This window comes from Felis catus, chromosome A1, assembly GCF_018350175.1.
Source record: "Felis catus isolate Fca126 chromosome A1, F.catus_Fca126_mat1.0, whole genome shotgun sequence".
Classification (NCBI taxonomy): domain Eukaryota; kingdom Metazoa; phylum Chordata; class Mammalia; order Carnivora; family Felidae; genus Felis; species Felis catus.
In genome coordinates this window covers 81,715,154-82,273,936 of record NC_058368.1, presented here as the reverse complement: position 1 = coordinate 82,273,936, position 558,783 = coordinate 81,715,154, and the positions used below count along the sequence as shown (strand labels likewise).

The window sequence follows — 558,783 nt, the reverse complement described above, 5'->3', positions numbered from 1 at the left end:
CAGCCGCATGGTTTCCTGTGGCGACCACGCCTACGCAGACACGACACAGACATGGCCTGAATGTGAGGAACAGCTTCTGACAGGAGGTTTATATATTTTTTATTGTTTTTAATGTTTATTTTCGTATTTCGAGAGCGAGCCAGTAGGGGAGGGGCTGAGAGAGAGGGAAAGAGAGAGAATCCCAACTCCGCGCTGTCAGCACAGAGCCCAAGGCAGGACTTGAGCCCATGAACCTTGAGATTGTGACCTGAGCCGCCCAGTGGCCCTAACGGGAGGTTGTAAAGGCAGCAAGTGTCCTCACTGCAAGCACAGAGGATGTGGGTGAAGCTGGCTCCTCTAGAAGGGCCTGCCATCAGCCTTCCCCAGGCGTGTTTCCCCCAAATTCCTAAACAACATGCAGTGTTTCTTGATTCTTCATGCTGCAAAGGCAGGTGTGGGCAGGCTCTGCAGGCAGCAGGGTCAGGGTTAGGGTTCAGTTGGAGCCCTCACGAGCCCCTGGGGTGGTGGGGCAGGGGCCCTGCCATCGGCTGACAGCCGCTCGACCCTTCAGCACATGCCTCATGTGCACCGTCCATCCCTAAACCCAGCAAAGCAAAGGGCTCCTCTCACCAGGCGAGGGACGTCAGCGAGGACACCAGTGGGACAGCAGTGAGGACACCAGGCCCTGCTTGCTCTCAGGGAAAGGCAGGACTCGCTCTTCCTGGATGAGATGATGGAAACGGGCCCAGCTGATTTCTCCATCCATCTTGTGAGCACAGGGGCACGGACTTTCCACGGCCAGTCTTGGAGCCAAGTGTTGGCGCAGGTGCAGCTGCACAAGGCGTCCTGAAGCCGCGGCCCCGGGTGGGCGGGGTGCTAGCAATTTCCCAGATGGCTGAGGACGTATGGCAGGGCCAGGGCTGCGATCACAGAGGAGGAGCATGGGGCTCTGGGGTCTCGGCTGACAGATGTACGAGATCTGGACTGGGTGGAGTGGAAGGGCCTCCCGACATTCAGGCCTCAGGCCAAGGCCGGGCAGCAGCAATGACCCAGGGGTGCCGGGGAGCCAGCAAGAGCTCCAGAGTCGGACACCAGAGCAGTCGCCCACCCCACAGAGCCCGCTTGCCCTGGCCTCTTCTTCTTCACCGTCACAGGAGTGTCCTCGAATGCCTGTCCCTGCCGGTCTCCCGGAGGAACCACCACCTGCACATGCCCGATGGGGGGCCCTGGCCTCACCCCAGGCCACAGCTCTACCGTGCCTGTGCCCCGCGGGTTCCCGGCACCAGGGCTGCCATACGTGCCCTGCAGCTGCTCCTGAGCCTGCCCCACCTTCCCCATCCTCGGCTCCGGCACATCAGGACCATTTGGGGCCCAGGAGACATTGTGTCCTTAGCAGATGCTGGTCGCCTCTGTGCCCTCCCACAGGACGTGAAGCCGCGAAGCCTCGCTGCCTCGCTGCCTTGCTGGCTGGGGTCTGGCGCTCGGCCACTCCAACCACGGATTCATGCTCCGAGGGCGACGCCAGGGGCACTCTGCTGCACCACGTCCAGGGCCTGTGGCCAGGGGCTGTGGGGGAGGCGCCCTGCACGCTGACCTCTGTCCACTGAGCACCTGCTAGCGCCGCGCCCCCATGCCTCCCCCAGGCGCTCTGACCCGCCCGCTTCCTGGGTGTCGTTGGCCATTCCTTGGCGTGTCTCCTGCACAGGCCAGGCTCTGCCTCCACCTGCGACCTCCCTGCCTGCCATGTGCGTGGGCCGTGCTTCACGAAGGCTCGCCTGTGTCTGTCGTGTGAGCAAATCAATGCAAGCTCCTCTCCCCACTGACCTCCCATGAGAGGTGCGCTGTCTTCACCTTCCTCCGTGAGGGGACACAGTGCCGGTCCTGCACGCCATCCAGTGGGTTCCTTCAGGCTGAGAGGAATTCTTCGTGTGGGGCTGCAGACCGAGGGAGGGGTCTACCTCGCCCTGTCAAGGAGGTTTAGGGGGCGGCGCTCAGGCCCACGGAGAGGAAGGCCTCCAGGTGCCAGCAGGTTGGAACACAGGGGGTCAGCAGTGTCGGGCTACAGCTCAGGGTGTGCCCGCTGACCACCCAGGTGAGCATGCAGGGGACCCAATGAGGCACTTGCTTTCAGCTGGTGGCTTTCGTTCTTTGTGGCTCTACAGAGCTCTACGGCAGGACTTGCCCCACACTTTCTAGCCACACCCACGCACACAGGCGGTCTGCAGGGGTGCGTGTGAAGGCCAAGGGGTGCGTGTGAAGACCAAGAGCTCTGTGCCCTGCAAGTCCGGATGGGGAAGGGAGAGTGAGCATTGGACCCAATCCGGTGGGGGGAGGGAGAGGCTCTGGGACCCTCCAAGGAGAGTGTCCTGCAGGCAGAGGTCTTCAGGAGGCATGTCCTCTTGGCATCTTTATGAGCCATTCTCACGCTGTGACATTAGCGTCACACGCCACGTTCTGGGGCCAAACTGTCAACAAGATGTGGTGAGCTCCTGGCTCTGCTCTTGGGTGCTGGAGATATCAAATGGAATAAAACGCACCCCAGAGACCGGCCCTCGGTGGATTCCAGATTGCTGGGCCAGAAGCACGCGGACAGGTGAGATAAAGCCTCACAGACCGTCAGATGAGCCTGCTGTGCTGTGTCCACACCAGTGGTCCGGAGGGAGTGGCACTCACCTACTACAACACAGAAATAAATAAAACCAATGCTGTTTTCAAGGCAGATGTTTACATCATTTCTCCACTGACTCACTTCCGACTAGATACACTTCACTTCACCTTCAAGTGTTTGAATTTATGTCACCGCACTCCATAATTGTACCTACGACACAGAATTATACCTAAGGGGTCTGTCCCTGTACTCCAAGGGTTTTGGTCAAATTGTGAGGCTCTTAAAGCCAATAGTTCTAGGAACACTCCACTCTGAGCTCCCCTCAGGGAGATCTGTAAGAATCAGGTCTTCAGCCATGGGTTTGCTGAAACGGAGCATACAATCACCAAATACACTTTAAAATTCAAAGGTACAACTTAGGTTTTGCAAATAGCACTGTATTAATTTGGTCTCTTAGAGAATAATGTGGCAAAATACAAATCATCCAAATTTTTAAGAATTGGCAAAGATTAATCTAACACAGAAATCTAAAAAAATTCGAATAAATTTCAAATAATTACTCTGATCATAAATAATCTTTATTAAAGCATGCATACTTGTGATTCAAAACAAATATTTTTTTCAAAACAATTATTTTAAAAGAATGATATACCTAATTTAAAAAATGACATGAGTGTTTTATTTAAAATTATTGTAATAAAAACAAATAGACATTTAGAAGGTATTTGTCATTTTAGAAAACACAGGCAGTAAGGATTAAACTTACTTTCCAAACTCACTGCTAGAATTAAAATTGCACATCACAGAAATGTTTAATCATGAATAGTGACCAACAGATTATGACACAAAAGCTAAATAAATAAAAACCCTTCTGATTTTTTTTTTTTACCAAAAAATCATGAACTGATGAATTGACAATAGAAAGTTAACATTAACTTCAGGAAAAAAGGCACATCCAGGCAGAACAGTCAAGGTGATCCGTAAGGTGCAGCGTGTATTATATACTGTGCATGATCAACTGAATGTAACAAATTAGTCTGGAAGTCTCGAAACCATAGCAGTAATAGTTGTCACACTGGGCAGACAGGAAGCCCCCTCCAATGGAGCGCTCTGTCCCCGAGGCAAGGGGCTCACAGGGACATGCGGTCTGGACGTGTCCCAAGTGTCCGGTTCCACACGGGGGTCAGCTCCCGAAGCTGTGTACCCTCTTGGTGCCTCAAAGACTTGACCGTCTCTCTGGCCGAGGCACGCACCTTGTGATTGCGGCTTTCCACAGAACTGGGGCCAGTAAAAGACTGAGGGTGGTCACACTCAGGATTAGGAGATACACCTGCAACAAGTAAGACTGTCACACTCAGGACTAGGAAGTACATTTGCAACAGGTAAGGCTGGGGTGGTCACACTCAGGACCAAGGTGCACCTGCACACCCTGTATGGCCACAGGCACAGGTAGATTTGGATGTGAGGTGCCCTGAGATGATGCATCATGGTGCACACTGGGTCACCCTCGGGCTGACCCCCTGGAGGCTCTCACGGGGAGCACACAGCCTCAGGACAGGTCTTGGACAGAGCCTGTGCAGAGTTCATTCTTCCACAGCGGTGTCAGTATCTAGACTCATCCTGTCTTCCTCACACTCACAGACACAAGGAGACAACTTTAATCCTGAGAGTTTACTAGCAGGTCACAGGTACTCAGAGGAACTTCCACATTCATTCGGCCCAATTTAGGGAGCAGGTGTGCAGAAGCGAATACTGGGGGCGTCACGTGGTGAGGCGAGCCTTACTGGCAACAGGATTCCCCAGGGAGGGGTGCTCGCTGTTAAGGGGGGCAGCAGACTGAGGGCAGGAGGCAGACTCCTGTCCTGGCTTCAAGGACAGCCCCACAAGTTCACACGTGCTCGCATAGGCATCAGAAAGGGCAAAATGAAAACAGATGCAGAAGGGTAAAGGGTCAAATCAATTTTAAGTAGGAACTACCATTCATGAACTTGTATGTGTACAAACCACAGTGTTTCTAAGCTGAGAACTACAGATGTGAGCTGGTCCCCACGGCTGCGAGTGTGTGAAAGGTGTGTGGTCTTCCGGCCACAGCACACAGGCTATCTCTCAGAGAGCCACCCGTTCAGAGCAGGGGGTCCAGGCTCCCTCTATGCTGTCACCCGACATTTATCCCTGCATCAACAACAAAGTTCCTGTAACATCTACCCGGCTTTTACTCAAACAGCGACTCTCTACTTTAGTTGTGAAACGTTCCTAGTTAGCACGTCACCTGTCCTCAGACCACTCGGGGCTAACACTGAATTGGTCACCTGGCCCTGTCCTGAAGGACACTAACTCCTGCCATGGCAGACAACAGACCGTGGCCTATTTGCCCCTGGGGTGGGGGGGCCACCACCCACAGACCACAGCCAAACACAAACGTCCTGCTTGCCAAATTTAAAGTAACAAGCACGGGCCATCAGATGACACTCCTCAAGTTCTAATTCACGGCCAGTTTGAAAAGAGCACATGACAAAACTGGACAGAAAGTAAGGAAAGCGCACAGGATCAGGTGGGTGTGCACAGGAACTCACGCACACAGGCGTGTGCACAGCCAGCACAGGGCACACGAGAGAGCCAGGCCCAGGATGAACGGACCAGAGACAGAGGCGAAGAAGGCCAATGGGAAGTGGGGGGCTCACCTTCAGGAGCTATGCAGAAGGCCCAGGGCTGCATGCACTTAAAACTGTGGTAGGGGGAGGAGGGACCTCATCAGAAGCACTTCTGACAGCGACTCTCACTCCCTTTTACAAGTGGGCAAATGCTGCCATGTACTTTGCAAGAAAAACCCCTAAACCAACAGGGTACCTTCACAAAACAACGTTCCAGTTGTGCCTTTTACATGGTTTCTGCGTGAAACCCAAGATGCGATGACACCCCTCACGCGTGCATCAGGAAGGATACGGCCGTCAGCCTGGCTGATAGCCGTGCACCAAGGCCATTACTAATACGCAAACTGGCGATGGCGCTTTAAGATTTAGTTTTCTTCTTTTTGCCAGAGATATGACAGAGACTTCACAGTCTCTGCTGCAGAGGGCATGCTGACAGTTCTGGAGACTTTGACCCCAAACCTGCACACCTGTGTGAGAGGCAGCAGGACCCCACCTCCGCAGCCGCCCAGAGGCAGACCCCCCAGACCCATGCCAGCTGCAAGCAGCTGCAGGGAAGGTGCTCAAATGCCAGCGTGGGGGGTGTGAAGGACGGGGCACCCTAAACACGCACAGAGGGTGTGTGTGGACTCACCTCCCGAGAAATGATCCCAGCTCTGCGTGCTCTGCTCCCCAGGACAAAAGAGAACTCGCTGACCTGTGCCAGCCCTGCAGCCACAATCCACTTGATGTACTGGCTGCTCTTCGGCAGGAGGACAGACAAGACCAGGGCGGCCAGGGCAAACTGCAAGAGCATCCGCGTTACTGACTGCCACGCAGAAAACAGAGGGGGGCCCTCCTGACACCGAGGGGACACGTGCAGAGGCACCCAATGAACACAGAGTGTCTGAAATGAGACCAGGCTGAAAAATGCGCAATCAAGGGTAGGGGTTCACGGGCAGCTAACTAGGCTTTCCCCCCACACCAGTCAGCAGCATTCAAGAAAGAATTTTACTTTCCAATGACAGCATGGTCTCTCTCTTGTAAGCAAAGCTAGGGGGGAGCAGCTGGGGCTGGAGGCCCAGCAGGGATTCTGACTCCTTCCAGTAGAAATATCTGAAATCAACTTTTATCATCCTCAGAGCCAGGCAGCTACTGAACAGGTAATCGGACCCTGAAATAAATGCTAACACAACTCAATCGTCTGTGGTTGTGAGGGAACTGTGGTCTGCAAGGGGCTGGCACAGGCGGGGGGCTCTGAGCCCCGTCCCGCACTCCCTGCCCTGTGTGTCTCTCCCACCTGGTGTTCCCCAGTCCTGTCTTCTCCTGATAGCCCACTCAGTGAGTACAAACACAACGATACTTTCAAAACACACGAACGACAAGATGTACATGTGTACGTGCTACTCACTGGCCTGTGGGTCTTTGGACTCATGCGGGAGAAAAGGCCAGGAGCAAGGGTCCTGTGGAGACGGGCCGCCCAGAGTGCCTTCTCCTGGTCCAGCTTTTGTGACTCCCAATTCCCAATATGCCCAGTTCTGAGACAGGTGTAGGAAAACAAACCCGACGGCCTGGTCCTAACTCACCCAGTCCACAGACTGCTGGGCGAGGGGAGGGGCTCCGGGTAAGTGGCCGTGATACGCTTTGCAGACTCAGGGTCACATACAACCAACATGACAGAAATTTTACCACAAAGAAGAATCAGTACCTTCATGATCACCACCGACAGCGTGAGGACCATCAGGACAGTGAGCTCGTACGCCACGAAAGTGGGGAACACGTGGAGGCCTGTGCAGGGAAGGAGGGACATGGTCATTCTCGGAGGACTACACGGCCCGTCCTCAGCAGAGCCCATGACCCTCAGGCTTCCTCATGTCCTCTCCACAGACGAGGGCACCTGTGAGCGCGACCCTGCGGCACCCTGTGTTTATGGCTTATGCCAGTGTTCACCGTGGGGAAAGCGGCCCGGGCGCCAGTGCCTCCCTCTACCAGACTTCTCTCCCAGGACTCGGCAAAAAGTGACAGCAAGCAGCCGCGAAGTCTGCTTTCCTCTGTGAAAACATTCTGTCCAAGATGCAGACACCCCCGGGGCCTAGAAACTGGGGGTGGTGGGGGGGAAGCCACAGGAGAGGAATCCTGGCCACATGGCCACCGGCTGCCCTGCCGTACATGTTCCTCCTGCTGCCGTCAGTGCCTGCAGTACCAAGACGAGGGACGGGTGCTGGTGGGCCCTTCTTTACTCAGCGGCCGGGCAGGACTGGTGTGTACCCGGCCCCCCATCCCTGAGGAGCTCAGGGCTGACTGGGCCTTCTCCTCACGAGCGCATGGACCCCATGTCATGACACATGTGGCCCCTTCATGTGTCTACTTGTTTTACTCAGAGATACAGATATAAGTAAGGACCCATTTGCTCCGAGAACAGTTTCCTCTTTCTCCAAATTCAGCAGCACCCGCCCAGGCCACCCCTAGCACAGTGCTGGGGACTGCTGTCGAGCACCTGCCTGGAGCCCCAGCCTCCTCCCCCACTTCCTGGCTCTGCCCAGCCTCCACCTCCCAGACCCGCAGTGCTCCCCGAGCCCCGACGACTGCCTAGGGCACACCTGGCCTCTCTCCTACCGAGCTGTCTCCCGAGTCCTCGACCCCTAGCCCTCCTACGCCATGAGTCCAAGACCACCTCTGGCTGTACCTGTGTTCCTCATACTCACCACGCTGCCACCCACACCCCCCCAATGGAAACAAGCCCACAACGCGGAGGGACACACCTGACCAAGCCCGTCACATGGATGTGACCAGGGAGCGGTGGTCCCTGCTCACCTGCATCCCCCGCCCCCAGGACGTGGTTGTGTCACTGCCCTGCTTCAAAGCTCAGGGGCCTCCCCTCTCCCGAGGATAAGTGGGGTCCCATGCCAGGCACATGGTGCAGCGCTGCGGACCCTGCGGGCCCCGGCTGCACCGGGAGGCACACAAACCAGACAGCAGAGGTGTTCTACTCTGAGGGTGGAGACACGGATCATCACAGGACCACACGATGCTCAGGGACAGAGACCCAATCCACGTTGGCACAACTGCCATGTGCACTGGTGACAAGAGGGCACACCAGTCGCCCTGTAGCTGTTCTGCTTACGGCCACTCATTATTTGCGTTTCCACCAAGTGCTGAGGGTATCCCTGGGATGGCACAGCGGGACAGGCTCTGCACACCCATCACACGCCTCCCGGCCTCTATCTGCAGATGTGCATTTGGGGGATGAATGAGAACGTGGCACGTGGTCACCTCGCACGTGAGCCATCACACCCCACATGTGCCCATCGCCTCCAAGGCACCTCCAAGAATGAGGAACAGGCAGTACCCACTTCTGAATTCCTCTCTGCGTCCCAGGGAGGGGGACCCAAGGAGAGAATGAAATCCTTGCTGAAAAGTGTGTAACAAGAAAACTCAGGTCACTGGCTTCGTTTGTAAAGCGAGAAGGGCCCGGGAATTAGCCGTTGAGGTGGTCGTACAGGACGGCATGGTGGCCACGCAGGCTCACCGGCCCTACTTGACTCTGCCTCTGGAGCTTGAACAGTCAAGCCACCCCCAATTCACATGCTGAGGCTATAACCTCACGTGAGCGTGCCCAGAGACGGCATCCAGGGGGTGCAGGGGATGATGTGAGGTCACAGGGCGGACGCCTGACCCAGCAGGACTGTGCCAGGAAGAAGAGGAGGACACAGGAGTCCCCGCCGGCCTCCATTCCTCTGTCTTCCATCTTGGTCTCCGCTTCTGTCTCTGTCCCCAAGCACACTGCACACCAGGGAAGGCCACATGGGGACCCAGCAAGCAGGCAGCTGTCTGCAGGCCATAAAGAGGCTCCCTCAGGCCGCACAGACACTGGCATCCATTTTGGCAGCCTGAGTCACGGCTCCAATGCCTCGTTAATACAAAGGAATGGGTGCAGCGGTATTTCAGGGACGCGTGATTTGGGTGCCTGACGGATGGGGGTGAAGAGCAGGCTCCATAGGAGGACACAGAAGCTAACAGCCTGCCTGCCTGCCGGCCGTGCGTGGGCCTAGGGCCTTCCTGTCCTGCGAGGGTGGGCACCCACACTGCTGAGAAGAGGCCGGTCTCCGCCCCTGGGGTCTCCGGCCGGAGGTCTTGCCCCTCCAGGGCGCCCGTGCTGGATGCCACCTCTGCACCCAGGCCGGGGGGCCCTCCTTCACGCTGGGACCCAAGCCGCCCCTCTCTGCTCACGCTGCTCACACACGGCCTCTTCTCAGAGCTGGGCTGGGGCCCTCGGCGCTCCTGCTGCTGGGATCCCAGGGTCGCTCCCCCTGCCCGGGACTAACTGCAGCCGGCAGGCCCTCCACGGGGTCTCATGACTCCGCAGGGCCTGCCATAGGGCAGGGGGTCAGGGACCCAGTCCACGTGAACATCACTGAGGTACAAAAATGCAAAAAAGGAAAGACATAGTCTCAAACGGTCCACTTCTGTGTTGCTTAGAGCCCGAGACAGACAGACAGTCCTGAGCAGTGGAAAAGCAAGGTCCTGCGTGTGCACAGGCCTCTCGGGGGCAGGACAGTCGCCTGAACCCCCTTGACAACACCGGGTGTGAAGAACCAAAGCAAAACACGTGCGGCTGTCGCCTGGTTCGATAGCTCAGTCCTCAGCAGGTCAAGAGCCCTAACCTGAGGAAGGGTAGAGCAAGCTTGTCTATTAGATAACACGCCTGCGGGATTTTCATTTCTAGCCAGGACACACTGCACGGAGCCCTGCAGGCAGGACACAAGTGACACGCGTGTCAGCGAGATGGGTCCTCCCGGAACAATGTGGCCTGGAACTTGATCAGGGGAGCTCGTGCCTGTCGACCTCACGAGCACTCCTCTGGGGGAACAATGGGTGGAGGTAATCACTCAGCACTCAGCACAGCGGAGCCCGCCTGGCACTAGAAGGGGCTGCGGTGAAGGGAGTGGGCAAGAGGGACAGAAACACAGAGAAACAGGGACAGGGACAGACAGACCAGACACAGGACAGATGGCCAGGGAGGGGAGGGGGGGTGGACGGGAAAGGAGGCCGAGTGGGCCCTCTCTCGGAACAGCGAGGGCACTGTCACTAAAGCAGCTATGCAGTGATGTGCGGCCCCTGCTCTCTGTGCTCCACTCTCAGTTTCCCTGCAGACTTTGTGATGTGCTTCTTGACGCGCTCAGCCTTGCTGGGGTCGCACGGAGCCGGTGGCGGGTACAGATGCAGTGCTAGAGCTTTCTGGGCAGAAGGCAGTGCTGTGCTGGACGTGCCCGATGGAGACACTCCTCGACCAAGGGGCATTTCCAGAGCAGCGCACTGCGACACGGCAGTTCGAGGCTTTGGTATCAACAGTAACCTTCTTCCCAAATGTCTCATTTGGGTGTTGCCTTTAAGTTCGCTAACCTGCTGGGCACCTGTGCCTTTCCCGTGGAGTCAAAGTGGGGTTCACCCTCCCCTGAGGGCATTTGAGCGCCCCCAGACCATGGCAGCCAGTCAGCAAATCAATGTCCCCAAGTGCAAACTTTCCCTCTTTTTAATAAGATTTCTCCGCAGACCCCAATTTTTATGGCAACTTCTTGCTGCATAAATAGAAATAGGTACATAAACAGGTTGCAGAAGTCCCATGCGGGTGTCTAACACCCTGCAAACATCCTGACGTAAACAAGGAAGGTTACCTATGGAGGCGAAGAAAATGATAACCAGGAAGTCACGGATGGGCTCGATGTAAGACACGATCTCCTCGGTGACCATGTGGCCCTGGGAAGAGATAAGCGCCCCGGCCAGGAAGCAGCCCAGCTCCATGGACACATCCAACAGCTCTGTGACCTAGGCGGAAGGGAAGGGCCGCACATCACTCTCCAGCGCACCAGCGACAGCTCCGCTCAGGGCGGGTTCATGCCCAAAGGCAGCTGTACTATCACAGCGAAGGCCCATCTCCACGTCTCCAGAAGGGCCTCTGTGGGGACGAGCCGAGATGCACACAAGGAAGCTAACATTAGTTGAACCTGCCATTCAGGGAGAAAAAAATTTAAATATTTGAAACAATCATTCAAATTTTTGAACAACAATAGTTTTTAAAATTTATTTTAAATATTTGTGATAGATTTTCTTTACCTGGACTCAGTGAACAGCCCAACTATGGCATTAAGTCATGTGTTAATGTAAAAACTCTTCCCGTCTCCAACTGAAAGCACTTAGAGAAGGACACTCCAGTGAGGGAGGGAGGCCCTGAGAACACAGGGCCCCAGAGGGAAGTGCCAGCGCATCCATGCCAGCCGGACGCGGTCCGAGCTAGCACTCAGGCTTCTAATGACAGTTCTGTTAAACGCAAAGCTTCAGGTGTTAGTGACACAAAACAACCGGAAAGAGGTAGACGTTTTTCACTCTGAGAAAGTAAAACCACACACAGAAGAGAGCAGCCAACAGAAAGAACCGTCAAAGAAACATGGTTCACAATAGCACCAACCACACCCAGCAATGGGGACAAGTCCCCCAGGAGAACACACGACTGTCACACCACAAAGCTCTGCTGTGAAGCACGCACGAGGGCTGAGACGTGCACAGCACATGCCCACAGGCCAGCGGCTCGCAGCCGCCAACGCGCGAGCTCTCCCTCGAAGGGCCCAGAGTCCCTGCAGCCGCGGGTGCAAACTGACAAGCCCGATCCAAAAACTCGCATGGGTGCTGGACACACGAACGCAGCCGGACAATCTGGAGAAGGCTGCCGGGCACAGCATTATCGGTAAGAGCAGGCGGGCAGCAAAGGTGAGAGTGGGGACTCAGACACTCACAGGCACACTCATGCACTCACACACGCACTCATGTGCTTTTGCTTACACTCACATTTGTGCTAACATCCACACACTTTTGCATATGCGCACGTGCATGCTAACATTCACACACTCATGCACACTCATGCTCATGCACCCACATGTACACTCGCACCACACTCACGCATGCAGACATGCACTCACACTCGTGCCCATGCACTCACATGCACACTTGTACTAACACTTGCCCACTCACGTGCACAAGCTCACATTCGTGCACTCATATGCAAACTAGTGCACACGCCCACGCACACAGTTGGGTACACATGCTCACATTCATGCACTCACTTGTGCTCATACACCCATGCATGCACACTCACACAAACACACATACACACATGCTCACGCTTGTGGCTTCTGACGAGGTGACACTGTACCGCCATGTGATGTGGAAACACGTAATGGCAACACGGACCCTTGTCCACATGCCTCCAGATGGACGCAGATCTGGTGAGAAGAGCAGAGTAGGAAGTGCTGGAGAGCAACACGGGCGCCTCTGGACGGGGGAGGCAAAGATCTACACAGGATATAAAAAGTGCTATCTGCACAAAATTTGAAACTAGCGACTACATTAAAAGGAAGAACTTCCATTCATCAAAAAATGCCACTGAGATAATCAAAGGGCAAGTTACAGGCTGGCAGATATTACTGAGATCTCTGTGACATGGGATTTCAGCCAGGAGAGGAGCAAAATCCTGAAACGCACCCCAGCACAGACAAACCCTTTAGGTCATGCCACATCAGAGGGGCCGGAACCCTGGCAGATCCATGGGAACAGGAAGCAGGTTAGTGGTTACTATGGGATGGGGGAGGGCAGGCAAGATTCAGAGATGTGGATTTGGTGGGGGGGGGGAGGGGGGCAGAAATGTTCTGGAATTGGACAGTGGTGATGGTTGCATAGTGCTGTGAATATGCTGAAAACCACGGAATTGTACACTTCAAAAGGGTTGAAATGGCTGGGGCTCAGTCAGTTAAGCATCTGACATTGGCTCAGGTCGTGATCTCACCATTTGTTGGTCCGAGCCCCACGTTGGGCTCTGTGCTGACAGCTCAGAGCCCAGAGCCTGCTTTGGATTCTGTGTCTCCCTCTCTCTCTCTCAAAAATAAATAAAAACATTATAAATAAGCAAACAAACAAACCTATGTTAAAAACAGCTCACCCGGAGGCTAGCGCACACCTACAACAGAGCTCACCCGGGTGGGGGGGGGGGGGTGTAATGCACTGCAACAGCGGAGCCTGAGCTGTTAGACTCTCTGTCGTGCAGGATGCCAGCACCTAGCATGCCGGGTGGTCCCAGCTGCTGCTCAGGAAACAGTGTCAAAGAAAGAAAACAGAACAAACAAATAGAGAACTATTTTAACTTGTGTAGCCACTGGGAAGACAACATGGAAGTCATCCAGAGAAGAATTTTGCTGGATGTCATTTTTAAAGAGAAAAATAGTCCAGAATGGAGAAAGCGATGTGAAAAAATTAAATAAGTCACACACACGGGCAGCGTTGAGCAGAAGCAAATCCTAGTCTCCCAAGATTACAAAACACTAGTCAGTAGTTAAATCCTACACAAGAAGTAGCTTCTGTGCCTTTCCGGTTTTGAGGTAAGAGCTGACTGACCCCTTGCAGTTCTAAGAACCACAGAGACCTCACATACCCTTGCTCAGCTCCCCCAGTGGCAGCATCTTGCTACATCAGAGCACGAGATCACGGCCAGGATACAGACGCAACACAGTGAAGACACACACAACCTTCTGTCACAAGGACCCTCCCCCCACCCCCACCCCTTAACACCTGGCATCTGGCAACCTTCCTTCCATTTCTGAAATTTTTCATCGTAAATGTCACACAAATGGAAATACACAGTATGCAACCTCTGGAACTGGCTTTTCTTGCTCAGCAGAGCAGAACTCTCTGGAGACTCACGTACAATCGTTTCCAACCTGGGTGGCCTTCCCTGGTGTGGACGGACCGAGGCCGGCAGAAGGAGGCACCTGCTGAAGTACATCTGGGTGGCGTTTGGCTGCTAGGAACACTCACGCGGGAGCTTCTGTGTGAACCCGCCTTCCCTCCTCAGGGGCACGTGGTGAGCAGCGCAGCTGTCTGTGGGGGTCTAACAGCATACCCCCCCATCCCTCAGAAGCACATCCTTTAAAGGAGAAGGCTGCTTCCAAAACGAACCTTTTATTTTCATCTTCAACTTCTCACATTGTGGCGAAAGAAGTTATACTGCTGACCGGCTTTGTTGTCACCAAATAGAAGTAAAAATTGTCTTAAACTGTTATTATGGTTTCAGGTACAAAGCTGTTTTTAAGTTTAAGACCACGTAACATTGGTGACGCTGGAGACTACATGGTTTTCAAGGCCACCCAGACTTGCCTGTGTGCAACGCTTGAGGTACCGTTTCAGCAAAGGGCTCAAGAGGCTGAGAGTGAACGGGTTTAATCTACTGGGTATGTATCATGGGCAGTGTAGCCACTGTGCATAAAATAAAAATGCCATGCGTTTCGAATTATTTTAACTACCACTGAAGTGACAAGATAAAGAACTGACGGATCATAAGCTCTCAGGGAACAGATTACAGGTCAGAATATGTAAATAACAGGCATTTTGAGGATTACCGTTAACATTAAAAAGATGAAAGCAGAGATTCCTACGATAAGGATTTCTTTGTTCCCTTTGCTCTCCATATGCAGTTTTCGATAATACGGTCCAATGAGGTAAGTCTTTATAACGAGACACAGGAGAAAAGCCGCGGCCAGCGAGAAAAGAATCTGACCCACCAAAGCCAGTATCCGCAGAGTCTCCATGACAATGCTAGGAGAGAAGGAAAGAAAAAAGGGACATTATTTCACCTCCACATTTCCCTGAAACCCAACAAAATGGGCTTTCAACTTGATCTTTGACATGTTACAACATAAGTTTCCCAAATCACATACATTTTTACAGGTACTAAAATAAAACCTAAAAATCACATTAGTTCTAAATAACTTGGTTCAAATTAAGTTATTTGAATCAAATATGGAAACTGTTGTTCTGCAATGGATACTTTAAAGCAATACACCTTACACACAGGTTATAACAACTGTAGCTTATACATCTCACTCAGTGGCTGATAATAACATTCCACGCCAGGATCTAAGCTGACCCCCTTGAAATTCATGAGGCAATCATCACCCCGCAGCTCAGCAATGGCCACAGAACTCCAGTGACCTGCGGCAAAACAGTCTGTCACCCAAGCCAGAACTCCGCATTTCATGTCTATCGGACATGACCACATTTCATGTCTAATGGAGAACAGGATTTTGTGCTAAACTCTTTTTAGAATACACTGTTTACATCTCAGAACGTATTCTTAAGATCCCAGCCAGAAGACTTTCAGAAGAAAGGCACTGTTTGTATGTACTTTTTACTTATTTCAATTTAGTCTTTAGAAACTTAGTTCTCCATCACATTAAGGAAACAATTTAGTCCAAAATTCTGGCTTAAAAGTTCTCGATGGGAGAATACAGATCTGATTACTGGCAGAGGACTCATCACCGCAGTCAGGCAACAGTGGACATGGATGTCAAGTCACAAGAGTGGTTCCATGGGGGCTTCAGAACAAGCTGGGCTCGAAGAGCAGTTGTGGTAGAGGGCTCCACGCGGGGTCACCAGGCAGGGACAGGCACGTGCCCGGGGCGCTGAACAAAGCAGGCTGGGTGTACCTCAGTTCCCGGCCGGTCTTCCCACCCCGGGGAACTAACGGCTCGCTCACACACTAGCGCAGTCATCCGGAGCCTGGCCTGTGCCTGTCACCCCTTTCCTCGGTGCCACCGCCTCCCCGCATGGCTCCACCGGCCTCCTAACTGGTCTCTGATGCACCACAGAAGCCAGAACGACAATGAGTCCAGGTTCCTCCACCCGGCCGCAGCCTCCCCCGTCCCTCACCCACAGAGCCGCCTCTACCAGCCTCCGCTCCCTGAAGGCACGTTTCCACGTCCCCCATGGCGTCCTTCACGTTTGGGCCTCAAGGTCTGCGACCCAGAGGCCCTGCCAACCTGGCGTGGCCACCTGCTGCTCGCTGCTCCTCACCCCACTCCCACCCTGTGCGTGCATTTATCTGACTAGACACCTTCCGGGTGACCACTCACGTATTCAGCACTGTCCTCCCCAAACACCCTGCTCTCCTCCATGCCCAGAGCACTGGGCCGCACTCGGCTGCACACACGACTTCCAGTCTTGGTGCGTTTCTCCTGACAAGTGCGGGAAGCATCCCATCCGCAGATGAGAATGTGGAGCAGAGGTGAAGCTGTGGCTCCTGGCCACGTGCTGGCACCTGGCTCTGGGGCCCGTGCTCCCAGCCACCACACAGACCCCCTGCCATCCCCTGCCCAGGGCGTCACGCGCCCCCCCCCCCCCTCACTGCAAACCAAATACGCCATAAGGAAGGGAAGGTGCAGACAGCTGACAAAGGTCCACGTGAAAAGTGGAAGCCATGGACAGCCCAGATCTCTGTGAAGACAACCTGGCCCCAGGGACATCTGTGCACCCGCACACACTTCCTATTCATGCCCACGGTGAAGACGACACCGCTCTGCATCTCAATCTCTCCATCCACCAGGTTTGGGCAAAGTTCTTACGCGAGTGCCAGCCTCGCCCTGTGAAGCAGGCATCGCCACCCCTTCCTCAGGCAGACACTCCGCTGCCACAGGCTCTGACGTGCCGGACGGGCTGCTCCAAGAACATGTGTGTGTGGCAGCCCAGCTTAGGCAGACGCTGCTCCCGATCGCACCCCAGAGGGGACCCTGCTCCTACAGGTCTGCGGTGTGACAGGTACAGGTGCCTTCTGCCTTTCCTCCAGGCCGGGGCGAGCACTTCCTCATCTCTGCACCAGCTGCCCACACAGCTGGGTTCCTCCAACTTTCACTTGCAGATCTTTAGGAAATAAGTAACTTGACTGGCTTTAACATGTTTACAAATATTTTTCCCATTTGTCTTTGGCCTGCTTACCATGTGCCCAGGTACAAGTTCCAGAGCACATGCACGCATAGGTACGCACGTACGTGTGTTTACAAGCACAGGGACGTGTGCATGTGCGCAGGCATATTTACACACTCACGGTACAAAACTTCCATGCAGTAACACTGATCACTTCTCCTATCTTTTATGGCTTCTGGAATTTCTGCTCTGCTTAGAGCTGAGGGCCCCTGTCTTCAATATTATAAACAAATCCATCCATACTACCTTCTAGAATTTTCATGATCTTGGCAAGATGTTAATAATTCAAATCACTATTTTTAAAAAGTATTATCATAGCCTCTGTGTTCTGTTACTTAACTGTGAAATACTTGTCGGGGCAAGAGGAAGAAGTTAATTCTTTCTTTTAGAAAAGATCGATTCTGACCAGAGTTTAATAAAAAGCCAACGTTGGTATTAACATCATCCCGGATTTTATTTCTTTAGTTTGTTTACTGTAAATTTTTCCCGGTAATCAAAATTAGAAGGGGTTTTCCCAAATTATAGAGAAAAGTATACAATAGTAGACAATAAAATTATCCTAATCTATCACTCTACTAGGAGAAAATCATTATTAACCCCTTATTCATACGTGTCTGTGTGTGTGTGTGTGTGTATATATATATACACACATATATATGTACATTATATACATGAATAGACATATTTCTAGTCGTTTTCTTCTTTAGTTGAAGTGATACTGTATATAGCTTCTAACAGCTTTACTGAAACAGGATTCTCATCCACACAATCCACCCCTCTAAAGCACACAGCTCAGTGGTTCTGAGTACACTTGCAGAGGTGCACCCAACACCACCCATTTTAGAGCAGATGTACACCCATCAGTGCTTATTTCCGCTCCCCCACCAGCCCCTGACTGACTTCCTGTCTATGGATTTGTCTATTCTGGACATTTCACATAAATGGAATCACATAACATGAGCCTGTGTGTCCGGCTTCCTCCACGAGTGTGATGTCCTCAAGGTTGACCCTGTCATGGCCTGTGTCAGGGCTCCATACAACATTCCGCTGTGTGGTCACAGTACACTATACCCATTCATTAGCTAATGGACATTTGAGTTGTTTCCACTTTTTAGCGATTACAAATAATGCCGCTATGAACATTCATGTGCAAGTTTTTTTTTTCACTGTGGTAAATTATTCATAAAATTACCACTTTAACCACTTTCAAGTGTATAATCTGTGGCATTAAGGACATGAACACTGTGTGCTCTCCTCACCTCCGACACAGGTTTTGTGTGGACAGACATCTTCATGTCTCTTGGGTCAATGCCCTGGAGCGAAACAGCTGAGTCTTACAGCAACTCTGTTTAACCCTTTTGAGGAAACACTGTCCTATGACCTGACTCTCTGTTTTACAGCTTAACACAACATAGAACATCTTTTCCACACCGTCAAACTCTTGGTGAACATGATGTTTCACAACTAAGTTTGAACAATGTCAATGGGACCCATATGTGTACTGGACTTTCATTGGGAAAAACACTGAAGAAAAGTTCCTAAAGCTTTCTGAGGAGACAACGCCCTATGGTGACCATTTTACTTGTAAGCAGCAGGGAAGTTTCATGCGATAAGAGGTCCCATTTGTCCTTTCCGAGCACGTGCACTCTTTGTGGCGGTTCCGCTTCCTGTTTGGTAAGGAGATTGTGACCTCTACAGGTCCTAATTTATTGGATGCTTCTTAAATAGAAAGCACATGATTTTCAGCTGGGGCGCCTGGGTGGCTCAGTCGGTTAGTGTCTGAATTTGGCTCACATCATGACCTCATGGTTTGTGACTTGGAACCCCACGTCAGGCTCCCTGCTGTCGGCACGGAGCCCATGATGTGGATCCTTGGTCTCCCTCTCTGCCCCTCCCCCACTGGTGCTCTTGATGTCAAAAATAAATAAACATTAAAAAAAAAAAAAGATTTTCAGCTAAAGTTGTAAATCTTCCTTTCAGCTATACAAATTTTGTTCAGTTACTTATCTTGCAAATCTGTAGCCAGAAGGACTAGGAACTGGCTCTTATTTATAGGCTGTGACTAGACGTGTTACTTTTCTGATAGTTAAAAAACTCTGAATCAGAGGAAAAGGACAAGAGGACCCTGTCAACAAACTGACCTTAACAGTCACACCTGCCAGGTAGCAGCCTAAGCAGGCACTCCATACGGTTCTCTCCTGCAACCCTCACACAGTCCACGAGCAGGTACTATTTCCATACCATCCCCGTTTTTTTTTTTAAAAATTTCATTTTTAAGTAACCCCTACAGCTAACGTGGGGTTCGAACCCACAACCTCAGATGAAGAGCCGCACGCTCTGCCAACTGAGCCAGCCAGGCACCCCCGTGCCGCCCCCACCATCAGGGAGAAAACTGAAGCCCAGAGACCGTGAGACCAGGAAGCGGCAGAGCTGGAGGGAGCTCCGGGGCCTAACCCTCTGGGCATCCCAGTTAAAAAGCTGTCTCTATTTTCCAACAGGTTGAGCTATCGGACAGAAGAGAAGACATCTTAATCATTTTCGGATTACTGAAACTTAATATAACTTCTGGCAAAAGGTAAATATTAAAAAATACAAAACCAACAGACTCCAACGTCAAGGTGAATCATTATTAGAATTATCTGACAAAGATTTTAAGCCGCTATCAAAAACGTGATTCAACAGCAATTAAAAACTCTTTTTAAAGAAATGAAAAAACAGAAAATTTCAGCAAAGAAATAGAAGTCATAAAAAGGCATACCAAATGGAAATTCTACAACGATGTACAGTTGACCTTTGAACAACACAGGGTCTGGGGCACCAGCTGCCTGCACAGTAAAGATCTGCATACGACTTTCGATTTCCCAAGAAGACTGACTGATGACATAAACAGTCGATTAGTACATGCTGTGTAGGTTACATAAATTATATACTGTATTCTTACACATTTACAACACTGTCCTGAAAAAACTCCACATATCCGTGGACCCACATAGTTCAGAGCAGCATTGTTCAAGGGTCAACTGTAATAACAAAAATAAAAATCTTGCTGGATGGGCTAAATAAAGTGAAGACAGAGGAGAGAATCCATGAACTTGAGGACGGATGAACACAATTTACCTGGTCTGACAAACAGAAAATAGAAAAAAAAAAAAGGAGAGGAAGAAGAAGAGGAAGAAGGAGTCTCAGAGGCCTGTGGGATAATAACAAAAGAACAAAATAATAATATAACAAAATAACAAAAGAACTCCCTCCCTTGAGTCCAAGCAGGAGGGAGCACGTGGGACTGAAACACTATTTGAGGAAACAATGGCTGAAAATCCTAAAGTAGGCAGAAGACATAAACCTACAGACCCAACAGGATATGCCCAAAGACTGTCATGGACTGAACGTTTGTGTCCCCCAAATCCCTATATGAAGCCCCAACATGATGGTGTTAGGAGGAGGGGCCTCCGGGAGGTCACCAAGGTGGGGCCCTGTGGTGGGGTCAGTGCCCTCATCGTCAGAAGAGACCAGAGACCCTCTGTGCTGTGCTCCCCCTGCCACGTGAGGACATGGCAAGAAGACGGCTGTCTGAAAGAGAGCTTTCGTCAAGAACCGAACCTGCCACCACCCGATCTCAGACCGAGAGATAAAAGTCTGTTGCTTAAGCCCTGGTCTATGATGTTGTTACAGCAGCCTGAACCGATGAAGACACCAAGACACACCGGAGCTCAGTTTCTGAAAACTAGAAACAAAGAATGAATCTTAAGAGCAGACAAAGAGAAACCACTCATATAAGTAATTATCCGTAACTTGTGTTTAGAGAAATGGCAGCCAATTTCTCATTGAAGCTGTGAGAGGCCAGAGAGAAGCAGTGCATCCTTCAAGTGCTGGAAGAGAAGGACTGTCACCCGTACAATCCATATCCTGGAGAATATCCTCCAGGAAGGAGGGAAGATAACGTTTTCTTGGAGGAAGAAAAATGATGAGAATTTGTCACCAGCAGCAGACTAACTATGCAAGAATGAGTAGGGGCACCTGGGTGGCTCAGCTGATTAAGCATCCAACTTTGGCTCAGGGCGTGATCTCGCGGTTTGTGGGTTCAAGCCCCGCGTCGGGCTCTGTGCTAACAGCTCAGAGCCTGGAGCCTGCTCCGGATTCTGCCTCCCTTTCTCTCTGCCCCTGCCCTGCTCACACTCTGTCTCTGTCTCTCTCAAAAATAAATAAACATTAAAAAAAAATTAAAAAAGGAAGAATGAGCAAAGAAAGCCCCCCGCAGAAAGGAAATTATAAGAGAAGAAATCTTGAGAAAGCAAGTAAGAACAACAGAATGGATAAAAATAAAATAGGTAACCCTGATGAATTAAAAAAATCCTATGTGATCAGAAGCAAAGTTAATAAACACACTGATCTGGTGTTCAGATAAATAGAGAACATACAACAATTATACTTAAAAAGAAGGGAGAGGCAAGGGAACTAAAGGGAAGTAAGGCTCCTACGTGTCACAAGCAGTCAAGCACTGACAGCCGGGAGCTAACCTCAGCACCGCATGCACTGCAGAGCCTGGAGTAGCTGCTGAGATAACTACACCGGGTCCTCAAAATTATGCAAGTGACCCATCAGGGGGTAAGAAAAATGTAATAGAGAAACAAGAAACAGAGAAAATAACAAAATGAGAGACTTAGGTCCTGACATATCAACATTTACCATAAATGTAAATGGTCTCAACGCTAATTAAGATATATTGACCGAATGGATTAAAAAAACAGCATCCAGGGTGCCTGGGTGGCTCAGTCAGTTGAGTGTCTGACTCTTGATTTTGGCTCAAGTCATGATCTCCTAGTTTGTGGGATCGAGCCCCACGTCGGGCTCTATGCTGACCCCATGGAGCCTGTTTGGGATTCTCTGTCTCTCACTCTCTGCCACCCCCCCATCCCACACTCATGTGCACTCACTCTCAAAATAAACATTAAAAAAATCATCCAACAATCCAACAATACCTTATCTATTGAGAAACTCATTCAAATACAATGGAATAAACAGACTGAAAGTTTTAAAATATGGAAAAGACAGACCATTTTAGACATTAATAAAAAACAAGTAGGTCGGACAAAGGGCTAGTATCCAAAATCTATAAAGAGCTCACCAAACTCCACACCTGAAAAACAAATAACCCAGTGAAGAAATGGGCAGAAAACATGAATAGACACTTCTCTAAAGAAGACATCCGGATGGCCAACAGGCACATGAAAAGATGCTCAACGTCGCTCCTTATCAGGGAAATACAAATCAAAACCACACTCAGATATCACCTCACACCAGTCAGAGTGGCCAAAATGAACCAATCAGGAGACTGTAGATGCTGGAGAGGATGTGGAGAAATGGGAACCCTCTTGCACTGTTGGTGGGAATGCAAACTGGTGCAGCCACTCTGGAAAACAGTGTGGAGGTTCATCAGAAAATTAAAAATAGACCTACCCTATGACCCAGCAATAGCACTACTAGGAATTTACCCAAGGGATACAGGAGTACTGATGCATAGGGGCACTTGTACCCCAATGTTTATAGCAGCACTCTCAACAATAGCCAAATTATGGAAAGAGCCTAAATGTCCATCAACTGATGAATGGATAAAGAAATTGTGGTTTATATACACAATGGAGTACTACGTGGCAATGAGAAAGAACGAAATATGGCCCTTTGTAGCAACGTGGATGGAACTGGAGAATGTGATGCTAAGTGAAATAAGCCATACAGAGAAAGACAGATACCATATGTTTTCACTCTTATGTGGATCCTGAGAAACTTAACAGAAACCCATGGGGGAGGGGAAGGAAAAAAAAAAAAGAGGTTAGAGTGGGAGAGAGCCAAAGCATAAGAGACTCTTAAAAACTGAGAACAAACTGAGGGTTGATGGGGGGTGGGAGGGAGGGGAGGGTGGGTGATGGGTATTGAGGAGGGCACCTTTTAGGATGAGCACTGGGTGTTGTATGGAAACCAATTTGACAATAAATTTCATATATTGAAAAAAAAACCAAGTAGGAAAGACTATATTAACAGCAGATAAAGTAAATTCCAGAATAAGGAAAATTACTAGAAACAAAAGAGCTATTATGTAATGATAACCAGGTCAATCCACCAGGAAAACAAAATGTTCCTAAATGTGTATGCACCACATAAGAGAGCACCAAAATATATAAATCAAGAGCTGACAGAGCTAGAAGGAGAAATCGGCAAATTAGCAATTATAATTAGGGACGTCAATAACCACCTTCTCCAGCAAGAACACAGGAAAACTGAACAATGCCATGAACAAACAGAGTCTGACATAAAACACTCCACTCGACATCAGAATAAGGGCCTTTGGAGCACTTAAACAGACCGTACCTGAGGCCACAAGACAAACCTCAACAAACTTAATAAGACTAAACTCATACAAAATGTGTTTGTTCTGGGTGGCTCAGTCAGTTAAACATCTTCAGCTCAGGTCATGATCTCACAGTTCGTGAGTTTGAGCCCCACATCAGGCTCTGCGCTGACAGTGTGGAGCCTGTTTGAGATTCTCTCTCTCTGCCCCTCCTGATCTCTCTCTCTCCCAAAAATAAATAAAAATTAAAATTAAAAACAAAAGACAAAAACAAAGTGTGCTTGTTCTGTGACCAGAGTGGAATCAAACCAGAAACCAATGACAGAAAGACAACAGGTAAATCTCCACAAACACTTGGAAACTGAGCAACAGACTTCTAAATGATCCATAGATCAAAGAGGAAGCTTCAAAGGAAATGTTTTAAATTAACTGAACTAAATGAAGATAAAAATACAACATACCAAAAGAAACAAGATGCAGCTAAGACAGTGCTGCAAGGGAAACGTGTGGCACTAAACACAGTAGAAAAGAAGAAAGGTTTCAAGTCAATAAGCTACATTCACAGCACAAGAACCTAGAAAAATAACAGCCAAAACAAACAGGAGAAAAGCCAGAAGGATAGAAACCAAAGAAATTAAAAACAGAAAAACAAAGACGGGGCATCCGGGCGGCTCAATCGGTTGAGCGTCCGACTTCAACTTGGGTCATGATCTCGCAGTCTGCGAGTTGGAGCCCCGCATTGGGCTCTGTGCTGACAGCTCAGAGCCTGGAGCCTGTTTCAGATTCTGTGTTTCTCTCTCCCTGCCCCTGCCCTGCTCGTTCTCTCTCTCTCTCAAATATAAACAAACATTAAATTTGTTATACATATATAAAAAAAGAAAAAAGCCAATGAAACAAAAGCTGGTCTTTGAAGAAATTAAAATAACTGCCAACCCTCTAGAAAGATTGACAGAGAGAGAAAGCACAAGTTACCAACATCAGGAGCAACACAGGAAACATTACTGCAGACCCTACAGACATCAAAAGATGATGGGATATACTATGACCAAGTCTGCACATGTAACCTCCACATGTGAAATGGGATGGACCCATTCTTTGAAAAACCAAGCTACCACAACTCAACAATATGCAGATAATTTGTAGATAATTTGAATAGCCTCATAACCATTAAGCAAACTGAATTTGTAACTTAGCAAAAATCCCCCCAAAGAAATCTCAAGGCCCAGATAGTTTCACTGGAGAATTCTACCAAATATTTAAGGAAGAATTAATGGCAGTTTGATGCAATGTTTTCCAGAAAAAGAAAAAGGAGAAACACTTCCCAAATCATGTTATGAACCTAGTATTACCCTAACACCAAAACCAGAAATTGAGAATACCATAAAAGAAAGCTACACACCATTCTCTCTCATGAACTCAGACCCAAAACTCCTCAACAAAACATTAGCTAATTGGAGGCAACAACGTATAAAAAGAATTATATACCGCAACCAAGTAGGATTCATTCTACCTATGTAAGGCTGGCTTGACTTCCAAAAATCAATCAACGTAATCTGCCACATCAAACAGCTAAAGAAGAAAAACCACACAATCATACCAAGAGATGCAGAAAAAGCAGTTGACAAAACCCAATGTGTACTTACAATAAAAACTCTTAGCAAACTGAGATTAGAAGGTAACTTCCTAAAAGTAATATAAACCCGACAGTTAACACTGCATTTGACGGTGAAAGAATGGATGCTTTCTGTTTCAGATGAGGAAGAAGGCAGGAACATCTACACACATAATCTCACTCATTGAAGTACTGGAAATTCTAGCCAGTGCAACAAGGCAAGAAGAACAGATAAAAGGCATATAGAGAAAGAAGAAATAAGCGACAGATCTCAGAATTTCAAAGTGGTTCCCAAAGAAATTTCAAAAAAGTCTACTAATTTGTAAGTTATAGCATCATCACTGTGAGACGCGAAGTAAATGCAGCGTCTGGAAATACTTAAAGCACAACATATTGCCTATTTGCTTATTAAAATAAACTCAAGCTTACAGTCCTAACTTGCATGCAATTTACCTTTAAATTTTATGGGGCTCCTTACATTTTCCAAGGGATTTATTTTCGGGCTGGCGTTCTGGTAACAGTGTGTACAGCATAACCTAGGACTTTCTGGGCGAACTTATTCTTCCACTTTTCAATTTGACTTCCCTCCACATGAACGTAGCAAGTGCAGTTTGGGTTTGGGGGATTGTTTCATTGAGATAAGGAAAAGAGGAAATGGTAACGGAGACACTCACAACAATGGTCCCCACGATGATGGCATGCACGCGCACAATCACGCACGTGGTCAGACAATCTCACACGACCTCACACACACTCACACACAGTATGTTCCAGGCACCATTCTGAGCACTTTTAGATTTTAGCCCATTTAATCCTAACTAACCTGTTAGGGAGTAACACCATCCCCACTTTCTAGATGACAACAACGAGGCAGAGTGAGGTTAAGGAATTTGCCCGAGGTTGACAGAGCTGGAGCCTGAGCCCAGGCGGCGTGACCCCAGAGACCACGCTCTCTGCCTGCGCCGGACAAGCTCTAAGCATCTCTTCGGGAGACGGTATTACACCGCATTTTCGTCAGCGGACGGCGGGAAGCTGGAAACAGAGCGGGGAGGAAGGAGCAGCGTGGTTACCTGGAGTAGGCGCCGGTCCCGGCCTGGATGAGGGTGGGCAGGCCGGCTATGAACAGGCCCAGCTGCACGTCCTGCACTACGAGCATCCCAAGCAGCACCGCGCTGTAGTCAACGTCACCTGCTTGAGGAAGAATGTGTCAATGGCACACGTTTACAGTAACTTAAAGTATCCCACGTCAAAATACGGTCATCAGGCACATTTCTGAAATAATTCAAATTCTGCCACTTAAAGAGAATACAGACTTTAGAATCTCTTTGAGGGCAAACACTGAAACATCTTCAACATGAAAAACTTTTTGTAAAGAAAACTTCCAGGATATTTCCAGCACTTGTTACTAACACACTTAAAGAAAAAAACGCCATCGTGGAAAGATGGCACGGGGCACAAGAGTATGGTGAGACTGGATAAGCAGGTCAATGTCACTGTGTGTCCCCAGAATACAGGAAACAGCCTTCACGCCAGTCTTTCTCTCTCCCCTAAGCGCTTCAGGAGACCTAACCCTACCCCCCTTCTGGTCGCACCTGCTGGCTGACCCAGCTGACAGGTCGCCTTCCCTCCAGCCCGCCATCATGGCCACAGTGAGCGTCTGTCACCGACACAAATGCAGAGAGGCTCATCAGGTGGACAGGACAGAAGGCAGTAGCCAGGGCTGCCCGAAGGGACCATGTGGCTCATCCACAAAGGCGACCGGAAACGGGTACCATTTTCCCGAACTCCACGCGTCACACAGGTGTTCGGTGTCTCCATTTCCAACCAACAGTTCTGGCTTTGGACCAAACTTTTAATTGTCATGTTCCCCCATAAAATAAGCTATTTTTGTTTTCTTAAAAAAGAAAAAAAAGCAACTGACAGTAACAGATATTTAAAGGCTAATCTGGTAAGAGTAATCTTACAGAAAAGAAAAAGAATAAGCTAATCAAATAAAATTAAAATCTTTCATCACCAGCAAAAATCACAATTGTTAGAAGTTTAGGTACTCCTTCTAGGAAGCTTGTCTTACTTACCACTCAAAGTTAAATTTTTGGTGAATAAAGTATCCAGGCTTTAGAATTTGATTTATTTATTTGTTTTTGGCTTAGAATTTTAAAACATTCTAAGTGGATAGCGCCATGAGGTTGCTGCGGCTAAAGCTTTACAACTTAAAAGTGAAGGAGAATTCCCCACACTAATAATGGGTGAGTGGGACACTTCAAAAACCCATCATTTTCAACAAACCCCTCCATTGGTTCCTGACTGTGATTCTCCTGTCCTGATCCCAGGAAGCGTGCCAGGTCCTGTGCTCGCAGTCACACCGCGGTCTTCCTCCCCAAGTCCTCATGCGAGGTGAACACACTTGAGCCCTGCGCCCGTGATGGTGCCTCTTCCGGACTTAGAGGAGACGCATAATTCCAGTCATACCTTACTTTTTCAAAAAATCATTTACTGATACACTGCCAGCATTTTGTAAATGTTTTTAAAATCCTGCTCTTTGCCTTTCACCAGATCACAGCGGTCTTAACTGGGCGGGCATCAACTATCTACCAGCAGATGGCGGGCAGCACGAACAGAGGGGGGCACCCCCAGCATGGCCCAGTCCACAGGGAGCACTCAGGGAGCAAGTGCAGAGCAGCAGCTCACTGAGGCTGGAGGGGAAAGACTAACCACAGCAACTGATGTAAAAGGAAACAGTACAGTGAACACAGAGGCGAAAGAATTACTTTGCCTGGGGAGCCTGGGTGGCTCAGTCAGTTAAGCAGCCTGCTGTGGCTCAAGTCATGACCTCACGGCTTGTGGGTTCGAGCCCCACGTCAGGCTTTATGCTGACAGCCGGGAGCCTGCTTGGGATTCTCTCCCTCTCTCTCTGCCCCTCCCCCACTCGTTCTCTCTCTCTCTCTCTCTCTCTCTCTCTCTCAAAAATAAATGAACATTAAAAAAATTTAAGAATTAGACTGAACTGTTAAAAATTAAAGATAGAACTTTTAATATTTTTCATCTGCATTTTACACTAAGTTTAATCTTTGTGCTTACCACTACTATAAGCATTTAAAATTTTTTGTTTTCCATCTGTTTTATTAAATACCTTAAACATATGGAAAATAAAAAATATAACAAATACCCACATACCCACTATTGTGTTTTGCTAAATCTTAAACCTTTGAGACCCTGACTTCAGATTTTTGGGAAAGAAGATACTGGACAATGCAGGTACCATGAGCCCGCCACCTGCGGCTGGACCCCCCCGCCACACCCCCAATCACTGCCTTAGGTTCCATGTTTTTTATTCTCTTGAGTGGTTTTCTACTTTTAACAAAATAACAGCTATGTATCCGGGAATAACACTGAGTTTGTTATTTTGTAATTATAAACTTTTTATAACTTAATCCATATTTCTGCAACTTGCTTTTGTTTTTGCTTACCATTATGTCTGAAAATTATCTGTGTTGATGCACAAAGATCTCTTTTTAAAACTGCTGTAGAATACAGCAATTTACCCATTCCCTGATGTTGGGCACTTAGGTTTTCAATCTTTCCATTACTACAAGCATGCTATAATGAACATTCTAGCACATTTGCTGGACACACCCCCTTCCCTTGCTTGTGTTCTCACCAGGAGAGACTCCCCCTCACCACTCATGGCCTCCGCCCTGGCCCCGTGCCCCACCCTGCCCACCCTACTCTACAGATGAGAGTCTCCACCTGGGCAAGGGGATGGTGAGGTCGCAGCATGGCAGTCTCTTGCAGGCCTGTGTTTTCTAGAAGAGGCTTCTGTGGGTCCATGCTGCATGGGGGATAGGTACTGAAGGCCACCACTGCTACATCTTCCATTGTCATCTTTCATCATAATCAAGTTGCTACCGTGACTTCCAGCCGCCTGTCCCCTTCATGGCTATATGGGTTCTGAGCATGGCCATGGAAGGCTGGAGCTATTTACTGACCCCTTTGAGGGTCTGGGCCCCACTATCCAATGTACTGGCCGGAACCCTGAGGAACAGAAAAGGAGAATTGGGGCAACAATAAACCCACATATGAAGAGGGGCAGGGGTGTCATCCTCAGGCACTTCCAAATGCTCTCAGTGTGCAGGTTTGTGAGGACGCAGCTTTGCACAGTTTCAAAGTTTACGTAAATTATATTGGACCAGATGTCCTCTGTATCTTCTATTTCTCCCTCCATAGTGTAAGATTAATTCATTTTTACCTCTGCAGTATTCCAGTATATGGACACACCATAATTTAATTATTCGTTGGATTACTAAATGCTCAGATTACTTAAAATTTTTTGCTATCAAAAATAAGTATTTTGAGTATTCTTTCACATTTGAAGTTTTCTAGGACATGTCTCTAGAAATGGACATCTCTGTTTGTGGAACTGTTCCCCAAAGTGACCAAACCAGCTCACGCTCCCACTGAGTACCCGTGAGCGCTTGCACTCATGCCGACATGGGGCAGGTCCGGCGAGACACCTGGCTGGCTCATGGGAGGACAGGTCTGCACCTGCACGTCCCGATTCGCTAGCGAGGCCAGCATTTCTCCATGTTCACGTAGTGTGCATGACTCCTCTTCCGTAAGTTCTCCATTGGGAAGAAGTTCTATTTTCCATCAGGGTTTCCTTCCGTTTTGATTCTTAAAACTCTTGATGCATTCTAAGTACTACTTCTTGCACATTTTATATACATAGCACATGTCTTCTAGTTTGCAACTTCTAAAGATACCTTTTAAGTAAAAGTTAAAGTTCCACGTGTCCGGGTTTATCAACACTTTTTGCTTTGGATTCTGCATCTCGCTTCCAGAAATCCTCTCTGCTCTAGGTCACCCATATTTCTCCCTAGCAGGCTCTGAAGTTCTGCCCAACACACTGAGCTGTTCAATCTGTGTGGGGCTGGTTTCTGTGTGCGGCTCAAGGGAGGACTCCAAGGACTAACTCCCACCCACCCCCAGCCACACGCGCCCTGATCGTGTCCGCCTGTCCATCGTCTCCTGCCCCATCTGGCCCAGACACACCGCACCACCCAAGCACAGGGACAGGACCGCAGGGCCTGCCGTCTGATATGGAAGCACCTCACTTCAAACTGACACTGGCTATTCTTGGCCTTTGTTCTTAAAATAAACTTCAGGAGCAGTTTGCCAAATTTCATGAAAAACCCTGCCAGATTTTTTACTGGGATAGTTGGGAGTTTATAGACTCAGGAGAAACCGCACCTTTATGTATTGAGTCTCTTCATCATGAACACAGGCTCTCTCTTCGATAACATTTTGTACTTCTGTCCTCCAAGGTCACACATATCTCTTCAAAGATTTATTCCCACGTTGTCATGGCCGTTATAAGTCAAAGCCTTTTTCTCCCAAAGTACATTTTCTAGCGGTCCTTCAGGTGCCACACTTTAGCACATCTGTGATTATCAGTTTCTACAAAGCCCAAGTCTCTCAACATGAGCATTGCCTCCCCACCGGCAACCCTGTAGACACTCCTACCTTCTTAGGCCCAAGTTCTCAGCTGGCCTTCTACAAAGTGCTTTTCCTGTACTCTCTCCCACCTACGCCCGCTGTCTCTGTTCTCTCTCCGCAAGCAAAAACAGCTTCCTACCCCCCCAACGGCTTCTCCCCTCCCCCTAGTTCACCTCTCTGCACCACATACCTGACAAGTTCTGTGGTTCAAGTTGTGCCGATTGTTGAGATAATCCTGAGATTGATTTTCTAGGCGTGCAAGATGGTCTGGTGTTGCTCTGGCTGCACTTCAGGGATGAGAAACGCACAAAGCTTCCATGCTGCTCCGCCATCTTGGCACCTCCTGGCCTCTACAAAGTGGAAAAAGCCCTCCTTTTCCAGCAGTCCATGCACAAGATACATGAGGCACTTTGTGTACAAGGTTAATTAAACCTGTGGTGCTTGGTCCTCCCATGTTCCAGACGGGCAGCCACGCTGCCAAGCCTACATGTGTCTGACGACGCCTTCACCTGTGCCTGCTCTTGGCAGCTCTGCTGGGCATGCACGCCAGAGACGCGGCTCCACAGGCCCCATCTGCCCCCGGTGTGGTGGAGGCGTACGGATCACCTGTGTTCTCTGACAGCTGTCAAGCCTTCCCCTTAGTCCCTGAAGCTCTGCTGTTGTACCGGGATGTGCCGAGGGTACATTTATTCTTGTCCTTTTTCCTGCTCGGTTTTGGGGTGGAACGTTCAGGCTAAGGGCTCACATTTTCCTCCAAGTCTGAAAGTCAGCAGCTATGCTCTCCACTCTATTCTTCCAGGACTTCTGCTGTATATATGCTGAGCCTCTTAACTATTCCTTTGTTTCTTGGCATTCTTTCCCATTTTCTGTGTGTACTGTGTCCTATCCTTGTGCCTAATCCAATAGGCATGAATTCTTCACTTATGTTGAGTGCTTCAAGCATGCTTATTTCACTGTGGTTATTAGACTTTTCCATAAGCAAGGAGAATTCACATCCTGACAGTTGGGGTTGTTACAGAACTCTCCCAGCCACTGACGTCCTCACTCCTCACACATGCTGGACTCCAGTGTGCAGGTCCTTACAGAAGCAGTTGTTTTCATCCTCCTACACCACTGCCGGTGCCTCACCTCCTTCTGTCACTAGGGCTTTGTGAGGGGTGGTCCTAAGCACCAGGCCACAGGGACACTGGGCCCCACAGACGAGACCACTAGTTAGTACAGTTCCAAGCGAGGAGGCTGCTTCTGTGGCCCACTGGCCCACAGTCAGTCAGTGGGTGGGCTGCGTGTGGCCACCACCAATGCCAGGAGCCTGCAGCCCCAGGACCAGCCCCAAGTACAGCAAGGTCAGCTTTATCAGAGAAGCCAGCCACACCACTCTGCTTTCCTTTTTCCTATTTTTCTCTCACTGTGGTGTGTTTGGTGCAGGGCAAATGCCAGTATGAAGCTGCTACGACGTTTTCACCATTTTTTACTGACTTTCACAAAACAAGAGCAAGACAGTGAAAGTCACTACAAGTTCACAGGATATAAACCAGCAGTACTGTCGAAGCTGGAAGCTGCCAGCGTGAGTCAGCCCAGGACGTTCGTCCCTAAGCTGCTGACCCAGGCTGGCTTCGCTAGGTCCAGTAACGATCAGAGGCTGGTGTTGCCAGTACAGACATGAAACTAGGCCCAAAGAGGTGAAAATACTCCCAACCACCAAGTACCCGTCACGTAGTTTATAGAAAAAAGGTACCAAAAGTCTGTAAGTTTCCAACCACAGCCAGAGTTAAAGCAGTGAACAGAGTGCACCTGTCGCTCTACTTCAGGCTGCACATAACACACACCCGTTCGCGGCACTGCAGGCAACACACGCCATGTCATCTCCCGTGAGGACAACTGGTGATTTCAGGTCGGTGCGGTGTTCGTCCCTTAAACCACCAATTCCACAGTGCACTTTCCAACGTGGATTTTCTTCTTTATTTAAATGTGGTCCTCCAACTATCCTAAATTAATGAGCATGTAAAAGCTGTTTTCTTAATCGAGTGGAAATGTGGAACAATTGAACTGATGAGGGTGTCAGTTCCTGAGTGAACACAGCACGAGGGCCCGTGACTGTTAGTAAAGCCCAGGGAGGGAGAGAGAGTTGCAATTTTTTCTAAGAGGCCTTTGGAGTGAATTCAAGCCAGTTGAATACCTAATACTTCAACACATACTTAGAACATGTTATCACCTACCTTCTTTTTCACCCCGGGCACTGCCCACGAGGAATCTGGACACTAAGGGTGTGCTTGATAAGGACAGGCACGTAGAAATAAAGACGCTCTGAGTGGGTCTGATCTGTAAAAGGTGTCCCCATAACAAGCCAAATGCGATCATTAATAGTGTCATGTAACACGGTCCTTGTAAGGCTATCTTCCAGACCTTGAAGAGAACACATTCGTTTACACAGGTTTTAGTGACAACGGTCAGCTCTTGACCGGCTCCGTGCAGAGTGCATACACATATACTGCCTGGTCACGGGCCTAAATTGTTCAGGAAGTAGCTCTGCGGTAAACACATCAGCACAACACCCAAAGTCGTAATCTGAACACAGTAAAAACAGTAACACTTCCGTCAGCTTACTGAGTGCTAAGTATTGTTACTGGGACTAAACACACATGCCTCTCCGTGTAATACATGTCTGTGCACATATAATCTAATCCTCAGAACACATCGCAAAGGAAGACAGCATGACCTCTACCTTTTCTAGATGAAAACACAAAGCCCACTAACTTGTCCACGGTCACATGGAAGTCAGTGTCAGGACACAGACCCAGGCAGCACGGCTCAATAATCAAATATTGATGAGGCACCTCAGTGAGCTCTCAGTGCTGGGTTAGACATAATGGAAAATGTGGAAGAAATCAGGGTTGATTTTAACGCTCCAAGGTTTTTAACTGAGTTGAACAGACGGGATACTAAAAACTACCTGACGTTTATACAAATGTGAATGGTACATAGTGACAAAAGAAATTAACCGAAACTCATCCTATCCTACTGGAAAGCACTTATTCATTTTCTTCTCACCTTACACCCTCTTGGACAAAACCAACTTGCGCAGCCAGGCCCTCTGGCAAGAGCGCAAGGGGGCCCAGAGGGGGGCAAGGGGTGCAGGGCTTGGCACAGAAGCTCAGAGGCAAACGTTGTGGGCCCCACTGGCTGGCAAGCCTCATCTGTGTCTTTGGGTGCTCTGAAGGATGTGATCTTTTTCCTCCCCTGCTCTCCTTCCTGATAAAAAGGAACACCTCTTTCAAAATCACAACACTGTCTTCAGGAATCAGGGCAGCCGGGAAGCTGTTCCTAAGGCTGGGCACCGACTTCCTACTGTGGCCAAATGGGCACACACACACCCTGGCCGCCCACAGCCATAACCAGCTGCCAGCCTGCTTGTCCATAACAGAAGCTTCCAACTTCAGGAACGAGTTACAAGATCCTCCCGACACCACCAAGTCCCGAGTCAAATGGTGGGATGCTGACAAAGGCAAACGAACTGAAGACTCAGCCTTCCACACAGAGCCACTCTGTCCTCTGCCACGTGTCTCTGGCCAACCCAGGCTCTGTGCTCGCCTTCCAGAGAGAGGTTAGCCCCCAAGGCTGCTTCTCCAAGGTTCAGATTCCCTGATCCCTGCTTCTGGCACCTGGGAGTGGCGATGGCTGTTGTGGTTTAATGGCCTTCCAATGGCTCCCCCTCTTCCTGTGTCATAGCCAGGAGCAGCGGGAGGGCCAGGGTGCACCTGCAGACCTAGGCACAGCTCCTGGGGAGGCCAGCATGCTGAATTTTAAGGTTCCCAGGTTTTAGGGTAGCCACTCCTATAAGCAGCATTAGGGGTTTTTCTGCCCACAAGGGATCCCGGAGCTCGGGACTGACCCCATTATTGGTTGAGCACCTTGGGGAAGTAACCGTCTCTCTACTCTGCCTTCTACATCTGTAGACTTTCAAAGGCCAGACTAAAGATTTCTGAGGTCGCTACCAAACCTTGGTCAGGAGGGCTGGGATCTATTAGCCCAAGAAGCACAGTGTGCAGCAAACGAGGGTGGGAAATGCGGGCACTGCCCACAGATCTTTGCTCTGCATGGGGCATCTGGACCACCTGGGGCTCCCAGAAACATGGGCTCTCCAGCCACACATATCAGATCCTGCTGCTCAGCAGGGTCCCAGGCAACTCCCCGTGTTGGAATTCACAGCAGCCTGGTCCCCACGCATCTGCACCACAGCTGCATCCCCTCCCGAACTCCATTTTCCTCAGCTCTTGTCCCAGGGCTTCTGTCCACAACCCTATACATCCCTCTGAAATCCCAGACCTGCAGTCCCACAAGGGAGGGCCACAGGGCTGTGTATACCACCTCATAGTCAGTAGCCACCAGCGTCTGGAGCAAGGGTTTACTGAGGGAACAAATAAGGAGAAAAGGGGAAGAGGGGGTGCCTGGGCGGCTCAGTCAGTTGAGTTTCTCTGACTCTTGATCTCAGCTCATGGTTCACGGGATTGAGCCCCGAGTTAGGCTCCCTGCTGACAGTGTGGAGCCTGCTTGGGATTCTCTCTCTCCCTTCCCTCCCCCTCTCACTTGAGCTCTCTCTCAAAAAAGCAAATGTTAAAAAGAAAAAAGGAGAAAAAGAGGAGAAAACACAACTCCCAGGCAGAGACAGAAACGGGGAGCTAGCACATGAAAGCTGAGCCGGCAGCATAAGGGGAGCTAGAGCACAGCGAGGCAGGGGTGCACACACCCAACAGGACGCGCCATCAGAAGAAATGACTGTGGCTGTTCTCAGCGCCAACAATTAAGTAGTTCCTAGACCTTGGTGTCCTGAACCGTTTCCACTCAGACTTTTAGGGATTTCCCAGACGATCCAAGAGGGCCTTCCAGCAATTATTATTTCAAAACCCACTGAATGACTTTCCGTCATGAGGGGCACATGGAAGTCCACGATGGCACTGGTCACTTCAGGCTGCTCTGACGCTCTGCTTGCTATTTATGCTGGAGAAACACAAATTTGTCACTTGCTAGCGTAGTTTATTAGGCATGGTTAAATCTGCAGTCTGAGCCCAGGGGCCTAAAAAGGGCGAGGCTGCCGTCCTCCTGCAAGCCTGTCACAGGGAGCTGACGAGTGAGGGATTCATGTCAGAAGGGCCTCAGCTCACCCCAAAGTCACTAAACAGGTGCCGGGTCCCCAGGAAGGTTCCTTCCACTTCTCAGACCACAGCACACTTTCTCCCTGACACGCACACACCCCCTCCTTGTCAAGCCCTCCTAAGGCTGCATTGCCAGGCACAAATGTAAGCCCCCGTCAGCATAAAACCCCAAAGCCCTACAAGTCAGCACCACACCAGCAACAGCGTGCAGTTTCATACAGGTTAAAACTCTGTTCACATGACTCTGGATGAAGTTCTCATTGAACAGTGAATGCTAGAGTGGTGAAAAATATAAATTACAGCAGTTTAGGCCAGAACAAACCCGGCCATGTAGATGAGGACCCCAACGTCCAAGGTGTGAGATACTCTGCTGAGACCACAAGGCTGGTCAATGCAGAACCCGAACTCTGCCCCTCTCTGTCCCAAGCCACAGGCAACCGCCACTATCGGCTGCCAGCCTCGCTCAACTAAACACACATGGAAGCCCAGAGGAGCCTGCGCGGAGCAAGGAGCGGGGACGGCCGCGGACGATGACCTTCCCGTCCACAGGTCCCCGGCTCCTCGCACGGCTGCAGGTCCTGGCCATGCTGCCGGCATGGCACAGCCCCAAGCGCAGCTCACGGAGGAGAGCAGGGTCCTTTAAACTCTGGGTCTGGAACTTAACACATGGAGGTCAGGCCAGAAGCACGTAAAAAGACACAAAAGTGCCTGAGAAAACACTAAAGGGACTCAGAACGCTTCGTGAGGAGGCGCATCTAGAGAAGTGTTTAAAGGAAGTGATGGTAACCGGGAGGTGGACAAACAGAGCTTCCAACAGAAAAAAAGAGAAGCAAGAAAAGAGAGGTCAAAGAGTAACAAGGTGAACTAAGGCCAGCGCCTCAATGTACTTCTCTTTGCTATCTCGGATCTTGTCACGTCTTTTATGGCTGCATGATACCTTTCAAGAGCTGTGACCGTGTAACCGTCAGACACCCAGGCTGCCCCTCCGCTTTCATAAAAATGCTACAACGAGAAGCTGAAGACTATTCGAGGGTTAATGAAAAACCTTGTACTTCATTCTTTCCTAGGGATGGAGACCCAGGGCAGCTCCACCAAGGGAAGGGTCGTCAGTTGTGCGAGGCCGCTCTGCTGTCCGACCAGCCCTCACACTGACTCCAGAGCCACCTGCCGGCGTGGCCTGGGGTCCACCAGCACTGCTGTCACCCTCCCTGCCCTTCTGTCCCCGCCCTCCCACCAGCTTTGTGACCAACTATCCTCTTTTGTGAGGTGTCCGTCCAAAAACACAGCTTTTAATTAACTCACTTCCAACTTACTCCAGCTATTTTCATTTCTGCAATACTCCAGTATTCCAAGTAATAGTTCTAGAAGCAAACAAATTTAGAAGGCAACTGTTGCTTCCCTTAGTTTCACACTTCTTCATACACGTGGTCCTAACTGCTACAAGTCTTTTACATATTTTCATTTTACACAAACATTCAATCCCTGAGATAGTTCAGCCTCTAACAGTTTTGGACCTTTTTGGAGGGACCCCCACATGTTAAATTTCAAACATATCATTTCTCAGACATTTTCTGGAATTAGCTACATGAAAGCTAATTTTACTCATTCATTGAATTTGCATTTTCTAGTATTTTTTATCTTTTAGAATTTATATTCCAAAAATAAAAAGAATATTCTGTTCTAAAATACTTAACTTGATAGTCCAATCATGAACAAACACAAAGTAAATAAATTAAAACCATATGATGTTTAAATTGGGGGCGATAACACAGCTTGGTGAGGCCCTTACCTTTCTCAGCCTTTCTGGAGAGAACTCTAGGCCAACAAGAAACAGAGTAAAGAACACGCCAACCTCTCCTAAGGTTTCCACCTGCACAACAGACTGGGAACAAAATTTTAAAACCACACAATTTAATGTATCTAACAAATGAAGCATACTTCAAGGAACAATCTTGTACTAACATACTCAGCGGAACTATCCTAAAAAAAAAAACAAAAAAAAAACCAGTATTTTTTTAAAACTAGTTCTCTGAATGTCCTCTATCCCTGACATAGCTTTAACTTCCTGATTATACGGGGTTTTTTTTCCTTTTTCTTGATTAGCTGAAGGACTGTTTTTATCTCTTTTTCTGAGAACTAGCTCACGAATTCACCTGTTTCCAGGCTGCGCTCTTCATTACCTCCTTCCTTCACTTTCTCTGGAGGATGGGGAGGCACTGAACCTGAACCTGAACCTGAGCTGGACATTTTAATCAAGATGCCCCACTTTCCTTTGGCCTGCCAGCACGGGCCTGTGCATGACTATGTGTACAAACTTCTTTCCTGAGAACTGAATTGGCCACATCCCACAGGTTCTGGTATACAGCGTTCTTGTGCGCTGTGTTGGTTCTGGTCCTTTATTTGCTGTTTGTTTTTATGCTTTTATGTTATGGCAGAGAATGCTGTTTACACGGTTATATTTGGTACTCCATAGATCATCTACATTCATGGTTTCCACTGAGCCACGAACTCAGCGTCTGAAAGAAGAGAGCAAGCAGATCTCCACATGTCCAGGCACCAAGCTGCTGTGCAGGGACGTACACGCACCCTGTCAGCCACCGAGAGGACAGGCCTCCATTTGCTGGCATCTGCCTCCTCACTTACTCATTTTGTTCTCTTTGAACCTTGCTTATTGTACATCTTTTTCCTAACATCATCTGCAAACCTGTATCTTTCCACAGGCAAGTTTATTCCACTTATATTCATTGTGATAACAGAAGATTTCTCTTACTCCTTCGTTTCCTGGTTTTTATACTTCCTCACTGCTTTTATTTTTCTTCCCTTTTTAAAATGAGGCTGAAACTCATGACTTGAAAGTCACATACCTAAATCTGCACTTCTCAACATAACACAGAAGCCTATTAACTTCCTACTAGGAAAAGGTAAATATTTTGGTACAGTCACACTTCCTCCATTAACCACCTCCCATTTTGGCTAATATGCTCTTGGGTCTTCATCCTGGTTTACTGTAATTATGTTATTTACCAAGATACAGCAAATTTGTTAGGAACTATAATATTGGTAGCCTCCAGTTGTATTTATTACCTTACTCAGACTCTATTATTATTCAGCCTGAATTCTTGGCTTATAAGCAACCTTTGCTCTGAAGAAAAAAGGAAAATACGTTTGTATTTGCTATTGTTCATAAATACTCTGGAAAGGGAGGGATGGGACAGGACAAGACAGAGATTCTCCACCTACAACTTAAAATTTTTTGTACTTACACCATTTTGTTCTCAACTGTATGGAGATTATGAATTCAGAAAATTGAATTAAAACAGTGTTTCCCAGAGACCACCCCACCAGGTTGAGCCCAGCCCACAAGAGCACCCCCCACCCCATGTCAGTCAGTGGTCACCTGCTCACTAAGGTCCTGGGCTTTCAGCCGGTAGCCCCTGCCAGTTGAACGTGTTGTTGAGTTCAGTTAGAGATGATGATGTTTCCTGCCCGGTACAAGGTGTGCCCGTCAGCAGGAGGGTGAGGCTGCGAGCAGATGCCCACACCTCCCCCCATCCGTCTGCTCCTGTCGTACCCAACTAGGAAGTGCCAGGACTCCCGTGTGTGTTTCCCAGTACCTGCACCACTGCTTCTGTGTTGGATATATGACACATCACCTATTCTTGCCAATCTCTTCATTTTGTCTGAACTGTGCGTATTTACAGGACACATCTTGGAGCCCGCAAAAGCTTTGGAACTGTTCCTCACTGCCAACAAGTGCCATCGATATAGGATGAAACTCACTTCACTCTGTTCAGCCAACAGCCTCAGCACTCACTACGTCCTGGGGTTTTCACATTATCCTACATTTAGGCTTGAAAATCCCCACTACTTTACCAGCTTTGCAATGTTTTAAAAAATTTTAAATTATACATTTAACCCAGCATTTTTTGTTGCTTTCAGTGTCTGAATAACATAATCCATCATTATTACTGGAAACAGAATTTTTAAAACTAACAGTTTAAAGACATGAACAGAGTGGGGGGTTGTCGTACCCTGGGTGGCTCAGTTGGTTAAGTGGCCAGCTTCCCCTCAGGTCATGGTCTCGCAGTTCACAAGTTTAATCCCCATGTCAGGATCTGTGCTGACAGCTTGGAGTCTGGAGTCTGCTTCAGATTCTGTGTCTCCCTCTCTCTCTGCCCCTCCCCTGCTCATGCTCTCTGTCTCTCTCAAAAAAATAAATTTAAAAAACTTTTTTTTAATTAAAAAAATAAAGACATAAACGGGATTTCTTCTCTAGTTAAGTCATCCATTCACTAACAAAATTACTTTCTTATGACTTAGGAATTTCTTATAAACTCTAAAGAGCATCTTCTTTAATATGGTTTATAAGGAAATGCTATCTTTACTAATTCAAGTTCAAAACTTTTAGGTCTTCATGAGCATTTCTTTAGTATTTTGTTAAACAGATACTAAAACAGTTGCTCTTACCTTAATACTGTTCAGTCCTGAAGGCCCCAGAAGTACGCCACAAACAATATAACCAAACATTGTGGGCAACCCTATCGTCGTGCACAGCCAGCCACAAGGTAAAGACAGCATTCCTATGGTAACAATGTCCTAATGGAGAATAAACCAGAAATAAACACAAAAATTTAAGGTAACAGTTGGCAAGAAAAGGGTTGATTACTGGACAAAGCAGACGTTCTGCAGACTAGGCCCCTCCCAGTTTCCACTTTGGTGGTAAAAAAGGAAGGCTATCCCTGGGCTGATCTTCCTGCTTTGAGTTTATTGGTACAGTAATCAGCCACTGGGAGCGTCCTTCCTCTCGGCCTGCGCTGCCCCCCTCTTTAAGACCAGCACAAGCTGTGGCTTTGGGAATGCTGCTGGAGCCCCACTAGCCTTCCGAGCAGGCCACACTGGCCACTCCTACAGCTGTTACCCACTCTGGTCCAAACCCAAACAGTGATCTCCAACCAGAACACAGTCGATTGCGAATCTTTACATAACTCCACATCCTCTTATTAGACTTGCTGCCTCAGAGGGAGCAGATGCGTGGCTAACTCGGTCTGGAATGTCAGTCACCTCTGGAGGAGCCGGATCTCATCCTGTACCCGTGTCTACACAGATGATACCTTAGCCAAAGCTTCTCCACCTCATCAGATGTTCCGTGTTAGTGACAAAGCTTGAGCCCACTGTAGGGACTCCTGACTTCAAAAAGGCTTCCAAATTCTCAAAAGCAACGTTAATTTTCATTCTAAGTATTAAAATGCCTCGTTCTTTTCGGAAAAAATTAAAAATTAAGAGAAAGTGTTTCAAGTCATGGAAAATATAGGAAATTCTAGTAGAATCTCTCTGTTAGGAGGAAGGTCATGCATCCTAATACGAGGCTCAGAAAATAAAGCTTACTTTACATTAGTACCTGGAAGTGGGAAGGTGGGAGAGGGGACTTCAAGAGGGGAGCAAGCAGACAGACTACCTTTAGGAAGTGGCGATCTGCACGTGGAATTGTCGCGTCTCTGGGCTTGGTCAAGATATAGCGGTTGTTCTGGGAGTCGATCAGCATGCTAAGACCCAAATCATCCTCTGCTTCCCGCTTTGTAAGGTTTTGTTTGGAATTGGCGTCTTCTTCCTCCACTCTGAGAACTGCCTCAAAATTGACCCCTTTCACCTGTAAAAATAACCAACATCATGTAATTAAACCCATGAAATGTTTTCAAGTTCAATTTTTAGAGCGTAAATTCTGTACAGAAGAGCGATAGAAGTATTTCTAGCACTCTGTCAGGTATGACGAAAGGTCCACAGATGTTCATTAGCACAAATCAGGAAAGCTGCTTCAGTTACAAGGGCCATCTGAGAATGAAGGCGTTTAGGATTTCTATTACGTCCAGACACCCACTTTAACGATTTAGGGTACGATCTGTAACAAGAAACATACGTTTGGTCTTCACCCCCCTTCCTGGCCCACAGCCCCCAAACCAGCGTGGCCTCCCCAAGCATAAGGAGCAACAGGTACACCCGACAAGCCCTTCGCGGCCTCTCCTGAGTTTGTGCCAGCAAGGTGATGTTCAGAAAGCCACTAGATGACTGCAGGATGAGGCTGGCCACCAGGGACAGCAGCCACGTGACCTTGGGGCGGGGAGGGGCCGGAGGTGAAGCGAATCGCGAGCCTGCACAAGGCAGCTCCGGGACATGCTTGGAGCATGGGGTTCGGGGAGCTTCTGGTTGCCGGACACATGGACGCGCCCCGCCAGGAGGGCAGTAGGCCCAGACAGGACGCAGTGCCCTGCGCACATGCTTTCACCTCTTCCACCCAGCTGTTTCTGGCTGCACCCTTTGCAGCGACCTGGTAACCTGGCAAACAGATGGTCTTCCTGGGTTCTGAGAGCCTGAGGAGGGGTCGTGGGACCCTCCGAGGTGAAAACCCAGAGCCCATTATCAGTGCCTGGAGCGGAGGGTGCAGTGCTGGGCCAAGCCCTCACCCGTGGGACCCGCAGGGACCCTGAGCCAACAGCGGTGGAGCTGCACTGGAAAAGCTGCGGCAGCGACAGCCTGACGCCCTGACGCACAAGCACTCGGTGAGCAGTGAAAAAAGAGCACCACCTTCAAAAGACAGCCCCGTGTCCTCCCCTGGCACCACGGACACGCTCAGGACAGCCTCGCTCAGTGCTCATCCGCCCCGAACTGCACTCACCTTTGCTCTAACTGCCGCATCCTTTTCTGAGTCCTCAGGACTCACAGTCCGTTTTCGGCACTCATCTCGTCCTTCCCAGAGAATCTAAACATGTCACAGCAAGTGGGGAGTCCGAATGCCTGCCTCAGACACAATTCCTCTCAGGAGCATATGGCTCCCCCGGGCAGAACAGCACCGACACCTGACTATCCCAGGGCACGCTTTCTGGAGCCCAGAGTCTCAATCCACCTGAACACGGAAGCAGGGCACAGACATAAGCCCCTGGGGGGCACTGACAAAAACATAAGGCAAAACGACAGGTGTATAGTGTGCTTCTGTGTAACCGAACCAAATCGTTCTCTGGGATACGAAAGCGTTTGGTTTTATCTCCATTGTCAGTCCACACGGAAAACAGCTGATAAATTCCACCATACTTTCTCTTGGCAAGCAGCCCGAGCAAAGCGGAGATTGTTCTGGAATGCTACTTACTGATTTATTGTCATCAAAAGCATGTTCTTCCATCTCTTCCTCTAGGCGATCGGCTGCCTTTCTCACATCTTCAAGAATTTCATCAAGCATGGATAAACTTTTGTTTTGATGTTGCATATTTTTGAGGGCTTCAACTTGGTGTTTTTCTGCTGCCAGAAGTTCCACATATTCTGTCTCTTCCTGTTTATTGGTGAGAAATGAAGTGTGGGGTTTATTAAGAAATAGGCCACACCAGGACTTCATTCAGGTGCCTGGCCTGGCCGGACCATGCAAGCCAACATGCTCTCGCTGTCAAATACATTTATAAACGTGTAATGCTAGCTCCAGTCAAGGAGAGAAGGTCAGGTGTCCTGTATCACCCAAACATGATGGACCTTAGCAAAATGTTTAGGGAAGCCTATTTGTATGCACGCATCATCAAACGTAATCTACTACTGTTGATAAATTCTGAAGGTCAGCTATTCATACACAATCCTCACTGAACAGATTTTATTCCAGACATCATGCCTACTGTGTATGGAGGTCCAGCTGTACTCTAAAAACACCTGTGATACTTGATTCTTGAGCTAAAAATTTCTAAGTAGGATACACACAAATTCCAAGTTACAGAGGAAAAACTGTTCCAGAAGAATCTGACAGCATTACTTGGAAAACTGATGGATGGTGTCAATAATACCACTGTGTTTTATACCATCATATTTAAACTCAAGCTATCAATCAAATCAACATCCTTACTATTAAAGTATATGTTCATACTTTAAAGGGGTGGGGCATAGCTAGAACAGAGAAGCAGCAAGGCAGTCCCAAGGAGAAGTGTAGCTGTTTGACAGACCTCTCTCTAGGCAACACCACCCAACCCCTCTCTTGTAGCTGTGACCTCCCAGAACCTAGCCTGAGATGTGAGGCAAAAACTGCATGTAGAAAGCATACATATTTGGATCAACATCACTCAATGCATGTTAGTTCTCTATTTTATCGTAAAACTACCTCAAATCAATACCACTATTCTTTAAAATAAAGGAGTTTAGGGACGCCTGGGTGGCTCAGTCGGTTAAGCATCCGACTTTGGCTCAGGTTATGATCTCATGGTTCGTGAGTTAGAGCCCCGTGTCGGGCTCTGTGCTGACAGCTCGGAGCCTGGAGCCTGCTTCAGATTCTGTCTCCCTCTCTCTCTGCCCTCCCCTGCTTGTGTTCTGTCTCTGCCTCTAAAAATAAACATTAAAAAATACATATATAAATAATATCACATCTGGTATAGTAATAGTTTTATCTCATTTTAAAAGTGTATTTCATCACGATCCTTATTTCAAAAGTATATATTAAAACTAATTTTCGTATTTTTGTTTTCAGTAGATGGGCATTAAAGACAGCCAACCTTCACACCAAAAGGCATTCTTGTCAGAAACTCAAAATGTTGACTGCAGTTACAAGTATATTTACCACGTACTTCATACACATCAGCTTATTGGGATAACTTGAGTAACTAGTATAATTACCTTGTGATCTCAACACAGAAAAGCACTGGCACTCCCAGAAGTGGTGAAATGCAACTGTGCTAAGATACGGTGCACAAGGAGGGGAAATCCACGTGTGCACTGCTGAGAATGGATGCCCCTGCCAGACTACACCTGCTGAAGCATCAGCACCAGCTGCCTTGTCCCTTGACCTCTACTCGACCTGCTCCTTGGCTCAGGGTGGGACGGGACTGACCTTAATCGCAGCCTCTCTCAGTGCCTCCAGGCGCTGCCTGCTGCTCTCCTTCATGTTCACAACATCTCTGTAATCTCCTTGCAGGGCTCTCTGCAGTCCATAGATGGCCTGGAACACTGAATTTTCACTTTCATTCAGCTCTTTTTGGAAAATTTCAAACGTATGCACCTGAAACAGCTTCTCTTCATCTGACAGGCTAACGTCTTTTTCTACTGCTCTGATTGCACTTTTCAGTTTGTTAAGAACCACAGTCTTTTGGCGAAGAAGCCCGGAGAGCTTCCTGCAACCATCGAGGACCCACTGCTTCCTCTGAGTGATGGCCGCCCCTTTCCCTCGGTGCAATTTGATGGCATGTTTTGCCACCTCTTCATGTTCCGCAGCATCTGCCATCAAGCGAAGCAGTGGAAGCAACACCCAGAAGTAATTTCTTCCCAGCACCTTCATGATCCAGTTTTAGAGGGCAGGGCAAGGCCGTCCTAAGGTTCCTGCTCAGCTGACCTTGCATTTTAGACACACATCTTCAGCTGAAAAAGAGATTTATTGCTACATATAGTTGAACAATGATTCGTTACTATTGAGATCAGAGTTAAAGTATTAAATAATTACATCCAAAAACTATCACTTTTTTGAAGATGTTATTTTTCCTAGATAAATATTAATACCTGAACTATTCATTACACCCGGATTAAAATTGAATACTAAATGTTAAAGTATAAGGCCTGGTAAAGACTTGAGACTAAAGGTTACATTGAAATTAAAGGCAATTTTTTTTAAAGAAAACTCAGTTTCGTGTATCTATTAAATCTACAATGTGCCAAAGACAAAAACCAATTCTACTTAAGGAGATCCATGTATTGGGGCACCTGGGTGGCTAGTCGGTTAAGCAACCAACTCTTGAATTCAGCTCAGGTCATGATCCCAGAGTCAAGAGATCGAGCCCTGCAATGGGCTCCATGCTGAGTGTGGAGCCTGCTTAAGACTCTCTCTCTCTGCTCCTCTCCCCTGCTCATGCTCTCTCTCTTAACAAAGAAAAAAAAAAAAAAAAAAAAAAGAGGATCCAAGTATTTAAGGCCAGAAAACACCATCAACTCCCCTATCACAGATCAGTGAACTGCCTGGAGGAAACACGCTCCGCGTCATTTCTGAAATAAAACTGTCTGAGCTGCTACTAGCTTACTGTACTGTTTTCTTTCCAAAATCGTTTGGAATTCTGCCAAATTTCCAAAGTCACAGTTTAATGCTAACAAGATGTCAAACACAGAAAAAGAAAATCACAAAACACAACCATGTCTGGATCACTAGGGTTTTACTAAATGTTCAAACACTTTCTATCTCCCAAATTCAGCCTCCTTCTCTTCCTCTCTTCAGGAAGAGCCCAAGCACCTGTATGACTACCCCAGCAAGTGAAGCACACACAGGACCCTGGCCGTGATGAGGTGAAGGCTTTGGTGCAGGCAGCAGGGGGTGCTGCAGCTGCGGTGCCCAGATCACACTCGAAGGACAGGACTGCATCTTCCAGTGGACAGAGTCATCAAGGAGCAGGTACAAGCTGCTACAGGTGTTAGCAAGGTCACAACGAAGCAATGACTCCAAAGGTAGGAAATACAGAGCAAAGAAGGAAGAGGTAATAAAACACAAGACAGGCAAGAGAGACACACCCTAAAAACACCACTGAACCTGGCAACTAGATCTCTGGGCACCAGTAGTTACGTCAAAAAAGAAAAAACACGGGGTGGCTCAGTCAGTTAAGCATCTGACACTTGATTTCAGCTCAGGTCATTATCTCACGGTCAATGGGTTTGAGCCCCTGAGCTGGGCTCTGCGCTGACAGTGCTGAGCCTGCTTGGGATTCTCTCCACCCCTCCCCCACATGCTCTCCTGTGTGCTCTCTTTCTCCAAAATAAACATTTAAGAAAAAAAAAAAAAAAGAAAGAAACCAAACCTACCATTTACACAAGACTTACAGTTTAAAGAAAACAAAATATCAGGGGTGCCTGGGTGGCTCAGTCAGTTGAGCGTCCAACTTGGGCTCAGGTCACGATCTCAGTTTGTGGGTTCAAGTCCCGTGTCGGGCTCTTTGCTGATAGCTCAGAGCCTGGGGCCTGCTTCGGATTCTGTGTCTCCCTCTCCTTCTGCCCCTTCCCTGCTTGTGCTCTCTCTCTTTCTCTCAGACATAAACATTAAAAAAATTAAAGAAAACAAAATATTAATATATACTAATCATTAAAGTGTTTACTAAAACAAGTATCTATACCTCAGTTTTACTAGTAATCCCAATTCTAACAAGTTTATTCTGGTTTCCCAGGCAAAGCAGATCAGATGCAGAAAAAATGAGAGTGTGGCTTATCTAGGCAGAAAATTCCAAACCAAAAATGACAGCCAATAGAAAGTGGAGATAAAACAGAGCTTCTGAAACCAGCACAAGAACCTGGCAAAGACTAGCAGCCCAGGGAGTCTGGTGAGGACTGAACTACACCTTTCCGTAGACACCAAAAATACCACTATTGGAGGACAGCAGGGAAACCTGCCCATCAAAAGTCACCAAGAAAAAACTACATTCTACCTCAATATTCTGGTTATAAAGTCAGGAAACTGTTCAATTTCAATACATTTTTCGATATATCAGTTTGTAACGTCACAGAGAATTTATTTACCTACAATGTTTCACTTTTTCCCCTAACTTGTTAGGATAAGTGACAATGTGCTGTCTAAATTACCCAACTTTATATTACAATTTTTTTTAATGTTTATTTAGAGCGCGAGAGTGCACGCGCGCATGCGCATGAGGTGGGGTGGGGAGGGGCAGAGAGAGAGGGAGGGAGACAATCCCAAGCAGGGTACTCCCGGTCAGTACAGAGGCCAGTGCAGAGGCGGGGACTTGATACCACAAATCTCAAGGTCATGACCTGAGTCGAAATCAAGAGTCTGATGGATGCTCCACCCAAGTGTCCCTTTGTTATAGCTTTAATACAACTTAAGTAAGCGTTACCACCTTAAAAATAAATAAATGATTACCCAATCTCAGTAGTGCCTAGCAAGATAGTTAATCTGTTATTTTAATAACTCACTTCACTGCTGAACTTCTATTGTTCCAGGGGAGAGAAAGAATTCAATGTTGATAAATACATGCTTTTCTAGTATTTTCAGAACCAAGACAGACATTTCTGATGCTTTGCTAATGTTTCCCATTTTCCCTAAAAGATCTCAAAAAATGATTCTTTTATGGATTTCAAACTTCAGACAACCTGCCACACAGTCTGTGTGTGAACAACAAACACCCCTTCATTCATTTCTGGTTCCTTCCTCAAACAAATTCTTGAAATTAAATAGTTATAACTCTACTCTATGACACATAAAGGACTATTAATTTTTACGAGAAATTATTGAGAACTTTAATTGTGGTCATACTAATACTTCCACTCAAATAAGCTCAAGTCATGGACATGTGGACATGACACTGAAATTATTTACAGACTCTGAAAACATCAATCACTTTTTCATAAATTCATTTCATCTTACCTTTAAACTTGGCTACCAAATCCTGTAAACTACTAAATTATAGCATGCTTTTTCTTGAGTAAATAATAAACTTTTTTAGCTCTAGTGCTATTTTATTATTGTTTTTAATTATAAAAATGACACTTTTGATTTATTATATTTTTACAACAAATTCCTAGAATTTCTATACCTTGAGTCACTGATACAACCTGGGTGGACCTCAAGGCTGCAAGGAGGGCTGATCCCACACACCCTACAATTCCACGTACAGCACTGTTCAGGGACTAACTGTAGAGATGGAGTGGCTGTCAGGGAAGAGGGAGGAGGGACCCCGTGGGATAGAAATGGTCTGTGTCTTGATGGCGCTGGCGGCCACAGGAATCAACACGTGACAGAAATGGCAGATCGTAAAACATGCCATGTGAGTAAGGTGAGTGGGTCAAATAGATGCAATCTTCTGCTTAGACTCTATTTTTAATCAGGAGCTACCACTGGGGAAATCTGGGTGAAGGATCTATAGGATTTCTCTGTATTATTTCTTATAACGGTATATGAATCTATAAGCATCTCAAAATACAGTTTTAAAAATTCAACACAAATGCTTACTGTTTTCCACTAACCTGACAGACACTTCTTTTTAAACTAGGAAATGCCCTCAACCAGAGCCGAAGGTCTTCAAGATGTCTCTGCTACATGAAAACCCAATGTCACTTTTCATTTAGAGCAACGACAAAATCAGTACTTGGAATACAACTAGTCCCCAAAGTTTCTACTTACACATATTTCAACATTACTTAAAATATGTCATGGGGCACCTGGGTGGCTCAGTCGGTTGAATGTCTGACTTTGGCTCAGGCCATGATCTCCGGGTTCGTGAGTGTGAGCCCCATATCAGGCTCTGTGCTGACAGCCCAGAGCCCGCTTCAGGTCCTCTGTCTCCTTCTCTCTCTGCCCCTCTGCCCCTGCAACAATGAACACTTACACAAAAAAATAAAATATATCTCCACAGCTTTGCCCAATTTTTTTCTTTTTCTTTTTTTCTTTTTTTTTTTTTTAGAGAGAACGTGAACAGGGACTGCAGAGGGAGAGAGAATCTTAAGCAGGTTTCATGCCCAGTGCCCAACACAAGGGCTCAATTCACGAACTGAGCCAAAATCAAGAGTCGGAAGCTTAATCAACTGAGCCACCCAGGCGCCCCAAAAAATTTCCAATGCTTTTAACTCGTCATATTATATAGAAATCACATACTTTTACTCTATTAAAAGTGCTTAGTAATTCATAAGTGTCACATGTCATTTAGTGGATAAAAACTCACGAGCAAAGCACAATAACACAGTCTAAGACTGGCCTTTCTCAGACCTAAGGCACCCAAGTAAAGCTCTCTCCCACAGGCCTCTATCTCTGAGTGCTATGAGCACCACAGGGTATGCAAAGGGACTGTCTCCTTAGACATCTGCTATCAGGACCCACAGAACCCTAGAGCACTGGGGTTGCTGAAGTCCCTGCAGAGAGCTCAGCGGAGAGGAGGAAAAGCAGAGGGAGGGGCGACTCCTCTACTTTGCCCAATTTTCTACAATGGCCACAATTTGAAAATCTCCTGGCTCTGCCTCCCAGCCTTCTCCTCACATGCAGCCACGGGGTCCCCCATGCCCTCTCTTCCTCTGGACCTTCCAGACCCAGTGTCTCCAATTTTCTCAATCAAACTGCTGAGAAAGAATCAAGTTTATTCAACCCACCAGGACAGCAGCCACTGTCTGTGAGGCAGAGGCCAGCCCAGCCAGGCTCCAACCCAGCTCTTTGGAAGGACCCCCGCCCCCATGCACTCAGTGAACCGGGGCCCTCCATATGCGGTACTGACCTGGTACCCAATGCAGTGCCTGGCGCTGTGTGCGGAAGATTCCGAGCAAGCAGCAGGGGTGTGGCAGGAGCAACGTTAACCAGCCCAAACTGGTTATTTACCTTGTTCTGAAAAAGAAAAATATAAGGGTGAGTTGTAGGAAATGGCATCAAGTTAGAATTTCTTTGTGATACCAGCAACACTTCCAGATTCAGTACAACACAGGAAATGAACAGGAAACAAAAGAGGTGCTCGTGGAAAGGTCTTAGGAAGCAAACTCCCCAATGGAAATAACCTACTTCAATCTAATTTGTGAAGAATTTAACTTAAAACTCGTATTTTATTTTTTAAATAACGTCTTAATTTTTTAATTTACATCCAAGTTGTTAGCATACAGTGCAATAATGATTTCAGGAGTAGATTCCTTAATGCCCCTTACCCATTTAGCTCATACCCCCTCCCACAATCCCTCCAGCAACCCTCTGTTTGTTCTCTATATTTAAGAGTCTCTTATGTTTTGTCCCCGTTTTCATATTATTTTTCCTTCCCTTCCCTTATGTTCATCTTTTTTGTATCTTTTAAAAAAATTTTTTTTAATGTTTATTCATTTTTTGATAGAGACAGAGCGTGAGTGGGGGAGGGGCAGAGAAAGAGGGAGACACAGAATCTGAAGCAGGCTCCAGGCTCTGAACTGACAGCACAGAGCCTGAAGTGGGGCTCGAACTCATGAACCGTGAGCCATGACCTGAGCTGAAGTTGGATGCTTAACCTAGTGAGCCACCCAGGTGCCCATTTACTTTTTTATTTAAAAATATTTTTAATGTTTATTGTTGAGAAAGAGAGAGACAGAGAGAGAGGGAAGGGCAGAGATATGGAGGGACAGAGAATCCCAAGCAGGCTCCACATTGTCAGCACAGAGCACGACGCGGGGCTCGAACCCACGAATAGTGAGATCGTGACCTGAGCCGAAGTCGGACGCCCAACCAACTGAGCCACCCAGGTGCCCCTTCATCTTTTTTGTATCTTAAGGCCCTCGTATGAGTGAAGTCATATAATATTTGTCTTTCTCTGACTCATTTCGCTTAACATAATACTCTCTAGTTCTATCCACATCCTTGCAAGTGGCAAGATTTCATTCTTTTTGATTGCCGAGTAATACTACATTGTATATGGATACCACATCTTCTATATCCATTCATCCATCGATGGACATTTGGGCTCTTTCCATACTCTATTGTTAATAGCGCTGCTATAGACATTGGAGGGCATATGCCCCTTCGAAACAGCACTCCTGTATCCCCTGGGTAAATTCCTAGTAGTGCAATTGCTGGGTCATAGGGTAGTTCTATTTTTATTTTTTTGAGGAACCTCCATACTGTTTTCCAGAGTGCCTGCACCAGCTTGCATTGCCACCAACAATGCAAAAGAGATCCTCTTTCTCCACATTCTTGCCAACGTCTGTTGTTGCCTGAGTTGTTACTGTTAGCCATTCTGACAGGTGTGAGGTGGTATCTCATGGTGGTTTTGATTTGTATTTCCCTGATGATGAGTGATGTTGAGCATCTTTTCATGTGTCAGTTGGCCATCAGGATGTCTTCTTTGGAAAAGTGTTTATTCATGTCTTTTGCCCATTTCTTCACTGGATTATTTATATTTTTCGGGGGGGGGGTGTTGAGTTTGGTAAGTTCTTTATAAATTTTGGAACTAACCCTTTATCTGCTTTTTCATTTGCAAATATCTTCTCCCATTCTGTCGGTTGCCTTTTAGTTTTGCTGATTGTTTCCTTCACTGTGCAGAAGCTTTTTATTTTGATGAGGTCTCAATAGTTCGTTTTTGCTTCTGTTTCTCTTGCTTGTAGAGAGATGTGTTGAATAAGAAGTTGCTGCAGCCAAGATTAAAGAGGTTTTTGCCTGCTTTCTCCTCGAGGATTTTGATGGCTTCCTGTCTTACATTGAGGTCTTTCATCCATTTTGAGTTTATTTTTGTGTCTGGTGTAAGAAAGTGGTCCAGGTTCATTCTTCTGCATGTCGCTGTCCACTTTTCCCAGCACCACTTGGTGAAGAGACTGTCTTTAATCTATTGGATATTCTTTCCTGCTTTGTCAAAGATTAGTTGGCCATTGTTTGTGGGTCCACTTCTGGGTTCTCTATTCTGTTCCATTGATCTGAGTGTCTGTTCTTGTGCCAGTACCATACTGTCTTGATGATTAGAGCTTTGTAGTATAGCTTGAAGTCTGGGATTGTGATGCCTCCTGCTTTGGTTTTCTTTTTCAAGATTGCTTTGGCCCTTCGGGGTCTTTTCTGGTTCCATACAAATTTTAGGATTGTTTGTTTTAGCTCTGTGAAGAATGCTGGAGTTATTTTGACAGGGACCACAAAAACCGTATTTTAAATGTGAACAAATTGAATGATAACAGCATAATTCTTAAAAGATAAACTACTTATAATCTTATAAATACAACTTCCAGATTCATATCTAATTAGAAAAAGAATTAGAGAATAAGTTACAAAAGGGAGAGAGGAAGGAAAGAGAAAGAAAAATTTTTACAGATATTAAGAAGCTTTAAAGTACTTGATGTTAACTGAACTACAAAACCATTATTCCATTAAGTAATCCAACCACTGATGTACTAAGTTTTAAAAAGTTGGTATTAAAAGAAAAAAACGAACCAGTAAGACACTCTGATCCAAAGAATGATCAGAAAAATGTTTAAACAGGAAAAAGCAGAACTACCTTATACCTAGGTAATTATGTAAACTAACAAATGTGATCAAAGCCTAACTGCGTTCCCAAAAAGTGTTCAACCATTACTTATGTTTACTCAGGTGCTACCAAGCAAGATCCAAAAAGGACCCAGAGGCAGAGCCTGAAAAGGTCAGAGATCAGCTACCTGCGCTCCCTCTTTCTCTGGAACCGCGAAGACAGGCTCAGGCTAAAAGGGGACCAGTGAAGGAGACCACTGGCCGGCACCCTCACACCACTGGGGATGGCACCTCCCAGCTTATGCTGCTGGGAAGGTGAGCTGGCCTCTGAAATCCAGCCCTCAGCGGGTCTCCCCTCCCTCTGCCAGGAGGTGGAGGCCTGGCGGGGATGCACAGCGGTGGCAGGCCGCGTTGGATCTTCCGTGTGCCTCCCGTTAACTAGAGTAGCCACCACACCGGTGAGAACTGTAGAGCCTCTGCTTGGGGAACCTATGAACCGACATGCCAACCGTTTACTTTGGCAGCTTCCCCAGTTTTACCCATAAACTTTAAGTCGTGGCGGTGCAAGAGGCCGGACACCCCACCACTGTCCCGCTCACAGCCCTCCAGAACCACTGCCAGGACCCCTGTCTTTAGAAGCAGTCTTCCTCCACGCTCCACGCAGGAGTAGAAATGGAGAGCGGGACTCGAATCTGCGTGAGGCCTCCGAAGGGAAGGAAGGGAGACCCCGAGGGCAGCCCCCGCCACGAGAGAGGAGAAACGGGTGAGGAAGTCCGGGAGAGGGGATACCCTCGGGAAGGGAGGAGAAAGGGACCGGGGAGGGAGCACCCGGGTGGGAGACCCCGGCGACGGAGACCGAGGAGGGAGACCCGGGAAGGGGAGGCCGGGGGCGGGTGGGTACCCCGGGTGCGAGATCCGGGGAGGAAGACCCCGGGGACAGAGACCGAGGAGGAGACCAGGAAAGGGGATCACCGGAAGGGGAGACCCCCCCCGGAGGGAGCCTCGAGGCCCGGCGCCTTTCGCCCGAACCTCGAGCAGCGCTCACCTGGACGAGGCCCGACAGCGGTGCGTCTGGTTCTCCGGCGCTGCGAGCCAAGGAGCGGACAGGGACGCACCTTACCCGCATCCCTCTCCAGGCGGCAGGCCCGCCCCCAGGGCGGGGACCGGGAGGGGACGGGGACGAGGACGCTGTCGGGCGCGGGGAGGGTCTTGGCTGTCCGTCGCCCTCTCAGAAGGGCCGCCGCGGCGGACGCTGCCCACACCGAAACGCGTCCCCCTGAAAGGGGCGGAGCCTAGGTCCCGTCGGCCCCCGGTGGCGCAGTGCGCATCGGGATTTGTAGGACGGGGCCGACCCCGGTCCCGTCGGCCCCCTGGCGGCGCAGTGCGCGTCGGGATTTGTAGGACGGGGCCGGCCTGGGTGCCGTCGGACCCCGGGCAGCGCAGTGCCGGGTCGGAGGCGGGAGCGATGCCCGCGAGTCACATTGTCGCTGGGCGGCGCTGTGCACGCAGCAGTGAGGAGGGAGCGAGGGAGGTGGGGTCCCATGGGCCCCCGGGCGACGCAGTGCACGTTGGAGAGGGGCGGGGCCTGAGGGGTGTCGTGGGCCTCTGGGTGGCCCTGTGCACGCCGGGTGATGGAGTTCCCCTGGCGGGACCTGCCTCTGTGCCCCTGCGCCCCTTCCCCGGCAGGTGTCCCGGGAGCGAACGCCGAGGTCGAGGACAGCGCGGCCGAGCCGGGGCCCCTGCGCAGACGACCGGAGCCGACGAGAAGCTGGGGAGCGCCGGGGAGAATGGTAGGTGGCCTGCGGTGTCGCCTGTCGCCGAATCCCTTCTGCGTACCTGGGGGCCGGGGAGCGCTGGGAGGCGGGGGTAGGGGGGCGCTGGGCGCAAAGGTCACGGGGGCGGCGGGGTCTCCGCCGGGCCGCCGGCCCTGGGGCCCCTGCAGGGAGGCACGCAGGTGGGAACCTGACGGCTGTCTGATGAAATGGGGGCACCGAGCGAACAGCGGAGTGAACCGTGCCTCCGCGGAAACGCGAGCAGCCAGTGAACGAGGAGCGAAGGACGTTTTGGGCAAACTAGCAACTTGGAGATGAAGCAGGGAAAGTAGCGCTTTTGAGCATGAGCACGAATCCGTTGTGGCTAGCAGGTGGAATTGAGAGTCAAGGAAGGGAACACTGCACAAGCAGGCTTGTATTCCGTGCTGGGGACTGTAGGGTTTATCCAGGAGCTGATGGGAGCCATAAAAAGTTTTTGAGAAGGCGAGGTGTGTGTGATGTGACCACGTTTGTGTTTTGTCAAGAGGAGAGGAGGATTTGGATCAGAGCGGTCAGGGCTGCAGGGGAGACCAATTAGGAAGCTGTTGTAATAATCTAGGTAGGAAGAGGTGAAGACTTGCATCAAAGATTTTCTGTCGGAATGAGAAGGATGAGAGGAGGCAGAGGGAGGATCTTCACTGAACTATTCAGACGCGGCTCGGGTACCTGAGCAGGTGGTGATATCATTGACCAAATTAGGAACTGTAGAAGGAAGAGCAGGTTCACGTGGGAAAACAACGCAGTAGGGATGAAAGGAGAGAGGAATCTCCTGGCTGGTCGGACATACGGATCCGCAGCTCAGAAGAGGGGCTTCGGGAAGCACACGCCTGTTTTGAAATGTAGTGGAAACCATGATAGCCGGTGGGTTTCATCGTTTATTCAATAAATTCAGAGGTTTCTCTGTGCAAGGAAGGTAGTGTACACGGTGCTGGGGGTTGATGGTGAGCAGACACGTGTGGGTTTGGTGTTCACGGAGCCGATGTCCTAGCAGTGAGACAAGCACGACCATTTTATTACAGTTGGGATAAGGGCTGGGGAGAGGCACAAGTTCTGGGAACGTATGGGGTGGGTGAGTGGCACCGGATGCTAGGGCAGTGATGGCAAAGCCACAGTAACGGGAACTGATGCTGTGTGGGCTGAATTCTCCAGACTGAGTGAGGTGGGGAGGGCAGCCAGACAGCTGCGGTCCCCTGGGCAGCAGGAACAAGCTCGGTGATAAGTCCCCAGAATTGGCAGATGCGGCTGCCTACGGAAAGTGCAGAGTCAGGGGAACGTGGCCCGTGGGAGGCTGCTGAGGGAACTGGAGTCAGGTTGTGCAGGGTCTTCTGGGGCTCAGGAAGAACATGCTCGCTTTTGTCCTCATGGTAGTGGGAGGCTGGTGAGCAGGTTTCCAACAGGAGAGAGATGGTTTGGGAGGAGTGTGTAGGGCAAAGAGCAGAGGCTTGAGGGCAGAACTCGGGGGGTAAAAGCAGCAAAGACGGAGACCGAGAAGGGCTGCCCAGAGAGACAAGAAGACTGAGAGAGTTGGCTCGGAAACCAAGAGGGAGCTCAGTGGGCAGTGCGGCCGGAAGTTTCTGGATGACCCTGTTGGCTCAGCGTGCTGCCCAGGCAGGATGCACCCACCACAGGAGGGGAGGAAAGGGGAAGGGCTCGGTGCTTAACCAGCAGAAGAGGACCTCGTGGTTAGTGCACAGGGGGGAGGTCCGAGAGTGGATTTTAACCTCACCCCCGGCCTGCTGGATACCAAAGAGGAAAACTGGAGCAAGTTTATGTATTTGACCCATGTGGTTGTGCTGACCGCCCCTTGGAATTTGGCCCTGAGGATTCTGTCGTGTTAAGTCTCTACCGAAGGCATTGTAAGAACTTTTTTTCCTTTTGTATATGGGCAGTCTTGGTGCCCAAATTATGTAAGTGATTTTTTTTCAAGGTCACAGTTAAAATGTTTTAGACTTTATCTGTAGTTTAGAGACTTTGATTTTCTACTGGATTGTCCATACTTTGATTTCAAGAATTTTGTGTGTTTTGGGGCACCTGGGGGCTCAATCGGTTAAGCATCTGACTCTTGATCTCAGCTCAGGTCATGATCTCATGGCTCATGAGTTCGAGCCCCACGTTGGGCTCTGCACAGACAGCGCAGAGCCTACTTGGGATTCTGTCTCGCACTCTGTTTGCCCCTCCCACACTTGCACATGTGTGTGCACTCTCTCAAAATAAACTTAAAAAAGGAAGTTTGTGTATTTTAACAAAGTATGACAATTGAACTTACACCTCCCCCCCACCGCACACAATTTAATTTCTTTGCTGTAGTAAAGCCTCAATGAGGGCCACCAGAGCGTGAAGGACAGGCCCTGCCAATTTATAGCCTTTATTAATTTTACATGGATTTAGTCTGTTTTAATGGATCCAGAGTTTGCTTCTTTCCCCTGTAATTTTTCAGTTTATGAGGCTTTTTTTTTTCTAGAAAGCTTTATTCCTTTTTCTACAGATTCCAACTTAAGTCTCTTTGTTCTTTCTGGACATGAAGCATGCATAGTTTTTATACTTACTGATTATTGTTTTAATCACCATTCTTTTATGGAGAAACGTGTAAGGGGTCACATCAAATTGTTGCATATTTGCTGACAGTCCTCTTCTGTTTCCTTCCGGCCACAGACTTAGGGGTTAAGCTTAGACCTGAGGCTGCTGTTGCTCATTCAAAACCAACACGCTATGGAGCGCCTGGGTGGCTCAGTTGGTTGAGCGTCTGACTTCGGCTCAGGTCATGATCTTGTGGTTCGTGAGTTCGAGCCCCATGTCGGGCTCTGTGCTGATATCTCGGAACCTGGAGCCTGCTTCAGATTCTGTGTCTCCCTCTCTCTCTGTCTCTCCTTCCCATGCTCATGCTCTCTGTTTCTCAATAATAAATAAACATTAAAAAAAAAAAAAAACCCAACACCTTAGTACCACTCTGAGACTCAGCATTGTGGGATCTGACCTTTAAGGCACCTGGAGTAGATTGAGGAGGGATCTGTTTGTTTCTCTATCTGCTGGTCTCCCCGTTTGGTAGCTGACATAGGAACAATTCAAGTCACTTTGCCTGGCTTGGGTCCATATACTCCTGTACCTCTTTTTCTAGAGTTTTCAGAGAGTATTTTCCTTTACGCTGTTGATATAACTCTTTTGTCACATGTTAGGAGAAGCTTTAAGACGTGATTATCAAAATACCTCAAGATCAGACAGCACATCTTCCAGACGTCTGACAACATTTACTTGGCACGGATCTGTCAACATATAATGCTAGTTAACTAATTCAGTTACCTTACAGTATGTTACTGTGTTGAATAGTCTTGGAGGTTCTAAGAGTACTATGTTCAAATTTTGTTTCGAAGTAAAATCCACATAAGATTAGCTATTTTCAAATGTACAATTCAGTGGCATTGAGTAGAATCAGTGTTGTGCTGTCTCTACCTGCATCTAGTTCCAAAACACATCATCACCCTCAAAGAAAACCCTGTGCCATTGAATAGTCAGTCTCCACTCACCCCAGTCCCTGGGAACCACCTGTCTGCTTTCTATGGATTTGCCCATCTGGATATTTCATATAAGTGAAATCACACAACATACAACACGTGGCCTTTCATGTCTGACTTATTTTACTTGGTGTGATGTTTCCGAGGTTCATCCCTGTCGTAGCATGGTCAGAGTTCGTTGTATGTTATTTTATTTTATTTTACAACCATGACAATTTTAAAATGTTGCACTGGTGGCGATTTACATGATACAGATGTCACGAGCATTTCTAGTGATGCGCCAGGTGGGGGACAGACATCTGTCTCCAGTTTAGTTTCTGAGGGAACCCTTGGCTTTGTCCACCCTCCCCTGGGGAGCCCATCACCTTCAAAAAAGATGTTTTACCTTTTGTCAGCTCACTGTCAAAGCATATGGGGGCTGCCCTAATTTAGCTAAATTTTATCTTAACCAGAAGATATAACCCCAGGCTCTTTGTCTAGTTTTTTAAGTGGCTCAATTTCAGGAAATAGCATACAGGGTATACATTCTGTATATTCCCCTAGAATCTAGATTGGGACTGGAAGCCACAGCCCACAGGCACATTGCCTGTGTGTCAGTAAAGTTTTATTGGTGCAGAGCATGTCCATCATCCACACTGTAGAGCTGAGTAGCTGCAACAGAGACCAGTGACCCCTGATGTAGCTCCCTGGGCCTTGTAACCTGAGTTTCACCTTCCCTTACCCTCTGAGGAACTAATGGGCTCCAATGATGTGTGAAAACCCCAAAATTTTATGCAAAACCACATGCTTTACTGGAGAGACGATCTGTGATTTTCACCAGATTCCAGAAGGGACCCAAGACCCCAAATCATCAACAGTCATTGTTCTAAGTAGCCAAAAGGCCAGTGCCCCATGTTACACTAGATCAGCAGTTCTCAGACTTAATTAGTTCTAGTCCCCTATGCGCTTTAAAAAATTGGGGTGCCTGGGTGGTTCAGTCGGTTGAGCGTCCGACTTTGGCCCAGGTCATGATGGTTCATGAGTTTGAACCCCACATCAGCAAGTCATGTGGCCTCTGCTTCACCCCAGTGAGAGTGAGAGAAGCAGATAATGACTTGGGGTTGTTGCGAAGGTAGTTTTGTCCTTGGTGGAACCCTTGTGCAGTCTCGGGAGCCTGGGGTGTCCAGACTGTACCTGGAGAGCCATGTGTTGGAGCCGTCATTCTGCTGAACTGCGCTCTGCTGTTTTGGCTTCAGCACGCTGTGAGGGAGGCCGGAGGAAGCTAAGCAGCTCTGGCCACCGTGCTGCTGTTTACCCTTGGCGTTGGGGGGAGGAGTCGGTCTGGGACAGAGGACACACGCTGCAGTTACCCTTTTGTGAGCCGCACAGAGGCTGCTCTTTCGCGGTTCCGTGCCAGGAGGAGCCAGGCCACTGCTGGGCCACTGGTAGGTTTTTAAATCTTACGAAAACAGATTTCCTAACTAATCCTGTTTTCTTTTGTGGTTTGGCGGCCGGGAGGCTGAACCGAATTTCAGCCCGCTTCCAGCTCTTGTGTCTGGTGCGCATGTCTGAATCTCATCCCTGACTCTCCTTTTTTCCTCCTCAGTTTCCCTGGCTCCATGTTGTATTCCACTACAGGTTTCCGGAAGGTAGAACTTATTCTGTGTGTTTTTATAAACTGTCTCATCCTTTTTAGCACAAGATCAAGAATCCCTCCTTTTACGTGAAACTTCCCCTTCTGTTATTTTGTAAAGCATTTGTGTAAAGCATTAGCATCCAGTAGATTGTAGAGTCTGTGTTGATTTACAGAAAGTGGTGATTCACTGAAGGTGGTGATTCACTTTCATTTCTGGTGCCCTCTTCATCAGGTTACCTTAGATAAGTAGAAATTTAGCCGACCCCTGCCTGGAAGCGCTAGAATGCTATTTTGTTTCCTTACATACTATATATAGCGTGGTTACTGGCTGGTTTGCTATTTTCTGCCTGCCCCAGCCTCTGCACTGTGTTCCCATTTTTAATTTCTGGCTCAGGTACACAGATCTGTTTGTGATTCATTTAGTCATAACGGGCTTTTTGTGGCTGCTTTTGGAACTTTAGTAAGTTATGCTTAACACTATTCTTAGTTACCTGTATATGTTTTCATCAGTGTGACTCTGCTGATTTTAAACTGGGAAAAATCTAAATGATGTTTCCAAACTGTACAGCCCTCATTAGATCCTGAACTTAACTGGGACTAAAGAGAACCACCCCCCTCCCCCGCCATAGGCCGTGGTGATGTGGTCATGCCTGGGGTCAGACACCCAGCCTCACTGCATCAGAGAGCTACAGTGTGTAAAAGAGGGATTTTCCTGAGACTGGGGGGTGGGGTTGGGGGTGAGGGGGGTGGGGAAAGGGGACAGGGAATAAAGGGTTTTATGCAAATTGAAGTGGTTAGAGATTACAGCGTATTTTGTGTAAAAGCTTGATTCTCACAGTCGTTGGCATGTTTATCACCAGATAGATGCCGTCATCCCGGTTTTCAGAGGACGGGGCGGTCTTCCTGACTACGGAGCCATGTGATGCTGTGGCCCGGGGCCCCGCGAAGAAGGGGAGCCAGCGAGGAAGCACGAGGTCCAGTGCAAATACCGGCAGTGGCGGTGGGAAACTGAAGCGGAGCCGCGTCCCAGCCGCCTGGCCTTCCTCGTGCTCTCACGTCCCAGAGCGTACACGTAAGCCGTCTCCGAGGGACAAGGTCCTGAGCCTGTGGCATTTTGTCAGGCTGGCCGGAGTGGTGCCATGTGCTGCGGAGCACGGGCCAGGTAGACGCCAGAGGTGACCACGCCGACTCCCCGCGCGCCGTCGCTCCTGCCGCGGGCCCCATGAGAAGCACAGTGGACAGGAGGAGGCTGGAGCAGCTGTACGACAGGTACAGAGGTAAGAGCGACAAGCATAGAGGTAAGAGCGGCCGCGGGCAGCCCGCCTCTGTCTCTGGGGCGCCCGGGACCCTTCTGCCTCCTGAGCTGCTGATGCTGAGCCGCAGAGGCCCCTGCGCTTCCGGGGAACCTCACCCGGTAGCTGACCCGGGCCGGGGTGGGGGGTGGCGGGCCGGGCTGTGACCCCGGTTTCCCCCCAGCGCTGCCGGGTAAGCTGGCACCCTGGTGGCGAGAGGGCTATTGAAGAACAGGACCAGCTCCTAGAAGAAAGTCGGATCTGTGGGTACACGTCCTCTTGTGCTCGCACAGCGTGGCTGTGCGGTGGTCCTGGAGCCACCTGGCCGTTGGGGCGGCTTCAGGGGCCACTCCTGGTGAAGAGACTTTTGTGTTACAGGTTGGGGATGGTGGTTTGTTAGGAACACCAGTGCTTAGAGCGGCACTCTCCCTGTGTGGATTCGGTCACGCTGCCCAAGTCTGGTGACAGGTCTGTACACATCCAGACGGCTCAGATTTCAGCAGCCTTTCAGATTTCATATCGGGTGTCAGGTATGTGCTGTCATCACAGAGGCAGCCACTAGTCAAGAGTTGACTTACTTTTCCTTTCTAGCAGTTTCTAAGGCTAATCTTGTATTTCCAAAACCTAAAAAAAAAAAAAAAAAAAAAAAAACCACAAAACACTCATTTAACCAAGTATTAACCTAAACAGAATAACTCGCTTGGCTTTAAATTCTTGTTGACGTATTATTTTCATGTTTCACTTTTGAAAATACTGTATGTGTATTTTAATCTATTTAGATCTGAAAACAGATTTAAAACTGCATTTTTTTTTTAATCATGGCACAGAAACATACTCTGTAGTAGAAAAACCAGGTTTGTATTTGGAAAACAAACAGTGGTTTTGAAAGTGAAAAGTCATCATTTTGAATAAGCTGTAATGCGCTCCAAGTTACTCTGGCTGAGGTTGTCATGGGGCCTGTCTCGGAGGTCACACACCGTGCAGGTGGCTGGAGGTGTTCAGACATGTCCAGCCACCTGTGAGAGAGTTCCTCCCTGTGAGGGTCGTTCTGTAGTGGAGACCTAACCCTCACGTCCTTTACTCGTGCAGTTCTGGGCCTTTCAAGTAGACACGTTGTGGGATCCCTGTGGGCTCTGCAGAGACGTGCTGTTCCAAGGCCCTGACAGACACAACCTTGTTAGGACTAATGTATACATATGAGTGAGTCCTTGCAGAGTGACTTTAAAATAGTCAGTGTTCCTGTAGGTGAGGGCAGTGCAGGCCCACTGTGCTCTCACCCTGGGGATCTGTATAGCACTGGGAGCGTTGACAGGAGGGGGGTGAGAACCAGGAGCCCTCGGGACAGCTGCTCCCTCATTAATATGGGAGAGCAAGCCCGGGAGGAAGCCTGGGCCTCCGCTTGTTTGATTACGGCATTCGTTTTATTTTATGTACTTGTTTTCTTTTCTTTTTTTCAAATTTTCATTTCGTTTCAATAACAAGATGTCTATGAAAATATAGTATATAGTACTGAAGTGACCAAAGTTGGATTTTGTGTCATGGAAGAATTTTATCATGCTTAATCTTCATTGGAGCAAAGAGGCTACAAATTTTCTAGTTGTGCCTCCTAAACCAACAGAATTAACACACACGTTGTGATGGCATCTTAGTATACACGCACTTTGTTGGAAATTACTAGACCTGGTTTGGTGAGGTCTTACTGAGATTTTTCTAGTAGATTTTATTAGATTTCCTGATGAAGAAATGCTAAGTTCCTTAATTTCATTTCTAAACCAGAAATAGGGACAGAGGGAAGCCTGAATTTCTAAGCTGTTAAATGTGGATGCATGAACTAAACGATTTTGAAAACTAAATACTGTATAGTAGCATTAAAATTATAGCAAACAAAATCACCTTAAAAAAAACAAGAGTTTCTCTATTGCTTTGGCAGGATTGAGATAAAAATATGTAATATTTAAAAAAAATTTTTTTTTAGAGAGAGAGCACGAACGGGGAGAGGGACAGGCGAAGAGAGAGAGAGAGAGAGAAAGAGAGAGAGAATCTTAAGCAGGCCCTGTGCTCAGTGCAGAGCCAGATGTGAGGCTCAATCCCATGACCCTGGGATTGTAGCAGGGGTCTCGCAGAGTCATGACACCAAGGCTTTTCTTTCCAGGAAGCAACTTTATTCCTGCCGGGACCGCTCAGTTGGGCTTGTACCCATGTAGCCTTTTATGCATTTTCTACTTCCTTGTCTCCCAAATACGGGTAACGTATAGACATACAGTCTGATTGGGTGCTCTCATGTTACAGGGTCGTTAGGGATGTCATGTATGCACATGGCCAGGTTGCCTTCCCTTACCTTGAGGGCTTTTTTCTCACCACATTTCTTAGGGAGGGGACCCTACCACAGGACCATGACCTGAACTGAAATCAAGAGTCGGATACTCAATTGACTGAGCCACCCAGTCTCCCCCAAAACTCATAATATTGTAAACACTTTGCCAATGCAGTATTTTTTTTAATTAAAGAATATTTATCTATTTTTAATGTTTATTTATTTTTGGGAGAGAGAGCGGGGAAGGGTCACAGAGAGAGAGTGGGAGAGGGAGAGAGGATCTGAAGCAGGCTCTGTGCTGACAGCAGCGAGCCCAATGGGTGTGGGGCCTGAACTCACAAACCATGAGATCATGACCCAAGCCGAAGTCAGACTCTCAACCAACAGCCATCCAGGAGCCCCAAGATTTTTTTTTTTTTTAAGTAATCTCCATACCCAACATGGGGGTGAAACTCACGACCCTGAGATCAGAGAGTCACATGCTTCCCCCTACTGAGCCAGCCAGCCAGGCGACCCACAATGCAGTATTTCTGTGTAGCAGTTTGTCTTTGGGCAAACTAGAATTGTGTAAACTTTGAGTTTTTGTTTTCTTTATGGAAATTAAATTTTTTCTTAACGATGACATCTTCTCAAAGAGGTTGCAATGGTCTTTTTTTTCTTCTCCTAAACTCCAGTACCTAGATTTTTTAAATAGGGATTTTTTTTTTTCTGGATAAATTACCATTTGTTGCTATTTCGTATACAGTAGAAAATTGTGGTCTATTGATTGATGTATTTGAAACATGCTTGGTAGAGCCATCTCATAGAGCTATGATGCTTACCCCCCATTTTTGTTATTTTTCAAAATAGCATAACTTCTCTCTCTCTCTCTTGATTTTAACTGTAGACCCACAAGATGAAAATAAAATTGGAATTGACGGGATTCAACAGTTTTGTGATGACTTAAGCCTGGATCCTGCCAGCGTCAGCGTTTTGGTCATTGCGTGGAAATTCAGGGCAGCGACGCAATGTGAATTTACCAAAAAGGAATTTGTAGATGGCATGACAGAGCTCGGGTAAGTAAGTTGGTCTCAGTTTAAATTCTTGCAAAAAGGAAGCTGCCTTCAACATTAGTTATTTTTCAACAGCTTGTAAATATTAGTTTCAAATTCATTTACGTTCTGTGTGTATCTTACACATTTCTTGTACCTGTACTCTATTAAGCCTTTAGTTTCCTTTAAATTCAAATAAAGTTTCACTTAATATTTTTGTTCAGATTAATCCCTTTTGTAACTTACTTTTTTCTTTTTAATTTTTATCCTACCAGTTTTGAATTGACAGTAACTATCAGGGTGTTTTTGTTTGTTTTCAGCCATTGAATTTATTTCGTAATATTGTATACTAATTGTATAATTTATTGTGTTTCTATAGTAAATATCAATAAATTATTATTTTGTTTTTTGCTTATAACACTTCTCTGTTCTACCTCCGGGGTTAGGATAAAGGCTTCATTAATAACTTAAGATGGTTCTCACTTATCAGATAAGTCAGACAATTAAATGAAAGCACATAACGTAAATATCGTTTAATCATTAGGCTTATTGAGCTATTTCGTGGGTTGGTATGAAGGCTAACTCTCTTGACTTGCTGATACTGTGACATTGTAGTGTTGACAACTTAAGCTGGCTTATTTTTAGTTGCTGAAGGAGCTTGACAGCCCAAGGTGAATATGTTCAGAAGGTGCATACTTCCCACATCCCTGGGGAAAAACAGAGCATTTGTTCATAAGGTGCATACTTACAGCTAACCCCGGGGCCCCAGGGAAAATGGAACATTTGTGTTTTCCACTAAGCTGATGAATCTGTTACATTTATCGGCCTGGTCTGTTTCGATGATAAACTCTACAGGACTTACCCTATTGCTGGCGGTTGTGTAAAAGCCAGCAGAAGACATCACTGGGACAGTGGTTGTGACAGCATATCACTCCATGTTCTGTGCACTCAAGAAAATGGAAAAGCCACACTAAAGAAGCATTCTCTTGCCGCTGTACTACACTCATCCATCTGCTAAAACCTCCCCCAAATAGGATACTTTGGAAATAAGTGCTTCTTACAGAAACACTTGCTAGCATTTCTTAAGCATTATCTAGAAATGTGTTAGATGAACTTTTAAAATTCCTGTTTGTTATCCTAATACGTGCTATATCTTAAAGAACCTATTTTAAAGATTTTGAGTGTGAATCTTCCCAAAGTGTTAGATGAGTTCATGCCTCCTTATGCGGTGGATACAGGTGACTTGAGGTTATAAGTCAGTGCTGGCCGATGGTGCCACTCATCACATCTCACAGAGTGGTTACAAGGGAAAGTACTCAGCATTCAAGTGCCGTCTATGAGATGGAAGTATTAGTGATGTGACAGCCACCTGTACTGCAGAGATAACCTCAGTGCTTTTAGGGATGTAAAAGGCTATTGTAGTCTGAGCAGCACTAAGTTTTAAAAAGCACTTTGGGTTTGGGTTTTTGATCCGCTCTATTACTGTTTTTCACACTTTTTCCTGGCTATTAACTCTCCCGGTGGCTAGAACACTTGGCCTCTAGCTGTTAACCCTACAGCCTTTCATCGGGGGCTGGAGGCTTGGTAAATGTGCTTTGTGAACGTCATGAAATCCCCTGACATCTTTGTCAAAACAAGAAATTGGCCATACTGTGGATCTATTTCTGGACTCGCTGTCATATTTTGTGGGTCTGTTTATCCTTAACCTTGAAGCACATAGTGTTCATTATTGTGGCATTAGGTAAGTCTTGAAAGGAACTAATGAAGTCTTCTTATTTTTCATCTGCCTCAAGATTGTTGGTCAATTTTTATTACATCAGCAGGGAAAGAAGAGTGTTCCATGACTGATGCTGAAATAGCCAGGTCAGCCTGAGACCACGTCTCCCTGGGGCCCGCATCAGGCCACAGGCCATGTCTTGAGGTGGACGGGGGCTTACATGCCCATGCAGGAAACTTAGAATTGTGAATTCTAGACAAATCACGGGAGAAGCTCTTTGTTAAGACCCAGATTAAGGGACATTGTCTTAGAGAAGATGTGAAAAGCACTAGCCATCAAAGCAAAAAAACTGATAAATTGGACTTCGTCACAGGTAAGAGCTCTGCTTAATGAAAGATAGTGTTAAAAAGACAAAACGGTGGGAGAAATACTTGCTTTCTTTGTGTATGTTACAGTCATGATAAAAATGGTAGAGGACGTGACTTATATGTGATTCCTAAATGATGGAGCAAGAAGAAAGTAATAAATTCAATCTAAAAGAATGTGGGGAAAAAAGAACACAAAGAAAATTACTTAATGTAGGACAAATAGCGAGCGCGTGATAAAATGGAGGATTGAAAGCAAAATGTGTTGGCATTTCCATAATTAATTTAGTGTAAGTGAACTAAGTATTGGGTGGGTTGTAGAACATCAATTCAACCACTGTGTACACTGTTTACAGTAGGTATGATTAAAACATAAGGGCACAGAACAATTTGAGGGGTAGAGGTTGATGTAATTTGCAAACATTAACCAAAACAAATTGGTGTGGGTATGTTAATGTTAAAATAAGCTTTAAGACAAAGAATAATTCTAGAGATAGTGAAGGACATTTCATAATGAGGAAGGGTTTATTTCACATGGAAGGCAATAGATTATTTAAAGCAAAAATAAACACTAAAAAGAGAAATCTATCTACAATCACAATGGGGAATTCTCACACACATCTTACCAGATGAAAAGAGCAGATGAAAAATCAGTAAGGAAATAGGACATTTGGGCAACACAACAAGTGACCTGATGGACATATTTAGAATATACCCTTTGATGTTGAAGAATATGTACTCTTTTTAGAAGACAAGTAGACCATTTGTAAGTGTTGACCACAAACTGAGGCATAAAAGAAGTTGCAACAAATTTCAAAGGATTGAAGTGATAGAGTGTATTTTTAGTCCATAACACAATTAAGGTAGAAATATAACAAAAGGATAACTCAGTCAGTTGAAATACATGTGGATATAGCTTTTGGATTAGAAAGAAGTTACCATGGAAATTAGAAAGTATGTTGAATGATGACAACACTACATATGAAAACTTGCAGGATTCAGCTTCTTAAAAGTATATTTTGGAAAGAAGAGTTAAAAATCAGTAAGCAAAGTATCTATCTCAAAAAGGAAAAGCAGGAAACTAAACTCAAAGAATGTAGAGAGAAGGAATTACTTTTTTAAACAGGCAGTGATTTCAGGAAATAGAAAAGAAGTTGTCAATAGAAAGAATCAAGCCAGAAAACAAGCCAGAAGCTTGCTGTTTGAAAAGACTTATAAAAGTAGTGAGGAACAAATAAACAATATGGCATGAAAAGAGAGACATCACTATAGACCCTACAGATGTTAAAGGTGAAGAGTGTATTATGAACAACTCTATGCTAGTAAACGTGAAAACCTGGATGCCAAAGAAAAATTCTCTTAAAAATGTGACTTGCTGAAATGGACATATAAATAGTTCCATAACTCTTTTAAAGAATGTGAACTCATAATTTTAAATCTTCTCAAAGAGAAAAAACTCTTGGCCTCGATTGGCGCACATCTTACAAAACATTTAATAAAGAGAACAGTGCCAACTCTACACAGCCTCTTTAGAGAATTGTACAGGAAGAAACTCTTTCCAATTTGTTTTGAGGCCAGCACAACCTGGATAGCAAAGGATATTTTAGTGCTGCTGAAGCAAGCACAAAAGGATATTTTGAGAATGAAAAATTATTGTCCACTCTCAGTCATAGGAATCAAAAGATGCATAACACGCAAAAATCTTAGACAAATTATTAGCAAACTAAATCCAGCCCCCAAAACAAATCAACCAAAAAACCAGGATTATTTATCATGACAAAGTTTGTTATAGTCTGGGATTGTGAGATTTGTTTAACATTACAAAGCCAATGTAATTTATCACAACAACAGAAAAGGGGGGATTATCTCAGTGCATAAAATAACTTTGATAAGGGGCACCTATGTGGCTCAGTCTGTAAATGTCCAACTCTTGATTTCAGCCCAGGTAATGATCTCACAGTTGGGAGATTGAGCCCCACGTCAGGCTCCACACTGAGCATAGAACCTGCTTGGGATTCCCTCTCCCTCTCTGCCCCTTTCCAGCTTGTGCATGCACTTTCTTTCAAAATAAATGAATAAGCATTTTAAAAAATAATTTTAAAGAATGGGTTTGATAAAATTCAATTTCATTCAGGGACGCCTGGGTGGCTCAGTTGGTTAAGTGTCCGACTCTTGATTTAGGCTCAGGTCCCAGTCTCACAGTTTGTGAGTTCGACCCCTGTGTCAGGCGCTGTGCTGATAGTGTGGAGCCTGCCTGGGATTCTCTGTCTCCCTCCCACTCTGCCCTGCTTGTGCTCTCTCTCTGGCTCACACTCTCTCTCAAAGTAAATAAATAAGCATTAAAAAAAAAAATCAATTCTGGGTGGCTTGGGAGGCTCAGTTAAGCATCCAACTTCAGCTCAGGTCATGATCTCACAATTCATGAGTTCAAGCCCCACATAGGGCTCTGTGCTGACAGCTCAGAGCCTGGAACCTGCTTCAGATTCTGTCTGTCTGTGTCTCTCTCTCTCAAAAGTAAACGTTAAAAAAAATTCAATTCTGTTCATAATGTTTTGAAAAAGAACTTACAGCAAACCAAGAATAGAAGGGACAGTACTTAATCTGACCCCTCCACCCCCGTTCTGCCAAATCCTAGAGGAAATCTTATACTTAACTGGAACATGAATGCCTACTTTTATTAAGCATTGAACAGGTGGTGGTAGCTAGTCTGATCCACAGGTGAAATATTAGAGTCAATAAGTGAGTTTAGCCAGACTGTAGGACCCAAGATCAACAAACAAAAATCAATCTTATTTTAGAATACTGAATGCAACAGTTCAATAAAACAAAGTGAATTTTTAAAATATATGTCATTTTCAATAGTATCAGTAATAAAAAACACCTAGGACAAATCTAATTAAAGATGTGTGCTACCTCCACAGAGAAAATAACTTAAGAAGAGGCAAGAAGCCTGAGTAGAGATATAAACCTCATTATAGGTTGGAACAGTCAGTATTTTGTCCCTAAATTTACATATTTAATGTGATCTCAATCAAAACCACAGTAAGTAGTAGTTTTTATATATGTGTAGTTTGACAAATGGATTTAAAATTTATATGAAAATGCACAGTCAAGAACAGCCAAAAGTTCTTAAAAAACAAAAGGGGAAGATCTGTTCTCTCAGATAATTAGGACTTTTCAAGCTACAGTAATTAAGACTACTTGGCACTACTACTGAGATCAGTAGACCAGTGGAACAGAATGGGAGCCAAGAAACAAACCCATGTGTTAAGGTACATTTGATTTATGGCAAAGGCAGCCTTCAAAGACGTGAAGAAAGGACATCTTTTCAGTAAATGGTTCTGGGAGAATTGGCACATGGAGAAGAACTTACCTTGATCCTTACCTCACAACGTACATAAAAAATCAGTTCCAAGTGGATCGTAGATGTCAGTGTGAAAGGCTAAAGGCAAAAGCCAGAAGCCTCTAGAAAAATCATGTAGGAGAATATGACCATGCAGTGGGGGAAGTTTGAACACATTAAAAAAAAAACAAAAAACCACAAACCTGTGGCACCTGGGTGACTCAGTCAGTTAGGCCTCTGACTTTGGCTTAGGTCATGATCTCATGGTTCCTGAGTTCGAGCCCTGCATTGGGCTCTGTGCTGACAGCTTGGAGCCTGGAGCCTGCTTCAGATTCTGTGTCTCCCTCTCTCTCTTTGCCCCTCCCCTGCTCTCTCTCTCTCTCTCTCTCTCTCTCTCTCTCTCCCCCCTCCCCCACTCACATGCTCTCTCTGTCTCTCTGTCTCTCTCTCTCTCAAAAATAAACATTTAAAAAATTTTATAAAAAACACCGTGAAGAAGACTGGCAGTGTATTATACTAAAAATAAGAATTCCGATCATCAAGAAGGGAAAATGCAGTCCACATTGGGGTAGACTGCTTAGCTGACCAAAGCTTATGTCGTTCATATATAAAGAAAGCCTGCAAAACAATAAGAAAAGGATACCTAATTGAAAACGGGCAGGAGACTTGAACTGGCACTTCACAAAAAAGCATCTCCAAATAGCCAGTCAAAATACAAGGTGTGCAATGTTGTTCACTGAGGAAGTACAGGTTAAATTACGATGAACTTAATCTGTGGAATGGCTAAAATAAGACACAGTTGTATCACTGAAAACGGGAGGAACAGGAACTCTCGTATACTGCTGGCAGGGGGTTGACATGGGGCAGTCTCTGTAGAAAACAGTTTGATATCACAACACTGGAGATTCGGTGACCCAGCTGGCCCACTTGGTCTTGTGCCTAACCTAACACATTTACTTGTGTGCCTGGATACATGTATAGAAATGTTCTTAACAACCTTTGTTACCAGAAAACTAGAGATAGCCAGAGGATTTCTCATTGGCAGAACATATAAATCATAAAGCATGAATACAGTGGAATGCTACATGGTAACGAAAATGACTCAATGTGAGCTACACGCCAGCACAAGTGAACCTGCAGACACAGCGTCAACACAGAAAGCCAGACACAAAAGCCAGACATGCGCTCCCATTTACAAAGTTCAAAAATGGGGCAACTGACCATCAGGGAGTGCTTGCTTGGAGTGATGCAGGCACACAGGAGGGCACGGAGTGGCCCCATAGAGAAGAGGCCTGAGGTGGGGAGCACGCCAGCCTTGGTGTGGGTCCCTGGAGCTGTACGCCTCACCTCTGTGTCACCGCGCAGGTGGCCACTGAGGCAGGGCTTCCCCTGCTCGCTCCCAAGCCCTAGGGCTCTGCTGCGGCATTGGTGAAGCAAGGGCTGTTGCGATCTTCTTGCTGGGTTGTCAAAATAAGACAAATTTTATGTTTTGCTATTCTAGATTTCTGGTTTTAAGGCTTTTTAATATTCTTAAAGGAGGTTGACTTTTTGGAGGAAGATCAATGTTTTAATTCATTTTCAGCAAATGTATGTTTTAAATTCCAGCGTAATTAATGTAGCGCTATGCTAGTGTCAGGCGCACAGTAGTAGCGCTATGCTAAGTGCACAGACTTAGCAGTTCTGTGCGTTCCTCCGTGCTCATCACAGTAAGTGTGTGCCATCCCTTCACCCACTTGCCCCTTCCCCCCCCACCCCCACCCCACGCCCGGAAAGCCCGACTCTCGAGCAGTGGAGTTGTGTTTTGTCCTATGTGGACGAGCCTGGCCGTAAGGAGGCGACCCCAGGGCCAGAATTCGCCCACTCAAAGTCCACAAGTCTGGTTTTGGCGTCTTCACGGCACCGTGCAGCCACCACCACCATCCGTTCTGGAGCACCGGAATCCTTTTAGCTAGAGAAGGGGGCCCGCAGGCCATAGGGAGCGGCCAGGCTGGTCAGGCGCTTGTCCCGCCACAACAGCACTGTCTCTCGGCAGGTGTGACAGCACGGAGAAGCTGAGGGCCCTTCTGCCGAGGCTGGAGCAGGAACTGAAGGACACGGCGAAGTTTAAGGATTTTTATCAGTTTACCTTCACCTTTGCTAAGAACCCCGGGCAGAAGGGCTTAGGTGAGTATAAAATCCAGATTCATAAGAAGCCACATCTTCATGAGACTAAAAGTGGGCAGGACCTGCCAGGTGACAGTCCTGCTGCGACAGGGTCCCTGTTCCTGCCTTGGTGCCTTCTGACCACTGGGCGTGCCACGGCCACGCGGGCCACCTGGTACCACCTGCACTTGCACTCAGCCCCTAGTCAGTCGCCACTTCCGGCCTTAAATATTTAAACTCCAAAATATAAAGTAACTTGCAAATGCTCCGCATTCTGTCATACTAATAACAGTTGACTAATGGGTTAGAGAAGTCAGCAATTGATACCAACAGTCAGAATGTTTGTATCAGCCAGGTGTGTGGTCCAGCAGATGGTATTGTAGGGACCGGCCAGGGGACATAAATCCTGTCCTGGTCTGGAGATTTGAAGTTACCTTACTTGAAAACAATTCTGATGTGCCTTGGGTTACATCTTAGTGTTTATTTCAGAGTTATATAGTTTTGCTATAATATAAATTTGTTTGGAAAATTCTTAACTTTTTAGTGTGAGTTTGGTTTCTCTGAGGGTTTTATTCTGCTTATTTTCATTTCTTTTTCCCCCTAAATGCTATATAATTTATTTGTTTAATGTAACAGGCATGTTTAGTTCAGTAAAATGTTTTACAAGTTTAGAGGGGGACTGACATGGTCTTTAGGGATTAAACAAGAATATGTTTCGAAGAAGAGTTCCTACACATAAAAAGCAATATTATAAAATAACCAATTTTAGGAAGGAAACCAAAACGGGCTTGAAAATCCACAGATAGAAAAATCCGCTGCAAACAATTGATTTCGGGGCCTGATTTCACCTGTGCATGTCTGTAGGTGTGTGAGCAGTGAACGTTCTTCTCCCCTCTGTCTCTTACTCCTGTTGGCAGGTCAAATGCAGGCGCAGATTGAGGCTCTGGACTCTCCCATCGCGGGTGGGATGGTTCAGGGGCTGGGCTCTCCCATGGCAGGGGGTGGGGGTGGGGGCGGGTGGGGGCTGGGCCCTCCTGACCCAGAAAAGGGGTGTGTGGGGGCTGGTCTCTCCCATGGTGGGGAGAGGTGCAGGGACTGGGCTCTCCCATAGGGGGTGTCAGGGGCTGGGCCCTCCTGTCCCAGAGGAGGGGAGGGTGCAGGGGCTGGGCTCTCCCATGGTGGGGGGAGGTGCAGGGACCCGGCTCTCCCATAGGGGGTGTCAGGGGCTGGGCCTTCCCATGGGGGGGTGTGTGGGGGCTGGGCTCTACCATGGAGGGTGTCTGGGGCTGGGCCCTCTTGTCCCAGAGGAGGTGGGAGGGGGGGTGCGGGGGCTGGGCTCTCCCATGGAGGGGAGGTGCGGGGGCTGGGCCTTTCTGTCCTGGAAGAGGGGGTTGCGGGGGCTGGGCTCTCCCATGGGGGGTGCAGGGGCTGGGCCCCTCCCATGGGAGGGGGGTACAGGGGCTGAGTTCTCCCATGGGGGGGTGTCAGGGACTGGGCCCTCCTATCTCAGAGCAGGGGGTGGGGGCCATCTTTCATAAGCACTATGCTTGTTCCCATGGCAGAGATGGTTTTCTTCTTTTTACTTGTTTTTCTCCAGTGCTGTGGTTGTTCACTTTTACTCTTGGTACCTTGCACTGTGATGAGTCTCTCATCAGATTCCCTCTGTCTCCAGGCTAGTTGGCCTTGTGAACGGCTTTCTCACCCTGTGTGCCACCTCGAGGATCATGCTCCTGCCACCCTGGGAGCTGAGAAAGGGCCTCTGTGTGAGCCCCGTTCAGGAGCTCACTTGAACAGTTCTGCCAAAACTTTGGGAAGGTGGCAGTGGGAGAGCCACCAGGAAAATTAAGGATGTATTTTCTCCTGTTCCAGGAAATGGGTGAGCAGACAGGCCTGTCCCTGGGTAAAGGGGCAGCAGCGAGCCACCTCTGGCAGTGGAGGCTTTGCACGGTCCCCACCTTGTCGTGTGTCGGAGAGCCGGGGCCATGGGAAGAAAGATGGCCTGCCATTGGTGAGGGATCCTGCCGCCTAAGCAGGAGCTGGTTAGGGACAGTGGAGCGTGGGCAGTGGAAGAGTGAGTGGACGCCAGGCCTGCTGGGTTGTGTCTGTCCTCACCCCCTTGAAGGGACCAGCCCGTGCTTGGTCAACCGACTGAGGGAAGGAGGAGCCGGGTGGCCTCCACTACCGCCTGAACCTCCCTGGGCGTTGGGGGCATTTTGAGCACATCAGGCTGTGATTGCCAGCCGGGTGCTGCCTCTCCTGGAGACAAGCTTCCCGGGTGTCCCCACAGGGGTGCCAGGAGGTGAGATTGAGATACTGGCAGTGGGACCCTGGCTGCATTAGAATTTAGGGTGATTCTGGTCATGTTGGTGCAGAGTGGAGAGCTGCGCTCGTGGTGTTTTGTTCCTGGGAAAATCAGAGTGCTTACAGCATTGCTGACCGGTGAGGGGTAGAGTGTGGTGCTGGGACAGCTGGTCATGGACACGCCAGTGCCTCCCCCTGCTCCCCCATTGCCCCCTATCCAGACATCTAGGTGCAAGCCCGGCCTCCTCACCCAGTGTGGCTTCTGCCGTAGGCGGCTGCTCTTACGTTTTATCTCATGACCAGAAAGAAAGGTGGAAACTAGCATTTATTAAGCACCTGTCGTGTGGCAGACAGGTGCTTTCATCTGCCCACGCGTGGTCTTGCCCACGTTTTGTAAACAGGGAAACAGGCTGAGGGATGGAGTGCATGTCAGAGGTGTGCGGACAGGCCACGATGGCAGGTTTAGGGCCCCTCCTCTCCTGTGCCCTGCGTTCACACATCCTGGCGGGCTGCCTGACATGGGTGGAGATCACTCCCAGGGACCCGAGTGGTGAAGGTCGGACAAGCCTCGAAGGGTCAAGTCCGTCTTGGCTCCACTGTCCCCTTCTGGTTGCCGTGCTTGCCTCTGCCCTGCCCTGTTCTGTGACCTGCATGCTCTCAGGACACTTGGGACCCACCTTCACATGGGCCCTGGGCCCAGGAGCTCCCCAGTGGACCCACATCGTGAAGTTTGTGTCGTTCAGTCTCAATATTCTTGTTTCATACTGTATGAACAAGATTTTGCTGTGTGAGCAAAATCTATCACAATTTGCAAACTCTAAAATATTCAGTTCTGTTTTTGCACAAATGCTTTCACCTCGTTTTTTTTAATTAAAAAAATTTTTTTTAATGTTTATTCTTTTTTTTTTAATTTTTTTTTTCAACGTTTTTATTTATTTTTGGGACAGAGAGAGACAGAGCATGAACGGGGGAGGGGCAGAGAGAGAGGGAGACACAGAATCGGAAACAGGCTCCAGACTCCGAGCCATCAGCCCAGAGCCTGACGCGGGGCTCGAACTCACGGACCGCAAGATCGTGACCTGGCTGAAGTCGGACGCTTAACCGACTGCGCCACCCAGGCGCCCCTAATGTTTATTCATTTTTGAGAGAGAGAGAGAGAGAGCACAAATGGGGTTGGGGCAGAGAGGGAGACACAGAATCGGAAGCAGGCTACAGGCTCTGAGCTGTCAGCACAGAGCCCAATGCAGGGCTCAAACTCACTAACTGTGAGATCATGACCTGAGCCGAAGTTGGATGCTGAACCGACTGAGCCACCCAGGCGCCCCTCATTTTTTATTTTTTATTTATTTTCAGATTTGTGAACTATAGTATCAGTTTTATTTATTTATTTTTATGTTTATTTATTTTGATAGAGCGAGCATGAGCAGGGGAGGGGCAGAGAGAGACAGAATCCCAAGCAGGGTCCACACTGTCAGCTCAGCGCCCAACATAGGGCTCGATCTCACGAACCATGAGATCATATATAACCTGAGCTGAAGTCAAGAGTCAGACGCTTAACTGACTGAGCCACCCAGGTGCCCCCCTTCACCTCATTTTTTTAAAAGTACCAAATGTTGACCAAAATCATGGTGATTCCTCACGTAGGATTGCTTCATCTGGTTGGTGCCATATGTCAAGTGACGTGCCCCATCAGTGGCTCCTGTGTGTGGACAGGAAAAGCTCTCTTGCTCTCAGGAGGCTGCCATGGCGTGTCCTGGAGATGTGGGACCTGGTGGTCAGGCCCACCAGACTCTAAGGCTTGAGTGTCACCTTAGGTGGGACATGGTCTGACTTTGGTAAAGGTCACTGTAACAGGTGGTGGATCAGAGCATCGTCTTGCCTTGTGTGTGGTGCCGTCTTGATGACATCAGCCCTTGGATTTTGCTCTCTCTGTGACACAATAGATGAGTTCACCTCCTCACCCCCTGCCTCGCACCCTCTGTGGGCCTAGCACCTGACCACACTTTCAACCTCAGCTCTATTTTTGTCTGATCTATTGCAGCGCACAGACGTTTTTGTTTCAGGAATGACAAATACCTGGAGGAATGCCACCCTAACTGCCGTTTCCCCTGCGGCGGGGTTAGTGGCTGCCAGGGGAGGCAGCGTGGCGCAGAAGGGCGGCTTCTGAGGCATGCAGTGACCCTCGGTGACAAGCCTGTGGGAGGGCAAGGGTGCCAGCCTCTCGTTTACTTCACAGTATAAGTGGTGTTATTACTTTTATTCTGTTAGGACAACTAAGAAAAATGTGTAAAACATCATTAGCTCCGTGACACCCCGTAAGGTGGCAGGTCAGGTGCGTCATGGCACACAGAGCCGCTGGACCGCACATGGTGACGTGAAGGTCCCAGCCTTCAGGGAGACCGTCACTGTTGAGGGCTGTCTTGGATCAGACGGCGCCTCTGGCTGTCCTCTGTTTGGGACGCCAGCTGCGGTCCCTGCAGCTCACTGCCCACCTCCATCAACCTGACGGCGATGTGGGGTGTCGCTCCAACTCCGTCATTTCGTTCCACGTGTTATGTGGAATAATCCTAGGAGGTGGTGCCTCAGCACCCAGCGGTGTGGTCCAGCTCCGGTGGGGTGAACACTTGTTTCTGTGCCTTTATCAGATGTCAGGACAGTGCGCCGTCCCCCTACCATCCTTTGAAAAGGGCCCATTAGCGTTTATTTCTTTCATATCATTGTGAACTCATGGGTTGAATCACATGTGAAGGGTCCAGTGGACTGCAGTTCTGACCCTTTTTGAAGCTCAGTGATAATCGTCCAGCCTGTGGCCAGGGAATCCTCTTCTGGTCGGCACCCACATCCCTTTGATGTGACCCAGGAGTGTTTGGCTGTTGCCTGCCTGTCTGCCAGGACAGGCTGCCGGCAGCCGCATGTTACCGGCCCCAGACCTGGGACCCGACACTCGTCCAGGGAGCCCTGGTTTCTGGTCCTGGAGAAAGCCGTTTCAGGACCATGATCCAGTCAGTAGCAGTGCTCATTCATACCGATTCAGCCACTGTTTATAGATTGTTCAGAAACACAGCTTCATGCTAGTGGTTCTCAAATTCCAGACTACAGATCTTCAGTGTTCTGTAAGACAATGGTGTTTCCTCTCTTGTGGCAGCAGTAAGAGTCCTGGGAATTTCTGGGAAGGTTCTGTGCTGTGTGGGAACAGCAGCCTGCGTGTGTGCCCAACACTCTACTGGGTGCCGCTGGATGGGAAGCAGCGTGGCCTCCCTCCCCGTGGGTCCACAGGGAGGTCCCACCCTGTGTGCTGGAGTGAGCAGGTCTTCTGGGCAGAAGGTCTTAACTGTGCCCCCCCCGCTTTCTTCTGGCCTCAAATTGTTGAATCAATGTCTGAGGATCGTCCTGCCTCAGACACCCTCCAGATTCCTTTCCTTTCTCTACAGCCCAGTGATTGTTACTGGCGATGCCTGGGCGCTGGCCTCTGGGACCAGTGCTCCAGGCATGCTCTCCCCCAAATCAAGTCTGTCTTGGGGGAAAGAGCTCATCAGCATCTATGGCCTCTGCCCCATCCTGTGATCCCCCTTTCTCCGCCCAAGGGGACTTAGGTCCCAGGTGATTCTCCTCTTGATCTAAGAGCCGCCTTCCTGTCCACCTCTGGCACTGAGTTAGGTTTGACCTCAAGTCCTTGCAATGCACGGTCTGCAGACCAGCAACTTGGTGTCACTTGGGAGCTTGTCAGGACTGCGGATTCTCAGATTGTTCCCCAGACCCACTTTATAGCAAAGTACCTTAAAACTCAGTGGCTTCAGGCAACAGTCATTGTATATTCTTCATGATCCTTGGTGTCCGGGATTTAGGCAGGGCTCAGCCAGCCCCCCTCTTTTGTTCCAGCTTGACCTGTTTCCTGCCTTCGCAGGAGTGGAGCTGGGTGGGGGCGCAGAGGTGGTGGGGTGCTGCCTGCGTTGGGTTGGGGGATACCTGGCCGTAGTGTGGGGCAGGAGTGCTATGGGGGTGGGGGAGGGGTGGGGCACTGCTCTCCTCCAGCCCACTTCCTTCCGCCGAAGTCCACACCCAAGTGCACTTGTAATTCCAAGTGGTTTCCAGGATGTTGTCAATTAGAGTCTAAGTCCCCGATTAAAGTTTAAAAAGGTCTTTCTTTCTCCATGAATATTCCAGAGACTCGTGTTTTGGAGGCTGTTTGCAGTAGGAAGCCAGTGTGTGTGTGTGTGTGTGTGTGTGTGTGTGTGTGTGTCCGTCCTTCCTGGAAGTTTGCTGCAGGGCCCAGTGACAGCCTCATGAGGACATGAGCCTGTGCAGGCCATTCAGTGCAGTCCCCTCGTTTTACCAGGGTTTTGAGGGCTTAAAAAATAATAAAGCCAGATGAATAATTTTATGCCTATGTACTCAAAGCGGAACAATTGATGTTGCAGTTTCCAGAGTGTCTTACGTTGTTGTGTCTTCGGAAGGATTAAATATAAATCAAAGAGGTTGATAGAGGTGCTCTATAGTTCTGAGAAAAAGTGTGGCTACCAGTCAAAAAGGTTGATCAAGAAAAGAGAGATTTATTCTTCGTTTTCTTCGAGTTTGTGTGTCTATTTATACGTATGTGTTAGAATTGTGTGGGTTGTTTTATGTTCTGTTAGCCTGTCCTTACCTGATGGTCACTCTAATAATGAAGGTAATTAAAGTTATTTGACTTTTTGTTTTCATGTAAGAAGCTTAGGATAGAGTCTGGAATCAGTTGGCTTTGAGAAATCTTGATTTTTGAGGAAGTAAAGTTTCACGATAATTAGCTAATTTTTATATCTGCACCCAAAGCCTTCTTTGACAGAAGGGACATTTTCATTATGTAAATCTAAATCAGAAACAAATTTTAAAGAGTAACCATTTCCTCTAAACATTTTCTTGCTCAGGGGTGCCTGGGTGGCGCAGTCGGTTAAGCGTCCGACTTCAGCCAGGTCACGATCTCGCGGTCCGTGAGTTCGAGCCCCGCGTCGGGCTCTGGGCTGATGGCTCAGAGCCTGGAGCCTGTTTCCGACTCTGTGTCTCCCTCTCTCTCTGCCCCTCCCCCGTTCATGCTCTGTCTCTCTCTGTCCCAAAAATAAATAAACGTTGAAAAAAAAAATTAAACATTTTCTTGCTCAGGAAAGAAGACTTCTCAGAGGTTAGTGGGAAGCAGTAGCTGTCGTAATCTTCTCACGGCTGCTGGGGTCACTCTTGTCCTTGCTTCCAGCTCTACGTTCTGTCATTTTGAGGTTTTCTAGTGTTGTTATTTTGCAAGTGGATCCGATTAGGGTGACAGTAAACATTTTTACTTACATAACACTGAATATGAATATGTGTTCCTTCACTTTTGGTCATGAATGTACGAATCAGGAACTTTTAAGAAAGGTTTCCAGGACCAGACTAAGATAGGACCCAGGTTAAATGTCTGCCATACGACGTTACTTCTCTTTCCTCCCCAGGTTCACCCCCATTTCTCAGTGTGGGACTTGTCTCACCCCTGAGCTGAGTTGAGGGCAGATCTCAGTTAATGCTCTTCCTAAGTCACAAGGATGTAGACTTAGTGAGACAGGCCGCTCGTGTCAGTGTTAGAGCGCAGGCGCTGCGAGGGTTAGCGAGCCATCCACATGGGCAGTCCTCGAAGCTTCCTGCCCGGCTCTGAGTAAGACTCCAGGGTATTTAGGACTGAAAGTCTGTAACGGCCTGTTAACACAGGGAATGTAGGCGTTTTATTTAAATTTGGTGCTACTTGTACCTTGCTTTGCTTATCCAGTTTTAGTAATGCTCTTTCCTAGAAATCTCAAGTCACAGCACTACTTTTTAAAAAGTTTTGTTTATTTACGTAATCATTGAAGTAATTTGAGATCTCACGACCTTGAGATCAGAAGTTGCAGGCTCTGCTGACTGAGCCAGCCAGGCCCCCTACAGCTCTACCTTAATCACTTTTGTCCAAGTAGGACCAACTAAGATTTAGATGAAAATTTTCTGAAAAGTGGTTGTTTGGGCATCTTACATTTAAAAGAATCTGTGACCTTAAATATTTATTTGCCTGCTTTTCACATGAGTTTATCCTGACATACATATATAAACGTGTAATTAGGAAATCGTTCTATTCTAACTGTTCTTTTATTTTCTGAGTGGTGAGCACTTGGGATTAAAGCACACCGTTAAAAGCTGTCAATTTTAACAAGGAAACTCAGCTCAGCCTCTTAGTTTACTTGCTGGATCCAGCATGCAAGGAGAAATAGATAGTAAACTTAGACCAAGCAGAGAATGAATCCTCATTTCAGAAATTCTGGCTTAGGATGGTATTCTCATGCAGTCCTACAGCTCCGTGGTGCTGTTCTGTAAGACCTCATCCTGCACCCGAGCCCCGCAGAGTACGTAGGTCTGTGTAGAAGCTTCGGGACACGACTACACAACCGCTGCCTTCTGGGCCCGGAAAATGGAGGACACGGGCTGTGATCAGCAGCCGGCCTAGGCGGGGAATGTCTGCGTGTCAATGGAAGCACCCTCCCTGGGCTGCTGTGTCCTGACTGCACCCTAAGAAATTTGGAGGGGTCCCGGCCGTCTCGTGTGGCTTCCCTCTGAGCTGGACTCTTCCCGCCCACTGGGAAAACACTGCCTCCCTTCCATCAAGACTGGTTGTTTAACTTGCAGTTCAGCATGTTCTGACACTACCTGATGTGCAAGAACAGTATCCAGGTTGCATCAGTGAGGTTTGAAGAAAGCCTGGTGTATACAGAAATCGGTGTCTTACAGACTGATGTTAATTAAGGGACAGTTGTGTACGTGTCTGAATAACAAGGCACAGACCGCTTAAAGAGATTTCCCCCAAGTTAGAAGATTAGATCATTCACAGTATCAGGAACGTTCTATAAGGGGTGGGCCTCGTCTTACTCTTCAGTAAGAGTGCTGAGTTTTACTAAGTGATTACCAGTGCGCTAAGAAGTGGTCATATTTTGTGCAGTGGAAAAAGAAATTGGGATTTATTAACTGCTCTTTCTCTTTTTGCCAGATTTAGAAATGGCTGTTGCATACTGGAATTTAGTGTTATCTGGAAGGTTTAAATTTTTAGATCTTTGGAACAGCTTTTTATTGGTAAGTGTCCTTCTGCTTCTTGCTGTGTGTGCCCAGTGTGAAGGGTCAGCACATTGTGTGGCCGCCCGTGTTATCTGACTGGGGGGTTCTGTACCGTGGCTGCCAGGCAGTTGGCGAGCAGCCGCGGGCTTCACCACTGCAAGCAACGGGCAGGGCTACCCAAGGCCAGATTCAGAAGGGCTCCCGGCAGCCCCGCGGGACTCTCAGGCTGGGGTTTCAGATGACCCGCAGGCCTCCCCTTGTCTGCAGAACTCCAACTACCTGGCTCTAGGCTTCCCGAAGCAGCAGCGACACACGTCCTGTGAGCTCATACGGGCTCCAGACTGCAGGCTGTATCCCATTGTTCAGCTTGTCCACAGTCTGATACACTTTAAGATGTGGTTTACAATGCTAACTGAGCAGGAAAAAGGAGGGTTTCGCTGGGCTTCCCTCAGGAGAGTCTCCGAGCTGGAGGGGCCTCCTTGGTGGGGCAGCCCCCGGCCTGGGGGAAGGGAGACAGGCGTCACTGTTTGAAGCGTGTGGAGCACCAGGGTCCCCTCCAGAGCAGACAGTCACGTGATGGCAGTGTGCCCACATCTTCCGCATGGACTCCTCTGCGAATGTGTGAGGCCTGGCTGAGGACCGTCTTCCCGCTGGGGGCCGTGTGTGGGGTCCTCCTCAAAGCAGCACGGGGAAGCCCATGTGCAGGTTCACAGCCTATGTCATGTTTAGTCCGCTTCCACCACTCACTAGTTTTGTGGTCAGTGCCCTCGAGTGCAGGCATTCCCCAGGGACCCTGCGCACGTGCCCAGAGATGGCACCGTGGGGACAGCAGCACGGTGGGGACAGCAGCACGTTGGGGACGAGCACAGAGCCCTAGGCCTGAGAGTGGACAAAAGCCCAAGACTGTCAGTGTGGACAAAGGCTCCCAGAGCACAGTGGAAACAGGTCAATTGAGGCCAGGACGACAGGCGGGGTACGCAAGGAAGGCCACAGAAGTCCACATGTGGTTGGGTGGCTTCTGGGTCATCTGTGAATATACTCGCCTCTGCCACACACGTGCAGGGGCGGGCGTGGGTGTGGAGCTCTATGCCCAAAGGGGAGGGGTGGGGCGGGGGGAGGGGGCGGAGCCAGCGCCCCTCTGCCCGCTGAGAGTCACAGCACAGACGCGTGTTGTCCACGCGTGTGGCGTACCTGAAATCTGAAAAATGGCCCATCCCACTGCAGGACCCACCTGGCGTGCAGAGAAGTACATGTATCTGGGTGCCACAGGCCGGCTGTCCCGCACTGTATGCCAATCGGCTGGGCGTTAGGTGGAACTTTAAAGCACTGCCCTTGTATTGGAGTGAAACAGATTATAATCTCTATTTTAAATGTTTATTCTGCTTTTAAACAAGTGTGCTTTTGTGTATTTGCACATTGGCATCACGTAGCTCCTACCATACCCAGAACACTGTCATTACTTCTGACCACGTGTGATGGTGCCGCTTCCCCATCGCGGTGTGTGCTGAAGTAACGAGGCCGCTGGGATGCCCAAGGGTCACGTCTGTTTCTTAAGTCTGGTGGGTTTTTTTCTCTCATGTATTAGGAACATCACAAAAGATCAATCCCAAGGGACACTTGGAACCTTCTGCTAGATTTTGGAAATATGATTGCAGATGATATGTCTAACTATGACGAAGAAGGTACGGGAAGTTGTAGTGCTTCAGATGATGTCCAGAAATGCTGATGTGCAGACTGCTGGGGGCAGGACGGTGGTGACCGGCTCCAGCTGCCTCTGGGCCCCGCCCCTCAGTGCAGTGGGGGTGGTGGTGATGACAGTATTACCCTCTTTTTATGTCTTGTCAACCACACGAGAAAAATAGGGCTTCGTATTTAGTTTAATTTAGGAGGACAACCCCCTAAATAAACTAAAGCATTTCAAAAGTGGATGTGCAGAGAGCCCTGCGGCAGAGCCGTGGGACCAAATGGGTTTGGAAGCCGCTCTTCCAGGTACGTAATCCTGGGTGGCGCCTCAGGCTAGGCATTCTACCATGTGAAGATTCCAGCTGGTATAACATGATCACATATTCATGGTCCCCACCCTGAGATGTTTGAGGACAGCCGGTCAGGGAGCATGTATGTGCCCGCCACCATGGGCACTGTGCCGCTTTAGGGAAGGACACAGTCTCAGCCTGCCCGCTGCATGCTCCCTCAGCGCCCAGCTTGGAGGCAACCGCTCTGGGGCACCTGTGGTGTTGCATGTCTGTGTGCGTCCCCAGCACTCAGCACAGAGCGGGCACTTAATAACGTGAATAGTTGACCATAGACAGAAGCCCAGGGATTGTGGCTGCAGTGGCGAGACGTGGCTGGTCTGCAGAGGAGGGGCCGGCAGCTTACAGTGAGTGTGTTCCTGGCCAGCGGGGTTGGGGTGGTCCAGGCTACCTGGGGGTGGTGGGGAGGCTGGGCCTGGAGAGGGAACCGGCCCAGGGAGAAAAGGGTGCAGTGTTTTGCAGGGCAGGTGGAAGGCCCTGTGCCTGGTCCCGACTGCCTGGAACAGGGGCCCAGGCCTTGCAGCTGGCCGGCCCCGAGTGCCTGGTCGCTAGAGGCCACGTCCACACGGGAGCACCAGTGCTGGCCTGGGGTCTGGCTACAGCAAGAGGAATGGATCTCACTGGCAATCCCTCCAGAGAGATGGGCTGTGAGACGACTCACTTGAGCTCCTGAAACACAAATATTGACTGCAGAAAGAATGCTCTGGATATAAAAATACTGCTCTAGACTGGTGAGTTTTTAAAGATCTGTGTTTGCTTTCCTGTAGGAGCGTGGCCTGTTCTGATAGATGATTTTGTAGAATATGCACGGCCAGTTGTGACGGGCGGTAAGCGCCGCCCTTTCTAGGCAGAGAGTGAAACTGCACGGACACCGAGAGCAAGTGCCTCCTCCCAGGAGCCCTGGCGCCCGCATGACCTCCCCCCGCACACAGAAAGGGCTGAGTGGACATGTAAGGAGCTCCTCAGAAGACGCTGCTTCAGGATGTCTGGGGATGGTCCTGTGGCTGCTGCTTTAGGAAATTTCTGCATGATTTTTATCATATTTGTGAAAAAGTCACCCAGAGCCTGTTTGCAGATCTGCAAAGTGTGCAGTTGAATCGGCGGCTCCCGTGAAGGCGCATGAACACACGGCTCGCACAGATCCTGCTGAGCCACGTTGTAATCCTACCTGTGAAACAGTGTCTGTGCCCTTGGTGGGACGCTGTATTTCTCTGCAGGCCAAAGCTAGTAGGATCTGGACACAGATCCTAACACTTTTTAAACTTGCTGCCAGGAAATCAAGACTTCTGTTTTCTGAATTATCAAGCATCTGGATTTATTGGGTCTGTTTTTATTTTAATTTCATGTAGATGTTCATGTGAATGTGCTTTCACGGTTCCTGACATGCTGCAGTCTGCATGGTGACAGCACCCGTCACCATGGGATTCCAGGGACATTTTATCATGTACTGTTTACAAGCCAGCTGGTCTGTCCTGTCCAGTGTCATTTGAATGAGCTTCTGAAAAAGTTCTCTAAAGTATGCTTTAGAAAAAAAAAAGTATTTTATTACGTTTAAAAAGACATTTTTCCCTGAAAAGTATTTCTTTTATGAGCAATGGATTATAGATTCAGAAATGGAGTGAGTTTGTTCCCTCTGGCCCTCTGCATGGTTGCGCACATTCGGAAGCTACAGTGCACACCGTTACCCGAGACGCCCAGACAGGAAGGTCCCGTCTCATTTACGTCTGCAGTGTGTGACCGTCGCATTACCGTCTGTGAGAGGAGGCCGTCCGGCGAGGCATGGACTCTGCCGTGTTGTCCGATGGTGGAGCCTGTGACGTTACCTGTTCCTCCTGTTGGGAAAGCTCCTGTGTGTTCTAAAAATCACTGTGCAGAACCTGCATTATATTTGAAAAGATCTTCACGTCCCAAGTGTGTCTACTACCCTGTCTGCAGTCCCATTTATGAGACAGATAGACTGGGGTCACTTCACAGGAGAGGAAGTTCACAGTGGACTTTCCGTGAATGGGCAGTGTGCTTAAAATGTGTAGTTTGATGTGACTTTCAAAATTGGGATTCAGCATTTCAGGAAGCTTCTGTGCCCATGGGAGGTGTTCGTGTGCTTGCCATGTGTGAACTGTTTATACTTCCAAAGAGGAGTCGTTCAGAGAGGCCACACAGGCTGTCCGGGTGGGAAAGGGGGCTTGAGGCCTGCAGGCCAGAGTCTGGGCTGGGTTGGCCCCTACACAGATGCACGACTGAGTCCCGCGGTGTCTCCTGGGCCTGTACTTCCCCGTCTGCCACAGGGTCGACAGGCCCGTCTCTGCCTGCCAGCCTGTGGTTCTAAGAGAGCATGCACTTTATGTAATAAAAACCTCAACAGCTTTAAAGTATCCTTCGAGGCTTCGCAGATTCTTGCCGTGTAAGTGTTCACGGAGGAGGCTGTAGGTCTGCGACACCTTGTTCTTAAGATTCGAAGTTGTGGGAGTGGAGGGGCTTCTGTGCACTTGGTCATCAGTAAATAACGGAACATTAGTGGCCGGACAAAGGCTCTTCAAGATTGCGGTTTCTTCTATTCTATTTATTTAAAGCATGCGTGCCATGAAAAGTGCTAAGAGCTTTGGAAACGTTGAAATAAAATATGTTCTCTGGTGTGGCAGTGGTGGTGCACTTGTAACTCTATTCTCGATTGCTCAGATGCTGCTGGATGCCACGGGACCAGCGGGAAAACGGCCCCTCTGGGGACACCCCACCCATTTTCAGCCTGCCTGCTCACGTAGATGGCCGCACCCCAATACACAAAGCTTGGCCATTTAGTTTCCTTTTCGTGACCTCATAGTGCATTAAATAAGTATGGTTGTTTGTGTGTGAAGAGTTGTAGCTCTCTTGTAACCGGCAGAATCTCCCTGAGCTGCTGGGAATCCTGCGGGAGGACACATGGACATGCAAACCAGGAATATACAGAGAATACACGAGTCCCCCAAATAGAACAGGCTGAATAAAGACATGTTACCTGTGTCTCCCGGAACAGACATGACCCCGTCTCCATCTTGGGGATGTATTCACGTCACTGCTCCACTTGAACTTCATGCACGTCCAAGTACAACACTCCAGGCCACATGGGGGGAGGCACACCGTGGTTGGAGGAGCTCGGCCCAGGCTCGGTAAGTGCTGCTGGACAAGGCAGGGACGGTGTGGGGGAGCTGCTGGCCACCTCAGGAAAGGTTTCCATGGCCTCAGGGTCAGCAAGAGAAATGAGCCGGGAACCTCCTCTGCCCTCAACAGTAGCTGTTTCTGCCAAAGGACACTCTTCCACCCACGAAGGGCAGTTGTCTGGATAGAGGGCTGCAGTGTGGACAAGGAGCCAGTGTGCCTCACCCCCCAGGCCTCTGTGCTGGCTCTGTGTGCTTAAGTGCAGCTCAGTATCTTGTTATTACTGAAAGAAATGTTGTTTTTGTCACATGTGCTTTTTAAGTCCAGGTGTGATGGGGCCCACTCTGGTCTGGTGAGTGACCAGGTCCCAGGGGCCAAGGGGGGAGTGAGGCCCACGAGGGGGACAGTTTCCTAACTCCCGATTCCAAACCCAGAGCCCAGTTTGCACATTCACACGCACCCTAGCCTCCTCCTACCCCTCAGCGTCCTCTCCGGATCCGGATCCAAATGCGGAAAGGAGGCGGGGTGGGGGGGGGGGGGTTCTGAATACGGCTGCCATCTGGAGCCCGGCCATGGGAGAGCACAGCAAGGTGAGAGGGGTCCGTGACACGCCTCCTTGAGGCTAGAGGGGCTTCTCTCCCGTGCACCGTGCATTTTCTGAGTTCTCTACCAAACACGTTCAGGCATCAAAAAGTTTCCCAAAAACTAAAACCGTGCACGTAATGGGCGGGGGGCGCGCCCCGCACGTAATGAGTGAAACTGCACGCTATGCTGAGTGAGGGAAGCCACACAGGCTACGATTCTGTCGAACAAACTGGATTGTCCCCCGCCCTGTGTGGTATTGGACTGTAGCTTCCGAATGTGCCAGGTTCCGAATGTGCGCAACCATGCAGAGGGCCAGAGGGAGCAAACTCACTCCAGGCAGAGGGTGCAGAGGGTGCAGGAGCGCGGCCTGGGTGTGGGTGGGGGCACGGCAGACGAGACCAGGGGACCCCGGGACCACCGTGCTGTGCGCTCGTCTGAAGCGAGGGTTCCCCGCCCCCTCCCCGCCAGGCGGAGCGCCTTGGAACCCGCGCAGGAGCGGTAGAAAGGCGCGCGCCTTCCAGAACAGCCAAGGGCTCAGGCTTAGAGGTCGCCGCCCCGCGGGGAGGCGTCCGCAGCTGTTGCGGACGCTGACTCAGGCCGCGGGCTCCCCGGGTGAGGAGCCGGTGTCGCCGTCCACGTGGCTCCTGGCGGGGCACAGGGGGGCGGAGGGGAAGGCGCCGCCTGCGGAGACACGGGCGCGCCCAGCTCGGGGAGCTCCTGCCAGCAGCCAGGGTCGGCGCGGAGTCCGCTGGGCGCACGGAGGGCGGCTCCGCGGGGCCCAGGGGCTGGGCGCTACCCCGAGATGGAGAAGTTCAAGGCTGCCATGCTGCTGGGGGCGGTGGGGGACGCTCTCGGGCACAGAAACGCCCGCAAGGACAGCAGCGCTTCCGGAAGGAAGGTCCAGGAGGAGCCGCGGGCGAGCGGGGGCCAGGACCAGCTGGTGCCGTCCCGGGAGAGGTGGCCGGTGAGTGACAACACCATCATGCACCTGACGACGGCCGCGGCCCTGACCACAGGTAAGCTGGCCACCCTGCCCCTCTTACCCCCCCCTCCCGGTCCCCAGAGCCCCGCACCGCGGGTGAGCCCCCAGCCCTGTCCCCCATGCCACCGCAGGAAGGGGGTTTCACACCCACCAGCGTCCCCTCCCTGGTCAGACGGCGCTTCTCACGGTCTGTCTGGGTTATTTTACTCTGAATAGTGACTCTTCATTTGTGTTTGTAAAACGTCTGCTAGGCTGAGCCTGGTGTCTCTAGGGTTAAAACCAGTTAAATCTGCTCTTGGTGGTTTGGGGTGAGGGTTCAACTTTTCACTGCAGATATTAAGATGTCTGATTTTATTTCAAAAGAACATAAAATAATAAGCCCTTTGAAATTTGGATCCATTAAGATAATATTGTTTGAGGATTACTTCTAAATCCCAATGAGCTCAGGCAGAATGCCATCTACCAAAGTAGGATTCAGATGTGTGTGTACACATGAATGTGTCTTGAGACGATGCTGTGGCATTGGCTGGGTGGGGGCGGGGGGCTTCTAGGACCATCCTTCACGTGCCAGCGATTCTCAGAGAAGCCGTGGGTGTACATACGGGTAGCACAGCTTTCCTACAAGGTACACGCTCTCTGAAAACCTGCAGGTGTTTTTAGTGTGCCGTTGCCAAATGAAAGTCTGGGGCCACGGCTGGGTAGACGAGGCCTCGTGTCTGGGCCCTTGTGCCCGTCCGAGTCAGCCGTGGGCTCTCTCAGCTTAGCTCTGTGCTCATTCCGCAGGAATGCCGTCCTCGCCGCAGCCCGTTCCAAAATAGCTCTGGCGAGGGTGAGGACACAGATAAGATAGCGCCCAGCGCGTGAGGCGGCGAAGTGTCTTTGAGTCCAAATATCCCCAGTTTCCCGGGCTCCCAGGCAGACCCAGCAGTGTGAAATCGCATCCTGGCAGCCAGAGCAGCGATGCCGCCCCCACGAGGGCCTGTCTCTGGACGCAGAACCTGCTGGCTTCCCGAAGCTGCGCGCAGCGGGCCTTCACTCTCACACCCGCTCCTTCCACGTGTGTCTGGTGCCATCCACGTGTCCTCTCCTTGCCCTCGTCTCTTTTGTGAATGGCAGGATCCACGGCCTGTGTCTGCCTGTGTAGGCGCCCAGGACAGACGCCAGCAGGGTCACGCAATCCTGACCGTGTCATGCTCTCTGAGATTAGATTGAGCCCTCCTGACAGACATAGGACATCATCTACCCCAGTGCGAAATGTGCATGTGGGGGGCACTGCCTGTGGGAGCACCTCACATGGGAGCACGGAGAGTGTTTGGGGCATTGTTTCCAAGGAGGGACCCCGCGCCTCTGGCTGTGGGAAGCGGGGTGCTGGTACACAGCACCCTCTGGCCCGCAATCCACAAGGGGACGTTCGTGAAGATGTCCCTAACTTTAGCCTCCAGAAGCACAAGCAGGCACAGTTTTTCAAGTCACTAAAAATACAAGTTGAAATTTTATTTAAATTTAGCTGTCAAACAGCCCAGTTTTTTTCTCTAAATAGCAAATTGTAGCCTAGAGAAGGGGCCTCTGGGCTGCATTAATGGTGATGGCTGCAGCCCTGATGTGGCGCCACTCAGGGGCCAGGCGCTGTTCTGAATCTACGTGTACCATCCCCTGGCCCTTGCATACCCTGACGGCTGACACCATTATTACAGTTTTACAGACAAAGGAGCAGACACACAGAGAAGTTAAGTAACTTGTCCAATGCCACATAGCCAAGCGAGAGTCTGAGCAGGGACTGGAACCCAGATAGCTGGGTTCCAACATGTAAGTTCTTAAGCCCTGCCCCAGCCACCCGCAGTCGCTGGCCACACAACTATTTCGGGGGTCCCAGTGGACGGTGGTTCTCCAACACGCTTTCCAAGGACAGGTAGACTTTCTCAAAGTGAAACTGTGGCGTGGCATTTCCAAGGAAGTCCCATTATTGGGTGCCGTAGGCCGACCAACCGTGTGGCTATGCAGTTGTGCTAGTGTGAGTGTGATGCGAGGACAGGGACAGCCTGTGGGATGTCCTACTTTTGGGAATGAGATCAGATACTGGCTTAGGAAGCAGTGTCCAATACCACACAGGGCGGGGGACAATCCAGTGTGTGCAGCTTGCCCAATGAGCTCACTGGGCACACCTACCAGAGGCTCCCTTGCGTGTGTGGCCCTGTGCCCGTCACCCGAGGATGAGAAGGGGGCTCAGCCACAGGGGCCCCAGAGCCTGGCAGTCCTGGTTCTCCACGCCTCACTGGCCCGAAAACGGCTGACCTTGCTTTCCCTCCTGCACTGTACTTAAGGATGATGACGCCTTCATCATAGGGTTAAGTGAGATCAAGTGGGGCGGCATGGGCACTTGATAAATTATTTTTTTAAGTTTCTTGATTCATTTTGAGAGAGAGACAGAGCGAGTGCGAGTGGGGGAGGGGTAGAGGGAGAGAGAGAATCCCAAGCAAGTTCCACACTGTCGACGCAGAGCCAGACGCGGGACTTGAACCCACAAACTGTGAGATCGGGACCTGAGCTGAGATCAGGAGCTGAGATCGACCGAGCCTCCCCGCCCCAGGCACCCCTGCACTTAATAAATTATTAAGGGAAGGTGGCTCATGGCACGATAGTTAATGTCTGTCTTTCTAAATGTCCTGCTCTGAGGACCAGGCAAGGTAGCCTGTCTCTGCGGCGGCACTGGAGGGAGGGGGGCATTAGCCCATCGGGGCGGTGGCAGATGCCACGGTCCATAACCCACAGGGGAGTGCAGGGCCCAGCCCATGCTTGAGCAGACCAGGCCTGTCCAGACTCACCTCTCCCTCTTCCTCCATCACTGGCTCGCTGGCGGTAACAGCATTTTGGAAAGTTGACTTTTTACTACAAAGCTACTAGATCTTGCTGTGCTGCCGTTTCTTTATGGTGACATTGGTTGGGAGACACACAGGGTTTTCGTGAGCAGATCTGTCTCTTAGGAGACTGGGTGGTGAGGGCAGAGAAGAATGAGCTGACGAGCCGTGTCTTCAAGCAGAGAAACCTTGGCAAGAGGCTCCTTGGCCCCTGCAGCTTTGCAAAGTCTGCTTCTCGTTTAAATTCGAACTGGACACCCACAGAAGAATGTTGACATTTTGTTTTTAAGGAGTTTTTTCCCCCTTTAGAAGGATGTGATTCCAGAATAAAATGAATTATTTGAGAGGGTCTGGAAAGGCCAGGCTCACTAACCGTGGACTGAGTCAAGAAGGTTTTGTAACGGGTGCTGCTGGCGCCCCAGGGCTGAGTGGATCCCAGTGGCTCACAGGCCCCGCACCTCGCAGAGCCCATGCCTCCTGTGCTCGGGTCTGGCCGCGCACTCTCTGCCTCTGCTCAGAACCCAACCATGCGGGGCATAGAAGCAGGGACAGAAGGACTGAGGACCAAGTCCACCCTCCAGGGCATGAGGGCCCACCTGCCCTAACGGCTGCAGGGATGGAGGCCTTTCGTCCCAGATGATGCAGAGACTTGGCAAATGCACCTCCCTCACCTCCACAGTGGGACCCTGACCCTGGGCGCCTAATGAGAAGACCCCTCTACTGCCTGGTCATAGCTCTGGCGGCCTGAGAGGGGGTCTCCCTGCCCCCTCCCGGCCTCCTCCCCTCCTCCAGAGCCCCCAGAGTTGGGGTATGTGCCCCGAGCAGTCAGGGGCAGTCCCAGCTCCTGAGGCCTGAAATGCAGATTGGGTACAGAATTAGTCTGTTGGTGGCTGTTAAGAGTCACATCGTGGGGTGCCTGGGTGGTTCAGTTGGTAGACTGATTTCAGCTCAGGTCATGATCTCAGGGTCTTGGTTTTGAGCCCTGTGTTGGGCTCTGCGCTGATCATGGAGCCTGTTTCAAATCTGTGTCTTCCTCTCTGTCTGCCCTGCTCATGCGCTCTCACTAAAACAAAAAAGGCACACTGGAAACGCCCAGTATCTGCCCAGCTGGCCTGGCACAGTGACCCTGTCGCCACCAGCCCTGCTCTCTGATGGAACGAGGCAGATTGGACCCCAAATTTGGAGTTAGGTGTCCTCTAGCTCTTGCTGTGCATTACTTTAATGATAGAAATGCTCAGGCCTGCCATCGGACTCTGTTTACCATCTCCGGCCTTGGGCAAGTTGCGTAACCTAACCCCAGGAGCCTTCCCTGTAAAACCCACCGTTTCAGATAAGAGCCTGACGGTATCGGGGGGCGACACCCCAGACTGCAGGTGGCCAGTGCGTCAGCTCCTCTGCCCTCCATGCCTGTGATCCTCAAGGGGCTTGAGACATGCTTGTCCCCAAACGCTGTCACACACAGTCTGGTTTGGACTAGTCAGTGCCTGGTGGGGCAGCGCAAGGGGTTTCCAGGAGCGAGAGAGGGGGTGGAAATGGGAGGGGTTCAGCCGCGTGGAGGCGTGGGTCTCCAGCAGCCCGAGGACCAGGCAGATTTCAGGCCAGCTTGTCGTCACATGGACAGAACCTTTAGCAGGGAATGAGGGTTGTGGGTTTTTCTAGATTGTCCTGTGCAACCAGAGTATGAGGCACATACACCAACTCTAATTAATGTCTGACTTCTGAATAAAATCTAGAGTGAATTGTATGCACGCTGCACTGGTCTAGGAGCCAGGATTGTGGGGGGGCTGTGGGGGACCTGGGAGACTGAGGGGGACTCTGTGAGACTATGGGGGGACCGTGGGAGACTGTGGGAGAATGTGGGGACTTTGGGGGACTCTGTAAGACTGTGGGGGACCTGGGAGACTGTGGGGGACTGTGAGAGCCTGTGGCGGACTGTGGGGGACTGTGGGAGCCCGTGGGGAACTCTGGGAGCCTATAGGGCACTCTGGGAGACTATGGGAGACTTTGGGGGGCTGTGGGAGACTGTGGCAGACTGTGGGGGACTCTGTGAGATTGTAGGGGACTATGGGAGCCTGTGGGAGACTATGGGGGACCGTGGGAGACTATGGGGGACTGTGGCAGCCTGTGGGGGACTCTGGGAGACTGTGGGAGACTCTGGGATAATGTGGGGGACTTTGGGAGCCTGTGGGGGACTCTGGGAGTCTATGGGGGACTGTGGGATCCTGTGGGGGACTGTGGGAGACTCTTGGAGACTGTGGGGGACTGTGGGAGACTCTGGGAGACTGTGGGGGACTGTGGGAGCCTGTGGGGGACTGTGGGAGCCTATGGAGGACTGTAAGAGCCTGTGGGGGGCTGTAGGAGCCTGTGGGGGACTCTGGAGGACTATGGGAGCCTGTGGGAGCCTGTGGGATAGTGTGGGGGACTATGGGAGCCTGTGGGATAATGTGGGGGACTGTGGGGGGCTGTGGGAGACGGTGGGAGCCTGTAGGGGACTCTGGAAGACGGTGGGGGACTCTGGGAGCCTGTGGGATAATGTGGGGGACTGTGGGAGCCTGTGGGGGACTCTGGGAGATGGCAGGGGACTATGGGAGCCTGTGGGGGACTGTGGGAACCTGTGGGGGACTCTGAGAGACTGTGGGAGACTCTGGGAGACTGTGGGGGACTCCGAGAGCCTGTGAGGGGCTGTGGGAGCCTGTGGAGAACTCTGGGAGACTCTGGAAGACTGTGGGAGACTGTGGGGGACTGTGAGGGGCTGTGGGAGCCTGTGGGGGACTCTGGGAGACTGTGGGGGACTGTGAGGGGCTGTGGGAGTCTGTGGGAGACTCTGGGAGCCTGTGGGGGACTGTGAGGGGCTGTGGGAGTCTGTGGGAGACTCTGGGAGCCTGTGGGAGACTCTGAGAGACTGTGGGGGACTATGAGGGGCTGTGGGAGCCTGTGGGGGACTCTGGGAGACTGTGGGAGCCTGTGGGAGACTGTGGGAGCCTGTGGGGGACTCTGGGAGACGGTGGGGGACTGTGGGAGCCTGTGGGGGACTGTGAGAGCCTGTGGGAGACTCTGAGAGACAGTGGGGGACTCTGGGAGACTGTGGGGGACTATGGGGGCCTGTGGGAGCCTGTGGGATAATGTGGGGGACTCTGGGAAACTGTGAGAGCCTGTGGGGGACTCCATGAGACTGTGGGGGATTGTGAGCCCCCTCTCCTCCACCTCCTGCATCTCTGTTGTCCCTGCTGGGTTGGGGGCTGACCAAGTAGCCCTCCTGCCTTCTCAGTCTAACCCTGCCTTTTCCTCCACAGACTACTGGTGCCTGGATGACCTTTACCGAGAGATGGTGAGGCGCTACGTGGAAGTCCTTGAGAAGCTTCCAGAACATTGGGCTGACCCAGCTACCCTGGAAGGCTGCTCACAGCTGAAGCCAGATAACTATCTCCTCGCCTGGCACACGCCTTTCAACGAGAAGGGTCAGGGGTGCTGTCTTTTCCCTGTAAAGTGCATGCTGGAGCGTGGCCTGGACACTAACCCACGTGTCACCCCACTAACCTGCAGGTCTGCGTGACACAGAGGGACTTGCCAGGGCTTCCACGTAGAGGACGCCGGCCTCCCTGATGGTGTGACACCAATCTGGGGTTCGTTTTAAGGAATATTTTCGACTGCTTTCCCTCTAAGTGGCTATTTTTTGCCAAATAATCAGGAAAACTTACACAACTAGCATAAATGTCTATCTCCAGGATGCTTTGATGTGCTGATGTATTTACGTAGCCAGAGTCTCTGCCTCCAGGGCACCTGCTCCTGGGGTCCTGGACCCCCTGTCTGGGTTTATACTGAGGATTGACACCCCCCCCGGGTTTATAAGGAGGATGGACACCCCCCAACCTGAGTTTATACCGAGGATAGATCCCTGAGTTTCTCAATGCGTTGGCTGAGATTAACAGCACATTGCACATTTCAGAAGAAAAATTTAATGGGTTTGAAGGCACGACAATAGGAACAATCCAGAATGGGACACATGTAGAAAAAAAGAATCCAAAATCATGAAAAGAGCCATGGACGCCTACTGCATCCTAACATGCCCGTAACAGGCTCCCTGACAGCATGCAGGGGAACAAAAAAAGATTTGAAGAAATAGTGGCCCACATCTCTCCAAATGTGATGAAACTGTAAACCCACAGATCCAAGAAAGTCAGGAACTTGCAAGCACAAGAAACGCGGAGAAAACTACAGTATGGCAGCTGGCAGTCAGATTGCTCAAAACTAACAATCAGGAGAGAGACGTGTGTTCTGTTGCTGACTGCCAAAGTGAGGAGGGTGCTCTTGTCAGAAGTGACGCACGGAGAGCTCGTGGGCAGTGTCACTGAGGCACAGAAGAAAAACTACTTCGCCCTGGAGTGCTGCCTCCAAAAAAGTTTCTTCGAGAAACAGTGGCCAAATAGCCTTTCCAGGCAAACAGAAGCTAAAGGATTTGTCACCCGGAGAGCCACATGGAGAAGGGCTAACGGAAGTCAGTCCCTCAGGCAGCAAGAAACCAACATGGAACAGAAATCCGGGTCTGTGAAAAGAACTTGGATGGAAATCCTAACTATGTGGGTAAATACAGAAGAATTTTTAACTTCCTATTGAAATCTCTTTGAAAGATAATTGACTTGAAAATGATGAGGTACTGCGGGTTTATAAAATGCTATGAGCAGGTGTCTGACACTACCTTATGGAGGCCGGTTGGGAAGGGTGGTGGTGTGAGGTGGGCTGTGGTAAGTGTAAGTCCCAGGCAGACACTCAAAACCCCAGAGCAACCACTAATACAACAAAACAGTTATAACTAACAAGCGAAGAAAAGAGAAGTAGAATCATTTAGAAATATTTGCTGGGGAAGCAGTGCCCCAGGCTGCGTCATCCCGTCGGGGGGAGACCGGGTGCGAGGCTGTCCCTTGGCCTTGGATTCTTCCCCCTCATCAGGAGAAACCGTCCCTGTCTTCTAGGCATGCAGTGACCTTCCCTGTAGTGCTTAAGCATGAGCACCACACGACCCTAACCAACCCCGCAGGGGGAGCCACCCCACAAGGAGAGCTGCAGGCTCTCGTCTCCCCTGCAGCACGAGGGGATGTGTGCAGCATCCCTGCCCCACCTCGGCTGCAGGAGGGGCCACTGCCATGGGAGACCAGAGCAAGCTACCAACGCAGGTCTCCCTGCGAGGCTTTGTTTCCTGGAAGGAAGTGCTACCCCGTGTTGCGTCCCTGTGTTATGTGCCCCCCACCCCTGGGCAATTCCAGACGGGAGAAGTTGCAGCTGCTGAGGTCTGAGGGTCTGAGGGCTCCTTCTCGTGGTGGTGGGCGCCATCCTCCACCTTCCAACTTCCACACGGTGGAAATCTTCACATGGGATGGGCAGCTGCCCTCACTGTTGGATAACATTGAACCCAAAATGGGCAGAAAAGGGGACAAATAACAGGACAAAAGACTTGATCCTGATCACATCAAATGTAATGGTCTAAAGACTCCAAATAGATGGCAGGGACTCCAATGGGATAAAGAAACGAGTCCCAACTCTAGGTTGTTCACAGGACGTGCACTTTACTATATGTGCTGCCGAAGCGAGCACAGGACGTGCACTTTACATATGAAGGCACAGGTAGGTTAGGGAGAGAAGAGGTGCACCATGCCAACCCCAGTCAGAAGAAAGCCAGCGTGGCTCCATTAACATCACAAAAAGTATGTTTTGGAGCAAAGAATGTTGCCAGGGGAAAAGAAGGCAATTTCATCATGACACATGCATCCATTCATCAGGAAGACGTACCAAACCCAAACATTCCTGTACTGACAACAAGCCTTCACAATATGTGAAGCTAAAACCAGTAGAACAGCAAGAGAAATTGACAAACCCAGAGTTGTGGGCAGAGATTTCCATATTAAGGTCTCAATATTCACATTAAAAAACTAGAAAACTGGGGGCACCTGGGTGACTCAGTCGGTTAAGCGTCCAACTTCAGCTCAGGTCATGATCTCATACTCCGTGAGTTCGAGCCCCGTGTCGGGCTCTGTGCTAACAGCTCAAAGCCTGGAGCCAGCTTCGGATTCTGTGTCTCCCTCTCTCTCTGCCCCTCCCCTGCTCATGCTCTGTCTCTCTCTGTCTCAAAAATAAATAAAAACATTTAAAAAAAATAAATTAAAAAAAAAAACTAGAAAACCGGGGGCGCCTGGGTGGCTCAGTCGGTTAAGCGTCCGACTTCAGCTCAGGTCATGATCTCACACCCCGTGAGTTCGAGCCCCACGTCAGGCTCTGTGCTGACAGCTCAGAGCCTGTAGCCTGCTTCGGATTTTGTGTCTCCCTCTCTCTCTGCCTCTCCCCTGCTCACACTCTGTGTCTCCCTCTCTCTGCCTCTCTCCTGCTCACACTCTGTGTCTCTTTCTCAAATATAAGTAAACATTAAAAAAATGTTTTTTAAGGAAACTAGAAAACAAAGAGCAAATTAAACCCAAGGGAAACAAAAGACAGGAAGTAATGAAGGTCAGAGTGGAAGTCAATCCCACAGGAAACAGGAAAACAGTAGAGAAAATTAACAAAACCAAGAGCTGATTCTTTGAGAAGATAAAGAAATTGATGAAGCTGAAGCCAGACTGATCAGGACAAAGGAGCGGAAAGTACCAGCACCAGCAGCGGACAGGCAACCTCCCGCAGATTCTACAGAAAATAAGGGAATATATTAAAAATTTTGTTCTAATAGATACCACAACTTAGATAAAATGGACAAATTCCTTGCAGGACGGAAACTACCAAAGGTCGCTCCAGAGGAAAGAGAGCATCTAAACAGCAAGACACAAAGGAAAGCCCAGGTTCAGATGGCCTCCCTGGGGACCCTACCACACCTTTGAAGAAGAGACATACCGAGTGTACACAGCTCTCCAGGGAGCCAAGCGAACACACACTCCCCAAACCCGCTCTGCTCTCCAGGAGGCCGCTAAGAAGAATAAAACGGTGAATTACAGAGTGGGAGAAAATATTTGCAAAGTACACATCTGATAAGTACCCCGAATGTGTAAAGAACTCTTAAAAGAAAGCTAACAACCAGTACAAACACGAGAGAACTATTTAAACAAACAATCCCCCAAGGAAGATGCCTGTGGCCACCTGCTCAACACCATCCGTCACTGGGAAAATGAAGCCCCAACGAGACACAGCGCTGCATGGGCTGAATTTGAAAGGCGGACCGTGAAGTGCCACCCGGGACACAGAGGGGCCACCAGTGGGATGTAGAATGTGATGACCACTTTGAAAGCCAGTTCGGCAGCTCCTTAAACGTGAGCGAAGTGATCCACTCTGAGGTGTCTGCCCAAGAAAGCATATGTCCAAACAAGGACTCGGTCATGAGTGTCCATGGCGTTGTCTGTGATAGCCTCCGGCCGGAAACAACCCAGGTGTGCAGCAGCGGGTCAGTGGCCAGACTGGCGGTGGCCCCTCCACACAGCAGTCTTGCTGCACCAACACGGAGGAGTGTCAAGAGGGTTACCCTGAGTGAAGGCAGCCAGGTAAAAACGAGTCTATTCCGCATGATTCCACTTACATAAAACTCTGGGAAATGCAAACTGGCCTGCAGAGTCAGGCCAGTGGCCGCTGGGAGGCCAGGAGGCACAAGAAGACATTCAGAGTGACTGCTGGATACGCTCACCATCTCCGCTCAGGGCTTCGTGCATGCACCATGTGTTCACGCTCATCGCCTTGCACGCCTGGAATGTGTGCAGTTGATCACGTGTCCTTATAACTCCACGAAACGGTTTCTAAAAAGAGAGCACGTGCGATTACACACACCTCGTCTGCTTTCCCAGCAGCAGCGCACGGCCATCGAGAAATCTGTGTTAGTGCCTAACTAACTTTCCAGTGCGGGTGCTTTGCAGTTTGTTTGATCTGTTTTCCTTTGTCAGGCATCTGGGTCGCCTGCTCGTTTTTCATTCACTTAAATGATGCTGCGATAAACGTGGGACTGCACGACATTGTGTACATTTTCAGGACATTTGTGAACATTAGATCGCTGTTCTCTGCTCCCTGCAGGCTCAGGGTTTGGAGCTGCCACCAAAGCCATGTGCATCGGCATGCGGTACTGGAAGCCGGAGCGCCTGGAGACCCTTGTGGAAGTGAGCATCGAGTGCGGCAGGATGACGCACAACCACCCCACAGGTGAGGCCGTGCCAGCGGCGCCCGCGCCCAGCTCCCCCAGCGGGTTGTGCGGAAATCCTACCCGCTATACCATTGCCTTACTTGTTGGCGGACTTGGGCTTTTCAGTCTTCGGTTCTGCTTAAATGCTGTTTTTGCCCTAAAAGCAGGATTGGGGATGAGCTTGGAAAGACTCTCCCTGGTTTCGGTGCCAGGCATGTCAGAATAAAGGCAAAGCACCAGCTCTCCGAGCAAAGCCATGGGAACCCGAATTTCTATCACACGTGTTGGGCACTGCTTGCCACCCAGTGCCGTGCCCGGCGGGGGCCTGAGCCAGACTGTGTGAGCTGGAACACCTAATCATCATGCCTCTTCCCCCCCCCCCCCCGTAAGAGGATGGCCGTGCGTGAGGAGAGAGTGTCCGTATGTCCCTCACACAGGGAGGGCAGGCGGGGGCCCCAGCACCTGACTCAGAGTCATGACTTAGAAGGGCAGTCAGTTTCTAATTTTAAATAAGAAGAATCGCTTGAACGTCTTACTCCCGTAGGTGGAAGGCAGGCGCACGCCCTCCCCAGCCCAAGTCCAGAGGCTGCCAGCTGCTCTCTCACAGCTGCTCCCCTCTTTCAAGGCCACTTTCAGTGTCCACTGTTACTGGCGTGGCCCTGAGGTTGCAAGGGCCATGCCGTGCCACCCCCCCCCGGGGACACCCTCGTTTGACACTGGGTTTGAGAACTGGACACTCACTCCACCTGTATTGATGCCTTACAGTGGCCAGAAGCCACTGAGAGCATCTCTCGAGATGGCCGTGCCTCTTCCTGGGTGGACGTGGTCTTTGTGTGGTTGTGTGCCTCAGGCTGGCCTGGTGGTCGCTCCCCTGTGCTTAGAACCATCTGTCCCCGGGGCACCTGGGGGCTCAGTTGGCTGCATGTCCGCCTCTTGATGTCAGCTCAGGTCATGATCCCAGGGTCATGAGTTCAAGCCCCGTGCTGGGCTCTGCACTGGGCATGAAGCCTGCTTAAAAAAAGAAAAAAAAAGAGCCGTCTGTCCCCACAACAAGCCTTGCTAGGGGGGTGTGATGTGCCTGTGTGCAGGAAACAGAAGGCAGAGCCCGGGAAGCGCCAGCCCAGGACCCTGCACCTGCCAAGGGTGCATCTGGCACCCACATGCCCTTGTTGTGCCTTCCAGGCTTCCTCGGGTCCCTGTGCACGGCTCTGTTTGCGTCTTATGCCGCGCAAGGAAAGCCACTGGAGCAGTGGGGCAGAGACATGATGCAGACGGTCCCGCTGGCAGAGGAGTATTGTAAGAAGACCATCCGGCACCTGGCAGGTGAGCCCGACCTCTCTTCCCATCACGCCCGAGCTGACAGCAGAAAGGCTGGTGTCATTCACTTAGACCTGATTCCCAGAGAGCTGGAGGTCTGTTGGTCCCGTGGTGAAACCTAGAGCATCCCCATGTGAGCAGGCTGACCCACAAAGCAGGCCCAAGGCGTCCCCGGCAGAGGGCCTCCTGGCCAGGAGACCCGGCGCAATGCCAGTGCTGCTCCCCCGCCCTGGCCTCTGCAGGGACCCCACCCTCCTGCTCTCTGACGGCAGCCGGGTCGCTGTTCCGGGTGGTCCTTGGTCGTCCATTCCCCAGACACACGGGGTCTGCACTGCTCCCCACTGTGGCCAGCTGCCATGAAGGCCACACAGGGGTCTGTGCCCCCTGGGGACATCTGCATCCAGGAACGTCTGTCTGTTCCTGGTTATCCCAAACCCATCAAGCGGCTCCCACCCTCTTTGGCCACCGGTGAGGTGTCCATCAGCTGGTCCGGCAGAGGTCCTAGGGGACCTTGATGTTGCTGGCGGCCAGGTGAGCAGTGGTTTCTCAGCAGGCTCCTCCCCCACACGGCCCGGAGCAGACAAATGCGAGAGGCAGGTGGGGGACTGGGAGACCCGTGGCTTCCTCCTCAGGCAGCTACGCTCCAGAAGGTTCTTTCACCCCTAGGAGGGACAGCCCAGGGGCATGTCTGGAGTAAACCCGTTTGTCACAGGCAGAGGGAGACGAGTGTGAGTGAGGTAATGGGGCCGTGGGCTTTCTGGGCAGCCCGAGGCTGTGGTCTTGAGACGGGGAACCAATCAGTGAATCACTTTCCTGTCACCATCTGACAAGCAGGGACTCATTCTAAGTGCCTCTCAAGAAGCTTCTAGAACAACTTTAGAAGGAGATAGCGCTGGGAAACTCTTATCCACAGGGCCCGGCTCCCATGAGAAGCGGAGACTTAATTATAGAACATAGACTTATGTTCTTAACTTAATTATAAACTTAATTATAGAACATAGCGCCACACTGGCCGTATTTTCGACTGGTTTAAGTCACTCCTGCCTCAGGGCTCTGGAGGGGTTGGGGCTGCCTGCGGTCACTGGGTTGTGAGGGTCACCTCCTCCCGCGGGAGAGATGGGGACGCGCGGCTGCTGTGGGCCATGCAGTGATTGTGCTTACGCGGAGTCAGGGACGCTCCTCGGACAGGACGGGGAGGACAGGCATTGGTCAGAAAATTGGAGACTTTATTTTTTCTGTTTAACTTTAAATGTGTTTAACCTGGAGTTTCATGACCTATGACACATGCCGATTCTTTTAAAGTTTATTTATTTTGAAAGAGGCAGAGCAGGGGAGGGGCAAAGAGAGACAGAAAGAGAATCCCAAGCAGGATCCACACTGTCAGTGCAGAGCCTGACACGGGGCTCGAACTCACAAACCCCGAGATCATGACCTGAGCTGAAATCAAGAGTCAGATGCTCAACCGACTGAGCCACCCAGCTTCCCCAGACACATGCCCTTTTTTTTTAAATTTTTTTTAACGTTTATTTATTTTTGAGACACAGAGAGACAGAGCATGAACGGGGGAGGGACAGAGAGAGAGGGAGACACAGAATCGAAAGCAGGCTCCAGGCTCTGAGCCATCAGCCCAGAGCCCGACGCGGAGCTCGAACTCGCGGACCGCGAGATCGTGACCTGAGCTGAAGTCGGACGCTTAACCGAATGAACCACCCAGGTGCACATGCCCTTTTTAACAGAAACCCAAATCGTCCAGAGAAAGCAGTGTTCTATTCCTGCAGGGCCTTCTGCTTAGTGGTGACAATGTCCATCGGCAGTAAGGACAACTGGCAAATTAGTTCCCTGTCTTCACCCTTGGACGTCTCGTTCCAATGTTGGTGGCCCACCTGCTTGGGAGACAGGCCACGGTGCACTGGCAGAGCCCTGTCCCTGCCCACTGCTTCCCTCACTTTCTGTCATCTTGCCTCAACCTTAGGTAGGCTCTGCTTTTAGTTTTGTGAAGCACAGTCGGGCCAGCATTTCCAAGGGCCTGTGGTTCCCTCAGGACCGGGAGCCTTGTCCCAGGGCCTGTCTGGGGCCTGCCTGCAGCCACCGGCTGGTCCCCTGGAGCTCTGTCCTCTGCTCCTGCCCACGAGCAGACCTCCTGAACCGGGGCTTTCCCACGGGCACACCGGGCACCCCTCAGGACCAGGCTGGCAAGGAGGCCGCCACGGCGGGAGGGCCGAGCAGGCGCTGGTGCCTCCCGGGTTCTCGGAGGGCAGAGCACGTTCCTACATCTGTGTCCGAGGAGTTGCCGCTCAGACCCCACGTGACGTGGGCAAGTCCTTCCTCTGGGGCTGGCACGCCAGGCGACAGGCAGCAAGAAGGAGACGCCCTCCACCCCCCTTTGCAGGCTGTGTCGCTTCGGTGAGAAGATACAGGGTCAGAGGTTTCAAGACAATATGCTCTTCTAAGGACCATAGTCCCTGTTAAGTCAGCGAAGCAAGTTTCTCGGTTGCTTTGTCCCCCACTCCCAGCTTCCTCACTCTTGTTCCAAAGCGGCCTCTGTCCTCTGCCCCCTCACCAGGCTCGGCCCCCGTCTCCTGCCTCTGCCCCTGCCCCGCCGTCCCCGCGCCCCGGCTGGTGGCCCTCGTGTGCAGCCCACCCTGTTGTTTGTGTTTAGAATACCAGGAGCACTGGTTTTACTTTGAGGCAAAATGGCAGTTTTACTTGGAGGAGAGAAAAATCAGCGAAGATACGGGAAGTAAAGCCACCTTCCCTGACCGCTACGACGCGGAGGAGAGAGAAAAGGTAAGTCTTGCTGTGCCCAAGTGGTGGGGACAGCAGCTGGCAGGGTCCTGCTGCCTGGGGTCCCCACCGAGAAGCCGCTGCAGCTGGGCTGTTTCTGCCACCTCTAGAGCCTGGGCTGGGGGCTCCCCTGGCAGCAGCAGGGAGCCTGGAAGACTTCCTGGAGGAAGCATGTGTGAAACAGAGTACTTCATGTTTTCATTACCTCATTATAAGCACGGCATTGCTAGAAGACACTCGGTTTCACTTCGTTGTTTCCTAGGCACCGGGGCATGAAGTTGTATCCGATGAGTAAGGTCGTGCACACGTGCACACCACTGTCATTGCTCATGTTGGGAGAGCTGACTGACGTTGTCAGCATCGGGTTTGGTAGCACAAGAGAAAACCCCGAGTCGCTGTGGCTTAGCCATGATAGAAACTTATTTGCTTATGTCCCCGGAGCCCAGAGCTGAGCTGGAAGTTGCTTGCAGTGAGAGCTGAGGACACGTCTGTGTGGCCGCTCTGCCATTCTGAGTGCACAGCTTGTAATCCACACTGGCTGTTCTGGCTCCAGCCAGCATGTCTGCATTCCAGGTGTCGGGAAGGTGCAGGGGGAGAGCAGGGGCCCACCCTTCCTCCTCAGGTGCTTCCCACAGCCCCTCTGTGTACCTCCACATATCTCCCTCGCCTCCCCTTGGTGCTGGAAGGCCCAGGTGTGTGATCCTTAACAGGGAGGTGCCGCTGTCCCCAAACCAACGCTGAGTCTGCTGCTAAGGCACAGGGGGGTGACCTTCCAGCGTCCACCTCACAGGCTTTCTGCTTGTGGCGCACCTGCAGGGTGTCATTCTGCACCGCCAGCCAACCTTGGCGCCCACTCGCCCCGTGCCCTGCACAGACCAGGGGCGTGTGTCCTAACAGTCTCAGCACTGGCTCTCCATCCCTTGCTGGGTGCTGACTCTCCCACAGACTTTTTGGCTACCCTAACATGGGCTCGGGTTTTCTCTGTGGAGTGTCTGCATCCATAGGAGCCTCAAGAAGTGGGTCTTTCCTGCGCACCATCACCCCCAGCCCTGGGGCAGTGCCTACAACACAGGTGAACTCCGGGAGCATGGGCTCCAGTGCAAAGCAGCACTGGTTTTCCTGTGGCCACATATGCCCTGACCCCTGGCTCTTTGTTCTAGGCTTACCGGAAATGGAGCTCTGAAGGCCGAGGGGGCCGGCGGGGCCATGATGCCCCCATGATTGCCTACGACGCTCTCTTAGGAGCTGGGGACAACTGGACAGAGCTCTGCCAGCGGGCCATGTGTCATGGAGGTGAGATTGCTTTCTTTGATGTGCGACCAGCACCCCCTTCCCACCCCGAAGCACCTGCCCAGGATGTCCGGATTCTGACCCCCCAGGATGTGGGTCCTTCTCTGGGCGTGGTGCTGCCTCTGGTGGCTGTGCCAGTCTGAGCTTGAGAGAAATGGCATCCGGGGAGCAGGGTGTGGGCCCCCTCTCCTTCGAGGCCACTGGGTCCTGCTGGTACGGGCCGTGCACAGTCCCACGGACTCTGTAGCCAAAGAGAGCTCTGCAGCACTTTGGATCGCTGGCCCCAGGTTCGAGCCATCGGGTGGTGGCCGGGACTGTCCCAGGGCCGGGCAGGATTGCTCCCTCTTGGTGCCCACTGTCCCCCGCAGATGTAAAATAAGGGGACCCCAGGCAGACGTCACCCCGTGCTGGGCACGGAGTATCCGTGGACATCGGAGCCCCTCAGTTCCTGGTGCTGAGGCGGTAGAGACGCCAGCACCACCCCACAGACGAGGTCCCTGAGCACCCAGGCCCCAGGACAGCACGGGCATCGGCACACGCTCACGTGCATCCGGCTGTGCGAGGAGGGAGGGAGCTGCCCAGAGAGGTCCCTGAGACGGGCCCCTGGCAAGAGGGTCTGGGGGTGACAGTGCGCAGGAAAGACCCACAGGCTCCGGCAGCACAAGGTCCCGGGGCCCCTGAGGACCTGTGTTTCCGTTCCAGGCGAGAGCGGGGCCACAGGGACTATCGCGGGCTGCCTGTTCGGGCTGCTGCACGGCCTGGACGCGGTTCCCACGGGCCTGTACCAGGACCTGGAGCACAAGGAGGAGCTGGCACGCCTGGGCGAAGCCCTTTACCGCCTGTCCACTCAGGAGAAGTAAAGCTCTCCCGCCACGTCCCTTCAGGGAGCCGCGTCCAGCTCTGGGCGCCCCGGGGTCCACGTGCTGGCCACGGCCCTCCTGAGCGTGCGACACGCCTGATCGGCCATAATCACACTCTTAACTCTTTCCTCCTGATTTCAGAGCCCTAACTGCCAAATGAAATGCCCTGTTTGTCCTTCGAGAATGTTTGTCCTTCCCTAACCCAGACCCAAAGCCTCTTGCGGGGTCTGCTACCCACAAGCCTCCACACACAGTGGCACAAACAGTCTCCGGGACAATCAGCGTGCTTCACTCTGTGCAAAACTAACGCTGCTCGCTCACTCACGCCCACACAACTAACCACGACAGCTGTGCTCGGACGCGTGACCCAGCCACCGCCTCGAGGGCAGGGCCGCCGGCACCGGGCCTTGTGAAGCAGCGAGAGAGAGCACGGCACTTCGCCGCATGGCCAACGGTTTTTAATCACACTAGATCTTTAAAACCAAACCCTTCTGGAACAAGTGACAGAAAACCAGGAAATAAAGGGCTCTTGTGTGACACCCGCATCTTCTGTGTGGTCTGAGCCAGGTCCCGGGGGCAGGGGAGCCCCCCAGACTCGCTGCTGAGGGCTCGGGGCCGTCTCTGTCTGTGAGTCTTGGATAAGAGAGCACGCTCTGGTTAAAAATAACCTTGGACATGGTCCTTTCCAAGGAGCATCTGGTGTGAATAAAAGAACAGTTGGTATTTCGTGTTTAACACAGCGCTTTGGCGGCTAGGCTGGGGCCGGCCCCGCGGCGGCAGCACTTTCCACGGAAGGCCGCCTCTGAGCAGGCCGGTGGCCCCGGAGCCCCCGGGCTCACTCCCTCGCTTCTCAGGTCTGCACGAAGGCCTCCAGTGGGCGGCTCACAAGGAGGCCTTCCTGAATAACAACTAACCTTTGCTGCTGCTGATGCTTTTCAGCGGGAAGAGCCAGACACAGGGCGGCCCCGGCTGGGGGGTGGGGGCGTGGACCAGCCCACTCCCGCAGGAGCCCAGGCCCCGCAGAAGTAGGTGGGTGCTGTCCCAGGCCAGGGCCACGGCCGGGCCCCAAGAGGGCTCCTTGGTCTCCGTTGGGAGGAATCCATCCTGGAGAATCAGGAAATGGGTCTGCTTACTGGTGGATTATAAAACATAAACAGTCACAGGAAGCACTGGACTGTCTCCACCTCACTGTCCTGCTGTAGAGAAACACAAGCACTGACAGAAACAGAACCGTGACAAGTGACGAGGTGAATGCATCTGTGATTTCGTGCTTATTGTAAAGGAAACACGCACACGGCCTTAGAGACTTGTCGCCACGTGTGCTGGTGGGTGCAGAGCAAGAGGCCCCGGTGCCCAGCCAGGGTCGTGCCCCCCGGGCCCCTCGAGCGCCCCTGGAAGCTGTACAAGCGGGGGTCTACACGGTGCATTCGGCGCTGTACATGCACACGCCCTTCCCAGCTGCTGGCGATATTCTACCTGCTCATGAGCCCTAACACATGTGACTCAGTGGTTCTCACTTCTGAAGTGACTGCTCCCGACTCGGCACATCCGCTGCAGGTGTGGGTCCTCGTGTAGATGGCATCCTGGCTGGAGCGGCACCTGGAGACCGGGGGTCAGAGGCCACGGGCTTGAGACAGCAGCCCCCATCACTAGGGAAGGGTTTGCGCTCTGGCAGCCCCCGTGCCCACTGAGACAGGCACCCATGGGGGACGGGGACAGGCACCCACAGGGTGCCCACCCACATGGGGGGCGGGGACAGGCATCCACATGGACAGGTGCCTGAGGGGACAGGTGTCCATGGGGACAGGGACAGGTATCCACGGGGACAGGCACCTGTGGGAACAGGCACCCAAGGGGACAGAGGCCATGGGGACAGACACCCACAGGGATAGGCACCCACAGGGATAGGCACCCATGGGTGCAAGGACAGGCGTCCATAAGGACAGATGCCCATGGAGACAGGCACCCGTGGGGACAGGTGCCCACGGGGACAGGCACCCAAGGGGACAGAGGCCATGGGACAGGCACCCACAGGGATAGGTACCTATGGGTGCGGGGACAGGCATCCATAAGGACAGACGCCCATGGAGACAGGCACCTGTGGGGACAGGTGCCCACAGGGACAGGCACCCAAGGGGACAGAGGCCATGGAGACAGGCACCCAAAGCTCCAGTGGTGGAGCAGGTCCTCTGTTCTGCTCACAAGTTTCCAGATTTCAGGCTCATTTAATTAATTCCTGTCCCCAGGCTCTTTGGTGAAGAAGTTTTGTGTTTAGATCTTGAATCATTGTTCCCCATGTTTCCGTATCTGGAAGGCAGGTGGCAGTGTGTCTGGCAGACACTGGAGCCCCTCTGACAGCTGGGGAGATGAGATCAGAAGGGTCCACTCGGAGGGGCCAAAGGGCCACCCACGGGTGCATACGGGCCTCAGCCCCACCACTGGGGGGGTCCCCCAGGTCAGAGAGGCAGTGCCTGGTGCTATCCCGGCCCATTGTGCAAGGGCGGTCAGAGCCCCTTGTGAATGGAGAATTCGAACCCAGCCTGCCTGACGGCCCAGGTCCTGCTTGTGAGCCGCCCGCCAGCCTCCCCAGTTCAGCCAGACTTGCCCCCAGCCCTGGGCCCACAGGCACCTGGACCAGACAGCACAGGAAACAGGTGTCCACAGAGGGAACTGGAAATACCCCTTATTTCCGAGGAGGTCATGGGGACACAGACACCAGGGAGACCTCCAGGCCTGTGGGCGCTGGTGCCTTCAGGGCCCGGAGCCCACCTGTGGGCTCTTGGCCCTGCGTCCATCCTGCCCCATTCTGATAGCTTGTTTTCAAGAACGTTAAAATAGGCAAAAAGCCACAATATAGCCCAAAGATCTCTCTCACCCAGCCGCACCAACTGGGCCAATCACTGCCATTAATATTGGGCCACATGGGCCCAGTGTCTCTCAGTGAGGACAGAGCACAGATGCTCCCAGCGTGGCCGTGCCCTGGCGTGAGGGGAGGGGCGCCTGCCTGCCTGCGTCAGCCCCAGGGCCTGAGTCAGCCGGACTGCAGCCTCCGGGCAGCAGAAGTGGCCTGCTGGGTGAGGTGGCCACCAAGTGCCCACAGGGAGTGCCTCTGTAGGGGCAGCAGGAGGGGTCAGGCCCCAGGCTCACTCTCCAAGGGGCAGGAAAGGGTGAGTGCAGGTCACAGAGGAACAGGGGACCTGGGACATGGCTCACAGACCTGGCTGCCATGGGGGCTCTGCACTCTGGGTATAAGCCTCTGAGCACCGCAACGAGAAGTGTGGGAGGGGTGGGGAGGGGTGGCTGCCAGGGGACCAGACTGTCTTCCCAACCGCGCCAGGAGACCCCATGTCTCAGAAGAGTACACGGGGCCCTAGGGATGTCCCCTTGCTGCCCCAGGACACGCTGACGAACACAGAGGGGGCACAGGTCAGCCCAGGGCAGACCAGTGCCTGCTGATAAAGTCGACGGTGAGGGCCAGGCAGGCACCCCTGGGAGCCCCAAGGGACCAGCCGCTGCCGGCCTTTTGAGGTCAGGTGGGGTGGAGGGTCTCAGCCAGGGGACTGTCCTGCATGCTGACCCTCCAGTGTCCTTGTATTTCCAGGTGACCTCTCGGTCGCCAGAGGTGCCAATGGAACCGTCAGGAGAGTTTATTTTGGCCGCGATGTTTACACTGGCCCTGGAGAGAGGTGTTCTGGTCCTGCCCAGGGATGGGCTCGGGGACGTCCGCCCGCACCCACAGGCAGGGGCAGCAGCCCAGACCCCAGACTGCCTTTGGAAAACACTGACAAGACGGAAACACGCTTGGCTTTGAGGAGCAAACTGCTGGTGTTTGGTGCTCCCACAACTGTCCTCGCTGCAGCACGGAGACCATCCATCCACATGCTGTTTCAGCCACAACTATCCTCGCTGCAGCGCGGGGACCGTCCATCCACATGCTATTTCAGGCCAGGCGTGTGGGGCCAAAGAAGGACGTGCTGGGCCTGCCTGCAAGTCCAGGGTCAGGCAGTCATCGAAGGCCCCAGTGAGAGACCTTGCCTCCACAAGAGCACATGCCCAGGCCCGCGGGAGAGTTCACACCACTGGCCATTCCAATTCAGTGACTTCTGGGATGCAGAGGGCCATGCAGGTACCCCTCGAGTGAAAGAGGGGCATCCACAGGACCAGTGGGGACAGCACAGTCAGGCCACTGGGAAAGCCTGCACTGAGGAGGGCACCTGAAATGGGTCGTGAAGGATGCATAGGAGCTCATCAGGAGTGCAGCTGTCGCAGGTGGGAAGGCTCAGTGTGCGGCTGGGACAGAGCACAGCCGGGAGCTGAGCTGCCAGGTGACACTCGAGGTGCACAGGCCTGCATCCCTCACCCCCGGCAACAACGGCAGGGTGAGCCAGAGCCTCGAATGGCAGGGGCCCTGCCAGACCTCGCTGCAAGCCCCAGAGGGGTGCAGAACAGATGGGTGTCCTGCCGACGTGCAGGCAGACAAATGAGTGTGCTTGAAACTGCGCTGGAGTCTCAGGCAGTGACGACTGCTAGAGGGATGGAAACCTCAGGCGGTACACTGGGGCACGGTGGGTCGTGAGCTTGCATAGTGACCTCAGGAGGGCAGACTGTGCAAAGCAGAGGGAACAGCTTGTGCAAAGGCCCTGGGGTAGGAATGAGCTGGGAACCAATCGATGGCCAGTGCTCATGGCCTGGGCACCAGGTGGCGTGTCCCTGCAGGGAGGGCGGGAGCCCAGCTCAGCTGTGTCGTGAACATGCACCACACAAGCATCCTGCAAACAGAGCTCAGCATTTCTCTGGGGTAGAGGGCAGGAGAGCAGAGATGGCCGGAAGCAGGCTGAGCAGAGGAGAGGTATTGTGTTCATGGAGGCTGTTGCCCATGCAGTCACACTTCTGCGTCTGTTGCCGGGGTCTTTCTCCTGAATCTTGCACACGTCCGGCTGGAGGTGAGGCCACCTTGGCAAGGCAGGGCTTGCCTGAAAAAGGACCGTGTGGTCCTGGCTAATCCCCTGCATATCAGCCTGTACGTCTTGGATCTCTGGGAGTGAAAACCGTTCTTAGGTGGCAGTGGAAGCAGGAAGCTGGTCGCAGCCCTGCCGGGGGGGTGGGGTGGGGTGGGGGCTGGTAGGTAAAAGCCAGCCGTAATGAGTACAGGGGGCTGGAGCTTAGCAAGAGGCCAAGTGGCGCCTGGATGACACGGTCAGCGTGAGAATGTGCAAACGTGGTATGGCCAGAAGCCCTGGGCTGGAGCCCGCACCTGCTGTCATGAAGGCGCCTCCCAGCACGGAGGGGCCATCCGCACCCCCTGGGTTGGAGATCTTGGAGGGAGGCGTCCGGTGACCCCGGTGCCTGCAGGCCAATGGCAGAGAAATAGGGCGCGGTCCACATCCAGCTTTCTGTCACTCTGACCCCCTTCCAGAGCCGCCTTGGGTTCAGATGGGAAGTTGGCACAAACCTGATGCCAGCCCAATTCTCCGTCTTTCTGTTGGACTGTGGGGTCACAGTACCCGGAGGCAGGGAACGTGGAGGGGCAGAGGAGGCCACATGGCAGGTCCTCAGGGGGCCGTGCTCACATGTCAGAATGTCCCCAGAGCTATTTTAGCCATCGAATGACTCAACCCGCAGTCACAAAGGTGACCGGAAAGGCCAAGCAGGGGGTGGCTGGCACAGCCAGAAGGGCCTCATCTCCACACCCCCACCAGGCCCCTCCTGGGCCCAGAGGCCCCTGCATGGGGTGCGGGTGGCAGGCACTGCGGAGGCCACTGTTCCCTGAGGGGCCACTCAAGGTCCACTGATGGAAGCGTACGGTGACAGTGACAGGCGGTGTCTTGGCCACAGCATGGAGTTCTTCAGCACTGACCGAGGCCCTGCCGGCGTCGGGCTCGGAGCCAGACGTGGACCCTTCGCAGACGCTCACTGGGCACCGCGTGGACAGGCCGGGGTCGCTCGGCCTGGGGTCCTGCTGGGAGTGCGGAGCGGGCTCCGGTGGGGCCGGGCTCCCCGTGTCCTCAGAGGGTGGACAGGGTCCCTGAAGGAGGGGCACAAGCGTGGACGGCACCAGATGTGGGTGCAGAGGCAGGGCCACACCTCGCCCGCAGCAGGAGCCCGTCCCTGCCTGCCCCCCATTCTGGAAACAGCCGAGTCCCCACAATGCCGACGCAAGATCCACGCACGCAGTGTGCTGGCGGCGCAGAGGAACATGGGGGTGGATGGCCGTGGGCTGTGTGTGTGGGGAGGGGTGTCAGCCCTGTGTCACGTGCCCGGGAGATCCAGTGTTGGCCGGACCCTGAGGCCCCTGCACTGTGGGGCCCCCCGAGCGTCCTCCGCATGGGTACCTGCAGGGCGGCAGCGAGAACCAGGCAGAGCGAGCTAAGCCGGGGCAGTGGCGGGGACAGTGGCTGGGGCTTCAGGCTGATCGGCCGTGAAGAGACCCAGGGCCGCCCGAGGTCGGTGCGCCTCTGCCAAACTAAAAGGTGCCGCCAACCGAGCTACCCGCCAGGCTGCAATGCCCACGGCGTGGATCAGAGCGGCCTGGCGGGTCTGGGACTCGGGGGACTGCCTTGGCAAGGCGGGGAGAGGAGGCTCGCGGGCTCTGGAGGAAGCCTGGACCACCAAGCCCCAAGCTGGCCTCTGACAACCTACCTCCACAGGTAAAGCGAGGTGTCTGGTGACCTTGCAGAGGGTAGAGGGAGAGGGGCCCCCGGGCGGTGGGGCAAGCCACGGCTGGGTCCTGGCACACGCGGCTGGAGACTGCCGGCCTTCTCCGAGGGAACAGGAGGGGCCAAACGCCGCCCCAGCAACACTGGAGTCGGCCTGCTGTTCTGCGGCCCCTAATCCTGGGGTCCGGGGTGTGGGTGTCCTGGGTGCCCCACCCGTGGAGAGGGCACCGCCTTCTTGGGGGTCGCAGCTCCCAGTATGCCCCAGAGCCCCTCGCTCCTGCCGCCGGACCCGCGCAGCCGCAGCCTGGCTTCCCCTGGTGCTTTGAGCACCTGTCCCCTGTGGCCAGCCGGCTGGCCTCTGGCCTGGGCCTGGGTTCGGGTTTCAGTTTTGTTTCAGGAGCCTGGCTCACCAGGGCAGCTGTCCAAGCCCACAGCTGTCTGAGTCTAGGAAGGAGCCCCCACTGTCTCAGGCGTTGGCAAGGGGAGGCCTGGGCCAGCGGCAGCCGGAGAGGCAGGTTCCCAGGCCCCTGGCAGCCACCGGAGTCAGACACGGCGGTGGAGCTGCCGGACTCTGCTCTCACGAGTCCTCTGGCGTCCCACAACAGCAAAGTGGCCACTCGGCACCAACTGACTGCAGCCAGGTGACCTAGGGGTTTGGGGAGCCTGCGGGGGCAGGTGCCCGAGGTTTTGTTCCTGGAGAGGACCCGCTGCCAGGCACCGGCGCCCCAAGCGCGGCCTGGGGTCAGGCTGCCACCTGATGGACCGCCCGCGACCCCAGCACACAGGCTCACCAGGCTCCTGACCGCTGTTTACAAGCACGTGTGCGTGTGGCCTCTGCCTTCAGAGCGCTCCTTTCTGGGAAATACATAAAGGCTGAAAAGAAAAGTCTTTGTATGTTACCTTCCCATCCAGTTTCAGTCGGACAACATGGTTGGGCCCAAGTCCACACACAGCTCTGCAGCCGCGTTTCTAGCCACTCAGTGAGCACCGCCCTGTGTGGGCGGAGCTCTCGCTGCACAGGGCCATGCCCGAATTTGGGCAGCCCGGGGGGTGCATGCTTAGAACGTTTCTGAGTCTTTGGTGTCATAAACAGCAGTGTGTCATGGTCCCTGCTCTGCATCCTTGTGGGCTCCTGGGAATGGCTGGGCTGTATTCTGGGTGTGTCTTCACAGAGGAGCCACTTGGAGAGGTTGGAATGGCTGTGCCCACGGGGCTGGGGGTGGGGGGGGACCTCCAGTGCCAGGCTGCTCAGGAGAGAGAAGCCCCATCGAGGACCAGACACCCCAGACTTGTCAGTGGCTAGGTTGAGGTGTGGGGACTGTGGCCGAGGTGCTGAGAAGCATCTCCTGGGGACAGGGCTGCAAGGGACAGGGGCTCAGGGCCCTCAGCCTCAAGGTTTCTCTGGGGGCTCAGGAATGCAGGCCTCAGCGGGCGCCCCAGCCTACCTCCCACTCTGCAGCAAAGACCACTTCCTCTGGCTCCAGGGGACCCTCATCCCGCCTGGGGCCTGCAGTCTTCCAGATTGCTCTCAGGGACTCAGCACTGGGAGGGAGTCGGATATACCAGTGGTGTTAGTTTCATTCCCCATAATTAAAGTTAGATATGCAAGAACCCCACAGAAAATATAAATTCTCTATGCTTCATTTTTAAAAAACTCAAATACTTTGCACATGCACATTAGTTTTCCAAAGTGCTGCCACAGAGCTATTTAACACCAGCGTCCCAAAGCCTTTGATGGGATAGTGGGTTAGGAGTGGGCAGGGGACACTGGCCCGAGAGGCAATGGGCATCCCTCATGTCTCCTAGTCTCCTCTGTCTGTCCTTCCTCCTGGACTTCTTGGGGTATTTGAAATGTTCGATGGAGTCACCGTGGGAAAAACGATGATTAAAATCTATGACAATTGATTTCTTTTTTCCTACAGCTCCAAGCGAGGCAAGATTTGTGGTGGTAAGAAGCCCATTGATGCCCAAGCCCTGAGAAAGAAGGTCAGCAGTGTGACGTGTGACCCTGCAGCCCGTGCCATCCTCAGCAGTCTGCTGCTCTACATCACTGACCTCCAGGACAGGCCCCCAGGGCCTCCTCCTACCCGGGGGTCAGAGCGCAGGGAGAGCAGGGTCAGCCGCGCTCAGGATACTCAGGATGCCCACCGGCGGCCCACATGCTTTCAGTTGCTGCAGGCCAAGTTCATGGGCACTGGCCGAGAGCCCCGCCTCAAGAAGACCCGGGAGGTGGGGAGGCTGATCTTCAAGGACAAGCAGGGCCCCAGCAGGATCTTGGTCACCGCCACCATCAACAAACTTCTGGACAAGGCCCGGGAGGGAACCGGCCGCACGGCGCAGGATGGGGAGCCGCTGTGCAACGAGAAGTCCCGGCGTGGCCTCCCCACCGGGGGAAAGGGCACCGTGAAGAACATTCTGAAGATATTCTTGGCGGCAGAGGAGAAAAACGTGTGTGAGAAGCCGGAAGCTGCCAGAGGGCCCCTGCCAAAGCCGGCCAGCAAGAGGGGCTCTGTCCTGTCCAGGCTGCGGGCGAAGTTTGAGCAAAGCGGCTGTCTCTGCTCCGAGGCCAGCGTGCTGCCGCTCCGCACGGAGGGGAGGAAGAAGGGCCTGCGCAGGAGGAAGACGCACCGACCAGAGGCCCGTGTGCTCTGCACAGCCACCATGGCCAGCACCTGCATCCGGACGCCACTAGCCCGCTTCCTGGCCTGCACCGCTGAGCCCGTGCTGGCCTTCAACATTGCCACGGTCGTCTGCAGCCCCAGGAGCTGGCTGTCCCACTGCGCCAAAATCGGCCACTCCGACCGGGGGCACGTGTCCAGCGCAGGGGACGCGGCATCCAGGGAGAATAAAACAGTGGGATGGGGGCAGCCTGGTGGGCACCCCGAACAGCCCCCAGCACCCAGTGCCACGGCTCCTGGGGACAGTCTGGAAGCCGGGTTCCTGGGTATGGGGCCCAAGCCTGTTTCCAAACCAGACCCCGCTTCTGCCTCCCACAGGGGTGAGGCCCTTCCTGGCTGTGAGCCCAGGGTGGCCCCACTCAAACCAGCCAGCCCTTGGCATGCTGGGGCAGCAAGAGAGGACAGGATGGGGGACCCCCCCGCAGGGGACTCTGCACAGTACACCTGGGGGCCGGGGGGAGCCAGGGCGAGCCTGTGGCCTGGGCCCCCGAGGGCGCAAGCAGGGGTGGCCCCCGAGGTGGCCCTGACAGTTTGCAGTTCTGAGGATGAAACAGAAGTAGCGACCCCAGGCTCGGAGCGAGATCCCCTGTTCGCCGTGCAGCAGACTTTCCCGGAACAGAAGGTAGCGGGACGTGTCCCGCCACTTGCGGTGCCCGCGGTTCAGGCCCTGCGGCGCGCACAGCCGGCCGCCGAGCCTCCGCAGATAACGGTCAGGCGGCCGCTCGTGCACGAAATGCCGCCTCCCGCCGCGCTGCCAAAGGCACCAGGTGGTGGAGACAAGGGTTCTAGTCTTCGGAGCGGTGGGGATGTGGGTACGGGCAGGGGTGCGGGTGGGGGAGGAGGCATGAATGGGGGTGGGGGCATGGGCGGCGGAGGGAGCGGGGACGGGGGCCGAGGTGAGGGTGTGGGCTTGAGTGGGGGCGGGGGCGGGGCTGGGGGCCGGGTTGGGGTTGGGCCTAAGGCTTGGGATGGGAGAGTAAATGGGGGCAGGAGCGTGAGTGGGGGCGGAGGCGAGGGCGGAGTTGGGGGCTGGGGTGGAGGCGTGAGCCCGGACGGGGATATGGGCGGGGTCAGGATCGCCGGTTGGAGGGGGGTAGGGGGTATGGGCATGGGAGGGACTGGGGGCGGGGTTGGGGGCGGGGTCGTGAGTGGGTCTGGGGGCGGGGACGTGGGCGGGATTGGGGGCGGGCATGTGGGCGAGGGCGGGGGTGTGGGCGGGGTCGGGATCGCGGGTTGGAGGGGGGTAGGGGGTATGGGCATGGGAGGGACTGGGGGTGGGGTTGGGGGCGGGGTCGTGAGTGGGTCTGGGGGCGGGGACGTGGGCGGGATTGGGGGCGGGAGTGTGGGCGTGGTTGGGGGCGGGCATGTGGGCGGGGGTGTGGGCGGGGTCGTGAGTGGGGCTGGGGACGTGGGCGGGATTGGGGGCGGGAGTGTGGGCGCGGTTGGGGGCGGGCATGTGAGCGGGGGCGGAGGTGTGGGCGGGGTTGGGGGCGGGGTCGTGAGTGGGGTTAGGGGAGGGGATGTGGTTGGGGGCGGGCGTGTGGGCGCGGTCGTGAGTGGGGCTGGGGGCGGGATTGGGGTCGGGGGTGGGTGTGTGGGCGGGGTTGGGGGCGGGGTCGCGAGTGGGGCGAGGGGCGGGGTTGAGGCCGGGGGCGGGTGTGTGGGCGGGGCTGTGGGTGGGGCTGGGGGCGGGCGTGTGGGCGTGGTTGGGAGCGGGCGTGTGGCCGAGGGCGGGGATGTAGGCGGGGGCATGCGTGGGGGCGGGGCCGGGTGCTGGGGTGGGCTTGCAAGTGCTCCAGAGCCTTATCCCGCGCCGGTAGGCAGCGAGGCCACCAGAGCAGCCAGCGCGGGCCGCAAAGGGTCGGCGGGGCCACGGCAGGGCTCCCTGGAAACCCTGAGTGTCTCGCCTGAAATGGGCGCCGCCAGCGTGGGTCGGGACCTGTCAGCGGCTGGTCGGCAGCAAAGTCCCACGCGGGGAAAGGAAAACACGCGCAGCGCTGCGGACCGAAACGCGCTCTGTCTCCGGCATCCTGAGGGACCGGCGGGGCAGGACGCGCCTGAGCCCGCCTGTCAGAAGCATCCGTCGCCAGCAGCAGGTGACGGGCACGCCCGTGGCGAGGACGCCCCATCGCATCATCCCACGGCCTCGGAGAATCAGTGGGGAGGGGACGGCCACTGGGCCCCCTGCCGCGGCGGGACTAAGTCCGAAAGCGCGGCCTCCGCGCACGGGAACGGCCTGCGCGAGCAAGAGCCCGGAGGGCCGCCACGGAGGGGCTCAGCCCGGTCCGGCCTGCGGGCCGCAGGGCGCTCCAGCACCGGCCTGGGTGGGGACAGACCCACCTCCCTCAGTGAACGCCCCAAACCGAGTACCGAGGTCCCAGGGGCCGCGGAGAGTCACACCGCGGCAGCGCCCGGTAGCGCCCCGAGCCCGGTAAACGTCGTGGCTGGAGAGCGGAAGCCTGTGCGGGAGGCAGAGGGCCGACCCCCGTCACCTCACTGCAGCCCCGCAGCAGAGGCTCGTGCCCCGGCCGCCAGCCACCCGCTCGGTTCCGTGCCAGTCGTGTCCTGGAGGCACCACGGGCTCGGAGCAACCGGGAGCGGTGCCTGTGGAGGCTTGGGGGGGACCCCTGAGGCTCGGGCCGCGGCCCTGCCGGAGGCGGGGGTCCCCTTGTGCACGCGCGCTGAGGCGGAGAGCGAAGCTAGCACAGGGGCAGGGGGCAGAGGTGCCACAGCCAGACACGGGAGCCCATGCGAGGGCGACCTGTCCACAGTTCCAGGCTGGTCTCACCCCACGACCCAGGGCAGTGCTGGCGTGGGGCCTCCCCAGAACCAACCGAGCAAGGAAGACAAGTGCATCCTGCCTGAAAAGCAGGTGCCTCCCAGTGTGGAGGCTTCTCCCGCGGCAGCAGAAGGGCAGCGGGCAGGCCAGGTGCCCCCGAAGTGCCCAGACCTCCAGGCGCACCTGCCGCCTGCATCCCTCCTAAGGTCTGGCGTCCCAAAGGGAGTGGAGGACAGCAGGGGCACACATCAACCTCTGGCAGGCCTGGGGGCACTGGAGGAGAGGGCCGCAGGGCCCATGAGGCTCGGTGGTCCCCTGGAGAAGGGGGTAGCTCTCCGGGGTCAGGAGCCTGGGCCATGTGCTGCTGAAGAGGGTCAGAAATGGCCCTGGGGGGTCCAGGTGGGCAGTGGTCCGGACACGGGGGCCACCAAGATGGAGACTGGTCAACACCCCAAGAAGGGCCTAGAACGTGTGCAGGGGCAGCAGGCTTGGCGTGCAGAGAGCCCCCGTTTGGGATACAGTGCCCAGGCTGGCAGGATGGTGTCCCGCAGCTCGGTGGGCCCCCCCAAAAGCTCCTCAGAAGCAGTGGCCACTACAGATCCAAGCAGGATGTCCCAGGGACCGGGCCCCAGGGGTGGCCAGGGAGGGCCTGGAACACCACACCGGGTGGGAGAAAGGCCGTGGCCCTCCGGCCCCAAGCCAGCGCAGGGCTCCGTGGTGCCCGCTCCCCGTGCTCCAGCCCAGGAGGGGCCCTCACACACCCCTGTGGCAGGGAGAGGTGCGGTGGAGCATGAGCACCACAGAAGGCTGGCAAGCTTCGCAAAGTATAGAGCCCAGAGCTTCAGCGACCAGAGGTCCTTCGATCTGTCCTTCAGACCCACAACCATCAGGGCCAGCGACACGTTTGAGCTTCCGAAGTGAGGCCCGGCCCCCAAACCTCTGACACGTCTGGCACGTCGGTTTCCACACCTTAACCCAGGCTCTAGACTGTTTTCCTGCCTCCAAATACATGGCCTCGGACACGTGCGTGCAGGGCTCTGTGTGGCGGTCCCTCTCAGTCTCCGGTGACCAGTCTGGGGAGTCTGCACTCTGGAACCATGTGGCTGAGGGAGGCCCTCAGGACATCCAGACGCTTGTCCCTGAGAGTCCCTTTCTTTACTGTGCTTAAGGCATCCAGGCACACGTTTCTGTCTCTGTGTTGAGCTGTGTTGTTTTAGTTCTTTAAAGGTTTGGTGCTCAGCCTTGTGTGTGTCTCTCCTGTCCTGTCTTGGTGGCTCTGGCCGGCCCGGACTTTGAGGGTGCCTTTCCCGTTGCGGAGTCCTCGGCAGACACCAACCAACAGGGCGGGTGTCAGGCTGCGGCCCCTGACTGGCCCAGCACCCCCTGCACTGCCCCCTCAGCTTGGCTCGATGTGCCCTCGGGGCCAGAGCAGGACAGACCACCGACACTGTCCCACAGGAAGGGACGGAGCACAGGGATGGGAGTTTGCGTTCAGCACTGTTTTCAAACGCGCAGTCCTGCAGGGGCGTTCTTGCAGCACCAAGTGGTGGGGACAGTGAGAGGCCACAGGGCCGCGTCCCCCCCTATCCCCAGCTGCCTGTCCTGCTGTGTCCTGAGAACACAGGAGTCTTGCCACTCTGCCTGGGGCGTTGTGTGTTGTTCCTTGCTTTCCGGTCACTGAGACCATCCGTTTGCGGCTAGAATATTTGAGTCTGTGTACAAGTGGGAGGAAGGAAATAAAAACCACTGATAATCACGTTACCTCAAGATAGCTTGTTATTGTTGTGGGCTGCTTTTCCCTCAGTGTCTCTAAGGCACAGCCACGATTGGGGTCACACCTCATGTACAGTCTAGAACTCTCAACGTCACAGCGCACGTGTTCTGGGCCATGAAGCAGCTCGTGAGAGCCGACAGCGGGGGAAGGCTGTGCCCGCTGGCCCACGCACCCCACGCTCGTGACCCCCCTCATGGGGGGCTCCCGCTCCTCAGACACGTCTTGCTGCTTGCTGCCTGTCAGGACAGTCGTCTACACCATCTCTACCCGTCCTGTAGAAGTTTCCTTGATGCGTGCCGTGATCTGATCCTCTGCCTGCAATGTCCGTGCAGGGAAAGTGCTCAGAGAGAACTGGGTTGTCCAGGCTCATCCTGTGCAAGGCGGGGCGCCTCCTCCCAGGGCCACCTGAGATGACAGGTGTGCGGAGCTTCTGGAAGGGCTAAGCAGGAGGCATACGGTGTGTTTTGTCCTGGGGTGGGCTCACTTCCTGCCCCCCACTCGGGCCATCAGGTTCCAGGCCGCAGAGTGGCACCTTCCACAGCTGGGGTGTCCAGAGCCCACAAGCCCTGAGCAGGTGCCAGAATGTGCCAGGCTTGGATGGTGGTGTGGGGCCCCCAGTTGAGCAGGAACCACACTGGGGGCGCACCGGGAGGGCCCCGCAGCGGGACCTGGGGTGTGTGACAGTTGTGAATGTGCACACGGGGCTGCCCGGCCCGTGTCTGGGCTCCTGGGTGTGGACCCCAACCATGGGTGAGGGGGCCCTTGGGCGATGCCCCATCTGCCATGTGTGGCTCAAACTTGGGGTCCTCTGCCGCAGAACGGTGTGTCCCCTGCTGGGGGCCCAGTGCCCCCGACCCAGGTGTCTCGGGAAGGCTGAGCCTCATCTGCGGCTAGCTTCCTGGAGCCACAACCCCAGGGGGCGCCTGGGCAGCAGAGGCATCTGGCGGGGGCTGGACGGGTACCACCTGGCTTACCGGCCCCTTCCTTCTTCATACTTTGTTCAGAAGTGGGGCTGAGACCACGTTTGGCAAAGAATGTGACGACAGACAGAGGAGAGAAAAATACTATGTTCACCGAGTGTTCCCTTTTTAAAACGAGGAGTAGGATTGTGCTATTTTTAAATAGACCAGAAAGTCCACTGGAGAACGCAGAGTGGTGTCAGCCCAAGTGGTGGGAGAATCGACCAGAATCTCCTCCAGATGGCAGCTTCAAGGAGGTCGTACACCCAGGTCCTCCCAACATCTGGCAAGTGGTGGGGGGTGAGTCTGTGACCTGCGGGGCAGGGGGGTTGGCCCTCTCCCCATTCACCAAATGCGGCCGCAGGTCCCCTGCCTATGGGAAGCTTGCAGTTGAGGGTGATTTTCCGAGGGTACTTTTCGGTGGTCAGCATGTGCTCATGTTATGTGAAGACTGTGGAGTCTAAGGACCCCACGGACGCAGGTGCTTCCATGGTGGACACGGCCGCTGCCTCCACACAAGGCAGGCCCGCAGGCACCCCGTGTGGAAACACCCCTTGCAGAAGGTTGGCAGCCAGCAGACATTGGGCTTTGTAAATGAGACCCACGGTGGCGGGGGGGGGGGTGGGAGGAACCGTCTCTGTGTGAGCCTGTTAGCCCACAGGGTGGGGTCTGCATGTCTGCACAGTTAGAGGCTAGAAGCCTAGACCTGCTTCAGATTTTACAGCTCCTTCTGTGTTTACACATCCATCTGGGAGCCCAGTCGGTGGGGCTCCCACAGGAAGTATCTGTTGGTGAAAAATCTCGGGAGTGCTCTCGTGTCTCAGATCTCCACCCACGAATGCCAACGGTCAGGGTTGTACAAACTCAGCATCACTTCCTTAGTCTTTTATGAAAGCACCTTTGCCACTTGAGTTATGATCTTTTAATTATGTGATTGTGTGATAACCCACAGCCGTTTAATTCAATGTTCTCTTTTTTCTCTTTTGTATACAAACCTCTAAAATAGGTTTGTTGGGAAAAAAAACACTAACTGTATTTTGTTGTGTTTGTAACTTTATTCACTTGGAAATAATTTCAAAAACAGAAATAAAATATGTCGCCTATCACAAATCTCCTGGCAGGATGGGGTCATGTCTGTGTCACCAAGGATGCTTTCCTTATGGTCTCTTAGACAAGGGCGGGTCTGGCTGGACCTTCCAGCGTCTGTCAGCCAGGGCCTTCCCTGAGAAACTGTGGCTTCAGGAGCTCTCGGGGTGACAGGGGTGGCCTGGCACTTCGGTGCTGACCAGCGGGCCCCTCAATCCTCATCCTCGCTGCCGGACATGTCCTTCATGGGTTCCCTGCCTGCCTGGATGGAACCTCATCCTTCGGCCTGCACTCTCGTCTGCGAGAATGGCGTGGGCCCCATTCATCCCTGGGCCTCCTGGGTAAGGAGGGGCTCACGGTGTGAGGTGCACAGACACTCACGCCACGGGTCCCCTGCATGAAGGACCACAGTCTCATCAGCGCCACCTTCCCTCGGCCCAGGACGGGGGAGGGGGGGAGGGGCACTCTTCCGTCGCCCCAAATTCTGTCAGCCCTCTCGGCTTGCGACCCAGTCCTCACACTCGCTGTGGGAGGGGAACCCACTCCCAGGTGTAGACGCGCTCCTGGGAAACCCGCCCAGCGGGCTGTGCACAGACACCGGCTTCTGTAAATATGCTTCCTTTTCTGGGGTTCTAGCAAAGGGCACGTCCTGCTGGCATGCTCCGGGGGGCCTTTCCTGTCCCACTTTCTCCCACCCCACGGCTGCCCACGGGGCCTCTGAGCACGTTTGATCCCCATTTCCTTCCCCAGGCAGAGAGGCTCCCTCTCCGCACCCCAGGCAGCCCAGCCAGAAACCTGTCGGACAGGCTCAGAGGGAAGGATAACCAGCTAGACTCTGTCCTCAGCACCTCCCACCACAGAAAGACTGAATGGGCTGGAAGTACTGAAAACCGCCTGGGGTGGTGCTCGGACCCACCTGTCCACAGAAACAAGCCTGTCACAGAAGGGCAAATCTTGTGGGACTCCACTCCCCTGGGGCCCCTAGAGGAGCCCCATTCCCAGTGGCAGAGAGCAGGAGGGGCGCCAGGGGCTGGAGGTGTGTTCACGGGGTCAGAGACTCGGTCTGGGGACATGAGAAAGCCCGGTGACAGAGGGTGGTGGCTGCACAATAGTGGGAGTGTGCTAACGGCCACTGAGCTGTCTGTTCCCTCACGGGTGGTTCAGAGGTCAAGTTCTTTGTCAGGTATATTTTAGCACAATTTTACGAGTTGGGGCGGTCAGTGCAGGGCCTTGGCATCCGTGTCCGGGTCTGGAGGGAAAGCACACACACCGGGCATGGGGGCAGCTCACAGCTCGCAGCCCTGAGCAGTCAGCAGCCCAGCTGCCCGGCCTGGAGGTGGCTCTGAGGAATGTCATCGAACCTCTAAAAACAGACACCCTCCTGAACCTTTGCCGCTCTGGCCACTTGCTTACTCCCTCTGTGAGCAGCGCCTCCCTACGTATCCTGTTCGTGATTCAGCCCCTTTGGGTCACTGTGGACACTCTGCTGGACGCTCTGCTGGTGGGAAGGGAGGTGCAGATGGTCGACACCTACCTCTGTATGCCGGGACACCCCCACGGGCCCTGGCAGGTCCCACAATGCTCCGCTCTGGACCCAGTGAGCCCCACGGCTCTGTCCTGAAACGTGGCAGCTGCTGTGCGTCTGGGCTGAGGGGCTGTTAGAAAACTTCAGAGGGAAGAGCACAGAGACAGCGCGCTGTTCTCCCTGCAGAACAGCCTCCCCAAGAAAAATTCTCAAGCAGAGAAGAGCTCCTCACCTCCCGGTCACAGAAATCCGGGTCACGGTGTCTCCTGTGTGTCCAGGATAGGATTGCCAGCTGAAATGAGGGAGCCTGTCACCTCTGATGTGTACCCACACGGCCACCATGGAGTTAGTGGAAGTGTGCCCCGTGCTGGTGCCTGGCACGTGTACTTTCACAGGAAAGTGTCAGTATGTCTCTGGGTGTGTAACTTACATGCCATGAATCTGGGACATTGTCTTTTTATTGTTGCACTAGGGTCCCAAACTTCTGTTTTTTTTTTAATTTTTTTTTTTAAGTTTATTCATTTTTGAGAGACAGAGAATGAGTGGGGGAGGGGCAGAGAGAGAGAGAGACACAGAATCTGAAGCAGGATCCAGGCTCTGGGCTGTCACCACAGAGCCCGACGTGGGGCTCGAACCCATGAACCTTGAGATCATGACCTGAGCCGAAGTCAGATGCTCAACCGACTGACCCCCCCCAGGTGCCCTTGTTTTCTAGTTTTTTTTTTTAATGTTTTTATTTACTTTTGAGACAGAGAGAGACAAAGCATGAGCAGGGGAGGGGCAGAGAGAGGGAGACACAGAATCCCAAGCAGGCTCCAGGCTGTCAGCACAGAGCCCGACATGGGGCTCAAACTCATGGAGTATGAGATTAATACCTGAGCTGAAGTCAGATGCTTAACCTAGTGAGCCACCCAGGCGCCCCTATTATACCTTAGATTTGACCCCTTATAAAATGTAAATAAACATGTCTTTATTTAAAAAAAAATTTATTTTTAATGTTTACTCATTTTTGAGAGTCAGACCATGAATGGGGGCAGAGGGGGAGACACAGAATCCGAAGCAGTTCCGGGCTCTGAGCTGTCAGCACAGAGTCTGACGCGGGGCTTGAACTCACGAACCATGTGACCATGACTTGAGCCGCAGTCGGACACCCAGCTGAGCCCCCCAGGCGCCCCTGAAGTCCCAGAGTTGTCAGTGCTTTCATTTCTCAGCAGTAGAAATATTTTTGAATGTGACTGCGTTTGGAGATCCAGCCTTTAAAGAAGTGAGGGTAAAACGAGATCAGTCGGTAGCCCTGATCCCACATGACTGGTGTCCTAATAAGAGGAGGTCAGGACGCACAGAGGAAGCACGTGAGGACGCGGGCAGGAGACGGTGTCCACGCACCCAGGAGAATGGCGCATTGGGAACCAGCCCTCGGACCTGCAGGCTCCAAGACTACGTGAGCACGGGTGCTGTCTAGCGGCCGGGCTGTGGTTCTTTGTCACAGAGGCCTGCTCCGTCGGCACAAAAATGGGGTTCTAGCACAGAAGGGAGGACAGGAGAAGGAAGGCTGGGGACGAGCGACAGTGTGTGCCTGTCCCAGCCTGGTACCCTCCCACCCTTCCTGAGACTGTCTGTTCGTCCGTCTGTCTGGTGGAGCAGGTGGAGGCAGGACCCCCGGTTTCTTGGCTTCCTGGGGACAGGGTGCTTCCTGTGCCTCCCCTCCCGCAGCGTCCCTGAGCGTTTTGTAAGATTAGGTTGTATCACAGTTTTTGTTCTTTAAAATGTGCATTTAATCTTGTTACAAAATAAAACTTGCTTACAAGGAACACTCCCTCAAAATGATCTCTGAAAACAAATCGTGAGTTTCTCCGATGCCCAGAGCCCACAGAACAGCTGCATTCCACGTCTGTGCTGGAAGAACTGGAAACGCCAGCTCAGGCTATAATTGCAGGGCTCCCTGCTCAGTGGACCTGCCCTCTTCCAAAACCTGTTTTTCTTCTGCAGAGGACGTCACTGAAGGGTCTGGGGTGACTTCCTGCGGGGCACTCACAACCTGCCCTTGGAGGAAATCGAGTGTGAGGCACCTGAGCCTGGGAGGCTGGGACGGGAACAAGAGGCCCGGGATTTGCTGAGCACAGTCCGCACGCCAGGCAATGACTGAGCCCCTTCCGGCTCCTGCTGGGGAGAAGGAGACATGTCCAAGAGGACGAGCCTGGCCAGGGTCACACCCCCAGAAACTGAGCACGGGACGTGCATGGCCTGGGGGACCGCATTCTCACCCATGACAGTCTCGAGAGGGTGACATTTCCCCAAAGAGAAAGGCTCTTGTCAAGTGGCCCCGCGGCCTGGTGCACCTGGGCTGTCCCAAGGCAATGATTTCACTCACACTCCTGGGCTGGACCCCCCCCCCCCCCGCGGGGACTGGAGGAATGTGTAGTGTCTGATGACGGTAACCTTGGGACAGGGCCCCACACTCGCTCCAGGAAGGTGGCCGCTCAGACTCAGAGTTGTGGGCATTTCATGGGGTCACTGGAGACCCCATAGCACCCCGCCTCACTAATAATATCTGCACATGTCCCTTCTGGCTTCATGGGGACGGCAGGAGTGAGAGCCTCAGGATCCTCCAGGTGGCTGGCGGTGCACTGACCTCCGAGCAGGCCACAGTGGGCTGGTGGGGGGCCAAGGCCGCAGGGCCAGTTCTGCCCCCTGTGGGGAGGGCATTACTGCTTTACTGGTTACACACAGTATTATGGAAACTTTCAGAACGGAAAACTGCTCCGTGTACCCAGTGCCCAGCTTCCTGGTTCCATGGCTCCATTCGCCCATCTTTTTTCTCTCTTCTGGAATGAATCTAATGCCAACTCCAAACCTCATATTATTTTACCCATCAATATTCTTCTTTAGTCAAATAGAAAACATATCTGGACTTAGTACTTTAATTCAAAGGGATGGGGCTACTGCCATAGTGAGGTCTGGAAGCTTCTCTGGAGCTAGGCCATGGGAGGCTTTCTTCACGAGGAATAGTAAGGTAGGTGAGACAGCGGGCTGGTGGCCCGCAGGCTCAGCGGTGGGAGCCGACCCGCCCTGCGAGGCGAAAACAGTCCAGCTCATTACTGCTGGAGCAAAGGAGGGGTGTAGGGGGCAGAGTCTGGCTGGTCCCGGATAAGCAGGGGACCCCGAGTCTCACCTGCACCCCAGGAGAGGGCTCCCCGTGGGGATCTCTTTAGCAGGACACACAGGGGGCGTGTTAACCTCCACTGTTTCCTAGGGCTCAGCTGTGTCAGCCCCCAGTAATACACACACACACGCGCGCGCACACACACACACACCACCTCACTACTGGGACACACCAGCGTCACTAATGTTCCCTTGTCCGTCTGCCTCCCAGTCCTCGCCCAGTTTCGCCCCCTGCCCCCACCCCCGCCACCGCAGGGTCTTCCTGGGTGTGGCCATGTTGCATCTGGTGGTCACGTCTCTCCAGCTCTTTTCAACTGAATCAGTCGACCCCCGCAGCCCTCGCTGAATGTGGGGTCACGCTGTGGTACAGGCCCTGGCTGGGGACCAGCACCCACATCCGGGGCTCGGCAGAAATGCAGCCTCGGGCTCCCACGGCCGCTCTCTGGGTCAGGGTCCCCGTCTGGGCAGCATCGCCGGGGTGTCCACCCACCTCCCCTGCTGAGGCTCGGCCTGCACAGAAACTTGGGGGATGTGGCAGGGGGCCGTGGTGCTACCTGGCGAGTGACAGCCTGCACGGTCTCCAGGGAGGACGGCTTAGCGCTCTGGCTGCCAGCTCTGAGGGAAGGGTTCTGGCAGGGAGGGTGCCCAGGGAACTCAGCCCTGGGCATGTGGACGGAGGTACTTGGAGGGCACAGTGCGCACTACCTCCTGTTCCCAAGGGGAGGCTCAGGCAGACCCTGGGCCGGCAGCCCTCTGCTTCCTGCCCTCTGGCCGCTGCCGTCCTGGCCACCTGGGCCTCCTCATCCTCTTCCCTCCCCTACTTCCTGGGCTGGTCGCTCTTACCTTGCTTGCCCCCACACAGGATGCCCGTCCTCCCGTGTCATCTGGCCCCAATACACCTGCCAGGGGTACCGCCATCACGCTCAAGCTCAAGTGCACGTGTCCTGTGGCCTGGGTTTCCTGCGGGGGCATCAGAGCCAAGGCCATGCTGCTCTTCAGGCAGTTGTGAGAAAGTGTGTGGCAGGGAGTGAGGCCGGATCCTGACCCCCATCAAGAGAGGAGGGAAACCTGCAGGCAAGGAGACAGGCGTGTCCCAGGACTGCTGGGTGGGATGGAAGCGGGGGTGCTGAGTGCCAGAGAAGTGGGGGCAGGAGCATTAGCTTGCTAGTAGGCCCGGCAACAGGAAGCAGGAAACGGGGTTTAGCTCCAGAGAAGAGTTGGAAGGGTGGGGGGGGGGGCTTCAGGGAGTCGTTCCCTTTGGCTGGTAGCAGCCATCCAGGTGGGGAGAGAAACCCGCCAAAGGAAGATGAGCAGGTGCGCAAGGCGTGGGCCAGGGGAGACCCCATGTTGGTGTGAAGATAAGTCACCCCGTCTGCCGACTTGAATGTCACACAAGAAAGTACCCTTGTTGAGAGTGTCCCGAGGAGGTCAGAGCAGGGACCGGCGGGGGGGGGGGGGGGGGGGGGGGAGGGGGCTTACAAAGGGCACTGCACTAAGCTGTGGCACCAGGACGCTGGCAGAACTGGCCTTTGCGGTTAGGTCCAGGGGACCCTAAATTCCCTACAGCCCCCCAGGGTTCCCAGAAGCCTGATGATGGCTGGCGGCAGGGGGTCGGGCGGGGGGGGGGGGGTTCCTGCCGGCTCCTCTGCAGGCTCTCTGCTTAGCCCTGGACGGATCAGCTCCGAGCCGTGTCGGCTGCCCGCAGGTCCAGTAAATCTTGGGTAGACGCGTGGGGGGCGCAGCCACGTCTCTGCATGGCCCACAGGCACTTCTCATGAGAAACTACACACGTGCCCCAGAAAGGCATTTCCTTGGACAGGGCTGGTCACAGGTGGACTGGGCTCTGGGGCTCAGAGAAAGCGTCTTCCTGCTTGGGCTCATTGTTTCAAAAAGGACCCTTGGGGTGAGGAGGGCTGAGGCTACGAAGTGCCTTAAATCCAAAATTCAAAGAACCTTAAATACCCACTTTCTCACCACATTTGTAAACCAAAATTCACAACATAGTTCTGGCAAATTTTCTGTGGTCTCCCTGATTTGACAAGGTTTTCACGCCCCAGTGTTGAAATCTCAGGAGAGTAATGGTGCTGGCTCCCAGGGCTGCCCCTGCAGGGCTCAGGGCGTCAGGGCCCCAGGACTGCTCAGGGCGTGCCTTGATGCCTTTAGTTTTGCTGGTGACTCCCCTCCCCCTCGCCCTGAGGAACAAGATTGCAGACAGCACCTGGCCTTGACTCACACGCCCAAGATTCTGAACACGTTATTGGAGGGGTGGCTGAATAGGGAACCCGCCCCCCCCCCCGTTCTGCCTCCTGTGGGGGCGCCCCCTGAGCTGTGAACCCCCAGTCACCCCAGATGACCATCCTGCAGGGTGGTGCACAGCCAGCCAGTTCCCGTGACCATGTGACCCCTGGCAGGGTGGGGGCTTTCCCAGGCAGTCAGGGCAGGACTGGAACCCGGGACCCCCTCCCCAGCCGGGTTTGGGGAGGCAGGAAGGAACAGGGCAGGTCCCCAGGTGGGTGCAGGGATTATACGCTGTTCTCAGGTCTGAAGTGAAGACTGAAAAAAACAAGTGAAAAGTAAGACTTGCTCTTTTCCGGCACAAGGAAAATTAAAATAGGGCTCATAGGTCAGAGCTCTGACCTTCGGACCGGCCAGGCACTGAAGTTTGAAGGTATCTCAGGAGAACCTCAACTCTATCTCCCACCTTTGCTCAAAGCCCGGGAGGCCTGAACGGAGTGACCGGGAAATGCCGCCCACCCACCCACCCAGCCAGCCTGGGGGGAGGGGGGGGCGCACACCTTGCGCTCCAGACCGCCCCCCGTGGCCCCCTGATCCCGACCCCAGCCTCTCATCCCGCACCCCTCCCTCCGGGCTTAACACCTCCCACGCTCCCAGCTCCCGCAGCTCCGGACACCGCCCTCCGCGGGGGCCGCGGGAGCAGGTGCAGCCCCGCCCCTCTCCCTCCCGCTGCTCATCCCTCGGGCCCCGCCCCCCGCCCCGCCTCCCGCGTCCGCGGCCCGGCGGAAGGACACGCGCTCCGGTCCAGGGAGAGAGACTCGTACCCCTCGGCGTGCGCCCCGCGGTCCCCGCACCCCCGAGCGCCCCCTCCCCGCCCTCCCGGCATGGAGCCTGCGGGGCGCCCCCGGGACCGGGTCCCCAGGTGGGCGCGTGGGGGCCGGGGTGCGCCTCGCCCAGCCTGGGGTGTGGGGTGCGGGATGGGGACCTGGGTTGTGGGGTGCGAGTGGGTGGGGAGCGGCGGGGAGGGCCGGGGCGCGCCCCCCCCCCCGCCCGCGGGTCGGTCGCGGTTCCCGTCGCCGCCCCCACGCGCGCACGCGGCCTCGTCCCCGCGGGGACCCCGTGCACGCGCGAAACTTTATTTAGGGCTTACAGGTTCCTTTTCTTCTCGTTGCAGGATCGATCCGTACGGGTTTGAAAGGCCCGAAGACTTTGATTATGCAGCTTATGAGGAGTTTTTTTCCGCCTACCTGGTGATACTCACTAGAAGAGCGATGAAATGGTCCAAACTTTTGAAGGGGGGCGGAGGTGTCCAGAAGAGCGGTACAGGTGGGTCGGAGGCCGCGGACCGGCCAGAGCTGGTTCTGAGGGGCGGGGTCTCCGTCCCTCCCCGCCTCCCCCCCCTCCCTGCCTCAGCGCGGAAGCCCCTGCCCGGTGGCCTGCCCAGCCCAGCTCTCTCTGGGCCTGGCGCCTCCTCCAGGCCTGCCCTCCCTGGCGCTCTCCCTCCTGCAGGTCTGGGAGGGCAGGCTTCCACACCGCCACAGAAGCCGGCCCCTGCCCTGTCCCGCCTGTGTTGACCTCTGGCTGCTCGTCTGGCTTCTGGTGTGGTTTGCTTTCCTCTGGGAATCACGTTCCCCTCCCTGCCCCAGCGTTGGCCTCTACACTTGCTTCAACGTTTGTTGAATGAATGGAGTGTTTTCCCCAGGCCGCAGATAAGGAGACGGTGGGGACCTGCCGGAATGTGGTGAGGCCCTTGGGAGGTGTATGCTTCCGGGACTCAAGATAAGGGTAGGGCTTTCTGAGATAGGGCTTTGGTGACCAAGAACGGTGAGGGCAGAGGTCAGCGGCAGGGACAGAGCTGTGTGACCGGTATTGGGGACGTAATGAGAGCGTTCTGGTCTTGGGCCCAGGGCTCCATCACATGACTGGGCAGAGAGAGGCCAGCTGTAAGAGGTTTTTGTTTTTTTTTAATTCACTTTTGAGAGAGAGAGAGAGAGAGAGAGACAGAGAGCTCAAGTTCAGGTGGGGTAAAGAGTCAGAAGGAGAGAGAGAATCCCAAGCGTGCTGATGTGGGGCTGCATCCCACAATCCTGGGATCGTGACCTGAGCCGAAATTAAATGTTGGGTGGACGCTCGACTGACTGAGCCACCCAGGGGCTCCAGTAAAAGGGTTTTTAAGCAAGAGGGTGTGACAAGGTCAAGTTTTGCTTTTAAAGGGGTTGGTGAACTAAGGCCCAGAGCGGCCCCAGTACATAGTGCAGTTGCACAGGGTTGGTGGGGACAGGTTGATCTTGGGGGTGGGGCGCTCAGGGAGGAGGGGGAGAGGCTCTTTCTCAACTCTGGGCCCCACCACCCACCTGCCTCTCCCTTGATCAGGGGCCCTCCTCAGGGCTGTTACTGCTGGGGGAGTGTTCAGGAGCGACTCAGGTGAACTAGCAGTTCACACAGTCCAAAGGGCCTGGAGGGGCCTCGGGCTGGTTCCCTGTTGCCAGGCAGACCTTGGATGCCACCAGCGCCCTGTGCGCTCCCTGCAGGGATCATCCCCCAGCGCCCATCCCTGCGTTGCCTCTGTTTCCATTGGCATGTCTGCCTTTATTCTCCTTTCTGTTTATTCTTAAGAGTTGATTGGTCTTTTGTTTTTAAAAAATACAAGTGTATAAAAGTAAAGCTAATTTGGATCCATAGTGAAAATCTGCATCACGTGAAGTACCAGGGGCTCTCCTCCTGGCCCAGCTGTTGGGTCAGGCAGAGGCCATTGCTGACAGCACCGTGCGTCTCCCACGCACGTGTGCAAATGTGGCGGCTGGCCCCGAAGGCCGGGAGTTGGCGGGAACGTGGGAGAAGCCTCCCGTGGCTGACCCTGGACCCGGAGGCTGGTAGCACGCAGTCACTGAGACGTGCGTGCGCCTCAGTGGCCCTGTCTGTGGTGTTGCCATCTGGTTCTAGCCTTTCCCTGTCCTTCCCTTTGGAGAACCCTCAGCATCTCTGTCCTAAGCCGCATGTGGCGCCAAGTGTCTCTTTTCCGGCATCTGTTCTGTTCAGCGTGCAGAACCTTCCAGATGCTCACCCTTCCTGTCTTTTCCAGTTGTCTTCCCTGGTTCAAAGGTCTTATCTGGTTTCTGCTCCTACTTTCTTTGAGCACTGGTGTCTGTGAGCTCTAAGAATTTCAGTTTGGTTTACTGAAAGAATTCTCTTTTTGTTTTAACATTTCCTTGACTTACATAACAGACTGTGACTGCGGTAAAGAGAGGGGCAAAACAGGTTTGGAAGCCAGAGTGTCAGCTTTGCGATGAGCCTCGGGCCTGGGGGAGGGCGGCCTGGTGTTCCCTCAGGAAACAGAAGCACAGGTCAGTCTGCAAGAGGTGTGTGGTTCATAGGGTTCAGTGGCCCCGGGTGTCGTGGCTGGTGCTGGTGTGGTTTCGGGGCAGGACGGTCAGGGAGCCTGTCAGCACCTGCGCGGCTCTGTGGGAGTGGCTGTGTGGCACAGACAGGAGTGGACGAGTTATTCCAGAAATGAGGGTCCAGTTTTGTAGTTACACTCAGCTGACTGTCCTGCAGGGACCATGACATCCCAGGGGGGAAGGGCCTTGGTGGGCATCGTTCTGTGACCTCAGTGACTGGGTCTTGTTGCTTCATTGTCCTGTGTAGTTTTCTGTTTTGGGGGACTTTTGTCTGGATGCCTGCCTTCCTGTCACCAATAACACGGTCACCTCCGAATCTTGGCATCAGCACGTCTCTAGGTGGCCATCAGAACTCACTGGCCCGATTCTGCCACATGTGGACACAACCAGTGTTTCCTCTTTGTTTTCTTTTTTGTCCATAGCAAATACCCACCAGGAGCACGTGAGACAGGTCGATCCTTCTCCTGTAGCCTAGAAAAACGAATTCAGTCCTGCCCTGGCCCAGCCATTGCTCCAGCTCACGTCCCGTCTGAGGGCGGATGCTGAACTGCCTTCTGCAGGGTCTCAGCTCTTTCCTGGTAGCTGCAAATGTCAGCAGCATCTAAGTTAGAATTAAGTTGCAAACACCTCTTTCCAAAGGGAAATACCAATAAATACAGGGATTTGCTTAACTTTGTTGGGACAGACAGTTGGAAGTGATTTGTCTGGGGTCCACCTTGTTTAAAGAGATGCCCCCCTCATCTTCCTAAGGTCAGGAATGCTGCCGGACGAGTCCTGCCCTGAGGAAGGGGTCAGTGGCAACAGCCTTTGTCCCTGGAAGCTGTTGACACAGCTCAGCCTCCTCGGCCACCTGGATCTCAGGCTGGGGCCCCGTGCTTCACCCCCGTCTGACGAGGAAACTGAGGCCTCTGCCAGGTGGGACCTGCGGGTCCCAGTAGAACCCAGTGTCCGACTCCAGTGAGGCGTTTAAGCATCTTACAGGTGCCTTTTTTTTCTATTTACAAATTTAATTTGTAGTGAAATACGCTCTTACTAGTTATACTTCTGTGAGTTCATGGGGAGGTTCGTGTCCCCTCAAGACTGAAACCAGCCCATGTCCTTAAACACTCGCTCCTGCTGCCCCATGGGCCCCGTGTGCCGCCTGGGCGCTGGGGCCTCTGAGAGTGTCCTGCCAGTGGGCCCCACGGCCCCAGGCCTGTGAGGCTGGCTCCCCCTGTGCCCTGATCTGGGGGATCCCATCCTTCTTCCCTCCTTGCTGAGGAACACTTCGCTCTCCGGGACCACGTTCAGCAGCTGCAGGACCTTTGAGCCGATGGTATAAACAGCCGTGCAAGCACCTGTGAGCACTGAGGCTTTCCTGAAGCAGGGTTGTGGGCTTGGAGCCGAGTGTGGGTCTCACCCCCCCCCGCCCCCATGGCCGAGCCAGTGACCCGGTTCCCTCGTGCCCTGTTTTGAGCCTTCATCGGAAAGACTGTTTTGCCCTTTCTGCCCGCAAGACTTTCCTTTGCGACGCTGTTGAAACGCAGTCAGCTCTGCTCCTGTGGTTATTTCGGGAGTTTCCTTATGCTCTGCTGCCTGCGAGTGGGGCCTGAGGTCGGAGGTGAGCCCCTGACTCGGCGGCTCCTCTGGTCCCCCTGGGGATTGTTGTGGTTCCAGGCGTCAGTTGTGCTGGAGGCAGCCTGGGGTCTGCGTGTCCCCCCTTTGCACGTCTTCAAGTTAGGCATCCCTGGCCGCGGACTGGCCCCTGGGGGTGGCCACAGCATCTGCCTGGCTCCCTGCGGCCGGAGACCCCTGCCCAGCTCCGGCGGAAAGCGCGACAGGCTGGAGGCAAGGCGGCCCCAGTGGCTAGTGTCCTCGGTTCGCGTGACCTCACCAGCGTGGGGACGCCCCAGAGGGTCTCTACTCCCTGTGGCTTCCGCCCCTCATCCCGCACGCACCCACTGGGCCTTTCCTGCCCTCATGCGCCCTCTGGAAGCTTCCGCTGAGGCCGCATCCGTGGTAGGTTAGCGCAGACTGCGAGTTAGCGGAGCTTTATCAGTGCTTTCCGTGGCGGCTCTTCCTGCCACGGTTTTCTGTGATACGCAGCTGGCGCCACAGATGCTTTTCTCCTTGTAGCAGATCGTGGACTTTTCTTTGATTGTATGGCCTTTTGTTTTTTCTTAAAATGCATTTTTTTTAATGTTTGTTTATTTTTTGAGACAGAGACAGAGTATGAGCAGAGGAGGGTAGAGAGAGAGAGGGAGGAAGACACAGAATCCAAAGTAGGCTCCAGGCTCCGAGCTGTCGGCACAGAGCCCGATGCAGGGCTGGAACTCACGAGCTGTGACATCATGACCTGAGCTTAAGTCGGATGCTCAACCAACTGAGCCACCCAGGCACCCCTAATGCATTTCTTTTTTTAAAAATGGTATTGTGGGGTGCCTGGGGGGCTCCATTGGTTAAGCGTTCGACTTCAGCTCAGGTCGTGATCTCCGGGTTTGTGAGTTCAAGCCCCGCGTCGGGCTCTGTGCCGAGAGCTCGGAGCCTGGAGCCTACTTTGGATTCTGTGTCTCCCTTTCTCTCTGCCCCTCCTCCGCTCTTGCTCTGTCTCTGTCTCAAAAATAAAATAAACATTAAAAAAGAAAATAAAAATGGTATTTGTAATGTAATATGGAAGGAAAATAATAAAGCTTTGAGTATTTCCTTCGATGAACGGTTTTGAGGGTTAAACTGAGGTCATTAAAAGCATGGTGTTGCACCCCTGGCTTCCTGTAATTCGCTTGAACATCGTCTCACAAATCTTTCCTGTTTACCTGGGAAACGAGCGAGCAAGTTGTTACCTGAGGTAGCTTGTGGTTCTTGGCTTCTTTTCCTACGTGTTTCTATGGTCGCTAGACAATCGATGATTCCTTTCTCATGTATTTATTTTCAGTAAAATATCCCTCCCAAAGGAAGTAGCTCTCCACTGACACAAGTCAAGTGCAGAACAGGACACAAACACCGGCTGCTGAGCCCCCCGCCAGGGGGTCACACAGGCTCCCAGCCTGGGACCCTGCAGTCCCTTGTCACCTCCAGGGCTGGACCATGCACCAGCGCCTCTGTCCCTCCCCACAGCTGTCCCTCTGGCCCTCGCTTCTGCTTCCTGCCTTATGTTCCCTCACTTGGTGCAGCTTCTGTGCCTCCGGCCTTCCGGGTATCTCCTCTGTGTGGAGCTTGTGGGGCCGCCCTGGGTTGCAGTGACTGATCCTGGCCCCAGGGGCCCGGCCCGCTGCCCCCGCACGGTGTGCTGACCGTGAGGGAGGATGGGGGCGGGGTGGGGGCTGCCCCGTGCAGGAGAACGGTCTGCAAGGAGTGCACACAGCCATCCGGGTGGGCATGTGCAAAGTTCTGCTCTTCTCATGTTTGACATGGGAGAAGCCAGGCGAAAGCATTGAGGTCACGCCCTTTGCTCTCAGGCTCTGCCAGGCTCTGACCCCAGGCCACGCTGGTCTGTCCCTGACCGCAGCCCCTGCTTTCCATTTCAGTGAAGCGCTATATCCGGAAAGGTGTCCCCCTGGAGCACCGGGCCCACGTCTGGATGGGGGTGAGTGGAGCTCAGGCCCGGATGGACCAGAACCCCGGCTATTACCACCGGCTACTGCAGGGAGAGTGCAGCGGCAGGCTGGAGGAGGCCATCTGGACAGGTGAGTCGCGGGGGGGCGCGGGGGGCACGCAGCCCCCAGGAGGGAACTTGCGCTGTTACAGATTGCCCATTGCTTTTAATTTGGAATTTTATTTTTCTTATGGGAAAATCAAACCTTGAACATTCGTGAGGGGAGAACAGTGTTTTTCACTGATTTGGCAAACACTAGACGCCAGCCAGCTGGGAAGGTCAGGGGCAAGGGCAGGGGCAAGGGCAGGGCCGGTTTCTGCAAGAAGACCTTGCTGCAGGCTCTGAGCCGGCAGTCGTGACCGGAGGGTAATCGCTGGGAGGGCTTTGTGCTGATGGCAGCGCCCTGGGACTTAGGGACACACACGGAGATGTGTGGCTGGTGTCGAGCTCTGGGTGCCAACGGTGCCCCAGGCATTCTTAGTGACCACACAGGCTCACGAGCTCTTAGATGTTCCAAGTGCTCAAAACAGTTTAACCCTTATAAACTGAATAATTTAGATTCTTAGGAAGTGTGACTGACCGTCTGATTTTGCTTTTGAGAAATACACCCTTAAATATAAAATAATTAAAGCCCAATTAATTGAGTGTGCTGAGAGGTGGGACTCCCTGTTGGCGGTGAGACTGGGGAGTGTCCCCAGCCTGGGGAGGGGGTCCCTTGCGCAGAGGCCACGCGTGTCAAGGAAAACAGAGTGTTGCTGTTGGTTTGAAAAATGAACTGAAAGCCTCCGTTTTAGTGCCGGTGTTTTTGGATAAAAATGTCTTATTGTGGTAAAACATGCATAATAGAATTTACTGTTCCACCTTCCCAAACCGAAACCCTGTCCCCATGGAGTGTCAACCTCTCCCCAGCCCCCGGCCCACCATCCTGTCGTGTCTGGCTCGCTTACCCTGGTGAGGGGCCCTGGAGGCACATCCACACAGCAACAGGCGTCAGAATGCTTCCTTTTCAGGGCTGGGTCCTGTTGGCTGTGCGGACAGACCCTGTTTTGTTGGTCTGTTCTGTCCTCCGCTGATGGGCGCTGGGGTCGCTGCCTCTCCTTTTGTGGGTTTGCTGTTACGAGCATGGTTACACGGAGATTTCTCTGAGTCCCTGCTTTCCAGTCTCTTGGCGTGTGCCCAGCAGCGGACCTGCTGGACCATCGTCGTTCTGTCTGTTTTTTTGAGGGGTCTGGAGAAATTGCTCTGCAGGGACAGCGCAATGGAGCATTCATAGGGTGCATGAGCAGAGTGGACGTCCCTGTCCCACCCACCTCTGAGGTGGGAAGGAGGGGCTGTCCCAGGGAAAAATTTCAAAACATCTCCTAATCAAGGGTAAGAATGAGAATGGGCTTGGGACTGGTCACTCAGAGTCTGAATTAGTAAAAAAAACAAAGAAGAAAACCAAAACCAAAACACCACTAAACTCCTGGTGGATTCTAAGTTTTTGGGATATTTAGAATTCCAAGAAAAAAACGTTTTTGTAAACAAACACACAATGGCAAATAATGTCCTTTGAGGCACTAATACTTCCTGTTCTGCTTAGGTCAGTTCTTTTATAAGCAGAGGTGCGGCTCGGAGACCAGAGGGAGGCCCAGGAGCGCTGCCCGAAAGCTGTGTGGGGGCCGAGGGGCCTGCACAGTGGGTCCGTTCCAGTCATCAGCCATAGCCCAGCGGCAGACACACCACTAATCTAATCCAAGTGGGGTCACTAGGTCAGAAAAAAGAAGTACTTGTGTCATGCACCCACACCTCCCCCCTTCTGCCCGTGTGTGGGCTAGCTCACAGAATCAGGGTCAGGTCCGCGGGAGGTTCCCACAGCGCCGGTGAGGAGGACGCAGGTTCTGATGAGCAGACAGTTTATCCACTTCTCAGTGTCCAGTTTTGCCGTTTGTCTCTGAGGGATTCTCGGGGTGTTCTGCCTTTCCACAACTGGAAAGATTTTCCAGTTTTGTGTTGCCTGTGGTCCTAGAGTTAAACAACCCCCTGGCTGGGGTGGGGGGTGTTGGGAGGGGGGTGCAGACAGGCTGCATGGCAGGGGCTGTGAGGAGAGGCGGGATACCCTCCTCTTCAGTCCTGACTCCCTTTGCTGTGGCCTCAACCGTGGACGTGGCAGGGGCTTGTCCACAAAGGGCGACCAGGGTCGAAACCTTTGCTCACATCTGCCAGGTGGGGTTCGGGGTGCCCCCTGTGGTAGACATGAGGGTTACATCACAGGCCGGTCTTGGGTAATCCTGTGTTGTGAATTTCCCTGCAGATATGAACAGGACCTTCCCGGACAACGTGAAATTCCGGAAGAGCGCGGATCCCTGTTTACAAAAGACCCTGTACAACGTGCTGGTGGCCTATGGGCGCCACAACCAAGGTGTGGGGTACTGCCAGGTGAGCCCCCAAGGGAAGGTGACAGCGGCCAGCAAGGATGCACTAACCCTGTTCACGGGCTCCCTAGTCATGGTGCCTGTGACTTTGACACATTCCCCAGGTGGAAAAGTGGTGAAACATATGCTTAGTGACTTACTTTGACGTCAGAAGGGGGGGGCTGGGAAGGTAGGAGGTCACTTAAGTGGCCCCAGGGCTGTAGGTACTGAATGAGTGACTAGCACCTGCTGGGCTCAGTGCAGGGCGTGTGTGGGGCGTTCCTCCCATGCTATTTCTGGGAGTCAGATCTTCCCCTGCGACGAAGGGGACAGCCTGCATCCTCACCTGCCAGTTCCTGTCACCTTGCGAGGACATGCACTGTCTGGGGTGTCGGGGAGGGAAAGACAAAGGCCCACGTGTGGAGCCACAGAAGTGCCATTGGCGAGCCTGCAGGGGACGCGGGACGTCCTGTGTGGGCCTGAGGGGCTGGAGGCCTGCCAGTGTGCTGGCTGCTTGGGTGCCTGGAGTTCTGCTTCCCACTTTGGTGCTCCTGCTTCTAGGGCTTCCCAAGGGTGCTGGGATCTGCGTGGGGACTTTGTAGCCCACCTTCTCAGGCGAGGCTCCAGGGGCTCGGCGGCTGGGCTGGGGGGCCGTGGCTGCAGCGACGGGAGGGGCAGAGCATCTTGCAAAGACAGCAGCAAAGGCGCAGGCCAGACAGACTGTTTTCTCAGTGCCCTGGAGCCTGCCCGCGGTGCCAGGGGAGGAAGTCAGGATGGGTAACTGGCCGTCCTGGACGAGGACCGGCCTGTGGGAGCCGGGGAGGCTGGGCAGCCAAGAAACCGTCTTTATGTTATTCCACTCGCTGTTCTTGTAGGTTTTAAAAACAGCGTTAAAACAACCCTTACAACTTTAAGCGTGAGCGTGATGTGCAGCTCATGGTCCGTATCTGTGCACACGCAGCCGCGGGGACAAGGTCTGCAAGCTGAGTGTCAGGAATGGGAGTCTGTTCTCCGTGGTCGGAGGCGGGGTGTGGGCAAGCTGGTGCCCCTGCGGCTGAGGGGTGGTCTGTCCAGGCCCCAGCCGCTCGTGGTCTCTGGAGAGCCCTGGTGTGTGCCTGCCTCTTCACGTGGCCTCTCCCTGGGTGGCGTGCGTGACACTGGGTGACAGAGGCTGGATTTTCCCCCTGTTAATAGAGGAGGGCACATTTTAGAAAGCATTGGGAACAAGGAAGGAAGTGGAAGTCGTCTGGAGTGCAGTCACGCAGATGCTGGCCTGCTGTGGGTGAGCCCTGCGCCTGCAGCTCGCAAGTGCCCTGAGCCTCCCTGGCGGTCTCCCTCATAGAAACTGTCTGCAGCCCTGCGCGTCCCGCCACGCTCTCGTGGTTTTACAAAATACACTGTTGGCTTGGCATCTGCTCCGATGCAGACTTGAGCACTCATGTCTGTTGGAACACCTGCTTTAGAGGCTGGATGTAGGTGTCGTCCGGGCTGAAGGAGGGTCTGAGTGGTGTGGTCTCGGTGGGGAGGGGTGGGGGGAAGCCTGAGGGGGTCTGAGTGGTGTGGTTGGGGTGGGGTGGGGTGGGGTGGGCAAGGCCTGAGGGGGTTCTGAGTTGTGCGGTCGGGGGGTGGGGTTGTGAGGCCCGAGGTGGGGGTCCGAGTGGTGTGGTCAGGGGGTTGGGGGGGATGAGGTCCAAGGGGGGTCCGAGTGGTGTGGTCGGGGGTGGGGTGGGGTGGGCGAGGCCCGAGGGGGATCTGAGTGGTGTGGTCAGGGTGGGGGGTGGGGGGTGCAAGGCCAGAGGGGTGTCCGAGTGGTGTGGTCAGGGCGGGGGGCTGAGACCTGAGGGGGTCTGAGTGGTGTGGTCAGGGTGGGGCGGTGGGGGGTGCGAGGCCCAAGGGGGGACCGAGTGGTGTGGTCAGGGGTGGGGGGGGCTGAGGCCTGAAGGGGGTCTGAGTGGTGTGGTTGGTCGGGGGTTGGGGTGGGTGAGGCCCGGGGGGGGGTCTGAGTTGTGTGGTTGGGCGGGGTGGGGGGTGAGAGGCCCAAGGGCCCAAGTGGTGTGGTCGGGGGGCCGAAGCCCCAGGAGGGTCTGAGTGTGGACTCCAGGGCCGTGACCCCGACAGCTTCTTCACACAGATTTGTGTTTCTGCCTTCTTGTGCGTGTGTGTCACTTGGAGGGCAGATCTCGATCTTGCACCAGAAGGTCGTTCTGGAATTGCGTGGTTTTGGGGACAGCAAGGGACGAGCAGTGCGTCATAGCCACCGAAGGTGGCTTGAGGTGGCTCAGGACCCATTTTCTTGTTTCAGGGAATGAACTTCATAGCAGGCTACCTGGTCCTCATAACCAAGAGTGAAGAGAAATCCTTTTGGCTGTTAGACGCGCTCGTGGGAAGAATACTGCCTGGTGGGTTGAACACGCCTGTGACCGTTTGGGCCCTGGTTGCACTCTCTCTGCTCTGTAATTTAGCGTGAACTGTCTGTGTCGGGTGCTGGGCTTGGTCCCCAGGCTGCCCCGTTGTGTGGAGGCTCGCAGGGCCCAGAATCAGTGAGAGGTCCACTCGGCTTCCTGTAGAGTTCAGAACAGTCCTAAGAGTGAGTCGTCAGCTGTAACTGTTATTGGGATGAGAGTCATTCTTTCCAATTCATTGATTAATAAATAGCACCGGTTTTGGTAATGCAGTGTGGACCCTGATCACTTTGGGAAGAGAAGTGGCCAGAGCCGTCTTGGGTGGGAGAAGACCTGTGCCCTCCACAGCCGCGACGGTGGTGACCAGACCCAGCCTCGTGCTTGGCCTGAGGCGGGCATAGCTACACAGGGCATGTGCGGCCCAGGGAGTTCTCGTGACCACTGGACGGGTGAGCCCTGGTTCTCCCCTCCAGCATGCGTGCCCTCAAGTCGGGCTGGAACCGCCCTCACCACCCTGGAGAGCTGGCCCCAGCTCCGGGCACCCCGCAGTGACCACGGCAGGAGTCAGCTGTGATTTCTGCCTGGGAGCATACAGCATGTTTCCGTGTCCCGAGCCTCGCCTCAGCACAGCAGTACCACATGGGCCCAACTACTGATCCATTTTACAGATGAGGACCCTCGAGCCTTAGATCCCGTGGCCGTCAGATGTTGGCACGTGCCTCACGGAAGAGTGAACCAGAGTGAATCAGAGTGGCACCATTACGGAATGGGGCCTCCTCACGCTCCAGTGCCACTGTTCGCCATGGCACAGAGTGGACACGCCAGCAGCCCTCCTGGATAGGCCGCCTTCAAGGGATAGACCGTCCCCATGTGCGTGACATCTCACTGTCAGGCCTGGGGAGGCCTGAGCGGCAGGTGCAGGGAAATGGCGAGGAAGTGGCGGGGCGGGGGGTTGGTCAGGGGACCTTCCAGATGGAGCGATGGCTGAGCTGCGTCTGGAGACTGAATCACGATGTGTATTTGTACTGTGACCAAGTCAGCTCCTTCCCACAAATACTCACTGAGACCTGTCACATCCCCGGGTTGCTCTGGGGCTTGGGAAGTTTCAGCGAATGAAGACACAGGTGGGAGGGGGCAGTAGCAGCCACAGCACAGCCTGAAATTGTCACAGAGGGGCTCTGGGCTGGCCCTGAAGGGCAGGTGACTGCACAGGCTTGTGTGTTAGCCCCTGAAATGTCCTTTCCCGTCCTCGCGACGTCCCGTTGGACGACACTGCAGTCAGGACTGAGGGGGCAGAGGCACTGCTGTGGGTCACTGGAAGCAGGCTGGCCCGGCACCAGCATCCTGCTCCCTAGTTTCTTTCCTCGTCACACAGAAGCAGGGGGCCTGGGAGGTGGCACGCTGGTCACACACGCTGAGCCGTGCCGGCCTCCCCGCGGCACAGGCTTCCAGGACTGGTAAGTCGGAACAGAAGCAGTCAGAAAGACGAGCCGAGACGAAGGCTGGTTCTCTGGAAAAACCAACACAACAGACAGAGCCTGGCAGGACGGATACGTGGAAATGGAAAGGGTGCTGGAATTTGAAAATCTTCAGAGGTTTTTAAGAATCTCAAGAGAATACAAGTAAGACAAAGAGGCCAAGTGGAAAATTTTGAGAAAAATACTGCCTAACAAAGCTGATTTAGGAGAAAGTGGACCGTCTGAAATGGCAATACTGTCATCGAACCTTGAAGGTGTGGAGAATTTCTGCGCGCTTTACAAATCTTTCAGAAAACAGAAAAGGACACACTCATCCGCTCACATTGTGGGGCTCGCGCCATGCGGCTGTCACACAGACAGATGTCATAGAAGCTCTCACATGCGCAAATCACACTTGCGGTGACATCAGCCGCTTGGACCTCAGTGGTTCTTTTATCTGAGGAGGGTTTATCTAGGGAACCAGGGAGGCCTGAGGGAATATTGGAGATTGAATGTCCTGTCCTGCCATTACAAGGCAACGGTATGGAGACCAGAGGCGAGAGCGCAGAAATCGATTGGTCTTCCGACCTATGAATCTGGGGGACTTGGGGCTTGAGGTATGTCGATCAGTAGGGAAAGATGGCCGTTTGCAACATCCTCTGTGACACCTGTGTACATGGAAAACCCTATTCCTACTCCAGGTGGATTCAAGACACGTGAAAAAGCGGAACTTTGACACTCAGAAAATGAGGTGAGAACAGCCTCGTGATTGCTGAGGAGGGAGGTAGGTCTTGAACAAAATTCCAAAAATAGAAGAGACAAGATTGATAATTTTCATTACGTTAAAATTAAAAACTGACTTTGAGATAAGACCTTGCAAGGAAAGCAGAAAAGAGGTGGTGTCTGTGATCACGCAGCGCACGCGTGAAGGGTCCCTACTGCTCTGGGTAGGAGCGGCTCAGTAGGAAATAATAGGAGGCCTGTGTGGCTGAGAGTTGGGAAGACCGGCTGAGGTCTCCCACGAGCCAGAAGGTGCAGGGACACCTGTGACTAGGCCAGCAGAGCCGCCACTGTTTCAGAACAGCTGACGTGGGAGGGAAGTCGTGTTCTGGAGCACCAGTACACGGTGTGTGCACGCCCTGAACTTGGCCTCCACATGAAGACCCCGCCCTTCCTCCACCCAGCCTGCCGGGCGGCCTCTCTCGGGTCAGGCCGCTGTCCTGAGCAGTCACCATTCGGACCAAGGCATCCAGGGAAAGGACGAGGGAACAGGCCTCCTGGGCCTGCAGAGATGCCGGTGAGGTCCCGGCTGACGGTGCCATCGGGCTTCAGGAACGGAGTGGGAGCGCCGTCTGGGATGTCGCATCGAGCAGAGCCCAGTGAATTAACACCCTGGCGTCCCGACAAGCTGGTGTGACCTGTTTCCCCTCCGAACACAGCTCAAGACAGAAGGTGGTCCAAGGGAGGACCAAGGCACCTTCCGTCGGGGAGACTCAGGGGCCCTGGGAAGCAGAGCGAAGGTGTGAACACCACTGGAGCTGCCGTGTGTCTCCCGTGTCCTCTTGACGACCTTGACCCAGGGGGTCACCCTACCTGCGGGCCGTATCTCACAGCCTGTGCCCTGAGCCCGTGGGGCGTGCTTTTGCCTTCGGGGGGCTGGAGAGCATCGGTTTTGGAATTAGATGGCACCCCCTTGGATCCCAGCTCTGGCAGCAGTAAGATGGGCTGGTTCTAAATCTGTGCCCCAGCCCGGCTCAGCCCTCCAATGTGCTGACGTGGCCAGGGCGCTGTTTGCAGGAGGTTGCAGTCCCCGAGGCGAGGCCCCCGCCAGGCCTACTGAGGAGGCTCCTCGTCCTGTGCTTAGCTGAATGCTGGCCCAGAGGTGTGCTTCTGCTCAGACGGCCCAGAGGAGCGGGCCCCGGGCTCCGGGCTCCATCTGCCTTCGGCGTCAGGGCCGGACGCGGCCAGGAGGGTGAGGAGGTCAGGTCTCGGGGTTCCTGCCCTGGTGACCCCCAGGCCCCAGGGCAGTCAGGGTGTGAGCTGGTCGGGTCTATTTTTGGAAGGTGCTGTAAGCCTCTCTGGGGCCAGGAGTGAGGCCACCTTGCTGGGAGCTCAGCAAACCCTCTTACCGCCTGAAGGCTTAACCCCGGCTGCCCCAGGGCGTCACTTGGAGAACTGGGTCGCTTGCAGGACACTCTGAACGGACTGCAGAGGCTCTTTGCTCCATCTCCTGGGGGGGCCAGGATGTTGCTCAATTTAAGAAGAGATGATAGATGCAAAATGAGGATATGAGCAGGAAAAACTTGTAAAATCCTTGGTGTTCTGTTTTTAAATTTTTTAACGTTTTATTCATTTTTGAGAGACCACTTTAACAGCAAAAACTAAGCATTAAAGTCTATGATATGTGCCTTTAATGAGCAAAAAAGTTCTCTGGGAGGACACATGCGTTCGGAGAAGACACACTACGGGCAGCGTCGTGCTGTCTGTCCAAGTGCGTGGTCCCAGCCAGTGGGGACCGCCAGCTGCCAGCCGGTGCCCAGGCCTGTGGGCGGGAGGAGTGGAGCGGCCGTGAAGTCACCTTGGTGGGCTGTGCTTTCTGTGCTCCTATGGTCTGGGGCCCCCAGGCCACGAACTTGGTTAAGGCATTTCTCCAACTTAAGCTATCGGGTCTCATTGTGATGAACAGGACAGCCCAGGCCTCTGGCTGCCTCTGTCCTCCTGCAGAGGGGTGGGAATGTCCAGCCCCTTCTAGAATGCCAGGAACTTGACCCTCCAGTGTGGGGAGAGGACGCGGGACTGATTCCAAAAGCAAGGGCCCCGTCCTGTGGTCACTGTCAGCACTGTCCCCGCACCTGCTCCTGTGTCCCGCGGCCCCTGCTTAGCCAGATGGTGTGTCCATGCTGCCGGCCGGCCCTCAGTGAGGGCACCAGTGTGCTCACACTGACGAGCCCGTCCCCAGAGCTTTCTCATCTTCCCAGACCGAAGCTCCGCACCCCCAGCCCTGGGGCCCACGGTCCTACGTCCTGTCTGTGGGTGTGGTGGCTGCAGGGATCTCAGCCACACCGGTCCAGCATCTGGCTTTGGTCCGCGCACCTCGTCCTGGGGGCTCACCCTTGCTTGTGGGGCTGAGGACAGTTCTGCCCGCATACACTGCACACTTTTGTCCCTTTGCCCGAGTGGACACTTGCTTGTGTCCCCCCTCTCGGCGCCATGAGCGCAGCCGTGCAAACGCTTCCCACCAGCGGATTCTCACCGGTGCACGCGCGGCCTTGCTTTGGGAGCCGCCCTCTCATCTGCTGGGAAGGGCGCTCAGCCACAGCCCTGTTCTCCTCGTGTGGCAGATTACTACAGCCCTGCCATGCTGGGCCTGAAGACAGACCAGGAGGTCCTGGGGGAGCTGGTGAGGACCAAGCTGCCAGCGGTGGCGGCCCTGATGGACAGGCACGGCGTCCTGTGGACCCTGGTCGTGTCACGCTGGTTCATCTGCCTGTTCGTGGACGTCCTGCCCGTGGAGGTGAGCGCGGCATATGCCTCGTGGGGACCAGGGCCATGTGAGCCCCCAGCCGGTGACGCGCCATTTCTGTCCGCAGACGGTGCTCCGGATCTGGGACTGTCTGTTCAGCGAAGGCTCGAAGATTCTCTTCCGGGTGGCCCTGACCCTGATCAAGCACCACCAGGCCTTTATTTTGGAAGCCAGCAGTGTGGCGGACACCTGCGAGCGGTTCAAGGAGATCACCAGAGGCAGCTTTGTGACCGAGTGCCACACCTTCATGCAGGTGAGTGTCGGGGCTCTGCTCCCGGTGCAGCGGCCTGGCCAGGCGTGCTGGCGTCCCCAGCCTGCCTGTCCCCGTGTCCCCTCTGGGCCTCGCCTCCCTCCTGCTGGGACCCCCATCGGGCTGGTCCAGGTTCACTGGGTCGGAATGCAGACCCATCTGACCCCTTCCCCTGTAGCCAGCATCTTTGGTCCCAGATGGCTCTCTGTGGCCCCAGTGGGGTCGCGTGTGTCTGTTGTGTGTCCTGCCCCAAAGGGCAGCTCCCTGATGCCAGGGCCTCCGTGCTGGGTCCTGGACCTCGTGCAGGCTGTGTAGATGACTTTGGTGTGCTGAGCGAACAGAGCAGGAGCCGTACCGACAGGCCTTCTGCGGAGGCCGGGGGAGGCCGATTTCAGGTTCTGCTCGGCACCTGAACCAGCCATCAGTGCAGGCAGGTGGCCCGGTTGTTCCCCCCGACCTCCCGGGAGGTAGCAAGCCCCCGGCTCTGCCATCAGGGGACAATCGGGTGATCTGACGGCAGACTGCCCTGAAATCAGGACGCTGGCCAGAGTGCACCACTAGGCTTTCTCCCACTGCGGGGACGTGGGAGCGTGGAGCGGGGTGGCTTTGGGAGCTGCCTGGGTAGAGGCGCGGAGAGGCCAGGGCCTCTGCCCTAGGGCACGGGGAATGAGGGGTCCTAGTCTAGCTGGACTCCAGGCCACAGGATGACCAGTCGCCAGGGCTACACACGCTGAGTGGCGGGCAGACGGGTGGACTGGCCATGCTCAGCAGCCTCAACAGAGGTGGTGACCGGCTGGGGACCGTCAGAAGCCTGCAGCTAACTCTTTGGAGCCCGTCCCACATGACACAACGCCTCGTCCAGAGAGGGCAGAGGGCAGGGTCGTGAGCCTGGGATTTGGACGAGGCCCCCCCTACCCCGTCTGGGCTGCGGCTGCTGGTGGCTCCTCCTGGGTGACACGGGGTTTTCTGTTCCCTGTTAGCGCATGGGCGGCTCAAGGTCTGGTGATGCGGCCATCACCCCCGAGGGACCCAGTGCCCGCCCCTCCCCCACCCAGCAGCCACCGGTCTGCTTTCCATCCGGGTTTGCCTTGTCTGCATGTGTCAGGTACACCAGCGAGTCCGCGTGTTGCTGTCTGGCTGCCTTCCCTCCACGTGACGCTTTCGGCGCCGTCTGGTTCTGACAGGCATCACGCACGCTGGTGGTCACACAGTAGGTGCTCAGTCAGTGCGAATGTTTCTAAAGCACCCCAGGAGGCCGAGTGGCTGCCGGTACCGCAAGCCACCCGAGGGAAGCACTGTGCGTCGTGGCCCTGACGGGAGCTGCTGGGGAGGCGGCCGGCGCGGGGACCTTCCCCAGCAATCTCTGCAAAGTTGAACACGGACGGGTTTCTTCCCTGAAGCGCGGTACCTGCAGCCCATGCGCCCTCTAGAGAGAGTCCTGCACAAGAACATCTAGAATTTTCTGGAGAGTAAGCAGGGCTCACAGGACTTGACTGATTCCCCCTTCAGGACCGTAAACACTCTGCCCTGGCCTAGGTGCTGCATAACACGTACCTGTGGAAGAATTCCTCTAATTTCTTCAAAACAAAACAAAACCTTTTTACTGCCAGCCTCACATCTGGCCTCGTTTGTAAACCGTGAATTTCTCAGCAGTAACTGTAGAAGTGATCGTTAAATTATTAGTATGCAGGAGAGATGTGATCGCATATACTAACCCCCGGGGGACGTCTTTCTCAGTGCGAAGCCCGTTCTCAGCAGACAACAGTCTGAGGCTCCACTGGCTTCCCACACTCCGGCCACTCACCGAGGGCCCTGACTGGCCTCGGAGCTGCCACAGGACCCCTCAGCTACAGCTCGGGGCCGCAGGAGAAGGGGCCGTGCAAGCCCTTCCCTTGGGGCAGTAGCGGGGGTATGGGGGGGGCCACTGAGCTGAACACCTGTTGCTGGTTTTTTAAACAAATTCCCTTTGTGTTCCAGAAAATATTTTCAGAGCCCGGGAGCTTGTCCATGGCCACCATCACCAGGCTTCGCGAGAGCTGCAGGGCTAGGCTGCTGGCGCAGGGCTGACCAGGACCCCTGTCTGCTGTCACCCCCGAGGCTTCACTTCCAGAGCTGACATTTCCTGCTGTTTGGTGCCGGAGTACTTGACGTCTGTACACTTCGTTGTGAATGTTTTTCAAGACCGATTTAAAATTATGTCCTCTGTAACTCAATTATGGGCTATGAAGTCATGGATTTCTAGAAATGTATTTTTACTTGAGATCTTGACCTATAAAATGTGAGATGTGCATATTTAATAAAGCACGTGAACACCTCCGAGTTTGTGACCATCAGCTCACCAGCTGATTGAAAATGAAGACCAAACCCACAAACTGTCACTAGTGTTAACGCCAAATCCCTTCCTTTCTGTGCCACCGCATCTACATGAGGTCTGTGCGCACAGCACGTGATTTCTCTTTAGAAAGGTAATTTTTAAAAACTGATTTTTGAAATTATTGTATTACATAAAGCGGACAGAGGTGCGTAAGCTTTAGGGAATGGCAGAGTCTGACTTGGGCCCACAAGTGCTCACGCAGCCACTGTCACCCTGGATCCCTGGAGGGAGAAGCCCCAGTGAGACCCCCTCTTCCTAACCCTGACCCTGTCTCCCGGCCCTGACGGTGGGGCTGCTGCTGGCTGCTGAGAAATCCCACTGCCTGGGCAGGCTGAGCCCTGCATGGGGCAGGTGGGGACCTAGAACAGTGTCACCTGTTGAACACCGTGGGCAGCGGCTGGTACCCCTCAAGGCACCTGGGTGACTTCTAGCCCAGCTGCGGAGGCGCCTCCCTTCCCCCACGGTCCCAGAGGATGCCGGCCTGGGACCGAACTTCCCAGACAGATGCTCTCATCAGGAGGAAGTGGTGGCATGGGTGGATTGCCAGAGCTTGGGGAGTCCCCGAGCCTGCCCCCACGGGGCAGTCAAGTGTGGGGTCACTGGTGTGGGGGTGGCGGTTGCCCAGTGAGGCCGGACATACACCGGCCGTGGGGCCCCAAGCCATGCTCCTTGGCCGGCAGCTCCAGGTGGGAGTGTCGGGGACACCTGGGCCCCAGGGCTCCCGGCAGGCAGGTTGGCTTCAGCCTCACCAGCAAGGTGCACAGATCCCCGAAAGGCACAGGTCTTTGCTTAAAAAGCAAAGAGGACAATAAACCTGAGGCCCAGCTCATGCTCTGAAAGCTCTGAGCGCCCTGCTGGCCGCCTGTGCTTTGCAGTGGGGCCACAGGGCTCCAGGTCGGTGCCCACAGGGGAGCCCCCACGGCCCTCCTCCCACTCGCGGGGGCTGTTAGGTCACCACTGAGGACCTACCTCCAGACACAACTCCTGTCAGTCCTCCAAGTTACCACCCAGAAGACCTACCGCGACACCAGCTCTCTCAAACGCTGGGGGACAGACGCCTGCCGCCTACCGTGCGTCCCACTGAGACCTCTGGCGGGAGCGGACAGAAGCACAGAGTCCAGACAGAGAAAGAAAGAGATGTTTTATTAGCATTTGTTACAGCAACGCGTGACGTGAAGGGTCGTCCGTGCACAGCCACCCGAGCGGCAAGCGGGTAGCGCAGAGCGTGACACCCAGTATTTACACGAGTGCAGAACAGGATCACCCCGAACCTCAAACAGAAGACTGAAAGTCACTTTACAAAAAGGTAAATAAAAATAACACCCATTTATCTATTTTAAAAAAGTGCCAGCTCTTGAGTGGCAGAGCGCGGAGAGGACAGAAGGGCCCGATGCCGCGGGAGCGCCGGTGCCCTAGTACCGAGCTGTGCGCCGTGGGGGCCGGGCCCGTCCTGGCTTCTAAAGCTTCATTTAAGCGTTCCAGATTTTCACCTTTTGGAGTACTTCTGTTTCTAGATCTTCTGAAGCACAAGCCTAACAAGTAGCCAGCCCTCCTCAGCCCTAAGACCAGGGAGCACCCCACCTTGGCGAGGCTTCAACCTCAGTCAGGAACGAAGAAGCCAACAGCAGAATCTTAAAGAGCCAAGTAATAGTGGAGCCAGTGCCCATGTAGGGAAGCACTCCTCCCTCCCACCTGAAAGTTCTACTTTGGTAAATATTAACGTTTTAACCATTAGCAAAATATTTAACCCAGTTAGCAAAATTAACACCGTCATTTCAATACTCTTGTGCATAGTAAATGTTGCAAGATGAACTTCACATCGGATAAAGCAGATTTGAAAATCAGTTTGCAAGAAAGCGTGCCGCCCTCCACGCCAACCTAAGCTCAGGGGACGAGCGGAGGCCCGGAAGTGGCAGCCGGCCCGAGCTGTCGCAGCCCTGCTAGATCGTCTGGTAGCCCGCGTGGCTCCTCTTCCTGCCGATGAGGTAGGCAATGAGGACGATGAGGACCAGCCCCGCCAGGGCGCCGCCCACGGCAATGGGGATCAGCATGCTGTTCTCATCCAGCTGGCACTCCTCCACTAGGAGACACGGGGCAGGGGGCCATGCTCGCGGCCACGGTCCCCACGAGACCTCACACGGGCTTTCCCCCCCGCCCCCCAGCCTGGCTCGGTTCTAATCAATTACTGCTTGGACACAGTCAGGACCTCCGGGCCCTCCGGACACAACACCCCACCTCCTGCCTTCACGGCTCGGGAGGACAGGCGCCATCCCATGAAACGACTACCTTTGAGCAAATGGCGCCTTGGCTTCACATCTGTGAGCTGCTGGGTCTTCCAAAGGCAAGGTGATGCGGGAAAGGGAGTTTGCTCTAAAAATCTCTGAGACTGGGAAAGGGGACCCCCACCCCCATAAACTGTCCTTGCAACCCAGAAATGATTAAATATCCAAACAGAACTGCAGTCTGCAGACCCCGTGCAGTCTCCCCCAATGCTACTCACCAGACCCAAACTTGTCACCTTGCACCTGGAAAGCCTGGACCCACACTTTGAATATATTGACAGAAAAGGCCTCCGTGACCTCCACACGCTCCTCGGCGTTACACTTGTATGAATTCCCGATGGTAGCCTGCAGTGCCCTCAGAGAGCTGTTGTCCGCCTGGAAGGTGGGGTCTGCAAAGGCACATTGAGAGTGAGTGCTCTGGGACTCCTGCACGGGCAGGTGAGATGTGGGGGCCTTACCTCTGGCATCAGGGACAGTCATATTCAACTGGATTCCTTGCAGGAAAAACTGGCTAGTATTTGGGTCCTTAAAGAGAAGAAAACAATCCTTAAACACTTCCCAAACTCACATGTTTACCATCAAACCTAAAGGATCATCTGGTAGTAAATCTGACTCCTGCAGTTCTAGCTTCAGCAAGAGGCCGTGGAACATGCAGTCTGTAATAAAAGGCATCGCATAAATCCCGAGAACACAGATGCTGACTTGTCCTCCTAGACCTTTTTACACAATCAGACTCTGTTAAAATAGGGACTGAAGGAGCCATGTTCTAAAAAATCAAACTTTTTCCAAACGTTGGCACTTTAGGAATGTTAATGTAAACTTTATCAGGAGAAACCAGACTGTTAATCTGCAGCATCATAAATACTGGCAGAGGGCGTTTCTATGCTTCCCAGATGGGGACAAGAAGAGAGGACCCAGGACCCAGGATGTCACCCCTGGAAGAAGGGCTGAGGGCAGTGCCCGAGGCGGAGGCTGGGCTGAGCACAGTGGGGCACAGACAGCGATGGTGGGCACACTGCAGGTGCCCCCTGACACCTGCTGCATAAAGGAAACCAACGGAGGTGTCCTTAATGAAAATGGAGGACTGAGGGTCCAAAGCACTGATGGAAGAGGCAGGTGGGGAAAACAGACCCTGTCGTCCTCACTGGGGCAAAGCTGTGGGTTCTGGCACCTTCACTGATTCTCCGTGGGGCTGGGGCATAGTGTGCGGGAGCCGATGGCGGGAAGCCATGGCCAGATGCGGGCTGTGGCGCGAGGTGGCGCGGGCACGAACTCTCACCATTCCAAACTGGAAGAGCAAGGAGTGGATGCGGCTGCTCCGGAGATCCAGGGTCACCAGCTGGGGGCCACAGCTCCCCGTGGCGCTCGTGTTGCTTGGGTCGATGCTGAACAGTCCGCTGACGGTCTGAGGAGGAAAAGCAGACATGTTACCCAAGTTCCTTTTCGCGCCCCATTTTGGGTCCTCCACGCTCTGGAAAAGCCAAAGTGACCTCAAAATGAGAACTTCAAGGTTTCTATCATTTTAACCAAAACCAGGAGGAGGAAAACACCCAAAGTGCAGACTTCTGGGTTCCAGAACCATCGTCCCTGCTCCTCCTGGTTGCTACTTTCACGAGGACATTACACTCCCACCACAAGCACCTTCGCTGTCACAGCCCACAGCCCCCATCACCAGCAGGGACAAAGGAAAAGCGTAACAATGAACACAAAAGTTGCGGTGGTAAAAGTTTAAGCTGAATTTAACATTCTCTTAGGGGCCGATAAACTCGTCCAGTAGAGCAAGTCCCAATGACACGGGCCATACTGAAGACAGCAGCCTGGCTGTGTGCACCAAGAAGCTGATTACAGGACAGGCCCCACAACCCGCTCTCTCAGATTTATGAGAGGTGTGCACATGCACCAGCGCCCTGACGCACGGAGATGGGTCCCCAGGGCCGAACCTACCGTGTTGTCCCTCTTGCTGTAGGTGACGTTCAGCTGTAGCCCCATGCTGGCCAGCAGGCAGGTCCCGTTGGTGCCGCTCACGTTGTACTTGTGCACAGAGGGGCTCTCTGGCGTGGGGGATGGTGAAGGGCGGGGAGGCGGTGGCGGTGCAGTCGTCGGGAAAGGCCCATCTTGCTCACAGCGCGTCTCTGGAGACAAGTGGGAAAGGAGGCAAAGTCCTAGTTCCTCAGGGCCACCCACCGGAAGCTTCGGCCACCCCAGGCTCACCGTGAACCCCAGTAGTCTCTCAGCTGGCCACACCCGCAGAACGGGATCTCTCGGCCTGTCCGAGGACAGTGCATGCCAGCCCCCCTCCGGAACTTTGGGGCAGCAGCCTGCTGTCCCACAGGGCCATCCCCACTCCTGCCACCATACCGCAGCTCTGCCTGGAGTGTCCTCCAGCTCAGCCTCTGGGCAATGCTGCCTTCACAGAGCTGTCCCCTTCTGCAGGACAAACCTTTCTACTGAAGTAAACACAACCTGAACCCCATCACCTGCTGCTGGGACAGTCAGCTACACACCACTTCAAACGGCAACAATTCAAGACCCTCTGTGAGGCTGCACACTAGGCATGGTGCTGGAGGTCCCACAGATGCAGGCGGGACACACACACACACACACGCACGCACGCACACACCAGGACAAAGCTAGTGCCATCAGTAAGGTGCTCGTGGGAGAGAAGCCCAGGAGGCCTTTACAGGGATGAACGTCAGGGGGCAGTCCCTGCAGGACAAGACTGGAGCTGAGACCAGCCAGGTCCAGTGAGCCAGCTGCTCTGAGCTATTCAGAGCAAGGGGGGTGGTACAGGCACCTGCACCCTCCTGGAGACAGAAGGCCCAGGAAGTGTGAGTGAAAATTCCTAAGAAAGGGATGACAATCCAGGAGTGAGGGAAGTTGGGGCAGGACAGGCCTTGGCAGGAGGACATAGTGGGGGGGGGGGCGGGGAGAGGGCACATGGGGGGAGCACAGGGGGGTAGGGGGAGTGAAGGGGGGCACACGGGAGGGGGGAGGGGAGAGGGCACACAGTGCCCCCAGAGGACATGCCCAGGAGTTTAAGTGTCTCCGTCTCTCAAAACTTGACCTACTATGATTGCTTAGAACAAAAATTTACATTCAAAATCAAGGCAGACTGAACCAAGAGAGAAATGAACACTCCCTCAGATGCATACAGAACACACACCTGCCTCCCACTTAACATCCTAAAACACCCGGACCCATAGCACCTCCAGGAGACCATCATCCCCAAGTTAAGCCCTCTGTCTTACTGCCCTGTTTCTGTGGATGATCAGCATTCACACGATTTCTGTCCAACTCCCACCTCTCCCCACTTCAGCTAGCCTGGGCCATGGGAGCTGGCCCACCATACCCAGTGCCGTGGATGTGGAGCCCACGGGGAAGCTGCCAGAACTTGCTCCACTTTAAAAGGAAACTTTGCCACCATTTCCTCCTGGGGGGGGGGGGGCAGGGGAGAGATGGGAAAGGTCACCCTGCAGGGCTGTGACATGGAAGTGATGCCACACTTCTGGGAAGTTCACTCACCCAGTGTGCCTTCACACAGCGCAATCACACACAGTCAAATCCTTTTCTAGACAGAAGGTAAAGATGGAAAAAAGGCAAGATAGTCTGGGTGTGCCTCTGGGCTCTTGGTGGAGGGACAGCTGCCTGAGAGGTCCCCACCCAGGGTGTGCTGGCCACACTACCCGCCTCCTCCCTGGGGCTGCAGGCTGACGCCATAGCCACACCTTTAAGAACAGCCTCACCACTGCTTTCCAAGCTGTTACAGAACAGGACCTCATTAAATGTGCAAAACCACATCAACACAAGGTGGCTTCCAAATCCCAGCCTAGATGGGCACGCGGCATGCATGGGGAGAGTGACGAGCACCTGCACACACGACCTGCTGTTCTCATAAGGCAGGCTGCGAAGTGTCCACCTGGGAGCACAAACGGTACAGTCAAGTGTAAGGACGAGTGCCTGCCCCCTTCCCTCCCTTCCCAAATGCAGACAGAGAGCCCCACCCTGCGCAACCTGTCCCCCAGGCAGACGCTGCAGCGAGGAAAGCACACGGAGGATGCACTCAAGTGTGCTCAGTGCGACCCGTGTGTAATCGGCCCTGGGAAGGCCGGGGACCCCAGGAGAGCGCAGGCTGCGTGTCCCGCCAAGGCTCCCCTCCTCAGGATTTTCAGAAGCTTCTGGAGGCCCCCAAAGGATCTGCCAGCGACCAGCTTGAGGAGCCTGCGTGCTATAGTTACAAGGAGTCTCCAACGAAGTGCAAGGAGAGTGGCGTTAGCACTCCTTTACTTTACTCCTTTCCTTTACTTGAAGCTACCCTGGCTGCTGTTCCTAAGGGAGAAATGTTGCCAAACTGGGTGGAAAGCAAGCTTGGGACCAGCCATAGGAAAAAGTTCCTATTTTGAACTTCTAACGGTCACAGAGGCAGCCACAAGTGCCCACACATCAAATCTTGAAGGCACAAAGACGAATAAATACGAATCCTCTGCCAAGCCATCAAAGTCAGGTGTCTGCGTGGGCCGGGGGCTGGAAATCCAATTCCCGGGGACACAGCGTGGACATGCTCACCGGCTCCACCTCAGCCTGCGGGGACGGCTGTGCCCAGCCCGCTCCACGGAGATGACCACGTGCCCCTCACAGACCTTGGGGAGAGGCTGTTCTCGGAACCTGCCTTCGTCAACCAAACGGGAAGCCAACTCCAGCAGCCTGGCCTTGTGCTTTCTCAGAAGCTCTGGTGTGTCAGTACCTGGTGTTTCTCAGGGTAGTGCACGGGTAGGGGCACGGGGAACCAAGGCCCCACGACAGCACAGAAGAGCGAGGCCACAGAAGCCTGGGCCAACCCCCGCAGCTCATTCTGACTTTCCAGGGGCATTTGTGGCCAAAAATTTACCTATTTCTGAAAATGTGTTTATTTAACAGTTCTTTATTGTCAATCCACGACTAGAACAGACTATGAGAATATAAAATATACTTAATGTATTTGATTTGACAGGGAACCTTTTCTCTGAAGCTTTCAATTTAAGTGACCCAGAAAAAAAAAAAAAAGTACCTAAGAACCAGAGGAATGAAATTAGCACAAAAGGAGATAAAAAAAACAAATGGCTTAATTTTAACAGAAACCAAGTATTTTAAATGTGAATGATGCTGCCATGTAGCATGTGTGCTCAGTTACAACAAATCTCCTGCTTGGAGGGGGATACATGGGTCCCTCTGATTGCAAACCGCGTCAGAAACAGCACAACAGACAAAAGTGGGCGTAGCAAGCCGCTGGCAGGCCAGGGGGCTCTCTACAGACCAGACCCCAAGATCACACCTGGTTGAGTCAAAGTGCACAGCTGGGCTTCGAGCACAGCTCAGGTCACGTCAGCAACTCCAGCTGACCCTTCAACAACGATGACCCCCATGGATGAAAATCCATGTTAACTTTGGACTCCCCAAAACCTTAATTATTAAAACTCCACTGCTGACCAGAAGCCTTAGCAGTAACGCAGTCTATTAACACATATCATGTATTCTTACGGTGAAGGCAGAAAAAAACAATCACAATAAGACATTTACAGTTTTGTACTGTGTTTACTGGAAACATCCATGTGTGAGTGGACCCACACAGCTCACACTGGTGCTGTTCAGGGTCTGCTGAAGTATTTCTGGGGACAGCTCGGCTCCTGCCCACAGAGTGAAAGCCCATTCTGGAGCCCCTCCTTGCCCACGTGGTTGCTCTGAGAACTCCCCCAATCACTGAGCCTGGACCTAGGCCACTGGAGGACCACATCCCACGAAATAAGAAGTCACAGGGGGTGGGTGGGTGTTGTGTACACGTTTGTGGCAGGGTAGAGGGAGTGGGGAGCAGTCCCTGGAGCTTGGGGCATGGATTTGTTTTTTGCAGACTTCATTTCTTATCACTCCAAGTAAAGACTGATCAGAGGAATTACAGACGATGTTACCTGATAGTGACAGGAGCCCAAAAGCCCTATGAGGACTCCTTCCTGTCCAGGGAACACTACGCAGACATGCCGTGACCTCACCACACCCTCCAGCCTGCCACAGGGATGTGCCAACTTGTACACGATATTCTGTATAACTCCAGGACACCTTTTATCCCTCCTCTTCCCAGCAGATTTCCTGAGTGCCCTAGTGTCTTTAAAAAGCAGCAAGATTCCTTTCCAAAGCACAGACGTATCCGTAGAGGCAGATTTAACATAACATGAAAGCAAGCTTTGGTGAGAGGGACAACCACGAACACAAGAGGAGGTGGGGACTGAGGGTGAGCTTAGTGACCAAGCTTCGGACCAACAACTCACAGGACACAATGGGTGACTGCCCATAGCAGGCTCAGAGTGACCCACCACCAGGGCAGAAGGCCAAGCCCCCAGGTGACTGTGTAGGGGCTGGGGCGGGAGCCTCTGAGGATGGGGGTCGGTGGCTGGGTCTCAGGTGTAGGGACCGCTTCACTGAATGCATCTTTCCCCCGTGGAGTCACCACAGACATTCCTCCACTAGGAAAGCAACGCGTGGGGAGCTGACGGTGAGGGGCTGTGTGCGCGTGGGGAGCTGATGGTGAGGGGCTGTGTGCGCGTGGGGACGGGGGTTGGGGAACTCCGTGAACCTAAACCTCTTCCAAAAGATAAACACTATTTTAAGAAAGTGATAAACCTTAAAAAAGATTAGCATTTCCGTACTGTCACAATCTGATCTTAGGCCAGAAGCTGGAGCCCTGTTCTGGGCACCACACCGCTCAGAGAAGTCAGACAGGACAGGCCCATCTCTGTGCTCAGAAGCTTTCCAAGCAGAAGAAAACAAGTCATGAAAGTGAGGAGCTATCCTCTACAGCCACCCTGAGGCCCAGATGGTAGTGAGGTCACTGCACTATCATTTCCCAATGCCTCTGACAGTTTTTGCTCTTCCCTTCTGCTCGAGGCCAGAGGGAGAAGACTGAGGTGTTCTGCTGGGGACGAAACCCAGCTGCTTGGAGACTCATACCAGTGAGTGTCAGCTGCTGAAGCACTTAGCGTGGCTGTAAGTTCCCCACCCCCGCAGTCCCTCCCCCACTCGGGGAGGTGGGTGCTAGCGTGCACACCTGGGCCTGTGCACGTGTGCGTGTGCACACACACACAGCTCGCCACACAAGGGGGGTACTAGAGAGGGCTGGTCCCGCCGGTCTCCTCCAGAGCTGCTCCAGCTCACACAGACCTGCCTTTGTGCCCTGTGTATTGCTGCTGGTTGAGTCTTCCCAGTTACAGACAGCAAACGTTCTAGACTTTGTGGCTGTCTGGTGTCTGTGCACACCCAGCTGTGCCAGTGTGAATGCAAAAGCAGCCATAGAAACAGGTATACGAATAAATGAGGCTATGTTCCAAGGAAACTTTAGTTATGGACACTGAAGCTTGACTTTCATGTAATTTTCATGTGTTGTGAAATGTTCGACTCCTTTTAACATTAAACTGATAAGCAGGGAAAAACCACGTTTAGCTTCCTGGCTATACAGAAGCGGAGGTGGGCTGCACAGGGCCTTGCGGAGGGCACGAATGCCTCTCAGGAGGGCTGTACCCAACCGCACAGGGGCCCGGCCGGCCCATTGGGCCCATCAGCACCAGTAACTCAGTGCAAATCAGCCACGCAGCCCGCAGTCACCTGAGTGTTCCAGCCACACTGCTGGGGCCGCTGAAATTGAAGGCTCACAAAAGCACGGCTAAACACCGAAAAGGACAGGCCAAGTTCTCTAAGACAACCAAGCCCCTCACCCTTCTGGGAAATAACAGTGATCTGTGAGCTGACTGGCAGGACTGGGGAAGAGAACTTTCTTCAGTCCTAGTTGAACGGTAACACTCCTCAGTATTTACTCTCAGCCAGGCACTGACATAAACACCATGTATAAATTTCCTTTTTAACTCTAAGAACCTCCTAAAACAGACTATTATTTTTACTCTACAAGGGGAGGAGACAAGAGACTGACTACCTTACCCAAGACCACAGAGGTAGGAGGGGTCTGGAGCCCTGTCTGTCGGACCCCAGAGCCCACCAGTGGAGCTGAGCTGGCAGGTGCCTCCCTGAGGAGTCACGACCACCCCCCGCAGCCAACCTGCCCAGAAAGGCATTCAGGTCCTTCTGCCATCCACCCCCGGGCCCGTCAAGCTGGACAGAGGTAAGCCTAGGTCTTGGTAAAAAGACAGCTGGCTTGAACTAGAAGATTCTGTGACCCTGACCTCATTAGCTTCCCAACAAAGGAAGACACAGAGAGTTTCAACTGCTTTTCCCTTTTACCCTTTTAAAATCAGTGTTTGTCCTACCTCACCTAAAGAGATCACCTCCTTTCAAGAGAAAAACATGTTTGGTGGGCAGTTCAAAGGTGTGAGTTGCACGCAGTCCCCCACCGCACAAATGCTTACACACATCTTCCTCAGGCACAGGCTCACAGCCACGCTTGCACGCACTGAGCTGGGCCTGGGCACCAGGGCCACAGGCAGTGTCCTACCTTCCTTGCTAAAGCTACTGCTGGCAAGGTACGCCTGGATGGTGGCATCATGGAGCGTGACAGTGACGTTGTGCATGTGGATCTGGTTGTTGCTCACACATCTGTATTTTTTATTTATGTCTGCCCTGATGTCAGTGGCAGACTCCACAGTCTTGATTTCTGTATTTAAAAAAAAAAAAAAAATCAATTTTTAACTATGTGAAGTACTTAGTTAAAATTTTAGGCCCTCTCCAACCCGATTTTCTTAACTTTGTAACTGGTCGGTTTGGGTTCTTACCCTTGGAGCTTGCGTTGGGGAAAATCTGTGTGTCAGACAAGTTATAAATAAAACCCATCAGCTGAACACTGTAACGGGTTGCATTTCTTGTGAAATTGAGGGTCAGTCTATGTCCTCTTCCAAAAGCAATCACGAGACTGGGGGCAGACGCGTTCTCTTTACCACAGGAGCTGCTGCTGTTTAACACTGCTGCATCAGGTGGTAGGTCGAAGGTCACATTCTAGAACAAAGGACACACACCCAGTCAGAACGCAAACCACTAAAGTGATTCAGATGCACCAAGGAAGACCTTCAGGAAGAGGGACATCAGCCCCCCACCTCAGAGGCTGCAGTGAGCACATTCACCTCCGACATCGATAAAAACATTCGTAAAGTCAGGATTATGTGTCAGTACAGACTGAGAAATAATTCAAGTGTAAGACAAAGCGGACAATTAACATAATTTTAATTTGTAGCATTTTTAAACTAAAGTGATCTTGGTTAACTGAAATAATTCATATTGGCCTTCAAGTGAGCTATGTATTTATATTTGAGAAAACCATCACTACTCGTGTGCTATAAAAATGTTTAAAGAGTATGTCTCTTCATGGGTCCCACAGTAGCTACATGTGTAGTCAGCATAAGGAACAAACTTGTCAAATCCTAAATTGCACACCTGAAGCTAATGTAACATCGGGTGTCGACTGCACTTAAAGTCTCTTTAAACAGAGAAAAAGATGTTTGCTGCAGAACTGTTTGAATTTACCATTACAGACAAAACTACAGAACCACCGGGTGACCCCGGAAACGAGCAGGACCGGCTAAGTGAGCCGCGGATAAGCTGCTCCTGAGACGACAGAACTCTGCAAGGTGACAGAGACCAACACGGTGAAGAGTAAGGCACATAACAGCACGTGGGCAATCCCATCTGTGTAACATAATATATGTCCAAATGATATTTTAAAAATCCAAACGCAAAACAAGTAATGTAGCAAGGACAACAAAAGTGTTTGGACGAGTCTCTGTAACTTGAGACACTCCTGCGGGACGGAGCCTGCCCGTTTCTCTCTGGTCTGGAATGTGACCATGTTTACGTGGAGGCCGGATGGGGCTTGAGCACCTGGCACAAAGTCCAGGGGCCCCACCACTGCCCTGTGAGGTGGGCAAGGAAAAATGGTGGCTTCAACAAAGAACTAAAAACAAAATTTGGTTTAGAGATACATACAGGAGTAAATGTGAAAAAGAAGCATGATGTCCACTAGTGGGTAACTGACAAAGAAATACAGATGCAGCTTACTTGTTAGGAATCTAATAAATTCAAAAAACCCTTTCATCCCGTAGAAGTGCAAGTTATTTTAAGAAAACAATGAGGGGCATTTTGGACGAGTACAGCCTGCAGCATTGCTCAGCTGTTTATATGCAATTCCTGGAGCCTAGTGGTTTATCCAAAGCAAATTCAACACATCAGGAAAAGTGTATTCACACCGCTGTGCCCTGAGCACGAAAGTACATCAGAAAACAGAAAACAGGAGAGGCTCCAACACATGAGGCTGATCGACATAAGAGAACACTGCACTGTGATCACAAAAAGTAATTGTGAGGAAAACAGGGATTACACTCATATAAAACCGTTAAAGCAGGGGGCGCCTGGGTGGCTCAGTCGGTTGAGCGTCTGACTTTGGCTCAGGTCATGATCTCACAGTCTGTGGGTTCGAGCCCCGCATTGGGCTCTGTGCTGACAGCCTGGAACCTGCTTCGGATCCTCTGTCCTGCTGTCTGTCTGCCCCTCCCCTGCTTGCATGCCCCCTCCCCTCTCTCTCCCCCAAATAAACGTTAAAAAAAATTCATAGAACAGCAAGAGCAGGGCATAAAATGGTTTACATATCTGACTGCACCTTCAGTATATACAGTAGCATAGGCTACTGATGAGCGGAGGAGGATACTACTAAGGCACAGGGGAACTGTGCTACGGTGAGGTCATTTCTCAAACATTTATTTGAAACGATAATAACAAACATCTTCACACACACCACACCCTGCATGAAGGACCCTGGTGCTTCCTACCGTAGGACCGTTCCTGGTATCATAGCTGGTCACGAAGGCAGCAGAGAAGTTGGCCATGATGCAAGCCGTCCCATTGCCGTCCGTCACCACAAACGTGGCCGCCGTGCCATGTAGGAGGCCTGCTAACTCCAGGAAAGACAGAAATATCCAAACAAGGTTTTGAAAATACAACTGGGCGCTTCTGTGGTCTCTAGCTGTGGCAATAATGGACTTTATTAGGAAATACTACTGTGCTGCTTACAAGATCGAGACGTGGGTTACCAAGGCTGGGTTCAGCTGGGCTGTCTTTCCTGTCCCTCCTAGATAGGATCCTGGAAACGTTACCTCTAAACTCACTAGTTAGTCTGCCCACCTGACCAACAGCTCTTTAATGCCTGATGTCAGGGTACTGACAGGGAGGTCACATGTCAATTTCCGGGTCAACCTAGGCACATGCTGTTCTGCACTCAGTCCTCAGAGGGTCTCTGGAAGATGTATCAGGGTCCCAGAGGCACAACTCAACCTGAATACCGATCTTCCGCAGAAGCCCATGGGAGAACTGGGGAATCTTTTGCTGTGGTCCTAAACTATTTAAAGTTAGATCTCTTGTTACTTCTCATGGACCGCTGGTGTGGAAAGAAAAGCCACAGACTCACAGATCCGAGTCCTTCGCCAAGTTTCAGAAACATCCTTAAAAACCAGTGATTCAACTGAACCTAGACTTGGCTGCACGTCAGGCCATCAGTCAACTCATCTAGGCAGGGCTGCCACATCCCTGAAGGAAGGGACAGAATGAAGCTCTCATGGGTCCCTCCAGCTCAACAGTGATGGTGGCTAGCGATTTCCTCTTCAAATTCTCAGGGCCAGAGCCATCTCTGGCTTCTTGATGTCCTATAGCTCTGATGGGTTTAGCAGCGAATGTCATCCGACCACTGTGGTAGAGCAGTAGGTAATTTTCCCAAGCCACATGTTAGTACACTGTTCTTGCAACAAAAATGGGTGTTTTCACTAGTTCTGAAACCAAGAACTAGTCTGCCAGCACTGGGTGCCGTGGGGGTCAGAAGTGACGTGCCCTCCCTCCAGTGACATGCCTGCCAGTCCCTGCACACCTTTTCCCGACACTCCAACCACTCCAGGCATACATGTGACACAGGCACATTTTGAAGACACTTAGTACACACTCGATTAACTTTTCATTCTAAAATCCCTGCCCCCCAAAAAATAAATGACCCTAACGAACCCAGTTTATTACACTCTTGCGACTTTCACAAAATAAAATCTTTAAAGCCAACTACTATTCAAGCATAAAGCAAAAAGTAGCCAGAAACCCCACATACCTTCCCGTATTCTTCTGGTACGGGAAACACCAAAATCTAGGTTCACAGAGAAGCTGCTGCAGGAAAAAGCAGCAACCTATGGCAAACAAGAAACCTGTGCAGTTTTTGTCTGTTTTGCGAATTCTTAACCTATGCCCCTGAAAACTCAGGTTACACTAAAGGCAACTCCGATAAATGAATTTCCACTGTAAAACCTAGAGAAAATTCCACAGCTTGTTTTTAACTCAGTAAAGGATTTTAAAAACAGAGAAATCATCCCCGTGCCTTTGGAGAGGGATGGGTTAAGGGCACCAGCGGTTCAGAGAGGCCAGCAAGGTGGAAGCAGGCTCGGCGGGCAGAAGCAAGTGTGTGAGGGACGCTGACCCAGACCACGAGCGCACGGCTGCTACCCGCCCCCACCCCCCCACCCTGCCACCAGGGCTCTCTCAGGCCTGAGATGCCCTCACATGGCCGTGGTTCTGGCTTGGCTGCTGGAGTTACTGTGTGACCACGCATGCCACAGACAGGGCAGGTGGCTGCCTCTCACAGGAGCACACACACAGCAGTTCTAACCAAGCTGCCTTTCCAGAAGTTAGTTCCTTAAGTCATTAACACCCTTTTACTGACTCCAAGCACTTCATTGGGAACTATTTCACGTTAAATAACTTTTCAGTCACAGAACGTTTTCACTTAGTAAATATGCTGAGGGTATGAGCTTTCAAAGTAAAACAAGTATTACAACATCAAATTTAAAGTAAGTTTTACCAACACTAGATATCCACAATTATTCTGGAGGGGCCAGAAACTTTCAATTACTAAAACAAGAAACTTATCCCCAGAAGCCAAATTTTAGTCCGGAGAAAAACGTCTCTGGGAGCATCAGATCGCACACTTACAAGAGAAACTTATGCATGCTGTCAGAAGCTGTCTGTGGCCCTCTAACAAGCTTGCTCCCTGGCCTGTGGCGGTCCATCCAGCACACAGGTGCGGACTCCACCATTTCTCCGGGGACCACATAAATGAGTAACTTCAGCCTATTCCTTCAAGGTACCCTCACCGGTAGGAATTCCCTTCTGACACAAGTACAGCTGTGGGAAGCGAGTCTGGTTCTGTTGCAGACTCCGCCACTCACTAGCTGTGTGACCTGGGGCCGGCAGCAGTCGCTGCCCTCGGTTTATGCGCCCACGGGCCAGAACAAGCGTGCTGACCCCTCGGGGTCATGGGAGTATCAAAGGAGCCAGTGCACAGCAGCACACAGTACAGGGCAATAGCACTGGCTTTAATGCTCACTGACAATATTTAAACAGAGCCATATAGACCTCACCCATCGAGTTCGTCACTAAACCCTCAGAACCTGACGGAAAATGTCAAATAAGTTATGTCATTTAACAAGCACTTGTTATGCACGTGTTACGTGCCAGGACCTGGCCAAGCACTTTGCAGCTGATTCAACTATCGTGGCAACCTTAACAGGTAAACGCTACTGCGATTCCCTTTCACAGCTGTGGAGACTAAGGGACAGGGACCTAATTTGCTTAAGGTCACACAGCTAGGGAGTGCTGAGCAATCGGGAACTGAGTGCCAAAACTTGCTGAGTGAGTGGATACGTTTCAAATGACAAAATGCTCATTTTTGAAATAAAAGCAGCTGCCATCCAAAGGAACAAGTGAATACATTTCTTCGTTAAACTTTTTAGAAGAAATACTTCCTAGTTTGTCATTACTTGATTCTTTTAAATCCAGTATTTTTCTTTTTAATCAGGTGACACATAACCACCTATGACTAAAGGAAGCACGTCCTTTCCACACTCCAAATCACAGGGAAGGTTCCTTCCCACACTCCGAATCACAGCCTGGAGGGACAGGCCATGAGCACGGACACTTCTAAAGTGTGGACATAGATGTGTGGTTAGGGACCAGCGCTTACAGAACAGAGTCTAGGTAAGTGCCGAGCACTTACTACGTGTGAGGCCCAAGGTGGAAACATCATCACAGCACGACTGGAATGACGTTCCAGTGAAAGCTCACGCCATGCATGCGTGTAGTCACGTCCCGCAGATGCAGAGAGAAGGGAGGACGGACACTGCCTGGGACGTGTCTAACAAAAGAAGTTCAAAATCACAGGCCTCGAACATTTTGGTCTCAAACACCATTAAGAATTTGGTCACCAACCCGAGTAGCTAACAAACTTCCACAATCAACAGTCATGTTAACTAGAGTAAGGGGAAGGAAGTCATCTAGTTGACACCAGTGGTTTAAAGAGTCCCATTACGCAATTACACTTCATCTCAAGTGTCAGACGGTTTCAGTTCACCCTGGTCTATGCTTTCTACCAAGTATTCAAACACAAAAGCAGCTTTAAGAAATGTCTAATTATTAATGAAGGAGGATTTAGTAATTTCGAAGTTTGAAATATGCTTTCAGAAAAGATGCTTTTTGGTAAAATTATACATCAAAATAAACATCGTTTTAAAAAGACCTAAATCCAAATTAAGACGCCTTTCCTAAAAGTTGGATTTTAACTGAACATAAAACTTAGAAAGATACAGTGGAATAGGGATTACAAAGTTAACTACACGTACAATATGCCCAGCTACCGCCCCGCAGGGAGCTAAAGAGGTTTCTCTTCCCTTTGAGGGCGAGCTCTTCTAATACCGAACACGCTGCCGGCCGACACCGCCAAACCTGTTCCACCAACTCCTCTTGTAGCTACACTGCCAGGGAGGGCAGCTTAGGGTGTACCGAGGGAATAAGGTCACGCCTGGTGGCTATTCATGCAGCTCAGAGAACTCACTTTACACAACAGGCAAACAGGTGACATCCAAATCCACCCATTCACAGGCGCACAATTTACAGTAGAAAAAGACCTATTTCCAGAACCCCCGGGCAGGTGTGTACTGTAACGTGCATCCACATCGTGTGAGCTCGCGTGAGCTCCGGGAATTGTCTTCCGGATATTTCAAACTCTGCCTTTCGGATGATCTTCCCGTGTTAACTGGGAGCGGGGTGAAAGGGTGTGGCACCGCAGACAGGTTCACCAAGGGCATCTGCGCAGATTTAGGAGACGGCGCACATTCCTCTTTCTCATGAGACCAGAAAACGAGAACAAAACTCAGTCAATCGCACACCGAGCGCCCGCCGACCGCTCTGAGATCCGCACTGATGGGGTCCCGCGCTTTGACTCGGGAACGGAGGCAGCGCTCCTGACGACCGACCACTCGCTAGAAAACAATACTGCCATTGTGCGGCCGCGGCTTGGGGCCGCCGACCTCGCACTCTACCCGCTGCGGGCGCTCCCAAATGTCACCCGAACCTGAAGTTCACATCAAAGCAGCGCAGGGGACAGCACTTGCAGCCGTCCCAGAAGGGCAAAGTTAAAGCACCAAAGACATATTCTGAGCGTCCGGACCAACACGTCGCCCTCCTTCCTCCTCGGTAGGAGCCGTATCCCCCGGGGGGCGGGGGACAGAAGGACCACGCAGGTACCGCCGCCTCGGGCTGCACAGCTTCACTCGGTCTTCCGTGGCTAAACCACAGCCGTCCCGAAACCCACAAGCCACTTAGTTCCACCCTAACAGCCGGAGAACGAGCTCGGTGGCCCTCAGCTGACATCTCGACCCAACTCCTCAGGCAGCGGCCAGAGGGCTCCAGGCCGGCCCCCAAGTGCCGACCTCCGCCGGGGCGGGGACGACTCGCGGGCCCGCTACCCCCCCAACCGGTTCCGCCCCGCATCGTCCGCGGCCGCCGGGTACCCCCGCCCCGCGTCCCCGGGGACCCCAACCCACGGCCCCCCTCCCTGCCCCGGCGTCCCCGGCCCCTCACCGAGCAGCAGCAGGAACAGAGGCCGCCGCCGGGCGCCGCCGAGGGCCGCCATGGGCGCGAGGGCTGCCGAGGCCGGAGCCGAGCGGGTCGAGGGCGGTTGGGCCGCGGGCGGGCCGGGGGCCGGCGTGAGGGCGGGGGAGGGTCCCGGGGTCCAGAAGCCCGGCCGCTGCGGCGCCCGCGGCAAGAAGGAGACCCTTCGGCCGGCGGCGCCCGTCACGTGAGGCCGCGCCGCGCCCGCACCGTCACGTGACCCCCGCGGATCTCGCGAGAGCGAGAGGGCACGGCGTCTTCCCCTGGGTTAGAACCGGCCTCGCACGTGACCTGTGGGCACGTGACCGTGGCGCCACGTGACGCGCACCCCGGCCTCTGGGCCACTTGAAGCCGCAAGTGCGCGCCGCGAGCGCGTGGGGAGGCAGTTCCCCGCCTCCGCCGCCGGCGAGGCGTCCGCTGAGGGAGGCGACGACGGTCACGCCGGAGAAGGGCGTCTTTCTGCCGAGGCGCGCGACCCGAGACGCCCCGGGCCCCAGGGACGCAGGGAGGCCCGCGCTGGCTGCGGGTTTCCTCAAGGGCCGCAGTGCTAACGTGCTCCTCTCTCGTGGCGTGGGGCACTCTGGCCGCGGGGCTCCTCTGGTCGACTGACGCTTGAGGAGGCTGAAGTGGGGGGACAAGGGTGGGGAGGGGTGGAACACGTGTACCGAATGTCACAGCTCACGTTTGAAACAAACCAAAACCCGTTTTTGTAAACAACTCAGAGTGCAGAACTTAGGGCTAGACGAAATCTTGGAGGAATGGGGTTCAGAGGTTATACAGTGATTGCCAGCTGTGACGCCCTCCTGAAGGATGTGTCGGAACGGGTCGTGGAGGGGGGCACCATTTATCTAGAACGCTCGGAAACACTGGTGTTGCTTATATCCCCGCGTGCCACGGCAAAGGAAATCCGAGTCTTTGTGCTTCTAGAACCTTCCGGAAATACCTTTCTGCCTCACTCCTTATTGCCTGAGTGTTGTAAAGGCACCTTTCCCTGGTTGCCTAAAGGCTCCCTGGGTCTTGTCTTTCACTGCCTTCTGGAGCTCTGGCACCCCTCCCTTTACCTCCCCCCACCTTGGCTGGTACAGTTACTCAGACACCCAGTTTCCCAGCTCCTTCCTTCCTCTCCTGTCCTGTGGCTTCACTGAGATCTCCCCAACTCACCACCTCTGGAATGTTCCTGGAGCCTCTTCAGTGCAGGTGTGTTGATTACTGCCGGTCACTCTACCGAACAGTCCTTGATTCTGGTGGCTTTCCCCCCTTAGTTCTTAATGTTTGTTTGCTTTTCGTAAATTTTGTGTTCTTCCTTGTTGTCATTTCTGTCCAGCTTCCCTTCCTCTCAGCTTCTAACATATAATCAGACTTCCTGTTAGATCTGCACTTGAGGACAGTGGCTGGGCATGCGCGTTCCCCCCAGGCAGTCCCCTCCCGACCCGGCCTCCATTCTAAACAAGGTTTCCCTTTATTAATGTTCGCAGGGGTAGGAGTTAGCAGTTCTTAAAATACTCTGTTTTAGGGTGTTAAACATATTAAGTAGATGCTTTGCAGGTTTCGCACTGTGGAAGAACTTACAAATAAGGGGAACGTGAGGATGAACCCAGTGAGGCTGGAACTGCCATGTGTTGAAAGACACGAGGGGTATCTGGGTGGCTCAGCTGGCTAAGCGTCTGCCTTCCCCTCAGGTCGTGATCTCACGGTCTGTGAATTCAAACCCCGCGTTGGGCTCTGTGCTGACAGCTCGAAGCCTGGAGCCTGCTTCCGATTCTGTGTCTCCCTCTCTCCCTCTTCCCCTCCCCTGCTCACGCTGTCTCTGTCTCTCAAAAATAAATAAACATTAAAAAAAATACACATGAGATGGATAGTCACTGAAATAAACAGAACAAATCTACTAGGTAAAAAGCAATGGTGTGTAGTACATATTGGCAGTTTATACCCCGCCAGCGACCGTTAAAGGGCATAACGTTTTCTATTGCCTGGTCACATCAGCTGGAGCATTTGCTTGTATTTCTGTTTCACTCAAGTTCTCCATCATTTTTTCTTTGCCCACGAACTGGCTGGCAGTCACTTGCAGAATAGTAAGGTTTCCCAGCACTGGGCCTGCAAGGAGGAGGCGCTCTCTGCGGGGCCTCTCACAGTGAGAGCTGGGTCTGTGCCACCTCCTGTGCTTTACTACCTGGGGACAAGATTTTTCACTTCTCTTTCCCACTTCTCTTGCCCGTTGACAGCAAGAACTTTTACTTTTGGTTTATTAATTATACAAAAGCCAAGTAAATCGTGGCTGAAAAGTGTAAGACTGTAAGTTTACAGAATAAGTGAATGAATAACATGTCAGAAAAATAGAAAACCATAAGCTTTCAAGTGAAATGTGTGCTATTGCGTGGAGAAAGAATCGAGACCCCCTCTCACCCAGCACTTGTGAAAATCAGTCCTCTCCTTTAAGGCACTTAGACTGCCTTTACTTTCTTGGTGTTTAAAATAATGCCACGAGTAGTGCCTGGGTGGCTCAGTTGGCTGAGTGTCCAACTCTTGATTTCAGCTCAGGTCATGATCCCAGGGTGCTGAGATCAAGATTCTCATCCTTTGCCCCTCTTCCCCGGTCGCACGTGTGCATGTGCTCTCTAAAATAAAATAAGTTATTTAGAAAAATAATGCCATTGAGGTGCATTAGGTGGCTCAGTCAATTAAGTGTCTGACTCTTGATTTTGGCTCAGGTCATGATCTCACGGTTCATGAGTTCGAGCCCCGAATCGGGCTCCATGCTGACAGCACAGAGCCTGCTTGGGACTCTCTCTTTCCCTCTCTCTCTGCCCCTCCCCACCTGTTCATTTTCTCTCTCAAAATAAATCATGCCATTGAGAATATCTATACGTGTCTTGCGTACATCTCTGACAACTTCCTTTCCACAGATTCCTTGAAGTACTTAAACCAAGGCAGTCTTCCTTTTAGAGAGCTATGAAAAAGGAACTCCCATAAAAAAGAACCAAACGTTTACTTCCTTGGAAAGCAGATTAACTCAAAACAGTTCCAAGTCATTTGGAGCAGGAGTAATTGTGAAAGTTCAGGTATGCTCATGTTCCCAGTGACATACTCACCTGTTGCTGTCTGTGGGCGCTGGGGTCTGGGGTGGTGCTAACTAGGGCCTGTGCTAGTTTGAGAAATGAGATGTGGCTAACCAGAGCCTTTTACTAATGGTGGGAGACAGAACGGGAACTGAAAGCAACACAAAGATACTTCAACACGTTACCCCATGACCTGCTCAGAGGGGATGGGGTGGATTCCCCTGCACGACACCTGTTTACCCGTTCACCTGCTGAAAGACAGTGTTGTTACGAATAAAGTGTGATGACTGTTCAAAACCATGTCATTGGGCAGATGATACTTTCCTTTCTCCTGGGAAATCCCTCAGAATGGAAAAGCTGGGTCATAAGGGAGTCTGTGTTTAAAAAGAAACGGTTGAATACTTTTCCAAAGCAGTGGCACTATTCTATATTCACATCAACAGTAACATCCTTATCAACGCTTGATATTACCAGCCTTCCCAATTAAAAGCAATCAGGATAGCTGCATCATTGTCACTAATTGTGACTAGTTTGCATTTTCCTGGAGACTATTGCCCTGAAAAGTTCCTTCCATGTGCCTCATAACCACTCACCCATCTTCTTTGGTTAGTGTCTGTTCAAACTTTGTCCTAATTTGTTAAAATGATTTGTTGCTTTTGAGATCTAAGTGTTTGTTTGTTTTTTAATATAGTCTGGATAGAAATACTTCGACGTGTTGTAAATATTTCTCCCATTATGTGGCTTGCTATTATATTTCTTAATAGTATCTTTCAAAAAGTAAGCTTTAAATTTAATTAAAATCTAAATGGTCAGTATTTCCTTCAGGCTTCATGTTTTTTGTGTTCTAAGAAATCTCTGTATTTCCCAACATCTTAATGATTTTCTCCTGTGTTTTCTTCTAGATGTTTCATGGTTTTAACTTCTACAATTGGGCCTACGATCAAGGTGTGAGATAAAAATCGGTGTTCATTCCTCCCCCCCCCCCCATATATGACAGCTATTTGATAAAAAGACTTTTCTGAGCCATTAAGTTACGTTGGCATCTTTGTTGAAAGTGACGTGGTTGCATACAGGTGCGCATGCCGTGGCATTTCCTGATGCGTTCGGCTCATCTGCACGGACGCCCGGTGCCTCCGTCTCTAGCTTCACAAAAGATCTGGCAGAGTTCGGGAGAGTAAGCTCTCCAGCTGCTCTTTTACAAGTTGCGTTGACTCTTTGAATTTCGTAGGCATTCTAAAAGGAGTTTGCCATTTTCTATAAAGGATTTTGGCGGGCATCGAATGTACTTATCACCTTGGAGAAAGTGGACGTGTTAACAACCGGATGCGGCTCTTCGTTTGTTTTACTCTCGTTTAAATTATTTTCATTTTCAGGGGACATGTCTTTGTGCATAGTCTGTAATCTCTCTCTCTGTATCCCACACATTTCTGGGTGCTACTGTGAATGGGGCTGTACTTTAAAATTTCATTCTCTGGTTGTTGCTAGAATGTGGAAAGAAATACGGTTGACCTTTGTTTAGCGACCTCTTGTGACTTTGCTAAATTGGCTCATTAGCTCTGGTAGCAGTTTTGTAGATTTGATTCGTTCTACCCCCATGATCATGTCGTGTGAATAAAGACTACTAACTCCCTCCCATCTCTATGAGTTTTCTTTCTTTTTCCTGTCTTGGTGCAGTGGCTAAGACCTCCACCCCAGCCGCGTCCCAGCCTCCAGGCCAAAGCTTGCAGTCTGTTAAGCGTAATGTTAACTTAAATCTCTAGTAAATGTGAGGAAGTTCGTTTCTATTCCTAGTTTGCTAGGTGTTGTTTTTTAAATCAACAGTGTTAAACTTCATCAAATGCTTCTTCTATTGAGATGATTATGTTTTTATTTCTTCTTAGATTTTCAAATGTTCAATCAACCTTCTACTTCTGAGGAAAATTACACTAGGTTTTGGTGTATTGATTTTATATATTGCTGGACTCAAATTGCTAATATTTGGTCTATAAGTTTCTTGTCTGGTTTTTGTATTGGGGTAATGCTGGACTCAAAAATAGGTGTGAAGTATTCTCTCCTGGTTTTTGAAAGGCTGTGTAAGATTGGTGTTACTTCCTCCTTGAAGGTTTAATAGAATTCACCAGTAGACTCTCTGTTCCTGGGGTTTTCTTTGTGGAAAGATTTTAAACTATAAATTCCATTATTCTGTTTCTTCCTGTGTCCACTCGGATAATTTGTGAATTTCATGGCATTTGGCTGTGCCGTCTAAGTTGTAGAATTCACTGGCATAAACCGACCTGAGATGTTCTCTCTAGGATCTCTCACCATGCCCTTTCATTGCTGGTGTTGATAATAACGTTTGTTAACCTCTGTCTTTAACTGGTCTAGCTAAAGGCTCTTCCATTCTGTTGGCCTTCTCAAATGAACAAACCGCTTTGGATTTTACTGATTCCTCTGTCCATTTTCCATTTCTTTGATGTCTCCTTGTACTATTTCCTTCCATCTATTTACTTTGGTTTTAAGTTGCTCTTCTGTTTCTGGCTTTTGAAGGTAGATGCTTACATCACTGTATTTAAACCTCTCCTCTTTCTAATGGAAGCATTTGAAGCCGTCAATTTCCCCGTAGGCATCTCTTTAGCAGTATTTTGTACACTTTTATATGTTGTGTTTTCCTATTCATTCAAGATATCTTCTAATTTTCCTTGTGGGTTTTGACTCATGGGTTATTTATTTAAAAGTGTATCATTTACTTACTTTATCTGTTTTAGAATTACTGGCGTATTTATTTAGAAGCCAGCTGGGGCTGGCTCAGTCGGAGGAATGTGTGACTCTTGATCTCAGTGTTGTAAGTTGTTTTGTTTTCCCCACAGGGTTAAGTTTGGGCCCCATGTTAGGTCCAGAGATTACTTAATATCTTCAAAGAAAGAGTGTGTTGCTTAATTTCCAAGCATTTAGTTATTAATAGTGCTCTTCCTGTTAGATTTTGAATTTTTATTTAGTAGTATTTTTTAAGATTTCTAATTTAATTCCATTGTGGTCAGAAGACATATTCTGTAGAATTTCAGGCCTTTTAAGCATGAGACTTGTTTGATGTCCCCCTGTATGCCTACCTTGACGCATGTCCCCAAGCACTGGAAAGAATGTGCTGCTGTCGGGTGTAGTATCGTGTAATTATCCATAAGGTGGGTCTGTGTTTTTCCTGTTCGTCAGGTACGAGAGAATTCTGAAGCCTCTGACTGAACTCACGGATTTGTCTGTGTCTCTGCTTGCTCTTTCCAGCTCCGTCAGGTTCTGCTCCATGCGTTCTGATGCCGTCACAAGAGCCCGGTACATTCAGGGTTAAATCTGATGCGTGCCTCCTTTCTCTATGAAACAGCCTCTTCCTCTCTGGGAATACTCCTTGTCCCAAGGTCTACTTGGTGTTCGTGTGACCACTGAGGAGTGCTTTCCTGATTGGTTTTCATGTTTTTCTATTTAAAGTGTGTGTCTAGTGGATGATGTGGACCTTGGTCTTAATTCTCTATCTGGGGGTGTCTGTCTCGTCTTTCTTATTTCTGCTCTTTATTCCCTCCCCTTACTTTCCTGCCCTCCTGTGGGCAGATTTCAGATTTATGCTGGAGGTCTCTCCTAACCGAGAACTGCACTGCAAATCTGTGATGTGCACCGACGTGCCCTTTTGTGGGAGGGGTACAAGTTAGGAATACGTTTGTATGCTTCAACTCACAACAACCCCATGAGCTAATAATAAGCACCTTAACTCCTTATAAAATATAAGAAAACCAAGTTTAGAGAATTTAAGTAATTTTCGTAGGGGCACCCAGATCGTGACAGGGCCAGGCTTTAGCTCCTGGCGCATCTGACTTCAGAACTGCAGCCAGGGCACCTGGGTGGCTCAGTCGGTTACGTGTCTGACTTCAGCTCAGGTCATGATCTCACAGTGCGTGGGTTCAAACCCCGTGTCAGGCCCTGCGCTGACAGCTCAGAGTCTGGAGCCTGCTTCAGACTCTGTGTCTCCCTCTCTCTCTGCCCCTCCCCTGCTCACACTCTGTCTCTGTCTCTCAAAAATAAATGAATGTAAAAAAAAAAAATTAAAAAAACCCTGCAGCCTTTAACTATATCTCTCCATTGACTCTGGTGCCTTGAGAACATTCCATCACTGAGAAGGAGACCCAGCACACCATGTCCACTGTCAAATGCAACATCTCTGCTTTCTAAGGAACTGACCTTGATTCCTGCATCACTGGTAGCAGAAACCCTTAAAAGTCTCCCCAGCTTTGCAGCCTGTTGCTTTGCCTTTATCCCCACCTGTACCTACTTTTACATTATGGCCTGTTCTAGCAAGAACACACCCATGCACACACAAATACACATACATAAACACACGTGTGTATACACACAAACACACACGTACACACACAAATATACAAACACATACATATATACAAACGTGTATACATATATACATATACAAACATGCACACATACAAATACACATACACACACATGCATGTGCCCCTAGGCTTGACCCCTCTCTCCCCTCTTGAGCCCTTTCCTCTGCTCGTTTCCTCATCCAGATGAAACCTTGCCTCGCCCCTGCCTTGCCCCTGCCTTCATCCCCCCCCCCCCCCCCGCCACCGCCACCGCCTTGCACCACCTGCAATGGCCCCTGGTTACTAACACAAAGACTGGCCATTTCTTTCCTCAAACTTTCCTCCTTGGTTCCTTGGCACACTTGCTCCCCCGCATGCCCACTTGAATTCCCACACGCTTGTTCTCCTGTATACCCACTACCCTGCACACTCGCTTGAACTCACACTTGCTCCCCTGTACACTCACTCAAGCTCACACTTGCTCCCATGCGCACCTGCTCCCCTGCACACCTGCATGCCCGCTTGAGCTCATGCTTGCTCTCCTGCACACTCACTTGAACTCACACTTGCTCTCTCACAACCCACTTGAACTCACACTTGCTCTCCTGCACACTCACTGGAGCTCACCCTCTTGCACACCCGCTTGAGTTCACACTTGCTCTCCCGCACACTCGCTTGAGTTCACGCTTGCTTCCCTGCAACTTGCTCAAGCTCACTCTCACACACCCACTTGAGTTCACACTTGCTCTCCCGCTCCTGCACACTCACTCCCCCTCACGCTGACCCACTCACACCCCCACTGACACACAAGCCACTTGGGAATTCTGTCAAGGCCAATGCAGTGAGCAGCATAATCACCAGGCAGTGGACTCTGTCGGGTCGACAGTATAGGTGTCTCAAAGTCAGAAATGTGCTCGTTAGTTCGCTGCGACTGTCACCCCACATCATAACTGAGGCTCTGGGGCCACCTCCGGGACGCCTGGACCGCCCCCTTCTGCTCACCTCCCGGCAAGCCAAGCCCCCTGGACCCTAGCACCGGTCACTGCTCTTCCCCTGTTAGGCCTCTTGGTTCCTCCCTTCGCTCCTCTCCCTTGCAGGTGATGCTGGGAGGCACCTGGACTTGGCCTCCCTGTCCTGGAGGCTCTTCCTGCACCTCCACTGTCCTCAACGCTGCCCCAGGCCCTGCTTTCCTGCAGCCCTGCACCCGCTGGACGTCTTGTCACCTGGGTCCCCTCACCATGGGCCCCCCTCCCATTCCCTGCCACCTGCAGGCCAGCTGCCCTGCTCCTTGCATCCCAGCTTCTCTGGAGCACACGCCAAGGGGGTGGACCTTCTCTCCAGGTCCCTGTCCTGGCTCTCCCATCTCCCTCTTTGCCCAGCCGCCTCCAGACACTCACACTTTTCACCCTTCTGGAGCCGACCCCAGGCTTGTGCCCTCTCCTGCCCACCCTGGGGGCACCCCCGCCTGGCTCAGGGGGCCGGCCTCCCCAGGATGATGCCCAGACACCTGCAAAGCTGCTGAACCGGCTTTCTCAAAATGATCCCTCGGAGACCACCCTGCCTCCAGCTGTGGCTTTTCTCCTTTCTGGAAATGGCAGTGGGCATGTGCTGCCCACACACATCTCTGCTGCCACATCGTGGTGAAGCTCACCCAGAGCACGTCCACCCTCCCCCCACATAAACTCTCTCTCGAAAAGAAACACTAAAAAAAAAAAAAACAAAAAAAACATTTTTTTTTTTTTTTATTTTTGGGACAGAGAGAGACAGAGCATGAACGGGGGAGGGGCAGAGAGAGAGGGAGACACAGAATCGGAAACAGGCTCCAGGCTCCGAGCCATCAGCCCAGAGCCTGACGCGGGGCTCGAACTCCCGGACCGCGAGATCGTGACCTGGCTGAAGTCGGACGCTTAACCGACTGCGCCACCCAGGCGCCCCAAAAAAACCATTTTTTAATGTTTATTTATTTTGAGAGAGAGACAGAGCAAGAGCTGGGGAGGGGCAGAGAGAGAGAGAATCCAAACAGGCTCCAGGCTCCGGGCTGTTAGCACAGAGCCCAACGCGGGCCTCGAACCCACAAACTGTGAGATCATGACCCGAGCCGAAGTCCAACGCTTAACCCACTGAACCACCCAGATGCCCCTCAATTTTAGCTTTAGAATCACCCTGTTTGTGTTTTTTTAAATGTTTATTTATTTCTGAGACAGAGACAGAGCATGAGTGGGGGAGGGGCAGAGAGAGATGGAGACACAGAATCAGAAGCAGGCTCCAGGCCCCGAACTGTCGGCACAGAGCCCGATGTGGGGCTCGAACTCACGGACCGCGAGATCATGACCCGAACCGAAGTTGGAGATGCTCAACCGACTGAGCCCCCCAGGCGCCCCTGTTTGTGTTCTGAAGTAGAGGGGAGTGTGGCACGTTCAGATGCTGCACAGATAAATGTGAGAACAGCCACTCCTCTTCCTCACTCAGGTTTTCTCTGTGCTCCTCAGTTACGTGAAAATGCTTTTCATGTGGATATTCTGTTTGCTATGAGGCATGTTGTCCCTTTTTGTTGTTGCTGAAAACGTGACCTTCTGTTATATCATGACTTTCCTGCTAATTTTGTGTTCTGTTAAAAGCTTTGTTCTTTTTGTGGTCACAGCTTTTTAGTTGTTTCTCTTAGATTTCCTGGGCACGCAATCATTTATCCATAAATCCTCTCACCTCCTTTCCCATTTCACGGCTTCTCTCTCGTCTAAGTGTCTTTCCCTGCCCTCGTCTCCCCTGTCCCATTTGCTCTGCCACGCTGGCCTCTCACTGCAACAACACAGACGCCACCTGATTTGTGAGAGCATGATCTGCTCGGTCTGCTCGGCCTGCTGGCCCCACCGGGTGCAGTCTGCAGTGGAGGACGGCGCGATGGCCCATCTCCCGGAAGATGACTGTGACCGTGCCTGGCCTGCTGCTGGGTTCCTCTGTTCGCTGTACTGGTCACAAAGTTTAAGTCGCTAAAGAGTTAGGAGGAATGTGTAGTTCACACAGCACAAGTTTTATTAATGTAATTTTAAGGCCAATTAAACTAATTTTATTCAGAGTAAGTCTACATTAAATTACAATATTAACAATCTCTAGAAATAATGAACATAAAATTTAAGAAGTAGAAATCTATTTGGTCTTTATAGACCACAAATCATAGAACTCACAAATGAAAATTTACAAATATAGAAATAATGAGGATACTTGAAGGGCGAGATTTTCACATGGAAACCCATAAGATGTCATATTTTAAACACGCATGTTTCAAAAAGGGAGAAGTTTTTAACAATTTAGCACAAAATCAAATTATATAAACTTGGTATATCCCAGAAAATATTGCTTTAAACACTTATACCATGATCAAAATTCCTTTGGTAGCTTTTAATCAAAGTGAAACATGCTATTATGTAAAATATAAAGTACTCTGAAATGTTACCAGAAAAGGATCTTTGTTACAGTTCACGGTACTGACATCGTCGGCCCCCACACAACCTCACCTGTACACACACAACATGAAACCAGGTGCCAACAAAATCCTTTAATCTTTTGACAAAACCACCTTCCCAACATCAGGACTCGAGTGTCTCCCGCCACACCTTACAGTGGTCACAGCGTGGACAACAAGCTTCCCTGCGTAAGGCTGTAAAGCAAACCAAACTCTGTTAGAGCGACTGTACGCCATCGTACAAATACTACAGTCAGGAAACCAGACAGTGGTCACCTCGGTGCGAAGAGCAGGGGCTGCGAGACACAATCTTAGAAGAGTGGGTGCAATCACACTGCTCCCTGGACCCCTAAACAGAAAATTCACAAGCAACTCAGACGCTCGTGAGTTCACCGCAGTGAGCATGCCCCCAGTGCTGTCTCCGCAAGGAGGGGTCTCGCCGAGAAACCTCGCTCTGGGAAGTCCGTCATCATAGTGTAAAAACATGGAAGATAAAGGAAACGGACAGATGTCGGTATCGACGTTGCAGAACTGAGGAGTCAGTTCTTGACACTGTTTCTTCCTAATGCTCGCCAACGAAGGGCTCTGGTTTCCAACCTACATGCCCATCCACCAGGAGCCCCCGCCTTCAGGAGCACATCAGCCCACTCTGCAGCCCACGGACACAGCACGGAGGGTCTAACTGTGCATCTGTGATCACACGCACACACACACCCCACACCAAGCTGTCAGCTTTCTGCTACAAAAGCAACACCTTACAAAGGAACCTCTTTTACCCAATATCTTCTCGTCCAATCTCAAAGTCATTCTGCCCGAGCAGCTGCGACAGTTTAAACACCGAAAAGAGTAAGAGGAAGAACTGGAGGAAAGACACACGTGCCGCTGGCAAACCCCTAAGCTTTGTGAAGGGTGATCTGAGAATCATCCTTTCCTTCTAATCCAAAAGTCTCCACGCTGGCTCAATCTCAGAAGTCCTGGGAACGGCACAGAAATGCTTCACCGCTCTGAAGATACATTCTAGGGTCTCGCTGAGAGAACACGGCTGGCCGACACATCAGGCCACGTAGTGGTACTGATTCGGATTGTCTTTGTCTCTCTCCATATAGTCTCTGTCTATAAGAGATTCAATTCTCTTTTTCAAATCTCCAGGCTAAAAAAGAGAAACGAAACCCCTCAATTATAGTGGCGATAAATTTACAAACATGGGGAAACATATGCGTGAAGCAAGTAATTATAATTATATAAAATATACGTATCTACAGGTAAACTATTTATAATTATAACCAAATTATAAAACGAAGACAATCCAAGTCCCTCCTTCAGAGACAATGCTAACATGGCCTCTTGATTCAAGCGCTCTCGTGTGAATTTACTGTCTGTGCAGGCTGAGAGGGAGGAGATGAAAACCCTTCTTTACCAGCATGAACGAACGCATAAACAGGGCACATCCTACTGGGTGGCACATTTTCATTGGTCTGAAAGGGGAATCTGGTAATGTCTCAGGGCAGCTTCATCCTTTGCAAGGACATCTGTCCCCAAGTCCTGTATTTCCTGCATGTGCTGCTGATGTCGTGTAACCACAGGTCCACAGATGACTGACGCCATAACAAGCGAGCCCCGCGAGGACGTCTCTGGCTCCGCCATGGTAGAAAGCACACTTATGTTGACATTTATGAGCAAGCTTCTCCCTTCAAGGGCACATTCCATCAAAAGGCCTAGCTTTCTATCAAGTGACGGATGGAGCATTCATGAAATGCAGTGAGACCCACGCGAGGTCCTGCCAGGGCAGAGCCGGCTGCTACAGCCACCGCATATGCCTCCCACCGGTCAGTGCTGTAACTGCTGGGCCTCTCGTCTGTAAGAGGGAAAGTGGGCGCTGGCTCTGGCCCGAGGGGGAAAGAAGGGTGTACACGGCAGGGCTGGGCGCCCACACCTGCGTGGCAGAGGACATGGCAGCCGCGTGCTCGCCCAGGGGAACACGGTGTCTGCTCACCCTGACTCCCTCAGTGAGGATGGAGGGCCGGCTGCTCCTCTGCCCAACGGGACCCCGCAGAACCAGGGAGCTTCACCCCACAGGCTCAGTCTCTGCAGGGCCAGGCCTCACGAGTCCCATACTTCCCAGGTGGACACGCCTGTTTTCAAGAGCTCTTCCTAACACTTCCCTACCTGGTCAGTGCTCCAAGTACAGCCAGGGCAGAAACCCTCCGGCCTAGAAACACGCAGGCACAGACAGGATTCAGGGTTGACTTTCTCATGCACAGAAATGAGGAGGTATCACCAAAACAGAAAATGCTCTGGAGCTTGTCAGTGCTGAATAAATGAGCAGCTAGTAGGACTTCCCTGCAATCACAGGGCATGACCTGAATAGCCACCCCACTGAGAAACCCGCCTGGAGCTACAGCACCTGCCCCAGCCCCCTCCCCCTCCTAACAAGGTGTCAACGTCTCTGTCGGTGGCAGATTTGGGGCCTCTAGTTCCTGGGACGGTTACAAAGAACATTTGGGATAAAAACCCTACTGTCCCTACTTGCCAGTTTTTTGACATTTGGTGTGCACACACAGGCAGATTTCTGCAGTAAATGATCACCTGTAATGCAGGACAAATGATTCTAATGTGTTAGGAACTGAACATGCTTTTTCAATGTTCGGCGCAGTACTTTAAATTTAATTAAGCTAATGTGCATTTACCTTTACTGGAAATTTCAGCTGATTATACAATTCAGAAACTAGAAGGTTATGACCAAGAGTCTTTCTCATCTTCATTATTCTGACGATAGCAGCATCAATCTGATATTGTCTGTCCTGAAACACTCTCTCAGTGGTGCTGGCTTGTTCCTCAATCTGCACACAGACACACACACAAGTGAAGTGTAAAGATACAGTTGGGTGTTATTTCATATTGTTGAGTTTAATGGGAAACTTTTTTCTTATTTGAGAGAGAGACAGAGGGAGAGAGACAGAACACTCGAGCACAGGCAGGGGAGGGAGAGAACCTGAAGCAGGTTCCACACTCAGCACGGAACCTGATGCAGGGCTTGATCTCAGGACCGACTGTGAGATCATGACCTGAGCCGAAATCAAGCTGGATGCTCAACCAACTGAGCCACCCAGGCACCCCTGATAAGAAAATTTGATGCAAAGAAAGGCCAAACATTGGGTAAATCCTATTCTGTTATGCATTTTTATTTGTTCTAGCAAAACCTAGAATAGCCCAACTTCAGTACCAAAGCTTGAAAAAGAATGTAAAGTTACATTCCCCTCATAAAAAAGCTACAAAACACTATCAACTGTATATAATCCTGGATTAGATCCAGTAGCACAGAAGAGAAAGCAGAATAAAACACAATAGCTACCAGAGTTTATTCCAGAAATGCAAGCTTTGCTCAGCATCAGGAAACCTAGGAATGGAATGAATTTCATCACAGTTGTGTTGAGGTCACAGCGATTATGTGATCTCTTGACAGACGCCGCAAAGGCACAAAAAAACTGAAAACCTATCCTTGACCTAAAACAAATTAACGTACAAATAGCAATGAAAAAAACCCCACCCGAACATGATAAAAAGCTGTTACCAGAAGCAAAGCACAGCTCCTGATAACAACTTCATATTAGTTAACAGCAACCTACTGGAGGCCTGTTTGATCTACAGGAGACAGGTCTGTGCCTGCATGTAAGGTAAGTGAGTTTCAGAAAGGGAGAAGCCACGCTTCCATCGCACTTCCAAAGGGATCCACCACCCCAAATAGGTTAATGTTCCAGCCACTTGAGATAAAAAAAATCAGGAAGTGAAGAAAAAGCCTGGTAGCACCATTATTTCATACAAATGTGATTTTGAAAGTTCTAGCTGCACAGTAAGAGAACAAAAGAACTATAGCAAATTGGAGCAGACACGTGGTAATTATTTGTAGATAAGCTACGAATCCAAAAATCCGAGAAAATCAACTGAAAAACCATCAAAGCCAACGAGAATTTCGTGAAGTGGCTGGACACAGGAAGAGTACACAAAGGTAAATGGTGTTGATATATATACATACTGGCAATAACTGGTTACACATGTAAACAGAAAAGATCCCCTTAATAGGTGCCAGCATTTTATTCGCCCTTCTCGCTTAAAACCTTCAGTGGCTTCCCCAAATTCTTCATAGCTCTGACCAGTCTGTATATAACCTGTCTGTGGCCTGCCTCCTCAGGCCTCACCTGGCTCAGCGTGGCCTTCGGTGGGAAAGCCTTCCCTGACCCATGGTGTTGGACTGTGCTTTTGTCTCCTACCTCAAGTGTAGTAAGTTAAACAATGTGTAATCATCTGGTACCTGTCTGCTGAAAGTTCCTTGAAACCAAGATTTATAAGAATAAGTTATTATTCACGGATGAATTCTCAGTGCTTCAGAGGACCTATGCCTTAGTAGGTGCTTAATGAGTATTTGTTGAATCATCTAATAAGAAATATGCCAAGACTTTTAGTAGAAAACTCCCATGAAGAGAAGAGACTTATATTTATATATATACACAGATAAGAATCAGATTTAGTATAGCCAAAATGAAAACTGAAAACTATGTAATGCACTTTGAATAAAAAATGTTAATGTTCTTATTTGGAGGGCAAAGACACAATAAAATTATTCTCAAACTTACTGGGAGAATAAATTTATAGGAATGGGTACATTAACTAAAAGAATTTGGGTCCTGGATATGAAAGAGATCAATAGAATTTGTAGAAGAGAATTTAAAAACTGACTCGTAATATGTGAATTTAATATATAACAAAGGTGACAATTCAAATAAGTTGTCAGAGAACGGTATTTTCAATTCAGTTTTAGAATAGGAAGAGTAATTAGACTGCTTTTTGATATTAATTTCTACGTTGCTCAAAGAAAAACTTAAATGTAAAAATGAATAGAAAAGTACAAGTAATTTTAAAAAAAACATTGGGTTAGGGGCACCCGGGTGGCTCAGCCAGTTAAGCATCCGACTTCGGCTCAGCTCATGATCTTGGGTTCGAGAGTTCAAGCCCCGCGTTGGGCTCTGTGCTAACAGCTCGGAGCCTGGAGCCTGCTTCGGATTCTGTGTCTCCCTCTCTCTCTGCCCCTCCCCCACGCTCTCTCTCTCTCTCAAAAATAAATACTAAAAAACAAAACATGAAGAATTAAAGATCAGAAAGACATGATGTGCATAAGCTACTCAATGGCATAAAGATGCTCAAAGAAATTCAATCTAAAATGGCAATGAACTATCTGTGCCTGTAAGAACAGGGCGGGCAGAGGGAGGGCTGGCCCTCTTGTGAAACTGGACACTGAAATCTGGGAAGATCTGTCAGGCTTCCATTTGGAAAAGAGTGGCCAGACTAACAAAAGTCCACATTCTTTGACCCTGTAATTCCAGGGCAAAGATTTTATACTGAAGAAACAAGCTAATAGGTACACAGGATGTTTAATGTAATCTTATTTCCAGTAGAGATCGAAACCACCTGAATGCCTTTCCCCAAGGGTGCTGCCGAGCTCCTGAGGGACACAGGACCAACTACTCTACACCCGTGAGAAACCAAGTCCTGACATGGAAGCAGACCTACAGTAACAAGACCAGACTGCACAACGGCACATATAAATGCCATCTGCAGAGTGATCCCGTTACAGAAAAAACAAGATTAGACATTTACACCACAGGAAAAACCTGCACGTCGAAGTGGCAGTAGAGGTCATCTCCAGGGGACAGAGGTGACAGTCCCACTTTGAAATAAGAACACCTGGGTGGCTCAGTCGGTTAAGTGCCGACTTCGGCTCAGGTCATCTCACAGTTCATGAGTTCGAGTCCTGTGTTGGGCTCCGTGCTGGACAGCTCAGAGCCTGCTTGGGATTTTGTCCCCCCTCTCTGTCCCTCCCCTCCTTGTTCTCTCTCAAAAATAACATTAAAAATCAAGTAAAAGCACAAAAAGAATGCCTGTTTTCCCATATACTTGCCGACTCTAGATATCATCAAACTTTTAAACATTTCCCATGCTGACAGATGAAAAGTGGAGTATTATTTTATTAAAGTTTTTACTTATTTGAAAGAGCGGGGGCGGCTGGGTGGCTCAGTCAGTTAAGCACTGACTTCGACTCAGGTCATGATCTCGCGGGTTGTGGGTTCAAGCCCCGCGTTGGGCTCTGTGCTGACAGCTTGGAGCCTGGAGCTGCTTCGGATTCTGTGCCTCCCTTTCTCTCTGCCTCTGCTTATGCTCTCTCTCTCTCAAAAATAAACATAAAAATAATAAAAAAAAAAAAAGCGCACGCAAGTGGGGAAAGGGCAGAGAGTGAGAGAGAGGGAATCCCAAGGAGGCTCTGTGGGGCTTGGACCCATGAAATCACGAGTCTGCTGCTCGATGACAGAGCCCCCCAGGCAGCCCTGGGGTATTATTTTAACTTGAATTAAAAAAAATTACTGATGAGAATGAACATCTTTCATATACTTACTGATCTTTTGCATTTCTTTTTGTGTAATCTGAACTTCTTTTCCCACCGGGCTCCACCTGAACACTTCCAGGTAAGGGAGCGACCACACTCGACTGAGGGGGGTGAAGAAGCTGTGACGCTGCCCTGGTCTTGTCTGAATGGGTTGGTGCCTTCACAAGGCCTCTCCTCATTTACACGTCAGGGCCCACTGCCTCCCCCCTCCCCTGCGTGGCAGCACTTCAGGCTGCAAGGGCTCCCTTGTTCGGAAGGGCCTGAGGGTGGTGGTCCAGGACCTGCCCTGGACATGAGACACTTGAGAATGTCTTCGCTGCTACAAACACTCCAGTGGGCCTGTGACAGCCACCACCTCACCACCCCTCCCACGTTAAAGTGCTCTTACAAGACTTAGGAATTGACCGTACAAACGAATGAGTCCTTGGTAAGTACCCAGTGAGTGACACAAGAAAGCTTATACGTACGGTTTCCTTCATCTGGATCTGGTTGATCTTTATTCGAAACAGTTTGTGCTTGAACTCCCCGTTGAACATGAATGTGTCCCCGTCTTCCACCTCCTTCCCTTTGGGACTCTTAACCAGAACTCGTGCTTTGCCGCAGGCCAGGGACTGCAACGTTCTTCGCAGCTCACCGTCCTCTGGGTGGGGAGAGAATTGGGCACAGACTAGCACCGAAATGAGGACACGTGACAATGGTGAAAGACACCCCACACTCATGTGTGACGGGCAGAGACTGGGCTGATCTCTAACAACAAGGACACGCGGAGGCCACACAGTCACGGAGTGAGGACTCTTACCTATCCCTGTGGCCATTTTTATTTCTTCAAAGCTGAATCCGTCCCCTTCGTTGAACATGAGAAGCACCAGTGTCTGGAACAGGGACACCTGGAACTCCTTCTTCCCCTGAAAGAGCATGGGACGCACCCCGTGTAAACCTGTGAGCTCTGTGTGCAGGAAAGCGGCTGGGGTCTAGAGGGCTTCACCCCCAGGACCGGCCTCTCTGGGTGGAGGTGGGGAAGCATGGCTGCCCCACCTGGTCTGCAGAGGCAGGAGAGGATACATGCAATTTACATACGTAGTATCCATGCACATAGGATTTATAGGATACGTGCCTAGTGCATGGTAACAGCTAGCAAAGTAGTCATTCTGTAAATTTTTTGCTTGGTGTATACAACTGAATCTTATTTACAAAGCTGAAGTTAAACAGGAACATGCAGGCATTGTTTTGTGACCTGCTTCTTTCTGGTATCAAAACACCGTCTGCACTTTCCTCTTGTATAACGTCCCTTTTAGCAATAGCACCGCGACAAACGGGCTTATTCACTGCTCTGTGAAAACGTCTTATTATGATGCATTTCTGGAACTGGCACCAGTGTAACAAAGCCTGTGACTTTGGAGGCGGGAGATGTGAGACCAAAGCACGCTCTGTATGGCGCTGTTCCTCGAGGTTTTAGCCTTGACCAATCAGTACTCGAAATGTGGCATTTCACTGGACTGTAATTTGCAAATGTTTGGCAGAGAAATAGAGCAGGTTTTCAATGAATTTGATTTCTTAGTCTTGCTTTTATGAGTTGCCTCTTCACATCCTTTGCTTTCTTCTTTTTTTAAACCTGGAAGCTTCACACATTCCGGGTCGCTGCACTGATTTCTGTATCATTCCTATTCTAGCACATGTGCTGTTGAAGCGAGCACTCCTTTGCTCTTTTTTCAGCTAGGTAAATGCTTTCTATTTTTATTGACTTTTTATTGACTTTATTGATTGGAATATTAATCCTTCAGCTGTTTATTATCATTGACCAAGAAAAGGCAGTACGGAGTTATGCCGAATGACCTTTTCCTTTGTTTGTTACCAAAGATCAACCACAATTGAAAATATTCTATTAACATATTTATATGTTATTTGTCTATGAAACAGACAAAGAACTTACTTCTTTAAACTCTGCTTTTAAAACAGCATGGCCCAACGTGGTTTGCCACTGAAGTTTTCGACCACTGTGCTTTCCAAGATAGAATGTCTTAAATATTTCCTGAAGTTTAACCATCTGCCAAGCACAGGAAAACAATAAGTTTAATTATGCTAAACACCACACATCCAAAGAACCATATACTGCTTAATTTACAAAGCTTTCAAAATTTTTCACAGCTGAATGAAAACATCAGTTCTGTATTTTGACAGTGTTTCTTTGGATTATTCTGTTACCTGTGCAAATGTCTGCCACTCTGGCACACTGGGGTCTGCCTCCCACACGGGTGCTGCTTCAAGTGGTACTTAATGCACAGACAGGTTGTGTTCCTCAGTCTCCACAGCCCATGCTGTGGCTCCCCTGGCCAGTGGCACATGCAGTCAAGACCACAGAGACCATCTGCAGGCCCAGCTGTATCCTGCCAGGTTGTGGTGAGGCTGGGAGGGTGCTGGGAAGCAGGCTGTGGTGAGGCTGGGAGGGCACTGGAAAGCACCGGAGACAGTCTTGTATAGGAGGCATGACGTGCCACTGTTTCCATCGTTACTTTCTGGGAGGATTTCTCCTACCTTCTAAACTTTCTTGTGGTTCTTTTTTTTTTTTTTTTTTTTTAAATTTTTTTTGATGTTTATTTATTTTAGAGACAGAAAGAGCACAAGTGGGGGGAGGGCAGAGAGAGGGAGACACAGAATCTGAAGCAGGCTCCAGGCTCCAAGCTGTCAGCAAGAGCCCAATGCGGGGCTCAAACCCATGAACCATGAGATCATGACCTGAGCTGAAGTCAGGCACCCAATCGACTGAGCCACCCAGGCGCCCCTCGTGGTTCTTTTTTTTCAAGTTTATTTTTGAGAGAGAGAAGAGAGAGAGTGTTCTAGCAAGCAGGGGAGGGGCAGAGAGAGAGCAAGAGAATCCCAAGCAGGCTCCGAGCTGTCAGCATAGAGCCCAATGCGGGGCTCGAACTCATGAACCCTGAGATGACGACCTGAGCCGAAGTCAAGAGTTGGACACTCAACTGACTGAGCCCCCCCAGGCGTCCCTCTCACAGTTCTTTACTGCTGTGGTCTCACTCCTTTGAAGCCCCTCCTCCTTCTCCCGGTGTCCAGCCCTCCCCACCCATGGCCTCCTGCTTACAGACGGGTTCTGCTGTCTGACAGTGTTTCAGGGTGCATTTTCTGGTGTCCCGCACACTCCCTCTCAATTTGTTTGCTCGGTTCCCTCGACATTCTCACTGCTCTGCAGCCAGGATAGCCAATGGTCCGTGCTGCCAAATCCAATGGGTTCTTCTTATCAGGCTTCGATCAGAAATAGCTTTGTGAGAGGCGGCTTCCCTGCCTTCAGTGACTCATGGCTTAGACCCCCATGTCTTTGTCTCATGTCCCTTCCTTCCAAGGTCTCCTTGGTGTGTCTACCTTCCACCCCGGACACATGGGCGCCCTCAGGGTCCTGTGTGCCAGATAGTCTGCACTCTGCTCACTGCCCTGTCAGCATCCTTGGCTGCTTCCAAGTTCTTAGGATAAAGAGTCAAATTCTTGGGGCGTCTGGGTGGCTCAATCGGTTAAGTGCCTGACTCCTGATTTTGGCTCAGGTCATGATCTCACGGTTTGTGAGTTCAAGCCCACATGCTGATAGGGTAGAGCCCGCTTAGAATTCTCTCTCTCTCTCTCTCTCTCTCTCTCTCTCTCTTCCTCTGCCCCTTCTCTGCTTACGCTCAACCATGTGTGCATGCTTCCCCCGCCCTCAAAAATAAACAAACAAAAAAAGATTCTGAGGCGCCTGGGTGACTCAGTTAAACGTCTGACTTCGGTTCAGGTCATGATCTCACGGCTCATGAATTTAAGCCCCACGTTGGCTCTCTGCTGTCAGCACAAAACCCACTTCAGATCTTCTGTCCCCCTCTCTCTCCACCTCCCCAGCTCACATGCTCTTTCTCTAAAGTGAACAAATATTAAAAAGAAATAAAAATAAAGAGTAAAACCCTTCCAAGGCTTGCCAAGGTCCTGTCCTCCAGAACCACTGATTGCACTGGCCTGTCCTGTGTTCCCCCACTGGACGAGTACGCTGTGCTGTCTTCCTCAGGCTTCCGCCTAGGGACACCCCTCTGTAACCCCCTGGTCATCTTTAGAGCCCCTTCCTCACAGAGGCCTTCTCCAACTGTTCTTGGCTCTGAGGGCATTCATAGCGACTTGTGACTGTCCCCCTCTGGACAGAGAGCTCAGGGCATCAGCGAGGGAGCGAAGGCCCGCTCTCCCTGCCTGGGGCATCTGTCAGCTCCTCTGCGCTCTGTACAAGCGGTGCCTTTGGTCAGGATGCCCGTCGGCCTTGCATCTGCCCAGCAACCCCATCCTCACACTTCAGAATTATCACCCACACCCACATTCAACCACATCAGATTCCAGGCACAATTATCATTTCGTTTCTAAGTATTGTAGTATATATCCAAAAGACAACGACTCTTTCAGAAAACATATCTAGAGGCACCTGGGTGGCTCAGTGGGTTAAGCATCCAACTCTTGATCTCAGGGTCATGAGTTCAAGCCCCATGTTGGGCTCTGCACCGGGGGTGTGAAGTCAACTTAACAAATAATTTGCAAAAAAAGAAAACATACTTGGTGCTACATGACATTCAACCAATAAAAGCTAATAAGGTGATGAACTTCCTAAAAACTTTTTCCTTGTGATTAATTCCTAGGAGTGGTCATAATCATCATGGTAAGAGGACAGCAGCTAACACTGGGTGCTTATTATGTGCCAATTACAATCCCAGGCTCAAAATGGAACAGAGACCCACTCACATGTAAGAATGAGTATCGATAAAACTCTTAGCAGAAAACAGAGGTAAATTTTCAAGACCTTGGATGTGGCAACAGTTCTTAGATATGACAGCAAAAGTAACAACAGAAAACATATTGGACTTTACAAAAACTCTAAAATTTTGTGCAAAGAACACTATCAAAAAAGTAAAAAGATATCTCACAGAATGGGAGAAGATATTTGCCAATCACACATCTGATAAGGATCTAGTGCCCAGAATATACACAGAACTCTTAAAATTTAGCAACAGATAACACAAGTAAAAAATGGGCAAAGAACGTGCATAGAAAGTTCTTCACAGAAGAGCTACGGTGGCCAATAGGCACACGAAAAGATGCTTGACAAAATCATCATTCATTGGGGAAAAGCAAATCTGACCAAAACGAGATACCAATTCATACCCACGAAGATGGCTCCAATCAAAAACCAGAATAACAAATACTGAGGAGGATATGGGGAAACTGGAAGCCGTGTTGCTGATGGAAACGTTAACAGGCTGCAGCTGCAGTGGAAAACCAGCTTCTCACCTGCATCTCCACTCCTGGGTGTGTACCAGAGGCTCTGAAAACCAGGACACAGATTTCTGCACACTTGTGCTCACGGCAGCGTTATTCACAGTGGCCGAAAGGTAAACGCACCTTTCAAGTGTCCGTGGTCAGCCAGCTGGCCGGAGGGACAGAACTTGGTCCACACACACAGTGGAACATCATTCAGCCTTCACAAAGGAAGCACGATGTGGGCTACACGTTGTGGAACCCGCACGGTGAGTGGAAGAGGTCAGACACGGAAGGCCACCAAGTGTGACTGCAGTTATGTTAAAACCCAGAGCGGGCAAGTCCCGCGTTAGCGGGCCAGCAGGTGCCCAGGCTTGGGCACTGGAGCAGGAGTGAACACTCAACCCCACGGGGGCAGGGTTCTGTTTGCCACAATGACAAAGTTCTGCACTGGACGCAGGTGCCGCTCAGCTGTACGGCTTGAAATGTGAGCTGCAGTCCGTTTCCCCCATGGCTTCCTCCCCTGTGTTTACACTGTGGGCGTATTTTTACAAAGGCCAGTACAGTAAACCTTCAGCATCTCTTGCTAGACAACAAAAAAGTACCAGGAAACCACGAGGGCCAGTATAAGGACAGAGGAGCTGACAGGGGCTCCAGCAGCTGGATGGCAGACAACAGGGGCATCGGAGCAAGCAACCAGGAGTCCGCGAGTCTGTCCAGAGGAGGACAGAGACGGTCACTGCTGACCAAGGCGAAGTGGATCTGAGCAGGGATCGCCCAGCAGGAGAATCTGGTGGGGGAGAGGAGGTCCATACCACGTCCACGTACCTTCCCACAGATTACTTCAAAAGTACAACAGGAGAAACACTAACCACACAGAGAAGAAGCCAGCTAAAGCCTTAACCAACGACAACATGGGACACCAACAGACGGGGGCAAACGGACAGCAGGTACCTCCTGATGTGCTGTTGGCTGAGCAAATTGTGTGGGACCCTTGCTGGATGAGCCCAGTGGACATAATTCATGAAAACTGGTGTGCGGTTTTGGGATGCGTGAGCGTTAAGAAAGAAGAGGCTGGTGTAGCTGATACGGGGAAGGGGACCGGGGTAACTGTGGTGTGGGGCCTGGACGGTGTCTGGACAAAAGCAGAGAGGGCTCCCTCCCCCTGGGATAAAACTGTTACGGCAGTAATTGACTCGAGAGTGTCTCTGGGAGGTACCCACTAAAGTACTAGGTGCAGGAGGTATGATGTAGTCTCTCAAGTGCCAGTGCTGAAAACACAGGCAACACGTTCTGGGAATGCTTTGAACTATTCTCACAAAGTCTCTGTAAGTCTGAATCACCTCAAAATAAGAAGCAAACAAACTCAAAGTGCCACAAGAGACACACCCAGGATGGACCTGCCTGGCCCAGTGAGCGGGGTGAGGAAGTGACAGAGGGTTTTCTGGAGAAAGCATCTGGGGAGGGAAATCTTAACCAGCAGTCAAATGCTGAGGATGGATGGGGGTGGAGTGAGGTTTTCTGGAGGTGGCTCACTTTCTGGAGGTGGTTTTCTGGAGTGAGGTTTTCTGGAGGGGGGCACAGAAGCCCTGGAGAACGTGGGAACTGAGGGGGCATAGAGCCCGCAGGCAGCTCAGGACACAGTTGTGGCACCTGCAGACAGCAGTCGCTTGGGGAGGGAGGAGGGGACCGCAGCAATCTGGGGCGTCTGAGCCTGGGGACGTTGGTGCGTATGTGCTCAGGACCACGGACTCACAGGCTGGAGGCTGAGGGCCTGTGTGGGCTGAGAAGGGAGCTGATAGGCTCTGGGAACGTTAGCGTCTAGAGTAGAGGTGGAGGGCCCACAGGAGAAGACAAGTAACACGGTGCATCAACTGTACTTCAATAACCAGTTAAAACAAACCCAAAAAGGAGACAACCACAAAGACCAACCAGCAGAGTCAGAAACAGAAGAAAACCCTGAAACAGAGAGTCTTGGAAACGGAACAAACAGCCTCACGACAGGCTGTCTCCAGCCTGGGCTCCCAGGTGCCTTTCTTGGTCCTTTCTAGAAGGCCCTTGTCCCTGCTGTTTTCTTCCCGGCTCCACCCCAAACCAGCCAGGGGACACAGGCCGTCATGGTGAAATGCTGTTTTCCAGAGGCTATGAGGACCCTGCAGTTTTACTTCTGTGATTTAAAAAAACCTCTCATTAAATACTCCGTGACAGGCAGCATCTCTGTGCATGGTATGTGTGTAAGAAGTCCACAGGGCAAGTGCCTGGGAGGCTCAGTCAGTTAAGCATCAACTTTGGCTCAGGTCATGATCTCGAGGTCTGAGTTCGAACCTGACACTGGGCTCTCTGCTGTCGGCGGGGAGCCCACTTTAGATCCTCTGTCCCCCTCTCTCTGCCCCTTACCCTCTTACGCACACGCGCACACACACTCTCTCAAAAATAAATAAAACACTTAATGTATTTGGTTTCCATAACTATTCCCCAGACACTTTTATCTTTTTTATTTTTATTTTTTTCATGTTTATTTTTGGGAGAGAGACATACAGCATGAGTAGGGGAAGGGCAGAGAAGACAGTGGGGGAGACACAGAATCTGAAACAGGCTCCAGGCTCTGAGCTGTCAGCACAGAGGCCACGAACCATGAGATCATGACCTGAGCTGAAAGTTGGACACTTAACTGACTGAGCCACCCAGGTGCCCTTTCCCCAAATACTTTTTAAAATTTACTGCATGGTGACTGGGTGGCTCAGTTGGTTAAGCATCCACCTCTTGGCTTTGGCTCGGGTCATGATCTCACGGTTTGTGAGTTTGAGCCCTGTGCTGACAGCTCAGAGTCTGGAGCCTGCTTCAGATTCTGTGTCTTCCTTTCTCTCTGCCCCTCCCTTGCTTGCGCGCTCTCTCTCTCTCAAAAATAAACATTAAAAACAAAAAAACCCCAAAGCAGTCCACGGTACTTTGGCAACACTGACATATGAAAAATAAAGGGCAAACACTCTTTGAAACACTTACTTCTGGAGTCAAATGCACTTCCATAGGTGTGTATGTTGGCCAGTACCCCATTGTAAGTATGTTCACGGTTAGATCTATAGAGCCTGGGTCACTCTGATTCTGCATATACTAAAGACAAAGAAAACCAAGAGGAAACAATTACTGTAGAATGTCATCAAAAATAACTAGTTCGTAAAAGAATAAACAGTGTAATTTTCAAACCACAGTTCAACATGTGTTTGCACCTAGTCCCAAGAACACATCCCACTGAAGCCATGCAACATGTTCCAAAGTCATTTGGGATATTTTTTCTTTCTTGGTTATGTTACCAATACAGGACACTAGGACACTTCTTTAAATCAAAAATTTTTATGCATTTTTAGGGATTACTTTTCTTTTTCATTTTGAATTTCAGTTATTTGGACATGTGGATATGAGCAGTATGATTCTCAAGGCGGAGGGTTTTCCCTTGGCTGGCACCCCCTCCAACATAACTTAAAGCGGGGTGGCTCCTGTTCGGCTGTCCCACGTGAAACAAACAGAGCTTGCCTGCTTGAACTGCACCATGATGTCCTTGGACAGCTCCATGTCCTTGAACATGCCTTCCAGCTTGCTGGTGAATGCCGCGCCACACTCTGGGACAGAAGCGGAGGCGTGAGCACCCCCGGGGATGAGGCCCAGCGCAGGGAAGGGTACACCCCGGGGCCCATACGCTTACCGTGCTTTAGTTTGGACAACATAGATTTTTCAGCATCTACTGAGGCGCTTTTTCCAACAAGGAGTCTTTTTGCCAAATCTTTTTTATAAAATGCTTCGAAGACATCTTTCCCTGTTTATAAGCAAATGAAAATGACGTGAGACGCTGGACTATTAACACGCACTTGTTCACTCCTGCTGAGACTCCAGTGGCGGCTGTGCCGCAGGGAGCTCAGCAGGGGCCTGTGCGGGATGCCCCCATAGGAGGACACCTGCGCTGCCATCGGTGGGCGCCCACCCCTCCATTCCCCGTGCTGACACGGAAGCGGGAGTGTTTCTGTCCATCTGTCTCAAGGAAAAGAGGGGGCCCATGTACAGACGTGTTGACCGTCTCGTCTCTCCCTGCTCAGTGTTAATAGGAACAGCGCAGAGTGTGTCTCACCGTGAATGAACCTGAATATTATCATGACCTTGTCGAGAATCCTCTCCAGCTCCTCGTCTGTTGCTTCTTTATTACCCGCTCTCAATTTTGAATCAACATGTTTTGCTGTGAGAGTAAAAGTTTACAGTATTTAAAAAACAAGTATTTCTTATATAATACATTTTCTAAATAGAAAAAAGAGCATCTTTAATTTCTACAAGCAAAAAGTAGACAGCAACACTCTAGAACCTTTCCAAAAAGATATTATTTTATGACAAAAGGCAGATCATGTGAATTTTCTATGAGAAGTACTTTCAAGTCATGGGAGATAAATAATTATACCGCTGCTCCAGCAACGGGAGGGCCCCACCTTCCAGATGTAGCATCCCTGAACACAGGCCTCTCGTACCTGAGACCACAGATTGGCCATGCCTTCCAGAAGCCCACACTCCAGGAGTTCAATACCCACCTCTGGAGAAACCACAATCCAGAAAGTGGTATGAAGGCCAAGCTAAACTGCCTTGTGAATTTTTTGTTTGGTTGCTTTTTCTTTTTTAAAGATTTATTTTTTTTTAAGTAATCTCTACGCTCAATGTGGGCCTTGAACCCACAACACCAAGATTAAGAGTCGCACACTCCACTGGCTGAGCCAGCCAGGTGCCCCTTTCGTCGCTGCTTTTATTAGTTTTCTCCCTTCACAATTTTTTCATTATGAAATCCTCTGAACATACACAGAGGTAGAAACTGCACAATGAACCCCATGTCCCCATCACATACCCTCAACAGTAGGAAGTTCAACGCTGAATCACTGTACTTACTACATCTTTCTTTGCCCTTTGCCTAAAAACTTCCACTGACTAGTGAGAGTCTATGAATCCCGAAATATGCTTTGCTATTATCACGACATAATTGTATAAAGTGACAATTTAAAAACTGCTTCCTCTTAAAACGTGATCTTTTAAGACCACATCCAATTTTACCCTATTTTAATGCTGGTGAGATAACGCGAAGACAGGGACACACTAACGTCTCCATGCTAATTGGTCACGTTACCCTCGTAACGCCGAGGCACTCGTATATAGCAAACCCTCTTCTTCCGATCCCAGAGCGCAGATCAGCGGCCGTGCTCCAGACAGAACCAGAAGCACCTCTGTACTCTCTCTTCCTTCTTCTGTGACATCAAGCTGCCACTTGACAAAATCACTGCTCCGTTCTCCCTTATAGATGCCGTGTGTGCTTCTACACACACATGATAAGTATACACACAACCCTTCTCCACCCTCCCCAAGGGGAGCTTAAAGATTCTGGGGAAAGGTTTTGCTTAAGTTCTGCTTTCTTTTCCCATATTAAAACAACGTCTGGAAATACGTTTTCTACCTATCAGTTCTGCGGGCTTATTCGGCCTCTTATTGATAAACGTCTCAAAGGACTCCTTCATCAAGTTGATGAACTTCTCGTTCCTCTGGAAGCATGCTTCTATCACGTGGTCCACTCGGTCCTTAAAATCCAGCAGGTCCTGTACCATATCTTTGTCTTTCTCAGGATTGATGACAATTGTTGTCCCGAAAGTCTACAAGAACACACACCGCATCAGTGGCAGGTAACAGCACCACACATGTTCTCCTGAGACTTTAATAATCACCATTGGTGTTAAATACTAAATCGTTTCAAAAGTTCCACAAATTCAGTGTACGTTCAAGAAGTTAAGTGAATATACAATTAATGCTTCAGTGTTTGAATCCTGCTTTTGAAAGAATTTGTGAATTAGTGGGAAAATGTCCACTGCTTAAAAACAAAAATAAAAATAAACTTTTACTGGGGCACCTGGGTGGCTCAGTCGGTTGAGCATCCAACTCTTGATCTCAGCTCAGGTCATGATCTCACAGTTCGTGAGTTCAAGCCCCATACTGGGCTCCGTGGAGATTCTCTCTCTCCCTCTGCCCTCCCCAGCCAACCCCCACCCCCTGCCCAAAATAAATTAACATTTTAAAAAAACCTGAAAACTTTCACTTACAAATTTCTCAGACGTTCCCATTAATCCAACACACCTACTTGGACTTCTTGACTAGAGTTTCCTTTTTCTTCCACTGCTAACCAAAGCCCAGTTTTAGGCTGCATTTTTAATTGAAAAATGCTATATTAAACATCACTAGAAGTCTATTATGTGACAATAATAGTTAGCTGTTTGATGATATAAACTTTGGTAGATACAATTATACTATTTGATGTGTTTAGAGAAGGGACAGAGACAGCAGGCCCCAAATGGAGTCACTGTGCTAAGCCTCATGTCAGCAAACCAGGGCTTAACACCTGACCTAACTGAGGTTTTGGCCCCTCCGAGGAACAGAGTCTTCAAGCACTCAATCACTAGGCTTGTCAGCACTAGTGACGTCATCTGCCAGACGGTTCCCTGTCATCCCCTCAGGAAGGTGACCTTGCCACAAGCAATCAGTCTTTGCCAGGATAACTTCCTAGTCCTGCCCCGTCCTGTCTATAAAAGGCTTCCCTATCACACAGCTCCCCGAGGCTCCTTTCTATCCGCTGGATGGTACCAAATAAAGCCAGTAAGATCTTCAAAATTCCCTCAGTCCAATTTTGTCTTTTCAGATATGTACTTTGGGAAAACTGGTCTTAATAGCATACGTACACATACTTACGTATCCTGTACATAAGTGAAGGCAGATTACTGGCAAAATGGTACAAATGCAACTGGCAGCGATCCCTTCTGGAGAGGGACACGGTATGCCCAGCTGGGGTGGGAGGGATTTTCCTCCGTACACTTTTGTACTGAGTGCATTTAAAAATAACACACACACACTGCCAGGGATCAGCTTCACTGTGATAACGACACAGTGTAGAACATAATCTCCACTCCTGTCAGTGTGACTGCATGTCGCTGACGGACACTCAGGAACAGCGGTCACACCACTGATCTCTAAGACCTGGACTGTATGTGTACAGGGGAGCTCTCGCGTTCAGCACACGTTCCTGCTCCTAGGGCTACTCATCAGCAAAGCCCTCGTTCTTCAATCTTTCTGGAACATACAGCTCTGTTGCTGGCGTGAGTTGGTAACCACGTCCAGCTCCATGTTGTTGTGTACAAAGTATCAGGGGGTTGTGCCTGTGGGCATGAGCTTCCCACGTGGAGGCAGATAAGCAATCTTAGGACTGATTATTCCATAAAGCAGCATGCGTGCAAGCTTTCCATCATCCTTTCTATATAACTGAACTTTCTGTGACCACTACAGATTCACGTGCAGCGGAAAGAACAGAGATCCCTCCTACACTTGGCTCAGCTCCCCCTGATGGCAATATCCGGCAAAGCTGCAGAATGGTATCACCACCAGGATCCTGGCACTGGCACACTGCGTCCAGCTTCTCCAGGTTGCCCCCCCGCCCCGCCCCAGAGTATGCTGTTCCCCCGACTTGTCACCAGCACAGCCTTGTGCGCCCCCACCCCCTCCGTCGGCATGAGGGCCCTGCTGCTGCCTTCCCATGACCGTATACAGACGCGTCACAGAAACATCACAGCACTGTGACAGTAACGGATCTGGATGGTGGGAGACGTGGCAGCACACATGCCACCAAATGGATACACCAAAACGTGTAACCATTCTCATGGTCGATGAGCAAAGGCATGAGGTGTTTAAAAATCAGATGCACAGAAATGCAACTTTTTGAAAGTTGTAGCTGTACGTGGCACCGGAGCCCGGGCAGGTGACCGATGGCAGCCTTTAATAACGTCTGGCTGTGGGGTGCTCACAGGCGGGGCCATCTTTCAGAAAAGGTTTGCCTCAGTCATCGGGGAGGAAACGCAAGACTGCTGTCCACCCGAGCCCCCGCCTCGAGAAGAGCCCCTCCCCATGTTAGGAGCCACACGGCCGGGAGACAGGACGCTGCCCTCCACAGGCACGGTCACCGCGCATCACGACAGCCCCACGCACCTTGATGTACTCGCTCCAGTGCTGCAGCAGGACCTGCTGCCCACCCTTCACGCGGCTGAACAGCTGGTACATCTGGGTGAGGTCGGGCACTCGGTTCTCGTCCAGCAGCTGGTCGAGCCCTGTGACGGCACAGCGAGCGTTAGGGCGGCTCGGGGGTCCATGTGTGAACGGGCGCCTCACACGTGTGGGGCTGACCCCTGTCCTCCGTGGGTGAGAAACAGTCCTACACGGCCCCGTTGGCTAGGCCCCACCGCCAGAGGACGCTAGCGGCTGTGCTGCTCAATTCAGGTCGCCGGAGCCCCGGTCCCACTAACACAGCGGCCAGGGCAGCGCCCCTGGGCACCTCTCACTATCATCGCTCAGAGAGCAGATCTGGGGGCCCGAGTCTAACCTGTCAGGTCATCTACTCTATCCGCTTATGCAATAAGCCGTGGGAGAGAAGCGTCTGCTGTCCGTTGGGGATTCTGAAGTATTTAACATAGCACTTTTGGGGGTTTTCCTGTTTTAGGTATTTAGATTTTTACGAAGCCTTTCTAAAACAGTATGGAAATCACGAAGAGAAAACTGTCTAAGATGTCTGCTTTGTGACAGCCCCGCAGAGGCTGCGAGGCCAGGCGTGGGGAGGTGTGAGCCATGTGACTCAAGTCTCAGGTTCTTCTGTCACGGGGGCACAGTGTCCACACATCAAAGGAGGTAAACAGGTGCACACAGGTGCGTCCTGGGGCCAGAATCACACATCTTTAGCAAGGGCTCCGAATGTTTATTTCTCCGAATTACATTCTGACCTAGTGATGCAAATAATTTTTTTTGCAAATAATTTTTTATAATTTATCCTACTGAAACCCTAAATGTCTTTCTTCAAGAACTCATAAACTACAGCTTCTCATTTTTCAAATGTCTCTTAATAAAATTTAGATTAAGCTTGTACATAATTTGCCATGTTCTTGGAAGACTTTATGCAAATTTCTACTATTTACTTAAAGTCATTCATCCTAAGACTCCTTTCAGAAAATACCTAGTATGGGGTTTGAACACACTTGCTTTAGGCGGACAGTAAATCCAGACCTCGTCCGTGTGAATGATTCCCAGTGCAGAAGGACAGAGATCCAGATTCGCACCTGGACCTTGGCTTAGGGGCTGTGCTTGGAGGCACCTGTGTCAGGCTGTTCGGAGCCGCTTTCCTTACTTGTATGATGGGGTCATGACCTCACAGGGTGGGGAGGGAGGGTTTCTGGGCCTAGAAGATACCGGCACTCAGTAATGCCAGCTCTCCCCTCCTGGCTTTGTTCTGGTTTCACGGGGAGACCCTATGCTCAGGTGTCTCATTACATATAATAACCACCACCTGGCAGAGCAGAGTCCAAATCAGAATATATTTGGCTATTTATTTTTCTTATAATTTATAATTTACGTCCATAATTCTGGGCCTCCCCATAATTAAGCTTTAAGGTCTCCAACATCTTGAAATAAATCCTGTAGCTCCATCATGACTTTCAAATGGTAACATTACACACCTAATAGTTATACAAAGTACTGTGAAGGACTGAAAAGGGGGAGACCGTGCACTCTGAACCCCAGATAACTAAGCACACTGTGAAGGGCACAGACACAGAGGGCAGGCGGGACGCTCCTCCGGGACACACAGTAGCTGCTGGAACCACCCTTACCAGGGCCTGACGAGCAGCACCAGGGATGTGGCGCAAGAGGGCACGCTGCCCAGTCAGCAGTGCTGCGCCCTCCCTCTGCCAGCGGAGGGTCTGTCCGGCATACTTGGGACTCTGGCCGAAGTCCCCAGCCACCTGGCAGTTCACGTGGCGTTCAGCCTCTTGGGGGGCTGCGGTGGGGAGGAAGCCCCACCACAGCCGTGCAGCCCGTGCGACCAGCCTGCACCCTTGGGAGCTCTGTGCCTGCCAGCACCCGTAGGCACCGCACAAGGACCCAGCTGCAAGCTGTCTGTGGCCCAGGGGGTTTCTCAGCGGCTTCAGCTGAGAACAGCATGTCCTGTGATTTCTTGATTTCTACCAGACGCCTTTCCCGGTGTTTCCAGGGCTAACATGCTCGTTATTGCCAATGATTTTTAGTGACTGTCTCATCGTAATGGATGTCCTTAAGCTGGTATTTACGCCGTTTCACTCACTCATGGTCAAGGGCAACCATGCAGGGTAACTTGACACAAAAGTTAGGAAAATCTACCTTTCTGCAGAATTGCTGTCAAATGTTCTCCTAACAGCTGTTTCTCCACACAAGCAATCAGTGGTTTCCTATTATGAGGCAAAAAGACAAGGTGTAAGCAATTGATGGAGAGACTTTGATCACTTGTAAAGATGGGGCATTTACTGTCTACACACCTGACACGGAGTTAATCAGAACAGCCATCTCCCTGCTGTCCATGAGGACTCTGAACTCTTTCTAAAGACAATCTTACTGGACAACAGAGATCAGGGGTCCAGGGAAAAGGAGACACCAGCAGACAGTCAAGTGCCCTGCACCCCCATGCCTGGCTGGCAATTGTCAAAACAAAGCTTTGCCTTTCGGATTCAAGGCACACTGGCCCCGTCCCCCACTCCGCGGCCGCCCCTGCTCCAGGCCCCACAACCTCTACATGGACAGGCCTGCCCCCTCCCATCACCACTTATCAAGGAAGCTCCTCTGTGAGGCCCACACTACGGAAGTATCACATCGAACAGAATATTTGAAACTCTGAAACATCGCCAAGTGTGACTGCCACAGTCATGGGGACATGCACAACTGTCCTTCCTGAGTACATATTCCATAGTTCATGTTGTTTTAGTTCTTAATCAGACATGTGCTTTAGTCCCAAGATTATTAACTTCGGGTATCTTCTCAAGTCTTTGCTTCATAAAGAACTTTACAATGGCCCACCTTAAACCTAACAGCGACCCCAGAGAAAGCACATACCCCCCTTGCGAGAGAGCAGAGGTCAGGGACTGTGCCCACTGAGAGGTGAGGGTCTGCCTCCGGGAGGGGCAGCACGATGACGGGAGGTGGGGGCGGAGGTCAGAGGTCAGGGGCTGACAGCAGGGAGGGCCAGTAGTGCACCGATCCTCCTCCAAACAGCTTCAGCGGCACGTCACCAGGGGGCAGCGGGTGGTTTCTCCTTGTTGACTACTGAGTAACGCTGCCTGAATATTTGCAAGCAAGTCTTGCGGATGTTTTTACTTATCTATTTGGGAGTAGAACTGGTGTGTTGAAAAAACACCTAGCTCTGTCTACCACTTTGGAGAGCTGAGGAGCTAACGATCCGTCTTCTGGGCAGCTGCCCATGTTCCTACTGACCATGCACGGCGGTTCTGACTTCTGCTGGTCCTCGCCAGGGCTTCGTGCTGTGTGCCTTTTTTACTCAAAAGCCACGGTGGCAGGCGTGAGGTGGAACCAGACTGGTTTTGATGTGCAGTTTCCCGATGACTGGCTTCACCGAGCGACTTGTCCTGTGTTCACGGAACCACTGCCTCCAGGCGGCGTGCAATCAAGACTCCATCACCGTTTCCATTCCAACAGCCCATGCAGCACCCACATGAGCCCGGGTGCTGTTGACAGGTCCCAGCAGAGCCCAGGGCAGAAACTGCAGGCCCCTCGAGCCCAGAGGTGCAGTCCTGGGGAACGCGCTGCCTCAGCACCCAGGTGCCCAAGAATCGACCTTATAATCTACAGTGACAAAGTGACAATCTACCGACTGTGCCAAGCAGCAGGAAAGCGGGTCCTTCCCACACTGAGGGATGAGAGTCCCTGGGGTAGGGCCTGCCGGGTGACCTGGCTGTGGTGTCCAGCATGAGGCGGGTCACAAGGTGCAGTTCAAAGCAGTGCCCCACTGCCCTCAAGCATGCTCCACGTCCAGGATGCCGTCTACTGTGCTCTGAGGGCGTGGGGGCAGGAAGGGGCATGTGGAGCCCAGCGCGAAGGCAGGTGTGGCTTGCTCAGCCGTGGCTTCCCTCTTCTGTCCTTGACGGCAACTGTTTATTTTGTGACATCTGAATCACCCAGCGTGGCAGGAGCCGCCTCAGTCAGTGCGCCCTCCATCCACCTGTGCTCGAGCCGAGCCCAGAGGCGAACCACCTTTATCTGTTATTCGTTTGCTTAAATAACTTACATATACTTGTAAGCAATATACTTTTTAAAATTGGGGGGAGAAATTTCAAATTTAGTATATGCACAGGGGTGGATGAGCACGTGTGAAAAGGAAAAGGACTGCTGTGTCCAACGCCTACAGGTCATAAGGTAGAAGGCCCCAGGGGCCCCAGTGCCCCGCCCCCTCCATCCTGAACTGGGCGGGTGATTTGCTTGCTGTTCACCATGATTTACCATGTATCTCTCTCCCTGAAGTTCTTGAACTTCACAGTATATGGAAAACATCAACAGAAAAAAATGTTCCAGATACTTAGCGAAGACTCTTATCCAACCTTGATGTGACCTACTGGCACATCATTTTCCCTCCTACTCCCTGTGCGTCCCTGCTGCCGACCTCCAGCCCCTGTGACTCCCTGGTCCCCAGGGGACCCGGAACACAGCTGTCCTGGCTTCAGCACGACCATCCTTCTATGTAGACCTGGGGCTCCCCATGGGCCCCTCAAATGTCTAAAGCAAGCTCACCTTTCCTCTCCTGACCCTCTGTTCTCTGTATTCTCAAGGTGCCACATCGGTGCCCCTCTCATCCTGCCTGCCCCATTGCACTTTCTACCCTTCAGTCTCTTCTATCTCTGGTTTCTCTTAACTCTCCTCACTTGAATAAATGTTACGTGCAGGGTGAGAAACAGACATCCACACAAGTTTTCTCTTTTACTCTTCCCTAGCTGCTTACCAACTTCAGGTTTAGAGAAAACAAAAATTAGATGAGAAGAAAAAATAATGTGACTTAATACCATAAATAAAAATTACAGCTACATTCCACGTCTAACAAAAAGTTTACAACCCAAAGTGCCCGACACTCAATTATACTCCATCAACATAAATAGAATCCCTTGTCACTAAACCCCAAGATGCCAAGTTCCTCAGCCTCAAGTACTCCTTTCGGATGAGAACTCACTGAGAACTCACAACAGGGCACTTGTTGTGACTCACAGGTGCTGGATAATCACAAATAACATAAGCCAAACGTGCTAACAACAAAGATACTCTGATAGTACTGGCTGAGTCCATGAAGACAGCGTTTATTTCAATAAACAGCCAGGAACAGGGCGGGCTACGGCCACGCCGTGAGAACTGAGTAAATGAATGGTACTCACTGTGTGCTGTGGTCTAGGTACGTGATTACTCGGTCTCCTTCCTCCTCTAAACGCTTACTTACGTGGTTAAGATATTCTGGAACCTTCCAAACACAACATTTAAACATGTCAGTAACAAAGATTTTATTTATTTATTTTTTTAAGTAACAAAGATTCTTGATGTTACCCAAGAAGCTGAAACACTGTTGTCCACAGAAAAATTAAAAAAACAAAAAAACCCACCTTATATATTCAAGGCAAGTATGAGAACAGATGAGCGGGGGGCATGAAGGTGGGCAGGATACATAGTATAGTTTCCTGAAACTCAGTTCTGGACAGTAAAAGTGACCTCTAGAGTGAGGGCAGGGCAGCCCTTCTTTGCTGTGTCCCGCTCACCGTCAAGCTCCTGGGACGAGGCCGTGGGTCCCTGCCATCACTGAGGCCCTATGGGCAGGCGAGCAGCAGCACTCAGGTCAGAGGGTGCAGGCCTAATGGCATCCCCTGGCCCCAAACAAGTGGGGTCAGCAAAAGCTAATCGACAGACTGGGTGTTCACTTGGGGAGGCCAAACAGCACGGATGCAGAAGATCTCCAGAGGTAAAGGGCATTCCTCCTGTCACCTGACGGCCTAGGGGGCCCCCTAATACGGTCTCTAGCGCTCTGACCCAGTGGTGGCAGCAAGGCTGGGTACCGCACATAATGTGTCCTCTCCAAAACCGGGATGGAGAACCAACGGTCAGTTCATCCTGCGCGACAACAATCAACATTTGGGGGAGGGTCCCCAGGGGCTTCCTTCAGTCTCTGCTCTAACTGCTTGCCAAGATTTTGGGTTCATATGGCTACTGTTATATGTTTTTTCCTGTGGTCTTTTGGGTAATTTTTTCCAAAGCCTCATACAAATGGAAGATTTGGGGTGTGCTTGGGTCATCTTTACAGTTAAGATTTCCTTTTATCCTCTTGTTTTAACTTGAGTTACTTTACATGTAGAAGCTACCTTACTGGCTTTTTCACTTGGCAGGGGAAGGGCAATAAAAAAGTTTCTAAGTCAAGGGCGCCTGGGCAGCTCAGTCGGTCGAGTGCCCAACTTTGGCTCAGGTCATGATCTCACAGTTCGTGAGTTCAAGCCCCGCGTCGGGCTTTGTGCTGACAGCCTGGAGCCCATTTTGGATCCTCTGTCCTCCTCTCTGCCCTTCCCCAACTCGTGCTTGCTCTTGAAAATAAACATTTAAAAAAAGTTTCTAAGTTATAAGAAATTAAGTCTTTACTGTAAGAACAATGAAGCCTGTGACTGAGAATTTCAGCTAGATTGTGGCTTTCAGAAGATTTCTTATAAAATGTTTGTGTATGTGGAAAGACAAACTTTAAAAAATTAACTTAAACGCACTTCTTTAAAAAGAAATGAGGTGGCTCAGAAGTACCTCCTTGTCTTACCTCTCTTTCTTGCATTAATCTCTGGCCTTCTGCAGCATATAAACAATTAGTTTCTTCCAAAAATTTCACTTCAAATGAATCTTTATATACCTAAGAAAAGAGCAAAGTTACTGGCCAATTACAGAAAAGAAACCTACCTTTGGAAGTGCTGATAATCCAAGCTTTTGAGGGAGCATGGCTGCGGTGACTTGCCCTAAGGAGTTGCCTGTGTGCCTCTCCTCAGAGGCCTGGGCAGATCGGCCCAGTGCATGAGCTCCTTAAGGGCCTGGGCAGGAGGCACCGCCCTGGCCTTGGAGCACTGGGTCTGTGTCCTAAGGGCACTTTCCTCTGTGGTTCCTGATGTGGCATTAGCCTGACAGTCACTCCTCTTGCTCATTTTTAACAGCCACTTTTATTATTTTAGTTTTTTGCATTTAAATCTTTCATACACCAGTTTATTTTGGTATAAGTAGTACAGACTATCAGGAAGTATTGGGGCGTTTAGGACAGGGCAGATTACCCAAGGTCAGACAGCAAACTCAGCAGATATAGATACAGACTAGTAGGAGTTATTGGTAAACGTTTAGGACAGGACAAATTACCTGAAGGTCAGAGAGCATACTCAGCAGACTTCTTAACAAACTCCGATCCACGGCTTCACCACTTCTTTCTCTTTCAATTAATAGCAGAATCCCGTCAATACTTTTACTCTGAACCATTTTATCACTAATGATATGGTTTCTAAAAAGCTCCAATCCCATATCCCTGTACAAACAGTAAAAACAAGACTAGATTTTAGTTTCATTTTAGAAGTTCCAGGTGAAGCTCCAAGCTATGCTGTGCCTGTTAGCCCAAACTGTTGATTTGCTAATTCTCTCAATCCACCTGTCAAGTACTCCTTTGTTGTGTTTTCATTTGTGGCCAGCCTACTGTGCCTTGTATTTGCTTTCTTATCAAGGCTGTGTCCTGGGGTGGGTCAGGCATCACTGAGAAGTACGTCAATCTGGGAACAGCTCACATCCTTCTTCCTGGGGCGGGATCACACACTCGCCACCCGGCTGGCCCTATCCTTCCCTTTTCCGTCTCTGGTCCCTCTCCAGAGCTTGCCATACACCTCTTCCTCTGATGGCACTCGATCCCCTTCGTTGGTGGCTGGAGTGTGAAACGCACTGCGAAGAGGCCACCACACGCCCTCCGCTTGTTGCTGAGGAATTCAGGAGGAAACCAGCTCTCGGCAGTTGTGCAGACACCATGGGATAAAAGGTCCTGTGCTCTGTTCAGACACCTCCACAGGTCCCCCAGGAGCCAGATACCGGGCAGACAGACACAACTCAGTGCCTGGACCCAGCAGGGTCTTCTGAACGGGCAGTGGGGGGCGGAAAGGGGGCGGTGAGCAGTAGACAGGTGAGTGCGGATTCTGGGGAGCCCCACCCGTGGTGAAGCCTTTCCTCCAATGCACACCACAAAAGGCCTTTCTGGTTCCCTGTAGGAGGTGCAGGCCTGGGTCTCGTGTGCACTTGGAGGACACAGCAGTCAAGCACAGCGGTCAGTCGTGGGGGCTCGAGCCGGCCGCCTGGGTTTGACTCCTGACCCCAACCCCTGCTCACGGTGCCTCTGGGTCTCTGCCTGTCCTTCCCTAACCGCAAATGGCATCACACACACTGCTTTACGCCCGTAAACCCTTTCCACACTGGGCGAGGCAGGTAGCAGGTGAGGTACAGAAGAAGTGTTCACTGTTGCTCCGCTTCTTCCTAAAATCTCAATCTCCGCTTCCGGCTTCAGCTGCTCCCCACAAGCCATCGAGCAGTCTTCTCGATCCACGTCTCTGCCTCCCCCACAACCTGTGCCTCCTGGGCGGCTCCTGTTTCCACACAGACCACACTTCAAACTTGCTGCCCCCTCCCCTCCACTACCACCTCTCCTACCTCAGCCCCTCACCAGTCCTGCTGGCTCTGCGAAGCTCAGGCCCAGACCAGGGCTCAGCCTCCTTCCGCATCCTGCCTGGGGCGTCTCATACTGCACTGTCCCGCTCAGGTTTTCTGTCTCTGACAGTGGCCCGAAGCTGCTATCGCTAGGCTGTGAGCAGGGCTTACAGTTTATACGACAACGTTATGTTATAAACTATGTTCACAAATGAACAGTTCTGACCCGGCAGCCCCACAAGCTGGGAGCACTCTGCCTCAGTTTCTCCGTCTGTAGAGTGGAGGCGATAATGGTCATCCCCTGCAGAGCTGTACCACAGACTAAAGGAGCAGGTGCCAAACCTCTTAGAACAGTGCTTTGTAGAGTAGCAACCACGTGACCTTCCGTTATCTTCAGTTACATGCTTGCTGTTTCTATGAACAAAGGCTACCCTTTCTGCAGCCGCGTACGGAAGCCTAGCACAGTGCAGGTGCAGACGCCAGTAAGAGAATGAGGAGCAAAGTGGTGCTGAGGATGGACAGACATCCAACCAGGAGTGTCCAAAGCTGCACAGATGGGCGGGAACATGAAATAAAGACAAAAAGTGTCCGTGGGTCTAGTAAGCAGGGGTCACGGACACCTCAGAAAGGGCGGTGTCCGTGCCTCGGGTCAGAGGAAACAGACGCAGAGAAAACTGAAAAGAAAGCACCTTGTTAAAGAACTTGGGTTTAAAGGGAATGGGAGAATGGGCTTCTATGCCAACAGAGACCGGGAAGAAGCCGAGGGCGACACCAGGGACAAGTCTGATCAGGAGGCAGGAGCGGGAGCCTCAGGGGCAGGTGGAGTGGCGAATGGCATCAGCAACAGGGTGTGGAAGTCAGTGACGAGCACCCAGAGCCACAGGGCGGGGAGTCCCTGAAAGATGCTGTGTGATTGACGAGCAGACTGAAACGAGGTCTCCGTATCTGTGGTCGGTCAGCCGGATGGGGAGCTGTGGGGGACTTCAGGGCCCCGGGCCATGACCTCACCAGCCTCGGTCTTCTCAGAGCAGGGCAGCTGCTGGAGTCAGTGAGCGCCTGGGCCTCTCCGTCCCAGCCGAGGTGAACCGTGTGCCCTTGGTTCCAGATGGCCCTGGCGTGCAGCGCCCAGGGACAGAAATGTGGCTTCCCGCAGTCTGGCTGTGTTTGCCCGCCACCTGTACTGTGACACTCACTGCAAGCTGGTCAGGGTGCCCCAAGGGGCTCCTCCTGGGCGTGGCCGGCCCGGCTCGGCCCCCTCACTCCGGGGCTAAGGTACGCCTGGGCCTGGACAGGTGCGCTAGTGATTCTGGCTGACATGAAGGAGCACAGACACGGCCCTACTGACCAGGACACTCACCAGATAGAAGGAAGCATGGAATTCTGCAGTACGTAAGTGCGGTCCAAAAACAGGAAAATACTTCTGATCATGATCTGGCAATTAGAAAAGCATTTATTTATGTAACTTACTAACTAAATATCCAAGAGTAGGCCTTCTGAACTGTAACTGGTAGCTGTCTCAAATCTTACAGTAATTGTTTCTTGAGGATTCTCCCCACCAAGACCTTCATGATTGATTTTTTCCCCAAATTTAATTGCTCCTTTGGTGTTTGATTTTCATCTCTTTTGTCCAGAAAATCTGACTATAAGGGAAATCTGGTCACTTCCTGCCTGATGTGGTAAACCTCACAAACCTGAAGAGATGCTCTAAGCTTTTTAAATAATTAGTCCTTGTCACATCGGCATGAGGCTCTTGGCCCCATGTTTGACTCTCTTTTGCAAGCCGAGTGAAGATGACACAGGACCACCAGGAACCTTGTGATTCTCCTAACATAGCCTTCCTAACAGACGTTTATCTATTCTGACCATGTACCAGGTGCCTGGCCTGGAAAAGAGGTTCATTCATTGTCCCCTACTCACCTCCTTATTAGGAAAGGTACTACTACCATGTTTTCCCCCACAGCCAGGTCATGCTAAAAACTCACATGCATAAAAACAGATCAGAATCAATACATCTGCAAAGTCTAAGACTTTGGCTGTCCAGTTACAGTAAAAACCTGGAAGTCAGGCTTGATTATCAGGCATAAAGTGGGATTAAGAAAAACTTTAGAGACCCATTCAGGAATCAGCTCAGGTACTGTGGGCTGTCAGGTGGGTTTGAAGGTCAAATTAGCAGCTGGCCCCAATCCAGAAATGCAGCCATTCACACAGGCAGCTTTTCCCTGCCCTGTTGTCCTACTATGTTGAGCTGGATGGCAGCATCTGACCCAAAACAGAATCCCAAACAGCACTTCCCTATCTCGGCCCACAGTCTGGCCCACACTGTCCTCAGATGGGTGAGGGAAGATGGACGAGGCCATCTTTGGTTAGAAAGGGGGGGGAGAAAAAAAGACAGCTGGACTGAAAGGGGCACACCCTCCCAGCTACCCAATCCCCTTCCTGCTTAGCTACAGCAGAGGGTGAACAGGACCAAGAGGAAGTGTGTTGGTGAGACCAGACACTGGGCTCTACCGATGAAGATTATGGAGATTATGGGACAGCACACTGTCCTTAAAACCAGGGTTAACAGAAAAGTCAATACGCTTACCATTTGTCTGCAATGATCTTGCCAGCATGTGTTAATCTTCTTTAAAAATAAAACACTATCTAGTGAGTCTGTGCAGACCTGCTAAGGAAAACTTTAGAAATGCTGGCCAATTATTACAGCTTTAACCCCATAACTGCAGCTCTTGACACAGAATCTACACATCATTTTGTTGTCAGAATACAGAAGGACCAGGGGCGTGTGTGACTTAGTCGGTTGAGTGTCCGACTCGACTTCGGCTCAGGTCATGATCTCATGGTTTGTAAGATCGAGCCCTGCATGGGGCTTTGGGCTGACTGTGCAGAGCCTGCTTGGGATTCTCTCTCTCCCTCTCCAAAAATAAACAAACTTAAAAAAAAAAAAAAGAATACTGAAGGACTGAGGGACCACAGGTGCAGGTTTTCTGCATCGCTGAACCGTGTTCCCAATTTGTGATGAGCCTCCAGCCACAACCCCAACTTTCCCGTTCCCCTCGTTGCTGTTATGGCCAGGTTCCTTGTAGAGCCCTGCTGGCTGAATTAACCACCAGGTCACAGGCTTCATGAATCTGGGTGGCTGGACCTAAGGGCCTATCCTGCAAAGGGTGGTGGGGACAGACCCCAACCTGCACTGTTCCAGTAGTGACAAAGCAGGTCGACTATTAATAGCACCAGGGAACAGGCAGTTGGAGGGAGGTGGCTGAGGTTTAACTTTAACCTATATTCTCAATGAGAACCAATATGAAGTCTCATTCATGCACCAAATTAGAACACTCTCACCTCGATAATTAGAATGTGTTTTTTAAGAAGGCTCAACATACTGCTTATAGAAAAAAGAAAACTCCAACACGGACTCCTAGAGCAAACTACAGCCAAATGCATCCAGCACGGCCTTCACAGGTTTGGGCAAAGTCATTGTCATAAACATCTACATGCTGCCCATGGCTTACAAAACTCCCCAAGTTTGTGCGCCTCCAGTTTCCCCAACCGCACGATACACATGCTGCTCCCTCTGTACAGTCCCAGCTCCAGGACCCTGGGCCAGCAATGAACTTCCCTTGACCTCGGTTTCTTCAGAACTGGTGTGAGGTTACATGTAAAATCCACAGCACGTACAGAAGCAGCGCATGGGCCAGGGTGTGAGCTGTGAAATCAGACAGGTGTCAGAGTCTTCAGTCGGCAAGGCGGTCTGATGGAGCGAGGGGAGCCAGTGGAGGGGAGGACACAACCAGGACTTTGGAAAGAGGACAGAAGATCGGGAAGCTGTAAGGAACTGACGGGCACACGTGCATCCTTGTCATCCAAGTAAGGAGAGCTGACCTCAGCCACAGTGGTCCTGGCCACACATCTTATTTTCTCCTGGGGCTTTGCTAATAAATCACAAATAGTAAATCCTAGCAAAAACCTAGTCGTTCAATGGTTAACATGTTATTCCGGAAGAAATCTTTTATGACTGCTCAAATTTACAGTGGCCTACAATATGAGAACCTGACACAGACAGTCTAAAAAAATGAAGAGTAAGTCACAAGCACATGTAGCAGGGACCCAGCAGCTCTGGCACCCGGTGCTGGACACAAGCCAATTGCTGACACCCTGGCAGGTCTCCAGGGCAGTCTGCATCAGCTGGGGGGCCAGGCTCTGTCGGAAGGTGGGGCTGCCCGGGGTGAGACTCCCACTAGCCAGTCCCACACCGCCGGATGGTGCGGGCACCAAAAGCGAGCAAGCAGCACTCGGCCCGGCACAGGGCTTCCTTGGGAGGGAGCGGCCCTGCGTGTAGGGCTTACTACAAGAGATGCTTCTCCTCAATTAGCCAGGTGAAGCCGTCACTTGCGGTTGTTTCGCATGGAAAACAGTACGAAACGGTAAGGCCGGCATGCACCGAGTTCCAGCCCTCTACATACCAAAGCCCAGAGCCTCACATGAGCACCCTCGGGGCGTTAAGACATACCGCCTGTCATCATAGGCTCCCAACACTGTCCCCTCCTGTCTGGAGAAGGGCCAGGCCTAGCTAAGGTTTTAAGCAGTGTACTGAGAGGGGTCAGTCAGGTGTCAAACAGCAAACACGGAATACCCCGTGGCAAAGTGCGAATACACGTGCCCGTGACTACAAGGATTCAACAAGAAGGAAGAAATCCAAAAGACAGCGCCCACGCCAAGTAGAAGAGTGACTGGTTCTCTTTTCGCCCACGCTAAGCTGGGTTACCCCACTCTCCTACCCCAGCAGAGTGTGCAGAAGGACAAGCTGCCCTCACCCCGGCCCACCACCTGACACCCCTCACCTCAATCAGGTCTGCCTGCTATGACCGCAGAGGACATTTTCTGCCACAACATTTGTCACAGTTCACGGTTTGGACGATTGAATTATTGCCTCCCTCATTAGCCTACAAAGTCCACAGAGGCAGGAAGCCTGTCACGTTCACCTCTGAGCCGCAGCACTAACCAAGGGCCGCGCCGTGTAGACACACAAACCCAGCCTGCTACCGGCGCTCCACATGTACACGCGGGCTACACGCTGCTCACGGAGGGTCTTCGTAAAGAAGCCCAAAGCCTGCCGTCATCTACGGAATAGGAAGACACAGGAAATCGTGAACACGCCGGTCACCTCTGTCCTTCTGCCGCGTGGACCATGCTGCTGTTATGTGGGACTCCACACAGATGCTGCAGGCTGGCAGGCTGGCCCTTCTGCGGTTCACCACAGTGGCGATGCCCTAGAGCTGAGTTGGGGGTGGGAAGAGTGAGTTCTGTGCACAGGTGCTGGCCGGCTCAGATTCCACTGAGAGCCGGTTGCTGTCATAGAAGAGGAGCTTTTGAACTGAGCCTGGGTGCGTGGCGCAGCCTCCTTTCTGCACTGAGTGATGCCGCGTTCGGCATGCGCTGCTTTTTGTTGAGGCGTGCATGTGCAGGAAGCCATGGTCGTGGGGAAAGGCCTATCATCAATAGCAGGGAACTTATTTCGAAAGGAGCAGGTAAGTGTAGAATCCAAACACATGAATGAAAGAACAGAGTCAGTAGTGTAAGAAAATCACAGTAGCTGACTCAATTCCATAGGAGTCCTTTACCGCCTGTCTACCAGGGGCCTCCTGGCCTCCCTGAGCACTCCTTCCATTGTCCTCACCAGCAGCATGCGGCCAGTACAGCGGAGGAAGCAGTCCTTGGACCTTAGAAAGCAGCCACATACAAACTACAGGAACATCCCAGAGACCAGAGACACCCCAGCATGCTCTCCCTGGAGTACTCCTGCCTTGAGGGCCTGGGCATCTGCAACAGCTCTGCTGCTCGACCCCTTGAAGTCTGGCGAGGCTACCCACCCTTTCAGCAAAATGAGCTCTGAGGGCAGGATTGTGTCCCCCATCAGCCACCCCTCCCCCTGCACACAGCCCCTCCTGGGGGCGGGCACGCGCCTGACTGCCCTTTCCTTACACCCCAGGGGCTTATCCGAGCCTTTAAAAACTCCCACCACCCTGACATAAATGCCTACCTTTATGCCCTCGTCAGTCTCCCTGGGGTTTAAGCTCTAAAGGGCCAGAACCTACTTCACTCCTGTTTCCAGCCCTGCCCCGCCCCCTTCTCTGAAATAAGGAAGTGCTACCTCTGGCCCACCTTGTCACCAGTCTCATCCTGCCTGTATCACTGCCAAACATGATACAACTGCACTGGATTCTTGCTTCAAATACCTGCAGGGGCCCTCAGATGTGCACTTAAGTCCAGACCTTTCAGAGTGTGCACAAAGATTCAAACCCAAGCTGCAACTCAGAATTACGGCCTCAAATTCCACCAGTGTGCCCAGGTTCTGGCCTTGTCCCACAGCGCCCCACAAGCGCCCCTCTCCGATGGCTCATTCCCTCTGGCTGGCCACACCCCACTGGTCCTCCATGATGGGACTCCAGTGTCCCCTCCTCTGGAAAGCTCTGCCCCAGCTGCTTCCTGCACTGCAGTTCCTGTCCCTGATTCTAATAACTTAATATCTTGGAACTCAAGATGCCTCACACCAATGACAATTCATATGGCAGAGTATCTTTTCATCTTTCTTCTTTAATGAAATACATCGTAGTTTCTAGAAACATGGTTTTGTCGCATCAAGGAAATGCAACGACCCTGCCCCCCGCTTCTATCTCATCACCAGGACTACTGGGAGGGCAGAATGGAGGCGATGCCATCATTTCCTACTGTCGGATAGAGGTCTGGACAGGAAGGAGGTCCCTGCTGAATGACTGAATTAATGAACACATTCTTGTAACCCACAAGGTAGGATTAACTGGCAGGAGGATAGTTTGATCAGGTAATCATGAAGTAGTCTTGAGTAACCTGGGACAGCTGGGTTAGGAACAATCACAGCAGTTCACCCTAACATGTGCCTGTCTCAGAGAGGACACCTGGGAATCTGCTGGTGACTTCTGGGAAGTTCAGCCTAACATGTGTAGGCCCAGGAGAGGACACCTGGGAATCTGCTGACTTCTGGGAAGCCTGGGAGTCAGGCTCCTTTTCAGAAGTCAGCATCTCAGATGGGCTCCTGGATCCATCACCCAGCCTCTGAGAATCCTGTGCTGTGGCACTGAGGTAGGAGAGGAGCCTCTGTGTGTCCTCAGAGGATGCCTCAGAGACGTGGTGCCTACTGGCCATCTTCCAAAGGTCCAATGGTATGGTCACCTTTGTCTCGAATGGACTCATGATTTCTGAGCTCTGCCAGAATATTCTGCACAGGTGCAGTTACAGATGCCAATACAATAGAACCAGAATGGACTCTGCTCACCCATTTACGGGAAGACCCCCTTGCTCTAGGCCATGTGGGCTTCATTGCCATGGATAATCCAGAGCTTCGACAGCAGGTGACAGAGCTGTGGCAGCTGCCCTGAGAGATTTTAGCAAACTCTGAATGCTTTAGTTTCTCAAGGGAAAGGTGATGGGACAGAAAGGACTCCTTCAGCTAGAACAAGAGTTAGAAATGAGTAGGCTCCAACTACCTACTTTTGCAAATTAAGAAAGAGACCTGGAAAAGTGCAGTCACAAGCAGGTGTCTGTAATATTAAACCCACTTCCTAGTTCCCTCCCAACGAGACTAATAAAGGGGTGGGGGTGGGCTGGAGCACTGGGCCGATGCCAGACTGTTGATAGGATGTAAGGAGCCCCGTCTCCCTGGCAGACACTGGTCCTGCGTGGTGTGCTGGCAAAACTCGAAGATGCCCGGCCACCTACTTGCCTAGACTGCCCTCTCTTGACTGGTGGGCGGGCTGGGAATACGGTGGGTTATATCTCAGAAGACTCTGTCTCAGCAGACCAGAGAGGGGCATTCTTCTGTTGGCTCAGAAGCAGCAACTAACCATGCTGTCAAAGAAGAGGCCTTGAAGCAAAAAACCAAGGGCAGCCTCCAGGGGCTGAGAGCGACATCAGTCCTGCAACAGAGGGACAGGAGTTCTGCCTGGATGGCGGTCTGTGGGAAAACCTAGACCGGCCAGCCCGTGGTTTCAGCCAGTGACACCCTGAGCTGAGAACCCACTGAACCGAGCTGGGACTCCCTACCCACACAACCGTGAGCCTACAAACGGGTGCTTGTTTATGTCGCCAAGTCTGCGGGAAATTTGTTATACATCAGAGATAACTAATATAGATGGTTTTTCACAAGAATGAAGGACAGCAGAATAGAATTAAGACATTTCTCAGAAGTCTTCCTAAACACTTCAACCACACCCAATAAATGGACACTCTTTTGCTTTAATCAGATAAATAATGTAAATAATAAAAATTCCACTTAAAAAAATCTGTTATATTAGGTCACGTGAAACAAATGTTAGGTTTTGTTTTATAAATAAATGGGAATTTTGAAAGCTGTTGTTTTAATACTAACAACAGTCACTACATCTTTATCCTATTAATGTTCAGCCTCAAGAGATTTAGGTAATGCATAGAAACTCATGAGCCAAAAAAAGGATATTCTCTAAACTGAAGGATCTGTGCTTGGACATGATCTTCACAGACCTGGCGCAGCTGTTTGTAGAGTGTTGGGGAGACTTTGTGAGAACAGAGATTTTCGACAGCCTAAAAACAAAAGGAACAAGTGAATTATTCACCATGAATGACAAATTCGTTCTTTAAAAAGACCTGTGTATGTAAATAAAATCACAATCATAACAGACAAGCACCCCCTTCATACTTACAAAAACTACAAATAAACTGTTATGTTTAAGTTCAGGGTGATTATTGTCAGAATACTGGAATCCAGGAAGGGTCTGGTAAAAAAGGTAACAACAGCTAATACCGAGCACAGATTGGACGGCACACCTATGTCAGCCCATGACACCTGGGACCCCGCGGCGTCCCTGCACACATCTGAGCATCTACAATGCCCTATTTTTTTTCTAGTGCAGCAGTCTCTAAACCTGGCCACTCACCACTCTTACCCGGGGACTTTAAAACAGATCTGGATGTTCCCATACATTCATCTGAGGTGGAAGACACTGGAAAGGTGGATGAGTTTACCTTGATGATTATAACATGCAACCACGTCAGGAAATCACTGCTCCGGACCCTCAGTGACCACCTTCCACACAGGTGGGCGAGCATCAGGGCAGTTTCTGCCTGTAGCACAGTGAGGACGCTCCTGAGTGCCCAGGCCACACCGGCTACACTGTACTTGTTTCCTATATATTTTTCTGCAGGCTGCATGTGTAATTTATTTAGGCTTGTCTTAAGTTAATGAAGAAACAAGTTTTTTAAGCAGAAACATTTTTCTTAAAATATCTTTATCCACATCAAAAAATAATGTTTGCATATTCTCACTGGTTCTAATAACATTTCTTTTCCAATTTCATGTACAAAACCAGCATCTCATTCAATCCAAGTGAGATACTAAAAACAGAAGTGTCGTTTTTTCTACTGACTAGTTTTGAATCATCTAAAAAAATATGGGGGAAACACTTCAGAATCTGAATTTAAATCAAATACTATATTCCTGAGGAAATAGGTAACTTAAGTTTTTATAAAGCTATTTGTTGTAGCAAGACTTGTAAATATTAATAGTTCCCATGTTTAGGATTATAAGATTGCTACCTATTAACATAAATTAAATAAATACAGTAATCACTACTGTATAAAACATGCACATTCACAAAGGTCAAAAGGGAACACGGAATGAAGATATTAAAAATTATAACTTGTTTTTTAGCAAGTTTGTTATCAGTGCAACAGCACAATACGGCATTCCCCTACGTGCTGCCTTGGTCTACAAATAAGGGCTCATCTACACTGTTAAAAGCCCCGAATTTCTTTCTCAAACCCTGTAATTCCTTCCCTTTGTAGTCCTATCTTTATACTTCAAAGATCTATCCTTGTGTTTCTGAAAACCCAAAATAACCTGCTGACAAATGCTTTTGCTCCAGTAACTTAATTATTGGGAGATCCATAAGCATAATTATTATGAAACGATTTTGATGCAATACATGAAGAAAACGTATTTTCTTTGGTAAAAATCAAGATGAGCTTGGTAGTACGTGTCCCTCACGGAACATCTCCCTCACGGAACCACTTTGCCTGCTCTCATTCCTGAAGGAGGAGTCAGTGTCCTCAAAACAATCTTACCCCAGTTGTGACATGCTGTCACTGTTGATTTTACAACACCTTTTCTCATCTATGTCCTCTTTGGCACATATTTACTATTTACATGAAGCACACTTAAGATCTTTTCTTAAAACAGAACCCGGGGGCCTGTTACAAGCTCCAGCCAAACCCTGGCGTAGACAGGTTTGCTGTGGGTGCTGTCCTTTCTCCGTGTCTTTTGCTGAGTCACTGCTGGTGTCTTCATGTTACAGGCACCCTCACTGGAAGAGAGAGTGCGGCCCAGCAGGGCCCCTGGCTGACTCTTCTGTCAGTTACAGGAGCACCACAACATACAAACCCCCTCCCCAAAAGAAGTGCTGGAGACAGAGTCCTGCTTTGGGGTGCAGAAGTGCCCGCTGTGGGGTGTGAATTGGGAGTCCAACGGTACGGTGTGTTTCACGTTACCCCTCACATGTGTAAGAGGCACAGCAGACAGAAGGAATTCAGCTAATCCAAGGATGACAGGAGGGGGAGAAGCCCTGTGTTAGCGTCTTCCTCGCTTTCACTCAGCCATGGCGGAAGCCGCCTGTCCGAACTGCCCAGGCACAGCTCTGTAATCTAAGTCTGCCAGGCCTCCACACCCAAGCCCTCTCCAGGTTGTCGTCTGTGTTGGGACAGACAAGTGCACTGAAGCCAGACAGATGGGCATACGGCAGGTCAGACACCGGTCCCTGTGCAGGGTGGAGCTGCAGCCCCCAACATACTTGGCCCTGAGTGTGGAATATCCAACAGGACATTAAAGAGAGCCGTGGGGTGGGGGGAACGCACGGGAGCAATGAAATGAGAGCACACGGTCCTGGAAGACGATCTGTTTCATGAAAGCCTCGAAGGCCAAAGCTGAGACCAGACAGAAAAAGGAGTGGAGGGTACCGTAGTGTGAGAAATCGTAAAAGAGAAAAGCAGGCAGATACTAGGAGCACGTATTTATGTAGATGAAGGGAAAATGAGAGCCAGCCCCCAGCCCTGGGGAAAATCACACCTGGGCCAACCTTACAGAGAGAGGCGCACAGGCCGGGGCCACGCCAGAGCTCACACTTGACAGCCGGAGGCCGGCACAGTGCTCTCCTGGCACACATGCACAGTTCCGGGTGGGGGGCAGCTATGTCCCCTCTGTAAGTGATACTTGGTCTTGAAGGAGGACCCTACTCAATCGTGGGCCCACTGAAAGGTCATGAACTCACCGCTCGGAAGAAAGCACTAATGGGGTTCTTGCCCGTAGGAAACGAGTACAGAACGATGCAGAAATTAAATTAGAGCTCAGATCTGAGTGAGAGAGTATGTTTGAGAGGGATCGGAAGTCACCTGGATGGGGGCTTTATGGCCAACATGGGCAGCGTGGGCTGCAGTACCGACCCTGACTCCCAGTTCCCAGATGTTCACAGTCAACTCCTGAACACAGACGACTAATCCCACTGAGTGCTCAGAACTGCTGATTTATGAAATCCTTTCTATTAAGCTGAATAGATTTGAGTTTGGATATTCACCTCTGTTTTTGAGCAACTTCTGTATGGAGCTCACTGTTGATTAATTTGTTAGTTTCTCGAATCGGTCCATCAAATAACATGTTTATATGTGTCTACTACTTTCCGGGCCTTTTCAATCAGTCTGATCAGTTTGAGCCATCTTATTAACACACTCAACACCTAACCCCACATTCCCCTTCACTAAATCATCACCAAGCAGGAGGACTTCGGAGACCTTAGTCCGTGACTCAGGATAGCATGGCTTTCCTCAGAACAGTAAGTCTCCCATGATGGCTTTGTTTCTGGGCATCAAAAGTGCCTGAAATCAGCACTTAGCCCTTTCCCTGAAACCCTTGTCGAAAATGCAGACTTCAGTTATCTGTTGTCCACTATGCTGGCAAACAGGACTAAAACGTATAGGCAGGAGACACACAAGATAAACTTTCTTCCGCAGGTGTTAATTCCAGACCTAAACTCAGATCTTTAAAAACAGACTAAAAAGATCTGGGCATTGAAAGTCTCCTCGCCTTAGCTCTGTCGGAGGAAAGTGTGGACAGGGCATACGTTTGTGCAGACTCTCCTCTCACCACACTTTGAACCTCCCTCCTACAGAGAAACAACAGGTGGACTGTAGCAGACACACGGGAGCTAATTTCTCCTCCAGGGAGGCCTCCTAAAGTGTCCACGTGGTAAGGGATGCCTTGATGGGGGGAGAAGAGACCCCACTTTGGGAAGACTAATCAATATCAAAACGTAAAAGCTTCTCCCTCAAATCATCCTGAAAACTTCCTCAAAAAAACCACACAAAAACCTAAAAAAACTTTCATACTTTGGTGAGAACTGTCACTTTCACACAAAATTCTTCGCGAAGTATATACCACACCACCTCAGCAAAAACTGCAACTGTACTTTGAAACACCAGGTAAATGCACTGACTGCTTTATCACAAGATCAGGATAAGGCAAACATTCAATAACTACACAATGATGTCACTTACTATTTCTACCCCGTTTGCTTCCAAAAGATCTGAGCAGCTCATTCCCCAGAGAGGTACCTGAAACCGGGTACCTCTCTGTGAGTGGCCAGGAGCCGGCCTGCGCCCCTGCCTCCCCGCCGCCCCTGCCTCCTGGGATGCCCCATGGAATGTGAGATTCCATTTTGGGGGTAAGCACCCCCAGCCCTCAGGGTGTCAAGATGCACACAGACACCCAGGGCACCTGGAACTAGTGTTTATAATAACACGTGCAGTGACGGTTATAAACCACACTGTTCATTCATGGTAACACATGCGGCGACTGTTATGAACTACACTGCTGGGTAAAAGGTATGGCAAAGTCATTCTATGAAAGATGACAGGCAATCGATCCCAGATGGTCAAATCTCCAGGAAGAGAAGAATAAAGAAACCTGGCTGCAAGATATAGCAGTTTATTAAACTAATAAACCTATGAGAGTTCAGACACCTGACAGGACTCCTGCTTCTGGCCAAGATGAAATAAGGGGACTAGACTAGCCTTTCTGCCTGAATTAACCAAATGTCACACAAAACGTGTGAAATAGCAGTCTGCGAAGCATCGCACATTGGGCTGTGAATGACAGTGACCTCTGGGAGGGAAACGAGCTCAGACGCTCCCTTCCTATGTCCCTGTTTCCAGGCCGTGGAGAGGGGGCCGGGAGCTGAGGCTCGAGTCTCCGAGACAAAGGTCTACAGGGAAGACGTGTGGCCACAGAGGGCATGGACATGAGCAAGGAGAGGTTAAGGGTCCCCCTCAAGGACTCGCCACCTGTGTGTGAGCAAACTGCTAAGGACAGGGAAAGGGACAACAGGGTCTGGTGCCCACACGGGACCTGGAATAGCACCTTCCTACGAGCCAGACTGGAAAGCCATTAAGACACTGGGCCCTGAATACTCAGTTGTGGGGCGATGAGCCCTGGACAAAATACTGTTCTAGTCTTGCCTAACAAATCTTAAAAATAGGACTCTAAAAGATCAAAAGGTTTTCAAATAATCTAATATGTCCAGAATGTTTATAGAATATTATAGAAATACAAGAATATTTATATTTATAGAAATACAAAAACATCTACCCACAAATCAAGATTCACACTGTGTGACAGTCAATCAAAGATTATCAGATGTGCGATGAAGTAGAAAAACACAACACCTAAAGGGGAGAAAAAGCAGTCGAATGCAGCCAGAAGCCGACAGGAAAGAACTGGAAGACAGACACACGGAAACAGCTATTATAACTGTATCCCCTCTGTCCAGAAGTTACGTAGTGATGGGAAAGATACTGAGAAGGTTCAAATTGAGCCCCTAGAGAGAAAAACAATGCATGGGATGAAACTTTCACCAGATGGCACTACGGGCAGATTAGATGCCGCAGAAGATTAGCAGACTTGAAGACACGAATTACCCGAAGAGCTCCAAACCCACCAAAGAAGTCCGTGGTTTACGAATTCTCCACAAAGCCGAGGTGGTTTCACCGGGAACTCTCTCAAACATTTAAGGAAAAAATAATACCAAGTCCATACAAACTCTTCTAGAAAACGAAAAGGAGGGAACATTCGCAACTCACTTTATGAGGCCTTCATTTCTGAGACAACCTCAGACAAATACAGTACGAGAAAGCAACACACCAACATCCTCCATGACCACAGACGCAAAAACCAATGAAGTGACAGCAACCTGAATCCCACAGTACAAAAAAGGGTAACACACCACTGCCAACTCAGATCTGTCCTGCAGCTGCCAGATGGGCTTGCCACATGAAGAGTCAATCCATGCGATAAACTAAGAAAACAAATGTCATATGACCACCCCAGCGGTTACAGAAGAATTCATCAAAGTCCAACATGCGCTTCTGGGAATCTCTCAGCAAATTAGGAATGGAAAGGAGCTTCCTCAACCCGATGATGGGCACTTAGGATAAGCCAGCATCACACTCGATGCTGAAAGCCTGAAGAAGGCTTTCCCCACTGAGATCAGGAACCAAACAAAAACTGTCTGCTTTTACCACTTCTACTCATCGTCATTCTGGTGTTCTGAACAGTGCACTGAGGTAAGAAAAGGAATTAAAAGGCATGCAGATTAGAAAGAAGTAAAACCATCTCTTATCTCTGTTCATAGGCGACATGATGGTCTACGTAGAAAACCTGATGGAATCCACAAAAAAGCCACTGGAGGAGAGGTAAGAGAGCAGTATACCAAACCAATGTATAAAAATAATTTCTATTTCTATACACTAGTGAAAACCAATAATTAAAACTATTATTTATAATACAATTAAAAATATGAAATGCTTGGGGTGCCTGGGTGGCTCAGTGAGGCGTCTGACCTCGTCTCAGGTCATGACCTCACAATTCGTGGGTTTGAGCCCCACATCAGGCTCTGAGCTGCCCGCTTCAGATTCTGGGTCTCCCTCGCTCTCTGTCCCTCCCTGCTTGCACTCTGTCTCTCAAAAATAAATAAACAAAAAAAATATGAAATGCTTAGGGCTAAACCTCATAGAAGCTGTATTAGACCTACACACTGGAACTAGAAGGCACTGCTGAGAGAAATGAAGGAAGACGAAGCAGAGAGCCGTCCCTTGTGATCAATCAGTAGACACGATATCAGGATATCAATTTTCCCCACACTGATCTGGAATTCAACATGATCCTAATCAAAACACTAGTCGGCTTTTTTTGTAGAAACTGGCAAACATTCTAAAACTCATATGGAATTGCAAAAGACCGCTACACACGCACTCAAGTGGCTAAAATCAAAAAGACTGATAATAGCGCGTGTTAGCAAGACTGCAGAACACCTGGAGCTCCCCTACACCTGCTGGTACAGATACCAGAGCCTGCAGGCTCAGTCAGTTAAGTGGCCCACTCTTGATTTGGGTTTAGGTCACGATCTCACGGTTCCAGAGATCGAGCCCCATGTTGTGTTCCACACTTAGTGCAGAGCCTGCTTGGGATTCTCTCTCTCCCTCTCTCTGCCCCTCCCCTGCAAGCAAGCATGCATGCATGCTCTCTCAAAATAAATAAACTTAAAAAAAAAAATTGTATAGCCACTCTGAAAACATGAAATGCCTTAAAAAGTTAGGGCTTTGAGCCCCTACTTCTCGATATTCACCCAAGATAAATGAAACATATGTCCACACAAATCATCTTTGTTAATGTTCATAGCAGCTTTATGCATAACAGCCCCAAGCCGGAAACCCAAATACCTGTTAGCTGGTGAAATGGTGGTACCCACTACTCAGCAACCAAGAAACAAATTACTGTCACACAGTAGGCATGACAGTCCCAAGCACTATCCCAAGTGGAAGATGAAGGTTCCGCTTAAGGGAGATGCTAGACTGGTGGAATATAGCCACAGAAATCAGTGGTCTGCAAGGAGTGGATCAGGGGAGAGACAAACTTTTTCACGTAGAAACATTCTACATCTTGACTGTAGTGTTGGTTATTTACACGGCAGTATAGAATGTATTGAAGTACACATTATGTATAAATTATACCTTAATAAAGTTGATCTAAAAATAGAATAAACTTATGATGATTTAAGACAAAAAGGGATGTATGTGTATCAAACTGTCAATAGTAGTCTTCTTTGGATGATGGGAGTATATATAGTTTTAATTTTTTTCTTTGTACTTTTTTGTAATCCCCATTGTTTTTATGATGTAATCACTCACGCAAACAGAAGAAAAATTTTAATTCAAGTCCTTTAATAGAAATTGTGGTATCATATTGTTACCTAAAACATAGATAACAGACTAGTTGATGAGTGCCATTCTTTACAAATGGAAGATCAGAGAAACCAGTCTGCTTATAAATGGAATACGCAAATAGTAACATGTACTTTTGACCATTTTTGTGTTAAAAATGGAACATCTTTACATGAAACGTAACAAAATCTGTCTGCATGTCTTAATAGCAACAATCACAAAATGAGAAAATCTATGAACCAGAAGCGCAGAGAGTGTCCTATGTAACCGTGAAGTTACAACAAATCATGTCTATTTAAAAAAGTATGACAGTCGTGTGGCTCTTAGAAACACATCTTTCTCCCGAAATGGCATAACTTTATCTTTCCAGGCAGCTTAAGCCTGAAAATAAAAATCCCACAACCACCAACCACCAATGAATCACGCAATGACCCGGGGGACACGCCGCCCCAGGACTCTTACTGTTCTTGCGGAAGGCCGATGCTTGCGTTCCCGCTACTTCCCTCATTTCCGACTCTGAAACAACACTGAGGACCACCCGACCCGCGTCCGCACCACACTTCCTGGCCCTGGACCGGTGTGTCACCTACACAACCGTGACAGCACCCAAGCGAGCGAGGCGGGTCGGCAGCGCCGCCCGCCCCGGCGGGGCCTCACCTGGTACAGCTCTTCCAGGTTGTACCTGATGGAGGTGCTGCTCTGCACGGCTCTCACCGCCTCGTGGAGCTTCTGCCAAGTGTCCTGCGTGTAGTTGTCCGGCAGTTTGGGTCTGTCTGTGGGTCCGGAGAGCCCGAGTGAGGCGGGCGCGCTTCACAGAACCATCTCCCGCCCCCCCCCCCCCCCCCGGGTCCGCTGGGCCGCCGCGCGAGCCCCGCTCCGCCTTCGCCGCCGCCGAGCCCCGAGCGGGAAGCGCACGCAGGTCCGCAGGCGCCGGCTGACCCCGGCACGCGAGAGCAGGACGCTGCCGGTACCGCTGGCGGCGGAAGAAGTGCGCTGCAGGGCGGCCCGGTTCCTCTGGCCGGTGCCGCGGGCGGGAGGAGCCGCGACCCCGGGCCCCCCGCGCCTCCCCCCGCCCCGCTCCTTCCCGGCCGGCCGCCCCGCACCCACCTCGGAAATTCTTGATGACTAGTTTCCTGGAGCCGCCGCCGCCCGCGGGCTTGGGCGACACGGCGGCCGCGGCCAGGGCCGCGGGCTTGGTGAGGCCGTTGGTGTGCCCGACGAGCGCCGACAGGGCGCCCTTCCTGGGGGTCTCGTCGGCCATGGCTGCGGCCGGGAAGCAGCGGGCGCCCCGCCCCGTCCCGCCTCCCCGGCCGCGCGGGCGGGCGGGCCTGTCGTCAGCACCGCCCCGGGCCGCCCAACCGCCGCCCGGCCGGGCGGGCGCGACCGCGACCCCGACCCCGACCCCGGCCTGACCCCGACCCGGCGCCGGGCCGCGCCGCGTCCACCGCGCTCCGTGCGGAACCTGCGACAGCCGAGGGGGCGGCGGGGCGCAGGCCCGGTCAGCTCCGGGGCAGGCCCGGGCACCTAGGGGCCGCGGACGAGGCGTCCTCGCCGAGGAGAGGCGCGAATCGCAGAGCGGACCCCGGCCTTCCTCAGCCCGGACGTGCCGCCATGCCGGCCCGGGACGCGCTCCCGCGGATTCTGTCCCTCCGGAACCAGAGCGCGGGGAAGGCGGGGGCGGAGGGACGCTGGCCCGGACGGACCGCGGGCCGGAAGTGAAGTGGCCGTGGCCGGACGCGCAGGCCGCGCCCACATCCGGTGGAGGGGAGCCGCCATGGCGCACATCACCATCAACCAGTACCTGCAGCAGGTAACGCGCTCCGTCCTAGGGGTCTGCAGCGCGAGCCCCGCGGCGCTGGCGAGAACGCGTGGGCCGGGGCCAGTCGTCTCTCCCGCTCTCTCTGCCTGAGCTCTTAGCCGCCAGACGGGAAGCGAGGGCGACTGAACGGGCACACTTGACGGTGTTTCCCGGGAGCCCAGGGGCGGACCGGTGAGCGTTGACCTCAATTTAGGGACGTGCGGCGTGGTCCTAGCCGACCCGGAGGGCCTGTTAGCCACGCTGAGCAGTGGGGCCTCAGCCGTGGAAGGCCTGGCCCAACGACAAGACCCCGGACAGATACTGGTGGGATGGGGTAGGCAGGTGGTCCGGCCACGAGCGCTAGTGGAGCAACCATTGAGGACACGGTTAGCACCGGCGGACTTTGTATAGAAATGCATCTCACGGGAGTTTCGTCCTCACAGCCTATTAACGGCAGAGTCCACTGAAAGCATAAGTGTTTATGGATTCAAAACTTGCATTGTGTCCACTAAACTGTGCTCATTCCTAGAACTGGAACCGTGGTGATAAGGAAAAGAGGGAGTGGATTTTAAACATGTCTTTAGGAAACGTTCCGTTAACATTCTATGGCTGAGGGACTGGGAGAATAAGTGCCAAATTTCCAGCGTGGGCAACACATGAGCAGAACAGATTTGGAGGGAAAACTAAACTCGGTGTTGGACATGTTGAGTTGGGGGTGTCTGTTGACAACTAGATAAAGATATCTAGATGACAATTGAATACAGTCTGACATGATTGGGACCGTTCATTTCATAGATATTTGGTAATTTAGTTAAAACAGGAATCCTGAAAAAACAGATACATGCTTTTTAAAAAATTTAAAACATGCAAGTATGCATTCATTTGCCAATCTTTTGATTGAGATCTAAGACCTTTCTTTTAAGAAGTCTACTGTGGCTGTATCTTTGCAGAGTTAAGGTTTTCTAGTACCAGCTTATTTAAAGCTGGAAGGAAAGACATTTGAGAACCAACTTGAGTAGAGACTCTCTAGAATTTCATGTTTTTCTGAATATTTTACAATTCTGTTGCTCACAGCTAAATCCTTTTTGGCATTTTGCGTGCGTTGAACATAGTCTGACCCACGTGGAGGCTCAATACAATTCGTTGACAGGATAAATGGGGGTAGATAGAAGGGAGTGAAGTGCAGTGATTTGCCAATGCTCAGACCTCCTCATTCTGGTGAGTACTGAAGTTAGAGTTGGTGCTGGCCCAAGTTTCATAGTCCTCTGTTTCACCAAAGTCTTCCTGGATCCTGTTCCTGTATTCCCAGGGGAATCTTACTTGATGAAGTAGTTGGGTGATGGGAAGAATAACCACTAGTGCTTGTTGAACTCTTACTAAGAACCTACCACTGTTGTTTGTAGTAACTGATTACTGCTTTTTCTAGGAGGTGGGTCCATTGCAAGCCTCATTTTACAGAGGAAGTTAAATGGTTTTCCAGGGTCACAGGTCTACTATGTGGCCCATTCAGACTGGGAGTTCTGGCCTTAGAGTCCATACCCTTAACACAAAGCTCACTGCCTCTGTTAGCCTGAGTTTCAGCCAACGTTTCCTGTTTTAGTCAACCTACCTATTTCTCAGGCTCCAAAGTATGCTGTTTTTTGAATCTCAGTGACTGTCAGTTGGGTACAACTCCATTCCTTGTTTCGTACTTCACAGTAACTTCAGCCAGCAACTACCCGTGGACAAGTCATGTGTCTGTCATTTCCTGTGTTCTCTGTGATAACTTGATAATAGCACTTGGGTCTATTGGCACTTGGGTTGGTTGGGTTGGGTTGGCTATAATAGCACTTGGGTTTGGTTTTACTCCTCGTAAGTTTATGAGTTCTCTTGTTAGTTTCTTGGATGCTCACAGAACACATGCGTTCCTGGGTCAGAGACCAAGGGCCTGTAACCCAGTGCGGTGGGCAGTGTGGGGTCAGCCTGTTGGTTCCCTTGGATTCAGTTCCCATTGGAGACTCAGTGGGCTTGGAAGGGTGCCTGCACCTGCATCCAAGAGAGAAACGCTGAATGTTGGGAATCCACCCATTTTGTAGAAAACAGTGATTTAAGCCTGCGTTTTGTTTAGGGTTAGGGATGAGGGGAGATATTGCTTCATTTCTCAAGGTGACAGCCACATAAACAGCCCTGAGCAGTGGCCCAAGTGAAAGAGCTAGAGGTCAGGGCCTCATGGGGCCAGCACACCCAGCTCGAGAGCCCGCAAAGGGCTGTCTTTGCCAGCAGTCAGTCATAGCTAAGATGTCCTCTTGTCTGTTGAGGCCCTTTTTATTTAGTGCTCTTCGTTTCGACAGGCATATGGTTTCATTTCTGTTCCGAGAGGACAGGTTGAATTAATTTACTTTACATTTCCCCATATATGCTACTTCTAAGAATTGTTGTCGTACTTAGAAAAAGATCAGTTTGCACATACAGTTGATTCTCGAGCAATGTGGGAGTTAGGGGTGCTGACCCCACACAGTTGAAAATCCACAGATAGCTGTACTTCCTCCCAAAGGCGGATCTCATCGTTATCTCTAGCATCTCTTTGAGGGCTGGTGTTATTTTTTTGGTGTCCTTTACATCATTCTTTTGTCTGTTCTACAAACTCTTATTTCAAACTGCAAGTTACTTTTTTTTTTTTAATGTTTATTTATTTATTTGGGGAGAGGGACAGAGAGAGAGAATCCCAAGCAGGCTCAGTGCAGTCCGCACAGAGCCCAAAGCGGGGCTTGAACTCACGAACCGTGAGATCATGGCCGGAGCCAAAATCAAGAGTCAGGTGCTTCACTGACTGAGCCCCCCAGACGCCCCAGCAGGTTACTTTTTAAAAACTGTCTACATTTACAGTTTTCATTTTCCCTAGCTTTTTATTCTGCAAATTTTCAAAGCTACAGAAAAGTTGAAAGAAGTACAATGAAGACATGTCCACTCCTCACCTGGCCACCCTGTCGGCCTCCTCCTTCCCTCTGGGCCCTGCACTTCTCTCTCCTGAGCTACTTGAAGGAAGTCACTGACTGTGGCCCTTCACTGAGGACCATTCTGCTGTCCCGATGCACAGCCTATAGAGCACCCAAGACATTTTACATCAGTGTTTTCTAAAGCAGAATTCATGGTTTACCCAGAGTGTTCTTTGGAACCTCTTCTTTAACTCCAGGATCCAGTCAGATCATACTCTGCATTTGGTTGTTTTGCTCTTTGGTCTTTAATGTTTATTTATTTTTGACAGAGAGACAGAGCACGAGTGGGGGAGGAGCAGAGAGAGAGGGAGACACAGAATCTGAAACAGGCTCCAGGCTCCGAGCTGTCAGCACAGAGCTGGACGCGGGGCTTGAACTCACGGACAGCTAGATCATGACCTAAGCCAAAGTCAGATGCTCAACCAACTGAGCCACCCAGGCACCCGGCTCTTTGGTCTTTAATCTAGAAGAGAACTCTTGCCTTTTTCTGGGAAGGGATTTATTTTATGACGATTAACTTTTTAAAACATGTGCAGGGCAGTGGGATCCTAGATTTCTCACCATCGGCCTTTATTTGACTTTTAATGATTAAGGTTTGGGTTAACGTGGCTGGCGTGGGTTTCCTGTGGCCTCACCTCAGGAAGCTGCCTCAGGGGTCCTTGCTGATCACCTGCCCATCAGGTTGCTCCCGGGTCAAGGTACTTTTCCCATTGTAATCGAGTCATAATCTGTGTGTGTTGGGGGGGGTCCTGTGGGGGCCTGGGAGCACCCGCCCTATGCCCTTTTACAGAATGGTCTCCACTTTCATTTGTGGTCTTTTCCCAAGTGAGCTATTACGTTAATATTTACCAAGGGGTGATTCTCTCACTCTTTCTACGTTTATTAGCTACTATTTCATCTGTTAAAAATGCTTTTCCCCATGCTCCTTTTTAAAGATGTATTATTATAGATCATTTTTAATGCCGAGTAATAATCCAGAACCAATAGTACGAATGTCCTTATTTGCCTGGGTGGCTTAGTTAAGCATCTGACTCTTGATTTTAACTCAGGTCACAATCTCATGGTTGTGACATTGAGCCCGCGTCAGGCTCTACGCTGATAGCACAGAGCCTTCTTGGGATTCTCTCTGCCCTCCTCCCCTGCTCATGTGCACACTCTCTCTCAAAAAATAAACATTGAAAAGTTATAAAGAATATTCTTAATTCTTTTGAAGCTCTGCTTGTCCCAGATTTGGCCACTAAGAACTCCTTCAGACTGGTTTCTGGGGGCTTTCTGGCCTGTGTTCATCCTTCCTTGAGCTCTGCTTTGCTTTCTGATACAATAACATCCACTCCAAGCTCATGTAGTTCTGTCCCTGTCCCAGCACTGGACCAGTCCTTTTCCAGCGGCTCTGGTTCCTTTCAGTAGGTACTGGAGTTTAGAAAATCTGGGTGCTGGCTGTGCTCATTGCCACTGGGGGTGGGGGCATATCATTACCTCTAGGCCTTCCTTGTTAGCAGATGGAGTTAGTAAATGTATTTTTAAGAAATTATGAGTTCCAGGGGCACCTGGCTAGCCCTTGATCTTGGGGTCATGAGTTCAAGCCCCATATTGGGTATAGAGATTACTTAAAGAAATTACGAGTTCCAAGAGTAGATGACTCTTCCCCTGCCCCCCTCCAGCCTCCATGGACCAGCTTGGAGCCTGGAGGTCACCAGGTGACCAGCAGTAGCCAGGAAAGAGAACTTTCTCTGGGGAGTGCCCAGACGGGCCACCAGGGACACTGCAGGGCAAGTTGCTGAGCGGGCTGTCCTGCTGGAGTCCAGCCTCGGGGTCTAATGGGGGCTGACTAAATCAAGACACCAACAGTTCTGAGACATGACATGTCACGGTGGCTGACACAGGTGACTGGCTGGCTGTGGTCCTCGTGTTCCCTGAATAGTGTGTTGGTTCTTTTAGGATTTGTCCGTGGTCTGTTGCTGTCCCTTTGCACCTTCACCCCTCTGGTGACAGGGACTTTGGCAGCCTTTATCAGCCTCCTTGAGGACCAGTATTTTGTGATTCCTTGTAATAATATTTGATGTAACCCTGCACAAATCTCTTGTTTCTTGCAAATCCCTAGAAGTGGAATTACTGGCCCCAAACCTAAGTGCTTGCATGGTTTCATTGGAGAGTCGATGGCAGATTCTTTAGTCCATCTATTGTCTTAGGTGATGCCCTAAGTGGTGTAACAGACCGGGAGTTGGGTCCATTTCTTCTAGCTGAGATGCCAGGTGGGGGTTACTGGGTGGGGCGGGAGAGCAGGTGTGTGCCCTGCAGCAGGCGTTCCCAGCAGCTTCCCGCCAGTGGTGTGGGACAGCACCCTTCACTGTCTGTTGTTGGGAGCGGCTAGTCTAGCCGCCCTTCTCACGCTCACCTCTCCTGGTAGGTGCACGGAGGTGTCTTGCTGCCTGTCACTGCTGGGCAGCAATGCGAGCGCATTCTTGTGGGTGTACCATTGAAGTCTGCTTTATGTCACGCCTGATCGCAGTCTTACATGGACATGAGGTTTACATAACTGATCCCACTGTAGATAAATCGTACCGTATATGCAGCTTTCTCTACCCATACGGTTGGGATTTTTATGTTATCTTTTGGTAAACATAATTTTAAGACCTCGTTTGCTTTTCTAATTACAAATGTCTGCTGCAACCCAGGCCTCCAGTGTGGACAGACAGAAAAGTCTCCTGGGTCCTGCTGGCCAGGGGGTCAGCTGTATGGTGTGGGCTCCGTGTTTCTTCCTGTGCTTACATATGTAGGGTTTTTTTTGTTTTTTTTTTTCCTCCCAGATTAAGGTAGGCATTTTTCCTGTGACTTTTTTTTTTCTTTTTTTTTTTTTGCTTAACGGTAAACATACTATGGATGCTTTCCAGCGTCATCACTGATGGATCTATTTAGTTCTTGCTCACAGTGCCCAGGTCTCCCGTGGTATGGCTATGACATCATTTCTTTTAGGTGTTGCCAATGCCCTTTTTGCTTTTATATGTAGGTTGAGTAAAAGCCTTTTTTTGGGTATATATGATTCTTAAGCTTTTTTTTTTTTCTCCCTATAAGCTTTGTAAGTTTTCAAGTGTCAGTATGACTGAGTAAAAGTAAAATAATTCACCTTCATTAATAACCACTGGCTTATGCTGCTTTCTCATTTTTTTTCACAGTAAGTCACCTGTTTATTTGCCTCTAAAAGATCTCATTTTGAAATGTAGTTATTGTTTGCTGGCTAAAGAGAGTACTGACTTGTTGCATTTCTATTACTGTGACTCCCTGATTCAGAGTAGGGAAAATGGATTTTAGTGGCATACAACCTGTTATTTAGGTTCTACAAGTATTTTATTTTCTACTTAGCTTTTCTCTGTTCAAATGTTTCAGGTCTATGAAGCAATTGACACCAGAGATGGGGCGTCCTGTGCAGAGCTCGTGTCTTTCAAGCACCCTCATGTTGCCAACCCACGGCTCCAGGTGGGCGCAAGGTTCCACGTATGCAGGTGTCTGAGAGGGCTCTAGGGTGTCTGGCTTCCTAAGGAAAGTGTAGAGGTTGAGTCAGAAGGAGACTAATACTGCCATTCTTATGAAAAACTTAAAGCTTGTCTATGATGTATATAATTCCAGTTATTTATTGTACACTTTGTGTTAGATACCGTCCTGAGGTATGTGTCTCAGGTTCCTGTAGTTAATTCCCACATGACCCTCTGAGGTTCAGAGAAATAGTGTATAGTAAGGTCATCCAAGGTCATCCAGCAGGCAGGCGGTGGGGCTTAGGTTGTGCCCTGGCCTGTCTGTCCCCAGAGCTCACAGATGTGTCTTGCTATGAGTAAAGCTTCATGGAGCATACCCCTGTCTACTTGTTCATGTCCTGTCTGTGGCTGCTTTCCCGCCATAGCAGTGTAGCTCGGCAGGCCAACAGAGACCTACAGCCTGCAGAGCTAGCAATATTTACCATCTGGCATTTTATGGATAGCATTTGCTAAATCCTACACTGAAATAGAAGTATCTTTGATTTATGGCACAAAAACAGACACTCAGGTCAATGGAACAGAATAGAGAACCCAGAAATGGACCCACAAACGTATGACCAACTAATCTTTGACAAAGCAGGAAAGAATATCCAATGGAATAAAGACTGTCTCTTCGGCAAATGGTGCTGGGAAAACTGGACAGCGACATGCAGAAGAATGAACCTGGACCACTTTCTTACACCAGACACAAAAGCAAACTCAAAATGGATGAAAGGCCTAAATGTAAGACAGGAAGCCATCAAAATCATTGAGGAGAAAGCAGGCAAAACCTCTCTGATCTTGCCCGCAGCAACTTCTTACTCAACACGTCTCTGGAGGCAAGGGAAACAAAAGCAAAAATGAACTACTGGGACCTCATCAAAATAAAAAGCTTCTGCACAACGAAGGAAACAATCAGCAAAACTAAAAGGCAACTGGTGGAATGGGAGAATATATTTGCAAACGACATATCGGATAAAGGCTTAATATCCAAAATCTATAAAGAACTTATCAAACTCAACACCCAAAAAACAAATAATCCAGTGAAGAAATGGGCAAAAGACATGAATAGACACTTCTCCAAGGAAGACATCCAGGTGGCCAACCGACAATGAAAAAATGCTCAACATCATTCATCATCGGGGAAATACAAATCAAAACTACCATGAGATACCACCTCACACCTGTCAGAGTGGCTAACAACTCAGGCAACAACAGATGTTGGTGAGGATGCAGAGAAAAAAGATCTCTTTTGCATTGTTGGTGGGAATGCAAGCTGCTGCAGCCACTCTGGAAAACAGGATGGAGGTTCCTCAAAAAACTAAAAATAGAACTACCCTACGACCCAGCAATTGCACTACTAGGAATTTACCCAAGGGATACAGGAGTGCTGTTTCGAAGGGGCACATGCACCCCAATGTCTATAGCAGTGCTATTAACAAGAGAGTATGGAAAGAGCCCAAATGTCCATCGATGGATGAATGGATATAGGAGATGTGGTATACGTATACAATAGAGTATTACTCAGCAATCAAAAAGAATGAAATCTTGCCATTTGCAACTATGTGGATAGAACTGGAGGATATTATGCTAAGTGAAATTAGAGAAAGAGCTATAGGACTTCACTCATATGAGGACTATAAGATACAAAACAGATGAACATAAGGGAAAGGAAGCAAAAATAATATAACAGGGAGGGAGATAAAACATAAGAGACTCTTAAATATCGAGAACAAACAGAGTTGCTGGACGGGTTGTAGGAGGGGGGATGGGCTAAATGGGTAAAGGGCATTAGGGAATCTACTCCTGAAATCATTGTTGCACTACGTGCTAACGGACTTGGATGTAAATTAAAAAATAAATTAAAAAAAAAAAAGTATCCTTGACTTAACAGATAAGTGATGCCCAAGCATTACCTTCTGTGGGGAATATTCTTGTCGTTTTATCAAGTCTTGTTTCCTTGTGATTCCCATTATGATATTCTAACGTGTTCCTGTTGGAAGCACAGGTTTTGTTTTGTAAGGAAAAGGGGCCCTGAGTATTGGAGATTATATTTGGTAGCGTACAGGCTGTACCTCAGACCAAGTGAACCAGTTTGTGGAGTAGAGGAGGCTCTTTGTAAGTTCCCTGGATGGTTCTCCTGGGCAACGGAGTTGAAAACCGTCGCTCTAAATGAAGTTAGTGCCGGAGGCTTGCCGGCCGGATGTGCCTCCGTGGGTGCCACACACCTGCCCTTCCTCCCTGCCCTACTCACTATGCCAGTCCACACCCACGGGCTCCTTTAATTCTGTGTGCCGGATGACCCGTCGTGGCCCTCACGTCATCTGAAATCTGGCCAAGAGGGAGAGGGAAGAAAATGTTAGAAATAAATGTCAGCTGGCCTAGCCAGGACACAGAGAGGGTGGCTCTGTCACCAGGAGGTGAGAAGAAATGATTTTTTTTTTTTAATTTTTTTCAATGTTTGTTTATTTTTGAGAGATAGAGTGTGAGTACGGAAGGGGCAGAGAGAGAGGGAGACACAGAATTCAAAGCAGGCTCCAGGCTCTGAGCTATCAGCACAGAGCCTGACGCAACACTTGAACCCATGAACCGTGGGATGATGTGGGCCAAAGTCAGACGCCCAACTGACTAAGCCACCCAGGCGCCCTAAGGAGAAGTGATTCTTAATAGGGCATCGTCTCTGAGTCATGTGGCCTTATTTATTTTGCATTCTTTATTAAGCACATAGTAGCTGCTCAATAAATGTTTCTTGACTGACTGGCTGTTGTATTAAGATACGCACAGAAGCGTCCAGGGTTTTTCTTGGACTGTGGTAGATGAAACACGTGTGTTTGTGTAGTCCCTGTCACAGACCCTGAGTGATAAATGTGTGTGGAAGTAACGACTCTTTAATTCAGAAGGGCTAGAGTGTCAAGTGTTACTGTGAACTCTAAAGTGTAAATTCCTTTGCAACAGGTTTGTCTAAATCTCTTTCTACACATTGCATTCTTTTAATGCCTTTCAATTTAAATTTTATTTTTGTCATTTGTTTTTTTGTCATTCAGTTGGCCTCCCCGGAAGAGAAATGTCAACAGGTTTTGGAACCTCCTTATGACGAAATGTTTGCTGCTCATTTAAGGTAATCTGTTGGTGAGGAAAAATAAAGCAAATCTGGGAATTGCTGAATCAACTAGGGATTTTATTTAACATCATCCGAAATTTGAAACAAAGAATAATTTGAAAAGAAAAGTTCATTTTTAATTTTACTTTGGTAAAAAAAAAAAATTTACTTTGGTAAAGTAAAAATTTTACTTTGGTAAAGCCTATGAGAACTTTCTGAAATTTATACCACTTTAAAATCTTAGTAAACTTTTTTTCATTTGAAAGATCATGGATGCTTTTAAAAGTTGAAGCTATATTGTGGTCCTGCACATTCATTCATTCATTTATTGAGAGAGAGAGAGGGCACAAGTGAGTGAGGGGCAGAGAGAGAGAAGGGGGGCTCACCCAGTGTGGGGCTCGAACTCAGGAACCGTGAGATCATGACCTGAGCCGAAGTCAGATGCTTTACCGACTGAGTCTGCCTGGGCGCCCCGCACATTCACGTGTTTAGAGTGTGGTGCTGGGAGCATTGACTATTGTATCGGCTGCAGGGTGCTCCGTTGTTCAGGAGGGCATTCAGCTCGCCGTTAACTTGTGCTGCGGAGAATAGAGCTAATGCTGAGCAAAGCAAATGAAAGACTGCGAGTGGGGGAGGGACAGAGAGAGCGCGTGTGCGCCCGAGAATCCCAATCAGGCTCCACACTGTCAGCACAGAGCCTGACATGGGGCTTGAACTCACCAACTGTGAGATCGTGACCCGAGCTGAAAGCAAGAGTTGCACACTTAACCAACTAAGCCCCCCCGGCACCCCAAAGACTGCTTTTTAGTTACATCTCATATCTGCTGTTTTCATCGTTTTTGCGTTGAGCGGGCAGAGCTTGACGTCCTAAAGCACTGGTGTTTGGTCGCCCTCCCGCCTGCGTGCCTCCGGTGTTGCCAAGCAGGCTGGGGTGCAGGAGGCAAGGTGGAGTAAGAGCCCGTGTGAGCCCTGGGAGGGGCCTTCTGGAAAGGTTGGGGGTGCCACTGGGTTCCTGGCTGTGTGAGGCACCCTGCTATTTCCTGGCTCTGTACAGTTCCGGATTTGGGGGTGAACTCACTGATGCTGACTGCCCAGTGAACACCCAGTGAGAACATCCCCCTGCCCCTGTACTCCCTCCCCCTCAGGTGCAGTGCAGGTGTCGTGCTCTGGTTTTACCAGCATCTGTCACTCTCACCTGCTGCAGCTCGGTCTCCTCCCAGGACCCGAGAGAGTAGTCTTTGGACTTTGTGTGGGTTTCATCTCACATCAGCCTGTTTTAGTTCAGAAGCCACTTGTGTATCTCTTCTCCCCTTGGTTCCTGTAGCTCCAACTTCAGGATCAGCAGAGGACCGGGCATTTGTGACCGAAGTGAGGGGTGGGGTCTGTGGAGCTCTCTTCCAGGTTCTGCTTCTCTATCCTCAGTCCGCGATGTTTCCTTTGCAGGTGCACTTACGCAGTGGGGAACCACGACTTCATAGAGGCGTACAAATGCCAGACTGTCATCGTCCAATATCTTTGTCTTTGGTGTTACTGTTCAGTTATATTTGGGGTTTAAGATGTTGAAACATCGGGCCAGTTTTATTCATACCTTTAATTAGAAAGGAATGAAAAAACCTTTCAGAAGAGAAACTGGTTTCGCCTTTTCACTCAAGTGCTTAAATTTAGCATGGACCTTGAGACTGTCATGTTACCTAGGTAGCGAGGAAGAACACAGGTTGTGATTAAGGTTCCTTAATTCTGTTGGAAGAACATCTCCTTTAAAACATTAAGTCTAGTTACAGCAACTACTTAGTCCTTTTGGTGAAATAACAAGAGTTCTGAAATCCAGGCGTAGGTGGACAGGAGTGAACTCAATAAACATCATCATTTGATTGTGGTCACTAAAGACCTTTATCAAGCTAGTTTCTGATTTAAGTCATTTAAGCGATATCTCCTAGCTAAGGCCTCAGTCAATGAATGTTCTGGTTTTTATATGTATCTCTAGATTTTTAGTTTGCTTCTTTTTTAACCTTGTTTAAATATACAAAGGAGAGTCGGTTACTAACTAGGGAAGTCTCCTTTGAATTTAAGAATTCTGTAATCAGGGAAATATACTTTACAGATTCTAAAGCATATTATATATAACTCATCATCTGGCTTCAGAGAAACCAAATGTTTGAAGTTGCCAATTAAAAAAATCTCAGTCTCTTACTTTGGAGAAATATAATTACTATACTCATACCTAATGACTTTCAGATATTTGTAATCTGTATATTTTTCCTTTAAGAAGCTCTCTCTCTGATATATGATTTTCTAAACTTAAAATTTAGAGTCCTTCATATTTCTTACCGTTTGTGGCATTACTTGGATTTTGTACGTTATTCCTTCCTTAACATAATACATCTTTTCTGCGGGCATTTCAGGCCCACAAAGAGGACAACTGGTGAGTATGGGCAGAAGCAGCCAGAAATTAGCAAATGGCAATTTTTTTTTTCTTAGCAGAAGCTTTTTAAAACTTTATTCCAAATAAATGTGTTTTATCTGTGGATATTTAATATCCTGTGTTGACACAGGATAATACCAGCGCAGATAATGGAGTTCTCATAGTGTAAACATCATGTGGCAGAGTAGAGAGTTTGCTGTGTTCACATAAATATGAAGCCTTGTTTCTACTTCAGCCCTACCAGACCCAAAATATATATCAAATACTGTCTTTCCCTTCAGTTGTCAGCTTTGAACTTTGGGCTTTAACTTGGATAAAAAGGCAGGTCAAGTACAGTTATATCAGGTCAAGTTCCTTGGCAGACTGATTCTTAATTTTATGATTTTTGATTTATTAACTGTAGGTAAATACTGAAGTGTTTATACTGCGCTAACTGAAGGCTTACAGGTATCTTACTGAAAAAACAAAAAAACCTTTTTTAACTGAAGACTTGTCTTACAAAACCAATGCCGCCAGTTAAATTAAAAAACAAAAACAAAAACTTTTATGACATTTTGTCTGTTACGTCTCCTGGGTCGTGTTAGGTCTCACTAAACCACATCTTTTTTTAGTGGAGCTGTTTGGATAATGGTTGAGGGGAAGGTGGAGGTCCTAGAATGGCATGAGGAGGTGCTGTCTTGGACTGAGGACCTAGATGCACTGGGGTCCACGCCTCAGGGTCCGGGCGGTGGGCGGGTGGCGCTTCAGTGCCCAGCGTCCGTGTCGATCAGGGAGCCCGGGGCTGAGCCTGCCCCAAAGGGAGGTGAGGGAGGCAGCGGTAACCGTCAGATCCCTGGAGGGAGGTGGCCGCGTGTGAATGGTGGACCTGGGTGTCCGTGTCATTCCCAGCTATGGTAATGGAATCTGACCTCGTGGCCTCCTCAGACATTCTTGCTTTTTTGCCCCATAGGGCTCTGCCTGTCATGTATGCTGTAGCGCTTGACCTTCGAATATTTGCCAATAATGTAAGTTCAGTTTCTATCTCTATCGTTTTAAAACTCAAACTCCATTTCTACCTGTTGTTTAATTTCACGTCATTCTTCCCAAAGTTTTGGGGAAGGAGTGGGTTAGGCAGGAGGTGTCTGGTGTAGAGAGCAACAGGACAGGGGTGGCTGGACCTCACTCTCGTCGCTGGGTTGATGTGAAGATTTAAACATGCATTGGGTTTTCACACTGTGGACGTGGAGAGGCTTGTTCCTGAGCGTGGTTCGTCGGGTGTGGCGTGCGGCAGGTGTTCAGAGGGGCAGAGTGGGCCCAGGGAACGGTTCTGCACTGTCTTCTGTTAAGATGCGGCTGTGCTGTCTTGAAGAATTCCTCCTTGATGCGGATCCAGGAGGCAGCTGGGGGTCTCTGTGGTGCCAGGAGGCAAAGGCTGCGAGTGTGATGGGGCTGGTTTGCCCTTGAGGGTCCACACGCGGCAGTTTGGGATGGGAGCAGCAGTTGTGAACTTGGTCCCAACACGCCTTTCCGGGTTTAAAAATTATTGATAAAAATTACTGATACCTTCCGACTCCAAACAAGGTGGGGTAGCTGCAGCTTTCCTCTCTGTCCTGCCGGGAATGCCGAGGCCAGCATGGCCCCACAGGCAGACAGAAAACGCCAGGGACTTGCAGAGCAGTGAGCGGTGGGTTCCCCGAATTGGCCGGGGACCCAGAGGAGCGTAAAACCCAGAAATGCCCATGGGCTGCGACGAAGAGGTCCTGAGGAGAGCAGGAGGGGGAGGGCAGCCCAGAAGCACGGACCTCCTCAGCAGTCCCTGGTGCACCCACCCGCCGCATGCGGGTCCCCAGCCCTGCAGGGGCCTGTGGGGAGCCGGACCCACCTAGCCTGGGACAGTTCCCCACCGGCAGGGCATCCCCTGCTGGAACAAGGCACACAGGGTCCACAGTCTCTTAACCTCGTGCCCCGATTATCACTTCTCGGAGAGTCTCAGGAGGAGCTTTGTGAGGAGACCGTCCACAGACGCCAGATGTTGGAGTCCCTGACCAGATGGCAGCCCGGCCGTCATAAAGAAGCCCTGGGGCGTGGTCATGAAAGCGCTTGAGCAGATGCAAGCATAAGGGTATCTCAGCAAAGAACTAGAAGATGTAATGAAGAGCTACATGGAAACTTCTAGAACCGAAAAATAGAACTTAAATGCGAGTTATCTGAGGCTCCGGAGAACATTTGGTTATATGTGTTCTACCTATTTGTATTTATTGTATAAAATTTTTTTAACTGGGATTTAAACACATATTTATCTAAATAAGTCTTTTATGTGGTGATGTAACTGGTGTTTTATTTTTAGTTTTTAAATTAAAAAATTTTTTTTTTTTTTTTTTTTTTTTTTTTTTTGAGAGAGAGAGAGAGAGAGAGAGAGAGAGAGACAGAATGTGAGCAGGGAAGGGACAGAGAGAGGGAGACCCAGAATCCGAAGCAGGCTCCAGGCTCTTAGTTGTCAGCACAGAGCCCAAGGCGGGGCTTGAACTCACGAACCATGAGATCATAACCTGAGCTGAAGTCGGAGGCTTAACTGACTGAGCCACCCAGGCGCCTCATAATTGATGTTTTAAATAAAAAACGACTATATCTTCCAAATGAACAAAATGTACCTAGAAGAGTCACGTTCTTTGACCTCTTAGTGTTGACAGAAGCGACTGGACCATGCTCTTCTGTGTGCACGGTGCCACACTATGTTGCTTTGGTGGAATGTAGGAAGGCAGTCTGGACTCACACAGATGTAGACGGACAGGCGAGGAATATTTTAATAGTCTTTCAGATGATTGTAGATGCTCTTTTGGGCCACACCAGAGCTCCAGGAGGTAATTTGTAGAGGTTAGTTACAGCGTGGCTTCTGAAGCTTGGCAGCGAGCTTTTCTGCTGGTACATCGGAATCCGCTGGGGTGTCCTGAATTCTGAATGGATCGTTCATTCCCATGTGATTTTGTAGGATCAAACGGTCATTTGGAAAATTTTGGTTCACTGAGTTAAGGAGATGTTCCAGATGTTGACGTATTTCATTATGTAAAAAACCCCAAACCAGAAAAACTGCATTTGTTAATGTCTCCAGTGACCTTATCAGAAGAGCTTTGAAGTAATGGAATGTTGCCAAGTTCATCATGGTTGATACAACTTTTTCAAAATTCTGATTTTTTTTTTTTTTTATTTGAAAGTACAGATGTCTTTGGCAACAAATACTGTCAGTGTTTTGCCTGGAATTGATGGCCATGTTTCATTCACCTTGGAGCACATTGGTCCTTCAGACCCTGCTGCCTGGACCACCATGCCCTTTGGTCAGTTGTTGGTTCCACGTGATAGCTGGCCACTCCCAATAGCTGCCCAAGTGTTTTTCCTTAAAAAAAAAAAAACCAAACAAAAAAAAAACTGTCATACCTCGGTGTGCAGCTTTAGGCATATTTTCCATGTCATCACAAAGAATATTGAAAATAAATGTATTCAAGGACCAAGATTTTAAAATTAACATTTACTGTGTCATCAAGGACATTTTAGAACTCTTTTTAAGTTTATGTATTTGAGAGAGAGCAAGAGGGGGAGGGGGCAGAGGGAGAGAGGGAGAGAGAGAGTCCCAGCAGGCTCTGAGCTGTCAGCACAGAGTCCAATGCAGGGCTGGAACTCACAAAACAGATCATGACCTGACCTGAAACCAAGAGTTGGACGCTTAACTGACTAAGCCACAAGGCACCCCATCAAGGACATTTTGAAGTGACATCAGTGTTCCTGGTTGGTTGAAGGATTGCTGACTGCTGCTTTAGTTTGGTGTTGCTGGAAAGGCCCCAGCAGTTTGTCCTGCCATAGTTTTTGCACCATCGGTGTGAACATCAGTATAGCGGAAAGACAAGTGGTGGCTGTTGGTGTTGTCCTGAAAATAGTTTTGACCACAGGGATCACCTGCAAGTCTTCCAAAGGCCCCCAGGGGTCCGTAGACCTTACGTGGAGAACCTGTGATAGGGGCGTGAGTGGGAGGAAACGGGTTCTTCTCTAAGACTGGCTGGAAAACCAGGAGAGAGTCAAACCTGGGAATGACTTTGGTGTCTGTCAGAGGGTACACTTCAAGGGTTTTGACCAGCTGTATGTGGGGGGTGGAGCAGTCTGTGAGCACTCAAGGAAAGGCTCCGTTAGCAGCACGGGGCCACATGTGACAAAGGGTTAAAAAACAGATGACGGCCCCAGTCATTTCAGTTGGTTGAATAGAAATTTGATTTGTGGAAGAGTTGGAAGATGCTGTGGAACTTTCTCAGTTTTTAAAAATAACATTAACTAAAAGATTTGCCCAGAACCTTCTGGGACTTTGACCCTAAGTTGCAGCCATCTTTGCTCCTAGCCATGCCAGAAGTGCTAGAGGAAATGAGAGCATGACTGATGACTGTTTGCCGTCTGCCAGGCGGACCAGCAGCTGGTGAAGAAAGGGAGGAGCAAGGTCGGGGACATGCTGGAAAAGGCGGCCGAGTTGTTGATGAGCTGTTTCCGCGTCTGCGCCAGTGACACGTGAGTACGCGCGCCCTCTCCCAGCCGTCGACACTTGTCTTCTGTGTGTCTGTGGTCACCCCTCAGCATTACCGTCTCTTGCTTTAGATGGTCACTGTTGTGTAAAGGAAGTGAGGGAGGAGAAGAAAACAGCCTTTGACCTCTGCCATGTGCCGTGTTGCCAGAACCCTTTCCTCTGTCCCGGGGTCTGACTGAACCCGGCCCATTTCCTACACGAGGTCCCGCACCAGCACGTTGCTCCGAGTGCTGGTCTGCTGGCACCGAATTCTCTAAACTCTCGTTTTTCTGTACTGTCTTCATCTTCCTTTCTGCTGGGTGGAGAATTCCGGATGGACCGTGTTTTCTGTTGGCGCGTTAGCACGTCCGTCCTCCTGTTTTCCTCTGTTCCTGGTTCGCAGCACACACCTCCGGCCTCTGGCAGCATCATCTCTCCACCATGTCTCTCGCCACTTGACTCTGCTGCCCTGCATGTCGCCGTATTTCTCTTATTTGGGGTTCGTTGAGCTTCTCGGGTCTGGAAACGAATGTGTTTTATTAGATTCTTAGAGCTGGGATTTTTCCTCCTTGTGTGTCTCCTCTGGGATGCCTGTGGGAGGCGTGTTCTGACACGGGCACTGGTGCTGCTGGTTTTCCATCTTGTCCTTCCTCTCTGGCCTTCGGTGCAGGTGATTTGTATTGACCTCTTTCGAGTTGACCGATCTCGTCTGCCGTTATTTATTTTTTAATCCTAGGCTTTCTATCCGATTCTGCTTTAGAGTTTACATTTTCCTCCTGAAACCCCATCTCTTCCCCCATTATAAAATCACTTGATTCTGTAAAAAAAAAAACTTGATTGGAAGTTGTAATGGAAAGGAAGATTGGAAATTATAATGGAAAGGAGGAAGTTTTCCATACGTAAACATACAAAACTATTGTTCACGGAAAGTGTCCCAGCTTCTCTTCTCTTACCTCTGTCCCCACCAGTCCCACCTGACAATGTTCCAGCCAGAGCTGGATGTCAGTGGCCACTCCGTGAGCCGGGGTCCTCCCCAAGGCGTCGCAGGTGCCCGCCTGTCCTCCCGCTCTGCTCTTCTGTCAGTGGTGGCCTCCGACATGGCCTCAGACAGGAGGCTGTGCTTCTGTGGCTTTCGCGACAGACCGCACTCTTGTCCTTGCACTCCCCAGTGGTCCTTACATGGACGGGAACGCTTGTGGCCGAGGCTGAGGGAGTCCACTGCACTGCTGTCATGCCGTGGCCCCCACGCCCAGGGAGTGTTCAGTCTGGGTTTGTTGTGGGATAAGTGGCTTTCCTGGTGTGTCACCCGAAACACGGTAACCTGAGGAAAAACAGAGAAACTGGACTTCATCAGAGTTAGAAACTTCTACGCTTCAAAGGACGCCATCAAAAAAGTGCACAACAACGGTAGAACACAAAAAACATATTTGCAAATGATGTGACTGACAGCGTGTGTCCAGGATGTGTGAAAACTGCACAGGTTGACAGGAAAAAGGTAAAAACCTGCCTTACTTGGGCGAAGGTCTGAATAGGTACTCTGCAAAGGAGGGAGCCAAACGGCCAGGAAACCCTCGCAAAGATGCTCAACATCTTCGGTCACCAAGGAGACGTGAATAAAAACCACTGCGGGCAAGGTGTGGGCACCGCTGCTTGAGAGAAACCCTGTTACCCCCTTCCCCCCGGGCTGCTTCCCGCGTGTCTCTGGAAGAGGTCCTCTCCTTTAGTCCAGACGGGCCCAGGTGGAGTGCTGAGAAGAGTGCTCAGCCATGATGCCTAGCACCTGCTCCTCCTGCTCCTTCCAGAGCGGTGTTCACCTTGCGCTCCAAGGTGGCCGGGGCTGCATTGTCCCCACTTCACAGACGAGGACGTGAAACCCACGGAGAGAGGGTTCTTTGTTCAGGTCCTGTCCCTGGCTGGTGACGGGAGTCACGGGGGAGACCCTGCACCTGGCTGGTGACAGTCATGAAGGAGCTGGCTGTTGTCACAAAACAGGACTTTGATACTTAAACACCAACCGTATTTTTACGTTGAGCATTCTGATATGGGCATGCCCCGGTCTTAGGGAGTGATTTCTATTTCTCTGGCTTATGAACAGCCTGCCAGTCTCCATCTGAGTTTGCAGGCAGCTGGCCGCTGGCACCATGGAGCGAGTGCACAGCTGCGCCTGGAAGAACCATTGCGGCCTGTGGACTCGTGGGAGACGCGACTCTGGATTGTGTTCCAACCCTGTATCGTGAAATCGTGAGGCGTTTGGCTGCATTGACGGAACTTTACAGTGAAAATACCTGTACACCCGCCCCTTGCTCTGCAGATGGGTATCTACCCTTCTGTGCATCTAGCACTTTGCCTTTGTTTTTTGTTTCTGGTGCATTCCAAAGGTGGCCTGTCCCTCAGTGACTTGTTTAAATACTGCGGTTTCTCTTGTGCTTTGAGGTAAAATTTATCCACAGTGACTCCCACGGATCTTGACTGTATTTGGATAAGTCATCACCCATGTGTGACCCAAACCCCCTGGAGGTCCAGGACACTGTCGTTGCCCATCCCCTTCCCAGGTGGACCCTCCCCACGGTGCCTACACAGCATGTGCTGCGTCTTGCTCTGTTTGTGGTTTGTCCATGTCGTTGTGGATTTCTGTAGTTCACCGTGTTGTCAGGATAAGCAAGAACACATCCCCTTGTCCACAGTGCGTTACCCAACACACATGATGTGTACTCCGTAGCCTGTTAGGTCAGACCTCTGCTTTATGTTGTTTTATTTCATGGGTGAGGCTGGAGCAGTGTTTTATCTCAAAGTACTAATTTTGTTTAGGCAGATTGTCTTCGTGACTAATAAATAAAACCCTTGTTTTCCATGCAACTAAACAACAGTTGTCTTCCCACAGTCGGGCTGGCATCGAGGACTCTAAGAAGTGGGGGATGCTGTTCTTGGTGAACCAGCTATTCAAGATCTACTTTAAGGTGTGCTTCCCTGGGGGCGCTTGCTTTCTGCCCGTCTCCCTGGGCACCGGTGTCCCTGGTGTCGCTGGGGGATGACCTAACCGGACTCACGGTCGAGTCTGTGGCACACCTGCTGGGGGCGGGGACTGCATCAAGTGTTTTGTGTGTGTCTTACTGTTTTGGCCTCTGCCTCATGAGGCGAGGGCTGCACCTCCAGGGAAAGCAGGGCGCCAATGCCCCAAGCGGCATGCCTGGCGTGGGGAGACTGGACTTGCATGGGAGGGGTTCACCCCAGCCTTCTCTCCTCTGCTGCAGTAATTAGCTGCGGAGCAGGGGGTGCCTGGATGGGTAAAGAGGCCCTTCGTGCCGTGTGGGCTTGGCCAGTGGCCCCTCTGTGGCCCCTCCGTGGCAGGCCCTCCAGCCTGGGGTAATCTGCCACGCAGCTGGCATTTCAGTTCTTATTACTAAATAGGCAGTTTTAACCATGTAGTTCCTGCTCCGAGGAGGTGTGTATGTGGTGGGGAGAAGCTGGTGTTGGTCCTGCCACGTCCTCAGTAACCCTGGGGCTGGCTGTAACCCTGAGGGCAAGACTAACCTCGGGGGGGGGGGGGGGGGGGCAGGGCTGTAACCTCGGGGGAGGGGCTGTAACTCCAGGGGTGGGGCTGTCGCAGATAAACAAGCTGCACTTGTGCAAGCCCCTCATCAGAGCCATCGACAGCTCCAACCTGAAGGACGACTACAGTACCGCCCAGAGGGTGACGTTCAGGTACTACGTCGGGCGCAAGGCCATGTTCGACAGTGACTTCAAGCAAGGTTTGTTCGTCTTCGTTTCCAGGGTTCTAAAGATGCGGGGCTCTGGGCGGCGGCAACAGTTGTGGCACCTTATTAGCATGTAAGGTGGAATCTGCTGTAAACCTCATCCAGGCTGTGTGTGTGTGTGTGCGCACGTGCATGCATGTGCACGTGTGCTTGCGTGTGCGTGTGCGTGTGTGTGTGTGTGCGCACGCGCAGCTGTGGGCACCAAAGTTGTTACTGAAAGGAAAGCCTGTCCTGGTCTGTGGGACCCCTGCCAGAGTCTCAGTCGCTGTGGACGTCTTTCTTATGTGATGTCATTGAAACACCACAGTCCTTCCTGTTGGACGTGAAGGATTGCCCCCCCCCCCCCGAACCTTTGTTGTGCCCTTGTGGTTGCCGCGGAGGCTGGGAGTCAGCTGTGGAAACCCCAGGGGACGTGTCCACCCCCCTCCCCACCACCCTGTGTACTGTCGCCATTTCAGTGCTTGTCAGAGCCGAGCTTTCTCGAAACCATGTCACTGTTCGTTTCTCGTGAGTTTTCTCGACAACATGAAGCCAGGTTTTTCTCTTAAACTTTGTGATTAGCTGGCGTGTGGCGGCTCCCCGTGGTCTCCTGTGTTGTACCCAGACTAGACCTTTTAAACCCACGTCTTCAGCGGCTGTGTGCACATGGAGCGACGTGACTAAAAGTGCTTTTTCTCCGTGCGTTAGAGCTGTGCAGTCTGATAACGAAAGCAACTGTGCTGTCCTGGCGATTGCTCTGGTTTTGTTCCGTAGGCTCATGCAGACCAGCTGTCCAGGGCTTTGGAACGTGGCCCTCCTGGGTTGTTCCCCTACCTCGTGTTAGTCCCTTAAAATGCGGAGCATAAGAATAGAAGCTTTTATGTCGTATTCTTTTGAGGGTTCTTAAGGTACCACTCTGGTTTTCCCCCGAATTTGAGTACCAAGCACAGCAAACAGCCTTTACTGTCAGCCGAAGGTGCTTCCAGTTTCTGAGACTGTGGTTCTATCGGGGCTGGGGGTGGGGTGGGGTTCCGACCTCTCCCGTGTTGTCGGTGTCTCTGCAGCCGAGGAGTACCTGTCCTTTGCCTTCGAGCACTGCCACCGCTCGAGTCAGAAGAACAAACGGATGATTCTCATCTATTTGCTCCCAGTGAAAATGCTGCTGGTAAGTGATGCCACTCAGCTCTTGTAGACCCTGTTTCTCGGAACTTGCCTGCAGGTGGCGCGTAGGTACTACCGTCTGAGCCCCATGTGAGCACACCCCGGAATAGGGGACAATAAGCTTTGTGTGTGGCCTGAACCATTTATCCTCACAGCTGACACTGTAGATCCTTCTAAAAAGGTTTCGTGCTTCCTTCCTCTTAAAAGTATCTAACTTAAAAGTTGAACATCTGTGAGACACAGTAATAAATGCATGTTTATCTGTTTCCCCTAAAAATCTAAATTAATAGAAGCGGATTAAGAAAGAAAAACAACATTCCAGCCTGTCTGTAGGTATCTCATTTGGTCACCCAAAGTTAATTTGAGACTTGAAAAGAAACAGCAAGTAACCGGCAAGTTTAATTGACTAACACTTCCTCAAAGTGATAGAGCTTCCTTTCCTCCCGTTTAAAAATTTTAAAAAGTGATCAAAGCAGTACCCACGTGGTTAAAATGTAAATAGAGCAGGGTAGCTGATGGCCGAAAAGTGCCGTGTCCTGCGTGCCCTGTCTGCTTCCGACCCTGCTTCCCAGAAGCCTGCAGTCGTAAACGGTTCAGCTGCCTCTCCTGGAAGACGTTTCTGAGTTCCCGGCTCTTAGTGTTTTCTTCAGCCGCTGCTTCCCCTCTAAGTTATAACCAGTGAGGGCATGAGAAGGTCAAGGTCAGGTGCCAACTGAGAGGCAAGCCTGCACTACTGCTCCCAGGTGCTCTGATGGCCAGACCCTTGTTAGCTCATCTGCCATCGTGTTTATAGGCCTTGTTCCAGTACTTCAGAAGAAACTGTAAGAGGGGCGCCTGGATGGCTCAGTTGGTTAAAGGTCCGACTGGCTCAGGTCATGATCTCGCACCTTGTGGGTTCAAGCCCTGTGTTGGGCTCTGCTGACAGCCTGGAGCCTGGAGCCTGCCTCCAGTTCTGTGTCTGCCTCTCTCTCTGCCCCTCCCCCGCTCGTGCTCTGTCTCTCTCTCTCAAGATAAATAAACATCATAATAAAAAGAAACTCAGAAACACAGGTTGCAAGTTTTCAAAAGGTGGTGATTCCTTCATATGAATTTTGTCAAAGATCAACTCTGTTGAGAACGAAATGGTCTTATTCTGGACAACTGGTGCTTTGTCTTAGGGTCATATGCCGACCATCGAGCTGTTGAGAAAGTATCACCTCATGCAGTTTGCCGAAGTGACCAAAGCTGTCAGGTATCTAACCTTTTCCACTTGGGCCCTTTTAAAATATGACATCAGCTAAAAATCTGTCACGTGGCCTGTGAGAGCTCGTTGCTCCTTGACGCGCTCTTGTCCTTGGCTCCGGTTTTTGTGACCACGTTTGTGCATTTGTCCCTCACACGCAGCGAAGGCAACCTTCTGCTGTTGAACGAGGCTCTGACGAAGCACGAGACCTTCTTTATCCGCTGTGGCATTTTCCTTATCCTTGAGAAGCTGAAGATCATCACCTACAGGAATCTCTTCAAGAAAGTGTAAGCTAAGTGTTTTCTTTTTAACAAGTTTAGGTTTTAGTGTGACTCCCGCCTGGCCGGGCTGTGGAGGTTTCTGACCGCCTGTGTGGACGAGGCCCCAGCCCTGCCCTGTGCTCTTGTGGAATGAGAGCAGACTTCTGCGGGCACGTGTACCAGTGCTCAGGGTCGAGGGCCCCACATTTTGCCACATGACCAGCTGACCCAAACCCCGCCCCGCTCCCATTTGTCAGGAAGTTGAATTCTGTATCTGTTTCCGCTCACAGCTGTGGGGACCACCTGTCCTCGACTGCGGAGGACACTGTTCACTGTGAGGGGTGCCCTGGTTTCAGAGACCACCTCCATTCAGTGAGATGTCCCATACATGTGAGAAGTGATTCTCGCATGTCTCCCAGGTGGTTTGTCAGGAGACATTTGCCCTCCCGACTCGGAGCGTCAGCTGCCACCAGTGCCCCAGCTATTGGTAACCCGCGTGGACCCCCACCTCCCTCCCCCAGGTACCTGCTGCTCAGAACACACCAGTTGTCTCTGGACGCTTTCCTGGTTGCCTTGAAGTTCATGCGAGTGGAGGACGTGGACATCGATGAGGTCCAGTGCATCCTGGCCAACCTGATATACATGGTGAGCGAGCCGCGTCCCAGCGGGCTGGGCCTCAAACTTGGTGTTCGGGTGGAGCTGCGGGAAGGCCACTTAGTTTGTGAAGGCATTTTCTGACAGAACTGATTCCATCCTAGGGAATAACTGTGGTATTCAAAGGGGACACGGGTGGGTGGACACAGTCTGGATTTCTCTGTTGTCCATACCATATGTGTTTATTTGTTGTGTGCCCCGGGGGATCCAGCGGCTACGATTGGAGTCGGCCGCTTACGCGCGGGGCTGAGTGGTGAATGCACCCACTCCTTGGCCCAGAACCACAAGCCAGCCCTCTCTTCCCTGCAGGGCCACATTAAAGGCTACATATCACATCAGCATCAGAAGCTGGTTGTTAGCAAGCAGAACCCGTTCCCCCCGCTGTCGACAGTGTGTTGAGTGCGTGTACGGTCCCGAGGACGGGAGGGCGGCATGTTCCTTCAGTCACCGTTTGCGCAGATGAAATCCATCCTGTGCCAGGACCCTCCGCCGCCGCGATCTCTGGGCTCGTTTCTCTGGGCTCACAACTGAGGTCCACCATGCGGAGAGCGGGAGCTCCTTCAGAAAATGTGGACGGGCGAAGGGGCTCTGTGCCCCGCACAGCTCTGTTACCTCAGAGGTGCTGTTCCTAAAGGCACCTTGGTAAATTTTTACGTAACCCTTCCTTTGAAACAGCATCCTGAGTTTATACGAATGGCGTGTCCTTTATTCTGTCTTCTGGAGGCACATCTATTTTTATACGTTAAATTTGAACTTTGTATCTGATCAAAGTGTTTGGTTAATTTAAAGCTTCTTTGTACAAAATGAATTTACTTCGATAACGTTCCACATTTTACAGCCTGCCATGTTTTCAGAGTGTGCACGTTTCCTCTGTTCGTGCAAAATTTACTAAAGAAAATGTCCCAAGTGGTTTCAGCTTGTCTTTGCGGTGTTACTGAGGGTAGAAGCTTAGAAGCTGCTTCAGAGAACGTGGTTCCCCTTACGGCACAGGCCGCAGCTCAAGACTGACGGATTGGTCCTGCGTCAGTCTCCTGCCGCCTGGCGGGCCCCCTGGGCTCGGTGGGAGGTGTGCGCCTGCTCCCTGTGGTGCCAGCTGGCCCCATGGGGTTGGGTGACCACTAGGGGTGCTTTGGCTCTGGGCTCTGGCTCCCAGTTCGAGTCCACATGGGCCTCACCGGTGGCTGCTCCAGCCTCCCGAGTCACATAGTGTCACCTGTGCCCTAGGCACATCCGGATCCCAGCTGAGGGACCCATGTGCCCTGGATGGTGTCTGCGGGTTGGAGCGTGTGCCGTGGATTTATGGCCGGCAGGTTCTTGACCTCCAGGCTGCCCTTTCCCCAGCCAGTTTCCTGAGCAGGAAAGTGTGGTCACTGGCAGGCCCATAATCCTCTTGCACTGGGGCCGCGCTGTCCCTTTCTCTCACGGCAGTGCGTGAGGAACAGCCACCTTCCGCTGCTCTGTGGGGCCACCCTGCAGCCGGGTGTAGAGCCGTGTGCTCATGGCCTGGATCTCACTCTGGGCTTTGTCAGCGCCATGAGGCCCTCCCTCCAGCAGTGGACAGCGACCAGCAGAAATCCGGGATCAGCTGTTACCGGTAGCATGTGGTCCTGCTTGGCCATGGAGGAGACACACCTTGGGTGTCAATGGCCTTCTCTTTGGACTTGGCTTGTGTGCACATTGGGGCACTTCAGGGTTGTGGACACAGAGATCTTGTCCCTGCGGCTGGTCTGCATTGTGTCAGAGGAACAGACCTCACTTCTGCCCAAGTGGGGGTGGGTCCCCTAATCCAAGTCCCTGCTTCTTGTGCTCGAGTGGCCTCTAGAACACTTTTTTTCATAATGTTTTTATTTATTTATGGGGTGCCTGGGTGGCTCAGTTGGTTAAGCATCTGACTTCGGCTCAGGTCATGATTTCACGGTTCCTGGGTTCAAGCCCCGTGTCGGGCTCTATGCTGACAGCTCGGAGCCTGGAGCCTGCTTCGGATTCTGTGTCTCCCTCTCTCTGACCCTCTCCCTCTTGTGCTCTGTCTCTCTGTGTGTCTCTCTCTCTCCAAAAAAAAAAAAACCATAATAAATTAAATAAATAAATAAATAAATAAATAAATAAATAAATAAATAAATAAAAGTTTTTATTTAATCTCCACCCCCAACGTGGGGCTTGAACTCACAAGCCTGAGATCAAGAGCTCCACCGACTGAGCCAGCTGGGTGCCTCTAGAGCCCTTTCACTGAGCTGTGTGGGGGAAGGGCAGTCCTTTCCGTTTTCTGGCCCCCCAGGGTCTCCGCTGCAGGTCTACCAGCAGCGTCCTCTCTGACGAGCCCTGTTGTCACCCGGACGCTGTTGTGAGCGTTCACCCTGCTGATGCTGTGTTGGTGATAATTTCCAGGTAAGGTTCCCACTTAGCAGATCCAGGCATTTACATCTGTAGCCTCCTGACCTTACGGGGTTTGCAGATGACACAGGCCCTCGGCCAAGACTAAGGCTCACTCCTGCCCTGGTTCCGCGCTCCAGTCAGCGTGTGCTGCTACATCACCTTTAGTTTTGCCAGGGCCCTTCCTGGGCGAGATTGGCCCCCAGGACGTCTACTCTTGGGGTTGAGGTATAACGTCAGGAGCGAAGATACACTCGATGTGTTTGAGAATCCTAACGCTGAAAAATCTGAACTAGGTTTCAACTCCCGGTATTTCACTCAAAAGTATTTGAATCAACTTAACATTTCTAATCCCTTTAAAAAGCGCTCTCTCTGGTGGACCGCGTCCACCCTTGCAGTGGTGCCTGGGCAGTTAGAGCCGCGGCCACTGCGGCCACTGCTCCGGGGGCGGTTGGCCTGCGGCGGCTTCCAGCTCCCCCGGGGAGACCGGAGACAGGCCGGTTGCGCAGCTGAGGGCTTGTGTGGCTTCCGCGCGGGAGGGTGAATAGATCAGCCTGTGGAAGGACGTCGTGTCCGCCCCTTCGAGCTCCCTGGGGCCTGTGCTGTGCGTGCCCTGGGGAAGACCAGTTTGGGGCCTCTGCTTGTGTGAGCTGCGTCTTCAGGAAGGCGGTGGTCCAACGGCCGCTGGGAGTCTGCCCTCCAGCCTTATCTCGGCCCTGCTTGGGGGGGCGCCGCTGTTACTCCACTCAGGATGGAGGCGCCAGGGTGGCGACTGACCACTGAGGGGCAGAGCGGAGAGCGCGGCCTGAACCAGCGGGTCCTGGAACCGCCTGGGGCCCGCCCTGGGCGCAGCCTTGCCGAGGCCCGTGTCTGTCTCCTTCCTGCCGGGTGCTCCTGAATTTTTCTCTGAGTGCCTCCGGATGGTGTTCCCCTTGGGTTCAGTGGCCTGCGGGGCCCCCACTCACATGCCCTGGGTGACCATAGCATGGCCACGGGGGCTGGGAGAAGCAGCCCCCCTGAGCTGGGGCTTCCCAGCTGTCCTTGCCCGTGAGGATAAGCATGGGTTTGGTCTGCCCCCGAGCCATTGGGGGAAGTGGCGAGTTTGGCTCCAATCTCGGGCTCGTGGGAAGGACTGGGGAGGCGGGATGAGACAGGGAGCTAGAAAGGTCAGCTCAGCCCACCCAGCACGTACTTGCTAAGCACTTCCACATGCCAGGGTCTGGCCGGGTGCTGGGAGCTGAGCAAGAAACCAGACAGACGGGTCCTGGCCGCGGCTGGTGGTGCGGGGCCGGGACCTGCCGAGCCATCCCTCCCAACGAACCAGGCAGAGCGAGGGGGCCGCAGAGACACTATGTCAGACACCCGGGGGACCCAATGCCACGGCTGCAGGGCCAGCGAGAGTGTCCCCCTGAAGTGGCTCTCCCTCCGAGGTGCGAAGGGTGGGTAGGAGTCCTCTCAGGAGCTAGAGGCGTGGGAAGTGGGGGCATTTCAGACACAGGCAAAGGACGGCAGGGAGCAGCCTCGAGGTTCTTTGATCTGCCCTGGAGGGATGACAGTGGTGAAGCATGGCTCCAGGACGAGAGCCCCCGACGTGTAGCTGGGCTGCTGGTGTCAAGTGTGGCCGTGTGGCTACGTGTTGGCCATCAGGATGCAGACAGAATGGCCAGGCCGCAGCTCCCGGGAAACTTCTTGAAAGACAACTGGTGTGGCTGTTTCTTTGTCCCTTCCTCCATCCTTCTGCTGGGGATACAGGTGTGATGGCTGGAGCTCTGAGTGCCATTCTGGGACATGAGGTTGCGGGCCACTTGAGGGTGAGTGGTCACGGCTGGGGTATGCTCACCTTTCTTTCGTTTTCTTCCTTCGCACCTCTTGATTTCTTGCCGTTGTGCCAGCCCCGTGACGCATTTACTAAAAGGGATATACAGTGTCCATTTTCGGCTTTTATTAGAGGGTTTTCTGGCCACTCCTCTTATCCACAGCCCTTCCAGAACGAAATTCCACAAATCCCCTTTTGTTGTAGGTCCTGTGATAGTTTTGGGTTGTGTAAGATCGGACGCGGTGCCGCAAACTGCCTGAGGTCCCGCGTGGGTCTCTCTTACAGACAACACGCTGATCAGCCCAGCACATGGGGGTGTGTGCTCCAGAGGTTCTGACCAGAGGTGGGGTGGGCCGTCGGGACCGTCGGAAGCCCCAGTGGTCAGAACGGTGTCCCGGCAGCACAATTAAAACATCAGAAGAGAGACCTTAAAATAATTTTAATGATACACATACCCAACCCAATAGATCCAAAATAATATGGTTTCAATGTGCCATCTTCATTTAAAAGTTACAAAGTTGGGTTTATGTCATTACTCCTGTGTGTGCAGAGGGTGGGGGTGCTGAGGGAGAGCAGGGCAGCGAGGGGCTGGTGCGTGGGGCTGGTGGGGTGGCGGCGACTGTAGGGCAGGCTCTGGCTCCAGAAGGGCCCGGAGAGACGCCACCACTTCCCACGTGTGTCACCAGTGAGAGAAGCAGGACGGCTCGTCACGTCTGGCCCTGCCTGGCCCCCGGCCTCTGGGGAAGGGCCCAGCGGGGTGGAGCAGAGGCCTGAGCACCACGCGGCCCACCAGCCCACGGCCACCAGGGACAGGTCTGCGGACACGGGCCTGAGGACAAGGGGCTTCTGAGGACGCCCCCGGCCTACAACACACACCACCTCACCGCATACAGTCAGTGTCAGTGTCTCCGCACTGCTTCTCTTCCGTGTCCAAGGCACAGGGGGCTGAGGTGAGGTGTCGAGGACCCTGGAGCTGGGCGGGCTTCCCAGGAGTGAGGTCAGCAGGTCCCGTCCCAGGAAACGGGGACAGCCGGCATCCCGCGGGCGGCCCTGAGTAACAAGGCTCAGGGGCTCCCACGTGGGCAGCTCTGGGCAGGGGACAGTCACCTGGAGCTCACCTTTCAGGTCCCCTCCACGGGGGGCACACAGGAGGGCAGGGGGCTGGTCAAGAGTCACAGCCTGGAGGAGAGCACATAAGGGGGTGTGTGATGGGGAGAGGAACCTGAGCCCAGTAAGCAGCCTCCGGGGGCTTGGAGCGACCCCAGGGCCATGGGCTGCCTGGGGCCCAGCACGGAGGCCAGTGTGGCAGGACGGGTCCCCGAGGGAGTGTGGCAAGCGTTTCTGTAAAGGCACAGAGTGGACCACAGCCTGGGGCTTCGAGCCAGGCAACCAGCGGACCACAGAGGCGTTCTGTAAGAACCGAGTGTGTCCTCAAACCCGAGACGCACTCAGCACCACGTGATGGGGGAAGTAGCAAGTTTGGCTTCAATCTCAGTCACACGGGAAGGACTGGGGACACATGGTGCACTGTCAGCATCCTGGCTGCGGGGGCCTCACAGCCCATGCCACGCGGGCTCCCCATCACTCGCTCCCCTCATGTACTGACTCCCGTGGGCGGTCTTGCTGGGGGAGCCACCTGTCCTGTCTGTGATGAAACAGTCATTTCTCTGCAAAGTTGAGACTCCGGGAGACTCCAGGGTTTGGTGTCCTTGGTGACCTGCTTCAATCAGGGATTCCTGCGGTGGAATTGCCCCTAAATGGAAACCCGGGCCCACCTGCCCTCTGATCTGGTAGTTCCGTCGGCCTCCCTTGAACAGGCCTGGTCCCCGGCCTTGGCCAAGCCCACCATCCAGCGAGCCCTCCCCCCCCCCCCCCCCCCCACCTAACTCAGGCTGGGCCTGTGGAAGCCACTCAGTGTTTGGGGGCGACTGACCCTTCAAGGAACAGGTGGGGGTATGGATCAGATGGGGTTCATGTCATTTGTCCTGAGACCTCTGCCCTCTCCCTCGGGAACAAGAACCACATCCACCTTCTCCCCTGCAGCTCCTGGGCCTTGTGCCCGCCGTCCACAGGGCCTGGGCCCCACCCCAGCCACCCTGCCATGTCCCCGTGTCCCTGAGGGGCACTCGATGCTCGGTCGCAGCCGACCAGCCTGGTGAGAGGGACATGTGCGCCGGGCAGCTCCGTTAGCTCCGTCCCCAGGCAGATAGCATCATGGAGGGAGGTGAGTGGCGGCAGGGCACAGGGGACAGCAGGTGCCCCGTCATGAGTCCCAGCCCTCACCGCCCTCCCCACGGCATCCCGTCGTCTCCTCCAGGGCCTCACTGAACGGATTCTCCTTCTGGAAGAGAGGAGGAGCTGCCAGAGGGAGGCAGCGGGGGCACACCCTTCTCTGGTGTGCCTCAGTCTCCCCCTCTGATGCGCATGTGAGCCCCATCGCCGCCCGGGCCACCAGTGAGAGATGGGGGCGGCTGCAATCCTGTCTGGGCCCCAGACCACCTTTGACCTCAGAACCCGTCCAGGGCTCGGGGCGCACAGAGCGCTCAGGTGCGTGGAAAACCCACAAGAGGACAGCCTCCCCCCCACTCAGCCTGGGCCTTCTCTGTGTGCCTCTGACGGCTTCTGGGAAACCACGTGTCCGCTCACATCGATTTGCCTAACCTCGCGTTGCCTGCTGTTGACAAAGCACGCTGCCAGCCTGTGACATTTGGGGCATCTCAGTACTGGCACTTTGAAACTTTGCTCATCGCAGTTACGCAAAATGCAAACTGTGGGGGCATTTGGAAAAGGGTTTGCTAAAGCACTTTGCTCCTCATGACCGCAGGCTGGGGACCCTGACGGGAAGGGCTGGCCGCGCAGAGCAGACGGGCCCCTCCCCCAGACCCCACAGCACACAGGGCGCTCGGGGCCGCTGAGGAGTCACGTCCACACAGACTGGTTTAATCTGGGGGCTGGGGACCGTTGCCCCTGGGAGCACACGAGCCGCTTGCAGGACAGCGGATGGCCCCCCGGCCGCGTCCAGCGTGGGACCAGCGGGAGGAGCAGCCGCTCAGTCCACGCAGAAGCATCGGGGCCGGTGAGAGGCTCTCAGCCTTCCTGGGACCCCCGCCCCGCCCCTGCTCCCAGAGCCCCCGCCACTGCCTCCCCTGTGTCCTGACCACAACTGGAAGAGCCTGCTGTCAATGGGGGGGGGGGCTGTCCTGGGGCGTCTGGACTCCTGTCCCACCGTCTAGCGTCTCTTGATGGCACTTCCCAACCTGGACAGGGAAAGGCTGGCTCTGGTGTCCAGAGGAACGTGTCTTCCACGGAGCGAGGAAAACACCAGGGTAAGGAATCCACACAGGTGGCGCCACTGCAGACAGGAGACCTGGTCCGGGCGCTGCCGCTGAGACCGGCCCGTGCAAACACAAACGAGACACCAGCAGCTGGCATGACTTTAATGGGGGTGGGGCGCAGGGCCCCCCGCTCGGCCTTGGGCCGCACAAACGAGACACCAGCAGCTGGGGGTGGGGCGCAAGGCTCCCCGCTCAGCCTTGGGCCCCGGCCCTGGCCCTCATGGACTTGTCAATCCACTTGAGGAAGTTGGTGACCTTGGTGTAGACGCCGTACTTCCCTTTCCGCGCGCATCCTTCTCCCCAGCTGACGATGCCAGTGACGAAGTAGGTGTCCTTGAACCGGGTGACGTGGGGGCCCCCGCTGTCCCCCTGACAGGCATCCTCGGGGTTCGTGTCGTAGCCGGCGCAGAACATGTTCTGGGTGATGGTGAAGCTGCTGGACAGCTTGCACGTGTTCCTGTCCACGTAGGGCACCTCCAGCATCTTGAGGATGGTGGATGGCCGGCCCTTCTCGTGAGTCTTCCCGAACCCGCTCACGATGCCCGTCTTCTGCGCCATGAGTGTGGACTCGGCCCAGTCCTTCTGGGGCAGACAGGCGGGGGCCACATTCCTGCGGAAGGTGATGGGCGTCCTCAGCCTGATGACAGCGATGTCGAAGTCATAGGTCTCCCGGACAAACTTGTTGTGCTTGATGATCACGTCCACCTCGTGCGCCACCTCGTCGCCCTCCTCGCTGCCCGTGTCCCGTTCACCTGGGAGATGGCGAGGACATGGTGGCGTTCAGCTCGGGGTTGGCTGTGCACTTACGTGCACGGTGCTTTTGAGAGTAGCGGTTATTTTTTTTTTTTATTAAAAAAATGGAACATGGTCACTAGAGACTCTGAAAGATAAAATCGTAACGAGGCAAATAAAGATGACTTTCAGTTTCACTCCCCAGGGGCGACCGCCAGCCGCACTTTTAAGTGTGGCCAGTACTTCGGGTGGATACTTCCTGAGCCTGTGCCACGCGGCAGGGGCACCTGGGGGCGGAAGGCTCTGTGCCTGACCGGCTGGCCACACTGTCCAGACGGCTGCCTGGCACCGGGGCGGCGTCTGGTCGGAACTGGGACGTGCTGAGTGTCAGCATCAGATTTGTCATGAGAACACAGACTCAGAATATCTCGTTCTAGTTCAGAACTGATTACGTGTTGAAACGATAATAATATTTTGGATATACTGGACTAAGACATATTGCTAAAATTAATTTCATCTATAAACTTTGAAGATGCCTAATAGGAAATGGAACTAGAAAATTAAAAGGCACATGGATGGCCTGCGTGTGTGGCTTGCGGTGGATCTTTGCTGAACTGGTCTAGAGTCTGGAGGAGAAGGACGGACGTCACAAAACAGCCCCGCAGACACAAACACGAGCAGCAGATGCTCTGTGCTCGGAGGGTTCTGGAAACCTTCCCAGAGGAAGGGGCCCTGAGGGGAGGATCGCCGCGCTGGGCCTGGACACAGACGGCAAGGGGGAGGACCGGCCCCACCCCTGCCCCCCGCTTTCCCCTTCTCTGCCCTCCCTCGCCTGTGACCCCCCCACCCGCACCCCCACGGGGTTCGGCGTGTTAACTAGTGCCTCCGAGTGTGGCGCACTTACCTACCCTCACCTTGAATCTCTTGGCCTGGTGCAGACAGTGCGCTGCAGTGAGGACGTGGTACTCGCTCAGGATGGTGCCGCCGCAAAACCCCTCATTCTCTTCGTTGATGAGCAGGGCCTGTGGGGAGCACGCAGGAGCCCCCCCGAGGTTGGGACTGACCTCTGGGCTCCCCTCCCCATCGGGAACGCAAGGCCCAGGGCAGCGCCGGCCTGGCCTGCACACCTGCCCGCAGCGCGGCCCCTCCTTTTCTTACGTGTCCCGCGGGGTGTGGTGCCAGCGCGCACTCAGAGACCTCACCGTGGGGCTCACGGCCCGGCCGCAGCCCCTCCCCAGGTCCTCCCCCCGCTGCTCTGCAGAAACCGCAGCTTTGGGCGGCTCCTTCCCACAGAGCAGCCAAATGGCCCACCCAACAGACGTCTGCAGGGGCCCCGCTAGTGGCGCCTGAGGGGCTTCTGCCTCGCTTCAACTTTCTGCTCCTGGACCCCAGACTCCTTCTTCAGGGAGCCGTCCTGTCCCTTCCAGAGCTGTCACAGCACTCTACAGTGTCACCCGTAGAAAAACGATCGTCATTGTTGATAACCTTTGCCGGCTACATGGCTACGGATTAGCGCACAGACCAGGTGGGCGCCAGTGTTTGGGGAGAAGCTTCTGGTATCTGGGACGGCCCTCCCCCGACGGCCCACAGATGCCACCACTCAAGGGCAAATCCCTTGGAATCCACGGGGCTCCCCCTGTGGGCGGCTTTCTCCCCGACAGGATTTCAGAGTGAGGGCATCGCCCCAGGGAGTGAGCGCTGGCAGGCCCAGGCGGCCCTGCAGCCCTCGTGTCCCTTCTTCCCCAGAGAACCGGGCTGCAAATCTGGAAATGGCGCACTTTTTCCTTTTTATCTAGAGAGTTCCGGCACGTGGCTGGCTCATGCCGGTTGGGGAACAACAAGGTTCCAAGTCTGAAAGCGTTCCTGAAGACCTTGGTGACCGGCACGAAGTAGCAGGGCCAAGGGGCGTCAGTCTTCCCCAGACCTGGACCCTGACTCTTCTACACGTGATGGCGAGGCCGCTGGACTGGGAGAGCAGGGCTCTCGCGTCCCCTGGAGAGGATCCCGCCGCCCAGGTCCCCACCTCACCCCCCCCTGGTCCTGTCTGTCTGTGGGGGGCCTTCCAAAGCCCCCCGAGCTCCACGCTGGCCCGGGGCCACCGAGCTCCCGCCGGAGCCACGTCGGTGGCGCTCGCTCAGCACACACCAACCCCGTGGTGACCACACGAGTGCATGCTCCCCTCTGGGCCCGTGATAACGTAGGGCTGGGAGGTGGGGCAGGTGAAGAAATGCGTAAAGGGTGGTGGTGGCTCTGGAGGGTCTGTTGTTGGCTTTGGGTACCAAGCATTTCACGCCCAGATTCGCCAGAGACAGCAGGCACCACCCAGTCAAGCCGAATCAGATAAGCATCCAATGGCTTCTAGCACCAGCATGTCCCCTGTTGTCTTTGGGACACATTACACTAAAAGTTGTTCATTGTTTGTCTGAAACTCAACTCTAAGCCTGAGTCCCGTGTTACTTGTTCATCTGGAAACCTCTGTCCAAACCAACAACCAAAGAGCGTGGATTGCAAACAGGTGGATGTACTTCTCCCCAGATTGCTACCCACCTCGTTAGCACTGACCAAATCAGAGATGAGCCCGAGGGACAGAGTATCTGCCTGCCGGTCGGAGGGGCAAACAGAGGGCTGGCCCCCATCAGGCAGCCACTCCGCCTGCCGGCCTGAGCCTGCAGCCCGCGCTGGGTTCCAGGGCTCCTCTCCTTTCTGTCTGTCCTTAATGGGATTGGACGTCGGGTGGGGAGGGACAGGGCCCACTTCTCACCTCGGGCACACTCTGCCCCAGAGCCAGCAGGGAGTCCCCACCGCCCACCGGCACCGCCAGGCCCGCTCCGCAGTCACCTGCCAGGGACACTCGCCGTCTGGGCAGTTCTGCCCACCCACGATCCGGATCAGGTTGCTTGAGTCCTCCACGGGGCTGGCCTCTGTCTTGTTGAGGGGCTGCAGGTACAGAGGGCTGTCGGTGGGAGGCAGGTCTTCAGGGTGCTGGTCCTGCACATCTGCTTCAGAGGTTTCAGAGGGACCCTCACCGCCATGGGCGGTCTCGGCTGACCTCTTCCTGCGCGTCAGAGTGCGTTTCCCGCAGGGGAAAGGCCCTGAAAGAACACGGGCCGGCCTCAGTGAGCAGGACCCCCCTCGCCCCGGCCCCCCCACAACGGAACTGTCTGCCCGGCCCACAGGAGGAGGGAATAGGGAGGAATGTGCTGGTAACAGAGGTCCCGCCCCAGGTGATGCCACAGCTGTTGGTTGGGGGGGGGGCAGCTTTGAGGAGCGCTTGGGGCCACTGTGAGAAGCAGAGGAAGCTAAGAGAGAGAGCACAGTGGCCTCTCAGTGCTCCAGCCCAGGCAGGCCCTGCCGCAGAGAAGTGTGGTTGGACCGGAGCAGCGAGGACCCCGTCCCCTTGCTGGGCCCCGCCCTCTGTGAGCCTCTAGGCCAGACTCAGGGCCCAGCTTTTGTCACAGAACGTCACGGAACATCACGGAAAAGGAAGCCCGAGGGCTGTCACTTGGGGCCCGTGCGGTCTAATTGTTCTCGGGGTCCTCGGCTCCCCCTTTGGCTCCTGCACCCCCCACCCCCCCCCGCAAGTCCACGGCCCAGACACAGTCAGGCCTTGCTGCCCCGGACATGCTCTAATTCCCGGGGCAACAGGACGTGCCGTGATCACGACCATTTCGTGGCTCCTCAGGGTCTGCCACGAGCCCGGCGCTGGGCAGAGCACCCCCCACCTCCAAGTCCCTCGACGTCTGCACCTCCCCTAGGGAGTCAGGCAGCGTCGCTGGCCCGTTTCTTAGGCGGCTCACAGGGCCTGCGGTCCCGCTCCGGCCCACGCGCCTCCTACCCGTGGAGACGCAGGATTTGCCGTCGTCCGCGAGGACGTAGCCGCTGGCGCAGGCGCACACCACGGAGCCCTGCTCCTCACTGCAGAACTGGTCACAGTCGCCGTTGTCCAGGCTGCAGGCTTTCCGCATGGCTGCGGGGACGCGTGTGGGCCCTCAGGACTGGCCGGGGACACCGAGGCCGCAGGCAGCCGGGAGGAGGGACAGCAGCACCAGGGCAGATCCACCCACTGTCAGCCTGCCCCCCTTCCCCGCTCCAGCAGAGGGGCGGCCACCGCACGGAACCGCGCGAGTGGGATGGGCCCCTGGAGCAGGCTGGGGGCCAGGGGCTCTGTGTGCAGGATCGTCCCTGCCCTGCGGCTCCCTACCACGTGGGGCCAGCGTGCTGTCTGCCGGGCCCTGGGCGTCCAGACCCGCCCCCCCCCCACGGGCCCCATGTTCAGCCCTAAGAGGGGCAGCGCCTCCCCCCACAGCCCCACGACCAGTGTGCGCCGGCCGGCATGAGGAAGGGCTCTGGGGCCACGGGCCAGGCGGAGCACAGCAGTGTGGCCACGGGCCGGTCCACTGAGGCTGGAGGGTCGTCTGCGGAATAAAGGGTCTGGAACTGGTCTGGGAGACTGGGGTCCGGGCACCGGCGAGGCAGCAGCAGAGACGGGCCCGGTGCTTTCTGTCGCCAGCCGTGTGATTTGGGCAAGTGCTTTAAACCCTATGGGCCTCCGTTTCCTCACTTATAAAGTGGTGGAGGCCACACTGCCTCCCAGGTCATGTGCAGCTCCTGACACAGTGAGCCCGTGGCTGGTTTCCTGGGCCTTCCAGGCCAGATTGAGCGCATCCCCTGCGGCTCAGGGGCTCCGACTCTGCCAGAATTGCCCACCGTCGCCAGCACACGCTCAACATGTGATCGCACACTGACAGCAGTGGCGTCACCAAGACAATTTACGTTACGTTCTGCCCCTGGGGTTCTGATGAATAAATAATTACGGTGAGAGGATCACCATTAGTTAAACTTTAGAAAACACCCAGTGGCTCTGGCTCAGCCAGACGGGGAGCAGGAGAGGACGCTCTGGGCTGTGGGAGGGATGACGTGGGACTGAGATCCCCGTCGGGGAGAGTCCCACAGTGATCCCAGCTCCGAGCACTTCCTAAAGGTTACGAATTAAGTAATCTGAAAGAAATGTGTATCTTTCTTCTTAATGAAAACTGGCCTGATCTGAATCTAATTTTTATTTAAAAAAATTAATGGCCATACTCACCATGTTAGGAAAACTCTTAGTGACTTTTCCCTGTAGAATTCACTAAATGTATCAGATTTGTATAATTGGACAATTGCGGACATTCGGAATTGACATCTGCACTGACAAACCTAAGTGGCTGATTCAGAGCCGCTGCCTGGGCCACAAGGAATTTAAGAAGATGGGTAGCACCACCCCAGGTCTCCGTGTTCCTGGCCACACGCTCCGTGAGTGTGCTGCAGCCCCCTCAGAGGAACACAGAAGGCTGTGTGTCTCTCATTGTATCTAAAACCCAGTGGATTGTAGGACACACTTTCACTTTGTTTTTGCTGTTCCTACAATGGCGCAGCACAAGGGAACACAGACTCTACCTTGGAAGGAACCTGAGATGTTTTCCTTAGGGGTTTCAGCTTCTTCCCTCGTTCCTGACCCTTCAGGCGGCCCTGACCCGAAGGTACACCAAGGAAAGGAACTCACACAATTCACAGTTTTTGCCTTCGTATCCTTCCAAGCAGGTGCACGTGTATCCCCCAAGGCTGTCCATGCATTTGCCCTGGTTCTGGCAAGGGTTGCTTTCACACTGGTCTCCATCTGCAAAGACAGGGTTTGGGGACCTGAAGCTTGCAGGCAGCTGCTGTCATCAAGGAAATGGCTTTGCTGTGTTGATCTTGGCACACATAGTTCAGGTCGCTTGAACAAGCTTGAGGCTCTTCCTGTCTCCCTGTAAACATTTCTCCCGGCTGGACTTCATTTTACCCCCAGCCTTTGCGCTCTGTGTACGTGATGCTCTTATCTAACTGGGTTATTGATAAGCTTTTCTCTTTCTGCTGAGATGTTTGACTGCCTGTTTTCAACAGTGAGGAGCTCTGGGCTGGCGGCCAGGTGGGACCAGCTGGAAGGAGGGAGGATGGGCGGCCGCCCGGCACCTGTTTCTAGGCTGGACAGTGACAAGACAGGTGTCCGGGCGCCTCTTCCTAAATGGTCTGGAGGTAGAGCAGGAGTGTGGAGGCTGCTGGCCAGCACTGACAGGGCCCTCACACTCCTTGGTGCGTTTGGACAATCTGATCTAGAGGCAGGCCCAACTGCCATTTGGGGAAATTTAAAGGATGTTAGCAGAATGAAACACGAGTCATCACTGATACCATTTCACAAGCTGTGGACGTTCCGTCTTATTAGAAGACCTGATCTTTTGTTTCTACCTAATACCTTGGATTTAAAAAATGATGAGACAGGTTGATGCTCCAGTAAGGCGAGCTGATGAAATCCACGTTCAAGTAACAAAACCGTAACCATGACATTTACCCCCCCCCCAAATAATCCCACAGTAACTACTGGGGAGACACACGGAGAGGGAGAGTCTTAGGTGAGGAAGCTATAAGCAGGAGCAGAAGGGAAATTCAGGAAGAATTGTCAAAATTGAAATACCCTCTCCCCCATTTCAGTGTCCGAATGAGCCCCAGTCAGTATTAAAATAGAAACCATCTCACCTTTGTATTTATTCCAGAATTCAGTCTAAAAGGGAAAAAAGATTTTAAAATACATTAGGGAAAACAGACATTTCACACCGAGGACAACCATAACCTCGTCACTCAACCTCAGTAGATGCTGTCCCAAACGGGGCCTTTCCTGGTCCGAATTGCTCTCACACTATGGAGTCTGACAGGGAAATGTTCAGATCTGCGTCTGTACAAATGGGGCTTCGATTGTCTCAGATGCACCATCTCTGTTGAATATCGAGCATTTATTTTTAATCTAACCACCGAGAAATGGATTGTACCAAGAATGCTTTGCTCTCTTTGCTACCCCCAAGCTGATCAATGAATGGTTTTGAGTTAAATATCAAAGATTCAATAAGGGATCAGATGCTTGGTGGCTAACCATGTTAAACTGAAAAAATGGTTAATTGGTAATTAGTTAAAATAGGACACCAAGACCCTATATTACACTAGAAAATGTTCAGTCTTAGAAATTGTTTGCTGTGTTCAGTAGTTTGAACAGGGTACCCCCTGCCCCCCGCCCCCACTGCCAATTCAGGTGCAACGCAGAACGTGGCTTTAACTGGAAATAGGGTCTTTGCAGATGTAACCAAGGTATGCATCACGAAGAGACCACACGGGCTTAGGGTGGACCTGGAACCAGTGGCAGTGCCATCAGGAGAGACGGAAAGTGCTCAAGAGCCACGCGTGGAAGCAGAGCAGAGACCTGAGTGATGGGCCTGCAAGGCTGGCAATGCCCAGAAGCCGGGAGAGGGCACGGAGCACATCCCCCTGAGACCTCTGATGAAGGAAGCTTTCCACTTTCGTGTCGGCGGGCGTGCTTCCGGGTGCCCAGGGAAGCTGCACTGTACCATGTTCCAAGGTCAGCATGACTGGGCAGAACCTCCGAGCAGGGGCTGTGTTCCCACACCCAGCACACACTGTACATCCCTTCATTAGCAACTAACCTACATTTCAGACTAGAGAGTAAAAATCTCCCTACTGCCACCTGGCACATACTGATAGCGTAAGACAAGGTTTGGAATTTTCTGGAATGCTCTTCATCATGATGGCTTGTACTTCTTGATGTAGCAAGAAACACATATGACTCTGTTTCCTGCTCCTTCCCTGGAGCTCTCTGCTTCCGGAAGACCATGCATCCCAGCAGCGGCCCTCTCCTGGGCTCTGTATTCTAGAAGTTTTGTACATCTGTGTTGACACCTTCTTTGACTTGCGGCCGCCAGGACTGTGGGAGAGTGAGTCCCGTCGTTGCCGGGCCCCCAGCTTGTGCTTAGTTACAGAAGCCCCAGGACACGGCTATGCTGTCTCTTTACATTTCGCTGAAGACATGATCACACAGCAAAACTACTTCAGTGTGCAGTTCTATGAAATCCGACACACAGATTTGGATACGCACCTCCACTGCCCCCCACATTCACAGCCCCCGATGGCCGCACCCCTGGCGCCACCACAGCCGTGACCTCCGAGAGGGTCATACAGATGCACGGACGCCCTCGTGAGACTAGCTTCATCCAGATGATGCCTCTGACCCTCGTTGAAGTCACCACGTGCATCAGTCATTTGTTTATGTTGTGGAGTAGAATTCCACCATGCCGTGGCTTGTGGGTCCCTGCACCAAGCGGGGACAAGGGCGAGAGTTTGGGGCAATCCAGGTTTTCGTGTGAAAGGAGTGGTAATTTCTCCAGGGTAAGCACTCAGGGGTGGGGCCCGGGCTACCCGCACCTGCACCACGCTGGCCGTGTCCCCGGTTCCAGTTCTGCACATATACAGTGGCGTCTCCTCATGGCTGGAGTCCGCACTTCTGTGCCAGCTGAGGATGTCGGGTGGCTCCTGTGCACATTTGCACTTCACGTGCTGTCTCTCGGGAAGTGTCTGTTCTCGCTTCCGCCTGTTATAGTTATCACTTATTTATTTTCTTCTACTGAGTTGTGAGAGTTCTTTACGCATCCGAGTACAGGCCCTTTGTCAGATGCGTGATTTGTAAATATTTTTTTAGTTAATAGCTTGTATTTTTAGTCTTCCGTGTCTTTCACAGAGCAAGTTTTCAATTTGGAATAGGTCCAATCTTTTTAAGTTTATGTATTTATTTTGAGGTACAGAGAACATGAGCAGGGGAGGGAGGGGGAGACAGAGAGAGAGAGAGAGAGAGAGAGAGAGAGAGAATCCTAAGCAGGCTCCACACCACCAACAAAGAGTCCAACATTGTGCTCGAACCTGAGCTGAAACCAAGAGTCAGACACTTAACCAACTGAGCCCCCCAGGCGCCCCTGGAGTAAGTCCAATTTACTCACTTTCTCCTTCATGGGTTATGGTTTCAATGTTGTGTCTAAGAATTTTTGCCTAACTTCATGACATGACAATTCTCTCCTTAAAGTTCTATGTTTTACCTTTAGATCCTCGATCCATTTTGAGTTGACTTTTGTACAGTTGTGAGACTGAGGTCAAAGCGGACCTTGTGTGTGTGGAGATGTGCCGATGTCCCCAAACCATCAGTGGAAAAAGACACTTCTTCCTTCGCTGACTCACTTATGAACCTTTGTATCAATTGGCCATATTTCTGTGGGCCTGTTTATGGACCTTCTGGTGTGTCCCGTGGATCTAAGCACCTGTCCCCTTACCAGCAGCACACGCGAATGCCCTTGTGGTTAGTGAAGCTTTGCAGTGAGTCCTTGAATTGGGCGGCGTGATTCCTCTTTCTCGAAATGGTTCCAGCTACTCTCATTTCTTTGCTTTTCCATATTTCCAGTTGTGGAGTTGGCTCATGGGATGTTTGCTGGCGACGCACTGACTCCGGGTGTAGCTCTTGGGTGCCCGATGTCAAGTACAGCAGTGGCTGTGGATTTGGGTGAAGACTGTGGGCTCCGTGTCCCCGTGTGCCGCCCAGCCCGGGGAGGTGCAGTGAGGTCGTGAATAATTTTTAAAGTGAACACCGTATGTTTTAGAGTTGATTTAATAAAGCCTCTGGAAGTTCTCATGACCCTCCTAATGGACTGGGCCCTGCCCCACCCTCACTCTCCCCACCAGAAGTATTCCCTGTCTCAGCCCCGCATACCCGGGGTGCCCAGGTATGCCCTGGGCTCCCGGCAGGGGTGAGGTCAGCCTCCACCGAGGGGTGCACCCATCACAGGGCGCCTGCGCGCCAGCCCTTACCGTCTTGGCGGTGTCCTCGAAGACCTCGCGGGCCTCCTCAAACGAGCACGTCTCCTCCATACACTCTCTCTCCAGGTTCCCTTTCTTCATCTCTTCCCAAAATGAGTTGGCCCTGCGGACCCTCCCCAGGACGCTGCTGGCGTGCTCCGGGGGAAGGAACACTAGCAGACAGGCAGGGACACTAAGCGGAGAGGGCCTCAGCCGCCCGCCCGCCCTTCCCCATCCTGCGGCGTCCGCTCACCCCCGCGCTGCAAAAGGCCCCTTGCTCGCGCCCCGAGCCAGCCCAGGACGGGACCCCGCCTGTTCCAGGCCCCGGGCTCCCCTCCGTGTGCAAGTCCGCTTGCTCCTTCCCCTTGCCGCCTCCCGGGGCCTCACTGGCAGCTCCGTGCTGGCCCCCCAAGCCCTCCCTGGACTCTTGCTTCCCAGAGGTCCTGGGGCCACCCTCCTGTGCCCTGCCCGGCCCCCACCCTTCCCGCTCTCAGCTCTCCGAAGGGGTGAGCTGTGGCGCTGTTATGATCACGCTCTACGACCAAATTAGGCTTTTCATCAAGGCCCAGGACCACACACGAAAACATGGCTTTGAAGAAACAGTTCTTATTACAAAGTTTTGTACTTGATTTCTGTTCTGCTTCACTTAAGAATCCCACTGCATTGATTTGCGGCTCTCAGATGAATCCCCACCTGCCCGCTGAATGGTCTTGGGTCCGAGCATCTCGGAACCCCTCCTGTGGCTGCGCCCGCCCTGCCCTCTCTCCACCGTGCACCGGGACCCCCCCGGGACCCTCCTCCACCTGCGCCCACGTCTCTGGCTGCGCTCTCGGTCTCTCACCACCTTCTCTCTCTCCACCGTGGACCAGGATCCCCGACTCCTCCTCAGCCCCACACCCGCTCTCTGCCTTCCTTCTTGCCTCGCCCTCCGAGTTGCTCTTCCCGGTTGCGACCTGCATTCTGAGTTCCGCCCCCGCCCTCGATGGTGAGCCCTCAGCTCCCCACGTGCAGGACTAGACTCGGGACCCGGGAGCCAGGCGGTCTCGGTTCAGATACAGTTCACTTGCCCACTGTCGGCAGGTGAGAATTACGACACGTGTGTCTCAGTTGTCTCAGTGTTCAGGTTGGTACACACTAGGTGTTGCTATATACTAGGTTTCTCTCTTCTCACAGCCTCCCCGTCCCCCACACACCAGGTGCCCTCTGCCTGCCCCGCAGGCCCTGTCCACCCCCCTCCATCCAGGACGCAAACAGCTGCCGGGCCCCTGCCCACCCCCAGGCCCTGCTCCTCTGGCCTCCTCCAGCCTTTCTGGAAGGTGCAGAAGCCCCCCTCTGTCCAGCCTTGAATCAGGCAGCCCCTTCCCCTGGCCAAGCCGGCCTAAGGGTGGAGGCGCCGGCTTGAACTTCATTCTCTTTCGGCCCTGGAAGCTCCTCCCTGCCTGTGACCGCCTCCCCCCACCCCCCCGCCCCCGCCACTGGGCTCGCTCTGGCCGTGGAGGGGCACTTCTCTCGATCTCTCTCGGTCTCTCCCTCTTTCCCTGTTCACGGCTTCTGTGTGTGACCCGGCCTGCCATCTGGCTCCCCATCCACAGGGAAGGAGGCCACCAGGCCGAGCCATGTCACACCAGGAGATGGGCACCCACTCTCCACCCTGTGGAGGTGTGAGGGCAGCACCCTGGTTCCCACTGTCCCCCCTCTTCCCTGGGGGTCACCTCTGTAGTCTGTAGGGCGAGGGCACTTACCACTGTCCCCCAGGAGCAGGAGGCAGGTCAGTGAGGCGCTGAGCAGGACAAGGCACCGTGGGCCCGCCATAGTGTGGCCAAGAACGGCGTGTCTGTCCCGCCGTGACAGGCCTCCAGGGCAAGGTTCGCGCACCCTGGCCCCGGGTGGCTGGTCGACCTTCTCTTATCACCGCCTCCTGATTGGAGCCTGGGCCGCTGAGGGGCCGGGGGCCAGTGACCTCGCGGGGGCAGGGCCACCCTGCAGGTGCAGCCCTGGGGCGGCTGGGGTGGCCCTGGCATCATTGGGCACTCGGTCTGAGGGGCCAGCCATGGGCACAGGGAGTTCTTAGGAGAACAAAAGTGTCATTTTATAGTTTGCAGATGTTGCGTCTGCAGTCATTCTGTCCTTCCAGCCACGCTAAGAGCTGAGTGTCCAGTCCCATCTTTTCTCCAGGACAGACTCTTAGGTCTACAGCAGGTGTCAGCCCAGGGCTGTCCGGGGCGCACATGGGGTTTGGACCCAGGGCTGTCGGCCATAGCAGCAGACCTTCTGCCCATGGCCTCTGTCTCCAGGTGGCATCAGGAGGTGCCACCAAGTGCCACCATCATAGGGGGTCCTGGTGCACTGGCTTCGCCAGTGTGAAAGGCTGGCACCACCAGCTGAAATCCAGGGGCCCCAGGAGGCAGGGGTGTCCTGTGGCCCCTCTGGGCTGAGGGCTCCTGCCCACACTTCTGGGGGGTCTGGCCTGCCCGGTGCAGCCAGTGCCAGCCCAGGACATCTGGCTAGAGGTCGGGGAGCCCGTGGCCAGGGAACAGTGGGCTGGCCCTCTCAGTCCTGGAGATGCCCGCGGGCTGGGGGTTTCCCAGAAGGGGCTTTGCCTCGCACACCCCACTGGGGGTGGGCGGGGGCAGGGAAGTGAGCCCCCAGATCGGGGGCCTTACGGTGAGTCTCTCTCTCTCTCAAGCCGGTCCGGCCACCCGGGAGAGGGGGTGAGGAGTATGGGGGCTCCTGGCCAGTGCACTGCACGTGAGACGTGGGAGATACACCTGCCGCATCCCCCCAGCCCAAGGAGGCTCAGCCCGTGGCAGTCCAGCCACATGGTGGGCGCAGGCCATGTGCCAGGGCCCTCGGGGGCGGGGGGGAGGGTGTCACAGAGACAGGGAGAGACAGAGACAGGGACAGAGAGACAGCAGGAGACAGAGACAGGGATGGAGACACTGCCCCATATCCCACAGCGCCCACCACACCTGACATCCTGCACGTGGTGAGTGACCTTCGACACCCTTGCTCACTGGGACAGAAGCCTCAGGCTGTCTGCTTTTTGCTGCAGGGATGTGTGGCACACGGTGGGTGCTTAACCACCCCTCACAGACCGAATGCGGCAGTGATGTCCCAAAAGTCTTCTGCTCTGGCTGGTCGTCCACAGGGTGGCCGCTGTGACATGCAGAGCCTGGCCCTTGGGGAGAGGGGGTGCCCTGGGCCTGTCTCGCCGGCCTCTTTGTGTGTGGTGTTGTCTCTGGGTGCATTCAGCATGTGGGGGAGACCAGGTCCCGGGTGAGCCCCTCCCATCTCTGGCACCCGGTGCTGGGGGTAACGTGGGAGCCTGTGGGCTCATCGGCCGTGTTAGCCTTTAGGGGCTGTCCCGATGTCACCGGGCGCCCGTGCCATGGCAGCTCTACCGGGCAGGGGCCTGTGTCTCCCCCTGACAGCCAGAGAAGCCCGAGTGTGCCAGCCCATCCTCTTCTTTCCTCTCCAGGAAAGGGGGCCAGCCAGCTCCAGTGCCCCAGGCGCGGGGCTCCTGGCAGCTCCTGGATTCTGCACGCAGGAAACTCCCCTCAGCACCTGCAGCCCGAGCTGTGGGGAGGACGCCAGAGGCTTGCACACCGGCTTTACTGTCCATGACACAGCGGGCCCTCCCAGGGCCCTCATCTTACGTGCTCCAGACCATCCTGGTCACCAGCACCGAGGCCCCTGTTTCGAAGACAAGGAGCTACGGCACAGGGCAGGAGGTGGCTTGACCAGGAGTATGAGGCGGGCCGCACTCGCCCACTGGTGGGTCTCCTTAGGTGCACAGCCGTCCGTTTGCTGAGACCCCGGCTGGCGGCCGGCTGGGCTGCCAGTGAACCACTTGTGCAAAGGCCCAGATCGTGAGCACGTCCGGCTCCAGGGGCAGATAGTCTCTTTGGCCGGACCATCTCTGTCCGAGGATGCCGTGTAAGGAACGGGTGTATCCCAGGACACTTGGACAAAACCAGGTGGCCTGGGTTCACTCTACACTAAATACGGCTTGATCCCTCAGCCCAGCAAGTCCGGTGCCAAATGCACCCGTGTGGAGCACTGTTGGCGTTCCAGGCTTGGGGCAACCAGTCTGCCCCCTCCACCCACGGATGTGTCTGGTGGGGGGCAGGGCCCTTACCTGCCTTGCCGTGTTTAGGGGGGCCCCACTTCTGTGTCATCTCCCTCCCCCACCAGACGGCTTGTTTCTCCCTCCTCCATGGCCTGTGTGGCTTTAGGCCGAGCGGGCCCCACGATCACCTGAGGGACCTGATAAAAATGTCACTCACTGGGTCCTTCCCTGGTCCCACTGATGCGGCAGGACTGAGGAAGCTGGTGGCTCTCAGGCAGGGCTTCTCTAGGACCCTCGTTGAGGACCGTTGTTGACTGGGACCTTGGCGGGAAAAGGATGCCCGGTTCTGTAGGGTTTGGGGAACCACAGCCTCCAAAACCCGCCCACGTGCTTTTGGTTTTGGAAAACAGCCTTGGTGGAGGAAGGCCCATCTCCGGGGTGCTGTGAGCGTGAGAGAAAGCGTGGCTGCAGGACAAGCAGGGCAACAGGGTGAGGACGGGCGCGCTCCAGGGTGGCAGGAGGGCGCTCCAGAGGTGTGCTCACAGGTGGGCCAGTGACAAACGCCATATGGAGGGTGACAGCCTCACATTTTATGGTCAAAGCTACGTACACAGAAAGATCTGGAAGGATAGTCCCCAGGATGAATGGATGATGCTTCCCGTGTACGTGAAATGAGGGTGACATGCTTGTGCAAGAAGACAGGAATGGAACGTAAAGATGTGAGCACGCAAGTGTGAGCACGCCAATGTGTGGACACAGGTGTGTGTGCCAGTGTGAGCACGCAAATGTAAGCACGCCGACGTGTGGATGCAGGTGTGTGTGTGTGCCGATGTGTAGGCACCAATGTATATATGCTAACGTGCACACGCACCACCACAACGGCGGTCAGGGGAGCACGGTCCCCTGGGAAACAGTGCGTCCCCTCCCTGGCAGGCACATCGGTGCTCCCGGGCACATCCTGCTCAGCCCACTTTGCACCCCCTTCCCCCACTCCAGAAGTGCAGGGTGTTTCTGGAACAGAGCAGGGACGAGTGGCAGCTTTATTAGGGTGGCCCTGCACTGAGGCTAGGGCAGCGGGGCCCGGAGGAGGCCTCCCGAGGTTGGGCTCTGGCTCATGAGCCTGCGCAGCCACTCGATGTACTGGGAGACCCTGGTGTACACCCCGAAGTGACCTTCGGCCGCACAGCCCTCCCCCCAGCTGACGATCCCTGTCAGGTACCAGGTGCCCTGGAACTTGGTGGCGTGCGGGCCCCCGCTGTCCCCCTTGCAGGCATCCTTGCTCCCATCTAGGTAGCCGGCGCAGAACATGTTCTCGGTGATTGCCGGAGAGCCCGCCTTCCTGTGTGACTGCTCCTGGCAGTCCTGGGTCATCACCCGGGGCACGTCGATGGCCATGAGCTCAAGGGCCGTGATGCCCCTGTCCAGCAGCTGGCCCCAGCCACTGACGGTGGAGAAGCGGATGAAGGCCAGCGTCCTCTCGGAGAAGGACTTCTCGGGCAGACACAGGGGCACGACGTGGTTGGTGAAGGCCACGGGCGTCCGCAGGCGCAGCAGGGCGATGTCATGGTTTGTCTTGCGGGGGATGTATTTGTCGGGGATGATGATCTGGGCGACGTGCCGCTCCTGCTCCTCGCCCTCCTCCTTGCGGAGGTCGTGCTCGCCTGCGGGGGACCGGCACCGCTCATACCCCGCTCCTCAGCCTGCTTCTGGGGCAGAAGGGGCCCTGTGTTCCGTCCCAGGCTGGCCGGAGCGGCACCCCCAGGCAGCCACCGCAGGGCTCCGCGTGGAGTGTGAACCAAGGTGAATCTGGGTGAATCTGGGGGTGCTGAGGGCATGTGAGGAGGGGTGGTGGATCCCCCCAGTTCTTCCCAGACCCTCCCTGGGGGCGCTCGGTGTCCCATCACCCACCAGGCAACCCTGGGGCTCTTGGCTCAAGTGAGAAGGGAGTAGAGCAGAGCATCACCTCCGTGACTTTCCGTGGGTGGAGAGGCCGGGGCGCCGTGGCCACAGTGGGACCCTGCGGCACCAGGGTCCGCCCGGACATTACCCACTTCTCTGTTTGGAGGCACTCGTCTCGTGGCAGGTCTCGCTTACAAGCCACGCTCAGCAGGTGGAGGAGCCACAAAACTCACCCAGCACCACCGTCAGGTTCTCCCAGTTCCTGATTCTGTCGAAGCAGTGGGCTGCAGAGACCACCCAGGCAGCATCGAGCAGGGCGCCCCCACACACCAGCACGCCGTCCAGCTTCAGTGCAGCCTGGCCGGGCACAGCAGAGTTCGCGTCACCCCTCCGTGGGGAGCGCTTTTCCCGTGCACCCAGGGCCCTCGCGGCCCGTCTCCCCAGCCAGCTAAGGCAACAGGGGGCTTGCGGGTACTGGCCCGACCACGGGGCGTGGGTGCCAGTTCCCCTGCACATCCCTGGCACCACCAGCAGGAGCTGGCAAGACTGGTCCACAAAGACGGGCCAAGCATAGGGGGGAAGAGGGCACGTGCTGCGGCACCGGGCACAATTCTTGGTGCACAGTGGGCCCCATAAATGTTTCCTTTTCTTCTCCCTAAAAGCAAGGAGGGTGCTGAGCGGGTCCTGAGTGCAGCTTGGGTGCAGGCCTTTTCCCCGCAGTGGTTTTCCCACCGCGGGCAGGTGGAAGAAGCTGATGTTGGCTTTGCAGCCGCAGCCACGAGAGGAGGCCTGGGGTAGTGGTTTGGCTGGATTGGAGCCTGAATCTCAGTGGGCCTCAGTTTCCCCACCTCTCTCCTGGGGTTGAGGACCTGGGGGCGCGTGCATGCTGCAGCCCCCTCCCCCTGCACAGAGGCCTCCCAGATGCTGTCTGCTGTAAACAACAGAGACCCACCCGTGCGGTCCCTCCGCCGCACACACTGCCAGTTCTGGGCACTCTGGCGAACACACCAGTCCTGCTAGGATGTGTCTAGCTTACGTTATCCTCGGAACACCAAAACCCCGGGTCCTGCCATCTGAGGAGTGGGCCTGGGACTGCACAGGTGCCATGCAGGCCCCGACTGCCTGCTCCCACCTGTGGCAGGTGGGATGGGGCAGGGCCGGGCTGGTGGGAGGGGCCACCGGCTCAGCCAAAAATGCCGCTTCTGGTCTGCACGCGGCCAAATGGCAGCAAAGCTGGAGGACTGGGGCCGCCCCGACCCGGAGTCAGGCCCAGGGGGACTGGTGAGCCACCATCATCCCTTCCAAGGCTCTTGTGTGGTAACAACTCTGAACGGTCCAACTCGGGTGTCCACGTGCAGGGCCCGGAGGACCACTGGGTCCGGCTCTGAAACCCGAGTGCACGCGTGCTGCTCTTGTGAGAGGTGGATTTTGGCCCAGTGGGTCTGGGGGCCTGAGGCTCCGCATTTCCAACAGGGACCAGGCTCACAGGCTGCCCCACACACCTGAGCACGTGCAGGGACAGCCTGCCCTGCCTCCGTTTCCAGGGGCAGATAGTGGCGGGTTCAAATCCTGCCTTTGCCATCTGCCACCAGTGGCCTGGACTCCCCCATTTGTGGAGGGGAGAGAGGCAGCAGCCCCGAGGAGGAGACAGGAAGAGACGGGAGGGGAGAGACAGAAGGCTGGTGCTGCTGGGGGTGCTGACACCCGGACTGACAGACGGAGGTGAGCGCGCAGGCGTGGGCTTCAGAGCAAAGTGGAAGGAGACTAGGGGCCGGGGTCCCGCGGCCGACCTCCTGCTTTCCCTCCAGGGGCCCTGGAGCCTCACCTGCCAGGGACATTCTCCTTTGGGGCACACCTTGCCACCCACAATTCGGCCTTGGGGGTCGCGGCCATTTCTCTTTTCCAGAACAGGTATTCTTCCACACGGATACTCCACTGTGGGAAACAGGTCATCAGGCGGCGGGGTCCGTGCTGGAGGGACAGCTGCTGAGGGACAGGCTCCACGGCCTGCAGGCACGCCCTTGGCAGGGCAGGCCCACCCCTGTGGGAGCTGCTTCTGCAGGGACAGAAGGCCTCCCTGTTGAAACTGGGTTCTGCCAGTCGCCCCAGGGGAGCGACGTGCTGCCTGAGGAGGTGGACGCTTGTCTAAAGGCTGACCAGACCTTGGGCCACAGCACTTTCACCCGGCTCCTCTGGTTTCCGCAGTAAAGTCCCCGGGCCCGGAGACACCGCTTAGAGGTGGGGGTTGAGCTTCAGGCACTAGCGGGGGTGGGGCTCACTTCACTCTGGACAGACAGGTCTGGGCACCTGAACTGCTGGGACTGTGTTAGTTCGAGACCGAGACCGGGTTGGGGAAAATTTACATTTTCCTCAAAGTGCTCTCCTTTTAAAAAAAGATGTGGTTGGGGTGCCTGGATGGCTCAGTCGGTTGAGTGTCCGACTTTGGCTCAGGTCATGATCTCGCAGTCCTTGATTTTGAGCCCTGCGTTGGGCTCTCTGTGCTGACTGCTCAGAGCCTGGAGCCTGTTTCAGATTCTGTGTCTCCCTCTCTCTGATCCTGCCCCGTTCATGCTCTGTCTCTGTCTCCAAAATAAATAAACGTTAAAAAAAAAAAAAGACGTGGCATCCGGACTGTGCCACAGTCAGTGCAGACCCCACGTGTGGCCATGGGGTGCCCCACAGGACAGCGGTGGGGCGGGCAGGGCCTCTCTTGGCTCCTCTGGACCTGCCTTGGACAGGCAGGTTGACCAGCCACTCTGGAGCGGCTCCTGCTGTGGCCTGTTCTCGAGTGGGCAAGGCATGGTCAGCGTGTAGTAGGTGTTCAGTGAGTGATACTCACCCTTGTCATCTGTCAGCCATACAGGAATGGGTGGCTGCTCGTTGGGCACAAAACAGAGCACAGCCCCCGGAGCTGGCCCCTGAGGACCATTACCTGTGGGAGCGCAGGACACCCCGTCGTCTTGGAGCGCGTACCCCTCGTGGCACCGGCAAGAGCGCCTGGTCTCTGCATGGTCGCTGCAGTACTGCTCACAGCCTCCGTTCTCGTTCACACAGATCAGCTGGTCCTTCTTGTCTGAGGACAGGAAGGGGACAGACTGAGAGGGGCCTGTGCTAGTCAGGGAGAGCCAGCCCTCATTCTGCATGAAAACGGTGCTTAGCTGTTGGCTGCAGAGACAGCCAGGTCCCAGCCTGCTCTGGATCGATCCGGAAGGGTGACCTGGGGTTGTGTGCGGTCTCACGTCTGAGCAGCTTAGCCAGTTGGGACATAGGGCTGACACATGGGGCCTCTGTGCTCCCCTCCCAGCAGCCGGTGGGAGCCGGGGAGGGCCTGGGGACAGTAAAAGTGTTCACCGCAACTGGATACCTGCTGGCAAGAGGCCAGGCAGATGAGATGGTTCCATAGCCAGGCCCAGGTGCCCCAGTGAACTGGCGGGGGCTGACCACTGGCTCGGACAGATGGAGATAAGGAACATTCACCCTCTCTGAAGGGCAGTGCTAGGATGTGGGAGATGGGGTTAGCTCTCTGTGCCAGTTGAGGGCCCCCAGCAGGAAGGCCTGGCCTGGAAGTGAAGTCACACCAGAGCTCCTGAGCATCAAAGCTCCTGGAGGATTCACACGAGGGCTCCTGAGCATAAAGGGCTGGGCAAGGACACTGAGGCTTTGTAGCCCCAGATAACTGGCAAGAAGCCTCTTCCTTAGTCTTTCCTTTACTCTCCCTGGTTTGCTTAGAGCAGAAGGTGGCTGTGGCCCACAAGAGCTCCTTGAATATCAGAGTGTACACATGTGGCAAAGGATTGAAGTTACCCCAAGAGAGATTTGCCTTTGCCCTCAGCTCCTGGGAGGTGACCGCCACACCCTTGCTGATTAAGTTGGATACTTTTAATTTAATTCCATCTGTCTGATAAGAATGATGTTTCCTTGGGGGCCTTTGGCCACACTGGATGGTGTAACAATGTGATTCATGGTGGGGTATCACCTCGACCTCTGGAGGGGCTGGAGACTAAGGCCAGCCATGTGGGAGGTCAGCCATGTGTACGTGACTGAGCCCCAAGAAGACCCCTGGGCGTGGAGGCTCAGTGTGATACTCCCTAAGTCTCGTCACACCTTGTTCTTGGAGAAAGGAAGACTGTCTGTAAGACCCCACTGCTTGAGGACACCTGGAAGCTCACACTGGTCTCCGTGCTGACTTCAATCTGTAGCCTTCCACCGTAACTTTGAGTATGTTGGCCTTCAGAGAGTGCTATGGGTCCTCCCAGCCAATTACTGACCCTGAGACGGCCCAAGGAACGCCTCAACCTCGCAGTATTTTAACATTAGAATGGTGAAAAAATAGTTCACGCTTTCGTAATAGCAAGTAGGGAAGATGAAGTTTACTCACTGTCTCAGTGGGATGCTGGGCAGTGATAACGTGCCCTCCCCGGGGCCCCGTCCAGGTGTATCCGAATTCCCCAGCACCGGGAGCCCAAGGGGTTTGTATTTTCCAGAAGCAGACAAGGGGCGATCAAGAATTAGCACCCGAGGGTCTCAGATCCAGGCGTCTCACGGTCACCGAGCCCATTTCCCACCGAGGCTGGGGCCCAGCCCCCGCCTGGCCCGGCCGTGCCCATCAGCCTCGTGGGGGCTCTGCCCGCAAACTGTGGGGTCCTCACTTGTCTCACAGTTCCGGCCCTCGAAATTGTCGAGGCAGAAGCAGATGTAGGACTGCAGCTGGTCCTCACAGGAACCCCCGTTCTGGCACGGATTCGAGGCACATTGGTCCCCATCTGTGAAGCGACCCAGGGTCGGAGCGCTGAGGGGGAGGCCGGCGGGCAGGGGCGACCCAGGTTCAGAGCACTGAGGGGGAGGCCGGCGGGCAGGGGCGACCCAGGTTCAGAGCACTGAGGGGGAGGCCGGCGGGCAGGGGCGACCCAGGTTCAGAGCACTGAGGGGGAGGCCGGCGGGCAGGGGCGACCCAGGTTCAGAGCACTGAGGGGAAGGCCGGCGGGCAGGGGCGACCGAGGGTCAGGGCGCTGAGGGGGAGGCCAAGGGGCAGGGGCGACCCAGGGTCGGGGCGCTGAGGGGGAGGCCGGCAGGCAGGGGAGACCCAGGTTCAGAGCACTGAGGGGGAGGCCAGCGGGCAGGGGCGACCCAGGTTCAGAGCACTGAGGGGGAGGCCGGCGGGCAGGGGCGACCCAGGGTCAGGGAGCCGAGGGGGAGGCTGGCCGGGGTGAAATGGGCCGTTCACCTACTCACCGACGTAAGAAACCCAGAACTGCTTCTGAGGGGACAAAGAGGAAGCCGCATGAGACACACATTGACAAATATCTGTGGTCCCCACAGAATGAACGGGGGACTTGGGGTGAAGTGAGGTGGTCCGGGGGCTTCCGGCCTGGTGCCCTTTGCAGTGGGCTCCGGAAGCCAGACTTTTCCTCTGGAGAAGAGGTGAGTTCACCCAGGGCGAGGGGGTGTTTCCTAATCCCGGCTCTCCACCCCAGATGGCCAAGGCCACCAGAGGTCACAAATTTCCCTGTCCCGATTCAGAATTCCAGAGTTTCTGCCCCACTTCCGCCACCTCCAAGATGTGACCCTGGGACAAGACACGTGCTCTCTGAGCGTCCGTTTCCTTCTCTGGTGATGGGGGACCATCCACACACGGGGCGACAGGAGGAAAAGGTGCTAATGGATGCAAAGGCTCCAATAATACAGATTCCTGAGGAATGTTCTGGGCAAGCAAACTGAAACTCACAGGATCACTCTAAGAATAAAATAAGACAACTGTGGGAAATGCCTTGAAAACCCAAGTGGGGCACAAATGCAGGAAATGACCAGCCTCACTGTACCTGGAAAAGGTCATGTGAGCCTCCACCTCAAATAGTCCTACTTCCTCTTTGGTGTGAGGTGTCCTGTGAGTGTGAGGCGTGTGTCCTGCGAGAATGAGGCAGGTGTCCTTTGAACACAAAGTGTGTGTCCTGTGAGTGTGAGCTGAGTGTCCTGTGAGTGTGAGGCGAGTGTTCTGTGTGAGGTGAGTGTCCTGTGAGCGTGAGACGATCCTTGAGGAGAAGTGTGGGTTTGTCCCCTCATAGCCACACCCCGAGTGGAGCGGGACAGCGTGGACACTCGCCTTTCCCAGCGTGCAAACAGCCGTGGGGCGGCTCTCTGCAGCGGCCCCGACACGTTTGCTCTCTGAAGCCGCCGTCGAGGTGTCCGCCCGGGCCTGCGGGGGCTGCTGGGAGAGGCCCAGGCCAGCGTCCCCGCCGTCTGCTCCATCAGCAGCCCCTGCACGGAGCTTGGGCCGCTTTGGGGACGGGGGGGTCGGGGGCGGGCAGCGTCCATGGGAAGGCAGGGCACCCCCGGGGCCTGCTTTTCAAAGCGCATTTTCCGGCTGGAAATGAGGGCCCCGCGCAGAGAGGCGCCGTCCATGGGCGCTGCAGGGGCCCCGAGAGCCGTTCTTGTGGGAACGTGACCCCGACACGGTGCGCGGGGCCCTCGACCTCCGAGTAGGGAGACGGACCGACGCCGGGCAGCGCGGAGGGCGCCCCCTGGGGGCGGACTCACCGTCCTCTCGGCGTTCTGGAAGATCTCCCGGGCCTCCTCAAAGGAGCACCGCTCCTCCCCGCACTCCCGCTCCAGGGAGCCGGACCTCAGCTCCTCCAGGAACGAGTTGGCGCGCCGGTGCCTGCGCAGGACGCCGTGGGCCTCCTCCTGGGTGAGGAAGACTGAGGGACCGTCCGTGAGCCCTTGGCCGCTGGCCACGCCCAGACGGCGCCGACGCACGGAACCTTCGCGTCCCTCCGAGTAAGGCAACGGGAAACACGGCGGCTGTGGGGGGTCGCTCCGGGCCCGGCCGCCTCACTTGTAGGATTTATCCCAAGGACGTCCTCAGAGGCGGCCACTCGAACCCGGCCACAAGGACAGCCTGGAGACAGCAGGCAGAGCCACTGCGTGAAGGTGTCCTCGTTCGCGTGAACTACACGCTTAAGAAGATACAATATATTTTTTTAATATATATTTTTTTAACGTTTATTTTTGAGACAGAGAGAGACAGAGCATGAACGGGGGAGGGGCAGAGAGAGAGGGAGACACAGAATCGGAAACAGGCTCCAGGCTCCGAGCCATCAGCCCAGAGCCCGACGCGGGGCTTGAACCCACGGACCGCGAGATCGGGACCTGAGCTGAAGTCGGACGCCCAACCGACTGAGCCACCCAGGTGCCCCAAGAAGATACAATATTAAGTGAAACCAGAAGATGATACGATAATCTGTACTGTGTAATCCCTTTTGTAAATAAGATGTACATATGCACATACATATGCTTATGTAACTCGTGGGAGGAGTCTACATAGAAAATGAACTCCGGGGATTAAAAGTTACTCTGTTGCAAAGCGTCCAGTCAACTTCCATAATCAAAAGGCCGCGGGCTGCGTCCCTGCACCGGGACGTTCACCAAAGTGCTAGGATAAAGGTGCCGCAGGGGCCTGGGGAAGGGGGCGCAGGTGACAGAGAGGTGAGCAGCAGGGGAGGATGGGGCGGCAGGAGGGGGAGGGGCAGCTCCTGGGCCGCCCAGGCGGAGGGAGACCCCATGTGTTCTTCACAGTGACAGTGTCTCGCCTCTGTATTCCTGCGGAGCCCCTGGTCTGGAGGGAGAGGTCGAGGGAACCCTCAAATGGAGGGGTGGGCGGAGACCTGCCTGGGTGACCCTCAAGGGGCAGCAGATGTGAACCAAAGCTCTCGGGGAACCAGATACCTCTGGTGGTTACCGGAGGAATCTGGCCACCGCCGCGTGTTCCCGCCCTCCCACCCCGCTGTCTTTCCCAGGAGCCCGCGCTGTCCCCTGGGCTCCTGCAGGAATATGGCCGGCGCCCATGCCATCGCAGGCTGGCTGTTTGGGGGGGGCAGTGTCTGCTGTCTCCACCACGGCCACCCCGCGGTAGTGACAAGTGACAAGGAGGACAGCTTATAGTGTCCCGCTGTCCTCCTAGCTAGGCTCGTTGGCGCAGTAGTGGCAGGGAGGGTGGCTGTGGTCACAGAAATGTGCAGTCCAGGGTCCCCACCCTGTCCCTGGTGCTGGCCAACCAAGAACGGGAGGGGACAGACATACCCCCTCACACTCGAGCCCTGACTCTGCGTGCAGATCACATGGGAGCCGCCAGCAAGCACCCCGGGGTGACAGGAGTGCCCACCAGAAAGGTGGTCACCAACCTCCCGCAGCCCCTCACACAGCGTTTACAGGGGACCCTATACCTTGACATACCTGCGGCCAGAGATGCCTGCAGGCCGAGCAGAGAGCAGAGGAGGGCCGGCCCGCGGGATCCAGACACCATGGCGAGGCCTGTGTCACACGGTCTGTTGACATTCCAGGCGTGCTGGGAAGGCGAGCAAAGTCCCGGCCTCCAAGCTGGGACAGAGGGCGGGGAGGGAGGCCTGGCCTCCCAAACCCAGGGGCGGGGCGTGCGGGGGACGCTGGGGACAGGAAGACACTGTCTGTACCCACCGCACAGCTGTGACCGCGAAGTAGGGGTTCCCTCTCGGAAGCGTCTGTGTCGGGATGTGTACCTGGCGCGTGCGCCTCAAATGCGGTTGAGAATCTGAAGCCCTGGGGACTTAGGGCCGCAGTTGGGAAACAGATCCAAGCTGGTGGTAGGTGTGCCTGCAGAGTAACTCTGGGGACAGGAGAGTGGATCTTCGGTGTGGGTGGAGACCCACACAGGGCCTCATTGCCCTGGGGCACCTGCCCCAAGCTGAACCCCCTGCTCTGTGTCCCTCCGGGCCCTCTTGGGCCCAGGCCGCAAGCCGCGGTGACCAACCGTCTTGGTTGCCCGGCTTCTGTGCTGACCTGGACCATCCTGGGCCCTCGGACATCGTCAGTCACCCCAACAAGGCTCACGTGGGCGTCCAGCCTCCAGTGGGGTCTGGCCTCGACCCTCTGAAATATCCTTTCTGCAAATGGTGGAGACTGGGGACGCCCACTCTGCTCCTCTCCCGTGCGTGGGAGCCACACGGCCCAGCTGTTGCAGGCGGGGTCCCAGCTCCACTCCCCAAGTGGGAGAGTCAGTCTCTGCAGAGAACATGGTTTGTTGACCACCTCAGGTGTTACTAATGGTTACGATTGCTGGCTGCTTGGGAGTCTGTTGTTGGTGGGGGGGGGACCCCCCCGCTTTCTGCTGCACCTTCTGGGGATTCTCTGGATGGCCTGGCAGTCCTGGCTCCGTTTCCTCCCAGCTTGGGGAGAAGCGTTTCAGCCTTGAGCTTCTGCCCCTAAATCTGGCGAATGTCTCGCCCGAGCAGGTGGAGGTGCTGTCGGTCCCGTGTCGGTCCACATGCAGCACCCGTGAGCCCTGCTCTCAAAGGTTGCAGGGGAGCCGCCCTTGAGCTCAGCACTTTCCTGACTCCTGGTGGCCCCATGACAGGGCTGCATGCGCGGGGCTTACTGTACCGGAAATCTATCCTGTGCCGGCTCTGGAGGCCACAGGCCCTTGGGCACGGTGTCTGTGCAGGGCCCTGCTGTCTCTGGAGGCTCCGGGGGAGGGCCTGCCTGCCCCTTCCCGCTGGGGAGTTCTGGGGGCCTCTGTGCCCCACCTGCAGTCGGCCTGGGTGTGTGTCCCGATCTAACTCTCCTTACAGAGACACTACCCGTGGGTCAGGGCCCCCACTCCAGTGTGACTCATCATAACCAATTCTACCGGCAAGGGTCCTGCTTCTGAGCAAGACTGCATCCTGGGGACACCGTCAGCAGGTGCCTATGTTTCCCCTTGAGTGGGGCCGCAGCTGGGCTGTTCTCAGAGCAGCGCGAGGAGTGTCTGGCCGTGGACTCAGTGGGCGACTGGCCAGGAGGTGTGGGGAAGGGATGCTCCTCCTCCGACTGCCCAAAGCTGCGGAGAAATGGGATTCCCATGGGTGAGCTGCCAGGCAGCCTGGATTTGGGACATGTGCTGGACTGAAGCCTTCGAGTCCCAGGGTCCTCTGGGGAGGTGGGGGACAGCACAGGCCAGTGGGGTCGTGGCTGAGGCACCGCTTCCCCACTGACGCTTCCAAGTGGCTTTTTCTTCATGAAAGACCACCAAGCATGGTACCGAGCAGTCCTACCCCAGACCCCGGGCCAGGAGGGGCGAGGGGAGGAGGACAGGGTGGCTGAGTGCAGAGGGCCAGCTGCGTAGCCCCGTGTGAACAGCGGCCCCTCCCCGACCCTCCGCTCATGGCCACGCCTTCCGCTTGGACTGGGGGACAGGCGCTCCAGTGGCCAACTCCAACAGTGTACCTGCCTCTGGGGCACAGCCCTCAGGTCTGTGGGAGGGGCTCCTGGGAGGTCAGGGTTTGTTAGTCTCTGTTCTTGTCTTTTCTTCCAGCCTTGTGTGATCTTGTTTGATGGTGTCTTTCAGGAATCATGTGATGCATCCGATTTGATCCCCTCCTGGCAGGTCAGCCTAGCACGATTCCAGCATCGTGGGAGAGAGTGGCTCCGGCTGCTCTTCCGGATTCCTGCTTCCGCCCGTCACGCTTCCCTCCCCACCACATCCCTTCCACCACCGGACCCCAATGTCCCAGCACTGGGAGTCTGCATTTCTTTTGTTACCTTCACAGTGTTGACACAACACGCTTACTTTATTTCCATCATTTTCTGACAAAGGGAAGCATAGGGGACACAGTCTGGGTCCTGCTCGCCATCTGCCTCCCCTGTAATGGCGCTTGCAGTGCTGTGTGTAGCTGAGCGCGATGAGCAGAATTCTGGGCTTTTTACAGATGAAGGCAGACAGCAAGAGGGGCTGATATTTATTCAAACTCCATCCATACAATAAAGAACTCTGATTTTTTAAATTTCATTTACATCAGCAATAAAAAAAAAAAAAGACCTCAAACCAAACAAAAAGCAATGACTGAAACACGAGGTTTTAAAGTGCCTTTATGAGGAAGAGATTACAATGGTGGGGGGTGTTGGGCGAGGCGGCTGGGGCGGTCTCTGCACAGTCAGTGCACTGAGTAAATCGGGGGGCACTGAGGAAAGCTGCTGAGTCTTGCACGGCTGTTTTCTCTAACGCACCGCAGGGGCGGCCAGGGTGGGGGCTCGCGTGTGGCCGGGAGCAGGCTGCGGTGGGCGCGGGACTCAGGGAGGGCAGTAAAGTGACGGTTTCCAGCATCGCGGAGGCCGCGTGCATCCCTAACATGGGACACCAATGCACACACATCCACGTAAGCACACGTAGAAAGAGATCCGCCCCCACCAGATACACAAAGTGTTTCCGGAGAACAGAGTTTGTTTGAGAAACACAAAAAGGTAAACCACAAGAGTTTTCTTTCCAGTTCTGCCTCGATTTCAGTGATGAGCTCTGCAACCTTTACGTTTCTGAGTTCACGGGGACTTGCCCGAGCCTGGGAGGCAGCAGCGGAGGCCGGCACAGGTGCCAGGGCTGGAGATTTCACTGAGCCCTGTGTGGGCACCGGTTCAGGTGGTACCCCACGGAAACTGCATCTTTATGTATTCTTTAAAAACGATAAAAAATCCTAATTCAGTGAAGCTAGTTAAAAAAATCAAGTTCCCCATTTTTGTAGAAAAGAAACTAAATATTTTAAATTATAGTTTAAATTTTCTTTTGAAAATTAACCTACACAGATAAAGGACTCTCCTTGGTTTCTACTACTCCTGTTTGTAGAAACATTGCTGGATTTTATCGAGGGATGCGTTTTCAACCGCCGGTGACCAGGCCGGCCTTGGAGAGGGCTTTGGTCCCCAAGAGAGAGCCCTCAAATCTCCAGCAGTATAAACAACGCGCTGCAGTGTAAACCCCAGTAACAGAAAATAGTTTTGTATCAAATACAGTATTAAATTGTCATTTCATGTAAACACAGTGATTCTTGGTAAAGATTAGCGGCCAAAGTACCACAAAAAATGGCCATGGAATTAATCCCTGCTTTCTTGTAAAAATCAAAAAGTCCTCCACCAAGCTGTTGGGTCAGTAGGTTGGCCACTTCTTTGGGAAGCGGTCCCTCCCACAACGTGCTGATCCCTGCAGGAAGCACCAGCCCAGATGCGGCAGGAACCGAAGCCGAGTGGCCGGGACGGGCTCCCCACCGCGGCCCTGTGGAGGTGGACGACGGCCCCGTGGCACCTGCCACATGTTTGCTCCGCTGCCCCACAGCCCTCCGTCCATCCTGGTTCTGCGGGGAAGCTCGGTGTTTCGCCATCCTCCCGTGGAGCTGACTTCTGCGCCTCCGTCAGGGGGGTCCTGGCGTGAAGGCCGGAGGACAGAATCTTCCAGAACCTTTCCTCTGCGTGCCCCTGTGTCTGCACCGCCAAGTCTCGTGGGCAGCGGGCGGCTCCTCTTCTGGGTCTTGCCAGGGTCCTCCTTTCCCAGGGTCTTAGAGCACCGTCCCTCACCAAACTAAGCAAGCCCAAGCAAAGAGAACACTTAGAGGTCCGCAGGCTGCCATCCTGCGCGGCCCGGCGCTACCCCTGCAGGTCTGAGAGGGGGGCCCCGCAGCTCTCGCTGCAGCTGGACGAGGCGCTCAGCAGGGCGGAGCCTGCACTGGACTCTGCGGGAAAACCAGGCGAGAACGGCTGCGGCTTCGCATCTGCACGCCCGAGCTCGAGGCCGCGGACCCCGCGGGCTCGAATCGCAGCCAGCACGGCACGGGGGTCTTACCTGAACTGCTCAGGCACTGAGCCGAGCCCGACGTGCCGAGGAGCGTGGAGAGGCTGCTGGCCGGCACCCAGCTCTCCTTGCTGGAGGTCAGGTTCCTGACATACCTGGAAGGGGCAGGGGTGGGTCAGGGGCTCCAGCCGCGGGCCTGCCCCAGGGTCTTGGGCCTGAGCCCACCACCGGCGACGTCTTACCAAAGGCCCTCGTCACCCTCCTGGACCACCTCCACCACGTCTCCGCTTCTCACGGCAAGCGCTTCAGGGCTTTCCTTCTCATCGCCCAGCACAACCGTGTACTTCCCTGGAACCTGGTGGCACAGGACACAGTGTATCAAACGGCACGGTCCACCCTATCCACACACCTCCCCCCCCCAACCCCAAGCGCAGAGTGAGGCCATAGCAGGAGCAGGCAAGGTCCCAGATGGGCTTCCAGCATCCAACAGGAGACAGACAATGAGTATTTCGTCAGGGCCCTGCTGTTTGTCAGGCTTCTCATGTGACTGTCACCTTAAGTTGGGAAGAGCTCCTAATCGTAAGCGGATGCCAGAGGTCTCTCACCGTGATCATGTTAAAAATCCTAACTAACGTGCAAAGTGCCCTTGGCCCACTCTTGGTGGTCTGGCTGCCCCCTCTGCTGCAGCCGGCTTCAAACACTACAAACATAGCCCTCTGCCCCAGGGCCTTTGCACATGCTGCTCCTTCTTCCTGGAGCGCCCTCCTATCCCCGGGCCTCCCATCTGAAATGGCAGTCATCCTTGCCTAGTATGCTCCGTATTCACTACCTTTTATCTTGCTTCCCTGTGAGAGTGGAGAGTCTTGTCTATTTTGTTCTCTGCTTTGTCTTTTGTACCTCCACAGTGCCTGGTACCCAGTCCGTGCTCCATGTTTGACACGTACACATGGACAAAGCTCTGAAGCTAGGACCAGGGCAGCATGGAGTGCCCCAAGCATCTGTTAGTGTCACCCGACTCTAATGATTTAATACGTGAATAGCTTCTCCTTGCCACTGTTTCAAATGCAAATCTGGGGTGGCTCAGTGGGTTGAGCGTCTGACTTCAGCTCAGGTCATGGTCTAATGGTTTGGGGGTTCGAGCCCTGCGTGGGGCTTTGTGCTGAGAGCTCAGATCCTGAGGCCTGCTTCGGATTCCGTGTCTCTCTCTCTCTCTGACCCTCCCCCGCTTATTCTAGCTCTCTCTCTCTCAAAAATAAACATTAAAAAAAGTTAAAAAAAAAAAAGAATGCAAATCCATACTTAAAGCAGTTCAGTTCTCTAGAAAGTAAGAGCTGAAGGCATCGCTTTACAGCGGCTCCTCAGAACAGTCTACTTATTTGGAGGGCAAGTCAGGTGTGTGCACCGTTCCCTCTGAAACAGGCTGGTCTGACGATGGAGGCGGGCGGGCGCACAACCCCAGGGGGCCCTGGCACCTAACATGTGCCCGCAGCAGCCACAAGTGCGGGGCACTGGTAAGGTCGTGCTCTGAAGCTCTCCTGCCCAGGGGCCAGCAGGGCCAGGCTGAACGCCCAGTGGGACCCAAGGTTACCAGCTTCCTGGGGCCCACTCTGCCCTCCTCCTCCGCATCCGAGGAATTGATCAGCTCCTCAGCACTCGACCAGCCGTCGTCCTCAGGGGCCTCTGAGGGGTGAGATGTTTTGCTCCAACCTGAGAGAGAGCGGGCCGCAGTGAGGACCACCCTCACTGTGTGAAGGGGGTCTGTGCAGTTCCCACCACCCGCATGTGCCCCCTTCCCAGGAGCCAGCCAAGACCTTCCGGCGGGACGCAGCACAGACTGGGGCACGCTGCTGACACGGGTGCTTCAGCCATGCACAGTCCAGGGGGCCGGGGCCCAGACACCTGCTTCCATCACCAGCCGGGGGGACACAGCGAACCCCAGCCCCTCAGGGAGGTGGTCCCTTAGGCCCTGCCGCTTTGCCCCTGCATGTGGCCCCAGGGGAGCACAGAGATCCTGAGTAACCACTAGCCTGGGACGTTGCCATCCCACTGTGTTGGAGCGAATGCCACCAAAGGGAAGGAGTTTGCAGTTAGTGCTTGGAGGGTGAACACCCGGCCGACCGCCTGGGGGGCCGCCCCTCACACAAGGGCTGAGGCTCGCTGCGCGTGCCCTGTGCCGGCCCGTCCTGGCCCTTAGCCCACGAGGTAGGGGCGCTGTGACGCAGGCCAGCAGACACCGCACACGAAAGCTAACAGGGCCGCTGAGCCCCCGTGGCCACGTGGTGAGGCTGGGATTCCAGGCCAGGCCGCCTGCCTGTGTGAGCTCCAGCCGCGGAGCTTGGCTGGGCCAGCAAACGCGGGGAGAGATCTTTCTGGGGACTTTATAAAATGCGCACACATCCCTTCATCAGCGTTTCCACTGCCTTGTAGGCCCAAAGAGTAGCACCTGTATTTCCCATTTGGGGGAAATTTGGGGGAGAATGCAAGTAAGTTGTGGGGAGACAGGAGATGTCGGATTCTGGGTTCTGAACAAACACAGGGATGCTGGCACTAGGTGACAGTCTGGAGCATCAGGCCATGTGTCCCATGGCTGTGCAGCAAGAGGCAAGCGGGTCTGGGAGAGAAGGCTGCTTGCTGGCTGTGGGCGGGGCACACCAGTTCCAGATTACACGTGGGGTGGCAGGAGGTGTGCCCTCCCTGAGGACGACAGGCTGAGGCATGTGAGGGAGTCACAGCAGGTGCGTGCAAAGGGCTCGCTCGCCTCTGTGGGGACAAGCAGCCTCTCTGGAAGCCTTTCTACCAGGCTCACCTGGGTCAAGACTGTGTGACGGGGGGGTGGACAGGAAAGTACCGAGGCCCAAGAGGGAAGCGAAGTGTCACCAACCCACTTGATCTGCGCACGTGTGGGTGAGTGTGTAGGACATCAGGCCCAGGTAACGGTGAGTGGGGTCCCCTCCCTCCTCTGCAAAACAGTTCCTGACAGCGGCATTGAGTAAAACATTGGGAAGATGACTCTTTTCAGGGGGCAAGCTGCTAAGTATGTGCAAGAATGCCCAGGAGACCCGTGCGCGCTGTCACCTGCTTCGGGGTGGGGGGGGGCATGGGATGGGCAATAGGGAGCAGGGGTAGGGTGTGAAGGGGGGCTAGCAGTTGGGCCCCAGGCGCTGCACTCAGGTCACGTCCACTGTGACCTCACGAGGCTGCCTCATCTTCCTGTCACGGGAGGAGACACAACTTGGCTGAAAGGCGGTAGGAACCATGGGCGGGTGGCCGTGGGTGAGGCTGAAGCCCCCTAGCTTCCTGCCCAAGGGAACTCAGCCAGGGCAGTGCTCAGGTGTCTCCAGGTGTGAGGTAGGAAATGAGGCTGTCAGGGCAGAAATGACTCCTGTCCCAGGCCCCGGGGCACTGCGCATCCATGTGAAGGCTGAGAGGGTGGGCCAAGGCCCCTGGCCTCTGAGCTCTCGCCCCGGGGATGCTGGAGAGCCGCAGCCTGTGCCCCTGGGAACCTTCACAGTTGCTGGAAAACTCAAGGTGGTTCACAAAGTGAAATCCTTCCTGAGAACCTCAGCCCCTCAGCCTGGGCCAGGGGATCTTCAGGTTTTGGGGGCTGCACTTTACCCTCGTGATATGAGGGGGCAAGAAATGGCCTGAGTTCCAACACGGAGCTTGGCCCCCTCTGTCTGTACTACTGGTCATCTCCCTGCAAGATGGTCAGTTGACAAGATCCTGTCGGCTTCTCCCACCAAGAAGCAGGGGATGGGTGGGCGCCCTGGACGGGGGAGGCCTACGGCCGCACAGCCACCAAGAAACAGCCCAACCCGAATGCCGGCCAGGTGTCGGCAACCCCTAAGGGGGTCGGTTCTGGGCAGACCCGGCAGGAGTCCAGCTGAGAAGGGCGATGTCATCACAGATCTGTCGCCAGATCGTCATGCTTTTGAAGAAAACAAGGAATTTGTGTCTGGCTGGTAGAGACCTATCGTGATCTGCATCCTGGGGGGCGAGCCCCGGCCAGGCAGACAGCGTCCCCAGCCGCATGGGGATGCGGACGGCAGGCTACGTCACAAGGCTGAGCCACTCTACCTCGTAAACCAAAAGGCGTTGGATCGCTCTTTACTTCATGTCGCTTAGCTTTTTTGCCAGGACTGGTAGGAGAGGCTGTGGAAGAAGGAAGAGGCAAAAACAGACAGGAGAGTGAGGGGCTGCAAGCAGGGCGTGGGGGGCGTGCGGAGCAGTGTTCACGCGGGACAGGACGCCACCGCCAGCAGGCCGGTTCCCACTGCTGCCAAGTGGCTTCCTGTGCGCAAGACTAAGCTGGCCACGGGGCCCCGCGGGTGACGGGAGCGGCCCCGGGAACGGGGGGAGAGGAGACCCAGCTCGGGCCAACGGTGGCAATCGTACCCTCACTTCAGCAGGCTACAGGTGGTCACGGGTTTTCAACTCTGCATAAAAGTGTGTAGTGTATGCACTTTCCATGCTTGGCAAAGTACACGGCACCAGAGCGCGTCTTTCCTTTTTTAAAAAAAGTTTGATTGCAGCGCCTGGGTGGCTCAGTTGGCCAAGCGTCCGACTTCGGCTCAGGTCATGAGCTCACGGTTCGTGAGTTCGAGCCCTGCGTCGGGCTCTGTGCTGACAGCTCAGATCCTGGAGCCTGCTTTGGATTCTGTGTCTCCCTCTCTCCCTGCCCCTCCCCACTGGCACTTTGTCTCTGTCTCCCTTTCTCTCTCTTAATAAATAAACGTGAAAAAAATATTTTAAAAATAAAAAGTTTGAGGCCAACTTAAAAGTATTTTGTAAGTTGAAACAAACAAAAAACCCTCCAATTTTCTGGATGAGTGAAAAGAATCCTCGACTCGTAAACACTGGCTTTTAGCATCGGGCGGGTGGTCCTGTAACGACCCGGCCGGAGCTCCAGGCTTCGTGGGCTCATCTGTGTCCTTCCCCTCACACGCTTCACCACCGAGGAGCCTTGCAAGGCAGACAAGCTTTCCGAGGTTCCCACCCAGCGGATTCCTTATGTGGCCTGTGTGATAGCGAGCACCCCAGGGCCCGCCGATGCCAGTCCCGGGCAGGACAGAGCAGGATGGGGTGGGGGTTCAGGAGGAGGTGCACCAAAAAAGCAAAAGACGAGTGCAGTTTGTGAGCAAGGTTTGCCAGAGAAGCCTGCCTCCTCCTTTGCAAATAAAAGGCCCCCAGTGAGAGGCCCCTGGCCGTGTGTGGCACAGACACGCCAGCGCCAGGGAAGAGAGCGGGTCAGTGGGCAAAGCTTCTGAACGGCTGCACGTGGTGACGATGGCGGCAGCTGCCCCTGTCAGGCCGTCCACACAAATGATCACCACACGAACGAGAAGCGTGCCACCGGGGCGTGGGCGTGGGTCTGCGGCAGGTGCCTTTTACCTTTCTGACCTGTGAGGGCAGCAAGGCCCGGCAGAGCAAAGCGCGTTTTGGAAAGTGCGGAGCTCTCTGAGGTAGAGCTCGGGGCTGTGTCATCTCCGAAGGAAGACAGAGGGACGGAGTGGGGGTGCTCGGGGACACACGCCAGCTCACACGGGCTCTCCTCTGAGAGGTGTGCACGTCCTGGACGCGCCTGCTCACTCGGGGACAGCCGTGACGGGGCTGCGCCGCACAGACACCCACCTCTGCCCTTCTCGGGGGGCTTCGGCAACGGCGTGGAGCTCACGTATCCTTCCAGGCTTAGGGGGTCGGTTTTTCTTTCCTCCAGCTTTTTGATGTTTCTTGTGTTCCCTTTCGAGGGACTAATGAAAAAAGGAGGAGGACGTGGCCTGGTTAGTTTTCCAGCCTCCCTGAGGATCCGAGGCAGAGACCCCGGGGCCCCATCCTGCCCTCCACGCACTTCCGGGTTAACCGGGCAGAACTGAATGAGAACAAATCCACCTGCTTCCTGTTACGTAGGAGATGGTTGCTGATTTTTTGACTTGCAGGGATGGGGGGGTGGCCTTTTTCTTTTCAAACTATTGTTCTATGCATTATTTACTTAGCCCCCATCCTGTCCCACGAGTGACCAGATGTGCTTATATAAGAAACAGAAAAATAAAGCTGCGAATGAATACGGTAACAAAGTAAGGCTAAGGGCAGAAAAGGTCCCGTGAAGCCAGCCTCAGGGCTGGCACCCGAAACGTGCGTGTCTATCAACTGTGAGCCGAGGGCGTGGCTCTGCGCCTCGGCACCCGACAGGCCCTGTCTGAAGCGCGACCGTCATGGAGACCTGGCAGCTAACAGTCACCTGTGCCAGCAGCACCCAGGGGTGGGGCCGGAGACACCGTCCCCGAAGCTGGCCCGCAGGGATGGACCCCCGAGCATGTAATGCCAGAGGACAAGCCGTCCCCGGGGGCTTGGAGCAAATTCCCAGTGAGGAGGTTCAGGGAAGGGGCCGTGTGCACCCAGTGGCGCATGCAGAGGCAGGCTCTGGGACAGGCTCCCATGGTCCCGAGCGGAGGTGGCTTCCTCACCTGGTGCTGGGCGGCGTGGGCAGAGGAAGGCTCTGGGACTGTTCCAGTGCTCGGTGCTGGCTGGCTTCTGCGGGAAGGGACACACAGACCCTGCGCTGCACGACCGCACCTCCAACAACAGCCAACAATCTGGGAGTTGCTTTGGACATGTGTGGGAATGCGCCCGGAGCAGAGCGGAGCCGCTGGCGGCCCAGACCTCTTACCTCTGCAAGCCTGCAGCTGGCTGGTCAGCACCTTGCGGATCTCACTCACCCAGGCTGCTTTAATCTCCACCGTCGGTGCCTGTGCCCCAGGGGGAAAGCCAGGAGGTAAGGGCGCATGTTCCCTGAAGATGCCGCTTTGCTTTTACCCTGGTAGCTTCTGAGGATGACCGTGGGGACTGATAACAAGAGCTCTGCCCAGGAGGAAGGAGAAATGGTCCCTTTGCCTTAGGACTGCCTCATGGGCGTGACAGGAAGGGTCTGTGGGCCACACAGGCGGCAGGCTGTGACCGCCTGGCCACCAGCTTTGCGCCCTCGCTGGCGCCTGACTCAGTGGAAACCCTGGGGCACAGACCACCCTTTGAGAGCACCTTCCTCTGGGAAGTGGCCCAGGGTGTTGTTTCAGGTGACATGTCTGACAGGAGTCCGAGACCCTGAAGTAGACTCTAACTCTCAGGGCGAGAGAGGGGAGCAGGCCGCCGTCTGGCCTCGGTGCAGTGTGTGAGGCCTGTGGGAGTGACGGGCGGGCAGCTGGACTCTGGAGAAGCAGGCCGGCCACTGTTCTGGCAGCTTCTGGGGCTGGCGCCTGAGCCCGTGCCGAGCAGACCCACGTCATCGCCGTGGGCCTGGCGGTGCTGGTGGGCGTGGTGACGGCGCTCCGTGACCACCACGTCCCGCCAGCGTGCCTGGGTGTGAAGGGCACCCCTTCACAGGGCGCTGGGCTCACCGGACTCAGGGGACACTCATGCCCTCCCACCTCCGGCCCTCACCAGTGAGGCAGCCCGGTCACGTGTATAAGCATGGCCCAGGTGTGCCGTCCAGGCACATGCAAGCCCGTGCTCCCGGCCACGCCCTCAGAGCACCCTAACCTTGGTTTCCTGTACTTCCTTCTGGGCCCAGTTCAGGGTAGCGACAGCCCAGGGCAATGCCCCTAAATGGCTTCCGGGTGATAAAGTCACACGGGAGAGTCTACACACACCAGCTCTTGCCACAGGCCTTTCTGACACGTGCCCAGCACCCGGCCCGGGGACACCAGCCCTACCTGTATGATGTACACCTCCTCCCGGGCGTTGTACCAGATCTCAAACTTTCTCACGTCGCCCTTCACATTCTCGGTTATGCCCACTGCCGCCATCTGACAGCGCCAAGCAGGGAGATGGGCTCATGAGTGCGCGGGATGAGAGCCGGCCCCCCATCCCTGAAAGGTGTTGGTGGGTCCCCGAAGCAACGGAAGCAGTTTTGGGGTGGGGGCTGAGGACGCCCGGGGTCCCAGACTCCCACACCCAGAGATGAGTGGCCCGTGCCTGAAGTGGGCAGCGTGGCTGAGGCTGCGGGGACTAAGGCTCACTCACGTTCAGGGACTGCTTGTAGCTGTAGGAAGGGGCCTTCTCGTAGCCCTCCCCGTTTTCCTCCCTCTTCTTGCAGAAGAGCACAGCCTTCTCGTGCAGGAAGAGGTGCCGCTGCATGGGCTTGAACCTGGCCAGGTCCTTCACCTTCGTGTGGCCCTTCTTGTGGTCTGTCCACACGCTGAAGGAGCCTTGCATCAGCAGCCTCCCCAGGTCACTCAGGTTCCCCTAAGCCCAGGACAAAGTGGGGCCTTACGTGCACGTCGCCAAACAGAAGCAGGCCGCCCGGGCTGGGGGCGGGGGGCTGTGTCCCATAGACCACTGCTATGTAATGTTTGGGGAAAAGCAGAACTGGGGAGACAGGAGCCGGGGGTGGTCATGGGCCAGGGAGGGTGAACAGGCGGAGCACAGGGGCTTTCCAGCAGGGAGACGGCCTCACACCCTGTCCAAACCCACAGGATGCACACGCTGGACTCTGGGTGGTGAGGACGTGCCAGCAGAGGACCATCCGCTAGGACAAAGGTCCCATCTGCTGGGTGTGGGAGGATGTGTGTGTGGGTGTGGGGGCATGCAGGTGCAGGGATGTGTGGGTGCAGGTGCAGGGGTGCGTGGGTGTAGGGGTGTGTGGGTGCGGGTGCAAGGGGGTGTGGGTGCAGGGGGTGTGGGTGTGGGTGCATGAGGGTGCAGGTGCAGGGGTGTGGGTGTGGGTACATGGGGGTGCGGGTACAGGGGGGTGTGGGTGCGGGTGCAGGGGGGTGCTGGTGCAGGGGTGTGTGGGTGCAGGGGTGTGTGGGTGTGGGTGCAGAGGGGTGCAGGTGTGGGAGCAGGGGCGTGTGGGTGCATGGGCATGTGGGTGCAGGGGGTTGCGGGTGCAGGGGAGTGTGGGTGCAGGTGCAGGGGGGTATGGGTATGGGTGCAGGGGCATGTGGGTGTAGGTGCAGGGGGATGTGGGTGCAGGTGCAGGGGCATGTGGGTGCGGGTGCGGGGGTTGTGGGTGTGGGTGCACGAGGGTGTTGGTGCAGGGGGGTGTGGGTGCGGGTGCAGGGACGTGTGGGTGCGGGAGGTGTGAAGGCTCCCATGTCCCCGTGCGCCAGGGCACGCCCCAGCATATGCAGGTGATACATCCGCACACGGATGTCCCCAGGCACAGCTCTTCGAGGACAGTGGGTGGACCGTCACCAGGCTCCTCAGCGGACGGGGAGGCCCTTACGTCATAGCCGGTGATGGCGATCAGGTGCATGGAGTCGTTCACGGCCTTGAGGATGCCCAGGATGGAGCTCAGTGCCTCCTGCAGGTCCTCAGCCCCCTCGCAGCTCTTGCTGTATTTGAGCATCTCCTGGGGGACGAGGCCGCGTTCACATACCCGCAGGGCACTGGACGCTCTGCTCCGTGCTGCGTGCCCATGCTTGGACCCTCAGGACATGCAGCACGGCTCCCTGCACAGCTGGCACCGCGGACAAGGCCGCTCGTGGTGGGTCTGCCAGGGGCGCGGGCCTCAGACCAGCTCAGGAAGCCACCCCCAGGCCCGCCGCCTCGTGCCTCACTCCCATAGTCCTGCCTGACGCTGCACACAGGGACGCCTCCTGAGCCAGGCGGCCAGGCCTGGATGGGGCGAGGCCCCTTGTGCAGCTCCCGCCTTCCCACTCCTAGACCTGGGTACTCTTTTGTCTCCAACCTGGCACCCCCAAACATGGGACAGCTGAAGGCACGCCCTTCACGTCCACCGGGTTGCGCATGGGGGCCGGCCTTGCAGGGAGGACTGTGTGTGAGCGCACGGCCCAGGGCGAGTGGCAAGTGTGTGCTCCACGAGTCTGCCCATCTGGTCACCTCTGTGCTCCCCGCCCCCCCCCCCAATGATGGCCGGTGGACAGTGAGCCCTCCACACAGGTCTGTGAAGAGACGGGGCCCTGGCAGGGGTGCGGGGCTGGGAGGGTGCAGCAGGGGCGACAGGCGGCTGCGGGCACGTCACCTTGAGCAGCAGCTGGTACTTGGTGATTCTCTGCACTGGCTTCAGCAGGTAGGAGTCGAGACTCAGCTTGTGGTCCAGCTTCCTCTGGCATTCCTGCAAGTCCCAGAAACCTCTTTACAGGGTCCTCTTGTTCCCTGTGTGATAGTCAGCTAATGAGGAGACAGCACTCTCACTAGGAGGGTCCCCAGACACACCTGGAAAAACGGGCAGTCGGAGCACTGTCTCCACAGGCTCTCAGAGCGAGGCTTGTTCTGGCAATACTTCTCGTAGATCTGGAACTCTTCCATCTGAGCCGGGGACAGAGTGCACGTCGCAGAGTGCCTCGGGGTGCGATTTGACAGCCCCGCACCCCGTGCACCCTTCTCCACCACAGACACTGCGTCCTTCATTGTGGGGCAGCTGTGAAATGGCTCCCCCAGGGACCACTGCTCAGGGCTGCGCTAGTCCTGAGACGCCTTTCACACAGGTTAGCACCACGCGGCTGGCTCTGTGCCGTGAGGATAACAGACTGAAAGTGCACGCCAGCTTTCCAGGGGAAGAACACGCAGGGCCTGTGCGCAGACCTGCGTGTGCACCAGGACCGCCTGCGGGTTTGTTACGACACAGAGCCGCACTTCAGGTTCTGCTTCAGCAGCTGCAGCCGGGACCTGAGAACCTGCATTCCCCGTAAGATCCCGGGATGCTGGTGCTGTCGGCCAGGGGGCCTCTTTTGAGAACCACTGACCTGCAGTGTGAAGGAACCCTCCGCCCCAATTTTCAAACAGCACCCAGAAGCGCCCCAGTGAGCAGGCAGGGTCGGAGGACAAATGTGGCCCCTTCTCCTTCCTTCTGCCCGATGGCCCTAGTTCATGGTGACGCGTCTCAGCCTCCATCTCATTTTGTGAAAATGGCTTCACTTTCGCTACATTTGCCACACTGCTCAGCGAGCAGTGTGTGAAGCTGGCCTGAGGAGACGCCCTGTCCTCTCCCACTGCTTCTCCCTGCCTGGAAGAGGGGCCGTCTGCAGTTTCAAAGGGAGAAAGATAAGGGGACCCGTCCCACACCTGCTAGTATGGGGGTGGGCAGAGAGGGGTGACCAGGGAAAGACCAGACATGACACTAATACCACCTCAAGAAAAGTTCAGCTCTGTCTAACGTGTGCAGGCAAGACAGACGCATTATAAATCTGGCATTTCGAAATGCTGATGTTTTATACTTTTTCCCTTTTTTGAACTTTTTGGACTTAAGAAAAAACATACTTTTGGCCCTTCCAGAAAGTATCACATCCTCTCAGGCAAACCAGGAACAGAGTGAAACTTTGTCATTTCAGTTGGTTAGAAGGAGACTGTGATAAGGTTTAAACTCATTATTGGGGAGTCTGGGTGGCTCAGTCGGTTAAGCGTCTGACTTCAGCTCAGGTCATGACACATGGTTTGTGAGTTCAAGCCCCGCGTTGGGCTCTGTGCTGACAACTCGGAGCCTGGAGCCTGCTTCTGATTCTGTGTCTCCCTCCCTCTCTGCCCCTCTCCGCCCCCCATACTCTTTCTCAAAACAAAACAAAAACACATTAAAGTCATTATTATTTTAACAAGTAAGGCACCATCAAGCACATGTTGAAACAGCACATACCCGTTCCAGAAAACACCTTCCAACCAGCTCTGGGCAGTCAGTGTAGTTTTCCAGCTCCCTCAGGAATATTCTAGACAAAGAAAGTTTGCATTAGGTCATGCGATGAGCAACCCAAAGGAGACACTTCCTATAACAAATCAACAGATACTATTTTCCTGATGACTTTTATTTCTAAGTCTGGATAGTCTGCGGACCACACGGGTCACTCCTGGGTCCTGGCTGAAGCAAACTCTCAGGTTTATGCACTCTGGCCCCTTCATGGGTCCCTTCATGTTTCTGACATCGGTGTTCACACAGAACTTGGGACAGCTCCTTTTCAACAGACACAAAGGCATGAGGCCCAGCTGTGAAAGCCCTGCCCACACAGGTAGCTCTGCCCCAGGGACACTCCCAGATGCCCAGCCGGAGCCTGGGGTGAATCTGCTGGGAGGGAGAGCTCCCTGGGGTCAGTTCACAACACTAGCACCGTGGCTTAGAGCCACTAGGGACCCAGGGCGGAGGCTGGGGTGAGCCAAGGACACTGAGGGACCAGGCCACCTGACATGTGCCTCCGTTGTGGAAAGGGGTGGGGTCCAGAGGGCCCGGCTGCAGACCGGTGCCTCCTCTGTGAACCAGTGGGTGAGAGACACTAGCGACCGAGGGGCGAAAGCATGTGGTCAGACACAAGAAGCTCAGAGGAGGGCAGGGCCTGTGCCGTCTGTGTGACTGCCCCCTCCCCATGCACCCTGCATCCACCTCCTCGCGTCCTGCCCCACAAGCTCCCACAAACTGCAGTGAGGAGCCAGGGATGAACAGCCACAGAAGGACCACTGTTCTGCCCCCGGAGCCACGGTGGCCACAGACAGCGCTCACGAGGGGAGAAGGGCAGGATAGGGATGTCTGCCGTTGCCTCCTTTTCAAGAACAGGCTTGGGAACGAAATGCACCTGGCTGGGCAGTGTGGCCTCGGGGTTGCCCCAAAGGGCCCAACGCTCATGCCAAGCAGACCGGCCCCTATTGGCCAGCGGGAGTGGGCCGGCAGCTCCTGCATCCTCCAAGCACCGGGCATCCGACATCTCCGGGCTGGCGGGTGGGCCGCGGGAACCAGCCTGGGGGTGCCGTGCCCCCGAGCCCACTGGTTCCTGCTCACCACAGGGGCCTGCTCTAGAGGCAGACCCTGCCCAGCAGGGGGTGGGCAGGGGAGGGCCTGACCTGTTGTGAAAGTGGTAAATCTCTTCCATGTTTCCAAACAAAATGTCCTTCTTGTTTTGGAGGCCGGGTGAGACGAGGTGCGCCATCAGCGGGTTGTCCAGCTCGGCGGCATAGCCCTGCGTGGAGGGGAGGGGTCGGAACGCGGCCTCCATCACGTGCTTGGAGGGAGGCCCGCGGGGAGAGGATGCCTCTCAGGTTTTAGAAAGTGAATCCATCCATATTTATTCACCGGCCGTTTCTAGGACGACCACGAGGCAGCAAGTGCCGACCAATGTGCGTGAGCTACAAACAGCACCATCTGTTTTGGGTGGGGGGGATCTGTCCTTCTGCTTTTTAACTTTGAGGATTCACGTAACTTGTATGAAGGAGAGAAATCTTGGGGGTACTCCTTGATGACTCATTTCAATGTCTACACCCCTGTAACCACCACCCAGACCAAAATCCAGAACATTCCAGTGCCCAGAAGCCCCCTGCCCTGCTGGCAACAGTCCTCCGGGGCCTCCATTCTGCCTCCACCCAGACCCAGACGGTTCAGCTCTTCCTGCAATGGAGTCACACGCAGCCTCCCGCTCCCGCCACACTCCTGGGGTCAGCCATGTGCTGCTGGAGTGGGTCCCTGAGCCGAGTACCTCAATCTCCTTGTCCCTGGTCCCGCTGGTGGGGCCGTGCGAGTAAAGCCACCACCATCCTCTCACCCTTGCTGCATGGGGTGGGCGGGCCTACAGGCCCCAGGGCTCCCTGGCCATCCCCCCACCCCTGCAGACTCACCTCCAGGACACAGAGCAGCTCTTCCACGTACACCCGTTCCGTGTCCAAGAGCTCATTCATCACATGCCTGTGAGTGGGGCACAGACAGCGGAGAAAGCATTAGAGCAGGAAGGGCACAGAGAGAAGATGCTCGGAGCAGGTGTGGTGGGAGAAGAGAGAGGGCGCCAGCACACGGGTGCAGCCCACTGAGGAGCCGTGGCTATGCGCCTGTCTCTGTGGAATCAGTCTTGTCACCTACGGCTTGAGAAAGGGGGACACGAGCCATTTCAAGTCACCAGAGTCCTGCCTGAGGGTCCAGGGACAACAGGCTTTTCTAGGAGAAACCGGATCAGTCCTGGTTCCAGAAGTGGACCGCACATCTGTCCACAGCGTGGCGCACATGTGTCCACGCCAGGACGCCAGCTTTGGGGTAGAAGCTGACTATCCGCCAGCTCTGGCTTCTTTGCACTCGGATTCTCTGCGGCCAAAGGCGGAGATCTGACAGGGTCGCACCTGCCGTGTCTGGACCAGAGCCGCTCACCTCCGCAAGATGGCCAGGCTCTCCTCCTCGTCACCTGTGGAGCTGCCGCGGCCCTGCCGGCTCTCAGTCACTTCGCTCTGGGGAAAGACGAGCGCATTGAGCATTCAGATGCCAGAAGGTGCAGCCTGGCATCCTGACTTCAAGGAGCCCCACCTCATTCCCCATCTGGGGAGGAATCTGAGGTCCCACGGCACAGGCAGGGCAGGGGGAGCCTGGTGGTGCTGGACCGCGATGGCGGGCAGCTGTTGTGGGGGCAGCATGGACTGTGGCCTCACCTTGGCCCTCCTGTAGGGCCCTCTCCGGAGCATGCTGCCCTCAGGACTGTTCTCAGAGCCTCTCCGGCTGCCTGGTTTGGAAAGAAGTGGGGAAGGAAGACGTGGCTTCATACCTTACTGCCTGGAGAGGAAGGACTGGACCTGGGAGCACCTGGGGTTACTTTGAACTTTCAGAGAGAAAAGAAGCAAGTCCCCTGGAGAAGGGCGAGGAAAGCAGAGAAACATGGAGAAAGAGGAGAGCAGGTGGGAGACAGGTGAGCGGGAAGATGGCCGGCCGCACAGGCTAGCACGGAGTCCGTGAGCACGAGGGACCCGGACACCACCGGGCCAGGGGCCAGGGTCCCTTCTGATGGGTGCCACATGCTGCAGCAGGTGGCGGGAGGGGGCCGGCTCTCCACAGTCTCACCAACTTGCGGCCCACTTGCCAAAGCCCCAAAGAGGACGGCGGGCAGGTGCCGCTGCAGGAGGGGCTCCAAGGAGCCCATGAGGGGCTGCTGCCTCGGGGGCTTTGGGCTGTGGTCAGAGATGCTGAAGGAGAACCATTTTGGCAACAGTACTGAGGACAGATGGGCTGGGGCAGAGACCGGAATGCTAACTGGGGAAAAGTCCCTGGACAGCCAGTGGATGTCCTAGTCCATGGGCCACCCCCTCTCTGCCCCAACCACTCAGCACACACTGGCCCTGTGCCGATAAAAGTTCATTTACAAACTGGGTGAGGGCCCACCGTGGACGGGAGGGGTGGTGGCTGTGCACACCTGGGGAGGGGCAGGGTGACTTTGTGAGTGCCTCTGGCCGGGGGGCCACCGGCTGCACGGGCCGTGTCTGCTTGGCCGCCAGTTTCTTCAGGCTGGCCTGTCTCCGGTGGAACATCTCCTCCGTGCCCTCCTGCTTCTGGTAGACCTTCTGCACGTGCTCCTGAAGGGATAGGTGTGTGGGCTCATGAGCCAGTGATGCCAGCAAAGTGAGAGGCCTGGCCTCCTTAGAGGCTGGGCTGTAGTGTCACAGCTAGCCGCCAGGGCGCAACCCTGCACTCCCCCCACCCCCACCCCGCCGCAGGAGGGAGGGGTGGGACCCCATGGAATGCAGGACCTGGAGCTTTGAGGAGAGTCAGCTGGAAGGGAGGGACACGTGGCCCCCACACGTTCCCTGCGGGAAGGGTGTGACCCTGTGGGTGCCCTGGGGGTGTGGGCAGCCGGCTGGGCGGCAGTGGGGGCTGGGGTCGGCGCGATGTACAGGGGGGCATGCAGGAGGCGGGGTGCTGGGGAAACCGGGTGGGGGCGCCCCCAGTGGTGGTCTTGCAGGGAAAGACCCCAGGCACAGGAGGGCCGCCGGGTCACGGAATCCTGTGCTGAGGGGAAGCTGAGCCTCAAGACACCCAGGGTCCCGGAAGAGCTCATGGCGGCCGCCCCTGCCCCCACCACGAGCATGGGCCCCACTTACCATCAGGTCTGTGGTGAGGACGGATTCATAGTCCTGGTAGATTCTGTCGAGCTCCTGGATCTTGTTTTCTGCGCCAGTCTCCAGAAACTTCTCAATTTCCTGGAGGGCCGCCTCAGCACCCTCCTGGGACTGACACTTGTCCACAGGCTGTGAGGCCAGCAGGTAGATTCCCTCATCACACCACTTCATGGACTGGACACGCCAAGCACGGCAGAGGGAGAGAGCGGGCCTGTCAGAGGCTGGGTCTTGGCGTGTGTGTTACGCGTGCTAGGCCGGGGCCCTCCCGTCCCACTGGCGGCCGCCACGATTCTGGGGATCTCTGCAACCCAGCTACACGGCACCCCAAGGCTACGTGCGTCATCCGGCCTGGACTCGTTCACACAGAGGACAGAGGGGCCAAGTGCAGAGAATTTCTGGTCCTCGGCAAGATGTATCAGCTGTGGCAAGTGAATTCTAGAAATGGGCATCTGTGACTGGCTGGGCCTCGAGACAGGCCCATGGACAGCAGGGCGTGGGGTCAGCTTCCAGCCAGTGACTGCGGTCCACGTGGGAGGGGCAGGTGTGGGGAGGGGGACCATGCGGGACCAGGAGGGCATGGGGAGGGGTCTCACCGCCTCCAGGAGGCTGTGCAGCTCCAGGGACTTGCTGAGCAGCTCCCTCCTCCTCTCGACCTCTGCCGCGAACTGGTTGCACAGGTGCTGGAGCTCATGGCATTTGGGGCGGATGGAGTCCACAGCATAGTGCCTGCTGTCAATGAGCTTCTCACCCTCCAGGGCCAGTGCGAGGGCCCGCTCTACAGACACCTGCGTGGGAGCCACCCCAGGCACATGGCTCAGCTTGGGTTTGTTAGAGCAACAGGTGCGATTTCCTGGGCAGGATCCGTCAGGGTGGGAGTGAGAGCGGAAGGGGCTCCGTCCCTCCACCCGCGGACGCCCCCCACCGGATGGCGAGACAGCCCCATTCCCCCGCCTTCCTAAGTGACCCTGGTGGTGCCCTGAGCACTCCCCGTAGGCTGTCTCCTGCCCACAATGGCCCACACCACTGTCCTTACGCTGGACTTCTCCTCGAAGCTGGTGAGGTCCTTCAGGAGATGCCCTGCGTGTGCCAGGCTGTTGCCCACATCCGTGAAGGTCGCTATCTTCTGGGCCAGCGCGTCTAAGGAGGCTTTGACCTGGAACACAGGAGGGGCAGGAGGCCCGGGCCCATGTCAGGTATGGAGGCCCTGCCTGAAGCAGGAGAGGAGGGAGGACAGAAGAGCCAGGTCCTTCCCGGGAAACCGGGCAGAGGGACATGCCCTCAGCATGACAAGGAGCCTCCACACAAGTCCTGCAGCCTAAGGACAGCTGTGACATCGGTGAGAACAAGAGTGTCCACTCTCACCAGTCATAAAGCCGGTGCAAGACAGCAAAACTAACACACAACTGAACAAATACAAACACAACCAAAAAGCATCAGATGGAAACGGAAAGAACCAAGCCATCCCTGTTTGCACATGACCTACTCCGTTATGTAGAAAATCCCCGAACTCTTACGAAACCACTCCTGGAAAAAGTGAGATCAGCGAGGTTTCAGGAGACAAGATAGACACGCAAAAAGCAGTTGTATTTCTACCTATGGTGATGAACACATGAACACCAAAATTTAAAACACCATTTACAATTGCTTAAGAATGAAATACTTAAGTGTAAATCAAACAGAACATGTATTGAAATGGTTTGCTGAAAACTGTACAATACTGATGAAAAAGCTCTAAGAAAATCTAAATGCAAGGTAACACAGACCCACTGCGTTCACTGATGGGGAGACTCGCTGTAGGAAAGATCTGACTCTCCCCAAAATACAGGTTTACCACAGTTCCTATCAAGACCCCAGCAGAGCCACGCAGATATAGGCAAGATCTTACAACATAAATGCAGCCGGCAGAGCAGAAGCAGAGCTAGGCCAATTCTGGGAGAGAACAGAAGGACTGTGCACTTGACTTCAAGACTCACCGCACAGCCATGGTCACCGAGACTGCGAGGTGCTGACAGATGGATGGGGTGCATGCCCAGAAACCCACCCAAACAGACCTGCCCAATGGCTTTCTGACATGATTTCTCTTCTCCCGTGGAGAAGAGACAGCCTTTTCGACAACGGCACCAGAGCCCCTGGACATCCCAAGATTAAAGACTGAACAATAGGGGTGCCTGTGCGGCTCAGTCGGTTAAGTGTCCAACTTTGGCTCAGGTCATGATCTCACGGTTCATGAGTTTGAGCCCCACGTCAGGCTCTGTGCTGACAGCTCAGAGCCTGGAGCCTGCTTCAGAATCTGTGATTCCCTCTCTCTCTGCCCCTCCCTTGCTCACACTCTGTCTCTCAAAAATAAATAAAAATGTTAAAAAAAAACAAAAAACAACTGAACCAGGACCTGATTCTCACCCTACACAAAAGTTAACTCAAAATGGATCACGGACTTACCGTAAAACTATAAACCTTTTAGGAAGAAAAGCTGAGGAGAACATGGTTGGGACCTAGGATATGGGATGAACCAAAAGTGTGATCCTTAAAAGAAAAAAATTGGTAAACGAGACTTTATCAGAATTAAAACCTTTGCCGTGTGAAAAGTGCTGTCAGAGGCTGAGACACAGGGACAAACTAAAGAACAGATTTTCAAACCGCAGGTCTGGCCGGGGCCAGGACCTACGCATATAGGGAACTCCCAAGTCACAGGAGTAAAACCCCCACCCCCACCCAGGACGAGGGTCACAAACGGGCAACCAGGAAGAAGAGGCACTTCACCAGGAGGACAGACACGGCCACGAGTGCAGGCAGGCCGGTTCGCATCGCCAGCCAAGAGAAACGCACAGCAGAGCCACAGTGAGTCGTCCCCCATACCCCCAGAGTAGGCGTGTAAGGTATGCACACCACCGGGCACAGTGCGGGCATGCGAGAGCCACGTCCTCATGCGCACCACTGGGCGCACAGGTGCAGGCGCTCTGGGGACACGTCAGCAGCTTCTCAGAAAGCTGAACATCAGCAACCACGACCCCCAACTGCACCCCTGAGCATTTACCTCAGGGAAATGATAGCTGTGTTCACATGGACAGTGGCACGTTTTATATGGTAGCAAAGTCCTGGAAACAGCCCAGGTGTCCTTCAACAGGAGGACGGTTAAACCGTGGCTGGTCCACGGCCCAGAACACTAACTACTCAGCGGGGACAAGAGCAAAGACGAAACACCTGCCTCCATCTCCAGGGAATGTAACAGATGGCGCTGCCTGAAAAGAGCCAGGAGGCCAAGTATGCGTGGCGCCACTTCTAGAACATTCTTGACATGATAGCATATGGAAACAGGGAGATCAGAGGTTATCAGGGGTGCAGGATGGGGTGGGGGTTCAGGAGGGAGGGGTGAGGGGTATGGTTCAGGAGGGGTTGGGGGCTCAGGAGGGGGAGGGGTGGGAGGGAATGGGATTCAGGAGGGGGTGGGGGTTCAGGAGGGTTTGGGGGCTCAGGAGGGGGAGGGATAGGAGTTCAGAACGGGGCAGGCTGGGGCGGGGTGGGAGGAAAGTGTCTGTAAGAAGGAAACACGGGTCTGTGTTGGGACAGAATGTTCTGTGTGCTGAGTGTGTCAGTGTCAATGTCCACACTGTGATGCTGAGCACGATTTTGCAAGATGTGTCCTCTGGGGGAAGCTGGATTGAGGGCACGTGAGGTCTTGCTGGATTATTTCACAATGCACACAAACCTGCAACCATCCCCGAATAGAAAGCTTGTTTGGCCAGCCTTCCTCAGCCCCTGCAGAAGTACGTCATGGACGACCATGCTCTCCATGCGCCCCCAACGGCCTGCTGTTCACAGGGGCTGGCGGGAGACCTCTCTGGTCCAAGTCAGGGAGGCTGGCTCCCTGTGCCTGCCCAAGCTTGGCAGTGAGCGCTAACTGAGCCAATCCCATGTTTTCTGAAACATGACATTTCAGGACTGGTCGGTGGCGGGGGGGGGGGGGGGGGGGGGGCGGTGTCGGAACCTGCCCTTGCACACAGCCCTACAACAGCCTTAGTGCCGGGCTTGGTGTTGTTACTCGTTTCATGCCCTTGAGATCCCACCCCCCACCCACCCCCAGTCCTGACCAGAAGGCCCAGGGAAAATGTCGTTCCATGGTGAGGTGAGGGCACGCAGATGTGTCCGTGTCCTGACCCTGCATAAATGACTGAGCAGTGGGCTTCTGTGGAGCCCCAACGCTGACGATTAATGCCAGGACCACGCCTCCCTGTCCTGACCCTCGTGCCACCCAGTATGGGCAGGATGGGGCTCCGGGCCAGCACACAGCAGGCGCAGACAAATGCACGCTGGTAAAGGAGCATATGCATGGCTCCTGGACGCGTCCCTGGGGAACACGGAAGGAAGTGCATGCCGACGGGGGTCTGGTAACCTGTTGTGCGCAACGGCTCACTCGCCACGCGTTCCAAGGTCTCGTCCCACCCAGTCTCGCGGCTCCGTGTGGCGCCACCGTCACCAGGGCAGCTCAGCGCGCAGCAGCTTCCTGTGGCCGGAGCGCCAGGCACCCCCACCTCGACCACTCACCTCTCGGAAGTCCTGCTCAAAGTGCCGGAGCTGCAGACACTGCTGGAGCTTTTGCTGGTGCTTTGCCCAGAACTCATCGAAGGCGGCCTCGGTCTCATTCAGCTGGGCCAGGAGCCTGGGCAGGGGTGAGGCTCCGTCTGAGCGGGTGCGAGGTGCAGGGCGCGGGTTCCATCTCCAGGGCTGCCCGGACCCTCGCCTTCTCTCTCAGGCCCTGGACATGGGACTCGCAGGCCAAATGTGCCAGAGGGGACGTGTTTCGGGGGAAGGGACTAGTGTGTTACAAGGTTGATGTGACAGTGCTCTGCGCTTCTCACATCTGACTTGGGTTCGGGACGGAGGGCACAGTGAGCTGCCACCATTCGCGGTCATGGCTCCCAGGCCAGAGCCATGCCACCCTGTGCGTGTTACCCTGTCAGCACTGGGGTTCACCCCAGCCTCCCCCACGTCCCCCGGGGCCTCCCACATCCCCAGCATGGAGCACTGGCCCGGTGTGTGAACCTGGGCCTGGGTCAGCCTGTGGTGGCCTGGGTGTCACCAGCAAGCCGTCCAGAGGCTCTGCTCCTGTGCCCGCCTCCTCCCCAAACAAGGACCTGGCCTATGCATAGAGCTGCGGGCGTTCCGGGGCGCCATGCGGTGTTAGGGATGGCAAGTATCCGCACAGCGGGGGCCCAGGGAGGACGTGCTTGCGGTCCCCTTCACAGGGAAGGCGAGAAGACCCGAGGCTCAAGTGGGGGGCAGGAGCTGGCGGGTCCCTTCCTCACGGGCACACCAGCGGGTGGGCAGGGCTGGGCAGGTGGGGAGGGGAGAGGCTCCATGAGGCTGGTAAGACCCTGTCACCACGGACTCCCTTGAATGTCTCCCAGGCTGCAGAAAAGCGCTGTTCGCTCTGAGAAATTTTCCTGCCCAGAACAGCCACTTTCTTCAGGATATGGAAGAAGAGCATTTCAGTGGTAAGGACCTGCGGCCCCCTTTCTTCCCATGAGGATGAGGGGATGGGGGTCACTGCCGCCTGTCACTCTGTCCCCAGTCCGTGGCCATGCCCTGCCCCCGGCTCGGGCCCTCACCTCTGCACGGTGGTCTGATTGTCCAGCTGGTCCTGGCTCAGGCTCCGCCCCCCGCCCTTGGCCAGGGGCTCTCTGACGCTTTGCAGGAGGCTCTGTCCCTCGTCCAGGGCCGCCCTCATGTCCTCCTGCGGGGACAGCACAGGGCCTGGCACCCCACGCTCACTCCCTCGTTCCCCTAGAGCCACTGAAGGACGGCAGGTGTTGGAAGACTCCCCCAACTGTGGCTGGGGCACAGCTAAGGCTACAGGTTGCTCGGGGTTGGTGGATGAGGTAAGAGATAGCAGGAAACCAGACCTCTGTGGGCCTGATCCCACAGTGTCCCCACCGCCGGGAGTGAAAGAGAGGGCAGGCTTCTCGGGCTGGGGGCCGCCCCCAAGGACCACCAGCGAGGGGGTCACGGCCACCACTGACCCGGAGCCACACCCCACCCGGCACAGGCTCCCTGGGCACGGGGTCAGTACTGGAGCACGGACGCTGCTTTGTGGGCTGCGGTCGCCCAAGGCGGCCCATGACCCGGCCTGCCGCCTGGGAACTGGGGGCAGGAGTCCTGCCTTGCTCGCGCTCATAAGCGGCAGACCCGCCTGGCGAGCGGCCCTGCAGCCCCGGCACCTCGGACGCCCAATTAGAGCGAGGCTGCGGCCCCTGGCTGCACTCAGGCTCCATGTCCCTCAGTCTGACCACGAGCCGCTTTTAGAAAGGAGTGCGTTCAGTTCCCCTGGGAGCGCTCGCCAGGTCCCCTGCCCCAGGCATCTTGGGAACGGCCTCGGCCTGTCTTGCCCAATGCCCACGGGGCTGCTTCCCCTTAGCGGCCTCGCACAGAAGCCACACGTACCTTCGCTTTGTCCTTCTTCTCCGTGTGAGCGCAGAGCACCGAGCTTGTTGACTGGACGTCATTGGGCAGCTCCGTTTCGGCCAGCTCGGTCCCGAAGGACTGCAGCATCTGAGCAGTCTGCTTGACCATGAGGGCGAAGCTTTCGATCGCCTGGGGAAGAAGGAAAACACCATCACCAAGCTGCACTGGGAGGCAGGTGTCTGGTGCAGGGGCTCGGGCGTCATCAGAGAGGGCAGGACCACAGCAAGCCGCAGTCACACCTAGACCAGACCCCAGGCCTGGTGGCTTCAGAAACGTACTGGACACTCTCTGCGTTCACTTTCATCAGCCAGAGTCGTTCTGCGCCCAGTCTCCCCTTGCCCAGTTAAGAGAGGCCCGAGGGCCACATCCGCCCCCACCCCTCGCAGGGCTGTTGTTTCTTGGTCTCTGAGCCCAGAGAAAGCCACTCCCGAACTTATTACTCATGTTATTTCTTTAGATGACTGAGGTCCACTGAGACCATCTCCTCATTCTTGGGGAACAGAAGTGAGGTTACTGGGAACACGGCTTTGGAAAAGGCAGCATCGTAGTGCAAAAGCTATTTGGCCGATTAACTCAGGGTTAAGGAGACCCACCGCCCACAGCCAGCACCCGCGTGCGGGCAGCCCGGGACGACTCACCGTGCGGTGACACAGCCACCTCGTGTGGCAGTAGTCCAGGGTCCCGCCCAGGTCCTCAGTCAGTTGGGACTTGTCGATGTAACCGTGTAACTCTGGCACTGAGCTCAGCATTATGACCTAGAGGAGGAAGAAAGCCACCCCGTGAAGAGACCACCCAGCGGACGGGGGAGAAAAGCTCTCCCGCTGGTCACTAATGGTGGCAGTGTGGACAGGAGGTGCCTGGCTTTGGACCTGGGCTTAAACCCCAGCTCTACCACTTCCAGGCTGGTTGGCGTCAGGCAAGTCACTTATTCTCTCTGTGCCTCAGTTTACCCCTTTGTGAAATGGGCCTGTGACGATGGGCCTCAGCACGGAGGGAAGGTGTTGGAACCCTGACAGAGCTGGGCATACCACCCACGTCAGGCATCCGCCAGGGAGCTCGCGGTGGTCACTGAGCAGTGCTCTGACTTGAAAGAGGATGGTTTTGTCATTGTTCCCACCAAAGCCCAGCAAAGTCACTACAGACATCACCAGAGTCAGGGCCGTGCCCTTCCATGGGACACGTGGCTTCAGGGACTGAGGAAGCTCTTTGCACAGGGCTTGCTTTCATTGGTCTATTTCTCTTGTCCTTTCTGAGGACATTCTGTTGGTGAGTTTTGGGTAAAAATACAGCCTTTGCTTTGTAAGCTGTCAGCCAGATGCTAAGGTCCTACAAAATAGGTCCTGAGAGCTTCTGGCCAGATGGAGCCTGGCGCCCCCTTGTGTGTTGTTGATTACTGAACGCCACAGGTCTGCGTAGAGACCTGTTGTTAACGAGGTTCACGTGCCCAGTGGCTGGACGTGGGTGTCACGCTCCCCTGGGGCTGAGAGGTGGCCATCAGAGGAGACTGGGTCCTGGTGGGAGCACAGAGCACATCTGGTGATTTCAGTGCCAGGCCACTAACTTTCAGCCGGTGTCTCTGGTTTTGTCCCTAACCGTCGAGGAAATGGGCTGTCAGAAATGAAGGCGTTTCGGTGCTGCAAACACCGCAGGTGCATGGGTTTTCTCCAAGACCCGAAGCCCGGGGGTCAGGGTTGCAGCATGCGACTCACCCACAGGGCCAGGGGCGCCTCACTCATGGCCCCTGACCAGGCAGAGCACCCCACCCCGTGCACCGAGGAACAGGTAAAGGTGTCACGGACAACCACCGTCATGGGCGCTCAGGTCCTTGAAGGCAACCTGGTGGGCGTTGTTGAGGTGGTCTCAAGGCGAGGTCACAAGCTGGGGGCTTGTGTGCAAACTAATTCACGGAAAACAAAGGCTTCCTGGGCGTTGTCTGGCAGCCTGCCCCGCGCTGCTCCCACAGTGACTGTCGTGACGCGGGGTGCAAGCAGGCTTCACGGGAAATAGGCTTCCTGGGCTTCCTGGCTGCTTCTCACTAGGAGGCTGATGATGGCTCTCAGCCTGTTGGGCTCTCGTTCTTCGGCCTGACCCTCAGTAAGAATGTTCTAGATTTGTGGCTCTGACAAGCACCTGCACTTCCACAGGGATCACCCGAGGCACAGGGTGGATGTCAGCCCTGGGGAGCGCTAGGGAATGAAGGGGCAATGCCCAGCGGGGTTGCTGTGCGCTTGGGCACGCCCCTGGCGCTGGGCTTAGCACCTGAAGAGTTTCGATCAGCTGCGTGGGCCAAGAACGTGGTCACGCTCCGTTCTGCCCACAGAGCCGCGGCAGGCCACTCACCGGCACCTTCATCTTAAAGTCATCTCTGTTGAATTTGAAAGCGAGGTCAGAGAGGGTCCTTTGGAAAAACCCCGCTGGGCGCAGGACAAGGACGAGCTGGAGGTTTGCCGGGAAGGACGCCTGCAAGAGAACAGAGAGGCGTGTGGGCAGACGCACTGCTGGATGCGGGGTCCTCGCATGGCTGCAGTGGATGTGTGGTCCAGGCAGAAGGGCACTCACTGAGGCCGCGTGGTTGCTGACGCTGGGCTGTTAGACACGTCCCACGTCTTACCAGGAGAAAGTCACACCGCCTCTGCAGCTACGTCACGTTCGTTATCAGCTATAAAGTCAAAAGCTTATTACACTAGTTACAGGCTGAAAGGTGTCCTGCCAAAGTCACGTGTTAAAGCCCAAACCCCAGTGCCTCAGGATGTGACTATATTTGGAGAAAAGGCCTTTACAGAAGTGAGCAAGTTTATGTGAGGTCAGTGTGGCCCCAACCCAATATGCCTAGTCCTTATTGGAAGGAGACACTTGGGCACAGACACACAGGGAGATGCCGTGCCAACATGGAGGCAAAGACGGGGGATGTGTCCATAAGCCCAGGGGCCCCAGAGATCACCAGACACTGCCAGAAGCTGGGGACAGGGACAGGGTCTCCCGCATGGCCCCAGGGAACCAACCTGTAGGCCCCTTCACCTCGGACCTCGGGCTCCAGACTGTGAGGACGGGAGTGGCTCTCTGTTGTTTCCAGCCCCTCAGTCTGTGGCACTTGTGATGAGAGCCCCAGGGAACCAAGATGCTTGTCAAAGAAAAACAAAGCCATATAGACACAAGCTGTGTTCCAAAACATACATGGGAGCTCGCGCCCTAGCGCACGCACCGCAGACAGGAGTCTTTTTGGCTGCCAGCTCTGCCTACACGGTGTGTGACCTCGGGTACACTGCTCACCTCCCTGTGCCTCTGTTTCCCCGTCTGTGAAACAGGGACAAAACAGTGCCTCCCCCAGTGCACACTCCTACTGCACCTAATGTGGTGCTCGCACAAAGCCTCAACAACGTGGTGTGACACATATCACTGAAAGCCTACTCCACATGCCGATACTTCCAGGTGCTGATGCCCAGGGAGCCCCCATTACTACAAGAAGGCATTCTGAAGGAACTGAGTTTGATTTCTGGGTAACTAGGCCCAGTGCAGCTAAAATACGATGTACGGTAAGGAGCAGCACAGCCCAAGGCCCCACATCGGAGGGGCAGGAAGGGGCGCGGCAGGAGAGACGGCTGGCCCGGGTGTCCTGGCTGTGTATGTGCCCCTCTCTATATTTCCTGTGTGTCTCAGCCTGTTCACCTGTCCACCTGCTGATGGATGCTCAGGCTGCGGCCACACCCTGGGCCACGCTCTCAGGCCCAGACCGCTCTCAGCCTGGCCAGCGGAATCGAGCCTGAGACGAGGAGCCCATAGTGTAGCTGTCCCGGTGGGAGGGAGCCTGGCCTCCTCCTCCTGACCAAGCCCGTCCCGGAGTCTGGGAACACCGGGTCTGACAAAACTCTAGGAACAAAAGGTACCTGAGGGCCTCACTAGGGAACATAAACCACGTTCAGTCCTTGTGTGGTTCCGGTGGCTTTGAGAAGACGCATGGACCAGGGCTGTGGTTGTCTGAGGGTGGCCCCTCTCCTTTCACATGCACCGCCCTGGATGGCCCACCCCACGCAGCCCTCAGACTCCACGGCCCTGTGGAGTGTCTGATCCAGAGGGTCTCACAGGGCCTGGAGCATCCCCGGAGAAGCTGGGGAGAACAGGATCGGGGATCCTGGGATAGCTTTACTCCCCACCCACAGGCCTCAGTGCCACCAGGTGCGAATAGCTGAATGTGGGGCCCTGGCCTCACCCCCAAGGCCCCGAGGCTGGAACTGCACTGACAGCCCTGAGCCTCTGATGCCAGACCTGATCTCTGTGTGAGAGCAAGAGAAGGGCTTGGACCAAGGTCTGGGCCCGCAGGCATTGGGTGGCCCAGGCCAGCGCCTGTCAGTACCCATGACTGGTCAGCGCTTGGCACACGCCCAGGGCTCTCCTAGCCACCCCTTCCTTTTGTGCCCCAGCCGGGACACCCCCAGATTCTATCGCTGGCTTCCCTACTCCTCACCCCCCACTGCTGCCCTGAGCCGATTCCCCCCAGAAGTGCCACCTTGACCCTTCTATGAGGTCCACTGTGTCATGACACATCCTGTGCAAACCTTCCAGAGACTTCCCCAACCCCGCAAACAAACCAGAGTCCAGAGCCGGCCACAGTGGCCTCCCTGACCTCAGCCCCACCCTGCTCATGGCCCCCTTCAGGGCCTAGCCTGTATACCTGTCCGTGCTTCCTGCTGGGATACCCGCCTGGCTCCCAAGGGCCTCAGTCCACAAGCAAGCCACCTGCCCCCTGCCTCGCTTCAGGCTTGTGCCCTCAAGCACACGGCTTACATCCCTGCAACTCCACTTTCTGCTCTGGTCTCTGTGCCCCACAAATCCCCACGGCCCAAGGCCACCGATGACCAGTGACCGTCCTCGGGTGGCCCTGCCCCTGACTGCCTGGAAGCCGTGTGAGCCGGTCCCACTGCATGACACTGCCCACGGGCCACAGTGAGCGCCTCACCTTCCCCCGTAGCTCCTCTTCCACCTTTGGCCGCCGGCACGTGGGAACCACCTGTCACTGGGGACCCCAGGTTGTGTCTCTGGCGGGGGGCCCCTGAGCCTCTGCAAGGGCCCCGCTGTCTCCGGCGCCCACGCTCAGCCATCTGTGGCCTCTGGGTGGGCCTCTGCACCGCCCCCGGGGACAGGTGCCTGCTAAGCAGTGTGGTGTGTGGGCAGGGAGGTGCTGAGAGAGCCATGTCTGGCACCACCCACAGCCTCCACATTCAGCCTCGTTCAGGGGGTTGGGGGGGGGGAAGCCTCGTGTGGCCCGCGCCCGTCTGCTGTCCCGCTCTGTGCCAGGCACCCACGGCGCGGCCCAGAGGGGAGTGGTGGAGGCAGCCCCCAAGCAGGGCGCCAGGTCCCCAGTGTCTGGGTGGCACTCATGCGGGTTGGCTCCTCTGAGCAGAACAGAAATGACTCAGAGGAACGACACCGAAGGTGGGAGCCCATGGGCAGGTTCTGGGTCACCTGTGACGAGAGGGCTGCTCGAACCTGTCACTGGCCTCTGGGAAACTGGCTGCCACTATTTAAGGAAAAAGCTCCTTAAAAGTCTCCCTGCAGAGATGACAGTGAGCCATTTTTTCTAAATTTCAAGATGGTTTTCATCACCCTCATTTCTCCTCCAGGCACATAGATCCCGCTGCTGAAGGCGGAAAACACTCCCTCCCCTGCCTCCTCTCTGCTTTGGTCCCCGATTCTTCAACACGGAAGCGGTCACGTGAGAAGGCGTTAAACGACCTACACAAACACATACTTCGACCACAAAAAGCAGTAATTAAACCTTCTCTGGGTTGGAACCAACTCTCTGAACTGAGAGCTGGGGAAATACCAACATTAAAGTCATATTTTAAAAACAGAGGTAACAGGGGGCACCTGGGTGGCTCAGTCGGTTGAGCGTCCGGCTTCGGCTCAGGTCACAATCACGTGATTCGTGAGTTCGAGCCCCGTGTCAGGCTCTGTGCGGACAGCTCTGAGCCTGGAGCCTGCTTCAGATTCTGTGTCTCCCTCTCTCTCTGCCCCTCTCTGCCCCTCCCCCGCTTGTGCTCTGTCTCTCTCTCAAAAATATACATAAAGCAAAACAGAAGTAACTAGATAGAGGATTGGGGATGAGGGCTACAAAATAACATCTTTTTGTAACTTAGTAATCCAGTGACCATAAAAGGGTTGTAGTAGGTTTCTAAGACACTGAAACAAAATTGTTTATTTTCTGGGGCTGACCTTGGCTGACTAAGGGACATGCACAGTGTGATGGCCACACAAATGTCATCTGGAGACAGAGAGTTAAGTGGTTTCTGGATCAACATTCCTAGAGACGCGTGTGCATCTACATGCACAGCTGACGCCGACCCATACACTGGAATGTCCAGAATCCTGGTGCTCTGGGGAACACTGTTTGAAACCTGTCTCCAGTTCAAGGAACTCTCTGAAGGTGTGCTCAGAGCACAGTTGTCCGGCCCGCGTTACACAGTTAATCCATAAAATGGAGCAGCTCAGCCTGACCGACTCCGTCTGCCTGGCAATGGCAGAAACCGAGCACAGGTGTGTGTACTGATAACCCCAGGGCACAACTTGGGGAGGCTGGCAGCGAGCACAGGCCTCTCGCTGCCAGGCTGTTCCTATGAGGTCTGGATGCAGGGGCTCCAGACAGGGGCAGCGAAGGCCACCCCTTCGGTAGGTGTTGGGGACACTTGCGAACATCATGCAAGAACAGACGTTTCAATGAAAAATATGTAGGAAGGGCCAAATTTGAAGGAAGGACACTTGTCCACACGCCCTTCCGGAACACTCTGCATGGACTTGTCCCCACCCCCAGGACCCACCCACTGGTGTGCCAGGCTGATGACCCCCAGCTGCCCTGCCCTGGGCTACCTGCTTTCTCCCCCTGCGGTGCGGCGAGAACGGGCCCAGCCCTGTTCCCTCCGGCCTCCGCGGGCTCCGTGCCCTGTGAGCTCCTCTCGGCTGCGGAAGTATGTGGGACACACGAAGGCTGGTTCAGAGACAGCTGGCCATGCCGTGGTCAGTACTGCACCTCCCAACGGCCCACTCTGTTCCTGACCCCTGGGTGAGGTTGCAACCTGGACATGCCCCCGCCTGCTAACCTGCCCTTCACCCCTGCACCCCCTGACCTCCCACCTCTGCTTACACTCCAAGGGGCATGCTCATCGTCCTCTCCCTGCTGAACAGCTCCTCCTCCCCTTCTGACTCTTGTCCAGTGTCACCTCCACCGGGAAGCCCTCCTGGGGCTCACACTGCTTTGTCTTCACCATCAGTGCTCAGCACCTTGTGCTTAGACTCCAGGAAGTGGCACAAGGCAGGAACTCACTACCTTGTTTAATGCAGTATTATTTTGCCATGTGTGGCATATTTACTGGATGCCCTAAAGACCCTGCATCGCCGGATATGTCGCCTTGCACCCTGTCTGCATGCACGGATGACAAGGGCCTCCCGGCAAGAACCACATTCCTGCCCCGCGCAGACTAAGAATGCCTAGAGCCGGAACCTTCTTCAGCAGCATGCTCTACGGTATAGACGGAGCTTGAACTGGGCTAGCTCAAAACGTAAACCCGTACACTGTTATAAATACCCAAATGCTTACACACACTCTCACACACACGTGGTCTAGGACAGGTGGGCTAATGTGTGAAACGGAATCCTAGCTCAGGTAGTTCTCAAAAGGTTTGTTCATCCGAGGATGGTGCAAACTTTGAACCAATGTATACTCATTCTATGTCTCCTTGTTTCCACCTTTGTCCACCAGCTGTGACCACGACTGTGACAGCCCACTGGCTGTGACCACGACTGTGACAGGCCACTGGCTGTGACCACATGACAGGCCACTGGCTATGACCACAACATGACAGGCCATCGGCTGTGACCACGACGTGACAGGCAAGCGCCCATTGCCCCCAACACCTCAGAGCTGACGCAGACACAGAACATCTGATTTTGGGGACTCTGGGTTTTGCCTCCCTGTGTTCTATTTCTTTTTTTTTTTTTTTTTCAACGTTTATTTATTTTTGGGACAGAGAGAGACAGAGCATGAACGGGCGAGGGGCAGAGAGAGAGGGAGACATAGAATCGGAAACAGGCTCCAGGCTCTGAGCCATCAGCCCAGAGCCCGATGCGGGGCTCGAACTCACGGACCGCGAGATCGTGACCTGGCTGAAGTCGGACGCTTAACCGACTGCGCCACCCAGGCGCCCCTCCCTGTGTTCTATTTCAAGCCAAGCTGAAGGCATCCAACAAGGAGAAAGAATACCTCACAACAGGGGGGCTCTGCTCACGAGCTGCCCACATGGTGGTGGGAACAGCCGCATTACAGCATGTTATGTAAGTGCCGTGTCTCACTCGGGTGGCCAGACACATTTGGAGATGGAGCCTCGGTGCCACCAGCTTGCTTTCATCGCACCTGCGGCAGCTGGTGGCCCAGGTGCCCTGGGGACCGTCCACAGTGCAGGGCAGGGGAACACACCCTCTCCAGGGTGCTGGCCTGGCTTCCCCAAAGCCCCCGGTGGAGCACAGGCCAGCCGCAGCCGGTGGTGCAGGTTCACAGCACCGGGCGTTGGCACTGGTGTGCCTGCTCTGTCTCCTGCCTCCTGTCCCCACGGCAGCACCACGGTGGTCACACCCCACACCCTGGCTCGGAAATGGCACACGCACAAGAAAGGCAATGGGGCCTGCCTCACAGCCTCCTGAGCTCCCTGCGGGATGGGTCGGCACCGCCTCGGGCTCCCCCTGGGTGTTGGCCACCTCTGGTCATATCCCGTATCACGGCATTCTGTCAACTGTCAGCACCCCACTTGGCTGATACTTCCAGCTCATTCCCTGCTGATACCCCCAACACCCAAAGCCTCATACAGCGGCGGGAGCGCGGTAGAGTCCCAGGACACGTGCTGAGTACACGCACAGCATGGTTGGCCCTATATGATCAATGCATTCTTACATCAGAAAGAATTGAAGCTACCGAGAGTTCTTGGTGATTCTGCTGGGAAAATGTTAACTTCGACAATTTCTAAACCACCACTGGGGAACCCCAAGACTTCTAGGAAGAAAGATACTTCAAAAACCTGTATTTTTATTACGTACGAATCTGTGCAAACATTAAAACTCAAACAGCAACTTTTCGGTTATGATTTCACAAAACAAAGTTTTAAAGATGAGTCAGCATGTTTTAGAAGTCCACCTGGTCACAAAGCCAATGACAAAGGAAACCGCGATTGCCCTTGGCAGGTGGAGAGCTCTGTCCCCACCTCCCCCCAACACAGGTAGGTCCTCCCGGACCACACGGATGGCCCGCAGGGCACATTCGCAGGTACTTCAGTTCTTAAAAATAATTTATCTATTTCTTCAAAACTATCCTGTGTCTGGGGACTCTCCTGTTTCTAGCCAGGAGTGACTGATGGCTGTGAGAGACATTTACGGCCAACCTGTCTCGCCCGGGCCTGGCCAGGTGCCTGCCACACGCAGATGGGCTGCACTTTGAGGAACCTGTGATGTGCTGTGATGAGTAGTGGTGTCTTCCAGAGCAGGAGACCGTGTGGACAACGACACTGTGGGGACGCAGGGAGGCGGGGACGCAGGGAGGAGAAAGATGAGCAGAGGCTGCCTGCCGTGCAGGGGCGAGGCCTTCCAGGGAGCAGCGTATGTGCAGAGGGGCAGAAGGGCAGTTTCCAGCACAGGGGAGACGCCCATGACCATCACGGCAAAGAGGCTGACTTGTGCACTTGCCACATGGCGACGTGCCTGAGCGGGAGTCAGATCCATGGTAGACAAATGTAAAAGAACTGGAGAGATTATTTAGATTTTGGAAAAATGTTATTGCAACAGTGTTACCTTCTTTTTTTAAACGTTTATTTATTTTTGAAAGAGAGAGAGAGAGCACATGAGCAGGGGAGGGGCAGAAAGGGAGGGGGAGAGAGAGAGAGAGAGAGAGACACAGAATCTGAAGCAGGCTCCAGGCTCTAAGCTGTCAGCACAGAGCCCAGCTTGGGGTTTAAACTCATGAACCTCGAGAGCATGACCTGAGCTGAAGTCAGATGCTCAACCGACTGAGCCCCCCAAGGCGCCCCAACAGTCTTATAAACAATGACATACTTGACTAGTTACGTCTTGACATTCGACCCAGGACGGACTTACTGCCTTAAGAAATTTGTCTTAAGTCTACTGTGCATCTGTCCCACTGGTTCTTACAATTTAATTCTTAATTTAGCCTGCCATGTGACATCACATGCAAATGTATTTTTAAATTTAAAATAATGAAATGGACATGCTGGGTATTTACTGCTGACGGCATATCAAAAGGACTCGTAGGCCTCACGGGATCTTAAAGGAAAGCTGATTCTATAACAAGGGACAGGGAACAGGAGGTGTACCAAGCGGTGTAGGGAAATACTTTCTCAGAAAGACAAGGGGTGCCCCCCGCAGCCCAGGGACAGGTTTGCAGAATGATGGCAAGTGTAGCAATCAAGCAGGTGCAAGCCTTAGGTGCTGTTTCCATGGACGATGAGCCATCTTGGGGGGAGGGACTGGTTCTTCACCCCACCCAGAGCCACGGCACAGTGGCCTCTCGGAGGCCCGGAGGCAAAGATGGTTTGAACACAAGACCCAGAGCGAGAGTTTAGGAGAATTTCATTCCATTGGGGGGTGGGCTCTTAAGAGTCGTCCCAGCCAGCGACCCGGCCGCGGGTGCTCTGGTCTCCCTGCTGCCATAAGTCCCTGGGCTGCCGGGCGTGAGGGCAGGCCAAGCGCTCCACTCGGAGCTCGTGGGTAGGCCCCTTCCCTCTTGTATTACTGCAGGCCACAAACTGCAGTGGCCTGGAGTGGAAATAGCCACAGCCACGACCACGGAGCTGCCGTCCTTCCGCTGTAAGATGGCAGTGGCCAGATGCAGGGTGGGCTCCAGGAAGGCCCAGGCATCTCATTTAGCAGGAAAACTAAGGGGTGAGTGTGGCCCTTTTGAAAAGTAGAAAGTCAATTCGAAAAGGGCGTTCAATACAATTTCAAACCTGTAGCCTGAAGATTCCCTTCTATCCTGGACCTCCCATAGCTCAGGGGCTTGTGCTGCATGTAAGAGTGAAGACGCATTGGGGCACCTGGGGGGCTCAGTTGGTTAAGCATCCAACTTTGGCTCAGGTCATGATCTCGTGGTCTGTGGGTCTGAGTCCCGCGTTGGGCTCTGTGCTGACAGCTCAGAGCCTGGAGCCTGCTTTGGATCCTGTGTCTCCCTCTCTCTCTGTCTCTCCCCTGCTCGCTCTCTCTCTCTCTCTCTCTCTCTCTCTCAAAAACAAATAAGTATTAAAAAGAATGAAAACACATTAGGGGTGCCTGAGGGGGCTCAGTGGGTTGAGCGTCTAGCTCTTGATTTCAGCTCAGGTCATGATCCCAGGGTCATGGGATTGAGTCCTGAGTCAGGCTCCAGGCTGAGTGTGGAGCCTGCTTGGGATTCTCTCTCCCTCCGCCTCCCTCCCCCTCTCTCTGCCCCTCCCCTTCTAGTGCTCTCAATCTCTCTCTCTGCCAAAAAAAAAAAAAAAAAAAAAAAAAGAATGAAGACACATTAAATCTTCAGCATCCCACATAGTCCACAGTCAGAAACAGACTGGTGGAACTGTTTTTAAATGATCACAGGCCCCCTAAGAGTGAAGTCATTTGAGAACACACACGCGCACACACACACACACACACACACACACACACCATGCACACACATGTGCACCTGCTCCAACAAGTCAAACAGACCAAGGGGTCATGGGTCCCTAGTGCCCCTGGCCCTGCCGCAGGCAGCCCAGCTGGAGCACCACACGGCACGGGCCAGCAGCACACAAACCACCACCAGGCAGATGGACAGGTAGGAAAGAGAGACAGTGCTGTCACCCGGCGGTCACCCGGCCCAGGGGACGAGCAGAGGAGGGCGTCACAACCCGGGCACCGACACTTACGGCTATTCGCAGGACCGACGCCTTCACCGACGTCCATTTGTCCTGCCTTCTGTCTATGACCAGGATGAACCCAATGCCAGCATCTTGCAAGCTGAAATGAGGAGGAGAGAGATCTACAATTAGTGTGCACAGGCCACAGGCTTTTGTGAACTCTCTGGGCGAACCTTACAATCAGATGGCTCCTCCCAGAATTCCTGTGCCGTTTCTGTGCCGCACGGTAAGCTGCGGGCCAAGTCAGCATCCGCACAGCACAGGAGCCCTGTCCAGGCAGCTTCTAGAACCTGCTCTTGTCTGGAGACGGGCAGGTACTTCCTGTGTGCCGCTCATTCCCAGCCCAGCCCAGGCCACCGCACAGGGCAGAGACCCTGGCAGACACCTCTCCCCCTTTCCGAAGACTTCTCTTCCAGCATAAGAGCCAATGGTTCTCCTTTCCTGGTTGACCAGCTGGCTAAGCCCTCCAAAACAAGTGCTGTGACCCGTACGTCAGGTTAGTCCTGGCATCTGAGGCCACCGTGTGTGTCTACGTTATAAAGTCCTTCTGCATGGCATTGCTGTGCTTCTGGGACAAGACCCTCGAGGCGTCCACAGGCTCACAAGCATCTGCTGGGAGCAGGAGACAAGAAATGGCTCCTTGCAGCAGCAGCATCTGTGATAAAGATGACACCGAGACACTGTGCAACGACAGCCCCATCCTGCCCTCTGAGCTCAGCGCAGGAACCTGAGTCACAGCATCCAATGGGGAGGCCCGCTTCCGCCGGGGAACTTCACGCCCAAGCCGCTTGTGCAGCTGTGGCCGCCAGCCAATCTACACGGAGGGAAGAGGGTGCTGACTTGATGCTGAATCGCAAGTCCGTGAACAGAGGCAAGGAGGCCACTTTCGGGTCTTGGAGGAAATCAGAATTACACGGAGCACACGCAGACGGTGCCGTCTGGAAGTGCTCTGCTGGCTGGGCCATGATGCCCACGCGTCCCTCTTACACCCAAAGGGGGTCATGGTGACGCACAGAATGCATGCGCAGGGGTGCTGCTGGCTCTGTGTCCTCACCCACACCCGCCCGTTTATAGCAATCTGCACAGACGCCAGCTTTCGTTCAGAGCAGCCTTTGTGCCATGCAGACGAGAGCCCCGTGTGCCCGCACGGCGAGAGACCCGTGACGGTGTTTCTGAGCCGCATGGGGCGCCCCCAATGGCACTGTTTCTGAGCTGGTTTAGTTCTCTTGCCGGGAAGGTTTGTCACTTGAGCCTCAGTGCCAGGGGCCTGGGCTCCCCACACACTGCAGCCAGCGTGCCTGGTGTAGGCTGGGCAGCCCAGTGAGGCAGCTGTGGGGACAGAAGCCCTGGTCCCGGGCTGAGTCCCAAGCTGTGTCCAGGGCCGGCTGCAGGGGGCCCAGAGCTCTGTACCGTCTTGGGCACGCGCTCTCTCTGCGTGGCCCCAAGCAGGTGTTGGCCTGTGTTGGCCTAGCCCTTAGTCAGTGGGAGGCGGTCCCAATTCTGTCCCGGGGGAGCCAGGCCCACAGCCGGGACGGGAGGAAACGGTGTCTCGGGAATGCTGGAGGTCTATCCACGCCACGTGCTCTGCTGAGACTCCCCCACCCGACCACCCACACACCCTCCTTCAACGTTCCGACACCAGCCTCTCCACGAGGTCCACCTGTGATCCTCCAAAGCCCTGAGCTCAGACTACCGCCTGGGCTCTTTCTGACGTGGAGGAGAACGGAGGGCCCAGCGACACTTGTCTGCACTGTGCACGCCACCAGCCACTGGCAGATCCATGCCATTTGCCAGGAGGGGCAGGGCGCTGCGCAGGGGCTGGAGGCAGGAGAGGGCTCCAGGCCCCCTCAAGGCCCCACGAATCATCTCCCTTCCCTCCCTCCCAACATGGGCACCAAAACAGCGTCCCCTGCTGGGAGGGTTCAATGGGGGTGTTTCTGTAAACCCCCCCAGTGCCTGGAAAACATGGACGTCACACTGCCTTGTTCCCGAGAGCACCAGGGCCCGACTCAGGGTCTCCCCTTCTCCCTGAAACGGGGCTTTGATCCCGGTGGGGTCATCCTGTCAACCACGATGGGTAGGTTCCCTGCACCATTCCACATCAGCCCTCGGATGCCACTGGTTTGAGCTTCTGAACCCGGAGTATTCTGTCCTGTGGCCCAAACATACCGCATTCCTGATGCAGAGCCCACTGTGCTGGCCACACGGCGACCCCAATGCCCTCAGCGGTGTGTTCGCGATATGCAAATACACAGGCACAGGCGGGGCCAGTGCACTGGCCACGCAAGGCAGGGTGGCCCCAATGCCTCCCCGGTGTCCCTTCCACACTGTCACGGTTGTGATGGGAGACCAGCATCACAAGCAGGCATTGATAAGACTACAACAAAAAACAGCTCAGGTTAAAAAAATGAAATTACGATTGGACATGAAACGTAGAAGGAACTGTACATCGACTGGAACACTGCTCTGCGCTCCTTGTGCTGCAGCCACCATGTGCTCAGCCACTGGCCCCCTTCTTCCCGGCCAGGCTGGGACCCGCTTTCTGGGAGGGGAATTTCTTGTGCTTTGGGGCTGCCAAGGGCAGATCCCTGTCCTTTACTCCTCACGGCAGCCCCATGAGGTAGGGACGACGATCTCTCCAGCCCAGAGAGGAGGAAAGCAGGCACAGAGAGACTGGGTCGCTTGCCCAGCCTCACACAGCACAACGTGGAGTGGGTGAGCCCCGTGGTCTGGCTCTGGGTGCTCCCAGGCACCTGCTGGCTGCCTCCCAGGCCAAGTCTGCCCTGTGGGAGGAAGCAGACGCTCCCACCCGTCTCTTTCCCAGGCTGCCTCCTACACGGGGCCCCTGCACCACACCCAGGTGTCGGGAGGGGGGCGTGCTGAGGGAAACTGGACCCCAGAAGCAGACAGTGAGGCTACCCACAGGCCAGGACCTGGCCGGGGGCCCAGGACCCCCCTCTTGCACACCTGTCTTTGTCCACCAACACATCAGTGAACACTGGCCCACGGGTGCACAGACTTAGGGAGCAGAAGCACCCTCAGGACGTGGAGACCTTTCTGGCCTCCACCGTGCCCACACAACTGCTGCCCAGGGGCTGCCCTAGCGGCCGAGGCCAGCAGGGTCCTGTAGCTCCGCCCCCGCTTTGAGAAGGAGGGTCTGGCTGTGCCCACCCAGGAAAGGACTGAGTGGAGCCCTGCTTCTGGCCCCCACCCACAGGTCTCTGACTTCACAGGCCCGGGTGACAGGGCGGGTCATGCTTGGATCGCTGAGAAGCCACCCTTGGGCTGGTAGCACTGAAGGTGGTGGCGGTGGGAGAAGCAGCGTGCATAGTCTGAGGCTGGCAGCCACACAGAAGTGTCCCCATTACAGGGCACACATGGCCCCGCAGATGCGTAGGCACTGGTCTCCAACCCCGGAACAGCTGGCTCGCAGGGGCCGCCCTGGCCAGCTGCCTGGCAGCTGAGTGAGGCAGATGATCTCACTTTTGGCGCAGTCACAGAGCTCGTGTAAACTCTTGTTTCTGGGATTCAGCCACTCACTGGTGCCCTCTCCAACACCTGGGTGGCCCCTGCAGGCAGCTTCGCCATGCGTGTGCAAGCTCTCCATCACTGGCGGGAGTGGGAGCAGCCCGAGAACAGTCTAGAGGCAAGGGTGAGGTCGCTGTCATTGTCCCGATCCCGGCCAAGCCCCATCTTGTTCCTGGCCCCTGCAGGGACTCGCCTGTTTACAGCAGTTGGTCACAGAGCAGGGGCAGGTGCAGACACACAGAGAAACCAGGATTACAGGTGGGGGACAATGGAGGGGCGGGGCCGGCGCCTCCCTAGGACACAACCTGTCGTTTCTCAAAGTGCCCTGTGCACAGGAGACCCCCGAGCTGGTTCAAACGTGGATTCGGGCTCCGGAGGCGTCAGTGAGGCCCCCTTTCTCACGAGCTCCCAAAAGCTGCCCCTGGTCCAGGGCCACACCTACGGGCTGGTCCTGCAGATGCACCCTGCGCACTTTCTGTGACTGCAGAGGCCGCCTTGGGCCTGGGTCTCTGTCCTGGGAGAGCCCTGCGGAGGGTCTGACCTGGGCTTGGTCGGGGTCAGCAGGGAAGGGAGGATGAGGGAGGGAGGGAGAGCCAGGCATCAGCTGACCCCAGGCTCACAGGTGACGTCAGCGGGAGGAAGCCCCTGGATGCGGCTGGGAGGGGGCGATGAGAGTGATGCGGGCTGGAGGGGGTGCGCACTGGTGCCATGTGTGGGAGAGGGCGTTGGGAAGAGGTCCCAGGGCACCAGAAAGATAGGGCTGCTTCATGTCTGAGACAGCTGGAGGGGCACCCCTCCCACCCCTCCTGTCCCCATCTCCTCTGCTCCTTCCCCCCCAACTTGCCCTCTGTCCCCCCCTTTCCAGACCCCCGCCAGGACCCTGGACCCACCCCCTACCTGATCCCCCCCACCTCCCACAGCCCTCCCTACCCCACTGGGTACCCCTCTTCCTGCCCCCGGTCCCCCCCCTCCAGCCCCATCCCCTTCTTCTGGGTGGCTTCCACAGGGCGGCAGGGCTCTCGGGACACAGCTCAGGGAGGGCAGGTCCCCAGGGCAGCCTGTGACCCACGCTGACCACACGTGTGTTTGGGGCGCATGGGGCGCCTTTATCAGAACGCGCTCTGCCCACTGGCGCCCTCTTGTGGCCAGAGGTGAATGCTGCCTGCGACCCAGGCAGGACTCCCCAAGTTCAGGGGCTGCCACGCGCAGGTTCCAGGGACCTGTCACCCTCTCTCATCTGCAGCCATGGCCACGGCCACGGTCACGGGGTCCCAGCCGGGACAGGGACTGGGAGGTCTGAGGGGCTCAGAGCATGGGAACCAAGCAGGGGGCTTCTCTCTCCAAACCCTGGTGATGGGAGGGTCTTGAGGAAGCCCCTGCTCCGGGCCAACGCCTATCTGTCTTCCCTGGACCTCAGTCCCGATTTTCAACCACAGGAGGGAGCGGAGGGTTCATGGGAGGCCATGCCTCGCCCTGCTGGGCACTCTGCCCCTTCTGGGAGAGACCCCCCCCCCACGCTGCCCCCAGCAGGAGCATCCCCCGAGAGGGGCTGACCTGGTCCTTTTGGGCACTGTGTCCCCTCTGGGAGAGTACCCCCCACCTCTGTCCCCAGTAGGAGCGTTGCCTGACAGGGGGTGACCCGATGAGACTCCTCTCTCTGAGGTCTCTCTGGGGAAACAGACGGTATTAAACCATCAGCTACAGAGAAGCTGTGGGCTCACCTCTTTTCCTTTCTTTTAAATCGGGAGTTAGTGACCCCACTGTTTGGAAGGGCTGGGATGGTGCTCCCAGGCCGAGTGAGGACCAGAGTGTCTATTTCCCCTGCTGACATGTGCCAGTGCCTCTCCTTCCCCGGGGTCACTGCCCTGATCCCGTACCCACTCTCAAGCACCATCCACCGCCCTCCACCAGCCCTACCAGCTTTCAGTCTTCTCTCTACCAGCAGCGAAACTGTCTCAATTGTGATTATGAACCCCTTTAAAGAGGGGCGCCTGGGTGGCTCGGTTGGTTAAACGCCCAACTCTTGATTTCAGCTCAAGTCACAATCACACAGTTCGTGGGATTGAGCCCCAAGTCAGACTCCTTGCTGACGGCACTGAGCCTGCTTGGGATTCTCTCTTTCTCTCTGCCCCTCCCCTGCTCACACATGCGCCTCTCTCTCTCTCTCTCTCTCTCTCTCTCTCTCTCTCTCTCTAAATAAACACATTTTTTTAAAGAATTAAAGAAGGTAAACTTTGTCACTATTGCCACTGAAAGATTGCATATACAGATGGTCACTGGCCAGGTGTCTGATCCTGACTCGTGACCCGCAGCAAGCAGCCTGGGAAACCAGCCCACAGTGTCAGCCGCAGCCCAGCCGGCTGCGCCGTCTTCGAGAGGCCACTCCTGCAGGAAGGTGAGCAAGGTGGGCCCTGTCTCCAGCAACAGTCCACGATGCCAACGCCCCACCCCCACCCCCGGGCAATCTGCCCCTGAGGGCGGGACAGCTTCCCCAACTGTTGTCCTGCTTCTAACCTGGGACCAACCAGAGAAAGCCCCGTGTGTTTCCCTAACCCATCCCTGGACCTGCTTCTGGTTAGCTGCCCCGGTGTCCTGGGCCAGCACCTTCCCCAGCGCGCCCCCCCACCCAGCTGTCCTGGGCCAATACCTCCCCCAAGCCCCTGCCCCAGCTGTCCTGGGTCAGCACCTCCCCCAGGCCCCGCCCCCCAGCTGTCCGGGGCCAGCACCTCCCCCAGGCCCTCCCCCAGCCCCCCTGAGCTGTCCTGGCCCAGCACCTCCCCCAGGCACACCCCCAGCTGTCCTGGGCCAGCACCTCCTCCAGGCCCCCCCCCCATCTGTCCTGGGCCAGCACCTCCCCCAGGGTGCCTGCCCCCAGCCACCTCCTTTCTACCCTGAGCTCTCCCTGCCCCACCCACCTGAGTCTCTGCCACACTCACGTGGCAGTGGTCTGGTGGATGCCCTGCTACAGCGAGCTCTGAGTCAGCAGCCCCTGCTGTTCTCACGTGGTGGCCTCACTTACGTGCCCCCCTCTACGCCAGAAGAACGGATGTGTATGTACTAAATGATGCCTCCAATGGGGGGGGGCTGTTTCATCTGGGGCTCCAGGCTTGGGTGCCCAGGGGTGGGCACCGGGCATGCAGCTCCCCATGCCTGGTGCAGGTGTGGCCTCCCCACCTTGGGGCGGAGAGCCCCTGAGCCCCCTGAGCGTTGCCCTGGCCCTGTACCCGTGTGTCTGCTGGGGGTGCACCAGCTGCTCCCTAGGGCAGGACCCCGGGGCCTGTGGGTCCCAACTGCTAAGTCAGGTCCATGTCTGGGAGCGAGGTTTTCTGGAGTGCAAACCATCGCAGGACACAGCAGGCCAGGGAGCCTCACGTGGTGTAATGTCCACGGAAGGACAGAAGGTACAGCGTTTAGGAGCCAAAACAGGCGGATAGGGCGTTTCTGTGTACCTACAGCTCCCACGTGGCCTGGGGCTCACGGCCCGCAGCTGGAGGGCAGTGAGGAGGCCCCTTCTTGGAGCAAAGGACCCGTGGCTATGCCTTGCCAGCGTCAGGGTGGAGTGCCAGGGCTGGGGTGGATGGGCCCTGTGTAGGAGGCAGCCACAGGCTGGCACCCTTCCCAGCCCTCCCCGGTCTGTGGTGGGATGGCCTGTCAGGCGGAGCCTGTCCCTGTGCGGCAGGGGCCCCGGGTCCCTGAGGGCTGGGCTGGCCCAGGGGGCTGACCGGTGGCTGGCTGGGGGTGGGGCAGCAGGTACCCAGTGGCCAGCAGGAGCCACCCCCTCCCCAGGGGCCCCCTGGACCCCGCAGCACTGCCTTGTTGCCTTGTCACCCCACATCTGACACTGGTCTATGCAAGTTAGCAGATGTGAATAAGGCCCTGTCTTCCTTTGTGAGGGACACAGGTTGAAATGTCATGGGCAGCCTTCCCTGCCCCTGTGACCCAGCTGCCCAGGTTGTCCCCTGAGCTCTCCATCCGAACCTTTCTTTCCTCGCTCTTTCTTCTCTCTTCTCGCGATTCGAACGTTTGTCCAAATACCATTTCTGTGATGTGTTTCTCTAGCACTGGTCAGTTTGTCATTCCACAAAACAAACCACTGAATAAAACCTCCAAGTGCTTCTTAAAAACTCCTGCACACGGTAACCCATCTGTTCTTAGAGTCGCTCCGGATCCTGTCAGGGCTGCTGAGGTGCAGGGGCACACGACATGAGCTGTAGGAGTGCGGGCGTTGCCCAGGGGCCCTTTCCTACAAAGCAGTGACATCGCCTCTCCTTCACAACCAAAAGAACAACCCATTAAAAAAAAAACAAAAAGAAACACACAGGAATTTCTCTGAAGAGCCCGAAATCTTGCATTTTTATGTTCCTTATATTCAAGCTTTTCCCCTTTGCAATTTTTTTTTTTTGACAAAAACAAACACAGAAAACCGAAGTCATGACATCTTGGGGAATCACTGTGAGTGCGCCTGGAATCTGTGCTTGTGGCTATAGGACCAAGAACACGCAGGGATAACCAAGGCCTCGACCCGCCTGGTTTCCACGAGCCTACAGGGGGCACGCACGAGGAAGCCTGACTTCTAGCCTCGTTCAGAAACAGTTCTCTACACCCACTGACGAACAGATCAATGCAGCGTGGTCCATCCAGACAGAGGGGCGCTGTTATCTGCCCGGAAAGGGAGGAGACTGTGACGCAGGCTGCACCACAGTGAACCTGGGGGACCTCGTGCTGGGGAAGACAAGCCAGATGCAGGATACATACTGTGTGATCCTGCTCCTGGGGGGCTCCTAGAGTGTCAGACCCCTGGTGTTGGACATCGGGGAATGAGAAGGTTCTGGAGACGTGTTGCACAATAGGTACATATTTAGTACTACTGACCTGCCTGTGCACTTAGGGATGGTAAAGATGGTTCATTATACGTTATGAATATTTTACCAAATTTTTTTCAAATGCTATTAAACCCCCAATAAACCACATAAATCCTTTAAACACATTAAAAAAAAAAAGATGCACACTGTCAGCCAGTTCTTTGCAATCAGGGAGTGAACTGCTCCCCAGGGGCGTAAAGCCACCACCTTGGGACCCATGCAGAGAACCTTCCGGAAGCTCATGACCTGCCTTGGGCTCATGCTGCAGACCTCGATCACCGGGGTCCAGGACTTGGCCTGACTCTTGTGTCCTGACTCTCTGCTCCCAGCCCAGAGCCTCCCCGTGTCAGCCTCAGGCATCTCCTCTCCAGCTGGGGGCTGAAATGCTAGTTCACAGGCTCCTGGGCACTGTGTGTCCCCTACACCACCTCCCCCCGTGAGGGGCAGACACGCTGGCAGGGTGCAGCCTGGGCTCCGTGACAGCCGTGAAGGAATGGCCTCCCAACCCCAGAGCCACACCTCAGCGTGCTTCCCTCATAGCAAAATGTCATTATTTCCAAGTAAGGGCAGAGCTGTGGTCTCTCCTCTTGGGCATGGCGTCAGGATAATAATCTCTTGGCCTTTTCTCTGTGAATAAGGACAGAGCCGCTGCTGTCCTGACCCCACCACCATGGCCCGTGTGCTCCAACAGGTGGACTGGTCCACATCCGAGTGCCCACGTGGCCACACGTGAACTGAAATGTGGGGGGGAGCCCAACCAACTACTGAACTTTCCCATTTACTTCCTTTTAATTTTTCAGTTTAAATGGCCATACGTGGCTAGCAGCTATCACACCGGATGGCAGTGACAGAGAAAGGTCATTACAACAAAGAAGAGGGCTCCAGGGGACAGGTAGCCTCTGGCTCCCGCCAGGAGTGTGTGGCCAGGAACACGAAGAAACAGGGCTTGTGCGGAGGAGGCCAGCGTGGCGGACAGTGGTCACCGGGCTCCCAGAGCTTGAGACCACGTAGGAATATGGGCTGAGCAAAGTCATGGACAGCAAACGCCCTTTACTTGCTAATCACATGGCCTGGGGGGAGGACCTCTCGACAAGGCGGCGGCTGAGCAGTGTGACAAATCCATCACCCTCAAGGCGGTCCCCCTCAGAACACCCAACCCAGCTACACCAGGAGCAAGGCTACTCATCATAGGGGAACCCGAGGGGGATGGAGAGCTGACGACATTGTGCTCGGCTCGGTAGGCTTGACCCGTCTACACAACAGGGTGTGATGCAGCTGTGGCAGCGCAGGCTCGGAGGGGCCGCCCGGAAGGATGTGGGTGACAGGCTGCTGGATGGGAGCTGGTGGACTGGTGAGTCTGTGCTCCCAGCGTGGAGCGGGGTGCGCAGCGGGAAAGAGTGCGGTGCCATGTCCCAGTGTGGGGCAGGGGTGCGAGGCTGGAGAGCGACCCAATGTCACCCAAACTAACTCTGTGGGGAAGGAGGCAGGTGGGAGGCGGAAGCTGTCACTTCCGCGTGCGCATCTTGAATTGTCCCGCGCATCTTCACACACACACACGCTTCCCACGCAGACGTCACAGGAAATCCACTTGGAAACCACATGGCAGCAGGAAGTAAGGTGGTTCCAGACCTCCTCAGGTCCGTGGGCCGTGGGCCGTGTGCGTGCATGTGTGCATGTGCACTTATGTGCATGTGGGAGAGGCTGCGTGTGCCCCTCGTGGAAGCCAGCTGGGGACAGGCTCTGTCTCCCAGCAGCTCGGTGAGTGGAATTGGGTCCAGGGAAAGTCCGCATAAATGAACTCTAAGTGCTCCTGAATTATGACTTAACTGCGCTGATGAGAGATGGCAGCTGTGGAGGGAGGGGGTCCTCTGAGCCCCGGGGTTGAGGTGGGGTGGGGGGTGGATAGAGCCCCCAGGGCCCAGCACAGGTGCTCCTGCACGGTTGCCACCTGGAAATGAAAGTTCACGGCTGCTAAACGGGTTTTTTCACAGAAAAGCCAGAAATCTATCTTGATGTTGGCAACTCTGCTTGTGAGACCCTGTGCAAGTGTGCACATGTGTACGTGTGCATGTGTGAGTGCACACACACATGTGAATGTGTCTGTGTGAAGTGCACTCCGTTTGCGGAGAGGGGTAGGATCACACTAGGTGTGGAAACCACTTCTGCCATGGTGTGGTTGGGCAAAACCAGCTCCACCAGCGGGGGAGGGAAGGTAGACGGGGGCATGCTTGGCGGGGGGGGGGGGTATCCAGGGTCTGGAACCACAGGGGGAGGGGGTCAGGGTCTAGAACCATAGGGAGAAGGGGGTCAGGGTCTGGAACCACAGGGGAGGGGAGTCAAGGTCTGGAACCACAGGGGGAGGGGGTCAGGGTCTAGAACCATAGGGAGAAGGGGGTCAGGGTCTGGAACCACGGAGGTGGGGAGTCAAGGTTTAGAACCACAGGGGAAGGGGAGTCAAGGTCTAGAACCATAGGGAGAAGGGGGTCAGGGTCTGGAACCACAGGGGGAAGGGGGTCAGAGTCTAGAACCATAGGGAGAAGGGGGTCAGGGTCTGGAACCACAGGGGGAAGGGGGTCAGAGTCTAGAACCATAGGGAGAAGGGGGTCAGGGTCTGGAACCACAGGGGGAAGGGGGTCAGAGTCTAGAACCATAGGAAGAAGGGGGTCAGGGTCTGGAACCACAGGGGGAGGGGAGTCAAGGTCTAGAACCATAGGGAGAAGGGGGTCAGGGTCTGGAACCACAGGGGGAGGGGGTCAGGGTCTGGAACCACAGGGGGAGGGGAGTCAAGGTCTGGAACCACAGGGGGAGGGGGTCAGGGTCTAGAAACATAGGGAGAAGGGGGTCAGGGTCTGGAACCACAGGGGGAGGGGAGTCAAGGTCTGGAACCACAGGGGGAGGGAGTCAGGGTCTAGAATAACAGGAGGGGGAGGAGGTCAGGGTCTGGAAGCATGCAGGGGGAAGGGGGTCCCGGGTCAGGAACCATGGGAAGGAGAGGGGCCCAGAGGTCAGCACCGGAGCCTGGGGCATCTGCCCCTGGACAGGCCTGCAACCCAGATCATGGTATGTGCGGTAACGGACTTGAGCCAGTGCACAAAGACAGGGTTACACGTAAAAGAAATCAAATCGTTACCACTCCTCTTCACCTTTGTGATGTAGTTTCTCCAGCACAACCGTGTGGTTATTCTCTTGTCTCGGGAGGGCCTGGACTGCGTCCCTCCCCCCAGCTCACTGGCCCATCCCTTTGCTCTGCGGGGTAGCGCCACCCTGAGGAGGTGGCTGCCTCTTCTCAGAGCCCACTCCTCCTGTTTTTGTTAAATTTGCTCCAATGGTCATTTCTTTGCGCTGAATCCTCCACGGGAGCTGTCCTTACCACAGTCTCAACCGCCCGCGGCCGGGAGACTCCCTCTGAGCAACCTGTCCTCTAGCTATCCTTCCCAGCAGCCAGGTGGCCACACCATGCACTGTCACAGCCAGGACACAAGCCGGGACACCACACCATGCACTGTCACAGCCTGGACACAAGCCGGGACACCACACCGTGCACTGTTGCAGCCAGGACACCTGGGCCCAGTCCCTAAGCAGCTGCAGGCCCCACATGGCCCACAGGATGCAGGTGGCCGCTCCAGCTGGAACACCTGGGGGCTCCCCTCCTCGCCCCCACTCCACACCTGACAATGCCCATGACACCCAAACCTTCCCTTCTCAGGTGACTGCTCCCTGCGAACCTGGGGCCCATGGCACTGCTGTCTCCAGCAGGGACTGCAGCCCCTCCCCCAGGCCTGCTGCCCCATTTCACCGAGAACCAACCACACCCCTCTTGAGGGGGCCCCAGCCCACACCTGGGCCGCTCCCCCCCTTCTTCCCTTTCCACAATCCACACCCCTGTGCACAACCTACTTCATTACTGAGAATGCAAGCGACACGACTTCACTCCTTTCGTTCACTGTTGGGTCTGAGTGTGTCCGGAACATAGACATTTCTCACAGACAGCGACGGGGTGCCCTGCCCATGGCGCCTCTGCCTGGCTTCCTCTCTGTTGTGCAGAGGTCACAGGGCCACCCTGGGGGCAGGGCCTCAACCTAGGCGAGAGCTCACAGGGTGGCCCGTGGAGCCACCACCACACCTCTGGGCACTGGCCGACCACTCCCACGATCCACAGCGTCCTTCCACGTGACTGTTTTCTTCAAAAGACCACATACATCTGACACACACGGACAAAGCCTGCCTGTCGCAATGCCTTCTACAGGGCCTTCTACAGGGCCTTCTACAGGGCCTTCTACTGGCCTTCTACTGGCCTTCTACAGGGCCAGTAACGATCCACCTCTCAGCTTAAGCCATGGCTCCCTCCATTTGCACTCACATAAGACAGGGGAAGTCAAGTCAGCACCGAACATGTTGCTCTAGAAGACGGAGTTAAAGCTTGGTTTAGAGACTGAGTTCACACCTCCGAGAAGCAGGCCTCATGGGGGATCTGACCGTTCCGCAGGCACAGACATGGAAAGGCATACACCAGGCTGTAATCCCATCCTGTCACCTGTCTGTGTGGGGGCTGTTCCCTCGTTTCTGGAAGGGGCCACTCATCTCCGACCCCAAGGGTGAGAACAGAGATCTGCGGGTGGTGCCCCTTCCCCCCGGCACGCAGGGGAGGGCCCACGGGAGAATGCAGCAATTGGCCCCCCCGGGCTCGCACAGTAGGGCCGCCTCTCAGCCATCACGGGCCTCCCCCGGTGCCAAGCTGGCCCTCATCCTGAAGATGTGGGCACAGGGCACTGGCGTTCCCCACGGGCATGTTTCTGCCCTACATTTTTAATGAGCACCGAGCAGCTGCTCTGTGCTCCGAAGGAGGGCCACACTTTCCCTCCCTTTAGAGCTGCATTCTCTGCAGGGGTGCAGCTGCTCTTCAGAGTTGGCACCCCCGATGGCACCCTGGGGTCAGGACTGACAGCACGTGGAGGCAGCCGGACTCCAGGCCCAGGCGCGGGTGTCCGCCTCACACTCTGACTTCCATGCATCCTGTCCCGTGCACCGAACACCTGACCGCTCCTCTGGGCCCCTCATGTCCGTGGGTCTCTCAGCTGTCCTTTGAGACCAGGGCGCGCTGGGCTTCATTACGTGGGGGTTTATTTGTGGGTGAAGGGGCACGCAGGGTGTGGTAGGTCCAGATCCGCCACTCCAGCCCGGGAGCTTTCCGTGGTCCTCATCCGGAAAGAGGAGAACCGTGAATAAAGCACATGCTGGCCTGTGCCCACTGCACCCTCGTCTCCGGAAACGGAGATGCGCAAACCGGCCTCCTGGCCAGCTCCACACCACCTCGGAGCCACAGAGCCACAGCACTCCCTCCCCTCGGCCCTCGCACGTGAACCACATGAGCCACGCCCCAGGCCTGTGAAAGGAGCTCATTCTGCTGGGGATGACAAAGGATGGAAAGATGGCAGTCCTCATCGAAGGGGAGAGAAGGGGCTGCAGAGATCATAGGAGGGAGTCTGCGAAGCAGGGTGGGTTTGTCTGCAAATGAAGTGTATTTGTGCAGCACGTGCCTGCTGTCCCGGACCTGCCTGCTCTCACAGACACAGACCAAAACGAGGCTGTAATTACGACCTTTTCGGAAAGCTCCAGGAAGCCTGGTGGGCAAGTGGCCCTGAGTGGGGGAAGAGCTGGCTTTCGCTTCTTTCTTTAGGTGTGGGTGATGGAGGGCCTCCCTGAGGAGGTGGCCTGGAATATGAAAAGGTGGTCCACCAAGGGGCAGCAAGTGCAAAGGCCCTGAGGCCATTAGGTCTGAGGCTCAGTGAGGGTAGAGACCTCCAAGGGATCATGCCTGCTTGTGGCCTGGGGACATGCCTCACCTCCGCACCAGGCCTGGGCTGTTGGGTGTTGACATTTCCAGACATAAACTGATTGTTGACTTTTGAAACAAACAGAGTCCCCTGGGGTCCTGGCCCTGTGCTAAGCGGTCACTGCAGCAGCAAGGCTCATCCCGGACTCAGGACAGCCCCCACCTGGGAGACCAGAGACTGCATGGGGCGTCCCCCCTTTTCTTTTTAAATCCCTTGAACTTGTTCTTCCCTGAAACCACTGGCAGGTTCAGTCACTTCACACTCCAGTCGCTGCCCCATCCTGCTGGCCGGTCCTCATGCACCCCTCCCCTGGAGCCCTGAGCATTTCCACACCTGTCCTGTCCTGGGTCCCCATGTCCTTGAGTCCCAGCGTCCTGGAGTCCCTCCTGAAGGGCCACCCCTCAATGCCTCACCACAGGGAGCATCTTCCCACCACCTTGTGTGGTGACCTTACTCGTGCTCCATGACCTTGACAGCAGCATGGGGCTGACTATGGCCATCCTGTCTCTCATCCTGAGACTGAGGGAAGACACACAGAGATGCTTTGCCGTGTTGCAGCTGCCACCAGGAAGCCCCTCAAGGGTGCACAGCTGGCCAAGTGGCCGTAAGAAAGGCTGCTGGGCTCCCGGGGCCTGGCCGTCCCCACACCTGACTCGGCCACCCAGAACCTGGTGCCTGGAAGGACAGGACAGCAGATGCTGTGCGACCCAGGATGTGACCCCATCTTTCTCCTGCCAGATGATCACCCAGCGCCCACATCCCTGAAGAGTGCTCCCTTCCCCTCTGCCGGGTTCTAGAAGAACCTACAACCTCCCTCTCATCCCCTCCAGCGCTGATTGGTCATCGCCGTTGGCAGTTTTCACGCAAGAGGAACCAGCCAATTGAACTTGCTGTCTTGGTCTGTTCTCTGGATTAGACAATTCGCGGAGCAATAAACCACACAAATTCAGAAACCCGTCCTTAGCAACGCTAATGAATGAGCATGATGTCCCCCGGGGATGTGGCAGCCTGGGCCCCCACACTACGGTGAACCCCCCCATCGCCCTTGATGTTGCCTGAGGAACCAGGTCACCCGCGAGGCTGTCTCCACCTAACGCCACGTGGTGCTGGCTCCTTGTCAGGGTGTGAGGGCCACGTCCTCACCACCTCTGGGCTGCCGTGGACACCCCAGAGCTGACCCCCCAGCGGTGGGGCGTCTGCCTCTCGGCTCCTGGATGTGGAGGATGCCCGGCGCGGCCACTGAGGTACAAACGAGGTCTCCTTGCCTTTCCGGAAGGTGGGACCCAGCTCTGCTCGCGGTAACAGAACCAACAGCCAGGGGAGTTGCCTCTGGGGTCACCTGTCCCGCCGCAAGGAGCACGAGGGGGACTAATGGGCCGGGCCCCGGAGGGTCTCACGACCACCTCTGCCCTGTGGCCTCCCTGTTGTGTGTCCCTCCTGCTCGGTGTAGCCCTGCCAGTGTAACAGACGCGGGATGCTGGGAGCGGGGAAAGGGTCCAGTGGGACCCTGGCCCTGACCGCTCCGTGTGGGCTGTGTGACCTGGGCGGGACCCTGGGCCCCCTTGGCAGGACCTCCTCATCTGACAGCGACACACACCTGGGGATGCTGGTGAGGTAGGTCATGACATTCTGGAACTCCTTGTCGGGAACGTCGCTGAAGGCTGGGTAGTCTGGGAAGGTGATGACTGGGCTGCCGTCCTGCCCGCGCCCACCTGGGGAGAGAGCAAGGCAGCACTGAGCCCAGGCATGGTTTTCATCAGGGAAGGAGTGCGAGCGCTTGGCATGTGCAGAAGAGTGACGCGTGCACAAACAGGCACCTGTCACTCTGCCACCGCAGGGCAGCCAGTCCCACGCGGCTCGTCGCTTCCCAAATGAGCATAGTTGTACAGAACCAAGACTGCGCCGAGTAGGCTAACACCGCAAAGTACGGTTTTCTGCGCCTTGTAAATGCGTGAGCCGCTTTAAACTCCGCACAACGCTCCGTCTCTTACCCCAGAGGCCCTAAGGCTCTGCGTGCGTCTCTGACGAACCACTTCAGACAGTTTGGGTCTAAGGGGGTCATCCCCTTGGCAGTGTGGCAGGGGAGGGAGCAGAGAGCACACTTCTGAGCGGAGACACACAGCAAGGAGGAAAAGGGTGTGGGGCTCAGGACCTGGGGATGGGAGCTTCAAGCAGAAGGCTGAATTCGGTCTGGGGCCTATGTGGTTTGACGTGTCCCACAAGCGGTCTGGAGAAGCAGTGGACAGGGCAGGGGCTGACGACACGCCCGAATCACCCGGGCCCAGGTTCCATGTCTGCCTGCTAGTCAGCGCCCTGGGCGGCTGCGGACGGCCACTTGATGGGTGGGACCCATCTCTCCTGCCCTGGCCACCTGTCCTGGCCCATCGGCTGCAGGCCAGGTGCCATGTGTGCAGGTCAGGTCCCACGGCCGGGCTGCCAGACATGGTGGGGTCCACCCTCCCTGCTCACAGCTCCCTCCTGGACCCTGGCCACCCTCAGGGAGGAGGCCCACACCGTGGGGAGGAGGCCCACCCTGTGGGTAGAGGCCCACCCTGCGGGCAGAGGGGAGGAGGCTCACTCTGCCGGGAGGAGCGGCCAGTGGCATGCAGGGGCCCTGAGATGCCACATGTGTGAGTGACGCCCCCGTCTAGCCAGCGCTCCGTGGGGTGAAAGAACCACTGGCCACACTTTCTGAACTCCTCTCCCACCAGCCCTGCCTGCCGGAATTAACAGCAAATCAATGAAGGGGGTGTCTCGGGCTAAGGTGGGGGCAGCGTGAGCAGTGCACATACTGACGCGCACGCGGGCAGCCCCCTGTGGCAGTTCCCCCAGCGTGTTTCAGGTGCGTCCTGCACAGGAAGTATCGATGGGCGTTGATGGAATTACACCAAAGACCTAACTCTGCAGGAGCCGGAGGAGGGTCCCCATTGGCAAGCAGGGCTGTGCACCATGGATGGGGAGGGGGTGGGCTCACCCTGAGCCAGCACCCATATCCTCGGAGGAATCGTGGGTAGGACGTGAGGTGGGGGCAGACCTGCCTTGGGATGGATCCCCCGTCAGTGTAACTCAGCCAAATCCCATCTTGGGAATCCTTCAGGTCCACCGGTCCCTGTGAGGCCCAGCCGGCTAGGACAGGCCCACCCAGGATGATCTCGGAAGCCCTGAAGTAGGACCCTCCTCACACCTGCACAGTCCCCTCCCGAAACACTGGCTGGCATTTGAATGACAGAGAGAAGGTGTGTCCAGAGGGGTACTGGGGCTCTGCCTCCTCCAAGCCAAGAGGTGGTGGGCTTACAACCTGGAGGAAGGTCAGGGTCATTAGTCTGGGTCACAAGTGCACTAAAGTTGTGAACCTTGGGGTCTTGAAAGGCATGGACGGGCTGGGGAAATGGAAGGAGCCCGCAGACCCTTGACTGAACATCTTGTTGGCGTGGGCCACGACCCCTGTGCTGTAGATGCCTTCCTGTTTCTCTGAAGGACACCCCTCCCTCCTCGCGGTGACCGATGTGCCTCACTGTGGACAAGCCCCCCAGAGGCCCCACATCCTGCTGACGACCTTCGATTCCCCCAGGTTGCCTGAGCTCCAGGGCCACATGTTAGGGCGCAGCCTGAGGCGTGGCTCCTGGCCCCTGGGAGAAGGGCCAGGGCGGCCCCAGGGGCACGGGGCTGGCTCTCAGGGCTCAGGAGGGGAAAGGGCCTGTGAGTAGGGCCGAGCGCCTGGGAAGGGCAGGTTGTCTGGTCCTGACGGGGGTACTTGTACAGCTGTGAGGGCGGCCACCACAGGTGCCATCGCAGCCTTAGCACCCAGGATGTGCCAGCACCGTCCAGTGGCTGGGGTCGTGCACCACAGCCAGACAGGATGGCAGGTCATCCTACAGAGTGGAGACAGAGCCCGGACCAAGGGACACAGGGGCCCCAGAACAGGCCGGTGGGACAGAGCCAGCCCCTCGCCCCTATCAGCTGTGCTCTGGGGCCTCCCCCACGGAAGCTGGGTGTGCTGGACTAGGGAGGTCCCTGGCCCAGGATGCTGCAAGGATGAGGGCAGCTGTGCCCTTTCCCACTGCACCTGCTGAGGGAACATTCTGGAGACTGCAGGCAGGAGCTCTCGGGCTGTGTCCCTCTCAGGACTGACTTCCGGCCGTCTCTTCCCGTAGCCCCTGGCCAACGAGCCCTGAGCCCCCTCCTCCCGGGCAGCGTACAGCGTCTCCTGGCCCTTGGTGGAATCAACAGCAGGCCGTGCCCAACTCGCAGTATGTGGACTAGGTCCCCTTGGTCACAGCCCGGCTCTGCCCAGCCCCTCCCTCCCTCCGGCCCAGCACTCACCGGACAGATAAGCAAAGCGCTTCTTCAGCTGGTCTTGGATGTCAGCGGCACAGAGCGGGGTGATGTCCTGGTGCATGATTTCATCTGCGGGCAGAGCAGAGGGACGCGGCTGTCATTCGATGCAAACTGCCTCATGCAGCCATGCGCATCAGCCAACACCTAAAGGGACCAGCGGTCACGTGCTCGGAAAAAGGGATTTCAGTTTCCAACGTGCAGAGACCTTTGTCTCTCGGTGCACAGAAAACTGTGTGCTGGGTGGTTTATCAATATTTAAGATGTGCCATGTGTCAGAGGCACAGAGAAAGGAACAGAGAGGCGGCGGGAGGGAGGGAGGAGGGACGGAGGGACGTGCAGGCAGATGTGAGGGCAGGCAGCACCACCCACCCAGCACCCGCTTTGGTCTGCCAGCCTGCACCCCCGACTGGAGGCGGTCCGGGCATCCCCGCGGCCACCACAGCCCAGGTCAGCGAGGACACCGGGCAGCAGACACACAGAGGTCCACCCCGCCTGCCCGACATGGACACAGGAGGGCACCCGTCCGGGTCCCTGAGCCAGATACTGATGGGAAAGGTGGCTTAGTGTACAGGCTGCGAGTCCTGGATCGGGGTCTGGGGCGAACTGGGAGCAGCCACACCCTGGAGGCATCGCCAGGAAGCAAGAAGGTTTTGCGAGATTCTGGGCACCTGGGGTCGGGGCTGCGCGTGTCACTGCAGAGAGTGTGAAGCTGGGCGCCAGCCCCTGCCCTGGTGTCCGCGGGCTCCTGCGTTTCTGAGTCAGCGCCTTGCTAGCGCTCACGTGATTCACAACCAGACCCTGGCAGAGCAGCGGAATTTGCATCCTGGGACATTTACACGATTTCTCAGAAGAGACTCAGGACCCAATCTGAGACACCAGCCAAGAGAGCCTGGAGACACGGGAACTCTTCCAGCCCGAAAATTCCAGTGGAGCTGCCGAACGCTACCTGCACGGACCAGCCTCGAAGCCGGCTCTTCCGGTCGTGCAAAAAAGCAGGTGTGAACAGGTGACACGACTAGGCACACAGGCAGGTTCCACCATCCTGGCATGCCCTGCCCTTCGACCCTGCCTGCCATTGACCGGGCGCCCACTGGCCCCACAGAGCGGCAGTGGCAGTAGCCGGCGTCAGGAAGTGACAGCAGCTAGTGCTCAGAAGGTGGGGACCTGCACTGAGTCCCCAAGGGTGAGGCCGCCGCCCACAGGCAGCACGATGCCTCGGCCACGGCTCTCCTCTGTGGGAGGAAATTCAGGATGTTTTCCTGAATCCCAGGCAGGGTGATTTGTGCCGAGTGCAGCGTGCACCTGCATGGGGGAGGGGCTGGAGGGGCTGGACCTTCAGATTTCACATCGCATTTCCCTTCTCATGGCAGGAAGGAGTCTCTGCACAGTTAATATCAAACCTGTGCCACCTGTGCTCAGGTTCAGCCTCTGCAGCCCCAGAGACGCACATCGTTGAGCACAGACCATGGGAGGCAAGGTCTCCAGAAGTCTGGAGACCTCCCAGGGGCAGTGGAAACAGCACGGACACTGAACTGGCAAGTCCTTAACGGGGACCCAGCATCCGTGAGGAGCGCAGGGACTGCCTAGGCGGTTCTCCAGACCTCACCACCACCCTGGACCTCAGCATCCCCACCGGACTCCAGCAGCCCACGAGGAAAGAAAACCATGAGTGTCTGGGCCTCTGATGGACGCTAATTCTTGACTGGGTCTGACTGGCAGAGCCTTTAAGCCCACTTCCTCTCCAAGTACCCTCTGAGCTCAGTCCTGCACAGCACAGGCTGTCTGTGCTCTGAGCCTGGCCTACCTGATGGCACAAGGCCTTCCCACATGCTAGAGACAGGGCCATTATTGCTGACCATTCCTGTACTTTCAGTGACAGAGGGACAGTCCTGCTGGCTGGATCGATGTTAACATGAGCTTGGTTCCTTGGAGAGATGTCTCTGGGCCTTGTCACCACCCTCCTGTGGGCACTGACCATTCTCATGTTCCCAGAGCTCCTCCAATGGATGGACCAAGGTCCTTCAGGCCTCAGGGCCTTTGCATGAGCTGCTCCCCATAATGCTTCTCCCATTGTCTGCTGGCCAGTCCAGTATTACTCACTTCCTGGCCAAGATGTCACTTCTTCAGGGAGGCCTTTCTCCACCTCCTGGCCTGGGCCAGGCCTCACGGCATCCTGCACACTGGCCGGAGAGCCTGCAGCCTACTGCTCAAGCCCAGGACCCGGCCCAGCGGCCCCTGTGACAGGGGCACAAAGAACTTGTGTGGGACAGGGGAAGCAGGAGGTGCACGAGAGGGCGACTTCCCTGAGCAGCACTGGAATCCAGCTAAGTTGGCACGCAGGCTGGTGCAGAATTTCCGGAGCCCACAGATAGCTGACCATGGCAGCGCGTCTGCCTGCAGCCTCACTGCGGATTCCACGCGGGTGAGGTTTTGGGTGCAGAACTTGCTCCTACAGCATGCCGCAGGTCTAAGGCGCCGTTCCAGGTTGAACGACGGTGTTATTCTGCAGCCTGCACTGGAAACAGCAGAATCCGCACAAACGGACCCCGTCTAAAGGTCACGATGGCTTACATGGTCACTGGCCACCCCTCATAAAGCTGGAAATAAGTAAGGACCACGGCAGTAGTTTTCGTCATGGTCACCTGGCGGCTTCGTCAAGTCCGCGGGCTCTGGGTCTCCGGGTGCACTGGGCATGTCTCCCCCAACCCCGAAGTGCCACTTCTGCCCACCCTGCTCCCTCGTTCAGAAGGGTGGGTCTGCAGTTTGTGGCGGAGGACAGGGCACTGCTGGTCCAGCAGGAAGTGGGGGAGCCCACGGGAGAAGGAGCAAGCCTCAGATGTCAGCAGTCCGGACAGGAAGGGGGTCGCCCCACCCGCCGGCTCATTGAAAAGGTCAGGCGAGGCCCCGCTCCTGCACAGAACCTCTCTGTGTGAACACAATGTCTCACAGATAGCTACCCGCTTCCTGTCTGGGCCAGACGTGAGGGGAGAGCCCCGGGCGAGGAGCCTGTCACAGGGTCACGTCTGACGGAGGTTGACGCGGGGCACGGGCACTGAGAGGGCCCCCAGGGCCAGGGTTCAGCGCGGCTCTGGGAGCCATCTAGAAAGACAGTTGCACCCATCACATGACAGGTGGCGCACAGCCTACTTAGCCTCGCTCATGACGTTTAGCCCTCCCGGGACCCGGCTCAGCTCCAGATGAGGACCAAGGGGAGAGGCCCCAACTGCCACAACCTGCTTGTACCAGAGCCACCGGGCCTGGCCCCTCTGGGCTGCAGCCGGAGGGCAGGGGTGGTACGAGTGTCTCCTCTTTAGATCTTTCTTCCTGACACGGCGAGACTGGCCTGCAAAGTCCCCTCTGGCAAAGTGACTTAGAACCTGCTTTGGTTGAGGACAATTTCCTAACAGGGGTTGGGCCGCACCTGTCCACTCGAAGGGGCGTCGATCCTCGACTTTCCACAGCAGTGGCTGCCTGTGGCTGTGACAAGGGCCTGCGGTGGGTGCAGAGTTGGGTGGTGGCGACTGTCCCGGGTTAGGGAGCCCCGGTGCACTGGGAGAAGCCTCGAATTTGGGTTCAGAGGCTTGTCCCTGCTGCCTCCTGGGAACCTGGGGCCTTGCTCAGAGGGAGATAGGACCTTGAGAAAGGCACGTCAGTGGGGGCTAGCAGCAGAGGCCCTCTGCCATATCTGTATCTGCCTGAAAGTCCACACCTGGAGGCTTCCGTGTATTTTCCATCGAAACACAACGTGAGGTCTTCTCTGTGTCCATAGTAGAGTGGCATGTGGGGTTATTTCGGCAACACGGGTGGGCGGGATACCCACGTCACCGAGCCCATCCAGCAATCTCCGAGCCAAGAGCAAAGTGTGTACAGACGGAACAAGGAGAAAGGAGGCCACAAACGGGGAAATCCAGACTGAGTGGGGAAGACACGGAGGCTGCAAAGGAGCCCACGCGAGCTCACAGGTCAGGGTGACACGGGAGGCTGGGGGGCGGGGCAGGGCCCACGTGGGGGCAGGCTCTGTGATTTGGGGTCTACACTGGTTGTGTGGCCGGCTCTGGCTCTCACAGCGCATCATCCTGGACGTTTCCAATGGTCATTTGTTCCTGGATCAGGGCACAACTGTATCATGTCACGTCGTGAACTCAGTTCAGATGATTTCCTTATCTCAGGAAGCAAATCCTTATGTGTTTTTGCTTTTTTTGTTTTAATTTTTTTAATGTTTATTTTTGAGAGAGAGAGAGAGAGAGAGAAAGTGTGAGTGGGGGAGGGGCAGAAGAGAGGGAGACACAGAATCTGAAGCAGCTGCAGGCTCCAAGCTGTCAGCACAGAGCCTGATGCAGGACTCAAACTCACCAACCTCAAGATCATGACCTGAGCTGAAGTTGGGTGCTTAACCCACTAAGCCACCCAGATGTCCCCTTACAGGTTTTTAAATAAAACGCTGCTCAACCAAAACCGCCATCAGGGAGAAGCACCCTCTAACACAAGGAGCTGCAAGCTCACTGGCACGCGGGGGGCAGGGATCTGGAAGCCGAACAAAGTCAGGCTGGGCTGCGGGTCTGTCCCTCCCGTGTGCTGCCCGAGGCCAGTGCACAGCCTGGAGCCCTCTGGGGCCATGGGGACACCGTGTGCAGATGAAGATGTGCAGGCCCGAGGCCCAGCACACCTCCTCAGAGCTCCAGATCTGCATCTTCCACGGCTACACCCCTTGCCTGATGGGTCTACGTCAGGCCTTCATGGGAACCACCAAGAAGCCCCTGGAAGGGGCACGCAGAATGGACAGCGGCCTCTCCTGGATGCACCACATTTTCTATCCCGCCCCATGCCGGCCACAGCCCCCAAGGGGGTTTCACAGCCGGGGCAGGGATCTAGAAGCCACCCCATGGGTGACACTTAGCTGAGGTCACACCCATTTTCAGTTTGACAGACAGCAGGTCAGAGGCTGTGCTGTCGGTGACACGCTTAGGCACACCAGGAAGATGTCTCAGTCTGCCATCGTCAACACCCATTCTAAGAGGGGTGTCAGCCAGGTAGGTCCCAGGACACACTCTCCACCCCTGCAACAGGCCAGGCACCACAAAGGGTCCCTGCTCACACCTTACACCCTGGCTCGCATGTGCTCAGGGCGCTCTGTCCCATAGGGGGTTAACTGCATCACTTCTGCTGGGCATCCTGCATGCCGCAGGGCCATGGCAGACGCCAGGCTGAGATGCCACACACTGTGTCTTTGCCCAGGGCAGCAACCAAGCCCCGATGAGCCTCAGGATCCTGCTTAACACAGGCTCCGGGCAGCTCGACCAAGCTCGCAGAGACAGCACACAGGCCAACGCCGTGCCCTGCCCTGCCCCATATCCCTAAGTAGTGCTCGCAGTCCTGCTCCCACTGTGGGGTGGCTGGGGTCAGAGCCCCAGAAGGTCATCTCTGCACACTCTGGTGGTCAGGGACAGCACTGCCACCCTCCAAACTGAACGGACCACGGACTCTGGGGGGCTGGTGGGCGGGTGTGCTGAACACGTCCAGCTCCTGCAGAGCTGAGCAGAGATAACATGCGGGGAAGCCAATCGAGCTGGGCCTCATTAAAACCAAGACATGGTTCTCAGTGAAATTCTGACATGAGCCTCTGCAGAGCTCCCCCAGACCCAAAGCCTTAAATCAGTTAAGAAGCAAGTATTTCTTGAACGTCTACACTATGACCCGTTAGCGCAACGGAAAGGACAAGACGTTGAAGAATTCCTTAAATGTAGCGGCTGGCTAGCACAGCTCCGTGACCTTCTGGTGGATCCCACAGGACACCTTTAATTGTAGAAACAGCGGTCGGTCACTGGGTAACTAAATACCCCTCATGTATCAATGAGTTTGTCACCCCAAGAGGTGGGAGCATTAGTATCCCATTTGTTGGATGAGAAAACTAATGAACAGAGAGGCTGACTGAGTTGCCTGAGGCTGCACAGCAGGACTGCACAGATTCCAGGGGCAGTAGCTCAAAGGGAGCAGCAGGGGTGCTGCCCCTCTGAGGCCTGTCCTGGGGTGGCGTGGGGGTGACTTCCAGGGGCGGGGTAAGTGGAGGTGCTACTAGAGGCGCCTGGCGGTGAGCCTGGGCCACGGGCTCAAAGGAGCGGCAGCAGGAGGAGACGGACCTCTTGCTGGGCCTGGGCCACGGCGACAGCAGGCCGCGGGGTCCTCACCGCACGTGCTTCTGTGAGTGCCTTACCCTAGTGTCAGTGGTCGGAGAAACAACCTCCGGCCATTACCAGAGGCGTTTAAAATCACCCCGTAATTCTTGACGATTTTTCTCACAGCCCGAGTGGAATTGTGACTCAAGGTGGTAAACACTGTCGCCGCCAGCGGTGGAGGAGACCGCGTGGTCGCTGTGCCGTGAGCCCGCACACAGGCTGCGCGGCGATGCCCCAAGCTGGGAGCAGCTGCTACACCTGCACCTGACCGTGCACGGTCCCCACTGGGGACCTCGGGGTGTGGAGCTGCTCACGCCCCCGCACGGCCTCCTGGCAGCCGCTGTGATGGGGGCCGGGGGGCCGCAGACTGCTGGCTGCATCACCCTTCCTGCGCGGGGATCCCCGGTTTCCGGGCAGAGGCAGGCACGGTGACCCCAGGCGCTCCTTCTCCTGAGCTGCTGTTGGTCCGCACAACCGGGGCAACGGTAGCGGCCCCTCCTAGCGTGCCCGGCGCCTGGCGTGCGGGGGGGTACTTGGTGGTTCCCAATGCTCGTGGATGCACGGCTTGCCCTGGGTCCCCTCGCCGGCGAGGGGACTGGCCGCTGGACCCCACAATTCTCTCAGAGCGTTTTCCACTTGGCTGCCGTCACCCAGAAGAACCTCACAACGACAGGAGACGGTGTTCATTTCCACGCGGCAGAGGACAAGGATGGCGGCTATCACAGCTGCCCGCGTAGGACTCCGTGGCTGGCGCCCCGAAAGCACCGACGCTCTACACGGAAAAGGGCGACTCCGCGTAGCCGAGCCTCTCACGCACGCGCACACGTACACACGCGCACGCATACGCGGCACGGGCGCACCGGAACGGCGCGGGGGGACTATGCTCACAGCGCAGTGCCCGAGTCACCCCTGAACGTTCCCTGCAGACCCTGTTTCAGAACTAGATCTGACAACCGCAACCCCGTTAGAGGAGGAAACGCCTAACATGGCTCCGACCTCACATCCGGGAAGACAAGGACCCCAGCGCCCCACGCGGCGCAGCCCTGCATCCGGGCTGCACACCGGCCTCTGCTCCTTCCCCAAGTCCTCGCCGAGCCCTAGAGTCTGTGTTCGGGCGACGGCTGTCAGGCCCACCTGCACCCCTGCCTGGGCCAGCCCGTGAAAGCCCTCGCGTGGCACCTGCGGGGAGTCCAGGCCCCCAGAACACAGCAAGACCCAGGGCCACATGCCCTCCCTGCATTCACACTGCCTCGGGCCTCTCTGGACCATTCCAGAACATTCCTTGGGTCTGCCCTGCTGGCCCAGAAAGTCCCTGTGTGGGTAAGAAATGTCTTCACATGCTCGGTGCACGTGGGTCCTCCCTGCATTCTGGGTGGGCGCCAGCCCCACGCTGGGGAGGCTGCAAGAGGTCAGAGGAGAAAGCCCCCCCCCCCCCCAGAGCCTCTGCAGGTCTGGTTCTGGCGCTTGACGTAGAAGGTGCTAGAGCCTGGAGTGCATCTGGATTAAGGCAGAGAACAGCTGTGACGTGTGGGGACAGAACGGAGGTTACATTCAGGGCCAGTGTGGCCACCCAGGTCACGCGGGGCTCTGCCCTGCCCTGCTCAGCAGCTCTGTTCACGCTTCCCGGGCACGACCCCAACCCGCAGCCCCAGGCCCCTACAGCAGGCAGGAAAAACAGGAAACGGGGGCGTCCTTGTTGGCGAAATGGCAGTGGGGCTGGAAGCGCTAATGAGCTCACTCTATCCTTCTAGGACTGAGTGTGAGGGACACAGGAGGTTGAGGTCGGTGCCGGCCCTAGAGAGGCCTCTCCCGGGACAGCACACCTTGCCTGCCTGCTGGAGGTCCACAACCACGCCGGTGGGCACCTCACCAGCCGCCAGGACAGGACAGGCAGGGAGGGAGGCCACACCAGGCAGCTTCCGACGGTTCCTGGGCTGCCTTGAGTGTGTGGTGTGGCTGGACCCTATCTACCAATATGCCCCATTTACTGAACTCTTGTGCCCACGGTCATCACAAACACAGCTGGGCCACTCCTGCCTGTGCCCTCCGTCTCTGGTTTTGTTGTAAGGTCCACAAAGGTGATGGGGGAGATGGGCCCAGACACAGAGCCTGGGCAGGTGGACGTCTGGGAGCCGGCACTGCCGCGCCCTGGCCACAGCCCCCTCCGTCCCGGCCCCACAGAGCAGCAGAGTGGGAGGCACTCCCCAGAGGCCGTGGAGCTGGGGTCCAGGGCGGGGGCTCGGGGCGGGGGCTCCTGACAGCCGGGGGCCAGCTCTGACCCAGGGACCTGGAGCTGAGAAGGGGTCCTTTTGCCACAAACGAGGGCCTCCTTCACACCCTCAGCACGGTGTCCCCTCGAGGCCATCTGGTGCCCATCCTGCCTGGAATGCTGGCCTGGCTGCCGATACACTTTCAAGTCACTTGTCCCAGAAGCCCCTGCAGCCCGAGGCCTCCACACCCCTGCGCACACGCAGCGCCCACCCGCCACAGATAACCATCAGAAAGGAACTCCCTTTCAACTTTCCTGAATTTGAAATCCCTGTGAATCCAAGGGTCACACTTGTGTTTAATTCCAGGGAGGGCTGCACTGCCCCCTGGCTCTGCGGCAAAGCGTGCACTTGTGAGGGTTTGGAAACCAGCGATGGGACCCGGAATGTTCACGGAGTTCATGTCCCACAGAGCTGGGAACCAGGTGGGAGGCTGTCCTCACCCGTAGGCAGGGGCAGGAGAGTGGGCTCACCGCTGGTCCCATGCTGCTGCCGCATGGCCAGGGCAAAGCCCGTCAAGGGGCTTGGGAGGCTGAGCGTTACCCCCCTGCTTGGTCCCCGCAAACAAGCCTCAGGCCAAGGGAGGCTTGAAAGGAGTGTTACAGGGCCTCCTGGTCACGCTCTGTGGGCAGATCAGAAACCCAATGGGGACGTAATTGGCACCAGATTTTAAGGTGCAAATGTCGAGAAAGAGGGAGAAAACCATAGAACTGAGAGTGTTGTTTGCTTGTGAAGCCACTGGATTCCACACAAGTGCCACAGTGAAGCCCCGGACAAAATCAGGACTCGGTGCACCTGGGAGCCTGTTGGGAGCTGGTCCCCAACCCCACAGCGCGTGGCCAGGCCCAGGGGACCACAGAGCAGGGATGGCAAGGGCCTTGCCGAACTGGAAGCATCACCGGACATGCCCTCAGGCCAGAGGTGGGGCAGCCGTGGCAGGCCCAGCGAGGAGGCCTCGTGGCCACGTGGGTGTCTCAGTGTAACACACCACATGGTCAGTCTTCGGGGCAAGGACAGGCTGATGGGTGAGGAAAGCTTACGAGACCTGCCAGGCATCAGCCAAGCTAGCCCAAAGCAGGGCTGACTGGGGACAGGTGCCATGGACAGAGAGCCAACCCCTCCCGGAGCTCGCTGACAGCCGCCCTGCGAGCTCCTACATCGAAGGGGAGGACCCTCACTGTTGCCTCAGCACCGGACACCGTGGACCCTCACTGGTGCCTCGACATGAGATGTTGTGGACCTGTTATTAGCAACGTTCCTGAGGGTGAGCACTGCACGCTGTCCCAGGACTACACTAAGTCCTCAGAGGAATCTGCTCATGTGGCCTGGACGGGGCCCCAGGACAGGGCCCCAGGACAGGGCAGTAGCCATCTTTGGCTGGGATTATTCCATCGAGGCAGACCCAGCGCCCGGGGCCCCAGGAACCCTGAGCCCAGCGAGCTCCTGGAACAGTGTCCTGGGAGAGGGGTGTTGTGTGGACCGGCCTCAGGGGCCGAATGGGCTGATGCCTGAGGATCTGAGCGAGCGTCCAGGGCTGGGGAGGACGGGGGGGGGGCGGAGGCGGAGGAAGAGGCGCCACCTCACATGTGTCCAACAGCCAGCCGTGCGCATCCACGGAGTCAGACCACCGTCTCCCACTCTTCAGAAGCCTTGACTTAGGGTCAGTCCCAGAGCGGAGTGTGTGACAGCCCACTAGCCACCCTCCCTCTGGCTTTGGGCTGAGCCTCCTGCGGCTCCTGGCCTGGCCCTCCCCAATCCCACACCCACCTTCTAAGTACCAAGAATTCCGAATCTAAAAGCAAATAGGAAGTTGCTTTATGCTTCACGGAAGACACGTCCTCAACAAACAGGAGCAGGCGGGCCGGGGCGGCGTGGATGGGAGGGCGCATGTCTCGTGTCCCTGGGGCTCCACCAGGATGGCCTTTGGGACGGGTGCTGCCTCTCTCCAGCCGGGCCAGCAGAGCAGGGCACAGGTGCTCCAGGTGCTGGCCCACTGGGAGCCCCTCCCCACCTCCCCACTGGACACACACACGGGACAGCATCTGGGAGGCAGGGGTGGAGACGGAGGGACGGAGAGGTGGGGGCGGGTCAGGCTTTGGCAGGGAGGGGTCATGAAACCGCTGTCATGACGGCAGGTCAGGAGGCGCCTGATCTGTGACAGCTATGTCACCTTGGGACACCGGACACGCCATGGCCTCCCCCGTGGTCTCCTGTAGACTCAGGACAGTACCAGCCTCCCCTGAGCAGACGTGAGGGGAGATGGTAAACAGCAGGCGCCCATCCAAGCTAGCATGCAGTGACCTGGGGCTGGAGGAGTGTGGCCTCAGGAACTGTGCCCACAGCCACCACGGGACAAGGATGGACCGCCACGCACCAACAGCTGCTCCCTCGGGCAACAAGCACCTTCGTTTTGGGGAAACAGCAAATGGTCCATAGAAACCGAGACAGGAGGGACGGGGCAGCCCTCAGTCACAACAGGCCAGGTGCCTGGGGCGCTCCTGCCCCACCCGCGTGCTCACAAATGCAGCACGTCCGAGCAGCCCTGAGGATTCTGAGAGAAAGTTCCAAGAATCAGAACTAGACCCTAGTTAGGAAAACGAGGGGATGTCTGGGGTGGCCGGCGAGGCCACACTGGGGCGGCTCCGGGGACAGAACGCATGTCAAGCGCCCCAAGAGTGCTCACAGCCAAGCTGCGTCCCACACGGCGTCCCCCCCAGGACTGCGGCCTCCTCGCCGAGGCCCCCAGTCAAAGGCGACTCCCCACACGCTCAGCACCTGCTGCCGCGTGTACGCGTGAGCCATAACCCTTCCCGCACGGCTGCCTGGGCGGTTGGAGGCCCGAGTCCTGGGGGTCAGGGACGTTCTTGGCCTCAGCCATTCACCACACACTCAGGGTGTTCGTCATAAAGCTGGAAACTTCAAATGTTTACCGGTTGCCGCTGACAAGCCAAGATTTGACTGATTCATTAAATTTCCATAAACAGCTGATGAATTCTTTGTCCCTCTTTGTCAGAAGAACCTGCCTGAAAATGTGCTCATGACAAATTACTTCAGGATGAGCACTCTTCTGTCCTCAGGACAGCAACAAGGAGACGTGGCCATGCCACCCAGGGCCCTTCCCCAGGGTCTTTGTTCTCGGGGATCTCAGGACCTCAGCAGGTCTCAGAAGTGCCAACCCTGTGACCCTGACGGGAGCAGGTGCGACGAGAAAGGGCCACGCAGAGCCAGGGCGGCCGCGCACCATCACAGGCTGGGGCCACCACGGGAGAGCCTCCAGGGGAGCGGCCCTGTCCCCCCCCCCCCCCCAAGCCCTGGGGCTCCCGCGTGTGCACAGGCGTGTCCACAGGAAAGCGTGAACAAAGAGGCTCGGGACCATCTCTCCAGCTTCCAGGGTGAGCCGGCGGAGCCCTCGCGGCTCCAAAGGGACACCCGGCAGGGAGAGAAGGGCAGGAGAGCAGTGGCTGAGGCTCCAAACCCACAGCGGCACCTGACAACCCCCCCCCGCCCCGCCCCCAGAGCTCCCTTCCCAGCTGCACTGGCTCCGCCCCAGCCTGGACCCCACTTACGCCCCCACCCCCAGCCGCTGGCTCTGCAGAAGGCCTGGCCTCTCCCCCTACCTCCCCCAGCTAGCGCCAGCTCACAGCCCAGACGCACCTGTGCTGGTCTTCAGGAGGAGCCACAGCCCGGAGATGTCCTGCGACAGCAGGGAGATACGGCTTAAGGTCATGCTGTCGCCACCAACGTGCGTCAGGAGGCGGCGGCCTGCCTCCCGGAACGCCCGTCCTGGGCGCACAAAGGAAGGCAGCAAGGCTCCATTTTGGGGCCACCAGTCGGCCTGCCCCCCAGGGCCTTGGTGCCGGCTCCCCAGCAGCGCGCAGCTTGCTAGAAGTGCCCGCAGCCAGGAACTGCCCAGCCCCCTCGAAAGCCTCCTGCGGCCCTGGCTCCCTCCCTGCCGCCCGTCAGCACCCTCCCTGCGGGGGCCCCACACCCGCCTAAGTCGGCCCCCAGCCCGTGGGCGGGGCAGGGTCTGCACCTCCAGGCCTTGGTGGGGGGGCACCTCGCCTGCCCAAGTCTGTCTGTCCAGTTGGTCCCCCGCTCCTTGGAGAGCTGTGTGTGTGCACGGATGTTCACGTGTGTGAACAGGTCCTGAGCAGGTGAGATCTCAGACGCCCCCAGGGGCTAAGAACATGGAAAATATAACGGGGAGGGGGGCCCTTGGGGAGCTCGTTAAAATGTGGGTTTGGTTCTGGCTGGAGGTGCAACCAGCCTGGTGCTAATGAGCTCCGAGGTGACAGGAGGCCATGTCTGAGGACCAGGCTGTGGGCAGGAAGAGGGGAGGGGCCCAAGGAGCCCCCCAGCCCTGGGGAGCAGGGTCTTCAGGCTGGAGCAGGGCTGGTTTGGGGCCTTGTGATAGGAACCAGCTCTGGCAGAAGCCTTCAGGGCATTTGCAGGGTGTACCCCCACAACCTCCCTTGGAACGTAATGTCACAGACTCGCTTTCCCACCAGCCGGGGCCCCAGGGGCCGCAGGGTCACGCTACTGGGGCACCGTCACTGCACTGGCAGCTGCCGGCACCCGTTCCACACCCGCCCCCTTCCCTCCTGTCATGTGACCAGACTGACCTGGTCTTTGCTGGACAATTCCAATCCCCTCCTTCCTGCTCCCCAGCCTCCCCCGCTGATGCTTAATGCGTTGGCCGAGAGACAGGGTGGGGGGACATTCAGGCAGACCAGGGTGCAAGCCCCTGGCACGGTGGGCCGGCCTCCTCCGAGCCGAGCCCATCCAGCCTCCTCTGCGGCCGCCCTCACCGGCATCACCCTAGCCGGGGTCCCCAGCGGCATGGCCGGATTAGCTCTGTCCGGGGCCCTGGTGCGGCTTCCTTGCAGCGCTGGGCAGGCCTGGGCGGGACACCCTGAAGTCCAGCATGCAGGGAGGCTGTGCCCAGCAAGTAACCGGCAACCAAACAGGAGGGCTGAGAAAGAAGGTGTCAGACCCGACGCTCAGCCACCAGGAGGGACGTGGCACTTATGCAGGAGGAGGACAGGGCCACGTGGAGGGGCGAGGGGCTCCAGGGATGCTTCTCCCTCCCCATGCCCCCACTTTGGTGCCACAGCAGGCTCTTGTGGCCTAGGCCTCAGCCTCTGGGCCCACGGTGGGCACTCAGTGCCACCAGCAGCTGGCTGTGCTCTCAGGAGGGCAGCAGCCATGGGGGTGTGACCTCGGCTAGGGGCTGTCTGTACCCAGGATGCTTGCCCGCATCCGTCCTAGTGTTCCCCACACCCTGCTGGGCCAGGCCCTGGCAAGAGCAGGGTCTTGCACCCTGGGACACATAGCTGTCCCTGGGCTCACCCACCTCCTTTCTCCCACCCTGTCGGAGAGAACGGCTGCCCGGAGCCAGCCGAGGTCCACCCCAACTCCTGACCATTGGACTCACGACCGACCAAGTCCACAGTCTACCCTCCAGGCCTGCCACTGTTCTCAGGACACGTGTGTGGCCACACCTGTGACGGCACCTGTTTTCTTGGTTTACTCTCCAGGCGGGGTCCTAGCAATCCCCCACCCCGTGCCTCTGCCAAGCATGCGGAATGCTGGTCCTGAGGCTCACGTAAAGCGAGCACATGCTCTAAGACGGGTCCCTTTGGAACCAGGACACAGCATTCAGAGGCAGCTGTTGGTGGAACGTCTTCCCTCTGCAGACCCGTGATTCGTTCATCCCAGAAATGTGTGCCAGCTGCTCTGGCAGGCATGGGGATGGAAAGTGACAGCGCTCGGAGGTGGGTCGTGGTACGCAAGCTACTTCCCCAGCCCTGGCCACTGTCCGTGAGGGCCAGGACCAATCCCAAATCAGTACTGGGCTGGGCTGGACTCTCTGCCCCAAACACCCACAGAGTTGGTCCGTTGCCGGCTTTGAGTTTTTCCCCAAATGCGTCCTCCTCTGAGGGCACCCCTCACCCACCCACCCTGAATGGTGACCCGCCGTCTTGCCCTGCGGCCCCATGTCCCCCGGGTGCTCATACCCGCCCCATCCTGCCCTCATGGCCTGCATCCCAAGCGCTCACACCTGCTCTGACCCGAGGCCCGGCCCCCAGGTGAGCTCCCTTACTTCACCTCCCGCTGCTCGTCCAGTGCCCACAGAGGCCCGGCACATGCGTGTTAAGTGGCTGTGGTCACAGGTGGGCGCGTGGACCGGTGATGAGGGCGTGGAGGCGACAGCCGTGTGGGCGGTTTCTGTGCGTCACCTTGTCCATGCCAGCCTGCCGCCGCCCTGGAGGCCGAGGGTGGAGTTTTGGCTTCCAGGAGGCATGTGCGCCCCGTGGCGGGGTCACTGCCCCCCTCGCTCACCACAGTTCCCGCCCCTGGCTCTTGGCCACAGTCTCCACCTCGAACCACTACTCCTCCCTCTGTGGCCCCACCAGGCTCACCAGGAACAGCCAGGATCTGGTGGTTCTGCCTCTGCCTTCACCTGCACCCAGAGCTGTGTTCTCTGGGGGACCCTGTGGGGAGCCAGCCTTCCAGGGCAGGGGCATAGGGACCAGAGGCCAGGCAGGCATTTCTGCCCAGTCTCCAGGGCCAGAGGCCAGCTGGGAACTGGCTCAGTGGCTGTGGCCCTGAGAGCCTCCGAGGATGGCCTGGGGCGGGGGCCTGGCCCTGGGATGCATTGCCAGGGGTTTGTGGACATCAACCCTGATTGGGTGATGACAAGTATTAGTCACTTTTCTCAAAAACGGGTAGAGTCCCAGAGCCCACTCCATGTTTTCCTCTGTGTGACAGGTGGTGAAGCCACCGCAGGCCAGTGGGTGCCTGGGGACAGAGCTGTGCACACAGAGCCCGTTGTCGGGCACAGGTTTCCCCTCAGGACGCAAGGGCCAGACGATTTTGCAAGTATTCACCTCTTTCTGACCAACAACAAAGGCAACCTTATGTGGTTCCACCCCACAGCGCTCGCAGGTCAGGGGAGGAGGGAGGATCCCTGTGGCAGAGACCGTGGCCAATCCAGGAGGGTGGGGGCAAACTGGATGGGGCGGGTGTGAGCGGCCTCACCGGGCAGGTTGTGCTGTTTCCTGTGCAACATGCCCGACTGCGACGTTGTCTTCCCTGGAGGGCTCCTGGGGCCAGGTCCTCTGTGCCCCTTCCTCGGGGAGAAGCCTGGGGACAGGGAGGCCCGTCTCTCCCTCCTCAGCCTCAGGTGAGTGATGGACACTGTACGTCACCACGAACAGGATGTGCTGGTTTATGTGTGGAAATGCAACGGGATCAGTCAGAATCTGTAACGTTTGGCACCCAGAGTAGGCGACACACACTTGAAACACAAGTGTGGAGGACCAGTGGGCCCAGCGCTCACGGTCCTTCCGCAGTTGCGCCTGACTGGTCCGTGCAGGCGTCACTCCTTCCCCATCCAGGGGTGCAGGAAAAGCTAAGCCTGGCACGGAGCAGTCTCCTTGTGGGCAAACCCTTGTCCCTTTAACCTTACAGGTGCATCTGCATGACCTTAATACACGTTCCAGCAACGGTGCAGGGAACAGGGCCAAAGAGTGGCTCCCGCCAGTTTCTGCCAGATGCCGGCGGGGGGGGGGGGGGGGGCGGCGCTGCTTCCTGCATCCAGAGCACAGCACCTCCCTCACTACCTGCCTTGTCTCGTCACCACAGCAACCCAGGCAGGCAGGTGTCTGCTCCACTGGGGCAGCCGGGGAAGCTGGACACCATGGCTGCTGTGTACTCAGGCTACTGTCTTCCTCCTGAGGCCCCTCCCCCCAGCCCCCAGCCCCCAGCCCTTCTCCCATCCCCTTCTGGAGCCCCCCTCCTGCCTTCCTAACCCCCTGCCCTCCTTTGGCTCGGCTGGATCCTTCTATCCCTGTCCTTCTTGCCCTCGAACCCGCTGCTTCTCCTGCGATGGTGCTGTCCTGGGCACCCCCCAACTGTTCCTCCCTCTTTCTCTCAGGCTGCCCTTCCTTCTGACTTCAAACCGGCTCTGGTAACCCCGTCAGCTGAGGACAGCGAAGCCCCATCAGGCACGCGGGCACCCCACCCTGATGCGGCCCTCAGCTGCCCTTCCTCTTATACACCAGTCTCACACTTCACTGCACTTCTGTCAGGCCCAGAGGGGGTCGCCAGTGAGCACCGGGTGCCCTGGCTTGGACTCCACCCCCTGAAGGTCCTGGAGCCAACACCAGGTGCCCAGTGGCCCCCTGCCCGGTCTCCTCAAGCTGAACTGGAAGGCTCTCTTTGGCTCATTGGAAAAACAAACCCACGAGCCACAGCCATCATCACATCTGCCGTGGGCTTCCCCTCGTCCAGGCGTGGCCTGGGACCCAGGTGCCATCGCTCCCCTCTCGAGGGCACAGGCTGTGACCTGGGGTGAGCTGGCGGGAGCCTCGTCCTCCTCCTCCTGGATCAACAACTTCTCTCCACACACCTAATAAATCCGGGCGGGCGCTGGGGCCGGGTACACACAAACACAGCTGGAGCCTCAGGTTGATTAAAATGCCACCGTAGGCATGGACACCGTCAGGGCGAGTCCTTCCACGAGACGCCCGTGGGTCTGGGAGCAAGTCGGCCTCGCCCCGGGGAGCTGGGGGTGTCGGGTGGAGGGCGTGCGGCATTCAGATGGCGGCTCAGGGCACCGCCCGCCTGACTCAGTGCTTCCCACCCCAGACAGGAAAGGCAGCCGTGTCCCCCCACCATCAGGAGGACACAGGTGGTGTGTGGTGTGTGCCAGAGGTCGGAGGGTGCACAGAGGTGACTGACACACTCTGGACCATGATGGCCGGGGGCTCGGGACCCACCGAGGCTCCCAAAGGGAGTTCTGGATTCCAACCCGGCCACCGAGCTGGGGTCAGGCTGCTCTGTGGAGGGGCTTGGTAGGTGACCCCGTGGTACACAGGAGTGGGGCCAGGCATGTCTGACAGGCTGAGCCTGAGTTTCGTGGGGGCGGTGGGAGAGGCAGGAGCAGCTGAGAGGCAGGCCAGGCCTCGCCCACAGGAGCCAGGACCTAGGGCTGCTGCACCCAGGTGTTGGCGCCCACTGGAGGCTCGGGGCGGGCGCCAAGGGGCCTGCACCCATAGGTATAGCATCTGCATCTGAGGAAGGGGTCCGGACCAGACATGAGACAGCACGTGGAGGGACGGATATGGCATCAAGGGCCCCTCAGGAGGGACACCCGGAGAGGGAGGAGGGAGGCACGGCCCGGGGCTCAGAGGTTCCTCGGGAAGAGGGCCAGGGTAGGGGTCTGGGTGTGCAGACAGGACAGGAGCCTGCACTGTGTGGCTGGGTCTGGGGGCACACCCGAGACCTGGAGCTGCCTCGGTCACTCAGGGAGTGCCCAGGATAGCAGGGGCCGTGGGCCGTGTCTGCCGCCTCGGGGGTCACCAGCCCCGTGTTCCAGCACCAGCACCTCTGCTGCTGCCCACCTGTCCCAGGTGACAGACAGGGTGCGGCCTCCCCGGACCCCATCCTGCATCCCAGCAGCCCCACCGCCAGGGCATGGGAAGGCCGCTAGGGTCTGAGCCAAGATGCCTGTGATGGGCTGTGGGCTCAGAGTTCCTCCCACCCCCCACCTCCTGTTCTCCCTCCTGGGGTCATAGGTGGGGCCCGGGGTGGGGCTGCTGGCAGCTGGCTGCAGCCCTGCAATGACCTGGAGGGATGAGTCATTAAGGTCAGAGTCTTAAACAAAACAGGTGGCCTGCGCTCTGACAGGGGACAGTGACAAGGACAGGGTGTGGTGGTCCCCGAGCCTGGCCCTGGGCTCTGCCCCTGGATTGCCAGCGGTCTTCTCTCCATGGAGCTGCAGTTAGCAGTTAGCAGGGAGACTGAAGCACCAAGCGCCAGGTGCGGGGACCCCACCCTTCACCCCAGGAGCAGGCAGGCCCCCCCCCACCCACCCAGGGCAGCCGACACTGAGTGGCATGAAGACAGAAGACGGGGGCTGGGCATCCCTGAGACTGGCCTTGGGCAAACTGCAGGGGCCCTGCACCGTCGCTCCCACCTTGTGGATGGGAAGACTGAGCCTCTGCCTCAGCACACAGCGAGGAACGAGGCCTGCGGGCTCCAGATGGCGCCAAGGCTCAGGGGCCCATGCCAGCTGGACCCAGATGGAGCGGGCTGTCCGCACAGTGTGGGGGAGCAGCTGCCCCCGGGCCCTGGCAGAGGCGCCCCAGAGAACAGAGACCTGTTCAGAGGCCTGACCTCGTCCTGAGACAAAGGGTGTGGTGGGGGTTCTGGCCTAGGGTCCCACATCCCCAAGCAGTGGGACAAGTCGAGCCGCTCCTCGGGCAGACGGGTGGACGGAAGGATGTCTGGAACCATGGCAGGGAGGGTTCTGGCCGCAGGCACACCCACCAGACCTGACACAGTTGTCCCTGCCGGCACGTCCCTGCACCTGCCGGGAAGGGAGGTGGCAGGGGGGTCCAGGACCCATCCGAGGGGTCTAGCCACCTCAGGCTGCAGGGACTCTTGCATTTCCCAGCGTTCCCTGGACACCCTGGAGCCCTGCAGCTGGTTATAGTCAGGGCCATGACTCCTGTTTTCAGCCCAAGCCCCCGCTCATATCCCTGTTTTCTCTCTCTGGGTTGCACTCCACTGATGGTTAACTCTACTTTCTTCATAGACTCGGTTCAACCCTTGAAAGACCATCCCAGTCTTGACCCCAGACTTCGTCCCTGTGCTGTCACTGTTTCAACCCGGCCAGTTTATCTTTCTGGGATGCTAAGCAGAGGCCCCTGACCCTGTGCAGGGTCCCGAGTGTGGGCACCCAGCAGCTTCTCGGGAGACTGCATTCCCAGGCAGGATTGAAGGACCTATCACATCCAGAACCTCCCTCCGAGGCTTCTAGAAGTGGTTAATCATCCCGGAGGGTCCTTGTTTCATTCCAGAAATCTGAGGTCCCCTTTTACTTTCAGACAACCATGAGGCACAAAATAGCCGTGGTCCAACAGACAGGTGCCCGGGAAGGGGCAAGTGGTGGACTGGGGGAAGCGGAATTCCCGAGGCTTCCCACAGCAGGGATGGACAGATGGAGGCCAGCCCCAGATCAGAAGCTCCCAAAGGTCTCTTATCTCTGTTAAATTAGGCTTTTACTTGGAGATCATGGTAGACCCACACACAGTCGTGGGAAGCAGTGCAGAGACCCGTGGGCCTAGTGCCCCTGCTGGCCACGCCAGGCCTCCCCGTGGCCACATCACACTCCCTTTTCTATGTCAGTGAAGCCATGTCTCTGTTGCTGTTCTGTGTTTCATGTGTATTTTTAAATTTTTTTTAACGTTTATTTATTTTTGAGACAGAAAGAGAGCATGAATGGGGGAGGGGCAGAGAGAGAGGGAGACACAGAATCCTAACAGGTTCCAGGCTCCGAGCCATCAGCACAGAGCCTGATGCGGGGCTCAAACTCACGGACCTGATCATGACCTGAGCTGAAGTCGGACGCACAACTGACTGAGCCACCCAGGCGCCCCACGTGTCTATTTTTATTCAGAGGCATGAGACTTGCGCACAGGCTGATGGCCCGTGCTCCCCACTGTCCTCACCTGGCCCCTGCTCCTGCTAAGGCAAAGATCTCCGGCAGAGCCAACGCACCTTCCGACTTGAAGCCATTCGTGAGGTGTTTGTGACTCACCAGTGAGGATGGCCTGCTGCCCTTCAGACCCACGTCCCTGCTGTCACGGGCATTTTGGGGGCTACAGCAGGGCTCCCTCACCTCATCTCACCTCCTCTGACGTCTGTCTCCTTCAATGGCTTCTCCTCTGTCCCCCATAAAACACTCAAGCCCTGTCCCTCCTCCCAGCACTTTGCCCAGTGGCACCTATGCTACCACCGTGGCTCAGAGCCTCGCTTCTGTGGCCTGCACTGTCCCAGGTTCTGCTTCCCACCCTACCCCACCCCACTGCCACACACACAGCCGCTTGAAGTCCTGTGTCTCTGGTTGGAGTCAAGATCCTGGACCGAACCCCCATCTGCCTCTGTGGCCACTGCCCGGGGTTCCGTGAACCACCCGTCTGCTCTCTGCTCCTGCGTTCATATTAACATGTATGCTCCTCTTCCTGGACGTCCTACCCCGTGTCACCGGGCAGCCACCAGAGACCATAGGCCTCCCCACAACCATGAGCCGCCCTGACCCCTGGTCTTTACAGGACCTGAGCTCAGCCTGACGCTCGGTGCACTGGTGCAGACGAAAACAAGGCCAGGTTGGGAGCGTCTCAGGATTTGTGCTGGGCCTAAGCGCTCTGCAGACATGAGATTAACGCCAGTGGTGGATGGAAAGTGCCCCCTTTTATCTCTCGGAGCTCGGCTTTCGAGGGCCCTGGCGGTGACCCGGGGCACTCCATCGCGGCGCGTGGTGACATCCTGGGAGTCCTGAGTCATGGCGTGGCTGCTGGGGTTGCTCAAATATAATGGAAAATCCGTGCTCTTGATGTCAGAGCATAAACGAACTTTTGGTGTTGTTGATGTTGTGCTGATTTACGATAAACATGTGGGACGGTCAACGTAGATTGATTAATGGAGTGTTAAGGGCAGTGGTGAACAAAGTAAGTGCCCCCCAAATCCAACACTAGAAGGTTCTATGTCTGTTCCACAAAAGAGACCCGGCTGAGAAGGCGTCTTTTACCACGTTCGGCGGCTCCACGTGAGCTCCACGCCTTCCTGTAAGGAGGCACGCTTATTCCCCACATCTGCCCACGAGGAGCGAAGCCCGAATGCTAACAGGGGGACAGATGGGTTGGATGTGCTCACACTGGCTTTGTGGCAACAATGCAAGTTATTCTTAAGGGCACACTGGTTTCTAGTAATAAAAGGTGATGCTGTCCTTGGTTAAGGAATTATTTTAAATACCATGAGATTAGTACAGTGTGTACAAAATAAAAAGTAACAAACAGCACTCGTGGCCTTAAGTCCCAAATGTTGGCCAAGGTGGGGGCTTGTGGTCGCAGTCACAACACAGCAGACCCCAACCGGACACAAGTTACTCTGGTCACTGAAGGCCTGCAGGGCTCCCGCCCATCGCCCAGCTCACTGGCTGGGCAGGAAAAGCAAAAGCCTCATGAACGTTTAAAATGCAAATTTCTGTAAATGGTGTAAGAAAGTGGTCTAGTTTCATCCTTCTGCATGTTGCTGTCCAGTTCTCCCAGCACCACTTGCTGAAGAGACTTTTTTTCCATTGGATGCTCTTTCCTGCTTTGTCAAAGATTAGTTGCCCATATGTTTGTGGGTCCAATTCTGGAGTCTCTATTTGATTCCATTGGTCTATGTGTCTGTTTTTGTGCCAATACCATGCTGTCTTGATGATTACAGCTTTGTGGTAGAGGCTAAAATCTGGCATTGTGATCCTTCCTGCTTTGGTTTTCTTCTTCAACTTGACTTTGGCTATTTGGGGTCGTTTGTGGTTCAATACAAATTTTAGGATTGTTCTAGCTTCGAGAAGAATGCTGGTGCAATTTTTATTGGGATTGCATTGAATGTGTAGATAGGTTTAGGTAGTATTGACATTTTAACAATATTTCTTCTTCCAATCCATGAGCACGGAATGTTTTTCCATTTCTTTATACCTTCTTCAATTTCCTTCATAAGCTTTCTATAGTTTTCAGCATACAGATCTTTTACATCTTTGGTTAGGTTTATTCCTAGGTATTTTATGATTTTTGGTACAATTGTGAATGGGATCAGTTTCTTTATTTGTCTTTCTGTTGCTTCATTGTTAGTGTATAAGAATGCAACTGATTTCTGTACATTGATTTTGTATCCTGCAACTTTGCTAAATTCATGTATCAGTTCTTGCAGACTTTTGGTGGAGTCTATCGGATTTTCCATATATAGTATCATGTCATCTGTAAAAAGAGAAAGCTTGACTTCATCGTTGTCAATTTTGATGCATTTGATTTCCTTTTGTTGTCTGATTGCTGATGCTAGAACTTCCAACACTATGTGAAACAACAGCAGTGAGAGTGGACATCCCTGTCGTGTTCCTGCTCTCAGGGAAAAAGCTCTCAGTTTTTCCCCATTGAGGATGATGTTAGCTGTGGGCTTTTCATAAATGGCTTTTATGATGTTTAAGTGTGTTCCTTCTATCCTGGCTTTCTCGAGGGTTTTATTATGAAAGGATGCTGAATTTTGTTAAATGCTTTTTCTGCATTGATTGACAGGATCATATGGTTCTTTTCTTTTATTAATGTGATGGATCAGATTGATTGATTTGCGAATATTGAACCAGCCCTGCAGCCCGGGAATGAATCCCACTTGATCATGGTAAATAATCCTTTTCATATGCTATTGAATTCGATTTGCTAGTATCTTGTTGAGAATTTTTGCAACCATATTCATCAGGAAAGATGCTCAACGTTGCTCCTCAACGGGGAAATACAAATCAAAACCACACTCAGATACCACCTCATGCCAGTCAGAGTGGCTAAAAGGAACAAATCAGGAGACAATAGATGCTGGAGAGGATGTGGAGAAACGGGAACCCTCTTGCACTGTTGGTGGGAATGTAAACTGGTGCAGCCGCTCTGGAAAGCAGTGTGGAGTTTCCTCAGAAAATTAAAAATAGATCTACCCTGTGACCCAGCAACAGCACTGCTAGGAATTTACCCAAGGGATACAGGAGTACTGATGCATAGGGGCACTCGTACCCCAATGTTTATAGCAGCACTCTCAACAATAGCCAAATTATGGAAAGAGCCTAAATGTCCATCAACTGATGAATGGATAAAGAAATTGTGGTTTATATACACAACGGAATACTATGTGGCAATGAGAAAGAATGAAATATGGCCTTTTGTAGCAACGTGGATGGAACTGGAGAGTGTGATGCTAAGTGAAATAAGTCATACAGAGAAAGACAGATACCATGTGTTTTCACTCTTATGTGGATCCTGAGAAACTTAACAGAAGACCATGGGGGAGGGGAAGGAAAAAAAAAGTTAGAGAGGGAGGGAGGCAAACCATAAGAGACTCTTAAAAACTGAGAACAATCTGAGGGTTGATGGGGGTGGGAGGGAGGGGAGGGTGGGTGATGGGCATTGAGGAGGGCACCTGTTGGGATGAGCACTGGGTGTTATATGGAAACCAATTTGACAATAAATTTCATTTAAAAAAAATGCAAATTTCATTTCAGCCATCACATGTAGGATGCCTTTCTCACCTAATCCGTTCACAACTATCTGGCAGATTTCTGGAATGCTCAACAGCTTCTGGTCCAATTTCCAACATTCTAATGAAATCATGCTAAAAAACTCTGCTTTGATTTCACCACGGGATGGACACTGCAACTGAAAACGTGTCTGAAAGGTGCCGGTGTCATTCAGGAAAATGCGCCGAGATTGGGGAATTGGACAGCCCGCTGTGGAGCACGAGGAGGCGGAGAGGAAGGCCGCTGGCCCGCCTGTCTCGGGGACTCACCCCAGTCCTGTGCCAACGCCCGGCTCGCTGTCAGGTGGCGCTCAGACTGTGTGTCCTGGAGTGAGCACACCTCCAGCCCCCTCCCCGCGGCCGCCGGCCGACCCTGTCAACCATCACATGGGGACGGGGTGGGTGTGCAGGAGTCTCCTCCCCCGGATGGACGTCTCTGCCCGCAGCTGGTCGGTTCCCGAGGCGGGCTCTCCCAGCCCTGGCCTGCACAGAGACTGTGCAGCCTGATGCACACTCTTTCACTGCAGCACGGAGCCTCGGCCTGGCGCGGGGGACCCTACCTGCTGCGCGGGCGTGAACGAGAGCGCTTCTCAGGCCTTGAAACGTTTTGTTTACTCTTTTGTTCTTAGCTTCACCCAGAAAACCTTTTATTTTTCCAAGAACTCACTCCTGTGGAGGCGTCACGGTGAGGCGAGTACTCAGGCACCTCTTTCAGGCAATCTTGGAAAATTAAGGTTTCTTCGCAAGAACAAACAGTTCACAGTATTTTGAAGGAAAGTGCAAACGGGCGGCCGTGGCCGTGGCTTCCCACCCCAACTGGTCTGGGTCCACGTGCAGGATAAGCGTCTGTCGTTTTTTCTTAGCGTGTTGTTCCTGAGGAACCTGCCCCCGGCCCACACACCTTGCAGGGTTCAGAGCAACCATCGCATGCCAGGATTCACACGGGTGTTGCCAGCACGGTAACGGAACCTCTGGGTCTTTCTCAACATAGGACGGTGACAAAGAGGGGCTCCGTCACCCACGCTGCTGCCAGTATGGACCAGGCTTCCTACAGCTCTGACCACGCCCCAGGTTGATGTGGCCCAAGAAAATGTCCCTGAATTACGAGTCCCTTTGCATGTCACATGGAGCCCATGAGCGAATGACGAATCCAGACACTGACCTTGATCTCCTGCCGCTGCAGAAAGTCGTCTGTGGGGTCTTCTGGGGCCCGCCAGCGTGCCACCACACGCACACACATGCAGGGCCACACAGGAAGGGCTGACGCCCACCTGTGGAAGGCGCTAACTTGACCCTTCTGCTCCACACGGTGTGAGGGAAGAGCGAATCAAGTAGACACTGCATGCGAAGTGCCCTACACCCCAGGCAGAGGCAGCCGTACCCACAGAGCAAACGACGCACGTGCTGACAGATGTCAGCTTGTTTCCTCTGAATCGCGACAGACCGGGTGGAGCCCCCCCCCCCCCGAACAGAAGCATCACCCTCGGTATATGTTCGCCTGCGACCCTCTTCCAGACACGGTCTGCTCAGAGCCCCATCTTCCTCCCCAAAGAGCACAAAGTCACCACTGTGCCCCACTGGGTCCCCCCCCTCCCCAGGCGCTGGTGACAAGGTTTGCTGGGGAATCCCATCCAAGCGCAGACACCACGCTGTCACACACGCTGGCACGTCTGTGTCCTCAGAGCAACTGTGTCCCCAGAAAGGCACAGCCCCCCCACCGCCCCACCTTACAGCACCTTTGGGGGACGCTCTGTCGGGCTGGGCTCCCACATACTGCACAGATGCCCCTCGGCCATGCCCCCAGGGCTCCAGGAGGGTGACTCCTGTCCTGCAGCCCTGACTCCACTCCGAGTCCAGGCCAGAGCTGTGGGCCGAGAGGTGGGAAGGGCAGGGTCGTGGCCCTGGGTCCAGGCCACCACTTCGTCAAGGCACCGCTCTCGGTCACAGGAACCGTGGCGTGGGGGCGACCGGGAGGGGAATCTGGATGTGGAGTGAAAATGGAGAGGAAAAGGGCTGAGAACAAAGCAGAAACTCTGCCCTGGGACTGACATCACGCAGGTGGGCTGGAGGCATCTGCCTCTGGTGCAGGAGGGACGGCCCAGTGTGCACACAAAGGAGCTTCTAGGAAGTCTGCAGGGGCTGGTGGGAAGCCCAAAGCTTCCCTCCCACCTGGCTCCCACCTGGCCCCCTCCAGTGGCAGCCCCCTACCTGCCCCCTCCACCCGGCCCCCACCCACCTCCCACCTGCCCCCCTCCAGTGGCAGCCACTCAACTGCCCCATGGCCCCCACCTGTCCCCCACCTGCCCCCTCCAGGGGCAGCCCCTGTTGGAAGCTTCAACCCTCACTCAGCCTCAGTTTCCCTGTGGGGAGGAGCATGTGATTATTGCATAAACAGATCAGCCCAGGGGCCAAGCCCCTCTCTGAGCTGAGCCATGCTGGCCTTCCTGGGGGTCCTCAGGGGGGGCCACCACCGGGCTGTCTGGCTTGGCGCCATCCCCACTGTCACAGAAACAAGACCAACAGAACCAACTGTGGGTCCTGCAGCAAATCCAAGCACCTACACATATCACCCGCTGGTGCCCACGCTCCCGACAGCCCCTAGTCTGAAACACAATGTTGTTTCGGACAACTACTGCCTGGCCGTCCTCGGTGGTAAAGCAGGTATTGTTCACAGGAGACACCAAGGCACAGACTTGACCACAAAGCTCTCCATCAGAGGATGAGAACGCGAACCCTGGGCCACACGAAGGGCCTGGTAAACATCTGAACATCCTGTCTTCATGGAGCTGTGATCCCTCCTCCCAGCCTGGTCACAGTGACACCACAGATCTGTCCTCACAGACAAGATGGGCCAGTAAAGAAACCATGTGATTCACATGCGGCCGGTTTCGTGAGTTTCAGGGGCAAGTGGAGGAGGAGCCCCACTCCGGACAGGACACCTGCTCAGCCCCGGTGCACGGCCAGGGCTCCAGGGGCATTCGCTGGGCTCTGCAGCTCCCTGGAGCCGACCATGGAAGCACCTTAAGTGTCACCAAACTGCATTTCAACTACAGCACAGTTGACCTTCCCGTAGGTCACCCTGGGTGTCACTCTGTCGGGGCATAATCAACACCAAGTAGCTGGTGGCTTTTGTTCTGTTTGCATGGAGCGTGTGGACCCCTGCACATGGAGCGCCCCCCAAACGAGGCCCAGCTTGGCTCTGATGGGCCTGGTGCTGGCCACGCTCCCTGCTGTCCAGTTCAGGCCAGCCGTGGAGTTGACCCTCTAGACACAGGGATGTCCCTGGCTTTTGGTAGCAGAGGGCATGACTCAGAGCTGTCTGATGATAACTTTGGATGAAAGGCTCACCTACTCGTAACACCCGTTCCCTGTGCTGTTCTGAGCCCCACAGGTACCTGCTTGTGACTCACAGGACATCCCCCCTTCACCACGGGAGGTGTGGAACCGTCTCCAGGAGGCACGGCTACTGCATCACACCACGGCCACCAAAGCCAGGAGCGCTGGGAGAGACCCCAACAGGCGGTGGCTGATGGGATCCAGGGACTCACCCTCAGCGACAGACAGCAGCCAGGAGCACCACTCAGAATAGACGTAATAGCTTTTCATCTCCGCCACGGAGATTCGGGCCGTGCTTCTGTCCCCCATGGCTGTCCCTGTTCCCGGTTCTGCCGCCTTCCCTGCTCACCTGCCAGCCTCTCCCACTGAACTTTGCTCCCTAAAATCTGCGTGAGGGACCAGCTGACTTTTTACTTCCGTTTCACCCATGAACAGAGACAAAACACTGAAGGGTGATTACCTTCCCACAGGCTCACATCTGCTCACCCCACCCTGCGTAAGTACACACGGACCCCGGCCGGCCGGCTCTGGCGGCCCAAGGAGGAAGGAACGTCCTGGCCTGTCTTGGCCTCAGTTCAGGGACAAGGGACAGCTCTGCCGGCATGACTTCCCTGAGCTTTTGTGGAGGCGACAGGAAGGTCAGATGCAAGGAGGGCCCACCTGCTGGCAGAGAGATGTGTGCATGCTGGGAGCGCCACATAGGACAAGATGCCCAGAGCAGCCCCACACCACCACCTTCTTCCACCTGATAAGGTCCGATGCTCCTGACACGGGTGACGATGTTTGGGAACAAACAGAGGCGGAGGCCGTATTTGCTGAAAGGGAGGTGAGGACCACAGAGACAAGGTCGCCCTGACCAGCCTTCTGTTCCCAGCCTGCGGGTCTCTAACAGGTCTGGGGTGTGACGCCTGAGTCCCCACCTGGAGATGCTCTCTCAGAATCCAGGGGGGCATGGGCTGCCTTGTGCCACCGTCACAGCCCTGCCTACCGCACGGAACTCCACAGGGACGGGGTAAGGCACCCCTCCCCCTCACTCTGTTCAGGGACCACGGCAGTGGACAGAGTCCACACACCTGGGCCAGCGAGGCAGTCCAAGCCAGCTAGACAGTGGGGCTGGGGGTAAGCAGCTGTGGGTCTCCAGGATCAAGACGCCACAAAGACCCAGATGCGTCAGGTCCCAGAACTGTCCCCAGGCCTGAGCCAAGCTGTCCCCAAGCAGGCTGGTGGAAGACGGGGAGTTGGGGTGAGGCGCCGGAAGCAGTGACTTCAACCAAGTTGCCTGAAGTTTACAATGATGAAAATAATACGAATCACCAGATTTCTTCAGAGCAAGAAACCTGTCCTTACCAGCCAGTCTGACCACAGCCCGTAAGGAAGCATCTCAGTACAAGTATTTCCTCTGATAAACACACTTTAAACAAAACCACACACTCTCTCCTCATTTTCGCGGGTCTTGGCTGATCTCACCTGGATGCTCTGGGGAGTCAGAGAGCACGGCGCTCTGCTTCCCGGAGCTCTGCAAGAGTTGAGAGCCAGGTTTGCAGATCTGGCTCTTCTGAAAGCCGTACGGGCAAGACCCAGCAGACACCGTAGCCAAGTACCAATGCACACGTCCCCCAGTGCTGGGCGTCCCTTAGAGCTACTTTCAGGGAACTCGGGCTTTTCCTTAGCACCCCCCACTCTTCTTTGAACGCCAGGACCCAGGACTCAGCACCTAACTGCCCATCATCCACCTTGGTGCCAGTATGAGCCGGCACACTCAGCCTCTCGTGGGCACTAGGGCTGGTGGAGAAGCCTCTCGGGTCAGCACCCCACCGGGCACCCTGAGCAGACATCGCTGCAGCACTGACCTCACCATCTGGGTCACCTGGCTGATGTGGGGGGGGGGGCAGGCTCAGGCCCCACATCACCCTCCCCCATGGGGCCTCCAGGGGTTGGATGTTAATTCAGTCCTTCAGAGTTGGGGGTTCTCAGAGAGCAGGTCCTCCGAGGCCAGTCTGGTCAGAAAACTCAGGGACCCCTGTGAGCCCACATCCGATGACCTCTAGACAGTGGGCTTGGGAGGGGGTCAGGAGGGGCCCAAACATGTGCCAGGCTGGGGCAGGGGTCCACACAGGCCCCTCTGGGACCTGACTCCACTCACTCCTCAGAGTCGGCAGCATCCACCAGAAAGTCGAGGACCTGTTATTTTAACCCTGAACGTGTGCACGGATGCAGGTGAGCTGGGAGTGACAGCCGAGAAGCAGAGGCCATCAGGCTTTCAGTGTGTGGGCTCCATCCTTCCCCAAAGAGAAACTGAGGGAGGCTGTCTGGTCACAGCCGAGCCTGCCCTGTGGCCACCAGCCACACCAGGGCTGAGACTATCCCGTGGCCACCAGCCACACCAGGGCCAGGCCCTCAGCCCTGCAGTTTTATGCACCAGCTTCTCCCATCCTCTTGGGACACTAATGGGCCAGAGTGAGGCTCCTACTCCCCACCAGGGAGGAGCCGTGGGGCCCCCAAACCAGGGGACGTGTTGGGCTAGCTTTGTTACTTCTGGCATCGTTCACCTTAGACATCAAGGGCATCTGATGCCTGACAAGGTGCCCGATGCTGCAGTCAGCTGCTGCCCCAAGGTCAACAGCAAAGCTCAGGCTTCCTAGTCTCCGGGAGAAAGGACAGAAATGAGGGACAGGTTCCCTCCTCCAGCCCCAGCTGTCAGCACGCCAGTCTCTGGTGGAGGTCAGCCTGCATGGACGTTATGTTGAGACCCAGGAGAATTCCCACACCTTCCTCTGAGAGAAGCCTCCTTGGGGACAGCCTAGGCTCTGGCTGCAGGGGAGGGAGCACTGGAGGCTGCCCGGGATGGATGCCAGGGCAGGATGCCCCTCAGACCGCAAGGGCAGGGCACACAAGGGCACACAAGGGCAGGGCACACGCACGTCCCGCCTGCCACCGCGGCCGAAGCAGAGACTCAGCACACTCCTCAAAAGCAGAAGACAGTAAACCAAGTAAAGCCGGACCCACAGTCCGGCTTCGGTGAGACAGCCCGATGCATCATTTCCAACCTCCCAAGTGCTTCAAGGGGCACGCGTCCCAGTGACATGTACAGGGAGGTGCCCACCGGCAGAAGGGACCCCGTACCTGCTCCTGCGTCCCGGGTGGTGCCACCCCGTCCCGCCTCAACAGGTTGTGGGCGCCTCGAGGTCCCCCGGCGTCTCCGAGGCAGCAGCCAGAGCCGACGCTGGGGCCCCCCGGGGGCCCCCCGAGAAGCTCCCTTCGCAGCCATCACGTTTTCTCCAGGGACGCGCACGGCAGCGGGGGCTTCGATTCCACAGGGCACAGTTCCCTTGCCCTGCAGTTCTCCTCTGCAGACGGTCCACAGCGGGCGGGCACTGGCAGTGGGGGAGGGCACCTACCCCGCGCTGCACGCTGAGCTGGGCAGGCGACCTCCAGTGACCTTGGGTTTGCCGAGTCCTAAGGAACAACAGAGCGTCCAACCGGCTCTCAGAGTCCCCGGCCTCCACCTCCAGGCCTTGTTCTGCAATCACTCCGGGCGCGGGCAGCCCAGAACCTCCTGTGCACGGAGGGCCGGCCCCTGCCTGTCCCCTCACCTGGGGGGACACAGCCTGGACACAAGGCCTGCGGTGTCAGAGGAGAGCTCTGCAGAGTGGGGGCCAGGCTGCAGAGCGGTCTATTTGCAGGTCTTGGGCGTTTCCTTCCTTGGAAAGGGGCTTGTGCTGGCCGGGGCTCCCAGAGTCAGGGGTTTGCTTCGCTGTCCAAGTCAGAAACACCTTCCAAGCTCAGGAAATCTCAAGTTCAAACAAACAGCTACAAGGCGGGAGGAAGGGAGGGGAAACGGCCCCGGGCCTTCTTGAAATAAACTGGGAGATTCCGCCGTCTGTGACCCCCGCCTGCCGTCCAGCTCAGGAGGCAGGAAATGATAACACCGCTGTGCTTGGCAAGTGACACTTTCCAGCGATGTCGATCGTGCCCCGGACCCCAAGGCTCTGGCCCCTGGTGCCCACGATGATTCTGAGGGGGAGAGACTGCCTGGCCACCTGCTGCCCCCACCTCTGTCCCAGAGCGTGCGCCCACGTGGGCGTCACGCTGGACATGCCTCCGACCCTCACACCTAACCCGCCGGGCAGTTCACTCAGTTGCCATTTATGTGTGACACAGGGGAGGTCCCAGGGCTCCCGTGTGCTTCCTGTACGCTCCCACCCATGGGGGCGTCAGCACATGGGTCTGTCTGAATGGCCACGCTTGACCCCACGAGCCACGGGCACCCCTTCAGCGGTATAGCCGGTTTGCAGCAAGACAACGTCTGCTTCCTTCTGCCCCTCGGCACCCACCTTCCTCCCAGGGACATTCACAGGCTGGGGGGACCCTGCCAAACACCAGGCCTTCCCTGCCAGAGCTGGAGGCTGTGGGGCCGAGGTGACAGTGTGGGTCCCGCACACCTGCTGGCTCAGCCCCGATGAGGTCCACTTCCGGCTCTTTGGCTAGGAGCAGGCTCACACCTCTGAGCAGGGGAGGCACTGGGAGTGCAAGCAGGTGCTGGCCTCACTCGCCTCTCCTCTGCGCCCATGCCCCCTGCGCTGGCCTGTGTCTGCCGGCACGCAGCAGGTGAAGCCGGCTCCCGGCGCTGTGTCCGTGAGAAGCAACACGGAGAGAATGTCAACGCACTGGACGCCGAGCCGCCCATCTCTGCGCTTCCACGCGGGCCTCCGAGCAGAGGCCGTCCTGGCGCACAGTCAGGAGGAAACAGATGGCGTGTTTGATGTGGTGCGTCCAGGACGCGAGCCCTCTTCCTGTGACCAGGGACCAGAGCCCTGAGCTCCATTCAGCACAGGGCACCGCAGGAAGGACATGCGGAGACGTGGCCACGGGACATGTCTCTGTGTCCACGGGAGCTGCCCGCCACTACTGATTAGTAACCGCCACAAGCCCCGTCATGTGTTGTTCTGAGGCCGGGGCCGAATTTCTCCCCGTGTAAATGCGAAGGTGTGCACAGAAAATCACGAGAAAGGGAACTACGGGGCCGCTCACAGAGCAGCTGGTAAGTCAGATGCACGCGTGTGCACGTGCACACAGCCGCGGCGTCGCTGTTCCAGCAAGTGGGCGTGGCTGACCCAGGGTCTCCGACTTTATGGAAATATGTCTTAAAGACGTTACTATTTAAAACCTTTTCCAAAAATCAGTTCTGAGACACGAATCTGCTCACAGTCTCTTGGTCTCTTTGTCTTGAAGGCTCACGTCTTTGGATTTGGCGGACATCTCAAAACCACACATCGTCCCGGGCATGTCCCTCCCTCAGCTCCCAGTCACAAAACCCAGAACACCCAAGTTCTTCCTCCCAGGCCCCAGGCCCACCCCGGTGTGCTGAGTGCAGGCACCGGCGGGCCTTTGGAGAACTGGGTCTCTGGGGACCCCAAGAGTGTATTTTACTCAACATGAGCTCAAGCTACTGTCGAGGAATTCGTATCCATAAATGGCATCCAAGACTTTTGGCAGTAAAAAGTCTTAAATTAATCATGGCGGGGGCGAGGGCAGGGAGTCACTTAGCACAGCTCTTCAACGAGATGCCAGGTACTTGGAAAGTCCTTCCAGGCTGACAGCCGGCTCATTTTCACGTGCAGCCACTAGGCGGGAGGACTCTTTTTCTTCGTAAGAATGACACGGGTGTGCACGTGTGCGTCAGTGCATTTCCACACGGCCAGCACACGCGGGTGCAAGCTGGCAGGGCCTGTGGGCCAGGTGACACACCTGCCTCTCCTCCTCCCTCCTGGTGCCTGGCGCCCCTGCCTGCCGTGCACAGATGACTCCCCGGGGTCGGGCCAGCACTGGGGCCCACAGGCACCACACGCCCCACAAGCTCGCCTCTTGTGCAGTGCTGGGTCCCATCCCCACCGCCCGGCACTGCCCTCGGCCGCAGCCGGGCCGCCCCACTGGATGATGATTCCCTGCGGAGTCCTGCTGCCGGTCACGACTAGTTGTTCACCGTGTAACAGGGCCTTTCGGCCCTTTTCAATGACAACGTCTTCCCTCAAACAAAGACAGGAAGCTCTGGGAGCCTCCGTCAAGATAGCCCGTAAGACACGCCACAGGTCCGACACGCTGCGGTCTCTGAGCACCAGCAGCGAGATCTTCGGTGGAGAGACCCTGGAGCTGCTCGCTCGTAATGAGCTTTTTGAGTAACACGCTTCATTGTCTTAAATAAAGGACACATCACACCTGACCAATCATGACAAAATTGAGAGATGGTGCCCTAGTCATATGAAATTAGAAACCTACTAACAGACAACAGGCAACATGGTGACTTAGGTCTTTTCTATGCTGTGTTTGCAACAATTTTAAATAAATGTTCTCCTCGCATTGATTGGGAATATTGTGTGGCACGTGAAAGCTTGCCTGAACCTTCCACGTGAAATTCTGACACTTTCTGCGTCGCCCGAGGGTCTGTGCCTGGAGACTGTTGGCAGCGAAGCATCTGGGGTCTTGCGGCACCAGGGCGGACGTGCGGCGTCTCCCAGGCTCGGTCAGCTCACAGCAGACGCTCCCTGCACGTGAATGTGTCCGTGCGGATGAGGGACGCTGCCAGCACTAAGGACTGGGTTTCAGAAGAGAAAACAGTATAAAAGGGCTGAAAATCCCTTTGAGACTTGATAAATTCTCAAATGGATAAAATTATAAAACTGAGAAACCATGGAGCCCAAACATGCACGTCTACTCAACAACTTTCCACGTTTTGTTACTATTTAAACATCAAAGGACATGTCCTCCCTTCACAAGGATTCAGAAATCAAAACACTCAGAAAACTGTCTTTGAAGATAAAGTAACCTGACAAAAGTGAAGTCTCATCTGGGGCATTTGTCCACCTGAAGTCTTGCTAAAAACATCACCAATGCGACTTAATGCTAGTTCCTCCTTCTGCAGAGGTAAGAAATCGGTTTTCACGCTTTGGGGCCTGGACTCACTTTTGGCACGCTACAACAAGGGAATAACAAAAAGCCAGAAAGTTTGCTCGACACCCAATTTAGACACGCAAATGCCACTTAATCTGTCAAGTTCAGAAAGCTCCCGAGCCAGCCGCACCCTGGAGAGCCCACACCCGCCGCTCAGACGCTCACTCCCCCTTCTTCTCCCTCCTGTGGGCCTCCTGCCCACAGGCGGCCTGAGCGCTTTTCACGCGGACTTACGTCCCTTGCTGTTCGCGGCAGCCCTGCGAGGCAGGTGTTCTCACGGATCCACTTTATGAGGACACCCAGGCGCCACCCGGCCACAGGTGGCAAGGCTGGGTTCCGGTCAGGGACCCCCTCCTCCCCAGCGCTCACCCGCCTCTCTGAGGTGGTGTTAGTGTTATCCCCAAGGCAGGAAACCTCTTCCACACTGTATCCAAAGAGCACCGAGGACTCTGATTCTAGAACGTTTGTGTGTACATCACACAGCTGCAATGAGCTTGTTCACATTTTGAAAGACACAACAGAGGTTTCTTCTTCCAAAGTCACAGGTATAAAATGAATGGATCAGATAAGTTCTTAGCTGACCAGAAATAAAGCTCGAAATTCTATTTATGACCGCACAAACCCAGCGGCAAGGATTCACGATTTGCACTCATGTGGAGACGATAATTCTGGCGAAGAAGTGGGTTTGGGCAGAGAGGAGGGCCTCCCACCATGAGGACACATGAACTCCGGCCACCGGAGCAAGCATGTCCCGCTCTGGACTCTACCTTCTGCTAAGCTGTGAATCTGTGGGCCCCAAACAACTGTCTGAACTACTCTTCTCTAGTGAAAACGTGTTTTTCGGCCACGGTACCCTCTCGACAAGCAGTTGAGGTCAGAAACCCTTCACTGCAATTTCTGAATTGTCACTGGTTGTGACAACAGAAGGGTCTCTCAGGTCATGTCTTGTTACATTTACTAGCCCTTGAGAGTGACGCTGGAGGGAACCCTCTTACTTGGCTGGTGCGGACCACCCACATGAAGGTTCTCTCCCCAGGAGTATGTGCCTGGTGCAGCGTGGAGAATATAGGATCACCCACTTGCGCCCCCAGGAGGCCAGCTGTCCACAGAAGCCACAGCAAACCTGAGACCTAAGCACAGACTGAAGCCACCCCCACCCTGAGTGGCCTCTGTAGGCTGGGCACTGTGGGGGCCCCTCGGGGAGGTTCACAGGAGTCTGGAGCATGGCCATTACTCTGCGGGAGCCCCTGACATAGTTGGGGTCGGAGCCGACCTGTGAAGCAGTCGGCAAACCACATGAACAGCACACAATGAAATGCTGCAAGGGGGCTGCATGGCCTGGAGAGCTGGCTGCTCCCAGGAACTGCTTCCCAGAGGACGGAGGACGGCAGCAGTGTGACCGTCACCTAGAGATGCTGGACACAGGCCAAGAAGGGTGCCCGATGACAGGAAGCAGGTGGAGTGTCTGGACCTGGAACCGCCCCCACAAACACACTTACGTGGAGCCAGCTTCCTGTCTATCATCTGCTTTGCTTGAACAAAGGGACAACTAGTGGACAAGTGCAGAAGCATGGATATGACTGGTTGGTCCTCTTCCGATGCTCAGAGCATCCTTCAGAATTGCCTCCTGGGTCCCCTTCATGCTTTAAAGGGTACTCGACACCCACCCTTTCAGCCACACTTGCAGTGTCTCCAAACAGCTGACCTTCCTTTCTTGTAACTGTGTTCACTGAACGTGGACACCTCCGAGACGTTTGCAAAGTATTTCGAGCAGGGGAAGCAACTTTAAAGCCCCTGGATCTGAGAGCTGCTGGGGCCACCTCAGGTCTCCAGCTTGCCCCGTCCACAGGCTCTCACCAATCAGCCCAGGGCTGCGCCCATGAGGCGTCCTTGGGATAAATGTTCCTTTTCAGTCGAGATCTGCATTCTGTAATTTCTCATCAATTCCCCGGCTCTCAGCCCCACCACCCAGAGGCCAAGACAACAGCTCCAGTCCTGCCACATGGTGGGCACGCACACTCGAAGGGCATGGCTGTGTTCCTGCTGGGTCTTCTGCTTTCCAGCGATGGCCAGAGAGAGCACTGCAATCTCCCACCAGGTGGCTGCTGGTTCAGACCACACCATCTGTATTAGTCAGCAAGTGCCACGCTAATGCTGGGTAACAATGCACCCCCGATTCAGTGCCACCCCACTCAGCTCTATGGGGTTGGCTTTGTTCCACGGGCCTCCCTCTGGACCCAGGCTGGAGGGGCAGCAGTTGCCCCAGACACGAAGTCTGAGTCCCTCTGACTTTCATGGACATCGTTTGTGATGAAGTTAGTGTATGTGTGTGGGCGGCCAGCAAGGATGCTTTCCCCCGTGAGCTCTCAATTCATTCAGTCACTTTGTTCATGAAGGTCCAGGTACCAATTTATAGTTTTTCAATCACACATTCTCTTTTCGAAACTCAGGGAGGTATTCACAGATATCCGATGCTTGGGTGTCTCCTCCACCTGCCACGGTTCCTGCATCCACACAACACTTGTTTCTGCGGCACGTGGACGAGAGGTCACACAGGACTTGAGTGAGCCACAGACACGACAGAGGAGCCATGGGCAGGAGGCATAGTGGGGACGTGGGCGCAGCTCACAGGAGCGGCCCCAGAGGGGCCCCGAGTCAGCTGACGGGCAAGCGGGCCGCACAGGTGTAAGGAGCCCCTGGTTTTCCATCCGCTTCTGTCTCTGGAGTCCACTGAGGGGGTCAGATGCTTCCACCTCCCCACTGAGCTGCACCTGGTCGGGCACAGACTCACTTGGCCGGGGTGGGCCCGGGGACCTGCATTTCTAACACCTGGGCAATGCCTGCTTGGAGACTGCAGCCTGAGAACCCTGTTGGCAGGAAATCAGCAACACCTCAGGCATGCGACTCCAAGAGAAAAGACCTCTGGTTTCATCTCCAGGGCTTCTCTTTCGAATCCCTAAGACCCACTCCTGAATCCCTGCTGTGGGAGCCCAGGAACTTCCTGCGGATGCCCTTTGTCAACGGTTGACAACAGCCACACCCACCCACCACAAATCTGCACTACGTTCCATCGCATTTCACACGTCCTCCAACATCCATCTAACCTGCCTCCATGGTGTTCTTCCCAAAATGCCTCAACACACCTTAAAAGTGGATCTGAAGAAACAACTCCTGAGGCTTCATGACCGAGGCAGACGCCTGCACGGCATGGGGGGGCATAACCATGCTGGACAGACCTCAGTGCTGCAGGGACGCTCCGGCCACCGTGTCGAAAGCCCCTACATACAGCGTTCTGTGCAGGGATGCGCCCACCCTGCACCCAGCTGGGTCTCCCTGGAGGGAGTCTTTCCTCCAACAGGTGCATGGGGGGGGCGTCAGGCCACTCTGCTCTGAGGACATCCTGGGAAACTTCTCCCAGCCCGCTGCCCCACTAAGCCCCGTCACAGTCACACACTACCTTCCCAAGGAGGGTCGGTGGCCCGGAGGACATAAGTGATGGCAGGTGGGCCACACTGGCTCGTCCTTTCCTCTCATGGCCACATCCGACTCAGTCAGCCCCACTTTCAGACATGTGCAAGACCCCACTGCCCACGCTGAGCGCCACCCAGGCCCCAGTGGCCATCCGCCCTCTCCTGGGCCAGCAGTGGCCCCCAGTCACACAGTAAGTCCACGTTCCCCACAAGCCTCTGGATGAGCCCTGCTTGTGTGTCTCAGAGGCTCTGATTTCCCAGAGTCTGAGCCAGGGTTGGAGCCGTGGGCCGGCTTTACACGGGGCTGAACAGTGGGCCCCTCAATTCTGTGTGTTGAAGTTCCACCCCAGGACCTCAGAATGTGACTTTGCTTGGACACGGGGACTTTAAAGATATAATTAAGATAAAATGAGGTCGCCGGGTGGCCCTACTCCATATGACCGGGGTCCGTGTAAGAAGAGATCAGACCCAGTCACGCAGAAAGACGACCACGTGAGGACACCGGGAGAAGACTGCCATCCACACGCCAAGAAAAGAGGCCTGAGGACAGACCAGCCCTGCGGAACCTTGGCCTCAGACCTCCAGCCTCCACCCTGAGAAATGCACATCTGTTTCCCTACAGCGGCCGGGCTGCCTAATGCAGGGGCCCAGACCCCCGCTCCCTGCCCCCCGCCTCCACTGGCTCCCCCCGCCCCCCGGCCATTCCAGCCCCACACACCAAGGGCTTCCAGACCCCACGGTGCAAACACAAATAGCCTCATTGTGCACAGAAGGCTCTTCCCAAACTAAATATTACACTCTCCAAATTCTTAGGGTATGTTTCAGCATTTCTGGGTTAACTACCTACTTTTGCATATTGACCCAAGCAGACGCCACCTCTGTATAATTTTGTGCAGAGGGAAGCCAGCTAAGGAGTTGCAGGACAGAGCTTCTCTCTGAGATCTGGGGGGTGTTGCTGTCTTGTCACAGGCTGGCTTTGTTCAGACAATTCACATTGGCTCAAGGTCCCTTGGGACATAGATGTGCCATCAGCAGCGTCGGGGGACCAAACCCTCAGCCTTCTACCTGGAGGATTCTCGGGGACTGCAGCACCTGGGTCTGGCTTCCAAAAGCATTCTGGTGACACAGCCCCGGGGTGATGCCCACCCGGGGAACTGCTGCCCACCAAGTAGCAGCTACAGAGGAGAGGCAAGGCAGGGCTCATTCCCAGCCTCGGATCCGGGCGTGACCCACGGAGAGGGGGGCAGCAAACAGAGGGCCCTCCAGGACAGCCCAGGAGCGGCAGCGGCGGGGTAGGGGAGCGCCCGCAGGCTCGCAGATGGGACAGGCCAGCCGGGATCTGCTGGGTAAACCACTCACCTCGGTGTGGCCTCCAGGGCAGCTTTTCACAAGCTTGACACAACTTGGAGACTCTGTGGCTTTGTGGCATGATGGGTATTTCGGGGTTTGGGCAGAACAGAGAATGTCAACTACCAGATCTGCCACTGACCAGTCCTGCAATCTAGCTGGACCTCAGTTTCCATACCTATAGAATGGGCCTAACGGCCAAACCTCAGACTGGCTGTCCGGATTGAAACACGCTACAAGCACTAGCTCTGTATTAGGCAGAGGACAAAAACTAAAGAGATAAAAAAACAAAACAAAACAAAACAAAACAAAAAAAACCCCTCACAACTATGTGTTGATTTTATGTGGTAAGACACAATTCTCCTTTTCGTTAAAAACAATATTTAAAAAAATTTTTTTTCAAATGTTACGTTCTGTAGAAGAGTACGTGATTTCTGTGACTCATTAACTGCCCATATTTGGTCTATTTACATATTCATACCAAGCAAACATCAAAACTAGAAAAGCATACCTAACAAGAAAGAGGGAAGTGAATTTTAAGAGTTTCCCACCCCCACCCCCTGAAGCAGAGAGAAGCAGGTGTCATCACCTGGAACCCACCCCTTCCCTCACACCTCTTTGTCTCTAAAATTTTTCTCCAAAGTAATCAAGAAAAATTGCAACTTCCCCAGGATGAGACCCTGGTGAGGCATCCTTTTATGGTTACTGGGCCTGTGACAGTCACCAACTACTACAAGGCTGATGGGGGTGTGGGGTCCTCATCCAGGGCTGACTGGGGGACGGGGGTGGGGTCCTCCCCCTGGACTGACTGGGGGACGGGGGTGGGGTCCTCCTCCTGGACTGACTGGGGGACGGGGGTGGGGTCTTCTCCCGTGGACTGATCACGGGGACGGGGGTGGGGTCCTCCTCCAGGACTGACGGGGGGACGGGGCACTTTCCATATATTTGGACTTGCCACTCTTTGTTCTCTTACTTTCCAGAAGCTTCTACGTTTGCCAGATCAGGTGTGTCACAAAACTATGTTCATTCCTACTTGAGAGCTCTCCAGAGGCCCTCTGCTTGAACTGACCGAGCACGTGGGGGACGCCGCTGTGGGCCAGGGTCTCAGAAGGATGAACCCCGATGAATGTGTGCTGCTGGGTGATACACCCACTCCGCCCCCAGCACGGCTGAGTTCCTAGCTGAGATATGAGTTGACATTTGGCTCCTTGACCAGTGGAGCTCCGTGCAGGACAAGGGACAGGACAGTGGTGGGGAGGGAGACGCGGGGGCCAGAGACAGAGGGCCCAGGGGAGAGGGGCAGGTGCAGTGCTCAACCAGGACTTTCTGGTGCTCACCGGGGGCCATTCAACTTTGAAATATGACAGCACTTGTATCTTTACCTTCACTGTCTGCTGTGCAACCTTGTCCATTTATCCCTCCACCCATCCTCATCCACCCACCCACCCACCGTTGTCATTGTGCACCCATGACAAGAACTAGTATTTTGCTCAAGGTCAGGGAGTGGAGAAGGGGGCACTCGACCCCGATTCCTCTCTGCAGCCGCTCCTGGCCCAACACCACTGGCATCACCCGAGAATGAAAAGCACAGATTCTCAGGGTCTGCCACAGACTTCCCGAATCAGGGGTGTGGGGTGGGAGCCAGAGGCTGTGAGCATTAGCTCGGGCGGCCTCGGGGGCCCGGCCAGAGACCTCTGTTCTTCCACTTTCTGCACACGCACAGGCCGACTACAGGTCCGTCAGTGTCTCTCCCTCCTGCTTCTGGCTTTGTCACGGTTACTGAGACTCTAAGCGAGATGAACATGCTGGCGAGGGGGCCTCACAGAGCAGGGCGCTCCTGCCGCTGGAAGCCGCTCCTGGCCTTGTGATGGGATATTGGGTTCAAGAGTCCACGGACAACAGACACAGGTTCACAGCCCACATGCCAGCATGCGCACCCTCCCTCCCACGCAGGCTAACCTAGATGATGCCAGCACCATGGGAAGTCAGGGGAAGGACAAAGGAACATGCTTGTCAGTTCGGGGCGGAGCCGCAGAGGGAAACAGACACGGAGCCTTTGAAAGGTCGCTGAGTGCACTCAGCTCTGACCTGCTCCCCAGGGCTCAGGCCCCCAGCCCCAAGGCACCGGGTCAGTGCACAGACCGACATCCTGCCCACGTCTGCCACTAAGATCACCTGACCCTGTTCTGTCACAGATGGGGAGCTCCTCTGAGGACCTGGGCTGGCGAGCAGGTCGACATCGACCTATATTCCCATCCCCGTGAGTGGAGCTGTGCGTGTGCCCCAAGGTGGGTCGACAGCGCTGCGTCAATGCCTCGGGACACACACCCGCACCGCATCACACAGCCTGCGTTCAGCGGAGCCTCGCTCGCAGCCTGATGGAAAATGAGTTTGTGCAGAGGGAGCCGACAGCATTAACGGGACACAGGCAGGGACGCCATCCTCTCCCCCTGCTGAAAACACTACATCCTCGTGAAGCCGACTGTTGACCTGGATTGAAAAGAGATCTGAAATCTGCGGCTGTTGGCAGCACGGATGTGACAAAGGACACACATCTGTGACTTGCTGCTGAGGGGGTCAAATAGAGCCTGGCTCACAGCACAATTCGGGAAGCGGCCGGGGTCCTGCCTGCTCCTCAGAGAGCCTTTTCACAATTCAAAATGCACACGCGTCTTCCGAGCTGGAGATGAAACCTCCGTCCCCGAGAACCCAGGGCATGACGTCACTCTGGGAAGTCTTCCCACCGCTCCTGTCCTCACTGCAGGGCCTGAGTGGAGGGGAGGGGAGGGCCTGAGGAGCCGTCCCCCCCCCTCCCCCGCAGGGCGGGAGGGGCGCTCCGTGAGTCTCTGACCCAGCGCCCTTCACCTCAGGACACAGCCCAGACCCCGCACCCAAGCAAAACGCAACCGAGTTCCAGAAAAGGGGAGCCATCTCCCTAGGAACGAGGGGCCAGATGGCACACAACGGCTTCCTTTTCTTTTGACCCATATCCGGTAAGTCTAGTAGCTTTAATCACAAAATCACCATTAAAAACTGAATGTCTCCAAAAATCGAGGCTAGACCACCGCACACAATGACATGTATGCTGATTCAATCACTACTTTGCCCTCCAAACCCAGTGAGGTCTCCCACTTGTGACAGAGAGGAAGGATACCACCCCTAAACCACTTAAGTGACAAAATCTAATCTCCCAGAAAGGCACCATTTAGACAATGAAGGAATGATACACAACGTAACGTTTGGGCGATATCAGGCAAAAATGTGGCAACTTACTTTTAACGACACACGATTATTTCCTCTTCATTCAAGGAAACTAGTTAACGCAGACCGCTCTCTTCCTGCACAGTGCGGCATCGAAACTCGGAGGTGACTGACTGAGACACTGCCAGCTCAGCGTTTTCTAACCCTAAAGAGATCCATTCGAACGGGTCCTCAAAGCTCGTCTTAAGTAACCTCCTAATCAATACAGGCAACGGAAGCCCACACATGCCGTCCTCTACCCTTTCCTACACCATTCCCAAGCGCTTGTCTCAGCTGTAAATTATATTTGGTGAGGAAAAGAAGCATCCCGTTAATCCAGATTTTTCCTCCTAAAAACAAGCTTCTGATAGCCTCACCATGCCTACGCCCTGCTCTGGAAGCCCTTGGCTCAGATTATTTTCAACCCACAGATACATATGCTTTCTCGAAAGGCAGCTGCCACCCGGGCTGAAGAAGCAGATCTCAGACGAGGGTACGAACCCGGATCTGCAACCTGCAGCTATATGCTCACTCCCCCGGGCGGAACCAAATCACGCTGCCTGTCCACGGAAACCTAGCAGCCGCCAGCAAGATGCCCAGCACCTCTGCCCCTTCCTGTTCTCGCTGCTGGGGAAGAAAACGAAGGCTGTCATGCAAAACTCAGGCGCATGATGTCAGGCTTAAGAACACAGGATTCAGCAGCTCCTCCTACCAGTGTGCTTGGAAACCGCATCGAGCCTCCGCACCATTTCTTCCAGAGCCATCTCTTCATTTCGCAGCCAAAACCTCATCCTCCAACACCAGTGACCCTCTGCTGCAGAAGGCGCCTTATGGGTGGGGTCGTGCGATGGGGAGGGGGCACGGCCGCGCCTCCCTTCCCGGGATTGGTCCCCGAGCCCCGCCAAGGGGGCGCGCCCTGCGGCAGGGGGGCTGCGGGGCGGAAGCGGAAGCGGTGCGCTTGCCTCGCGTGTCCCCACGGCCACCAGGGAGCCCTGCGTGTGCGCCCCCGCCTTCACCTGGGAGCCCCGCGTGTGCGCCCCCGCGGCCACCTGGGAGCCCTGCGTGTGCGCCCCGCGGTCACCTGGGAGCCTTGCGTGTGCGCCTCCGCGGCCACCTGGGAGCCCTGCGTGTGCGCCCCCGCGGCCACCTGGGAGCCCTGCGTGTGCACCCCCGCGGCCACCTGGAACCCATGTGTGGACCCCCTACGGATACCTGGCGGCACCCCCCACAGTACCGCGTGTGCTCCCCGCGCAAAGACGCAGCCCGCCCCCATCCCTCGCAGCCCTGGGTCTCTGCTCCTTCCCCCGAGAGGAAGGAGGAGCTGCCGGGGCGAGCAGAAGGTGAAGTGGCCGCCAGGGCGTCACCGGGAACCTGCTTCCCCCACTTTACCTCCGGCTGCCCTGGGGCAGGTGCAGAGGCCGCAGCAGCCCAGCGCGTGCTCCCCGAGCTCCCCGCGCCGCCGCATGCCTCCCAGCCACCCCGGGTCCCTGGGTCCACGATGTGTCCGCGGGTGGCCAGGGTGGAACAGCCGCCCCCCAAGTCGCGCCGCCGGTCTGAGGACGCAGGGCGCCGGGAGGGAGGCGCGCGGCAGCTCGCACAGGCCTTCCAACCTCGCCATGCTTGGCACCAAGCCACTGCGTGCATTTTACACCTCAGCGCCCTGCATATCGGAGTCGCCGTGTGGGCGGCTGCGGCTGCGAGGGAACAGGGGTGTGGGCTAACCCTCTCCTCGCGCGGGGTCTGCCAGCCCTCTGTGGTTGGCATGCCAGGTGGCGCGCCCCTCCCTACAGAAGCGGGGTTTCAGGAAGAAGCGCCCGTTTGCGTGACTGGTTTGGTATGTTCCAGCGAGGAGCCGCTGAGGCTCCGGCCGTGGCTCCTGTCAACACTCGGTCACACGGTCAGGCTCCAAGCTGGGTCCCAGGGGCAAATGGTTGGAGGTGACCCAGCACTTGCTCTGGGAGAGGTCGTGGGCCTGGGGGGCAAGAGACATCTGGAAAGTGCTGCCGAGCGGGATGAAGGATGCTGCCCTTGTGCTTTGCTTTTCTTGTTTACATCGGAGCCACCTGCCACCAGTGAGGGCGGGGGCAGCAAGGTGTCCCGAAGAGCAGGCAGCGAGCCTTTCTTTCCCTTGTGGGCCCTGGTCCTGGGCTGTCCTGCCCGAAGCTGTGCCAGACACACTCCCCTTCACCCCCCATCACACACCCCTTCGCCCCCCATCACACACCTGCCCCACCTCACACTCCCCTTCGCCCCCCATCACACACCCCTTTGACCCCCATCACATACCTGCCTGACTTCAGGGCAGATCCTGAAATGTCCAAGGCAGGCCCTGCCCTGCCCTGCCCTGCCCAGTGCAGAGGGCGGCGCCCATCCCACTGCCCCAAAGGCAACAACCCCCACACTTGTCCTTGACCCGCACACGTTTCTCCCTGGCCACACTCTCTCACACCTGCACTGCACATCTGGGGGTCACATCCCTCCTCAGAGGCGTCTCCACCTCCTCCCTCACAGGGTTTAACCCCTTTTGGGCACTGCAGTGCTCAAACTTGAGGTCCCGTAGAAGCCTGGAGGGCTGGTTGACCCCACCACACCCGGTAGGTCAGGAGCGGGGGCGATGGGCATTTCCAACAGGACCCCAGGTGACGATGAGGCTGCTGGTCCACAAGCTGAGAGCCGCTGCGAAAGAGGACAAGGCAGATGCCTGCCCCCTGCTCTCGCTGACTCCCTGCCCATCAGGGCGGGACATCTCCACTCACACACAGTTTCTTTCTTGAGCCCTGAGGCCTCCACCCTGTCCCCTGAAACGCCTCTGGCTGGTGCCCATGCCCAGACCGAGTGCTGCTTAGGTGGAGTCCGCTGACCTCTGTGACGGGTGCTGTTTATGTGTCAGTTGGCCAGGACTTGGTGCCCCGATGTTGGTTCAAACACCAGGCTGGATCTCTTTTTGAGGGTATTTCACAGATGTGATTAACATGTAAGTCAGCAGACCGAGTAAGGCAGATCGGTCTCCCTGCTGTGGGTGGGCCTCGTTAAATCAGGTGAAGGCTTTACGGACAAGGACGGGTTGCCCTGAGGAAGAGGGAAGACTTGGGACACGACCCACAACGCCAGCTCTTCCCTGGTGGCCAGCCCACACCTGCACCTGCAGATTTCAGAGTTTCCAGCCCCACAGCCAGCTGAGCCAGTCATTTATAGATCTCTCCTCCCTCCTCTCTCTCAATTTCCACCAAACCTTTACTCTCTCCTTAAACTATAGCATAAATGGTGCTTTCTATAAAAATCACTTCATATCTGATTGAAGAATAACAATAGTGACACTGTCCCCAAACCCAGCTCCAGGGACTCTCCAATCTCTTTAAGGACGTGAACCCCTTTAGGCATCACAGACAGGTGGCACTGTCTTCACCCTGTTTTATAGGACGAGGCACAGAAAGGCTCAGTGACCTGGCTAGGGTCACACAGCTGTGAAGTGGCAGATGCACAAATGAGTGTTTGCTTTATGGAAACCCTGTCACATCCCAACTAGAATGCCATCCCCAAAGTCCCTTAGAGTAAATAAGGGACAATTAGGGAGGGAGGGTCCCAAGCCCAATACTGCAGAAGATCCTTCACCCCTGTGTCCCAAGGGCACGGGCCTGCTTTCTATCACTGTCTTGCCCCCTCCCAGAAAGGAGAAACAGGACAGGGCTGTTCCGGGCCCCATGAGGCCACACGGTGCCCAGGTGGGAAGGCAGAGGTAATGTTACACCTGGATACAGAACACATCCGCTTAGCAACCGTTCCGGAAAGTTAGCCCGAAACAGGAGCCCTGGGGAGCCCGCCCTCCTGAGGAGGGGGAAGCTCTGAGGGGAGGGGGGAGCATGGCTGGAAGTGAGCACAGCCCTGGAGACTGAGGACGCACATACCTCCCGTGCTGCCTTGTCCCACGTCAAGGGGGCAGCATGGGGAGAGGGGGGACTTGGAAGGAAGGTTCTGAAGAAATCCACAATCGCTAACAGCACAGCCTGGCTCTGGAGCTGGGGTGTGGGGCAGATGCAGCCTCCTGGAGCAGGGCCACCAGCTGCTTCTGAACAACTACTCTCTGGGCAGGGCGGGGCTGAGCTAGGCAGGGGGGCTCCCTGCCCCTGAGGGGCTTACACTCTGTGTAGGGCCAGCCACTAACAAGGACACACATCCTTATGGTGGCTGGGGAACAACGGATCCCCTGGGGAACTGATGTGAGGCCACAGGACAGAGTCCAGGATACGGGTAAGCCCTGTTCCAGCTGTGTGCTCTGGTACATGCACACCCATGTCTGTGGTAGGCAGCTTACAGCAGCACAGAGGGGAGGGGAGGGGAGGGAGGGGGCAGAGACAGGGGTGGGGGGAGAAGTGAAGGGAGAGGGAGCATGGGGGAGAGGAAGGGAGGGGAGGGGATAAAGAAGGGAGGAGGGGAGGGAGGGCGTGGAAGGGGAGGGGGAGAGGGGAGGGATAAAGAAAGGGGGAGGAGAAGGGAGGGAGTGCAGGTGGAGGGGTATTGGCGGGGGTGGGGGGGAGGAGGAGGGGCGCCAGGAAGGGGTGGGAGTCTGAGAGCAGCACACCACTACAGCAAATGGAGAACCGAGGGGTTCCCCGGTCACAACGGGAAACCACTCAGTAACCTAACTACAACAGCAAGTTGCAAATACACAAAAAGGAACTCCATTTACACCAAATTCAGAGACAGGTGAAACTAAGCTTCTAGCAGCAGAGACACACAGCTCGAGCCCAGTGTCAGCGGGGTGGCAACAGGCTTCCCTGAAGGAGGAGCTGAAGGGCCCTGTAGGGTCCTGTGACCAGAGGAGGGGTGGGGCCTGGAGGGAGGGGAGGGGCCTGAGGTCCTCAGGGTTCTCAGTCTGGCCCAAGCACCTCACGACCATGGGTTGCAGACCCATGACCTGGGTCTCCAGCCCTCTGAGCCCAGCAGCATCCCCACCAGCGCTCAGGATGATACCCACACCAGCTACCTTTCTTCCAACCCTGGACCAAACACAGTACAGAACAGGCATAATATGCCAGGCAGGATTCCCCGGGGGGCACCGTGAGAGGGGCCAGCTGTGACCGACCGTGTGCCCAACACCACTGGTTGGACCATTGGGGAAGCCACCTCACACCTGTCAGAATGGCTTTTACCAAGGAGATAAGAGATAACAGGTGTTGGCTGGCCGTGGAGAAGGGGGACCTCTGTGCACCGTGGGAATGCCCACCGGTGCAGCCACTGTGGACATCAGTGTGGAGCGTCCTCAAAGAACCAAAAAGGAAACTAGCCTAGAATCCAGCTATGCTACTCCTACGAACGGACCTAAAGAAAGAACAGCAACTCAAAGAGATCTGTGTGCCCCATGCTCACAGGGGCGTCGTTCACAAAAGCCAAGACCTGGAACAGCCCAAGTGTCCACTGACGGAGGAGGTGGGGGAGTGGGTAAAGGTGGCTGGACACACGGCGGGCTGTCGCTCATGAAAATGGAGGAACCCCGCCATCTGCAACCAGGGGGTGGAGCCCGAGGGGCACCAGGCTCAGTGAAATATGTCGGAGGAAGACAAGTACTGCATTTGGTCACTTGTATGTGGAATCTAAAAGCGCTGAGCTCAGAGACGGAGCAGAATGGCGGCTTCCGGGGGGCGGGGTGGGGGCTGTTGTTCAAGGGTACGAACTTCCAGTGAGAAAGCGAAGTTCTGGGGCCCTAAGGTGCAGAGAGACGGCCACAGACACGACCCTGCGTTACACATTGGAAGACTGGTTCTCACCACGAGACAGAACTGGTAACTACGTGACATGATGTGTGGTAACTAACCTCACTGTGACCACTCCGGGCACATGCCTCTGTCGAACCATCACCACGTGCACTTTCCCCTCATTCAGTGGCCGTGTGTCCACTGTGTCTCAGTACAGCATGGGGGAGAGGGCAGCCATGGGAGATGGTGACAAAGGCGAACCTCTGAAAGGAGCTAAGAGCCCCTATTGCCAACGTCTGGAGAAGACAGGTCTACACCAGCGAGCCGGCATCGGAGGGTCAGGGCCGGACCACCAGCACTCGGGGGCCCCACAAGGCAGCACCGATAAGACCCGGGATGTGGCCCGGCAGGTGAGTGCACACGTGTGTGCAGGTGTGTGTGCCCACGGGCCTCCCCGCCCTGCTCCCACAGGGAAGAAGTGGGAGGGAGGGCAGTGAGCCGGGAGCGGGCCCCCTTCCCTGCGGCCCCGGGTGGGGCAGGAGGAGAGGGAGGCTGAGTGTGTACGCGGACAGGACTGGGCCCAGGAAACAAAATGACCAAACATGACAATTTCGGGGTCAGAATAAAGTGTCACCAAGGCACCCTCCGCTCCGTCCAGCAAGGGTCCAGGGAGCGGGGGCAGGAGGGGGCAGGAGGGCTCAGGAGGAAAGCCCAGCTCCCTGGGCGTGAGCGGCGGACTTGGCGATGGTCACCTTGTAAAACCGTCGTGAATCCTGAGAGGAAACACAAAACTCAGTGTGTGCGCCAGTCAGGGCACCAGTTCATGCCGGAGCCAGGATGGGACACGCGTGTTGTAACTCCCGGGGGAAATTCACTGCAATCACCCAGCAGACCATAAAGGACCACTAACCCATTGGACCAGGACCCTGTGACCAGAAGGAGTGACCTTCTGGAAAGATCCTACCTGGAAAATAAAACTTCTGGAGTCTGAGTGGCCGGGAGGCGGGTCACCGCGGGAGCCTTCCTGAGGAAGGGGTGAGCCCTCGAAACCCCTATTCAGCCGGTTCTGAGAATAGGAGGGGCCACGGTCCCACTGCAGACACACAGGGCAGAGCCACTCGGGGGACCCCGGGCGCTGGCTTCCTCACGTCCTGTCTATGTCAACAGACTCGGGTCCAGCCCTGCTCCCCCCCACCGAAGCTGAGCTCTGGACAAATCTCTTGGGGGCATCAGCCTGTGCATCATCTCAAGGGCCAAGCCAGCCTCTAAGTCAGAAAGATTCACGTGGCAAACAGGCATTCAGGTGGAAAGCAGTGAACAGTGTCAAGGAACAACTTTATACTGTCACTTGCTGCCTTTCTCCACTGAGGCTGCTGGGAGTGAGCACCGCAGACGCTGATGTCTCACGGCCCCGGAGCCTGCAAATCCAGGATCAAGGTGCCTGCACGGTCAGGTTCCCGGGTTCCGGTGAGGTCCGCTTTCTGGGGCCGTCCCGCTGTGTGCTCACGTGGGGGCAGACAAGGGAGTGCTCCGGGGTCTCCATCACGTGGACACCGGGGTCACTGGGGGGCTCTACCCTCGCCCTACACATCTCCAGACACCATCTCCTTGGGGGTTTGGATTTCTGCATGTGGACTTGGGGGACACGACGTTGAGAACACATCAGCGCCTACAGACACTTTGTTCCGATGACAATGAAACTACCTGAAACTCCTTCAGAAGCACTGTCACATGTGTCACCGGGGCACATGTGGAGGGCAGGGAGGCTGGGAGACTCAGGCTCCCCGTGAGGAGAAGAAGGGGAGCAGAGAGAACTGGACCATCGCTGGGGCTCTGCAGAAGCAGCCCACGGGCCCTCACCATGTTACCCCAAACAGCAGTGGGCTCCTCTGTAAATGTGGGGTCCACATGTAAATGGGGTCCCCACCCCAGCTGTCACCACAGTGTGCACAGAAGAGCCAGCAAACTCAAGCCTGAGGTGACCGAGAAAGCACCACAGAGAGCAGGATGAGGGACATCCTTGTTTTCTCGTCCTCAGAACCCGCGGATGAGTTACCCTGAGTGGACAAGGGGACTTTGGAGGTGAGACTGGCTGAGGATCTTGAGACCGGGAGACTGTCCTGGGTCACTGAGGGGGGGGGGGCTGGATGTATCCCAGGGTCCCCACGGCAGGGAAGGGATGTGCCACAGCCCCAGAGGATGGGGCGATGTGGCGCCACCGCCAAGAAACGCAGACAAGGCCCGAAAGTGGCCTCTCACGGGGCCTCAGGAGGAACGAGCCCCGCCCCCACCTTGGTCTGGGACTCCTGGTCTCCAGAGCTGGAGAATGATACGTGTGTGCCCTCTAAGGCTCTGTGGTCATCTGTTACGGCGGCAAGAGGAAAGTAATGGGGCCACGTGCGCCAGCCCAGAAGCCCTTGCTGCAGAGAGGAAGCCACCCAGTGTGAGGTCTCGGGGCCCCCACAAAAGGCCAACAGCAGACGTGGGGCCCCAGACGGGCGAGCACGCACAGGCCTCCTACAAACCCCGAGGGTCAGGGGGAAGCGCCTTCCTCGTGCCCACAAATGCGTCTGCTGCCCCGACTGCCCCACGGGCTGAACATTCAACCTTCACCTGGCAGCGTGGAGACCCTCGTGATTATTCAGAAAACCCCGTAGTCTGCCTGTCTGTTCCTGACATTTGAAGTTTGATTTTACAGCCTTGACGGGGAGCGTCGTGAATAACCAGGTGACTGCAGTGTGACGTCGTCCTGCACGGCGAGGTGTGTGCCGACACTGCATGTTCACTTGTTGGCTGTTGACGCCCCACCTGCCCGCGTCCGCGCCTGGAGAACGTTTCCGCTCTCATCGCGAGGAAACAGCACCAAGGGGGTGAACCGACCGAAATGAGGAGAATGTGTTTAACAGCTGTGAGTTGAGGAAGCAGCGGCCGGTTTCCTTCTTCTGTCTCCTTCCGTTGTTCCGTGAGCCGCCCCGGGAGTTCCGGCAGCCTCCGGCTGCCGGGCCGCATACCCACCCCGTGGGAGCCACCGGCTGTCCTCAGGGAGGACCAGCCCCTTGGACGAGGCCCCGGGCGAGGCAGAGCCAAGCAGGACCGCGGGCACAGGATGCTGTGGTGTCACAGGCAGACAGCAGGACGCAGAGCCGCCCCCCTCCCTGAGAGGGAGACCCGGCCACCAGTGCTGGCTGCTTCTGCACCTCGAGGGCACGAGAAGGGACGGCACAGGCATGAGCCATTTCTGCCTCATGGGTAGGAAGTAAAACGGCAGCAGTGGCCTGGAGACAATCAGCCCAGCGTGTGCCTCTAAAGCAGGGGCTGTGCTGGGCCTCACCCGGGGGCCTCCCGGGACCCACCTGGGCCCAGGCCTCACAGCGCCAGCGCCTCTCACTGCTTGGATTTGCCGATTTGGGTTCCTTGGTAATCATGCCTCCCGGGAAGTAGGAAAAATAAATCAATATACTCTGGCATCTGGACTCTGCTCCTACAAATACTTTCTAAGAAACCAAATGAAACCAGAGAAAAAATACCATTGGCCTTAAGGGGACCTGGCTTCACTCCCTCTGGGTCACGACGCAACATATGGACTCAATTCTGGCAACTGCGCTGGTTTTATTCTCCAAAGTGTCTGGGGACGTTCTGGATATATAGATGTAAGAGGCCCACCCAGTCAGGATGTGTGTGCATAGCCATATGCCAGCAGGGAGGACCCTGGGCCTGCAGGGTGACAGTCACATTCGGTGAGCACTGGTTTTGGTGATGGTGACGCCTCCCGGAGACTCTGCCCAGCAGTGCGGCACAGGGCCTGCGTTCCGGGGTCAGTTGGTGGGTTCAGCCTGCCCCTGACTAGGTGGTGACCTTGAGAAGTGACTCAGTTTCCCCATCCATAAAACAGGGGTCACACACTGCCTACGTCACTGGTAGCGCATCAATGGGTAGAATGGTGCCTGACAAGCGGCAAACGCTCGACGATTATTAGCCAGTACACTCGGAGAGCCAGACTGTAAGATCCAGGAAGGACCCCAGAAAGAGCCCATCCCACTAACTCTGTGTCCCCGTGTCTCAGCCCCTGTTTGTGACTCTCCCCACCCTGGCCCGTGAGACCGCGACAGACTCGAGGTTTGCTGTTCTCACATATTTATCCCCTTACCCGATTCGTAAGGGAGCCCTTACCACGTGTCACAGGTCACGTGCCGGGGACACAACACTGACAACACACAAGACCCTCATCTCCATGGCGCTTTGCTTCCGAGGAAGGCCAGCCTGCCTATGTGCTCCCAACAGGGTTCCCCGTCCCCACCTCTCCTTCCACCTCGGGCAGCTTTAATGTGGGGCCCCCAGCATCTGTCCTGAGAGGCCCAGGTCCTGGCCACGTCCCCATTCTGAGGCCCTGAGCCAGGCACTGGCCCGGGCCCCACGCAGGTGACAGCGGGAAGCTGTGACAGCACAGGACCGCTTTCCTCCCCACACAGCAAACCAGCAAATACAAGCCCCTGCTGTCTGCAGATAGCGTGAACAGCATGCCCACCCTTCAAGGACCACACAGAGCACAGGAGAGGCCGCCAGCCCCTCTCCCAAAGCGCAGCCCACCCTCCAAGAATGAGACTTGGAGAGTCACCCCGAGGGGCACTCCCAGGCTCAGCCCACGGAGAGCGGTCATTTGGGGGAATTACCCTCCGTTCGGCCCCGAGGACGCCTGAGTCAGCAGGAAAATGAGGCAGAACACAGAGGATACAAAGTAAGGGCGGGCCCACGTTTTTCCTTTGGTTTCAAGGTTTAAGTACTTTATCGAGGTATAATCGATACACAGAGATCCGCACCCATTCACTGCGGTGAGTCTGGACTTGGCAAACGCCGTGAGGCGCCCCTCTACCAAGGTCACAGATGCACACTTGCCTCCGGGAGCCTCCTGGGCCTTGTGTGTGCCGGGAACAGTTCCCAGGGACAGAGGCCTCCAGGCACACAGAACGGCGTGCTTGAGTCAGGCAGTGCTGTAGAGCGGACCTCTAGAACATTCCATACGCCCGTTGGTCGTGCCCTCCCCTCCCGGCAGCCCCTGTCACCACCCGCTTCCTCAACAGTGACTGTTGGGTGCAGCTCCCAGCCGGACTGGGTGGCCACTGGTCCTTCTCTGTCTTGTCCCAGCAAGAGGTCCTCCAGGTTCATCAGGGTGGCCTTGAGTGGCAGGACTTCCTTCTGTTCTGGGGCTGGACACCTTGGTGAGGCATGGAGCGCCAAGCACCCTCGTGAGAACGCGACTGGTGTGGGTGCCTGGACGTCTGCGGGATGGGGGAAGGGCTACCTCTTCACGGAGCAGCGGCCTGGCCACCTTCCCACCTCTGGGAGGTGTTAGCGGGGGCTGCGTGGGGTGGCCCCCCGAGATCTGGCAACAAGGCCTGGCCAGCTGTGCACTTTGAGGTTTGAGGCCTGGGAAATGTGTGCAGGATGGTGGGGGGGTGGCCCCTCCTTCGGGGCCCTCACCTTCCCGCTGGGCGGGGAGACAAATGCGGGAAAGTTCAGGATGGACGCAAACTTAAGTGGGGCCCTTGCTTATGCCAAACAGGGCACCGTTCAGAGCTGGAGAGTGTCAGGGGAGAGCACCCGAAGCCTCTGGCCCAGCTCACCCGGCCCTGCTGGGCCCTGGGGACACCGGGTCGGATGCATGGGGCTGACACGGGGGCAGGGATCACATCAGTCCCCCGTGGCTGGACCGGGGCAGGGCATCCAGGGGCCACGGCAGGTGAGACCTGATTTTGAACTTTGTTCATGGCTCTGCAGAGGCAGAACCCTGTGGTCAGAGCTCCCCGCCCCCTGCACACGGTGGTCATATTCTCTGAAGGAGACAGACCCGTGGCCAGAACGCCTGTAACTTCCAGGGTCCGAAGGCAACCGTCCACCACGTTCCTACAGGAAATCAGAGCTGAAATGTACCTTCCGGCTCACCAGAAACGTTCCGAAAGGGGCTTGCAACGAAGCCTGGGTGCTGTCCGCTCTCGCCAAGACGGGTGCGTGGGGCGTCAGCCCAGGGCAGCCCAGGTCACCCGGAACCCCGAAGTACCAGCTGGTCTTGGTGAAAACAGCGTCTATTCCCCAAACAGGCACGTAGCTGTCGTCCCACACCCAGTGCCCGTTCTGGTCTCTGGCCGGTGGATCTGACATTTATCAGAAGGGAAACTGCTAACAATAGAGCCGCTGATGGGACGATAACGCGGCCTCTGGGGAGCCGTAGCACCGCGCCGCCCCAGCTCTGACGCAGGCAACTGTTTATGTTCTCACTTTGTGTGACTTCCGCCCAAAACAGTAAACACTAGAACACGCCAATTTATAATTAGGAAGTTGGTTTATTACTTAGTTTCGAAGATTAATAGTAACGAACTTAAATTTGATTTAATCTTACCTTTTCAGATTCTTGCCCTCAGATGTGCCCCACACAATCTACAAAATACCTAAAACGGTCAGAGGGAGGCACAGTGGTTCAGGCCCTGCAGAGTGGGGGGCTGTCCTGCGCCCCAAGGACCTGGAGCCGGCATGCTGGGCACTTGAGCATTTTAGACAAAGTGGGGACCCCCTCCTTGTTCCCTTACAGGGACATGGTCAGCAGGGTTCCTGCGTCATTGTGGACGTCCCCAGAAGACAACCAGGGGGCTGGGCATGTGTATGCAGCAGCTGCCACCACAGGCAGGGGCGCGGGCCGCCTGGGCAGGGGAGAGGCGGGCCTGGTGTGGGCTTACTCCACCCCTCCAGCTGACGCTCCACAGGGAGGACAGGAAGGCAACGGCAGCCCAGCTCTCACCGCGGGGTCGGTCAGTCGCCTTCTGCCTTCCTTCCCTTGGTGCTGAACGTTTAAACATGCATGATTTAACTGTAGAAATGCCATTTACTCAAGCCTTAACTTAGAGTCAGTATTTTCCAGGGCTCAACGGCAAGGTCAAATTGAGTTAACCACCTGGACAGCTCTTTACGCGTTTCCATCTGGACCTGCAAATCTGTGGCAAATAATTTATTTTTAGCCAGTCAAGGTCAGAGCCAGCTACAGTCCTCCCACTTCAGACCTGATTCTACGAACTGTCGAGAGCCTCCCAATGTGGCATCTGAGCGTGCGCTAGTCGGCGGTGCGTGAGTAGGGCTGAGGGTTATTATTATTATTATTTTTAGGTGATCGTAGCTTCCCATGCATTTGTAAGAAATAATCCAGAGAGATCCCACGTGCTCTTCCCTCCTGACGGTTACAACGTGCAAAACCAGGTAGACGTCACAGCGCAGATGCCAACACAGATACAGTCAACAGACAAGTCCCATCTCCGCGCGGACTCGGAGTCCCTTGACACACACACCTGCCTCCTTCCCGCTCCGCTCTGAGCCCCTGGCAGCCACTGCTTTGTTCCCCACTTCCATAACTGTGTTCTAGAAACGCAGTCGCGCAGACAGGCATGGTCGCAGATGCTGCCTGTTTACAGGTGGAAGGTCTGAGCCACTTTTCCAACCAGAATGGGCTCCCTTTGTACCTGTGTCGCATTTGGTCATTCTCTCCACATTTTGAGCTTTTTCATCCTGTTGGTTATGGTGATGTGTGATTAGGGATCACAGCTCAGATGACGGTTAGCATCTTTTAGCAGTTAAGTATTTAATTAAGGTACGTTTTTTAGATGTAACACTCCTGCACGCTTAACAGGTAGTGTAAATAGCACGTTTATATCCACTGGCGAAGTTCACTTGAGTCACTTTGCTGTGGCATCCGCCTCACCGGGACGGCGTGAGCCGGAACCGTGTGTCTGAGGCAAGTCTGTCCGTGATGCTGGGGACGGGCTCTCCTCACTCAGCCTGATTCTCTGGAGATCCTTTGTGTTGCCGCAGCTAATGCTCACAGACCACGTCTGTGCGGACAGACCACAGTTTTTCCTAACTGTTCACCCATCAAAGGACATCAGCGTTCTTTCCAGTTTGGGGCTATTACAAATAAAACTAACATCAACATTCACGTGCATGAATCTGTGTAAATGTTTTCCTCTCTGGGGATAAAGTCCCAGGAGTGCACAGCTGCGCGGTTTAACAGACACCGGCAAGGCTTTCCAGAGGGGCCGTTCCTTGCTGTGGCCCCACCAGCTGTGAAGGGGCGACTCTGCCTCGCTGTATCCTCCCCCGCCTGTGAGGTTGTCACTTATGATTTCAGCCATTCTGGAAGGTGCTACTGGTGTCTCGTGGTTCTATTCACACTTCTGTAAAGGCTGATGGCGTTGAGCATCCTTCCGCTTGGGGCCTGACGCCTGTCTCCCCCACCCCAGTATCTGCTCAGGCCTGCTGCCCCTGTCCTAGCTGCATTCATAGCTGTGTGTGGCAAGCTTGGAGACCCGCTAGTCCTTTACCAGCTCTGTGATCTGCAAAGACTTTCTCACAGCCTGCAGTTAGTCTGTCCGCCCTCTGAACAGCATCCTTTGCAGAGCATAAGTTTCTAATTTTGACAAAGTCTAATTTACCAATTTCTCCTTTTATGGATGTTTTTGGCGTCAAGTCTGAGAACTCTTTGTGTACTCCTAGACCCCAAATATTGTCTACTACGTTTCTTCTAACAGTATTATAGTTGCACACTTTGTTTAAAACTAGAACCCATTTTGGGACGCCTGGGTGGCTCAGTCGGTTGAGCGTCAGACTTCGGCTCGGGTCATGATCTCACAGTCTGTGAGTTCGAGCCCCGCATTGGGCTCTGTGCTGACAGCCCGGAGCCTGGAGCCTGCTTCAGATACTGTGTCTCCCTCTCTCTGGACCTTCCCCATTCATGCTCTGTCTGTCTCTCTCTCTCTCAAAAATAAACATCCAAAAAAATTTTTTAAATCTGTAACACATTTTGAGTTAACTTTATGTAAGAGGTATGAAATTCAGATCAGTCTTTGTTTTTGCCCCGGGTCCCCAATTGCTCTGATAGCCAAATGTGTTACAAAGGCAATCTTGCCTCCATTGATTGATTTCCCATCTTTGCCAAAAGTGCGCTGGTCTCATTTGTGCAGGTCCGAGTTCCTCCTGCTCTGGCACCTGCTCCTGCACCAGCACCACACTGTCCCAGCACATGAAGCAAATCATGTCTTGACAGCAAGTGCACTGGTTCCTCCTTTTCTTTCCTCCTCGAGATTGTTGTAAGAATTTTAGCTCCTCCGACTTTCCATACAAATTTTAGGATCACGTCGCCTACATCCACAAAACAACCTTTCTGGGATTTTGCTAGGAATGCATTAATCACTGTAGCGAGAACAGACGTGCTAGGCTCGGCCTCAGACTTGTGAACACAGCGCGGCTGTCCCTTCACCGAGGTCTCTGAGTCCCCACATCCGCATCTGCAGGGGCTGGCACACAGCCCTGAGCAGATTTTGTTACCTGCACAGAAGAGTTTTGTTTTTTCACTTTGAGAGAGAGAGGGAGAGAAAGTGCATGCGCAGGGGAGAGTGGCAGAGGGAGAGACAGAATCCAAAGCAGAGCCTCCATGACCATGGGATCACATGACCTGAGCCAAATTCCAGTCACTTAACTAACTTAGTCACCCAGGCGCCCCCTAGTGTCTCTTTTGAGTAATTACAAGTGGTGTCGCATTTTTTTCCTTTTGGTGTCCATGTGTCCGTTGACTGTGAATGTTCATCTTCTATCCTGCAGCCTTGCTACACTCACTCATCTAATTCTAGGAGAATTTCTGTAGAGTCCTTGGGATTTTATAATTAGGTAATCACTGTAAACAGGGACTGTTGGTTCCTCCCCAATCTCCATGCTGCGTACTTCCTTTTCCTGACCTGCACCACAGGTTAAGAGCCATGAGCAGACACGACACCGTGTCCGGACCACACGGCCACTGCGGTTCTTGCCTTTTAACGTGACGCTGGCTGTCGGCGTCTCTGTAGATATTTATTAACAAGTTAAGGAAGTTCCCCTATACTCCTGTTTTTCTGAACAGGTGTTGAATTTTGTCAAATACTTCTGTATTGATTGAAATGATGGTCTGAGCTTTCTTCTTTGGCCCATTATGGTGGATTCTACTGATAAATCTTGAAATACTGAACCAGCCCTTCGCACCTGCAACAAACTCACCCTGGTCATACTGAACAATTATTTTTATCATTGCTGACCTCTACTTGCGAATATTTTGTTACGGACTTTTGTGTCCACATTCACCAGCAATACTGGTCTGCAGATTCCTTTTCTGTCTTTGTCGGGTTTGGCATCAACGTAATCCTAGCCTCATAAGACAAACCAGGAAGTGCCTCCATTTTATCTTCTGGAAGAGACAGCGTAGAATTGATGTTGGTTCTTTAAATGTGTGTTAGAATTCTTGAGTGAAACCACTCAGGTCTGGAGGTCTGTGGAGAGCTTAAAAAAAATTTTTTTTAATGTTTATTTATTTTTGACAGAGAGACAGAGCATGAACGGGGGAGGGGCAGAGAGAGAGGGAGACACAGAATCTGAAGCAGGCTCCAGGCTCTGAGCTGTCAGCACAGAGCCCGACATGGGGCCTGAGCCCATGAACCATGAGATCATGACCTGAGCTGAAGTCGGACACTCAACCGACTGAGCCACCCAGGCGCCCCTAAAACTACTAACTCAATGTCCCGAATTGCCGTTGGGTGCTTCGCATGGTCTATTTTTCTTTGTCTTCAATTTTCAGACATTCGACCACAAGATGTCTTGGTATGGTTCAGCAGGATTTTTCTAACTGGGGTTCTATCAACTTCTCAAATATTTGGGTTTGTGTTTTTTGCCAAATTTGGGTAGTTCTGAGTCTTGTCTCCTTGTGCGGCCCCAGCGGGGTCAGGTCAGCTGTGAGAGTCCATGTGCCCCTGAGGCTCATTTTTCTTCCAGTCTATTGTCTCCCTGTTCAGATGGGCCAAATTCCACTGCTTTATCCTCAAGTTTGCAGGTTCTTGGGGTATTGGGCCCACTGATTCAGGGTTTGACTTCAGTTATCGTATTTTTCTTTTTTTAATGTTTTATTTATTTTTGAGAGAGAGAAAGAGAGAGAGAGAGTGCAAGTGGGGAGGGGCAAAGAGAGAGGGAGACACAGAATCTGAAACAGGCTCCAGGCTCCAAGCTGTCAGCACAGAGCCCGACGTGGGGCTCAATCTCAGGACTGTGAGATCGTGAGCTGAGCCAAAGTCGGATGCTTAACCGACTGAGACCCCAGGCGCCCCCAGTTACCATATTTTTCATTTCCAAATTCCCATTTTCTTCTTCGTTGCTGAGAACCTCTGTGTTTGCTTTCGGAAATCGCACCTGTGATAACTCCATGCAGCATCGTTGTGACAGCCTCGCTCACTTCTGTCACTCAGTGCTGGCACCTACTGTCCTTTCTTAGTCAGGTCGAGATTCTCCTGGGTCCTGACAGGACGATTCCTTTTTTATGGAAACATGGACATTTCTTTATTACATTAGGAGGTTCCGGATCTCATGGAAACCTTCTGCGTCAGCTGGCTTCCTCGGGCGCACAGACAGCGAGGGAAGGACACCACCTCTTCACTGTAGGCGTGTGTCCAAGTCCAGACCCTGCAGGTGACACTCGAGGACTCTGCTGACATCTGAGGGGGACAACGGTCCTTGTCAGTCCTGGGAGGGGTGGACCCCTGCCCCACCCCCCGCTAGGCCCCCTGCTAGGCCTCCTGCTAGCCAACCCCCCACCCCCCGCTAGGCCCCCTGGCTGGGAGGCTGTGGGGTGCCGTGTTCTGCTCCCCACATATCTCCACGGTCACTGTGGTGGGGTGACTGCATTGCCCTTTGGTGGCAGTGATGCCCAGACTCCGAGAGGCCTCCTCCGACGTCACCCCAGCAGGGAGTGGGGATGAGCTCCCGGCATGGCTTTCTTGTGGGTGTGGGGGCCTCGGGCAGCCATGGGGTGGGAGGCCGGGCTCCCCAAGTCTCTGAGAACAGGCTGTGGTTTCAGCTCTTTTTTGTTTGTTTATGCCCTTTGGTGTTTCTAGGCTGCTGGTTTCTCCAGCGCCTGGTCTGGAATATTCCGGGCGAAAGGAAGCCCAGGCACCCAGCCCTGTGCCCCAGACCCCGACATCCTGGTCACCACCTCCTTCTCTTCATCTTGCAGGATTTTCTTACACATTGGGCCCAGGGTTCTCTGCTTTACTTAGAGGGAAGATCGGGGAAAATCTTCCCAGAACTGGTCTTTCCTGGGCTCAAGTCAGGTCAGGGCACCGGCATCTCCTCTGTGGCTCTGCCGGTCGGAGCTGCTGCCCACACACCTTGCTGTGGCCGAATCATTCAGAAAGAGTCCCCGAGGCAGCCCAGGGCGGGACATGCACCTGGGAGAGGACAGCCAGCAAACGTCAGCAGCACTGGGGACACGGAGCTCTGGCCTCCCCCGTGTGGCCCGTTCTCGCCGAACTCAATTTGCGCAGCACGTGGCCACAGGCCTCTGAGTCAGGCAGCACTCGGGTCACAAGACACCTCGCTGGCAATGACACTCACGGGGCCATGGCTGCATCTTTTTGTACTTTGAAATTTTGGTTACTGTAGTTTTTACCCAGAAGGGAAGAAAACTGACCTTTGGGGGTACCTATTGGAAGGTCTTGGCGAGTTTTAGTTAGAACAATTAGGCTATGTAACAGAATGATGTCTTAAAATTTTTGACATTTCAAGTGAAAAACTGACAATAAAAAGGTGACTGAATTCTAGCGTGAGTTGTCAAAAGCTCTAGAATTTCAACAAGTACACACAGAAAAGGGTTTAAAGTTTCAAAGAGAAATCCCCTCGAGACAGGAGACCCCAGAAGACACGGGGCTCACCCATCGACGGGCTCAGGGTTTCCTGGGAAACAGCCCAAACTTTTCCACCTGTGGCCACAGGGAAGCCACTGTGGTGCCCGAGAGCCACGCTGCGTGGATGCTCCCCACTGCAGCACGGCCTTGAAAGCTAAGCGGCCGTCAGTGCCAACCTAGCCACGCAGTTTGGGCCCCACGAGCGTCCACCACTTGGTGACACCAGACGTCACCACTCTTACAGCCAGTATTGCTCCTTCCGTCAGCCACTCTCCGGCCGTCTCCACGATCACCCACTCTTCCTGCTCACAAGGTGACAACTGTGCCCCGGGTTGGGACATGGTGCCCACGGCAGCCCCGTGGTCCGTCGTGGCCAACCCGTCACCACGGCTTTGAACAGATCTCATGGAAAAGGTCCCAAAGATGGTGAAGCAGCCTCACTTCCTTCTGCGATAAGCCCTCTACAGAGAACTGGTTTACAGGAAAGCAGAATACAAAGTGCAGGGTTCACACACGTGCTGCTCCAGTCCCGTGCCTGATGTGGCGCATGCGTGACCGTCCCCGAATGCCACCGTGACATAGTCAGCTAAAGGCCCTGGTTTACATTCGAGGTCATGCTACCGAGTTCCGACAGATATGTGGTGTCGCACATCCACCCTGACAGTATCCCACGGAAGTCACTGCCGTAAATCTCACTAAAATGTAACAACGCGTTTTAGAAGCAAAATAGCCATGGGTGTTCTCCTTGATGCTAATGGGGGACCCATCACCATACATTCGTTCGCACCCACAGAATGCACGGCACCAGGAAGGGCCGTGACATAAGCCGTGGATGTCAAGTAACAGGGATGTGTAGGCTCACAGATTATGACAAACGTCCCATCTGCTGGGGGACATGATGTCGGGGGAGGCTGGGGGGGGGGCCGAGGCAAAGGAGAACTCAGTACTTTCTGCACAATTTTTCTGTGAACCTGAAACTGCTCTAAAGATCAAATTTGTTCATTAGAAAGCAAACAGCAAGCAATGGGTTGCACCCCTCTCAGGAGAAGCAGGACTGAGTGTAAGATAAATCCTGACGCCTGAGAATTTTAAAGACAGATGTCGACCTGCAAACAGGGAGTGAGGAAGCCAGTCGCTATATGACAAGTGGGCGTCCTGAGTGCACCTCACGGTCTCTGGTGCAGAGAAGCGAAGTCTGACCAGACACCTCGTGCAGGGATCGCTCTTGTGCTCACAGCACCCTCGGGGGCAGTGCAGGTGGCCAGCCATGCCAGCTCATGTGTCTCCTTCGCGAACGTTGTCTGAGCTGTGGTGGTGGACTCTGTTCGCGGGGTGTCCTCGTCAGCACCCCCAGTGGGAGCTCCTCCGTGTCTGGGCAGCCACTCCAGGGATGGTCCCGGAGACCCCGGGATGTGCCCCCAGCTCTTGGGCTCCGATCTTGCTCCCCAACGATGGCCACGCCCCCTCCGCACTTGTTTGTAAAGGGCCCCCTGTGCATCCCTGCACTTGGCGGCTCCTGGCACATAGCAGGTGCTTCCTAAATATTGGCTGTCACCAGCGTCCCTTCACCCTTCACCTCTACCTGCTGTGGAGCCCATGTTTTCAGGAGGCCTCATCTGGCCTCTCAGATGGCGATCTGCAAACAACGATACCACTGTCCTTTGGATGGTAGCTGCTACAGGAAACAGAGCCTCGAAAATAACTCCAACAGACCAACGTGCAAAGATTTGAATGAAGACTATTCACTAAGATTTAAAAAAAAAAAAGTTGAAATAATCGGCATGCCTGACATAGGACCGCTGATTTGAAGAGTTAGTGGAATGCGTCCAGGGACGGGTCATTCGGAGGGAAGTGACAGCAGTAAGCGCCGAACAAGCCCTCGGCCTCTGTGGGGTCACAGGCCACGTGTGGGCTGTGCTCCGGACGCTCGCCACCTCTTTGTGCAGAGGCGCTCAGCTTAGGAAACAGCTGTGGTGTCTCTGACCTCTGATGATGTTCTGTCACCCATCATGCTCCGTGGGTGCAGGTGCACGCTGGCCCGGGCACAGGAAGCACAGCCCACCGGCGCACGCCCTCCCTTCACCCGCAGGCCCAGCAGCTGCCAGGGAAGCAGGCACGCCGGGGCCCAGCGAGGGGGTTCTTGCATCGGCTGTTTGCTTCGCTGTCGGTGTTGGTGCCAGCTGGGCATCCCCCAGGTCCTGCTTCTGTGCACAGCTCAGCCTCGGGGTCACGAGCCCGCAGCCACGGGCCCTCACCCCTCCCCGGCCTCCCTCCCAGGTCGAGGGCCTCCCCCAGGGGCCTCAGCACTGCCACAGCCCGTGCCGGGCAGGGCACCAGGCGCCCTCCAGACCCTGCACAAGAACTGATTGTGAGTGTGAGCTAAGCAGCATCCACCCACCTTCCCAGGGCCACTTCTCATCGAGTGACCTCCAGGTACCCCCGAGGACGCCTCAACGCTGACCCCAGCTCCGTGCAGAGCAGTTCACCCGTGGCTGCGTCCTCAGGGGCCAGATCCACGCCCATTCAGTCCCACGTGGGGGTCTGGGGCTCCATCCAGCGGGGGCGGGTGGGGGGGGCCTGGCCGCACTGACGTGTCCTGGGGCCAGCACAGCAGACGGGTCTCCGAGTCTCACACCTGTGCTCGGGGATGGGGGTGGGGGGCACACGGAGGCACTGAGGCGGGCGAGGCCTCCCCAGAGCCTTCTGAGGGGGGCCAATCGTGGGGTCCAGGCCGTGCTGGCCGTGTGCTAATGCCCCATCACTCAGAAGGGACACTGTTTCCACAGAAGAAAGAGTGTGAAGCAGGAAGCTTCCTCTATCCGGTCATGATATTCCTGCTCTAACCTGTAAGTGTCTGAGTAGCCCCACGTCTTGAATGAGTGTGTGGGGCACTCACTGACCAAACTGCCCCTGACACCCAAGGCCGACGTGGGCCGTGGATGTGGACGGAATATGCCCCCCGAGACCTGCCCAGGTGGGCCGCAGCGTCAGCAGCACTCTGGGGTGACTCCATCTGCCCTCTCCCTCCCCCCTCCCTGCTCCTCACCAGGTGGAGTCCGGGGGAGGGAGGAGGGCTTTCTGTGCCACTGCCTCCCACCTCCGGAGGGATCTGCTCCCAGAGCCTGGCCCTTAGTGGCTGGCATGGCCCCAGGGTCTCCTAGACCTTGCTCTGGAAGGCGGGCCCTGCTCGGTTCCTCACCCCCCATGGCATCCCACCAGTGCGTCCCTCAGAGGCTGTGGAAATTTCCAGAAGGTGCACTCAGGCTCTCGCGGCCTAGCCTTGAGGCCCTTCTGGGACCTACCCTGCAGGCTGGGTTGGTGAGGGCACTTGGCTCCAACCCACTCCCCGATTCCACCGGACACCTGCCCATCACACACAGAGGTGAGGGACCCGGGGCTAGAAGCTAAGGGGTGTGGAGGGGACCACGGACCCGTACCCAGAACGCACAGAGCTTCTCTGGCTAACACTGAAGACACAGACACGAGCACATGGGAGCCCGCAGTCTCACACACACACGGCCACACACGCCCGGACTGGGTTCAACTGCCGCCCCCACAGTGGATCTACCATGAAACCCGGACACACGTCTCCACACGCATGCCGGGCAGTACGTGTTCCTGACAGGACACCTGCTGTATAACAATGTCCTAGAAACGTTAGACGATGCCACTCGACAAGGAAGAAATAAGAAGAATGAAAAACTCAAAGAAGAAATAGAGCCATAATTACTTGCTGACTTGTTTATGTAACTATGTAATTAGAATGAATTTTGGATTTCATATGGAAAAATAAAGCTACCAAGAATGGCCAGGTAAACTCTGAACGCAGCAGTGAAATGACAGGACCGTATAAAATGTTAAAACACGCCCCAGAGCCCCAGTAATTAAAGTGAGTGGTGCCAGAAACTGAAAGACAAACAGACTGATGATGCAGAACAGAAATCTCAGACACTGACTCAAACACAGAATGAAATTTGACGGATTTTCATCGTGGTGTCTCCAGTACATGCCGTGAAGATAGAAAACCAATAAAAGGCGTCAGGACCACAGAAAAACGAAGGTGGACCCATACTTGAAACCATGCAACAAAATAAACCCAAATGGGTTAAAGGTTTAAGTGTGAGTAAAAGTATCAGGGGTAAAAATTGGGTGAATTCCTTTAAAACCTTAGAATAACAAGGCCTTTTGAACAGTAACTCAACATCCAAAATCCGTAAGATACTGAAACTCAACTACATTTTATTTTTATTATTATTATTTTATTTTATTTTTTTTATTTTTGAGACAGAGAGAGACAGAACATGAACGGGGGAGGGGCAGAGAGAGAGGGAGACACAGAATTGGAAGCAGGCTCCAGGCTCTGAGCCATCAGCCCAGAGCCCGACGCGGGGCTCGAACTCACGGACCATGAGATCGTGACCTGAGCTGAAGTTAGACGCTTAACCGACTGAGCCACCCAGGTGCCCCTATTATTATTATTTTAAATGTTTACTATTAATTTTAGAGAGAGAGAGACAGAGCACGAGCAGGAGAGGGGCAGAGAGAGAGGGAGACACAGAATCCGAAGCAGGATCCAGGCTCCGAGCTGTCAGCACAGAGCCCAAAGCGGGGCTCAAACCCAGGAATTGCGAGATCATGACCTGAGCTGAAGTCCGACGCTGAACCGACTGAGCCCCCCAGGGGCCCCCCAACTACATTTTAAAACTGGTAAAAAAGGAAGTCAGGCCAACGGTAGCCTGAGAAAAAAGTTCTTCCAATTCCAATCACAAGGGCCAATCTCTCTCACTTGTAAAGAGCTCCTAGAAACCATTAAAAGATTAGCAGCCCAATAAGAAAATGGGCAAAGGGAAGAGGAAACAACCCTGAAACAAACGAGGGGGGTTAAAGGTCTCTTGTAAGCCACATACGGGTCACACCACACGCTGAGCGGGGACGGATGCTGAGACGGGACCACAGCCACTCCCCGGAGCCTCTGCAGACAGCGCTGTCGTGACAGCACCGGGCACGAGGAGCCCACAGGCAGCCACAATTCTAGCAAAGCCGTCAGAAGCGTCTGCTGCTTGCTCAGCCTCCGGGGATCTGGAACGCGCCAGCACACGTACCAAGTGGCACTAACTGCAGCAGAGTTTGCAACTGTGACAAAGAGGGACGAGCCCCAGCATCCGCCAACAGAGACTGAGGGCTCACTCCTCATTGATGCGCAACTTCCGGAACACGGTGAGCGGGAAAAGCATGCACGGCGGCACGTGTGGCCCGCTGCGTCTTATCCCGGCCGGCAGGAGCTGTGTTTGCTGAGACCAGCAGGCGCGGGGCCCCGCAGGGGAGAGCACCCATGGGTGTGGCCTTGCAGGTGCACCGGGTCCGAGAGCGAACTCTCAGGGGATAGCTTTTACTTCATTTTGATTTTGAGCCACGAAGACAGATACTATTATTTATAAACCCAAAAAAGAAAGAAAGAAAAAAGGAAAGCAAGGAGGGTGGGAAAAGGAGAGGGCCCAGGCTGTTCCTCGGAGAAAAGACGAGACAAGCGGGGGCTTTAGGAAAGCTTGCACCTGGTGTGAGCACTGAACAGGGAGTCCTGGAGGTCTGTGAGCAGCAGGAAAGTAAGGTCATCAAAGCCACGGAGACACACCCCAGACACACACACACAGACACATAGAGATACACTCACACACGCAGATGCACTCACACACACCCCAGACACACACACAGACACACACACAGATGCACTCACACATTCACCACAGACACATACAGACACACCCCAGACACACACACACAGACATATACAGACACGCTCACACATACACAGACGCACTCACACAGATGCACTCACACATACCCCACACACAGACACACACAGACACATGCAGACACACACACAGACATGCACACTCACACACAGACGTATCCACACACACCCCAGACACACTCACACATACTCATACACACACACACATAGACATATACAGACACACTCACACATACACAGACGCACTCACACACAGATGCACTCACACATACCCCCCCACACACAGACACACACACAGACACATACAGACACACACACAGACATGCACACTCACACACAGACGTATTCACACACACCCCAGACACACACACACTCGTATACACACACACTCACAAACACACACACAGATACACTCACACATAGACATACACACACACACACACACACACACAGACGCACTCACACACACCCCAGACACACACACACACACACACACACACACACACACACACGCACTCACACAGACACATGCAGACATGTTTCACTCTCCCAGGAAGCAGGAACCCCAACGACCACAGCCCTAAGGGCCCTGACAGGCAGTGAGTGGCCAGTGGGACCAATGGCCGCCTCTCCCTCGAGGACAAATCAGGATTCACTTTCTCACACTGGCCGGGACCCTGGGGACAGCGTCAGTGTTGGAGGCCAAGCATCTGGTAACCCGGAATGCAGGTCAGAGGAGGCGGGATGGCCCAGGAGACAGACCCGGGGGGGCGGGTGGCATGGCCACCACCCTGTGGGGGAGCCTGTCCAAAATGTACCAGGTTAGAAGGAAGCACAGTGAAGGGACATGTGTATACACAAACAAGAGGAGATGTGAGTACGTGTACACACGTGCTTACACACACACACACACACACACACACACACACACACACACACACACAGGCATACGCCAAAAACCGAAGAGGAGAAAGGCGATTCTGGGGGAAGGTGGGACAGGAGGAGCAGGTAGGGACAGACCCTAGACGGCTCTGGATGTACGTCACTGGGCTCGGAAATGCACGGTTACCTTACACGGTTACAAAGCAGAGTGGAAGTGTGAGTGGCGATCACTACAAATGAAAGAGAGGATTTACTTACCTGCTTACTGGCACCACCCCGCGGAAATGACTCCCAGGGACTTCAGGACCTGGTGATTCGACTGTACGTCCCTCGTGGGGCAGACCCCGCCCCACAGCCGAAAATCAAGCCCCCCTCCCCCCTCAGCCATCGTGATCTGAGTCTGGGACGGAGTGGCTTCTGCCGTTCACACCGGCTGCTGCTGTCACTGGAAAGTGGGACTGGGGCACGGGGTCAGGAAGACAGAGATCTGGGCCCCACGTGGTCCCGAAGTTGAACTGAGAGCATCAGAAGGAATCAGTGTGTTCCAGCTACGAGAGGGGAGAGGCTCTGGTCCATGCCAGCCGTGGATGTGCTGTGGCACATGTGTGCACGGGGATCCCACCCTCCGCACTGCCTCCTGTGGCTGAGAGGCCAGCCCTGCCCTTTCTAGACCCTCCTCCCCTGAGGCCACGCGGCAGGCAGTATGTGTGCGTTGTCCACACAGCTCGTTAGCTTCTGCGGCTAAGAACTCGGGCGCACGAGCATGTGCGTGTGGCACACTTGAAGTGCAAAGGAGTGGCACGGCCGAGTGGCGGTGGGCAGCCCTGTGCCAGGAGCTCGTCACCGCTCCTCTCTGCGAGGACACGCCCAGGATGCGGCAGCAGGCCCGGCGGACCCGGGGGGCTCCCAAGGCCCCAAAAGGGACAATTTGACCAATACGAACAGCTGAACATACATAGAATATCAAAGTTTCTTAGTTCTGTTAAAAACACGACACAGGCCCCAAACGGAGCAGGCGCTGGCCCGTCACCAAAAAGACTCAATCACAGCTCTGACTCCCTAGCCACAGAGTGTCCTGAGCAGCACCAGCCAGTCAGTGGCCTGTCGGCCGGACCCCTAAGTGATGACCCCGCAAGGGCCCCCCGCTTTTCTTCCAGAGTAAAGTTCCTCGTCCTCCTGTTCGTAAGCGAGGTCCTCGCCTTCTACACCTGGAGCCCCTTTCCTCCGTGGATGGGCCGCTGCCCGGGCACGCAGCCAGCCAGCAAAGCCGACAAGGTCTTTTAACCATACTTGGTTCAATTTTACTTTTTAAGGGTTTAAAGCGGTATTTTTACGCCCTCCCCACTTCCCTCGGGGAGATGCCAGCAACTAACGTACCATCCTACAAACCGGTAAACATGAGGGAAAGGACCGAGCGTGTGCCGGGGGTGCCAGCTAACAAGGGCGAAGGGAGCGAGCAGACCAGGACACGGGAAGTCTGAAGAATCAGTGAATCCAAGCAACGCTCACGGCGACCGCCTCCATCCCCAGGACGGATGAGCAGACGTCACATACCTCTAGGAAGGGCCACTGCGACTCGTCTTTAATGAAAGTGCCCCCCAGGAGGTGGTTCAGGTTCTCAGGAGCTACGGTTTCGAAGAAAAATCCAGGACAAAGACACGTCAGTGCCTCTCTGAGGTGCCACAGCGTGGTGCGAGGGTGTCGGGGCAGGCCGGGGTGTGGGAGGGCCGCGGCCTCCAGGGCCGACACCGGGCAGAGCCACCAGACCTGACCCTCAGCTCCAGGGGACGCCAGTCTGGCCGCGCCAGGACCCCTGTCCCCACTTCCCGTGGCTTTGTGCACACTCGGGCCTTTCTCCGAGGGCTACCGGCAAAGTGCCAGGAACGTTCTCCCAGGAGACGTTTCCCTTCCAAACCGCAGGGTGAGCTCGGCCTGGCAGAAGGGCCACAGACCCAGGGAGACCAGGCAGGATGGTTCCTGCAGAAGCAGCCTGTTTGGGGGACACGTCCAGGAACAGGGGGTCAGCGCAGGACAGGGCTGGGTCCTGACGCCTGCATGCGTCCAACCTCACGTCCTGCCTCAGGAAACCCTCTTCTCACAGAGATAACACAGCCTCTTGACACAGAAAGACAGAGGAAAACAGATTACCAATGGGTGATAAAAAAACACAGCTGCAAATCTCTGATCAAAAGTGCACGTGCTCTGTTTACAAAGTCGTCCTTGTGGTGCGATGTTTTGTAGCCGGGCTTCACTTAGGGCACAAGACATGGTGACTGTGTCGTCTGAGCGACCAGACAGCATCACCAAACTCCTAACACGTGACCTCGCTTTTCCCCAAACACTCACTGGCATAAATAATGACTGTCGGGAACAGCTTTGTTCATGAACCTTGGTGACAGTTTTTGATTGATTCCTTAGGTTAAACCCCTGCAGGTGGAACCTGCTGATTGAAACCAAACCATGTGAAGACTTTTATCCACGCCTCGATTTGTTTTCAGTGCAGCCCCCAGGGGTGGCGCCGGCCAGCTTCTCCGATTTTGTCCGCGAGGACACAGACTGAAGGCTCCTTCCCACCTATCCCGGGACGGCTGCTCAGGGCCTTCTCTGCCCGCCCCAAGGGGCTCTGTCCGTGTCCCTCCCCCCCCCCCCCCCCCCCCGCTGCGCATACACAGAACATCCTGCAGCCACTTCTTCCGGGCCTCTCGTCCACGTGGGTCAGGCGCTTCAGGACACATTCTCGCGGCTTCATGCGGCCTAGCACTACTGGCCGCTTGACCTGGCCCGTCCGCGGACCGCCCACCCTGCGGGCCGGTGTGGTAATTCCCAAATACCGCCAGGCCTCGCACACCGAAGATGAAAACAGTGGCACGGGACATGGGGAAGGAAATACTCCCTGTCCTCACGCTGCCATGTCTCGGAGGCAGGGGAACCTGCCCTGCCGGGGACAACACAGTCGTGCTCGGTCAGGGAGGCCCCACACCCCCGACACTGAGCGGCCGTGTCACAGAGCAGTGCTTTGTGGAACAGGTGGAACTTTTGTGGGTCTGGACAGGTGGGCAGGACGGACAGATGGGCAGGACTTTAGTCCGGACATGGGCAAGGCAACAGGGAGAAAGACCTCCTCCCCGACGGCCCTCGTCTGCGCTGGTTACGGCCCACAGACACACTTCCTCCAGAGCACTTTGGCCCCTGGATCACCGTAATCGTACAGCACACTCCATCAAGCACAGAGGGAAACAGGAAAGCCACCAACTGTCTGCGGAAACACAACAAAATCACTCCTGTGCTGACGGACAGCAGGAGAGCGGCTGCTGGGGGTGGGCAGTGTGCGTGGGGAGGGGGCCTCTGCGGGAACACGGTGTGAGCTCTGGGAGACAAACCACAGGACAGCGCCTGTGAGACCACGCACAACGCCACCCGCGGTCACTAGTGGCCATTCTGCTCTCTGCGGAGCTGAGGCCCAGTGGCCACACCAGAAATCCTGGAGCTTCCTTCCTTCCCAGTATATTTTCCCGCAGCTGGGCCCCCGCCCCCCACGGGTCGCCCGCGCCACCCGCACAAGCCAGCGTCCTAAATGCACTAAGGCATCAGGTGAGCCGCGTGAAAGCATCGATATCCGAAGGGTTTTGCAACACATCGGCGACGCCACGATTCAACCTCATGTTGCAGGCGGTAACCGTCCGCTTCACGCCCACGTCAGCGACCGCACTTAGTTGTCTCTGCCCGGTACCTGTTCAGGTGTGGTATCATTAAAGACGCTACTAACCGATCAGGAGAGACAGAACTTTTTGAAAAGTAAACGCCGTGGCAACAACATTCCCAAACCGGGACAGCTCGCCCCTGCCAGTGGACCGGTCTCCCCGACGCGGCACCGCGGTGGCGACACAGAACCACTGGCCGTGACAAGTGCGTGCTCCTGCGCTTCAGACAAGGGCATTCAAACCAACACACAAACTCACGAACCCTTCACAGCCACGTGTTTCCCTGCCTGACACACTGCTTGCTTGGTGCGGCCGTGAACAGTCCGGGCCAGTGCGCGACAGCCACGGTCCAGCCTCCAAGTCCACTCTGGAGCCTCAGCCCAGGACATGTGGTTACATTAGGAAGCGGTCAGCCTGTCACCCATACGCCCCGCTTCCTCCCCGCCCTTAGTCTTGGTCCCCAGCAGGGTCCCCAGAGCTGGGGGCACAACCACCACAGGAGTCTGAGCCGTCACGGAGGCTCACTGCAGCCCCACTGAGCACGGAGAGCTAGATAACCTTCCAGCCGCGAAGGTCAGTGCTCATGTCTGCGCCCATAACTGTGCTCTTGCTCCAGGAGGGAGCCACCTCCACCCCAAGTGCCCTTCCAGGGGTGGACACACCTGCTGATAGCCAGCACCATACCAAGTTCCCAGAGCCCGGGGCCACGCCATCTCGGGGAGACCGCCCTGGGGGTTCTGGCTGCGGCCTGTCACTCGCCAACAGTCACCAACAAGGCAAGTGACAAAAATCAAGTTTTGAAACCTACTAAACAGAGATGCTGGCAAGGCCACCACCCGAGGATGCAACTACCCACCAGCCAGGTTCAAATGGCCAACGGTGTTCACACACACAAGTGTCCGTCACTGGGGCCGTGGTTCAGGCCCACCGGGTCTGGGGTGTTTATGAGACCCTCCACCCCCACCCCGTCTGAAGGGAAATGCTCACGAGCTGCTCGCCTAGGGACGCCCGTGACACAGCTCCAGGGGGAGGCCGGGGATGCCTCCACTCAGAGGGCCATTTGTGGCGGAGCCCAGCTAGGGCAAGGCCGAGAAAGCTCCAGATGCAGAGCAAGGAGGAGTGTTCCCCACATTCCTAGAGGCCTGCCTGGCTCTGGTCCAGCCCCAGGTGGACACTCGCCATCCCTGTCATGTTGTCCCTTGGTGGTGGGTGCAGGGCTCACCGCGTCCGGTGAAAACTACTTCGGAGCGGGACAGGAAGGATTTCAGAGCGGGACAGGAAGGATCAGCAATGACTCCGTGCAGGTGAAACTCAGAGTGGGGACAGCCTCTCCCTCCCGTTAAGACCCTGGCCAGGGGAGCGAGGGCGGGCCCCGGGCCTGGATGGGGGTCAGGCTGGGTGCTGAGGACAGTGGCGTCTCACCCCTTGGGTCCTGCTCAGCTGTCCTCCGGGCACCGGCCGCGGATTGCTGACCGGCAGGAGCTCGACCCACTGATTCAAACCACGGATCACGTGTTTTTGAGAACTGAAGCAAAGCCTGGTGACGGTCTCCTTCAGGCACAGGTGTTTCACTGCAGACCCGAATGAACTATTCCCCTCTCACCGGAGCCGACCTCGTCTTAAACCGCTCATCTGAAGAACCGCCAGGTGGCCCGGTGAGGACCATCCTGGGAGACTGCCTGCCAGCCGTGGGCAGGTGACAATAGGCGACAGCAGGCGACAGTGATCCAAAAGAAATCAACCTGCTCCCAGGACCACAGTAGCTACGAGGAGGACGTGCGAGTCCGATCACCAGCCCGAGCTTCCGGACAGAAATAAGGCGCGATCCCCACCTGTGGGTGTGTCCGACCCCCCGGGTTGGTCTTGAACAAGCCCGATGACGTCAGGGACATCGATCTGATGGTCACCTTCTTCCTCCTCAGCCTCATCGGATCGTCTCAGGGAGGAGCGATGGTCACGTGCAGCCCTCTGGCATGGGACACATCTCCAGCAGTCAAACATAAGTCTGCAGTGCGGAAACAGATTTTAACACAAAAATGAGGTCACCCTGCCCAAAGACATTGGCGTTGTGTCTGCGAATAAAGCCCAAATAACCAGACGCAGCCTTCTGCGGCGCTCATTCAGAAACGGCCAGAGTGCGCCCACGAGGGCACTCGTTCTCCAACTGCCTTCCATCGTGTCAACGCTCAGTTAGCAACCAGCCTGCTGTCCCAGTACTCAAGTGGAGTAAAGGTTGCATAAACAAAAATATCATTTACTTCTGCTGGTTAAGAAAAACAAAGGCCTAGATCTTTCCCCCTTGACATTTAGGCTCTTGTTTCAAGGATATAAAAATCCCTGGGTCCCCGGTTTCAAGGTCACAGTCTCATTCACCGAACTGGCAAACTTCAGAACCCTTGCTGGTTGCTTATTCAGATTACTTAAAAACACGTTAAATCCTCTGAGCAAAGAATGTCCTCTTGAGTTCCAGAACAAACATCAAGGTATTATCCCTCCAGTGAAAATTTGGCAAAGAAACTTCAGTCAAGTTTTTGGAAGCAGGGTTGAATTTAAAGAGACAGCTGGTAGCTGCATCTCAAACAGCACCGGAATCATGCATGGGGTGCAAGGGTCACCTCAGCAGGTCACTACCGACCGTGCTTTTCTGTGCCTGGTCTTTGAGCCTGTTTCCGGTTCGTTCTTATTTCCCTCTGTCGACTTCACACCCTCAGGGCCCCATCTTCAAGAGTACAAATGTAAATGACATAACTTAACAACCCTTACTTGTGGCTCCACGAACATCACCTCTGCTTCTGTCTCTGACTGAAGCCACGCCCCGGAGGCGGCTGCCGCAGGGCACAGGCACCGTGCCGTGCCCTCGCTCTGGCCACCAGGTCACCAGCTGTCAGTCCTTCCCCCGAAGCCCCTGGTTGCCGGGGGCCGGCCCCGCCGATCCTGTCCTCCAGGCCCTCCCCGACGGCCCAGCTACCCAATGGCCAGTCTGCCCTTGGAGCCGCTCCCAGGCCTGACCGCCTCTTAGACCCCCAGGCAGCTTTGAAAGCCCACCACTGCCGGCCGGCCCTGGGGAGGGGTTCCCACTTGCTGCCTACATAGGACCCTTGGCAAAGAGCCTTGCAGGTCTTCGCAGGGAGGAAGGAGCTGTCACCGGACTGGGGGGTGGCGCTAGCCGGCAGACACAGCCAGTTCCCAAGTGCATCGGGCACCAACAACTCTGCACCCTTGCCCGGGAAGGCATCCCGTTTCCTCCCTCTCTCCCTGCCCAAACACACAGCTCCAGCCGGCTTCCCTGCCTGTCCCACAAAACGCACCCGTCCCTCATTTTTACAAACACTGCTGCTGGTTACCCGTACGCGTCCTGCACGTAACTTCTCTGGACATGTGCTTGGGTCCCTATGACGTTTTCTTAACCTCCTCACACAGGGCCAGGGTGAGGAGCTTTCACACCGAACGCCAGGGACGGCGAGCCCCTCTCCCTGGGCAGCAGCTGGGGCCTTCCGGATCCCACACCCACGTTTCCAAGACGATCACACCGTGTGCGGTGCTCCAGGAAGGGCACACACGGCGGCCACAGTCACACCGAGGCTAAGGATTTCCGACTGCCTGAGTCTGGTGTTGATACTAAAAACTACAAGGAATGATTTTCTGGGTTAAAACTAAACAACCCATTTTTTCCTCTTTTCTTCCAAATTCTGCTCAGAGAATTTCAAACCAGCAGGCTGATTGTAATCTTAAACTTCCGGACTAGAAAGAAAAGGCCGAGTGTGTGAGTCCACCTTTGTTCCAGTACTGCCAGGACCAGGAGAGCTCCTGTCGCCCAGCCCCTCCACACAGCCCTACCCTCCATCCAGCCCCTCCGTCCAGCCCTCCCTGCCCAGGCCCACCATCCAGCCCCTCCGTCCAGCCCTCCCCTCCACCCAGCCCTCCCCACCATCCAGCCCCTCCACCCAGCCCCTCTGTCCAGCCCTCCCTGCCCAGGCCCACCATCCAGCCCCTCCGTCCAGCCCTCCCCTCCACCCAGCTCTCCCCACCATCCAGCCCCTCCACCCAGCCCCTCTGTCCAGCCCTCCCTGCTGCAGTGCACAAGTGTCATCAGTCACTTGGTCTCAAGACATAAGTAAGATGACCCAAGAGCTGCTTTAATTAGTTCGTTCTCAAAAGCGTGCCGCCCACCCAACTTGGGCGGACCTGTGAGGCTCCCCCGACCCCTGCTTCCTCTGCAAGGTCCCAGCCTCCCTTTCCCCCTGGCGGGTCAGCCTCCGGCCCAAGGACAGCTGGCACCAGGGGCCTGGGAGGTGGCTTCCCTCCTTCCCCCAGGACTGCACCTCTCCAGAAGCTCAGGACAGTGCCCCCAGTGTCCCCAGGCAGAGAGGCACAGGCAGGAGAGAGAGAGCCTTCTCCATCGCAGAGTTTCCCACAGCTAGTGTAGCCCCAAGGGCACAGAGAAACCCAGATGTCAGGCCTGTTCACTGTAACAACCTCCAGGCTGGCGTCCCCACTGAGCACCAAACCATGTTGGGGCCCTTTGGCTGTCCTATCTGCCCCTGAAAAAGCCCCTATAAGCAGCTTGAACCCGGAGAGACAATGGCACCCGTGTCTGGTTCTGTCCCTCTTTGGAGTCCAGGTGTCCCCCACACAGCACCCAAGGGACCCGGGGGCTGGGTGATGGGGACGTGGCCAAGCACAGCATAAGACCCAAGCCAACCAGCTTCACCGGCTTTTTCCTTGGCTTGACCGCCTCCCTGTGCACTCGCTCCTGCATCAGGCAGCCCCTGCCCTCACGGAGTTCCCGGGGGAGCCGGCCTGTGTACACAGTTCAGGCATCAGACGTGCCACCACCCTGGCTCAGTGGCGCTCACGCTCTGTGACGTCACCGGGTGGGGTGGCACGAGGGAGGCGCCCGGGCCACCACACACTCTGACTGAACAGACAGCTGCACCAGGACGGGAAATCAGACTCTGCGTCCCTGCTGCTTCTCACTGGAGCTGGAACACTAGAGAAGCGCGTTTGGAGAGGAGCGTCACCACTGGCTTTGTCACTGCCCCTCGCGACAATCGCGTTATCGGTTACAAATCGTCATACTCAAAAAGTGGTGTTATCATTCATGAACAAAGAAGACGGTTCTAGGAGAGAGAAGGTGAGGGTGGGGGGGGGGTCGTCACCTCTCACCTCCTCCCCTGCCCGACCCCAAAGTTGACATGTCCTAGTTTCCTGGTAACCCTGGAGTGTCAGACATCCTACTGTGGACTCAAAGTTCTGGAAGTTTCACTTGAGGAAGCCAGGAGGCCAGGAGGGTTATGTCCCATCTCAAAGAGGAAAATACCATAGGCAAGCTATGCCCACCCGGAGCCCACTGAGACTCTACGGGCAACTGGGTGCCCCCTCCGCAGCCTCTATCAGCGGCCACCCCGAGCCGACTGCACTGCCAGACTCTGCCTTCCTGTGCGGGCGCCCAGCCCAAAGCCACTTCTGCAGGTGTTTTGGTGAAGACTGACCCCCATCTTCTGCCCTCTGTCAAGGACAGGGGCTTCTGAGCATCACGGGGGCTGCTTCAGAGGTGGCTCCGGGCCCAGTGTCACCTGTGCCCGCGTGTCTGCAGCCCAGAGTCCCCACCTGCCAGGAAACAGCTTCACCGATGTTCTCACAAGCAAATACGAGAGGAGAAATGCACTGAACGCTTGTAACAACTTCTGCATCAACTGAGTCTGGGGCCACGTGCCGTGTGTCTATCGGTAACATTCCAGGCCACCTGTATGTCACACAGACACTGCAGGGGCCTCTGGCTCAACCGCAGGGATCCCCCCCCACGTCACAGAGGTCAGAGACCTCTCCTTCTGCCGTGACCGTGTCCTCATTCCGCTCGCCAAGATGCCACTTTCCCAGAGAAAAGTCGAGGTTTTAGCTAAAGACCACACCACGGAGCCTGACACTCAGAAAGAGAGAGAATCACCAGCAAGCTGCAGCAGTGAGGATGGGAGGGGGGAGAAGCAGGTGCAGGGGAGGGACTCTGCTGGAGGCCGAGGCGGGTTTCTGGCTACATGCAGTCCTTCCGCCTGTTAGATGTTCTCGGCTGTTCTGCGGCTCCATCGCTCCTGCCCCTGAATTATGGCCTCCTTCTAACCGTTCCTGCAAGTTTTTCCTTAAGAAAGCCTTGCCTCTACCATGCTCTAAAAAAGACTCACCCTGGAAATTGGGGACATGCAACTCAGAGCCCCAAGCCTGAAGCCTCCGGGGCACAAGCCCACCCCGTGGGCTGTGGGCCCCTGCTTTCCAGCAGCTCTGTGCACAAACCACTTCTTCGCATAATTGTGTGAGGCAGCGAGGCGACACTCCCATTTCACAGAAGGCAAAACTGATGCAGACACAGGCATGCAGAGGCACCACAACCCGGGAGTGGCAGCCAGGCCCAGACTGTGGCATCAGGGCCCGGGAGGGCACAGCCAGCCCACGGGGTGGGACGAGGCGGGCAGGTCTGGAAACTCTACGGGACTCCTGAGATAGAGCCGACTCACCCCAGAGAGCACTGTCCTCCCCACCCACCCAGGTCCACGGCAGGAATGTCCCCTGTCCCTACCTCACAGGGTGTTTTTCCCACCTGCTACAGCTGACCCGAGGAGGCTGGGGCAGAACGCAGCTCTCAGAACCAGCTTTGGGCCAGTCACCCCACGGATTTGCAGGGCACAAGGGCCTCCAATGCACAGGCTCCTTCCCTAGGCCCCCCCCAACCCACCCCCGCCCGCCTACCTGCCAGGTGGGGTCCTCCGCCTGCCCAGGACTCCAGGACTCGGGCACCAGTGGCACCTGGGGATGCACTTCTATTTTGGTGGCGCCCCTGCAGCTCCTCCCCGTGGACACACATCCTGGGGCATCTCACAGCATCCCCTACACATCCTCCTGGGCCTGCTCCGGGTGCCTTGACCCCTTCCTGGTCCAGGGGCTGCCCCTGGATGGGATGTTTCCAGCAAGGATAGGAGCTGTGCTTGCTGGGGACAGAAGTCTGCTCCTCCCCCAGCTCACTCTTATTCAAGTGTCGGTGCTGCCCAGAGAAGCCAGACTTCCTTTAAAAAGTGGTAGAACGGCCTTTGAAGTCGGAGGACAAAAGCCTTGTTATTTTGAGTCTGAGAGTCTTCTCTTGAGTCGCGCCTTTGAAAAGCTCAGCGACTAGAGGGGGGCCGCTGGGCCACCGCCTTTCCCGTTGCCGGCTTCAGGCGACCAGGTTCCGAAAGATGCACGTGGGTGGACCCCTCCAGTGCCCCCATGCCCACCTGCCCCTCACCTGTCCCCACACCTGTCCTGACACCCGACCAATCAGTGGACGCGTTTCGGAAGAGCCCAGGCTGTGGCTCTTCAAGGTGGGGGGGGGGTTAGGGCATGGGTGACACCTGTCGCGTCCGAGAGGACCCCGTCACGATGGGGAGGGGCGTCTGTGTCCTTGGAGCCCGCTGCCCTCCAACCTGTGACAGCTGGGACTCCGGTCGGGTCCCCCACGTGGGACGGCCCCTCCGCGTCCCCCCCACCCCGCCCCTTCCGCCGCCCCTGCCCCCGCGCACCTGCCGGGCCTGGACAGTCCTCACGCGTCCTCGTCCTCGGACTCCGCCACAGGTGCGGCTCTAGGCCCGACCGCGGGGGGAAGGGCGGCGGAGGGGGAGGGGTGCTGGGGAGGAGGGCGCACGAGGGAGGCGGAGAAAGGTGGGGGCGGGGCCGTGGTGGAGGGCGGAGGGGGAGGGTGAAGGCCGCGGGAAGAGCGGAGGGAGAGGAGGGGCTCCAGGCAGGGGGCGGGGGAGGAGAGAGAGGGGTAAAGGTCTGGGCCAGGGGCGGCCGCGGAGGCGGAGGGGGGCGGCAGGAGGGGAAGGAGATGCCCCAGCCCGCCCTTCCCTCCCTCGAGTGTCAGGGGGCCGGGGTCGTGCCCCTCCGCCCAGGGTCGCCCCGGACCGGGTTCACATCGCACACCCAAAGGGGACACGGGCTGGGCTTGGAGTTCTGCCCTGGGGATGACCCCAGTTCCCCGGGGTCTCACCCTGCCTCGGGGGACCTGCGCAGAGCCACCCGGAAGGAGCTGTGCGTCTGCTCGGAAGCCCTGGACCGGGCTCGGATCCCTCAGCTCCCCACGACCTTGTCAGGAGAAGGGGGGGTGGCCGGCCGGGTGCTGGGTCGCCACAAAGCCTGCTGTGGTGTACCAGGCCAGCTGTGTGTGGGGGGGGAGGCTCCTGGGGGAAGCGGTGCCCGGGGCAGGACGGGGGTCAGAACCAGACCGCACTGTTGGAAACACTGCAGCTGCCTGTTCTCACGACCCAGGTCACCAGTGGGCGGGGGCTCCCTGCACCCCTCCGTATTTATGCCCCGGGAGGGCATCCCAGAGAACCAAGGTGGCAGGGCCCCCGTGTCCCTCAGGCTGGCTTGAGTACCCAGCCTTGCAACCCCTGTTTCCAGGGAGGGGAACTAAACCTTTTATTCTTGTGATTTCCCAGGTTCAGGGAGGGGAGCCTCTGGAGTAGAGCTGGAATGTGAACGTGGTGCAGCATCCGGAACATCCTAAGTGTTGACCTGCACAGAAGCTTCATCTTGGTTGAGCCTTTAAAGCACCTGCATGGAGTGGGTAAAGGTGGGTGGCTTGTTGAAATCAAACAACGGGCTTCTGCCAATAGGAAAATAAATGTAAACCCAAGGCAGCTCTAAGCCCAGGACACCTAAGCCCCACACAGGGGACGGTGACCCTGACCTGGAGGAGGGTGCCTGGCACTGACCCTGCAGGAGGACTTTCCTCCCCCGGGTGTGGCTCTGTACATCACCTGTGGGAGATCTGTATGCACCCAGTGGGCACCCTGGTGGCCAGGGCACGGGCTGGGGCGGCTCTGCAGAGGGTCCAGGCTCTGGCGGCCTGGAACGCGGGACCCATGGGTGCCACGCTCTCCTGGGAGGTCCTGGGGCAGGCGGTGGGCACAGTGCGGGATGGGTCCCTGAGTGCGTGGACAGAGCAGGCAGGCTTCGCCAGGAAGGGGGCAGGCTGGCTCAGGAAGGAGCAGGTGGCTTGAGGGGGACAGGAAATCAGAGGAAGGAGAAACCCCTCTGCCTGGCAGAGGGTTGGTGGCCGGCAGCGGCCCCAAGACCCAGACAGGTTCCTCTTCTCGGAGGGGCCCCAGTGAGGCCGGGGGGCTCCAGTGTGGTGCGCTTTGCCTGTGTCTTTGAGACCAGTGCCCTGATCCCCAGGACAGCATCAAAGGCCCTCAGGTAAGAGATGCTCTCAGGAGGCTGCAGGAAATAGCACGGCCAAAGCAAGGTGGCGCAGGAGGGCGGCTCCGCAGGATGTGCAAACAGCGCCGCTGGTGGAGAAGACCAGGGGAGATGGCTGGGACCCGTGCTGTGACCCCGGTGAGAGTGTGCGGGCTGCAGGCTCCAATCCCAGGGGCCAGCCAGGCCTGGGCTCCGAACCCGAGTGCGGCTGCCACAGGCAGGATTCCCGCCCAGGATCCGGGACCCGCAGCTCAGTCACCCACACCTGCTCGGCCACGGAACCTGCAGCCCAGAACATTGTTCCTTCTCCACGAAAGCTTTCTGCTTTGGTGCAGGGTCACCGACGCGGTGGATGTACAGAGGACAAACTGAGACGTCTGTGCTGCTTGGAAAACGTGAGGGCTGATTCCAAAGCTGAGGTAATTCGAGAGGAAATGAATTCCCCCAAGTGCAAAGCTGGCCCGAGCAGCACCCTGCTGGAGTCCTGCTCATCATGGCGCCACGAGCCCTTTGTGCAACTTTGTGGCTCTCACAGCCCCCCAGGCCCATGGTGAGGCCCGTGGTGAGGCACGAGGAAGTTACCACCACAAATGGGGCTCTAGGGGTGCACGGCCGAGCAGAAATACGAGGGAGAATTCACAGGTAGCATCATCTGCTTACCGTGAAGGAATCAGTATGAGAGGGGAGACTGCAGGGGAGAGGCTGGGCTTCTCCCTGCCAGCCGGCCCTCGGTCCCCAGCGCACGAGCACATTCCCTCAGCACACAACCCCAGCACACACTCCCGGTGCACGAGACACGCTCCCAGCACACGAGCACAGGCCTCCGACATGGGAGCACACACCCCCAGCACACAATCCCAGCACACACTCCGAGCGCACAAGCACAGGCCCCCAGCACACGAGCACAGGCCTCCAGCATGTGAGCACATGCTCCCAGCACACAACCCCAGTGCACACTCCCAGCACACGCCCCAGGCCTCAGCTCCAGTGGGTTCTGAGGTTGGTCCCGACAGGTGTGAGTTGAAGTCTGCCTGCGGGTTCCAAATCAGTTGTTGAGATTTCTGCCCGCACCCGCGAGGCTGTGACAGTGGCATATGTGCCCTCCCCTTGGAGTCCTACAGAGCTGTCCCCGTCGGTCACTGTGCCCGGTGGCCAGCCTAGGGAGGCCCCTCTGCCTACCAGATGGTCCCCGTTTCTCCTTGTGTTTGAAACTACCATTTGAGATTAAATCCTTTACGTAAATGTACTGCTCTTGCAAAAAAGTCTCTGTGCCCCTGCCTGATCATCCTTTCTGCTGTCCGGCCCAGGTAGTACTTACCATCATGGGATGGCCCACAAACGCTGACAGCGGTAGCAGGGTCTCAGTGTGACATGCGGGACGTCACCGGTCAGTATTTTAGCCTCTGTTTGCCCTCCTAGGACATAGACACTTCTTACTCCACTGGCTTATAAAGATTGAGGAAGTGTAATCATTTACAAACAAAACAAAGTCTAAGCTAATTAAAACATTTATTTTGAGGGGCACCTGGGTGGCTCAGTCAGTTTAGTGTCTGACTTTTTATCTCAGTTCAGGTCATGATCTCACAGTTCATGAGATCAAGCCGCACGTTGGGCTTTGTGCTGACAGCTTGGAGCCTGCTTGGGATTCTCTCTCTCCCTCTCTCTCTGCCCCTCCCCCTTGTGCTCCCTCTCTCTCACTCAAAATAAATATTTTTTAAAAACATTTATTTTGATATTTAAGTCATATTTTGAGACTTTCTAGTAGGTCTTCAAAAATTTTAAAGACACTGGGGTGCCTGGGTGGCTCAGTCAGTTAAGCGTTTGACTTTGGCTCAGGTCATGATCTCATGGTCTGTGGATTTGAGCCCCACGTCAGGCTGTGTGCTGACAGCTCGGAGCCTGGATCCTGCTTGGGATTCTGTCTCCTCCTCTCTCTGCCCCTCCCCTGCTCATGCTCTGTCTCTCTCTGTTTCTCAATAATAAATAAACGTTAAAAAATTAAAAGATAAAATTCTAAAGATACTAAAACTATCTGAGATTCTCAAGAGGATCTGTTCATCCTTCATGATCTCAAAACCCTTTCTCTCTCTTTGAATCTTGTAAAAACCAAGTGAATAAGAACATTGATGTGGATTTTTTTCAAATTATGATTTTGTGCAAGGAGTTTTAAAGGCTAATATACTCTTCATAAGCAATGCACCAAGGAATCCGTATTTCTTATTAAAGTTTAAACAAATAAATTAGGGGGCACCTGGGTGGTTCGGTAGGTTAAGCGTCTGAGTCTCGGTTTTGGCTCAGGTCATGATCTCAGTTTGTGAGTTCGAGCCCCACATCAGGCTCTGTGCTGGAAGCATAGAATCTGCTTGAGATTTCTCTCCCACCTCTCTCTGTCCCTCCCTGGATTTCTCTTTCTAAAAAAAATAAATAAATAAACATTAAAAAGCAATAAATTAGGACAGCGCCTGTCAGTGGGCCCCGAGGGTGCCAGGCACAGCAGCACTGTGGTTTTCGGATGTTGTGATTTCTAGTGTCTTGCTGATGGGTCTGCAAAGAAAATGCTGTAAGGAGACACGATAGGTCGCCTCCAGTAATGTGCTGTGGGGCCTTAAGTGTAAATTTCTCTGGACGTTGAGCAGCAAGTATTTACTCCAGATTGGCTGGTTTTAGCCATGACACCTGTCCACTAACTATGGGGTTGGTGTCTTCAGTGTCTGAGAAATTCTTCATCTGGTTAATAGTTGACAGGTTCTCGGATTAGGACAAGTGAATGCATCTCGGTGATAAGTTAGACATTTGCTATTTCAATGTTCCTGAATTATTCCAATGAGTCCTGAAATCATAAAAATGTACAAAATGTACAAAGGTGAGTATTTTCCCTAGGGGAATTAATATATTAAGTTTTAGGGGTGCCTGGGTGGCTCAGTAGGTTAAGCGTCCGACTTTGGCTCAGGTCATGATCTTGGGTTCGTGAGTTTGAGCCCTGCGTCGGGCTCTGTGCTGACAGCTCAGGGCCTGGAGCCTGCTTCGGATCCTTTGTCTCCTTCTTTCTCTGCCCCGCCCCCCCTCACGCTCTCTCTCTCTCTCTCTTTCGAAAATAAACATTAAAAAAAATGCTAGTGGTATCCCCTTAATGCAGGAAAGAAATTGAGAAAGTATATATTCTCAAGACTTTCCCACGAAAGAGGGTGTTGTTAAGCTAGGATAGGACCAGGTGATGTGCACGGTTGTGTTCACGTGGGCACAGGTGAGTGGGTTTGCCGTTACATCTTCGAGCTTCAAGCCAGGCAAGTGTACTCATCAGCCCCCAGGGGTAGCGTGGCCCCAGGTTCGGGCCACCTGAGACAGGTGTGAAAACCGGACAACCAACAACAGGCACCGGAGGCCCCGGGGCCCCAGAATCACTGGAGGCATTTACTTCCCGTTGTGTTTCCTAGAGTCTGGTGTTGGCCACTAGCGTTTGGTTGGTGATTGTGACCGACACCCGCTCAGCGTGTGATACACTTGCTGTGTGGTGCTTGTGGTGCACAAGGCCGGGAAAAGCCCCAAATTTAGAATCGCACACGGTGGAACCCTAGGCCTGACCTGGTTCCTCCCAGGGGCTTGGGGAGGCCCGTGAGGTGGCAACCCCAGAACCGAGCATCCCCAACCTTAGGGCTCTATCCTTGCCGCCCTAATTGGGACAGAATCCCAGGATCTGGGGCCTGGAGTCAGGTTTTGTGGGTCCGAGGCCAGTCCTCAGACAAGGAACTGGAGGGGGGGGCAGTGGCCATTGGGCAGTGTGGGGGCAAATGGCCCCAGAGGAGGAAGGGGCAGCGCTGGGACCCAGTGGGTGGGGAGCCGGATGCGTAAAATCAGCCCGCAGCCCATCCCGGCCTAGCTGGGTGTGAGCAGAGGGCGCAGGGGCCTGAGGGCGCAGGATGAGTGCAGGCGCAGGCAGGACGGTGCGAGGGCAGCCGGCGATCCCGCGATCGGTGAATGCAGGTGCTGCCCCCCATTTCTGGGAGGACGCCCCACCTTCAGCCCAGACACACACTCAGGTTGAGAGGTTCACCCTGCAGCTTCTGTCCCCAGAGATTTAAGCCCAACTGCTGCTTTTTTTATTAATAAAGAAACCAAACCAGGCATTTTTTCTTCTTTATTGCAAGCAGATTCAAGTCTCCTGCTTAGATAATCTGCAGAAAAGTCCAATATAATTAATATTATCAAGTCATACTTTATCTACAGAAATAAAAGTTAAAAACAGCATACAAAATAAAGTTTACAGAAATGTAAGATTTGGTTTAATCACAATTTAATTTTTCAAAGCAGGTTAACATTACTATCTGGAGGCTGATCGGCCATCTTAAATGCACCTACTATATTCAATAATTTAAAAATAAATTCCAGTATTTATGATGATGACAACTATAGATACCGTTCATGTTAAATGCATTTTGAAGGTTCTCTTTTACTACGTTACATAATGAATGGACATTTTAAATGGCAATGCAGACACGTCATAATTTTAAGTCAGAGACAATATATGCATATTAAAATTCTGTATATTTTCATAAGGTAAAAAATAAAGCTATATAAACTGATCTTTAGATTTTTTTCTGCAAAAGTAGAATCACCCTTTAATAATACTTCCAACACATCTCCATTAAAGCTTTGTTTCTAGACAATATCAGAATGATTCTCATTCCCGCTCACCCACCCGCTAGCTTAAAAAAAATTGCATTTGCCAGCTGACATTTTTCCTGTTTTTAAATGGGAAACTTCCAAAAGAAATGGAGAAGGCAAGACACTGAACAACGAAACGTGACACGCAGCTGTTAAATAAATAATGTGATTTTCAAGGTGAAGTAAAGCTGTTGCATTAGGTTTCACCAGTCAGTGCAAAACAGATGCACTTAGTGGTTTTAAAAAAAAAGGCGGAGAACTCCCTTAGGCTGCACTCAACATTCGGTTGACGTGCAACTATTCGAGACTAATGAGAACAACATGTGGGAGACATTTTTGTAGTTAAAGCTGCAAAATCTCACCAGGCCAAAGGACAATTCTATCAACCTGTACCTGCAGAAGCATTTCCGGCCTCCTTCCCAGGCTCAGGAACCGCCCCCCGCCCCCCCACCCCCCCAGGCTTCTGTGCTCTGCGTTCACCCTATGGAGTCAAATGCACAGGCTGGTCTGGGAGAAGACGGTGTGTTTCCCCAGCTGCCCAAGGCAGGGTGCCAGCCAGAGCCCAGGGATGCCCGGGTCACAGAGGAGCCTCTCTGCCACTGTCCTGAGGGCACAGCTGCAGGCAGGCGGGTGGGGGGGGGGACCCCGAACAGGAGACGCTTATCAGGCCAGAGCACCGCAGCGTTGTCCGTCCACGCTTGCCTCCGGCGTCCAGCCAGGGCACAAGGCTCGAGGTCTAAGGAGCCTGGCCTTGCCGGAGCTCCTGGCAGGGTCCCCTTAGGAGGGAGGCAGGATGCACAGGGCCCAGGGAGTGCGTACGTGTGTGCACTGTGTGTGTGCATGCATGCTGAGACACGTGCACGCCTGTGGCCCTGAGTAGATTCGGAGTTGAAAGCAGGAGAGAGACGGTGACTGGGTCAGGACCACCCGTGCTTTATTGGTGACCTGTTCTTAGGGGATGGTGTGCGGGTCCAGAATCAGATGCTGGGACCAGTGTGGGAAATTATGAATTAATTCATTAACATGTGCAGTCCTGAACAAGGTTTTCAAAACTAAGAAAAATGCTAAAAGTTGACATGTCTTGCTTTAAGGTCAGTTTAAGGCCAGTAATTATTAACTACTGTTGGTGAAAGATTGCACGGAGTCCCACGTGCGGCCTTTCAGCGGGTTCTTCCTTACCTCTGAGGCTCTGTCTCCCGCCCCTGTTTCCAATGATCAGGCACAGTCACTTAATATTTCCCAAACAATTTTGTAAAAGACATTTTGGAGCATGTAAGGGGTTAGGGACTTTCATAAGGAGACTTGCATCATCAGAGGTAAACGGTGACCGTCTCAATACAGGTGGAAAGAGGATACTGAACCATCCCTCGAGAAACTTCTATCTTAAGGCCGAAGGATGGAAATCGAAAACAAAACAAAGAGCAGATGACAATCACAATCAACTGTGAAGAAAAAGCAAGCAAAACATTGTGCTCTAAATATGCCTTCAACTAATCACTGCCACCGGAAACACCAAAAACAAACAGGTGTAGAGAATAAAATCAAATCTGAAAATTCACATTCATCGGGTATTGAGACATTCAGCCAAAACTCTCACCAGAATTTAAATGTAAAGTGGCCAAAAGTTCACCAACTTAAAAAATAAAAGCTTTAAAAACATACTTTAAAAATTAGGTGCGGTATGTTAACAAATAAATGAATAAAAGAGATAGAAACAGCTATGAAAATACTTCAGTGCAAAGGCAATTTTAAGATTTCTAAAAAAATACGTTACAAAGAATTTGTTAACTAAACATACAGAGAATCTGTCCCCCTACAGGTGTGGGGGGAACATTTATACCCATAGTAGGTTCTTAAAAACGGCTGTAAAAATGCACACACCACCGTTCGCAAGGTCCGGCGCGGACCTGACGGCCGGGGCCAGAGGGCGTGACCGAGGCATTACCGGAAGGCGTAGCCAGGGAGGGAGGGAGGGGGGGAGGGCGTGGCGAGGGCAGAGGGCGTGACCAGGGACAGCGGTGCAGGGAGGGCGTGAGAGGTCAGAGCGGAGAGGGCGTGTGGAGGGCGGAGCGGAGGGCGTGGCGAGGACCCTCATGGCGGAGACCCTTTCTTACTCTTTGTTCTGTCTCCTGGTCTTTGGTATGGTGTTTCCACTTCACTTGAACTTATCCCAACCACTGTGTGTACGCACTGAATTAACCCCCTAGTTCAAATAAATATTTTATAGGCGAAACATTATACAATCAAATTATGAAACCTGAACTTCCAAAAACACCTGAAATCCCGCATCTCCGAAGTAGTCGCCGGGCTCACTCACCGACGTCCCCGGTTCCACAGCACGGGATCCGCAGTGGGAAAGGTCCCTGCTTGTACTTTAGCTTCTGGGTGATGCTTTTCTTAAAAGGCATCAGTTTCAACATGTGAACTTGAATCTCAGACTGAAATCTCAGTTTCCTTCCGGACCATTAAGGCTATGTCAAAGAGGTTATTTCTAGAAACAATTACTGGTGCAGAGAAGTGCCAGGGACTGTCAGCACACCAGCCTTCTGATGGCTCTGCCACCCCAACTAATGCCCTGGGCAGCACAGACGACAACAAAGCGGGCATCTAACAGAAAACACAATGTTTGGTCAAGGTCTCGAGTGTGGGCAGCAGTCTGGGATGGCAATATTGCTTTTCGGGGTTCAGAGGCCGACTCACCATCACACCAGTGTGGGCCAGAAATGGATCTTGGAAGATGGACGCGGCCCCCGGAGGGCACCTCTGAGTGAGGATATGGAGGGGTCTGACCGTCACAGCCCGTGGTCTGCCCCTGGAACAAGTGGGGGAGACTTCTCCCAACAAGAGAACATGGGGAGGCTCTATTCTTGGGGGCGTGAGGATAACTATCTCAGAGCTTGTACTGGGAAGGCTCACACGGACGGTATTACTCATTCTTCACACGCGATACTCTGTTTTCTCCATGGGGCAGCCAGCAGACAGGCAAGACTCAAAGACACCCTGCAACACATGGGGGACGCTAGCACCCCCTCGAAGAAACAAACTCCACACCAGACAGGACCCTGAAGGCCAGCCCCACCGTGTGGTGGGTTTGGACAGAAGCAGGGCACAGGCCACGACGCTGACAGGCTGTGGGAACACGTGGCTCGAGGGGCTGGTCCAGCCAGTTCTAGAAGCATAAGGACCAGAGGGTTGTGGACAAGGAGGCACAGAGGCAAGGCCAGCCCGTCCCATGGTGAGGACAGGCCCCCCGTGCTCAGCACGGCCGGTGGGGTGGCCACTTGCGCTCCACGTCCACGGTGCACGTCCACACAGGTGTCCTTCTCCGGAGGTGTCTGAGGCTGGAGGCCCCATGCAGTGGGGACGCAGCAGGCCCTGGGGCCCTTCTTCCCAACACAACTGAATGCCCGTCAGAGGCAGTGTGAGGCCACCAGAGCCAGGAGAGGTGACGTGCTGGCCACAAGCTCCAGACAAGTCCCACTGCCCTGGTCCCTCCTTTAGGGTGGGGAGAGGCTCACACGTGTGGCTCTCAGAGGTCTGGACTGATGGCCTGTCCGCCAGTGGTCCCCTCATGGGGCACAGGGACAGAATGGCTGTGCAGGAGACTGGAGAGGGGAGGCCACGAGAGTGGCTCCTGTTTTGTGTGTGGGCCTGGCCACGTGGCCCAGGGGCTGGAGCTCCGCCGACAGGCCAGGAGGGTGAGTTCCGGGAGGTGGCTCTGGCCGTGCACGCATGTGCTCTGTTGGAGAACAGGACAGACAGTGTCAGTCCCAGGACCCCCCACAGGAACCCCACCCAACCGGCGCTGATGCTGCCTGTGGGGGCTCCCGTTCCAGATGCGGTGGGGGAGTGGGCACATGTGACCCATCTGAACTAGGGCACCAAGCCAGCGTGGTAACCGTATTCTGGCTACAAATGGCTCCCTGGCTTGGCTCCACCGTCTGGCAAAGATGATGCATGTCAACATGCAAAGCCTCTTCCAGAGGCCGGAGGGACTGAGACTGGGGTCCACGGTCACCTCCACACACGCAAACACAGTCTGTGCAGATTCTGACAGCTCACGGGACCCTGTGGCCTGGCCTAGACGTCCTGAGGTTTACCGGGCAGTGGGGAGTGGGGGAGCAGTCAAGGAGAAATCGGTCTTAAAGGAAAACCGTCCCCAGGCAGATGTGCCTGTCACACTTCAAAAACCTAACTCAGAGTGCTCTTTGTGCGTGGCTGCAAGTCTGTGCCTCTCAGGGGCAGATGTGGCTCCACGCGTCAGCCTGTGGACAGCAGAAGGCCTGCGCCAGACATCTGTCTGGGCCGGCGTTCAATGCAAATCATGCAACATTCCCCTTTTTTGTCAAAATACACTCTTTCCTGATAGACCTTTCAGGTGAAGCTGTTTCCACAATGAAGTCCGCGGAACAGGCTTTGTTCTGGCAAAATGAACCCTGAACACATTGGGGGAGTAGCAGCTCATAAACCATGTGGGACAACACGGGCCACGGCACACGTGTGTGTGGGCACAGTGCACGGCCGTGTGTGGCCCGGCCACTCTCAGGCACGTCACTTACCTGGGATAGAAACACACACGTGTGCATAAAAAGCAGGGTTTTTTTTTTCACCATGAACCCCTGTTATCAAAAATGGCACAGCACAGCAAAACTTTGGAGGAAGAACAAACCGTCTGGAAGGACCACAGCACACCCGGGAGGCCCGCCGGGCGGCGTGGCGGACACTGTTACCTATCCTTGGCTAGTGGCGCCTCGGCCGCGGTAAGAGGTCCTTCAGAAGTGGCCGGTCCGTGTTGGGCGCGGCAGTGACCGATGCTTTGAGTTTCGTGCTCTGCTGCAAGGCGAGGAAACATACTGAGAGGGGCTGCGCCCGGCCCCAGAAGCGCCTCCCGTCCGTGAGCACAGTCTGGCCTCGTGGCCGATGTGGGGTTTGCTCTGCCAGTGGGCACCGCTGGACCGGGCCCCTCTGTGCCCAAAGGGCATGTGGTTGGCCGTGGGAAGTCTGTGCGGGCTGGGGCCGTGGGGCGGGCACGGGCTCTCGACATAGGCACCGTCGGGGAAGGAGCGGGTCTTCTCGATGGCGCCCTTCACCAGATGGAGCCCGAGGGCCGGGGCGGCCGAGGGCCCGTGGGGGAGCCCCGGCTAGAGGACCCAGACTGGCCGCACTCGCTCCAAAGGGGAGGTACCACACCCTGGTCCCCTGCCCCTTGGCCCCAACTCCAGGAGCGCAGAAGTCCCGGCCTGAGGCTAGACCCCCGAAGGGTTCCGGAGTCACAGCACCGCAGGTCGACGGGGCCAGGCCTCCCGGCGCCGGCTTTCTAGTTAAACCGTATTAGTTTCTCAGTGGTCGGGAGAAGAGAATCGTTAAGAGGTGGACAGGTACAGGGTCTGAGACGTGAGTACGGGAAGTACAAGGTCTTCTGGGGAGAGAGGTGCGGTCGCTGCCCTTTGCACAGGTGGGATTGTATAGAGAATACAGCTAAATGCAGACAGAAATACACATATATGGGTCACATCGGTCTACACTGGAAACCTGGCCCCTGTGAGGTTTTTCTTTGTATCAGAACAGATGGGAGGAAACAACTGTCCATTTGAAGTGAGGACCGGTCTACGCTCTGTTCCTCCAAAGTTTTGCAGGCGTCGGGTGGCTTCCCAGAAGCACAGGCATATCCACCCGTGTGTGTGCCAGGCACTCCGTGGTGTGGCTACACCCGCGGGCCGCCCCGTGTGGCCGAGTACACTGCAGGGAGCCCAGCACCAACCTTCTCCAGCGGCTAGAGGCAGGCTTCCAAGATGGAGTCTTAACAAACCGCCTCCATAGTGAAAGTATAGATTTTTAGCCCAGAGTTGACAGGATTTAATCAATTTCACAAGCACATCCTGTGACTTAAGGTGTTCCTAATAATTGCATTCTAGATGTTTTTAAGTAAGTTGGTTGACAGTGAGATGAAATTAGGTAATTCATTCTAGCAAATTCTGATGGCACTTTAACAGAAAAATTTTGATTGCTGATAATTACTAAAATTTAAAAAAATGTACCATCCTGTGAGTTAAAAAAGTGTTTCAACTGTATAGAATCAAACATTATTAAAGGTATTTTCCTACGAATAAGCTGCCTTGGGAGACAGTGATGCAAGCATCACTAATTTTGAGGCATACGTCAACGTGGTATTCAGCTACATGAATAAACTGCTGAAAAACAGAATGAAAGCCATCTCTGGACAACACTTCGTGCCTAAAATCTTGGCTCTGCAACAGGCTGTGACCCTGGGTGCCTGCCACAGAAAACTTCTGTGTAAGCAGCGAAATAAGCCACTACCGCCATTTACAGCAAAGTAGAGGGCTTTGTCTAAAAATAATCAGATCTTTAAAAATAAGCTAAAAGGCAATTTGGAGAAACACTTGACCCAACACACAGTCCACAGTCTGAGTGGCTCAGCCCGAGTCTGGTCTTTTCTGCAATGCTCTGTGGGTCCTGAGCATACTCTAACGTGGTGGCCTCAGTTTCCCTGTACACAGAATAGGTCCACAGAGGGGGTTGTGAGTGAGGAGGCCTTGCCCTCCATCCGCCACGGGCTGAGGAGAGACCGGTGGTGCTGAGGTGACTTTGCCCACCTGGGCTCCTGTGACTTGGGAGCCAGTCCCACCCGGTGGCCAGTGTAAGGTGGTGCAGCCCTATGCCCGCAGGAAGGACGTGGCCGCACCTTGGCAGGGGACCTGGTACTTCAAATGGACACCCAGAGAGACACACAGGTGAGTTCCTGGCATGGAGAGAACACAGCCCTCTCTGCATCTCAAGACACAGGTCACCCCAGGGCTTCCCGCCATGGGACCGGACACTCCCCAGAGGGGGTGTGTGCACGGCTCTCAGGAAGGTCAGCCCTCTGCTTCCTGCGACTGTAACCCCACCATGCCGAATGACAGAAAAGCATCACCTTGTTCCGTTAGAAACTCAGACTGCTGGAGGTCTGAGAGAGCATAAAGACGGTGGACTGCTCGACAGAAAGGCACTGATTCTCAGTCTGCAGTCCCACAGGGGCCGGGGGGCCGTGCGCAGCGAGACAGGGTGGGGGTGGTTATTGAGGCAGACAGGTTGGAGACAAAGGGCAGGAGGAAGGGAAAAGAGAAACAAGTTAAGGCGGTTGAGCCCGGTTAATCGGCCACCTCTAAGCAAACCACAAGCGTTCCCTTGCCCAGACCAGACCCAGCCGGGCAGAGGCCTCCCTTTCCCGCTGCCCTGCCATCCTCACGGTTAAGGGCGGCCACGCCACGGAGCTCAGGGTGAAGTCGTTCACAAACACCCACTCACTCCTGAGTGCTGCCAGTGCTGAGTCGACAAACACCCACAAAGGAGGGAATCACCAGGAGCCGGGGCGCTGGGCTCAACGTCTTAAATGGGCGCAAGACTTCTTTCTAAGAAAGCTCGTCGACCCCACCGGGGCCGGGGCCTGGGCCTGAAGTGTGCGAATCAGCCTCCTACCTGCACATCCCCCCACCTTCACCTGCACAACCACCTGTGCTCAGCAGGGAAGACGTGAGCCCTGCAGGAACCGCCCTGCCTGGGCTTCTGCACAACCAGCAGGATCTCCCTTCTCCTCACAGGGGCTCTGCACCTCCAGAGGCAAATCAGGTGGGGGGATGGGGGGGTGCCCTCCCTGAGGTCACAGGGTAGGGGATGGGAGACATGCCTTCCCTGAGGTCACGGGGTGGGGGGATGGGGGCGTGCCCTCCCTGAGATCACAGGGGTAGGGGGATGCTTCCTGAGCAGGCCACAGTGGTTTTGAGAAGCTCTGAGTGACATGTGCTGATGGGGCATTCTGCATACGTCGCTTCTTTCCTGAACCCACAATTCAGCCTGTTGGCCTCAATTTGAGGTTGGGGAAAATAAGTGAGCCTAGAAATCACCAGAACTTCCCAATATAAATGCTCAAGTTTTGGGCCACATTCACTATCCCTAAAACTAATGCAGTTTTACCACCAAAGTAACGATTAATTAAAAAAACTTTTTTAGATTTCCGCAAAAGAATTTGTCATTTGTGTTGGCTTAATCCTTCTCTCTCGACCATTTTCTATTTCAGCGGAGTAGCTGTTTGGATCTAAACATGGGTAGTCTTGAATCTCATCTACCTCAGTGTTTTAAAATCCTATATGGAGGCCTGCTTGGGATTCTCTCTCTCCCTCTCTCTCTCTCCCTCTGCCCCTCCCCTGTTTACTCTCTCTGTCTCTCTTGAAATAAATAAATAAACTAAAAAAAAAAAAAATCCTATATGGTGTCATGAAATTCAGTAGTAATACTTGGACCTATCACATTTCCAAACACAACCTTTCCTGCTGTCCTTACAGGGATCACAGTGCCTGTTTCGGGCTGGACACTGGGGACCACGCCCCGCCCCGCCCCGCCCTGCCCCGCCCCACGCCGTCCCTCCCCCTGCGAGCAGCCAGTACCTGGACTTTCTCTGTGGCGCTGGGCCACAGCTGCCTGCACAGGACTTTCTTGAGAACGTCGGGAAGGAGGCTGACAGTGATGAGCAGGATGATGACCAGCCAGGCAGGGCCGCTGGACAACATCTGGATGAACACAAAGTACATCCTTTGATAACTGAGGAAGGGCCTGCAGCGCCAAGGACACGAGAAAAAGGACAGATTGGCAGGTCAGAGGTCATCGGGAGGACGCCGAAACCGCAGCCTGTTTGCTCTGCTGGCACGAAGAGCCCACCTGTTCAGGGAGCTCTTACTGTTGTCACCGATACTCATCGGCCCAGACCCCTGGCTTGTGTGCTGACTACTCACAAGCAGTGGCTGCAGGGCCTTAAGGAACAGGGGAGGAGGGAGGAATTCTAGGGAGTCATCCCACAGCCAGAGGAGAGCCCTGCAGCGGTCAGGACTGGAAAAAAGATTTTAAAAAATTAAAATAGGTGGTTTTTCTGTTTTGCTTTGTTTTTGTATCTTAGAATCATAACCTGAGCAAAGGCTATTAACACGCAGAAGGTGGGGCACTTGGGTGGCTCGGTCAGTTGAGCATCTGACTTCGGTTCAGGTCACGATCTCGCGGTTAGTGAGTTCGAGCCCCATGTCGGGCTCTGTGCTGACAGCTCGGAGCCTGGAGCCTGTTTGGATTCTGTGTCTCCCTCTTTCTCTGCCCCTCCCCTATTCATGCTCTGTCTCTCCCTCTCTCAGAAATAAACATTAAAAAAAAATCTTTAACCATGCAGAAGGCAAGTGTGGGTTCTGGTCAGCAGAGCCAGCTAAGTACCCAAGGCTCATCCTGTGAACAAATTGGCATCTTTTCTACAAAAACAGCATGAAATGGCCTCGTTCCCAGGCAAATCCAGAATTCAGAGAAAACATCTACATTGGGCTCCATGAGAGAAGCCAGAAGAAACCCACAGTTAACGTTCTGGCGGTGACCCTGACTTAGTTCCACCATTCTTACGCCCACTGCCTGTGAGCGGGGCAGACATACTCTCAGGGTCAAACGTGGACCAGCACAGACCGTGAGCTGGGGGCAGGCGGGCTGGAAACCACCAGAAGCCCATCCAGCTCAGCACTTGTGGGTCCCCAAGAACATGCAGTGCACAGATCTTGCCACTAGAGGCCAGCAACGCTCCCAGAGGCGGGGGTGAGAGGGAGCACTGTCCCCCAGGGGCCGCCTGCATCATCCAGAGCTGTGTTCAAAGCCAACACGCGGAGGGGAGAGGATGGCCCGTTGAAGGCACTCCCAGGTCACGGCCCTCTGTACCTCCCTGTCCCACGCATGTTCAGGAAATGTTCCTGCTTACAGGGAGGTGGGGGGCACACAGGAGAGTTATAGAAAATACAGCATGTGCTGTGACGGGATCAGGGACAGAGGCTTAGGTGACCGTGTGGGACTGCCCCGCCTGTGTGCTGGTTCAAGGGAAGCATCACGGAGGACGATGACCCACAGGGTTTTGAAGGATCAGTAGGAGCTCACCCAGTAGGCTAGTTGGAAAGGACATTCTGGGCAGAAGGGACAGCATGACACAGGTGTGGCCCTGAAAGCACCAGAGCAGATGCCCGCCCCATCAGGACGCACCACGCCAGCATCACAACTTGCCGGCTTCCCTGCAGGTTGACTGTCCTGCTCATGTTTAATTCACAGGCTTGTTTTCAGCACGGCAGCCACAGCGGTCTTCCTGTAAGAGCACGGGGCCCCAGGCCAGCCCCGCCGGCTCACCCGAGACACTGGCCGTCACTGCTGGCACGGGGGATGCCGAACGAGCCAGGCCTGCCAGCCTGGGCCCTGTTCCAGGAAGCACCGAACATGTGGGACCCGTGATGAGGAGGGTGACCTCCTCCCAGGTTCCCGTTTCAGTAGCGACTTCTTCAGAGAAGACAGGCCAGGCCTGCCGTCTGGACCAGGTTCCCTGCCAAGCACCCCGGTCTCGCTCATCCCGGCCCGATCGGGAAGCACTCCTTGCGTCTCCTCACGGAGAGCACGGGCCAGAGAAGGGGGGAGCACTCGGCCTCGCTCCCCCTGCTGTCCCGGGCCCCAGCGCTGTGACTTGCCACAGGAACGTCGTGTAGAAAATGCATAAGAGCCCTGGAAGGGAGCATGTGCAGCATGGGGAATGTTTCATCCGGGTCGTACCAGATAATCCCTCCCCAGAGGAGGGAGAAGACAACGTAGAACAGCAGTGACCCCCAGATGACAAAGTGGTTTATCCAAGTCCAGTAGTGCGTATCTAGTGCCAGCTGGAAGAAAGAAAGAGGTCGTCAGTCAGGCTGGTACCCGGGCATGCCGGAAGGAGCCGTGACAGCTGGGACCGCGAGCTGGAAAACAACGAGGAAAACACACAAACTGCCACCAACTTCATTTTAGCCAAAACGCCCACATAAAACCACTTAGGATAAAGAGAACCTTAGGCTTCGAGAGAGAAAGAAGGTAACCATGGCCCACATCCTGGGGAGGCTGCCCCTGCGTGTTTCTCAAACGGGGAGGCCCCAGCAGCACAGTCACCGTGGTGGTTGTCACTACTAAGGAGCTCACTGGTGGGCTTTGTGCCACGTGAAGACTCGGGCAGATGGTGGGAGGACACACAGAATGGTACCACGTACAGAATCTGGCTTGACCAGGCGTGCCTGGGGGCTCTGTCGGTTAGGTATCCGACTCTTGATTTCGGCTCAGGTCATGATCTTACGGTTTGTGGGATTGAGCTCCATGATACGCTCTGTGCTGACAGCGCTGAGCCTGCCTGGGATTCTCTCTCCCTCTCATCTCTCTCTCTCTCTGCCCCTCCCCCACTCATGAGCACACACACACACACACACACACACACACACACACACTCATTCCCTCTCTGTCCAAATAAACTAAAAAGAAAAAAAAAGAAAAAAGAATCTGGCTTGACTTTAAAAAGACTGAGTTTTCTACAACACATTAATTGTTTTACAATCTTTTTAAAAAGTGTTTATTTATTTTTGAGACACAGTGCAAGTGGGGGAGGAGCAGAGAGACAGAGAGAGAAAGACAGAGAATCCCAAACAGGTTCCACACTGCCAGCGCAGAGCCCAACGCAGGGCTGGATCCCACAAACTGTGAGATTGTGACCTGAGCTGAAGTTGGATGCTCAACTGACTGAGCCGCCCAGGCACCTCCAACACATTAATTTGTTTTAAAGTAGATTTTAATTATATCGGGGAGGGGGAGAGCTGCTTGTCATCGGAAAGAATTCTGATCTGACTCCTTTTGGAAAGAAGAGGCTCATTCCCTCATTTACCTCCGGTGTAATTCTGGAAGCTCGTGTATTGGGTGGCCCTGTGTGCTGTTGTGCACTTGACTTATTTAAATGACCGACGATCACCCTGGGCGGCCCAGGAGCTTGCCTGAGCTGCGTGCATGGGGCTCCCACCCTGGCCACAGGTTACGACAGGTGGGGTGGCATATTCTAGAAGGGTCCACTGTAGCTGGAGAAGGCTCACCTTTAGTGTGACCGTAAATACCATCACAGTGAACACCAGTGTCCCGAAGGTCCAGTTTCCAAATATCTGTGGGGAAAACAGTCCAAACGGTGTCTAGTCAGTACACACGATTCCCTTTTCACACTCAAAACCAGAGTGTTAGATGACACATCTCACCGCTCTTGCGTGCCAACACTCCAGACCCCAAAGCTACAGGGACTTTGTTACTCCAAGGGCGAGAAAGTGGCAGTACACGGCACCCCAGGCACCCCAACCCTGGGGCCAGGCCAGCGGTTTGGGGCTCAGAGCCCTTCCTGCATGGGCCCCCCGCCATCAGCCCCTCGCTGCTCCACGAACGCTAAGAGTGAGAAGACACCAGAGCTGGGGGGGGGGGGTGTGCACAGCCCTTCTGTCCCGAGTTCATGGGGAAGACATGCTCCCCGGCTGCCAGCTCTGGCCTCGCGCACGCTCAGGAAGAACTCAGGAGACCTGCCTATTCTCTCTCAAGCTCGACTCAAACACCTGCCTGCTTTGGAAGAAAAACCACCACAAGAACGGCTTGTGGGTGAGGTAACCACGTCACATACAGTGACACTGTACAAACGGGGTTGCCCCTGGAAAGTCACAGGGAAGGGATAAGTGCAGGCAGACAGGACAGAGCTGCACAGAGGTCCCTGGCAGCCAGCGTGGCGGGCCCGGCTTCCCGCCCCCACGACACGCAACTGAGCCACCTGTGGCGAAGCGTAGGGTCAGATCACGGAAACGACACATTTCTTAGCTACAGACACAGACACAGAAAACGAACTGCGGCTGCCAAGCCTCCTCTTAGGGAAAAGTCAGCCCACGGCAGGTTTCCTTGTGCAGGACTGATGCTCTCACTGCCTGAGAACTGACCCCCTCCTGGGCCCTGTGAACTGTGCATCTCAGAAAACGCTCCTAGCCCGTCTTTCGGAGGAAACAGCTTTGTTTCACGAAGAATTAAAATGCTAGACGACAAACGGCCTTCTGTCCCGGTTCGTCTTCAGCCAAAGACACGGCCCCCACGCGATTCAGTGGGGTGAACACGCGGGCTGGCCTCGCGCTACGTTTAGTGAAGTGGGAAGCTACTGGCAGGACTTGAGGACAAGCAAAGCGTCAGGACTCTGTGCAGGAAACAGGCCGCCCACAGACCCCACCGGTCCCTCACCGGGATGCAAGTAGAACTGACGCAGGACTCCTGCCTGGAGGCCATTGTGCCCCAGGGGACACCTGCACTGTCCCTAGACTGTGTCGGCTGCCACAGGGGGTGGGGGTGGGGGTGCAGGGCTACCAGTGTCCGGCGGGTCCGGACAGGGGTCTGCTAACTGCACGGGGCTCCCCGGCCCCAAAAGGCAATGGCGTCCAGTCGAGAAACTCTGATCAGAGCGTGGCCTCGTCAATGCTTAACTTCTGGGGGGGCAGCAAACGTTTTAAACTCTGAGACGGGTCACAGCGTGGCAGCTGTCTACGTGCCCGGTCGGCAGGGTGTTTGGTTTTCACTAGAAGCTAACGGAAGGGGTGGCCTGTGGCGGGGCTGGGGCAGCCAGGGCCCGGAGCTGTGCGTGGGCCCACCTGCGGGACCTGGCAGGAAGGCTGCCTCCGCTTCCTGACACTGGGCCCCACGCCTGCAGCCCTGCTTGGCAGGAAACACGGCAATCTCTGTGTAAAGCACTGGCCAACAGCCAGACGTGCGAGTGTGAGCGTGCACCACAGGGGGATGGGGTCCCACTGCCTCCTCAGAGTCGGTAGATCCCTACGTCTGCTAACGATGGCAGACCGGGGCTATGAGTCACGGCCCCCAGTGCCTCGTGCGCTAACACGCGTGGGCCTCAGCTGTAATTTTTACAGGCAAACGATAGCAAAACACAACATGTTGACTCCTGAACAGGAGTTTGGCTGAGGGCCCTGGCAATGAGGACACACCTGTTCTACCTTCACCGTGTCCTCAGCAGGCAGCTTGGGACTCTCTGGTACAGTCATGGTGACAGCTTGGTGAACACCCTCCTCACTACAGATGGGAGTCCGTGGGCTAACTGCTAATAGTGCATTTATTGCTGAAGTTCTCTGTCCTCATTCTTAGGGACCGTAGGGGCTGGAGGTGGGAAGGCCCAGGACAGGAGTCCCCAACACGAAAGGGTGTCCAGGGCGTTTGTCTCCTGAGTGCCCAATCTGTCCCCCACCCCCCGACAGGGACTTCCTAGTCCTGTTTGGACGACACTGAATGCCCAGGAGGGCACCTCCAAGCCTCCCGCGGCCCCAGACCCTCACGCGCCCTCTGTCCTCTGAGGAGCATCTTGGAGGAAAGCGTTCTGCTCAGAAAAGCCCTCAAACCAGGACCAACTTAATTTTCATGTGTAAAAATACCCACAACAAACATAACTGTTTTCTCAAGATCACGATCATGAAAACACCGTCCACATGCCCCCCCACACGGACTCCCTGCCTCTAGCCCGTGTGCAATGTTCGCGGACTTGTGTTACAAAGCACTCCAGCCGCGAGGCTCATCTGAGAACAGCCTGCTTGCTGCTCGACAGGAATAAGTTAATTAGGGTTCAGTGTTCTCGTTGGTGGGACCAGAAGGAGAAATGATTTCGGTTCACGTATCAGTGTAGAAAATGCTCCGCAAGTGAATTTTTTTTAGAAAAGTTACTGATGACTGTTTCCTCAATACTACACGTGATTAATAAATGCTCCCACAGAATGATGTACATCTTAAAAAAGGGTCCTCACCTACCAACAGCCAACGGAAAGGGGCTTCTGAGAGGTAACACCATGAGATGCGTTCCAACCATGGAGGGTGTGTGGCCAGAGATGCGCGTTACCATCACCAAACCTCTGCTGCCCAAGGACCAAGGGCGTCATCAGTCACCAGAGATGGCCCCTCGATGCACATGGGTTGTTCAGGTTTATGTGAATTACCATGGAACCAGGCTATCTATGATACCATCTTCGGTCTTGCGGGTGATCTAACCCTCTTACCTCCAAAGCAAACAAGAATTTAAGAAAACCGTCTCAAACCAGGAAAGCTCCATCTAGAGATAAAGAGGCACAAGGGGGTCCAGAACTGGAACAGCAGACGCTTAACCTCGGCCTTGTGCTTGTGTGGAGTGGCCTTGGCCATTCCAGCCTCCCGGGGACCCTGTCCTCCTAGGGACGCAGGATGGAGATGTGTACCCTGGGCCCCTTGCAGAGGGGCCCCACTCATGACCGAGGACGCCGTGATCATACCATCGCGCTCCCACAGCTCTGGTCTTGGCTCCCCACCATCTACACAGAGCTACTGAACGGCAAAAGTTCACCTCTCAAATGTGTAACTGCGGACAAACACCTCATGTTACAGACCTTGTCTGGCACCATTGGCCCTGTGCGCTGGTTCATAGTTTCCCCAGGCTTCTGAGCGGCTTTTCATAGGACGAGACTTCCATTACGTGGTTGAACCTTTGTCCCAACGGGCCAGCAAGTGCGGCCGAGGGCGGGCCCGGGAAGCTCTGAGCCAGTGAGAGGCAAGGCACCTGCTGGGCTGATCCGGGATGGAGTGGTGGGGACAACCACGCTTTCTGTTTTCGTCTCTCTTTCTGTCCTTGTTTCAAGTTGAACGAGCAGCACTGTGCACTAACGGATGGCTGAGCAGAGGTGTGCCCTGGTAGTGGGGGACGTAAAGGCATTGCGGGAAAGCCCCGGCCTGGGAGTCAGCTTCCAGGCTCCGGGGGGTTCAAGGCCCCTGAGGACACAGGAACCACGCAACTGACCACGGCGGCATGAGCAGCCGCCACGGAACTGACCACAGTGGTACAAGCAGCTACCATGGAACTGACCCATGGAAATGACCACGGCGGCAGAAGCAGCTGCCACAGAACTGAGCACGGTGGCATGAGCAGCTGCCACGGAAATGACCCACAGAACAGACCCATGGAGGCATGAGCAGCCGCCACGGAACTGACCACAGCAGCACGAGCAACTGCCAAAGAATTGACCCACGGCTGCATGAGCAGCTGCTGTAGGGAGGTTTGGTTGGAAGCACATCAGGGCTCAGGGATTGGAGCATGAGGAGGGGACACTGCCCAGGCCTCACCAGGGACCTGCAGCTCAAGGCCATGCCCATTAACCAGCAGGTACCAGGCTGCACACGTCTTTTTGTGTGTGTCCATCGCCCACTGAAATCGCTCCGACCGTGCTGCCTAGGAGGCACCTATCGCTCTAAGCCCCATCGAGACGAAGGCAGCTGGGCATGGCACGAACAAAGTAACGCCTGGGTCTTGCGCAAACACCCTGGTTTGAGTGCTCACGTGTGTGTGTTCCTGTGTCTGATCTCTAGCCCCCTCCATGTTAATGCCAAGCAAACACAGTGGCACTGGGTGAGGGGCCTTTTCGCGGGACCCACAGGCCGCCTCGGTCCTGGCATCTCTGAGTTCTTCCTAAGATACGTGTGACACACTTCCTTAGGGCCCAGCCTGTGAGGAAGCGTTGTAGAGATGCCAGGGAATGAGGACAGCTCTGTAACTACACTGTGGCCCAGTGATGTCCAAACAGTTATTTGCGTCAACTGAGGCAACAAATTCTAGAAAAGCACAAGGTTTCAGAAGAGTGAAATCAGACATTTAAAAATCTTTCAAGATTGATTTAGTAAAAACTTGATCTGAGCTACGATGAGAGGTAAGGAGAAGGAAAAAACAGATCAGTCACCAGGGAGGGGACAAGTGGGCACAGTGGGCGGGGAGGGTGCACTCCTGAAGGAACGAACCAGAAACAAAGTGGGGAGGAGGCCCGGGTACTCAGCTGAGGAGAGTCTGCCCCGGACACCACCACTGGGGCCAGTGCGGCCACCAGACCCGGGAGGTGCTACGGTGGGGATGGCCCTGAGGTGCGTCCACGCGCCCCGGTGCGCCCCCCGTGCGTCCCTGAGGCCCGGGTCTGCCACACTTACGGCAATGTCCCCACTGCGCCTCCCGGGCCTGGGACGGTGCCTCACACTTACGGGAAGTTTGGACATATAAAATCAACTTAAAGAGTGTCACTGAGTCGGCCGGCAGCCGTGACACGGACCCCCCCTCCCTCACCGACCCGGGAGGAAACACCACGTACAAAGGACCAAATGCAGACACACCGGCCTGACGCGGCTCCAGCCCTGAACTGGAAGCCAGCAGCAGCTAACACCATTTCTACCGACAAAGCACACAGAAGAAGTCACATTTCAAAATATTTCGAGAAATATTTTATTTTTAGCGCACTCCAAAACATACAGACAAACCCACAGTTTCTTACCATGTGTGTGTTGGTGGTCATTATCTGAGAGTGGGGAGGGAAGCGAGTGGCAGAAAGAAAAAAAGCAAAGATACCAATAAAACAACCCCCAGAGATGATGCGAACACCCAGAGCCGAGCGGCCACTAGAAAACGCTAACTCCTCACCGCGAGGGGAACAGGTCCTTAGGTGCGCATGTGGGAAAACACACTACACTGTGTCAACTACAGAATTAATCCCCAAAGGAAATAAGAGGTGCCGGCACGACCGGACTAGCGCTGGATTCGCAGCTAATGGGATGTGCAGATTACACTGGGTCTGATCTCGGAGGGGGCTTCCCACAGGGGCAGCGCTCCGCAGAGCCCAGCATGGCCTGACGTGCCACGACCCTGGAGCGACTTGGTGGAGGGGTGCCTGAATGCCAGGAGCCCCACCGGCTATGCTGACCCGTGCCCACCCGAGTCCCCAGCAGCCAGCAAGATGCGGCTCTGCACTCACCTGCCCGTTGCTGGTCACCGTTGTGTTTTCAAACATGAAGTAAGCACCAAAGAAAAACACCAGGGCATCAAACACTCCCAGGAATGTCCAATAAATGAACACGCGCCAGCGAAGGAGTGCATTCTTGGCGATATCTCTGTGTGAGCAAACAGAGGAGAACGCGTTTCAGGAGAACCAGGCTCACATAATGACCGGGCCACCCCCAGGCTCTGTAGGGACCATCTGTCCAGAAGGCCCCCCTGTGTCACCGGACTGTCCCAGGCTGCACAGCCGGCGGGCTCAGCCGAGCTATGAAACTGGGTTATGGGGTAGCGGGCCCAGTGCCAGGGTCCGGGTCTGGCTGTGGTCGCCCCGCCTGTGCAGGTCTTTCCCCATCTGCCTGACACCCTGTGCAGTCTGAGTCTGAGTCTGCCAACAATGTTGGAGTACAGCTCCAAAAAAGAAGAAAAACATCTTTTCCTTATTATTAAAAAATAGTTTTTAAGCAAAAAAGAGCACTGTGAGATCAAATCTGTTAACTTTTCTTTTTATCTCGCTGAAAGGAACATACCTGGATTTTTAAAAAATTTTTTCTAACGTTTGCTTATCTTTGAGAGAGACACAGAGTATGAGCAGGGGAGGGGCAGAGAGAGAGGGAAACACAGAATCCGAAGCAGGCTCAAGGCTCTGAGCTGTCAGCACAGAGCCCGACGTGGGGCTCGAACTCACTGACTGTGAGATCATGACCTGAGCTGAAGTCAGATGCTCAACCGACTGAGCCACCCAGGTGCCCCCGGTTTTTAGTTTCTTTTTTTTTTTTTATAACTTTTTAAAATGTTTTTATTTATTTTTGAGACAGAGAGAGACAGAGCATCAGCAGGGGAGGGGCAGAGAAAGAGGGAGACACAGAATCCGAAGCAGGCTCTAGGCTCTGAGCTGTCAGCACAGAGCCCGACGCGGGGCTCGAACCCATGAACTGTAAGATTATGACATGAGCCGAAGTCAGACAGTTAACTAACTGAGCCACCTAGATGCCCCAGAATATACATGGCTTTTTAAAGGATAATTTAGGCTATAAACGCACTGGGGTCACGAGGGGAAAGAAGTCATCCCGGCTCCTTCCGGAACTGCTGAGAAACAGGTGAGGTACAAACTGACTTACTATGCACATTTCAAACGCACCACGAACCCTCTACCTAAATCGTCCACTTCAGGTACGTTGCTTTCTCCTGCCAGGGCTCCCGGTGCAGCAAGTGTAGCTGCTGAGGCTGGCGCTGCTGGTGGCTAAGTGCTGTGTGGCACCTGTCCCGGGGGCTTGTACCTGTACAGGGAAGGGTCCCTCCTGAGCGTGTCTATGCTGACGTGCTGCTCCATCAGGCTGTACAGGAGAATCGGGAGGGACGTAAAGCTGATGTTGTACAGGGTCAGGTAGGCAGTGTCATACAACGTCTGCAGGAAGGACAAAGTCACACTGAGAACAGCACCCTGGGCCTCTCGACAAACTTTTCTGATGGTTTTTCAATTTGCAAACACCCAGAGACACGAGCATTCTAGAATGCACACAGAGCCATGCTTCCGCAGCTACAGACAGCCGGACGCTTGCCAACCCTTCCTGATGTCAACTGTCGTGTTAAAACCACGGCTGACCCAGGCCTGACCGGGACCCACCCCACTCAGCCACCGCAAGGTGTTGCTTAAAAGTTGGCAACTTTGGTGGCCATCTTCAAGCTTCAATCTTCCCCATCCCAGCCCCTCTGCTGAAAACAAGTAAGTGATGGAAAGGGGGTAGCCGAGGGGCCGCTGCTCTCCTTGGCCAGGCGAGACGGCCTCCAGCCGGCACACCTGAGTGTGCAGATGTCAATGGTGGGGCACCCGGGAGAGGGTCTCAGATGCCGACTGTGTCCTCTCAGGGCAGAAAGTTAGGGCTTTTGTGGACGGTGAGCATGGGTGGGGCACATGAACCCGCCACAGGGTGCTGCACCGCTGACCAGCTCCCCCTGAGGCCTGCCCACCCCTGCGGCCTGCTCACCCCCCGCGGCCTGCTCCCCCTGTAGCCCATTCCTCCCCTGCGGCCTGCTCCCCTGCTACAGTCTGCTCACCCCTGCAGCCACCCCCACGGGGAGGGAGGTATGGCCCATCTGACCTCAGGCAGTTGGACTCACCTGTTGTGAAAACCCACAGAAGAACTGGTATAAAAACTGAGGGAAAATGAAGCAGACGTTCTGAAAGGGAAGCCACATCCCGGTTAGTTCAGTGGCAGCCATGAGAGGCTCTCCCTCCTAAGCCGTCCACGTACTGAACCTTCCCTGCAGGCAGTGACCCAGGGCGCCCTGTACTCTCATGAGAGGGGTGAGGGCTTCTGAAGCCTACTCTTATTTTCAGGGCACAAAGCACACGTTCTGGTCCCTCTGTTAACAGAAACGTGAATGGAAACTGGTTGCAGAGGAAGGAGAAAGCAACGTGGGCGTGAGTATGACCAGGGCCGAGTCCAAGCACAAGACGGAGGACTCGTGCAAGGACGTCCTCCTCGTGGCCACGTACAAGCGCACGTTATCAGTTCCATGCTCGATCTGTGCGCGCAGGCAAGTGCCCGCTTCCTCCTTAGAAGCAGGGTCAGTGCCTCCCTGTCAGACCGTCCCCGTGGTCCCTGCAGCACCTGACAGCCACACACTGCCCCGTGTGGGTGACCCGGCACAGGAGCCCTTCCTACCTTGTAGAAGAAGTATTGCACGAGCTCAGATATCCTGATGTAATATAAATGCCCGTGAACAAGCAGCATCTTCTTCAAGTGCTTAAACTTCGGAATGGCGTAGTCACTGTTCCTTGCGGCCTGGCGGCCTTCCTTCCCAATGACACCTGCCAGAGAAAACGCTGTCTCAGCAACGCGACGGAAAACAGTGTGGAGTGAAACAAGGTGCAAGCGAACACGGGCCAGGAGACGCCCCGCACCACACGGTGCCCTGTGCCTGAGCCCTGGTCCCACCTCTGGCCCCTCCTGCCTCACCGGCCAGGCATACAGGGCTGGGGCACACGGGCAGCTCACCTATGCCCACATGGGCTTCCAGGATCATGCTGACGTCATTGGCACCGTCTCCGATGGCTAAAGTGATAGGGTGCTCTTTTGAAAGTTTGATTAATTTAACAATCTGGAAAACAAACAGAGGCAGAATTTATCTTCTCTGTTTTCTGTGTGGGTTATTCACTAACTAGGCAGAAATAATGCAGATGTAAAGTTACATAAGGAGAAGGAAGCAACGATCTGGCTCGAGTGCACGGAGTAGTTCAATTCGTTTTCTCCACAGGGGATGAAATCCCTTTCGTGTTGGGCAGAACTAAGTAAAGACAAGGCAGCTGAAGTGGGGTTACAAGGAAGTAACGTAGGAAAGGCTGAAGATGGAAACAGGAAGTAAATCCAGTAGTTCCTGGTTCCTGCTACACGTGCGGCTTTAAACATATGGGATGCGATAAACTTGTAGGAAAAACCTGAAGGTTACATCCTGTTGGATGATACAGCCGTTCCAGGCTATCTGGTATCCAGCATCAATTTCTCACAGATAGGCTGCTTCTGATGCTATTTTCATTGTCAAAGTTGTCGTGTGTGCAAATCCAATCTGGCAATTTGATGCAATTAATAATTTTAAGTGCGTAGGCCATTTTTCTGTAATCTTTCTCTCTGTTTACGTGTCTCAGAGCAGCAGTTCAAGTAGACCAAAAATGATAAGGAGTAACATGTGGAGCCTGTTCGGATTCTGTGTCTCCCTCTCCCTCTGCCCCTCCCCTGCTCACGCTCTCTCAAAAATAAATGAATGTTAAAAAAATTTTTTTAAATAATAATGTGGGGGAGGGAATACTTTCGGCTAAAATGTGTATTTTTTGTTGTCCAATAATACTATAGAGGCACTTGGGTGGCTCAGTTGGTTAAGCATCCGACTTCGGCTCAGGTCACAATCTCGTGATTTATGGGTTTGAACCCCGAGTCGGGCTCTGTGCTGACAGCTCAGAGCCTGGAACCTGCTTCGGATTCTGTGTCTCCCTCTCTCCCTGTCCTCCCCTGCTTGTGTTCTCTCTGTCTCTCCCTCAAAAATAAGTAAACATTAAAAAAAGATACCCCACCCCCCATCACAAATCAGAGCTGGCTGGAACCAGCAGCTCCTGGCGCTGACCCCCACCCCAGCGGCTGTTGGGGCCGCACCTGGGCCTTCTGCAGGGGCGCCATGCGACAGCAGAGCACAGCACTGCAGTTCCGGCAGATCTCAAGGAAGAGCTCCCGGTAGTTCCCACAGCTCCCGTCCTCCCTGGGCTTCATGATCAGAGACAGCGCGGCTCCATCAATGATGAGACCGTGGTCCTGCATGTCCGCCGAGAGTCTGTTTAATCACACAAACCAGAGACGTGACTCAGTAGCTAGGTCCATAGATTCTACCAGCCTACGTCAGTTTTCCAAATATCTACAGAGGTAGATATGGTTTATAACTGATGATCGAAGGATCAAGAAAGTGGTAATCCGGTTTTACCAGCAGCCTTTAGAGTACCAGACATGACACCCTTGAGCACATTTTAAAGTTGGGTTTCAATTAAACATTCTCACGCCCCCTAGGCAGAGCAAACAACGAGTTCTCACTGTGGTTTCACATGCCTGTTCCAGCACTTTTCCACAACAGATGGAGAGTGCACATCTCGTGGCCGGCACAGGTCGGTGTTTATCCCCAAAGCCCCACTACGGCGGCGGGGCCGTGGCCTCACAGCTGACCTCTACGGGCATCCCGTCTGGAGGACAGGGCTTGGGAGGAGCACAGTCAGAATGGGTCCTTTTGCTAGGTTTCCACGTTACGAGAACACCCCCATTCCCCCCAGAGGGGGACCCACAGACCAGGTGGAGGGAAACATCTTTGCTCTGCTTCTGAATCATTTAACATTTGCAGGTGACGAAAGCTTTACTACGTTAATGACAACCTAACAGGACTCGGATGCCCTCTGACTGCAGATCATGGGTCTGATACCAGCAAGGACAGCGTGGGTTAAGACGTGAATAAAATGCTGAGCATCCTTGGAAAAAACAACTCTCAGGTATATCCTGTTTTCTCTTAACAAACAAGCATGCATTATTAACATTTCTCTCTTCGCTCTGGCAGATGCCCTGAGGAATCCACAATACAGCCCCCGAGTGGCTTACAGGCAGATGAGAACCATCCCACCCCAGTGGTTTACAATCAGGCCCTTCTGCACCCTTCAGCAGAAGTTTGAAAGTGAACACACACACACTCACAGACACACACACACACACAGACACACCCGTGGACACAGAGACACACTCAGCCATGGAAATACACACACAGAGACATACTCTCAGACACATTCACACACACACTCACACACCCATACACACAGGGACACGTACACAGACACACTCAGACATGGATACACAAAGACATACACACAGACGCGTACTCACAGACACACAAACAGACACACCCGTGGACACTGAGAGACACACCCAGACATGGACACATACACACAGACATACAGACACACACACATGGACACACACACAGACACACTCATACATGGATACACACAGACACACACACAGATGTGTACTCATGCGCACTGACACACACACACACACACACACACACACACACACACACACCCCTCTTCTGCAGAAAGACACGTCACAGCTGCTATGAAGAACTAGCCTTGGCCTCATCCCGCTGTTCACGGTGACCACACGAACGTGTGATGATGCCCTGGGACAGACCCACGCGGTCCACAGGGGCACCGAAGCCGGGCCCTGCTAGTGGAGGGGACGGGGCACCGCCTACCCTGAGAAGTTGTCCCTGGTTAAGCTCCCGCTGTGGCGCAGGACGGTCTTGCTCAGCTCAAACAGGACGTCGTGCAGACTCTGCTCCTCTATCTTCTTGGTGGTGAGCTCGAGCAGCTGTGTGTTCCTCCTGAACAGCTTGCAGGCGTAGCAGGTGGCGGCCGCCGTCTCCATCTTGTCCCCAGTGAGGACCCAGACTTTGATCCCTGCCTTCTGCAGAGCCTCGATGGTATCGGCGGCTTTCTCCTGGAGTCTGAGCAAAGATGAGACCCGCAATTGTGCATGTGACAAAGGCAAATCGAAGCCGAGAGTTTCAGACTTGCGACCCGTGAAGTTATCTTTGTTGGTCCAAAACTAAGAAGCATCAGGTCACTAGCTTGTCATCTTACCAGGAAGGGCCAGATAAGCGGAAATCTTTTGCCAGGAGAGCACTTCCTAACTCCCAAGACAAACACCCATGGCGTATCAAGTTAAGCGTCTGTCGTGCACAATTCCCATCAGGTAAGCCGGCACTGTCTAGCTGGGACTTCCCGCTTACAGAGGGCTTAATCAATTACAAGAAGGACCGTAACCACCAACAAAGTCTTGACCAGGAAAAACGGGGTCAGGAAAAGAGGTGGTCAGTAAGTGTCACGGTCTTTTCCTTTGGGGTGAACTTGGAATTCTGCCACTGGTCATGCTGGAGCCTCTAAGCGATGTGTGATACCGACAATGCCAGCAGGGGATCCTCCATGATTAACCCCCTTCTACACGCAAACCCAGAGTGCACAGGGTTTACACGATGTGTACAAGGTTGCACGGCTCTGACCACATCGGTCAGGATCTTGCTGGGCCTGGAGGCCTGGTTTCAAAGCCACGTCTGCCTTATCTGGGCCCCACCATTCTTCCCAGATTTTAGAGTCTGGGCTTTCGACGGGCATATGAAGTAGTGTGCCGTGACCCTGTCCGGGACTGGATGAAAAGGGCAGACAGGATTCTAACTGGAGTGACCTGATTACACCGGGGGTAAGCTTCCCTGCTAAGGCCTCTAGCCCATCCAACCTCAGCAGCCCAGAGACAAGAGAAAACATCTCTAATTTCTTTGGTTTTCAGCAGAGTTGGTTAGGGTTTCTGGGGAAATGATTTGCAACTGAATATCATCACTTCAAAGCCACTGGCGCCCACCTGCCCCTGGGCATCTACTCTGTTTTCGAGGTCCCGACTCCCCACAGAGTTACTCTGCTCCCTGGAGCCTCATGAGGGTCTGCAGACGCGGCTCCCCCATCCAGACCCTCCTCTCCCTGTACCTCCGGTCCTGAGCACAAGCTACGTTTCCTGTGTTGGTGCCTGAGGCCCTGGTCTGGCCGGAGTCAGGGAAGGAGTTACAGACACAAAATCAAAGCCAAACACATCCCCCAACACCCTGTCAAGATTGGGAAGTCACCGAGTGCTCGTTAAAGACACTGGGAATTGTAGGTTTCCAGTGAGGACTTAAATTTGGGTCCATTTATACCTTAAAGACTCTGAAACTTTATGGGACGTAAACTTCCAAGAAATGCCCGCAAAGTTTCTGCTTCATCCTGTAAATGAGGTATTTTTTCTTTTCCTCTTCTGCTACTCTCTCAAGTCACAACAGCAAGAAACACCCATGTGTCCGTGCGCGAGGCCTGAGCTCACCTCAGCCTCGTCACAGAGCGGTGGCGGCTGAGAAGCCCTTCCTTCCGAGTACGGGAAAGTACGTGGTTGGCAATCTCACCAGTTATTGGTAGTGGTTTCTGCAATATTCTACTCCACTGTTTTAAATTTCTTCAATGAGAAATGACAAATACACTGTGTTCGTTAAGATCTAAAATGTGTCACTTGAACTTGGAAAGGACTAGTGACAAATTAGGAAGAGAATTAGTTACTGATAGACTCTACAGAATAATTTAAAAATGACCCCCTCTCTTGACTATCCCTGACATCATATGAAAATGCCAACTTGTCCCTTAGGCCAAGTGTGACTTTCAGGGTCCTTATTCATGTAATTACAACGTGGTCCAATCACGACCTCCCAGTGACACCACCCCAAGGCCTGCCTGTCCCAATGTGGACACATGTCCCCGTGAGGATATCAGGTGCAGTGGCCCATCCCCTGAGCGTCCATGGGCCCCGATGCCACAGCACACAGCCACCTTCTCCTGAAGACACAGAGTGTCCACTACCTGTCCTCAACAGCCGTGGCACCAAGCAGAATGAGGTCTTTCTCTATTTGCTCGTAGGCCTCCGCCAACTTCTTTTCACGATCCTGAAGGGCCACCTTCGCAGCCTGCAGCAGTGTGCAAACACCTTCATATTCTTCGGGGATCAGCCTTTTGTAGGCAACGCACAGAGTTCGAAGTCCCTCCTGTGGGATACAATGCAGCCTTTATTGCTGAAACGCTGTCTTCTAGTAGCTCTCCCAGTACCCCCTCCCTCTAATTAGAAGAACTATCAGCCAGCCCTCAAAAGGATCAGTCACTTACAGCTGAATTGCATCCCCGTTAAACACAGACAATCATCACAGGTTACAAAACTTCAACGTACGCAGGGGAAGCAGGCACACCCACACCCTGGGAAGAGAAGCCTTTCTTCTTTTATTTTGACAAATGAAGAGTTAAACTTTTTTCAGAACATGATTTGCAATTTTATTTTATTGTAAATATCAAGTGATTTTTCTAAAGCAACAGTTTTTACACAGGGGAGTTTGTGACACAGACTTAGCACCCACTGAAGGAAAAAATGCTCATTTATCGAACCTCATGGGTCCACAGGACAGAGAAACAGAATCTGAGACGGTGGGTTTACTGTGATGGTAAGTCTGGGTGTCACCACACAGAACACATGCCAGCAGCCAGTGAGGCTCAGTCGGTGCCTGAAGGGCCACACCGATCCCATCAAGCATTGTTTCCTTCTCGTCCAGAGGAAGTGAACCTTCACGAAGGTCTGCCTGATGCTCTGAGGACGACTTCTGGTTGGTCTGTCTGCCTCCTTGTTCTTTCAGCCCCGACTTGCCTAATCCCAGGAAAAGAGCCAGAGTCCTTCTACAATCGGCCCAAATTCTGGCAGAATCCTGGTATGTAAGATTTTTTAAAAGAGTTCCCAGATTATGAGCTCAAGTTGTCCGTCACCACCAGGAAATGCCTCAAGTCTCTAAGACCTTCAAACGTGGCTGAAGGACACACCCACGGAGCGGTCAGCCTCTGTCATCCCCAGAATTCTTCAAACAGTGAGTGTGAACTGTAGGCCGAAGATTCCAGGAATAAAATGTTTGTTTGTAAAAGTATACGGTGCTGGTGTCGTGGAGACAGAGTAGAGTACCTCTCCGGAGGCCTCCAGCTAAGTGCTGCTGACACCCCGGACACTACAAAACAACACAGAGATAGGAGCAAAGCCAGACAAATGCACTATGAGAAAATTAAAGAACCACGTCTTACAAACACAGACGCAAAAACCCTCCACAAAGTACCAGCAAGATGAATCCAAGAGCACACCCAGAGGCCTACGCCGCAGGACCAAGTGGGATTTACCCCCGGAGGCAAGGATTCGGCACAGGAGCGTCCATCCGGTGACACATATTCACACATCTCAGCAGAATGGAGGCAACCACCCTCACGGCCTCCAACTTTAGAACTAGAAGGTGGTGCCTGTGTGCCGTGGACACTGCTCGGCTCGCACAGGGACCAGGTGCCGACACATCAGAAAGGCACACTCAGTACCGTTCTATTTACATCACACTCCTAATGATGAAAGCCGCAGATGGCAAACAGACCGAGGTAGGCAGGGCCTGAAAGGGGCCTCGAAAGGGCAGCTGGGCCTGGAAGGGGCCGGGAAGGGGCGGCTGGCCCGGGAAGGGGCTGGGAAGGGGCGGCTGGCCCTGGAAGGGGCTGGGAAGGGGCGACTGGGCTTGGAAGGGGCTTGGAAGGGGCTGGGAAGGGGTGACTGGGCCTGGAAGGGGCCAGGAAGGGGCAGCTGGGCCTGGAAGGGGCTGGGGAGGGGCGACTGGGCCTGGAAGGGGGCCGGGAATGGGCGACTGGGCCTGGAAGGGACTGGGAAGGGGCTGGAAAGGGGCGGCTGGGCCAGGAAGGGGCTGGGAAGGGGCAGCTGGGCCTGGAAGGGGCACTGGGCCTGGAAGGGGCACTGGGCCTGGAAGGGGCTAGGAAGGGACCGGGAAGGAGCTGGGAAGGGGCAGTTGGGCCTGGAAGGGGTCTCAAAAGGGCAGCTGGGCCTGGAAGGAGTGATGGGCCTGGAAGGGGCCGGGAAGGGGCTGGGAAGGAGCTGGGAAGGAGCTGGGAAGGGGCGGCTGGGCCTGGAAGGGGTCTCAAAAGGGCAGCTGGGCCTGGAAGGAGTGATGGGCCGGGAGGGGGCTGGGAAGGGGCGACTGGGCCTGGAAGGGGCCGCGAAGGGGCATCTGGGCCTGGTAGGGGCAGCTGGCCTGGGCAAGGGGCAGTGTGGCTCTGCACCCCTGCGCAGTGGGCCAGGAAGCTGCTTAAGTGACATAATGACCAATGGTTTGGACCAACGCCTATTCCCGGGCTCTAATACCACACTCCAGTTCGGGAAGATTCGAAGAAATGGGGCGCTGGGGAGGGCACAGGGCACCCTCCACACTGTCTCCATGGCCCCCTGGGACTCCACATTATTTCAACGTAGAGTCACAAATGCAGTGGCCCTATAGGTGCCTCCACTCAGGCTTGGACAGTAGGGGGGTTCCTGGGACAGTGACCATGGCAGCCCCTTGAGTCTGCAGAGGACCTGTGAGCATGTGAGGGGACCCCCAGTGCCAGGAACGAATGGTCAGGTCAAGGGGCAAAGCGGTCCTAGAAGCCAGGCTGGAGACCCCAGTCCACAGGGCACCACTGGACAGGACAGCACCTGACGCATGCTAAAGCCGTCATCTGAACAGGGTGAGCCTCTTCCAGAACAAATCCGTGCCCGGAGGGAACACAGGGCAACCCCGCACCTAACAAGGCAGCGTCCTCAGGCCGGGTCCTGTCAAAGGCCACCAGCACACGCAAAGGGGCAGAGAGCACTACCCACAATGAGGACATTGAGCACTCAACTGAGGTGAAGTAAAGCCGGCAGCAAGGTCAGAACTAGGAGAAGCCTATCAGACAGCCACTATGACCATGTAACGGACGGCAGCAAGTTACAAACAGACACCCATGGAACAAAGGCCCGACATCCGAGAAATCTCCGGGCAGGAAGGGTGGCTGATGAAACCCTGCTCGAGATGTGAGTGGGTGCGAAGACGGGATGACAGAAACTACCCACGACGAGAGAGAAGATGGTTTAAAAAGAAGAGAGCTGGGGAGCACTGGAGCAGCCAGGGAGTCCCAGCTGGAGTCCTGGGAAGGCAGCGGCGGAAGAAACACCCGAAGACGCACTGGCTAGGAAATTCCCCAACCTGATTAAGAAACCTGTGAACCCACAGACCCAAGTGCCTGGAGCAGCCTGAGCACAAAACAGGGTCGCTGCATCAGAGCAGGTTGGGACCGCCTGCCTGACCACGCCATCAGAAGAGGAGATAGATACAGAGAACAGAAACGGGGACAGTGGCCTCCTGGAGCGACAGGGAACATGCATCCGTCCCAAGACACAACATGGCAGTTTCCACAACGGCCCCAAATGGGGAGAAGCCACCCGTGTGTGGAGAGGGAAGTTGGGAAGCCATGCCTGCCGCGCTGCCAGGGACGGTGTCTGTGGGCGCAGACAGCACGGTCCTGACGCGCCCAGGGGGAGAGTCCGGCACCGTCTGAAGGCAGTCGTGAGATGCAGGTGGCCTGGCGCAACCTTAACGCCAGAGGTGAGGCTACGAGGGAAGGACCGTGACATCCATGCTGTGGGCACCGCTTCGGGGGAGGAGCCGGGGCCACAATGATTCCCACAAGGAACCGCTGTCTTGAGGTCGGGGGTTTCCAAGGCGCACTGAGCCGCTGTTTCGGTGGAGCGTGCAGGGTTCCGGCCCGTGGGCCCCCTCCCCCTGAAAGAAGGGGGGCTTGGACGGCGGACCCCAGAAGGGCGGGAGTACCACCAAATCAGCATCCTGGGTGCAGGGAAAACTGTGCGCGCAGAGCCAGTCCTGTTTGATGGCTGTGCCCAGAAGCGCAGCCAGCGTCCCGGCCATCTGCCGTGGGAACAAGGCCTCCCGCCACTTTAGACTTGGTGCCAAAGCGACTCGCTGCCCCTCAGGGTGACCGGCACACCTGTACCAACACGCGTTGCCCCAGAGTCAGGTGTACATGTGCCCTCGGGCGCTGGACAGAAGCACAAACAGGATCCTCGCCTCTGGGCAGCGACACGGCTCAGCCTTCTCAAACCTGCAGCTTACCGCCAGATTCCTGACAGCCGGTGTAGTTGCCCTGCTCGGCCGGCAGGCGTTAGGAGGCACCTGCACGGGAACCTGAAGGTGGAGTCGTGCACTTGGACGGCAGTGCTCAGCCAGGCGGGCATGCCCAGGGCACAGAGGCACCTCCCGGTCACAGACATGTCCGATGCTATGACATCGAGTTCGATAAACATGGATACTTGTGTGAGCACCGTGGAACGTTTATGACGTTACTTGTGAAGTGGAGGTGGCGTTGAAGACTCAGGACCCGTTCTCCAAGGTTACTGGGGCCCAAACTCTGTGGTTTAGCGATTCTTACAGGTCATGTTCTGTGGATTGCTGCAGTGGGGACAAAGCCCTGGCTGAGGGTTTGCAGGTGGTCTCAAGGACACACACGCTCCTGCTTGGACTGCTGTCCTCCGTGGGGCGCGCCGTGCGCGGTGGGAGCAGGCAGAGCGACCCCCTTCAGAACGAGATGCGGGGGGAACCACACAGGAGAACCACAAGGGAAAGCATCAGCATGAGTTTTAAAGCGAATCACCAGAAATCCTCAGGATCCCAACATAGTCACCACAGATGTGCTTAAATTCTGAACCCCCCCCCCGACACCGCTAGCCCCACCTCACAACAAAAACAAGCTGCAGCCTGCCCAGTCGGGTGCCGGGGGGGGGGGGCGGTGGTGGCGGGCACCCAGGGGCACCCAGGTCAGCGGCACCGCCAGGTTTCTACTCTGTCGAAGGCATATGAGGGACAGAACAGGATGCTGGCAGCCAGCCTCCCCCCCACCCCCAGCGTGGGACAACTGTGCAGCCCTCCAACCAGCTCACCACCGCGTTGCGCTCTACTCTGGAACGGATCTGGTCAACTTTGCCTTCTATCACGCGGGGAAATATTGAAGAGTCTGCTCCTTTGCAAAACAGATATATTTCTCCTACAAAACGAGAAAAAAAAGACGCTTAATCACAACGCAGAGAAGACTAGACCCTTTTTCACATTTGCTTTTGTTAAGAAACAAAAATAGGGACGCAAGTGCTGAGACATCGTAGGGATTTCCCGAGACCCGTGAACACGCGCCGTTGGGGAAGCTGAAGCCACGTGCTACAACGCGGCCTCTGCGCCTCCCGGCAGGACGGGCCACCACTGTCACTGCCCTCTGTCTGGTTCGGCCTGGCCAGGTGGGCATCCTGCTGTCCTTCACGTCACCAAGACCACAGGGACATCTGTTGTGAAATGCCCCCGACACATCAATGTCCCCACCGTGCACACCCTGGTGCTGAGACACATGCTTCCCTGCCCTTGAGATAAACCAATTTCCTCTTCCAGGGAAGCAGAAAAGCTCTCCAGCCAAGATGAAGAGATCAACAACACAGAAGTGCCGCTCTGGTCAACAGGCCCCTGGCACCCAGGGACTCTTTCTTTTCCAGCCACGAATCTCCTGGCCCGAAAAACCACACAGCACACAGCTAGGCTAGCTTTGTCTGCATGCGGCTCCTGAAACACCGTGAGGTCAGTCCATGACAGCAGCGGCGACCATGACTGGTATTATCTCCGTCACCCGCCTTTAGACAGGAAGCGCAGACATCCTAGCCTGGGGCTGGTCTTGGAATTCCTAGACACTGGTGGCCCTCAGGGGAAACCAAGTCCAGAGGCACCAGGAGGGGCGGCCACTGCTCCTAGGGGGGCAGCTGAGAAAGGGCTGTGGGGAGGGCACACCCCTGGGGTGATGGCTAGTGAGACCTCTTGGCTGGACGGCATGGGAACCTGGATGAGGGTGCCTGAGCTCAAGTGTGGCATTCGGAGCCCGGCTAGGTTCATCCCCTTGATGCCAGAGAGGACTCCCTCCTGCACACAGAGCGAAAATATGTAAAATAGCACAATTCAGGGGCGTCTGGGTGGCTCACTCAGTTGAGTGTCTGACCAGCTCAGGTCACGATCTCACGGTTTGTGGGTTCAAGCCCCACGTCGCCTGCAGCCTGCTTTGGGTTCTGTGTCTCCCTCTCTCTCTGTCCCTCCCCCACCCATGCTTTCTCTCTCTCTCAAAAGTAAACATTAAAAACCCCCCTAAAACACAGCACAATTTATGCTCACCAAAGCCCTGAAACTAAAGCTAAAGTCAGCCTACAGCCAGAAAAGATGGTGTCTGGTGACACATGGAGCTGGGCAGGGCCACACGGGGCAGGGAGCCAGATCCCCAGGACATGCCCACCAACTGTGTGGGTTCTTATCACGAGCCGGGAAGAGTGGGGCCTGGGCTGGCCCACAACCAGCCCGGGGGCAGAACTCATTCCTGACTCCAGACATGACTTCCAGCCAATCGTGCAAGTTGTCAGACATGGTTCACGGCAATAATTCTAGTCGAGACGACATAATGATGTGTTCCCGCTTTTTTCTAGAAAAATCATGATGACTCAAGGCACTGGCTCGGGAGTGGCTTAACTTTCCCCCTGTCTTAACTTGTCAATCGCTCGATACATTCCACCAGGGATGTGTTTGGCTTTGGGGCTTGGTTACCGACAGCCCCCGACATGAAAATGACCAGAGTGTGAATCAAACTTTAACCTGCAAAAAAGCAGGAGCAGGCAGCACGTGGAACCACCCCTGGATCCTGCTCTTGCAAGTTTGTCCACGAGCAGGAAAAACCCAGCAGAGTGAACGCACAGTGAGACACCAGCAGCACAGTGAGCATGTCCATGGCCCCGGGAGGAAGCCCACGCCGTTAACTGGCTGGGGGGCTACGGTCCCCCAAACCCATTAGGTTGTAAAACCAGTGCAATCAGCGTTCTCTCCAGGGATGCGTTACTACCCAAAGAACAGTTCATTTAATGATTCAAACTTCTCTTGAAGCAAGTTGGCACAGAGGCTGGTGCACATGGCACGTGGCCTGTCCTTGTGAGCCTGCAGTCCCGCAGGGGACCCTGGAGGACAGGCAGACGTCGTCCCAGGGAAGCGGCTGTTGTCGGGAAGTGAACGCCCCGGACGAAAATTGTTCATGTGACTCAGCTCCTCCCCGAGCTTTGGGGATGCGCCTTTGAAGGGAGGTGGCAGCTGTCGAGGACTCCACAGTGCACCTGCCGGGAGCACGTACGGGCACGTGGCTCAGGAAGAAGTGCAGATGGGGCAGGAGCTGTGAGAAGTCACGCTTCTCTTCCTGCGGCGAGGTCATGCCTGCCGGCTCCCCAATCACCTTGCAGGTGGGACTCAGCCGCGACACTTCACATTCCCGTGGGGACACCACGTGGTGAAGGACTGAGGATGTCATGTCCCAGAGTCCCACGCCTTTGTTCTGGGGTGTTCTGACAGGCTCCAGCCCTGGAGAAGGTGCTCCAACCGCTGGGGGGAGCCACCCACCCCACATGCCCCACACACCTGAGCGTGTCTGTCGACACTGTGGGCGAGTGCTTCCCACACCCTGCTGACCTGAGTGCCAAAATCCATTTTGACACATTACGAATAGTGCTCATGTTATTCACGCCCCACGACAACTGGTGCCAAGACTCATTGGCGGAGCCCTGCCGGTCCTCCTTGTTGACAACTGGCTCAGGGGCACGGGGACCATGCAGGGACAGTGCCCAGAGCTGCCAAGTGCCTTCCCCAGGCTCATCATCCAGCACCCCGGGAAGCGACTCGTGGGGTCCTGCCAAAAGACGCATCCCGGCAACCTCACACCGTCCTTTGTGGCCTAAGGAGGAAAACTAGTCATTGCCGGTCCCATCAGAAGACGGTCACAACAGTCCTGTTGAGGTAGTCCCCACACGAGGTCCTCCCGTGAGTGTCAGGACACCGGCTGACACAAAATTCCCCAACGTGCCTTCAGATCAGTGTGTCAGGCTCAGAGTCTGGTTCCAGGGTCATGGCTGTGTTTCGCTGCTAACCAGGCAACTTTCCAAAGAGATACACAGCCTGGCACCACCTAGTTTTACCCTTTACAAAAAGGAGTAAGATCCCACATCTTTTGACAAGAAGCCATTCTGAAATTGCGATTGCGTTGAGCGCACTGAATTAAGCAGCGTCTACCGAGTGGTGGAGAGCAGGGCAGCGGTGCGTACCCTGCTGAGGTGAGTAGGGGTTCGGTCTTCAGGATGTTCACAGTTGGCTGGTGAGAAGACAACAACTCCCCCGACAGAGGCAACCAGGGAAGGCTTCCTGCAAGGCAGCCGTGGGGCTGCCCTCAGAGAAGCGCATGTGAACAAGGGGGCCCCCAGGGGGAAAGGTGCCTCTGGGGAGGGGCCCCCAGGTGGAAAATGTGCACGTCCAGGGTTGGCTGGGGGCTGACAACTGGGAAGGCAGCTCGGGAGCCAGGGCTTGGCCACCGGAGGAGGGGCTGCGCCACCAGCAAGGTGCCCTCAGGGCCCTTTAGGACTGATGTGCCGCAGATTAGGAGGCGGGGGCTGCAGGTGGGAGACCCCAGGCTGCCGGTGAGGGGGCTGCCAGGAAGGAGAGGAGACCCCATAGGACTTGCTGGTCAAGAGGAAACATCAGGCTTTCCTGTGCCAGCAGAGCACCAGGAGGAGGGCCGGGCGCCTGGGGCGTGAGGAGATACGGGACCTACAGTGGGTTCGGCAACTTTTTGTTTTAAAGAGAAGGAACGAACGCTTAAGTCCTCGTGCTCCTACAGGATGTGAGCATCAGAATAAACCCGCTACGTTGTGCAGTTGAGGAAATGGAAGAAAAAAACATTTCTACCTGTAGCAGATCTGACAATCACACTCATTCTCCTTCTTACGGAGTCAAAACTCAAGATTTCCAGCAATTCAAACCTGAAAAAGAGATTAAAAGTTGGTTTTGACATGCACCTTGCCCCATGAGTCCTGTGAGCCTAAGTAATCACACGCCTCTGCTCAGCAGGACATCCAGGGTGTCCTCTGCCGCGTTCAGAGAGCCCTCCCTGCACGCCTGTCCTGTCCCTCCCGGCCAGGCCGCTCCTTCATGGAGTCAGAACCCAAGAGTGGGGGACTCTGCTCCTCACAGCTGGCACAACACCCCCAAGGCCAGGCTCCCATGTGCTCACCACCAGGACCTACGCACGGGACCCCCCAACCCGAGCCCAAGGTGTAGGTGCCCAGGGAGTCCGTTCCCCAAACAAAAGGCACATTCACTTTCCTGGATTCTGAACACAGACACGCAGATAATATCAGAGCTTCCAACCCAGGACAATAAACCAGGGTCCTTTCAGTTAATAAGAATCATTTAAAAAACAAAGAAAACCAATATTTAATTGGCTTGTAGTCTTATCATCAGAAGACCACGATCTCTGCTGGCATTTGAAATACCAAAGTTAATTCAGCAACCCCAGACACCGTCTCTGGAGACTCCTCAGGGTCCAGAGACCCCAGCTGCAGCTTGTGGGGGTGGGGAGGGCAAGCTGTAGGAGAACCCCTCTGCGGAAGCCCACCTGCCACCTCGGAGGGAGCCAGGACGGCAGGCAGGGCCCCGGGAGCCCCCAGTGCTGCGGGCACAAGCCCCCTGTGCCAACACAGGACCCGAGGCCAGCCAAGAGCGGTCAGGGGTACACCGCTGACCCGAGGGTTTATCTTGCTCAAGGGAACGTTAAAATTCGGGGGATTCTGAGGCCGTCACCACCCAGTGTCACATTCTTTGCCACCTGTCCTTCCCCGTGCCCATCACCGCACGTTCGTGTTTATAAAGGAGACCAGCAGCCCCGAGTCAAGACTCAAGACACGCCCTCTGTCTCTGGGACAAGGCATCTCAGAACAACATGGCCACCAACCCTGAGCACACGTGGTCACTGAAGACAGAACCGGAAGCACCAGCACCCACCGCGTCCTTGCTCAGACTGTCTTTGGCAGGCCACGGGGTCCCACAGCCCGGGGGCTGGTGCTGTGTGAACACGGGACCACTGTGGCCACTCCCTGTGGCAGACAGGCAGGCAGGCAGGCAGACAGTGGCTGGGAGAGTGTCAGAATGTGTTAGAAGCTGAGGGCACTCTCGTGCTAAAACCTGACATCAGGTGGCTCACGGCAGACCCTCCGGACGCCGCAGCACTGGCCGGCCTCCACTCTGGCCGTCCACTCCTAACCTCCCCACCAGTGGGCGACGGTCCTGGGTTCTCCGGAGAAGAAGGGGAGGCAGGCGTGGGAGGACAGAGGGTCTGGGTTTTCCCCGGGAAAGCCGTCATGTGGAGGAATCCTTCCCCCCAGTGTGCGGCCCTCACCTCTCCACGCCGTTCTCCCTGTTCAGTATCTCCATGTAGTTCTCCTTCAGCCGCAGGTACGTGAAGCCGAGTCTGCAAAGAAGCGCACAAATGTGGAGCTTAGCCAGAGTCCCCAGGTCCCTCCTCTACATGTTACTTAAGTTTGGGGAAAGCGTTCTTCTCAAGAAAGAAATACTTCTGGCAAAACAGAGATTGTAAACTGCATTGCAGAGTTAGGAAGTTATCACAGTGACGTATTCACCGTCTCAAGAAATTCTCTGAGAGCCAACAGCCTTGTGACTTATCGTGCCCTCGTACTGGTGTTAATGGGTGTCAGGAGGACAGGAGCAGGTGTGTGGACCGGCCCGTGGGTGGCGACCCCTTTCTGCCCACTGATCAGTGGGCTGTTTAGCCACAGCAGCCATGTCACAATCACAAGGATCCTGGGACACGGTGTCTCCAGAATGACCCTCTCAGTTTACTGATGAGGAAACTACAGCCCAGAGCAAGCAGTCAGTCAACAAGCCCGCAGAGCGTGTAACCTGTAACACCCCTCCTCTGCCAGCCTGAGAGCCGCCTGTGTGCCAGGTGCTATGGTGCAGAGAGAGGGGGCGTGGCTTCTGTGCACCAGGAGCTGAGAGATGGGGACGTGGAACCGCCACCTGAACACAGCCGGTGGCCACGACGATGCCAGGGCGCCACAGGACCATGGGAACAGGGTGTCCACTCGCCCCAGCAGCGTGTCTACAGTGACCGGCAGGAAAGCCTGTCCTGACTTCTAATGTGACTGCACAAGCTTTCCCTTCTGAGCCCTCGTGTCCAAGGAGAGAGCTCCTCTGCACGTGTGTGAATTTGCACATTTGATCAAGGTCCCGCTGACACAACTTACATGCCTGAAGTCACCACTCAAACTGCACAGGGAAAATGCATGAGTTGGGGTGCCTGGGTGGTTCAGTTGGTTGAGCATCTGACTCTTGGTTTCTGCTCAGGTCACGATCTCATGGTTTTGAGTCTAAGCCCCACATCGGGCTCTGCACTGACAGTGTGGCGTCAACCTGGGATTCTCTCCCTCCCTTTCTGTGCCCCTCCCCCACTTGCACTGTCTCTCTCTCTCTCTCTCTCTCCCTCCCTCTCTCAAAATAAATGATACAAAGTTAAAAAAGAAAAAGAAAAACGCATGAGTCAACAATGCACAGGTTCTAAGCAGATGAGAGTGTTCAACGCCCTTTTGTTACTGGCAGCGAAGAGGGACGATGGGCCCCTGGCATTAACTCAGTAGCCGTAGGCTGCGGGAACTGGGGAAACATCTCCCTGACGTGGCTCTGGAATAAAGGATTCTTCCCCATGTTTGCTCAGAATGCCATCTGTGGAAGGCCACGTCCTGAGGCAGCCGGAATTCCCAGTAGGAGGGTGTGGGCGGCGGAAGGCACACAGACCTCACACAACAGCAGACGAAGTGAACTACGAAGACAGCCCCGCACCCTATGCTGTGTGACACTGCCCAAGTTGCTTGACATCCCTGGGCACCAATTCTTTAGGACAGAAAAGACTGGCCATAAAATGCATCTAAGACTGTTTGTATCTTCAACAGAAGTTAGAAGGGGAACCATGCATCTAAGACAGTGGTAACGACCAGCAGCAGGGGGGCTGCCGGCGGCAGGCTGTGTGCAGAAGGGACCGTCCTCCACCAACAGAGATGGGGGGCACTGGGGCGTGAGGGCACTGCCTATCTAGCCCCCTTCCCCCGCAGCACGGGACCGCGTCGGGACATGCCGGTATGAGCCGCGGTCGGGGCGGATCGCACAGCATGGACCTCGGGCACCAGACCCGCCCGTGGCTGGACACGTACCTCTGGATACCTTCAACTAGGGCCACCTCGTCGGGAGAGGACGAGATGTACACACAGGACTTCCCCGAGTCTGGTGACTTCCTGGGTCCATCCACGTCATCGTCATCCTTCACCTGGATTGTGTGGCACAGGCACAGGGCCCGGAAAAACAGCTCTTCTCGCTCCTGTCAAAGTGCAGCACAAGACACCACACGTCTATGCTGACGCAGCTCAGAGCACATGGCGAATTGACAATGAAGCAGGGTGGGCGCCCTTCAGGGGTTTGGAGGGGTTAGTGTCCCCTCTGGTGCTTAAGGGTGGGGTGTGTGTGGCTTCTCTTCATTCTCCAGCACTTCTGAGTAAGAAGGGGAGGAGACGGGGTCAAGGTCGCAGGCGGTGAACTCGGCGGGCCAAACCCCTGCGAGCCTGTGTGCCCTGGGGATCCCCGACCACTTCCCGGGGGCCCTGGGGTGCGGCTGAAGCAGAAGGGCGCCAAGAGAGCGCCGAGCTGGTGGCACACCTCACGATGACCACAGACCCCGGGCCTTCCCTCTGAGGCTCTGCGGGGAAGCCGCAGTCCCCAGGCGGAAACTGTCAGAGGCACACGTGGCAGGAGGTGGGGGGGCACTTGGTCACGACAGGCCGTCACTGTGCAGCCCGCTAAGGTGAGCTGTGTAACCCTGCACAGAGCTCTGCAGTCACCAAGGTTTCGGGAATGGTCTCCTCACTGACCACGGTGACCGTGGTGAGGGTCACAACACCTCCCAGAGATGCTGAGATCTGGAGCCACAGCACACGGGTATGTGTGCATGTGTGCCTGTGAGATTGTGTGTGTGTGCACACGCACGCGTGCTAGACTGTAGCTTGTGTACACGTATGAGGGTATGTGCACATAAGTTATCTCTGTGCATGCGTGTATGTACACGTAATGCACGTGTGAGCAGGAAGGCCACGTGTGTGTGTGCACATGTGTGTACGTGCAGCACACGTGGGGGACATAGTCTGGTGTGTGCACACGCATGTGTGTGTACACACCTGCACATCTGAGATGAAGGGCATGTATGTGCACTTCAGCGTAGTGTGTGCGTACACATGAAGGTGTGTGTACTATGCACGTGCAACGCACGTGTACTTGGGGGTCATGTGTCTGTGTGTGTGCATCTCTGTGCATGCATGTGTGCATATGTGCTCGAGCATGAATATGCACACGTGCGTGAGCACACACCCCTGGTGCGCTGAGCCCCTCTGCCCTCAGCCCACCACTCGCCTGCCTGTCCACAGTGTAAAGCTGCTTCTCACACGGACGTGACCTGCCGGACTTGCTGGCGGAAGTGGCGGCGCCCCACAGGCTCCACGCTGGTCACTAGGGGACCTGAGCACGAGGTGGTGCAGCCCACCCTGTGATCGGGACCCTGTGCAGGACAGAGGGGACGGCCCCAAGGGAGCGCACCTGCCGGGGCATGCCCACCTACCCTGGCGCCGGCGCCCGGGGAGGAGTCGATCATGTCGATGCCGGAGGCGTCGGGGAGCACCTGCCCGTTGCAGACAGCGTGCGGCACGTACACGTGGCCCTCGATGCAGCACTCCTTGAACTCCATGTTGTTCTCTGTGAGCGTGCCGGTCTTGTCCGTGAAGACGTACTCCACCTGCAGACACACGGCTGCGCTGGGCAGGTCTGGCCAGGGGCCCGCGGCCTCGGGCACAGAGAAGGTGCCACTCGTGGGTCAGACCCCGGTGCAGCCCCGCTTCCACCTGGAGGGGGCTTCGCGGGCTCCACCCCCCACCCTGCCGGAGCCGCTGGACCCTGCGCCTGGCGAGCCAGCCTCCTCTAGCTCCCGCCAAGGCCAGCAGTCCCATCGGAGCCGCGTGAGCACCTTCCTCTGGGTCTGGAGGTGGAAGCTCTGGGTGCAGCTCGGCTCCCATTGTTTGGATGCACAGATGTGGGGTGGGGGTATGAGAAAATGAAGGATGCAGGGAGAATGAACCTGAGCTCACTCTGAGGTCTGGGAGGTCAAAACTCACCACACCACTGACAGTTCACCAGTCAGAACTCAAACAAAAGCACAGAGAAAATTTCAGACACAAAACTACACCGTTTTAAGCCCTAAACTTGGATCAATTTCGGGTACATGTTCATCAGGAATGACGTAGCATTCTGGACAGTGGAACAGCGTGGGGATCCCCGCCGTCCAAGCCCCGCTGGCTGGAGGAGCAAGTCCCCGTTCACTGCCCGGGACACACAAGGGAGGCAGGTTTAAGGGCAGTAAAGTGCAGGAGCCCGGGAAGCAGAGGAGACAGGTAATGAACCGGCTACATGTTTCATGCTGTGCCTTTTTCAGCAAAATGTTCTCTTGTGTCTTAATCCCACCGCAGAAAATGCCTTCCTCTGTGTGCTTGACTCAAGTAAACTGTAAGTACACAGCAGTACCCCCCTGAATTATTTTTAAACCACCTGCCATCCAAACACCCAAAACTCTGCCAGGCCTCTCCCCACAATCTGGAAAACTAGTGACAGGAAGGCGCCCGCTTGTGAGGGCTCACGGGCACGGGCGGCTGTGTTACTGGAAGTAAGCGACATCTGACATTTTTCAGAGTGAGGACCAACGATGATAATGACTATTTCAGGAGGCCCCATCTCCTAAAGCTTTCCCACAAACCTCCGGGGCCCCTGTGCTGTCCGACAGCTGGAGCCAGATACGTTCTCCGTAGTAAACTCGACATTTTTCTTGTTACAGAGAAATGCTTTCCTCTGAGAATTTCTCAGCAACACACAAAATACACCAGGTAATGTTACCGAGGGTGTGAACATGCAGAGGGAAAGCTGGTCTGGTGCTGAGTGAGCGGGCCGGGGCTCCGCGTGGCTGTGTGACACCGGAGTCCAGCCCGGGGCCGCAGCACACACTGGAGCGATGCCCTGAGAGCCATGCTCACCAACCAGCAAGTTCTCTCTCGGGAACAGACCCCCTTGACCCAAGCGGGGAGCGCTGCAGGCCCCCACCTGAGTCTGTGCGTCTACTACAGACTGCTGTTCTGTAGGGGGTGGATTTCAGCTGCCAGTCTAAAACGGCCCTCTTTGCAAAAATCTTCCAAGTTTCTTCCTGTTTTTTTCCTTTTTCTTTTCAAAGATGAACGAACCACCATTTACCAAATGCCCTTTCCCAAGACGTAAGAGCCAGGAGAGGGTCAGGCTGGGGCACAGCGATGGAGCTGAGCTGTGGGGCCGGTGGATGGGCGTGCACGGGCTCTGCCCCTCTTCTGGGCGGCCCTGAGCTGCAATGCACACCGGCCAACACCCCATTCAGCCCGCCCTGCACTTGGGCAGGGCAGGTATCAGGCCCATTTCACAGACGAAGCAGCTCAGATACAGAGAGCTCGGGCCAACAGTGTGCAATGAGGTGTCTGACCCCTGCAATCCACCCAGCCACGGACACTCGGAGGTGTCTCTTTGCTCATCTTCAGACTGAGGAAAGGGAATCACCCAGAAAAGCGGACTGCGCTGCCTGTCTCCCTGCCTACATGGCATGAAAAGCCAGAACGAGCAGCACTGCAGCCGCACGGTGAGCTTTTATCAAACAGCTAATACAGCTAATTTCCCATCAAGTGTCTACACAAAAGCACTATCAACTGTCATATAAATAAAGTTTAAAAAACCAACTCTGCTGCCATGTTTCATGAGTTACAGAATGCATCTGTGAGGATGAACTAAAATGGAAAAGTTTTCATCGGAACCGTCCTGATAACACGCCCACCCCAGACGCCTGGGAACACAGCACGGAGGGCACGATCATCTACAAGTTGGGGAAGAGGCCGCCGCACACACTGACCTGTCCTAATTCTTCGTTCAGGTCTGAGGTGTTGACCAGAGGCCCTTCGCCTGTGTCCTCATCAAACATGTCTTCATCCCAGGTGATGAAGTACGAGCCCAGGAACTTCTGCATTTCCACCGTGACGTACATGGACACCGGGATGATGTAGTTGAAGAGAACCATGAACGCCAGGAAGTCCGTGAACGCCCTGAGGAACTGAGAGAGCCCCGCGTGATTCCCGTGTCCCATCACCAACACCACGAAGATCTGACACTTAGCGTTCCCTTCAGGTCGCACCAGTGTTATCTGTAAATACAGGTGTTTATTTCAAATCCAAAGATACACATTATTTGGGGGCAGGCACAGCTTAGTGGCCAGTCACCTGACTTTAGCACCATGAGGGCCACAGACAGGGAGAAGGCCTATACTGGTGGCGGGGGCAAGGGGCAGGTCACCTGTGAGATAGTCACACTGGGGGAGACAGGCGCCTGCCTCCTAAGAGCTGGCGGGAAACTGCACGTTTTGAGGGTTCCACACTTGCTTCCAGACTCTGACACGTTTCCAAACTTACTTGGTAATAACCCAGCCCCAGAAATAAGGCTGGGAGAAAGGACTTCTCTGCACAGTTTTGTTCTGATCTCTAAGCCATTTAGTTCTGTGGGAGATCCGACTGAACACAGGTGAGGCAGGACTCTGCTCTGGACCCGCACGTGGCCCCACTCTGCACCCAGTGCTACCTGTTCTGGAGGCACATAGCTCAGGTGTTAACTCAGGGAAGAAAACAGTACTCTTTTAAGTGGAAAAGGTTCAGTCAAATGATTTTAACTCCTGGCTTAGGGAAAACCAGTTTTCATAGACATGAGCAACTGAGCCTGAACCCCAAGGGGAAATGCAATCAGTTCTTACCATAATTTTCCTATAACTGACATGTTCCTCCTTTCTTTAGTCTCTCCTCATGATCCTCACTGAGCATTTGCTGAACAGCCTCTAAGTACAGGACACTGTGCTGGGTTCTAGAAGCTCTGGAAATGTTTACGGTGCTGCCCTAATGAATTCACTGTGGGGGCCAATCCCTTTCCAGAGTATACATTCCAGTACCCAACCAAGACAGGGGCGAGCACGGTCCACAGGGGGAGACCACTGACGCTCAGGGGTGAGTACGGTCTGCAGGGAGAGACCACTGATACACCCTGAGATCAATGAATGCCTCCAGGACAGAGATGTCACCAACCGAGGCCTCCTGTTCTCCTGCCATGTTGCCATAACGATGGCTTACAGGCGGTCTGGTCACCGCAAAGGGACGCACTTTCCATACCAGGTTCCTCTGTCTTTCCGATTCGGTTTTGTGATTATACCACGGCTCATCTCGGAACGGTTCGCTCTGCCACACGTACTTGAGGACGGTGTTTATCAGTGCTTTACTGACCAGAATGCAGAGGTACACAATGAGGAACACATTCATGGATCTACAACACAAGACAGCAATGATACTTAGTCACTGCTCCCGAGGGACCTGCTTGCCCTCCGTGCTGTGTTCCCAGGCATCTGGGGCGGGCGAGTTATCAGGATGGTTCCGATGAAAACTTTTCCATTTTAGTTCATTCTCACAGATGCATCCTGTAACTCATGAAACATGACAGCAGAGTTGGTTTTTTAAACTTTATTTATATGACAGTTGATAGTGCTTTTGTGTAGACAGTTGATGGACCTCAAGCCAAATGTGTGGCCAGGAAACAGAGCAACGTGTGAGCACCCCCCCCCCCCCGCCCCATCACCTGGCACGGTCACCATGAGAACAGAAGCTTGCATTGGCGTGTGATTCTGGGGCCACAGGGAAAGTCTCAAGAACAGGAGAGGGCAGTTCATGCAGCCACACTGCTGACTGTGTGGTCCGGGAGTCCAAGATTCAGAGACACCCAGATGTCCACCCTTCGGCCACTAAGCTCCAACCAGTGAGTTCCCCAGTACCACTGGGGCAGGAGAGAAATGCCCTCCGAATAGGAAAAAGGCTGAATCCCTGGCCAATGGCTCAGTGGATCTTGTGAAGAAGGCTTGAGTTTCCAGTATTTATTTCTGAAACCTATTCATCAAGGTAACACCTGGAAACAGAGCATTCTTGCTTATTAAGAGCCAAATCTCCATTTTCATATTCGGTGTGGCCGTCGATGGACGGAGATGGCCGGATCACATTCTGAGACCAACGTGCCCGAGGCAGGCAGCAGACACCTGACAGTCTTCCCAAAGATCCCCAAGTCCACCCCCCCCACCCCCCCGTCCCGCCGTGTGGAATAACTTGTAACCACCGCAAGTCAAGGATGCACTTGAACAAAAGGAAAGTAAGACAACACTCTGGGCCACATTTTCTCACAAATTCAACTCTGTCCTTGACTCATCACGGTAAGGATTTTACTGTTTAACGAAAGGAAGATTGTTCTCTCTGCTTATGTTTCCCTCAGAAAAACACACGGTTTCCAACAACCCCAAAGCTGAAAGTGACCCGATTTTGACGTTTCCATGGATTGGTGAGAGGAGCTGCTGGGACTCTAGGTGTCCACAGGAGGGAGCCTGCAGACACAGGCTGAACGCATGCAGCCATTTGCTGCCCCACAGAATGAGACCATCTGTCTAAATGCCCGGTGCTGCTGTCTCCCTAGAGACCATGAAGGAATTACTAATGAAGCCAGAAGGAAAATGCTTTCATGTCTACAGGGGCTCATGATGGTTCCAGGTCATGGAGCTGTACGCACTTCAAACAAAGGGGTACTGACACTTACTTTTCTACAGCAGATCGCTTCTGGGATTTTGATTGGTAATTTAATGCCATCTTGGTTTCCATGCCCGTGTAGATAGCAACACCTGCAAGGCAGAAGACAGCAGTTAGAACAATAACACAGGCGAACCTTGCCTTCACGCAGGAAGCTGCACACAGCTGCAGTAAATACAGAAGTTTGGACAAAAGTTGTATTCTAAATTTCACTAGGCAAGCTAGCTGTTCATAAAAAGAGTTCCACAACAGGATTCTTCAGACTAAAGAAATGTTTTTTTTTTAGGGGCGCCTGGGTGGTTCAGTTGGTTAGGTGTCTGACTTCGGCTCAGGTCATGATCTCGGCGGTTTGTGAGTTTGAGTCCCGCATCGGGCTCTGTGCTGACAGCTCAGAGCCTGGAGCCTGCTTCGGATTCTGTGTCTCCCTCTCTCTCTGCCCCTTCCCTGCTCACAGTCTGTCTCTCTGTCAAAAATGAATAAACATTAAAAAAATTAAAAAAAAAAAAAAAGAAATGTTTGGTTTTTTTTCCCACGTAGAGATCAATCTCTATTTTTTCTTGAAGCTCAGGTTTTAAGATATTGGGTTTTCTGACAACGGGGCACATGTGTGTATTTTTAAGTTGTCTCAATTAAAAAACAAACATAACCCACAGAAATGGGAGACGTTACCAAAGATATGCAGGCGTTGAGAGAAATCTGCTGTGGAAACAGACTGTGAATTCTCTCGTGGACATGACTCTATGTTTCTAAGTCAAAAACTACAGGCACTTGATACGCAAGTGACACCCTGAGACCTCACTGCTTCGTCATCCTCAGCACGGTTTTCACTGGTGCCAGAGTCCACTCAGGGCACGGAGAGCTTGTTCGTGGCAGCACTGTGGACTTTAACTGCTCTGTGCACCTTAACTTTATAAGCTGTTAGTACTAATTAGCCAACCGAGACACTGACCGAAGATCTTCTCAGTGTTCTTAAGCGTCGCTCCTCTGAGAAGCAGGTTCTCTGACCCCAGCGGCCTGGAAGGATAGAGGGACCAGAGACAGTAATGCAGCAAATAGAGGAAGGTGCTACGGGCACAAAATCGAGGCCTGCACCTAACAGACTTGGTTCCAAGAAGAAATCGCGTCTCCGAAGAGGTGCTTCTATCTGGACTATGGAAGTTAGCCGGCTCCTCATAAGAGCATGCGGCCTTCCCCTGGGGGTAAGAACCACTCTGTGGTGGGACCCAGCGGCTGGCACTCCACAGCACCTGCCCTCAGGGCACCGGCACGTGTGCGGCCCCGTCAGGAACGCGGGCTCCCAGCCCGTCCAGGCCGATAGAGGGAGGCAGGCTGACCCGCAGGGTCCTACCAGCAGTGCCTGGACGCGCGCTCCTAACAGGCCTCCTGTGAGCACCGCTGGGCTGGGGGCCCCAACCGTTCAGGGAGACAGAAAAGATGGTCTGTGACTCGGGAGGCTTCGGTGGACTCCACCGCATCCTCAGAGAGACTCCACGAGTCTCACGGGATCTGGTCTTGCTTTCAGACGTAGGGGCTGGGAACGCTGTGTGCAGTCATCAACATGGGGCGGGGGGCAAACCCACACGGACCCTCCGGGGGCAGGTGGCCTCAAAACCCGGAACCGCCATGTGCCGCCGCTCTGGGGTAGCCACGGCCAAGGAATTTAAAAGTCATCCGCGTAGGAACGAGCAGGACCCTACGCCCTCAACGGCCACGGACGAAACCTCTGCCTTTGCGGGGTTCGGATTCTCGTCAGTTCCCAGGAGGAAGACAAGGAGGCACAGGCTGCAGCCTTGCCAGCGTTGCTCAGTGAGCACGCTCACATTCCCTGGTGGGGCGAAGGCAAGCGCTGTCGCTTTTCAGCACGTGCCACGGGCGTTGGCCCCGGGGAGCCAGCTGCCTACAAACGCCACGTACTTGTGGTGCGTCCGTACACTTAACCGATGCAGCTCAGGACCCCTGCTGGCTGAAACGAGGGTGGGGAGGCTGCTGCTGGGGCGCACCTGACCGGACGTGCCTGCCCAGGGCGGTCCTGTGGTCTGGACATGCATGCCCGGCCTGATGGCCACGGAGGCTGTGCACGCACAGTCATCTCCTGTTACCCGTACCGCCAGCCTCCGCCAGCGGCACTTAGAGCTCCTGTTGGACGTGCTTGTGAAAGCAAGCGGCCCTTTAAAAAGGTGTCTCTGGGAAGTCTAAAATACTTTAAAAGGAACTGTGCATCTAGTTTGGACAGAGGACGGAGAAGTACCACTCTGAGTGGATTAGGAACAGGATACGTGATCTATCACCATTCCCTCGCACCACAGATATATACGCCTTCCACACTCATGTATTAAAAGTCTGCTGGAAAGTATAAATACTTAAAAAGCAAAACAAGAATTAGTATCAAAACGTGAAATATGTTAGTAATTACCTCCCCGCTGCTCGGTGCTAAACTTCATCTGACCATGAACCACGAAAAGCCGGCTGGCTTTTTCGGGCTCATCCCAGCGGCATGGTGAACGAACCCCTCTCTACTTACTCCTTCAGATGCTAATGCTCACGAGAAACAGAAGCACAGGTTGTTTCCCCACAGGAACTCCCTGTGGATTAGCATCCGTTTATGAAAGACCACGGCCATGCCCCACGGCCTCCCTAGCACTACTGGGTACCAGTGCTAAAATGTGAAGTGCACAAGACAGAATTTCAAGAAAACAGAATTTCAAGACTGTAGGAGGAGAGAGGCCCCAGGGGCTTACCTTTCAGTAACAATTTATTTTCATCAAAGTCCCCCTGAAATAGTTCTTACTGCTAGGCAGTGGTTTTCTCTGACACATAAGGTGACACCAGGATATCAACGGTTTGGAGACCACTTAAATTGGAAGAACAAGAATGTCTCCAACAAGTGAGGTTTACAGAAAAGGTCAAGTCTGAATCCTACTCAAAGTCAACTTCCTAAACTGTCCGTCTCGGCGACCTGGGCAGCAAAACCCTCCAGAGCGGGGAGCAACGTCCAAAAGACACACCCACAGGCCTGCAGACACAGGGAGACAGTGCGGCCCCCGGGCTTCAGCGCTGACACCTGGCGGGTGCAGGTCCTTGTCCACAACCCACGTGTGTGACAGGTCCCAGACTATGACAGGTGAGCACACCTGCCTACCACCCACATGGTCCCCGGTGAGGCACAGCCCCTTAAATCTAGACACAATCTAGAACCAAAACTGTCCCAGTGACAACTGTGAGTAGGTGCTTACGTTCCGATAAAATGTCAGGAATCCCTCAACCTCACTGTCTACAAGGTCGAAGGGCATTTCCAACGGGGGCAGCGGCTAATGGTTAGAGGGGCTCCTGACACTGGGTAGAGAACTTTTTCCGTGAGTGCCATCAGGTGTTGGCACATATAGCTGTGTTCACAAGAGAAGGCACAAAAGACAGCGGAAGCTGGACCTTTTGTAAAGCAGAATTCTGTCTTCAAAACCCAACGGAGCAGCAGCAGTGGAAACCTCTTATCAGTAATCTAAGAATTCACTTGGATTTGACAGTGGGGGTGAAAACGCCCACAAGCGCGTCTGTGCTCACCTCACCACGGGGTCGTTCCGATCGCTGTAGACGTTGATGCGGCCGACAAACCTGGCGACAGAGAAGCCGGGTCACTGCCTGCAGCGGTGGCCAAGACGCAGGGCCAGGCGCCCTCCTGCTCCCTGCACCCACCTCCCAGTTCCCGCCGGGAAGCTCGCGGGTTGGGATCTTTACCTAAATTCCTCCCCTGTTCCCCCTTTACTTTCTGTCCTTATTAGCCCTTGACTTCAAGGATTTTCCTTAAAATCGGTTCCTCACATCACAGAAAATTACTTTTTCTTCAATAAGCTTGTGTCATTAAAGCCAGTCCAAATATTTGCATAAACGGCTATAGATCGTAATGTTGCTGGACCATGAAAATTTCTAAGTGACATATTTCTGGTTTGGTCTTCGTTTTTATGCAGCGGTTTTACACGGTCTTTCCAAACAAGCATGGTGCTGGGTGTGGCCGGTGCAGAGCAAGGACACTTGGGGGGACAAAGGTAGTTACTGGGAGCACAGATGGGACTCACTTGTACAGGTCGGGCTGGGGCTGCTCACACTCAATGGTGGCGTGCAAGCCATCAATATCTTCTTCAGTATGAAACCCCTTAGTGTCCTGAACGGCATAGTGAGTCTGCAGACAGACAAGAAAGGTGAATTCACCACCAAACCACCGACGCAACCCCGGCACCCCTCTAACGGGGGCAGCACCCACGTCTAATCTGCTGTGCCCACAGCTAAGCCCGATGACAAAGCTTAGTTACCACATCAGAGAAAATGTTCACACAAGTAACATGTAAGTGAACGTGTAACGCAGTTTGCGGGTATTAACAAGTTACAGAATCACATGGGGCTACTGTTGTTCCTCTATTAGGTGCCAGAAACTTCCGCTCTTGCCTGCCACCCTCAACTTCAAGCTAACAGCTGTGGGACATTCCTCTGTAAAGTGGGACACTTGGATCTGCCATTGTGACAGAGTTAATGTTCCTTTTCCTCATGTGAGGTCCTACTGTGTGCACGGTGGTGTCCCTGGCATCACACCACCCTTGCCTGGCGCTGCTGGTGAGCGTAAGCTTTCACCACATGCCTGCCCGCTGGGCCTCTACCGATGGCTCCGAGAACCGAGCAAGCCTCAGACCCTGGAGGGCTTGCGGGGCAGCGACAGCGGGGCCAGCCCCAAGCAGACGTGCTGGGTCTGGGGGCCCCAAGAATGGCATTTCTAACACGACCCAGGCAATGCTGATGCCCCAGCCCAGACGCATCACCAACGTGAACGCCTGGGCTCGGAGTCAGAGTGCAAGGGCCTGCTAAAGACAGCATGTCTCTGAACGCCTTCCGGGCCTCCCAGAAATCAAGTGTGGGCAGGAAAGGGCGCCATGAATCAAAACAAGCAGGAGACACACTCAAGCAGCAGCAGCAGTATCTACAACACCTTGGGGCACCCGCTGTGCACCTGGGGCTTTGGGAGACTTTCTAAGTCTATCCTCACAAGAGCCCCTGGAAGACAAGTCTGTCCCATGGATGCTGAAACTGCAGGGAAGTTCAAAGTGCCTGCCCGAGGCCACACAAGTCGTAAATGTGACCGGTGTGGGGGCCTCGCTGTCTTTTAAGCAAAGGGCTCAGGTAACTCCAGCCTCCAGGCCAAACCCTATGTGCAGAGGTGACACCAGAGAAACATAAACGGGATGCTGAGCACGGTAGCCAGCAAGGTGCAGGGGGGCGTCTGCCAGCAATGTGTGGGGGCAATGGCCGTCCCATCTCACGAGGAGAACAGTCACGTGGCCGGAGACTGCAGCACCCGCTTGCTAGCGACGCTGGGGCACCCTTCCCACAGGACGGGCGCAAGGGACAGCCTGCTGCCAACAGCCAGGGATGCGTGGGGCACCGGGTGTCCCCGCGCCCCAGAGACCACAGTCACCGAGTCTCCCGGGATTTCCTTACTTAGTATGAGTGGTGCCAGAATGTTAGGTCTCTCGGGATCTGTATGTAGGAAATGTGCCCAAAAAGTCCCGCACGGTTCATGCAAGGATGTGAACTATCCGTGAAAGAAAGAAAACCTCTCTTTCTCATGGCCAAATTCCACTATTAGCCACAGCTGGCTGACGCCTCCCACACGGTTGGGCCCACTGAGCTACACTCACTTCCCTAAACTCCACGGAAGCTTCCAGTTTTTAAATAATGAAATCCTTAAAAGTAATAGTGATATCTTCTATTCTTTCATGATCATTAAAGTTCTGTAGCACCAACTGCCAGAACAGAGCTCCACATGGAGTACAAGACATTAATTATAAGTTCAGAAAATCCTGAAGATATTCTAACAAAAAGGCACTCATTAAACTAACAGTCACTTAAAATCTAGACTCTTGTGTGGCTTTTTACATAATTCTAGTCTAGTCAAGACACTAAATGAAAAATTTCAAAATTCCCACAGTCTACTCATTGCATCCTTAATTTGGCCCCTTGGCTAAACGGCACAGCTAAGAAATAACATGAAGTTGCCTCTGTTAACCGTGGTTGGCTGCCACAAACCCTGAGGGGCCACATGGCCAGCACAGCCCCCTGGGGTGCCCTGTGACCACTGGGAGCACTGTGTTTGCAGGCACAGCAGGGCTGGGGCAGGGCCTGTGTGGCCCCAGATGAAAGGCACGGTACTTTGTGACTGGATTCCCCGTCTAAGCTGGCGGTCGTCACGTGGCAGGTCCCGTCTCCGCGGCTGCTGGACAGGAAGATCAAGTCACAGGGGAAGGTCTCGTCCTCCTTGACCATGACGATGTCCCCCACCTGCAGAACAGATAGACAGCCTCGGTGCAGCGGCCCCATGGGGTCCCAGCGAGCACTCCTCAGGATAAACCTTAGCAATCACACTCCCTGTCTGGGTACATGCTTCCCACTGGCTAGCACAGGTGTGAAAACCACTGCCTAAGTGATGCCAACATTTAACAGATAATGATGCATGAATGGTTCACTGAAACAGGAAATTAAAATGAAGGCTTCAGTGAGGTTTCTGTCCCTATTTTCACAGTTTCCAACCAATGGAATTCACATTAATATGACTTTGCCTTGTTCTAGAATAAATTCTTTAACAGCGTGTTAGAACTTTCTCTATCGTGACTGGTGAGTACAATCTCATAAAGTTCAGACAACCCCGATGGGGTCTGTGAAACTGAACTTCTCTAAAAAATCAAGTCTATTACAACTTGAAAATAATAAATAAAATTAAAGTTAAGAAAACAGATAGTGGAAGGCGCCTGTTTTAGTAAGAAGCGTTTGGGGAGGAGGTTGGCCTCCAGCTGTAAAGAAGCAATTCCAGACAGAGGTTCAGCTCACGTAGCACCCGCCATGTTGCCGTGTTCTGGGTTTGGACTGTTCTGCGTCTGGGCTAGAACAAACCACCAGTGTTACTCACCCTCAGCTTCCGGCTCTGCTTCCGGACCAGTTTGCCATGCTGGATGAAGTGCACCGGGCACTGGTTCATGGCGTTGTCCGCCTTATGGCGAAGCCAGTCCTCATAGCCCTGGAGGGGAGAGAAGACGGTCCTGAGCCCATCATTCTAGGCTTTGCCGGACGGGCCACGGCTGCGACCTGTGTCCCGCTGCAGCCGTGGACAAGCAAGGGGCAGAAGTCACCTTTCTTCACACTGACACCCACCCCCCAGCAAGTACTGCGCTTTTCCCTTGAATGGACCCCAAATCTACCTACTTCTTCATGGCCCTGGCCACCACCCTGCCCCATCCTTCCCTCCAGGAGGTCGGCCCCTGCTTTCTCGTGCCTCCAGTGATCGGGACACACCAGCCCCGACTTTTGCTGCAGGGTTCTAAACTTTCCCCTGTGGGACACGCCTCCTCTGTCTGTGCCAGAGACCACTGGGGTGACCACACCTGGCTGCACACCGTCAGCACCATGGCCACAGCCTCAGAGGCGCCGGGACCAGCTCAGGAGGGAGGATCTGGGCAGGGGTCCCCCGTGCCCCTTCCTGCAGGCCCAGGCAGAGCCTCACCTGGTTCCCTGCCCCAGGGAGCACGTCACAGCCACTGCTGGCAGTGTGACCACAGTGTACGTGTGCAGATGTGTGTGCAGGGGGCTCAGAGGAGAAGGTCTGAGCCGCCCCTGGAGGATGCTGAGTGGTTGTCCTGTAAGGCAGAGACCACAGCACAGGAGCTGCATGAGGGCTCAGGAGCAGATGTGGGTGTGGCAGGGGCTGGGCCAGCCTGGAGGGTTGCAGACAGCGTGGGGCAAGCAGAAAACCAGTTGGGAAGGTGGGTGGGTGGCCGTGGAGGGTGCACTCGAGTCGCTGGGGATCTGGACAGAGTTGGCAAGATGCTTGTCAGAAGCCATTTAGCGCCCACCTGGGACTACCCAGGTGCTCCCCAAAGGGGGCTTTCTCAGCTGCAAGGAAAGGCCTTGGATCCCCTACATGTGCCAGCTGGGGTCACTGGGGAAGCAGGGCTGAGGAGGGGAGGGCCGAGGGCCGTCCAGAACAGGAACCAGAGCATGGATGAAGGTGAGGAGGAGAGGGGCAGGGGACAGGTGGAGGGGCAGAAAGCCAGGTACCCTCAGGAATGGGGTGAGGGGCTCAGGAGGGGGAGAGCTGCACTTGGCAAAGGTGAGGTGGGAGAGCACAGGTACATTTGTGCACCAGGCAGCCCGGCAGCCCGGCAGTCACTGAGCTCCGCCACACGGGGGTCATCACACACCCTTCCACAAACCCTTTGGGGACATGTAGCCGGGGGGGGGGGCACACAGCCTGGAGGGCACAGACCCTGGAGGGCACAGAGTGAGGGGGGGGCACGCAGCCTCAGGGGGCACGGATCCTCGGGGGCACAGAATGCAGGGGGGGCATGCAGCCTCAGGGGGGCATGGATCCTGGGGGGGGCACAGAGTGTGGGGGGGCACACGGCCTCAGGGGGCACAGAGTGTGGGGGCACATGCAGCCTCAGGGGGCAGAGGGCCTGTGCTCGTGGAGCCAGGCAGCGGGTCAGGCCAGAGCCCTTGGAGAGAAGCCACGTGCCAGACCCCATGGCTCCCCTGCAGGGACTCTGTGGGCCGCGGTGGGTCAGGGAACCACTCCGCCAGCTCTGGGCTCTCTGGGCCTGCGTGCAGCTCAGCGGAGCAGGGTCGGGTCTCTCCGGGCCTGCTGAGGCCCTGGGTCATGCAGATGGCCACATGGCAGCAGCTGCGGGCGCGGCCCCCGCGTGTTCCCCATGGGGTCGGTGCGCGCTCATTCTCAGCCAGGGCACTGCGGTGGGCGGACCGCAGGGCGCCACGGCAGCGTGGCAGGCAGTGAAGACCTGGACGAGCACACGTGCCCCATCCCCCGCCCTTTTCTGAATTTCTTCAAGTGCCTTTAGGAAGCCAGTGCTTCAGGTTTATCTTCCCGGTCCTGATCTGCTGCGTGGTTTTGGCAGGACCCTTGGCATCCACAGGACCTTGGGACGCATTCCGCTCCATTTCTGCCTGCCTACCTTCACCACCAGCTTCCAAGAGCCACTGTCCCCTTCCTCTGTGCCCCTCCTGAGGCCCTCTCGTGGGCTCTATACCAGCTTCTTGGGGACAAGGATGGTTATTCTCCCGAAAACACATAGAGAAGCAATGGAAACACCTCACTTTACTGTGCCCACCACTCAGAGCAGATCCCGAGAGGTGGTATACACACTCAGCCCCTCTGATCCACATGCCAACTCCTTCTCTCCCTTCCTCCTCGGAAAGACTCCTTCTGATCACGGTTTTCCACTTTTCTGACACGTCTGTCCTAAACAACTGAAGTGTTTACGTGCTTACAAATGCATGAGGACAACGCACCGAGTATTTCCTTTGTAACTGAGTGCATCACTCAGTGTTACATCTTCCACACTACGTGGCTACTGCACCAGTAACCCCAATACGTGTAACGAACGTATCGTCTGTTACCTCACTGAAGGACATCTTGTCCCTAGTTTTTCTTCCACAAAGAGGCCTGCAACGAACATCCCAGGACACCTTGTGGGGCCTCCATGTACTCTGAGACGCATATAATACATACCAACTGCACATACTGGACACCCTCGGTTATGGGTCCCACCATTGACAGCTTCTGCCTCATCCATTAGTGCCAAATGGTTTTCTAACGTGGCGCCACCACACTGCCGTCAGCGGAGAGTGGATGTGTTTCACTACATTATTGTCCCTGGTTGCTCTGCAGGCTTCTACATTTAAAAGCCAATCAAATGGGTATGAAGCAAAATCGTTCTGTTCAAATCTGTATTCCCAGATTACTGAAGACTGAGAAAACGCAAATCAATATGAAGAAATCCTTAAATGCTGCTCCCAGTTCTGTATTAAAAAAACACTAATGCAGACAGTCTCACACTGAGGACCTGCTAGGCCGGCAGAAGACAACCCAGAGGCGCTCTTTACGCACACACACTAGAACCTGATTCCGTTCTACGTCCTTCCTCAGCCTACAGAAAATCACCGCAACACTGGCACCCACTGTCACCCCATGGCTGTTCTCATACCACATCTCATGTAAAGCACATGTTTTGTTCTCTTTATTTTTATCTAAAGGATAACACCAGGAAAGCATGGCTTTTTCAGGAAGAATTTGACCACCAATCATTTCACTAGAAGCTGCCATTTTACAAATTATCCAGATCTCCCAAATGGAAGGTTGATGTATCAACACCGAAGTGCAAAAATCCTTGGGCTCAAAAGTTTGCAGCAGATAAGGAATCTTTATCGGGAGCACATAAAGAATTCTGGCAACTCATCAATGAAAAGATGCTTCAGCCGATTTTAAAATGGACAAAGGTCCTTTTCTCTGAAGATGACGTAGAAATGGCCAATAAGCACAGGGAAAGATCCTCAATATCATTAATCACCAAGGAAATGCAAACCGAAAGTACAAAGAGCTACCTCACCCCCACCACGTGGGAAGTGTGGCTGCGACAAGGGTAGACCTCTGGTGGCCAGGGGCTCAGGGAGGGGAACAGCAGAGACTGCTCATGGCCTCCTTCTGAGGGGATGGGAAATTTCCAGAACCAGACAGTGGCGATGGCTGCAGCACTAACATGGCTACGTGCACGGTGGAAAGAACTGAGGCATGTTCTTCTGCCTGGGTGGCCCCGGGAGAACAGCCCCCTGCACACGGTGAGTTGGGAGTCAGCACGCTCTGTTAGAAAACTGCATCCCAGACTCTGCACACAGCAGGTGCCTACAGCTCAGATGGCCGACGGTGTGGACAGGCTAAGAAAAGCCTCTAAAAACAGATACCATCTCTGGTTGCTTCTGAATGTGAACACCTTGGCCTCCCCCTCAGACTCACAGGGTGTCACGCTAGCTGCTGCGTTACATAATCTCTCTTATTTTAGCTCAAGTGTCAATCGAAGGCAGTTACCAAAATGAATTTCTAGAACTTGGTTAAATTGTCTACGAACTAGCCAACACAAACCAGATTACTCCGCTTTGGATAAAATGCGATGGTATGTAACAGGGATGGTGATGCCTTTCCTTTTTCTGCAGACTTCTTACCTGTTTGATGGCCGTGACTGTGATGACAAAGAACAGTGGGAGCCCGCTCGTCACTGGGCTCGTGGGGGTGTCAATAATCAACTGCAATTAAAACAGAATTGTAGGGCCATTCTCAAAAACACGCATTACTGACGTTAGACAGACTGGTTGGCCCTGTAACGCCAACGAAAACATTTGCTTTTGCTTATTCCAAATTGTTTTACTGTTACCCACTTTATCCCCCGACTAGAGGTCAATCAGATTGGGGGTTAGTCATCCTGTTTCCTATAAAACCGAGGGTAGTTCGCTCTAGTTAAGGGATCTGCTTAAGGAAATCTTGCCAACAGTGGCAAAGACACAAGTCTGATTCCAGTGCACATTTTAATTTTCTACTCTGCTTTCGGCGCCAGGCTTCAATGACAGTATTTGAATAATTTAACGGTGGGGAAATTCTGTAAGTCCTTCCACTGCATTTCGCGTGACTGAAGAAAATATGATTGTTATTCTGAAAACGAATTGGACCTGCTGTTCCCTGATTTGGACTCTGGTTTTCTCTCCTTTCTCTTCCTCTCTGTGATCTCTTCAGAGCACCCTGTGCACTTGGGAAGGGGCTCCACATAATAAAGCCGAGCCTGGCTGCTGAATTTCTCCTAAAGACCAGGTAAGCTCCTGATTCCCCTCCAGGACAAGAAGGTGGTCACAGCCAAGTCAGAGGAACCAAAACACTTGTCCCTGAAGGAAACGGGTGGGGGACGTGTAGATAAGGGCCCCAAGTCCTTGTTTACCCTCCTTAGCCAGCCACAGTTGATCACCTGGGAATGAAGGTCACTTATTTGGAATGTATGTTTGAGGTGATTAAAAAAAAAAAAAAGTCCGCTGGCCTTACCTGTACCAGAAATATGATAAGAAAGTAAAAGTTGGCTATTCTCCTGAATTGTTCAAATAAGTTCTTGGGTATGAAGTTCCAAAACGTGTACTGTAGAGAAGAAAAAACAAAGAGGTGGCATTGTGATCACATTTTACTTTCTAGTGTCACTCTGCTATACAATGATGGTGCTGGATTTCAAAGCACAAAATGTTTAGATACAAAACTCACCATTCAAAATTTAGACTTTTGTAGCTATTTTATCAATTGGCTGACCGTGAATACGAACTGCTGACACAGAACACGTACCCCAAAAGTAGCACACGAGTTACCCAATCCCAGATAATCAGACATAACACAACGTAGTTTAATGAAAGTTTTACCATTAAGGTCTATTTCATGCCATGTAAACCTGTGACTGTTAAAACATTTATGTTCAGCATTCTTCCCTCCATAGGCTCTCTTTGGTCTTGTGACAGTGTTAGTAGCTGGCAACAGGAAGCTACAATAGCAGTCGGCATCACCAGGCGGTCCTGACTGCCTGGAGACATCCCCGAGGCTCAGGTGTCCAGGGTCAGCCCCAGGCGCCTCTCTACATGGAGGGCTTGGAAGGATAGAGAGGGGGGCTGGTCCTGGCCACCTCCTAATCTCCAGACTTTTGATTTTTCCCCCAGGAGGAGAATTTCCTCAATTTTTGTGTTGCAAACAGCCATGTCCCAGAGGTCACTAACCTCCAGTAAACACCGAGCTTGATGTTGGTCTGTTAGCTCTGAGTATTCCCGAACCCACCCGTTGGACCCACCCCAGCAACCCTTCCCTTCTGTGTCCTGTCGGATACCAGGCCTTTATGGGTTTTGTGTTTTGCAAGTATTTCCTGTCGGTGGCTCGTCTTCTGACTCCCTTAACAGTGTCTTTTGAAGAGCAGGAAAATTTAATTTTAATGCAGCCTAGGTCAGCAGTCTTGTCTCCCACGGCCAGTGCTTCCGGCGCTGTGCCCAAACTCTCATGGCCCTCCCCACGTTGTGTGGATTTTCTCACATGCTACCATCTAGGACTTCCACAGTTCTGTGTTCTACATTTAGGTCTATGATCCATTTTGAGTTAATTTTTGTGAATGGTGTAAGATCCGTGTTGGGCTCATTTTCTGTAAATGGACACCCAGCGGTTTCATCACCTTTTGGGGAAGAGACGATCTTTACTCCATTGTGTTGCCTTTGTTCCTTTGTCAAAGATTGGTTGACCATCTTACATGGGGGTCCATTTCCAGGCTCTATGCCGGTCCACTGGCCACACTATCCTGAGTGCTATGGCTTGACATCCAGTCTAGATGTTGGGAGGCATCAGCCCTCCAACTTTGTTCTCCTTCAATATTGTGTTGGCTCTCTGAGTTTTTGCCTCTCCGTACAAAGTTTGGAATCAGCGTCCTGATGTCCACAAAATAACCTGCTGGGATTCGGATGAGGATTTGGTTGACTCTACAGATTGAGGTGGACAGAATTGACATCTTAATGACGACACTAAGCCTCCCCATCCATGAACACAGAATGTCTCTCCATTCACCTAAATCTTTTCTTTTATCACAGTTTTATAGTTTCCCTCACATAGATCTTGTACATATTTTGTTACACATATGTGTTTTTCCGTTTTCTTATGCCAACGTAATGGTGTTTCTAATTGAGAATTCAACTGTTTGCCTCTGGCCTTGCTCTGCTTATGAGGTTTTGTTGGGATTTTTCTTTGGCATTTTTCTCTGCAGATCATCATGTCACTTGTTAACAGTGGTTTCTTCCTTCCCAAACTGCGTATCTTGTATTCCCTTTCCTTTCTCACTGTATTAGTGAAGACATCCAGTAAGACGCTGAATGGGAACGGCGGCGGGGAAACTTTCACCGTTCTCAATTAGGGTGAAAGCATCTCTTTTTTCATCATTAAGAACGATGTTGGGGCGCCTGAGTGGCTCAGTCGGTTAAGTGTTCGACTTTGGCTCAGGTCACGATCTCACGATTCATGAGTTCGAGCCCCACATCGGGCTCTGTGCTGAAAGCTTGGAGCCTGGAGCCCGCTTCGGATGCTGTGTCTCCTTCTGTCTGCCCCTCCACTGCTTGCACTCTGTCTCTCGCATGGTCTCAAAAATAAACAAACATTAAAAAAAAAACCTTTAAAAGAACGACGTCAGCTGCAGGTTTATAATAGATGTTCTTTATCGAGTTGAGGAAATTCTCCTGTGTTCCTGGTTTGCAGAAACTCTACATCATGAATAGGTGCTGCGTTTTGTCAAGGACACACTAGACTTTCATTTGAGTGCAAACAAACTGAGAACCGAAAAGCAGGTCTCTGGGTCAGGAATGTAGCCGCAGACACTAGCAGAGGGCGGGGAATTTGTGGCTCCGTCTTTACCTCGGTTTCTCAACCAGAAACAAACAACCCCCTCCCCCCAAAAAAACCAACCCTGACTGCCAATTCTCCCAAAGTATCGGCAGTGTCTTCTCCGCCCCCACAAAAAACCAACCAAACCAAAAAAAACCAAAAAACAAAAAAACATGATCTGAATTCTTAATTTGCTGCCCTACCTCAGGATATTCTGACTATTCTATGGAATTCAGAAAGTATTTCCTCTGGGGGTGCCTGGGTGGCTCAGTTGGTTAGGCGTCAGACTTTGGCTCAAGTGGTGATCTTGCAGTTTGTGAGTTTGAGCCCCATGTTGGCTCTGTGCTAACAGCTCAGAGCCTGGAGCCTGCTTCCGATTCTGTGTCTCCCTCTTTCTCTCTGCCTCTCCCCCACTCATGCTGTCTCTCTCTCTCTCTCTCTCTCTCTCTCTCAAAAATAAACATAAATTTTTTTTTTTTAAAGAAAGTATTTCCTCTTTATTCTACTGGAAAACACATGGCCTTTGGGGTCAGACCCATATCAAACCCTGGTCCTGACACTTAAAACTCCAGTAAACTTTACTGAATTATTTGAATTATTTAAGGACTGTGTTCCAGTTTTTTTCACGTGTAAAGTAAGTACCACAGCACACACCCAGAAAGAATGCGGCAGGGATCACAGTTCTGGCTCCAAGTGGCACTAAAAAAATAACAGGGACATTAAAATTGTATAGCTTGACAAACAATACAAACACAATCAATCTTCTTAAATTTTTAAGAAAGATATATATTTTTTTCTCTTAAATGGGCCATAATGAGTCAGTTACTTTCCACTAACTTTTAAAAGGAGATGAAAAGAAACAGAAGTTCGTACGCAGGAACAGCATTTACGTCTCATGTCCGTGTTTCTGTGACCAGCCTAGAAGGATCCTTTGCTCTTCACGGATTTCCTGACCCAAAATGGAGCTGTCTTCAAGGCCCTACCCTGTGAAACCAACCTCATTTCCCAGCCCGTACTGACTGCCCGCCAGTTAACCAAAAACTTCCCCAAATACTTGTAATGTGTTACTTGGTAGCAAAGTCACAGGAATGGAAAAAGGCCCTCCTGGAAACCCCATCCTCCACCTACCGAAAAATCGAAAGATGAAAATCAAATGCTGTAGAGGACGTGCCTCGCCAAGTGTGGGGTAGAAAGTGGACGCACAGATGAAGCCAGCACTGCCGCCCGGGGACAGCCACTGACACTGGTGAGAAGGATGTGAGAGATTATCACATCACTGACTTTTTACATATTTTTGAAAGTTTCCACGTTAGAAAGTTTTCATCTTATGTATAAAATAAAACAGAGTGTCATCCACTGCAATCCTTCCAAGTGGGGAGTTTCGTGAAGCCTGGAATGCTACGTGTATATCTGGTCTTGTCCTGTTTTAATGCTACCGTTTCTGGACTCCTTATGGCTTCCCAGATTCTAGAGTGCAAGGGAAGCAGCCCAGATTTGGGCTTGAAAGCCACTTACATGATTGCTGAATTCTAATCAGCAGGAGAGGCCACACGGCAGCTCAGACATTACACTTTGTAATCTTCTTACTGCGTGGGATAAATTACTATAATAAGTCATTACCGCGGATGGTTAATGTGGTTGAAAGGAGGGTCACTAACTCCTGATGGCGTGTGACAGAGTGAAAACCCATGAAATCATTTAAGTGCGTGTGACTGTGCAAACGGGTCAGCACCATGTGGACAGAAACCGTAAAAGGGGCATCTGACAACACGTAAGAGCCGACGAGCTGCAGACGGCTTCATCTTTGTTAAACAGTGGGTGTGGAGAGTATGGACTCGGGCAGGATGTCACATGCGACTCAGACCTTCCACGGCATCAAGCGCCAGCTCCCCGACCCAGTCCACAGACTGCAGGTGCCTGGTGTCGGCCGTGCCAGAATGAAGTCCTCGCCTCGCCCCTGCAGACCCTGCGAGGAGTCCTGAGTCCCACAGGACAGCCCCTGCTCTCACCTCTGTCACGTCGCGGACACTGAGCACCACGGTGCGTGTGCCCCATGTCACAGACGCCTCCCGAGCACCCGGCTCTGTCTGTGGTGGTGGCCATGGTTCTATTCCCGCCGGAGTGTGGCTCAGGACAAAACACAGCCTGCCGGTCTGTCCCAGTCATGGCCAGGAAGAAAAGTCTGGACAAGCCCAGCACCGCTCTCTACCCCCAGACGGGAACACATGGACAGCACCACGCGGTCCTGACCGTCAGGTGCCCCAGAGCGGCTCCCCCACCGTGCTGTCTTGACGGCCCTGATGTTGCCCCGCAGGCCAAGTGAAGCTCCGTGGAAGGAAATCCACACGTGGAGCTGGGCTCTCTTTCTCTCTCTCACTCACGGCTGGGAGAACAGGACGTGGAAACCAGTCATGCCCGACTGGGGTCACTAGGGTTACACGCTGAGCAGACAGTGTGCTGGGCTGGCAGGAGGCGGTGCCAGGCCTGTGGACATGAGGGTCAGGGTCAGGCTCGCTGCTAAGGCTCGGTTGCAGGCTCTGTTCTCAAGCTGTTCCTCCTCCAAGGGGCTGGGCTCCTGCATGGCGGTGGCATCACGAGGTTGCTGTGGAGCAGACACGATGCTCTCACAAGTCCTAGGACCACCGTCTGCCCATGTGTGACTGGCAGACGCCATCCTCCCTGGCCAAAAGTCACAAGAGATGCAGCTTTCTCGAAAGTACACAGTGACCGCATAGCCTCAGCCTAGTATCAGATTTGTGGCGTCCTGAGGGCGGACTGGGGGCCACATGGATGTTGTGTCCCATGTACAACCTTATGGAACTGATGAGGCAGCACCCGACCTTCTCCCGAAGCTGGATCCACTCATGCTCGAGCTCAAGTCCTGGGCACGGGGCTCTGTGTGTCATCAGAAGGAAAGGAAAAGGGATGCGCTGGGGACTCAGTTCTTGTTTCTGCTTCATCCCAGGCCCCTGCCCAGTGTGTCTCCCCCAGAAAGGAAACGGAACTCCAATCACTGCTGACGTAGCACCGGCACTGCCGGGAAAGCACGGCGAGCTTGGCAATTTTGCCCCTGGTGTAACTTTTCACACAATAAAAGCTCTCTGATTAAATGCAATCAGGCTTACTGAGTGGAGACTTCTGTGCATGGAAGAAGTCTTCCCCAGAAGTCTTTTCTTCTGACAGAAATGTTTTCTTCCCAAGGAAACACACATACATTACAGCAAACATTCTCCGGGAACTGTTGTAAAGTCAGGTTTTACAAATTCAGTTCTTTTTCCCATGTCCTGAGCCATCTTTTTGTTTTTAATATTCATTTGTTTTTGAGAGACAGAGAGACAGAGAGACAGAGAGACAGCACAAGCGGGGGAGGGGCAGAGAGAGAGGGAGACACAGAATCCAAAGCAGGCTCCAGGCTCCCAGCTGTTGGCACAGAGCCCGATGCAGGGCTTGAACTCACAAACGGTGAGATCATGGCCTGAGCTGGGGTCTGATGTTTAACCGAGTGAGCCACCCAGGTGCCCTGTTCTGAGGTATACCAGGCCCTGTTCTGAGGGGTTCCTGCCGTCAGGAACCGAGGCAGCGTGGGGGCCCCGGTGCAGGAAGGGCAGGGGACAGCGGGTGCCACCACAGTGGGAGCAAAGGCGGCAACTCATAGAGCGTGGAAAGAAGACGGGACACCTCAAAGTCACCGTGGGAGTATTTGAAAGGAACAAATGGAAATAATATATTGGCTGTGACACTCGAATCAGGACAGAGTCGGGAACGGCATTTAGAAATCACCGAGTCTGGTTCTCTCCCCTGAAAACAGTGACAGGGGCGCTGGTCATAAACAAGCCTCCTTCAGCGTCCAGCTACCTTCCTCCATATGCCTCAAGCAGGCCCTCAGACCACCCCAACCAGGTGCTTTGTTTTCCAGAAGGTTCTTCCGCTCAGTCCTGGGCAGAACTTTCCACACCAACCCGAAGGGATGGGGGCTAGGACTCTCAGGCCAGGCTTTGTCCCTGGAGGGGGAAACCAGCCGAGGCGGGGAGCCATCGGCGGCCGAAGGGCCTGACAAATGTCCCGGGATGGACACTGGGCAGCGTGGGCGGTTTCGTGGCGCCACCTCGACGCGCTCACACGGCACCCGGGTCCACGTTTCCAGCGCACTTCCCTGACTCTCGGTGCGCCTGTACTGCACAGGGGCTGACTGTTAAGAATCATTAGAGAGTCCTGTTGAGGGGGGGCGAGTGGGGGTTCTCTAGTGAGAGCGCCACCTGAGACTACCAGGTTCACACAGGTCCCGCTGCCAACACCTGCCTGGGAGCCTCCTGTCGCTCATCCGGCTGGGCAACAACGTGCCACACTCATCGCTTGGGATTTTCCTGATGAGCAACTCTGGTGACTAAAGCTATTATGGCTGTTGTCATTACTGCTGTTTTCTGTGGCAGTTTTAAATAAAATAGTTCCATTAAAAAAACTGCCTTAAAGAGAAAGGCTTGTCTGTTCTCAACTCTTCTTAATTTCAGGTGCTCTGATAGTTTAAAAAAAAAAATGTGCTATGTCCCCCACACGGATGTGCACACGGGGACACGCGCCCGGGATCACGTGTGTCCCCCACACGGATGTGTGCACCAGGACACACAGGCACGTGGCCAGCCAACACACACATGGCAGAAGCAGGCCTCGTATGCCCTGGGGTGATTAAAGGGAGGTGACGGGAATGCGGTCTGTCACCGGCTGTGGGGACAGGCGTGGGACACGCGTACCAGCCCCACGTGGATACCCACCACGGCACCGGGTGGCAGGCAGCAGCGTGGTGATAGCCCTGGGAGCGGGGCGGGTACCCGCCACAGGGACACAGCTCACCTTGGAGGAGACGATTCTGTTGTCGGGGTGTCTCTGCGGGATGTAGGCCTCAGCACCTGGGGGGGGCTCCCTGTGCCCCACATAGATGGTCCGGCTGTCCACGCAGTTCTCCTCGCCAGCACACTGCGGAGAACAGAGTGCCGTCAGCACAGGTGACGGACCCTCTGCAGAGCGCGAGCTGTAAGGCGCGTCCTCGCTCATGGGAAGAGCGGGCTCCCGTCACTCAACCCCCACGGGCTAAGTTCCTCAAGGAACTGGGCCGAGCCAGGCGGTCTGCACCCGACAGGGAAGCCCTTACAAGCTGGTGGTCAGGGGAACAGACGTGGCTGGGCTCATACGCAGACAGAAGGCCCAGCACGGTCCTGACGCTTCCAACAAAAAAGGCAGCCCCCTTAGAAACGTGGTGGTGGGTCTTTAATGACAGGGTGAAACTATGAGTTCACGATGGAGCTGCTGAGCCGTTTCGGGTCCCCCTGCTCAAGGGCCCTCCTGGGAAGACAGGAGGCTGACGTCTGACTCTACTATTCAGTATCACGTGCGCGAGGCACCCGGTAAATGTCTTCTGACAGGAGAACCTTTAAAACACCGAACCAGACCCTGTGCCTTCAGCACGGAGGTGCCTATGACACTGCAGCCACAGATGAGAGACTAAAATGCAGCCCCATACAGCAGCCCGCTCCCGGGTCCTGGCACCCCCAAGACCAGCAGACCAGCCCAGATCCTGGGACCCCCACCTGGCAGCCCCATACAGCAGCCTAGCCCAGGTCCTGGGATCCCTACCCGGCAGCCCAGCCCTGGGTCCTGGCACCCCCATACAGCAGTCCAGTCCGGGTTCTGGACCCCTGACACACAGCAGCCCAGCCCCGGGTCCTGGCCCCCCCAGTACAGCAGCCCAGCCCCGGGTTCTGGTCCCCCCCCTAAGACCAGCAGCCCTGCCCCGGGTTCTGGTCTCCCCCACCAAGACCAGCAGCCCTGTCCCGGGTTCTGGTCCCTTTAGACCAGCAGCCAAACCCCGGGTCCTGGGACCCCCAGACCAGCAGCCCAGCCCCAGGTCCTGGCCTCACACTCCGTCAGCCTGTTGGGATACAGTGAGTCATGGGGGGGGGGAGGAGGTGGGAACACCAGCACTGCAGAAGGTCAGGGTGACGGGACAGGAAGAAAGGCGGGTCAGGTCACAGCTCCGACTCAGCTGTCACTGAGACATTGGCCTCAGGCAGCCTCATGGCCCCTGAGGACAGTGACAGCCCCTCACTCATGGTGGCTGACGAGGAACGAAAGCAGGAAACGGAGAACAGGAGCGGGAAGAGAACCGCACGGCTGTGGGGAGCCAGAGTGTTCCGCCCAGCGCGGCGCCCACCCTCGCTTGTGGAGCCAGGTGGACGGGGTCACACAGGCCAGCAGTGTCCCTGTGGGCTGAGGCGAGGACAGCCTCACGTCACACTGTTTTGCTCTTGTTGCTTGTGTGGCATGGCGCGGGCCTACCTCCCGGCTTCGAGGGGTCAGAAGTCTACAGATGTGCCCCCAGCACCACGGGGTCCACGGTAGCCGCCCGCACGCACTTTCCCTCCGTGCCTTCTCTAGGGCCTGGCTTTGCCGGATGTCCACGCGGACTGAGGGCAAAGACCGACTCGGTCCCCAGAACTCCACCCGTTTCCAGAGACATGCGGCAGGGACATGGGAAATGGTGCAAGATCACCGGAGGGAACGGGCTGGGCCCCCAAACTGGCAGGAACTCGGATGTGGTGCCCCAGGAGCCCACGATGCAATGGCCAGGCCGCGTCCCCGCCACCCACGGCCTTTTCCGCTGCTTCCCCGTCCAGGTGAGGCCACCAGTAACGGGTGCTGACACAGCGGCGTAAGAGCTTTACATACAAATCTAAGTCCCGGACATCCCTTCATGCGCGAGACACAGCCACGGATGCTTCTCATTCCCACGGATTCCAGAACTTACGCTAAAAGGAACACATAATAGAGAAACTGGAAAGGAAAGAAAAGCATTAAAACATGACTTGTAACACAAAAATGAGAACCCCGGGGGCCCTGCTCCTACTTCAAAGCCAGCCGCTAGGCTTCAGCCACAACACCGACTCTGGAAGCCCCGATCCTCCCAGACAGGGGACGTGTCTGCGGTGCGTGGAGGGGGGCCTCCTGGCCGCGTCCAGCCCACGACTTTACCTACTGCACATCGGGACACTATATCCGCCTACGGGACAAGACCAGCCCAGAAAAGTGACTGAACACCAACAAGCACTGGGGTTTGCCTATGTCACTGCAACAAAAAACCCATTTGGGAGCGAGCCACGTACTTACTGGATGAAAACTAGGCTGTGCGTAAGGAAGCTACCTTCATGCTGTTCCCCAAGGAACAAAAAGAAGCAATGACCCACAAGCTTCGGCCAGACCTGCTGCTTCTACGAATAGACTACGAGTCGGTGGGCAGAAAGGCCATGGTGATGTTCTGCTTCCGGCTGACTCTGCTCACCAAATGGTCAGTGTAATAGCGCCCAAGGAGGGACACCAGGGAACGGCGCTTACAAGGGGTCTCGTGTGTGGCCCTGACATGCAGGAAGCATCTTTGGGTTCAGACCAAGACCCAGGTGAGTTCCGCGTGCTGTTCTCTGCAAAAATGTCCAATTCTGAGGAAGCTAAGACCAGGTGTGCAAAACATATAGACAACACATCCAACAAGACGCCCCCGGAGAAAGCGATTCACGATCACGCCCACATCATGCGTGTGCCCTGCAGCTGACCGGCCCCGTGACTATGGACGTGTGATTCAACATTTCTGTGTCCGCTTTGTCAGCAATCCTCTGCTACTCTGCACACTTAGTACCTATTAGCCCCAATTACACAATTTCTTTTTTTTAATGTATGTTTATTTTTGAGGGGGAGGGACAGAGAGAGAAGGAGACACAGGATCCACAGTGGGCTCTGTGCTGACAGCAGCGTCTGACACAGGGCTTGAACTCACCAACCGTGAGAATGTGACCTGAGCTGAAGTTGTTTGCCTAACTGACTGAGCCACCTTGGCACCCCTCGCCGGTCTTGAACCAAGTATGCGTCACCTGGTCTGTTCTGCAACTCTGCTGAACACAAAAAGGCAATTCTGTCACTGGGAGCCCTGAGAATGAAGGTGTGGGTTGTCACAAAACCTCCCGAGGGCAGGAAGACAGACACGCCAGCCTCTCTTTCTAGGTACTCGTCTTGGATGGGACGCCCTCTGTGACATGAACCCTGGAGCCCTGGAGATGGCCAGGGACACTCAGCAGCAGTACAGGCTCCAACACTGATCGTTCCTTGTCAGCGCCCTGGCTGCACAGGGGGCACCTGCATGCCAGCACCAAGCCCACTCTAAAGTGTGCACCTGACCTGTGCAGCAGGCCCCAGCGCCCTCCTGCCTCCAAGAGGCAAACCCCACCCCTGTGCTGTACTCACGGGGAGCACAGAGTACCCCCCCCCCCCCCCCGCTGCCTGGCGGGTCAGAGGGGGGAGGAGTCTCTTCCTATTTCCACATGAATGAGATTGTCACCTACAGGAACAAGGGGGCAAACGCCTAAAACTACAACAGGGGGCAGGGGGCAGGGGGCTCGGTGAAACTGTTGGGTGCAGGCTGCTCCAGGTGGGCATGCTGTTCCAGAAACGAGGCACCAGGAGGAACCACAAACAAGGAAGCCTCTTCAGCAGCAAGCAAGACCGGAGAGCAGAACCCCCGCATGCCATGGGGCTCGGCTCTCTCAACCTGCGTACCCACCGGCAGATCCGGGTGTGAACGATGTGTCCTCTGAGGTGATGGCACAGTGCCCTGTGGGTCACATGCCCCGGAGGGCTCAGTGCTTCTGTCCCACTGAGCTGGGAATAAAAAGTCCCACCTTTGTTCCACGGCACAGAAAACACTGCAGACAAACTGGACCGTTTCACTAACATGTGCAGTACATTTACGTCCAATCTGGAAAGATGCAGGCAGATGATACAGTTTATTCCAGCAGACTGTGTGTCACTAATGGGCTCTTACGATGCTGGTTGTTGTGTGAACGTATTCTCTTACACAGAAAGGGTGTTAAATCCCGAACACGTGTAGACATGACTCGGTGGACAGAAAGCTTATGGCAACACAGCAAACCCTCCGTCGTCCACTTCTGACCTCGATAAAGCAGCTGACTCTGAAACGGTTAAATTCACCAAAGATCCGACATCCAGTCCATTCACATCGCTGAACGGATATTCAGACAAGCTGGGAGGCAACAGAGCACACTGGACATTCACCATCACGAGTGGGTGTGAGGTACAAATCAGAACCACAAGGACACCGCACTTCACGCCGCCCCCCCCCCGCCCCCGCCACCGAGGCAGGTGCAGGGGGCTAGGGCCTCACCATCATGGCGGGATAGTGGAGGGGACAGTCCTCCACTTCCCCAGGAGGGTGAAGGTGGAGTCCCCAAGCGACGCAGAGATCCCACCCCTGGTTTCGCACCCAAGAGAAGCGAAAGTGCAGGTCCACATAAGCATGTACACACACGTGTGTCCACGGCAGCATCATTCACAACAGCCGAACAGTGGAAACAACCTGAATGTCAACCAACCAAGGGACAGACGACAAGGCTGCTCCACCTACACAATGGACTTACTACGCAGCCATGAAAAGAGCACGCGCTGTAGCACGGGTGAACCCTGAAAATGCACGTAAGGGGGAGAAGCCGAGAGAAAAGGCCACGTGCTGTAGGGTTCCATTCATGCGAACTGTCTAGGACATGCAAGTCCAGACAGACAGGGCTTGCCAAGGGCTGGACAAGTAACCACGGGTGGTTTCTTCTGGAGGAAGATATTCTGACTGGGGGCATGGCAGGCGCACAGCACTAGGAACACGTTCCAGCAGACACCGACGAGTGTCCACGCAGAAGGGTGGCCCCTGGGGTGGGTGGGTTACACGTCACTGGCAATGACCGATACACACACTTGAGCAAGCGGCATGCGGCCACATGCACACGAGGTCGCCACTTGTCATCCCGGGAACACGTGGGCAGTGCCATGGTCGAGGGTCACGCAGCTTGTGCACACACCCACCACACGCACAGTCCTGTGGTTCCAGCTCGTCCTCCTTCGTCCTCTTAGCGGGAGAGGCCTTGCTTGTGTCTGAACCTTTTTCCCCTTTCCAGCCTTCCCCGCAGATTCTACAAACAGAAACCTTGTAGGAAGTGAGAAATCCAGCAGGGGGCATGACACAGTGGGATTCATACAAAAGACCTCATGTCTGTGGTGCCCAGTTCGTGCTCTGTATGAGTCTGTGGGCAGATGATGAGTCACCCCAGTGATGGGGGGGGGTGTGCATCTCCCGTGTACCCCTGAGAGCCACAGCCTCAGACAAGACCTGTCAATGCTGCTCCCCTGGGGGCCCCAGTGGCAGGTACAGGGCAGGGGCTTGGGAAGCTGTAAAGCTGGACCACCGGATCTTACCGGACCTGCAGTGGCCAGAGCCCCAAGGCACCTGTTCAGAATCTGAATCTGCTTACCTGCCCGTCACAGGCAGGCACGTCTGCAGAAGCTGTGGGCGGGCAGGGGCAGCGCTAAACATGCCTGTCAGCTTCTCCTGTGACCGTCACATGGCCAGAAGGGAGCAGACAGGGAGAATCTGCAGGGAGCCCGCAGGCAGCAGCCCTGGGGCCCCGGAGCCTCCTGGAAGATTCCATATGAGGCTGGAGGACACAGTCTTCCTGGAGCTGGTGGAGGGAGCATGTACAGAAAGCAGGAAGAGAAGCGAGGTGCAACCACTCCCACCCCCAACCCCCCCACCCCCGGCCAGCCCAGGAGCGGAGGCAGCCCCACCCTCCCAGAAGGCAGCCGCTTTGAGAAAGGGTCACTGCAATGTCACGAGACGAGAGCCACGTAGAAACTGTCAGAGCCGCTCTCTGAACGCTGACCCAGCTCTCCGAACAGCCTGCAGGGCTCCTTCCTTTGATCTTTCTTTTCTAAAGATAGTTCTGACATTGGGGTTGAACCTCTGCTGCCTGAAAATCCCAGACATGTACAGGTTCACGTGCATGGTGGCACTCTCTCTGACAGTATGGTGCCTGTATCCGGCGGCCAAGGGCCTCGGGGACAGGACGACCACAGGCTACACTCTCCATGATTGCCGCAGTCCTCTCGGCCCAAGTGACACTCGGGTCCATGAGATCCAGGGTGCAGGCTTGAGTGTGTCCTGAGGCATTCAGTTAGATCCTGACTCCTGTCTCCTGGACCCCCGAGCACTCCCCTCTTCAAGCAGACTTTGCTAGAACCCGCCACTTGACAGGGAGCAATCCCAAACCAAGGGCCACCACCATGTGGGCCTGGACCCCAACAGGAAGACGTCAAAGGTCAGCAGAATGGCTTAAACAGGGTTCGGTGTCAACCGTCTTCTTGAAAATGAGTGATGACACTAGACAAGGTGACCGCGTGGCCTTGCCCACAACTAACAAAAGGACCAATGGAGCAGAGCAGCGACTCTGAGGTCAGGCAAAGGCCAGGCCACCAAAGATTCTCCTGCAATTAAGTGTGTGATCCTGGTGAGAAAAGGAAGGGTCCAGGCCCCGTCCTGTCCATTCACTAATTGTGCCATGTGGACAGACAGTGGAGTGTCAAGGACGGACTGACAAAGTACCTGGAGGCCCGTCTCTACACAGACGCACAGATTTCAGCACGAGCCCACTGGAAGAAAGAAAGGAGCCTTCGTCCAGGGCTGGCAGGGTGCCCTGCATGTAGGAGGCGTGGCCAGGGGCAGGACTGAACTCCAGGGCTAGCCCCACCCCTGGAAGTGGGGGCCAAGCATCAGAGGTCAGTGATGGATCCTTATCCTTCTGGGCTGGGGGCCTGGCACAGGTGTGGTCAGAGCTGCAGTGTCCAGCTGGCCTGGCCCTTGGTCCCCATCACTGAGCACTGTCTACTTTTCCAACCACTTTCACTCATATGGGGGCAGCACCCATATGAGCGACTCAGACACAGAAAACCACAGAGCATAGAAATTAACCAGCAGATTTAGCGTGTGAACATTTTTGCCATGTTTGTACCATATGAATTTTTTTCAGATTAATTAGAAATTTTGGAGTCTGTCCGCCAGTGCCTCACCCCCTCAGCTATAGTATCCGGTTCCCTCACTACAAGCAAAATAAAATCTTAAACCCGTGTCCGTTGGTATTTGCACGAGAATCATGGCTTTCTTTACCTTTTTTGAAAATTATCTTTCAACTATGGGGGGGTGGGTATTCAAGTTCGTGACCCTGACCCTGAATGAAGTTCAAGTACAGTCCTGGGGTTTGAGTCACCAGGTTCTGGCTCTGCCTGAAGGTCTCAGTCTCCAGGGCAGAACACAGAATCAGAACCAGGAATGTTCCAGAAAATAAAAGTACAGAACCATTGTAACAGCTGGCTCATCACACGGCCATATCAAAGAAACTAAGAAAACCAGCAGGAAAGGACATAAGCCTGGCACGGCCGCCTGCCTCCTTTGCCGCTCCCCCAGACCTCAGGTGGCAGACAGCAGCAAGAAGGCCAGCTTCACCCCCCGTAGGCTGTCAGAGGCCACACCAGCCACACCCCTGCCCTTACAGCAGGAAAGGCTCCCGAGCCCACCTGCTCCTGGGACACAGCCGCTGGCTCTTCAGACTCCCTCCCACCCCTGATGAAGTGGACTCCCTGCCTTGGGGGCTGTGGTCATAGAACCAAGTTGGGCGCCTGCCACAGGACTCATGCTACAAGCTGAGGAAGGGGGTTGGTGACACATTGGTGAGGGCACGGCCTGGGGGAGGTGGGCAAGTCTGCGGGGAAGACGCAAAAATGCCCCAAGCACACTCAGGGATGCACGCGGGTCACAGGGCTCAGGCCAGGCTCTGCTAAGGAGGGGGGACAACGGGAAAGGCCCTTCTCACTGCCCTCCCTGCAGGCGCCAGACGCCACCTTCCTGCGTCACCTTCAAGCCTCAGGGGCTCCCGGCACCTTCAATTAAGAACCAGCCAAACACAAAGCCTGACACAGAGCAGCCCCTCGGCCCGGCAGCTAAGAAATGGGACATGTGTCAGTACCAGCTCCCCCCAACCCTTTTCCAGAAAAAGACTCATAAATAGCGAATCCTCCCAATCGGCCTGGACACAACCACATCGCACTTGTTTCTCTCGTGGAGAAGATGCAGGGGCTTCGCAGACCCGCCAGATGGGACGGGTGGTCCCCACAGAGACAGCCGCACGTCCCAGAGCAGGGATCTGGGGGCAGAGCTGGTCCGCGCTGCCCAGTGCGCTCACTTCGACTCGGCCACTGCCCCACTGCCCGTGGTCATCCGTGCCGCCCAGCAGCAGGTGACCTCAGCAGCAGGTGACCTCAGTGTGCACCACCTGAGGGCAGATCGTCGCTGGTGTCCCTCAAAGTCCAGTAGAATGACGTCAACCCTGAGCAACAGCACCCCACCCTAGCAAGGAGGTTTTCCAAGGACGGCTTCCCTCCATCACCGCCCCTCCGGCTGTTTTCTCATAACTCCTCCTAAGAAGTTCAGGGACCTGCCTGCGAGTACTGAGTAAGACCTGGCCTTTAGACTGAGAAACCAAGTCACAAAACCAGTGGAGTCAAGTCTCTAACTCCACGGAGAGCGATGATTCCCCTCACACGTGCTCAGAGTTCTGATTCCCAGATACACGATGACGACAACAATCCCCAAAGGACAGGCAGAAGCCGCCACCTGCTGAAGTCTGGGCCCACGGCTCCCACGTGGGACAGGTCGGACGCTGCCGTGACTGTGACCGTGCCCGGCACACAGGCTCCTCAAGAGCCGGGTGCCGTGTGGCCAGCACAGGGCGTGACAAGAAAGGTTTGCACAAAGGAGAAAATCATATTCATATCAACCTGACCGCGAACCCAGGGGTTTTCAAACTCTTCAAGGCAAGAAATACATTTTAGTAGGTTTTAAACCAATGGTGACCAGGGGACATAAATACGGGAAAACGAGACATAAGGGACCCTGCTCTCTCGTGTTTCTGGTGCTGTTTCATAAATGTTGGCTTTCTGCTCACTGCGCTGCGGCCTCTGACTTGGGAAGGGCTCCTCACATCTCCCAGCGTGTCCTCTGAGAACTTTGGGTGCTCTGCGTGGGGTTCAGATGTCCTCTGTCTGCAATCTGTGCATCAGAATGCCAACCTCCCTAAGGGTCCTCGATTAAGGTAATTTCCGGAACAGGGTCTACTTTATCTTCCCCCACGGTATCCTCATCCCCATTTCTCCAAAATGTAATCAACAGAGAGACAGGACGGCTCCTGCCCATTCTTCTCACTAACGAGCCTCGAGGCACCAAAAGCCTTGATTTTGGGCAGGACCTCTGACTTTTCCTTGTACGACAGGCAAGATCACAGCCTCTCCGGTATCCACAGTTTCAAAGGTAAAGGAAAATCCTAGCAGCAGACTCCAGCAAATCAGCTTTCATGAAACTGCTGATGAGAAATGTGTAAGGTTAGGACTGCTGTGCCCTGAGCTCTGCGCAGGCCTCGCCCGGGAGCCCACGGCCCTGGGTGAGTCCTGCAGGGCTCTGTCCTCCCTAGGAGCCCCAGTGTTGGGAAGAAACCACCCAGCAAGCACTGCCTCTCAGCGTCTGCTTTTCCCTGAGTTCCCACCTGTCTAACCTTCGACGTGAAAACAAGCTCTGTCTTCCTAAGAGGCGTTACTAACACTCCTTACGAACCTCAATATTTCAAGGGTCTTTACATCCTGCTGCTGAACCAAATGGCAGACACTGTGTCCAAGTGACAAACGCAGGGTTGTTCCAGCTATTAATTGTAAACCTACTAAGTGTCAGAATAAATATACCTACTTAGCTGTTTCTCTTAACGGCGGTGTCCCTAACACTGGCCTGGACTCATGCACAGATCAGAGGTCACCAGCAGGGCCGGAGCCTGTAGTTCAGGGAGAAGAGCCCACAAAATGGGCTTAGCCACAGTTCCTCACCTCCGGGGGGATTGTGGCCTAGGATGCATGTAGACCAGCAGGTCTGCAAAGAGCTAACCCGCCTTTACCAGTAGCTACAAGGGCAACTCGCCTGTCTGCTCAGAAGGGAGGGGCGGGGGTGGCAGGAAGCCACCCACAGGGCTCTGGAAGAAAGGCTATGGCAGGGGGTTGAAGGCCCCTTTGAAGTGCAGAGCACCGTCAGAATGTCCTTTCCAACAGAACAGCAGTCCCACACCCTGGTGCCAAGAACCAAGTCCAGGGGCAGCAAAGGGGTTATAGCTGCGGCTCTGTTCTGGGCGTGCAGGAGCAGGAGGTAGCCCCCCCATCACCTGGGAGATCATGAGACGCCCTCCCATGGGGCTTGGGGAGGAGGGGTGGGACATGACCCCGGAGCGGCCACAGATTTCCGTGTCCCTGGGGGACCACAGGTGAACCACATACAGGTCAAGTCCTTGCCTGAGTGGCCCCCAAGGGTGTGTGAATGGTCCCCATGGCTCCCCTACAAAAAAACACACACAAACCACATCTAGTAACAGATCGTACCTGGGATACAAGATAGACCATCACAACTCAGAAATAAAAAGACAAATAACAAGGATTTGAATAGACGTTTCTCCGAAGGCCTACAAACAGCCAACATCAACAGAGATGTGCATACTGAAACCTGGCCAAGCCAAAGAAGCCAATCACAGGGACCCAGACACTGACTCGTCTACACGGTACACCAGGAAGGCAGGTCCATGCTGCCAGGGCTGGGGGGTGGGGACTGCTAAAGCACACGGGGTTTCTTTCGGATGATTTAGATGTTTTCAAACTCTGTTACGATGATGGTACCAGAACTTGGTAAATGTACTAAAACCCACTGAACTGTACTCTTTAAAGAGGTGGGCTTTATGTCATACGAACTATATCCCAATAATGCCATTGGTTAGCCCCTCACACATGTGCAGGGTTGCGGGCGTGCTCACAGGGCCGGGTCTGCGCCCCCGCACCTGTGGGGACTGCCTCACACTTCCCTCACCCTGGAGACACGGATTCTACCAGGTTCCATCCAGTGTGGGGACCACAGATAACTTTCTTAGGGTTCTGGCATTTTCTAGTGGGTAAATGGAGTTCAATGTGTTTTCAAAGACGTATCCCTAACAGAGAAACTCAGAAAGAAACTGTGGCCAAAGTAGAATGGGGCAAACATAGCAGAGAGCTAGCAGTGTCCCCTCACGCTCTGGATGCAGACCAAGGAGGACACTTCACTTCTGGGGCACATAAGGCCCCTGATTATTTTAGATGTAGTCACTGCTACCCCCAGAAGGGAAAGGGGTTCCCGGAGTCTCAGCATGAACATCCTTCTCTGTCGTCCTCCCTCTTCCCTGCCTCCCCCCTCCTTCCCTGCTGCCCGCCCTCCTTCCCTGCTGCCCACCCTCTTTCCCTGCCGTCCCCCCTCCTTCTCTGCTGTCCCCCCCTGCTTCTCTGCCGTCCCAGGCAGGACGAGGAGACCCTGAATTCAGAACTCCATCAGAACACGGTTGAACCACCGCATCACGGCAGTCAGGCCTTCCTCACAACTCCACTGTCTGCTCCGTGAGGATTCGGGGTGCAGCAGCAGGCCGGGCGGTAAAGTCAGGAAGCACACAGGGACATGAGAGATTCTCAGAAATATGCTGAAAATCAATTTTAGCCTGTTAGTCCCCTAATGGAAGTTTTGAATGTCAGCTCAAACAAAGCAAACGCATTAGCCAAATTACACGGTGCGGCTGTAACAGAAGCGTGTAACCCGACCAACCGCAGATTCCTGGATGGGTCTCTGTGGTGGTCCTCCTAACAGCCCCTGTCACAGTCACAGGGATCCAGTAACAGAGCAAGTCCCACTCCTGTGTCTGTTTATAGCTTTCAAAGGCAACATTTCCTGTTTGAGGAGTAAGAAGATAACACAGTGCTTAGGTGTTTCTAAAAATAGGCCTTCTTCTAGCTCCCGTTCCGCAGCCCCAGCCCACATGAACCTGCCACTGCGCGCTCCACTCCTGGGGAGCACCTGGTAGTTTCCACCCCGCTGTGCGGGCCTTGCACAGGTATGATGGCCACAACCCCGCTCCCCACTGGAGCCGATGTGTGTCAGCAGCTTCCACGGGATCCATGGGATCCACGTTCTCTGCCAGGAGTTACCAGCCTTTCTGGCGGCCGGTGGGCAGTGCCTGGACCTCAGTGCATGTGGCCCCTTCTGCTCCCGCCGGACCGGAGCCCAAGGCGTCTGTGACAGACCTGGACCACCTCTTACTGTAATCAGTGGTGACACATGGTTTCCCTTCCCAGACAAAAGTGGGGTATTTATAAGATCTGGGGGCAGTTTTCTGCCAGGAACATATTTCTAAACACAAAATCATCTGGATCGCAAAAGCCACAGGGATGGTCCACGTCATCTGAAAACACTGACCATCTGGAACATGTGCAATGTCAGCTAAGCTGACGTTTCCTGGGTCCAGAATCGAAATAAAAATTCTAAGCACAGTGACTTTTACCCTACCATGGCCTTGCTTGACTCTGGCGGTTCCCAGTGGTAGAGAGACACAGAGCACGTGCACCTAGAGCATGCCAAGGGCAGAGGAAAGGGACACTGAGTCTAGGAGCTGAGCAGACCAGTAGGGCAAGAGCAAAACCCCCTCCAAGGCATCCAACCCTCCCCTCCAGACAGCGGCATGTGGAGAAACGCCATGTGCACCGCAACATAAACGTGAAAATGGCAGGGGAGTGGTCAAACCAGCCCCCATCCAGCCCCCCATCCAGCCTCCCATCCTGGTTTTGAGTGACTCCCTTGCAAAGCACTCTCCCTGCATTTGCAGACAGCAGGACGTTATGAAGGGCTCCCAAGTAAACTCAGGTGAGTCGCTTCTACCGACCATTTCCAAGTGTACTGTGGGGGGTCTGCTCACTTAGACCGAGGCACAACGGGGGACCCCCCTGTGCTGGCCCGGGGATGGGGCATGGTGTGGCAGGGACCGCACAGAGAGGATGAAGGCAATTTCCCCACAGGACAGATGGTGGCAGAGCCAGGCTCAGGTGACTGATGACAGCCGGGGTGGCCTCTGTGCAGGGAGCCGAACCAGTCAACAAGGACCCAGTCAAGCTGACATTAGTGGGGGGTGGGGGGAGGAGCAAAGGCAGCTATCAGGTGGCAGAACAGGTCAAATTCTGAGAGAGGTTCAGCGTGGAGGGGCCTCCGGGAAGGACCATACACCAGGTACTAGGACCTGAGCCCGGCTCCCTGCTCCACTGGCCAGAGAATCCAGCTGGGCCCCCGTCACCCAGGCCGCAGGCCGCTGCTGCCCAGCCCTGTGAGCTCCTCCCGCAACGAGAAAATGCAGGGTCTGTGTCACTGCAAAATAATGACTGCCCTTCTGGGAGCCAGAGGCCCTGGGACCCCATGGCCCACAGCTGCACACTGCCCTGTGTCCCTGAGACAAGAGGAGGAGGCCGCACGCCCAGCAGTCCCCAAGCTGCCGGTCAGTGCTGCGCACCCACCGGGCAGGCAAGGACGCTGGGAAACGCACACCAGACTCTGCGAGGACAGAGCAGCAGGCCTGCACACACGGCACGCGCCCAACCCCTACATCTGCCCCTAACTTGGTGACCCACACCCACAGCTGCTCCCTCCTCCCCAGGACGCCCTGGCCCTGGACCACTCATTCTGGTGGAAATCCATCCTGCGTGTCCCCGGCTATTCACGTCACAATGCAGCTTCCGTGGCTCCTTGACAGTAAAACACGGGTGAGGACACCACACCGCCCAAGCACGTGGGTCAGCAGAAAATGGTGTGTTGGGACAGCGGGTGGACGTTAGTGGGGCAGATGCTGCGACTGTCAAGTACCCAACCCCTGAGTCTCCGTGCAGCGCTCGGAAAACCAGCCCCAGGACGCGGCCACGAAAACCACGTGCTTCTGTACTTACGTCCCACAGCTACGCTCCTGCCCTTGAGATGAATCAGCCAGAAAATCAGGCAAACTTACTGAATTCACAAACAGAAGCAAGGTCGTATACACATTTTAACAGCTGAAATTACACACCTTCCGCTGCAGTGTAGACGGATGTTCCAGACACGAAATACTCACTTGGTGAGAGGCGAGTCCAGAACCACGGCACACCGTTTGGGGAAAACGGACAGAAATTGCGGCCTAGCAGGGCCCACAGTCTGTAAATAGGCGTCCTGAGGTGCAGCAAGGTCTCTGAAACCCCGAGGCATAGACCCCGTTTTGGGGAAAATAACCACATTGGAACAAGCCAACCCCAGAGCTCAGAGAAAATCAGGACACCCGCTCAGGTCAGTGATGTGAGTGTCAAGAGGAGGCAGGTGGTGGGGACAGGGTGGCCCCTCTCGGCGTGAGGCAACACCCCTGTGCGTGGCCGCTGCCCAGTGAGGCACCCAATACAGAGCACACACTGGATTCTGGAAACTTCGTGTGCAGAGAAGAACGTAAAACATGCTGATGATGTTTATGCTGACTTCAAGTTGCAATAATATCCTGGATAGCACGGGGTTAAATAAACACTATCAAAATTAACTTTACTATATGCACACACCACGTGTGGCTTGTACCTGTGGGCTGGGCAGGGAGGCCCCCACCACAGACACAGGGTGCAGCCGGTCCCATCACCAGGAGGGCAGGTGGCTGGGGGCACATGAGAGTCCCTCGCCACACAAGAGGAGCTCGCCCACCGGGCGTCCCCTCCAGATGTTCATGGATGGGGTGAAAGGTCAGGTCCCAGCCCCTGGGGTGACTGATCATTGCCCAATACGTCCCCTCACTTCCCGACAGTGGCCGGAAATCAATGGTTCTTTGCTCCTCAGAGCTGGTAACTCATCCAGAGAGCTGCCCTCGTTCTCACCAAGAAAACATTAGCTGAACGTTTCCTTCTGCATCTGAGGTCCACTCAGTGAACGTTTTCTTCTTCCTTCTTCCAGGCTGTTTTCGTAACCCACCTGTGTCACAGAACAGTCTGAGGAGCAGTGGTGGGACTGAGGCCCTGGGCAAGTCTGGGGAGCTGGACAGAGAAAAGAGGCCAGAGGGCAGCCCCAGGGCTCTGTCCCCGTCAGGCCCAGCTAGCCTGCAGCATGAGGCCAGATGGTCAGTGAAAGAAGCTTCCAGAAGCCAAAGCCACAGGCCGGAAGGAGGGACCGTCTGTGGGAGGTGAGGATGGTCAAGAAAGGTCCACGGCACCAGGTGATGGCAGAGAGCTCATCCTCCCCAGCAGAATTCGGTGATAATCTGATCTGGTGACCTCAGAGGGCAGCTGTCCAGGTACCCCCACCAGGCACAGCATAATCAGAAGGGCTCCTGGCTTTCAGCTGTGGCAGACCCCAGACTGTGCCCATGGCCACCCTGATGACAGCTGGCAGGGGGGCCAGGAATATCTTCCTGAAAGGCCCTGGGGGCAGCGGGACTACCCTACCCAGGGCCAGCTTGTCAGGAGCACCAGCACGGGGAGGGGGATGTCAGCCGGCCGGGAGTACCAGCATGGTGGGGTCAGCTTGCCAGGAGCACCAGCACAGGGAGGCGGGGGGGGGGGGGGGTCAGCTGGATGGGAACACCAGCACAGGGGGGTCAGCCAGCCGGGAGCACCAGCATGGGGGGTGCGGTTAGCCGGCCGGGAGCACCAGCACACGGGGGACATGAGGCTCATACACATCGTCACAGTAAGATGCTCAGCCAGGGTAGGAGGTGGGAGGAAGTAGGGGGTTGGCCTGCACTTGAACCAGGGAGCAGGTGCTGGGTGAGACGAGCAAGGCCTTCAGGGGCGCTCCGGGGCTGTCGGTGACAGGTCAGCAATGCAGGAAGAGCCATGGAGCCTGCCACACAGCCAGCGTTGTGATCCGAGCGCCCAGAGTAAGGCAGTGCGTGTCCAGAGCCACTGGGTCTCCATCATGCAGGACCTGGCACCAAAGTCCACTGTGAAGGCCACAGGCTGCTGCCCGTATACCCCGGGAGTGACCCCCCACACCCCCATGCCACAGGCGCCTCAGGGTCTGACACGGAACCACGCTCAGCCCAGGGACCCTCTGACCCACCACTGTGGGCTGTCCCAACGCTGACAGTGTTGTGGCAACCTAGTGACAGAGGCTGCCGGTCCGAGGAAAGTGCGATAAAACCACTGACCTTCCAGGGTTGGGGGCAGGCTGCAAAGACAGCACATGAAAGAGCTTCTGGGAAGCAAAGTGTCAGGTGCAGCAATAGGTCTTTTATTTATTTATTTTAAATGTTTTCATATTATTTTTGAAAGAGAGACAGAGTGGGTCTCTCTCTCTGGGGAGGATTATTTCCGCGGGCTCCAGGGGATGGGGGCTGCCCAGGCTGTCAGGTGCCTGGCTCCGGGGTCATTGAGGCCAGGGAAGGTGTTAAAGCTCTGGCCCACCGGCCTTAATACTTTCTCTAGAACAGCTGGCCCGGGGTGGGCCGCCCTCCAGGGTCAGCAAGTCCGCAGGGTCAAGGCATCAGAACACAGGAAATAAAACACATGGTTAACGTAGCACTGTGTTTCTAGAACATTCAGTGTGCAGAAGGCTGCTGAATAAAGCTTTGTGCTCACATTTGAGATGGATCCAGGTTCTGAGTTCAGATAACTACAAATGAGGGATCACCCTCGCGATATGACCTGTTCCACGCTGCATGCAGGATGTCAAAATCCCTGCCCCTCAATGCCGACCTCAATGCACCTCAACCACTGTGACAACCATGACGCCCCCAAAGTACCCAAACTCCAGAGGCAGGCCAGGCAGTCCCGCCTCTGTTAAGGACAAACGCAATGGCAGTCACCACCGGGCTCTGCCTTGTTGACAATAAGTGAGTAGAATTAAGAGAAACAAGCAGCCGCTGTGAACTACGCTGCTCACCTATGCCTCACTGACCAGCATGCTGTGTGCTCCCTCTGGGACTCCACAGTGAACGTAGGCAGGTGGTGACGGAGGCTGGGACTCGACAGTGAGCGCGGGCAGGTGGTGACTGAGGCTGGGACTCGACAGTGAGCGCGGGCAGGTGGTGACGGAAGCCGGGACTCTACAGTGAGCATGGGCAGGTGGTGATGGGGGCAGGTGGGGGAACAGAGCTGGGGCGCCCTGAAACACAGTGCTGGAACCCACACAGAGTGCCCCACACTTTCCTGCCTCTGTCTTCCCACTGCACGTACCTGCTGCCATGGGCCAAGGGAAGCCGGCCTGGAGAACATGTGCTGCCCACGGGCCCCCCCGGGAAATGCAGCGAGACACAGGGCACCACAGTGAGTGGTGCACTCCAGCATCTCGGGCTCCCTCAGACCTGGTCACTCAAGAAAGCGGACTGTGCTCAGTGACACTTTCTTCTGGATGAAATTCTGGGGATTTCGTGGTGGGAATGGGCTGGATGTGTGTCTGTGACTTCACACGTGTTACAGCTCCCGAAACACGCTGACGAGCAGCTGCTTTAACTAAAATAGCAAATACAACCTCACATGTTGAGAAGCAGAGAGTTTTCTGCCATTGTTTCTAGTGAGAACTCGCGTGTGCTGCGATGATGCCACCATCCCAGAACTCACCAATGGCGGGGCGGGGGTGGGGGGCTCCGAGGGACCAACTCCCACCGCCCCCCACGTCCGCGGCCCGAGCGATGGCCGTCTTCCACCTGCACCCGTGGGTCCAGGCACGCAACGCAGCAGCCTATGTGAGCCATGTGCGTCCACACCCCACGCAGCCCAACAGATGGGCCATGATTTAGGAGGATGGCGGGACTCACTGGCAAAGACGGGCCAGCGCCCAGGCATGCAAGACGCAGCTCCGATCTCGACGGTGACTTTCATAACAGGGTCTCTTCAGTGAACGAACACGTGTGGCCTCCGAGGGTGTGGCTGGTGGTGTCCCCACCTTCGGGCAGCTCTCTGCAGCGGTGAGAACGGCCACGTGCGTCGGCGCATGCAAACACACAGGGCTTTCTGGACACAATTTTCCTGCCGTGTGCTGGGTGCGTTCTGAAACCGTGGGCATAAAATGGAACAGACGGTGGAATGTTTCCGTTCTGTCTTAAGCAGGTGGGGACTCGATGGGGGCTGTGACCGTGGCCGCCCCCCACTCCAGGTTGCAAGTGGCTCCCGCTGGTGAGGAGGGCACGGCGCCACTGGCCACTGCCAGGTCAGGACCCCAGGCTTCCATTCTGTGCCCTGGGAGCCCGGCCGGGTGCAGCGAGAACTCTGGCGTGGGCGAACACGGTGATATCCAGCCCGGCCCCCGGCAAGAGAGCTCAGGCAGAGGGTGCTCTGGGTAAGAAGTCGAGATTCCTCCTGGATGAACACTCATCAGCTTCTTCCCAGCGTGCAAATCCACTACACCTGGAGCATTCAGAAACAAATGCTTCTTGTGTCTGATGTTTTCAAGTTTATGGTCCCAAAGCAAGTTGTTCCACGGACTCTGCCATTCGAGCATGAATGGGTGTGAAGGTCACTGCTGCAGTGACAACAGCTGGGGGGCAGAACGGGAGGTCAGACTAGCCGCTCCTGGATGTGCTGCTCTGGTTACACCCCCGATGACCTGTCTGGGGCTTTCTCTTATCCTCCAGGTAACAAAATTCACTGAGCAACATTCCGGGAGCTTTTATCACGACCGCTGGGAACCACTGCTGGGGACTCAGACCCAGCCTCCCAGACGATTTTGCTGAATCAGGTGCAGAGCAGAGCAGCCCACAGATCGATGGGCAGCTCCCTGTGATGAAGACCTTCCGGCCCCGGGTGGCCTTCCGGGTCACAGCCCCCGACCTCAGAGCCTGCCCTTCAGCTCCACAGCAGCAAGAGAAAACCTCACTGCTTCTGCCGGGACTTACAAACCCAGAAACAGACAGGAACGGGAAAGGCCAAGGGTTTTCCACACACTTAACATCTATACTTATCTTTTCTTTTTTTTGTAATGAAGCAACGTGCCTGGGGCACCCGCTTCCCTGAGCATCCAAGTTCCTAGTCGGCAGGTGCTAACGTTCTGATGCGGTGCTTGCTGGAGAGCCAAGGCATCACAGACACAGCGGCCACCCCAGACCCTCTGGGGCCCTCTGTCCCCCCACGTTTTGTGAACGACGAGCTTCGCACAAGCGTTCGCCACAGGCGGGGATGCTGGCAGTGGACCAGCACACCTGTTTCCTCCCCGTCAACCACTACATCTCTCCTTTATGCTGCGATGCAGATTTACTAGACTTTTAAAGTGTATTTATTTATTTTGAGAGAAAGAGCAAGGGACAGGAGCATAGAGAGAGAGAGAGAGAGAGAGAGAGAGAAAACCCAAGCAGGTTCTGAGCTGTCAGCACAGGGTCTGATGCAGGGGCTTGAACTCATGAACTGTGAGATCATGACCTGAGCTGAAGGCAAGAGTTAGACGCTCAAGGACTGCACCGCCCAGATGCCCCTGAAGACACTTTTTATACTCTGATGTCTTTAAAGGAAACATTCAGCTCCCAGGTCGTGAGAATTTGACAGCTGACTGTCCCTCAGAGGCAGCGACTGCATCACCCACTCTGACAGACTGAGGAACAGGAAGCCCCAGCAAGACCCAGCAGCTCGTGAAAAGCAGCAGGTCCAGCGTGAAACCCGGGGGCCTGACTCACAGTATGTGTCTCCCCAGCCCAGGTACGAGAACCACGCAGACGGTCAGGTGTGCTGCCCCAGCTGGTTAGGACCAGGAGCACCGAAATAAGATTCCAGGGACTCGAGCTGTGGATGAATAAATGATCAGGGGAGAAGAAAACATTCAGGTGTTCATTTCATGACTGTGATAAGATCAAACTTCACGACAGGACAGGGGTCGTTTTCAATGTTGGTTTCTGGCTTCCATCAGGCCAGGCAGACAAGTGTGGGAAGTGGCCGGCTGTGTTGCGAGGCAGGGCGGCAGTCCCAGGGCAGCTGCAGGGCCACGGGCCGAGCCGGGGGCTGCCAGGCCTTCTGAAAACAACCAGAACGAGCCAGGACAGCTGGCCGGGCCACATGTGGCTGATGGGAAGGTAGGGTACCACCCCAGCACCACTAAGTAGTCAGTGGAATAAACACACAAAACACTGACTACATAAAAAATTAACTCTCATTCCTTCAGGCCACCGTATTTTAAATCCCAGGTGGATTCTGTCAAACTCACGGCAAAGCAATAAATACTTAGTTGTGCCGTGAACAATGCCACCCTAACCGTCCTAACCAAATGCAACTGAGTACCCACAAACCCCAATTCTCTGGACAAGGATGGCCCACTCTGGCTTTGAATGTGAATTTAATGTCGGCATGAACTGGTTGGAAAAAACCAAGCAAGTATGCTTAAGTTAGGACAGAATCTGTGTGAAAACCAATCCTGAGGGGCATCTGGGGGGGCTCAGTCGGTTAAGCAGCATCCGACTTCGGCTCAAGTCATGATCTCACAGAGCCCTGCGTCGGGCTCTGTGCTGACAGCTCAGAGTCTGTGTCTCTCTCTCTCTCTGCCCCTCCCCTGCTCACACTCTCTCTCAAAAATAAAAAATAAAACATTAAAAAAAAAACCCAATCTTGAAATGACAACTTAGTAACCAGCAGTGCAGGTTTCTACCCGAAGAATCCTTCCCTTAAACCATCAAAATCCACAGCACCGTGTGATCCCGTGGGTGGCGCGCAGGGGTCCCCATCCCCGCGTGTGGGATGGACGGACGCACAGAACCTCGAGCCGAGTGGCCCACCTTGGACAAGACCCTTGTGAGCTCTGGATCAGTAGTGAGATAAGAGAAATGACTCTGGTTCCCCATCTGCGCTACGCACGCGGACAGCACTGACAAACACCGAGGCCCCTGCTTGGGTCACAGACGTCCCAGGAGCCCAGCCTGGATGGCGCACTGTCATCAGCAGAAGCTTTAGGTTTTCTGTCCTTGAAACCCACATGCCGCGTCCGTCGTGCAGGCACGTGGGCACAAGACTTCCTGCGAATCTGCTACAGTGGACGCGAGAGGATTTAGCGCCTCGAGTCCACCGAGCGAGGTTTTGTGTGCAGCTGTCTGCATTCTTTCCGAGCGAAGGCAGCTCGAGGGAAACCTGTGTAATGTCCCAGTGGCGACCGCGGCTCCCGGAGAGGAACTGACACTGGGTCTTCTGTAATTAACATGCCACGTGAGCAACACTTCGTCATTTCACAACAGATGCCGTCTGTCTGCTTGGCAAAACGGGAGTAAAGTGAAGCCGCTTCATTAAAAAGATGAAAGTTTCCAAAACAGGCTCCCAAGCCCTTCCAGATTCTCTCAGAAGCACAGTTAACACAGCAAACAAAAGAGAGAGAGTGTCAAGTCTTTCACAGCGATGGACAATAAAAGGCTGAGCTGTCCGTGGTGACAGGGAACTTTCCCTGGTGTCAAAGTCCCGTGCACCGAGGAGCGGAGGCACGGCTGGCGTGAATCCTATGGAATGCGCTAACCACGTCCACACACCAGCGGTGAAGGGCACAGGGGTCTGGGACACCTGCAGAGCAGTTTCCCGGCCAGGGCACTGCTGACATCCGGCAGCTGGCTCTCTGGGGCGGGTCCTGTGCACTATGGACCACTTACTAGCCCCCTGCTCTGCCCACAAGATGCCCATGGCGCCCCCTCAAGGTGACGACTGAAAATCTGCACCTGTGCTAGGGGCAGGGCAGGTCCAGGTGAGATCACTCCCAGCTGAGAAACCCAACTTTAAACCCCAGGACCGATGGGAACGGACTCAGCGGGGCCGGGAACCCAGTGGGGTGGATGGGGCAGCTGCCCAAGGCAGCCCAGCTGAGGGGGCTCCCTTCCCTGCGCAGGGTCACAGCAGATTCCTGTCAACCTGGACCAGGGGCCACCACCTGTCTGTACATGAGCTAAGAATGGTTTGCACATTTTTAAGTGGTTGAAAAAGATTGAAAAAAACCTTTATTACGGGCAGTGAGGTTTTACTTCCTTGTGACTGTCACAGGTCATGAATGATTACTTGGGAACAGGTGTGATTAGTAATGAGCAGATCACACTGGAATAGGGCGGGCCCTAAATGTGGTGACAGGTGTCCTTCTATGTGACACAGACACACAGCAGGGACGGTGGAGTCAGAGCCAGGAGCTGTGCTCACACAGGCCCAGCTGCGGCTATGGCGGAAGGAGCCCCTGGGGCCTCTGGCGAAAGGATCCTGCCCACACCTTGGGTTCAGACGCCTGGCCTCCTGACCTGTCACAGGACACATTTGGGTCATCTCAAGACCCCATTTGCAGCAGTTCATGCGGCAGCGTCTCCCTGTCCTCCAGTCACCCAGGTAACTGTAGGGTTTTGCTGTGACATCACATCAAAACTTCCATCTCTACCCTAACTGCGGTGTGATGTTCTATTAAAGCTCACCATTTCCATTTTAACTCAGAAGCAGTAAACGCGCGCACACACGCGTAAACACACACACACACACATACACACACACGCACACACTAAAAATGACTTTGGGGCGCCTGGGTGGCTCAGTCGGTTGAGCATCTGACTTCAGCTCGGGTCATGATCTCCAGCTCGTGAGTTCGAGCCCTGCATCCGGCTCTGTGCTGACAGCTCAGAGCCTGGAGCCTGTTTCAGATTCTGTGTCTCCTTCTCTTTCCGCCCCAACCCACTTGCATTCTGTCTCTGTCTCTCTCGAAAATAAATAAACATTAAAAAAAAAAAAAGACTTCAAAATCTCAGAAGTGTTCTATGAGGAGCATAATGTTGAACCAGGCATGTTCACCTCAGCACCACAGACACCTCGGCCAGGCCACCTCGGTTGTGGGGCGTCCTGCACATGACGGGAAGCTGGTGGCACCCGGCCTCTGCCCACTGGACACCAGGGGATGCCCCAAGTCTTATGCCCGGAGCGCCACATGCCCCTTGGGGGAGAAATCAGGTGAGTTCTACGAAAACTTTCAGATGACAGACCATGTGCTCTACATGCTCACCTAGTAAAATAATCCCACTCCCACACTTATTTGCCAAAATTTGGTTCAAAAGTTTCACCGCACGAACAAACAAGTCCTTGATCCTCGAGCACTTCTGCCTCCAGAGGTGCCGGGACCCGCGGCAGCTCAGTCTCCTGATTACGGTTCCTGGGGCGTCTGCACTAATCAGTCAGCCTCCTGGTTGTCACACAGCACAGGGAGGGGTTTGCTGGAGGACACCCCACACCGCGGGCCGGCCGCTCCCCGTACCCACCACGACGGCATCCGCCCTTCACAGCTGGCCAGCACTGCCTATGTCCACACCAGTGTCCACAAGTGAGTTAACTGTGACGCAGATAAAGTGCTGAGGGCATTAAATCACTGGTTCCACCAAACTGTACTCCTCAGACCATCTGTGACCCAGAAGCCACTGTCCACGAGTCCTGATGTGGCCCAGAGGAAGCACTGCAGCTGGGTGGCCCAGCTGGGACGCAAGCAGGGTGTCCCAGGGAGCCGTTGGGCGGCAGGTGCATGTGCCCCAGCCTTGCTGGTGAACTCTGGCCGGGAGAGCCGTGTCAGGGGTCACCCCAACGACCACATACTTTCTCCTCAGCAATTTCAGGACGGCAAAGGCACACTGCGGTCATCTGCGACGGAAAGTAAATTGTTGGCATTCTACCATTTTTCCAGGCTGTTTTAGTGAATTTTGTTTAGTAGAAACACATGGTATTTTCTATTTAGAAGGCAAGTTTGCATGGACAGAACGCCTCCAACTACAATTGCCCGTTAATGTCCTCACCCTGAAATCCATGACCGTCATGCAGAGGTGTCTGTGGCTGCAGAGGTGTGGAGGTGGGAGAGGAGAGGCGACAGATGTGGGGGGCAGCCTCCCACACGTGGGCTCCACGGCAGGGCACGTGGCCCCTCACCCCCCTTCCAGCCACACAGACCACACAGACGCTTCAGCAACAACAAGGCCACCCCCTGCACAGAGGACCCTCCAGCCACGCACAGCAGACCTGGCGGACGGCCCACAGGGGACCCTCCAGCCACGTGCAGCAGACCCAGCGGGCGCCCCACGGGGGACCTGTTGAGTAAATGAAAGCAGTGGAGACTCCCTGGGCTACAAAAACAGAAACAGCCTTGCTCCTGATGCATCCTCTCCATTTTCAGACTTTCCCACATTTTTTCTCATTTGTACTGTTCCATGTAAAGACCAGCGCACAGGGCACCGGCTCGAACACAGACATCACAGAAAACCAACGGAGTCTGCGCTGCCCCTGCACATAAATCCAGGCCCTAAGCAATCGCCTTCCACTACACTGGCTACGGGGAGCCTGCATGGAAAGCCAGGAAAAGCTGCCTTCCCCGGAGCCGCACACCTGACTCCCTAGAGGAAAGGAGGCCTGTGGGTGTGCGGCCTTGCTGCCAAGACTCAGGGACCCCCCACCCCATACCAGGACCATGAACCCCTACCACGACCATGACCCCCTACGACCATGAACCCCATACCAGGACCGTGAACTCCCTACCACACCCATGAACCCCATAACAGAACCATGAACCCCATACCACGACCATAAACCCCCTACACTGACCATGAACCCCCTACCATGACCATGAACCCCCTACCATGACCACGAACCCCATACCAGGACTGTGAACCCCTACCACAACCATGACCCCCTACAACCATGAACCCCATATCAGGACCGTGAACTCCTACCACGACCATGAACCCCATGCCAGGACCGTGAACTCCCTATCATGACCATGAACCCCCTACCATGACCATGACCCCTACAACCATGAACCCCATACCAGGACCCTGAACCCCTACCACAACCATGACCCCCTACGACCATGAACCCCCTACCACGACCATGAACCCCATACCAGGACCATGAACCCCTACTACAACCATGAACCCTCTACCATGACCATGAACCCTCAGAAGGAGGCAGACCTTTCTGGACAGGATTAGACACAGGGCTCCCAGTAAAATGCCCTGCAGAAAGCACCATGCCCTAAATTTCCCAGGATGTGAACAGCCTCGGGACATGGAAAGGGAAACAGGCCCTTAGGAGTGTGAGGCACCCCAGGGGCCCAGAGATCTGCAGTCTGGAGGCACAGTTATTGGGACACTTCACGGCATCACATGTGTGTGCAGATATGAATACACAGGAAAGTGCCCGTCACAGTGGGATGGGGACCCGGAACCCCTGCTCCTGGATGGGCCTCCCGAAGGTGGCTTTCTCGTTCAGATGCCTTAGTCCCCCTGGGAATGGGACCAAAGTGCTGCCGGTGCAGAGAGCTGTCGTGGAGACGGGCCCCCAGAGGCCGCCCTCCCAGTGGGAGTTGTATAGGACAGTAAGTAATAATAATCCACCTCCCAAAAGAGGGTTTAGTAAAGCCGCACAAATGTGAGCAGAGGTCGGTCCCAACAGGCGGCTTCCTCCCCTCCCTGCTCCAAACCGGAGGCAGGAAAACCCGTCCACAAAACATGAGTCAGCTAAGCAGACTGCAGTACTGATGAGTTCAGGGGGGCGGCCACTGTCCCTGCACAGGGAAGGGACAGAGACCCTCCCCTTCCCACCTGGCCAAGTGTCCACCCTCCCAGAAGCTAAGTCCCAGGTTTCCACACTAGCATCCAGGTTCAGGGTCTTCCCCAAAGCACGTCTGTACCTCCTCTTTCCTTCCTGACTTCTGTGAATCTCCCCAACCCGTTTTCATCTGTGGAGCTCATACTTTCTCAACAAATCGCAACTCTTTCCATGAAAAATTCATTAAGCCTTTAAGCAACGTTGGGTACACTTTATGTGAACACTGTGAGTTTAAGAACTAGTTACTCAATGACAAAATATTTTTTGAATAACTGTTATTAAGAATGCTACAGTAGGAGAAGGGCAGGAGGAGCAGAAAGTTTTGGTGATTATTTATTAAGCTGGGTTTTTTGTGCTGTTACTGACCTTAAACTCCACATGCACCTTATATACTGTCTTTTGTATGCGTGATACGCTTGATAGTAAATGTTTTGCAGCTCCCTCCATGCAGGATTGAAAACGTACAGGGCACCTGGGTGGCTCGGTTGTTACGCATCTGACTTTGACTTTGGTTATGATCTCACAGTTTGTGAGCTCGAGCCCCACTTCGGGTGAGCCCTGCTTCCCTCTCTCTCTCTCCCCCCACCCCCCTGCTCCTCCCTCCTGGGATTCTCGCTCTCTCTCTCCCCCCACCCCCTGCCCCTCCTGGGATTCTCTCTCTCTCTCCCCCTGCCCCCCTGTCCTTCCTGGGATTCTCACGCGCTCTCTCTCTCTCCCTTTCTCTCTCTCAAAGAAAAAAAAAGTGTAAGTTTCCATTTTTTAACAGAAGCATGACATTGGAAACCGAGCTGAGGCCAGGGGTCACACACTGCAGCCTGCTGTCACTACTGGTACTACTGGGCTGAGGACAGGACAGGAGCTGGTGGGGCCACGGCAACAGCTTCCCATGCAACACACCACGGGGACTTCCAGGAGCTGGGGACCAGGCATCAGCTTCTTCCCAGGGCCTCACCCGCGGCTGCTGCCCAGGAGCCGGTGCAAACGCACTCCCTCTGTGCACTGAGATGCAACATGCGTTGAAGCACACTTCGGTGTAAAATTGACAAATTTAAGGTGTTAAAAAGACGCCAGCCTGATTCTGAAGCTCTTCTGGCCATTAGAGCTGAGCACATATGATGTTTTAATGATGCAAACACAGAAGGTACCTGTAAGCAGCATTTTCTGCCTGATAACATGGCTTTAAAACATTTTTTTACAGGGTGCCTGGGAGGTTCAGTCGGTTAAGCGTCAGACCCTTGACTTTCGCTCCAGTCATGATCTCACGGTCCGGGAGTTCGAGCCCCACGTGGGGCCTTGTGCTGACAGTGTGGGGCCTGCTTGTGATTCTCTCTGTCCCTCTCTCTGTGCCCCTCATGTGTGCACACTCTTTTTCTCTCTCTCAAAATACATAAACTTTAAAAAAAAATTTTTTTTACATATCTGTAGCTGGCCACACAACTACTAATTCAGACTAAGAAAAAGAGGCATAGACTCCCATAATTTAAAACCTGCAGCCACATTTATGATAACTTCTCAGAATAAATACCTCCACCATGTGATCATCAAAATTAAAAGGGGATAAACACCCATCTCGGTCTGGGATTCCATGATGCCTCTGCCTGTGCGGGGATGGAACTGGAGGGTGTTATGCTAAGTGAAATAAGTCAGGCAGAGAGACAGATGCCATATGTTTACACTCATGTGGATCTTGAGAAACTTAGCAGAAGACAATGGGGGAGGGGAAGAGGGACAAAAAGTTAGAGAGGGAGGGCAGCAAACCATAAGAGACTCTTAAATACTGAGAACAAACTGAGGGTTGATGGGGGGTGGGGGGAGGGGAGGGCGGGTGATGGGCATTGAGGAGTCACCTGTCGGGATGAGCGCTGGGTGTTGTACGGAAACCAATTTGCCAATAAATTAGATTTAATATACAAAAAAAACATTACAGAGAAAAAATTCACCCCATCCCTTCCATGGTCTCAACCTTGCTTTTTTGCAGACAATCCTACGTCCTTTATTGTTTTGTATTTTTTCCAAAAGGCTACAAAGGAGCTGTGAAATGTTCTCATAATGCACTCTCTAAGAAAAGCATTGTTTCTTTGAAACACTGCCAGAAAAACTATTTGGCAGAGTCTTGGCATAACCGGCCCACATGCTGAATGGAGTGAATCCCTGCCGGTCAAGGGCTCAGAGCCCCCAGAGGCCGGATGGGCGTCTCCTGGTGTCTACAGCCTGCGGACAGGGGTCTCTGCCACCATCACTCTCCACGTCCACTGTCCTACCGGCCCTTAATCGGGACCCAAGAGTCAAGACTCGTTTCCCTTGCCCCCTGATGATTCCAATATTCCCACACCCTGACTCTGAGCTGAACACCTGTTTGCTAGACATCTCCGGGTCACCAGGGTCAGCTCACACAGCGGTGACCCCGCTTCCTGCCGTCTCCCGCCACAATGTTTTGCGTGCTGGGCGTGTCTCACAGACCCACATCTGCAGCACATCAGTCCCACTCAGATGCTGGTAAAAAACACCAGTCCGACCCAACACAGAAATAAAGATCCCAGCTGAGACTCGGCAAAGGACCCGAATGGATGTTTCACCAAGACAACATACAAACGATCGGCGAGCCCACAAAAAGATGCCCAACGTCACTAACCCCTGGGGGAAAGGCAGAGAAAACTGCAGGGACACGTCACGGCACAGCCGGCAGGGTGCCACTATCCAACACTAGGAAATCACGAGTGTCGGAGGACGTGGGACACTGGGTGCAGAGGGTGGGCTGTCAGAGGTGCTGCCACCACGGACACAGATCGCCTGAAGACCGGCAGAAGCTGGCCAGGGCCAGTGCTACATAAAAGCTCGCTTTTGTGACCTCCTTCATCTTGGTTACAGAGGAAGGAAGGACCCTACAGAGTACAATGGATCTGCTCTGGGTTCACAACCAGCGTGTCCACATGGGGCAGCCACAGTCCCGAAGGATCCACAGAGGTGGTCACGGCCCCAGGGCACATGGTTCCGGAGGAAAGAAGGTGAGATGCCGCCGTGTCCCAGGGACCCGTTCCCGCCCCCATGGTCATGCGCCAGCCTCCTGGACGTTAGACACATGGTCCACCTGTGGGTCCACGGACCCTGCAGGCTTCTGCCCACCTGATCACCCCACCTCTGCCCAGAACGCTACCTTCACAGCTGAGCAAACTGTCAGCATGGCCTGTGCACACACCAACCCACATGGTGCTTGGCCACCAGGCAAGGTGGAACTGGAGGTGAAGGGGACAGGAAGGAGACAGTGTGGCTGCCGTCCCCGCGGTCCTAACCACTTCTCGACTAAACCTGCCACGTTACCACCTGACAACCTACCACAGTGACTGTTTTAAGCCACCTCCCTTTCACATGGTTTGAAATACTACAATTTAGGGTGATTTTTCAGACATAATTTTGCCTATTTTAAGGCATTTTAATCTAGACTCTACACTAGGCCAAGGCGGATTCCATCCGCTGGAATCCACTTAAGGAGATTTAGCAGATCAGGCGCATGCACAGCGGGTGCACAGAGCTGTGCGTTCACCCTGAAAAGACACTGTGACTCCTGTGCTCACAGATCGGTGATTTAAATGTGAGAGGTTCCCGACATCTTCCTCAATGTAGTGGTCATGTCCCTCATAGGGCACCCTGCACCTTGCCCAGCGGGACGAGGAAGCGTCGTCCTTGGGAAAGCGTGTGGACAAACGGGCCGCACCGAGATGTGAGTGCAGCTCGGTGGCCTTCCCAGCGTGGCGGGCTGTGGGTCCACAAGCCATTAACCCTGATCACTGTCCTACTCGGGAACTGTGTCCAAGCAGGGCTCACCAAGTCCTTTAAAACCGGGACAAACTGAACAAAAACCATCCCTGGAACCGCCATTCAGAGAAAAGCAGAGGAAGTCAACACCGAGACCAAGCGCTCAAATCACACCTTCCGGATCCCCCCACATCAGGATGGTGGCCGTATTTTTAAACTCCGGGGGGAGACACACTGAGACCACAGTCCATAAACCGCTACTTGTTTTCTCCTTAAACCCAGCACGTTAGCAAAAGCCCGTCTGCCGGGGTCCTCGGCTGGAAGGCGGCTGTGGCAGCTGCAGATGGGCTCGGTGGGCGGGTGCACTCTGCGTCCCGACAACACTTGCCACCACACGGTCTCCCCGCACTGCTCCATGGAGGCGGGCTCCCCACGAACTCCACGTGCTTCGCCACGCTGAGCACGCGGCCGAGGGTTGAGGTCACCACAGGCACTGCCCTGTGCCCCTGAGCCCCCTGCAGGAGCCAGGGTGACCGTTCTACACCTGTAAGGCCCCACAGGCTGCAGCAGGCTGTGTGGCTCGAGGCAGAGAATCCAGAAGAGCTGGCAAGCTGTCCGGTCAGCTCCTGAGTGAGGTCCTTGCCCGCCCCGGCAGGTGCAATAAAGGGTTGGAAAAACCCACATCCTTCAGCCACAAAGACACAACATTCTCAAGGGTCAAAGTCCAGAAGAGTTCCTTGTGAGGGTGATGGCCTGGCTGAGAACATGCCCTCCAGCCGCAGAGACCCAGCCACATGGCAGGGACGGCAGGGTCATGGCAGGGAGGCCTGTCTCCACACGTGGAATATGCCAGAAAAAATAAAGCACATCTGGTACTTCATAAGAAAGGGAGCTGTTGTTACGTCCACGGATACTTGGTGCAAATAACAGGCTTTACAAAAAGTATTGTAATTAGCATCATTTTTACACATTCAAGCACATTTTCTATTTTTCTTTTCTCAGTTTGATTCTCTAGCGTCTAAACAGGTACCGATGTCGTCTACCCAACACGGCCACCGCTTGACCCCAGGGCGCGGGCCTGTGTGCACATGGAACACACCAGGCGCCCATACTCCCTGGACAGCTGGGAGCGACTTTTCAGGGAAGGGTCCTCTCCCCCGCGCCCCGGGAAGAGTCAGTGGGACCAGAGGCTCAGCTGGTTGGTAACCTGTCAAAGCCCAGACATCGCCCTCAGCCTGAGGCAGCCTTCTGGTGGACAGGACCCTGAGCACGACCTGGGCGATGGAGAAAATGTCCAGGCGACACTGCAGGGACCCCCCCCCCCCATACACGGCCTCTGCTGGGGTCACCAGGAGGAAGGATGAGGAGCACCTGGGGGCACAGGCAGCTGGGAGCAGGGTCTCCCCACCCCGGCTGGATGCTCCCAGGGCACCCACCCCTGTGCAGGAGGCTGGTGGATGAGGGTTGGGGTGAGACTGGGGCCCTCGGTTCTCACAGTGACCTGACTTGTTGTGGCTGGGAGCAGAGGGACGCAATCAGGAGAGAACCCGCCTACAGTGCTGTCAGCACCCACCCTGAGGGCACACGGACACCCACTCCTGAAGTCCTGGGAGGAGGCTGCACCCCAGCCACTCCCACTGCCCTCCACCACCAGCTGTTTCTGTCATCCCAGAGCTGCACCCGGCCAGCTGCCCTCAGACGAGGCTCCCGACCCTCCTCCCCGACCTCGTACCCCAGAACTGTTAAGTCCTGTGCACACACAGTTGTTTGGGCTTTAGATTCTCAAAAACAACTGACCCAGACAAATTCCCATGCAAGGCATCAATCAAACCAGCTTCTTTTCCTTATTTGCTTCTCCAACAGCCACAAACTTTAGAAAATGCATCAGCGTTAAATTTCATCCTTGGGCGCCTGGCGGCTCAGTCGGTGAAGCGTCTGACTCTTGATTTCGGCTCAGGTCGTGATCCCAGGGTCGTGGGATCGAGCCCTGCGTCGGGCTCTGTGCTGAGGGTGCAGCCTGTTTAAGTCTCTCTCTCTCTCCCTGCCCCTCCCCCAGCCACATGGGTGCATGTGTGTAAGTCCCTCTGCTCTCTCTCTCTCAAAAATAAATAAACTCAAAAAAGAAAAAATTCTGTCTCTCTCCCTCTGTGCTCCTCTGTTCCACTCACACGCGTGCTCTCTCTCTCTTGAAATAAACTCTACAGTCCTGTAAGCGCCTAGTAAGCGCCTCCCCAGGAAGCGCCTCCCAGATAAAGCAGCGGTCTTTCCTACAAACCACACTGCCTGCGCCTCCGAGCCAGGCAGGGACAGACAGCCACACTGCAGGACACGAGGGGCCAGGAGGCCACGGTGGCACCATGACCGCGACCCCGGGGAAGTGCGCCTGCCGCATATGCAGAGCCACTTGGTGGAGGTCGCTTCTAGAGCCTGGACGGGCTTCATTCCCAAAGCTCCTTCTGAAAGGTCCCTAACAGCCTTCACCTCACGGACACTTCTGCCCAAGGCCAGTGGCGACTCGAGACAGGATCCTATTAAGGGTGGTTTTATCTCATGTTATCCAAACTCAAATGTATTCTGGTGTACTTAACTGCAAACTTGCTTTTCCACGATAAGAAATAAAATGTGCTCATAAAATCCCAAGAGTGTGGCCTTCAGGGTCATGGACACCTGGCCAGCGTCGCTGTCACAGGCTGCCGCTCGTTAATGGGGGTGCTGTTCACGGCCCTGCACTAGCTCCCACCCCGACTTCCTAGGGTTTTAGTAATTATTATTATTATCATTATTATTATTATTATACTCTTGAAAAATAAACTGAAGCATATGGAAAATTTTAAGCTTCTTTGAGCAAAAATCTGGCCCCACAGCCCTTCCTGCCGGCTATGCTCCTAGAGACACAAAAGACATGACCTTTCACCACTTTGTTCCCAACTTACTCTTGTGAAGGGAATAAAATTATAAGAAGTCTGACTAAGACAGGCAGCGAGCCACAACACCACACGGACAAACGCGATTTTCACCTTCCCAAATTCCTTCCGTCTCTGATCACATTCACACACAACACGCAGGGAGTGCTGCACCCTACATTTTATTTATTTACTTTTTAATTTTAGAGAGAGCAAGCACAGGTGCACAAGCGTGGAGGGGCAGAGAGAGAGGGAGAGAGGATCCCAAACAGGCTCCACACTGAGCGCTGAGCCCAACGTGGGGCTCGACCTCATGACTCTGTGATCATGTCCTGAGCTGAGATCCAGAATCGGACACTCAACCGGTTGATCCCACCAGGCGCCCCGCATCTTAGCATTTCAATGCTGCTGTTTCAGAATAACCTCAACAGCAAACAGGGAGGACAGGGTTGAAAATACCAAGTGCACTGGACGCATGGCAGGTGTGTGTAGCTTCCGCTGCTGTCCCTGTTCTCACGCGTGCCCCGTGTTCACACCAGGGCACACGGGCCCCACAGCTGCGGCCCCAGTGGTGGGAACACGCAGCCTCGTCCAGAGTGGAGCCAGCTCCCACACCTGCCACTGACCTCAATGCCGTTCCTACCCTTCCTGCCGCATCAGGGCTCCCAGTCCGTGGCACACACCCTCTCGGGTACTGGGAACTAGCTCCCAGGACAAGGATAGGCCGCCATGGAGCTAGCCTCCTGCCTCGTCTCTGGGAACTTTCTTACCAACACCTGCAGGAGACAGGCCACGGTCACCTCTTCTGCACCCGTTCTCGTGTCCATCATGTCCGCACCCCTGTTCTCATCACGTCCACACCCCTGTTCTCACATCCATCACTTTTGCACCCGTTCTCATCACGTCCGCACCCCTGTTCTCATCACGTCTGCACCCCTGTTCTCATCACGTCCGCACCCCTGTTCTCATCGCGTCCGCACCCCTGTTCTCGCGTCCATCACGTCTGCAGCCCTATTCTCACGTCCATCATGCCCGCTTAGGCACAAGACAAAGGCTGCAGGAGTGTGCTCCATATTCAGGGAACAGAGACAGAATGCCTTTCCTGGCTGCTAACACTCTCAGTCACAAACGCCTAAGCACGGTGCTGCAGAAAGTGCTGGAAGCCTCTGAGGGCTCCCGAGAGTGCGGACGGCATGGGGTCCAGGTAGCAGTGGGAACGAACAGATGGCAGGGAGAACTCTGTGGCTCATTCTACAGTGGCACGTGGCCAATCTTGGGAAGGTCCTGCCAAAAGCCACACTGGCTGGCAGTACAGTGAGCCAGCCCCGGGGCGGAGGACACGCTCGGGAGCACGGGGAGCCCTGGGTGGGGGACACCAGAGCACAGCTGGTCACACCCACAGTTTAATTCAGCCCTGAAGGAACGGCTTTCACCTGACCCCTGCCGTTATTCATGACACCGACCAGAGTGACCTTTTACAAGATGGCGCGTTTCATAGCTCTCCCAACATCCTCCATGGTTTCCCTTCTGCTCAGAGTAAAAGGTACACGGGGCTCCCACTCACCCACCTGACCTCCCTGCCCGTGGCTCCTGGTTGCTCACTGCCCCAGCCCTCTGCCTTCCCCAAGGCACCCACCTCAGGGCCTTTGCATGCACCATCCTGCTCCTGGACAACCTTCCCTCCCCTCCTCAGGCCCTAGGCCTCACCACTCTGTGTGAAACTGCTCCCCCACCCGAAGCCCATCATTCCCCACCTCCCACCCCCACTGGAGGTTCCTCCATGATATCGACACCCACACGACTTACTCTGCATCTCAGTGAACATTCCACTGACAAGTGACTGTCCCAGGTGTGCAGCTCAGTCCTCCCCAGGGTGCCCAGGTCCGGCTCAAGAAACAGACCCTCACCTGTGCCCTGAGAAGGCCCTCCCACCACGCCCATCAGGGGATCTTCGTCGTGACCTCTGTGTCTGGTTGGAGCTTCATAAATGGGATCGTAGAATACAGACCTTCTGTCGAGCGGCTCTGCCTTAACACCAGCCCTGTGAGACTCATGCCTATTGGCTCATTCTATTTCACGGGACTCTGCCATTGCCCGAACATCCCGTGATCTATTATTTTTGTCTACTGCAGACCAATGTTTGCGTGGTTTCCAGATGCACCTAATTCACTAGATATGGCCAAGCAGCTGTCGGAGGGGCCCCCAGCTGGAGGTCCCACCAGCAGCGTGAACGTCAGAGCCCCAACCGCTCCGCACCCTTGCCAGCACTTGGTGTTGTCTACGAGGTCGTCTTAATAATTTATTTGTTTACTGCTGGTGTCTCCTCTGTTGGTGCACACCATCAGGGCACAGGTTCTCAAAACATATTTCCAATGATTTGTCAAGGAAACCTGTGTACTCAAATGCATGATTTTAACATGCTAGAAACCGCCCACATTTAATTCACATTTCCAAATTAATACACTTGTTTTGTGCACACCTCAGAAAAGAGCTCATCCCACTGTCTGTAGCTCCCCACTGATTCTTTTTTTTTTTAATTCCAGTAAGCTACTTGAAATCCTTCCTGGAAGGAAGAAGACGGAACGAATGAACAGCCTTCCTCCCGACCCAGCCGGGCCTCCTAGCTCAGTGGCGTTAGTGGCCAGTACTACTTAAACTATTTTCTAGAAATTGAGGCACATCTAAGATAATGCTCAATCTCGGAGCTCCAGCTCAGGAGGAAGCCCGTCCTACGACACGGATGCTCTGAGACGCTGCCACGTGGACAACACGCACACAGTGACACGTGCAGGGCACAGGGGCGGTTTGCGGTCAGCAAACACGCAGCGTCACTGCAAAGAGGCACATTCATACTCGGTCCACTCTGAAACTACAAAGTCACGAACAGGAAATCACAGAGAGAAGTATTCAAGTATCTGGTCACACTGGCCACGTTGGTACATTTGCTTTTCATGCAACAAGCCAACGTTTGGATGTTCTACCTGCAAAGGTGGGACCCATGGGACGGCGAGGCAACTGACCAGGCACGGAAAACCTACTCTCTGCTCAGTCACTACTTTAGTTTGCAGATTAGAAATAAAAACAAAAGGGGAGTCTGGGGGGCTCGGTCTGTTATATTTCCAACTCTTGGTTCTGTCTAAGATCACGATCTTACAGTTCATGAGTTTGAGCCTCATGTCAGGCTCTGCATGGAGCCTGCTTGGGATTCTCTCTCTCTCTCTCTCTCTCTCTCTCTCTCTCTCTCTCTCTGCCCCTCCCCTGCGCTCTCTCTGTCTCTCTCTTTGCCCCTCACCCCCTGTGCGCATACACACTCAATTAAAGTAAACGAGTAATTTAAAAAAACAAAAAAGAGATAAAGACAAACATTTTTACTTTCATCTTAAACTTCTGGTTACTACAAATTCCCTGAGAACCCCAATTCAGTGCAGCATGTGTGGTATGTGTGTGTAACACACTTATAAACACACGTACACAATGTGTATGTCGCAGATTTTCTAAAGTGGGCTCTGCCTACATAGACTGACACATTTTAGAAAGAAAAAAGAAAGTGTTCTGTGCAAGACTCCTCTGTGGGACCCCCAGCCCTGGGTCATGTGATGAACTGGACTGAGCAGAAGGTTCCAGATTCCTTAACCAACCAGTCAATCTGTTAGCTTCTGTGCAAACAGCCAGTCGACAAGATGAGGCCCCACACTAAACTATCAATAAGTGAAATGCAAGTTAAAACAACAGGCCACAGATATTCAATGCTGGTAAGAAATTAAAAAACAACAAAGAACAGTAAAACTTGACACCTCTGTGCATGCCAGTGGCAGTAGGAGTTTCTGGAAGTAACCTGGAAACCATTCTTCCCTCACACAGACTAAGTCTCCTTTTGAGAACCTGCCCTAAAGGACACAAACACAGAGGCCCAGAGAAAGACCTATGCACGGAGAAGTTCTCTGCAGCCCGTTTATCAGAAGGCTGGAAACAGACCTGGCGTCCAAGAGCATCTCTAGGCCGTAGAAGTCCATCCTGAGGTGGAAACCCACTTTGCCAGCAACTACTGAACGCATCCAAGCAGGCGCGAGCACGTCAAGTGGGGACACAGCCCTGGAATTTCGCTGGACAGTTAAGCCAAGGTGGATACAGGATTTCTACGATATTTACACCAAACACCGTAATGGCTCCGTGTTCATACTATGCCCGCGGCGGGGGTCTCTCTGTCCACTGACCGCCACATCCACACCACTCTTCCTCTCCCACGTTGTGTGGGGTGTGTGGTCCATGAGAAACACAACCAGGGCACTCGCCACAGTGTCTGCCTGCACAATTAATTCTTCATGGAGGGGTAATGGGGTGGGGGGCGGGACTCAGTTGGTTGGGCGTCTGACTTGGGCTCAGGTCATGATCTCACAGTCTGTGAGCTCAAGCCCCGTGTCGGGCTCTGTGCTGACAGCTCAGAGCCTGGAGCTGCTTCGGATTCTGTGTCTTCCTCTCTCTCTGCCCCTCCCCTGCTTACACCCTCTCTGTCTCTCTCAAAAAGGAATAAACATTAAAATATATACGCATAAAATAAATAAATTAAGGTAGTCTTGGTGTTGGGGGAGGAGGTCTTCGTGGCACAAATGGGACTATGCTCGTGGGGCAGGGCTGGTGGGCGTCCCAAGGGCTAACACGTGGGGAATCCAAGAGCCGGGTCTCGGGCCCCTGAGCTCAGTTCCATCAGGTGCAGGACAGAGGCTCGGGTCTGCTAAGGGTCTGTTCCTAGAATAATGGTGGTAATGGTCGGAGCTGTGCAACTCACTTCTATCGTAAAAGCCTTATTCTTTTCTCTGATTACAAAAGTAAAACATGATCAGTATAAAACTTTTAGCACAAGACAGAACAACAAAGATGAAAATACCAATAAACCACAATCGTGACTAACATTTTTGTGCGTGTTTTTCCAGATTTTTTTCTATATTTACATGAATCCAAACAGAGGCCTAATCACAGTGAGGTCATGTCATACACACGGCCAGTGATGTGCTTTCTCATCCAGCACAGTACAGACTCCTCCCCACATCAGGAACCCGCACTCAACATCATCTTTTGAAAGGACCGCGCAGTATTGCTGTGCACGAACTCTCAGGGAAAGGCTGAATCGTTCTCTTGCAGAGATTTGAGTGCAGTCAATACCACTGCAGCCCACCTCACGGAAAATTCCCAGGACTTTCGCACTATTGTGCTCCTGGACTGTGACTCTCTGAGGTGAATCCCCATTCATGGAATGGAAATATTTACTCCACATCAGGATACAGTGTGGTTTTTTTTTTTTAATGTTTATTTATTTTTGAGACAGAGAGAGACAGAGCGTGAACGAGGAGAGGGTCAGAGAGAGAGGGAGACACAGAATCTGAAGCAGGCTCCAGGCTCTGAGCTGCTGGCACAGAGCCCGATACGGGGCTTGAACTCACCGACTGTAAGATCATGACCTGAGCTGAAATCAGATGCTCAACCGACTAAGCCACCCAGGTGCCCCCAGGATACAGTGTTTTAAGTAAGTGGGATTACTCCCACAATGTACAGGTTAACCAACCTGAGATTTTCCCGAGATTTTAATGGTGTTTCACAACAAAGTAATAAACGGGAAAATTATACAAGAAAAAAATACAAGGTGATCTTCTATATTCATTTGCTTTTTTATTGCCTCTTCTGAAGCCATTTATATACCTGAGGGACAGGATCATAAAATTACCTAACCCTGCTTCAAAAGGACACACTCAGGCCACAGCCCGCGGCCCCCTTGACAATTTGCCAAAATAGCAGTCAGTGCCATTCAAACACCGCATGTACGCACCTCAGACAGGTATAGGCTGTCCACACACGGTCTTTTTTTCTGTTAAAACCAACGGCAAAATCTTAAGCCTTCCTGGCCCCTTACTATTCTATCGTAAAAGACTAGACTCTAATGGACCCTGCTCTTGACCACTAAGTGCTAACTCAAAACCCATGGAACAGGGTAGAATGATTACCAGAACCTGAACAAAGGGACAAAGGGACAAACGGGTCCCGACCAAGAGGTGTTGACCCTCTGTCTCCGCCTCCCCAGGGGGCACCACACACAACAGGGAGGCAGAGCCCCACCGGACACACCGAGATTTCAAACGGCACCTGGAGTTCTCCAGAATGTGCGCGAAGCCCTGGGATTGCTGACCAGAAGCGCTGGTTTTTGGCTGGCTGACAAATCAAATTTTATGAGCGCCAACAAAAGGAGAACGAACGTCGTGAGCCGAAATAAGTTTGAAATTGTTAAAGCCACAAAAAAATGCAGACGACTTAATAACCTGCGTTGCTTTTACGCCTTTTTCCGGTGGCAAAAGCACCGAGCAGAAGTAAAGCCGAGCAGGGCCTCTCGTGTGGCAAACGGGGCAGAGACAAGCCCCTCGGACGCTGCGGCAGCTGCTCCGGTGCAGACGTGTCGTTTTGAAACTTCTAAGAGTAGCATCAGGCAGGAGGTTTGGTTCCGTCCCCTCCCAATTATTTAAGGAGGTCAGTATCTTCAGACAGGGAGGGAATTATCACTCTCACTTGCCATTAAAAGCAGCGAGACAAGCTGAAAATGAATTAACAGATAAAACCTAAAACCTGTAAACTTAGCAGTAGTGTCTGCAAAGTGCAGTAACCTAAAGGTTGCACACGCAGACCTGAAGCACCAGAAACATTTGCCACAAGCATTTATTCTTCACCCGGATAATACGGATAATACGTTTCTTTCTGAAAGTGGATAAAACGTTTCTTTCTGAAAGTGTTTTCCAAAGAATCCCATGGGCAGACCTAAGTTAGCATGGCGTGACCAGAGGGCACACAAGTTAGCATGGCGTGACCAGAGGGCACACATCCGTGCTGGACTGCAACCCTGCACTCTGAAACAAAAGTGGCAAAACAGGTTGGATGTGATTCAGGAGAAAAAGATGTTGGCTGTGACCTGGTCATGTGCCGGCTTTACCAGCCTTTTACTGCAGATAAATGAGACCATATCTTGCATTTTACATTTTGCCCCGATCATTCAATTCTTTATACTTGAAGGAAGAAAACATTTCTTCTCCAGGCAGAATAATCTGTGCCTGTGGTTCTCAGTCCCCATTCACAGAATTCCCAGCAGAAAATCTCCACTTCCTCATTCTCAGAACACGCCCACATCCCCGCCCAGGCCGCAAGCCCACTACGCCTGCGTGGGGCTCTTGACCACCACTTAGCGTATCCGTAGCTCCTGTGGGCCAGGAATGCACAAGACACAGCTGACCGGCTCCTGACCACCAGGTGTGCGGCTCAAAGCAGGACTGCCAGGCCCAGGGAGCAACTGGGTCCAGGGAAGCACTGGGTCCAGAGAGAAGCCAGGCCCAGGGAGCAGCACTCATTTGTTCCGCCAAGTAGTTTACCGCAGGGACTGGAGGCAGCTCTGGAGGCTGGAGAACCAGGCTCAGAAAGCAGAAGTTGCCACAAGCACTTCTGGCCAGAATTCTGTAGCGTCTGCAGTCTCCCCAAATTCACGGGGCAAAGGAGCAGCTCACAGGCCTCCTCCCAGGACTCCTCCCACCCTGAGGCTGCCAGAGAGCACACCCCAAAGACTGGACATACATGTAGCTCTCCCTCCCGAGCAGACTGTGTCGCTGTGGATGAGGGAAGAACAGGATTTCTAAGGAAGAGGTGCTTCCACATCCTGCCCAAGCCTCGGGGGTTCCCCAGAAGGGAAGTCAGGGTCCCCAGGCCCTCAGGGCACCGGCCCAGTTACTAAGAAACACTCACAAAACAGCAGGGAACCTACTGGGTGCAAATTAACACTGGCAAAGCTGCCACATATGAACAGGCGTGGATTAAGGCTGTACCGGAGAAAGATCTAGAAAGAATTCCCAGGGAAAGGGGGATCTGATGACGTGTGGAAAGAACAGACAGGTCAGTGCCGGGGCCCAGGCACACAGGGAACACAGCCAGCCCCCGAGAGAGCTGACCCCGCTCGTTCTTCGTGGCACGTTGGGACAATGTGAGGGCACTAGTCCCGTGGGAAGGTTCCAGGCACCGACGATGGGGATGAACGACGTGTGTGACGTTCGGCTATTCAGCTTCAAAGACGAGGGCAATTCTGACACGGGTTCTGACAGATTCCGCTACATGGATAGAACCAGAGCCATTACGCCTAGTGAACCGAGCCGGTCACAGCAAGGCGGATACTGTGTGAGTCTGCTCATGCGATGCACTCAGACTCGTCAAAAGAGAGCAGGAGGCTGCCAGGGGCTGGGAGGCTGGGGTTTAAGGGGGGCAGAGGCTCCGTCTGCAAGGTGAAGAGTCCCCGAGTTGGAGGGTGATGACAAAGCACCATACTGTGAACGTGCCCAGCGCCTCTGCTTCTCAGCTCGTCAGATGGCTACATCGCTAAGTTTTCGACCACATGCCTGTCGCCACAGTAAAAAATGCTGCATGTTACCTCACTGATCCGCCAGGAACTCCGGGACCGACAGCTTCGGGAGCTGGCCACCGTCCCGCGGTCAGGAGTCAGGAGTAGCTCACCTGCTCGTTCTAGGTCCCCGTCAAAAGCCGCATCACAGGACGAGGGCCGTACCACGGAAGCACACAAAATAAGCATGGGACGCAGCGCTGGAAGAGCAAGCTGCCCACGGAGCAGCTGGGCCAGGCCCCCCACCTCTCCTCCCTCCTTCCTGTGCCCCCGCCCGCCCCACGGCAGCTCCCAGCCTGTGGAAGAGGCGGGGCTATCGCCACCGTGTCAATTAACACAGGAAAACTACCACAGGCATCTTCCCTGGGTGAAAGTGTCCCCCATCAGGCGTCACGGCTCCCAGGTCCCCGGACCCAGAAAATGCTCCTTAATGAGCAGGAGGTGAGGGCTGGAGAAGGCAGGGGAGAAGAGGAAGTGGGGCCTTGGAAGGAAGAGCAGGGGAGAGGGGTGTGAGGACTCCGCACACCCCGCCTCCCTCTGTCTGCACTGGCCTCGGCCCCTCGCCAATATTCCTGGCTTTCTTCTGCCTCGACCGGGGACACCCAAGCTCCGTGTGGTTTCATTCCATTCTTACCAACAGTTAGCCATCAGCCAAAGATTAGACGGCCAGAATGTGATCTTCCCACACCACAGACGGGAAAGGAACTTTCCATTCTGCCTGAAAACTGGAGCCTAAGAGGCCACAGCACTCCACAAATACTAAAAGCCCACTGATCTCTTGCGGCAGACAGCACACCCAAAACCGTCATACACATGCGGGTACGTTCAGTAATATAAATTCTTACACCCACAGGAAAAATGACTTCATCTCACAAAAACTCATAGCTTTTTTTTTTTTTTTTAATTTTTTTTTCAACGTTTATTTATTTTTGGGACAGAGAGAGACAGAGCATGAACAGGGGAGGGGCAGAGAGAGAGGGAGACACAGAATCGGAAACAGGCTCCAGGCTCTGAGCCATCAGCCCAGAGCCCGACGCGGGGCTCGAACTCACGGACCGCGAGATCGTGACCTGGCTGAAGTCGGACGCTTAACCGACTGCGCCACCCAGGCACCCCAAAAACTCATAGCTTTGTCAACGGTTACGTACTATGCAGAGTACCAAAACAGATGATCTGGAACTATTACGAATTCACTGAAATTCAGCTGAATTTGTTCGAAACTTTGAAGGATCAGCTCACATTGACCCAATGTGTCTCCTTCCAACATCCAAACAAAGGCCAATTCCGGTTCTCCTGGGGCACTGCGGTCCAGGGGCGGCTGCTGGTCTACAGCCGACCTCGGAGACACCATGGCACCTCCTGCGAGGGGGTGCACTCGAAGGGGGACCCCCACGCAGGCTGGTACACACCTGCCACTCTGCCTGAGGACAGAAGAGGAGGCAGCAGACTGATTTCGCTCCAGCCAGGGAGCGGCCCGTCAGACACGGGTTTTGCCTCGGGCGAGACACCAGGCTGGTCCATGAACGGGGGGCTCCCGGGGAGAGGTCTGGCTCCGGGGGAGAGGTCTGGGGTGTGTGGCCAGCAGTTTACAGCCAGAGTGCTTCCAACCATGAAGGGCGGGCTGCTGTCGCCCCACCGCCCTGGCACCCAGCCAAACTGGGGAGCCTGCCTGAGCTTCCTAACGAGGTCCATGTAGTGGTCACGCAGGAGGGGAGAGACCCTGCCCTGGGCCTGTCACCAGGGGGGTCTAAAGGACACCCAACTGGACACAGGAGGGCTGCAGAAAGCCAGCCCTCACGCCAGGTTCTATGGGAAGCAGAAACCAGCTGCAACACTTTGGGGAAGAGCGGAGTTCCCAGCCTGGGGAGGGAGGGGGCAGTGGAAGCAGACTGCGCAAGAGGCAGCTGGCAGTCGTGGTTCAAGCAGCCAGCAGACAACCTGGTGTCTCCCCGTGGGGCCAGCATCCCCTGCACCCCGCACCCCTGGCTGGGGAGGACGACCCCCTCTGCGTTCGTCACCTGCTGCTTGTGCAGGGATGGATGGGTGGACACAGGCTGCCTCTCTGTCTGCTCCCATCACTCCAGACGCTGAACGTGGCTTCACACGCTCCCCCCGGTTCCTGGAGACTCCGCTCTCCAGTGAACTCACGTCTGGAATTCGGGAAAGCCAGGACTTCAAAACCAAAAGCAAAAACCAGTCACCCTGGGAGCACGAGGCCACACAGCAACAGTCGGCAGGTGGGCTCAGTGGGGCCCTTCCTCGTCCTTCCATCCCACGGGCGGGCCTGATAGCCAACCTGTGTCAGGAGCCTGCCCTCTGAGTTTTTATTTTAAGCAAATAACTGAGGACAATTTCTCCCTACTTCAAGTCCCAGCAAATACTAGATTACAACAGAGCAGCTCTAGGAAGAGTCCGGAGAACGTGGGGTGAGGCTGCCGTAAGCCTGCCCCCCACCCCCGCCCACGGTGCCTGGTGCAAGCCTTACCTGCTGCAGGCTGGAGGGCGGGGGTCGCCAGGCCACCCGCTGTGGACAGCGGCAGGGCTCAGGCACCGGGAAGGAAAGGGGCACCAGATGGGAAGCACCATTACCCCACCTTGCCCGTATTTGTTCTCAGGCCCGGGTGCCTGGCACGCAGGACCCTTTTCCCTGGCTGCCCTCAGCCCAACCATTGCCCCTGAGCCCACTGCTGCTAATTCCAAATCACCACCAGGTTTGTGGGAAGACAGGAGCCAGAGCTGCAGGAAGAAATGTGTCCTCGTCCCCTCCCAGGAGCCTCAGGGACAGCAGGTCTCTGTGACTTGTCCCATCATGGGTTTTGTTATTTCAGTATTTGCCAAACGACAGAACTGGTCTTCCTTACCTGTCCAGCTGCCACCTGTGAGCGACACGGTTCTCTTGTCGTTAAATGTTTGATATTGGGCGCTCCCACCCACAGAGGACGCCGAATGCAAAGCCAGGGTGTCAGAGCCATAGGCCCAGGGAGGGCCCCCCCCCCCGATGTAGGGCCACGCTCCTGAAGACCAGGTCCTGCCCTCCAGTCCTGCCCTCGGTCCTCCCTGCTGTCACAGCTAGAGCAACCCTAGGCGCTGGCTCACATCCATCAGTGAGCCCCGGGCGGCCGCCGGGCACTGGGAGTGGCCTTCAAGCTGCAGTCCGGCCCAAATCCGGAACTAACACAGGTCAGAGCCACATGGACAACACAAGGGGACCACGGCTACAAGGCGCACTCCTTGGAGCTCACTGGCTCGGAGCTCACGTGTTTGGAGGCCACCTCCCGGCCTTTAAGACACAATTTAAATCTACTGGAAAAGCTGCGGGCCCATGGGACCAGAGCCCAGACCTCCACGTCGCACCCTGCACGCCTGCAGAGATGGTCCTGAGAATCTGGCGAAACTGTCACTGATGGCAGATTCCAGCCCCCGGCCCGCCACATGACGATCGACCACGAGGACATGTGGGAGCTGAGGAACAACACACAGGCTAGGCCACACGTGTGTCCTGGTCCTAACCTGGACCAGGATTCCCAAGGATGGGAGGCAGAGGGCCAGGCTGCTGTCTGGGGGCCACAGTGACAGTGTATCTGCACAGAGCCCCCCCCCCGCCACAACATCCATCCCATAACAGAGAACCGGCACCCTGGATGGCCTCCTAGGGTTTGCTCTGGAGCCCGGCCCTCGCCAGCCGGCTGGAGGAACAAACCAAAATGGAATAAGATACTCAGGATCCTGAATTCTGACAGAAACCCCAGCCTTGAGCTCACAGCACAGGCAGGAGAGACGTGACCACGGCTGCGTGGACTGTCTGTAGCAGGGTGGGGACAAAAGAGGACAACTCCATGCCACGTGCCAGCCTCTTGGAGCACAGACCACACCCTGAGTGAGGAGCTCGAGACGCCATCCGTCAGATGAAGCACATCTCTGAATCTGCAAGGGTAATAAATTCATAAAGGCCAATATCAACCCAATTTTTTAAGTTTATTTTGAGAGAGAGAGAGAGAGAGAGAGAGAGAGCGTGTGGGGGGAGGGGGCAGAGAGAGGCAGAGACAGACAGACAGAATCCCAAGCAGGCTCCACACTGTCAGCACAGAGTGGATCTCACAAACCGTGAGATCATGACCAAAGCCGAAATCAAGAGTCAGACGCTCAACTGACTGAGCCACCCAGGCACCCCTCAACCCATTTTTTAATGAACTAAAATGTGAGGATCCAAAGAAAAAGCCATTAATTCTCTATTTTTACTTTTTGCTTTCTGTCAACTCCAAGGGTTACCTGCCAGACAGGGCGTCTGGCCAGCTCACTGCACAGCCATGGTTTTTAATGAGACAGAGTATTTATAATATAATCGCTTAGTTTTACAGCTAAATTTCTTGTTCCTAAATCAAGCACCTTAGTGCCCGGGGACCTGTAGCTCTTGGAGCCAGGCTGTTGTCTAAAAAGCAGTGGAGCAATTTATGAAATCAAAGAATTACTCCAATTTAAGGATAAAAAAACCTCGCATCGCCTTTGGTAGAAATCAATCACTTCTCACAGAATGGACCATTTTAGAGAAGACACTCTCACATGTAATTTTGAATTTAACTAATCTATTTCTTAATCATCTGTAAGATTGTAAAAGAACATGTTACAGATCCACTGAAAATGGATAACACAGTCAAACCAAACAGTCAATTAGCAGCAGGGAGCTTCTGGAAGATAATGTCCATAAAATGCTTTAATTCCTACTTCTTACAAATGCGCTTAGGATAAAGCCACGTGACTCCATAAACATCATTAAACAAACTTATTATGATGAGCTGTTTGCTCTGAATGTACTGCCGTGTAGACATAACTTTTACATAATTCTGCCTCATGAAGGGAGCCTGGGTGGCTCAGTCTGTTAAGCATCTGATTCTTGATTTCAGGTCAGGTCATGATCTCACGGTTTGTGGGTTTGAGTCTCACGGGGGGCTTGGTGCTGACAGCTTGGAGCCTGCTTGGGATTCTCTCTCTCCCCCTTTCTCTCTGCCCCATCCCTGCTCTCTCTCAAAAATAAATAAACATTAAAAAAGAAAGAAAAAGAAATTCTGCCTTGTGGAAGATCACTTTTGTAGGACGAATACCAGGTGCTATTCTCCAGAACCATCCCCACGGTGATGCTTGCAGACAAGCACAGATTAAGTAAAACAAACCTCAGACGAATCTTCACCTTCAAGTGTTTAAGTTTCAGTAAAAGTTACCGTCACAAATTACTTAAAAGAAAAAAACCCTCCTACTTGGGTACATTTTGCATTAAAATGTAATTAGTGCTCAAGTGTCAGTAACCTCTCTTCATGACCCTGTTGAGGTCTTTCTCATTGGTTAAAAATGTGTGTTTCCAAACCAACACGACATACGATGTCAAACACAACGAACTACCTAAAACTGCTGTGAATCAGTTCCCATTCGGGATGACAAAATGGTTCTGGAGACGGCGGTGGCTACACGACAGGGAAACGCGCATGTTCCTAAAAGTGGGGAAAAAGGTAAATCTTAGGTTACGTAAGTTTCACTACAATGAAAACAACTGCCATAAACCAGCGTGTTTGTCCAATAAATGGATACTTCTTTGTACCCCTAAAGATCACCCTACTTTATGTGTTATGTAACATTTTCCCCATTTGGCCACATGGTTTCAAAACAAACTTAACTCTTCATCACCAGCAACACCCATTTTAGGCAACGGCATGTGAGCAGCGCCACGTGCAAGTCGGGCCCCTGGAGGATGGGCTGTGCTGCGCTCACCCTTGTGGGCGGCCACCCCCCACCTTCTGCACCAGCGTCCCGGCCGGGTGGCCCTGACGTGGCTCCGCGGCCCTTCCTGGCGCCAAGCCAGCTCCGTGCTTCCTCTCCATCAGCTGCCACCTGCGCGCAGTTCCAGGCGAGCCCGCGAGTCTGCCTGCTGAGCCCCCACAGAAGCCCCGGCGCACACAGCTGGCACTCACCAAGTACCCGATGGACCGATGTGCTGAGTATGCCACACACTTCTCAAGAGTCTTCATGGGTTTGCCCCATACGTGTTCTCAATGCCAGGAGCTCACATATTTTACTGCCACTTTACATCAGAGAAACACAAAGGAGCGAGGGGACATCAGCGCAAGGACCAAGAGCCAGCCCACACGATGGCCACGTGGCTCTCGTCACACGCACAGGGATCCTGGGTTTTCATCCAAGCTGGACGTTACTGCGGAAAAGGCACGTGCCACATGGCCACCCAACCCTTCGGTGGCTCATCCACATTTACCTGAATCAAAACAGCATCACACACACTAGAGAGAAAAGGTGCCTCAAATCCTTCCATATACATATGGTTTATCTGTCACTCTCGGGCATTTTGTAAACCTAGTCTGATTTACCCTCAAATCCCATGTCTTCCATACGAATGACCATTCCAGAATTTTATTCCACATAACAATTTTCAATTGATTCCACGATTTCCAAACTTGTGTTTTGGTGGGGAGTTTCTGAGGGCTTCTTGAAAACTCACACGAAAATCTAGATGACATCCTAATGGTAGAACTTCATTGCCCCTAATCCTTTGCTGAAAATAGGCTGGAGGAAATCCTCTTTTCTCTGAAGGAGGGAGATTATGTAATGCCGAGTGGGGTGGCCACCTCCTCCCCGGGCAGGCCGGCAGGTCTGTCCAGGGAGGAGGACAGCAGTCACACCAGCCCAGGCTGGAGCAAGTACTCGGGGAGGGGGGACTGGCTGCCACGCCAATCTCAGACTCATTTCCCAAAACACAGACTGGAGAGCTTCTGGATCTCATGTGCACACGGGGTTTTGGGAAAGACAGTGCCGCGAGCTGGAGGATGTCCTCTGGGGCCGTGGCTTCAAGCAGCGTCGCAAACGTTTTTACGGTTCCTCCTGCAGGCCGGGACCACTCAGCCCACACCATCAGCAAAGTGAGTGAAAATATCCAGAGCTCCTCCGACACGCATCAGAGGCCACCCTCACTCCTGATCCAAAGATGAATCATGCTTTAGGGTCATTTCTGCTCGACGCTACAACCACGTAAGCAAATATTTAATGAAGGACAACGAGGCTGTGACTGTAAAAAACCCAGCACAGAAAGGGGCAGCGGTGGGGTCGGGAACTCGGCCACCTGCCAGCCCACATGGCTACAGGTGGTCCAGGCTCCGGGCAGCCGCAGGGGGACAGCGCGTTCCCATCACCCTAACCAGAGAGTAGGGCTCAATTTCCAACGTTCACTCTCCAATTCTGCCAAAGGTGAAATGTCATCCTGTTCAGAGGCCAACAGAAGTCCCCAGATGCAATTGCATTTACTAGAACAACCAGACCACGACACAGCAGCCCAAGCAGACGCGTCCAATCCAGTTATGTGCCGAATATGGTGACATCTGTCCCGTCAACAAGCCAGATGCTGTGTATTTGGATTATAATACAAAGACCAAAACAATACCTCACAGCCTTGTTTTATACCAGCGGCCACTCTCCTGCCAGCCTCCTGCACCGGGGAAAGGAGCAGTAGGGAGAAAAACATAAACGACTACAACCTCAGATCTATGGGGCGATGGAAACTGGGGCTGTTCTGCCGAATGGCGGCCCAATCACCGACATCCACAGTTTTAAAGGACCTATTCCCGCTAAATATTGATCTTATTTTTCTCTTCCCAGATTCTGTGGAACATTTATTTCTATATTTTTGATAGAACACTAAGCAAACTTAATGTGCTTTTTCAAACCCCTCTCTCTGTTTTTCCCATTTGTTTGAACACTCACAACCTAAACAGTGCCCGCTTTCTCAATACACCACCATTACAGACTGGACGGGGCCTCTCCCAAATTCACATATTCAAGCCCGAAGCCCCGTGTGATCATACCTGGAGACGGTGATCACCAACATTTTCTCTCTCTCTGAGCACACGCGCAAAGGCCGCGTGAGGACACGGTGCAAGGGCGGCCTTCTGCAGGCCAGGAAGGGGCTCTCACCAGAAATGAATGTGCCAGCTCCTTGATCTTGGGCTGTCTGTGGTCTAAGCTGCCCGGCCTGGGGCGTTTTGTCACCCAGCCTGAGCTGAGACAGACACGTACCTGTCTCACTCTGTCTTCAGTGATAACCTGGAGCCTGCCTGGGATCCGGTCTCTCTCTCTCTGCCCTGCCCCAGCTTGCACTTGCTCTCTCCCTCTCTCAAAGTAAGTAAAGAAAAAAAAGAAAACACAGTGAACAGAGTGTCATCTCTGGATGAAAACAATTCCTCCTATACCACATTCTTAGCATCTGTTTCCCTGATAATCCATGTCAGCAGGACGACCATTCTAGAAACTGGCCGGCTGCTAACCTCACCCAGTAAGACACAGGAAAAGACACGGAGGGCAGAAGAGGTGAGCTGAAAAATCAAAGTAAATGGAGCAAAATCGACACACAGCACCAGGCTTCAGGGCTGCAGGGCTGCAGGCTGCAGGGCTTCCAAGAAGAGCCTGGTGCATGTGTCGATTTTGCGCCACTTACTTTGATTTTGCAGCCTACTCTCTCCTTGCACACTCGAGCTGACATGGGAGGGGGAGCGAGCCCCCAGGTGAGTGTGTCAGCGAGGAGCAGCCTGGAAGCGTGCGGGCTCCCCTCATGGGTCTGGGCCACACGCCACGTCTACATGAAGAATTCGGGACTCTCGGGGCAAAGGGGAAGCATGTTCCGGCACCTTCTTGGGCACGCACGGCTCCTTACCACGGAGCCGTATCTACAGCCTCTCACGGATCTCCATCCTCCGGAGACGGCTTAGGTCCTGAGACACGACGGGTTCCACAAGCAGGTACCACTGGAGGAAGGAAGAGGTACCTTCAACCTGAGCCCAACATGGTACCCGCACAGTCTACGTTGGCGATGAGACCTGCCGGGGCTGCTCCGTCTCTCCGGGGCCGTAACGACGTGGGAAAGTTACTCACGGGGCCAAATGAATTGCTGGCCACGTGCTTTACACCAGATTCTACCCCCGGCCCTTGGTTCCCTGGGTCCGGAATCCTCCCGGCACGACAGCATCAGGCACACATGGGGGGTCTTCTCCAGGAGGGCAGACGACCGTTTTCCTGTGCCCCCGAGCTCCTCACCTCTGAACCAAACTAAGCAGAGCCTGGCTGTCACATGCCAACCACCACCTGCCATCCCGGGACTAACTACGCATACGCTAACTCATGAGCATAGATACATGCTCACGCACATCAAGAAAATGTCATATCTGTGTGTTTCCTGGACATGAAAGTGCAGGCCCCAGGGTAACAATGAGAAGAAGGACCAGGGGTCCAAGCAGATCATAGTTACAAACCAGCTTCTCCAGACGGCACACCTCAGAGTGCCAAGACCACTCTCATTGTTGGGTACACCCTGGTTCATGAACTTCTGTCCCCATGTCCTCCTGCAAAGCGCCCGCTGTCCTCCCGAGTCTGATCTGGGAGGCGGGAAACTGGGTCCAGGCAGGGGCACCTGGGGGCAAACTCACCAATAAGGCAAAAGAGGTCCAGGGTTTCAATGAAGTGACCCCTGCAGTGAGCTGTGAGTGGACTGGCCTGCTTCTCAAGGTCATTCCAGGACGCGGCAGGGCACGCTGACGGCACAGGACCACCCCTCACGGGACGCAGACCGCAGTGGCCAAGATCACTTCTTGTGCGGAACAGACGGGGTGCCCGTCATGGAGACGCTGCAAGGGCTCCTTGTTTCCCATGCAAGACATCCCAGGCTCCTTCAGAGAGGGGGCCGTCCCTTTGTTCTCTGTTGCTCTCTCTCTGTCTCTGTCCCTGTGTCTCTCTCCCTCCCTCTCTCTCAGCAGCCCCCCTCCTTATTCCATTCTGGGGCATGGGAGCAAGGGGATGAGCAGACTGGGGGCAGAGACACCACCTGTGCGGAATGCATAATTTGCTGGTCTTTGGCCAAAGTCTTCCTCGTAGGTAACAAACCTTCTCTTGAAATTCCCATCTTATTTTCTAAACCAAGGAAATGATTTTATATTCACCAACTGTTTCACCAACTGTCTGAGCAGGAAAAATTTACCCACCGCTTCTGACAAGAACCCAGTTCATATTCACACAAAATGAGTATCTCCCCCACCTAGAGTGGCTGGGGACACGTTTCAAGAGCTGTTTGCAGAGGCAAGTACAGGTGCGGCTGCCCACAGAGCTCCCGTTCGGGTCTGGCCTCAGCCCGACAAAGGAGAGGCTGGGGAAAGGCCAGAAATCCCCTGCGGACACTCAGCCTGGCTCTCGGGCCCCTGCGGCTCCTGCAGGTGCAGATAGGCATCCCCACCGCCCCGGGTGGGCCACCAGCTTCCCACCTGTGTCCTCGGACAAGGGCTCCAACCCTGACCAAGGCAGGTGCTCCTTTGAGAATCTAACAAATTTTGGGAAACCCAGTTACTTGCCCAGAAAATGAAAAGCATTTGTGCCAGAAGTTCTGTGCCCTGTGTCAGGGGTCAGGTAAGAGCCTGGGCTCCACATGCCTCCAGGAGAGGGCCCGTGGTCCAGCCAGAACGCCAGTCCCAGGGACCCAGTTACCCGAGGACTCGCCACGATCCACAGGAAGCGCTAAACCGAGACCGGGGAAATGTGTCCCATGGAAGCCACCAAGCCAGGCAGGCCCCCCAGTGGGGCGCGGGGACCCTGGGCTGTGGCCCTGAGGACCCAACCCTCGCCAGTGTAGTGCTCACCGCGCGAGGAGGTGGGCCAGCTGCCTGCCGCCCCCACAGCTTAGTGACCACTGTGAAATGTACCAAGAGAAAATCCAAAAGTTTGAAGTCACATTAAACATGTTTTAAGAGACTCTCATGAATCATGAATCACTCCTGATCCTTGGAAGCACCCGTGAGTTTCCTTCAGAAGCATCCGCCCATGTACGTATCAGCAATACTGAAAGGGGGAGGTGGAAATCACTTGTTCGGCAGATGTTTCCGCAGGAATGACCCTGCACCAGGAACTGTTCAGGAGCATGGCAGGGCAGCTGGGATGCGGAAAGAAAGAGATGTGGGACCCACGGACATGGAGAAGGTATTTGGGGGCTCCTCCCAGGCAGGGGTGCGGATGGAGGGGGGAGGGTGCCAGCACAGGGTCCGGGGGCCCGAGAAGGGCCAGGCAAGGGTGCAGGTGGAGGGGGGAGGGTGCTAGCACGGAGTCTGGGGGCCCAAGAAGGGCCGGGCAGGGGTGTGGATGAAGGAGGGAGGGCGCCAGCACAGAGCCCGGGGGACCTGAGAAGGGCCGGGCAGGGGTGCGGATGGAAGGGGGAGGGCGCCAGCACGGGGTCCTGGGAACCCGAGAAGGGCCGGGCAGGGGTGAGGATGGAGGGGTGAGGGTGCCAGCACGGGGTCCTGGGAACCCGAGAAGGGTGGGGCAGGGGTACGGATGGAGGGGGCAGGGTCCCAGCACAGGGTCTGGGGGCCCGAGAAGGGCCAGGCAGGGGTGCGGATGGAGGCGGGAGGGCGCCAGCACGGGGCCCGGGGGACCCAAGAAGGGCTGGGCAGGGGTGCAGATGGAGGAGGGAGGGCACCAGCACGGAGTCTGGGGGACCCGAGAAGGGCCGGGCAGGGGTACGGATGGAGGGGGGAAGGTGCCAGCACAGGGTCCGGGGCAGGCAGGAAAGCCGAGGGGCTGCTACGGGGCTGCAGTGCAGCCTGTCTGCCTGGCACACGGCTCACTCCCCCAGGTCCACCCCAACATTTATGCCTGTGTTTTGCTCTCTGTCTGCCTCCCCCTATCTGAAGGTAAGTGCCCCAGGGACAGAGCTTGGATGTGCAAGGCTCAGAGAGAAGTCAGCATGCTCTCAGTGTGAGCTGGGGGGACCCGAAGGACACCAAGGGCCTCACAGGTGGACCTGAGGCCACCAGGGTGATGGTGGTGAACCCTCTGGAGTGTGAGGGGACTGCAGGGGGGCAGCAGGAGACAGCAGCACAATAGCAGAAGTTCAGCTGTGAAGGAAATGGAAGAGGTTGAGAACGGGAGGGGCGTGTGGGGTCGGGAAAGTCTGCAAAGAAGGGGCAATCTGAAGGGTTGGCCGCTGCCACAGAGACGATCGAGGGACACAGATGATCCAGGAGAAAGAGAGAGACGTGGGGCCCCACACCAGAAGGAGGCAAGAGCAGACAGGGCAGGGCTGGTGGGCTGCCTGGGAGAGGGGGTGTCCTGTCTGGTGACTGCCTTCCCTCCACGAAGCCCAGGGCAAAGTCTCCATGCTCCACGTAAAGGGGAGGGTCTGGAGGTCTGTGAACACTGGCAGGGGTGTGGAGGGGGTGGAATCTATTCCCAGCAGGGCCCATGAAAGCTCCGTGCAGGAAGGTACCCTCATCACCTCTGTCTCAAGAGAGAAACCGGGGAAGTTGGCCGGCGTGCCCACGGCTCACAAGGCAGAGGCGGGGTACGAGCTGTGGCCTCCGTGATCTACTATTCTGTTTCTCTCAGGTACCAGCATCCCAGTGAAAGCAAAAACAGTCCTTGTTTAGTCCTGAGCTGCTAGCCCTGTAAAAATCGCCTTCCATTGATTTTCTCTGCAAATAAATAGCATTTCTGCCTCCATTTAACTGGGTTAGAAAAACATTTATAAGTCTGGGACTTAGGGATCCAACCATGTCTCATCAACCGTTTCTGCTGGAACATCTGGTCCAAGCACAGGGAACAATTTGCGTTTAGGTTTGTAAACACAGGACTTCCTGTGCAGTTAAGCGGTGAAGTCTGTTTATCAGTGGTTTCAATACAGTTCTAACCAACTGTAAACGGAGACAGCATCCTCATCCCTAGAAACTTAACGGACTGTAGCAAAACCCATCATACACGCTCCTCTTCCCCAGTGTTATGAAACTGACCCTGTGGCACGGAATAAAAGCCTCTCAGGATCACTTGCTCTCAACACGCAGAAGTTAAACAGGGTTTGAGAGAAAATGCAGAAACTTTAACTGAAAGCTAGAACATAAAGGTTAAGTTACAGACCAGGCAGATTACTTTAAAATGTGCGGCTGAGAAGCAGTACCGCTGAGGTCAGGATCAGGGCTGGGCAAGCTTGTGTGAACACCTCAGCAGGTGAGGCCGAGGCCGGGCAGCCCTGGTCCACAGGGGACAGGCGGAGTGACCGTGGCCGTGGCCGAGGGGGGGTTCACCTCTGTCAAATACCTGCACACCCCACAGGGCCATCTAACGCTGGATCAGGAGAGGCAACTCCCAAATCCCCCGGCATTTTAAGTGTTTAACAGAGACTGGAGTCACCAAGTCGAAAGAATGCCGTTTTAGGACAGGCCGCCTCTCAGGTGAACGCTGACCGTGTGTCACAGATGGCTTGCTGATAAAAAGGAACAAAAGTAGACACATGCGCGCACATAAAACAGTTGGACCTTTAGATGGTTTAATGCACTCGAACACAGTCATGCTTAAAGTTCTCCCAGGGACCAAAAATATTTACTTTTTCCTTATAAAGTCCTGGTGTAACAGATTGTTCCAGAAACATGATCTACTGCCAGCAAGGAAAACCTTCACCTTTTTCAGAAGTTTAGTCTCTTAAAATGTTCGAAATATCCTAGAGAGCAAACAGTGTAAGACACAAGTAGAGACCGTGGCAGGTGGCAGAAAAGAACTCGCGAATGCCCCGGCTGAGGGTGGCAGACACATCACACAGACGTAACAAAATTAGGCTCCTGACCTCCAGAGCGTTAAAGTCGGGTCTTCTAAATGTGCAGCACGGAAGGCAAGGGACGTGGTGTCATGGCCGTGAGCGCATCCTGGCCTGGGATGCTCCCCCATGAACCAACTTCATGGCCAGATGTGGACCGTGGACTCTGCACATGGCCTGCGGTATCTTGGGGCACCAGTGACCTCCCGTGCAGCCCGGGCCCCACTGACGGCGCTGACTGGCGTCAACCAACAGAGGGTTTCTCCCTGCCTCCGTGCCAACCCGGCCTGCCGGGACCCAACTGTGTTAACAGCCGGTGGTGATAAATGTCCTGAGCATTTCCTGAGAGCCAGGCACCGCTCTCAGCTCCTGCCCTGTATCACCTCACACACACAGTCCTGATGACAGCCCCCTGAACGGGAGCCAGGACTGTTCTCAGATGAGAGAACCTCTCCCCAAGGTTACAGCACTCACGCAGCAGGCCAGCCAGGTTCACATTCAAGCAGGTGCCCACAGAAGCTGCGGTGACCCGCCAGGCTACGCTGGTTCCCCCAGAACTGAAACCCTGGCCTGAAACCGGGCTTCCCAGCTCGCGTGTCTAAAGAGGAAATGACACTAGCTTTCCATCCACTTTTTAAATTAAAAAAAAAAATTTTTTTAAGTAGGCCAAACTACCTCGTGACACACACATCACCGTACATAAACACCGTGCTATTTGTAAACACAAATAATCTGTGCACAACTTACAACCATCCACACAACCGGTCATTCGTGCTCTGGAGTGTACGTGGCCTGACCCAGGACAGACTTTTCCCGGTCATTTGCCTGTTCTCTCTCTCCCCCTGGAATTTGCCAGAATAAAGTATCGGTAGCAACGTTTTCCAAGAGGTTACCTTTTGGCAACCCTCACACCTCAGAAGGGGCTTAAAAGTTTTCTCTGTCCTAGAAACTCTGACCATGTGGACACTGGAAGAGAACAAGGCATATACAGGCTTTTGTTCATTCTTATAAAATAAGTCACATAAAGAAACCACAGGGATGTAAGCGTTCAATCCCAGGCTCCTCTTCCTCTAGCAAAAGGAAATATAATTTAGTCCTACATATTAAAGATAACCAAGAAAACAGATTGTGTTTCTGGAAAAACTCAAACTAGTTTGACTAAAGTCAAAATGACTTTAATATCATAGAAATGAATAGTCTCATATGCGAATACAGTGAAATAGTCAAATGATCAGACTGGAAGAAAAAAAAAAAAACACGTGGAATTGAGAAACACAAATAACAGTAGCCCCTAACTTGCGTTCCAGGGACGTCACCAGATAACGCACAGGCTGGGAAAGTTCATTAAGGAAGATGCCACTTAGGTTTGAGGGAAGATGTCATTTCATAAGCCTAAGAACACAGCAAAGGGGAATTTTAATATGCAAACTACATGAAAATGTATAGAAGTTGATACCAGCTGAAACAGCTGAGGGCCTGGAGGAAAGGACAGAGCAAACGCTGGACATGTGTCCACCCCATTCCCGGGAGAAGGGTCAGGAACTGAGAGGTCAGATCCATCCTTGGGGGCCTCCAGCCTCAGGGTCAGAGGAGAGACACCCACTCCTCCGGCAACTCTCCTGCGGGCAGCCCATTCCCCACACAGCGAAACCCTCCTTTTTGTTACTTTGATCACAAAATGTGAAGAGTTGGAAGGGAATGAAAATTAACTGAAAAGCTGTAAGCACTTTTTAGGCAAATACTAGTTCCACCCTTTTCTCCTTTTCCCTTTGAGCCAACAAAGGCCGGAAAAGGCCTTGTGAACAGGACCGCAACTCCTGGACACAGGAGTAACACAGAACATCCTTGCCCGGCGACGCATTTCTCTGACAAGCCTTGTCACCTGCAGTCGCTGTGACTGAGGTTTCCAGAACTTACCCCAGTGGAGAAACAAATTTACCACTCACATCAGAACAGGGACTTTGGGGGAAATCATATGAGCTCCAGATCCCAAGTCTGGCCCTGCCCTTCCCAGAGTCTGGGTGACTCTCACTCAACCCGCTCAACCGCTCAACCGTAAGGTCCTGAGACCTGCCCCAGGGAACAAGTGCCTGAGGAAGGTGGCCGGGAGTTCCCTGGACTCTGGAGCCTCCCGGTTAGTGATCAACTCGGGGTTAGTGACCTGGCAATCCCGGAGATGAAAAGAGACAACTGATCTCTGCCAGAGTGTCCTACTCAAAGGCAGCTCATAAAGATGAAAAGTCTGCCCGAGGTAATTCCTATAGCGAAGTGCCCATAATGATGCCCTCAATCCTCAGGGAGAGCGACTCCTCAGACCTGTGCCCCAGCGCGGACGTCAGCCACTGGGGAACAAGGAGCCTTTTGTGGAGACAGTGGCAGGAAACACCACCCTCCGGACAGTTTTCCTTCTCTTGTGCACACACACACCCCCTTCATACCGGTGCCAGGGACTACAGCCGCGCGCGGTGTCCCCTCGCTCTGATGTAAAACAGAACCTGCTCTCCCCTCCGAGCCTCCCCTGACTCCAACACCCGGTCACCAGTGAGTGTGGACTCCAGAGGAAGCCCACAACACCCGGGCGCCGATCTGATTGGTTACTTTCGGGGGGGAGGGGGATAAGATGCCAAACTTCACTTCTGGATTCCCCCGGTGGTGTTACAAACACGAACCAAAGTCCCTGCCTTTCTGGAGTGTGACTCTCCCATCTCTGAGTCCCCGTGAGGGCGCGACAGGCAAAGCCGAACGGGAGTCCCTTCCCAGCCCCGGGCCGCGCGCAAACCTACCAAGGTCTCCCCGGGGCAGCCCCGTCCCCTCCGGACTCCAGGGAGCGCGCGGCGGCGGGGCGGAGCAGGTGCACGCCCGGGCCGGGCCGTCGCAAGCCCGAGGTGCACCCTCGGCAAGCCGCGCCCGGCCGCAGCGGGGTACCCAGGGCCCGTCCCACCCACCCCCGCACCCCCGCGGGGTCCCCGAGGCTCGCACCCCCCGAACCTCGCGGGGTCTCCAGGGCCCGTCCCACCCTCCGGCCGCCGCGGGGTCCCCAGAGCCCGCACCCCCGCGGCAGGCGGCACTCACGTATCTGTGCACCAGCGTCCGCACCAGGCTGCAGTCCATGGCTCCTCCGGCCGCGCCCGCCGCGCTCAGCGCCCCCGCGCCCGGCTCGGCGCGCCCATGGGCCCGGGCCCGAGTGCGGCCGCGCGCCCCCGACCCGGTCACGGCCTGGGCGCGCCGGGCGGAGCGGGAGGCGGCCGCGGCCCCTCCGCGCTCATGCCCGGCCCGGCCCGGGGTGGCGGCTCGGGGCCCGGGGTGCCGGCGGGGGGCTGCGGGCCGGGAGCGAGGAGGCGCGGACCGTGTGCTCCGCTCCTGCGCCTGCCGCTCCTCTGCTCCGCTCGGCGCCGCTCGGCTCCTCCTCTCCCCGCTCGGCGCCGCTCGGCGCCCCGGCTCCTCCCCTCCCGCCCCTGCCCCCCGCCCGCCGCCCCTCTCGGCCCTGCCTCCGGCCGCCCGGCCCCGGCGCGCGCGTCACGAGCGCGAGTGAGCATGCGCTCCGCGGCCCCCGCCCCGCGCCCCCACTCCCGCGCCCGCGCCCCGCGCGCGCGCGCGCGAGCGGCAGTGGCCCGCCCTCCGCGTGCCCGTGCCCGGCCCGCCCCCAGGGCGCGGGCTTCCCGAGGGCCCCGGGGCGGAGGCCGGAGGCAGGAGGCCGGCGGGCGGGGACGACTCCCTGTTGCTTCCGCCTCCCGGGGCCCGCCCTGCGGCCGGGCCGCGGGGACCGTGCCCCTTGGGGAGCCTCGGACCCGCGGCCCGGCTCCTCACCCCACCCCCCACCCCCTACCCCCCACCCCCCGCAGGCTCCCAAACTTCTGTCTCCCTCCGGAAGGCCCGATGGCGGCGCGGGACCCGCCAGACGGGCCTGCGGCGCGCCCTGGTGCTGGGCCCGTCGCCACGCGTGGCCGCTCCTGGTTTGCAGGTGCCACACGGGGCCGAGTCGTGCCTCAGGTGGCTGCCCAGCTTTGCTCAGCTTTTGTGCGCTGGGGTGAAGGTGAGCATCGGGCCTGCCTCGTGGGATCCCTCCCCTCTGAAACTCCTTCCCTCCCTAGCCCTCGCCTCCTGGCCTTAGGTCTCCAGAGTCGTGACAGTGGAAACCCTGACCGTCCGGCGGGGGCGGGGGCGGGGGCGGGGACGAGGGGCTGGAATCCTTGAACCTGTTACACCAGCTGCCAGCCCCACGGTGAAGCCCTCTCCTGGTTTGGCTGGTCCGGCTCCTGCCCCACCTCCCCCCACCAGTCCCCTCCCGGAGGCAGGACACCAGGAGGCCAAGCCTGACCCCAGGGAAGGCAGCCTGACCCCCGGGAAGGCAACCCGGCCTCCAGGTCCCCCTGCAGCGCCTGGTGCCTGCTGTCTCTGAACCAGACAGAACTGACCCCTGGAACCAACACCAGAGAACGTTTGTTTTCCCCTCTCCAGCTCCATAGTCAGCCTGGCTTTAACTGATATCCCTCACTCTGTCTTCTCTTCCTGCTGCCCCTCGGTCACCACTCAGGAAATCTGAGGGGCAGCGGCTGTAGGGGCAGCACCCCTGCCCTGGGAGGCGTGCAGGGGTGTGAACGTCCTCCCGGCTGGTGGTGGAAGAGAAGCCTGGTTGTGCACCTGCTGGCCCAGGTGCAGATGGGTAGAAATGAGAACAGCTTCAGGGTGATAGTGACTAAACTACCCCGGATTCTGAACTACTTTCCTGCAGAAAAACACTCCAGGTTTTGGTCAACACGTCGATTCTCCACATTGCAGGCAAATCTACTCTGTCCTTCTGTCCTGCCCTGTGCCCAGGAGGCCAGTGGCTGTCTTCACTGGACCTTCACCAACAGGACAGCCTGCTTCGGGTTGAAGTCGGCTGAGAGGCTGGGTGTGCCCTACTCCCCTCCCGCCTGGCCTCTACCGGGACCGTGTCTGTGTCCCTCTGTGAGGACAGGGCTTGTAGGCCTTCCTGTTCAGTTGTGACAACTGGTGTCAGGCTCCAAGAACGACTCCCTGCCTCTTTAGGCTGCGGTGCTGTCCCTGGACAGCAGCACCCCTGGCTGGGTCACAGAACCGTGACAGTGCCGCGGCAAATGTCTCTCCTTCACACCGTCTCCTAAGTCTCTCAAGCCCCCTGCTTCCTGCCAGGACCTTGATGGCTGAGCCAGATTTTGACTAGCCTGCCTTGCAAACAGTGACATTTGGATGGAGGGTGTGCGGGCACAAGCAGACGTCTTGCAGGGCTGCTGGCAAAGGCTGCCCGTCTCTCAGGAGGGTCTGTTTTAGTCAACGGTGCAGACACATGCCCTCTGTCCTGGCTGGTGGAAACCCATCCTGCTCCAGGGCCCTGTCCCTGCATGCCGAGGGGCAAACCCCGGGTCCTATCAGCCATTCCTCGCGGTGACTGCTTTAAAACAAGTCAAAGCCAATGAGTCCTGCTGTGGGGGAAACGGCTGCTCACTCTTAAAAAGGCACATAAAGAGGAAGCCCTCCTCACATCTGGCCAGGTCCCATGTCTGGGACGGGGCCCCCCTCATGTCTGGCCGGGTCCCATGTCCGGGACAGGAGGTCACTTGAGGAACTTCGTCACCGTGGGGAAGACAGCTTGGGAAGATGGGAGGAAGCATGGGTCCCCGATGACACCATTGGGCCATTAACCAATCCTCCTGCATCTTAATTTAAAACCTATGGAAACAGATCAGTTAGGACTCTATAAAAGGAACAGAAAATCCAAGTCCCCTGTGAACCAGTTACCTCTGTACGACAAATCTCTACAAACTTGGGGGCTTTGACAATAAGTGTTTATTTCTCAGGACCCCGTGGTTTGGTGGGATGGCTCCTTGGTGCTGACAGGGACTGTTCGTGCACCTGCATTCTCTGGGGGACTCCGCTGGGCCTGGAAGGTTCTGGAAGGTTCAGGGGCTTCAGTCATGTCCAGTGTCTCAGCCTGGGGGATGAAAAGCTGGGAGCGGGCTGACCTCTGTTGCTCCACACGGTTTCTCATCAGTCTAGCCTCTGCTTCCTTACGCGGCAGCTGGAAACCGAAAGGGCCAAAGTAGACGTTATACAGCCCCTGAAAGCCGGGACACTGCTTCTGCCACGTTCTCTCAGGGAAAGTAGGTTCCAAAGCTGGCCCAGATCCAAGGAGAGGAGTAGACTAGATTTCACATCTTGGTTGGAGGAGGGCCTGGCAGCATGAGAGGAGAGAACTGTGTGCGGTCATCTTGGAAATCGTCTGCACAGACTGACTTAAAGAGTCATGGGAAGTATTGCCAGGATCATGGCCAGTCCCTAGTGAAATGGCAGCGGGAATATGTGTCTCTCCGTTCCCACTGGGCAGAGAGAATCTTGGACTCTGACTGGGTCGGCTAAGTGCACATCCCTGGGTGGTAGAATGCCGGTAGATGGTCGGCATAGGCCTGGATTTAGTGCAGATCCTTGACTGCTGACTGGCGAGCACCCGAGGAGAATGGAGGGATCTTACTCATCGTCAGGTCATGGGGACCCCCGCTGCCAACCCCCACAGCATGGCTGCCTCACCACGGCAAGTTCTGTCTGGTGAGAGCGGGGACAAAGCAGGAGGCAAACTCCAGAACTGAAGTCAAACTGCGGGTTCACCTCTGGATGCTCACCCACACCTGTGCACAGACTCGCGAACACCTGCTGTGCGTCCCTCCCCTCCACCTTGGAGATGCCTCCAATGGTAACCAGGGGTCTTGGGTTCATTGACTTCTAAGTGAGAAAAACTTTGGGGAAATAAGAATGGGGGGGGCGAAAAAGTGGAACCTTCCAGGAAAGATGGTTCAGAACTGTTACCTTTCTCTCCAACGACAAAGCTGAAGCCCAAACTGACTACTGAAGACACGGGACAGGGAAGTATGAGCTATTGATGTGTTCTGTTTTTGTGTGAGGAAGGACAGGCACCCTGCGTTGGGGGGTTCGGCCTCCTCGGTGATCAGCCTTGCCCCTCCAAGCTGCTGGAACATTCTGTACCCCTCTCTCAGGCCACTGTCCCTGCAGGGCCAGATGGTGTGGGCTCTGTCTTCCCACGGATTGGTCCTGGGATTCCCCGGTGGCAAAAAGCCACAGGCTCACTCTGGCCTCCCTCATCCCTTTTGTCTGGAATCTTCTGCGGCAACCCCACTTCGTCCCACAAACCTGCTCCTCCTTTGTAGTCACACCCTCATCCCCTATACCTTCCTCAGCTCCCTCTGTTACTAGTTTCTCTACTAGTACTTTTAAAGGCACCAACTCAGCATAACTTAGTTATTTGTCGAAAAGCCCTGGTTGCCAATTAAAATCACCCAGGGATATGTACATATTTTTAACAGAGATTTCTTGGGACCCCTCCCTCCCCCCAGTCCCAACTCTTTGATTCTATCAGTCTGGAGTGGGGTCCCAGCATCAGTGTTTTTTAAAAGCTCCGAGACCCGGCAAGTTGGAGATCCGCTGGTCTGAACATCTGTCTGCCTGCGATGCCCTCTATTACTGGTCCTGTTGTCCTCCCCAGGGCATAGCACGGTCCCTTGTACATGATAGGTGCTCAGTAAAAGTGAAAAAGTAAATGTCCCTACACTGCTATTTCAGCCACGAGCACTCATGGAGCAGGATAAAGGGAGGGTACGAGGTTCCAGCACCGGTAGAGAAAACACCTGTGCGTTTAGACCAGGCAGTACGCGAGGGGGTGCTGTGGAGAGTGAGGTCCTGGGTTCAACTGTGACTGAGGTCACCTCACTCCGCCAGACTCGCCATCCCCTTCTCCAGGAATGTGGTGATGATACAGGGTCCGGTGTCCCCACACCTGGGAGGAGCCAGTGAGGAAGTGACTCCTGAGAGTCGGTCAGTACACAGGTATCCAAAATGGAATAAGTTACCTTCATTATCATTCTTAATCCAGAATATGTGACTAGTATGAGTGCCAGTCGCAAAGAATTATCAAGATTACATCTTCTGGGCAACGCTGGTGTGAGCTCTGCCGTGAAAACCATCACCGAGTCCTGGGACTCCTGTGCTCACCAGGTCTGGCTGCGGGGTCCCCACGCTCGCCCATCCTCAGACACCACCTGCTCTCTGACTCTTGTCCTTGACAGGTTTGTCTCCACTGTCGCTCTGTGCCTTTTTCTTCTTAGGCTTTCTTCCTTCAGGTGTGCAGACACGGCTGGGGAGTGAGCCCTAGAGGCTTTGCTCGGGGTCTTCAGGCCCTGCCCCTCCGCCGTGCTCAGTGCACCACCACGGAGACCCCGCTTCAACGCCTGCTGGGGCTGCCATGCCAGGGGGTCGCCTGTCCCAAAGTGAGCCTGATCTCAGTATGTTTGCTTCTTAGTTCCCCATTTCTCCCAGTTATCTTTCAGTGAGAAAATACATAAAAGGAAAAGACGCTAAGAATTATTTTCTCTTTCCTGATTTCTTTTCCACACTCCCTGCACCCCTGCCCCTTGTTTTTGTTTTTTTTTTTTTTCTAAAGAAATCAATTATTTTAATTCCAGTTTCCTTTCAGGAAAAAAAAAAAAAAAAGCTGAGTTCTGTGGAGCTTGAAATTACCAAGAAAGTCATGAAAATAATTTGTCGTCCTCATTTATTTGAACAGAAGCTTAAAGAGGCTGCTGACAACAGAAGTAAAGTCCAGGGCTTTGAGATTGGAGCTGGACAATAATTCGGGTGGAGTGTCACTCAGAGCAGCTGCCCCGTCCAGGCGCTTTGCCGGCACAGGACAGTGTGTTGCTGCGCCTTTATTTGTGGGCGTGTTCCAGAAAACAGGGAAAGTGCTTTTTCTTGTCCCTCTCTCTCTGTAAAGAGAAAGATGAAATGGTTTTCCTTAAGGTATCAATTCCCTATCATAATCTACAAGAATATTTCATCAGTTTTAACTGGAGGTGATCTGATTTTAATCAAAGAGCCAAAAGTGAAAAATGTACATATGCATATATGTAATTTAATAGTTTTGAAGACATTATTCTGAGTAAAATAAGCTAGACACGAGAGAACCCATCGTGTATGACCCCACCTTGAGAAGTCGTACTCAAGGAGGCAGAAAGAGAAAGAGTTGTTCCAGGGGCCGAGGGGGTGGGGGGGGGGAGTGAGTTTCGGTCAGGAGGTGGGGTGGGGTGGGAAGCACGGAGATGTGGGCAAAGAGCCTTGGGCCTTGGGCTCTGCCTGTAGAGGCTAATTCCCCCCACTCTCCCACCAGCTCTCCACTTCTCTGGGCTTCCTCACCCCCCTGCCAGCGATGATGGGACAGGGCTGGTGCTTTGGGAAGTCAAAGATACAAAAGGGTGACCCACGGTGGGTCCCCAGCCTGGGGGCACGATCGAATGCTCAGGTCAGCATCAGGGAGCTGAGAGGACGAGGCTAAATGTCATGATTTGTGTAATTTGACCCATACTAGAGGCTTTCAGCAAGTGTCATCCTTCTTTCCTCTCTACTTGGTCCCCTCCAGGGGATGCATGGCCTTATTCCCCAGCTTGCTGCATCCAGGGAGGAGACCCTAAGGAGCCCCAGCACATTCCCTGGTGAGTCTAGGTTGCGGCAACTGGGAGCCCTGCCCTGCCTCACAGCCTGGGCGCCTGCCCCCTTACCACCAGTGTTGCCCCAGGCCCCTCCACTCGTGACCTCTGTACCATCACACGACCTGGCCAACCAGTTGGGGCCTCCTCAGGTCCACCACAGTGGTCCTCGCGTGGGAGAAGGGCAAGCGTGTGCGTGTCTGAGAGGCTGACCCCCTGGCCAAGAGCCGCTGCCCAGAACAAAGCAGGACACCTCCGGCCAGCACTCCCAACAAGGTCAAGATGTATGTGTGTCCAGGGCTGTCTGCAGAGGGGAGAGTCCTCACACCGGAACAGCGGTCACACCGTCTCTGCCTCAGACCTGAGTGTCCTGTGGGGAAAGTGCTGGGCTGGGTCCAAAACAGCGTGCACCTGGAACAGAAGAGGAAAGGCAAAGATCGGTTGGTTTCCATCCGTGTAACCTGGCGGACGCGCATCAGGTCTGTTTTCTGTGTTGCAATAAAACTTTGCTTATGTGAAAAATGCATTTTACTTTTAATCAATGACGTGCATTTGCATGGCTTTAAAATTAAGAGCTACCTGGCCTATGACAATAACCAGACACCTCAGCTTGAAACCCTTTCCTGCAGAGAATCACCTATAACCTTGGCTTTTTCTTCCTTGATTGCTTCTGTATTTGTAAAAATGTGCTTATGCTGTATTATTTTTTACCTTGGAAGCTATCGATTGATTTCTTCCTAGAGGAGACCAAGTGTTTACCTCTTTTCTACTGCTGCGAACACCTCCCTCCCCCCCCCCCCACTGCCTACCCCCACGGTTCAGGACATCCTCGTTGGGTCAGTATTCTGCGTATTAACGCTACGTGCTATTCTGCATGAGCGGACATGGCCGTGTGCCTCCATGGCACGGACGCCCCACGGCTGTGTTCTCACTACAGGTCTTTTCCTGCACAAACTTTCTTCCTTGACGGTCACCACTCCTTCCTTCCCTTCATTTTCTTGATCTTCTATGTACAGTAAAACCTTGGTTTGTGAGCATAACTCGTTCTGGAAACATGCTTGTAATCCAAAGCACTAGTGGGTCAAAGCGAATTTCAAGAATCATTGGCTCAGTTGTGATCATGTGACATTGCTCGTTTATCTAGTTAAAATTTATGAGAAACGTTTGCTTGTCTTGCAGAACCCTCACAGAACAAGTTACTTGCAATCCAGGGTTTTACTTATTTGCCGCTAATCACAGCCAGCTCTGACAACGTTGCAAAACTGTCCGAGTGAGCACACACATCCGGTTCTCACCCGGAGATGCTCTCCTGCAGCCGCCTGGCGCCCTGTGCTGGCCCCACGGTGGCCTCCCTTCACCTGTCCCGGGAATGCCGTCCACCGCTCGTCCAGATCCCGTACCTCCTTTCGTGTTGTGTCTCTTTATTTTGGTGGAATATATTCTCCAGTAGCTTCCTGGGAACGGTGCATGGAAAGTAAATGTCCAAAGCAAGTTTTTTCTCTGATGTAATACCTAATGGGTGATTTGGCTGAGTACAGAGTCGTAGGTAGGAAATGCTGATTTAAAACATGTCCAAAGTGATCTTGGAACCACGGCCCACTTTGTCTATAACCTCACCGAGAAGTTTCCTGCACTGGTGAATGCAGCTGTGACTTACCCGAAGCCTCGACTGGCCACGTTTGGGCACTATGCCAAGGTTGCGCTGTTTCCTCCAGCCCCTGCTGAGATCCCTACAGCTACTCAGAGCTTGAAAGAAATAGTCAAGAGTCCTCAAGCTGGTAGCTTCAAACAGTTCACGTTTAAGGAAACTAGGCTGAGTGGTTTGGTGGCCGCCGAGGGGTGGATGTGGTTTTATGTCGGCAAGATCACAGGCAAGTGATTGGCATCATTGGCTATAATAAAGACCAATCTTTAACATCTGTTCATATTTGGTTTATTATTCGAGTGTTCTTGGACCATAGGTGATCAGAGTGGAATTTGAATAAAGTACGATGATGTATCCAAAAAAAGGTTGGAAGTAGAAGATGATGGTGGCAGTCTTTAGTCTTTCCAAATCCCAGCCTTAAAACAGAGTGGCCACATAGCCAAACAAAAACCCATGGATCACATTCACAACAGAACTGGGTGCCGAGGTACCCCGTGAGCCCCAGAATATGAGTGGGTGTTCGAGTAGATGCTATGAAGGGAGGGTCTCGCAACTTGGCAGATCAGTTCCTTAAAAAAATCAAGCAAACAGCATGTGGCAGTTTCTTAGAATGATTTCCTACTTGGGGAACCTTATTTTAACTAAAAGCACTCGCTACAAATAATAAGTATAGTTAGTTTTAATCAGCAAGTTTTCATTATAAATTATTTTCTAAAAGTTGTCTCCCATTTTTCAATCTAAGGTATAAATGGAGACAGGCTACCAATTTGGGACTGAAATGATCAATTTCTGGCCTAACAGAGCAGGAAGCAGACTGTGTGGCTCTGTTGGTGTGACGTCTCTTAGGAAAAGGAAGTCCTTGAAGAATCTGTATCCAGAGAGGCTGTGAGGATGGATGTTTTCTTCCATCTGCTTTGGAAGCCTTCAGAGAATGACCCAGAACTCCAGGATCCTGAGCAAACCCCTCCAAGGTCCTGCTGGCTGGACTAAGAATCAAATTGACATGAGACATTAACAGGAGAAAATCAAATTTAATGGGCGTGTGTATGAGGAATGCACACAGACCTGGAAATTCTGAAGACAGTAGGGCAAACTGAGGTGTGTGTGTCATGGGGAATGCGAGGATCTGGGGCCGCCGGAGAAAGGAACCCACCTCGCAGGGTGGAAAGAGGACAGATGTTCGGCAATTAGACGTCTGTCCTGCCGTACAGATGGCTCACCCGGATAACATTCATCTCTGCTAATAGCTCTTACTCTGGGAAAGGCCCCCTGTTTAGAGTCTCCCGTGGAGTTAAAGGAAGCTCGGAAGTTTCTCCTGAGCCCACAGGGTCTCCGTTGCCCTCAGCTGGGATCTCCGTGCCACAGCGGTCCTGGGGTCGGCCTGCCCTCAGTCCTGAACCCTGAGGCTGTCCAGAAGCCTGAGGTGATGTCAGCATTTAAGATACCAGTAGATTATTTTTGCTCCCTCCCTGGTAAAATTAGAAACTTAATTAAAATGTCATCAAGTGAGGCTGCGAATTCCACATCCCGGATCTGAAATATGCACAATAGAACCTACCGCTTGCATTAGTTTCCGCCCTTTAAAACACTTTTCTCAGCTGCTCCAGGGGGACGTTTGCCGGGTGGGGAAGGCAACGTCGCGGAGAATGTCTTCCGTGCTGGTGACAAAGACACTCCTTCACCTGCTAGGTCCCACGTGAGTCTCGGTGGGAACGTCACCCACACCCCATCCTTCACTGTCTCAGCAGATCTGGGACCTGCTGTCGCGTCTGCGGGATCGCCAGACTAGCTTCTGTGTCTCCTGTTTGGGCTCTGATTCTCCGTCGTTCAGAATTCCACCTAAAGTAAAAACAAAACAAACAAAAAACGAACTTCTTGCTGTGTTTATCTTGAGGATTTGGGAACTGTGTGAGGACAGACCAGGGCCAGATGGAGCTGACCACTGGCCTGTAACGAGGGTAGCTCAGAACCTCCGAGGCTTCTCGAACCCCAGCGACCAGAGGTCCCTCATCACACGTGTGTCTTCTGTCTCTGCCCTGCCTCCCCTTCCCTTCCTTCACCCTCTCTTCCCACCCCTCCTCACCCGCCTGCCATGGCTGTGAGCTGGGGATGGCTGTGTGGACCTCAGCTCATGGGGGAGAGAGGGGGGTTCCCTTGGCTCGTCCTGATGGCCGCGGCAGGAGGATCAATACCGCCCAGAGTCCCTAATGGCAGAGAAAGGGACTGCTAATAGCTCTGTGGCATCTTGGTCTAACTAAGTCTCACGTGGCTGCCGAGGGTCTATTTATAAACCTTATTGTTTGTTATATTACAATCATGGAGTCATTTTACTTTTGTGAATTTTACAATAAAGAATTTGATCCTATCACCCAATTTATGGTTGACATATTCACAATTAAATATTAATTTGATTTCATTGCCTTTTTTTTAAGTTTATGTATTTTTGAGAGAGAATGCACACACACGCGCATGAGCAGGGGAGAGGCAGAGGGACGGGGAGAGAGAGGATCCCAAGCAGGCTCCGCCCTGTCCTCACAGAGCCCAACACAGGGCTGAATCGCACAGACTGTGAGATCCTGACCTGAGCTGAAATCAAGAGTCAGAAGCTTAACTGACTGAGGTGTCCAGGCGCCCTGTCTCATTGCTTTTTATTGACCGAAACCCAACTTTTCAATCTCGTTTTCACTGGCTCTCACACTCCGGCTGACCCCACGTATGTAGCCCTTTCCTGCTGTTACTGACTCCACCCCCTGGAACCCTCCCCTCCCTCCTGGGCACTGGGCAACCCCCTCCCCCCTTGCAGAGCACAGATGGAACATTCCCCTCCTCAGGTATTTCTCCTTTCTCCAGGGTCGTGGGAGGCAGAAGCCACGTGTGCTCTCTGCAGTCCCGCAAGCCCTGGGCTTTCTCTCCAGGGACTATGTCGGTCATATCACAAAGGGATTTTGCGGATGTAATTAGGGTGCCTAATCAGTTGACTGGAAGTTAGTCAAAAGGAGACTTTGCAGGTGGGCCTGGATGAAGGGCAGAAGTCAGACAGATTGGAAGCAGCAGGGACACTCCTGTTGGCCTTGAAGGGGCAGACTGCCGTGTTGCCGCAAGTGCCACATGGCAGGGGACAGCAGGCGCCCCCGCACCTGACAACAGTCCCCGGCCGGCGGGTGCAATACACAGGGAGCTCGGTCCCTCAACCACAAGGGACCTAGTCCAGCAGCCAGTGGCGAATGTGGAAGGCAGCTCTGAGCCTCAGCGGGAGCCCCGCCCCCACCACACCTCGATGTCAAGGTCCCGAGACCCTGAGCAGAGGCCTCTGCTAACTGTCCTCGGACCCCTGGCCCACAGACACCGGGAGGTAAGTGTGTGCTGTTTGGACATCTGTGCCTGGGATAACATGTCTCACGGCGGCAGGGACCTGACGCAGGTGCCGTGGCGCCACCTGTGTCTTCTCCCTGGCGGTGGCTTTGCAGGTACTTGGTCATGCGCCACTCTCTGCATGGCTTCTGTGACATCCTTTAGCAAAGTGCATCCCTCTAGTTCTGGCAGCGGCAGTGCCTGGACAGTAACGAGCTGGGCACGTGGGAGCCGGGACGAAAGGCCTGCTGGAACAACAGGTCTCCTGGTGTTCTCCAGGCCTCCTCCCCCTGCCCTGCTCTGCCTCCCCCTGTCTGCAGATGCGCAGCCCACATGCCTCCCTATAGAGCCCACTGTAGGGCATGCGGCCAGTTTGGGGCTATGCCGCCCACTTCCCACCAGCCCTGTCCCCTCCTTGGGACATCCCACCCAGCGAGGTCTTGGACGCGAGACAGTTCCCAGCACTTGTGAGGTGCGATGTCATTCTCTACCGCGTTTCCCCCAGAGCCGGTGTGGGGGGACCACTCAGCGTGCGCTGAGCACAATGGGATCTCTGACCACAGGAGATCGGGGGGTAGCCTTTCCTCTCTCTGCTCCCCAGTGTAGCCGGGGGTGGTATTCAACCATCTCTGTGACTTTTCTCCTTGAACAAGCAGCCCAAAGGCAGAGGAAGTGTTTGCAGAAGGGGCCGCTGCTACTCCAGGCCTGCCTGTGGTGGGTCACCCAGCTCCCTGCGTCTGGTCTGTGCGGCCACCTTCTGAGCCTGGCCTTGCAGCCGCCCCCGATTCTGTGAGCCCATGGCAATGGCTCTCCTTCACCCCTCGAGATGGAACGATTCCTGCCGAGAGCCCTGGGGGAGGTCATCACTGGCTGTCTCTCCAGGAAACAGCCATGGCTTTCACAGTGTAAAAATTAACGCCGGAGCCAGACTGCTGGATTCAAATCCCGGTCTGCCGCTTGCTAACTCAAGACCGTGGAAGGTTGTGTGAGCTCTCTGGGTCTCGTCTGGGAAATGGGGAAATGACGATCCCTGCCTCATGGACTGCTGACAGGTTCCTGTCTTAACACGTGCGAAGCTCTTGTAGCGGTGCCGTTGTGTGCTTGTTGTTATTTCATCGTATTCTGTTTGACCCTGGACAATGTGATTCTATGCATTATCCTTGGTTCCCAAACCAAACTGTAGGTCTCTTGGGTCAGAAGCTAATCTTATTTCCATATTTTCATTTTCCATTACCCCAGAGCACCAAGCATGGAAGGAGTTCATGCTACAGTGTCAGGGGACCCACACCCACGGGTACTTCCCAACCGGAAGATCACTTCTGCCCCTGGATTGCAGGGTCTTATGGGGATGGGGGGGTGTTTTTAGAAGATGGGGCCACCACAATAGACGCTGCATGCAGACCTATTGTGTGTTCACACCTATCATGTGTGCACACTTATCAATCATGTGTGTGTGCACCTACCATGTGTGTACATGCCTGTCACGTGTGTGCACCTATAGAGTGTGCATCTATCATGTGTGCATGCTTATCAATCGTGTGTGCACCTATCAGTTGTGTGTGCACACCTATCATGTGCACACACCTATCATGTGTGCACATCTATCAGTCGTGTGTGTGCACCTATCATGTGTGCACACCTATTAATCGTGTGCACACGCCTATCATGTGTGCGCACCTATCAGTCGTGTGTGCACATCTATCAATCGTGTGTGCACACCTATCGTGCATGCGCACCACACTTCATTTCAGAGAGAGGCTCTGGATTCTGACGACTCCAACCTGCATGTCTGCTCATTCCAGCAGGGAGTGACGGGAAAGAATTCTCTGCCTCACTTCCTGCCACCAGGCCTCGGGGAAATAAAGTTTCCACTCCTCCCCACAGCACAGGGACCCTTTAAGGGCAACATTTACCAAGTCATATAGCTGGAGAGAAATTCAAAATGTTTAGCACCCAGCTATTGACATGGACAGCAGCTATAATGTTAGCATCAGATGGGCCAGAGTGTACTCACACTATCTACTCTGAATACAGGGCTTGTGGCCAGGACAGAACAAGGGAATTAAAGGATTCTAAGGTAATAAATGAATAACATGGTGAAATAGGTACATTGGAAAACAGTATTGGCCGACATGGCCCAAGAGTGGTTTGGGATGGGACAGAGATGGACTGGGACAGAGATGGGATGGGATCAGGTGGGTTGGGTTGGCTTGGGTTGGCTTGGGAGGGGGTGGGAGGGGGTGGGAGAGAAGAAGAGGGGAGGGGAGGTTTATCCACACCTGACATGAAATTCAGATTTCATGAAGTGGGTTAAAATTTTGGTGTCTTAAAAAAACTTGGTGTCTTTTCCTGTCATGCAACTTATTTGGGATAGAAACAAATAGTAATGCATTATTAACAAACCGGCAGACCACATAAAGCACAGATGGCTAGAATGTTAAGAGCTACATGCATTAATCATGAAGCATTTTTACTCTTTTGGTACTCACTTACATAATGACAGGACAACTTCTTACTTTTTCTGGTAAATTTACCCTTATGCTATAGGTGAGGTGAAACTTGAGGTTTTCTGACACAGAACTCTTAAATTCAAATCAATTTAATAAAATAAATACAACAAATGAAAATGTTTTTCTTTTAAGGTTCTGTCAAATGTCCCAATAAGCTTCTTTTTGTAAGGAACCAATTCAATAGATAAATAAATACACAAATTATACAATGATATAAAACAGGAACTGATGATAGTTTTGGTTGAATGCAACTCTACTCTGATAAAGATCGGTAAGATAAAGCCTATGGCATATTCTGAATAAGGATGACAAACAGATGGGTGTAAAAGCAAAGCAGTATGTTTAAATGTCTGAATCTGATGTTCTTGCTAAAGATACTGAAAAGCTATTACAAAAAGGTGAAATTCCAAGTTTTTATAGTATAAAGTCTAAAATAATGACCAGGCATTGGAAACTAACAGCATCATTTCGTTTATCCATATGTTCGTCTGTCCTCACATTTATTCATTCGACAACCACGTATGCAGAACCCCTGTGTGCCAGACGTTGCACCGGGGCCTGGGGCTGACATCAGGTAAGGACACACACAGCCCCTGGGCTCATCAAGTGGCCCAGTGGGGAGATGACAGCAGCCACCTAATCTTCAAAACAAAGATGCGGTGAAAACCTGTGTTAAAGTTTCCAAAGGAGAGTGCAGTGTCCCGTGTGTCACCCTGGCCTGGAAGGACCCAGGAAGCTGCCCTGAGGATCATGAGCCAAGTTCTAAAAAGTCAATTCTGTTAATTGCATGTTAGATAAGAAGCAGAGGGAAGAATCTGTCTCCTGAGAGACAGCGACTTGGGAAAACGTGGAAGTAACACTGATCTTTACAAACGTGTTTGCTGTGTGAACTACTGAGCTTTCTCTTAATAAAACAAAAGCAATAAATGTATCCACAAGATTCCTTGTGACAGATTCGGAGTAAATGAGAATCTTGGATTCTGACTCGTGTAGTTATTCAGTAGCCTCAGACCCTAATGATGGAACTGTCACCTGGGACTAGCTCAGGAAGAATGGAAAAGTGTCCTTTTCAAATATCCTCCCCCCCCCCTGATTTATAAACACCTGAACTTCCTAGGAATATTCATCATTGCTTAATGATGATGGTAATGACGGTTATGATTTTTTTAAGTTTATTGATTTATTTTGAGAGAGACAGAGTCAGTGTGATCAGGGAAGGGGCAGAGAAAGAGGAAGAAAGAGAGAATCCGCCGTGTCCGTGCAGAGCCCGACGCGGGGCTCGAACCCATGAAACCTTGAGATCATGGCCTGAGCCAAAACCGAGAGTCAGATGCTTAACTGACTGAGCCACCCAGGCGCCCTGACAGTTGAGATTTAAAAAAAAAATCTTTATTATATAAAATTTTAAACATATGTAAAATTAGAGAAAAAGATAGCCATCAGCTGCCTTCAATAATGATCAATCCTGCATGGTGATCCACCTGTCTCCATGTGGGTTGTTCCTCAGAAACTTCAGAGAGAGTTAATTTTACTTCTTCTTTTCCGATATGGATACCTCTTGTGTGTGTGTGTGTGTGTGTGTGTGTGTGTGTGTGTGTGTGTGCGTGCACATACACGCTCGCCAACTACTGTGCTAGAAGCTATGCTACGAGGTTGAACACAAGTGGCGAGAGTGTCCTTGCCTGTTCTGCTCTCAGGGGACAGAGGACAGACTTTCACCAGCAGGGGTGATGTCAGCTGCAGGTTTTCACAGGGACCTTTGTCAAGTAGAGGCAGTTGACTTCTATTCCTGGTTTGTTTCTCTTTTCTTTTCTTGCCTTGTCTTGTCTTGTCTCATCTCGTCTTTCCCTTCTCTCCCTCCCTCCCCCTTCCTTCCTTCCTTCCTTCCTTCCTTCCTTCCATCATGAAAGGATACTGGATTTGGTCAAATGCCTTTTCTGTGTCAATTAAGATGGCCGTGTGGTTTTTGTCTTTTACCATATTACAGTGCCGTATGACAATGCCCGGGGGCTCAGTCTGTTGAGGGTCCCACTCTTGATTTTTTTTTTAACGTTTATTTATTTTTGAGACAGAGAGAGACAGAGCATGAAGGGGGGAGGGCCAGAGAGAGAAGGAGACACAGAATCGAAAGCAGGCTCCAGGCTCTGAGCCATCAGCCCAGAGCCTGACGCGGGGCTCGAACTCCTGGACCGCGAGATCGTGACCTGAGGTGAAGTCGGACGCTTAACCGACTGCGCCACCCAGGCACCCCGAGGGTCCAACTCTTGACTTCAGGTCATGATCTCACAGTTGGTGAATTTAAGCCCTGCATCAGGCTCTGCACTGACAGTGCGGAACCTGCTTAGAATTCTCTTTCTCTGCTCCTTCCCCACTCTTTAAATAAATGAATAAACTTAAAAAAAAAGTCTTAAAAAATAAAGTGCTGTATTACATTGATTTCTGTACATTGAATCACTCTACATTCTTGGCATATGCCCCACTCGTCACGGTACATGATCCTTCCTGTACGTTGCTGGGTTTAGTTGGCTGGTCTTTAGTTGAGGATTCTTGCATAAGGATCGATACGCCTCTGGTGTGTAGTTTTCGTGTGATCACAGCCTTAGCTGACTTTGGTGTCAGAGTCATATTGGCTTCATGGAAGGAGTTAGGAAGTGTCTCTCTCTGTTCTTTTAGGAAGAGTTTGTGAAGGTCTGGTATTGATTCGTCTTTAGACGTTTGGTTGAACTCACCAGCGAAGCCATTTGAGCCTGAGCCTTTCTTTGCAGAAAAGGTTTTAATGACTAATTAAATCTCTTTAACTGTCCTAAGTATATTCAGATTTTCTGTCCCTTCTTGGGTCATTTTCAGTAGTTTGTTTTTCTAGGGCTGAGCTCATCTAGGTTATCTGATTTGTCGGCAGGAAGGTCTGTCTGCTATTGATTGTCTCGTGCTCGTGAAGCGAACCCCTGACCGCTGTGTGTGGCCTCTTGGCCTCCTCTCCTTTCTCCCACTGGACGTCCTTTCCTTTGCCCCGTGTCCCTGTCCTTTGAATCCTCTCCTGCCTCAGTGCAGAGCTTGGCTCGGGGAGGGCACTGCTTGGTGGCTCAGACCTGGCGTCCAGATTCAGCGACATTACCTCTCAGGGACCCCAGAACTAGAATGAGCAGGTCCCATGCCACTGTGGACTTCTGCCGTCTGCCTCGCTGGGCCTCTAGGTCAGGACCACGGCCACTTTGGGCCTGTGTTCAAGGCCATCAGTGTCCCACTTCCTTCCCTCGTTGTTTGAAATGCAGATAGTGATACCTTGTGAGTTTTCTAGTTGTTGGGGATTTATTTTCACCTGCTCACATTTTGCAGGTTGGCGAAAGACCTTGTCACTTGGTTTGTTGTAGATGTTGTCTGTGGGTCGGGGGGCGAGTTACTTTACTTCCTTGAGCCACAGCTTCCTTCCTATAAAGTGGGGAAATACATAAAGATAAGGTGGCTGTGAGAAATGCCTATGCATGTGAGAAATGTCTATGCAATATCCCTGTGGAAGGGACTTCATAAATAACCCTTCACCAGCCTCTCCTTTAATGCAGCTTCAACTTCGCATAATTAAATTCCTACTTAATTTACAAACTGAGTTAGTGTAAGGTATTTTTGAATAAACTAGAAGGATGCATAGATACGAATTAAGTTTAAAATTCCAAAGCAGCGGGGTGGGCACCTGGGTGACTTGGTTCAGCGTCCGACTTCAGTTCAGGTCATGATCTTACAGTCTGTGAGTTCGAGCCCCGCGTCAGGCTCTGTGCTGACAGCTCAGGGCCTGGAGCCTGGTTCGGATTCTGTCTCCCTCTCCCTCTGCCCCTCCCCAACTCACGCTCTATCTTTTTCTGTCTCTCAAAATTAAATAAATATTAAAAAGAAAAGAAAAGAAAAATGCAAGCCTAGAAACATATTTTACCAGCTGATATGTGGTGTCATTCTGGTATAATCTGAGACAGCATTAAGTACATCCACTGGCTTAGTTTTAGGGTACAAAAAGTAGAGATCAAATTTTTAAATTGGAGCTATAAATATTTAACTCTGACAAATTATCCATTAGTTTTTTAATAATAGAAGTAAATCAATTAAATTTGTATTACATAAGCTAGTGATTATTTTTCTTCAGTGAGTTT

General features: G+C 54.2%; 12 protein-coding genes and 7 long non-coding RNA genes across 57 annotated transcripts; 10 read left to right on the top strand and 9 right to left on the bottom strand.

The window, feature by feature from the left end:
• Positions 1–3,143: 3,143 nt before the first annotated feature.
• TMCO3 (transmembrane and coiled-coil domains 3) lies at positions 3,144–53,798 on the bottom strand. 7 transcript variants are annotated; one of them, XM_019829866.3, is made up of 14 exons: positions 53,548–53,796; positions 49,822–49,928; positions 44,466–44,989; positions 42,756–42,935; positions 41,073–41,264; positions 40,085–40,213; positions 37,407–37,499; positions 32,684–32,870; positions 26,045–26,165; positions 14,658–14,853; positions 10,890–11,040; positions 6,923–7,002; positions 5,870–6,121; positions 3,144–3,917 (listed from the first exon to the last, which is right to left on the bottom strand). In XM_019829866.3, the coding sequence occupies exons 3-14, from the start codon at positions 44,907–44,909 to the stop codon at positions 3,804–3,806; spliced, it is 2,139 nt and encodes a 712-aa protein (XP_019685425.2). In that variant the 5' UTR covers positions 44,910–44,989; positions 49,822–49,928; positions 53,548–53,796; the 3' UTR covers positions 3,144–3,803. The 7 variants fall into 7 exon arrangements, with proteins under 7 accessions (XP_019685425.2, XP_019685436.2, XP_006927479.2 ...); XM_019829877.3 differs by having other exon boundaries at positions 26,045–26,162; positions 53,548–53,795; XM_006927417.5 differs by having other exon boundaries at positions 5,870–6,019; positions 53,548–53,794.
• Positions 53,799–54,079: 281 nt separating this feature from the next.
• DCUN1D2 (defective in cullin neddylation 1 domain containing 2) lies at positions 54,080–85,684 on the top strand. 4 transcript variants are annotated; one of them, XM_045056178.1, is made up of 7 exons: positions 54,080–54,292; positions 60,298–60,714; positions 63,930–64,098; positions 71,532–71,662; positions 80,952–81,034; positions 82,602–82,698; positions 82,893–83,807. In XM_045056178.1, exons 2-7 carry the CDS (start codon positions 60,660–60,662, stop codon positions 82,895–82,897), a joined length of 540 nt encoding a protein of 179 aa, XP_044912113.1. In that variant the 5' UTR covers positions 54,080–54,292; positions 60,298–60,659; the 3' UTR covers positions 82,898–83,807. The 4 variants fall into 4 exon arrangements, with proteins under 4 accessions (XP_044912113.1, XP_006927475.1, XP_006927478.1 ...); XM_006927413.3 differs by lacking the exon at positions 82,893–83,807 and adding an exon at positions 83,814–85,684 and having other exon boundaries at positions 54,081–54,292; XM_006927414.3 differs by lacking the exons at positions 54,080–54,292; positions 82,893–83,807 and adding exons at positions 58,944–59,246; positions 83,814–85,684.
• A 1,469-nt stretch (positions 85,685–87,153) lies between these two features.
• Positions 87,154–109,767, top strand: LOC101091336 (protein ADP-ribosylarginine hydrolase-like protein 1). Of its 3 annotated transcripts, XM_003980536.5 has the most exons (8): positions 87,309–87,779; positions 93,894–94,058; positions 98,635–98,760; positions 99,923–100,063; positions 102,717–102,844; positions 104,002–104,134; positions 104,834–104,987; positions 108,593–108,611. In XM_003980536.5, the coding sequence occupies exons 1-8, from the start codon at positions 87,566–87,568 to the stop codon at positions 108,594–108,596; spliced, it is 1,065 nt and encodes a 354-aa protein (XP_003980585.2). In that variant the 5' UTR covers positions 87,309–87,565; the 3' UTR covers positions 108,597–108,611. The 3 variants fall into 3 exon arrangements, with proteins under 3 accessions (XP_019685460.2, XP_003980585.2, XP_019685463.2); XM_019829901.3 differs by lacking the exon at positions 104,834–104,987 and having other exon boundaries at positions 87,154–87,779; positions 108,593–109,767; XM_019829904.2 differs by lacking the exon at positions 108,593–108,611 and having other exon boundaries at positions 87,316–87,779; positions 104,834–105,536.
• Positions 109,768–109,922: 155 nt separating this feature from the next.
• LOC105260444 (collagen alpha-1(I) chain) lies at positions 109,923–118,025 on the top strand. The gene is made up of 3 exons (XM_045060204.1): positions 109,923–111,638; positions 113,570–115,221; positions 116,146–118,025. Exons 1-3 carry the CDS (start codon positions 111,139–111,141, stop codon positions 118,023–118,025), a joined length of 4,032 nt encoding a protein of 1,343 aa, XP_044916139.1. The 5' UTR covers positions 109,923–111,138.
• A 5,480-nt stretch (positions 118,026–123,505) lies between these two features.
• Positions 123,506–129,132, bottom strand: LOC111560226. 3 transcript variants are annotated; one of them, XR_002741989.2, is made up of 4 exons: positions 128,996–129,132; positions 126,454–126,678; positions 123,835–123,968; positions 123,506–123,702 (listed from the first exon to the last, which is right to left on the bottom strand). It is a non-coding gene; the product is annotated as an uncharacterized LOC111560226 (long non-coding RNA). The 3 variants fall into 3 exon arrangements; XR_002741990.2 differs by lacking the exon at positions 123,835–123,968; XR_006596979.1 differs by lacking the exons at positions 123,506–123,702; positions 123,835–123,968 and adding an exon at positions 123,975–124,611.
• Positions 128,609–147,158, top strand: GRTP1 (growth hormone regulated TBC protein 1). The gene is made up of 8 exons (XM_023253407.2): positions 128,609–128,767; positions 129,020–129,171; positions 134,747–134,905; positions 137,108–137,232; positions 139,510–139,606; positions 144,408–144,580; positions 144,657–144,842; positions 146,817–147,158. Exons 1-8 carry the CDS (start codon positions 128,730–128,732, stop codon positions 146,904–146,906), a joined length of 1,020 nt encoding a protein of 339 aa, XP_023109175.1. The 5' UTR covers positions 128,609–128,729; the 3' UTR covers positions 146,907–147,158.
• A 1,179-nt stretch (positions 147,159–148,337) lies between these two features.
• LAMP1 (lysosomal associated membrane protein 1) lies at positions 148,338–165,457 on the bottom strand. Its single transcript, NM_001163655.1, is given in 9 exon segments — positions 148,338–149,293; positions 149,714–149,884; positions 149,954–150,020; positions 150,775–150,900; positions 151,440–151,627; positions 157,963–158,121; positions 158,240–158,459; positions 160,283–160,404; positions 165,399–165,457. Coding segments are annotated over 9 exon segments (1,245 nt in total). The 5' UTR covers positions 165,451–165,457; the 3' UTR covers positions 148,338–149,153.
• On the top strand, positions 163,916–190,208 carry LOC111560228. Its single transcript, XR_002741991.2, has 2 exons — positions 163,916–165,011; positions 187,379–190,208. It is a non-coding gene; the product is annotated as an uncharacterized LOC111560228 (long non-coding RNA).
• On the bottom strand, positions 175,838–222,328 carry CUL4A (cullin 4A). The gene is made up of 20 exons (XM_023253394.2): positions 222,024–222,328; positions 221,574–221,689; positions 213,076–213,179; positions 207,172–207,241; positions 205,945–206,018; positions 203,268–203,430; positions 202,687–202,776; positions 201,278–201,360; positions 198,231–198,298; positions 196,038–196,156; positions 193,471–193,663; positions 192,115–192,219; positions 191,695–191,805; positions 191,526–191,611; positions 190,998–191,105; positions 184,657–184,770; positions 183,526–183,631; positions 183,194–183,366; positions 178,978–179,130; positions 175,838–177,440 (listed from the first exon to the last, which is right to left on the bottom strand). The coding sequence occupies exons 1-20, from the start codon at positions 222,175–222,177 to the stop codon at positions 177,345–177,347; spliced, it is 2,286 nt and encodes a 761-aa protein (XP_023109162.1). The 5' UTR covers positions 222,178–222,328; the 3' UTR covers positions 175,838–177,344.
• A 214-nt stretch (positions 222,329–222,542) lies between these two features.
• On the top strand, positions 222,543–247,181 carry PCID2 (PCI domain containing 2). Of its 6 annotated transcripts, none has more exons than XM_011280926.4 (14): positions 222,543–222,726; positions 229,074–229,163; positions 232,243–232,316; positions 233,742–233,807; positions 234,679–234,720; positions 235,670–235,724; positions 239,141–239,244; positions 242,121–242,196; positions 242,871–242,988; positions 244,038–244,138; positions 245,292–245,365; positions 245,518–245,643; positions 246,138–246,261; positions 246,580–247,181. In XM_011280926.4, the coding sequence occupies exons 1-14, from the start codon at positions 222,691–222,693 to the stop codon at positions 246,667–246,669; spliced, it is 1,176 nt and encodes a 391-aa protein (XP_011279228.1). In that variant the 5' UTR covers positions 222,543–222,690; the 3' UTR covers positions 246,670–247,181. The 6 variants fall into 6 exon arrangements, with proteins under 6 accessions (XP_011279228.1, XP_003980583.1, XP_011279229.1 ...); XM_003980534.6 differs by having other exon boundaries at positions 242,847–242,988; XM_011280927.4 differs by lacking the exons at positions 233,742–233,807; positions 234,679–234,720 and having other exon boundaries at positions 242,847–242,988.
• A 5,168-nt stretch (positions 247,182–252,349) lies between these two features.
• On the top strand, positions 252,350–256,956 carry LOC123385018. Its single transcript, XR_006596963.1, has 2 exons — positions 252,350–253,532; positions 253,722–256,956. It is a non-coding gene; the product is annotated as an uncharacterized LOC123385018 (long non-coding RNA).
• On the bottom strand, positions 253,879–266,122 carry F10 (coagulation factor X). The gene is made up of 8 exons (XM_003980558.3): positions 265,965–266,122; positions 264,235–264,395; positions 261,076–261,100; positions 260,066–260,179; positions 258,359–258,490; positions 257,362–257,615; positions 255,428–255,545; positions 253,879–254,543 (listed from the first exon to the last, which is right to left on the bottom strand). The coding sequence occupies exons 1-8, from the start codon at positions 266,032–266,034 to the stop codon at positions 253,984–253,986; spliced, it is 1,434 nt and encodes a 477-aa protein (XP_003980607.2). The 5' UTR covers positions 266,035–266,122; the 3' UTR covers positions 253,879–253,983.
• A 3,191-nt stretch (positions 266,123–269,313) lies between these two features.
• On the bottom strand, positions 269,314–278,575 carry F7 (coagulation factor VII). Its single transcript, XM_003980533.4, has 8 exons — positions 278,420–278,575; positions 276,725–276,885; positions 275,423–275,447; positions 274,840–274,953; positions 273,123–273,263; positions 272,016–272,125; positions 270,424–270,547; positions 269,314–269,952 (listed from the first exon to the last, which is right to left on the bottom strand). Exons 1-8 carry the CDS (start codon positions 278,487–278,489, stop codon positions 269,357–269,359), a joined length of 1,341 nt encoding a protein of 446 aa, XP_003980582.1. The 5' UTR covers positions 278,490–278,575; the 3' UTR covers positions 269,314–269,356.
• Positions 278,576–278,614: 39 nt separating this feature from the next.
• Positions 278,615–280,989, top strand: LOC109499308. Its single transcript, XR_002156615.2, has 2 exons — positions 278,615–278,805; positions 280,545–280,989. It is a non-coding gene; the product is annotated as an uncharacterized LOC109499308 (long non-coding RNA).
• Positions 280,990–281,045: 56 nt separating this feature from the next.
• On the bottom strand, positions 281,046–413,796 carry MCF2L (MCF.2 cell line derived transforming sequence like). 12 transcript variants are annotated; one of them, XM_019829755.2, is made up of 32 exons: positions 413,694–413,796; positions 407,979–408,151; positions 335,475–335,558; positions 332,749–332,863; positions 316,937–317,027; positions 307,350–307,469; positions 305,648–305,764; positions 304,989–305,138; positions 304,157–304,281; positions 303,093–303,207; positions 299,584–299,703; positions 299,144–299,335; positions 298,533–298,724; positions 297,848–298,007; positions 297,093–297,163; positions 296,818–296,894; positions 296,298–296,364; positions 295,530–295,645; positions 294,340–294,409; positions 292,926–293,018; positions 292,732–292,824; positions 291,973–292,098; positions 290,769–290,990; positions 290,459–290,551; positions 289,420–289,498; positions 289,217–289,283; positions 288,384–288,502; positions 286,830–286,904; positions 284,341–284,459; positions 282,995–283,107; positions 282,804–282,907; positions 281,046–282,693 (listed from the first exon to the last, which is right to left on the bottom strand). In XM_019829755.2, the coding sequence occupies exons 2-32, from the start codon at positions 408,145–408,147 to the stop codon at positions 282,608–282,610; spliced, it is 3,540 nt and encodes a 1,179-aa protein (XP_019685314.1). In that variant the 5' UTR covers positions 408,148–408,151; positions 413,694–413,796; the 3' UTR covers positions 281,046–282,607. The 12 variants fall into 12 exon arrangements, with proteins under 12 accessions (XP_019685314.1, XP_019685374.1, XP_006927468.1 ...); XM_019829815.2 differs by lacking the exons at positions 407,979–408,151; positions 413,694–413,796 and adding exons at positions 288,144–288,236; positions 378,097–378,294; XM_006927406.4 differs by lacking the exons at positions 407,979–408,151; positions 413,694–413,796 and adding exons at positions 365,503–365,835; positions 365,973–367,307.
• A 154-nt stretch (positions 413,797–413,950) lies between these two features.
• Positions 413,951–416,972, top strand: LOC111560214. The gene is made up of 3 exons (XR_002741988.2): positions 413,951–414,745; positions 415,351–415,793; positions 416,682–416,972. It is a non-coding gene; the product is annotated as an uncharacterized LOC111560214 (long non-coding RNA).
• A 2,522-nt stretch (positions 416,973–419,494) lies between these two features.
• On the bottom strand, positions 419,495–541,083 carry ATP11A (ATPase phospholipid transporting 11A). Of its 2 annotated transcripts, XM_023253353.2 has the most exons (30): positions 540,702–541,083; positions 483,491–483,613; positions 476,297–476,386; positions 475,432–475,512; positions 471,332–471,439; positions 470,578–470,706; positions 468,456–468,559; positions 467,944–467,994; positions 465,335–465,399; positions 464,396–464,477; positions 462,937–463,087; positions 461,640–461,837; positions 459,288–459,461; positions 457,837–458,000; positions 456,009–456,080; positions 454,520–454,593; positions 450,664–450,767; positions 445,695–445,876; positions 443,513–443,764; positions 441,883–442,057; positions 440,734–440,836; positions 440,401–440,546; positions 439,853–439,912; positions 439,012–439,139; positions 437,712–437,847; positions 431,976–432,041; positions 430,645–430,748; positions 428,481–428,646; positions 426,971–427,057; positions 423,642–423,775 (listed from the first exon to the last, which is right to left on the bottom strand). In XM_023253353.2, exons 1-29 carry the CDS (start codon positions 540,738–540,740, stop codon positions 426,980–426,982), a joined length of 3,405 nt encoding a protein of 1,134 aa, XP_023109121.1. In that variant the 5' UTR covers positions 540,741–541,083; the 3' UTR covers positions 423,642–423,775; positions 426,971–426,979. The 2 variants fall into 2 exon arrangements, with proteins under 2 accessions (XP_023109114.2, XP_023109121.1); XM_023253346.2 differs by lacking the exon at positions 426,971–427,057 and having other exon boundaries at positions 419,495–423,775.
• A 264-nt stretch (positions 541,084–541,347) lies between these two features.
• On the top strand, positions 541,348–551,156 carry LOC102900112. 9 transcript variants are annotated; one of them, XR_006596917.1, is made up of 5 exons: positions 541,348–541,662; positions 542,409–544,511; positions 545,533–546,455; positions 547,072–547,617; positions 548,318–549,063. It is a non-coding gene; the product is annotated as an uncharacterized LOC102900112 (long non-coding RNA). The 9 variants fall into 9 exon arrangements; XR_006596916.1 differs by having other exon boundaries at positions 542,409–546,455; positions 547,072–547,144; positions 547,228–547,617; XR_006596914.1 differs by having other exon boundaries at positions 541,349–541,662; positions 542,409–546,455; positions 547,072–547,144; positions 547,291–547,617.
• Positions 547,420–551,005, bottom strand: LOC123385005. Its single transcript, XR_006596918.1, has 3 exons — positions 550,867–551,005; positions 548,434–550,622; positions 547,420–547,549 (listed from the first exon to the last, which is right to left on the bottom strand). It is a non-coding gene; the product is annotated as an uncharacterized LOC123385005 (long non-coding RNA).
• Positions 551,157–558,783: the final 7,627 nt, after the last annotated feature.

What these genes read in the sequence shown, in the direction of transcription:
- TMCO3 (XM_019829866.3), bottom strand. Translation starts at nt 44,909, where the DNA reads ATGAAGGTGCTGGGAAGAAATTACTTCTGGGTGTTGCTTCCACTGCTT. An exon ending in CTTTTGATGACAATAAATCA is followed by an intron (nt 41,265 to 42,755) that starts GTAAGTAGCATT and finishes TTATTTTTACAG; the next exon opens with GTGAAAGGGGTCAATTTTGA. An exon ending in CAGATCGCCACTTCCTAAAG is followed by an intron (nt 40,214 to 41,072) that starts GTAGTCTGTCTG and finishes ATTCTCCATTAG; the next exon opens with GACATTGTTACCATAGGAAT.
- DCUN1D2 (XM_006927413.3), top strand. Translation starts at nt 60,660, where the DNA reads ATGAGAAGCACAGTGGACAGGAGGAGGCTGGAGCAGCTGTACGACAGG. An exon ending in GATGGCATGACAGAGCTCGG is followed by an intron (nt 64,099 to 71,531) that starts GTAAGTAAGTTG and finishes GTCTCTCGGCAG; the next exon opens with GTGTGACAGCACGGAGAAGC. An exon ending in GTCTAACTATGACGAAGAAG is followed by an intron (nt 82,699 to 83,813) that starts GTACGGGAAGTT and finishes GCTTTCCTGTAG; the next exon opens with GAGCGTGGCCTGTTCTGATA.
- LOC101091336 (XM_019829901.3), top strand. Translation starts at nt 87,566, where the DNA reads ATGGAGAAGTTCAAGGCTGCCATGCTGCTGGGGGCGGTGGGGGACGCT. An exon ending in CACGCCTTTCAACGAGAAGG is followed by an intron (nt 94,059 to 98,634) that starts GTCAGGGGTGCT and finishes TGCTCCCTGCAG; the next exon opens with GCTCAGGGTTTGGAGCTGCC. An exon ending in ACGCGGAGGAGAGAGAAAAG is followed by an intron (nt 102,845 to 104,001) that starts GTAAGTCTTGCT and finishes TCTTTGTTCTAG; the next exon opens with GCTTACCGGAAATGGAGCTC.
- LOC105260444 (XM_045060204.1), top strand. Translation starts at nt 111,139, where the DNA reads ATGCCGACGCAAGATCCACGCACGCAGTGTGCTGGCGGCGCAGAGGAA. An exon ending in CTGACAACCTACCTCCACAG is followed by an intron (nt 111,639 to 113,569) that starts GTAAAGCGAGGT and finishes TTTTTCCTACAG; the next exon opens with CTCCAAGCGAGGCAAGATTT. An exon ending in GAGCGGGGACGGGGGCCGAG is followed by an intron (nt 115,222 to 116,145) that starts GTGAGGGTGTGG and finishes CCGCGCCGGTAG; the next exon opens with GCAGCGAGGCCACCAGAGCA.
- GRTP1 (XM_023253407.2), top strand. Translation starts at nt 128,730, where the DNA reads ATGGAGCCTGCGGGGCGCCCCCGGGACCGGGTCCCCAG. An exon ending in CGTGGGAAGAATACTGCCTG is followed by an intron (nt 139,607 to 144,407) that starts GTGGGTTGAACA and finishes CTCGTGTGGCAG; the next exon opens with ATTACTACAGCCCTGCCATG. An exon ending in TGGACGTCCTGCCCGTGGAG is followed by an intron (nt 144,581 to 144,656) that starts GTGAGCGCGGCA and finishes TTCTGTCCGCAG; the next exon opens with ACGGTGCTCCGGATCTGGGA.
- CUL4A (XM_023253394.2), bottom strand. Translation starts at nt 222,177, where the DNA reads ATGGCCGACGAGACCCCCAGGAAGGGCGCCCTGTCGGCGCTCGTCGGG. An exon ending in GTATGCTCTCTGACCTTCAG is followed by an intron (nt 202,777 to 203,267) that starts GTAATTTGTCCT and finishes CTCTTTTCTTAG; the next exon opens with GTATATAAAGATTCATTTGA. An exon ending in AATATTCAGGTTCATTCACG is followed by an intron (nt 191,806 to 192,114) that starts GTGAGACACACT and finishes GCTTATAAACAG; the next exon opens with GGAAAGATGTCTTCGAAGCA.
- PCID2 (XM_003980534.6), top strand. Translation starts at nt 222,691, where the DNA reads ATGGCGCACATCACCATCAACCAGTACCTGCAGCAG. An exon ending in CGCGTCTGCGCCAGTGACAC is followed by an intron (nt 239,245 to 242,120) that starts GTGAGTACGCGC and finishes GTCTTCCCACAG; the next exon opens with TCGGGCTGGCATCGAGGACT. An exon ending in GAAGTGACCAAAGCTGTCAG is followed by an intron (nt 245,366 to 245,517) that starts GTATCTAACCTT and finishes CCTCACACGCAG; the next exon opens with CGAAGGCAACCTTCTGCTGT.
- F10 (XM_003980558.3), bottom strand. Translation starts at nt 266,034, where the DNA reads ATGGCGGGCCCACGGTGCCTTGTCCTGCTCAGCGCCTCACTGACCTGC. An exon ending in ATTCTGGAATAAATACAAAG is followed by an intron (nt 260,180 to 261,075) that starts GTGAGATGGTTT and finishes CTGTCTTTGCAG; the next exon opens with ATGGAGACCAGTGTGAAAGC. An exon ending in ACGGCGAGTGTCCCTGGCAG is followed by an intron (nt 255,546 to 257,361) that starts GTGACTGCGGAG and finishes TGCTCCCCACAG; the next exon opens with GCCCTGCTCATCAACGAAGA.
- F7 (XM_003980533.4), bottom strand. Translation starts at nt 278,489, where the DNA reads ATGGTGTCTGGATCCCGCGGGCCGGCCCTCCTCTGCTCTCTGCTCGGC. An exon ending in GCAGGCATCTCTGGCCGCAG is followed by an intron (nt 276,886 to 278,419) that starts GTATGTCAAGGT and finishes ACGGTCCCTCAG; the next exon opens with TCTTCCTCACCCAGGAGGAG. An exon ending in GGGCCGGAACTGTGAGACAA is followed by an intron (nt 273,264 to 274,839) that starts GTGAGGACCCCA and finishes TCCTGTCCTCAG; the next exon opens with ACAAGAAGGACCAGCTGATC.
- MCF2L (XM_019829815.2), bottom strand. Translation starts at nt 378,175, where the DNA reads ATGAGGTTTTGGCTGCGAAATGAAGAGATGGCTCTGGAAGAAATGGTG. An exon ending in TTGAGCAGGACTTCCGAGAG is followed by an intron (nt 299,704 to 303,092) that starts GTGAGTGGTCGA and finishes CCTGTGTTCCAG; the next exon opens with GTCAAAGCCTCCTTAGACGC. An exon ending in GAGTGGGCCCCAGGAAGCTG is followed by an intron (nt 283,108 to 284,340) that starts GTAACCTTGGGT and finishes CTGTGCCACCAG; the next exon opens with GTTCCAGGGAAGTACACGGT.
- ATP11A (XM_023253346.2), bottom strand. Translation starts at nt 540,740, where the DNA reads ATGGACTGCAGCCTGGTGCGGACGCTGGTGCACAGATAC. An exon ending in CGGAACGACCCCGTGGTGAG is followed by an intron (nt 465,400 to 467,943) that starts GTGAGCACAGAC and finishes CTATCCTTCCAG; the next exon opens with GCCGCTGGGGTCAGAGAACC. An exon ending in TGAACGAAGAATTAGGACAG is followed by an intron (nt 459,462 to 461,639) that starts GTCAGTGTGTGC and finishes GTGTGTCTGCAG; the next exon opens with GTGGAGTACGTCTTCACGGA.